We start from the raw sequence: 534,010 nt of genomic DNA, 5'->3' as shown, positions 1-534,010 counted from the left end.
CAACTTCATGAATTGGTATTAGACAGAAAAAACGTTTCCTTTTTCTTTTTGTATTCTCCAGCTTGACATTGACAAACATAAATTAGAAAGATTCCTTCCACGAAGGAATGTTCTTACATTAAATGAATAGGTTTTTTCTCAATATAGCAGCTACCGTGTATTTTACAAAATTTGATCAACATAATCTTTCATTTTGCGATGAGCAAATAATAATTGGACAGTTTGAATAAAGGATTTCTGTTATGAAATATCATATATTGTTCAGAAAGAAATCCAGACTGGCAGAAAATATCATTAATATGATTTATATAGCATCACTCATTTAATTTCAATATATTCAATAATTGAAAGGATCAAATAACAGACGAAACCTAAACACATTTATCTCCTACATCATGTAGGTAATACAATTAACCACATTATAAACGTAAATCACTTATTGACACTACAGCTTAAATATAACCTTACAACAATAACCCATCAATAACCGCGGACGATTTCTTAATCCCCCCTCCCCCCAAACCCCCCCCCCCCCAAAAAAACAAAAAAAAAACATGAATTCACATTTTTTGCCTAACCTGATGATATTGACATCAAAGCTTATTCCCAATTTTTCAGATTACATGATTAAAATACGTTTAAACGACGTTTCTATTGTCTTTCGAATGAATTATTTTTTCCAAATCAATATACAACATCAATGTCGTTTTGTGACGTCAGAGGTATAAAAATGAATCGACTTATCAGAATGCCAGATTAAGTATGAAAATAAAGAAAAACTAAATATAAATATTAGGAAACAATGAATAATGACACAAGACAGGCGTGCGAGGGCAAAATACATTATTTTTAAAGCATGAAGATTTTGACAAAATTGTTAAAAATAATAATCTTAATGAATACATTTGAACATTTGATGAATAATTTGAGGATTTAAATACGCTACGAGACGTTCATTGAGAATAAAATAATAATAATATAATTATATAAGTATATAGTTAATACGGAACACACATTAAACTTCTGATTCCGAGAGGTTAGTGTAACAGGTATTTTTATCTAAAGTTTAAGAGTAGTGTGAAAAATGTTTTGTAAGTTTATACAATGATGTCAGTTGCAAACGCTTAATAAAACCAGAGATAACAGTTCATTTGAATGTTAGGGAAACTATCTGTTTAAATACTAATTCTACTCCGTTTCCTGCGAGAAGATATACGAACGTAGCTATGTTCACCGACTTTTAAAAACGATGTCTGTCCATTGTTTGGTGTTTAGTTTAAAGCACGTCCCTACACAGTTCTTTCAAAAAGGACATGCAAATCATTAACTTTATGTTGGAGTAAAAACTATTTGGTTTTAATTCCTTTATTAGATGAAAATCTACTTGGCAGAGCTATAGACCGAAGCAAATACAAATGCAGTTTGCTTTAATTTTCATTTATATCACTATTTATTATATCATTATTATTATTTGAATATATCATTATTACTAATAGATGATCAAATTAACCTCTCACTAAATAACCCATTATATAATTCTAATAAACATGAAAACAATTGAGATACTTTTAGATTGGTGTTTAATATAAAAATATTCCAATGTTTCTTATTCTTTGTTTACTAATAAAACGTCATACCAACAACACTCATCTAAACTATATCGACGGTATTGGCAAGTCAAAACATTCTTGATATTCACAAAATTTGATTAAAAATTAATTATTAGGAACGGAAATGTTTTGTTTATTTTTCAAGAGTATATATTAATATTTTTTTTTCATTATTACACATTTTCGCAATGTCCACCGTATTCGTGAAAGTATAAATAAAATCCTCTTCATCCAACCACCCACAAAAGTTAAAGGCTGTATGATATAGCATTTTTGCCAATACCCTGTAATGTTTGAGGTTTAAAATACTTTAATTAAGTTTTACACAATACAGGATTAGGTTACTGCTACATATCTGTTCCCCGATATGGACGCGTGGTGTTCCAGGAATGTCTAGGGAAATACGAGGGTCTTAACGACAGGGCGACTCGCTGTTGAAGTAAAACAAAAATCAAGAATTTCTGATGCTTTAAAGTGGCTTTTCTGACATTACAATACAACAGGAATGTTGCAGATGTTAAAAAGGCTAGGCTTTGTAGATAACTGGGGCACGTTGTGTGCTTTTTTTGGCTGATAGTTTACCTATTAGCCCTATAGCAGGTGCCAAATTACATAAAAAGTGGGTATTTGTCACAGATTAGAACGGTTAGCGCCTAGTTGAGTGGAAATTTGAAAGTGATTACGCGGATGGACGTAGTTGACCAGGCGATGAGAATGGTATTCTGAAATGTATAACATGTGGTTAAAACATGGTATCATTCATCTAATAGTTCAAAACGTAACTTTCAATATATATATATATGTTTTTTTTTTCATTTTTCTATAACGAGTTAATGTTTATACACTTTTGAAACTGATTAAACACATCTGGTTGATAAGAAAAACGAATAGAAAATAATAATATACTGTGCTCTAGTTTATTATTTGCATCGATGGAAAATATGAATAATTATTGAATAAATAAAATAAAGACCGAGAGAGGATTGATTGAATGAATGAATGTATGAATGAAGGAATACTTAAGAAATGAAGGAGTGAATGAATGAATAATGAATGAAATAATGGATGAATTAATGAATGTTTGAACATAGGCTAACTTATATTATGATATTGTAATTACTTTTATCATTTTTTATTGATGAGAAATCATACATGTTTTCTAATTCTGATCTAATAAATATACATTAATTCTGGAAAACACGTTCCTCGATTTTTAGATATTAAATAAATGACGATGTCTGTGAAATTGTGCAATAAAATGTCACTGGGGACTAATTATGTTATTTGTTTATGTGTCCTGAACTTTGCAAACATAATGTAAATATATGATATGAAGATAAATCAATCCGCGTTGAATCATTTATCAGATAGACCTACTCCAGTGACGAGTGTTAAGCTGTAAATTATCACTTCAGTTTAAGTGGGGATGACTGATAAATCCTTCAAAGTATTACAATATGAGATATGTCCACAACTGTTTACGTTCATTACATTTGTTTGAATTAAAGAGGTTCCCTCGCCGACAGAGCATAAACGATACTCATCATTGGAATAACAACAAATGTTTAACTGTGTATATACATGTATATCTAATTAACACAAAAATATTCATTAATTTATTTTGCTTTAGGTTCATGCGCAATCCTTATTTAATACCATATAGGACATAGTGCCACGGATTTTTTTTCCGGGATGCAATAAATTATTTTTGATATCTTTGTCTTGAAGTAAGATTAGAAGCTCAAACTATGGTGTAAGATAAGTAACTTTTGTAACTGAAGGACATGCTAATTATCTTCTGCTTTTGATTAATAGAGAAAAAAATTAAAAAAAAACACTATTCGTCAGCAGTATTGTATCTTCACACTATCCTGTTGTTTATCAGATATTTTATGAAAATTCAAGTATTGTACATCCTATTTCTAACCCATCTTTCTGAAATGCATATACAGTCGCTCCACACAACATTCTGACAAATAGGAGGAATATAACATTAATTAACTCTATCACTAACTCCCGATTTTAGTAGCGACACCATTTCTCACGCTGCACTTCATAACATTTCCAACAGGCACTTTTGTCGTGTGTTTTATTACAGACTAAGCATTTGTGTAATAACATGTTTTGAAGTTAGATTTTCTCTAACAAAATTATGTCAATAGTTTAAAATGGTCTTTCTCAGAGAAAGTTCTTTTGATTTGTTAATTTCATTCCATAAGCTCTTTTGGTGTAAAGTGGTGTATCTATATTTTAAGTGACGTCATGCTTGGGAAATATATTGTTGAGCAAATGTAAAATGCCCCGGTGTCAAAATATATTCGGTAAATTTGTTGGATTATTTTTAAATGATGTTCGTTATTTTCAACCAAACCTGATCCTGTACTGTATGAACAATAAATAATGAATCTAAATATCATCATGATGAACTAATGTTTGAATACTAATCAATATGTTTTTAAAATCTTTGAAACAGTATTTTCATATCTCATTTCTAAATATAAATACACGCATGTCATTTATATCTTCATGATAAGAGAAAGATTGCTATAACTAATGTTTGAATACTAATCAATGTGTTTTAAAAATCTTTGAAACATTATTTCCATATCTCATTTACAAATGTGTATTAGAAGCATTTCCCAAAAAGGCTCAAATAGCAAGTGCCGCTTTAATAACATTATTGTTTTAAAGGGGCAACTTAGTAAAAGAGTGCAATGAAATCATATTTACATTGTTCTAAGGAATGTAAAGTACATTGTATCACTGTGATCCGCCCCTATGTGTCTAAAACGTGGTCAGTGCATGCAAATTTAAATTTCAACAAAATTTCATTTCAATTGAATTGAAAATGAATTGAACAACAGGCAATTCCTTTGTAAGTTCTCTCCGTGAAAGCGTGTGTGCAATGCGTAATATGATTTTCGAAAGTAACAAAAGAATACACCTACTGTTTATGATCTTTTGCCTTTCGAAATAACCTAACTAGAGTATGATGTAATAAATAGGATATCAAAGTGGTTTCGTTACATAACGTGTATATATACAAAGCATTATGAAAAGGGTTTAAAGTGGCAAGTTATAAATGTGCTTCTGATATTATAACCAGGAGGTATGCTGGTAAAGGTTTTAGAATTAGTGAAGACACTGATTCTAAAACATGGTTAAGCAAAACCAAATGATGTAATTACTTGACAATTCCCATATATATATGTGTGTGTATTTTGTATGATATATATAGGATCTTGAATAAGTGTTCATTTCATATGCAATTTGTGGCCGTCAAGGCTCGCAAAAATAAAAACTTCTAAGACTCGTTTACTAAAATCTCATTTGAAATGAATACAAATTTAAGATACTGTTTATGACAAAACATATTCATTCGTCTTTTGAAATATATGTACTAGTTATGGCACGTATCTGATTACAACGTGTCATATAGGCATGTGTGACAGCTGTCATCTACTATTAATAGATTTCTAGTAGTACGTCATATCATGTGAAATATGGCAGGGTCAAATGAGGTCTTTTGTAAATGTAAAATCAGAATATAAGCAGAATGATTAAAGATGCTCCATCGCTGACAAACGGTACTCTATCTCTATCAAAAACAGGTGCAGACAATTAAGTATTTTTCTTCAGTTACAAAAGTTACATAGGTCTACTTTACACTATTACGACCATTGAAAAGTTTCAGCTTCTAATTTAACTTCAAGATAAGAATGTAAAATATTATTAATTTTATCCCGAAAAAATCACGTGGTACTCTTTTCTATATGGAATGAAGTACTGATTGCGCATGCACCGAAAGCAAAATAAATTGTTTTATATTATTTTTTGTGTTAGTTAGACATATATATATAAACGATTACACACCAATTATTGTTCAAATGATGCTTTGTCGACGGTGGAGCATCTCTAAATGAAAATAAATTGTTACAAGAATATAAATGCAACTGTTTCTTTTCAAATGTCAGAATAATTAAGTGTACATTTCCATCTCCATAAGATTGAATCAACTCTTCTTTATTGCTTTTTATTTATTTTACTGTATCTCTACCTTTCTTAAAGCGACACAATTTCGATTTAATTCCATAAGATTGAAATGTATGTTTCTTTTTTATTTTGCTGTGCCTCTTATCCTTGTATTTTGTTTGAATTTATATTTGGTGAACATGTCATAATTTTTGAATGTGTAAAAAAGCAATGACGTTACTTGAGTTTGTTTTCTCCTTTTATTTCAACATAGTTATTGACAAAGACTGCTAAGCAGTAACTGAATACGAGTAAAAAATCACAATGAATGAAAATTCATATACAAAGATGTAACATTGAAGCACTTACTATGCAATTTTTAATCAACATTTAATCATACAATACATGTTGAACATGATCAATAAAACAACAGTTATAAATTCAAAGTTGATTTTAATCACTCGAGTTCGAGATTCAAATACCATAATGTAATTTTCTTCCGTTTAATGTTTAATGAAGAATTTCATAACATTTATGTCAATGAATTATAATCAGTTCATTGTTTTGTTCCTTTACACATGCGTAGTAGGTATTTTACATGTTTTTAGCCGGGTATTAATTATCCGGATCCAGGTTTAGGTAACATGGTCATCTGGGTCATGAGAACTTTTGTGACTTGCTGTAACTGGCCGACATCAGCTTGGGTCTTGTTGAGGGAAGTCTGAACTCTGGCCTCGAACTGCTGGACAGCTTGTTGGAGGGCGGCACTGGACATGGTTGCATTACCGGAAAGAGACGGCGCTGAGGTCAAGGTTGTTACATCAGCGGTCAGTTTTATCAGCTCTCCGGATTGGGCGGTTATCTATTATTAAAAAATGAAATTATATGAATTAGGAGAGATAAATTGGAAAAATTGACCTTTTTAATTCTTATACGAATGTGGTAGGTATTAAGATTGATGCCATATTTAATAATAAAAGTGATGATTCCATTATAATATTAACGTTTTGAACATCATGTACAAAATTTTGCAGTTTAATCGTTTAAACATTAGGATTTCTATGTATCATTTTTGAACAACATTACATCATTAAGTTATAATCTGGAAACGTGTGTCAGGGCAACAAAGCATTTTCAAAAGGCGATCGTAAGGAGTACGTACTTTCTGTAGATGTAAATGTTTGAACGATTAATGCATTAACCATTACGACATCAGCATGTTTCACTAAGATTGATCAGGAGTAAACTTACTTCTTTCTCGAGCTTGGTCAGCTGATCGGCCAGCAGTTTTGTCTGGGTGGTCATGGCTGTAACCTTAGTATGGTCTGCTACAAAGTTGACGTTGTTGGTCATGAGCTGGGATCCCAGCTGCTGTAGCTCCTTCTCTACCTTAGTGACATTAATCTGGAGAGCGGTTATCTCCTGTTGTACCACTGCCATCTGGGGTTCAATGCTTTTCTTCAGTGTGTCGAAGCCTGCTTTGATCCCTAATATCTTTGGTTCAGCAGCCAGCACTCGTGACATGGCGTCCTGTGCAGCCATCCTGATGGTGCTGATGTCATTCGTTTGGTTCGCCACTTGTCCCATAAGCTATAATTCAAAATAAAACAAATAATTACAATGACTTTCATGAACGTTCGTGAAACTGAATCGTTGATCGGTTATACATAGTAGGATATGTGTATCTAAAATACCACTACTGATAGAAGTCTTACTCCCGAACATTATTAAGCGTGTTGTATTATTGGGTCATTGTACCGTTTCAACTTGATGCTAAATTATGCTTGATACAAATAATTACTGAGCCAAAAGTTGTTACTGTTGGTTAATTTTCCGTTTAAAACAAATCTTGTTTAGACGTTCGGTTCCGTTCTTTGAAAATGTTTAAGTTCAATAGCAAATATATCGTTTAAAAAATATGTACAGATGATATTCAAATGCTGCAGAAGCATTTATAGTGTAAAATGAACAGACTTCATGTTTTACTTACCTTGTTAGTCTTCGCATTCAGGTCCTGGAACTGGGTGGTCTGTTGTTGGCTTTGCTGTTGAACATCTTTTTCGAGCTGCTGGTACTGCTGTTTTAGTTGGGCAATTTGGATATTTGTTGGACCTCCTGTTACCAAGGTTACTGGTGGTGACGTCGCAGCCGGGCCTGATGGTTTCTGACCGGCGTTTGCCTGTAAAGATTTGATTTGGTTTTCAAGATTGATAATTTGTTGTTCTGATTTTGCAATTAACACTGCTTGTTGGTTGATTTGCTTCTCAATGGCTGCATCCACCTTGGATTGTTCCACTGAACCCCTCTGGAACTGGTAGGTGAGGTTGAAGATTTTATTGTTAATGTCTTGAACTGACTTTGAGAGAAGGTCTTTGGTGTCATGAACAAGTTGGTTAAGATATACAGAATTACCACCGGCTGCAGGGCTGCTACTACCAGAGGGCGCTGTACTCATTGCCTGTTGTAGACGCTGAAACTGGTTGTTAAGGTCATTCACCTTAGATACGTATGTTGCAGTATCAGACTGGACCTGTGCTAATGTGCTCTGAACAACACTATTTTGGGCTACGTATTGGAGTCGTGTTTTGTCCAAATCCTGTTTCACCTGGTCAACTTTCTTGTCTAAATTACTTGATGACATTGAACATGCACCAGTTGTGTCCGGTACTGTGAACTCGTATTTACAAGAGGAACTTGTCGTGGGCAGTAATCCCTGCGGCACATATTGTCCCTGAGTCGCACCAAGGACCACAAAGACAACCGCCAATATTCCGTTCATATTGTGTCGATGAATAAGGTGGCTGTACTATCTTGGAGAGCGGCGAGACAACCAGTTAATGCTTTACTTTTCCGCCGCAACCAGGAATTTATAGTCATCTTTATAGGCGGAGAAGTTTCTTCCTTATCACTGCTGTGTCAATACACAGGTGCAGCAAAGCTCTTCATTGGTTGACAACTTTGCTATAAACTCCCTTGTTTGGACGGCTTCGGTTTCCTCAGATACTGAGGTGAGCAAACATTGTTCCTCGTCAAAATTGATGTTTTCCCCTCTAAATTCAAGCATAAAAACCATTGTTTGTGCCTAATTTACAGGTTTTGAAGATGCGAATTTTACCTTGTTTTCATGTCAGCCACTCCTGGACAATTTTCGAGTGCTATTTATTTCAATTCTGATATTAGCGAACAAGGAACGTAGAGACCTCCATCGTCAGATAATGATAGAATTGGGACACGATGAAATGGTATCGGGAAATTTTGGTCCAAAGCGCGTTTTGCTATATTTGTAGGTGACTGTGGTAAATGATGATCTCAACAGCGATGACGGCGTGAAAAATATTTCAGACATACATATCTTCTACGACTAAACAGGTCAATACTGATTAGTAAACAATATCAGACAACAAGGCAATTAGGAATTCACTTTGTAAACAATATGTAATGAATGACAGGAAGATCGTCGTCATGTAATCATTTGCAGACGATGTCGTGGTCAGAGCTGAAACCACAGGTAGATTTTCTCACGCCAGCTAGTGTTCTCTCTGACTGTGGAAACGAACTATCACACGTTCCTCTCGTCTGAAGACTTTGTACAAAGTCAAACCATCTCAGTATATATATACAATAAATGATATAATCTACAATTCTGATCGTTTTAGTGCTCTTAGCTTTCCTTTAAAATCAATAATATATTTTATTTTATGGAGTCTTTCATCTTTTAATTCTTTCTTATAATTTTGTTGGTACTTTAAAGTTTAAAACCTTCTTAAATTTTTAAAAAATACAATACGTAAAGGGCTATGTATAGTTTGTACCTATTTTTGGTTCCCCAATACGTAAACAAATGCTGGTATTCAGTGATAAAATCGATGTTTGTCAAAATTCCAGTAATCACTGATAAAATTAGTATGATGGTTGCGTATCATTGTAGCTATTGCAACCATCCTTAACATGCATAAATTATGCAAATATGAAAATTGCGTCAATATTGGTCGTTTACCCATCTATAAAATGTATAGCGCATCTTTGAACAAATGTTATATTTTTACTGTGTCGTACGTACCCATATGTTTCAGCAAGGATACTCTCTTTTCTAACAAAATTTTATAAAAAAAATAGAGTAGAAATGACAAAATTTCCACAATCATATCTGCATCTTTGAGTAGTTATTTTGGCAATTGAATCTGCAAAATAAGACTACCATTTTAATTAAATATCATTTTTAAATACAATAACTTAATTTCTTAACATTCAGTTAAACGGAATTATGGATTTGCGGTCAAAAAGGGCCCAAAGCATATGTACCCGGTAGTCCTTCTAATGTTAAAACTGCCTTAACTAGACAATTTACTTCATATCACTACGCTATTCCGCAAAATGGCGAGATACGTCTGCAATATTTGTTGAAACGTCATCTTAGACTATCGATAGATATCCTCTGACGCTATAATCAGTATTTGCTTTTTTGGTGTTTTTGCTTTTGTTACGAAAGAAGTGCATGTAATATGTCTGTCTTTTAGTGATAACAATTTGACAGCATTTTAACTTCAAAGTCACATATTCGAAAATATATTTTAGGCCTCTGATGTATAGGTGGTCACATGATATAGACACGTCACGTGATATAGACACGTCAGGAGATAAAAGTATGTTAAGATTACACTGTAGAAGAATCTTATACAATTTTACGTTTTACAGCTGTTTCGCACTTTTATACAATCGTTTGCAGACTTTTGCATTGATCACTGTATAACAATCATCATATTTTCGAAATTATGTATCATGTTGTTTTGGATTAAAATTTTAACCATTTATTCAGTTGATATGGGATCAAATTCTAATACTAGTCATGATTATTAAATGGAAATCTGCTGCAGTGTTTTTACCTCAATACTTCATACATACACAATGTATATTTGACGATGAAGGTTAAACTACGTGAGCAGAAACGTATAAAGTAAAAAAAAACAAAAAACTTAGATATGATTTTTAGTCGTTATTACGAAAAAAATATCCTAAAGGTCACAAAATGTGGTAAACTTCGTCACATGCAGAATTTCAAGACATTTTGTAGCCATGAAGGTGTAATATCTATACTTTTAACATCACCGAATGAAATAATGGGTCCTATATTATTATTCGGTTGCATAAACTCTTTGCGACCATTGAAATATATGATTTACAATATAACATCTGAAATCATTTAGCATAGTACAGTGTATATAGAATCGTTAACCTGACGTGTTTCATTGTCGCAACTGAGTGTGATAGAATACGCTTACTCTTCCTGAGCTCATGGTTCTGTTAGCAATGTCCTTTTTTATTTTATCATTTATATTTCATTATTCATTGATATGTTTGTTAGTGATCATACATTCCCTGTTCTGTGATGTCAATTATTTGTAAGACGCTTCAATGCATCCTCTATGTGTAAATATTCTTTTAAAGGTAAAATGAAAACAGGAATGATTTATTTTCCCAGTATAAAATGACTTTTTGAAAATGACTCAATCCATGCATATATAAAACATTGATTTGCATTATGATTAGATTAACTGATGTTTAAACATATAATATTAATCTTGTTCATTCATCCTATCTCAGTGAATCTTAAAATTATCCAAATCAGAGGCGGGTTTTTTTTTTAAAAATATATGTTTTCGTATTGTCGTAGTATTTGTCATAATATTATTGAAGTTTTCATTATATCTTAAGGTAATAACTTTTTAGATTCTTTTTATTTGTGTCATAAGTGAAACAGTTAGGATTTGTAGGCGGTTGTCAGTGTAATGTGACCGGGTTGGGTGTGCTGTATGGTTCATTCAGATAACACTTTAAAATTGCTCCGTGCATAGCTGTGTGTCTCCAATGATACACAAATAAGCGCCATTTACGTCAGGTTGTGTGCAGAGGCCATTGACCTGAAATGACCATAACCATTGATCACTAAGCAAAATTAACCAACCAACTGTTACAATGACCAGAAAACAGTCAAGGAGGTTGACGGGCAAAATGGCGGCATGTTTACATATAGCCGACGTCATATTTATTGCGTCATGGGATTGGTCAAAACGAAATCTCAATCAAACTCTGACAATTCCTCGATTGTATCAGATATAATTGTTCTTTTTAGTGCAAGACTCCTAGAATGACACAATTCCTTGATAGACATTGTAAATGGATTACTTTAAAATAATTTTAAATCTCCGCTAAATGCTTGTCACTCTTTCATTTATTGAAACAAGTAACACTTCTGAGAATAAACTCCGTTAACTCGCGTATTTGAAAGATGTTGTCCGGACCAGCAAAATATTTCAAATTAAACACGGTTTCTGTGTGATATGAGTTTGAGTTGACGTGGTTGACTGTATGTGTTGAATGTTTTTAAATTCAAAGTGAAATCCTAACTGGTAATGGTACCAGACAGCACCAGACGTCTGCTTCGTTTCCGTCAATTTGTTAAAACTAAATCATCGTCAGGCACAGGATCCTTAATATATTGTGTTGTGTGACATAACGGAGTTGGCAAAGGTTAATTTTACTATACAATATTTGTATTATCATTTTCAGTGCCTTGTCTCTACTGGTAGATATATTTCAATCAAATGTCCCGTGTAGCAAAAGTAAAATTTACAAAATTCGATTTGCTTATTCATATGCTTCACAGAAAATTTTCTTCATAATAAGCGACGGCAAGAAATGAAGATACATTGCGAATATTGAATTTACAGTATCATTTTTCAGAATGTTAGGATTTAGTACAAAATTTTGAGCTATTGAATATAAGTAAAATCATAAATTAAAACAAACGTTGGCTCAGTGATGTCACACAGCTGTAGATTGTACCATACAGCTGTTTCGTACGTCCGGAATCAGATATTCCTTTTGATGTCAAATAGGATGCTAATGTTGTCGGTACTATCAGATGTCTTATTGCTCGAACACTTGCTGATCTCTGATTTTGAAACCTTTTAAACTCTGACTCTATCGATTTTATTCTCACATGAAAGCTTTGTACTTTATTGGGCGTGTGAAGGAAATGAGTAAGATTTTTCATGGTTTCATTTTTATTTAAAAATGTCTGTTGACAAAAAACTGTCCTGCAGTAACAAAATACATAAAAACGTAATGTGTATAAATTATTGTTATTATCATTAATTTACATATCATCATTAAATTAATGGTTTCATTCAAAGCACTTGTGATGCATTAGTCTTTAATAAAATAATTTGACAGATCTTTAAGACATTTTTGTTTTGATATCAGTCAAAACATACATTGCATATCCATTTGCGTATATTACATGATGAGAAAATTCAATACCTTGAAATTTACTTCATTAAAACATTGAAAATCAAAAAACATTGTAATAAATAATTTAAATAACAGAGCTAACTAATTGTTTGTTCTCTTTGTCTACCGTCCTGATTTCAAATTCTACGCATGCCCAGCCGTAGTTGTAAAATAAGAAAATAACCGGATGGTTTTAACCAGATCCGAGTTGAAGAGTAGTAAACTGCTGTACTAGGACCTTGGTGACCTGTTGTAACTGGGCAATGTCTGCCTGTGTCTGGTTCATGGAAGTCTGAACTCTGGCCTCGAACTGCTGGACAGCCTGCTGGAGGGCGGTACTGGACAGAGGCTTACTCCCTGACAGTGCAGGCGCAGAGGTCAACGTTTTCACATCCTGGGTCAGTTTTATCAGATCTGCGGCCTGCGAGGCTGTCTATAATCAAAATAAAATACGGTTAAAAAGGTTTGATATGATATCGTGATCATTAAGTGCTGAGATCAATTGTTTATTTGGTAATTAATTTATGTCGCATGTACATTTTTATTTTTTATCATAAAACAGGGAAGAAATTAGCTTTTGAAACAAAGTATTTTCTTCAAGTACCAGGTAAATCAAGCAAATCTTCTAAAATTACCTAAAAGTACAATAATTAACGGAAAGCTGATTTATAAATCACACAATTTCTGTGCAACACGAACTACCAAGGAGCAAAACAATAGTGATTGGACTAGAAGATAGAAGAAAAGCAATGCGTATATTCTGCAATATGCCTACCTCGTTTGTGAGTTTGTTCAGCTGATCAGCCAGCAGTTTTGCCTGGGTAGTCATTGCCTGGATCTTAGCGTGGTCTGTTACAAAGTTGACGTTATTGGTCATGAGCTGGGTTCCAAGCTGCTGTAGCTCTGTTTGTACTTTGGAAACGTCAACCTGGAGAGCAGCAACTTCCTGAGCCACAACGATCATCTGGGGTTCAATCTTTTTCTTCAGGGCGTCCAAGTCTGTCTTGACAGTATTGACCTTTGTCTCTGCCGTGACAACACGTGACAAAGCGCCCTTGGTGGCGAGTTTGATAGTGTTGATTTCATTGGTCTGGTTGGTGACTTGTGTCAGAAGCTGTATTAGAAATAAGAATAAACCAGTAAGTAAATGTATGGTGCTAAACAATCGACATTTGAATAACCATCAATAAAGATAAACAATTAAATAGAAAAAAAGGATGTAGACCAATAACATGTGATTACAATCATGAAAGATGATGAAAATCCAATTATGAATATAAACAAATAAAAAGTAAAAAAAAAGCAAATATAATTGTCTAACCTGAAATAATAATCAAATCTGTATTGCCTTGGTATGAAAATTAAGCTTATTTCAAAACATCCTAATAAATTATACAATGGCGCAATTATTTCTAAGATAAAACAAGAGTTCTAAATAATTCATAATTGGAATTTCGCGGAATTATATACAGAAGATATGGTTTGCCTTGAATAGCTTTGGAAGTTATGAAGCTATGATAGCGAATCGCTTCGAGTGTTGTGTTATACCATAACAAATCTGTTCACTTTGATGATTAAAAAACGAATGCAAAACCTGTATGAGACAATGTTTGCTTACCTGATTAGCCTTCGAATTCAGACTCTGGAACTGTGTGGTCTGTAGTTGATTCTGCTGTTGAACATCCTTTTCCAGCTGCTGGTACTGCTGTTTTAGTTGCGAAAATTGCGCGCTTGTTGGACCTCCCACGGAGACAGGTGGTGACGTCACAGCTGGGCCTGAAGGTCTCTGAACAGCATTTGCCTGAAGCGATTTGATTTGGTTTTCAAGATTGATAATTCTTTGTTCTGTTTTAGCGATTTCTACTGCCTGTTGGTTGATTTGTTTCTCAATGGCTGTATCCACCTTGGATTGTTCCACAGAACCCCTCTGGAACTGGTAGGTGAGGTTGAAGATTTTGTTATTTATGTCCTGAACAGCCTTTGTGAGAAGGTCTTTGGTGTCGTGAACAAGTTGGTTCAGGTATACGTTATTTCCGGCGGCCGATGCGCCGCTACCCGATGGTGCCGTGCTGACCGCTTGTCGAAGTCGCTGGAACTGGTTAGCAAGATCATTGACGCGAGAAGTATAGGTAGCCGTATCAGACTGGACCTTGGCTAGAGTGCTCTGGACAACACTATTTTGGGCCACGTATTGTAATCGCGTCTTGTCCAAATCCTGTTTTACTTGGTCCACCTTTTGGTCCAAGTTACTGGATGTGACCGAACACGCACCCGCAGCGTTCGGAACGGTAAACTGGTAATTGCATGACGATGATGGCGGCGATGATGATGAGGAGGAGGATGAAGGGTTGCCTGGCAGTACTCCTTGTGGAATATATTGGCCAGATGTCCCAGCGATCACAAGGAAGGCAAAAAATATAATCCCGTTCATATTTGGTAAGTGTATTATCTGTGGTGCCCTTTCGATTAGAGAGACAATTGTTCACTGTGAAGAGTATCTGTCCTAACGAGGAATTTATAGTGATCCCTATAGGCGGAGATGTTTCATCCTTATCACTACTAAGTCAATATACGGGTGCAGGACGCCTCCTCATTGGTAGACGAGTTTACACTAAACACCGGCGATTGGACTAGTTTGCTTTCCGGAGATAATGCTATCTTCCTCTTTAGACGCTTTCTTCTCTCAACCACAGAAACTGTTGTTGGTACTAACATGGCAGCTTTGAACTATTGTAACCCACTCCAGAACAATTTTCGAGTATCAATAAGCGTACGGTTAATATCAACACAAGACAGTTTTACTCTTCGTCTTCCGAATCGTTAAAAAATAGACAAAGTGGGTCATAAACTGGGGCATGTCGAGTAAACTACGTCACGCTAATATCATGACGATGCAAACAAGTCAATACTAAATGGTAAACAGTCATAGATACATGATAATTAGGGTATATGTATGTCTACTAAACAAACGAATAAGCGACAGGAAGACAGGATAGTACAACGAGGAGTTTGTGGTCAGAACCAGCGACAAAAACAGAACTTCACACGCCGTACAAAGCTCTGGTTTAATCACATGGGGATTAAGGAGATGCTTCTTGAACACAATATAATGAAAAACCAAAACAAACAAAAATGAGAAAAATAAATAAACAAAACAAAAATTAAGATTAAAAAAATAGATACAATAAAAATCAAGATTTGATAATTTTTAATTTCTGATTTCATATAAATATACGATAATGTTTCCTGCTACTGTCATGGAATTGTAGAATGATGGTAGCGTTAAGACAGCAATGGTATCTTATTGGGATGGAGCCATCAAATATGCGTGACGTCACGCCTCGTATTTAACACTTTCTTTGTGACGTTTACTTGATATGTCAATTAAAAAATATGATGTAATTATGACGTATTGTGTTATAAAATCTTAAATATTTATATGCTTTCATCAAACAATCATGTTTGTGGTAACATTTTTCAATATATCATTTTTATTGCTTAAATAGTCGAAAGCTACATTATATAAAAAAATAAAACGGGATACCTTGCACATATCATTGTAAATTTTCGAAGAATAGTGGAATTTTGAGAATTTATGATTTAATAGAATAATAATAATAATAATAAAACATTTCACGATGTCGGAAACATTTAAATCCTATGTGGTTCAGATCAATTTCAATTTTTTTTTAATAAAAATATTGTTAAAATGAAATAAAGCGTCTCAGATGTAGATGATCGTCATATTTGCTATCCATGAATGATGCTCTAGTACATGGATCTTTTCTAAATGATCCATTTATTTTCTCCTAAATGTGATATGTATTTAATTATATCGACGTATCTGCATATATTTTGAAAATACATATGGTTTTCTTTGAAGCTTTCTTACTAATAAAACGGTCTGTGTGATATAATCATAGTGCCATCATTGATCACATGACAAAAATATTGGGAGTTTTACTAGTCACGTGATCGGCACATACATTTCCGGTCGATAAAATTACGTAACCTGCAATACCAGAGAGAAACGAAACGTACTTGTACAATTTAGATTTCGACTACGCTCGCTGGTGTGCAAGATGGGCTCGGTCGTTACTGTAACATGCAGATGTTCCAATGCTTATTTTGCTTTCGATGACAGAAATGTGACTAATAAGGACAATATTAAGTTACCAATTATTTTACGGGACATATACCGTACTTGACACTTTAAGGTCGATGGAAGTAGATATTTCTTTAACGATTTTTTTTATCGATTATAAAATTGTTATACTTAAAGGAGAAAGCGTAACTATTAGAGTGAGTGTACAATAGTTCCGCTTAAAGACATTTCAGTATTCCAAACAGCAATGTACCACTAGCCACACGAAAAAGGTCGCATGCTGGAGAGGGCACACAACATTAGGAGAACTAAAAGTTAATTGAATATATTAAAATAATCAAAATAAAAGAATGTAATAAATCTTAAGTTAAAACATTGAAACTGAAAGTACATTGTTGTTGCAAGGTTGCAAGGCCTCAAATGCATTAAAATCTATTTAGCTTCACTCATTATTTAATGTTATTTAGATACATTAAAGCATTTTGCTTTTGTAGTTCATATTTATGTCAATTAAATGTACCTGTTAAATACATTGTAAATGGACAAAAAGTGTAAATTTTGTTTTAATTTGCTATGTAAAATGATGATGAAGAAATAGTCAGTCTTACAAGACAAATACTTTAACCCTTACCGATCTGAATGTTATTAATTCTTCATTATGGGAAATTATGTCAGTACCGTTTACTGCTGATAATTTGTGTTTATAAATCAAGTAATTATCGGGCACTGATAATCTTGTTTTAATATTTTATAAATGTTAACTATCAATATTTCAATTTTCACTAAGTTTGATTCTACTTAGAAAACTACTTTAAAAGTTCATGTCAAATTTGTTTCAAGAGGAACTCAATTCAACACCCCATACAATCGACCAAAGCAGGATTCATTCCTTAAATAAAAGCGAAGAAACAGTTAAATGAATTTTTTATGAAAAAATGATTATTGTTATTTGAAAACAAGAATTTTAATCACTTTCAATGGCCACTCTGCGTAAAATATAACATAAAACAATGGAGGCTCATGGAACGTAAGGTGTGTCTGGTATTACATACCTTACATACTTACAATACACCTAAGTCATGTGATGTCAGTGTCTGACTGGAGCCCGGATGACGGACAGAAACTATCATGTCGACAGAATATGTGATACAGCCGTTGTTTGTCCCCCGCGTTTGACCAATTAGTCTGATAAGAATTCTGGTGACAGAGATAGATCTACATCCCTCACGCGTTTGTTTATGTGAAGCTTTTAACACTTTCTGATCCGTATTATCCTCCAGACATTCTAGATTGTTCTTATTCCCTTATAAGTCGTGCAAATAGATTGCGTAAAACATCTCCCAGTATACTGAACCATTCATTCTACCAACCGTATTTATACCACATTATATCCTGACTTTTGAATACGCATCTATGGAGTCTTTGGCAGCTATCTTGAAAATCATCTTTATTTCGGCATCACTTGGGGTTTTTTTGTTTTTTTTTTCATAATTCCTATTCTGCAGCCTCATGCTTTAGAAAACATACCTTTCCATCATGACTTGAAACGAAATTATTTCGATCGTTGTATACGAGTAGTCTACAAGCATTGAACGCGATTAAAACAGAAACGAGACCATTATTTCACGTATTTGGATAATGAGTTTACCACAAGTATTTATTTTCAATAATGACTTTCGTGAAAAACAAAAACAAAATAATAAGAACAATAAACTCATATGTAATTTCAAATACTTCAGCCATGTTTTTCTCGATTTAATGAAAGAGTAACAAAATAATAATCATATTCAACCATACATCTCTACAGTCTATAGTCCATTATATCTTCGATAGTTAAGAAGAAAATTGATCCGTTAACTTACAGTGATACGCAATGAAGTACAACAAGCTTTACGTGTTATTGAGCTAACTGAAACGTTCATTATCATTGGTCAGATTAGTGAAATATGCCGTTTTTACATTTCTACGAAATTTTCATGATGAACGTTTCTTTTCAAAACTATATATAAATATACTGATAGTGTCAATAGTATATTCAAAGAGAGCATTATACGTATTAATTTAATATACATCAAATATATCATTTGCAGTTAAATTGAGAAATTATTCAATATGATGTTTTAGCAAATCTGGAGCATAAGAACATTTTAATGTGAAATATTTTACGTTTTAAAATCACTTCAGAAAGTTATGTATATTGTAGATATATCAGTTTGTTTACTGCCATTGTACTGTGTTCATTCACTAATGTCTACGTATATAGTATATCTTTTCTGTTAATGTTGTGTTTGCTTAATGTTACCTATTATTTCTTATCAAAATAGTCGTAGAATAAACAAAACGACTCAAAATAGACCTAAAATCTAAACACATTTATTCAAACATAAATTTGTTTTGGCTAAGCTGATATAGCAGCTGTGATGATTGTCTCTCCAGCAATGACCCGGCCTACAGATACTTGGAGATTTAACATCTATTTTATCCTAGAGTAATAGTTATGTGATTGGAGCTAAAGTAAAAATGTGTTCGCGAAGCCATGTACTGAAGAGAGTGAATTGTAATAGACTAGTAGGACTTACAATTTACAAATGATGTAATATGCCCAAATTGAAGATGTTCCAAAGTTGAAATACCCTCATTGCACTGAATAACAATAATTGTAATCTTTGGCCATAGAAAGATCTGAAGTGATGAATTTGATAGAAACCTCGGTTATCGTGTTGGTATATAGCCATCCTGTGAGGGAAGAAATGAGAGATAATTCTGGATTGTATTTGTTTTAACTTTGTCTGGACTTCACTTCCATAACATACATTAAATTACTAAAAATGATAATCTGATTTTGAATCAGTGTGCATCATGGATAATCTCATTTAAACATGGATAATTGTTTTCGTCCCATCTATTGCTTTTTTGTACTCAATATGTAATCCAATTACTTCCATCACCAAAATGTATGTGTTCTGGCGTGTGAGAGGTGAACGGACGAAGAGGAACTCACGTGGTCAGACAAGTGAGTCCATACATACCCACGTGTCCTTTTGTCGGAGAAGATAACCTCGGCACCTGGGTCAAAGGTCATGTTAAGGCGAGAGGTTATATAATGTTACCGGAATTTGTGCCAAATTTTTAATCTTTGTATGTAGGTTCTTATGGCAACAACATATTTTTAAATTAAAGCTGTAGTAGCGTGTGTTATATAACAGTTATATCAAGAAATACATACTTCATGTAAACGAAAATCGCTTATTAATAGGGATGTATAGGTAACATTTCTGCAATAGGCCTAATCAAGGTATTCAATAATGATATAGAATTGTGTATAGTCTTCAGCATATAAACAATCGATGGAAGAAATAACCATGAAGAAAATCCGCTTAATTAGAAAACTTTTTTGTTAACAACATATTTTAAGTACTGTTGTGAGTATAATGAGAATAGAAAGGTAGGCCTAGCTAGTCTAAGAGAGAAACTCATGTCCCGTTTTATAACCTTTTATGAAAATTTTCGTTTAAGCTCTATCTATATAAGATATAGGGTTTCTTGTATAATATGTTTTACTTGGTATTTTTATCACACGGATATTCAGGGAGTTAAATTGTACTTTGTATCAATTTCTTTTGGGAAATCTTAATACCTTTAAAATAGATTAGGCTGTCTGTATTCACGTAGACGCAATGATTGACGTCATAGTGACGTCATTCAAATAAACATCAACGTTTGAGAATACTTTTTAAAACCCAATGCAATGATGGTTAAAGAAATTACTTTTCTATTATTTTTGAAGTGTTTATCAGATTAACTTGGATTTCTCTTGGTGTTGTCGCCATCCTTCGCAACCTTCGAGATACTTTTGTCGCTAGGGGACCGTAACGGACAAAAGTATAACATCCCCCACAAACATGTGTAAACGCCGGGATACAACCAGGGTAAATGGAGAAGGTACAAACATGGATATTTATATATATGAAGGGGCCTGACTTTTTAATACTAAAATCCAGGTGTTTTTTACCATCTACATTAAAGGTTAGCTACATCCACCTTGGCGATGGATTCATTCATTCAGTCGACACTGACAACGCACCCTGTGGATACCTATGAGGACTGTCGTGTTGTTTTTTATATTTGAGTAAAAACATGCTTTTAAGAAGATCGGTTCTCTCAAACTTCACTTCATGCGGTTCTCTTTGAAGTTCGTTACTATTTCAACAGAAACCTAAACTGCATTCCTTACGTGGAACGTAGTATTGTAATAGCCTTAAAATAAACCAGAAATATTTCAATGTTTCGTATGGAAATGTATCAGCAGGGTTTTCTTGAAAATGAAGTGACAAGTAAATGTAAATACATAACTGAATATTCAATTTTGATTACATCTTTGGTATAAAATTAACCTTAATTATTCATCTTTTGGAATCTTCACACTTACAATCAGGCAAATGACTAGCAATGAAGTTGTCATAACTCAAAAATGGGCATAACAAGATGTACTAATGGACAATCAGCTTGGAATGGAGTTAAAATTGTACAATTGCACATCTAAAACAATCTTTTAATCTAAGAACCAGTAGGTTTTAATGTTATGATTACCGTCTTACTTTAGCTGACATCCTAGGCATTCGTTTTTATAATAACTGTTAATACTAGTCATGTCCTTCCACAGTCAAGGAGCCAAGAGAAGAAGTCCTGTAGCCACTCCATTATCAGTAAGGGAGAGGATGGTTCCTGTAGTCACTCCATTATCAGTAAGGGAGAGGATGGTTCCTGTAGTCACTCCATTATCAGTAAGGGAGAGGATGGTTCCTGTAGTCACTCCATTGTCAGTAAGAGAGAGGATGGTTCCTGTAGTCACTCCATTGTCAGTAAGAGAGAGGATGGTTCCTGTAGTCACTCCATTGTCAGTAAAAGAGAGGATGGTTCCTGTAGTCACTCCATTGTCAGTAAGGGAGAGGATGGTTCCTGTAGTCACTCCATTGTCAGTAAGGAGAGGACGGTTCCTGTAGTCACTCCATTGTCAGTAAAAGAGAGGATGGTTCCTGTAGTCACTCCATTGTCAGTAAGGGAGAGGATGGTTCCTGTAGTCACTCCATTGTCAGTAAGGGAGAGGATGGTTCCTGTAGTCACTCCATTGTCAGTAAGAGAGAGGATGGTTCCTGTAGTCACTCCATTGTCAGTAAGGGAGAGGACGGTTCCTGTAGTCACTCCATTGTAAGTAAAAGAGAGAGGATGGTTCCTGTAGTCACTCCATTGTCAGTAAGGGAGAGGACGGTTCCTGTAGTCACTCCATTGTCAGTAAGGGAGAGGACGGTTCCTGTAGTCACTCCATTGTAAGTAAAAGAGAGGATGGTTCCTGTAGTCACTCCATTATCAGCAAGGGAGAGGATGGTTCCTGTAGTCACTCCATTGTCAGTAAGGGAGAGGATGGTTCCTGTAGTCACTCCATTGTCAGTAAGAGAGAGGATGGTTCCTGTAGTCACTCCATTGTCAGTAAGAGAGAGGATGGTTCCTGTAGTCACTCCATTGTCAGTAAGAGAGAGGATGGTTCCTGTAGTCACTCCATTGTCAGTAAGAGAGAGGATGGTTCCTGTAGTCACTCCATTGTCAGTAAGAGAGAGGATGGTTCCTGTAGTCACTCCATTGTCAGTAAGAGAGAGAGGATGGTTCCTGTAGTCACTCCATTGTCAGTAAGAGAGAGGATGGTTCCTGTAGTCACTCCATTGTCAGTAAGAGAGAGGATGGTTCCTGTAGTCACTCCATTGTCAGTAAGAGAGAGGATGGTTCCTGTAGTCACTCCATTGTCAGTAAGAGAGAGGATGGTTCCTGTAGTCACTCCATTGTCAGTAAGAGAGAGGATGGTTCCTGTAGTCACTCCATTGTCAGTAAGAGTGAGGATGGTTCCTGTAGTCACTCCATTGTCAGTAAGGAGAGGATGGTTCCTGTAGTCACTCCATTGTCAAGGAGAGTTCCTGTAGTCACTCCATTGTCAGTAAGAGAGGATGGTTCCTGTAGTAAGTCACTCCATGTAGTAAGAGAGGATGGTTCCTGTAGTCACTCCATTGTCAGTAAGAGAGAGGATGGTTCCTGTAGTCACTCCATTGTCAGTAAGGGAGAGGATGGTTCCTGTAGTCACTCCATTGTCAGTAAGAGAGAGGATGGTTCCTGTAGTCACTCCATTGTCAGTAAGAGAGAGGATGGTTCCTGTAGTCACTCCATTGTCAGTAAGAGAGAGGATGTTCCTGTAGTCACTCCATTGTCAGTAAGGGAGGATGGTTCCTGTAGTCACTCCATTGTCAGTAAGAGAGAGGATGGTTCCTGTAGTCACTCCATTGTCAGTAAGAGAGAGGATGGTTCCTGTAGTCACTCCATTGTCAGTAAGAGAGAGGATGGTTCCTGTAGTCACTCCATTGTCAGTAAGAGAGAGGAGGATGGTCCTGTAGTCACTCCATTGTCAGTAAGAGAGAGGATGGTTCCTGTAGTCACTCCATTGTCAGTAAGAGAGAGGATGGTTCCTGTAGTCACTCCATTGTCAGTAAGAGAGAGGATGGTTCCTGTAGTCACTCCATTGTCAGTAAGAGTGAGGATGGTTCCTGTAGTCACTCCATTGTCAGTAAGAGAGAGGATGGTTCCTGTAGTCACTCCATTGTCAGTAAGAGAGAGGATGGTTCCTGTAGTCACTCCATTGTCAGTAAGAGAGAGGATGGTTCCTGTAGTCACTCCATTGTCAGTAAGAGAGAGGATGGTTCCTGTAGTCACTCCATTGTCAGTAAGAGAGAGGATGGTTCCTGTAGTCACTCCATTGTCAGTAAGAGAGAGGATGGTTCCTGTAGTCACTCCATTGTCAGTAAGAGAGAGGATGGTTCCTGTAGTCACTCCATTGTCAGTAAGAGAGAGGATGGTTCCTGTAGTCACTCCATTGTCAGTAAGAGAGAGGATGGTTCCTGTAGTCACTCCATTGTCAGTAAGAGAGAGGATGGTTCCTGTAGTCACTCCATTGTCAGTAAGAGAGAGGATGGTAGTCACCCATTGTCAGTAGAGGAGGATGGTTCCTGTAGTCACTCCATTGTCAGTAGAGAGAGGATGGTTCCTGTAGTCACTCCATTGTCAGTAAGAGAGAGGATGGTTCCTGTAGTCACTCCATTGTCAGTAAGAGAGAGGATGGTTGTTCCTGTAGTCACTCCATTGTCAGTAAGAGAGAGGATGTTCCTGTAGTCACTCCATTGTCAGTAAGAGAGAGGATGGTTCCTGTAGTCACTCCATTGTCAGTAAGAGAGAGGATGGTTCCTGTAGTCACTCCATTGTCAGTAAGAGAGAGGATGGTTCCTGTAGTCACTCCATTGTCAGTAAGAGAGAGGATGGTTCCTGTAGTCACTCCATTGTCAGTAAGAGAGAGGATGGTTCCTGTAGTCACTCCATTGTCAGTAAGAGAGAGGATGGTTCCTGTAGTCACTCCATTGTCAGTAAGAGAGAGGATGGTTCCTGTAGTCACTCCATTGTCAGTAAGAGAGAGGATGGTTCCTGTAGTCACTCCATTGTCAGTAAGAGAGAGGGATGGTTCCTGTAGTCACTCCATTGTCAGTAAGAGAGAGGATGGTTCCTGTAGTCACTCCATTGTCAGTAAGAGAGAGGATGGTTCCTGTAGTCACTCCATTGTCAGTAAGAGAGAGGATGTTCCTGTAGTCACTCCATTGTCAGTAAGAGAGAGGATGGTTCCTGTAGTCACTCCATTGTCAGTAAGAGAGAGGATGGTTCCTGTAGTCACTCCATTGTCAGTAAGAGAGAGGATGGTTCCTGTAGTCACTCCATTGTCAGTAAGAGAGAGGATGGTTCCTGTAGTCACTCCATTGTCAGTAAGAGAAAGGATGGTTCCCCGTAGTCACTCCATTGTCAGTAAGAGAGGATGGTTCCTGTAGTCACTCCATTGTCAGTAAGAGAGAGGATGGTTCCTGTAGTCACTCCATTGTCAGTAAGAGAGAGGATGGTTCCTGTAGTCACTCCATTGTCAGTAAGAGAGAGGATGGTTCCTGTAGTCACTCCATTGTCAGTAAGAGAGAGGATGGTTCCTGTAGTCACTCCATTGTCAGTAAGAGAGAGGATGGTTCCTGTAGTCACTCCATTGTCAGTAAGAGAGAGGATGGTTCCTGTAGTCACTCCATTGTCAGTAAGAGAGAGGATGGTTCCTGTAGTCACTCCATTGTCAGTAAGAGAGAGGATGGTTCCCTGTAGTCACTCCATTGTCAGTAAGAGAGAGGATGGTTCCTGTAGTCACTCCATTGTCAGTAAGAGAGAGGATGGTTCCTGTAGTCACTCCATTGTCAGTAAGAGAGAGGATGGTTCCTGTAGTCACTCCATTGTCAGTAAGAGAGAGGATGGTTCCTGTAGTCACTCCATTGTCAGTAAGAGAGAGGATGGTTCCTGTAGTCACTCCATTGTCAGTAAGAGAGAGGATGGTTCCTGTAGTCACTCCATTGTCAGTAAGAGAGAGGATGGTTCCTGTAGTCACTCCATTGTCAGTAAGGGAGAGGATGGTTCCTGTAGTCACTCCATTGTCAGTAAGAGAGAGGATGGTTCCTGTAGTCACTCCATTGTCAGTAAGAGAGAGGATGGTTCCTGTAGTCACTCCATTGTCAGTAAGAGTGAGGATGGTTCCTGTAGTCACTCCATTGTCAGTAAGAGAGAGGATGGTTCCTGTAGTCACTCCATTGTCAGTAAGAGAGAGGATGGTTCCTGTAGTCACTCCATTGTCAGTAAGAGAGAGGATGGTTCCTGTAGTCACTCCATTGTCAGTAAGAGAGAGGATGGTTCCTGTAGTCACTCCATTGTCAGTAAGAGAGAGGATGGTTCCTGTAGTCACTCCATTGTCAGTAAGAGAGAGGATGGTTCCTGTAGTCACTCCATTGTCAGTAAGAGAGAGGATGGTTCCTGTAGTCACTCCATTGTCAGTAAGAGAGAGGATGGTTCCTGTAGTCACTCCATTGTCAGTAAGAGAGAGGATGGTTCCTGTAGTCACTCCATTGTCAGTAAGAGAGAGGATGGTTCCTGTAGTCACTCCATTGTCAGTAAGAGAGGATGGTTCCTGTAGTCACTCCATTGTCAGTAAGAGAGAGGATGGTTCCTGTAGTCACTCCATTGTCAGTATGAGAGAGGATGGTTCCTGTAGTCACTCCATTGTCAGTAAAAGAGAGGATGGTTCCTGTAGTCACTCCATTGTCAGTAAGAGAGAGGATGGTTCCTGTAGTCACTCCATTGTCAGTAAGAGAGAGGATGGTTCCTGTAGTCACTCCATTGTCAGTAAGAGAGAGGATGGTTCCTGTAGTCACTCCATTGTCAGTAAGAGAGAGGATGGTTCCTGTAGTCACTCCATTGTCAGTAAGAGAGAGGATGGTTCCTGTAGTCACTCCATTGTCAGTAAGAGAGAGGATGGTTCCTGTAGTCACTCCATTGTCAGTAAGAGAGAGGATGGTTCCTGTAGTCACTCCATTGTCAGTAAGAGAGAGATGGTTCCTGTAGTCACTCCATTGTCAGTAAAGAGAGAGGATGGTTCCTGTAGTCACTCCATTGTCAGTAAGAGAGAGGATGGTTCCTGTAGTCACTCCATTGTCAGTAAGAGAGAGGATGGTTCCTGTAGTCACTCCATTGTCAGTAAGAGAGAGGATGGTTCCTGTAGTCACTCCATTGTCAGTAAGAGAGAGGATGGTTCCTGTAGTCACTCCATTGTCAGTAAGAGAGAGGATGGTTCCTGTAGTCACTCCATTGTCAGTAAGAGAGAGGATGGTTCCTCTTAGTCACTCCATTGTCAGTAAGAGAGAGGATGGTTCCTGTAGTCACTCCATTGTCAGTAAGAGAGAGGATGGTTCCTGTAGTCACTCCATTGTCAGTAAGAGAGAGGATGGTTCCTGTAGTCACTCCATTGTCAGTAAGAGAGAGGATGGTTCCTGTAGTCACTCCATTGTCAGTAAGAGAGAGGATGGTTCCTGTAGTCACTCCATTGTCAGTAAGAGAGAGGATGGTTCCTGTAGTCACTCCATTGTCAGTAAGAGAGAGGATGGTTCCTGTAGTCACTCCATTGTCAGTAAGAGAGAGGATGGTTCCTGTAGTCACTCCATTGTCAGTAAGAGAGAGGATGGTTCCTGTAGTCACTCCATTGTCAGTAAGAGAGAGGATGGTTCCTGTAGTCACTCCATTGTCAGTAAGAGAGAGGATGGTTCCTGTAGTCACTCCATTGTCAGTATGAGAGAGGATGGTTCCTGTAGTCACTCCATTGTCAGTAAGAGAGAGGATGGTTCCTGTAGTCACTCCATTGTCAGTAAGAGAGAGGATGGTTCCTGTAGTCACTCCATTGTCAGTAAGAGAGAGGATGGTTCCTGTAGTCACTCCATTGTCAGTAAGAGAGAGGATGGTTCCTGTAGTCACTCCATTGTCAGTAAGAGAGAGGATGGTTCCTGTAGTCACTCCATTGTCAGTAAGAGAGAGGATGGTTCCCCGTAGTCACTCCATTGTCAGTAAGAGAGAGGATGGTTCACCTGTAGTCACTCCATTGTCAGTAAGAGAGAGGATGGTTCCTGTAGTCACTCCATTGTCAGTAAGAGAGAGGATGGTTCCTGTAGTCACTCCATTGTCAGTAAGAGAGAGGATGGTTCCTGTAGTCACTCCATTGTCAGTAAGAGAGAGGATGGTTCCTGTAGTCACTCCATTGTCAGTAAGAGAGAGGATGGTTCCTGTAGTCACTCCATTGTCAGTAAGAGAGAGGATGGTTCCTGTAGTCACTCCATTGTCAGTAAGAGAGAGGATGGTTCCTGTAGTCACTCCATTGTCAGTAAGAGAGAGGATGGTTCCTGTAGTCACTCCATTGTCAGTAAGAGAGAGGATGGTTCCTGTAGTCACTCCATTGTCAGTAAGAGAGAGGATGGTTCCTGTAGTCACTCCATTGTCAGTAAGAGAGAGGATGGTTCCTGTAGTCACTCCATTGTCAGTAAGAGAGAGGATGGTTCCTGTAGTCACTCCATTGTCAGTAAGAGAGAGGATGGTTCCTGTAGTCACTCCATTGTCAGTAAGAGAGAGGATGGTTCCTGTAGTCACTCCATTGTCAGTAAGAGAGAGGATGGTTCCTGTAGTCACTCCATTGTCAGTAAGAGAGAGGATGGTTCCTGTAGTCACTCCATTGTCAGTAAGAGAGAGGATGGTTCCTGTAGTCACTCCATTGTCAGTAAGAGAGAGGATGGTTCCTGTAGTCACTCCATTGTCAGTAAGAGAGAGGATGGTTCCTGTAGTCACTCCATTGTCAGTAAGAGAGAGGATGGTTCCTGTAGTCACTCCATTGTCAGTAAGAGAGAGGATGGTTCCTGTAGTCACTCCATTGTCAGTAAGAGAGAGGATGGTTCCTGTAGTCACTCCATTGTCAGTAAGAGAGAGGATGGTTCCTGTAGTCACTCCATTGTCAGTAAGAGAGAGGATGGTTCCTGTAGTCACTCCATTGTCAGTAAGAGAGAGGATGGTTCCTGTAGTCACTCCATTCATTGTCAGTAAGAGAGAGGATGGTTCCTGTAGTCACTCCATTGTCAGTAAGAGAGAGGATGGTTCCTGTAGTCACTCCATTGTCAGTAAGAGAGAGGATGGTTCCTGTAGTCACTCCATTGTCAGTAAGAGAGAGGATGGTTCCTGTAGTCACTCCATTGTCAGTAAGAGAGAGGATGGTTCCTGTAGTCACTCCATTGTCAGTAAGAGAGAGGATGGTTCCTGTAGTCACTCCATTGTCAGTAAGAGAGAGGATGGTTCCTGTAGTCACTCCATTGTCAGTAAGAGAGAGGATGGTTCCTGTAGTCACTCCATTGTCAGTAAGAGAGAGGATGGTTCCTGTAGTCACTCCATTGTCAGTAAGAGAGAGGATGGTTCCTGTAGTCACTCCATTGTCAGTAAGAGAGAGGATGGTTCCTGTAGTCACTCCATTGTCAGTAAGAGAGAGGATGGTTCCTGTAGTCACTCCATTGTCAGTAAGAGAGAGGATGGTTCCTGTAGTCACTCCATTGTCAGTAAGAGAGAGGATGGTTCCTGTAGTCACTCCATTGTCAGTAAGAGAGAGGATGGTTCCTGTAGTCACTCCATTGTCAGTAAGAGAGAGGATGGTTCCTGTAGTCACTCCATTGTCAGTAAGAGAGAGAGGATGGTTCCTGTAGTCACTCCATTGTCAGTAAGAGAGAGGATGGTTCCTGTAGTCACTCCATTGTCAGTAAGAGAGAGGATGGTTCCTGTAGTCACTCCATTGTCAGTATGAGAGAGGATGGTTCCTGTAGTCACTCCATTGTCAGTAAGAGAGAGGATGGTTCCTGTAGTCACTCCATTGTCAGTAAGAGAGAGGATGGTTCCTGTAGTCACTCCATTGTCAGTAAGAGAGAGGATGGTTCCTGTAGTCACTCCATTGTCAGTAAGAGAGAGGATGGTTCCTGTAGTCACTCCATTGTCAGTAAGAGAGAGGATGGTTCCTGTAGTCACTCCATTGTCAGTAAGAGAGAGGATGGTTCCTGTAGTCACTCCATTGTCAGTAAGAGAGAGGATGGTTCCTGTAGTCACTCCATTGTCAGTAAGAGAGAGGATGGTTCCTGTAGTCACTCCATTGTCAGTAAGAGAGAGGATGGTTCCTGTAGTCACTCCATTGTCAGTAAGAGAGAGGATGGTTCCTGTAGTCACTCCATTGTCAGTAAGAGAGAGGATGGTTCCTGTAGTCACTCCATTGTCAGTAAGAGAGAGGATGGTTCCTGTAGTCACTCCATTGTCAGTAAGAGAGAGGATGGTTCCTGTAGTCACTCCATTGTCAGTAAGAGAGAGGATGGTTCCTGTAGTCACTCCATTGTCAGTAAGAGAGAGGATGGTTCCTGTAGTCACTCCATTGTCAGTAAGAGAAGGATGGTTCCTGTAGTCACTCCATTGTCAGTAAGAGAGAGGATGGTTCCTGTAGTCACTCCATTGTCAGTAAGAGAGAGGATGGTTCCTGTAGTCACTCCATTGTCAGTAAGAGAGAGGATGGTTCCTGTAGTCACTCCATTGTCAGTAAGAGAGAGGATGGTTCCTGTAGTCACTCCATTGTCAGTAAGAGAGAGGATGGTTCCTGTAGTCACTCCATTGTCAGTAAGAGAGAGGATGGTTCCTGTAGTCACTCCATTGTCAGTAAGAGAGAGGATGGTTCCTGTAGTCACTCCATTGTCAGTAAGAGAGAGGATGGTTCCTGTAGTCACTCCATTGTCAGTAAGAGAGAGGATGGTTCCTGTAGTCACTCCATTGTCAGTAAGAGAGAGGATGGTTCCTGTAGTCACTCCATTGTCAGTAAGAGAGAGGATGGTTCCTGTAGTCACTCCATTGTCAGTAAGAGAGAGGATGGTTCCTGTAGTCACTCCATTGTCAGTAAGAGAGAGGATGGTTCCTGTAGTCACTCCATTGTCAGTAAGAGAGAGGATGGTTCCTGTAGTCACTCCATTGTCAGTAAGAGAGAGGATGGTTCCTGTAGTCACTCCATTGTCAGTAAGAGAGAGGATGGTTCCTGTAGTCACTCCATTGTCAGTAAGAGAGAGGATGGTTCCTGTAGTCACTCCATTGTCAGTAAGAGAGAGGATGGTTCCTGTAGTCACTCCATTGTCAGTAAGAGAGTGAGAGGATGGTTCCTGTAGTCACTCCATTGTCAGTAAGAGAGAGGATGGTTCCTGTAGTCACTCCATTGTCAGTAAGAGAGAGGATGGTTCCTGTAGTCACTCCATTGTCAGTAAGAGAAGGATGGTTCCTGTAGTCACTCCATTGTCAGTAAGAGAAGGATGGTTCCTGTAGTCACTCCATTGTCAGTAAAAGAGAGGATGGTTCCTGTAGTCACTCCATTGTCAGTAAGAGAGAGGATGGTTCCTGTAGTCACTCCATTGTCAGTAAGAGAGAGGATGGTTCCTGTAGTCACTCCATTGTCAGTAAGAGAGTGGATGGTTCCTGTAGTCACTCCATTGTCAGTAAGAGAGTGGATGGTTCCTGTAGTCACTCCATTGTCAGTAAGAGAGAGGATGGTTCCTGTAGTCACTCCATTGTCAGTAAGAGAGAGGATGGTTCCTGTAGTCACTCCATTGTCAGTAAGAGAGAGGATGGTTCCTGTAGTCACTCCATTGTCAGTAAGAGAAGAGGATGGTTCCTGTAAGTCACTCCATTGTCAGTAAGAGAGAGGATGGTTCCTGTAGTCACTCCATTGTCAGTAAGAGAGAGGATGGTTCCTGTAGTCACTCCATTGTCAGTAAGAGAGAGGATGGTTCCTGTAGTCACTCCATTGTCAGTAAGAGAGAGGATGGTTCCTGTAGTCACTCCATTGTCAGTAAGAGAGAGGATGGTTCCTGTAGTCACTCCATTGTCAGTAAGAGAGAGGATGGTTCCTGTAGTCACTCCATTGTCAGTAAGAGAGGATGGTTCCTGTAGTCACTCCATTGTCAGTAAGAGAGAGAGATGGTTCCTGTAGTCACTCCATTGTCAGTAAGAGAGAGGATGGTTCCTGTAGTCACTCCATTGTCAGTAAGAGAGAGGATGGTTCCTGTAGTCACTCCATTGTCAGTAAGAGAGAGGATGGTTCCTGTAGTCACTCCATTGTCAGTAAGAGAGAGGATGGTTCCTGTAGTCACTCCATTGTCAGTAAGAGAAAGGATGGTTCCTGTAGTCACTCCATTGTCAGTAAGAGAAAGGATGGTTCCTGTAGTCACTCCATTGTCAGTAAGAGAAAGGATGGTTCCTGTAGTCACTCCATTGTCAGTAAGAGAGAGGATGGTTCCTGTAGTCACTCCATTGTCAGTAAGAGAGAGGATGGTTCCTGTAGTCACTCCATTGTCAGTAAGAGAGAGGATGGTTCCTGTAGTCACTCCATTGTCAGTAAGAGAGAGGATGGTTCCTGTAGTCACTCCATTGTCAGTAAGAGAGAGGATGGTTCCTGTAGTCACTCCATTGTCAGTAAGAGAGAGGGATGGTTCCTGTAGTCACTCCATTGTCAGTAAGAGAGAGGATGGTTCCTGTAGTCACTCCATTGTCAGTAAGAGAGAGGATGGTTCCTGTAGTCACTCCATTGTCAGTAAGAGAAAGGATGGTTCCTGTAGTCACTCCATTGTCAGTAAGAGAGAGGATGGTTCCTGTAGTCACTCCATTGTCAGTAAGAGAAAGGATGGTTCCTGTAGTCACTCCATTGTCAGTAAGAGAGAGGATGGTTCCTGTAGTCACTCCATTGTCAGTTTGAGAAAGGATGGTTCCTGTAGTGACTCCATTGTCAGTTTGAGAAAGGATGGTTCCTGTAGTCACTCCATTGTCAGTAAGAGAGAGGATGGTTCCTGTAGTCACTCCATTGTCAGTAAGAGAAAGAATGGTTCCTGTAGTCACTCCAATGTCAGTTTGAGAGAGGATGGTTCCCGTTTAGTGTGCTCAGTAGGATACCACTGTAACAATCGACCATTTCATATTTGCATATTACAGAGTTACCTCCCTCATGGGTAGGTGATCATTGTGACGTCATTATTTTGTGTGCGAAATCCACGTCGTTTCAATGAAAAGTATGACGTTTCTACTATCACAAGCAGATACGACTTAGAAAGGCAACCCGTTATGTCGATCGCATTCTACTGAATCACAGCGTTCACTAGGACACATGCGATATATTGAGATATCTCATGCGATATATTGAGATATCTCATTGAATCACCTAAATTGTTGATAAAAAGTAATAAAGGAAAGTTAAAACAAATGAAATTTCATCTAATGTTATACATCAACTGTGTTTAAACGTCTACGCTAATAGAGAAACCTTTAAAAAAATCTTTTCTTTTTTTATCAAAGTTACATCGTAATCAAACATATAATACAATCAAGCGTCAGGAAAAATGAACTTACTCGATACATTTATTAAATGGATAAAGTAAAGAAATAGTTCAAATGAACTCGTATTATTGTAATGTGTTACTATGTGACTCTATAACCACATAACTCATTTCACCTCATTTCTTCTGTTACCTCGCCTGAAAGATAACACCTGAATAGAATATGACCGTCAGGTATAACATTTCACGATTCACAGTTTTTTTCATTGTCGTCTGCTATTTTACAAACACCCTGTATAAAATGTAACTTGATTATTTAAATCGCGATTCACACCAATGCCCACTCACCATTTTGTTTGAGAAAATTTAACAATTATATTTGTCAGCTATTTAAATCCACATTTCATTGTATCCACTACATAAAGTCAGTGTGCAATTTAAACAGCACCGTTAACCATAAAAGCAGTATAATATTTAAAAGCAGCGAATGGAAAATAATCCACAGTTTAAAACGCTTTTTAATTCTCTAGTTGTGTTCAGTCTCCACAACGGACTGTCCCTTAATGGCGTGTAATTTTGTCTCATAGGACCAACCAACACGAACAAATGCATCAGGTTTATTACTTTTCAAGTAGGGATTTAATATTATAGATTCACGATATTTCTAATATGGCTTTTATCAGTTTTACAATAATATGCATTTTTTGCTGAATTTTAAATTGTCGTCAGCTAACACCTGGGATCTGAGTGCGTTTAATTGCTTTTCATGAAATAAGACTACATAACCCGCATATTAATTGTGTCGGTGGGCCGTGGATTGATATGGATATTTAAATATATTCAAGGATTCTCACGAAACTTGTCGCAATACAAACAGCAGACGACATACCAGTCTTCATAACACTAGGAAAAGATGCAGGAGCAAAAGTGTGTCGGCTCGAGTACGAGACGCCGAAATATTTTGCTGTAAAGAACGGCTTATCGATTTGAGTTTGGACAAAATACAGCGAAAAAAACCCGCCAGAATGAGAAAACATGTTGCTGACTATTATGGTGCTGGAGAGAGGCAGGTATGACTTGAACTTTATTTATTACCATCGTAGCTCCATGTCAGTGACATTTTAATAGCTAGGCCATCGTAAGCGCCCAATAACATGTGCTAAACATATCGACCAGCGTTTTAACTTACACGTCTGTGAACTCGCTATAGTTAGTAGTGTATAACGATATATAAGGTAAAGATCACACCACACTACAACGCAAAACTCCGGACAGAAGGTAACGCTTTGTTATTTGTTAACCCCATCCCCAAAATAAAAAAGAAAAGAAATCACCATTTTAATGAAAAACTTCTTCACTTTGTTAGATACATTAAAATGTTACTAAGAGCAGACGACATATTTGCTTTGGTACTGAAGATAGACAACAAAGATATGTTAAGGACAATAGGAGACACCACTCTGCTGCGCGATAGCATAAGGCATCCTTTTGTATTCATATATATAGTGAGGGAAGACGAAGTAGTATGTTACGTAAGGTAGATGGCCTTTATGAGTGTTATATCGAGGGTGGACAACATACCTATGTTACATACACTAGACGACATGTTCATCAGAGCAGACGACATATTCATCAGAGCAGACGACATATTCATCAGAGCAGACGAAATAGTATAATACTAAAAGTAGACGACGTTGATACTTTGTATTTGGGAGACACTATATGGTCCTTGTTATGATTGGAGTGTAGGCAGGTCTACTTGTTATGTTATTAGGTGTAGACAGTCCTTGTTATGCTATGGAGTGTAGACAGTCTTGTTATGATAATAGAGTGTAGACAGTTCTTGTTTATGTTATAGAGTGTAGACAGTCCTTGTTATGTTATAGAGTGTAGACAGTCCTTGTTATGTTATAGACAGTGTAGACATTCCTTGTTATGTTATGTTAGAGAGTGTAGACAGTCCTTGTTATGTTTATAGGAGTGTAGACAGTCCTTGTTATGTAATAGAGTGTAGACAGTCCTTGTTATATAATAGAGTGTAGACAGTCCTTGTTATGTTATGGAGTGTAGACAGTCCTTGTTATATAATAGAGTGTAGACAGTCCTTGTTATGTTATGGAGTGTAGACAGTCCTTTGTTATGTTATAGAGTGTAGACAGTCCTTGTTATGTTAATAGAGTGTAGACAGTCCTTGTTATGTTATGGGAGTGTAGACAGTCCTTGTTATATAGAGTGTAGACAGTCCTTGTTATGTTATGGAGTGTAGACAGTCCTTGTTATGTTATAGAGTGTAGGACAGTCCTTGTTATGTTATATAGTGTAGACAGTCCTTGTTTATGTTATGGAGTGTAGACAGTCCTTGTTATATTAATAGACAGTCTTGTATATAAAGTAGACAGTCCTTGTTATGTTATAGAGTGTAGACAGTCCTTGTTATGTTATGGAGTGTAGACAGTCCTTGTTATGTTATGGATGTGTAGACAGTCCTTGTTATGTTATAGAGTGTAGACAGTCCTTGTTATGTTATAGAGTGTAGACAGTCCTTGTTATATAATAGAGTGTAGACAGTCCTTGTTATGTTATAGAGTGTAGACAGTCCTTGTTATGTTATAGAGTGTAGACAGTCCTTGTTATGTTATAGAGTGTAGACAGTCCTTGTTATATAATAGAGTGTAGACAGTCCTTGTTATGTTATAGAGTGTAGACAGTCCTTGTTATGTTATGGAGTGTAGACAGTCCTTGTTATATAATAGAGTGTAGACAGTCCTTGTTATGTTATAGACTGTAGACAGTCCTTGTTATGTTATGGAGTGTAGACAGTCCTTGTTATATAATAGAGTGTAGACAGTCCTTGTTATATAATAGAGTGTAGACAGTCCTTGTTATATAATAGACAGTAGACAGTCCTTGTTATGTTATAGAGTGTAGACAGTCCTTGTTATGTTATAGAGTGTAGACAGTCCTTGTTATGTTATAGATTGTAGACAGTCCCTTGTTATGTTATAGGAGTGTAGACAGTCCTTGTTATGTTATGGAGTGTAGACAGTCCCTTGTTATATAATAGAGTGTAGACAGTCTTTGTTATATTATGAGTGTAGACAGTCCTTGTTATGTTATAGAGTGTAGACAGTCCTTGTTATGTTATAGAGTGTAGACAGTCCTTGTTATATAATAGACAGTAGACAGTCCTTGTTATGCTATGGAGTGTAGACAGTCCTTGTTATATAATAGACAGTAGAACAGTCCTTGTTAATGTTATAGAGTGTAGACAGTCCTTGTTATGTTATAGAGTGTAGACAATCCTTGTTATGTTAATTAGAGTGTAGACAGTCCTTGTTATTTGTTATAGAGTGTAGACAGTCCTTGTTATGTTATAGAGTGTAGACAGTCCTTGTTATGTTATAGAGTGTAGACAGTCCTTGTTATGTTAAGAGAGTGTAGACAGTCCTTGTTATATAATAGAGTGTAGACAGTCCTTGTTATGTTTATAGAGTGTAGACAGTCCTTGTTATATAATAGAGTGTAGACAGTCCTTGTTATGTTATGGAGTGTAGACAGTCTTGTTATGTATAGAGTGTAGACAGTCCTTGTTATATAATAGAGTGTAGACAGTCCTTGTTATGTTATAGAGTGTAGACAGTCCTTGTTATGTTATGGAGTGTAGACAGTTATAATAATAGACAGTCCTTGTTATGTATATATAGAGTGTAGACAGTCCTTGTTATATAATAGACAGTAGACAGTCCTTGTTATGTTATGAGTGTAGACAGTCCTTGTTTTGTTATAGAATGTGTAGACAGTCCTTGTTATATAATAGAGTGTAGACAGTCCTTGTTATGTTATAGAGTGTAGACAGTCCTTGTTATGTTATAGGAGTGTAGACAGTCCTTGTTATAGTAATAGAGTGTGACAGTCTTGTTATGTTTATAGAGTGTAGACAGTCCTTGTTATGTTATGGAGAGTAGACAGTCCTTGTATGTTATAGAGTGTAGACAGTCCTTGTTTTGTTATAGAGTGTAGACCAGTCCTTGTTATATAATAGAGTGTAGACAGTCCTTGTTATATAATAGACAGTAGACAGTCCTTTGTTATATTATAGACTGTAGACAGTCCTTGTTATGTTATGGAGTGTAGACAGTCCTTGTTATGTTATAGAGTGTAGACAGTCCTTGTTATATAATTAGAGTGTGTAGACAGTCCTTGTTATGTTATAGAGGTGTAGACAGTCCTTGTTATGTAATAGAGTGTAGACAGTCCTTGTTATGTTATAGAGTGTAGACAGTCCTTGTTATGTTATAGAGTGTAGACAGTTCCTTGTTATATAATAGAGTGTAGACAGTCCTTGTTATGTTATGGAGTGTAGACAGTCCTTGTTATGTTATATAGAGTGTAGACAGTCCCTTGTTATGATATAGAGTGTAGACAGTCCTTGTTATGTTTATAGAGTGTAGACAGTCCTTGTTTATGTTAATGGAGTGTAGACAGTCCTTGTTATGTTATAGAGTGTAGACAGTCCTTGTTATGTTAAATGGAGTGTAGACAGTCCTTGTTATGTTATGGAGTGTAGACAGTCCTTGTTATATTAAAGAGTGTAGACAGTCCTTGTTATGTTATAGAGTGTAGACAGTCCTTGTTATGTTATAGAGTGTAGACAGTCCTTGTTATGTAATAGAGTGTAGACAGTCCTTGTTATGTTATAGAGTGTAGACAGTCCTTGTTATGTTATGGAGTGTAGACAGTCCTTGTTATATAATAGAGTGTAGACAGTCCTTGTTTATATATTAGACAGTATAGACAGTCATTGTTATTTTAAACGACCTAGTAACAGTCCTTGTTATGTTATGGACAGTAGACAGTCCTTGTTATGTTATGGATGTGTAACAGTCCATTGTTTTGTAGAGTGTACACAGTCCTTGGTATGATATTGTGTAGACTGTACTTGTTAATGTTATAGAGTGTAACAGTCCATTGTTTATGTTATAGGAGTGTAGACAGTCCTTGTTATGTAATAGAGTGTATAGACAGTCCTTGTTATATTATAGAGTGTAGACAGTCCTAGTTATGTTATAGAGTGGTAGACAGTCCTGTTGTTAGTGGTAGACAGTCCTTGTTATGTTATGGATGTGTAGACAGTCCTTTTATGTTATGGAGTTGTAGACAGTCCATTGTTATATTAATAGAGTGTAGACAATCCTTGTTATGTTTTATGGATGGTGTAGACAGTCCTTGTTATGATAATAGAGTGTAGTACAGTCCTTAGTTATGTTATGGAGTGTAGACAGTCCTTGTTATATAATAGAGTGTAGCAGTCCTTGCTTTATATAATAGAGTGTAGACAGTCCTTGGTTATAGTAATAGAGTGTAGACAGTCTCTTGTTATATAATAGAGTGTAGACAAAATCCTTGTATATGTTATGATGTGCTCGACAGTCCTTGTTATGTTATGGAGTGTAGACCGTCATTGTTATATAATAGAAGTGTAGACAATCCCTTGTTATGTTTATGGATGTGTAGACAGTCCTTTTTATGTTTATGGATGTGTAGACAGTCCTTGTTATAGTTTATAGAATTATAGACAAAACCTTGTTATTAGAATAAGGATGCTAGTAGACAATCCTTGAGTTATGTTAAAGGAAGTGTAGACAATCCTTTGTTATGTTACTACGGAGTGTAGACAGTCCTTGTTTATAAGTTGATAGAGTGTAGACAGACCCGGGGGGGGGGGGGGGGGGCCTACTTGTTATATAATAGACAGTAGACAGTCTTTGTTATGTTATAGAGTGTAGACAGTCCTTGTTATGTTATAGAGTGTAGACAGTCCTTGTTATATAATTAGAGTGTAGACAGTCCTTGTATATGTTAATGGAGTGTAGACAGTCCTTGTTATGTTTATGTGGAGTAGTATACAGTCCTATGTTATGTTATAGAGGTGTAGACAGTCCTTGTATATAATAGACAGAAATCCTTGTTATGCTTAGCGGAGTGTAGACAGTCCTTGTTATATTAGATAGAGTGTAGACAGTCCGCCCTTGTTAATTATAGAGTGTAGACAGTCCTTGTTATGTTAATGGAGTGTAGACAGTCCTTGTTATATAATAGATTGTAGACAGTCCATTGTTATGTTAATAGACAGTAGACAGTCCTTGTTATGTTATAGAGTGTACAGACAGTCCCTTATGTTATGTTTTTAATAAGTTTGACACCCCCCCTATGTTTAGAGTGTACCTTCCCCATCCTTGTTTGTTTGTATAGTCCCTATGGGTATGTAGACAGTACTTGTTATGTTATAACTATGTTATTAGTTATGTTTAGTACATGTCCCCTACCCCGTCCCTTGTTATGTATGTTCAATACCTCAAAAGTACCCAGTCCTTGTTATGTTAATACCTCTCCCCTGTAGACAGTCTTGTTATGTTTATATACCTCTGTACCCAGTCAGACTTTGTATGTTCTATATCCCTACCCCTACCTATTATACAGTAGACTCCCTGTTATGTTTTGTCAATACCTCACCCCTACCCCGTCCCTTGTTATGTTTATAGATACTGTCACCCCTACCCCCGTCACTTTGTTATGTTTAGATGTAGACAGTACCCATTGTTATTGTTATGTTTGTAGAATACATCCCTAGCCCATGTATATAATAGAGTGTAGCCTCCTTGTTATGTTTATAGAGTGTAGACAGTCCCTTGTTATGTTTCATACCTGTAGACCCCCCTCCTTGTTATGTTTCAATAGACTGTAGTACCCATGTCCCTTGTTATATGTTATAGAGTACCCCCCTGTCCCCTTGTTATATTTTAGGATACCTCTATGTACCCCAGTCCCTTGTTATGTTTCAATGACCTTCCCCCTAGACCTGTGTTGTTATGTTTCATACCTCCCCTACCCCGACCCTCCCAGTTATGTTTCAATAACAGACCCCTACCCCGACCTCCTTGTTATGTTTCATGTGTAGACAGTCCTTGTTATGTTATAAAGTGTAGACAGTCCCCTTGTTATGTTTAGACCTCTACCCCCGCCTCCTTGTTATGTTTATGATACCTCACCCCTACCCAGTCCTTGTTATGTTTAATACTGTCCCCCTAGACAGTCCTTGTTATGTTTCAATATCACCCTAGACACCTGTCATTCCCTTGTTATGTTTATAGATTAATATCCCGCCCCTTGTTTTATGTTAAGTAGACTGTGTTCCTTGTTATCTATACAGTCTTGTTACCCCCCTCCCTTGTTATGTTTAATATTCACCCTTGTGCCTCCATGTTATGTTATGTTTCAATACCTCACCCTACCCCTACCCTCCCTTGTTATGTTTTTCAATACCTCACCCCTACACTGCCCTAACCCTGTTATGTTTCAATACCTATCCCCTACCCCCCCCTCCCTTGTTATGTTTCAATACCCTCCCCTACCCTTAGACCTGTAGTGTTTGTTATGTTTGTACCCTCTCCCCTACCCCGTCCCTTGTTATGTTTTATATCCCCCCTACCCCGTCCTTGTTATGTTTCATACCTCTAGACCCTACCTGTCCCTTGTTATGTTTAAATAGTCATACCCATCCCATTATGTTTCATACCTCCCCTAGTTATAGACAGTCCTTGTTATGTTTCAATACCTCTCCCCTATAATAGCATGTAGACAGTTATGTTTCAATACCTCTGTGTACCCCAGTCCTTGTTATGTTTCAATACCTCAACCCTAGACACCCCATCCTTGTTATGTTTGTTCATACCTTCACCCTACCCCAACAGTCCTCCCTTGTTGTTTATGGAGTGTAGACAGTCCCCCTGTTATGTTATAGAGTGTAGACAGTCCTTGTTATGTTTTATTTATAGAGTCTCCCCTACCCGCCCTTCCTTGTTATGTTTCAATACCTCACCCCTACCTGTCATCCTTGTTATAGTTATACCTCAGTGTACCCACTCCTTGTTATGTTATAGATACCTAGACCCCTACCCCGTCCTTGTTATGTTTGAGTTATACAATACCTCCCCCTATACCCGTTATTGTTATAGAGTCTCCCTAGACAGTCCTTGTTTGTTATGTTATAGAGTGTAGACAGTTTCCCTTGTATATGTTTCAGTATACACCCAGACAGTCCCTTGTTATGTTTACCTCACCCCTACCCCGACAGTCCTTGTTATGTTATCAATACCTCACCCCTACCCCCCCTCCCTTGTTATGTTTCAATACCTAGACAGTCCTTGTTATATTGTAGACTGTCACCCCTACCCTCCCTTGTTATGTTTCAATAGACCCCCTACCCCGTCCTTGTTATGTTTCATACCTCACCCCTACAGACAGTCCTTGTTATATTTATAGACTCACCCCTACCAGACAGTCCCCTTTATGTTTTAGTTCAATACCTCTCCCCTACCCAGTAGACTCCTTGTTATGTATGTTCAATACCTCAGTACCCTATACCTCCCTTGTTATGTTCAATAATAGTACACCCCTACCCCCCTCCTTGTTATGTTATAGACCTACCCACCTTGTTCCTTGTTATGTTTCAATACCTCATAGACCCCGCCTCCCTTGTTATGTTTTCATATACCTGTCCCCTAGACCCATCCTCCCTTGTTATGTTTCAATACCTCACCCCTACCCCCCTTTGTTATGTTTTATAGTGTAGATAATCCTTGTTCCCCTTGTTATGTTATAATACCTGTAGACAGTCCTTGTTATGTTATAGTTATAGTGTACCCCGCCCTCCCTTGTTATGTTTATATACCTCACCCCTACCCGTGTCCTTTGTTATGTTATAGGGTACCCCTACAGTCCTCCTTGTTATGTTATAGAGTGTCAGACCCCTACCCCGCCCCTCCTTGTTATGTTTATATACCATAACAGTCCTTGTTATGTTTCATATTAGTAGACAGTCCTTGTTATGTTTAGAGTGTAGACCCCGTACCTTGTTATTATTTAATACAGTAGTACCCCGCCCCCTTGTTATGTTTCAATACCTCTGTAGACCCCGTCCCTTGTTATGTTATAATATCACCCTGTAGACCCTGTCCTTGTTTGTTATGTTATAGAGTGTATACAGTCCTCTGTTATGTTTATATAACCTACCCGTGTAGACAGTCCTTGTTGTTATTTATAGAGTGTAGACAGTCCCTTGTTATGTTTCAATTACCTACCCTTGTTATGTTGTTATGTTTCTATCATACAATACCTTGTTATATATAAACCCTAGGGTACAGTCCCTTGTTATGTTTCAATACCTCAGTGTCTAGCCCTCCCTGTTATGTTTCATAATACCTCCCCTACCCCGTTATTGTTATTGTTATCATGTTTTTTATGTACCCCTATAACCCCCTACCCAGTCCTTGTTATGTTTTAGAATACCTCACCCCTACCCCCCTAGATGTTTCATGTATACCTCAGTACCCCGTTTGTTATGTTACAATACCTCACCCCTACCCCCCCTCCCTTGTTATGTTATCAATACCTGGTAGACAGTCCTTGTTATGTATAGATGTAGACCCGTCCTTTTGTTATGTTTCTATCAGACCTCACACCCCTACCCCCCCCCTATTGTTATTATTTCAATACCTCACCCCTACCCTGTTTATTTGTTGTTATTTATACCTCTATTTATACTACCTACCCCAGTCCTTGTTATGTTTCAATGTCACCTCTACCCCCCTTGTTTATGTTTCTATATAGGACAGTCCCTTGTTATGTTTCAATATACCTCACCCTATTATACCCCACTCCCTTGTTATGTTTCAATATATCCCCTAGAGTGTAGACAGTCCTTGTTTGTTATGTTTATGTTTCAATACCTCAGATAACTAGTACCCCGACCCTCCCTTGTTATGTTTCATGTAGTACCCCACCCTCCCTTGTAGTGTTTTCAATATAACTCTAGACCCCTACCCCCCCCTCCTTGTTATGTTTCAATAGAGTGTAGACCCCGTCCTTGTATGTTAACCATACCTCCCCTAGACAGTCCCTGTTATGTTTTAATACCTCACCCCTACCCCCCCTCCCTGTTATGTTTCAATACCTCAGTACCCCAGTCCCTTGTTATGTTTATACCCTACCCCTCCCTACTTCAATACCTCCCCCTACCCCGCCCCCTTGTTATGTTTCATAGTCTAGACCTACCCCCCCCTCCTTGTTATGTTTTCAATACCTCACCCCTACCCAGTCCTTGTTATGTTTATACCTTACCCCTACCCCACCTCCCTTGTTATGTTTAATACCTCTCCCCTACCCCTTGTCCCTCCCTTGTTATGTTTCAATACCTCCCCCTACCCCCCCCCTTGTTATGTTTATATACCTTGTTATGTACCCCGTGTATACAGTCCTGTTGTTATAAGTGTTATGTTTTCATACCTCAGTGTAGACAGTCCTTTGTTATGTTTTCAATACCTGTAGACCTATGTGTCCTTGTTATGTTTTAGACACCCTACCCATCAACAGTCCCTTGTTATGTTATAGACCTAGACCCTACCCACCTTGTTATTATGTATTAGTTATGTTTTTATACCTCAGTCCCTATGTGTTTGTTATGTTGTTATCAATACCTCATACCCTAAACAGTACCCATCCCTTGTTATGTTTAATAGAGTGTCCCCTAGTACCAGTCCTTGTTATGTTTCATATGTAGACACCCTACCCCGTCCTTGTTATGTTATGTTGTTATACAGAGTAGACTTGTTATTTGTTAGTAGTGTTATGTGTTATTACATTCCCTACCCCATATCCCTTGTTATGTTTTCATATACCTAGACACCCCTTACCCTTGTTATAGTTATGTTTAATACAGTCCTTGTTACCCCTACCCAAGACAGTCCTTGTTATGTTATGTTTCAATATGTTCACCCTAGTACAGTCCCTCCCTTGTTATGTTTATATACCTCACCCCTATACAGTCCCCTTGTTATGTTATATATAACAGTAGGACAGTCCTTGTTATTGTTATAGTTTCATACCTCACACCCCGCCCATCCCTTGTTATGTTATAATACACCCCTACCCCATTGCCTTGTTATGTTTCATAGATCCCCTAGTCCATGTTTGTTTATATAGTCATGTTTACCTAGTGTAGACACCTGTATATCCCTTGTTATGTTTATATAGACAGTACCCCTGTTTCCCCCTACCCCGTTATGTTGTTACCTATTACTTTATTATACTAGTTAGACAGTCCCTGTTATAGAGTGTAGACAGTATTGTTTATGTTATTTTTCAATACATTCAGTCCTTGTTATGTTGTTTGTTATAGAGTGTAGACGTCCTCCCTTGTTATGTTATTATATTTCACCCTACCCCATCTAGGTTTGTTATGTTATGTGAGAGTTGTATGTTCCTTCATAACTTAACCCTCATTTTGTTATGTTTAATAGTACTGTAGACAGTCCCTTGTTATGTTTTAGATGTCTATAACATACTTGTTATGTTATTATAGAGTGTAGACAGTCCTTGTTATGTTTCATACCAGGTAGACAGTCCTTGTTATATATAGACACAATAGACAGTCCTTGTTGTTGTTTCTTGTATATAGTGTCATACCCACCCTCCCTTGTTATGTTTATATACCTAGACCCATACCCTGTCCTTGTTATGTTATAGATAGTGTAGACTGTTGTTACCCCATCAATGTGTTATGTTATCTATAGTGTCCCCTCCCCTGTGTTTGTTATGTTTCAATAGTGTAGACATCCTTGTTATGTTTATATATATGTAGACCCCTACCCCGCCCTCCTTGTTATGTTTTATATACCTGTACCCCTATCACCCATCCTTGTTATGTTTGTTCAAGAGTGTAGACAGTCCTTGTTATGTTATAGAGTGTAGACCAGTATTGTTATGTTATATAAGTAGTAGACACCTTGTCCTTGTTATGTTTCAATACCTCATCCCTACCCCGTAGTTATGTTGTTTATATAGGACAGTCCCTTGTTATGTTATGTTTCAATACTCACCCCCCGCCCATTGTGTTGTTATATAATATACAGGTACCCACCCTCCCTTGTTATGTTTCATAGAGTGTAGACAGTCCTGTTTGTTATAATAGTTAGACCCCTCCTTGTTTATGTTTTGTATGTCTTAATAGACACCCTCCCTTGTTATGTTATAGAGTGTAGTACACCTTGTTATGTTACCTCCGCCCTCCCTTGTTATGTTATAGACTGTCTTATATACCTAATTGTTGTTATTAAAACCCTCCCTTGTTATGTTATAAATACCTATACCTTGCCCCCTAGATTATGTATATTAGACATCCTTGTTATGTTATAGACTGTAGACTGTCCTTGTTATGTTTCATAGAGTGTATTTTCAATACCAGTCCTTGTTATTATTTATATGTTTCTAATACCTCTTCCCTACACCCTCATGTTCCTTGTTATGTTTCAATACCTGTACCCCGTCCTTGTTATGTTATGTTTAGTACCTTCATTATACCCCATCCCTTTGTTAGTTTCATACCTGTGTAGACAGTCCTTGTTATGTTTCAATACCTCTAGTACCCCCCCTCCCTTGTTATGTTTCAATACCTAGGTAGTCCCCTACCCCGCCCTTGTTATTGTTATGTTATACCTGTCCCTACCAGTCCTTGTTATTGTTATATGTTTCAATACCTCACCCCTATGTTCCCTTGTTATGTTTTCAATACCTCACCCCTAGCCCTCCCTTGTTATGTTTAATAGACCTCACCCCTTACCCCGCCCTGTTTGTTATGTTTCATACCTAGACCCCTACCCCTCCTTGTTTATGTTTCAATACCAGAGTTGTGTTATGTTATCAATAGAGACCCCTTACCGCCCTCCCTTGTTATGTTTCAATACCTCTCCCCTACCCCCCTCCTTGTTATTTTTATGTTTCAATACCTCCTGTCACCTCATATAGACAGTACATCCTTGTTTGTTATGTTGTTTTAATACCATAGACCCTTTTGTTATGTTTCAATACCTCACCCCTAGACCTCCCTTGTTATGTTTCAATACCTCACCCCTACCCAGTCCTTGTTTGTTATGTTTTATACCTGTTCAGAGTTGTCCCTGTTATGTTTCAATACCTGTAGTAGACCCCCCCTTGTTTGTTATGTTTAAATACCTCACCCCTACCCCGTTAATTGTTATGTTTCATATACCTCATCCCCCCCCATATGTTATCCCTTGTCAGTATGTTTATACCTCACCCCTACCCCACCCTGTAGACATCCTTGTTATGTTATAGTGTAGTGTTGTTATGTACCCCGTATGTGTTATTGTGTATATTTCAATAGTCAGTCCCTACCCGCTTGTTATTATGTTTTTATATACCTAGACCCCGTCCCTTTTAGTTTTGTTGTTTCAATAGAGTGTAGACAGTCCTTGTTATACCCTTGTTATGTGTTATCAATACCTTATGGTATCCCCTACCCCACAGTCCCCTTGTTATGTTTTTATGTCTATACCTCTACCCAGTCCCTTGTTATGTTTCAGTAGTCACCTGTGTTACCCGTGTATTGTTTTGTTATACCTACCCTCTGTTATGTTATGTTCTATAGGTAGTGTGTAGACCCCGTCCTCCCTTGTTATGTTATAGTGTAGACCCCCCTCCTTGTTATGTTTCAATATCATAGAGTGTAGACAGTATTGTTATGTTTTGTAGACCTCCCCCTACCCCAGTCCCTTGTTATGTTATAAACAATAGACAGTACCCTACCCCGTATTTATAATATGTTTCTTTTAATACCTATAGATACCCAGTCCCTTGTTATTTTTCAATATAGAGTGTAGACAGTCCTTGTTATGTTTCATGACCTTCATACCTACCCATTAGAGTCCCTCCCTTGTTATGTTTCAGAGTGTTACCTCATCCCTATATAACCCGTAGTGTAGACAGTTCCTTGTTATGTTTAATAGTGTATACCCTATCTTGTTTTGTTATGTAGACAGTCATTGTTTTGTTATGTACACCCTATCAGTTTTTATGTTATAATACCTCACCCCTACCCCGTCCTTTGTTATGTTATATACAGTGTACCCAGTGTTGTTATGTTACCAGTACCGTATGTTATATGTTATGTTTATAGACCCCTCATAGACCCCGTCCCTTGTTATGTTATAGACCTCCCCCTACAGTCCTTGTTATGTATTTCATAGAGTGTAGACAGTCCCCTACCCCGCCCTCCTTGTTATGTTTCAATAGGGTACCTCAGACATGTCCCTTGTTATGTTTCATACTGTAGACAGTCCCCGCCTCCCTTGTTATGTTTAATAGAGTCACCCCTACCCCACCCTCCTTGTTATGTTTCATAACCCATAGATAGACAGTCCTTGTTATGTATTAGACCCCATTCCCTTGTTATGTTATAGAGTACCTCAGACCTACCCTCCCCCCACCCTTGTGTTATGTTTCAATACCTCATAACCTACCCCATCTAGGAGAGTATAGTCCCTTGTTATGTTATGTTATAGAGTGTACCCTCCCTTGTTATGTTTTAATAGAGTGTAGACAGTCCTTGTTATGTTATCTATACTATCCCTACCCCATCCCTTGTGTTATAATACCTATTGGTTATGTTATAGACAGTCCTTGTTATTTGTTATGTTTTATACCTCCTGTCCATACCTCCCCCTATCATTAGACAGTCCTTGTTATGTTTCATATACTCACAGTCCTACCCCATGTTATGTATCCTTGTTATGTTTTATATACCTCAGTGTACCCCCCTTGTTATGTTTCATATACCTGTACCCCGACCTCCCTTGTTATGTTAATAGTGTACCCCGACAGTCCTTGTTATGTTCATAGACTGTCCCCTACCACCCATCCCTTGTTATGTTATGTACCTCAGTGTACCCCTTCCTTGTTATTGTGTTTATAGAGTGTAGAGACATCCCCAATCCTTGTTATGTTTCATTATTGTAGTGTTTTCAGACCTACCCCACCCTCCTTGTTATGTTTCAATAATATGTGTATGTGTACCCCCCTCCCTTGTTATGTTTATATATAGTGTAGACAGTACCCTCCTTGTTATGTTATAGTGTACAGTCCCCTTATGTTTTTATAGAGTGTAGACCTCCCTTGTTATGTTTATAGACCTGTAGGACCCCCCTCCCTTGTTATGTTTCAATAGACTCATCCCCTCATATGTAGTAGTCCCTTGTTATGTTAGACAGTAGTGGTGATTATCCCCTACCCCACTCCCTTGTTATGTTTCAATACCCTGTATATACCCCCCTTTCCTTGTTATGTTTCAATAGAGTCTACATACTACCTCCCTTCCTTGTTATGTTTCATACCTGTACCAGTCCCCTTGTTATGTTACTAACCCCCCCAGTGTAGACAGTCCTTGTTATGTTATCAATAGTCACCCCTACCCCCGCCTCCCCTTGTTATGTGTTCAATACCTCCCCCCTTTTACCCCACCCTACCTTGTTATGTTAATTTCAATACCTCACCCCTACCCCAGTCCTTTATGTTATGTTTTAATACCTGTTTCATAGACCCTACCCCGACAGTATTGTTATGTATATACCTCATCCCCTACCCATGTTAGTCCCTTGTTATGTTTCAATACCTCTCCCCTAGAGTTGTCCTCCTTGTTATGTTATGTTTCAATAGTCAGACCCCATAATCCTTGTTATGTTTCATACCTGTCATGTGTATGTTATGTAGATACGGGTATGTTTCAGACAATTCCTTACCTACCCTACCCCATGTCCCTTTATGTTTCATAGAGTGTAGACACACCTCAATCCTTGTTATGTTATGTTTGGTACCTAGGACAGTGTTCCTTGTATGTTTCATACCTCACCCTACCCCGCCCTCCCTTGTTATGTTTCAATACCTCACCCCTACACCTTGTTGTTATTGTTATGTTTCAAGTACTGTCACCCCTACCCATAGGTAACCTAGACCCTCCTTGTTATGTTTCAATAGTGTAGACTGTCCTAGTCTATTGTTATGTTTTATACTATGAGTAGACCCTCCTTGTTATGTTTATAGTGTAGAACCAGTCCTCCCTTGTTATGTTATGTAGGACCCACTGTCCCTCCCTTGTTATGTTTCATAAGTACCTCACCCCTACCCCCCTCCTTGTTATTTTAGACCTCACCCCATACCCAGTCCCTGTTATGTTTGTTATGTACCTATCCCCTACCTGCCCCCTTGTTATGTTTCTACTAAACCCTTGTTTATGTTTTAATACCTCTAGTCCCTTGTTATGTTATAGACCTACCCCGTGTAGACCTCCTTGTTATGTTTCATACCTCTCATGTAGACAGTCCTTGTTATTGTTATGAGTGTAGACAGTCCTTGTTATATAGAGTGTAGACTCCTTGTTATGTTTCAGTAGACCTCATGTACCCATCAGTCCCCTTATTATGTTATAATGTCAGACACCTCCCTTGTTGTTATGTTTCAGAGTCTAGACCCTACCCCTCCTTGTTATGTTATAGAGTAGACAGTACCCCGCCCTCCTTGTTATTTTATATAGTCAGACCCCCTCCCTTGTTATGTTATACCTGTACCCCAGACCCTTGTTGTTATGTTTATAGAGTGTTACATGTACCCTCCATTGTTATGTTATAATACCTTGTTATGTAGACAGTCCCTTGTTATGTTATAGAGTGTACACAGTCCTTGTTTGTTATGTTTAATACCTACCCACCCCGTGTTTGTTATGTTTCATATTACCTCATACCCCGCCCCTCCTTGTTATGTGTTCAATACCTCACCCCTACCCCGTCCCTCCCTTTATTTATGTTTCATACCTCATACCCCGCCCCCTTGTTATGTTTAAAACCTAGACTATGTTATATGTTTCAATACCTGTCCCCTAGCCCTTGTTATGTTATGTTTGTACAGGGTACCCTACCTGTGACCTCCTTGTTATGTTTCATACCTCCAGACCCATCCTTGTGTATGTTTCAATAGTCTAGACCTACCCCGCCCTATTGTTATGTTTACACTAGACAGTCCTACCCCCCCCAGTTGTTGTTATATAGTTTCATACCTAATACACCTTCCCTGACTACTTGTATGCCCTCCTGTTGTTATGTTATAGTATGTAGACCCTTGTTATACCTATGTACCCTTCCTCCCTTTGTTTTGTTGTTTATAGTACCTGTGTTATATGTTTATGTATAATCTTTAACCCCATCCCTCCCTTGTTATGTTTCATATATACCCAGACCTTGTCCCTTGTTATGTTTCAATACCCCCTACAGTCCTTGTTATGTTTATCAAGAGTACACTCTCCCCTTATGTATAGACAGTGTTATAACCCTCCTGTTATGTTTAATACCTCAGTGTACCCCGCCCTCCCTTGTTATGTTTAGAGTATACCTCACCCCTACCCCCCTTTTAGTGTATGTTTAAACATACCACTCCCTTGTTATAGAGTGTACCCCCGTGTCATCCCTCCCTTGTTATGTTTCATACCTCTCCCCTACCCCACCCTCCTTGTTATGTTTCATATACCTGTAGACCCCATCCCCTCCCTTGTTATGTTATTATACCTCTAGTACCCCCCCCTCCAGTTGTATAGAGTATGTTTCAATACCTTAGACACCCTACCCCGCCCTGTTATGTTATAGACAGTCCCCGCCCTCCCTGTTATGTTTCAATACCTCACCCCTACCCCCCCTATTGTTATGTTTTCATTATGATCAAGTATACCTTGTTATGTATATGTTAGTAATACAGTCCTTGTTATGTTATACCCGCCCTAGACCTACCAATACATGTTATATGCCCTAGTAGACTTGTTATAAATACCATACCTGTGATTAGTGTAGACAGTCCTTGTTATGTTTCAATACTTATAGAGTGTCATTCCTTGTTATGTCATATGTTTCATGTTAGTTGTGTAGATGTATCTCCTACCCTTGCCTTCCCTTGTTATGTTTAGTGTTCCCTACCCCGTTATAAATCCTTGTTATGTTTATGAAACATGTAGACCTACCCCCCGCCCTCCATGTTATTGTTATGTTCATAAATGTTAGATATGTGTAACCCCTGTACCAGTACCCCTTGTTATATGTATATACTCTCACCCTACCCGCCCTCCCTGTTATGTGTTAGAACCTTAGACACGTCCCTTATAGAGTGTTGTTATGACCAATGACCCTTTGTTGTTATAGTTTAAGTTTTTATGTTATAGAGTGTAGACAGTCCTTGTACTGTTATCAATAACATGTAGACACCCCTTGTTATGTTATGTGTAGATGTTTGTTATGTTATAGAGTGTGACAGTCCCATTGTTTTGTTATAGTGTTACTAGACAGTCTTGTTATGTATGGAGTGTAGACAGTGTCTATGTTATATTTCAAGTAACATAGACCCTAGGACCCTCCCTTGTTATGTTATGTGTAGTCCTATAATACTATATAATGTTGATAATATCTATAAATGTGTCCGTCATGTATGTTATTGTTTATGTTTTATGTTTTATATATAGGTAGTACTATCCTTGTTATAGTTTATAAGTGTAGGACACCTTGTTATGTTTATATATGTAGACACTCCCCTACCCCGTTATATTATGGGTACATATTTGTTATGTTATATGATGTGTAGACAGTCCTTGTTATATCTGTCATGTTATAGATTAGACATGTCCTTTATGTTATATACACCCCACAGTCCCCTTGTTATGTTTATATACTGTGTATAGACATACCTCACTTGTTATGTTATAGAGTGTAGACACCTTGTTATGTTTTCAGACTGTCTCACCCATTTTAGATAACTAGACATCCTTGTTGTTATGTTTAGAGTGTAGACAGTCCTTGTTATGTTATAGAGTAGTGGACAGTCCTTGTTATTTTATGTTTCATACCTGTACACCCTGTGTTATGTTGACAGTCCACCAGTCCTTGTTATGTGTTATATACCTATAGTGGTGACAACCCAGGTCCCCTTGTTATGTTATATACCTTCCCCCTATGTTATGTTTGTTAATACTGTAGACCTACCTCCCCTGTTTGTTATGTTATGTTAGACAATAGACCCTACCCCGCCCTTTGTTATGTTACAATACCTTATGTTACCCCCCCTCCCTTGTTATGTTTAATATCACCTCACCCTAGACTGTAGCAAAACTTGTTATTGTTATTATTTCAATACCTCATAGTGTAGACTCCCTCCTTGTTATGTTTCAATATGACCTCTGTAGACAGTCCTTATGTTATGTTTCATATCAGTCCCCTTGTTATGTTATAGAGTGTAGTCCTTGTTATGTTTATAGACCCCTGTACCATGTATATGACCTTCCTTGTTATGTTAATACTCATGGAGTAGACATCCTTGTTATGTTTCAATACCAGTCCTGTTATGTTTCAATTGTTAGACAGTCCTTGTTATGTTATGTAGTGTACACAGTCCTTGTTATGTTTATAGTGTAGACATACCTTGTTATCATAGTAACTTGTACCCCCTATAGACAGTCCTTGTTATGTTATGGAGTGTACCTGTCACAGTCCCCTTGTTATGTGTTATGTTAGACAGTCCTTGTTAGAGTTGTCATGTTGTAGACTACCATAACCTAGTGTGTTATGTTTCTAATACAGTGTAGACCTACCTGGCCTGCCTTGTTATGTTTCATGGAGTGTAGACAGTCCCTTGTTATGTTTCAATACCTCAGACACCTACCCCAACCTCCCTTGTTATGTGTTATAGTGTATACAGTCCTTGTTATTATGTTATCAAGTATTAGACCCTTCCCTTGTTATGTTTCATACCTCTGTACCCCAGTCCCTTGTTATGTTTCAACATACCTCTCCCCTACCTTGTTATCCCTTGTATGTTTCAATTGTTATGTTATACCATCCCACCTCCTTGTTATGTTATAGAACCTGTAACAGTCCTTGTTGTTATAGAGTTAGACAGTCCTTGTTATGTTTCAATGACCTAGACATCTTACCTTGTTATGTTTAGAGTGTATGTTTTAATACCTCACCCTGTAGACAGTCCTTGTTTGTTTGTCATATAGAGTGTAGACAGTCCTTGTTATGTTTCAATATTGAGTGTGTTTAGACAGTCCCTTGTTATGTTATAATACACCTGTAGACACCCCCCTTTGTTATGTTATAGAGTGTAGACAGTCCTTGTCATGTTATACCCCCCCAGTCCTTGTTATGTTATTGAGTTATACTCTCCCCCTAGTTTGTTATGTTTCAATACCTAGACACAGTCCTTGTTATGTTTCAATATAGAGTGTAGACAGTCCTTGTTATGTTTCATACCTCAGTGTAGACAGTCCCCTTGTTATGTTATACCCCCTAGACAAGTCCTTGTTATGTTTCAATACCTGTACCATACCCCCCTTATTGTTATTTTCAGTGTACCTCCCCTACAGTCCTTGTTATGTTTCAATACCTCATGTACCCCCCCTCCCTGTTATGTCCTTGTATACCTTATATAGTGTAGACAGTCCCCCTGTTATGTTATACCTCACCCCTGTAGACAGTCCTTGTTTGTTATGTTATAGAGTGTGTAGACAGTCCTTGTTATGTTTCATTCCACCCCTACCCCAGTCCTTGTTATGTTATGTTAGACAGTCCTTGTTATGTTTCAATACCTGTAGACCCCTACCCCACCCTCCTTGTTATTGTTTGAGTATTCTAGACCCTACCCACCATCCTTGTTATGTTATATAGAGTGTAGACAGTCCCTTGTTATGTTTCAATACCTCAGTGTAGACCCGTCCCTTGTTATGTTTAATACCTCTCTCCCTAGGACAGTCCTTTGTTATGTTTCATAGAGTGTACCCCCCCAGTCCTTGTTATGTTTCTGATGTATACAGTCCAGTCCTTTGTTATGTTATAGAGTGTAGACAGTCCTTGTTATGTTATCCCTGTGTGTATTTTGTTGTTATGTACCTCACCCCTACCCAGTCCTTGTTGTTATGTTTCAATATAGAGTCACCCTAGACCCCACCCTCCTTGTTATGTTATATATACCTCAGTGTAGACAGTCCCCCTTGTTATGTTATTGTTATGTTTCAATACCTAGACAGTCCTTGTATGTTATATACTGTAGACCCAGTCCTTGTTATGTTATAGAGTGTAGACAGTCCTTGTTATGTTATATAGTGTACACCCTACCCCGCCCTCCCTTGTTATGTTATTGAGTGTAGACAGTCCTTGTTATGTTTAGAGTGTAGACAGTCCTTGTTATGTTATAGAGTGTAGACAGTCCTTGTTATGTTATAGAGTGTAGACAGTCCTTGTTATGTTATAGAGTGTAGACAGTCCTTGTTATGTTATAGAGTGTAGACAGTCCTTGTTATGTTATAGAGTGTAGACAGTCCTTGTTATGTTATAAGTTGGAATTTTCAATGAGTGTAGACAGTCCTTGTTATGTTTGGATTGTAGACGTTATGTTATGGAGTGTAACAGTCCTTGTTATGTTACTTGACGAAACGTACTGCGAGTAGCCGATCCGTAATATGTAATTGATGACATATAGACTTGTTATCGGGATAAATATTTTCATGGTTCCGTTAACCTCACGTTACTGAGATTTTGATGTAAGTATTTGGAAATATTTTTTAAGTTCTAGATTACGATGATATGCCTGGAATAAACATGAAAATATATAGGTTATGTAGAATTTGATTAGTTGCCCTCTGATTTCTACCACTCTTTCATTGATCATAATATTTTTAAAGACAGTTAAAATTGCCTGTCAGTTACTTCATTGCTTACGTAATGTCGAAAACATTTCACTACCGCTTATGCAATCATGCAGAATGAAACTTGTACATTATGGCATTTAAATCTCTATTTACATACGCATTACAAATAAAGTTAGTTTAAACATGAATAATTTCGAATTCCCTGCATTTTACATTTTATTTCCATAAAATTGAAAAAAAAAATAAGTAAATAAAATGAATTCCTCGTAGTGAATAATGTGGAATTCATAAAATTTTCATATCTTAAGGTGATATACTTAAAACACATTTTTGGAAAAATGTTGTTGATATAATTTAATTCTATTCTATGCGTTTTACCTCTGTATTGTTGTACAGAATGGTTTTTAATGAAAATGCATAACAAGGTAATTATGTACCAGAATCATGAAGCTAAACTTAAACTTAAGCAATAATAATAACTTACCCTTCAGATAAAGTTTAATCCATTTTAACAGGAGTAAATAGTCTATATGACGAATTCCACGAAATGACATAGCTGTTTCCAGCAGTATTTTGTAGTATGGTTATATATCTTTCCCATTTTTACCCCCCGTTCAATGCTGTTCCTTGAAACTTTGAAACTTTATGTATTCATCAGACAAATGCCCTAGTTGTGCCTTTTGCTATTGCGGACCTTCAATTTTGGAACGCTTTACGTTACCAAGGAACACTTATTCAAAAATACCAAATCACTGTTTCTTTCTGTTTCCGGACTATAATTCCAAAACCATTCAATACAGCTCCATGAAACTTTTTGTACATATCAGACGAGCACCTAAGTTATGACTTTTGCTGACCTTCAATTGTTGGATTTTTCCTGTTATCATGGAAACATATGTAACGATGGTGTACAAAAATAGATTATAGACTGATCGTGTGTTTCAGTGAGATAGTACTATAAAATATGGCTCCACCATTACAAGTAGAGCTCACAACGTTAACATACCGCAGCCTCCCCCCCCCAATACACTCCCAGTCAGCATATCCAACCTAATCAACAACCAACACAAAAATGTTTCCTAGATAAATTATAAAATACTTTTTCTTAAAATGGTATGCGTGGAAGAGGCGAAGATGACAAGATTAATTGAAATATGACAATTCTAATCAATGTTTTTTTATACAGATGTATAATTGACCAACATCAATATTACACTTAGATAATTATAAAATTAAACACGGTGTCATTGTATTCGTGCCATACCTTACTCTTATCTCACATGTTTCTAAAATATTGCCTTGAAGAAGCTGTTGTAGTTTATACACGCATTTATCTAGCTGCAATATTGTAGCTCAAAAGACTTTTAGACAGAAAATGGTGTCGTCTTTAGAGCTACAATTGGTGCCTATTACTGCTAATGGAGCAAATTAATGATTATGCAAACCATTATAAAACATTTGTTTGCATTTTATCGTACTTGTTTGATATCGCTTACCTACTAGGCAATAAAACTGAACCACATAAAATATCAAATTCTCATGGAGGCATTATTTTTTTTACATATTACATATGAAGATCTTTCTGAAGGGAATTTATACGTTAAGTCCACAAATTGTGAATTTGACGTCTTGTGAGCTGTACGGTAGATATTAAGAATGGTAGTTTAATGTTTGTTTTGGACAAAAATAATATGCAAATGCAAACAATCGGAAACCTACAAAAAAGTATGAAAAACCTATGCCCGAGTAATTTTCGGAGGCAGTGCTCCACTACGACACATAGGGACCAATTCGTACCCGGCCTAAAGGTATAGTAAGCCGGGGCTACGTACGTATATTCATTCTAGCATCTATCGTTTAATTATCTCCAGTTAAATGTATAAATTATATTTGACCACCTTTATGTAACACGTCAACTCACCGGGACATGAACTTCTATCACATCTGCGAGAGAAGAAAAAAAATTGTTGTTTTGACTAAAAGCAAACCTGTTTGAGAACAGGCATGCCAGAAATTCGAGTATCGTATCCTGTGTTTTGTTAATATTTTAACAATACTTTTCATTAAACTTGAAGAATATATACATACAGTTTACAAATATGATATCACTATTTTTAATTTCAAAAGGACATGAAAAATTGTTTACAAACTGTGTGATTCCGCACCATTCTCGCAATATCTACATATCAATGTAAGAAAATGAAAGCGGCCGAACAGGAAGTCAGATTGAATTGAAGACAAAGTATGTATTTATAAATCAAATGGTTTAAACGTTTTATTAATATATCTTTTGATAATGAAACTTGTACAATTTATGTATCGTGTATAGTAACAACTGCTTCACAAACGCGGTCCTTACTAAATCGAATTCACATCTGTGTTACAAAGCTCAATATGAGTTTTCCTTCCCATGATATATGTCATAGCAACCCAATCTAATATGGTACGCGGATGATCTTTAAATGCAGGTGCAGATTCCTGTCTGAAAATCAGTCATTTTGTCATCCATTCAAGTGCGGTTTGAATAGAGCCCGAATGTTTGTATATACAGATCCGTATTGTATCCTAGAAAATAGGAAGTTTGGTTTTTACCACTCAGATACGCACCTGCTCGCATTACAAACATGAATAACATCACGTAATAGCAACTGTCAGGTGGGTTTTTTTATTCTAAAAACTCTACTGTTTTTCCTGAATTTCAATGATACATAATACCGAGAGTAATAGTACCCATGTTAGACGCTAGTTAAGTTTATCTTCGTCAGTTTTTCTTGTCCTATAAATCGAAGAATATATAAATTTTTGTATATCCTATAAAATTACCAAGTAAAGAATTGAGAAAATGTATTTCTTACTAGTTAACTAGTTCTATTAGTCATTAAACATTAGCTCTATAAAATAACATTATGAAGATACAGCTTCCTATGCTATACATTCCCATCCAGGTATCTACCGATTATAAAACATTTCCTTTCTAAATCTAGAAAATGTGAATATTTACATTTTCCTTCAAATACGCTTCACATTACCTCTAAGACCAATTTTCCCAGGGTGCATTGCGGTCACCACATGTGTGGACCGCAATTAACTATGAGAAAGATTGCTTTACGAGATGGAAATGTACAAAAGGTATGGTGGTTACCAATATCTAAGAATACTTCAAATATAAAATCAAAGCAATATCTTCCAACAACATCAATGTGTGTTTAAATATATATAAATCAAAAAGGAATAATAACAATGTCTCAAAATCATTAAACATTACAAGACATTGTCGCCATGGTCAATACCAGCAGTGTATTGAAATAATAGTGATTGAGAGAACGACCAACCATATATAATTCTTTGAATATTTCCTAGAAGCATTTTATCATTGAACCTGGCTCCTTAATCACATGTATATGTGTCTACTCTGAAGAAATATCTTAAAGATGTATACCAATCCGTTGATAGTAACGTAGAAATATTTCAATCATTATTTTAGAAAAATGACAAAAAGAGACATATCAGAATTATTCCTTCTTGAAGTGAAATGTTTTTAAAAAAATTCTCCAAAACGACTTCTTAACATTACAATGTACAAAATCGTATCTGCGTCTTTTTCTTAAAATTACAAAGATACTACATTCTACATGTTTCTTTCTAAACCACGTTGTCAACAGAAGGTACATAACACGCAGATAAGATAAACTTATTATCCTGTGTTAACCTGTAATCGGATTTACCATCACGTTTGGTGTGAATAGATCACAGTGAAGGAATACAAAAACTAAGTATGTATCCTAGAAGTGGGGACAGTTAGCGGTCAATAAGGCTATGTAATCATTAACTAGGTTGTGTTTCAGACTGTAACAGAATCAATGGGATAACGACATACCTGTCACAAATCAGTCACCGCGTAGTCTGTTGTCTCAACAAAAAGTCACCGCATAGTCTGTTGTTGTCTGTCTCACCAATCAGTCACCACATAGTCTGTTGTCTGTCTCAACAACAAGTCACCGCATTAGTCTGTTGTCTGTCTCACCAATCAGTCACCACATAGTCTGTTGTCTGTCTCACCAATCAGTCACCGCGTAGTCTGTTGTCTGTCTCACCAATCAGTCACCGCGTAGTTTGTTGTCTGTCTCACAACAAGTCACCGCATAGTCTGTTGTCTGTACTCACCAATCAGTCACCACATAGTCTATTGTCTGTCTCACCAATCAGTCACCGCGTAGTCTGTTGTCTGTCTCACCAATCAGTCACCGCGTAGTCTGTTGTCTCAACAACAAACCACCACATAGTCTGTTGTCTGTCTCACCAATCAGTCACCGCGTCGTCTGTTGTCTGTCTCACCAATCAGTCACCACATAGTCTGTTGTCTGTCTCACCAATCAGTCACCACATAGTCTGTTGTCTGTCTCACCAATCAGTCACCACATAGTCTGTTGTCTGTCTCACCAATCAGTCACCGCGTCGTCTGTTGTCTGTCTCAACAACAAGTCACCACATAGTCTGTTGTCTGTCTCACCAATCAGTAACCGCGTAGTCTGTTGTCTGTCTCACCAATCAGTCACCACATAGTCTGTTGTCTGTCTCACCAATCAGTCACCGCGTAGTCTGTTGTCTGTCTCACCAATCAGTCAACTTGTAGTCTGTTATCTGTCTCACCAATCAGTCACCACATAGTCTGTTGTCTGTCTCACCAATCAGTCACCGCGTAGTCTGTTATCTGTCTCACCAATCAGTCACCACGTAGTCTGTTGTCTGTCTCATCAATCAGTAACCGCGTAGTCTGTTGTCTGTCTCACCAATCAGTCACTGCGTAGTCTGTTGTCTGTCTCACCAATCAGTCACAGCGTAGTCCAACAACAAGTCACCACATAGTCTGTTGTCTGTCTCACCAATCAGTCACCACATAGTCTATTGTCTGTCTCACCAATCAGTCACGTGTCACCGCGTAGTCTGTTATCTGTTCTCACCAATCAGTCACCACATAGTCTGTTGTCTGTCTCACCAATCAGTCACCGCGTAGTCTGTTGTCTGTATTGTTCACTCAATCAGTTACCGCGTAGTCTGTTGTCTGTCTCACCAATCAGTCACCGCATAGTCTGTTATCTGTCTCACCAATCAGTCAGTCACCACATAGTCTGTTGTCTGTATCACCAATCAGTCACCGCGTAGTCTGTTATCTGTCTCACCAATCAGTCACCGCATAGTCTGTTGTCTGTCTCACCAATCAGTCACCACATAGTCTATTGTCTGTCTCACCAATCAGTCACCACCATATACAATCCAGTCTGTTGTCTGTCTCACCAATCAGTCACCAATAGTCTGTTGTCTCAACAATCAGTCACCGCATAGTCTGTTGTCTGTCTCACCAATCAGTCACCACATAGTCTGTTGTCTCAACAACAAGTCACGACATAGTCTGTTGTCTGTCTCACCAATCAGTCACCACATAGTCTGTTGTCTGTCTCACCAATCAGTCACCGCGTAGTCTGTTGTCTGTCTCACCAATCAGTCACCACATAGTCTATTGTCTGTCTCACCAATCAGTCACCACATAGTCTGTTGTCTGTCTCATCAATCAGTCACCGCATAGTCTGTTGTCTGTATCACCCAATCAGTCACCGCATAGTCTGTTGTCTGTCTCACCAACAAGTCACCGCGTAGTCTGTTTGTCTGTCTCACCAATCAGTCACCGCGCAGTCTGTTATCTGTCTCACCAATCAGTCACCGCATAGTCTGTTGTCTGTCTCATCAATCAGTAAAAGTAGTCTGTTGTCGTATGTTTGTCTGTTCTCACCAATCAGTCACCGCGTAGTCTGTTGTCTGTCTCACCAATCAGTCACCGCGCATAGTCTGTTGTCTGTCTCACCAATCAGTCACCGCGTAGTCTGTTGTCTGTCTCTCACCAATCAGTCACCGCATAGTCTGTTGTCTGTCTCACCAATCAGTCACCGCATAGTCTGTCTGTCTGTATTGTCTCACCAATCAGTCACCACATAGTCTGTTGTCTGTCTCACCAATCAGTCACCACATAGTCTGTTGTCTGTCTCACCAATCAGTCACCGCATAGTCTGTTGTCTGTCTGTCTCACCAATCAGTCACCACATAGTCTGTTGTCTGTCTCACCAATCAGTCACCGCATAGTCTGTTGTCTGTCTCACCAATCAGTCACCGCATAGTCTGTTGTCTGTCTCACCAATCAGTCACCACATAGTCTGTTGTCTGTCTCACCAATCAGTCACCGCATAGTCTGTTATCTTGTCTCACCAATCAGTCACCACATAGTCTGTTTATCTGTCTCACCAATCAGTCACCGCATAGTCTGTTGTCTGTCTCACCAATCAGTCACCGCGCAGTCTGTTATCTGTCTCACCAATCAGTCACCGCATAGTCTGTTTCTGTCTCACCAATCAGTCACCGCGCAGTCTGTTGTCTGTCTCACCAATCAGTCACCGCGCAGTCTGTTGTCTCTCACCAATCAGTCACCGTATAGTCTGTTGTCTGTCTCACCAATCAGTCACCGCATAGTCTGTTGTCTGTCTCACCAATCAGTCACCGCGCAGTCTGTTGTCTGTCTCACCAATCAGTCACCGCATAGTCTGTTGTTTGTCTCACCAATCAGTCACCGCGTAGTCTGTTGTCTGTCTCACAATCAGTCACCACATAGTCTGTTGTCTGTCTCACCAATCATCACCGCGTAGTCTGTTGTCTGTCTCACCAATCAGTCACCATATGCGTAGTCTGTTGTTTCTCTCAACAAACAAGTTACCACATAGTCTGGTTGTCTGTCTCACCAATCAGTCACCGCATAGTCTGTTGTCTGTCTCACCAATCAGTCACCACATAGTCTGTTGTCTCAACAACAAGTCACCACATAGTCTGTTGTCTGTCTCACCAATCAGTCACCGCGTCGTCTGTTGTCTCACTAACAAGTCACCACTATTCTGGTTGTACCACCATCTGTAATATCATAGGGAAATGTTCAAATTTAGAAATTTTATAAGATATCATACCAAATTATAATAAATTTGTTATAATTTATAACATGGATACATGTAATATAATATTGAAATGTTCAAATTTAGAAAATTTATTTTATAGACAAGTGTATCGGAGTATATTTCCTTTTCTTCTTTCAGTTTCCCGTATGATCTCCTTAAATCAAGATGGGCCATATCAGGCTATGAACTCCACTCTGGTCAAGCGTATGAATATTTAACGTTTCTGCCGCGTCACTGACAATGTATACAATGTATACTTACGCCTATACATAACGGTAAAAAAATTTAAAAGTGATTTTAAAGTTGTGCGGTCTCAAAATAACAAATATGAAAAATATCACAGAATAGGTTTCATTTGTTCGCTTGTTTCAAACCATTTTTTATTGAACTATCAGTCAGAAGCTGATGCTATGGATGTTCCGTTTATTGATCTTGGTGACGCCAACTCAAGCGCAAGCGGCAAAATTCAAAAGATATACGTGTTTAATTTTGAATTTGAATGATCATGATGAAAATGTAATTAATAAACTGTTACCAGATTGGACATACTGTTTGATATGAATACTATCCCAGCCAGAATGTTTATCTTACTTCCGGATGGGCTTCATATCAATGTCCAATTTGGTAACAATGTGTTGCTTAATTGCTTATTCAAGAATACGCTAGTAGTTATTGTCCGCAGCTTAAGCCTCAGGCCATGTTGACCAGACAGATCATGATTACTTTGTTATTTTTACCAGACAAATGTACAAGGAGACACGTGTTGCCCTGTTGCTATTTGAATAGACTTATCGTTATTAAGTTATATAAGTATTTCTGTGTATCGTGATAGTAATTACTTTGTATATATTACCCTACAATATGATTGATGTTTAATGTGTCTGTATTCCTTATAAAACTGATAAAGGTATACAGAGTCACACCTGGTCACTACTGATCTGATTATCCAGTCACAACTAATCTGGTTGTTCAACTATCCAGTCATAATTATTTGGTTGTTCAACTATCTAGTCATTACTAATCTGGTTGTTCAAAACTATCCAGTCATCACTAATCTGGTTGTTCAACTATCCAGTCATCACTAATCTGGTTGTGCCACAAACATCAAGACACCACTAATCTGGCTGCCCCACTACATCAACTAAATCAGGTTGTCACTAAGTCACTATCTAATCTGGTTGTGCCACCATCCAGTCACTACTAATCTGGTTGTGCCACTATACAGTGTTACATGAACGAATAACAGAAATGAGAAACCAGCAGCTAAATTCAAAACACAATTTAATTATATATACAATATTATACAGAGATGGTTTACAATGTCTAAAGTAATTGGTGGTGGTACAAGAGTAGTACGATGATTTAAAGGGTTACTTATCTGTATGCGAATGTGCTGGTATAATCCTTGATCCTTCCAGGTTTTAAATTAACAATAATCACAAATCCACAAGGAAATTGAATGTCCACCGATGATTTGTAAAGTTCCAGGCAATATGAATAAATCCACACAAAGTGTTGTAATAATCCACAGATAAAGTCACAATAGCTCTCCCAATAGAATCTTATAGGCGCTGTACAATTCTTGATATGTCTTATTACAGGTCTCATTACAGTTCTGATTAGCCTTGGGCAGCTGGAGTATATATAGCTTAACCCTAATTCAAGAATAATGGAGAACCTTCTACTTCTAGAAATATCTAACTAAAAACAGTAAACAAATAAACACACAGAACTTTCTGGAAATAGATCATTCTAGATCTCTACTTATAATCAACATGTTTACAAACATATTTGTTTATACAACCTAGATTAATGATATGACCTTTATAGGATGTATTGATAATAAAGCTATAGGAGTTATCTCCCTTATCTCATAACTACATGTATTTAGTGTCATACATAACACACCCCTCCTTAAAGAAAAGAAAGTTTTCTTGAAAAGGAAACTTTCTTGACATATTAAGTCATATTTAAATCCTTGATAAAGCATCAGCTAGAATATTGTCTTTCCCTTTGATATGTTTGATGTCAAGATTGTACTCTTGCAAAGTCAAACTCCACCTGAGAATTCTTTGATTTTTGTTTTTCATTTTTCCAATGAATGTTAAAGGGTTGTGGTCGGTGAAGACCAACACAGGAACAACTGTAGTGCAGAGATACACATCAAATTGGTTTCAAGGCCAAAATCAATGCTAAACATTCTTTCTCAATGGTGGAAATAATTTCTCTGGTGTTTGTCAAAACTTTTTCGAGAAATAACAAATTGGATGGTCAATTTGTTTCAGAACCTTCTTGCATCAAAACAGCACCAACACCTACATCGCTGGCGTCAACAAACAGTTTAAACTGTTTATTAAAATCTGGAGCAGTCAGAATTGGTGAGTTCGATAGTATGGCTTTCAATTTCTCAAAGGCAGACTTACATTCGTCTGACCAAACAAATTTGACATTTTTCTTTAACAAAGCAGTAAGTGGAGCTGCTATAACAGAGAAATTTTGACAAAATTTTCTGTAGTATCCAGCCATACCAAGAAACCTCATCAGCTCTCTCTTGCCTCCAGGAGCTGGAAAATCTATAATTGATTCTACTTTGGCCTGAACAGGTTTAACCTGCCCCTGTCCTACAACATGGCCTAAAAAATCAACAGTTGCGTAACAAAATTCACATTTCAATAAGTTTACAGTCAATTTCATGGTAGTGAGTCTCTCGAAGAATTCGCGAATCCCGCGTAGATGGTCTTCCCACGTGTCGTGGTAGTTGATGACGTCATCGATGTATCCATCACAGCCTTCCAGGTCTGATATCACGCTGTTAAGAAGACGTTGAAATGTTGCCGGGGCATTCTTCATACCAAACGGCATAACTTTGTACTGGTACAAACCTTGTGAAGTTACAAATGCCGACACTTCTTTAGCTCTTTCTGTTAATGGCACCTGCCAATATCCTTTCAACAGGTCAAACTTGCTTACGTACTTGGCTTTGCCAACTTTGTCAATACATGAGTCAATCCTTGGAATTGCATAAGAGTCTGTTTTACTGACAGAGTTTACTTTTCTGATTAGTCAGTACAGAATCGGTATGTCTTGTCTGGCTTTGGTACCAGAAATCACATGGAGAGCTCCATTCACTTTTGCTTGGTTCAATAATATCATTGTCCAACATGTATTGAATTTTCTTTCTTTAAATGTTCTTCTTTCAAAGGATTGACACGGTAAGGATGTTGCTTGACAGGTGGCGCATTGCCTACATCCACGTCATGATAGATAGCATCTGTTTTGCCTGGTGTATCCGGAAACAAATGTTTATACTCAAGTATTAAATCTTTCAGTTCATTGCGTTTCTTTTCTGTTAGATGACATAGTTTCTTGTCCAAGTTCGCGAGCACATCTGAGTTCCGTAACTTAACACCACAGTCTATAATTCTACATCTTGTACACCACCATCTAAGTCTAATTTACAAATTATCAGCTGTACTTTCACTTTGTGATGGTACAGAGGCCAAAGTAGCAATAGGTTGAGAGGTCTTGCTCTCTTCTCTATCTACATATTTTTAAGCATATTAACATGACATAATTGAGTTTTCTTGCGCCTCCCTGGAGTTTGTACAATGTAGTTAACATCATCGACCTTTTTTCTCAACAACATAAGGTCCAAAATATCTAGCTTGCAAAGGCTGACCCGGTATTGGTAATAGAGCCAAAATTTTGTCTCCTGGATCAAAACTTCTTGCACGGGCATCTTTATCATACCATGTTTTCATTTTGGTTTGAGTAGTAAACGGCAAAATTTTCTTTTGCCAGTTCACATGCCCTTGTCAACCTTTGCTTAAATTGTTAGACACATTACTCTAAGAGATTCACTTAAGAATCTTCGTCCAAAATTTTGTCTTTCAAAATTTTCAAAGGACCACGTACAGTATGTCCAAACACAAGTTCAAAGGGACTGAAGTCAAGAGATTCTTGTACAGATTCTCTAACGCCAAACAACAACATACGTATACCTTCGTCCCAATCTCTTTTGTTTTCAAAACAATAAGATCTCATCATATTCTTCAATGTCTGATGAAAAACGTTCTAAAGCACCTGAGACTCTGGATGATAGGCACTAGAATTTATACTGCTTGATCTGGAGCTGGTACATGACTTGTTGAAAAATACCAGACATGAAATTCGAACCTTGGTCCGATTGGACAGCTTTTGGAAGACCAAACCAATGTAAATGAATTTAACCAAAGCCTTGACTATGTTAGGGGTCTTAATATTTCTGAGTGGAATGGCTTCAGGAAAGCGTGTGGAATGCACACATAATAGTTAAAAGATACTCATTCCCAGACTTAGTTTTGGGTTAGAGGACCTACACAGTCTATAATGACTCTTCTAAATAGTTCCTCAAATGCTGGAATGGGGTGCAAAGGTTGCACAGGGATTTTCTGATTAGGTTTCCCTACCACCTGACAAGTATGGAACAAGACCTACAAAAATCAGCCACAATAATAAAAATCCCGTTTCAACTTGGGTCGAAAGAAGTGATCTAGGATTCTGTTGTAAGTCTTGGTCACACCTAAATGTCCTGCCATAGGTACATCATGAGACAAACTCAGACTATCTTGCCTATACCTCGGTGTTGGACAAACTATTTGATTGACAACCTTCCAGTCTTCCTCGGGAGACACATCAGGGGGACGCCCACTTGCGCATCAACACACCTGACTTACGGAAGTAACAAACTGGGAACTTTCTCAGCCTCTTCCTCACTCAAAGCCTTTGATTACACAATAAAAGATTTCAGGATCTTTCTCCTGTTCTTACTATAAGCTCCTCTCATAGACAATATGATTTACTCATCATGTCAGACAAAGAAGTACCCTTGTTAGGAACAACTCTATCACTATCAAAGTCTACAGGATTGCTCAAAAGATCACACTTGCTCCCGACATGCACTCTATATCAATGAGCAAGAAGTGTCACCCTAACCCTGGACTTGATAATGATCTCAACTACTGCAACATCAGAAACCTTCTTACTCATTGAACGAGTTACAGCACAAGAAGGGAAAATACCAGGTAAATTCCTGTTGAATAGTTTTCAGCATACATCTGTTTTATCAGGATACTGGACACTAAGGGATCTACCTAACTTTCTCTTCAGCCAAGTCATTGCCTAACATGAGCGACAACGCCCTCTATGGGAAGTTCGGTCTAACACCAATGGTGACTAGGTCCCTAGTAAACCAAGTCTGACTTTAATATTAAACACAATGGAGAGGGCACATTAACAAAACCTAACTCTACACCTTGAAGCAAAACACTACTACCAGCTGAGGTCTCCTCAAGACCATCGAGGCCACTACGCCATCTAATTTCAAAAATGAGACAGCCCCAGTATCTCGCAAAATCTTCACTTTTCATGTTGGTAATATCACTTAGTAAAGTGATAACAAAACCTTCAGAAATGCTGGAGAGTACTTCTTTCAAGACAATATCAGACCTCTGAGCTCTTAAATCTCAACAGCATCACTTTAGAATCTTCCACAATATCACGTAAGTTTCCCTGATCTAAGGCTTTGACATATCTAACACAGAAGGGAACTGACTGTTTACGCCTTTGCTCCTTACGCTGGAGAGAATAACATTCAGACATAACGATGCCCTACTTTCTTGCAGTAAATTACAAACAGGGACCAGGAAGGAGACCCCACACCTACCCTTTTATGTTTTAGAAGCAGACTTAGTTTTATCACCTATTTTAGTTTGTCGATGAAGGGCACTAAAGGTTGGGTTCCTAGGCTGAAAAAATTAACTAGTACAAAGCTGGTACACGTTTTCTGGTGAACTGTTTAATGCATACAAATAATGGCCTTTGTTCATGAGAGAGCGTAATCATCAGCCTTGTAGCTGCTTCACTAAGGGTGTTCAACTTTTCTCTACTTCTAAATGAGTGCTTGTTATGTTTGTGTGGACATACGTTTAAACTCCTCTAATCAAAATAATTGCCTCAAAGTTTATGAATACTCCTCATCAATTTCTTTAGAAAAGCACACCACCTATTAAATAATTGTTCATTTTCTTTGGCAAATTCCCGTTACATGAGTTTGTTCGGAAATCCACTCTTTTCGAGTTTCGAAATTTCTGGCTGGTAAGCCTCAGGAATACTAACTCATAAACTTTCTCATTCATAAGCTTTCTTGACTCTCTTGTAATGTGAAATCTCATCTACAGGGATAATTCAAGAATACATGTCTCTAGGCTTATACCCTCCCTTTATCAAGACAATTTGACAAGCACTTGTAAGCACTCTTGAGGCCATTTCATAATACTCAGCTATGATTCTCTCAATAAATGTACAGAAAATACCCATGTCACTTCTTTAGGCTTGAAAAAGGGGCAAAACTAACCTATGTTTCTATGACATACAAAAACCTGTATGTTTCCAGTAAATCTCCCTAAAAGTTGCCATTACTTGAAATGTCTTGTGAAGCTTAGCTTATATTTCTTTCATGCTATGTTCTGTTTTCAGCATACTTAAATTTCTAACTTCTTCACTCTAACATCTGATCACTCTCAATCATCTATTTTAACAGTATACCAGTTATGCTTCTACCAATGCGGGATCAATTTGGAAACGGCCCATTTCTCATTGATTAACCATCTTTGTTCGTCTATTACCATTTGTCTTACCGTTTCACCCACAATGTTCAAGTTCCCGATTTGTCCCATTTGAATTTTGAAGCATGAATGTATTCACTCTCATACTATCTAAGGCACTAGAGTCTTGTTTGGACATTTATCAACTATTAGTATCGGGTATAGATCATTCCTATACTTTAAGCTTTCCTCAAATTAGTTTGATAGTTAAGGGCCTAAATGTTTACGCGGCTATTTTAACAGTAAATCCTTCTTATTAAACTTGTGCAAAAGAGCTTCCAGGGGTGGCGCTTTAACAATACTGTTCACATGATAGTAGTCATGTTTATATAGCTGTTGGTATTCAAATGGATTATACTCACAAAAGTTTTTACACAAATTTTGAAAATTGTCAATTAATTTATCAATTCCTATGATATCGATTTCCCATAAATGAATATTGATACTCCGATGCGCCAGATTTGACATTTAGAGTCAGCCAAGGAGAATAACCAGGATGGCTGAATTCAAAAAAGCTAACTTGCTATAATATTTCACAACATAGTGACAGAATGGTACACAATATCTAAAGTGTTGCTGGGCCATGGAGTTCTCGAGTAAACTCACCCCATTGTATTACATTCGAGCCTATTCGAATTAGGCATGGTATAATCCTCCCTGATACTTGGTTGCAAATTAACTTATAGCCCAAACCACATAGCGAAAACCATTGAATGGCTCACCTTAAGATTTTGTAATGTTCCGAGAATGTCGACTGTCACATTATCATACCGATCACACTGTGGTATCCTCAGTGAAATTACACTTAGCTCATCCCCACATTAGTAAACTTTTATTTGGGCTGTACAAATGCCTGAGATGTTTGTTAGAATGTCAGCATTAACTGTTTGATTAGCCAATGGACATTCTGGTAATATAGCTTGGTACAACATGTTATGTTACACGATTTGGAAAAAACTTTTAATCTTTAGGAAATAGGTAACTAAATCATGTAACACATGTCAAGGACATACTTAAACACTGGAAATAGATCATTTTCAGTTCTATTAAGATCAATTTATTGTTTAGCCTTAATGATATTCTGATCCGACGGGCACATTTAACATCGTCTGTTGATTTGTCATTCGTAAACCAGTTAAAATGTCCCCACATTTTTTTGACCTTTACATCGGAGTGACATTGGTCTACGATGACTCCAGTGTCTACTATAGGAAACATTGATATAAGAAATACGTCATGCACTTTAGCAATAGAAAACTGTTTTCGTGGATAATATCTTAATGATCTCTAATGTTGCGAGGACCATAATCCTACGATATTTGAGTTCTGATATGTACAGGATATTTGGGGGGTACACTATGAGGGTGGGTATGTACTTATTGATGGACCTATCTTACCGGGTAGGAGGAAAACATGTCACAGAAGGGGGGGGAGGGTGTCATAAACGTGTGGCGATTCTTTTCTTTAAGAACGCTCATTACAGGTGCTATTCCGAAGCGCTGAGGGAGTGAGTCAGAGGGGCACTTTCGCACTTCTGTAGATAATGCTTGTAACTCATTCATTAGGATACAGATTTGCACCTAAATCTCGGTATTCAGATTCGCAACACGATTTACGGGAGATACATGTATTACTGCCACAACAAAGTGTTTCAATTTCAGAATAATTACAATGTCAATGAACACACTCTCCTCTAGTATGCTTAATTTGACAGTTACAACACAGTCGACGAACGCTTGTTTACATTCATGATACAGATACGTCCATGTGCTCTTAATTTTAACTATCATAAACGAACAAACAATCGGCCAGATGAAGCATTTGAATAAATGTCTCTAAGTGACCACTTTCAAAAATGTGAATGGAGTGTCAAAATGTATTTGAGCTCTAAACGAGCATCTGCTTATTGACATTCCCATGGAACAAGTTTTTTTATGTGTAAATTGCGATTAGATAATCGTAAATCGCTTAAATTGGTCTATCCTTTTGTATTTATTGTTTTAGGACTTCGGCGCATATTAATGAAAGTTTAAACTCGGGTGACAAGGCTTTTTCCCTATTGAAAACATCCATGTCGTTGAAATTTAGCAAAATACTTAGAGCAATAAGCTTGAGACATGCACGTAATATAAGCGACTTATTGTAGTCCTTGGTGGCCAACCATGACTTGACGAGCATTATTATTTTTGTATAGTCAAAAGCGACCCCAGTAATCGTAAAGGCGTTCTCATGGTTTTTTTGTTTTACCCTGATATGCATAATTTAAAAATGAAGTTGTTATTGGAGCATTGGCGTCGTCATAACTAGCTCCTATCCGGACAATGAGCAAGGATGTGTGCATCCTTACCAATTACACCTGTATCCCAGTGCCAAGAAACGTGACTAAATATACATAACAATACCACATACATAGACTTCCGTTCTGTTTAGTTATTGATTGCTGTCACCTAATGTGGCTTATGGCCTGATGTAATACGGGCAAGATTACGATTTAGGACTGTATCATTTTCCTGTCATAACTTTCATCCGCAGACCCAGTCATAGGCCAGATTGTCACGATTGTTCGATGCTACACTCGTACAGAAGTGCTGCTATGGCATCCGTCAATTATCTGTCTGAATTGTCCACCCAAACCAAAGTGTATAAATGGTTAATTAAATCACGTGGCTTTGTATGCTTAGCGCTACATGATAATATCGGAGAGTTGGACGTCTACTATGCGTTACGCCCGTTGTGTCTGTATAATTTAGCCCAGGGTTAGTGATGTGCTCTCGCTTAGTATCTATTCAGTGGTATGCTTCATGATTATTACAACTATAAAAAAGATCGAATTCCATTTAAACTACAACAGAAGACACTGAATTCACGATTATACTAGATGTAGTGGGGACACGCACCACTTCAACTACGTAGACGTTATACACCTTGTCATACATGGATCCCAATATTCGCAGGCAGCAATTGTGATAGGCCAATTCAACCAAGGTCACAAGTTCCGAACATGCTCTACCATATTGGATGTTGTCAGATTTCCTTAATCAAATGTTACAAAAGAAAATCTTCTGTTCGAAGACACCAAGTAATACACGTACCGGTTAACATTCAATAACAATAAGGTCAAGACCAGTCGTCCCACTCCCTGTTTGCTGAACGCTAAGGCAGGAGCAGAAACTTACCACTGTGTAAAGACTTTTTAATGTATTATGACGATATTATAGTTCAGTCTAACTCTATGCGACTCTTTCTGAAAGGTGAATATATAATAGATAGTTCTATCAGGGGTCAAAAAAACAACCTGATGTTCTATGGAATTTACAAATGTTTGTGATTCAGAGGGTAGGATATAAACTATACTTCATTTTCGCATATGAAGCGTCTCTCATTCCTCGGCATTTTATTACAGTTTTACAATTTTAAATATTCTGCGAGTGCACGTCAATTGTTCATAGTTAAAAATGAAAATTGTGTAATGATTATTAAAAGTGTTACCGAGACAATTTTTATTGAGCAAGTAAACGTCATGAGGTTGTATTATTATGACGAAAGCCATATATGTACAGGACTGCATGGTGATGTGAGTTTATTGCAGGAGATAAATCAGGTATCACACAGGTCTGAGAGAATTTATATTTATAGCATATGCAAACATGGGTTTTGTGTTTCATAGCACGATATGGTATTATCAGTTTCAGAAAAAAAATCATTACGGTGAATGTATAATTTTATCATAATAATAGTGATCGGATGTAAAATGCTAAACGAAATTGAAAGTGATTGTTATGAAATATGATAACATGTGGATAGCTGCTTTTGATGAAATAATCAAATATGTATATCAACGTATTTAATAAATTATTTGTTACCCACACTAAACCTGAACTTTAAGTATTGATATGGACGTTTTGAACTAATTTGTAAAACTTGAATAGCTATGAATTGAAGCCTCGTTCCAGGACCTTCCTTACACTCGGTCCTGAATGGGGGAGGTTCTGATGATGGTCGGAGCACACAATAAATTTCGGACTTAATTCGTTCCAGGACGTATCATGGTAACGTAAATATACGACCAACGCTCCCAACGAATTCTTATTTGTACAGATACTATGACAGATCACAATAAACATGACATAAACTGTATAACACATTTTCCATTAAATGTTATATCGTGCCGTAACTGGGCGATAATTTTGACATGCTATCTTTCCATCATTAATTTATTAAAAAACCATAAGGTTCAAGATTGAATAAAGCTGTAAAAATCATTCAAATGGCTTCAGCATGACTTATAAACGTTAGTTATTACACAGAAAGTTTGTACTGTAAAATTGTTGTTTTTATGCCTTAAAATATGTTTAAATGAAAACATTACCTGCAGAAGTCACTTTACAATTACTTTAAAAAACATTGTAAAAATGTGTAATAAATTGTAGACTACAATTTGCCTTCATGGTCTCACCGTAATTTACTCATGTTCACTTCACTAAGTTGATGTAACTAATAAATATGATACATATTGGTGTCGTACTGCCAAAAAAATCATTTTCAGCTCTTATTTGTAACATGTAAAATTAAAACCTAGCTGCATTGAAAGCCACTGTAATTTTTCAAAAAGTGGGTAATTTTGGTGCTGAATAACATATTAAAAGCTCATCTTGAAATTCGTGAGTATGAAAAAATACGGTACATAAAAGTCGTGACAGTTTAAAAATAAGGGATTGGAACACGTTATATGAGCGGTATACTACATGTTTTTTGTTTTGATTTGAAATCACAAGATACCTATAGGCCTTAAATATGGAATAGAAACGCTAACGCGGCCCCATAGAATAATATTCTTAGAGGAATTGCTCCATACAAGCATGGTTAACATAAAAACGAAATCCAATCCCTATGGATACTTTGATCTTGTTCAATCAGTGTTAAGTTTTGTCTTAGGATGTGTCAGCTTTATCTCGCTGCAGACTTTAATACAAAATATGTTCTTGAATTGCACCAATAACAGATTCTAGCCCACAAATCAAAACATGTTCTATTACAGAGCATTGATTATATAAACTTCCGCGACCTTGACATTTGGATTGGGAATGGCTCGTGGAATTTTCTGTACTTGGTGTGATAAGTCTGATGGTGATTGTATCTCGATTTGGGAGAGTGATGACGTCAGGTTAGTCCAGATATTAAATCTTTAGTTAAACGTATTAATATGTCTTGATCACGCATGATCTAGTGTATATATACAGTTAAACCACCTCGTTTTCCAATCAGTGCTTAAAATACAGATCCTCATTATCACTCCATCGATTTGATCAAAAGATTTGAACAATATTTCCATTAGGAATCAAGTTATGGTGAACTTTCGAATTGCAATCAACTTTGCTGCTCCACCCGGAAACTTGGAAGTGAATTTTACATATATATGTATACTGGGACGAAATGTCGTTTCCAATTGATGTAGCTAGCTGTAAAAAGTAAAAATGCGTTTGTTTCTAGAAATAGGTGTTAATTAAGGTCACACAATAATGTTAGCTGAACAAAATATTTGTTGTTTTATGCGGGTTTTCCATAGGTTTTATAGCCTATCCCAAATCCTTGAGTTATTTCCCTTTACCTCAAACTATGGTGTGTGATTTTCTACGTCGTGCTTTGCTTACGGGTCCGGGTGTTGACAACTTTGTTAACGTGATTTAAATTATGAATCTTCAAAAAACAAAGTGTTTTGTGCCTTTTAAAAAGACAATAAAAGACAATAATGTAAACAGTGCGGTAAAATAATTAAATAATGATGTTGATAATTCCCCAATTGATTTGGTGTGCAATATTGTATTTTGGATTTTTACAGACAAAATGCTTTAAAACGTCACCATTCATTTATACTAAACCTCCATCCTCAATCGCGATTTACGAAATCTCTCTTGTGCATCGGTAGGCTAATATTGTTTCTTTATTTCTAACATTTTAACTATGGGCACTGTCTTCTAACGTTGATAACTAAAGAAAGTGAAGCAGAGTGAACCCTGGAGAGGTCCTATATTCAATGTTAAAAGTTTTTCATTACAGGCATTACTCACCGAACCCATTTCTGATGACCTTGGAGGAGATATTCCCAAAATTGCTGTGGTCAGTGTTGTAATGTTCCTCATCAGCATCACCTTTTGCCTACACAGGTAAGTTTATACTCATCCAACATTTATAGAGTTAAGTTAAGACTTGTCTAACTCGATGCGCGGAAATCATGATTTTAGGGGGTATCAGCATGCTATCACATCCGGAACAATGAGGGAGCATCACTTTGCGTCATTATCACAGCTTATCAGTGGGATATGAAAATACAATAAGTTTTGACTGAAAACTTTAATATTTACAACGAATTTGATAGCTTGTGATTGGCGTTTTGTTCAGCATCCGATTATTTATTATGACCAGGAATTAGGTCTTGATCAATTGAATAGTATATTCTGATCAACATTTGATTTAATCTATCCGAGTGTAATTTAGAACTGTTAAGGAAATTGGTTAATGAGTAAGATATTTCTTTGTCACCTTATTTTAATTCTGTGATTAAAAAGGCTGCGGGTGTTACGTAATTCCTGCATGGAGGACTAGGTTATGTAGGTACCTGGAGTGTTTATGCCTGAAATGTAAGGCCTGAGGTGGATTATCGTATTTGGCATGGAATTTATGGGTTAGTATAAGAAAACTTTTGAGTCCTCTATTCACTCTTGTTTTGAAATATGATACAGACCAACATTCGGATTAACAGCTCATTTTGGATTCTTTGAGATCAATTTGAACTCAAACCTATGCTCAAAATAACGCAGTTTTCTCCATAGTTAATATCTTACATCATTTAAGAAAAGGTTTCAGTTCCTATTGTATATAAATTTATATATCCCCATCGTCATATTACTAGGGAAAGGCTGACGCTTGATGATAATTGGATTATTATGCAGACACAAAATTCTTTTATACGTTTAACTGTATCTGATAATACACCTAATATAGATGAGGAGCAAATGATTTTGAAGGAGAATAGAGTTAAAACATCTAAAAATCATCCATTTTAGAAGAGTAAATTTTGAATTAACACAATTCATAAATATGCTTTTAATTTATTGGTAATAATTGTATTCTCAAAGTAGTTGCCCAGAATATATTCTATCTGTGTATCAGTAAAGGCTCGCCATAGTTCTGGGATAAAGAGTTACCTTTTTATCTGATTAGATACAGATCCATATTTCCGTTCTCGAAATATTTGTTTGTTTTTGTTTGCTTATTTTTGAATAACGTCCTATTAACGACCGTGTCACGTAATGGTCGGCCTACCATTGCAGTTTGTATGAAGTGCGAGAGTGCGTGTTTTGAGGAGTCTGTTGGTATGGTCCGTGTTGTGTCTTCTTGTGTAGTGTGGAACATGTTGCCCCTTTTTATAGTTGCGATATCACTGAAGCTAAGCCTCCGGAAGTACACCAAGCAAAAACACACTCCACCCGGTCCTATTAAAACTGAACAACGGGGGCAACCAGACGTCACACTCCTGAATGCTCAGCGCTAAACAGGAGGCAGAAACTACACACTATTATACGACTTTGGTGTCTGTGTCTCGGCCAGTTGACAGATCCCAGGGCCTTCCTCACAGGGGCGAACGCTGTGTTATTTTAGTAAATATCATGTCGTCTCAGAATTTTGTTTAGTTGATTCACTCAGTTAGTACCTTAACTATTTTGTATGAATTAGCTTTCTCTATACAGGATAATATGCGGTCACTAATTATTAAGCGTTACGGATTTTTACATTTTATTATTTATACCGCTTGAGTCTAAATTTTTCTAGTTTTCCATCTTCCAATTCTCAAGTGCCAAAATTTTCGCAAAGATCATCAAAGTTTTAATATTTCAAATTACATTTCTTTCAGTTTTTATATTGTGTCAAACTTATAACATAGTTCATGGTGACATAATGCGGGAAGTCTTTGTCCTGTCGTGCGTCGTTCCGTTAACATTTCCTTGTGGATAAGCGGGTCATAACTCCACTACATAATGTCGGCCAAAAGTGGCAATCGAACTTGGCCAAGCCCGTAAGGCATTTGACCTTGTTACCAAGCTTGAAGAAAATTGGTTAATATTTATTAGTTATTGCAGGGAAATTACTTTTTTATTATTAAATCAAAGGGCCATAACTCTGCTAAATAAGGTCCATCGCAAGTGGCAATCGAACTTGGCCGAGCCCTTAAGACATTTAAGTTTGTTACCAAGTTTGAAGGAAATTGGTTAATATTTATTACAGTTAATTGTACGGAAGTGGCAGAAAATGATTTTTTTTATTAAATCAAAGGGCCATAACTCTGCTAATTAAGATCTGCCTCAAAAAGCGATCAAACTTGGCTAAGCCCTTAAGGCATTTAACTTTGTTACCAAGTTTAAACAATATTAGTTTTGACATTTGTTAGTATTTACACAGAAACTGCAGAAAAAAGACATTTGTAGTAAATTAAAGGGCCATAACTCTGATAAATAACATCTGCTGAAAGAGTTGATCAAACCTTGCCAGGTACTTTAGAATTGATATATTTATTTGATAATAAAATATCTTAAAAAAAAGAAAAACAATATATATGTCGAAACAGATTTCTGGAAATTATCAACTGCTTAATTATAAGCCATAATTGTAGAAATTTATCTTGTAAATATCTAATTCAAAATAACTTATTGTCCTCATTCATACTGGAATAAATAAATGCAATAATCAAACTGCTGAAGTTTGAGAGGTATGAATGCTCATCAGTCTATATTATTTTAACAATCACCCATTTGGTGTAATATATGTATATTAATGAAATTAATGAATTTTATATATAAACTAAATGTTTAATTATGTTTATTTATGAAATAGTATAAAAAATTAGACACTTAAACATAAGCTATAAGAATATTTAAATCTCTCATACATATTTAGATACATCTGTTTATATAGGTCATCACCATACAATTGTAATATATGAGGGGAGATAACTGAACTTGTTTTATTTCATAAGAAAATAATACATCAGCTGTATGAATTACCACAGCATATATCTCTTTTAGTTGGTTACCGGCAGTTGAATACATATATAATCTAGCTAGGCTCATTTTGTGATATTAAGTAGGCTTCTGAAGAAAAAATAACATGTCAAAATTTTCGACTATATAAGTTTGAGTGATGACAACTGTATAATTTGTATACTTGTGGTGTCACTGAAGCATATATGCATGCTGCCAGACACAAAACAAGCACATCCAACCAGGTCACATTATACTGACAACTTGCAAATTAGTTGTCCCACTCCATTTATGCTGAGTGCTATAAGTAAAGTCATCTATAGGTAGCCTGACATTGGTGTTAAATGTTTTATTGATTTTTAAGTGAGAGGTGTGAAAACATGTACAATGGAAGGTAATAGTGAGCATGTGATCACAGCTGTGATCCCAAGTGATAATTAATGGTGTTTCAAAAATTTCAATTAAAACTTATTGTAAACTGATTTTCATAAAAACATCTACCTATGTTAATATTGCAAAATCAAATGGTTCTTGGTTAAGTTTGGAATCTTAGACTTAATAGTTATACAGAAGGAACTTTGAAAGGCTTCATTCATAGCTATAGTCTCATCACTGAAGCCAGACATAGAAAAAAAAATTCAATTTAACATTAGCTTATCATGCACAGTGGCAACCAGATTTTTCTATTAAATTACAATTAACATTTATATTATTATTTATTGATATTCATATAATTTAGTCATGCTATACAACATTTGTTGGGTAAATATACATCAATTCATAATTAACATCTTCTACAGCCAGATTTGATTTTTGGCTATGAGATTGTAACAGGATAGGAAAATGTAAAGGCCAGAGCAGGACATCCAAAAACTAGCCAGAAACCTTACTGCTTGAGCTACCTGGTCACCGATGATTGACCCAGTTCATTCCTGTTTCACTCAGGTGATTTAAAAAGGTAGCAATTTGAAATAAATGTCAGCAAAAATCTTGAAGTTAAGACGTTTTCCCTCCATTCATCAACTTTCTTCTTCTGGTCATGACAACTTTGCTGAGGTGTATGTGTAATAGTTCAGCGGCTAGGAGCTCAATTGATAAACTGGAATATGTAGAGCAGCTTTGACTTGAGTTTGGAGCCCATGCAGGTTCAAATCCCAGCCTAACAGTCCATGTTTTTGCTCCTGGGCTAATAGTTACTCCAACAATGTTAGAGGTATAGCATGACAAGACACTTTTGATCATTACGTCATGTCTAACCTCTAACAATCGAGGCAGGATTCACATGGCGCAGAAATCAGCTCGATATAAATACAAAATTTCAAGTTGTGTAATTTACACTAACCTTTCACATCCTGAAAGAATTATCCAAAATCATGTTAAATCCAAAATACAAAACGTCACTATTGCACTTTTATACAGAATTTAGACTTTTCTTTACCCCCACCACTATTTGTAAGTCTACCCTGTCACCATTTTTACTCGGTTGCTACAAATTACGGAATGGTAATGGAAAGTTATTATTATTATATCATTATCTACAAAATATCTTGCAGTATTTCGACTAAAATGCATTAATTTATTCAAATGTTTCCAGAATCAATCAGAACTGATAAAAAATACTTGTTTCCGTGCATATAAACAACCTTGGTAACCACTGTTTTTTCATTTCAAAATATTTTATTAATCAATACAAGATATACATGAATTACAGAGAAAGATATTATATATTAATGTATTGCTAAATGGATTGGACAACAGGCAAAGCCTATATAGGTCCTCTCCAGAAATCCTGTTTTACTTAACTAATTAATTATTAATAAATAAATATAGATAGTGTTGTTTCAGTATATAAATATAATAGAAATGAAAAGAAAAAGAGTCTAATATTAGGAACATACCCAAGCGGGCCATAGAAAAGAAAATAACTATTTACAACAGATAGACAAATAAGTAAATATATTTTTAAATGAGTAGATAATAAATAGGCAATCTCTTTTATAGAAAATAAATAAATTAATTTATACATATCACACACTCTCATACTGGCCTGTATATCATAATAATAGTAATATATATATATATATATATTAAAATATATGCAGGTATTGATATATACAGGCCATATATATTATATATGGCCTGTATATATCAATACATGCATATATTTTAATATTATCATAAAACTATTTGTACAATTGAAATCTTTTAGTTTTTTTAATATAATTACTTGTATGAAGTAATATCATTTCATTAATATCATTAGAAAAATCAATAGACCCAGACAACAGAATTTCAATATTAACAAAACCGAAAAGATTAGAAATAGAGATTATGTGATGTCTAAAATCAGAAAAATGAGTACAATAAAAAAAAAACACTGTTAATATTATCTTTCCACTTGATACACCGTACTATAACTTGATAAACCGGAAGTGACGAAAATTTGCACATAATTGCTATGGGTCACCTATAAAATGTGTGTTTATTCCACGAATTTATATTTTGTCATACCAGTTAATATAGCTGGTTATGTTCATGGTACTCCCATAACATGAGAGTCGACTGGTCAGCCTTTTTTTTTAATGGACGTTATTTTACTGACTGTCGACTCTCATTTCCAAAGGGTTATATCTTTGATGCAGCTTCCGACATCAGATGAAGGCGGAAAGAAAAGTGCAATAATATCAATATTTATAGCTCTATCAGTAATAACATTGATGTGTACTTACAGTTTAGGTATTAATTATCCCTTTTATCTAGGAAAACCATAACTTGAGGCCTCATGAAATAGTATTTTAGCGGATTAGACATGATGAATCCTTTCCGTAAAAATTTGACCTATAGTTTTAAATATGGCGGCTGGTTACTACAAAAAAACTGAACGTGAATTCAAGCGGGCAGAATGCAAGTAAAAGTAAAGGCAGATCAAGCGTTTTGGGGACTTTGCAATTCGTTTTTTCTATTTACCGGCCGGAGCGCTATCAACATAAAGTTTTGTCTGGGTCATGAAAGTTTACGTTAGGAGATGTAAATATTTGTTTTAGATGGATTTTACGGCTGATTTTATCAAAATACTTGTTGATTAATGAAAAATAGGTATTTATTTGACATTGATGACTATTTAAATATGATTCAAATATTTTATATTGTCACAATCCAAACTTTGAAAATGTTACCCTCAGCATCAGGTAAATGGCCTATCGGAAGTTAGAGGTTAGACACGACGTAATGTTCAAAAAGTGTCTCGTCGTGCTATACCTCTAACATTGTTGGAGTATGTTCATGGATAACTACTGATTTACGCTATACATGGTTTTTTTTGACATTCTTGTAAGTTTTCACTTCGTAATTAAGCTTCAAACTTACGCCCTAATTCGAGGGAGTAACTTGCCAAGACGCATATAGGGGTCGGGCATTAGATCTCGATATTGCACATCAGAAGTTTCTCAACATCGAGATCTAATATCATTGGATTAGGCTAATAGTGTATGTTTATCAAAATGTTCTCACGATCTTCTACTCCTTACCAAAAAAAGTTCAGCTATTGATTAATTAAAATTTATTTGAAATATTGTCAAAATTAAATCGGCTTAAAGCCGCTGAAATAAACTTATCTATCTTAGTTCTGGGTAGTGAATGCATCAGTATCATTACTTGTTACAGTCGACATTCTGGTAAGTTCTGATCAGCTGTTTCTCTGATCGATGATGTGTCCACTGACCAAGAAGAAATGTCCCAAGAAACATCAGTTATGTCAATGCAATTTATTTGACAAGAGACCAAAATGTAGATAAATGATATATTTACTATGATACTTACTTCTACGTCTCTGAGATCAACCTTTAAGAAGATTTGTTCAGTTTTTTGTCCCCAGTAAACGAATGGACTCAGAGCATCGGCCATGATCAAAGTACGGAGTGAAAGGTCAAGGCCGAAAAAAATCTAAAAAAAAAAACAACAACTAAATATTTATAAATTGTGTAACTGCTTGTTGAAAATGAATAGAAATAAACATGTATCGTTAGTGGAAATAATATAAATGCTTTAATTATATCTTATTCTATTAATGGTTCAATATCGACCATTTGCAGGCTCGCAGCTCACTTCCGGTATTTCGTAGCAGATGATAATTTTGACAACGCTGTGTGTGAGTGAGATTGGTTTCAGCAGCAACGCTAAGTACTAGTGTTACGTATTTGTTGGTGCTGCATCTGTTGTAACACAGACTTTTACGACCATGTCCACGGAAGTAGTTGTGTTTTTAAGAATATCTTGAAATGGAATTTAAAAAGGAACCATTTGAAAACTTCTACGAAGTGGGAGAGGATATCGGAAGGTAAGAACAGAGAATACACAATGCATGGTTACTGTCATAGGCGCCAAGGCATGACATCCTGAAATAAGTACTCCCCGAGTCATTTTCATTTTAGCATAGAATGGATTAATGGAGCATAAAATATAAGACATGTGATATTCTTACATGGTTGATAGAAGTCGGAGCTGAGTCTGAGATTTAAATCAATATCATCGGATTCATCGTGTCCCGGAAGATCAGCTATTATTATATTGATTTCATGGGTTAATGTGTCATTAGGATATGCATATTGACAAGGATAATAAATGAATAACATTAACCATAACAAACAGAGCAGATAACATTTAGATTTTGAAATTATACTGGTACACTACTGATGTGAATGATTTCATTCTTAAAATTTAAGCTACAAACCTAAAAAACACAATCATGCATGTAGGATGCTTTCATTACATATTACTTCTGCATTAACTAAACTACTTGATGAAATTCTCAGTCTGAGTTGATTTTAACAGTGCAACCAGCTGTGTAAGGTCAATGATAATCAGCATTTCAAAAATTGCTTCAGAAAGTCAGAAACACAAACAATTTTTAATCAAATTTTTTATTAAAACAAATATATATATTGATTGAGTTTAGTATTAGAGACTCAGACATGTATCAGTGTCACTATGTTTTACCATTTAAAATGCAATTAAAAACCTAAGCTTCAATTTAAAATGTTCCATTACCAGTTATTTTCATTTCAATCATATCTAGCTATATATAGCTACATTATAATTATATTATTTGATACATACAAATTAAAGTTATAATATAAAACAATGAGAAAATCAGTGAGAGTAGTATTTTCAACAGATGATGACCATACTGTCTCTATAATATTGTAAGATATGACTATATGCCTTAGAGCTGAAACTTTTGCAGTAGTAGTAGAATACTGCAGTGCTGTATATCGATTTGTTCCTGACATACACTGACAGTATTGCAGCATCCTAATAATTGTCAATGTAGTCCGACTCCATTGATTTATGTAGATACCCTAGTTATCTCTAAGAACCAAGACCAATTTCAAAAATGTGTCACAATTTGTATGTTATACAGCAATAATGTTGCGCATATTCAATTATCAACCTATTTAATTGATCATTTCTTAATTCTTATAATTAGCTAACAGTTGTATGATTGACACAAAGCAACATGTTATTATATTTTGAATCATCAGGGATCAATCTAGCTCTGATTTAATACCGTTTATGGGTAAATTTCCCCTCAAGGAATGAATTCCCTTCAGGCCAAAAATTCCCCTGAAAATTGAAAAATTCCCCATTTGAAGCTAAAAAATGACCGTTCTTGTAACACAATTTCCCCTGCGACTTATTTTTCATTAATTTTTTAGACATTTGTTTGCAAATATCTTCATATTTATCATAAAGCTATTGCATATTTTATGATAAACTCAAATTTTTCATTATTGAGCTTAACATCTTGCTTTACTAAATCTAAAAATAAAACTAGTTGTTTAACAGTACTCTTATGTCAAAATGAATAAAATTTTGGACCAAAATAAGAAGATTAAGATTCCTATATATTTCGTCAAACTTTTCCCCTATTTTGAAAAAGGGAAGTTTCCCCAAAAACCTAGATTGATCCCTGATCATAGTTAAAATATTTTTGTTCCTTAATTTGCAAGTTATATACTATTTATGATAATTGATGGTAGAATAAACATTTAAGCAAACAGTAACAATCTTTAGCTATCCAGTAGACTGCATTGCTTACAATAAACCTATACTGTGCAATACTATACTATCCAAGTATTCCATTTATTAAGTTTTACCATGTGCAATGATGTCTATTGTTGTTCCTGCTTGTTTATTGTGCAGGTCATCTATTGGTCATCAAATCAAGTGATATAAATTGTTTTTTTGTCTTCTTAGACTAGACATTTAATCATTGTATGGTTCTAGCCAAGCGAGTACTATACACTGACAAGATACACTAGGCCTGATTAACATAAGGATTGTATAACTCTAGGACTAAATCGGTATGGTGTCGTTAATCTGTGAGACTCCATAGCATGTATATCTTGATGTATTTCCTAGGCATGTTTGATGATTTAACATACAGTAAATTTTTAAAAAATTGTCAAAATGTCTTAAGCTTTTCTCAAAATCACACTTTCAATTTTCAATGGGAAGTGGGTTAGCCCTTTTATGTCACTAATGATACAATCAGTTTAAGGCCTTGGACATTATATACATGTTTAATAGTTACAATTGTACATATTTGAAATGACAGGTCAATTATTTAAGTATAATTGAAGTTCCAAGTGACCAAGCATTATTTTACACATTACTGGCTTGCCAAACATCTGTAGTATAATGTGTAACTTGAGCATGCGTCATGTCAGGAAAGGTGTGTAATGTATGTATGTAAAGACGCTGTGACATGTAAGGTGTATTAAACATGTTGATAGACAAATCAACAACATATCCAGTCTGGATGACTAAGGATTTATGTGTGTGTATGTTTTACATTGATAAAACATTAGCATGCATAGTTATTTATACATTAATTATCCGCATTCTTATTCTTCTGCTGTGCAGTGTGTAAACTTTGATGCAATGGAATCTGAAATAACGCTCAATTGCACTACAATATCATATATTCCTTTATGTCACATCACTATATATATAGAGGCAGCGATGGCTTAGTGGTTAAGGTGTTTCCACATATTACCACAAGCCCTTAGAAAGCTCCACCTCTGGATTACAAGTTTGAACCCTATGTGGGGCTGTTGCCAGGTACTGACCACTTTTTTCTAGGTCAGTCTTTGATAATTATAGGAGATCTGTTGGAATGCATTCAACTAAAATTAGGAGAGTCTGATTTTGAACTTGTAGTCAGTGGGTGCAACATTTTCTTCTCAACTGTGATCAGAATTACAGGATAGAAATTAATGTTTGTATGCATGTGTTGCATTTATAGTGCCAATGCAAAGTCTATAATCATTGATAGGTTGATCTTGCAAAATTTATTATCATTTTTTTGTATTATGTTGAGAGCAATACATGTAACATTGTTGTAATGATGTTCCAAACCCTTTCTGTTTAGATCAAAGTCAGTAAAAAAGAAGTAAACCTGGAAGTTTTATTAACGCTTAAAAGGAAATGAAAATACAAATAATTATGTAATGATTACATGCAGCAAAATTTCAAGCATATTGATTTCCAATTAGCGCCCTGTCTGGTGTTGGCCTGTGTTATATGGTGTTGTTGTACCAGCCTATTACAGTATGGGTAGTGGCTCCAAGCCTTTGTGGGCACAGATCTGTATCAGCAGTGATAGACTTGTCAATCCATATCTGATCTACCTTTTGAAGGTTTTAAAAGTTTATGTCCCCTACCCCTAGTCCCTAGAACACACATATTTACCCGACAAATAATGCCCCACAGCTTTATATTGATCTAAATGTAAATGGTCGTGGAGAATGGTCTCTTAATATAAAATAAAACTTTGCTAAGGATATTTTCGTGGCATGCAGTGTTGCTTAGCTTTTGGTCATAAAATTGATTTTATGTTGAAATCCATTTTGTCAGTTTTCATTTAGTTTCAATATTTAATAGTTAATAGTATGTAACAGACCACTTAAAAACCCATTGGTCACCTAGATACTTTTTGCCATTATCAGTCTAGATCTGTTGATAGCCCTAGAGGTGCAATGCATTATTACTGTATAGTATGTTTGAATGCAAATGACGTATTTATGGTAGATTTCTGCAGTTGATTATAGTCATCAATGAAATTTGTTTGATACTCCAATTGTAATGGATTACATTATGTGCAACTGGTCCCTGATATACTAAAATGTTCATGCCCCTCCCATGGAATAGAGGGCATTAAGTGTTGTATATGTATGTCACATCTTCCTCTCATCCTATCCCATCCTGTTGTAAGTGAAGATGTATCATATTTGATCGTCCCATCCTACTTTGATACGGAAGTAGGGCAGTGATATGTTTTATTAAGTGTGATAGTTATAACTTATAAGCTACTTCATTGTACAAACATGTATAAACTCTTGATTAAAATTGGCCCTGCAGGTTGCTTATAGAACAATAAAAATACTAAAAATAGACAAAAACTACAAGAAAATGAAAAACATTGCATGGGATTATAGCTAGATATTTGAATCATTAAATATCTCCCCTTTTTCTAGGTAAACCATGCACTTGTACTTGGTAGTTGTATGATCTTTATCTAATGTAGTTTCAGTTCAAGTCAGAGTTCAACGCTAAGAACTTTATGAGGGCATGAAGTGCCTAACTATAGTTATAGCTATTTGCACCTCAAGGCATCACAGGATTGGCTACAATGGTTATGGGATTTTGACAACACACTTCTTTAAACACTGTCTGTCTCCGTGTCCTAATTAACAACAACATTCTCTCTCAGTGTAAAGCAAATCTTTATCAAAAATCTGACTCAGAGAGGTCCTACATTGTACACCAGGGTTGTATTATGAAGAAAGCAACACCTGACTGGGGTATTTCACTATCTTGACCATTATTACGGTGGTAAATAGAGCAGTGAAGTTTTTATCTCTAAACTTTTACACAACTCAATCTCTCCTTTGTTTCTTTGACACCTTCAGATCTAGTTTATCGGCCAATAAAATCTCCTGTTTTAACTGTAGCCAGTTTTATCGGGAATTCCTTGGTCTATTTTTCGTGGCTGGTGTTATATATAGAAATCCTAGGTATCAGCTGTCTATGGTCAGTTGTTGTTTTATCAGAAGTGTGTTAATATTGAGGCTATCTAACATGTTTATCATTAAAGTTAAACTGTGATAAATATTTGCATATTATTAAGCTATATCATTTACAGTCAAACCTGTCTATAAAGATCACCAAGAGACAAAGGAGAAAAAAAGGCCTTTGAACACAGGTTAAATTGTGTTGAAATTGACCATTTGGGATCCTGAGAAAGTGCTCTTAGTAAATGGGTGGTTGTTATTAAAGGCAGGTTTGACTATATTGTTCTAGAAACAAAGAGTTATTTTGATATTGTACGTAAGAGGGTTTATGTGTACAAGGCATTGCTTATATTTGACCCTAGAATTAAATGATAAAAAACAAAATTGAAGTGACAAGGCTAAAATATATAAATTCTCAAAGAAGCAATATTGTATTTGATAAAGCTGTAAAATATTCAGTGGATCAGATTGGGGCCATTTCTTGTTTTATACGGTAAGGCTATTTAAGTCATTACTAACCTAGTTATATATTACACTGTTCCCTAATCTAATATTCACATAGACCCGTGTATTGTTCCCTTGGTACCTATGTGATAATGGATGATGACTTACTTATATAATTGGATAGGACCCTTGGGACCCATACAGACAGAGAGGTGGCATATGATCCCTAGATCTGTGTAGGAATATCTAATATGTATATACCAGAGGCAGGAGGAAGTTCAGCTGGTTATCTAAGTAAGAAAAAAGACTAAAGAATAACAATAAACTCGGTAACAGATTGCTTATGAACAATACATAATTTCATCTGAAGTTAGGTAGCTTTTGAAGCTTTATGATTTAGTCAATCATTCTGTTGATACAGTGGTATTATTACTGTCATTGTAACACTACAATGATATCATATAAGCATCATCTTACTTTAAATGATGTTCTTATTGGGAAATATCAACTAAAATATATCAAATGGGCACATGGTATGATAACAAATTTGAGACTGGTAATTTTACCTATAATAGCACATATTATATAAACTGAAGCTGTCTGCTTCAGAATCCAGTCATTAATTTAAAGTAATAAAATATAGGTATTATCTTATATTCTAGTAGATATTGCTTACTTTTATTGCCTTTTATTTTAGGAATTGGGTCCTAGTTTTAATATATATTAAAATAGGTGAGGGGTCTTGTTTGCGGGAGGGGTCTTATTTGAGGTGAAATACGTAAGTTACATTGTATGATCCTATTTGCAATATATAGAGTTATGACTCTTTGTTGATAAATTTTCCAAATGTTAAGTTTATGGGTTATTTGGAATGCATGTAATACTATTGTTTTAATACATGCTATCATAGGTATCTAAAAATGCTTGCGTTTCTTGGAAATATTTGTTTCATTTTGTATTGAGTACAACACCGTACATTTTGTTGCCGTATGTCTGTTGATTAGTGTACAACACTATAGTCCTCTCCAGATGATCTGGTGCCCATTCATACTCTGTATCATTACCTCAGCTTCCTGTAGCTGTTTACTTTTCATTCAGTTAGCATTCCTCATTCTAGAATCCATCAGAGGCTTCACAGGGACACAGCTTCTAGGAGTACATCTGCCAAAACTTCAGAGAGACATGACCATTGGAGACAGATGTTGTACACATTTACATTAGATGTTTATTGTAGAAACTGATAGATTATGTAATAGCAAGTAGGATAGATCATAAAATGTCAAAAAATATATTAATAAACAGGATGTTTTATACCTGTCAAGATATATTTTGCACATTGGTCTAATTTTAGTACAGGATTATTCTTTGTCCACTGAATTATCATTACACTACTTTTACATAAAGCTTCATGAGTGTTAAAACAAGTCAACAAGTTCTTAGATGCTCTTCATCAGTGTCCATCTGTTGAAATTTTAGTACTGTGTAATTATTCTTTGTCCACCAAATAACCATTACGCTTGTTTTACACACTATAATGTATACATTTAGAGTGTGTACTATACGTATTTAGTACAAAAATACGGTAATGCTTCAAGAGTGTTAAAACAAGTCAACAAGTTCTTAGAGGCTCTTCATCTCAGTGTCCATCTGTTAAAATTTAAGTCATGTGCTAACTTTGATCAGCAGAAATATGTATGCTGTCTGTTTACAGGTATATCTACACAGCCGCGGTCTGTCCTGATGTGGTGGTCTTGATCAGAGCTGCTTTCTGTGGCTCATTATAGTTTTTTCAAGTGGACAGAGTAAACATTGTGCGGAAGTAGATCATTATGTGTAGTTTGCGGAAGGGCTGGCATACATGGCCTAGTGTCATTATTGATCACAGAAATACACAGGAAAGGGATGGGGAGGAAAGGTTTACCAAATAAAAGAAAAGGTGAAAAGGTTAGCCCATGGGACTTGCATGCCAGTCTCTGATATACATAATCCACAATCTCTTTTATTGGGGTCTTGTAAGCGAAAATATGGTATTTGGTTTAAAAAATACTGGATCAAAATGAATAAATGTTTGTAGGATCGGTTGAAATAGACACATGCCCTGTGAAGTTTAGGGCCGTCACCAAGACACAAATAAGTGTTTGTTCTATTAAATGTCCTTCACATTTGTTTTTGATATATGAGAAACAAATTTATGGGAATGCAAGCATGGAAAAAAAACCATAAGTGCAGGTTGCTACTTGCGGATATGTTTATTATAAATTTTGCCAAAAGATATATAGTCCAAACACTTTCCATAAATAAATTAAGATTACAAACATTCCAGGGTAAATTGAAGATAGGATGCAATCTATGCAATAGAAATACTAATGTAATCTAGGCTCCAAAAATACATTTTCAGGGTGAAGGGCACCTGTCATTTAGAATGTTGTATTCCTACCTAAATGCTGGTTTTGCATCCTTACTGATAAAATTTATAAAGCTGTTTTTATATTGATGGAATGTTTAATTTCACTGACAGCCTTGAAGAGTCTATCCTTAACACATATCGTACTTGTCAAGTCGCAATCAGTGGTTGAACTTTAGCTTCCTTATCTTAAACATTTTTTTAAGTAGTTGTATGTGTTATCAGGATTCTACAAACCACAACTATTTTTTAGTTCAACAAAAGTTGTTCTAAAATGGAAAACATTCACTAGACTAGTAAGCTAAAATAGTTTTCATAGCAAACAGATAGTTTTCTGTTGTACTACTTTTTTATAAACCTTTTTATAATATGTGTCAATTAAAATAACCTTCACTTATCTTTAAGTAAATTAATAAAAAAAATTGAATTGCTATATATCTAATGTAAAGAAATTGTTCTATGATATGAATTTCTCTGTAATAATGAGAAAGACTTGTTAATTAACAAATTCAATACATGCTCCTACAATAAGGTTAAAATTCAATATATGTTCCTACAATAAGGTTAAAATTGCCACTTTTAACAGTTGTACTTCAAAGCCCTTATACATGAGATCAATAAATTTATTTTACATACCGGTAGACATTTTACAGCCTATCAGAGTTTAAATAGTGAAAGATGTGACTTCAGAAGCAAGTTATCTAAGTTGAAATGAGTCTACAATTTTAAGCTATATGATTTAATATAATTTTCATTGTGAATATGAAGCAAAATGATTTGATTTATTTATCATTTTCCAATGATAAGTTATAGTTCTAAGTTCCTGATTTGTTTTCACTCTGAATTACATTTAGAAAGAGTGTTTGGTAAGACTGAGTGTTTCCTGTATGGGGTGTGGATGGTAATTATCTGACACTTGGCGCTGATACACAAAGGAATGTTTCCACTCCTGATAAACTATTACCATCTGTTTAGATTGGGACTAAATACAGTGATAAGAGCAAAACATGCTGAAATACTACTAAGTGTGTCAGATTTACACACTTGTATCTTGAATTTTTGCATTTCAAATAAGTTGGGAATATTTTTTTAAATTTTAAACACTTTTATGCACATATAACATTTAACCTTTCACTCAGACCTGAATATACCATTCAAGTGATAAAGAAAAAAAAATGGTCTTTATAGCTAAGCGGTCTTTAAATAGAGGTCAAATTGTGTTGAAATTTGTCATTTGGGACTCAAAGAAGGTCTTTATAGAGAGGTGGTCACTACATAAGACAGTTTTACAATGTCTGTAGAATCCAGAGGAAAATGGCATCCAATCTTTGTTTTCTGAAATATAAGCATACATTTTAGATGTAGATGCAGTTAATGTTGCAAGACATAAAAATTACTCTATCTTTTAATCTATATATTATTTTTGCAAGCACAATTTGTAAAATGCATAGTAGAAGAATAAATTTTTAAGTACAAACTACAGATATCAGTGTCTCGTAAGCCTTTATGTTATAGGTTGGGTGTCAATATCAAATTTGAATATTTTGTACAGTTACTTTGTTGTTTATATAAATTGACATGTGACACTTTAATAAGATAAATTGTATTGTACGTACGTATTGTATTGTATTCACCATTTACCATCACGATGTCTATAGTGGAGTAATTGTTGGCATTAGAGGACCGCGGGGCAGCGGTGGCCGACTAGTTCAGATGTCTCGACATGTTACCACAAGTTCTTCACCTCTGGGTCGCGAGTTTGAATCCTTTGTGGTGCAGTTGCCAGATACTGACTGTGGTTCAGATGTCTCGACATGTTACCACAAGCCCTTCACGTCTGGGTCGTGAGTTCGAATTCTATGTGGGGCAGTTGCCAGGTACTTACCACTGGTTGGTGGGTTTGTTTTTATTCGGGTACTCCGGCTTTCCTCCACCAACAAACTGTTAATAGGACATAAAACTAATAAAACCAGTCCCTTTAGAGGAAATTTACTTTTGGGAATGATGATGCAGGGGGTCAATATCGAAGTGAAATGACAGCGAAAGATGTGGGTAGTAACAAAAAAGTATTTACCAAACTAATATTTAACTTTATTGAAACTTTGCCACACGTTTTAGCCCATGTGATTCATTAAAAACACTAAGCATACATTTAGCATGATAGTCCAGGTAGCAAAAGCGCGTTTAAACCATTTAGTCTTGGCCGATGACTTGAAGTTAGGTAGCGTATTTGCATACTAAAGTAATGGTAACATATTACTGAAATAAAATGGTCTTGTTTCCTTGATATAATATTATATTGATATTCTGAGATGAAAATCTGGAGTTTTGTACCACATCAGTATGAAGAGAACTTGTATGTGACTGGTGTTCGGAGCACCTGACTTCTGAACCACTCTGGCCTTTTTTAGCAACAAATCAAACCATTCTCTATTCCAGGTGTACTTTTACTATGTCTGCATTCTGTGTGTGGCCTGTTGTAGAACCAATATTGCTGATGTCAATTTATTAAACTGAAAATTTACATAAAACAGACAGAATCATCACTTAAATTCTGCAAGAACAAAAGAAATAATGGCTACCTGGGCAGGCCTAATGACAGGCCCTTCGCAAGGGGAGATAATAGATGGTAGGAATGAGATAACAGTTGTAAGGAAATCAGCAAATTGATAAAGGTTGTTATGCCATCTGGTGTGGACTAAGGTAGCTTGGGCTGACATGTAGGGTGGCCACACTCCTAGTGGTATATATAGCCCCAGATAGCATCTTATGGTACTGACTTTTTACTCTTATATCTCCCTAAACAATCTCAAATCAAAATAGGCAGCTGTGCTACAGGTCCTTTACCTTTATTGTTTAATAAAATACTCTTATTCATCAGCAGGGATTAGTAAACCTAACGATATATCTATAAAATCTAGCCTTATATACTATCCTCTAATTCAGAACATTACTATGTGGGATTGTTTACTTTAGTATGAAGTTTTACTTGTCTCATTATGTTTATCATGAAAAATAAATATTTTAAATATCCATGAAAAAATAAATGTTTGTTTAAAAAATACACACAAAGAACAGATGTGAACTTATCTAGCAATGTAAAATCGCGGCCCTAAAACATCCACTTGTCCCCCTCCCCTTCAGCCTCCCTGTCACACCAACCCCCCTCTCATAGTGCAGTCAGGCTGTAAGCAGTTCTCTGTTGTCTGAATGTGATGGATGGACAGTGAACTGCTTTGAAAAGGACTTCATTTCAAGAGGATTCAACTGTTTTCCTTAGAATGTTCCTCTGGTGAAACAGAATGAATTATCATTATCAAAGGAAAACCTTTGGGTTTTGAGTTTCAGAAAAATAGTAATTTTGGAGCTGTGCTATCCTGAGATACATTATAAGGTCTAGACAAGAGCATACCCCAAAATCCTGGTATCAACATAGAAGCTTTAATAAATTCCTACTTAATCATTATCAGTGAAGTCCTGGAGCTTGAAACTAAAAGTGCTTTATTTTAATCCAATAAGATACACCAACAATTTTCCCTGCATGGCTATATTATGAGTGCTGCAGAATTTAATTGTATTGAACTTTTTAGCAGACTTTGAAGGCTTAAACATTTGTTTAATTTATATTTTCTATTGATTTTGATGGTATGGGTTTAATGTGGCTGGCTGAAGAAACCATGCAGCTGTACTGCCAGAAACAAAATATAGGAAATTATATCTTGTTTATGTAGACATGCAAATGTATTTTGCATCAACCAAAATGCAGGTTTTACACAAGAATAATCAAGTTATGTAAAATCAATGAATTTCAATAAAGGTTTTATGTAAAACATCTCCACAGAGTTGTCTGAAGCATAGCATGCAGATTGAGTCGGGCAACAAAAACAGTCAACCATATGATAGATGGACAGAGCACATTCTATAAAGCTAAAGTCTGTATATATATTTTGAGATAAATCTTAATCATTGTGCTTGTATACATCCTATTATAACATAGATACCATCATAATTTTATTGTTCTTTTAAAGGAGCTATCAAACTTCAGTAAATTAAGCATGGACACAGTCATTTCTACCAGAATAATGACATTACTTGGTATGTTAAATTCATTGGTGCATGTAGTCAATGGTTTATATACATTTGTTCTTTAATAAAGATTTCTTGGACATTTCTAGATAAACAGCTATAGAGAGTATTTGGGTCAGGTGTCTAGTGTGTTCTCTACTGATGTTATATAAGAGTACTTACATTACAGACAAAGTATTGCATTGTGGTCAAGGTCTTGAAAGGATCAGCACCAAATACCTTACCATAATATCTATTGTGGCAAACAAAAAAACATCACACTACATTTACTTACAGAAAAAGTCAAATACCATTGAGAATGATCACCAGAGGTACAGACCTATACAGTTTAGGGTGAAATCATGCTTGTAAAGTTTGTTTTAGGTTTTATAGGGCTGTGTGCCTCTGGCAGAATCTTGATGTGAGGCGAGAGGATTTTGATGTGTGGCTGGTCTTGTTGATGTTAGTGGTCAATGTTTATGTCATGTGATGGTCAGTTTGACCTATATTTATGTATATTAGTGTAATAGAGCATGATCGTCCTGCTTTGTCTCTTAGCTGACCTAATCTCTTCATGTCTAGTTTATATCCTTCTTTTTTTCAGTCCCATTTTACTGCATAATGAGTATGTATAATACATGGCACATAAGGGTCATTATAGTCAGGGGAATTTTAAGGCTCATGGATCTCATGTGTTAAATGTCTATTATAATCAATTATATACAAATCATCTTCCTATTCAAGATTAACTTTCTTGTTGACATCAGAAGTTATTTTCAAATTACTCAATGTGTTAGTTGATGTTTAATGTTAACACATTGACATAAAGTTATACGGTAAAAGAAAGATGTATATGATAAACAATTTACTTTTGGCGCTAGTGGGTGTGATGTTGCACCTGTAAACTAGCTGCTAACGAGTTTGGACGAGTAACAGGTGTAAACAAGAAAGAATAACAATCACTTCGTGAAGAAAATGGCCCATAACTAGTGTAATGAGGTAAAGTGATGGACACAAACTTGGTTTACTGTCTTAACAAATCAATCATATTGGCACCTCCTCCACAGAGCTTTTCAACTTTGGAAGTATTTCAGAATTCTCTGCCTTGGGCGTTATGTTCCTTCATATTACTTTTTGGCTTATTGTCCAACTACAAATGTAGTCTTGGGAATCCTTGGTTAGATAGAGGAGGTTATTCTTTTCCTCTTGGCCATATAGATTGCTGATTCTGTAGGTCTGGATTAAAGATTAATTCTCTGAAAATGTTTGAGTTCCACTTTCCTTTCATTTTTTAAGTGATTCTTGATATATAATTATTGTATTCAACTTTATAATCACCTTTAAAACATTTATAAGTATATTCATTAATTAAAAACAAAATCAGAATCTCATGATAAAAAGATATTTTGAAGAAATACTGGAAAACCAGCTGTGTATAATGACCATCTGCTTAAAAGATCACTTTCTTGGTATCCCAAATGGTCCATTTCAACACAATTATGACTTGCTATGAAAACCATGTTTTTTTCTAGGTGGTCTTTATAGACAGGTTTGACTGTATATACTGTAAATAGGGTTGGTTGTATAGGATAGGTAAGATGATGAATGTGTATTTTGTATGGAGGTGTTAGGTCAATATACATACCATAAAGTGTTGGTCATTGTAACCCAACAATAATACCAGTAAATTGTTGTTTGGACCTGAGATTTGTCTGACCGAGGGGTGAGCCAGCCTCACCATCTCTGTCAGCCAGACAAGATACACATCCGTAGTGTAAACAATAAAACATTGATATTAGTGGTGATTGGAAGGGAGCTTGTTCTCAGAGGAGTTTTACAGTGTGCTTATCTCACAAAAGTTGTTTTACTGTAAAAAGTAAACTCTTAAGTAGCTTGAGTTCTGTAATTAAATGAAATGAATCTGAGTTCTGAACTTGTCTGGTGTACACTCCACCCTATGATAATACATGTGTAAGTTCATATTGACACAAACAACGTAAAAAGTTCATCATGACTCTGTCGACAGACGAGACATTGCCTATCTGCCATTCAGCTCCCTATCTCAGTATGTCAGACAGGTTTTTTTCTAGCCTGGAATGGTTGTGGAAGAGATTCAGTTTCCAGTCTGCTATCTCCAGACCAGGTTACTATCCCTTACCACAGACATTTCTGTCAGCCATTGTTTAAACAGATAACAAGGTTTTTTATTCTGGTAATTTGAAGATTGTAGGAATGTAGAATAGAATTAGTAGTGTCATCTCATTGCATTTATAGATTGTGGACAGAATAATAACTTTCAATGTAGAAAAATTGTACCCCCTGTGTTTACAAATAATGATTTTACACTAATCTCTTCCCAGCAGATTGGTTTCCATACATGGCTTGCATTATGACTACCAATATCAAGGCAGGATGACAATGAGATTCTGAAAGCAAAAAACAATGATAATAAATCCAGAAAATTTACTTATTTTGAATCAAACAAAGACTTAATAATTATCTATTTGCATTAATGAGTCTTCAATATCATTAACAATTCTGTAATATAGGATAGTTAATGAAGCTTTGTACACCTGACATTCAATCATTATCGACATTTTTTTTGGACATTTATGCTTGTGATCATTTTGAGAGATTGAAAGTGCTGTATTGGCAGAGTGCATGGTTCAGATGTCCTGACATATTACCACAAGCCCTTGCCTTTGGGTTTCAAGTTCGAATCCCATGTGGGGCAGTTGCCAGGTATTTACGACAAACCTGTGTTTTTTCTCTGGATCACTCCAACTTTCCTCCACCAACAAACCTGCTATATCCTGAAACGACCCTGTCTGTTAATAGGACATTAACTCAATCTAATCAAATAATATTGAAAGTACATAAAATTCTCATGCTTGCTACCATATATAAATTTAAAGTATTCAGACGATAAAATATCTGTCTGTGTCAAGTATCTTCAATGGACAGATCTGTGCTGAGACTCCAGACTGGTGGTGATGTCATGTTGACATACTAATCAGAAATACTACAAGCCTTAGTTTTAATGTTCATTAGAATGTGGCCATCTGGCAAACCCTACATCTTCACACACTTACTGATGCTATCAGCCTGACCTTGTTTGGGTGTGTAATGATGGCACGGCATGCAATCCTATATGCCATACAGAAATCGGCTAAGTCATGGCATGATTATGTTGTAACTTACTTAGGTTTTAAAATTAGATCTATAATTGTAGTTTTCTAAAAATATTTACCTTCACTCACTTTGGCGCCAAAATTTATAAAGATGTCAAATTTATTTTGACAGTGGGTTTTGAAATGGTAATTGACTTGATGAAGTCAACTATAGAGTTAGCAATTATGAAATGAAGTAATGTGTGACCTTAATTTGCTTGTTAATCCTGAATGGTTGTAGGAATCCTGATAATTATCTACTGTGGTTCATCCTCCGGAGACACAATTGGCTCTTCTAATTCAAAGACTAGACCAGTCCATTATGAAATTTAAGGGGTGAATATTACTTAAAATCATATATATCAAACTCATGGTTTTCAATAAGAACTAATTTACCTTGTTTAAGTGTTAGAACTTACTTTTACATATTTGCACTATAGACTACATTGATAGTTGATGGATACTATGATAGAAAAATGAATACAAAAATATTTCACAAATTGTTCAAAACTCAAGAAACGTTTGGATACAAAATTGAAAAAAAAGCCACACAGAACACCAGGGTATGTGATACATGGGTTAAGAACTGAAGTCATAATGAGCAATGATTAAAACTTTGCATTGTATGTGTCTCAAAGTTCATTCAGCATTCAACATTTAATTATTAGATATCTACAATCATAAATACATAGTTTCTAGGTCCAGAATGTAAATATCTAACAAATATTTAAATTTTGAGTTATACAGCTACAACAGCTGTTGCTAATCAATATGGAAGTTTTAGATTTAACATATTGATAATTCCTTCAAACATTTGTCATGTTTTGTGTGACGCCTACGGTCTGTTTGCTGGATTGATCAAAATAAATTTTACAAAAAGTTCTGCCCCAGCCATTGATCAGAGGTGACTCTAGAATGTTTTGGCCATAACATCTTTGGTAAACATAGTCCTCTAAAGGCCTTACAAGTCTAATTGATATGTATACAAAAATGTACATAGCTAACCCTAAAGTAATTAGAATTTTTGCTCTCTGTCCAATATGAAATTGAAGCAAGAGACGACTAGCAGCACATCTAGAATTATTACCAGGGTAGTGACAAATACAGAAGGAGTTGACACCACTTACTCAGTTCCAGAACTATGGATTTCTACTTTAGATCCAATATGAAGCAAACATGAAACACTACTCTAGCATTTTCAAGGTCCCAGGGTTCTACCTTCTGAAACAGTTTAATAGTATGCACTAATTAGAGAACAGTATGGAAAAGTGCAATTAGCAAAGGCACAATTAGCAGAATGCTAGTTTAATGCAATAGATTCCAAAATGAGTTTACACAATGTGAATAAAGCTAACTTAGATAGAAATCACTTGGAAACAGAAAGGCAAGAAGAAATGATTTCCTTTACATGTCAGTTAAACAAGGTAAAGTTACTTAGGTTTGATGAGGTGGAGATGAGTGTTGACCTTGTAGTGGTATACCTTCCCAAGGTCAATACTCTTTTGGCCCCCTAGGGGATCATCATTTGTCATATGTGGGTGGATGCTTTAACCGTCACATAGCACTACATATAGATACGGAACAATTATAGAAAACTTAGTTTTACATTAATTTGCTGAACATTTTGGCAATATGTAAAACTAATGTTGGCTGTCAGCCCTCAGGGGAGATTTGGGTGGTCAAGATTTATTAACAAGATTACCAAGGAATGTTTGGTCCACGGTCAAAACATTATAGTCAGTTGGACAGGTGTATTATCTATAATGCGTGTGGTCAATTTAGGACACACATAAAAGGCTTGAGGTCCTAATCGCATAATCTGCTGGTCATTGTGGTCAGTTGTGGTCAGCTCAGTGTGTTTGGTCAGTTTGGCAGTTTGGGTGGTAATACATAATGTGACAACTAAATCTAACCAGTTACTTCAAACTTGTGTGGATCGAGGGCTCTAGCTAAAAGTTTATTCATATCTTTGTAATATTAAAATATTTTTCCAAAACTAATCCCTCTTTTTAAGGTCAATATATTATAGTCAGCAAAGGTCACAAAGTGTGCAGACCTGTTATTGTTGGTGTAATTATAATATCTCAATGTCAGGTCACCAGCTTGAACTCTGTAATAATCCCCATCAATATTATACACACAAGTTTATTTTGTTGAGATGTCTAAAACATATCATGTACAATTATCTCAGAATTGGAATTGGTCAACAATCTTAGTTATAGAGCTGTATTAAATTCTGTTAAAATTCATATCGATGTCATAGCTGATATTATTTCAGTGACTGATTTTCATACTACATATATGGCAATCTCATTTGCCAATTTATAGTTAACTAAGTACAATGTCTATAGTAGAGTATGTCTAAGTGACACTGACATAGCTGTAAGTCAGTAGTACTCAGTGTGAATGAACAGTGATAACACATATAATGATGATTAGTGGTGAGAGATAAATATTTGATTTCTGTCGAGATGGCCCTATTATCTGATACTACAGGACGTTTACCTCTGTATTATCCTGCAGACTCTTGACTGTAGGATATGATGTAGGGACTATACTTCATGTTCATTCATTACACATTCCTTGTAATCTTCTAAAACATCTCCAGCCATAACTCTATATGACTTAATAATCCTTAAACCCTTTTCCATACTATCTAACCAGACTGGAGCATCGTCCTAATTAACTCATGTAGAATTGTTGTAGGAACTTGTATTACGCTATGTCCTGACATTTGGTATTTGTCAGAGACTCATAGGAAATGTCTGTTACCCTATGTCCTAAAGTTTGTGCTATGTCCTAGCATTTGTATTTACTCCAGGAAATGTCCTTGTTGCCTATATATGTCCTAAAACTGGTTTTGTCCCTTGAAAATCCTCCATGTTGCCCAATGTCCTAAAATTGTATGTATTAACCTTCGACCTCACGGATGTTTAACACCAGCAGTATTTGTTACATGTACTTTTAACTGTTGATGTACTAAGTAGGTACGGACAAAGGTGATGAGGAATTGTGTTTATAGCGTTCACTAACATACAGATACTTAATATTTGCTGGAACATGATTCATACATTAAATCAGAGGTCTGTGTCCTCACAGTATCATCAGGGTTCTGTTTGATTGGCTGCAAGGCCAGCAGTGCTGACAAAGACAGAATGTCCATGCTGAATCTTCATCGCATAATTTACCGTAATTGGCCCAATAATGGGCATTTTGAAAATTTAGGAAATCAAGGGGCATTTAAAAATACCAAAATCAGATCTTTCATAGAATTACAAGGTATTGCTAAAGAAATGAAATGGAGAAACTATAACATGTTTGCATTCCTATAACATCAAAGGCATTGAACATGAGACCTCGAAAACGGAAAAGGGAAAGGGCACATTTACACAAAATTATAAGAATGGGGGCAATTCAGTTGAATAGGTATCCATTTTCCTCAGCAAAATATTTAGGTAAAAGGTTTGTTGATTTGGTAATAGTAGTTTAGGTATTTAAGTTTGTACAAGTATCCTGTCTGTATTACTGTCTGACTTGTGTTATGTAAAAACTTCTATACTGACATTGAATATAGTGAAAACCTGTATACTGACATTGTGTTTCAATGAAAACCTAAAACTGACTATCTTTTCGCATTACTTTTACCAATGGACATTAACTTATCCAATTTTCTACCAGAATTTATCATCATCATACTCTTCATTACATCAACGAGTCTCTATGATGTCATCCATTTTGTATTGGCCATTTCATTGCATATTGCTGCAATACTGAATGCTATTGCCAGGTGTAAAATTAACAAGAAACCCTCACCAATCTCTTGAAGAATTCTATAGTGGCCATTTGCATCAGGACAGACCTATGAGAGTTGTAACTGGTGAAGGCTGAACCTGTTGTTGATCAGATGGCATAATTAATGTCAACATTACTCACAGCACAAACATGTATGTTGTATTTACATTAATTTGTATGGCTTAGAGGATGTGTAATGTCCTGCACATAAACAAATGTAACATGCGGTACAAAACGGTTTGCTATAATGGACTTAAGTGAACATAATAGTAATAGCATTATACGTGTACGAAGTCCTTAATGCTTACAATATAAACCACAGTACCTTCTTGGTACCATCAGGATAGTGAACCCTATACAAGAAAAAATTGGCTACTAGCAGTATCAAATCTTGAATTTGTATCTCAAATGAAGGGAGACTTAATCTGTGAGTAATGGTACTGTCCCTGTTTCAGGTTCTTCTAATGTTTACCTGGGCTATAGAAAACAAATTACAACAATGAAGCATCTTTTTGACAAAGTTTGTTATGTACTTGAATTACCTGTTAACCTGATAAGCAAAACACAGCTGTCTCAAATCATTCTGTATTTGACATAGAGTCCATAAATTGATAATTTTTCAGTAATTCTTGCATGGGCATCAACTTTAAAACTTTGACGATGAAGTTCCTAGAACAACTGTTGGTCACCCTCTGAAGTGTGTGCAATATATAACATCATTAGGTCACAGGTCAGAAATTTGAGACAAAAAAAATCCTTTTTAAAAAATTAAAAGGTTTTTGCCAAGGCAATGTCATTAATCCCTCACCTATAAAAGGGAGATCAACAATACTTACGTTTATTTCTACTTCTCTATGATTCAGAAACCTTCGAATGAAACTTACTCGTATAAGGTATGATTCACCATTATGTTACTGTATACCTATAGTGATCTAAAAGTCGTTTATTTAAAACACTATAACCAGACAATTTGGAGCACTCCTAACAGATTGTTTACTACTGAATTTGATATTTCTTATATACCTTGCCTAACTTGCGCTTAATTGTGTGTTTCTGTTGTTGCATTACATTACATTGAATGTTGAGATTAAACTAGTATCAATATTTGTTTATAATTTTTTGTGTTATTGGTAGTATTGAAAGGTTAATTACTTTGAATCACCTGTTGTACTCTAGTATGTTTGAGTATTATTGGCTAGGTCGTACCGTAACCATTCTCAAGAAGAGAATGTCATTTTTGGCTAGGGAAATATTGACACTGTGCAGAACCTTAACCAGGTCTTGGTTTAGAAAGATTTGGGCCTAAACAAATACCTGGTGACAGAATCTTTGTTGATCAAGGAAACAGCTAACACAATAGCTTATGATAAATTGACGGAAATTGATCGGTCTGAAATCTGTGGCTTATATCTGTGGTACCAGTGTCACTTTGTTATTGCCTCGATTTAAACATAAAATCCTGGCAATTAAGATGAACTTGGTTGGCATGTCCAGGCTAGCTGACCTGTGTGATTACCTGGGGGTAGATCTATATAACTATTGGGTTAAAAATTGGTTTTGGATTGTCATTGTGAATTTGTAAAGAATATAAAAGTTAAAAATTTTCCATTTTCTTAATCTTTTATGTATGGTTAAAAAATGCTACTTGTCTCTTGTAAATCCATCTGTAATGACAATGGTCTTGTTCTGGCCAGTTATAGGTTAAAGAGTTTATTTATTAAATTCTTATAAAATCAACTAAAAATTTGATTGTTTTACTTATGAATGTATTGAAATAAGATGATATGTCCTTGGTGTTTTAAAAATGAACTCGAGCAGTACGTAGCATATCAATAGAAACATCAATAGACTTTTAAATATACCGCATCTAGAAGAACAGCGTCAATAAATGAATAATAAATATATCTACAAGGTTTAGTCATAAAGCACATGTAAAGTAGCCAAAAAAAGATCTATTAAGATAAAAATGTCAGCTAATTTGAAAACTAATATCCTTATGGTCATTTAGTAGTATTATATTCAGTAAGACTTCTCCAACAGCTGGTGAGTGATAAGAGGCCTACTATAAGTACACCGGTGATATATTTTACTTAAGTACTATAGATGGCAGAGGTACAAACCCTCATCTGTCTTACTGTACATGCCTGTGTATTAGGAGGGAGCTTCACTGCTTAATGATACAATTATTAACACATAAAGAGATCATACGGCAGAATATATGGGTCACTTCAGCTTCATAAAGTCAAAACATTGAGGTAATTTGAGTACTTCAGAATATCATATATATTTCAATTCAGCTTCATATAGTCAAAACATTGAGGTAATTTGAGTACTTCAGATATCATATATAGGTCACTTCAGCTTCATATACCTATAGTCGCAACACTGAGGAGAATACCATCTAAAAAATTTATTGTAAATGGTTAAACTCTTAAATTAAACCTGGATTAGAAAAAAAATGTGAAATACTCAATTTCAGAAAATGCTTTTTTTTTTAAAGTTTTCACAATCTAGTTGGTAAATGAATTAATTTGGAGTTTGAGAAGTCAAAGAATTGTAGGTAAAGGAATTAGTGAAGTGTAGCTGGTTGATCCTATATAGATAAAAAAAGAAAGTCACACTTTACACACACACGGCTAAGTCATTACAAATTCATTAAATTTTTGTTAGGTAATCTAGTTATAACCTCTCCATGTGTATTTATACTTTATCTGATATCTATATTGTATAACATTGAACATGAAGTTTTCGTTGTGTAGAAATGTTACTTATGGAACCACCAATAAACAAACGAAACAAGCCTAAGACAATAATTGGTCATTGTTATAAAAAAGATGAACCATGAATATTTTTGCCTGCAGAAAAATTTCAAAGCTCAAAACCATGAAAAAAAAATACCCTCAAATATTTCATATATTACACATTACCATATTCGTTAATGCATTCTTTCAAAAACAAATGAATAAGCATACCTTCTCCATCATAAAATTTCTGTTTTATTATTGAAAACTCACTGTGGAACTTAATTAAAAATTTCTAGTATTCATAGCATTGCCAAAACATCTGGCATGTACATGAAACGAAATCAAGATATGAATCTGATTCATGTGTGGTTTGTGGATCTAAAGTAACTGATCTAGGGATTGTCATATGTAAAGTGTTGCTGTAATCACTGTGTGTTTGTACTACATTAAAACATACGGCTGTGTTAAATTAAACTGACGTAACTGAACCGATAAACACCCAGGGTGCTTAAATTTGTTTTAGATAATTAAGGTGGGTGTTAAAATAATGTATATCAAATGTAGACCCTTACATTTTCTGAAAGGAATAAAGAAACTATATGGTACCCCTGAATTCATATTTGCAATCTGCATTTAATAAAAAAATTTTTTTTTAAATCCCATATGGGGCAGTTGCCAGGTACTGACCGCTGGTCGGTTGTTTTTCTCCAGATACCCTGGCTTTCCTCCACCATCTCACCTGGCACGTCCTTAAACAACCCTGGCTGTTAATAGGACGTTAAACTAAAAAAAAACTTAAATTAAGGTAAATGAAAAGTTTCAGACCTCAAAAAGAGGGAGGAACACCTATAGGGATAGGGCGCTTATTTGATCAAATACGAAAAAGTAGTAAACAAGTAATTTTTTTCCAATGATCATTATATGCTGAAACAAAAGACAAGATTGAAAAAAATCATATTTATCAATATTATAAAATATGTAGGATGATGAATAGAGAATGGTGTGTTGGTGTAAAAGACCTGTCATGTTTCTATCTCCTTGTACATGTGCTGAATCTGCATACCCTATTTGACATGCAATGCTTTTTATCATCACATACAAAGCATGTTATCAAGCCACAGGCAATATGATGAAGGCACGCCATCCTATCAAGCGTCCACAGACACATTTTATATTACATGATGCCATTCTTTGAAAATGTTGCAGATAGAAAATGACATTATCCGACAGAATTTCTGAATGTACAGACGGTTCTCATTATACAGGAATATATGGTGAAACATAAAAGCTCCAGACAATTTCATTATAGACTGGGTAACTGTAGCTAGAACGTTTGTGGCTTTAATACCTGTCCTCAGAAGCACGATTATCTGACTAAGTAAAGACTTTACTTCATCCTTTCATATTCTGACTGGCATCCCTTTTAATTTATAGTGGCAGATATTTTTGAGTCAATTCTCCTGATGAGGATCTAAGTTGATTTCCCACATGAAAGAATGGTTGTCAATATGCGAAGTCGTTGCTGGGGCTTATATATTCACTTACAATGAAGAAAGATCTATATCATTGGTGAGGTAAAGCTAGCATCAGGCAGAGCGATGTAGGTTCCTTGTATAACTACAATACCTAACAGATTTGCTGATTTGACAACAAAATGGTCCTGACTTAACTGCCACGTTTAACTAACGCAAAAGGACAAGATGGTGTTTCCTTAGGTACTTCATTTCCTATAGCAAGACTTAAAACTCACTTGCTACAATTGCATGCATCCACGACATAAGTCAAACCACTGGACACTGGTAGAACTTATTTCGTTAAACTTTTTTTTGTAAATATTGTCAACTAAAGAAAAAAGTATACTATAAACCAACCTATTTTTTCATGCAATTTATTTTCATATATTTGGCGGGAGATTAAATTCACGAAAAATAAATCATAGCGAAAAATATTAAACTTTAAGTGCAGTATTATATATCTGTAAATCACAAAATTAGATTGCTGGGAAAATGTCATTGTGCATAAAAACTTGAAATCAAGTCAAAGCTAAATGAAGTTGGTTTACGATATGACTGCCAGTGTTTCCAATGTTTCACAGGAAAAGTAGCAACACTGCATGGTTTAAATTTTACCATCAAAATATAATGCCGTTTAGATGAAGAACCTAAGTATCCTTGTAGTGTGCCACAGATTACCTAAGGCTAATGACCTACATTCTGATCTACACCCTTCCTTAATATATAGGAGTTACTAATGGTGGCCTGTGATCTGAGGGCTAACTGTCACTTCAGTGAAAGCTGTCAGCAAGCAGAAGGTTCTCTCAGAGAAATGATCAAGGTTAGGTGTGGGAACTAATTAATTATCGGTAACTAATTACACCATCCATATGTCATTCTTATTCTATGATATTTCTGTAATCATTTTTACTTGAAGACCGAATGTGATGTGAACTACCTTTGCTTTATACATGTAAAGTGAAAGTAGCGATAGGATATGCTTTAATGTATTATACACAAGTTGTGAATGGGGATATGAGATGTTGAGTCATGCCTCTGAAGTGAGCTGTATCCCCAGTACACCTGGCTGCAGCTGTACTAGATTGCTCAGCCAGCTGGCAGCTTCCCTTTCCTCTATCTGAGGGCGTGGGTCTGTAGTGTTACACTTACCAGGATATATAAACATCAAGGGTTTCTCTCACTACCTATATTTACTTAAGTCACACAGATTATAGTGCTACTGATGTAAATATTGTCATATCTGTCATTAATTATCATCTTAACCAACATGGTATACAGATGAAAATGAAATAACATGATTTTCTTTTCCTTATATTGCATCTGGTGAAAATTGTATAAAAATACTACATTCATAGATATTTGAATCAGCTCAATGTACAGGCCTCATGTGTAATAGTAATTCTATCTTATTGTTTTGTCTTTTGCTGCTAGCTAAAGTTACTATACTCAGGGAAGCAGACCACAAATTCGATGAAAGTTGTCTTGTGAAACTTGCCCATCCTTCTGCACATTATATTGTCTGGGATCCATCTCCTACATTTTAACGGTGCTTTTTATGCTTTTCAGGTACCTTGTGGCATTGAAATGCCATACAACCATCTTGTTTCACATCAATTTTGAAAACTTACATGATAAGGTTTTGATAACTATTTCTGTGCATGGTTTCAAATAAATCTTATATCATTATGATCAGGAGAAATTTCAATTGGTATTACTCTGAATGGATAGTGCCGTATATTGTAAATTGTATTCTAAATATTATTGTAGAGGAATACTGATTAAATGACATTGATATCAGTCGGTCTGACTCGTACACTTAGATACTGGATCAGAGATTTATAATTCAATGTGTATTGGGTGCTCCCAGTTAATATATTTAAGGGATCGTTTGTAGAAATCTTGTATCTGTGTTAGGTGTTCCCTATTATACTGGAAACAATTATACCAAATTAATTACAGTAAATACTGCATGTCATACATGAAATGGCCTGATTATCGTGATATCAATAACACCAGCATTCCTCTAATCTGTAGTGTTATGTAAGGCATTCCCTGTACACCCATGTTTTACTTAGACAATTGATTTTATAACTGATGATCAGTTCGATTTGAGAAGTCGTGCCCTGTTCTATTTTAGTCCAATTCAATCTACATTCTATTGAATTATACTGCAGATTAAAATGTGGGACAGAATGACTGACTTTATAGAAGGACAATTTAGGGGAAATTATTTTTTATTGACACTCGAGTAAATTTGGACTCAATCATCAATGACCTGGTAGATATACATCTGATCTCTAAAAATAAAGAGTTCTTGGCTCAAACCATAATTAGCCAAGACATTTTCTCCTCCGCTGTTACAAAATACATGTACTGGTATTCCTAAAGTAGATGAAAACATCCCACAAGCTTAAATAGTTTAACAGTATTCAGGGGCAAAGGTTTCACCAAAGGAAGGGTGAGTGTATATCCTGGGACCTCCATGTAAAAGTTGATTGCTAGCTGACTATATAGTCAGTAAATAAATCTAGTGGTAGATCCGAGCTGTCTTACATCCAAAAGGTCCAAATTATGAACACTGATCTGACCTCTAAATTTTCTCCTCTTTTGTTACAAAGCATTATTTTGCTAGCAGAGAGTTTTCTAGATAGGGAAAAGACATGTTTGGAAGAATTTTCCATTGGTCTGAGAGTTTGATGGCTGATTGCAATTGGTTAAGGTGATTGACGTTCCTCCATAAACTGAATCAATTCACCAATGTGATTTTACCTCCTTTATAATAAAATGGTTAAGTAGTTGTTAGGTCTGTTGGTGGTTTTCTTCAGGAACACATGACTTTCCTGAACCAATAAGATCTTGTTCCTATAAATTTTGGTTTTAGCTTGACATCCTATTAACAGTCAGGGTCATGTAATAATAAGAAGATGCCAGGTTTGTTGGTGGAGGAAAACTGGAGTACCCAGAGAAAAACCATTGACCTTTGCTAGCGGTCAGTACCAGGCACCTGCCTCACATGGGATGTGAACTAGTGACCCAGAGGTAGAGGGCTTATGGTGATATGTCGGGGCATCTTAACCACTCGGCCACTGCTGCCTCAGTTCCTGTAAATGGACAACAAAGTAAAAAGGATGACAAAAACAACCAAACCAAATTGTATATAATGACTAGAAGGCCAGATTATAAAACAATACAACACCTTACATTTACATCTCAACAACCAGGATCGTGTGTACATTCTTAAAGGTCAAGGTTACCTTACAATTATCTCATTAGATCGCAATCTTAATTACCATGTTATCATATTAAAGTTAACGAAGTCAACAAAAGATGGACCTGATTTATTATATGACAAATTTATTAAAAGTTAATAAATCGTAAAACGTTACAAAGGTTCAAAGCATATTCTTATCACCAAGTTATTCATCAAGACTGCGCTGAATGGGAAAAAATCTGCATGCATGACTTTACACATTAGTTCTGTTGTCAGCTAGCATATGTATGTATAGTAGGTATATATATATATATATAGTTAGCACTTAATGTCAACTGTTGCAAGAAATTTACTCATGCATGCATTACAATTAACAGGCTTTACTTAGTTTAAATGAACCTTGACTTTATGAACACGGTTATGAATATCTTAAACCAGAGTCATCAAGTTTCCTATGTCCTAATTTTAGCTGTAGTCATGATAAAAATGATGGAATAATGCAAATAGAATAACATTGTAATCATTAACAATCTAATTCCATCACCTCAAATATGTATGTACAGCTGTTGGTGTACTTAAAGATACCGTAACAGGAAGAATGAATGTACAAACAACACTCAATATTGTCTGGAGGTGTGAAATAAAGCTGTTGTATAGATAATTATACTGACCAAATATGTTAATCTGCTCTAAGATGTAATGCAAAAAGTGTTCAGTCCTTCATAAGACATTGAATATGTTACTAATCATACAAAAAAACCTTAACTATACTATATTTGTATTTGGCTCTGAGTTTTTCATTTAATAAGATATTTTGATTTGCTTTCATTCCAAAATGTGAAATAATATTCGGTGCAGTTGATTTTGTGTGATACACAATGTAAATGATAATATATGAGTTTGACCTTAAAGGTCGTTGTTGGTGTGTCCATTAAGTTGTACAAATAGAGAGGATGTTACAAACTTCAAAGGCCTAGTAATTGGGGGAAAATTGATAAAAGAAAATGTCATTATTCTTCTGTTTTAGTAAATGAATTAAATTATATCCTATTGGAAGCAACGACAGGAATGTGGTATTAATTTGCCTCATTTAATTACTCATACACAGAATAATACACATATAATTTGCTGGTGGAAATAGCAAATAGAAAATATACCTTAGTGTAATTTGGAACAGAAACGATTAAATTACAGGTTTTTTTCAGTACGAGTAGATTGTGTCTTAAGCTACCAATTATCAAATAAGACCACTAAAAAAACTCACTAAATTAGAACTGACATCCAGTATGATTTCCTGCTGGAAGTAGAACAGATTTATGTGTTGTTTGTCGTTAAGGCTGTGTTATAATTAATAATTACTGTATAACTCTTTATCAGTACCCAACCGATTTACCTCTAATTGGTAGGACTACTGGAGACTGATGGAGCAATTAAGTTTATAGGGCTGAACCCCACAGGGACAAATCAGGGAGGAATATCCTTATAATAACATACCCAGTGGGCCCCCAAACCTGTACACTCCTGGCTGTAATTGATACTATGTAGCTTTATTATCCAGGGATATACTCCATGGACGAAATAGAAGTTGTGGAATTCCTAGGACAGTTGGATGGTCAAAGTTTCCTAGCTTGCATTGTTATGTTTTAAACCATTTATTATTGTTATTCTTAGCCATGGAGGCATTTTGACTCGCACAAAAAAAAAAAAAAAAAAAAAACTTTAGCGGAAAGTACAACACAGAACCACAGTCTTCCAAAACTTACAGACACACTAGGCCATCCATTGAACTATGTGCAGATATAACTGTTAATTAGCCATTCAACTATTTTGAAAAACAAAAGACAAAAACAATATATTATATGGTTTGATGCTGTAAATGGTTTGAGTTATTGTTTTGCATAAAGCGTTTTGTCAGAATGTCACAAATCTTTGTGATATTGATGCAGCGGTAAATCTCCAATGACAAATGACATCTGTGTTTGACTTGTTGTTAATAGATAGTGAAGTAAGTTAGTTGTGATAAACATGTGTTTTTTGTTACCTATTTCTCAGTTGTATTTTTAGAGTTACTCTAAAGTGATAAAACATTTATTACATCATCTGGTACATCTCAACGTCTCCTTGATGAAATCTTAATTTCCAAGGTCATGTCAAGGTTATGTCACCAATATTTCTCAACATGTAGATGGAACGTAGACTAAGGGTCTAGTCTATTTTGATTACAAGTTTCACCATAATATAAGACTTTATTATAATTTGACAAGTGTTCGATATAACATTTCCTTGAAGTATTAAAAGCATAATTTTAATTATCAGGTAGCATTTTTAGGTCAGTTCATTACGGGGGTTTCGAGATCCCAAAACGACGTGAGTAAAGTACTATTTACCGTCGATTAGTCCCACCTTCCGGTGATTATGACGTCGTCATTTGACGTGAGTTTTGTGACATCATAATCACCGGACAGTGGGACTAATCAACGGTAAATTGTACTTTACCCACGTCGTTTTGGGATCTCGAAACCCCCGTATTAGGTCATTGTCATTGCATTGAATTATACTAAAACAAAAGAGAGTCATAAATCAATATAAACAATGTAAACAAAATAAAATTTGAAACCAAACTATTGAACACATTGGATGCTCTCCATGCAGAAATAATTTCTACTACGGTCCTGAAATTTGCAATATTTGAGGAATGGCTTTAGGCACAAATCTCTATATGTTCAAAAGCTTTCATGCTGCATATAAAATTCTTTTGAATTAAATTTATACAGCACTATATATATAGTTCTCTTTTAAATTGAATCGGTTTACTCTTTTGCATGCTTCTAATTTCCTAAATGTTTGATTTCTAAATTACCAAGATAAGAGAAAAAGACTAATGGTAACAAAATAACACATAATTATGAAAATTATTTATTTAAAAAGATTTACTGGCTAGTTGTTGGGTATATGGTCCATGATGAACTTAGTATGTAAAGTCAGGGTTTGTACTCATTTTATACCCAATTAATTCAGACGAGGGGCTGCTAATATTTAACTTTTAGATGGTGTAGATTCCTGTATGAAAAGCCTTGCTGAGGTCAAGTGTATAAGGAACTTTGCACTTAACGTTGAGAATGGTTATATGGGTCACACGTAATTGATCAGGTTACTTAAAAAAATATAAAATGCTGGTAAATACAGTGTAATGCCATATCATAGGAGTTGTTTATTTAAAGCCTAGACTTTTAAATTGATTATAAAAATCTGTTTATTACATGGTTAGAGAAAAAGGTAAAGTTTTGGCATCAGTGAATTCTGATGTTTACTATATAATGCTGGGGTACATTATACTTGGAGGTGAAGAAAGACAGAGGTGAAGAAAGACATATTATGTTTCAGTGAAAAAACTCAGAGGTCACACATTATATTGTAGATCAAAAGCACAAGTAACTATGGGACTTTTATTAGATGTCTATCCTCCAATGTACCATGTACTTATATAGTTTCCCAGTGAATATATAGCAGAATTTAAACATGTAACATTAACACAAGGAATATAACCTTGGTATGGGGTACACTGCTGCTCAGAGTTCACCTACCGTATATGATTTATTTATAACTCAGGTAAAACATTCAAATGTTGGGTTTTACTCAGTATACTGTTTGACTTATAATCGGTCTAATTATGTAGTGAATTTGTATATGTGACATTTGAACAAGTCAATAATATAAAAATAGTGAGAGAAAAAACACACACAGGAAATAAGGATCACTTAACAACAGCAATGACATGAAGATCCTTGAAAATCAACATAGTCCTCTTTATTGTCTCTGATGGATCTTACTCCACACCCACCCCCACCCTTACCCCACCCTAACCCCACTCTACCCTACCCCTACCACCCCGACCACCCCCACCCTAACACCCCTACCACCCCCACCCTAACACCCTACCATCCCACCCCTAACCCCACTCTACCCTACCTCTACCACCCCAACCTACTCCACCCTAACACCCCTACCACCCCACTCACCCCCACCCTAACCCCCTACCCTACCCTACCCCAACCACCCGACCATCCCCACCCTAACCCCACTCTACCCTACCCCTACCACCCCTTCACCCCCACCCTAACCCATTCTACCCTACCCCTACCACCCCACCACCCTGACCACCCCCACCCTAACCCCACTCTACCCTACCTCTACCACCCGACCACCCCACCCTAACACCCCTACCATCCCACCCACCCCAACCCTAACCCCACTCTACCCTACCCCTACCACCCACCCTAACCCCACTCTACCCTACCCCTACCACCCCACCCTAACCCCACTCTACCCTACCCCCACCACCCCGACCACCCCCACCCTAACACCCCTACCATCCCACCCACCCCAACCCTAACCCCACTCTACCCTACCCCTACCATCCCACCCTAACCCCACCCATCCCACCTTATATATAGTGAAATTAGGATGATTTATCTAGAAGGAACCAGTACAATTTTACAACTTTGGCAGTTTTAACTGCTGATGAAGCAACCTGATATGTTGAGAATTTAAAAATTAAATGTACATTGAATCATTGTACATATCAACTATTTCTACATCTTATAAATATGTGTAATATTTCAGACTTTCTAAATTCAGTAAAGGTGTGTGAGGATTTGACCCACAAACTTTATAATCCATGGTTAGGTTTCTAAGATTCCTGTGAACATTACCTGAATTTTATAGCAAAGTTTGGTGTTGTGTTTACCGCGGTTTTCCTCACAACAAACTAGAGATTATATTGAACTTGAGTGTATATACCATGTAAATGTTAAAATTGATAGGGCCTAGTCAAACCTATAAAAAATGTAGGCCATCCCTTATACCCAGTAATGCTCCAATCTCTCGCTGAATAGCTGGGAAAATGTAAAATTCAAGGGATTAACTATTTTATTGTATGGAGAAGGATATTATGGGAGAAATCATTATGTCCATGTACGGCACACATGGATCGAACACGTTTGATTAATGATTACTTCCAATAACAATACAGCCAGCTATTGAAGGTGACAGAATAAAAAGTAGATTTTATTTGATAAATGCATATAGTGAATTGTAAGATTTATTAGATTATATACCATATTTGACCCAATAAGCATCCAAGACGATTGAAAAATTGAAGGAAATAAGGGGACACTTAATAGAACACAGTTTATAAATAAAACTGTTGCACAAAGTTAGCAATTAATTATTTTGTAAAAGAAATCAACAACAAAATCCAAAGTTTTCATATTTTCTGTCTCAATTTAAAGATGCTCCACTGCCGACAGAGCATAATAGATGATATTCATCATTTGAAGCCGACAGAGCATAATAGATGATATTCATCATTTGAAGAATAATTTGTGTTTAATCGTGTATATATATATATGTCTAATTAACACAAAAATAATATAAAATAATTTATTTCGCCTTTGGTGCATGCGCAATTAGTACTTTATTCCATATAGGATATAGTGACACAGAATTTTTTAGGGATTTAATTAATTATTTTTCCATATTTTTAACTTAAAGTGAAATTAGAAGCTCAAACTTTTCAATGTTGGTAATGGTGTAAAGTAAGTAACTTTTTCAACTGAAGAAAAATACAAAATTGTCTGCTCCTGTTTTTGATAGCGGAATAAATACAGTTTGTCAGCAGTGGAGCATCTTTAATTCAAGGTAAATGATATTGAGACCTAAACAAGAGGGAGGGGTGCTTATAGGGATGGCCGGCGTTTATTGGGTTGAATATGGAGTTGGATTAGTTATGTTTAACTAAAATACCAGTTGATATAAACTTGAGGATGACGACTGGTATACATACAAAGAGATGGACATGTTATGACACCAGGACAGACATAACGTTTTGTATACTAAGGTCCAAGTTAGAAGGGCTCTTATACATGGACTTTCCCATGTAGATAAAATTGGGATGAAGTTTTTAGTGGTTTTCAGTCCACTTAAGCTCCATGTTTAGTTTATTGTCTCCAGGAATTCATAAAAGTACCAAGTATATATAATAAACGAACATGAAAAACACATCCTTGCTAAGTGACCCTTCAGGAATTCAACAAGGCATCCCCGTCACAGTACCCCTCAATAGCTCCTGATCAAACTGTGCTCTGTAGCTGAAATAAACTTATAACATTCATTAGTTTGTCATTTATATGAGATGATTTGAAAACTGGAATATATACTGTACTACTATCTAAACAGGTTTGAATGTAATTTAATCATAATTAATAAACATGATTATCATTTAATGACAACAAAGGTAGATATTCTATAGCTGTTCTCAATTTCTCCAAATCCTATAAAACATCCATATGTACAATAATCATACTTATATACGCTCACCATTGGTCACTATAAGGTACAGATGGTTCTCATGGCATGAGCAGTCATTTGAAAAAATGTACCACATGGATAAATATTCATGCTAAAGCTAAAACGACTTTGGCAAGTTTATGTTAGGTGTCAATCAATTTGTTGTAATAGAAAATGCAAATGAGTAAGACTGCAGTCAAACCTTTCGAGCCTCAATCGCCTTTAGACAGCCTTGGGAATGCCTATAAGGTTCTGTTTCTTGTTCTGTTGCAGTGGTCAATTTGCAATTGTCAGAAAAGCTCGACATCGGGAGACAGACGTTGAGTATGCCGCCAAGTTCATCAGGAAGAAGCGGGGCGGTGGGAGGAGGGGAGCGAAAATGGAAGACATCCAACGCGAGGTTAACATTCTGAGCATGATTGACCATCCCAACATCATCCACCTTCTGGAAGTGTATGAAACTCGGACAGAGGTCATTCTTGTCCTCGAGCTGTAAGTACACACTGTCAACCTGTCTTTTTGCTTGCCACCTACCAAGCTGTCAGTTTGTATTAATGAGGAGACTGAACGTTTAGAAGCTATTCTTATCAGTTGTTTAATAAATGATTAGTTAAATTATTGTTTGTTGGGTGGTAGAAAAATTTACAAGGAAACTTCACCCATTTGACCTAGCATGTGGCTACCATTCTCTGAAATAGTAGACATTCCTGCCTTTCTGCACCAGCCATAGTGGTAATCCATTTCCATACCAAGTGGTCTGTCTAGGAGTAATCCTGGTGATCCCACTCACTACTTATAACTGTGATATTCCTACACCTACATACCTCACCCAGCCCTACACACCTGGCATCTATCACATCCAGGGAGGAGCTGGTCAGCATCTTAGACTAACATTGGATATTGACCAGTACTGTAAGTGGGGAGACATCCAATGACATCTTATATTACTATTACTAAAAGGAAATTGCCTTGTGTGGTAAATGTCCTCAAATCTATTAATACTTTATATTAATGTGGTTAATGTCCTTAAATTTTGATGTTGTCTCATAATGATAAAAAAATGTCCTCAAATTGTGATGTTGCTTTATAGTGTAGTAATTTACGTATCCTCCGATTTTGATGTATTGTCATGATCATATGAGGCCAGGGATTGACCACTGGTCAGTGGCCTTCCTCTGGGTACTCTGGCTTTCCTCCAATAAAACTGACACATCCTTAATTAACCTTGGCTGTTATCAGGAGATTAAGCCAATCAATTAACATGTTATTGTCATTCTACTTATTGTACTCGGCTTGCTCAAACTCTGGCCATATATATTGTTACAATATCATTAAAATATTACCATTAGTAATCTTTCATGATAAATGTAGCCATATTTACTATTTAGACAGAATTTGTTCTTCTGTCATACAATATCAATAAAATTTCTTCCCAGGAAAATTTATGTATGTCATGAATGCCATTTTGGCAGTGCAGCTGCTGCTATGGCAGTATAAATGTAAAGAGAGGCTGTGATATATGATGTTTGGGAGAGGATGGAGTATGTCTCTGTCAAGGTGAAGGCAAGGCCGATTATAAATTGTTGTTTTTAGCTTTTTGGTTATTATTTATTACTTTTTATAGCACAAAAGTGTTTGTTGTGATTTGAAAAACACACATCTCTGGCATTAAAAAATCCCAGCTGTATTTGTAGCCCTGATTTGTTCGTGTTTGGTTTGGTTTATATTGAGTAACATCAACAACTATATGGGTTATTTAAGGACATGCCAGTTAGGAAGTGGAATAATATGGGAGTACCCAAAGAAAAACTATCAACCTACAATCAGTTCCTGAAAATTGTTCCATGTGGCAGTTAACTTGAAACCAGGAGGCAACCCAGGGTGAATGGCTACCGGGCGGTAGTGGTAGAAATGGTCAGGACACCTTAACCACACAGGCTCTGGGTCCACTTTTCTTAAGATATAATTACGGTGAAAAGAAACATCTTATTTTGAAATGTGATATCAAATGTACGTATATCAACCTGAAATAGGAGGATGATAGTTTTCATCACTCAGTAAAAGTTATTTTAGATATGGAAGTAGATATATGAAACAAAAGATGGACTAATGATACGGTTGAGCTGTTCCTGGTACAGATAAGCGTCACGCCCGACTAGAAACGGTCTGGCAGGATATGATTGATATTCTATTTCCTTCTGTTATTATAATTAAAACAATATAATTATTTCCCTTTTTCCACGCTCTGTTCCTGATGCCCAGCTGCACTCAGGTTTATCGTAGTATTTACACGACTAGTGATATATCTCGTAGAGATAAGTTGCTATAAGGTTTAACTAATCATTTACATCAGTCATCGAGAATGCTGCAGAGAAAACTTTCCTGACATGCATTTTCAATTTACAGAAGAAATTTAAGACTTTCTAAGATAATCGTGAGATTTACAAGATTTGGGTGTATTAGTTTCAAGATATCCCAGTTTATCTATACAGATAGTGGGTTTATCATTAGGAGTGTGCAAAAACAATTTGAGACTTCAATGAAATAATAGTAGTCGGCATGACCGGGAGGTAGATTTAAAATTGGATGAGTCACTATCGCTCATTTTTCTGATATTAAAGGATATCACTTGCTTCTATAAACTCTGTTCTCCTGATTATAGAGAGAGTGAAGCATACTTAAAACATGGCTGACTCACAGATTGAAAAAAGAAAATGCAGCACTTTATAATCTCAAATTCTACATCAGGCCATTTTGTTTTGATTAAGTATGAAGCAAAAGCTGCAGGAAGCCGCTAATGGAACATGGCAAGGAGTCCATTTTTTATCAAAATTCATAATCCATAATATTTAAAAAATCTTCAAAGATAACAATTGATTCATTCATAAAATATTACACTGAATGGTCATAAACCTATGATGAATTATACATTGATAAATACAGTCTTTGGTCGGTCTCATTAACTGATAAAGGAAACATTTATCTTTTGATATGTTTGGTGGGGTAGTAAATAAATACACGAATAACAAATACATATTCCAGAAATTGTGATCATAATGCAGTTTTTACACAGCATGAACATTTTTTTATGGGGATTTAAAGTTCAAATTCAAATTGATGCATGAGAAAATTATCATTGGATTGTATGCCTGGGGATTTGTATCAGAGAAAGAGTTCATTGGATGTCATAAAACTTAGAAATAAGATAATTCCATGTTTTAACAGTCAAACCATCAATTTATCAGTCAGCAACCAAGTACAATGGCATTCTGATTTAAGTAATAATCCAGATTAGGGGTGTAACAATACATCGGACTATCAATATATTGCGATTGTATGCCTCTCAACTCGATCAAGTGATGGCAATTTCAAAAAGTCGATAACAATCGCCAATAGTACGCCAACTATCGAAAGTTTCAATAGTCAGATTTTTCTGTAACTTGGACTAAAATAATGTACTCACAGAGGTTTCATACAGTAACAGACTAACAGTCACGATAAAATGTCACTTTTCCATGCTTTTCAATCCAAACGCAAACATCGAACATGTTCTCAATCACGATCTTCATTGCGTTTGAGTTGGTACTGATGCTAGCAAGTAAAGGGAAGTAACTATAAACCAAGACTGCACTAGATGTACGTCATGGCGGCCAATTCATTGACCCGATTGTAATCGAATTCAGAGTGCAATACTATATCACAATACTATTGCAATCGTATTCTGCAATAGTTAAACTATCGCAAAAGTGTTTCCCTCGATAGCAATAGTATTGCAATAGTTATGATTCAGCATTAACAATAGACTTCATAACTTTGATTACACTTTATTCAGTGTCAATCTTAAACTCTCATTAACAAATTGTGACACATGAATATTCCTGAGATTTCTTAGAATAATTGACTCGTGCTTTGTACTTGTGCCAGTTTACTGTTTTCGTGTAGAGAAATGAACTGGTCGGTGTTGTCAATTATAACCAACTTGACACTGTATCCGTTGCTCTGTTACTTAATTTGCCCTCATATAATTCTATGTGCCATTTGTATGGTATATATCACCAATTACTAAAAAATATATCATTAAAATAAATGGTTTTTCTTCATTGAACCATTCACTACAACAAAAAGTCATGGACATTGTGCATGTAGCACCCAGGTAGTATGTGATAGTTTATTTTAAGTTTATAAGGGCTATAATGATGTCAACCTTCCCATGACATACTGGTATCCCTAACAGCACTAGGCTCTTCCTCTTTAAAGATGCTCCACTGCTGACAAATGGTGTTTTTTCACTATCAAAAACAGGATCAGACGATTTGATATTTTTCTTCAGTTACCAAAGTTACTTACTTTACACCAATACCACCATTGAAAAGTTTGAAGTTCTAATGATACTTCAAATTAAAAATATAAAAAATAATTATTTGCATCCGAAAAAATTCCATGGCACTATATCCTATATGGAATGAAGTATTGATTGCGCATGCACCAAAGGCAAAAGAAATTATTTTATATTATTGTTTGTGTTAATTAGACATATATATACATGATTTAACACCAATTATTGTTCAAATGATGAATATCATTTATGCTCTGTCGGCGGTGGAGCATCTTTACCAGGACAGAGTTATGTTTCAGTAGACATCTTTAGATCATGATGGACATTATAATTCCTTTTATTCCATATAACAAGAGTCATTAAACTTTATTCATTCAAAAACATCATAGGGTTACAATGATGTCTGAACATGAGTGTCAATATTTGTGTTGATAATTTAAGTCTGAGAAATTTGGGAATGATGTGCGGTCCTTTTTACTTCTGGTCTATATAGAATGTCTACTGTACAATATGGATATGAGAATTCCAGGAAGCAGAGTACCACTTATCTCTCCATAGGAGCCTGACAGGTGCCGACTCACAAATATCTGGCTGTCACTAGTCGTGGTGTTCTGGTAATGAGGACCCATACATACAGACCTACTACATTTGGAGGGAAGTTTTTGTCCAGTGACTGATTACTAACAGGTCTTGTATATGTCATCCAGAGGCATGGAACATTCTTTTTCCAGATGTGGAACTTTGGTTACACCCTGGAATGGTGTCAACATAGAATCATTGCATAAGAATGCTGGTAGACATAGCTGACCGAATAACTATAACTCCTCTACATGTAAATCTTAACTTCTACCACTATTTCTGATCTCTTAACAGCATCAGGTATCATAAATCAGCTTGTTTTTGAATAAATGAAAATATCTGCCGCCAGATTGGACTGGATCTGTCATTAGTGACCTCAATCATAAGAAAATTTGGTTCTGATTAGTCTCTGGTTTTGACCCTCACTGGTCTGATTACGGTATATGTTTACTTCTCTTTAATTACATATCCAATTACTATCAAGTATTGCTGATTTACTCATTCTGATAGTTTCTGTGGAAGATGTAGTCTTGTGTCAAGGTCAAATCTGTAACAAAATCTACACCAAGGTTTATGACTATTAGTACTCCACAGTCATTGATATAGGAATACATAGTTAAGTTTGGAATCCAATGACTAAGACCTGGAACGTGATGTCTGGAAGTGGTTCTAAGATGTTCAAGCATTAAAAGATCCTATTCCATGTGAACACATCCTATCACTACTAACGTAATTGTATTACCAGTATATTTGCTTCTGTGACTTTCCAAAAACTTCCACTAGGGTTTGAAACTTTTCTAGGTATTAAAGGTTATGCACTGTATTGGTCAGAATAAATACTATAGAATTGTTTCTTACTTTCTAATGATATTTCCATGATAGGTTAAAAGATTTTCCACCATGTGTTCTGGTTCCAAGATCGTCTAAAACAGTCACGGTTTAGACTAAGCCAGTTGCAGATGAAGCTACAAAAAGTTACATAACTTTTGATAAGCTAAGAAAAAAACAAGTCTATGATTGTTTCACTATTCTGGGGCCTGGCGTGGAATAATATGATGTTCAATCCCTAAAAAGTACTTGGCAATTACATATCATATGTGTTGTGTTGTCATTAGTATTTTTTCTCTCCTAAGTGCTATATAAAGCCACATGCTTCCTATCATCCACATCTACAAAACAACTATATTTGTATTTGTAATTGAATGGAAACAAACCAATTTACACAGGAAATACAGAAATCTTAAAACTTTTGTCAGATTGGGTTTGGTTTGATGGTCTTATTGAGCTTATTCTGCTTATGTTCTATCAACTGCTAAGGTCTTGTAACAATGACCATTTGGTTTGGTTTATTTATTTTTACGTCCTATTAACAGCCAGGGTCGTAAGTGCCAGGTATGTTGGTAAGCCGGAGTTGAATGTGGAGTTGTGGTAATATGTCGGGACATCTTAACCACTGGCCACCGCGGCCCCCATAACTAATGTGAGTGGGTAGTAACTACCATTGTTATGAATGTTCTCTCTCAGAGGACAGAATCCAAAACCTTCCTCAAAGTGAAGCGAATACTGAACTCAAACGGAGAAGCAACACACATTGTCAGTCTGAGATAGAACTGTCCAAGGACATAGGTGCCCGTTAGGTCAGATACAGTAGTCCCTCCAAGTATGATATGCTGCTATTGAAAAAATATGTTTTTGCTATAAATTCGCTGGATTTAATATGAGCCTAACCTTGAGCAGTGGTAGGTTTACATATGGAATCAGTTACAGACACTCTGGGATGACTGATGACTATGGTCATTAACGATAATTACCAGGTCTGGTTTAGAGCCCATCTAGCCCCTAATAGGTCCTACTTAACACCTTACAAATAAGTGGTCAGTTATAAGTACCTGTACAGGTGCCAGATTTCTCATCAGCAGGTTTGTTGGTGGCTTTAACGTTCACAGATTGTAATTAGGTAGAAGAAGTGAACAGTGGTCAGTGGAAGAGTGGTCAATGCCATTGTCCAGGTGGTATATTAAAGGTTGGAGATCCCTGGTTTAAAATTGATCCATGTCAGTAATATAGGCAATTATTTATTAAATCAAAATTGTAAACATACATACAGTCAATCTTATATAAAATCAGAGGGAAGATAGTCTTTATAGCCAGGTGGTCATTATAAACAGGTCGTAGAACACAGGTTGCACTGTGTTAAAATTGGTCATTTGAGACTCTAGAAAAGTGTTCTTATCAGGCAGGTGGTCTTTATACAGATATAGTCACTAGCTAAAGTAGTTTGACTGTGTTTTAATGCAATTAAATTTTAGTCCTAAATCAATTTTGATCTTGTGTGAAATTTCCACATTAGAAACACTTGTAAAAATTGTAATTACTGCAATCTTTGCACACACGCAGATTGATACTGGAATTTAAATTATCTGTCCGTAACTAAATTAATCTGTTGATATAGGACCTCTGTGGCCAAGTACGAATTCCATGTGGGGCAGTTTCTAGGTACTGACCACTGGTCAGTGGTTTTTTTCTGGGTACTCTGGCTTTCCTCCACCAACAAACCTGGCATGTCCTTACATGACCCTTGCTGTTAATAGGATGTTAAACCGACAAAACCAAAATGACACAGTTAAACAAAAGAAAAACAGACCAAACCATAGAAATAGTGATACACAATATACTATAGAGTGTTGTCAATGTATAATGGGTGACTGACATCATCGACACAGATTGGCAATGGATTAAGTCTCCTGTATATTAATCACAATGAATTAATTCTCCTGTATGTTAGTCAAGATGGATTAATTAATTCTCCTGTATATTAGTCAAGATGGAATGCAGACTGTCTGGAGAAAAATGCTGATGTGCATGTTACACCAAACCAGACAGGAATAGATACCAGACCCACCCATCAGTAGCATGGCCGAGCAAGACCAATCTAACATCTTTACTTATGTCAACAGATTTGTCAGTAAAATGGTTGTGGCAAGGAAGTGTTACTGTGTCAGTAGTGTTGGCCCAATCCTAAATTTCTCTGGCGTCCTGAATCAAAAAAGGATTGATCCGCTTTTTTATGAAAAACAAGCAAAAACCAATACCTATTAAATCTGCTAGCTTAGTGACCTCCTCTGTATAAAGACCAACTGCTTATCCCTTCTTTCCTTCCCAATTCTTTGTTCTTTATTTTATTTTTTCTCCCCCCCCCCCTTCCCTCTCTATCAAAAAACTCAAACAAAGTTATTATACTGATGAATGAAAGAATGGCAGAGTGAAAGATGTGCATGGAAGATAACTATATTAATATTTCATGATTATGCAATTAATGTAAAGTTGATATTATTGTTTGACAAAAAATAAGATAATAATAAAAAAAAAAAAAAAGACCAACTGCTTAATAAGACCGCTCTCTTGGGATTTCAAACCTGCCTTAGGGACCACCTGTGTATAAGAACCACTGCTTGATTAATGACTGCTTTTTCGAGGTTTCAAACCTGCTTTAGGGATCACCTCTGTATAATTATTTTTTCTTTGTTTTCATACCAAATCTGGCTTTCTGATTGGCCAATACCACTATGAAAAAAAATCTGAGAATAGAGCAAAACACCGACGTTATCGTGACGTCGCTCTATAGAGACATTGACGTTGCGTATTGATTCGGAAAAAAGAATCCCTTGAAAAACCACTATAATGTTACAATTACACATACTTCATTTCATCAAATGGAGTATAAAATTAATTATAAGTATTGATGTCACTATTTTTTAATTTTATCGGGTTATGAAGAAAAAAAAAAATGTTTGCAAACTTTTGTGAGAATCCGCTACGCGGATTCACACAGTTTGCAAACAAATTTTTCCCAAATCAATGTTGATAAAGTAAGATTTACTGTCGATTAGTTCCACCTTCCGGTGATTATGATGTTACAAAAATCACGTCAATAATCAAAGAATGGCAGGATTAATCGACCGTATATTGTATTTCACCCACGTTGTTTTAGGATCTCGAAGCCCCGATATTCCTATACTTTACCCAAAAATGTTGACCTAACTTAACCTTCATCGTTTTTCCAATGTTTCCTTGCTTCCTTCCACTCTAAAACTCTGTCAATTTCCTACAGAGCTGACAAGACTAATAACTGTGTGCTGTAAAGGAATTAAATTCATTTTTACAAGAAATCTGCTTCAGATTTAACTGTTTAGGAATGGTTGCCTACAAATTGCAATACACAGTATTGAGCTTTACTGTATCAATGTTAGTGAGAATAATAATTGAACTTGAGTTACTATCAGAAAGTTAAATTTGTTAATTTTCGTGTTGAATGGACAGTTTGTCTTGAAGGACGTAACTTGATACAAAAAGTACACACATTTGACACTGAACGGTTAACGCAATCTCAAAACGTCACGTTTCATTAATTGGTAATGCACATTTAAGTGTGCATGCTAAATGATGTAATTCCATCAGACGGCTTTCCTTCATTATAGAAATCACAGAAACTTGCAACAGCTGTTTGTACATTCTGTACAGGAAATGCCTGCAGCGGTGCAGCAGCATCTGGTGAAACGTAACAAACAAACTACAAATGAGCATTAAATCTCAAAAAAGTCTTGAGATATACAATTGTTTCTGTGGCGATGAGATCAACACAGACTTTTACTCTGTAAGGTAAACCAAATAAAGCGTGTGTGGAAACAATGATACAGTATAAACATGATGAATGATTGTGTTCGCTAATTGCTCCAGAATTGTCTAGCCTCACGATAATTGGCTAAATGCACATTTAACTGCGCATGAACATAGGCAAATAATCTGTGGTTTGCCTGCTTTCTCAGAAGAGATTCCCATCTAGATTCATTTTAAATGGTTATCCATAATTCAGAGCAGGAAATTGCTCAAAAGAGTGAAACGCTTGAAACTCAGAGACTCAGAAAATGAAAATCTGCGTTATTGAATGCCATTTCAATGAACTTAAAAAAGTTTGAATAAAAAACAATTTCAAATTAGAATTGCAAAATTGGATGCAAATACCTCTATAAAACTTTTAGAATAAAAAAACAACTTTATATCTATGAATTTTTATAGTCTTGTTATAGTGTATTACTTTTTTATTATATATGATTTAGCATGAATCTTCTATTGAATTCAAAGAAGTAATGTACATGTACATGTATAGAGGTAAGACAGATTTATGTTGAAAGGGATTTTTACTCTTCATTGTATAAATCCAGAAAAAAAATACTAGCAGTTAAAAATTTAAGTACCTTTTATTTCTTAGCAATTTAACAAAAGACAAAACAAAGCAACTCTATTATCAGACATATGTTATAAGCTTTGCTTTCTAAAATGAAACCAAAATGTTCAGCTTTTATTTAAAAGAAATATATGCTGGGATAGCTTGCTTAACTAGGTTATATTTCATGAAACATCATTAAAGTAGAAATGGCAGCCCAGGTGTTCCCTCCCCGCCCCATACATCACCATTAGGAGTTCACTTTCATCTTCTACATCTGAAGTAATCCTAAGTAGACTAGAACAGTGGCCAGCTTGACCTCAGGTCTGTAGATAGTTCTATTGGGGATGTTTAATAGTGGTTTGTACATAGACCTTCTACGTGGTTTTTTTATTGAAGCACTTAAGTTAAGAATTTAGAATCATATGATGTCATTTTATCCCAACAAGTTATCCTAGTTAATGTACAGTAAAACCCCTATAACTCGAACAGCAGGGGACCATATCAATAATTCGAGGAATACAGGGTATTCGACTCATCCGAGGTTGGTCATGATCGACCGTTGACAGTCAAAATGTCCGGTCACCCTATGACAAACAATACATTGTAATGACATTTTAATTACCGTAATTTCAGCATTTTGGATTTATTATGAAAGTGTTTTTTGATAGCAATATCAAGTTGAAAAAAATATGTATTACATTAAATGAGGGTTTGAAAATACTGACGACAAAGTAAATCTAATGTAAACGATCGTCAAACGTGGTACAAAATACCATATTGGTTAAAACAGACAATGGGTACAATTTCGATGATTTAATTAAAAAAAATCATTTAACACATTTACAAAATAAATACACACTATAAAGTTATTAACCAGCATAGTTACGAACAAACAACGATACCTATGTCTACCTTGTAAAAGCGTTAGGTTACACGTGTTCACGAGGAAAGTTACGAAAATACAATATGCGGGAAAAGATACGGAACGCACTGATAAAAATGAACATGGGTCAATGTGATTTGTACGTAGCAATATCAAATTTTGGTATCGTTTATATCTTTTGAAAAAAAACACAGAAACTAAAAAAAAATATTTAACTTATATAGGAAGTCAGACGTCAGCGATTTCTTCCGACTCTTTTGTCATTTCACAATGCGTACTTTCTATTTTCGTATTTAAGCGAAGATTATTGCGAGAGAGACAACGATTATTTAATGCCTTTTCTGAAATATTCAAATAAAGTTTGCATCAAACAACGACTGGCGATCGTGAAGGTAGGTAATACTGACACCGTTAATCCCTTAATTACCGAAATGCTTGATACGACACCTGTATAAACACAGGTCGTGAGCTATTATCCGTGACGGTCGGTGCAGTCAGGTGTGACACAGGTAAACAATTACCAAGGGCCGAACACCTGTTCGACGAATGCATGGGTACATACTATGCATTTGCTCAAACGGGGATATATTTCTGTTCGAGGAATAAGGGGTATTCGACGAATAGCTGTTCGAGCTATCCGGGGTTTTGTTACATAGATTATATAGGGAGACAGCCGGGACCGTACGACCAGTTCGACGAATAGGGGGTATTCAAGGAATCCGGGTTCGAGTTAGAGGGGTTTTACTGTAGTTACATGTGTCAATGAAATTCAATATTATCATGTGTATTAATATAGTTTTACTGTTTAAAATTACTCCAATCAAAACTTGTCTTTTTGAGTTTTGAACATTAAGAATTATTTTTATGAAACGGAATCCCTGCAAAATCCTGATCTTTTAAAATCAGATAATATACTGAGTATTTGAAGCTGTGAAGCTCGTCTCTTTAAAAAACAAAAAAATTTCTGAAGTTCAGAATGATTATACTTATTTTGTTTTACATTGTGTTAACAGTCTCTTTGAAAAACAAAAAAATCTCTGAAGTTCAGAATGATTATACTTATTTTGTTTTACCTCGTGTTAACAGTCAATGTCATTTAAGGATGCGTCAGGTTAAGGAGTAAGTGAAAGGTGGAGTACACAGAAAAAAACCTGCGGCCAGTACAAGGCATCTGCTTTACATAGGTTCAAGCTCAAAACCCATAGAGGTAGAGCTAGTGGAATGGTCTGAACCCACTTTAAACCATTTAGGCCCTGAAATAGCGCTACATTATCATGTTTGCATGTACATGTACTTCTGTAAAATGAACTCAAAAACAAAGACTTTTGGTTCAGGCAGTATCATTTGGGAGAAAACATATTATTTTTAGGTAATTTAAAATTTGATGCTAAGACAAAAAAGATGATTTAAGACCACACTGTGATAAAGCTGCCCAGAAGAGGTCATGACATTCTCTGATGATGTGGCGTATTTAGCCAGATTTATGTCAGAGCTGGCTTAAAGTAAACAGCTGAAGATATAAATAACACTCGAAACCAATTTATCTTGCTTGCTTCAAACTTGTTTTATGTTGATTTAAAAAATCAATCATTCAAAATCATTTAAGAATCTATTCCTGAGCCAATCCTATTTTATCATCAAGATTGAAGGTAACTTTGATAAACTACAAAACTAATGATGAATGTCAAACTCTCTTTCTGTACAAAATGTATTTTTATGAAAGAAAGCAGTGAGTATCGAAATGCACCTCAATATCAAACAAGTCTCATTATCTATTGCTCTTTGTTACAGCGCCCTGTTTAATTTTTGTAATGACTGATCGACATATTTAAGACCTACTGGGTTGCCGTATTCAATTCAATAAGCGCCCCTTTTCAAAGCCTCTATTTCACTTACCTCGTATGAAATACAGACCAAAAAATATGTTGTAAGCAAAAGTAGTCTAAATTTGGTCATATTAAGGGGTCCTTAATAGATTCCAGGCAATGTAGAGACCAAAAGTATAAAGTAATTACTTTCTGTCCCTTTCAGTTCTCAAAAGGGGTTTCACTCATACATTTACTTTATTAACCCATCTCCCCTTAGTTTAAATCCTAAGGTCTCAAAAGTAGACGTATCCCATAGCTCATTTCAATAAATCTTTTTTTGTTTTTGATTAAGATATGATAGAGACCTAAGCCTATTTGGTTTTTGGGGAATTGTTGTGACTCGTGCACATCCATCTCTGTAATGTGTAGCTGTAATGTTTTTCTGTGCTTTACTCCATTTATAATACCTGGTAATCAAACACTTAATTCTGTTTGTGCTTTGTATTGTTAACCACCATCATTTGTTTTGTCAAAGCTCAAGGACTGATTACATGTGCCACCGAGGTACAAATACCAGGTAAATAAAAAGTTGAAAGATCTGTTCAGGGGCTGTGTCTATGGATACTACTGGTGTCAAAAATATTCTTTGGTTATAGAAATCAACAATGCAATATGAACCAATATCCTTAGGAAGCTAATACGTTGTACTGTTACCACAATTTTTGAACTTGAGTCTTTAGGTGTAGTAAAAATGTTCACCTTAATGGAAATATTGCTACCGATGCTCGTCCCATCCCATCTGCTTAATAGGATGTTAAACTAATCATTTTACAATATTTTGTATGTTACAGGGTGTCTGGAGGAGAACTCTTTGACTATATCTCAGAGAAGGACCACCTTAGTGAAGAGGAGGCTTCAACCTTCATCAAACAAATCCTCGAGGCTGTCCAACACCTCCATTCCAAGAGTATAGCTCACCTAGATCTAAAGGTAAAACTTCACATAGCTCACTCAGATCTAAGGATGAAAAATCATGATACTAATTGCTCACTGAGACCTAAAGGTATTTCACAAAGTTCACTCAAATCTATAAGGTATTTCACAATGCTCACTAAGATCTAAAGATAAAACTTCACAATACTCACTTAGATTTAAAAGGAAAACTTCACAAAACTCACTAAGTTCAAATGGTAAAAAATTATCATAGTTCAAAGAGATCTAAAGGTAAAACTTTACAAAGCTCATTAAGATCTAAAGGTAAAATTTCACAATACTCATTTAAATCTAAATATAAAACTTTGCAAAACTCACTAAAATCAAATGGTTGAATTTATCATAGTTCAATGAGATCTAAATGTAAAATTTATCAGAGCTCACGAAGATCTAAAGGTAATACTTCACAATGCTCACTTAGATCTAAATATAAAACTTCGCAAAACTCACTAAGATCAAAGGGTTGAGTTTATCATGATTCAATGAGATCTAAAGGTAAAATTTATCAAATCTCAATTAGATCTATAGGTAAAACTTCAAATAGCACACTTAGATTTAAAGGTAAAACTTCACATAGCCCACTTAGATCTAAAGGTAAAACTTCACAAAGCTCATAAGAACTTCATATAACGCATTTATTTCTTAAGTCAAAAAGTAAAATTCAAGTTCACCAAGGCCTAGAGGTATACTGAAGCTCATTTAGAATCGGTAAGATTACATAGTTCGTACTGTGATAAATGTACCTCCTACTCCGAAGAAAAAACTTAAATACATAAATTTACACTATATTACTTTTGCCTCATTTCATGTGACTTACACATACTAAGGGGAGACAACTGACGTAGACAATAATTGGTATAAAATAGTTCCCATGTGAACATGCAAAAACGTATCTCATAAACGTGTCATATCAAACACACATGATGTCGGTGGGATGTCCCCATATTTCTGCAGCACTTTTTGTCTTTCCTTACGAACTAACAATCAAATTAGCCTAGCTTCAGCCCAAAACATCACAGATATTGAGATAGATTTTTGTCCTAAACTATTTCTGGTAGCTTAATAATGGTATGTATTCTTCTAATAAAATTTTGCTTTCAAGTTTATTTTCGAATTATAGATTATTCTAGTTTCTGTGAATATAATATAAATAAAATTTCTAATAAATTCACAATACTAATTGCTGTATACTGTCTTTGCAGTTATAATTTTGTTATATTTTTATCCGTGTCCAATCATCATTTGTCCTGAACTTGTGTGTTGACAGCCAGAGAACATTATGCTGCTGAACAAGAATAGTTGTCGGATCAAGTTGATTGACTTTGGTCTGTCTCAAGTGATCACACCCAAATCTGATATCAGAGCCATGATGGGCACTGCTGAGTTTATAGGTAAACTGTTCTACTTATACACGGTTTTATTGTATCAAATTTTATTTATTGAGCTTGGGGAAATCAATGATAAATAAAGGGTGTTGCTCCTCTACGGCTAGAGAACCATTGTTAAATATGTGAAAGAAAAATTCTTTCGCTTATCATGTCACACTATCCTGAACTTGTAAATAAATATTGACTGAAATTGATCTCAATTATATTTCTAGCCAATTTTACACCCCATTAGATTAACGCTGTTTATTCCTCCACAGACCAGGGATGTTCTTTTACAGTGACTGATTGTTTTGGTCTATCTTCATCTAAAGCAATAATTAATCCTTATAGTAGATAAAAGGGTACACATTTTATATAAATATGAAAAGAAAAAAACTCTAAAAGAGTTGACTTGTCATCGAAGAATTAGAAACAAACCATTTATTGTATAAATAATAGGGTAAGCTAATCAATTTATTTAATGATATGTTGCATTTGAATTCTGCCTTTCTAAAACCTTGTTTTGATTATGATTTTTGTAGCACCTGAAGTTGTAAGCTACGATCCCCTTTCACTGGCAACAGACATGTGGAGCATAGGGGTGATAACCTATATACTGTAAGTCACCTGCCCAGTTAATTCATTCATAATTTGTCACACATATGATATCATATATTAAAAGCATAAAAAAATTCGCCAGCATCCCACATTTATACACATTGCACAAACCCAAAGTTAGTTTTTAGATTGAAAATTATTGCACATGTTTTGTAAATTGCTATCATTTTGCGAATCCGAGTTCGCTATATTCAAAAAACCAGCTAAATTAATACATATTGAGCATGTATACCCAAAAACCGGGGTAGCTCAAATTTTAGAACCTGTGAATTAGGTCCAGATTTGGAAACATAAACAGACACAACGAAATGAAAACACTATATATACCACACACAATCTTTTGGGGTTTTTTTTGTTGTGGAGGTGGAGGGGAGAGATGGAAGAGGGGGTGGGGAGATATAAAATGTAACTAGTTGAATCTGTGATAATTTAATGGGAATTATGTTATCATGTATCAATACATGTTATATATTCTACTTTGTATGTCTTTGTGTAGACTGAGTGGTGCGTCTCCATTCCTGGGGGATGAACAACAGGAAACCTATGAAAACATTACCTCTGTTACCTACGCATTTGACGATGAATACTTCAACGGGACCAGTGAACTCGCCAAAGATTTCATAAGGAAAACATTTATTAAAGAGTCAAGGTAGAGACATGGCAAGGGATTACCTCCCTTTGAATGTAGAATATGCCCCAATCATTATTTCCATTTGGTTATAAAATAGTCACTGTTGCCCAACCTTTTGTCAAACTTCTTCATTTCATTGATTCAATTTTATTCTGAAATATAACTTAATACTTAATTTTAACCCTACGATGATCTGATTGCTTGTCAATTTATATTATCTTTTCTTCCACTGTCTTATTAGAAAACTATTGAAACATTTACTTTTAATATATATATATCGTTTCTGTTGTAGAAAAAGAGCGACAGTTACATCCTGTATGCAGCATCCTTGGATACAGGTAAAGAACCAATCAGAGAGCATGTTACAAATGTATACTAGCTTCAGGGTGGTTTAGCTGTACTTCCTTATATGGGCATGCAGTTATTGACTCCCAGGGGTGCAGCCTTTAATTAAAGGGCATGGTGACAGTTAAAGCTATATCAAATATATCATTTGTTATGCAGATCTGTATGAAAAATGTTAGTACTAATTAAAAAATATAATTTCCTTGGTTACCATAGTAACAGCATGATCGACCCAATCAGATAACTGCTATGAATGTGCAGCTTCTTTTCATCTGATGAACAGTTGCAGAAAAACAAATTAGTCTTTATGTTAATTATACATTTTCTATTGTTTTAAATTCTTTAATAGTCTTAGTGGCTTGTGTTGCTCAAAAATTGACTTGGCTTCAGATCATGCAAAGTAGATAAAACATTTTTTGGAATATGCTTGACTTTAAATCTGAAAATGTTTTCATAGCTTTTATGCTGTTGAAATGACGTATCTTCAGCTATCAGAGTTCATTCAGAATTGATAGTATTTCATTCAGAATAATGTTCCTAATACTGCTTGTAAAGGAAAGTTACACTTGTTTTACAGTTTTTAGAATATAGAATTTTTTATTTCCATTGGATTCTTACGAAAAAAAATTTGATTGATTTCTCATGATATATTTAATGTTACTTTGACAAGGCAGATAGTACATAAGACATGACTGAAAATTCTTTGGAAAATGTTCCGGATTTGTTTGAATCAATAAAACAATAAGGAAAAAAAGGAAAACAAATATTGTTAATATTCAAATGTTTTATTAGTAAATCATTTAGTTATAAGAAAAATTCAGCATAGCAGATGTTTGATCTTTTTAAACACTTTTATAAGATCATCTGCTATACAGTAGCTTTGCATAAGTCTTTTCCTCTAGGGGCGGCGGTGGTCGAGTGATTAGGTCTCCTGACATAATACTACAAGCCCTTTACCTCTAAGATGCAAATCTGAATCTCATGTGGGGCAGTTGCCAGGTTGGTTGGTGGTTTTTTTTCTTGTACTCCGGCTATCCTCCACCAACAAACCTGGCACATCCTTACATTACCTTGGCTGTTAATAGGACATTAAACTAATAAAGATGCCTTTTCCTCGGATGCTCAGTCTCCTTAGAGTGATACCATAGTCATATAGACAATATTTATATATATTGCATGCTGTTGAATTAAAGGTTGGAGTCTGTAATATTGTGATAATTTTACATTTTTTGGCCCTAACTATTCATAATGGTGTGCGGTATGGTTAGGGACAGGAATCTCTCTACATGCTGCCTGGTTCTCCCTATACTGGTACCAGGTGATCTGCCATAGTTATTTTCCCTGCATTGTGACTGTTGTATTTCAATAAGACCTGGCTATGACATTTCTATTGATATTTCAAACGAAAGGAGGACATGAAAGATACAAACTGGAAATAACATACTGATATTTTGATTGCAAAGTTGTGAAAAATTAAACAACAAAAAAAAAAAAAAACTAAATGGAGGGATAAAAGAAAAATCAACGGTAATAAATAAATGCCAGTCTTGTTAAAGATGCTCCACCGCCGAAATAGATATTTTTTCACTATCAAAAACAGGAGCAGACATTTTGGTTTTTTTCTTCAGTTACAAAAGTTAGGTACCATTACCAACATTTAAAAGTTTGAGCCTCTGATTTTACTTCAAGTTAAAAATATGAAAAATAATTAATTGCATCCTGAAAAAATTCTGTGTCACTATATCCTATATGGAATGAATTACTGATTGTGCATACACCAAAGGCAAAGTAAATTATGTTATATTATTTTTTGTGTAAATTAGACATATATATACACGATAAAACACCAATTATTGTTAAAATAATAAATGAATATCATTTATGCTCTTTTGGTGGTGGAGCATCTTTAAAATTTCGATTTGCTCTTGTTTCTATCTATATCATTTGAACTATAGTAATTTCTAAAAGATTTGGTATATGTAGGGCTACATGAATATTTCAGAAGATTCAGAGGGAAAATGTAATAAAAAAAATGGGTAAATTTTACTTGAAAAGCCATTATTATTTTTTAGAATATTTCTGTGAAAATATAAGCAATAAATGGCCAAAGTGTTTGTCCTAACCAGGTTTTACTCAGACTAATTTATCCCTACTCCCTTCTGTGTTGCCAGCATGCTCCTAGGTTACTGATACTAAAATCTCTTATCCACAGCCTCTGGAGAAAAAACAGTCTCTGACCAGAAAAACTTCTGTCATCAACATTGAGCAATTCAAGAAACTGATGGCCAGAAAGCGTTGGAAGGTAACACATTGTTACGGTGTATTAGAGCTGAATTCTGTGTGGTAAAAAAACTACAAGACTGAGAGAGACTGGCCCTGGGGTTCCACAGAAAAAACACTTTGTCGGCAAATTCCTGTCTTTTCATTTTTTGATCAAGAGTATATTACATAGAGTAAATTTAACTTTATTGCCACTTGACCACATGGATTAAAGTAGTTATCACTTTAAAATTAACTTGCTATTGAGGGTTTGTATTTATTGAACTGAAAAAAAGTCAAAATATCTGGATGATAATTTTGTTGATTCATAGAAAACAGACCAGTCTTTATTTTGATAAAGTAATGAATATTTGTTAGACCAGTGTGATGTGGAAGCTTTTTATCTGTGAACTTTTTTCAAATCGTGACATTATACTCTGGCCGCTTTTGTGTTGATAAATTAAACTCTTTATGATTTAAGAAATTAAACTTATTTGTTTATTTTATTTCTTTTTTAGCAATCTGTGAGAATAGTCTCCCTTTGTACTCATCTTTCTAGAAGTGTTCGACTAAGGAAATCTCAAAGTCTTGATACAAATCTCACCGACAGTAAAGATGTTATAGACGAACAGGTTGGTCTCATTTTCATTTCTTCTTTTGATCTTTTTTATTCATTTTTTCTTCTATATCTTTTGAATGTTTACTCTTTCTTTTTAACTACAAAATATTTAAGATTTCTCAATTTTCCTATTAGGAAGAATGATTAATCAAATCACTATTAATTTTTGATTAATTGATTTGGTGAACATATAAAGTCGGTAATGGTGATGGGAGTTACTTCCCTTTACTTATATATATACACATATAAACTTTTTGTAATCTTTGATTAAGCACTGCATGACTTTTAACTTTATAATTCTTTTAATTCAATCTGCATGAGTTAACTGTTAATTACCTAAACAATATATGGAATGCATGTCTGACTCAATACCAAAGTCCACGATAAAAATATCTTATCAGTGAGTTGTACTATATGGTGTTTGAGCAAAGAAAGGGTGTAGCTTGATGGAGGTGGAAACTTGGTTATTTCCCTTGTTTTATCAAAAGGATTTATCAGATTACTGTTATATAAAATTCAATATGTGGAAGTATAATGGTGTCTCCACTGACTGGTCATCTCCCCGATCAAAGCTGTATTTCACATGAAATTATTTCAAAAGGAAAATAGTTGGATTATGAATTCTACATTGATAATTATCAGATGAGCCATAGGGTTCACTTGATTGTCTCCATGGTTATATAGAAGAGGAGGGAGCTTTGTTTGTTTAAACAATGTTTAGTGGTTTCTTTTGCTGTTAGGTCCGTAGAAAATATGGTAGTTCTGAAAAATATACTTGATAGGATATTATAAGGACAGTGGCTGGGATATTTGTTAGTGGAGTTCATTATTTACAGACTTAGTTCATGTGACTAGAAGTAATCTATGATAACTAAATGTTGATAACTAAATGTGAGGTTATTATTTAGTCATTGATGTAGTCTAGACAAAGAACATTTCAATAGAGTATTGATGTAGTTTATTTGTGTAGTTATGTGATGTAGTTCATGTGTCTAGTTCTTTTTATGTAGTTCATGTACATGTGTCTACTTCAATGATTTATTCATGTGTCTACTTCCATGATGTAGTTCATGTGTCTAGTTCAAAGATGTAGTTCATATATGAAATTCTTTTATGTAGTTCATGAATATGTGTCTAGTTCAATGATTTTGTTCATGTGTTTAGTTCCTGATGATATATAGGTAGATATCAGATTTATTTTTTTGACGAGGGGACAGAGAATAAATGTATAGTCTGGTACTGATGAGACTAACACATGTCTATAATCCGCCTGTCCGTAGGTGTCGCCGGCGGTACAGCATGCCTCTAAGGACGACATGGACAAACCAGATATAACTGATCTCCAAACTTAACCTGGATCTCGTGTCTAATCTATGTTAACCTGTGTATTGGGCTGTAATCAGCTGATGTCTTGTTGAATCTTATTTATTAATGGTGTCTGTTTAATGTAATGACAAATCTATTTAGTATATTGACGTGTCTATGTTCAACATATTGATGTGTCTATGTTCAACATATTGATGTGTCTATGTTCAACATATTGATGTGTCTATGTTCAACATATTGATGTGTCTATGTTCAACATATTGATGTGTCTATGTTCAACATATTGATGTGTCTATGTTCAACATATTGATGTGTCTATGTTCAACATATTGATGTGTCTATGTTCAACATATTGATGTGTCTATGTTCAACATATTGATGTGTCTATGTTCAACATATTGATGTGTCTATGTTCAACATATTGATGTGTCTATGTTCAACATATTGATGTGTCTATGTTCAACATATTGATGTGTCTATGTTCAACATTTGATGTGTCTATGTTCAACATATTGATGTGTCTATGTTCAACATATTGATGTGTTCAATGTTCACAACATTTGATGTGTCAATGTTCAACATATTGATGTGTCTATGTTCAACATATTTGATGTGTCAATGTTCAACATTTGATGTGTCTATGTTCAACATATTGATGTGTCTATGTTCAACATTTGATGTGTCTATGTTCAACATATTGATGTGTCTATGTTCAACATATTGATGTGTCTATGTTCAACATTTGATGTGTCTATGTTCAACATATTGATGTGTCTATGTTCAACATATTGATGTGTCTATGTTCAACATATTGATGTGTCTATGTTCAACATATTGACGTGTCTATGTTCAACATATTGACGTGTCTATGTTCAACATATTGATGTGTCTATGTTCAACATATTGAGTGTGTCTATGTTCAACATTTGATGTGTCTATGTTCAACATATTGATGTGTCTATGTTCAACATATTGATGTGTCTATGTTCAACATATTGATGTGTCTATGTTCAACATATTGATGTGTCTATGTTCAACATATCAATGTGTCTATGTTCAACATATTGATGTGTCTATGTTCAACATATTGATGTGTCTATGTTCAACATATTGATGTGTCTATGTTCAACATATTGATGTGTCTATGTTCAACATATTGATGTGTCTATGTTCAACATTTGATGTGTCTATGTTCAACATTTGATGTGTCTATGTTCAACATTTGATGTGTCTATGTTCAACATATTGATGTGTCTATGTTCAACATATTGATGTGTCTATGTTCAACATATTGATGTGTCTATGTTCAACATATTGATGTGTCTATGTTCAACATATTGATGTGTCTATGTTCAACATATTGATGTGTCTATGTTCAACATATTGATGTGTCTATGTTCAACATATTGATGTGTCTATGTTCAACATATTGACTTGTGTCTATGTTCAACATTTGATGTGTCTATGTTCAACATTTGATGTGTCAATGTTCAACATATTGATGTGTCTATGTTCAACATATTGATGTGTCTATGTTCAACATATTGATGTGTCTATGTTCAACATTTGATGTGTCTATGTTCAACATATTGACGTGTCTATGTTCAACATATTGATGTGTCTATGTTCAACATATTGATGTGTCTATGTTCAACATTTGATGTGTCTATGTTCAACATATTGATGTGTCTATGTTCAACATATTGATGTGTCTATGTTCAACATTTGATGTGTCAATGTTCAACATTTGATGTGTCTATGTTCAACATATTGATGTGTCTATGTTCAACATATTGATGGTGTCTATGTTCAACATATTGATGTGTCTATGTTCAACATTGATGTTGTCTATGTTCAACATTTGATGTGTCTATGTTCAACATTTGATGTGTCTATGTTCAACATTTGATGTGTCTATGTTCAACATTTGATGTGTCTATGTTCAACATTTGATGTGTCTATGTTCAACATTTGATGTGTCTATGTTCAACATTTGATGTGTCTATGTTCAACATTTGATGTGTCTATGTTCAACATTTGATGTGTCTATGTTCAACATTTGATGTGTCTATGTTCAACATATTGATGTGTCTATGTTCAACATTTGATGTGTCTATGTTCAACATTTGATGTGTCTATGTTCAACATTTGATGTGTCTATGTTCAACATATTGATGTGTCTATGTTCAACATTTGATGTGTCTATGTTCAACATTTGATGTGTCTATGTTCAACATTTGATGTGTCTATGTTCAACATATTGATGTGTCTATGTTCAACATATTGATGTGTCTATGTTCAACATTTGATGTGTCTATGTTCAACATTTGATGTGTCTATGTTCAACATTTGATGTGTCTATGTTCAACATATTGATGTGTCTATGTTCAACATATTGATGTGTCTATGTTCAACATATTGATGTGTCTATGTTCAACATATCAATGTGTCTATGCTTGAAACATTGATGTGTCAATGTTCAACATTTGATGTGTCTATGTTTAACATATTGGTGTGTCTAGGTTTAACATATTGGTGTGTCTTATGTTTAAAACATTGACATTTCTATGTGTAACACACTAACGTAATATGAGGACCAATGGTATTATATGGTGCACACCTAATGTTCAATGCAGCTAACATGAATAGAAAATCACTAACCATTGCATGATAGATATCTACTACACTGTATATATATGACACAAGACCTTTACGGGTCTCCGGGGATCTCACGGTTACGTAACCCCGGTCTTCAATCAGTAACTGATCACAGCTAAATAAGGATGTCTTAAAGGTTTACAACTGATAGAAAGGTCAATGTTTTGTTCCAGTAGTAATGTGGTAATGACTACTTTTAAAGGAACATCAGTCTGCCGAAGCACCTAGTGAAATATCTGTATGTTAAAGCTTTGTTCTCTGCAAATTACAGTCACATGCTTTGCTGGATCAGAAAGCCTGAACATTACAATCAATAGTATTGGATGCTTCTTTACTAAGTCTAAACCATTTTTTTCGTTTGAAATATTCACTTGTGGTACAATGATAAAAATAGGTTTTATATATCAACTCCTTTTCAGAGGCCTTTGCAGAAGTAAATGTGTTGTTTTCCCTATGATTGTAAAACAGGTCCTCTCGATAATTTGGGAGAGGTGCAAGTGGCATATAGTCATCTTTCTGTTTGTACCTTAGCTGTCCTGTTCTGTACTGAATACATAGGGTGACATACTATATATCATGTATATCAATGATGTTTTATATAGCCATGCAACGGTTTAGGAGTGAAGGGAAATTTAATGCGATTTTTACAATTATACATTAAAAGAATCTGGTCTGTGGGATTTCTTTCCTCTAAATAAAATGATAGTTTTTCTCCAGTTGCAAATATAAATCATCAAAATTGATTAACTTCCATTATTCCCCTTTATCAATATCACAGATTATTCTCCTTCATGGTTGATTATCTCCCCTGTTTAAGCTGGATTATTCCCCTTTAAGAATTATACCAGCATCATAGTAGTCAGCAGTGAAACACTTACCTGAATTTATTTACTCCTGATTGTATCTGGCCTCATAATTGTTGTTAAGTAGCCACACTGTCGATCTGTATCCTAAAATGACCCTAGTCAATAGCACAGCAAGTATAACAAACAAGCAAAGATATCTACCATTTATTTATTTTGAACTAGAGAAATTATCAATATATTTGTTCCCTAAATTCTTTTGGGAGATAATTAAATAGCCTATAATTTTTCGTGTATTTAAGTAGTCGTCAGCTGTTACAATGACAATGGGTGTTCACAAAGAGAAAAAAAAGACTAAAGAACATATCAATATGCCTCAAATATTTTTGGGTGATACTTCTTTACCTGGCCTTTTGTTTGTTTGTAGATAGGTAGCTATCAGCTGCTACATTGAGACATATTAGGTGAAAGTGATAGTTCACAGAGCTATTAACCTGAAAAACAATAAACTAAAAATTGTGATTTGTTGGAGTTACACTAACAGTTTGATGCAGAATTCACGATGAATGTATTTTTGAAAAGTACTGATAATTTGCAGAATAGATACTGATAATATGATGAAAATATACTGATAACATGCTGAAAAGATACTGATAACATGCTGAAAAGCTTTGGGACTATGGTGCAGGCTTTTGGGTTGTATAATAGTTTGTGGTTAGTTTGTGCACTTGACATGTTTGATGTCTCTAAAACTTATCCAATAAGGTGTTTGTCGTGTGATATATGTTGATTTTCCCCTCGTAACACAACCTCACACGGAGATAGAGTAGTTCCTGGGACGACGTGGATTGAGAGGGATAACTACTGCCGTACCGGAGATCTATTTATACTTCTGCATGCTGCTACCAGCGAATTGCAGATTTTGTTATAAAAACAGCACATCTGCACGGTTGATTTAAGTGTGTGTATTTGGAAGGTGTCGGTATAGAAGTTTAGCTGAACCATACACAAACATTGAGGAATGCACTCCAATGTGATGTCGGGACTGCTTGTAGAACCCCTCACGTTAAATATCGCTGTATTGTTGTATTTAAGATCTTGACATAATTATTATTTCAATAATTTCAAAAGTAAGAATTGTTTTTATTTATTATATGTTGAAGATATTGAAAATATCATTGTTTTATTTGTGATTTTATAATTTACATTAAATTATTTTTGAAAAATGCCAAGGTTAAAAGAATATTGATCAAGTTTATTTTTAGATCTCAACACTGTGATATTGTTATTATAGGATTGCTATAATTTTATGAGTTTGAGTGAACATAATGTAGATCTATATAATAAATGAAGTACTAGAATACTTAGGGATACAAGTAAATAAGGTCTTTCATGTTCTTTATGAAATCATATTATAAATATCTTAAATGATAAATTTATTGATTATTTTCTGTTTTGCTCAAACATGTTTTAATGAACAAGAATTTTTTTTTTCACTCATGACATCTTAATTGGCAGATCTGTATTGATACGGTATATTGTATGTTTTTAGTCCTGGCATATACCTATTTTGTGAGTATTTTATTATAGAGTGTATTTAATAGGACAATAAAATAAAGGTATATATTTGATGGCATTGTTTTTATGTTATTAAAGCTAAGATCACAGCTGTCTGGCTATTTATAGATATACATCATTATACCTATGACAGATTTGAGTGTATATCAGTATAATTGCTATTTCTGTTGCCAATATTATTTTAGGAGATAAATTAAGACACATAACAGCTATGAGTTAGTCCTGTAGCTTGTAGAGGGAGACAATTCCAGATATTATCAGGGCTTTGCATCTCTTTTGTATAGCAGCAGGGTGAGCTAGCTCTTAATTAAATACCATTTACATCTATCATTGGGTTTGTATGGCCAACTGTCCTTTAGCAATTATTTTCCTTTGGGATTTTAACAATAACTTTTGGTTTTTGTTTTGAAGTTACTTATGGGTCACGGTAATAGCCAAGGTAACCATGATGGCTGCCAGAGTCACACTACATTTCTTTTTGCACTACAGCACCTGTCTTGGTTGACCTTTTTAGGTCAAAAATCTTATTTTAAATAGATTCATAGGACTTTAAATCAACACAATATTTTATACTTTAAATCAACACAATATTTTATACTGTAATAATAATGACTCAAGAACTTGGATCTATATTCCTGTGATAGCCTATTGTAACCATCTATAAAAGTTTCAAGTATGAACCCCACATGATACAGTTGCCAAGTACTAGCTTTAGGTAAGGTGGTTTTATTCAACATACTCCGGTTTTGCAGTCTGCCTCTAGACCCCACCTGCCATATCCTTGAAATTTCCCCAAATTAAAGCTGGAACACTTCATTATAAAATTTCATGGGTGAATGAATTAATTTAACCAAATTGAAAAGAATCAAACCAAAGAACACAAAGTTTATACATATCATTCCTTTCAATTGTAGAAAATTTAATTTATAAAATTATATGGGCGTAGAGAGTCACCCTGAAATGACATTTATCTGTGTATTTATCTGTGTGTAATGTCATTCCAGATCTGCCCATTTATGGACTGCTATAAACCTTATTTATAAATATCTTATCAATAAACCTTCTACATATTAAACCTGTGACTGGAATATTTAGACCTAGATTTCTGATTCAATGATTATCAGAAATAAAATCCTGTTTGTAATATTACCCCACACCTTGTGCTGACAACATCAGGTAAGAAAGATTTTAAAATCATTATTTTTTTGAAGTCTGTGATTTCCAGCTTTATTGAAAGTAAAGGAACCAGTAAGCAAAAGGTCTTGTTCACATAAATTTTGATGTAAACTAGCTGTTAGCTTAAATAATGTTTTGGATAATTTTATGTGTAAACAGAATTATTTATTCACATTAAGTGTGATCTATATCAACATAGAATTATTAATATGAGAAAAAAGGAATATATTTTTTTTAATATTTTAACGCTGTGTATGAGTGGAATAGTTTTATTCATGTTTAGAATGATCAGACTTTGTAGATATGTGAAATTTTTGATACTGAAATACCACTATCAAAATGTGCATATCGCATAATTATATAAGATGAATTATAATAATACTTGGTTATATAGGTTGTTAATGTTTTCAAGAAATATATGAAACTTTTTTTATTTAATATTCTAATAGTTTTTCTGTTTCAATATTTAACGATTTCAATAATTTTATCATCTCTTTGAAAAGTGCAGACTAGAAATTCCCCTTTATCTTCACAGCTAACCGAAGTAAAGGAATGCCAAGTAGTATTGGCCTATATCTTGACTTTCATCTTAGACTTCTCAGCATCATTACTTTCAAAGTTCCACATCTTGAAAAAGAAATAAAAATCCTTGGCTTTTTGATAAAAATCCAATGAAATGGTTTCATGGTTTCCCCTCTCCCTTACCTCAGGAGCCTGTGTGACTGGGGTAGGATCAGCATACAACTTGTTGAAACATCCTTCCAGCTGCCCTGGTCTGCCAGGACTAGATAAATAGGAATCTTTGAATGATAAATATACATTTTTATACTGGTGTATATTAGGGTTTAAAAATTGAATCCATGTGAAAGAAATGAAGATAAAGTGTTACTTTTCTTTGAAATGTGTTTTTCTTAAGTGACAGGCCAAAAGCCATACATGTAACCGTTTTTAAAATGTGACAAAACTTTGCTTTAGGATTAGAATCTGGTCTTAAAAAAAAATCAATCACAGATATATAGTAAAATCAATCACAGATATATAGTATCACCTGTAAATCCAGAACCTGCATAATCTTGAATATGAGGGGAAAGTGTATTAATAAGAATAATTGTATAATGTAAACTTTTCAGTTTGTAACCAGAACAGACAATCTGAACCTATACAAAATAAAACATATAGATTTGGAATATTTACTTGTACTAACAAGTTAAGTAATAGATTTATTATGTAGATATGCAAAACAAAACAAAAAGAAAGAGGGAAAAAAAAACAGAAAAAATGTTTGCATGCAACTGAAATCTATTTTCATCATCATGCATTAATTTTAATTTATTTCTTTTATCAGTCAATCACAACTAATGTAAGCAGACTGTGCATGTTTTCCATACACTTGTATAAAAAGAATCAATTCAGGCATCGTGTCGGAGTCTTTAATGTCCCAAAATAGAACTACAAATTACAAGGCATATAATTTTAAAAAGAGAAAGGCCTAGAATTTCTGCTAATACACACCTGCATTTAAAATAGCCTGGTATCCATGTTACCACTAATGTGAATCGATGTGTATTGTAAGGTAGTGTAAATTATAATGTTTCATCTTTTAGGTCAAAAATGAAGGTAATGGAGAGAACAAACAATTTTTTATACCATCCAAGGATGTCATTACACTAATCTATAATATTTATTCTTTTTTTTCTGCTCTCAGGGTACTTGTTTAATTTTTTATAGAAAAATGATGGATCATTTGTGGCCACCATTACTGTAGAACATTTACTGTAACAGGTTTAGATCCAGACTTAAGTAAAGATTCAACCATAAGTCTGCCTTGTACTGGATTTTCCACTTAATTAAAGCAATTTGATGAAACAATAGATAGAGATTAATTACTTGGTATTATTGAACTGCCACATTGTATGATATCTGGGGCTGGATCAGACAGACTTAACAAAAACCTCTTAATGAGTATAGACATGTATGTATATCTCAAGGCTGTCAATTTAAACAGGTATCTGATCCATTATAACACTGTAAGGAAACTGAAGCTTTCCTAAAGATAAATGAAGACGGATTTTACTGCAAAAAACTTGATGTGGTAAGACACATAGTTTTGTAATTTTTAGTATTTAACTGACACTTTGATCTTTCAACAGAGTAAAGTATTGAGGGTCATTGTTTTCTCGATCAGCAATAATCTGATACCAGTTAAATATTGTAAAGTCATTTTGTTTAGCATTCTGTAACCAATAAGAGCTATCTAAGATACATGATGAAGGTTAATGAGGTGGAAGAAAGCTGGAGTACCAAAAGAAAAACCATCAACCTAAGCCATTCAGTATCTTGTAAACCCTGAAGTTGAAGGCTAGAATATATGTCAGAACACTTGCTTACCATTAGTAGGCTATAGAGGGTTAAATGGGACACGGTAAAGGGAATTGAAGGTATAGCTGTCTGGATTGCTTTATGTTATATGTTAAAATGTAAACCATAAAGATCTTTTTCCCTGTTAACAGTGTATTTTTAATTGCATATATAGTTGTTATTATTTTGACAAACAAAAGAAGCCATGCAAAATTAGTTTTTGGAAATTGATATAAGGAATTGAAAGTGACTGAGATCATTCCCTTAGGTTACAATTTGAGTTGATTGAAACTTCTGTTTGATAACAAGCATAAAAAGAGGTTTCTAAGTTCAAGCCAAGGCGATGATACCTTTATTTTTCATTTTTCTCATACAACACCAATATTATAGATCAGATTCAGTTTTGGAAAAAAACTTTTGGTTCAGTACAAAATTAATACTTTCAATGAAATAGAATTCATTTTACAGCTTTTTAAGAAAAAGATGTTTTAATATATATTCATAATGCTTTTTCCTATGGAACAAAGCTTGCTATGGAACAATGTATATAAAGCACATGTGGGGAGTTTGTTTTCTGGTGAGAGTGGTATGTCCTGAATCACAGGGAAACTTACTGCTATCTTTAGTTTTACAACCCTTAATGACAAGTTAGATTCCACCACTAAACCTAGACAGCTGACTTGGGCTTATTTGAGAACACCATATGTTTTTCATGTCAAAGTTGAACAGATGGAATTGATGAAGCATTCAGTAGATTTGGCCCAATTAAGTAGAAAAGGCATGTTTACACAGTTAGCAGGTCAACAGTGATACCATCATGGGATTCAGTCAAAATATGTGTGCATTCAATTTGTATAATTAACAAATTAATAATACAATATACCCAGAATTCTAGAATGAAGTTCTTCTAACAATTGCAAGGATGTTTAGTCTTCCTATTGATTTAATAGAGAGGTTTATATTCTTTGTTCCTTTGATTCTCGTATGAATTATAAGACCAGATTGTCTCCCTTTAATTTTGAGCTCTTGTAAGCTGTAATTCCGACCAATATAAAAATGAAACATGCTTATCAAATAAAATGCCAAGAGGTAGATTAGAAGGCACGAAATTTCCCAAAGAGTTTGTGGTTAGATACAAACTTAGAGACCAAAAATGATAAAGGCCAATTTTATCTTTATAATTTTAATATACTAGAGACATTATTGGCCTTTCTTAAGACCCTATACATGTATTTTGAATATTTTCATGGTGTGAAAGAGTTATCATAGACAATGGCCACCCATGCGGTAAGAAACCAAGGTCATCTGCAGCCATATGCTGTGACTGGGAAAGAACCCTCATGTATAAGGAGGATTTCACATTTTTCTGTTTTGATTATTTTTGTTTTCGATATGGAAAGCCTAAGTATAAATGTACATGGTAAGGGGTTTACACATGTAAAGATCTTTGTACTTAAGCTGGATAAGGTACCGATAGTGTTGTTCTCTATAGCATGGTGTCCTCTAGTACTGGTTCACCTCTCTAAGTAGATCACCTTGATGTTGTCAGCCAATACTCCAGTCTCTGAACAAGTCATTTATCTAATTATCATTAACAAATCTTTTTCTGTTAATTACATCTCCGGGGGTCATGCTGACACATAAACACAAGGAAAATATGATACAGACAATTTTCTCAGGGTATTTCTTCTGTCTTACACGTGTAGGTAGTTTGATCGTAACTCGGTTCTTGGTGCTGACATGGTGATAGGTTCCTCAGACATTCCTGTAAAAGTCTTCTGGCAGGGTAAAAGGTTTAGTCGGAAAGTAATTGAAAACACTTACACTGTGTCAGGGACAAACTCCTGACTAACGCCCAGGATGGCTGATAGTGTTGATCAGAAAATCTTGTATCACTGAAAAATGCCTGACAATAGAACAGAACGTTAAAACTATTCATGGTAGACTCATTGTCAAATACTTCTATATTGTTGTTTCTCATTCTTATGATATATTATGAAAGGAAATATTTTGTGTCATTCATTGTAAGAACATACTATGGTGTACAAAATATTGTTTAATTTAAGACTACACTGTGATAGAAGGGAAATGAAAACTGCGGAGGACTAAGACTGGGGTAGATTTATGTGATAAAACTCATGGATGATTCTCAGCGAGAGATTCACACTAAGGTGGCGAGACACTAGAACTTGGGGAAGAACATTTTTGTGATAAAAGAAATATAATTATTTTGAATGACGTCAGAGTTTCCATTGATAAGTGAAGTATTTTGTGCATAAATCTAAGAGTGAAACTTTTTTCATCCCCTACATTGGTTATCTTTGAGGATGTGCATGATATCAGATCCTTGTATTAATAACTAACCCCCGCTGTGAGATACCCAGGCGACCAAAAGGGAATGTCTCACCCCTTAGTATAGATCCTAGTGTATGCATCATTTCTAACTTGTTGAAACCAGAGCAGCTTAATTATTATAAACCTGCTAACACCACCTGATACGGCTGTTCAGTACTGGTGGAATCAAAATCTCTAAAAAAAATATCCTAGTAGTTTTTAGGCTGGTTATGCAAATTTGCATCATGAGGCATGTGCAAGTACAAAAGTCAACCCTAACTCCAAAAACTTGACAAAAACCAATTGTAAATTGAAGCTTGTCTATTTGACAGTGTTTGGATAGCCCAGACGTCTGAAAAGGAGGATTTAAGGCAAAATGTTAACAGTTGAAGGATTTTGATGAATGTGGCAGTTATTATAATTTCACAGAGGATCCATGATATTTTATTGCCATAAGGATACACAAAGGCTATATCAATGCCTTGTCACTGGACGGAAAAGTATGAAAGGATGTTCTCGAAAGACTTGATGTTTTTGTTGAATATGAATACATTGCTCCCTTTTATGTTGTGTACAGAAGAGTTATGAATGTGATTATAGGTCAGAACCTTGTCAATGGATGTCGTGGTGTGGAAAAAAAGTATCCAAAAGACATTATATTCAAAGTGCTATTAAACTGTAAACAACTTGTTTTCAGTCAAGTCACATATTATTTACTTAAAATGACGACAAAAGTGCTGTAAAAACTTTTGATGTACATTGTAATCAAAATAGTGCTACATGTCGCGACAGCCATTATACCTCAGGAGTCATCGTCTACCAGTACATTTACAAAGTGCTAAGGATCATTTCCTGTGAAATGTGCAGTATAGAGTTTCAACACAATGCCATGTGACTTTCGAGATATAAACTAAAGCCTTGTGACTTTCGAGAGATATACTAAATCTTTGTTTTGCTGGACAAAACGTTTTCGATACATACGGTTTGCCCATGTGATTTTGCGGGACAAAATTTGTGGGTAGATCGTATGAGATTTTAGTATATTATACCGCGGACAAGCCCTTCTTGGGGTGACAACATCCTACATCACACCCGTGTACATATGTATAGTGTCAGAACCTAAATAAACTGTGTTCAAACCTCATTGATGTACTTTTCTCTTGATTTTCATGAGCTTCCAAGATGCTGAATTAGATGGGACTTTATAGATGTGACATCAAAGACGAAAAATAGTACGGATACTTAAACTATAATATTTAACAGTGTTAGCATCAATACAAGATCGATAATTGTGTACGAGTTACAAGTGTTCATTGTCGACAGGTGCTACGTACAGTATCACATGCACGGAGGATCATGATATAGAGACTTCACCTGGCCGAGCTCAGATGCGACTTTTATTTTACCTGGAGATGTTTAGTCCTGGTGGCAAATAAGGACAATATGTTCATTAAGTAATTGGTGCAAGAGTTATATATCAACTGGATACTAAAAGTTAAATATTAAAACAATTGTAAGCTTACATGGGATGGTAATTTGCATGTATGATTTATGGAGAACATTTTTACCTGTGCACTACATTTTTCATCAAGTTTGGATCTTTAGGCAAACCTATTGTTGAGAAGAATTTAAAAGACATGCAGGTTATGTTGAAATATCATTGCAGCATTTTCTGGTAAAGGAAAGTACTTTTGATAGCAATCTTAAGTCACATGGTGCCTAAGGGTGTGTAAACACATACTTTTTTGAAATGATGAAAAGATACCTCTTTGGAGTTTTTCGAGACTGTTAAGATATTATCAGGATATTGGACATGTAATGTTATGAGCGATGTAAGCCCATGTTGGAATAGGACAATGACACTGATTGACCACAGTGGGAATACCAACACCATACTCCTGGCAGACTAACGTTATACAGGTGATGTAATTAGTCTAACACACCTTTGTTATACTAAGGTGTAATTACCAGGTATTCAGTGGCTGTCTAGGTACTTAGAGCTGTATGACGGCCCAGAGTCCAGAATCATTGACCACTCCTAAGACCTATTGACCAGCAGTGATAAAGAACTTTTATGTACACAAACATCTCACCTGGTAACATCAGTGTACTCATTGTAAACAACAACAAAGACACCTACATATAAACAGGCTATTATTAGGGAAATCTATGATTTGAACTGTAGGAAGTTTTATCTTTGATCTCTGTAACAATGGCTGTTACACAGGCCATCTGCTGCACACATTGTCTGATTAATGGGCTACTATAGTGGACACTCAGGTTACACTACTGGACAGTGGTCAGTACTGGATGTGGACAGTGGCGGTCAGATGACTCTTCAATGTTAATCTTTAGATATTGAAATGTTGGATTAGGTCACTCGACTGTACCTTACTTATTGAATCTCTGATCAGTTAATACTACTGGACAGTTACTGGTCAAATGGCAATCCAACTTCAATCTTTGACCTTAATTTACTAATCAGAGATTTCAATCGATTGTTGGAATTAACGAGCAGTGTGGCTTCAGGGATTAAGTCTGTCTCTGGATTAACCTTGAGCAAAAGATCAAATGATATATGTATTATCTGTGGATTAAACTCGACTTACAGAGTTCACAACAGTTCTGTAGAAAATGTCTTGATAGAGGAGTTTTATCTATTTTGTGGCTCAACAGAAAAACATCTGCTCAAAACGCAGTTTAAGATTTGATATCTTGTATAGATTAAAGTGATATATCTGTCTGATTAGGCAGATGTAAAGACCGTATTGTGCCCCACTTTTAAACCTCACAGCTCACTTTTACTCTAACAGGTAAATATCAACAAGGCCTCTTTGTGGATTGGAACATCTCATATCTCAATTTAATTGATCAAGTAACCAGGTTTCATGTTAACTTTGATCTTATCGCAATACAAGTGTTCCTTATTCAGCCTTTAATAATTCCGTTTGTGATGTAAAACCCCGGCATTTCTATAAACAAATTGAATGTTCGAAGTGTTGGAAGAGAGTTAATTCCATCGACTGACCATTTCTCTATATACTTAGACTGATAAGACTGGAATCAGGAGAAGGTTGACCCTCCAGGACGTCTTGACAACAGTAATGTAGGTGAGATATTTAAACTGTTGAAGGTGGTACTGGACGTATACCTGACCTTTATTAACGACGATACCTGATACTTTACCTATAAAACGCTTATTGAGGACAGTAATTTCACTAGGTTGTGTAAACTTTGGCACAATTTTATAAATGGTAATTTAATGCCTCATGAATTTTTTCTTCATTAGAAATATTCAAGAGCAAAGTAGGTATAAATTTGTGCATCAATGAAAAGAGTTCTTTGAAGAATTACACTTGTATTTATGAATCTCTAACTTTTCAATGCTTCAAAAGTTAAGTATAAACCATTCATTTTGTTAGAAATTTTACCAGAATTATAGCACTACAGTTTGATAATCTATTTAGAATCGGTCAGCTTTTCTTTGTTTAGGATTTTAAGTGTGCTTATCTGTCCAATCTGTACAGAGTAGCTTGTTATCTGGCCCACAGGATATCGTTGTTGACTTTCCAAGCCGCCAAATGACAGTGAACCGATCACAGTACAGCAAAAAAGCACTATAAAACAGGAAGGAAGGATTACAATAGAATCTATCAGTATTGACATTGTGGAGGAAAACCTGTAAAACTGACACATTTAAATACATACAGGCACATATTGGAGACAATTACTATTTAGTTCTAGTTATCTGAGTCACAACTGCTATTGTCAGCTCTTACTGGAACAACAATTACTAGGACAACAATTGGCAGTTCCTAGAACAACTGTTGTTGTCATCCAAAAGCGGACAACTAGCAGTTGTTTAAACAACGGTTACCATTCCATGGAGGATCACTATCTACTGCCACATTTTTAAAAACTGTCATTGTCAGAAGTTGACCACAGGAGGACAGCATCTGTTTTTGAGTCCCAGAAGGACACCAATTTGTGAGGGATGTGTTAAATCTGACCACTTCTACTGTAGGATTAACAAGTAGAAAAGTTTGTCAGTTATCCATTGGATTGAGTGACAATTGAAGACCTCATCGGATCACCCTTAAATGATAAGATATGTGTACACGAATGTGATACATGTGGAGCACCATCATTGTGCTTAGGGATATTTTCATGGGAAGGTCTGTAACCTGTTAATTAGGAGGAGACATATCCTGTGTGATAGACAAGGAATCGTGTAAGATTGTCCACTGACAAGACATCGTGTAAGATTGTCCACTATTATACAGTACTGGATCAGTGTCCACCTCTCTGTGTTTACAATCTGGACAAACAAAACTTAACGATACTCCCAACAACTTAGTGTTCAGGACTAAAGCATTAAATGTTTGTTTTCAAGATGTAAGAGGTCTCGCGCTTCACAAATGTTGACATTAGACTTAGAACAAATCCACAGACTAAAAACACACCTACGACATTCGACAGACAAAAATCCACTAAGGTTAGCTCCTGCTTCAATAACCACTTTGTGATCCTGCTGTAAAGTTTAGCACTTTGATGACTTTCATCTGTTACCTCGGACTGGAGTCGGTGGTATTAATTAGAAAGAAGTCTCTTTGGTGTGTGGAGCATATTACATCTGAAAAATGAGATATTTTGTGTAGGAGAAGATTGCAGTCGAGGATACAGGAGGTAGTGTTATTGTCAGTTTGATCTCCGTCCTACCTTGTACTATGGATTATTATCATCAATAACAATTAGGCCACTATGCTTGAGTGGCATGTTATAAATACAATTGTAGTAATCTTATAGAAACTGTGAGACAAACTACTAACTCTCCAATGGATAGCGTTATATACAAAGGAACTGTAATGTACAGACATCATGTGGTATAGTTGTGGCACCCGACTGGGACCTCAAATACAAGCTAATGTTGTCAGTGATTCATCATTTCTATTCAATGGAGATCGTGATAATGTGATTGAATCAATCTTAGGTGAATAATTAGATAAAAAGTGTAAAATTAATTTTCTGTGCATGTATTTTCTGCATTGGAAAAGATTACAGAAAATACCACAGTAATTCTTGTGTTGGATTAATACCTAGCTATGCTAATGTATTGTTGACATGTCCGACTGCATCAGGGATTTATAAATAAAAAATATCAACAACACACTGTGCTCTACGGCTGGGAGTTTCAACAGCTGTCAGGCAGGTAAAAAGCTCATCAGTAATACCATACAGAAATCAATTGTTTGTGGAAGTTCTACCAGATGGATAATTTATTGCATGTTAGCCATTTCGCTCTGATCCTAACTCTTGGTGAATGATCCTAAGTTGGCTGCTTGTGGTATTTTTACGAGCAGAAAAAAAATGCTTTTATATTGCACCTGAATGTATTTGTATGGAGGCTGACATCGTGGGCCAGATCTGCCAGTACATGAGTAACTACAGTGTTGGACTGCAGGATTACATACGGTGTATACTCATTCAAACTTCTCCCCAAGGAGATTAGTTCTATGGGAAGTATTTGGCAAAATCCTTGTGATAAATAAGACAGATGATTGGGATGTAATGTGATCAGTAACTTACCTGTGAATACAACGTTGTATAAGCTGGGATAGGATGTATTGGAGCATGTGACGCTGACTAAGTAGACATCTCTTATAATGATACATTAATTCAAGTGTAGCACTTCAATTCTATATTACACGAAAGATTTCACTGTACAAGTTGTATCTCTCACATACAGAGAACAATTTCTGCTGGAGATGAAAATTTTAAATTCTTTAGAAATGGCATCTGACACTAATGAGGACGAGGGTAATCCGTGTAAAAACGATGACATACCAGGGGAGGATAGCTTGAAAAAACAACACCATGGTAAAGACAACGCTGACAGAAATATAGGTTACTTACAAGATGATAATCACCCCTGTGATGATACAGAATATGGTGGTGGACTTTTAAAACGCTTCTCTGGGAAAGCAAATCTGGATTCAAACTACCTGAATGACAGTTGCTGTGATTCCATAGACGATAATAGTGAGTGTGATTCCACATGTAGCGTGGAAGATCAGATAGATATTAATGGTTACCATGGTAACAGGGATCACTGTAACCATAGCGATGGAAGCTTGCATAATCATGGTGATGGCTGTCATAAAGATAGTGAAGAGAATTCCTGTAGTAAACATAGGGATGGTGACATAGAAAATGATTGTCATTCAGTAAAAGAAAATCATGTTTTATGTAGGGACCAGTTGGAAACAGATGACGGTTTCTCTGGTAACCAAATACAGACAAGTTATGGTAACCAAACTGAAATGGATTCAGATATCCATGGTAACCAACATGAAATGGAAACCAGTCTCCACAGTGACCAGCTAGATAGAGAAGATGAAATATATCCCAGTGATGGTAACTCTGTCGACGGTTTCCTTGGTGACCAAAGATCTGAGGAGGGTTGCTATGGCGACAATGACTCATGTCTATCAACAGAAGATGTCACCATATCTAATGTGTTTGAGGTAATATTAAATTGCTACAATATGTAACATATGTCATTTTATTCTGTAGGTTTAATTTCAATTTCATTGGTCAATACAATATACATGTATATCATGTTACAGTATTACGCATTACTGAGAATGTTTATAATGAATGCTTTATGTGTCTCAGACTTCTGTTTGCATCAAACAAATGCTGAAAAAAACTCTACACATATATATTCAGAACAGGTTTTTGACATAAACAATATTGTTAGAACAAACGCTTAGGAAACAGTTTCATGTTTATGTCCAAAGCATGATCGAAAGGGAGGAGGGACACATTAGGTTACTTATATCTCCTTGTCATTCCAACTTGTAGGGTTCTGTCCTAATTTGATATTGAAGCAAGGTTCTTGAGATATCTCGCATCTATATGTTTTAAAAATTTAAAAAATTGAAATAATCATTAATGACCATTTTTCCTTGTAAATGACAGTTGCATTTAAGATGTTGACACATATTACCACACTAAATATCAATAGAATATGTAATCAGGCATAAAAGGGACAAATTAGGTGGACAATCCAGCTGTAGTACATGTGATGAAAGTTAATATACTGGTGTTAGTTTATATAAAGATATACCAACGTTATACACTTGCATGCAAAGGTTACCTGGCACATTAATTTGTCCATGTATTTAACTAGGACAATTTTGTCATTCATAAAGCATAATTTTAGTTACAATTACATGAATTCCCACAAATACCTCGTCATTATGGCATTTTTTTGGATCAAGGAAGGCAATTTATTATGTCCCTGGGGGATATTTAAGCCAAAAAAACCTGCCACTATTGGATATAGTCGTGTCCCATCCCCGTCTTGCCCTAACAGATATTTCTAGTTAAAAAGTTTAATCCTGTTTTGGTGAAAAGAACTTGTGAGTAACTTTAGATGAGCTAGCTTTACATCTAGTTTGATTGTTTGATTGATTTTTCCTGTGATTAAGTACGTTTGGGGCATCTGTTTAGTCCAGTAACTGATAATGATTGAGAACCATATAAGGAGATAGAATTGATGATTACCTACTTGATATGTGTTAAACTGATAGGTGATACACTGCTATTGAGGATGTGTATTACTTAAATGAGATCTATAGGATATGTAGCCTTCAATCTCTGGGTTTCTATTTAGGATACTATATGGGGTAATTGCCACATCATGTTTTAGGTTAGTGATTTTTCTCCAGGTACTTTCTTGCAATTCCTAAACTTGCTAAATTCTTCAGGAATCAACCCTGGCTGTTAATAGGATGTCAAACAAAACCAAATACTGGGTAGTCAAAACAAGTTTGTGTGAGGCATGTTAAGTGTTGAGGGTAAGAATCCTGAGTAGTCATTAGTAGTTGTATTAGTGACTTGTGACCAGTGCTCCCATTTTGTCCAGTATGTTTGACCAGATGTTTGACCAATTATATACTGACCCCAAGGTCACTTGACAGTCCAGTGCTTTATCTCAAGATTGAGTTTCAATTAAAGGATTTAAAGTATAAAGGATATTACATTCATTGTCATTTATAATTATGGCAGCAAGTTCTAGTTTGATATATGCCACGAACTTCATGTAACATATGGAATTCATATGATACACTTCTCATACATCTATTCGTAAAAGATAATATTCATGATAATATATTTTACAAGTCAAATAGTAGCCTAAAATAATGCTATAGTTTGAGGTATAATGAAAAATGTTTCATTCCATGGCAAGAAACATGACTTTTTCCTGGTATTTGGATCCCAGACACAATAACAATAATACTTTGTCTTTGGATTATAAATCTGTCGGACAAAAGTAAAAACTAAGGCCTATGTTTGTTTATTATCCATGGGATGATAGAGTACATTATGGAGAAGCCATTAGAATTACCAACCTTTGTAGAAGGGCGTTCGCTCAGTTCCGCCATGTAACACTCTCTTACAATGTTTGTTATAGAAACAGTCCAATTGATAGGAATGCATAGAATCTCTACTGTTGGTATAACTCAACAGATGGAATGGATATAAAAAAGCTTTCAAATTGCTCCCAATCTTTCCTCAGCCACATACATTTTGATTATCATTTCCTGGTACGATAAAGATTCATGTGATGTTTTGTTAACCGTACAACAATGATGAAAAGTTCATTCAAATACATTTATACTGATGTTAGATCAGACAAAAGTACCATAAGCAAATGGGAAAAATATGAACCCTGAGAAATTCCACTTGGAATACTCCAAGGGTTACTATCATTCTCGATATATCCACCCATGGACTATTGTCATGGCAAAATTTTCAGGAGAAAAAAACTGACCAATCACAGGACTACCAGGGATATCCTTTAAAGATTAAAGAGAGTTGCACCAAACTTTAGAGTTATACAATGTATTTTTATTTGATTCTTTTGATGTACATCAAATGACCAAACTATCTGTGTCATCTGTTATAATTGTCACACACAGAGCCTTCAATTATGCTATGACATTACATCTAGGGATGGCTATAATGACAGTGATAGTAACCCCTGGAATATTAAAGATACTCCTTGATAGAGCAGATTACAGATATGTCTCTGGCCACCAACCTATTCTGTTCTCCCAAAAATTTGTTACAAGGTCATTTCCTCTAAATTACTGACTTTTCGTTTGGTTAACTGATAATATTGATGATTTTAATAATCTGACAACAATCATCACCGAACTAAATGGTTTGGTGCTGTAGTACCCTGTACCATACAACTCTATTTGTAGCGGGATAGTACTGGGTTGATCATTGGTGATCAGGTAGCTCAGTCGGTAGAGCACTCGGCTAATGTTCGGAGGGCCCCAGGGTTAAATCCCAGTCTGGCCGCTGCATTTTTTCCTCTCCTGTTAAAGAATGGCGCCCAACTAAATAACCAACTGCGGTGGTGTTTGTATATCTTCGAGTGCCAAAGACTTCGAGAATGGAGGGAGGAGTGTAGCGGGATTGGACTGGGTCGATCATCACCAGTGACCAGGTACCTCGGTTGGTAGAGCACTCTGCTAATGATCGGAGGGTCCTGGGTTTGAATCCTGTTCTGGCCGCTACATTTAGCTCCTGTTACATATTTGTTCTGTGACTGGGCTAAAGCTCGCTCAATAGTAAGATGTACATGTGTGGTACTAATTGTTAGGCTGGGAGCCAGACACTGTAATTAATATGTCACTCAAAGTCTAAGGAAAGTACTACAAAAGCCACACAAACAGTAGCATTGTAAACTGGCTACTATAGAATATCTAGATCAAGAAATAAATAGTCTTAAATTGTGTTTCTGCAACAGCTAGTATACAGATAAGTTTCAAACAAGGGAGATAATCTGTGATTACCAAGTTTCTGGAATCAACTTATTCATACCATACATTTTGTAGTATTGTGGTACCCCATGTTTACATTTCCACTGATTCTTGTTGATATATAACAGTTAAAGACATTTATAAAATAAAATGTTAGAACAGCAAAACTGATTGCCTGCAGTGAGCAATCATAAGATCAATTGTTCAACTGTCTGGCTAAACAAAGGTTCTGAGTTCAATTCCTGATCTGGCAGTGCATTTTTCTGCTTCTGTTACAGACATAATGTTGGGTTGTGTAGGAGGAAGTGAAATCAAAATCTTTGGAGGATTTTGAAGTTCTTAACATTCTGATGTTTGTTTTTTCCTGTAGAGATGATAAAGAGAAACAAAGAAACATTGTGTACACTAGTGAGATGGTTTTACCTGCCTATACTTTGACTGGGGCAGCATAATTAATCCACACAGCCTCCATACAAATACTTTACTGAGCTTTTCTATAGCTACCAAGGGGAATTTCGGTCATGGTTTATATAAACTTTTTTAGGAAGTGCTGTAGCCTCTCCAATATCCTACAGAAATAAACTTTCTGATTTATAATATAATACATGTACAGCTGTATAGACTAATAGATGTTAGTCTTATTTTTATTTACTTTTTTAGATAATACATCAAAATTGTTCTGGAATAATGAGGTCTGTATGAAGTAGTAATTCTAGGACCAAATTATATAGTTTGTAAGATACATATAAAAGTTCATCAATCTACACATCTGTGTAGGGATTTTTCAAAAATAATTCATATAGAGCATCAAATTCTGTGGATCATTCACCTGAAAGATACATTAGAAACACCCTATACCATATAAAACCAATGTTGGTGGGGAGAAGGATTGGGGGTATATGTTAAATATTAGATAACTATGACCATCATTATCCTATTGATGAGGTATATACCCAGTCATTATCACTGGTGGTTGAGTAAGCCTCCAGAACCACAGACACTGTAAGTTTAAGTAGACCACCTCACTCACAGTGTGCTGTAGTACATGTGTACTTAGATCATTGATGAATGTACTGATGGTTATTTATCACTGTGAAGCTGACAAGGCTATTTAGGAGTCAATCTGTCATTGTCTATTTAGGCAGTTCACTCTAGTGCTGGTTAGTTTACAACAGATGATACAGTGACAGATCTTTTTTTGACATTTATTTTCAATTAAAGATGCTACACTGCTGACAAATAGTTTTTTCTCTATCAAAAACAGAAGCAGACAAATAAGTTTTTTCTTCAATTACAAAAACAAAGAAAAAAATCCATACCACTATGTCTTTTATGGAATGAAGTATTTATTGTGTATACGCAAAAAACAAAATGATTGATTTTATATTATGTTTTTGTGTTAATAAGACATATATACAGGATTAACCACCAGTTATTGTTCAAACAATGTCAGTGAAGCAACATTAACCTAGAAGTGAGATAACTGTGTAAATTAAAATGTGCAGCATTAAAAAGTCAATGTTTACGTTACATCTCCATTAGAAATTGTACAGTCACTCTCTCATTTATTGTCACTTTTATTTTGCCATTATCATCAACAACTGTAATTGCAGACATTGCCATTCATACATATGGTATTTAGTATAACTTGGATCATGGTGTATATTTTTTGTCGTTTTACTAATGATTCTTAAAATGTATCTGAAATCCTATCATCCATTATCTATTGCAAAAGTTACTGACATTTACCGTAACTGATCATCATCATAGGCATTGTCTAACATTCCCTGCAAATGTAACAATTCTTATTACCACTATTTCTCAGAAACTACTGAACAGATCCTTCTCAAATTTCACCTGTAGGTTTTCCTAGATCCCACTTTCCATTCCCAGACAGATCATTCTTTGGTGGGAGCTAAGATTCCTCTCTCCATTGCCAGACAGATCATTCTTTGGTGGGAGCTAAGATTCCTCTCTCCATTGACAGACAGATCATTCTTTAGTGGGACCTAAGATTGACAGACAGATCATTCTTTAGTGGGAGCTAAGATTCCTCTCTCCATTGACAGACAGATCATTCTTTTGTGGGAGCTAAGATTCCTCTCTCCATTGACAGACAGATCATTCTTTTGTGGGAGCTAAGATTCCTCTCTCCATTGACAGACAGATCATTCTTTGGTGGAAGATAAGATTCCTCTCTCCATTGACAGACAGATCATTCTTTGGTGGGAGCTAAGATTCCTCTCCCCATTGACAGACAGATCATTCTTTGTGGGAGTTAAGATTCCTCTCTCCATTGACAGACAGATCATTCTTTGGTGGGAGAAGATTCCTCTCTCCATTGACAGACAGATCATTCTTGTGGATAGATCCTCATGACATGGTGGAATAAGATTCCTCTCCCATTGACAGACAGATCATTCTTTAGTGGGAGCTAAGATTCCTCTCTCCATTGACAGACAGATCATTCTTTGTGGGAGCTAAGATCCTCTCATGCAGAGATCATTCTTGTGGAGTAAGATTCCTCTCCCATTGACAGACAGATCATTCTTGTGGATAGACTCATTGCAGAATCATTCTTGTGGGAGCTAAGATTCCTCTCTCCATTGACAGACAGATCATTCTTTTGTGGGAGCTAAGATTCCTCTCTCAATTGACAGACAGATCATTCTTTTGTGGGAGCTAAGATTCCTCTCTCCATTGACAGACAGATCATTCTTTTGTGGTAGCTAAGATTCCTCTCTCCATTGACAGACAGATCATTCTTTGGTGGGAGCTAAGATTCCTCTCCCCATTGACAGACAGATCATTCTTTTGTGGGAGCTAAGATTCCTCTCTCCATTGACAGACAGATCATTCTTTGGTGGGAGATAAGATTCCTCTCTCCATTGACAGACAGATCATTCTTTAGTGGGAGCTAAGATTCCTCTTTCCATTGACAGACAGATCATTCTTTGGTGGGAGATAAGATTCCTCTCGCCATTGCCAGACAGATCATTCTTTAGTGGGAGCTAAGATTCCTCTCTCCATTGACAGACAGATCATTCTTTGGTGGGAGCTAAGATTCCTCTCCCCATTGACAGACAGATCATTCTTTGGTGGGAGATAAGATTCCTCTCTCCATTGACAGACAGATCATTCTTTAGTGGGAGCTAAGATTCCTCTCTCCATTGACAGACAGATCATTCTTTGGTGGGAGATAAGATTCCTCTCCCCATTGACAGACAGATCATTCTTTAGTGGGAACTAAGATTCCTCTCCCATTGACAGACAGATCATTCTTTGGTGGGAGCTAAGATTCCTCTCTCCATTGACAGACAGATCATTCTTTGTGGGAGATAAGATTCCTCTCTCCATTGACAGACAGATCATTCTTAGTGGGAGCTAAGATTCCTCTCCCATTGACAGACAGATCATTCTTTGGTGGGAGATAAGATTCCTCTCGCCATTGACAGACAGATCATTCTTTAGTGGGAGATAAGATTCCTCTCCCCATTGACAGACAGATCATTCTTTAGTGGGAGCTAAGATTCCTCTCTCCATTGACAGACAGATCATTAGTGGTGGGAGCTAAGATTCCTCTTTCCATTGACAGACAGATCATTCTTTGGTGGGAGATAAGATTCCTCTCCCATTGACAGACAGATCATTCATTCTGTGGGAGCTAAGATTCCTCTCCCCATTGCCAGACAGATCATTCTTTAGTGGGAGCTAAGATTCCTCTCCCCATTGACAGACAGATCATTCTTTGGTGGGAGCTAAGATTCCTCTCCCCATTGACAGACAGATCATTCTTTAGTGGGAGCTAAGATTCCTCTCCCCATTGACAGACAGATCATTCTTTGGTGGGAGCTAAGATTCCTCTCTCCATTGACAGACAGGTCATTCTTTAGTGGGAGCTAAGATTTCACTTTCCATTGACAGACAGGTCATTCTTTAGTGGGAGCTAAGATTCCTCTTTTCATTGACAGACAAATCATTCTTTGGTGGGAGCTAAGATTCCTCTCCCCATTGAGACAGATCATTCTTTGGTGGGAGCTAAGATTCCTCTGGAACCTCTTATTTACTATAGCTGATCACCAACTAAAAACTTATACTTATCAATGTTGCTGGTATTTCATCTTAAACTTTGTTCCCATCATTTATTGTAAAAGTTGTTGGATTTACATGAAGTGGTCATTACAGGAACTGGTCATTGCAAATTTTTCCTTCATTTGTGTGTTGTTGGTATTTGCTGTTATAGATCATCTCATATTTTGTTTATCAATTGTTGTAAAATTTGTAATGGTTGTTGGTATTTATTGTAACCAATCATCTCAGATTTTGCCACTATCATTTGTCGTAATAGCAGTTGGTATTCACCGTAACTGATTGTGTCTCTGACTATGATGTAGCTAATATTACTGCACTTTTCTACCCCTTTGTGTCTGTATGCCTTCATTACAATCAATATGGACAGTTATTATAGAACATTTTGTGGCAAATTGCTAAATTCCCCATTTCACATTTATCAACATTTCATAGAATTAGATGTGTAACAGTTTGTGTGTTAGACCCAGTCAGACATACACAACACGTTGTAACTGTTTGTGTGTTAGACCCAGTCAGACATACACAACACGTTGAAACTGTGCAAGTGTGAAGCTATATAGAACTGAGGTGTTTTGTGTGCTCGTTTGTCCTCGCGGCAAGAACCCACCTTTGTCTGTGACACACACTAGGAAGACACCGTAGTGTATAAATGCTGATCAGTGATATTACTTGATTTGTTCTACTAGCTTAGCTAGGTTAGAGCAACCTTTATCGTCGGACAATTTACCATTGATTTTGTATTTTTCATCGTTTGAAATGAGTTCTCCTGAGAGTATAGTAAAGTCATGCGTACACTCTATAGCGCTATTGACACTGATGCTTGGAATGGAGATAGAAAAAATCTCTGTGTGATTTTGGTGTGTTTGTGGCTGGTTGCAGCGTCTGTACTTTACTACGGACACAGCAGCATTGTCAGGCAGGGTCGGCAAGTATGTCATGTACATATTGCGCGGTAGATGAAGCATTGTCCATCAAACTGAAGGTTGCAGATTATTTTACTACCAACGCTGAGCTTTGATAGAAGTTAGAATTTTTCATTGAGATCTTCGCCGCTTCATTTCCCAAAGGTATAAGCTTAGAGCTCATTCGTGTCTGTACGCCAGGCGGCTAGCGTCCATTTTCATATGTTTCTAAGAGTTGTATGTTTCTGGATCAGATAGCGTATAATCAGAATGTCTGTTTGCTTTTGTCGTGCACCGTGCCCTATATGGATATTTTGTATTTAATAGGAGAAGGCCGAGAACTTTGTGATGGCAGCTTTGTTTTGTGCATCAGAGGAAGGCAATGTAGAAGGCCTGAAGGAACTTGTCGGCATGGCACAAAATATTGATCTCACCACGGCAAATCGGGTAAGTGTCACTTGAGTTTAAGACTAATGTCATCTAGCTCCAGCGATATCTGTCTCTAGTTTTCCACTAGTGACTAGTGACTAGTGACTTACTTACATCTTCAGGAACGTAAATTTTTTTATAATAATAAAAACAATATTTAGCATTGCAACTAAGGGACCAGATGTGCAGCAAGGACTGCTTATATCAGTCAGTCGGTCACACCTGCATTTTTTTCATGGTCATAAAACCTCATGGAGACTTTTAAAGTAATATATTGAAAAAATAAATTTTAGCTCAATTTTGAGAAAGTTATCGCAATGATGCATCAGGATATTCTCAATAAACACAAATACAAAAAAGATTAGATATGATTCTTTGAAACAATGCTCATTTTGTCTTGAAGTTTCTGGTGATTTTTTTTTTGATTTTTTTTTTGTAATATTTCCAAGTTCTGCACTTAAATAAATAGAAAATGTCAAAGCCATCTGTGTATAGGATAAACTACAACAGGGCTACTTGTCTTGTTTTCAGATTTAGAGAATGAATACTATATATGCAATAGTCATTCTGATGAGTTTAGTAATGTTCACAAGTCAAGTGTCACTTATTTACAACTAAAAAATTTGTAAAAATCATATTCAAACTCAAAATGAAAATTTGACAGCTGAATTTTGATGTATTTTAATATCAAATTACATAAAGTGCATAAATTTGTATTGGGGTCAGAGGTCACACTGCTGTCCAATAAGATACATGGAATGGGGTCAGAGGTCACACTGCTGTCCAATAAGATACATGGAATGCCTGTCACTACCATCTACTGTACAATAACTCTTATCCTTTACCTCCCTCAACTTTCTCATTCTTCTTTCTTTTTTCTTTTCTAACCCCCCCCCCCCTTTATAAAAAAACAATGCAATTTCCAGTGTATGAGTGAGATGCCAGAATGGAAGGAAACTGGAGACAAGTAACTTTCATGTATATGTGGCAAATGCAGGTTTTTTTTAAACATTGTTTGAAAAATAAAAAATAAATATATAAAAAAAAAAAAAAAAACTACCTGAGGTTGTTTTTTGTGATGCCACTACACCAGATGATTATGGCCAACAACCCCTCAGTACCAGATAATATGCTTTGTCGTCGTTAATTAGATAAAGGATTTGTGTGGGTATGATTATATATAACCAATGTACATATATAATACAATTAAGTCTACATGAATCATTTAAGGGTGTATGTGTGATGTTTGTGCTGTATATGTTACGTGACACACCTCCTGTCTATCGGTACAGAACAGTACAAGGCATACAGTCTTCACATTCCATGATGTTTGGTTTAGATCCAAAGGAAATCTTGTTTCAGAATTCCTATTCCTGTCAATTTTTTTAAGATGTCAAAAATATTTGTCAAATCAGTGGACTCAATAGCAGTTAAGTAGGACAGGATTGGTAAATTTAGTACAAATAATGAGACGATCAACAATACAGTCTTCTGTGGATATCATACTGAAGGTATTTGTATATCATGAAAATTAGAAAAATATTCAAGTGCAATTTTCACTGTGAAAACCAACTTCAGAAATGGTATTTCTAAATTTCTCTTTCATAAATCTTCTTAAAGTCGTTCAAATGTTATTAAAGCAAATGAATTTACAAACTTTTGTTTGAGATCAACTCCAAACCTGTTCTTTCAGGAGTTGTTAAACCTTGAATGTTTTCAGTTGGCAAATTGGAGTCTTGAGCAAATTCACAATTTCTAATAGGACAGTTTCAGGATACCAAACCAATATGAGTGAAGTATGATTTACCATCGATAAGTCCCATTTTCAGGTAATTGTAGCATCACAAAAATTTACATCAGAATCACTGAAAGGTGGGACCAATTAACGGTAAATTAACTTTATACACATCATTTTGGTATCTCAAAAACAACATATTGTATGAGAGTTTTCAGTTGATGATGATATTTTTGCCAGCATGGAGAGACAGCTGTACACATGGCTGCTAGTGGTGGACACACAGAAGTGTTAAAGTTTCTACAGGCCAAAGGAGTGGACGTCAGTATACAGGACAAGGTGAGTAGGTGATCCAAAGTTTTCTATAATACTCAGAATCTCTTTGTGTGTTTCTTAAAATAATTTATGGATGTGAAATTATTGTAAAGCACAAGTGTGATATGAATGTAAAGCTGCAAAGTTGTCTGTGAAGACCACCCAATAGACAGAGAAGGTCTTTATAGCCAAGTGATCCACAGGTCAAATGATAAACTAGCATTTGGTTCAACTACCATGATGACTGTTATTTTACGGATCATTATTTGCAGAACAGCTTGCTTCTTGGATGTGCTTGTAGATGTTTGACATTTCAACTTTGAAACAATCATATTTTAGAATATTTATTTTTACAGAATGGTGACAGTGCGGTTTATTGGGCAGCTCGACAGGGTCACCTGGACGTTTTACGGCATCTGAAAGATGAGAATGTTCCACTGGACTCTCAGAATAAGGTATGCTTCAATATATGGCCCAACCTATATATATGTACTGGGAAAGACTACAAAGTTTGTTTGAATGAATGACCTTAACCTTTGTTCAAGGCAAAATGGGTCAATTAATCTTGATATTTCAAGTTTTTCTTCTGACCTTTAACACTGCAAAATTTGTAAGAATTTGGAGCATGGGTGGATTTTGCAACCCCCAACATTGACCATAACATCTTGTCACTAAGATTTGTTGAAATGAAAATGAAATACCCATATGTCAGTCCTATGCCATGGTATCCTGTCCCCCTGTGAATAAAGAAACTAGGGCTGAATGTCTAAAAGCCATTGATAGTTTAAAAAAGAGAGTTAATTATCTTACCACTTGCCGAATACATATATTGAAGTTAAAATTTTGTTGAGAGTTGTTTTATAACCATTATATCCACTTTTACACAAGATGTATAGCTTTGTTCTCGTTTTGCCTGAGGAGTATATATTTATTTTCTATTTCTGTAGTCTGGTGAGTCTGCTCTCCATGTCGCCGCTAGGTACGGACATGCTGCCGTCGTAGACTTCCTGTGTTCTGCAGGAACAAACGTCAACCTACAGGACAATGTAAGCATCTGACCTTTGAACCAACAACATTGATCCTTTAGTTCTTTCAACTTTGACCTCACTTATTTTAACATGTCCTATTAATTGGACAAATGTGTGGTTTTTGACCTAAACTTAATTTTAATTGCAACTAATATTTTGCTTGTTTTGTTTTTGAAAGAGTTTTGATAAGTTTGTCTAGGTGATCAGACGCTTCTAACATTAGGACAGGCATATTTTTTTGTTAAGTTGTTTTCAAAGGTTGGAATTAACCAGTTATTACTGAAAAGTCATAAAAAAGTTTTTAAAAAAACTATATAAATGCTCTTCTCAAAATGGAAAGCTTTATGAATAAAATATTTCTGCTAATTAAAATGGGCATACATTAAATATTTTATCCTGTATAGTTTGAGAAATTTAAGTACATCTATACAAAAAAATTTCACACTACATAATTTTAATGAAACAATGAAAGCGACTTGTTTCAATACATTAGCCAATTGATTGATCGTGTTTGTGATTTCTAACTCTGTAGTGGCTTTCTTTCCTTTGTGCCTACAGCTCGGTGAGACAGCATTACATAGTGCCTCATGGCACGGCTTCCTCAGGATCGTAACTTCCCTGTGTTCTGCTGGGGCTAAGATAGACGCTGAAAATAAGGTACTTTCTCTATACTACTATAATCCATTGGAAGACCAATATCTATATGGAAAAATACAGTCAAACCTTGTTAACAGTCGACAGGATTATGGAAGTTATATCCGATATATTCAAGTTAAGTTTTACTGTTTACCAAATTTTTTTCCTCATGCGATTGAGGATATATGTGTGTCCAGTTAATCTAATATCCCAGATTTGTATTTCATTTTACTCCAGATTGTAGAATCATAATCAGTAGGTTAATTCTACCCTGTATTGTCCACCACAAATTCCTCAAATATTGTGAATACAAGCCTATAGTGTACTAGATGTTTGACTGTAGATATAAACACTTATATTAAAGGCTTATGTAAAACACAAGTCAATACAAAGTAGAATTACAAACTTTACATCTATAGATGTAGGCCTTCATATTTACATCAATAGATCTAGGCCTTCATATTTATGTCAGCATATTTACATCAATAGATCTAGGCCTTCATATTTATGTCAGCATATTTACATCAATAGATCTAGGCCTTCACATTCATGTCAGCATATTTACATCAATAGATCTAGGCCTTCATATTTATGTCAGCATATTACATGATATTGTTCAAAAATGTCCAAATATTTCTTGTATGGTGGAAATATTTTCTTATTCAGTTTTGAAAAATTATTGTGAACAAAATCTGATGCATTATTGTCAAAAGTGGTTTTGAATAACAGTGTACCCTTGAAACCATAGACACTTTATGTTCCCACATTGTCACCGGGGCTAATCGTACAAACCGGGCTACGCTATTTACGCTCGTGGAAACGCTTCTTTTAAATAGAAAAATGTTGTCTAGGGGTGCTTACGTGATAAATATTTGCTCAGTGTTCAACTCACGGCCAATAATCCAAATATACAAGTTGTCCATGGAACAGGAGAGTGTTTCACCAATGTGTAGAAGGAAAGTCGAGGTTTTATTGTATTATACTTTGTCCTGTATTTCGTGCACAGTATAGACGGGTATGACATAGCATGGTTGAAAAGTGTGATTTTTGTTCTTTATACAAACAGACATATATCTAAACGAGAAACAGAGATAAAACTGGATTTCGTTCTTAAAATTATAACAGATTTCAATGATTAGGTGACCTTTTCTTGTTGAATGTTAGTGTTATAACTATATTTTCCAATTATGCATGCGAAAATGCTAACTGGTATATACTTAACATACAAGGCAGTAGATATGTCATAGTTCCTTGATAATTTCTCATTTTAGTAGAATCTGAGCAAAGATTTATAGTTTTGAATTGAAATATAGTGTATAGAGAATAAATTCAATTCACGTTTCCACATTGTTATTCACCCTATTCTGATTATATAGCCAACTGAAAATAGTTCCACACTTAAACTGTCAACAGCAAAGTTAAAGTTTTGGGGAACATTCTGGTTTATGCTCTGTGAATCAATCACATTCTAAGCATGAATTATTTAACATGACAGATAACTTGAAACCCTCAAACAAGACCCACTAGACGAATCGGTTACGTTCCAACGGAACATCGTATTCAATTTGATGTCAGGCTCGTACTGTCGTCATGAAAATGACTTTCGACTGAAGAAATAATACTTTTAGAACTAATATCCACTATCTTGTATATATTTTTTTCAATTTTCCATACGCGGACAGCTGTACAAGTCTGCAGTGTTTTCGCATGTGTTGTTTAGAAAATATTGTTAATTTGTTATAACAGTAACATTCAACAAGAAAAGTCACTTTATCATTGAAATCTGTGATAATTTTATGAGCTGAATCCAGTTTTATCTCTGTCCCTCGTTTAATTAAATCTATACATTTCTTTGTTTAATTGACAAAAATCAAAATTTCCAAACATGATATGTCATACCTGCTATACTGTGAACGAAATACAGGACGAAGTATAATACATTAAAACATCAATTTTGCCTCTACGCATTGGTGAAACACTCTACTGTTCCGTGGACAACTTGTATATTTGGATTTTTGGCCGTGAGTTGAACACCAAGCAAATATTTATCACGTTCGCACCCTACACCACATTTTTCAATGTAAAAGAAGCGTTTCCACGAGTGTAAATAGCGTAGCCCGGTTTGTACAATTAGCGCCGGTGATTGTGCAGTTGACGTCACAAAATCAATTCATACCAGCATGGGCAGATAACTCTGTAAAGACGTACTCACAAGAGCAACACTGGTAAAGAGGCACAGTTGAGTTAACTCCCTTTTGTAAAGGTTTAAAGTTATCAGTCAGTGTTTCAGATATGTCGTGTGTCACCCTGGCACACTTTGATAATTACGTTTAATTGACATTCAGGACTAGGTTGGTTATATGTGATTAGAAATGTCAATACAGATTAAGTGTAATGCTGAATTTGTTTAACAGGAAGGAGAAACTGCCCTCCATAACGCCTCTGCTCGAGGGTACCTGGACGTGGTCAAGACTCTCCTGGAATATGGGGCACCGGTCAACCAGATGGACAAGGTCAGTTACTGCTAAAGATTTCATTTGAATCAACTTTGGGGATTTATATTCCGATGAAAGAAGAATTTCAGGATGTTAAGAAAGTTCATAGGTTTCTGTGACAATGCTATTGTTTGACTATAACATCATGGTTTGGCCAATCAATTTAGATCAAAATTAAGATTAGTGTATCTTGCTACTTCAGCTGATTGGTTTTTGATTGAATGCTTGGGGAAATGCATGTTTTACTTTGTGTGTCCATTTACTATGTTTATATTATTCTGTGAAATATTAAACGTTAGTGATCTTTATATTTAATGTTTTCTGATCATTTACGAAATTTTATCTGTACATGGAATCTATATGGTGAAACTACAGAAAGCAACGAAAATTGTGGACCTCCATTTTTCAATCCAAATAGAACAATAGAGATGACTGTTGAGGAATAACAAAAGTTATGTTTAGAAGATCAATCTCAAAGCCAGTCTTGCCTAAGATCAAAAATTGTTTCTTCGTGATTACTGAAGTCCATTTGGGCCAATCAAAATTAATCTTTTCATACAGCCCTTTCTCCTATAAGTGCTTGCATGGGATTATTTTCTCTTGTCCAAAGAACACAAGGTCCTATTATTAAGTGGTCAAAAGAAAAAAAAATCTGATAGAATCCATGTTGCACCAATATCTTTATATCTAATTTCTCAATTAATTATGAGATTTGTAACTTTTTGTATAAACATTGTATACAAATCCTTACTTTATGAAATATTTTTTTTTTTTTTTTTTTTTTTTTTTTTGAAGAAAAAATCTCTTTGGTTTATGAAATATCTATATTATGTATTATATTTAAGTTTTCTGTTTGCTTTGTCTGCTTTCTATCATTTTTTTCAGTTTTCTTTGCTTTTTTTCATTTTTTCCAGAGAGGAGGCACAGCTCTGTATTTGGCTTCTAACCGTCGCCATAGCAACATAGCGATGGTTCTTCTGCACGCTGGCTGTGAGATGGATATTGTAGATAAGGTACTACTACAATGTCAGATTAAATGTCTTAATTTTGATATTTTACAATATAGGATCACATTTCTGTATTGTCTACATCACCATCATCTGATATTACAATATAGGATCACATTTCTGTATTGTCTACAACACCATCATCTGATACTACAATATAGGATCACATTTCTGTATTGTCTACAACACCATCATCTGATACTACAATATAGGATCACATTTCTGTATTGTCTACAACACCATCATCTGATATTACAATATAGGATCACATTTCTGTATTGTCTACAACACCATCATCTGATACTACAATATAGGATCACATTTCTGTATTGTCTACAACACCATATCTGATACTACAATATAGGATCACATTTCTGTATTGTCTACAACACCATCATCTGATACTACAATATAGGATCACATTTCTGTATTGTCTACAACACCATCATCTGATATTACAATATAGGATCACATTTCTGTATTGTCTACAACACCATCATCTGATACTACAATATAGGATCACATTTCTGTATTGTCTACAACCATCGCATATAGTCACATTTCGTATTGCTATTATCAATATAGGATCACATTTCTGTATTGTCTACAACACCATCATTGATATACAATATAGGATCACATTTCTGTATTGTCTACAACACCATCATCTGATACTACAATATAGGATCACATTTCTGTATTGTCTACAACACCATCATCTGATATACAATACAATTTATGTCTACCACATTATTTATATAGTCACATGATACTACAATATAGGATCACATTTCTGTATTGTCTACAACACCATCATCTGATACTACAATATAGGATCACATTTCTGTATTGTCTACAACACCATCATCTGATACTACAATATAGGATCACATTTCTGTATTGTCTACAACACCATCATCTGATACTACAATATAGGATCACATTTCTGTATTGTCTACAACACCATCATCTGATACTACAATATAGGATCACATTTCTGTATTGTCTACAACACCATCATCTGATACTACAATATAGGATCACATTTCTGTATTGTCTACAACACCATCATCTGATACTACAATATAGGATCACATTTCTGTATTGTCTACAACACCATCATCTGATACTACAATATAGGATCACATTTCTGTATTGTCTACAACACCATCATCTGATACTACAATATAGGATCACATTTCTGTATTGTCTACAACACCATCATCTGATACTACAATATAGGATCACATTTCTGTATTGTCTACAACACCATCATCTGATACTACAATATAGGAATCACATTTCTGTATTGTCTACAACACCATCATCTGATACTACAATATAGGATCACATTTCTGTATTGTCTACAACACCATCTGATACTACAATATAGGATCACATTTCTGTATTGTCTACAACACCATCATCTGATACTACAATATAGGATCACATTTCTGTATTGTCTACAACACCATCATCTGATACTACAATATAGGATCACATTTCTGTATTGTCTACAACACCATCATCTGATACTACAATATAGGATCACATTTCTGTATTGTCTACAACACCATCATCTGATACTACAATATAGGATCACATTTCTGTATTGTCTACAACACCATCATCTGATACTACAATATAGGATCACATTTTCTGTATTGTCTACAACACCATCATCTGATACTACAATATAGGATCACATTTCTGTATTGTCTACAACACCATCATCTGATACTACAATATAGGATCACATTTCTGTATTGTCTACAACACCATCATCTGATACTACAATATAGGATCACATTTCTGTATTGTCTACAACACCATCATCTGATACTACAATATAGGATCACATTTCTGTATTGTCTACAACACCATCATCTGATACTACAATATAGGATCACATTTCTGTATTGTCTACAACACCATCATCTGATACTACAATATAGGATCACATTTCTGTATTGTCTACAACACCATCATCTGATATCAATATAGGATCACATTTCTGTATTGTCTACAACACCATCATCTGATACTACAATATAGGATCACATTTCTGTATTGTCTACAACACCATCTGATACTAAAATATAGGATCACATTTCTGTATTGTCTACAACACCATCATCTGATACTACAATATAGGATCACATTTCTGTATTGTCTACAACACCATCATCTGATACTACAATATAGGATCACATTTCTGTATTGTCTACAACACCATCATCTGATACTACAATATAGGATCACATTTCTGTATTGTCTACAACACCATCATCTGATACTACAATATAGGATCACATTTCTGTATTGTCTACAACACCATCATCTAGATACTTACAATATAGGATCACATTTCTGTATTGTCTACAACACCATCATCTGATACTACAATATAGGATCACATTTCTGTATTGTCTACAACACCATCATCTGATACTACAATATAGGATCACATTTCTGTATTGTCTACAACACCATCATCTGATACTACTACAATATAGGATCACATTTCTGTATTGTCTACAACACCATCATCTGATACTACAATATAGGATCACATTTCTGTATTGTCTACAACACCATCATCTGATACTACAATATAGGATCACATTTCTGTATTGTCTACAACACCATCATCTGATACTACAATATAGGATCACATTTCTGTATTGTCTACAACACCATCATCTGATACTACAATATAGGATCACATTTCTGTATTGTCTACACACATCATCTGATACTACAATATAGGATCACATTTCTGTATTGTCTACAACACCATCATCTGATACTACAATATAGGATCACATTTCTGTATTGTCTACAACACCATCATTGATACTAACAATATAGGATCACATTTCTGTATTGTCTACAACACCATCATCTGATATACACAATATAGGATCACATTTCTGTATTGTCTACAACACCATCATCTGATACTACAATATAGGATCACATTTCTGTATTGTCTACAACACCATCATCTGATACTACAATATAGGATCACATTTCTGTATTGTCTACAACACCATCATCTGATATTACAATATAGGATCACATTTCTGTATTGTCTACAACACCATCATCTGATACTACAATATAGGATCACATTTCTGTATTGTCTACAACACCATCATCTGATACTACAATATAGGATCACATTTCTGTATTGTCTACAACACCATCATCTGATACTACAATATAGGATCACATTTCTGTATTGTCTACAACACCATCATCTGATACTACAATATAGGATCACATTTCTGTATTGTCTACAACACCATCATCTGATACTACAATATAGGATCACATTTCTGTATTGTCTAGAACACCATCATCTGATACTACAATATAGGATCACATATCTGTATTGTCTAGAACACCATCATCTGATACTACAATATAGGATCACATTTCTGTATTGTCTACAACACCATCATCTGATACTACAATATAGGATCACATTTCTGTATTGTCTACAACACCATCATCTGATACTACAATATATGGATCACATTTCTGTATTGTCTACAACACCATCATCTGATACTACAATATAGGATCACATTTCTGTATTGTCTACAACACCATCATCTGATACTACAATATAGGATCACATTTCTGTATTGTCTACGACACCATCATCTGATACTACAATATAGGATCACATTTCTGTATTGTCTACAACACCATCATCTGATACTACAATATAGGATCACTTTTCTGTATTGTCTACAACACCATCATCTGATACTACAATATAGGATCACATTTCTGTATTGTCTACAAACACCATCATCTGATACTACAATATAGGATCACATTTCTGTATTGTCTACACACACCATCATCTGATACTACAATATAGGATCACATTTCTGTATTGTCTACAACACCATCATCTGATATTACAATATAGGATCACATTTCTGTATTGTCTACAACACCATCATCTGATACTACAATATAGGATCACATTTCTGTATTGTCTACAACACCATCATCTGATACTACAATATAGGATCACATTTCTGTATTGTCTACAACACCATCATCTGATACTACAATATAAGATCACATTTCTGTATTGTCTACAACACCATCATCTGATATTACAATATAGGATCACATTTCTGTATTGTCTACATCACCATCATCTGATATTACAATATAGGATCACATTTCTGTATTGTCTACAACACCATCATCTGATACTACAATATAGGATCACATTTCTGTATTGTCTACACCACCATCATCTCATTTTACAATATAGGATCACATTTCTGTATTGTCTACACCACCATCATCTGATTTTACAATATAGGATCACATTTCTGTATTGTCTACGACACCATCATCTGAAATTTTAATCATATTGTCCTCAGTTTGTACTATTTTAATTCTGTACTTGCATATTACATAGTTATCTGCCCTTGTGGGTAAGTATTGATTGGGATGTCAAGTGTTTGCAAGCGTAACATCATAATTTCCAGAGAAAACGACTTGAATTGTGCCCACAAAATAATGAAGTCACAATGGATACTTACCTACAAGGGAGCTAACTTTGTAATATGCAAAGAGAGAATATTTTATTCTGTCAAAGTGCATCATTCTTTCTTTTTTATGATCTGTATTTTTATGCTCATATTTTACTGTAAACTTGAATTTGATATTTCATCTTCAATGATTGCACAAGCTAATTTATTTTAAGAATGGTCGGTGACAGAAATATTTCTCATTTTGATGTTATTTCTTTGTATGATTTTTATATTATACTTGTATCATGTTTATAAGGACATCATGTTACAGTATTCTAGAAACTATTTGCTATTTATCATTAAGAAGCTATAGAGAAATATGTGGTTCTGTGTTGTGTTATATAGGAGAGTGGAGACTGTGCCCTTCACTGTGCAGCCCGCGAGGGACTGACCGCTGTTGTCCAGACCATGTGTGCCTTTGGTTGTCAGGTGGACATCATCAGTCAGGTAATACATCTACCGTATTTTCCGGACAATAAACCGCACCTGTGTATAAGCCGCATAGGCCTTTTTTAGGTTTTTTTCAGGTTTTGTACACATATCAGCCGCAGCGTTATATAAGACGCACCCAAAAACTACCGTACATGAAAATCATCAACAATGATCTTACGTATATATACGTTTATATCATCGTCTACGTATCGATAGATTGATCTCTCCTGAAGTAAGGTTTCTGTAGATTATGATAGAGAGTTGTCTCCCTTACTACATGCCAGTTATCTTTGCTTATTGACCCTGATGGATATTAGATTTGAATGATCAGTGTTTAGTTATCTCCATTTCTGATAAAGAGTTGTCTCCCCTTATGATAATATATGATTGAATAAAAGTTATTAAAGCTGGACTAATGGATATATACTGACTTTGTTAAAGCGGTCATAACTGTACTGCTTACTTATTATCCCCTTCTTTCTTAATATTAATACACATTTTTCATATACAGAGATTTTGATATTGTTAAACTTATTTAAGTAATATTTTCGGATTGTTTTTCCTAGGATGGTTTTACACCATTACACCTGTCCTGTAAACATGGCCACACAGAGATTGTGCGATGTCTACTGCTGGCAGGGGCTCGACCAGAGATCACTAATAAAGTAAGTAACTACTAACTACAATATGTGTCTAAATGTGCCGTTTTGGTCATTTTTGTCAAAGAATCATTATTGAAATTCTTCACTTATAACTCTAATATTTATTGTCGAAATTTGTCTAACAAGTTTTACTCCTGTTAATTAGTTACTTGGCCAAGGTGTGAAAAAGAAAATCATTGAAGTAGAACAATATTTATAAGACTATATAAGTCTGTGAGTTAATATTTCACTTAGAAGTAGAACAATATTTATAATTCTATATAAGTCTGTGAGTTAATGCTTCACTTAGAAGTAGAACAATATTTATAATTCTGTATAAGTCCGTGAGTTAATGCTTCACTTAGAAGTAGAACAATATTTATAATTCTGTAAAAGTCCGTGAGTTAATGCTTCACTTAGAAGTAGAACAATATTTATAATTCTGTAAAAGTCCGTGAGTTAATGCTTCACTTAGAAGTAGAACAATATTTATAATTCTGTATAAGTCTGTGAGTTAATGCTTCACTTAGAAGTAGAACAATATTTATAATTCTGTATAAGTCCGTGAGTTAATGCTTCACTTAGAAGTAGAACAATATTTATAATTCTGTAAAAGTCCGTGAGTTAATGCTTCACTTAGAAGTAGAACAATATTTATAATTCTGTATAAGTCTGTGAGTTAATGCTTCACTTAGAAGTAGAACAATATTCATAATTCTGTATAAGTCTGTGACTTAATATTTCACTTAGAAGTAAACAATATTTATAATTCTGTATAAGTCCGTGATTAATGCTTCACTTAGAAGTAGAACAATATTTTAATTTGTATCGTGATTATGTTCACTTAGAAGTAGAACAATATTTATAATTCTGTATAAGTCCGTGAGTTAATGCTTCACTTAGAAGTGAACATTATTCTGTAAGTCGTGGTTAATGCTTCACTTGAAGTAGAACAATATTTATAATTCTGTATAAGTCCGTGAGTTAATGCTTCACTTAGAAGTAGAACAATATTTATAATTCTGTAAAAGTCCGTGAGTTAATGCTTCACTTAGAAGTAGAACAATATTTATAATTCTGTAAAAGTCCGTGAGTTAATGCTTCACTTAGAAGTAGAACAATATTTATAATTCTGTATAAGTCTGTGAGTTAATATTTCACTTAGAAGTAGAACAATATTATAATCGATAATCTGTATAAGTCTGTGACATTAATATTTCACATTAGAAGTAGAACAATATTTATGATTCTGTATAAGTCAGTGACTTAATGCTTCACTTAGAAGTAGAACAATATCTATAATTCTGTATAAGTCAGTGACTTAATGCTTCACTTAGAAGTAAAACAATATTTATAATTCTGTATAAGTCAGTGACTTAATGCTTCACTTAGAAGTAGAACAATATTTATAATTCTATATAAGTCTGTGAGTTAATATTTCACTTAGAAGTAGAACAATATTTATAATTCTGTATAAGTCTGTGAGTTAATATTTCACTTAGAAGTAGAACAATATTTATAATTCTGTATAAGTCAGTGAGTTAATATTTCACTTAGATTTTACACTATGAGAGATCTATAACTTTGTGTTATTTTACAGGACGGTGTAACTTCAGAAATCATGGCACTGGCTCAAGGCTTTACTGATATAGCTGAACTTGTGAACAAAGTGAAACGGGTACGTCATCATCGCATAGATACTTTGTACCAGACTTTATACAAGCCATATAAATTACTGCTTATTACACAGATAAAATAATTTTACATTTCATGTAATACATGAGTTCTAAAATTTACCATAAGTAATTTATATCATCTTATTTCAATCACATTGCTATAATTATCATTTAACATATATTGAACTTAGATTTACATCTTAGATAACCCATGTTTTAGGAAAGTATATTGTTTATAATGTATAGTAAGGAAACAGGCTTATAGTGTTAATCAAAGAGTGCTACTTAGAATTCTGTCACAGGTTTTGATCTCTAAATCCTTTTTACTGTAATATACAAAACTCACAAGTATAAGATATGACATTTTCACCATTAGGACCGAGCTGGTAACTTCGTGACCCAGCTAATCCCATCCTCCCAGCCTCTGTCCAGGATCAAACTGAAGGTCCTGGGGTCGACAGGGGTGGGGAAATCTACACTGGTGGAGACTTTAAAATGTGGTCTGTTCAGTGGACTGTTTCGCCGGTCACGCCTCACCAGTCAGGCTTCTACAGACTCCCATAAAGGTATGCTTCATATGTAATTGCCTCTTGGAATACTACTGTTATGTGAATATACATTCATCAAAAAAAAAAAAAAAAAATTTTAAATATCAGGTATATGCATTTCAAAATCAAATCAAATATATTTTTGAGAAAAATGAAATAATAGTTTTTTGCTACAAAAATATTTATGAATTAGAAAGAAAAACAAGTGTGAAAGGCCTTTATAATAGTATTAGATACTGTTTTGAACAGTAGATATTATTCCTTTTGTACAGGACGGCCACGACTACCCCGGCAGTACAGTTTACCAACACCTCTGTGCTATAGTGTTAGCAATCCAATCTACACAAAGGGCATCAACGTACAGCAGGTCTCAATATCAGGTCAGTTAACAGATTCATATCAGGTCAGTTAACAGTGTCAATATCAGGTCATTTAATAGTGTCAATATCAGGTCAGTTAATGATGTCAATATCAGGCCAGTTAAAAGTGTCAACATTCAGTTAATGATGTCAATATCAGGTCATTTAACAGTGTCAATATAAGGTTATTTAATAGTGTCAATACCATGTCATTTAATAGTGTCGATATCAGGTCAGTTAACAGTGTCAACATCAGGTCAGTTTATGATGTCAGTATCAGGTCATTTAACATTGTCAATATCAGGTCAGTTAATGGTCTCAATATCAGTTCAGTTAATAGTGTCCTATCAGGTCAGTTATAAGTGTCAATATCAGCTCAGATAACAGTGTCAATATCAGATTAGTTAACAGTGTCAATATTAGGTCAGTTAACTCTGTCAATATTAGGTTATGATAATTTTCTACACTGTTAAATGTTTCAGATACAGAAAAAAAATTAAGAGATATTCAGTACGTTTTGACTGAGTTAAAGGTCATAAATGTACTGTTTTAAGCTTACATAATAGGTAATTGTCAAGGTAATGTTAGTGGTTCCTCACTATTTAACTTTTAATGAGAAAACACACAGATTTCTCTAGTTATTACTGTTAAGAATATATTCAATAATTTTTACAAATACCATATTTTTCCTAATTATAAGCCGATACCTTTTCCCCAGGAAATCCGGAGTTCGGCTTATAATCCAGCACAACTTATAATATGTGGACAAAAACTAAGATGAGACAATGTTTTATTTTACAGGTATAGGAGACGTTAGCCTGTGGGACTTCTCCGGTTATGAGCCTTACTATATGTTGTACGACCACTTCCTCGGGGACTCCAACTGTTTACACATTATTGTGTTCAGTCTAACAGATACATATGATGAGCAGATCGCCCAGGTCCAGTTCTGGCTCGGATTCCTCAAGTCTCGAGTACCGCCACATGTTCCTATTGGTAACTATTCCTAACTCTGTCTAGTTCACCTGATAATAGCAATATTTGGAATATCTCATAGAATGGAATATTTCTGAAAACAATTCTTAACTTTCAAAATCTAACATACTATTTGGCATAGCATACATGTATATACATTTACTAGCTACATATACCAAAACAGTAGATACAATTAAGAAAGCTGTTTACCAGCTGACTCTATGAAATATTTTTTTATTGATTATTTTGAAAGACCGGCACTTACGTATGACTCGGAAGTTAAGGGGTACAATCCCTTTTAAAATGATACTACTTTATCAGAAATATTACTTACAAGTTGTCTTCATTGATTTATTACTTTTCCTTGATAAGGACACTGTGGTCGTCTGCCCAACATTCCCAAAGTCCTCCTTGTGGCGACACATGCCGACAAGGTCGGCTGCCATAAGAACGCTCGTGGAGAGTACGTTTGTCCCACGGCTAGCCGTGTTCTGGCCAAGGCACAACTCAAGTTTGCATCCGATATCAACTTTGTGGAGCGGGTCTTCATCATGGATGCCAATGTCGCTATGTCTAATGATATCAAAGCCTTGAAACAACAAATCGGTGATATACGTTCTCAGATTATTGGGGTAAGTCCTTTTCAGTAAAAAAATATTGTAAATTTAACGTGAATTTTACCAAAGGAAATTATCTGTTGCAAAGGACATTTCTGTATATGAAATTGTCTAAATTAGTTTTGTGACTGGCTGTAAAACCTGGCTAATTACATTGCAACATCCTGTAACATATCCTAATCAAACATTTAAGAAAACGATGATAATATACTTTACTATTACTATATTTTTTATACATAGTTCAACTTCTTTCACTCACTCACCCCTCAAAACATATTTAGACTTTTCTAAATCAAAGACCAGACCAGTCCATTATGAAATTTCAGGGATGAATCAGTTTAATAATTTTAACAGCTGTAAATCAAATATTTTAAATTAAGGTATAATTTTGATACAGCAAAGTTTTACAATGGTGAGTGTACACCATTACATAGTATCAATAATGTAAATTGTTTCTATAGTGACCTTTTACATCTTCCTAGGAACTCCCACGTAGTAACGGATTCCTGGATGCTATGGTAGCACAGCTGCCGTCCTGGAGACGGTCCTCGTCCTCGTTCCCGGTGCTATCCTGGACACAGTTTGTAGAGTATGTGAGAGCCAAGATCAATCCTCTGGCTGGAGATGACCACATGAAGATTCTGGTGGAGGAACTACAACTCATAGGAGAGGTACTAACTAGACTATACACAAGGAATTATTGATATCATTAAGGAAAGCTTTGGTGGGAGAGATAATGATATGACTGTAGCAAAAATAATGATCCATTCAAAGGTTAATGATTGATTCAAAATGGCTGCTAAATATTTTAGATTCATTCTTGAATCAGTATTGATACAGATTATTATATATTGTGATTACATGTATAAACAGATGTATACATAATGTTTAGAAGCTACAAACTTAAAACTGTAATCTTCTTTCTGTTACAACAAAAAAAGAATTATTTTATTATTTATTATTTTTGGCCCCGAAAGTACCTGTGCAAATTACTGTTTATATCAGTTAAATACTGCAGCATCATGATAACATTTATTTTTGTTTTGTGTTTCAGATAGTTTATTTGGAATGTGATAGCTCACAGGACCTTGTCATACTTCACCCTAAATGGCTTTGTGAAGACATCATCGGTAACCTGATCAGTCAGGAGAAAATAATTCAGTCACGCATCACTGGCTGCTTCACGGTGGACGACTTCCAGCTGATGTACCCAGAGACAGATGCGCTTGATTTACTTCAGGTGCTTGAGGCCTTAGAAGTGTGTACACAATGTGACAATGAAGGAGAAATAGAATATGAATTCCCATGTTTAAATTTCATTGAGACCCTGAATGGCCTATGGCAGAAAGATTCCAAAAGGTTTGGCAGTGCTGTGTACGGTGGAGTTCGTATACAGACCGACCCTGACCTGGGCGGACAACTCAAACATATATTCGCACGGATACAGGTGTGTCTACGTCACAATGTGCTGCAGGAGTCGGAGGACCCTGAGGCTGAGCTGTATCAGTGGCATCACGGGTCTAAATACTGCTGTGGGGAGATGGAGGGACTCCTCGGTATGGACAGGCATGAACAGCACTTAGACATTAAAGTACGAGGCCCAGCGGAAAGTCGGACTCAGTTGTTTTATTTCCTTGAGGACTTCATGCATGTGGTAGAACAGACTGCATTAAATGTTTGTCCTGCCCTCTGTTTGGAGAGACATTTATCAAGCTGTCAAAATCTGAAGGACCATTCCAAAACCGTGCACGCCTTCTCTCCACTACATATAATGCGTGCCCAGAGAAATAAAAGTAACTGTGTCCAGTTACCCGACAGTCGAACTGAAGACCTCGCCGACCTTATGTTCCTGGGGTCGTTAGAGGTCGTACAAAACGTGACACTAGGTATAGATCTCCCCATATCACATCTGACAGTTCACACTCGGCGTATTCTCAGTAGTATGTTAGACCCACCCGAGCCTATGGGCCGAGACTGGTGTCTACTGGCCGTGACTCTAGGACTACAAAACTTACTGCCTGGCCTGGACAATACTAGTACGCCGGTCACTGAGAGTAAGACTGACCGAGTGCTACTAGAGTGGTCAAAAGTAGCGCCCCAGTGTACAATAGGACAGCTAGTAGGTAAGCTGCTGGAGTTTAACCGTGAGGACGTGGTGGAAATGGTGCTGAGAACGAGTCCATTGTTTAAAGTAATGATGTACGAAGACCACAGTACTGATGACAGCACCATACCACCACCAACTACGGCATCCACCAACACACTCTCCAACCTGTCTAGGTGACACAGACAGGCCCCTGGAACCTCTTACCAACCTAACTAGGAATTAGGGCTTTCCTAGTAAAATATCTCTCTCCCCAGGGCTTCAGGTTTGATGAGCGTGTACCACAATTCAAATTTACTCCATAATAAATCAGAATGAAGAACTAATCTAATTATAGATAGATTGATTGTGGAGTACTTGGGTCAGGGTTGATATTTAATAGGAGTCTTTTATAATAGAGAGGTCTAAAAAATCAACCAAAATATTATTTTTTCTGTGATACTATACACTTAATGTGTTTAATGATATTTACCAGTCTCCCTTTATTATTCCTGTTTCTCCTACAGACTTTTTACATAATCACGTACAGGATTGTACCCAATAGAGGTGTGAGTCGCTGGGAAACATTACAACTTCCCACTACATGATGTAAGATGTGATATGAAGTAAGATTTCTCTGTAAAATCTTAATTATGTGAAAATGTGCTGTGATTGAGAGAAAAAGAAGATTACTGATATGTATGAACTGATATCTACTTTAATATGTGGATTTTTTTTTAATTCCCAAATTAACTTATAACTTATTAGATCTATTGATTTGTAGCATTTTACTGTAAATTATTCAGGTTTTAATGTATTAGCTCTATATTATTGATTTCTATCAGTCTCATATATAACTAGATCAATTTCAAAGATTGTTTTTACTTATTTTCATCTTATAAAATGAACAATGCAAATCAGTGGAGAAGGTAAACATAATTCTTTCATTAAAATAACAAACAAACAAAGTAGATGTTTTTTTTAAATATGTATTGAACAATCACATTATATTAGGAGGGGAGGTAACTCTTTTTTAATGCTCGGTAATTCATCATCTGAGTGACGTTGGCTCCAGATATAACATTATATAAGAATCCATACATATACAACCTATACAAGTAATATTAGGAATATTAGGTCAAATGTCTGAAAGTTTTTTTTTGTTTGTTTTCATTCCTACCAAAAAGAAATCATTAGAAATATAAAACAATTTTAGATATAAGTAGATAGCTATTCTATTGTATACATACATGTGTAATTTATTATGCTGTCATCTGCTGCCTATAACATAGTGTGTGTAAACTGTTACAAGTGAAGACTTTGTTATTATTACTTGTATATTTTGGTTCATTTTTGTTACCAATGGTGCCATTTCATGTTTTATTTCACGAGCAATGTATAATTATGTCTGTTGTCGGTATTGTCCTCTGAAGTGAGATGTTAAGTAAACATATTGTCCGTATTTTTTTGGTAATGGTTCAAATGTCTTGTTTGACCATAGTAAAGTATATGTCACCATGTGCAATTCAAGATTGTAAAGCAGGTGATTTTTTCGCGGGTTTTATATTTTTGCGGTTTCACAGGATATTCATATGGCCACAAAAAACTGATATGAGAATAATTGATAAATGAATGAATAATTTATACATTTACAACCAAATCGGGAAAATTATGACTTGCGAAAAATGCTGGCTATACCTTATTTAGAGGAAAGAATATAAGTTGGGCAATTAATGCGACAGATAGAGTAATAAAATCAATATTGCTCTAAAGATTGGAAGCAGAGTAACGTTATTAATTAGTGTGTAATGATTTTTTCTTATAGCATATTTAATCATAAAATTTGTTCTCTGCGCAATAGGTGAGTAGGGAGTTGTCATTGATTGGAACAAAGTTGAATAGGGGGTAATAGATTGGTTTTTAGATATATATATGTAAGACCAAGGGATTCTGTTGGAACTCTTATTATAGATCAAATTGTTAAAACATTAAATGATAGCTAGCTTTTCTATAAATCCTGTTCATGATTCATTGTTAAAAAATACAAATTATGTATGGTTTTATATTGTCCAACAGGACAAATTGAAGGAAGAAGGAAGGAATAAGTTAACAATTCAAAATATGCATAAAAAATATTTATCAAGGTAGAATCTTTGATTAACAATCAATATTTGTGTTATCAGCATGTTTACAAATACCACCAACTGTGGCATTGACTCATCACATGTAGGAGGTATGATAACAAGGTGTTCTTAGAAGTCCTATCTAGATCTGATAGAAGTATGGACAGTGATTCATTGTCAGGACTTATAACTTAGGAAATCTGTACAAATTTTTACATATTATTTTTTTTAATATATATGATAAGCTTCCAAACCTCATTTCAATCTCTATATGCACTTTTGTTTTAAATGTGTTTGTATTTTTTAATACTGTGTAAAATAAGATTATGCCTTGACTGTAAATATAGTGGTATTAAGGTATGTAATAGTTTCTACTGTGCTGTCTACATAGTGCTTTTATTGAGGTGTTTGTTAAAATCTGTTTGTAACATTATGGGTTATTCATAAAAGTAGTTTATTATACGGTATGAAATATCTTGTGAAGTACTAATGGTCTTTAGGTCACTGAGATACCACATTTAAAACATTAAGGCTCCCTTTAGAAAATATCACATAAACCAGTGAAAAAAAACTAGTGATTACAGCTACAGCTCATAGAACAAATCTATCATGAAGAATATGTGTTATCCTAAGTGGATTTTGAAATATTGTTAATGGGTGTTATGATTGATTGAGTGTTTGAAGGCCTCTAAACAGTGTTTACAGCTGTGATCATTTGAGGACATGTTTTAGCAGTGAAAAGAAAATCAGATTTCCTAAATAAAATTCACTTACTGATACTTATAACATCCAGTAAATGAAAACAGTCCTAAAAAAGTCCTTAAGCAAGCCCACTAATCAGAGGTGAAGGGCTAGTGATGGAATATTGGGCACCTGAACCACTTGGCCAACTCAACCCAGAGGTGGAGGGCTAGTGATGGAATATTTGGCACCTGAACCACTTGGCCAACTCAACCCAGAGGTGGAGGGATAGTGATGGAATATTGGGCACCTGAACCACTTGGCCAACTCAACCCAGAGGTGGAGGGCTAGTGATGGAATATTGGGCACCTGAACCACCCGGCCAACTCAACCCAGAGGTGGAGGGCTAGTTATGGAATATTGGGCACCTGAACCACTTGGCCGACTCAACCCAGAGGTGGAGGGCTAGTGATGGAATATTGGGCACCTGAACCACTTGGCCAACTCAACCCAGAGGTGAAGGGCTAGTGATGGAATATTGGGCACCTGAACCACTTGGCCAACTCAACCCAGAGGTGGAGGGCTAGTGATGGAATATTGGGCACCTGAACCACTTGGCCAACTCAACCCAGAGGTGAAGGGCTAGTGATGGAATATTGGGCACCTGAACCACTTGGCCAACTCAACCCAGAGGTGAAGGGCTAGTGATGGAATATTGGGCACCTGAACCACTTGGCCAACTCAACCCAGAGGTGAAGGGCTAGTGATGGAATATTGGGCACCTGAACCACTTGGCCAACTCAACCCAGAGGTGGAGGGCTAGTGATGGAATATTGGGCACCTGAACCACTTGGCCAACTCAACCCAGAGGTGAAGGGCTAGTGATGGAATATAGGGCACCTGAACCACTTGGCCAACTCAACCCAGAGGTGGAGGGCTAGTGATGGAATATTGGGCACCTGAACCACTTGGCCAACTCAACCCAGAGGTGGAGGGTGAGTGATTGTCTATTAGGCCAAGACATATTTACTACCCGGTTCTTGGCCATGACAGCCCAGCAGTAAAGGCTCGTAGTGGTATGTCAGGCACCTTAACCACTTGGCCAGTCCAGAATCATTAAACAAAATAGTATAGTTTGTTTTTAATATTCTTCTCATTTTATCTCTCGTCAATATTAAACATGAAGTAGTCTTTTTATGCATTTCTACAGCGGTCATTTCTGATAAAACCAAATGTTAAAATTTGATGCATTTTAGAATTGTTTTATTTACTCTAAAGTGGCATTATTGTATCATACTGTTGACACCATCACTGTGAGGTAAACAAAAGTTCTCAGTTTAATATTAGTTTTTAGATAACTTATTGTCTTCCTTATGTCTTGCCAATGCAAGCAATGCTCATTGTAATTCTGAATTCTTTGTTTTTTTAAGGCAAAGATTGTGTCAGTCATATTATCTTATTGAATAAGTTTCAAAACTTATATGTTTTTATTCTTTTTCTTTCCAAAGATTTCATAATTTAACAAGAAAGCATAAGGAGGACAAATAACCTGTTCTCTAAACCTATAAACCTGTTTCTAGTGACAGTACCATAGATTACATCAGAACCATGGACAGACCTTTACTATTTTACTCTATCAGCAAAACCCTTTTAAACAAAATGTGATTGGTCTGTAGTATATGTATTTAAAGTTGAGTGTTATAAATATGATTAAGTTAAACTGAAGTATCTATGTTATATATAACTGTGCCTATTTCCACATCTTTGATACTCCAGGAGTTTTGGTGAATTAGGATTGCAACCCCCTGTGAAATGGGATCATATACCCTATGAAATAGTATTGTAACCCCTGTGAAATAGGATGGTGACCTTGGTGAAATAGCTTTATAGCCCCTGTGAATTTGGAATGTAACCCCTGTGAAATAGGATGGTGACCTTTGTGAAATAGCTTTATAACCACTGTGAATTTGGAATGTAACCCCTGTGAAATAGGATATATGACCCTGTGACATAAAATTGTAACCCCTGTGGAATAGGAGGGGGACCTTTGTATATCAACCCTGTGAAATAAAATTGTAACCCCTGTAAAACAGGCCTATACCCCTGGAGTATTTGGATCTCTCCCTGATTTCTATTAGTTTGATAATATTGTGATACATGGTGCTTTATATATTTATATCCAACTCTTTATCCATGTCGCATTGCTACAGTTTGATATTAAACCCTGTATTACCTTGAGTACATAGCCTCGCCAAGACTGAGTTGGTCGGCGCGATATGTTGTGGCTCATTTCTCTGTTGATATTCCTACGCTGTCATTGTTTTCATATTACATGTCATTTGTACTGTTATATAGTTCTTTTTTAAGTTAGATTATATACATTATTTTAAATATGCTCTTTGCACTAATTGAAATAATTTGCCAAAATGAATAAAACATTGACAAAATTGATTAGATCTTTTTTCAATTTTTAGCCCACCATCATCAGATGGTGGGCTATTCAAATTGCATTTTGTCCGTGGTTCGTAGTCCCTCCTTCTGTCTGTTAACAATCCTTGTTATTGCTTTTTCTCAGAAAGTACTGAAGGGATCTGTCTCCAATTTCATATGTAGGTTTTCCTAGGACCATTGTTGTGCATATTGCGTTTTGGAACCAATCAGTCAACAAGATGGCCGCCGTGTTGAATTTTGAAAGTGAAAAATTGTTACCACTAGAAAGTACTGAAGGGATCATTATCAAATTACATATGTAGGTTCCCCTAGGGCCCTAGTTGTGCATACTGACTTTTAGGACTGATTAGTCAACAAGATGGCCAACCAGTCGCTGTCTTGAATTTTGATAGTTGAAGTTTGTTACCACTATTTCTCAGAAAGAACTGCAAGAATCAGTCTACTCTCAAATTCCATATGTTTGTTCCCTTGGGCCCTAGTTGTGCATAGTGCATTTTGGGACCGATCATTCAACAAGATGGTCAACAGGCTGCTTTCTTGGATTTTGATAGTTGAAATTTGAAAAGTAGAGAAAAGATCCATCTGACAATTGTCAGACATAGATCAATCTTTGCTGGGCGCCAAGATCTCTCTGGGATCTCTTGTTTTATAAAACCATCTATAGGAAAAGTCACTCCACAAAGAACTTCTACTCCACAAAGGATAGTTACTCCAAAGAGAACTGTCAATCTGTAGAGAACATATCTATACTCCACAGAGAAAATATTTCTCAACAAAGAATTGCTACTAAAACAGATCTGCCACTCCACAGAGAATAGCGACTAGTTCATATAGAATAGCAGCTGATTAACAGAGGATAGCAGCTAATTCAGTAAGAAAATCTACTCACGAAGATTATATACTCTGTAGCAAATAGCACTTTTACATGGAATAGCTTCTTCACATAGAAAATCTACTACACAGAGAATAACTACTCTTCAGAGAAAAGCTATTCAAAACAGAACCGATACTCCAGAGAAATTAGATTCTTCAGAGAAAATAGTTACTCCACATAGAATAGCTACATTACATGGGATAGCTTCTCTTCAAAGAATAGCTACTCTTGCAGAGAAAAGCAAAGGACAAGATATGGTAATGGCTCTTTTTGGCCCTTAAATCTACCAAATTTAAAATTATGTATTTAGAAATTAAGTTGCTGCGTTTGAAATAATGAATATGCTCCTAATAAAAGCTTAATGATATTTTTGTTGAAAGAAAGCAGTTTTTGCTATATAACCATGGTAACTTTGCATAAATTATTCAAATTTCAAAATTTTCTCAATTTTCGCATTTTTTTTATAGTTTTTCTTTTAAAAGCAATAGAGCACAACCTAGGACAAACTTTATCTTTATTAGGGAATTAGCAGACATGACGAAAACATCATTTTGAGAAATATAAAGTTTGTTCTAGAATTCGCTCTCTATGTTAACTAGATGAAAAACTGCATAAAAAGGCAAATTTTGATGAAATTTTCACATTTTGCATAATTAATGTATAATAAAAATGGTTGCCATGGCAACTAGAACTGCTAGATTACTTAATAGCACTATCAAATATGTCAGGTATGTAGTTAATATTTGAAATGCAAGATTCCCATCTTAAAATAACAGACTGAAAATAGCGGATTTGGGGGCCACAAAAGACCCTAGAACGAATATACGTATCCGGCCTACTATACCTTTCGGCCGGGTACGAATTGGTCCCTATGTGTCGTAGTGGAACACTGCCTCCGAAAATCACTCCGGCATAGTTTTCTATACTTTTTTTGTAGGTTTCCAATTATTTTGTGAGTATACAAGCATTTACATATTATTTTTGTCAAAAAACACGCATAACTACCATTCTTAATATCTACCGTACCGCTCACAAGACGTCAAATTTACAATTTGTGGACTTGCCGTATAAATTCTCTTCAGAAAGACCTTCATATGTATTATGATAAAAAAATGCCTCGATGAGAATTCGATATTTTATGTGGTTCAGTTTTATTGCCTAGTAGGTAAGCGATATCAAACAAGTACGATAAAAATGCAAACAAACGTTTTATAATGGTTTGCATAATCATTACTTTGCTCCGTTAGCAGTAATAGGCACCAATTGTAGCTCTAAATACGACACCATTTTCTGTCAAAAAGTCTTTTGAGCTACAATATTGCAGCTAAAAAGACCCTTACTATACCTATTCCTTTACAATGAATAGCTTCTCCACAGAAACTAGCCATTCAAAATAGAATCAATGCTCCACAAAAATTGTATTCTCCAGAGAAAAGCTACTACATGGAGAATTTCAACTCCATAAAGAATGGCTACTCCACAGAGTTGCTTCAAAGATACTTGCTTCTCCACAGGGAATATCTACTCTACAGACAACGCTTCTCTAACGAGAAATGATGATGTGCATTGAAAAACTGTACTTCACAGGAAATAGCTACTCCGTTCGGAATGCCTGTTGGGCCATTTTCGTTAATTCGAAACCGTTGTTTAAAATCATAATTTCAAGTATAAATCCTGACGGACCTGCAGTTTTCTTTATATAGGCCTGCGACGGCTTTGTCAAGGCTCTTCTGAAAGCAACATAAAATCACCAGGTCCGTCTTTAATTAGTAAACGAACAACTAGGTCCAACCAGTCAAACCGTATAATCGAAAACGGCCTTGGTTTCCAATTTGTGTCTAGCGTTGCCCAATCCTTTTTAGTAGCAATATCCTGTGTACAGATATATAGGATTGCCCCAGTGAACTAGGAAGTCTTTTATATAGTCATACCGGTAAACAGGCGTACTTGATGATATACAAAATCTTTTCACTAGTACTACTACATACAAATTTACCTGTTGCATGTTGATTTTTGAGAGCTATATTTTAAACTAATAAATATACGAAATGAGAAAGTTTTGACATCGGTATCACACCAGATTTTTCATCAGGTATTTTCAATGTTTATTATGATAATCTTATGTTAAAGACATTCAAGATATATTCATCACTAATGACATATTTAAGACTGCTTCAACAGGCCTTCATCATTTGTTTGTCTGTACTGTTTCAGGAAAATCAAATCCTGGACATTTTATAGAAAAAAAAACCATAATACAATGTTTCGAAATGCTAATCATAAGTTGTATGCACTTCTTGACATGAAATCACTTAAATTGGTGCAGTTTTTTAGAAGGCATTACAAGAATGTAGACCGAAAAAAATACATTTTTGGAAAGCATGAGCATGATAAAAGAATTTTAAAATGGTGCTCGATTGATTTCTGATACCTGTAACGTTTTCGCTGCGAATCCTTATCGCCGGCAATGAATAATCTAAAATAAGCTTTACAGTTATTTAAAATGGATGAACATGATAACCTCGTTTGGCAATTAATGTCGCCTGGGATTATATTCAAACTAACGGCGCGAAAAACTTAGTGTATGGTGTCAATCAAAAGAACATGTAGTAATTAGACTTTATTTGGTTTAGAGATAGAAAGAATTTTGCTGTTAATCTTACTGAGTGGTAACTGTGAATTAAATTCAATTAAACGTTGAAAGTTATGTAATTTACTACGACAGCAAAGCCCGCGAGATAAATGTGCGGTGACTTTGTTTGTCCATAGGAATATCGGGCTTCTGAAACACGTAATGATGGCATCGAGGACAATAAGCTGGGATTCCAACTGCCGTTATTGTTTGTGTTTAGGTATGTCTCTCAGAAAACGTATAATTTATGTAAATAATTGCACTCGCACAAGATTGGGGTAATAATACTAATTATGAAAGATACGACGGAGCAGTAATTAGATCGACGCACAAAATGACATGTAAGAGATTATAAACTATTTTCATTTTATTATTTTAGACGAGTCTAAATGGAATTCAATTTCTGTCCAATAAATCAGACACTATAGTGCATACATACAAAAATATGCAACTCAAATATTAGTACAAATCAGTAGAAGGGCTTGCTCCGAACGTCGGACGGATCATGCCAGGAATGTACCGTATAAATATCGGTTAGTATCAATAAAACAAAACCAGGATCAACGGTGAGAATACTTTACCTGTCGTCTGTTTAAGCATGGATACAGGTATAAGTATACAACATAAGTAGTTAGTAGAATAATTTACGAGTATCGCAGGTCACTGTCTAGTAAAGTTCTGGTCGCCTCTTCCGTGTTACAGCCGGACCTTAGCATGCTACCCGCTGATTGGTTGGTAGTAGGTTATATTAGCATATTATGTAGCGTCTTTTAGCTGTCCGGATGGTGATGAGTATAGAATAATTATCAGAAGGATATCAGAATTTTGACGACATTGAAGGATAATTTTAAATTCATTAGTCAAACCAATTCAATATTTCAAAGTGTCTCAATTCTTGAGAAAAAAAAATCACATAATTGTTTCTATTAGAATACATTGTAAATTAAATTTAAAGGGCCACTACCTTTCCGAAACAGCTTTTAATTTTTAAAATAGGAATGTAAAACGAGATCAATAATTTTGTAGAGTCGCAGAAGTTATTAACTATACGTTTACTAGCACACTTATCATCACCTTCAGAACTGTTTAATTAGAATAAATAAAATGTTAATTTTCATAACGCGGGTCGTTTTATGTTTCCCGCCGTCGTCCTAAATGCCGCGCGGTAGTTGACTATCACTGCGCCAGACGGCAAAACAGCGAAATGAATCTCCACTGTTATCGTACATTAGACAGGAAATCTGGCATATGTTTGGTGTTGTAACCTCATCTTAAGCCGTCGATAAATATTTTCTTTTGTTATTAATGTTTTTAAAAAAACCTTTAAATTTTGCTCCGGAAAGGTAGTGGGCCTTAAAGGGTTACGATTAGCAAAAAAAAAAACAAAAAAAAAAACAGGGTTACATTGTTTTAATTAATAAGCTGGTTTTATATTATTATCCAACAAAGACATTTTCCAATCTTGTCTGTGACAAGAATTTCATTAAAGGTCCACTACCTTTCTGAAACGGCTTTTGATTTATAAAATTGGAATGTAAAATGAGATTGGTATTTTGTAGAGTCGCAAACGTTATTAACTTCATTACCACTCTTGTCAACAACTTACGCACATTTTGATAAAAATAAATTAAATGTAAATTTCTATAGCGCCTGTAGGCTTCTATTTCCTGCCGCAGTCCCGCGCACTAGTTACAGCGAAATGTTAACATAGATTACAAAGGGAATCTTGCATTTGTTTCGGTGTTGTAACAACATCTTAAGTTATCGGTATAAATATTCTAAAATAACTATAGTTTTTAAGAAATTTCTATTTTCTTTTTTTTTCCGGAAAGGTAATGGGCCTTAAAATAAATGTATTAACTGTCATCTCATAGCGTACAAATGACGTCGTTGTCCGTAACGTTCATTTTATTGGTTGATAAGATGGAGAAATAATGTCTTTTTCTTAGAAAAAAGGAGATAGGCATTGAGACAGAGTGACTTCATCCACTTGACCCCGGGGCAGGAGGGTGGGGGGTTATAGTATAATGACGATGATTTGCATCATATCTTCTTATATTTTATTCAAAGACGGAGTAAAATTATTTGTGGATTGTTTGTGGTTATATTTTGTAATGTTCATAAGGTTTGTTTTATGAACGGTGGTAGTTTGTACCTGTATATTACAGGTGTGTTCTTATGATATCTTCTAGGGATCCTACTTTCAGTTTTATTATTGGCGTCATTACAAAAACTATACACGACTTCCCTGTCATTCAGTTATGTAACAAAAGTAAGGGCTATAAAGCTACATCGTAAAAGGGAACTGTCTGGTCCTGCTTTTATGACGTCATATCAAAAACCATTTGGTCTGGACAGTTTAGTTTTATTTTTGTTGTAAAACACGTTAACATCATTGGTCATGTTTTTGAGGTGAAAGTGAGTCGGAGATCTCCAGAAAAAACACCACCCTACGTACGGTCAGTACCATCCTACGTAAACCTCGAACTTGTGATTCAGAAGATGGATAAACATGTAGGTGTAAAATGTCGGACATCTGTACCACTAGGCCATGAAACTTAAACAGAAATATCAATTGAAGAAACAAAATATGGTTAAGTGGTATCAGAAGCATATAATATTTTAATCATTTACCGAAACATTTTATCAGAGATTCTGCATATCCGGTAGTTTATCTTATGCAATTGATGCGCATCTGTCGAACAAAAAACATATTCTGAAATATCGACATTACTTTAAATATTGTGATAATTGAAATGTTGGAGGGGTTGGGTAATTGCACATGGACCCTATCTTGCTCCCACAGCACTAATAACATCTCCTTATACTAAGGAGAGGATGCATCATACATGTATATGTAAAGGAAACGCTAGATAAATATCGTTCAGGTGCATGCAATTAAATGTTACTTTCGAACAAAAGTGGTGTTTAATTGTTTTTCATGTTTGTTCCCAGCCACCGTAAATAAAATCATACAAGTTTTGAAAGGAATTTTGAATAGCTGTAAGATTGATTGCATGAACTGATAAACATTGATGGAAATGTTTCGTGGTATGAATAATTTCGTGGATTTTCTCTAAAATTTCTAATCCTAAGAAAACCTATATAAAACATACGTATGTAAACTGATGGTGTGAAGAAATATCCTACATAAGTAGTTAATCAGATATATGTCACATAACCACTTAACAAATGTAAACAAAGGAGTGCACGTGTTCTCAAGCACGTGGCAATCTATACTACTGTATATGATCACTGCGATGATATATTGATATGATTTGAAAGTGAAACTGACTAGCCAATGTCAACACATGAGATCCTGTTATATGATTGGTACGTTCTTGGTTTGACCACACCATCCCAGTCACGGCGCACGAAATCCGGGACAGGATCCGTGTTTCTTGGAGTTCACGACGTTACCATGACAACATGGTTATCCCTTAATCAGATCGGACAGGTATATATAAAGGAGATCTATCATCTCTCATCAATAAAGACGATTATTCATCAGTCGCTCGCATCTCTGTCACGGTGAAATACATTTCTCTATTTGTTTTGTTATCCTATAGGACAATAGTGTACCTGTAGGCTAACCAGCCGTCAAAAGTCACAGAAATGGTGAGTATTACCTTATTAATATATTTAGACTATTAGCCTAGATATGTAACAATATTCCGAGTGTATTAAAACCTATTGCAATTTATTTATCTATTTATTCTTATTTATTTATTTATTTATTTACTTATTTATTTATTTACAATGCAAATAAATTTATACATTTTTTTAAAAATTGTAAATAAATTTAAATATTTATTAATTTACAATGCAAATATTTATTTATTTATTTGCAGTGTTTTTATTGACTATCTTTTTATCTATTCATTATTTCTCTATATTTCTGTTTATATTATATATTATTAATGTCAAATGAAATTATATATTTCATCAACTTCTGCTAACACATGCTTCTATAACAAAAAGGATAATCATTTGTTAATACATACTTAGTTTTACAAGAAACAATGTTTATGATTTTGATTTTTGTATTTTCTGCGGTTTAGACAATTTAAGACATACAAAAACACAGAGAATGATTATTATAATAAATGTATGATTAGTGAAAATTTCATTTATCATTTTCCTGTATAGCCTTCCGTAAAATGGACAAGTACATTGTATGTGAAACTTCTGTAGTCATTTGTGGGACTGAATGATAATATTTGGAACATTTTACAGACATTTTTAGGTCTGAATGACATTTGTGTGTAATAAAGGCATTGTTTTATACATTACAGAATAAGAACACGTGCAGTGTGGGACTGGGTAAGATGAGGAAGCTTAGCATGGCTTACCTTCAGGACGTCCTCCTCAACTTGTACAATGTCAAGGTCAAGATGGAAAGTGACAAAAAAAAATTCCAATCTGACGAAGAGCTCCCAACAACACGTGCTACAGACATGCAAGGAGCAAAGAGCCACATCTGTAAACGATTGAAACTCATTTTCCCAACACAAATGAAAACACTTGAAGTTTTCGAGGAAATATGTGAAGATATCATTGAAAGCAAATGTGTAGAGCATTTGATGAAAAAGCTTGAGAAGATTGGAGATGAAGCCATGAGCACTGTGAAAAGCTGGGGAGTGGAGAGAGAGTTATATGTGGGAGTCATTCCCATGGCATCAGATGGCAAGGTGAAGGCTATGTTTGATGCCACAGTTGACGTGGGCAAAGATCGTCTCTACTTACACTGGGATAACAGTCTGTCCGATAACCTCATCATGGCTGTCACGCAGCTGGCACAGACCCTGAGGAACGAAAGGAGACAACCAACCCCAACGGAGTACCTTGGGTTCCAGATGGCTTACCATGGCCTGTCCAGTGGCGCCCTTGTCCATCAGGGCAATGCACGCTGTCTAGGGACTCCGGGGTTCCGACCGTACACGCAGACCTACATGTCCTTGACTGACCCAGGAGACGGTCACGTGCTGGGCACCACCAAGTGCAATGACTGGATGAAAGGCGCCATAGTACATGTGGAACACTTAGAAAGACCCAATCATTTGCCCCGAGAAAAAATCGAATCGTATCGTATTCCGTCAATCTTGGACTTTTCGAAAGTTAGGCTTCATGTTGGAAGTCAAGCACCTACAACATACTTCGTTGGCAGACGCGTCAAAGATTCTGGAAACTTCAGCGAAGACTTCCTCAAGCTTGTCAATATTACTGCGGCTTCCGCCACAGCGGCCTTCTATCAAGGCGCGGCAGAATGCAAGGTATCGATGGAGGGTTTGAGCACGTCACAAGCCGTACAATATATGCAGGCTCTTCGGGGACAGATCCAGAGAAACAAGAAACAGTTCTTGTCAGCTGCATGGAACCTCAACCAAGTGGTTACGGACGACTTTGAGCTAGGAGAGCCAAAGGTACTCAAAGACAGAATGAGCATTGCATTACGGGCCATAGATGTAACCTATTATGGAGGTTTCAACAAGATCACGTGGGATGGAGCTAGCGACACCTATCCATCCAAATGTATCATGTACCAGTTCACAGTTCCTGAAGCTCTCACCGTTGTGCACGAGGCACACATTAGGGGACTTGTTACGTACTTTTCCGCAGGATTCAAATTCAACGAAATCAAACTGGCTGTGATGGCAGGCGTCGACGGCATTGGAATTGGTGGCGCGCAGGTCCTCCGGTTCATGGACAGCCAGACTGGTATGCACGGGCCTTATATGGAGGAAAACATCCCAAGAATACTGAAAAGTCGGGACGATGCTGCCAAATCTGTACAGGGAAGAGCTGTTCATATCCTTGCCAGACTCGACACTATGTACTTTGAAGGGTCAATCTCTGCCGACCAGGACAGGTTACGGCGGGAGCTGTTCACAGAACTACTCAACGAAAACCACACCCGAACAGAGTACCTGTTACAACTCCTTAGACCGGTCAGTAAGATGGCCGACGAAGGCAATAGCCCACTGCTAGGAGTAGCTAAAAGACTTATTGATGCAGACTCCCCCATGCTTAAGGATCACTTCGAGTCCAACGACGAGTGGAATAGCTTCATAAAAGATCTGAAAAGTATGTATTTATCCAAGGACGAGGACTCGCTGATGGAAGAATATGAAAGTGATCCGTGGCTCTGTGCCAGGAAGCGATATCGGGAAACACAAAATGGCGGCAAACGACGTTTCACCAGACAGTCTTCCCATGATATTCACTGTAAGTGCTTTTACTGACTTGATAGGGCTAGAAATTCTCTGTAGGTACTTCTACTGATTCTATAGCAGAAATACTAAAACTTTCGTGTATGAAGAAGGGGCAAATTCCATATCATGCTTGATCAAGATATATCACTGTAATGCTTTTACTGACTTCATAGATCTAGAATTATCAGCTCGTGTTTCTACTGAACATACTTAAAGAAGATGTGATATCACCTTAAGTGTTTCTATCGACTCGATAAAAACAGAAATAGTATAACGGTCGTGCTTGATAAGTTCGTGATATGACCCTATGTGTTTTTACTTAGTCTATAAAACAAGCATACTAAAATTGTTTGCTTGATTAAGAGATAATACCACTGTAAGTGTTAATGACTATATAGCAGAAATACCAAGACTTTTGTTCTTGAAGAAGAGGGAGGTGATATGACCATATGTTTCCTGCTTGATGAAAATACACATGTAATATCACTGCAAGTGCTTCTATATAGCAAAAATACTAAAACTTTCGTGCTTGATGAAAAAGTGATATCACTGTTAGTGGTTCTGCTGAATCTCCAGGAAAGAAAATTAAGGTTGTGTTTTACGATTGGACAAATCTACAAGGCAGATACATGAACGTGTGTTTTACGATTGGACAAATCTACAGGACAGATACGTGAACTGGAAGTGTTTTCCTGTGCCTTATCTATCAACACTATGAACTGCGTGTGTGGCTTTGTATTAATTGATATGGTGGTATCAAATAAGAATCTATAAATCCTAATTTTAATACTAAAGTATATATTCTTGTAATTGTTGATTTTTAAGTTTCTCTCTTTTGTTTTTTTCTATCGTTATGTTTCAAGTTATGTGAGAAGATGACGAAGCAGTTACATATCCGTAACCATGTCTTTCATAAGTTATGTTAAAATTTAATGTGGTGTATGTCAAAAATTAATGGGGTGTGTGTTAAAATTTAATGTGGTGTATGTCAAAAATTAATGGGGTGTGTGTTAAAATCTAATGAGGTTTATATTAAAATTTAATGGGGATGTGTGTTAAAATTTAGTGGTGTGTGTGTTAAAATTTAGTGGTGTGTGTTAAAATTTAGTGGTGTGTGTGGTAAAATTTAGTGGTGTGTGTGTTAAAATTTAGTGGTGTGTGTGTTAAAATTTAGTGAAATTATATTTATCCCTGTGTACCATTGTCTTCCTATTGTTGTGTTACACACAAAACAGTGTATGTCATTAACAATATATCCAAATGACAATGTACATTTGTATATCTCAATCTGTTACTTAATTCGTCTGTTATCCAGCTAATTATCTCGTGATGTTGTTGTATATATCACGTAAGCCGTGTATATATCATTATTTTTGCCGCGAACCGTTGAATATTCATTTTAGTTAGTTCTTTAGTTTTGTTCTTTTATCGTTTATATCACTTAATTGAAGTGACGTCATGTTTTAAATACATGTTTTTAATAAACTTCTATTTGATAAACTATTGTTGGTGTTATGGTATTGTCAGATCTACATCAACCCAGCTAATAAACAAGATCAGTCAGACGGGTCCATGTATTGTCAGATCTACATCAACCCAGCTAATAAACAAGATCAGTCAGACGGGTCCATGTATTGTCAGATCTACATCAACCCAGCTAATAAACAAGATCAGTCAGACGGGTCCATGTATTTTTTTTTTTTTTACAGTAGTTTTTATGCATCTATGTGTCCAAAAAAACCGTTGGCACTTTCAAATTCAGCCATTATATATCAATATCGTTTTTGATATTTTCAAAACTATAATATTCTTTCGTCTTAAATACTTCGTTTTCTCTCCTTTTCTATTCTTCTTCTTTTTCTTTTTCTTCTTATCTTCTTCTTCTTCTTCTTCTTCTTCTTCTTCTTTTCGTCTTTTACTTGATTCTATAACATAACAATAAACCAAAGTACAGAGTAGTATCTTAGGATATTGGAAAAGATAACAATCAAGTTATAACGCAATGAAATGCATTGGCCTCCAAAAGTTCTGTTACATGTACAGTTTTGCAAATATAAATTAAGTACAGAAATATGTAAACCTTTTAAATACGGGCATCAGTATATATTGTTTATCTTCTCTAACTCATTAATTGTTGGGTTTTTTCGAGAGTTTTCTCAGAAATAAATTGTTAGCGAATTTTTACACATGTTACAGCACTTTTGGAGGGCAATTTGGCTGAACTCTGAAAGAAATCAAACATAGGTCTGTGAAGTGGACAGGGATATTTTGGCCTGTCAACCCGAGGCTTGCCGAGGGTTGACGGCCATAATCTTTCACGAGGGTTGAGATATCCCTGTCCACTTTACATACCTAGGTTTGATTTTATTACTCTATTAATCTTAATTAAGGCTTTGTCGAGTGTTTGACAGCTTAAGAATCTTATCCCGAGGGTTGAGATCTCCTGTCTCACCCCAAAGAAGGTGAATGATTTTTTTTTCTCTTACCCCGTGCATCACTTTGTGTCTCTAATAAACGTGTCACTTATGCAAACGAGGATGACGTGACCTCAATGAGTCGCCGTCTTTGTGACGTCATTTCATTGTTGTCGTGACGTTATAGTACTATTACCGCGACGTCATAATACTGTTGTCGTGACGTCATACCATTGTTGGGCATGTGCGAAGATCTCGTGTAGCTTGTCTTTACCCTAGGGTGAGATTAATATAATATTTCACCCCCATTGGGGAGAGACAGGAAAATCTCAACTCGAGGGGTAAGATTACGTCATGATACTATTGTCGTGACGTCATTCATCTGCTGAGCATGTGCAGAGATCTCGTGTAGCTTGTTTTTACCCTAGAGTAAGATTAATAGAATCGTAATTTTTCACGATAGTCGAGATATCCCTGTCCACCTGACAGACCCTTGTAAGACTATATCAATCCATCCGCTTTCAATTTACACGTAATTACGCATATAATCGGTATCATGTTTTCATCATTATTTCTAAACTAAAAGGCCTATTAATGAACGCATGTATACTGGTATCCCACATCAGCAGATTCCCAAACGTACAGAATCGGGGAATTGTACATATATACAAAATCGAGAAATGACCAAGGGTCATTTGCAATATTTTATGTTTTGACTATAATGATATTGATCTTTAGGATAATTGTAGTTTATTTAATACATCTATTTTTGGCGTTCCATTCCATTTCTATATTATTATAAAATATTTATAAATACATCAAGGATTATACAAGGAGTGGCGATATATGTTGCGTTGTCCTCCGGGTCATAAGTTCAAAACTCAGGTGGGGCCACTGACAGGTACTGAACAAACGTGTTATCCTCGGATAATACGACTTTCTCCCTCTCCCAAAACCACATATCTATATTCTTAAATGACCTTTTCTGTTTGTGCGGGATTGTTATGCTGTCTCTTATGAAGGCTATTCTTCTAACTATAAATCCGTAACTGCAGGTGTACCTCAAGGTTCTATCCTGGGCACATTTCTTTTTTAGGTCTTAATATAACTAATGAAATTCATACAAATGTTAAACTTTTTGCAGATACATCATTTTATGTAATTTTAGAAGATGATGTTGATGTCCCATGCCAGAATCTCAATAATGATTTAGAGGCTATTAATGAATGGGCTAACTCCTGGAAAATTGAATTTAATCCTGATAAAACTGTCTCGTTAACAATTACAAGAAAAATGAGATCCCCTACCATCCATTTTTAATTATCAAATTATAAATGAACTAAATTGTCACAAGCATCTGGGTCTCTTATTCAAATCTATTGATTCATGGAATAATCATATTCACGAATCAAGTGAATAAAAATTATATTTAAATCTGTTCAAATTGAAGCAATGGAATTACTTACAGGATTGCGAAGTGGAACATCACATCAAAACCTTTATTCTGAAACAGGTTTGGAGCTTTTATCTAATAGAGGATTTAAGGATTAACTTGAATAGATTTTTTATGTTATGGAGATATAACACAAAAATCTGAGTGTACTCTAAATAAACCGCGAAGCGGTTTATGATGAGAGTACACTCAGATTTTTGTGTTATATCTCCATAACATAAAAAATCTATTCAAATTAATCCTTATAATTCAATTTACTAAAGATAATCTCTTCAACATTTAAAATTCATTTTGGGACTCTTTGGCTATGAAATTATTACGCCGTCATCTCAGCCAATCAGAAGCGACGTTAAAAACGGCGACGCCATTTTTTCCTTTATGGGCTGATAAAGTAAATTGTTAAGCCAATGAAAATGCTCGTAACAAGCAAAATTGAATTATATAAAAATAAACTTATTTTAATGTACAAAATATTCAATCATATGACACCCATATATTTATACGACATAGTCGCACCATTCATTAATGTTGATGTTCCACTTCATATTCTGAGGCACCAATAGTTTTTTAATATTCCTTGAATTAAAAAAAAAAAAAAAAAACCCACCGGAAATAGCTATTTTCCTGATGTCATTGTCATGCGAATTTGGAACTCACTTGATACTGATATAACTTTAGCGCAATCATTAGGTTTATTTAACAGAAAATTGAATAATGCTTATCCTGTTCCTCTACTTATTACTCCTGCATTCTTAAATTGTAACCCTAGAAAATTTAATATTTTACTTTAAATTTTCAATTATGGACTACTGCTAGTGATCTTAACCATGATTACTTTATACTGATCATGTGGTTATCATATTGAAGACTCTACCCATTTCTTTTTCTTCTGTCTTAATTAAATAAACTTTAGAAATTCAATTAATGATATTCACATCAAAGTGGGTTTTTTTAAAGTAAAGATTTACTTACTTCTGGAGATATTGATTTACCTGTATATGTAAAGGAATTTATTTTATCAAAAGTCACTCAATATATTTCGACAGCTAAATGTTTTTGATGATACCTTCAATCTCACTATGTTAAGTTTCATGTTAATCAATTTATCAAAATACATTTTAATCCATCTAATGTTATCTACAATAATTCATATATAGATATATACATATATGCAAATTAAGTCAACATCACAATTCCAATTATGATATAATGCTTATGTCTAAGTCACTAGACTACTGAAATGGAAGGAAAATGAATGAGTGTGTATGAGAGCAGTTGAATAAACTAAAATAATTTCTTTAATTAATAGAATTATATACACCACTACGGAGAATATTTACATATGTTTAGTCTGTTATCTATTCCATATGTATTTTCATGTTATAAAATTTGTTGAAATGAAAAATGTCTTGTCGTTGTATTTATTTATGTGAACAAATATAAAAGAAATTATTACAGAAAATGAAAAAAATATGTATAAACAAGCAAACATGTCAATGACTTCAGGTGTTTGCATGGTTTGCAAAATACCGGTAATTGAATTGATCCTACCGCAATGAAAACAATAATTAAAAAACTTTAGTGTCAGAAGTGGGATTCGAACCCACGCCTGGAGAACCAGACTGCGACCTGAACGCAGCGCCTTAGACCGCTCGGCCATCCTGACTTACGTTAATGGGGCAGAAATGGTGTTTATAGACACAGAAGAAATATCTAGTGACTTTGCAAAATTCCATCAACTATTATTTTCTTTCCTTGTGGTTTCATTACGATTAGATTTGAGTTTTACAATTCAAAACCATAATTAATTATCTAAAGCTACCATTTAGCGACAAATACTGTTACAACAAGTAAGAACATGTCAGTTGTGTAATTTCCAAGAGTTACCTCCCATTAACTGATGTCTTCAAATTCTTTGGGAAAACGGACACATTAAAGGATGCAATATCTAATATTGTTTGCTTGTAACTTAAAGTTACATCTTATAAAATCATATGATATATCAATAAAACGATATTTGCAATTTGATGTATTTTGTTGCTATTTTATTTATGGCGATTACCTCAGTGTTATTTGAGAGCAGGTGACTGTATACATCGCCGGAAGTTGGCTAAACCACGATTAGATGTGAAATATAGTTCTATATTGGAATCGCTTTAATTTTTACTGTATTTCAAAAGAGTTTCCTATCAACGAATAGATTTATCTTCCATTTATTTTCATTCAAAAAGCATCTTAGTCAAATCGTATTTGTGTTCTTATCATTGTTTTAGAAAGTTCTGACGTCAATTTCCATCCGCGTACTAATCGCCATATTGGATATTGCTATAAATACCAAAGTAATTTCCATGCCCAAAATAGCACAACTTGCGGATTTTTGCAGTGGAGGATCCTACTGGTTAGTAAAAATAGTAACCGCTTGGTTATTTTTATAAACTCTTAGCAATGATCTACCGAAATTTATGTTTTAAGTGGTAAATATTTCAATTATCTTGTGTGTGTCGACAAAATGGTGGTTTGTTTGTTGATAAATTCCGGTTGCTTTGCGATAAACAAGGCGATCAAACATCTCCGACTCCATGTTTCGATTCCTATGAAACAGCAAGTAGAATTGACACTCGGTCTGAGAAAATGTCACAATCACTTGAGTTATTTTTGTTGTTTGTTTGTATCTGCAGAAACCCAGTGAATCGAGTTGAAGAGTTGACGTGTATAATTCTCTACTCAAGAGGTAAGATCCCGTGTGTGTCTGAGATTCATCGACTGACCTACAAACCAAGCTTGGCCGACATTTTCTCGGTCCTAGTGTTTGCGTTGAGCATTTCATCAGCAGTAATGTTAGAGCTCCGAAGGAAGTTGCCATTCTATTTTTATCAATATTTCCCTAGATTTATTTATTGTGACATGATTTGATATTTATATTTTAGATGGGATCTGCCTTGGTGCAGTAGAGAGCTAATAGTTTAAAACATCGAATTTAAGTTAATTTCTAAAATGTAAGAACTGTCAAGATTCTGATATATTTATTTTTAAAGAAAATATTTCAAACAATAAACATAATTATTGTCAGGATGAGGAATAAGGAATTAGTGAAATAGTTACCATAGTGTATAAAATCAAAAGAGAGGAAAAGTCAATATAAAATTTTTGTTGTTTATTTTTACTTCCTGGTTTTTAGCCCAGACTCAAAATAGATTTTAGCTTGAATATGTCTTTAAATTCTAGCTACTAGGCCTGAAGTTTGTTCATTGATAACTCTTTAGTTTGAGACCATTATATCGAAACTGTTTGCTAAAAAAGATATCTTATATGGGGGAAATTAGGCTTACACTGATGCAAATTTAGTTGCTGATGGTGCTCTAAGAAAACAAAAGATGAAGTTCTCCGAGCTAGATGAGGACTTTTCTATTAAAGATGCTCCACCGCTGACAATTGGTATTTTTTCACTATTAAAAACAGGAGCAGACGATTTCATATTTTTCTTCAATTACAAAGTTACTTACTTTACACCATTACCACCAATGGAAAGTTTGAGCTTCTAATTTTACTTCAAGTTGAAAATATGAAAAATAATTAATTGCATCCTGAAAAAAATCTGTGGCACTATATTCCATATGGAATGAAGTACTGATTGCGCATGCACCAAAGGCAAAATAAATTATCTTATATTATTTTTAGTGTTAATTAGACACATATATATATATACAAAATTAAACACCAATTATTGTTTTAATGATGAATGCCATTTTTGCTCTGTCGGTGGTGGAGCATCTTTAAAATGTTGTTACATAAACTAATAAAAACTGGAGGCTGAGTGGTTATTAAAGATGTCCGGATTATAATGTTCCACAAACCCCCATCCCTGGTTTGCGAGTTGGAATCCCAGAATGACAGTTACCAGGTATACGTACTGACCACTGGATGATGGTTTATCTCCAGGTACTCTGGTTAACCTGGCATGGTTTTAAATGAACTTGAACTGTTATATAGGGTGTGATGTATGCTAAATTAGTAAAACCTAACTTAAATGATTGTTGTCCTAGTCCCAAGTGGATCACTGCAAATGTACTCAAAAAAAAAAAAAAAAAAAAAAAAAAGATTATAAAATTCAACTTGTAAATAAATTCATAAAGGAAGGCTGAGCAAAAATTTGAATTTCAATCTAAACTGACCTTTCATGGAATCATAGTTAAATTTATACTAATACTTTTAAAACCTTGCTTACCATCTACCTAATGGTTAATATAAGGACCTCCCCCATTTTCGAGGCCAACAATTTCACCTACCACAGACAATGAAAACTGTAGGTTTCTTTTTTCCTATTTGATTTCTTTTGCAAATTGATTAATGCCAATAATGGCTGACAATATATGTGCAATTAATTTGAGAAATGTTTGTCCAAATTTGGCCTTAATCCTATTGTCATCATGCATCGTCCGTCGTCGTACGCCGTCCGCAGTGCGCCATCCGTAAACTTTTCATTCAGTGGACTTCTTCTCAATAACTGGAAGGCCCAGAGTACTCATATTTGGCCTGTAGGTTGCTGGGAAGGAGGGCTACCAAGTTTGTTCAAATGAATGACCTTGACCTTCATTCAAGGTCACAGGGGTCATAAAGGCTAAAATCTTAAAACATTTTCTTCTCAAGAATCAGAAGTCCCCGGGTACTGATATTTGGCCTGTAGGATGCTGAAATGAAGGGCTACCAAGTTTGTTCAAATGAATGACCTTGACCTCCATTCAAAGTCACGGGGGTCAAATAGGCTAAAATCCTTTAAACAACTTCTTATGAATAACTAAGAGGCCAAGAGACCTGTTATTAGGCCTGTGGCATGCTGGGATGAAGGGCTACCAAGTTTGTTCAAATAAATGACCTTGACCTTCATTCAAGGTCACGGGGGTCAAATAGGCTAAAATCTTTAAACAACTTCTTATCAAGAACCAGAGTACTGATATTGGGCCGGTGACAAGCTGGGATGAAGGGCTGCCAAGTTTGTTCAAATGAAGGACCTTAACCTTAGCTTCATTCAAGGTCACAGGGGTCAAAAAGGCTAAAATCTTTAAATGACTTCTTCTCAAGAACCAGAAGGCCAAGGGTACTGATATTGGGCATGTAGCATGTTTGGATGAAGGGCTATCAAGTTTATTCAAATGAATGACCTTGATCTTCATTCAAGGTCTCAGGGTTCAAATAGGCTAAAATCTTTAAATGACTTCTTCTCAAGAACCAGAAGGCCCAGGGTACTGATATTGGGCATGTAGCATGCTGGGATTAAGGGCTACCAAGTTTGTTCAAATGAAGGACCTTGACCTACATTTAAGGTCACAAAATCTTTAAAGGACTATGTTGTATTGTACAAATAGTCAGACGACCGTAAAGGCCCATGGGCCTTTTGTTCAATTCTAAGCACCCTGGGCGCTAATATTGGTTCGAATATCAGTATGTTCAATTGGCCAATATAGGGATTCTTTGGACAGAAAATTAAAGGGAATACTGGTAATTTAGCAGTTATTAAATGTGAGTTGAATTAATGTACAGGGTTTTTTCTTTAAGGATATATTCAAACAAGTCTAATTATGTCACACTGTGATAATATTTTTCCAGTAATCTTTGAGATGTCAGTTGGTTAATTCTCCTAAATTATCAAGTCATATCAGTGATTTATGGAACTCCTGGAATCATGATTAAAAGTTTTCTAGACTTGCCTAAAAAATCCTACATAAGTTGTTATTATACATCATGTTTATCTCATTTACAGGTAGTTAGTTCTCCGGGACATCCAGTAGACTTTCAGAGTAGGACTACCAAAAATCAAATTTGACTCTTTGGAAATTGCTTTGAAGCATGTGTACATAATTTGTAAATTACAAAAACTCAAGGGTCAACTGGATGTCCTACTCTCTGACAATAGCATTATGTAGAACAATTAGTAGTGTAACTAACAGTGTTTGTTATTAGAAACTTTTAAAGTTAGTGGTATTCAACCTGGTCTTTCCATTATGTATTTCAAAAGATTGCTGAAATGCTGACATGTACCTGCCATATCAAACTGATATATCCACTGAAATTTTGATGCAGATAGCAATATATGTCTATAGCTATATATAGGTGGAGCTCGAAGTTGACCTAGTGATGAGAGTTGCTGGGGTCATACAGAGGTCAATAGTATGGTTGGCAACACTTGCTGTATGTAGACAGCTCCTCCTCACTAGTTCATGTCTATAGATAAGGTTGGTCCAGGGACTATTAGGGCTATGTGATGAAATTTTTCTATTTCCTTATTATCAATCACTAAATATCTGTACTACAGGGGTCAGAAACAGGGCCACTCTTGATCTCGGACTCTTTGAATAAGGGGTCAGAAGCAGGGCCACTCTCAATCTCAGGCTCTTTGAATAAAGGGTCAGAAGCAGGGCCACTCTCAGGATCTTTTTACAATACATCGTTGATTTTAAAATGTAATTTTAAATATTTTGGTGTATTTTGATGACAATTCTTGTACATCATACATAGTTATTTATTTATTATCTCTTAGAGTCCCAAATATAAGGCTACACAGAAAATAAATAAAAAGAATTGCATAGAATATCTGGAAAAAAAGTTGAGGGAATTTATAGAGTACTTTGCTTAGATATAAAGATCGCAATCATCTGATTATCACCAATATATATCGCTGTACATGTCATTCTCACTCAGGCTACAGGGTATATACTCTGTTGCTTATAGATGTGGGCAACATGGTACAGGTATTTGATAACATCTTCAGTATTGTCAGGCGAAAGTTAAGGAGGTAGGAGAAATATGGTTTTAAGGGCATATATAAATTTCATTACCAGTAAGTATAAATATATGGTATGTAATTCTAAAGTAAATATTGTGCCAATAATAAATAAAAAATATGTTGGTTTTGCTGCTGTAGAATGGTCTTTAATCCTTATAATTTAAGTTCCATTGATTCAGCCACCAACTGTCATTATCAATTTATGAATACATTATAAGATCCACTTATTTAAACTATTGGCAAATGAGTCTGACTATCAGTTCCAAGGATGTGAACTATCAGTCATAAGATCAACTGACCCCTAATTTCTGTCTATTTGTACCACAGCCTCCCAAAAAATAGGAGTAAGACTTATCAACGTTAATCAACAAATCAATCCATTATCAATGTTAGTCAACACACGGTTACTAATACATTTATAAATGTCAGCCATGTCAAGGCTACTGAACAAACTACAATTCCTGACAGTCTTGCTTTACTTTGAAAATACAATAAGATGGTGATTAGTGAGGTTTGAATCCTCAGATTACTAATGTGCTTGTCATCAGTGCAGGTATTGTTATCTATTACCAATGTGGTTTGGTGACATGTCTCATGAATACCGTAGGGAGGTGAACGGGTGTATTGTGTTCTACCATAATCACATTCATTACATGCACACTAACGAAGGCTGGTGCCTAAGTAGTATTCAAGGGAAATAACGTGGCGGATGTAAAAAATGATTTTATGTCACGGTTCAACGGAAATAAAGTGGTGGATGTAAAAAGTGATTTTATGTCACGGTTCAACGGTTGGTATATACTTAATTGGTAATGTAGAGCAGACAAAGGTATTCAAAACTAAGTAGCAGCATTTTCTAAGTATGACATTTGTCTTATCACATATATATACTATAGCCAGCTGCAAATCTGATATAAAATGGTTGAATTATGAGATTTTAAATGGAATGGGAAACTCCAGTTACTACACCATTGTCAGGGAGTCAGGGTTGCTATATACGGTAGATCATACAAATTTTATTATTGCAACTGACCAAAATTACCATAAAAGATTAAGAAATTTGGAAAATTTGAAGTTCGTTTAATTATTGGGATATTTGTGGTAGATATATATACTGGAGGCAATGTAACTGTTAACGTTGTTATTATATTTTTATCAATGTATACTATATAAATCAGCTATTATAGAAAATAAAACAGCTTATATTTAGTAATTTATGATTTAAATTACATGTTGAATATCTAAGAAAAAAGAAGTTATCATTTAAACAGAGCATGGGTGTTTTTCTTGGCAAATTCAGTACATTTAAGCAAGCAAATCTTGTCTATCTAGAGGAAAGGAAGATGACATGTGTTAGCATGGTTCACTGTTTCCATATATCACCTGACTTTTTAGGAACCAATAACTTTGTCCTTGGTCTGTGTGTTTTCAGGGGAATACTACTATGGATTAATTTTATCTATATAGGCTTATACTGCTGCATTACATTCATCTATTATATCGTAATATCTTATGTCATTATACTTGTGAGTGTGAGTAAACATACAGAACCGAACATTGTAGGTGTGTGACCACAGAAATCACTTATACTTAATGTGGCCAGTATAATAGTTACCAAAGCTTACAATAGATAAACTAGAGCATTTATATCTCAGTTAAAAAAAAAATACTTGTGTTTATGTTGTTCTCATGTTGTTTAGGAACCTTTTGTTGGGGCTCAGATTACATCTCACTTCCAGGTTTAGTTACCCAGTTAACTCCTGATAACATATTTATCTGTGACACAGCAAATACCTAGGATATTAAGGTAAATCTATAAATGGAAACAATGGAAAATCCCACAATACAAAAATATGACATCAGCAGCACAGTATTGTTTATATGTGGTGCAGGTCATAACATGCCTCACTGACTAGCCCACACAACAGTGTGCGTCCTGGTTTAAATCTCTCTACCTATGACAGTGTCTGACTTATACAGGTATATAACATACAGGTGTATATATTATAACTTGGCTTCATTTCAAAACCGGAGTCGTTAGCAGATGATTGCGCAATATTCACAACACATGCTCTGCTTTGACACTACTTGGCTTTGTGATAACAATAGTAGAGCTGTGCTGAGTCATATTTCAGTGGCGGGTAAATTGTCTGTGTACACTGAACGGTATGTAGTCGTTACAAGGTAGTACCATTGACCTAAATAATATCTGTCAATCAATTAAAAATAATATGATCAAGAAATAACAAAATATAGTTTTATCTTAAGATACTCTAATTAAGTCTATCAATAGAATATACATATGAAAAGGTTATATTCTATTTTTCAATAAATATATGTCATGAAAATTTCAAAATAAACTATTTAACATTATTTAGGCTAAATTGTTCATTACATAATTTGTATTATGGCAAAGAATTATTTCAGAAAATCTGCGTTAGGGTTGATGGTTCTTCCATATTTGTCTCTTGAAATAAATCTTGATTGATAATAAATACATCAACCCGGTAGTTTAGCTATCATTTTGGGGTTGGCTGGTGTGTAGATATATAGGTATGTGATAAATATCAGAATGTGTGGTCACCCATATAAGGTGTATGATAAAAATATAACGAGATAGTCATGTCCACGTCACCTTTTAAATTTCAGTCGTATTTGTGTACCTGTTTACTATTTCTAGGCTTTAAAGTCAGAATGACAGTAATTTATTTATCTCTAGTGCATTAAAGATGAGTTAGAAATAACTTCTCAAGGCAATAGAGACGATAAATTTGAATAAATTGTCATGGCAATGGAGACGATCCATTTATGGGTTGTAAATGGGAATTTCCCCTGCGTCTATTTACGCAGTTATTCTAGTTTCGTTTTGTATTTATAAAGAGATAAGAGTAACAGGTAAGTCTGACTAAGGCGTTGTATTTATATATAATCCATGGAAATGTAAATATATATAAACAGAAATGTTGGTGTTTTAGTGGCTAATTTGAATATTAATACATTTATACATGTTTATGAAGCAATAGTAACTTTGTATCACTACATTTTATATTTGATTTCTATACCTACAGACAAATGCATATATACTATTTTTCAAACATGGCAACTGAATTGGGTTTTTTATGATACCTGTTCAAAAAAAAAAAAAAAAAATAAATGTCTGAATAAAAAGAAATAATTTATCAATCCTTGTTGGTTATATAGATTGGTAGTGTTATGTGAGATATTCTGGTAAAATACAGGTACTGGCCATGCTATGTCTGAAAAAAATGTCTTCCACAACTATTTGTTTATCGGTCACGTATATGGTAGCTTTTTCTTAGAAATTTAATCATATGACTAACGAAATTTGTTGTTGATGTTAATTCTTGGAATCAATGATAGATGTTTACATTTATTACATATAACATTAATCAAATCTAGTTATACATATTCATGACCAAACCCTTCCATTAAAAACTAAAAATTGGATTAGACCCATTGTTAGTTGTTAGTCATCTTTAATTTGACCATCCATGATATTGGTTATTATTTGCAAAACATCCATTCTATTTTCTACTGGTGAAAATTTAGTTAAAGTATTGACTGAAACTTTCACATCAAATTGTTTTGTAATCAGGTGATATGAAGCAGATTTACAATTAAGTCCCCTTTAAATTCTCCTAGATATTTTACTTCTTATAGAGAATTGGTTGGTAGCTATAAATATAGATACTGCTAATGAAAACAATGATTTTAATGAGTGGTTCAGTGAAATTGTGTATGGAGAGAGATGTTTAAAAGAGAAAATATAATGGATATTTAAACTGTTAAGGAATTGGTAGCTTTAATTAGGACACACAATCTATTCACAATCATTTAATATACAACTATCTTCTTTTTTGGGCTTAAAATTTAATATCTAGGCCACTTATAAAAGACAAATTCAGTTTCCAAAAAAGTCCACATTCTATATATTTCAGGAAACTGATCCTACCTTACCAGTGGTAACCAATCAACATAACAGAGAAAGATGGGAAGAAAGAAGATTTCTATCCAAAGAATTAACGATGAGAGGAACAGACAGGTACAATATATGTGTAGATGAAATGATTCATATATACAAGTACCACATGATACCTGATAGCGTTTGTGCCAGACTAGTATGTAACTTATATCTTCCTGCTGAAATGACGTTAGCGCAGGATATGGTGTTATAGCATCGTTTCATCACCAATAGAAACATAAGAATCTGACACAAACGTTAAGCGTCATTCCATCACCAATAGAAACATAAGAATCTGACACAAACGTTATTATCAGGTATCACTTGGTAAGTAAATTTGTCCCTTTACAGATTACCCTTTAATTTTCCTTTTCTATATTACCATAATTTTATATAGTTTCTAGTCATATGGGTATCGTCTCTTCGAATGAATATTCAGACTGCATCACTTTGTCCTTACTAGTTACACTATTGAATAAACTATATATATCTCTGACCATTTCTTTTAGATTGACCTTTGATGAGCCTTTTACCCATATCCAATCTTAATCATAAGTAAACTGAAACCGCTTAAAATGCTTTATATGCTTAATTTGTATAAATTCGTAACAGACATAAATATTGATTTTGTGTAAACTTTGATACCGACAATCAGTCTCTTTAGTAACAGACATAAATATTGATTTTGTGTAAACTTTGATACCGACAATCAGTCTCTTTAGTAACAGACATAAATATTGATTTTGTGTAAACTTTGATACCGACAATCACTCAATCAGTCTCCTTAGTAACATAGACATAAATATTGATTTTGTGTAAACTTTGATACCGACAATCAGTCTCTTTAGTAACAGACATAAATATTGATTTTGTGTAAACTTTGATACCGACAATCAGTCTCTTTAGTAACAGACATAAATATTGATTTTGTGTAAACTTTGATACCGACAATCAGTCTCCTTAGTAACATACCTATATGAACTCTGGAGATCAGGTCATAGAATTTTTTTTTTTTTTTTTAACTTCTCCGAATTTATTCCGTAACCATTGACCTGATTTCCCTTCATGTAATTTCTGTGTTACTATTCAGGTGACCTTCACAAAGAGGAAGTTTGGCCTGATGAAGAAGGCGTATGAACTGAGTGTTCTTTGTGACTGTGAGATTGCACTCATCATCTTCACATCCAACAACAAACTCTACCAGTATGCCAGCTCTGACATGGATAAGGTCCTCCTCAAATACACAGAGTACAACGACACGGTCGTCAGTCAGACCAACAAGGACATTGTAGAGGTAGGTCTGGGACAGTTCACTATTGGTCTTAATGTGCCATGATAACATGGTGCATCTGGTAGCTTAGTACCATTACATGGTGCCATTATCACATTGAACAATTACTTATGTGGTGCTGTTAGTCACATGGTTCAATAAATAAGTCAGATGGTGTCGTCATATGGTAGAATGATGGTATGGTGCCATTGTCACAAGGTGTCATTTGTCACCGAGTTCTCTGATAATGTAATTATATAATCTTCAATGTTGCATGATGTCATTTTGGGGAATCTTGTCACAGGACCTCTTTAACTACATGACATTGTTAGTAAAATGAAGTCATCTGTCACATTATAAAATAGTTAAGCATTGATGTCATTATTTTTTAATTTTATCGGGGTATGAAAAAAAAATTGTTTGCAAACTGTGTGAATCCGCGTAGCGGATTCTCACAAAAGTTTGCAAACAATTTTTTTTCATAACCAGATAAAATTGAAAAATAGTGACATCAATACTTATAATTAATTTTATACTCTATTTCATTTTATACTCTATTTCATAAAATGAAGTATGTTTAAATGTAACATTATAGTGGTTTTTCAAGGGATTCTTTTTTCCGAATCAATACGCAACATCAATGTCTCTATTGTGATGTCACATTAACATCGGGGACATAAGGCACATTTAATTAATGTTTTGTCATGATTTGCTGCATGCAAACTCAGAATGGAATATTTTTATTGACAATTATATCAAATCCTAATGCATTGCTCCTAATAAATTTAATATTTGATATATATATATATATATATATATATGTATATATGCTAATGTCTCAGCAGATGCTAAACAAGAAAGACGCAAAGGGAGAAGGAGACGATGGTGATGATGATGAGTACAACCTGACGCCTCGTACAGAAGAATCCTACAAACGCATAGATCAGGAGTATGCCCGTGTCATGCAACAGGGTACCCCCGCCCATGTAAGTGTACCATATTTTCCTGAGTATATGTTGTGACTTTTTCCCCGGAAAATCGGGAATGTGACCTATACACCAGATGAAAATAATTACATATCAGATGCATTTTCAATCGTAAAATTGTTTAAAATTAATGGAAAACCGGCCAACTGAAGCGAGGTTGTTTACATTCACAACACATTCCTGGACTGATTTCGCTATCAATTTTCTACGGGATTGTTATAGAGAAAATAATAATAAAAAAAAAGTAAAAAATGATCAAATATCAAATAATAACCGGTGTATTTCCTGAAATCATGTCGCTATGATTTCAATGATATAATCAGCAATCAAGTTTATAAGTGTAAATTACATGTAATATAGAACATAATACCATGTATAAACATCACACAGTCAAATTAAACATCATTTAATCGATCTCTGCAGCGGCAAACACCCGGATCATATCCGGAAGTTTGCAAAAATAAGGCTTCGCTGAATTGCATAATGGGATGGCTAGTTGACATAGAACACTCTAAACAAAGTCAATTTTACGTTAACGATGCGAGCCTTGATATACAGTAATCATTTACATAACAATATATTTGATATGCGAAATATATCAAAATAGAGATAGAATACACGCATATGCACACTGAAGAAAGTATTTTAACCCATATACTGAAATATGAACAAGAGAAAGCGTGAAATAGTACGGCGGCCATGTTTGTTTACCCACAAGTAGGCTTACGTAATGTCAGAGTAAAATGCATTTTACTAAAAATATTTACATTGTTGTGAGTGTTATTTATAATCTATTTAAAGTATAAGTTTACAGACAAGTTTTAGTTATTCATAATCGATCGATAAGCATTATCATACTTCATTAGAAATCAATCGTATACACAGATGGTTACGTGGGTGCATGGGCCTAACTTTTAGGTGCAACTTATTTACCATTGTGACTTATATGTGTACGAAAACTGAAAAAATCGTAAAAAAGGCCCTTGCGACTTATACACAGGTGCAACCTATTGTCCGGAAAATACGTTCAGCTATTTTAGGTAATCTTAGTCATGTGATTTTGTATTATTACAGATCAAATTTATCAAGAGATCAGATCAAGCATAGGTTCCTATTACTATAGGTTGATGTTGTCAACAACATTTTGGAGTTGGTGACATCAGAATGTTTCGTTTTCAATAAATAGAATTTTCATTAGGCTAGTCAAAAAGTCTTTTCTTGAAAATTCAGAATTTCTTCCTCAAAATTTAGTTGTTTATTGGTGTAAATGTTTGCGGGTTGCAGTTTTAATGAATGGGTACTTATTACTTGTGTGTATTATATTACCTAGGAATTGTGTAATATTACTTATATAATCGATAATTATGATTTGCTTACCTGTATAATTGATGATTATGACCTGATGATTATGTTGTGTCTTGCAGCAGATGTCCCAGGTACCTCAGATGCCCGTGTCTGTACCTGTGCGGCCAAGTGGAGGTGTATCCAATGTGTTCACACCACAGAGCATACCAGTACCTAACCAGCAACCAACCACAGGAACCGTCGTCCTCTTACAACCACCAGCGGCCCACAACGTCTCCCCAAGTCCTCCAGGTAGGATTTTCACAGAATCAAGTTAAAAAGATCGTATTTGTTTGAAAAAAAATAGGGTTAAACCAGAATTGTCTGTGTTTGAGATTTGGGATACAATGAGTTTTGTTCAAAATGTTGATGTCTGAGGTCCATGTTAACACCATGTCTCTCCCTTAGTAAAAATACATTGTGTTGCTAAGTAAATAATTGGATGGTACGGTTTGTGATGAAATTTTGCATATTGATTTATGGTTAATTTGAATTTACAAAAGAATCGCTGTAAAGAATTTTCAGCTTCAGATGAAATAGAACAATTTAAATGTGAAAATATTTCAATCATCGTGCAAAATTAAGTTGCTACAAAAAAGGTTAGTTTAGAATAGTGTATTTCTTAATTCTGTTTACCTATGTCTTAAAATGTATGTTGTTGCTATATGATAGAGTAAATAATTGATATCTGTTGATGTGAACAGCCAATAAGATGAGTGGAACAACAGCTACTGTAAGTCGAGTGTCCCCCACCACCAGTACTACCGTCACACAGCCAAGTAACAAGGACGAAGGCAAGGGACGACCAGCTCTTCGTGTACTGATACCTACAAAACCTGGCGAAGTAAGCTCAGAAAACTAGAGCCAAAGTGGTCATAGAGTTTAAACAACAGTATAAGATGAATTATATCATAAGTCAAACACCTCCTGGAGCAATTCCTTCAGAAAAGAAACAATGATCTTGTATTAGAACATTACTTGGCATAACAACCAGGTGAGCGATACAGGTCCTCTGAGTCTCTTGTTTTTGTCTGTCAGCAGCCAGTGAATCCAAACTTTCTGATATGGCATATGCCTGAAATACCACTGGCATTGTTACTATAAACTGAGCCCGAATTTTGATGACTTGAGCTAATGTTTCACTTGTACCTGTTCAGGTATCTACAAAGAATCCACTGACAACACTCGATACACCTGTGGTTAGTAATGCTACACCCGGAGGAAACCAAGCCCAGTCCATACCGTCCTTTTGTCTACCTTCCGGATTGTTACCCAGTAAGTAGTCTAGCCAAAGGTAAATACAGTGGTCCCTCCATCAAAAGACCACCCTTGAGGAATGAAGTGTTCTGATAAAAGAAGTGGTCTCTCTTAGGAGGTAAATTTAATATAACTATCTTAATTCACAAGACACTGGTCTTATGAGGAAGGATGGTCTCTTGCCAGAGTAGTCTTATATATAGGGACCACTGTGTTTGCATATTACAGAGTTTTCTGCCCTTGCGGGTAGGTACTGATTGTGACGTCATGTGTTTGCAAATAACGTCATACTCTTCAGAGAAAACAATGTGATTTGCGTTCATAATATAATGGTATCACAATGGATACCCACCGCCAAAGGAGCTTACTGTAACATGTAAAGACATAATAATTGAAACAAGGTGTACTGTATAGTGTACTTATTCACGAGTGAATAAATTTTGCTATGTTTACGGTCAAGTGAAGGACTAGATATGGTAATGGCTCTTTTTGGCCCCTAAATCAACCAAATTTCAAGTATTTAGAAATTAAGTTTCTGCGTTTGAAATATTGAATACGCCCCTGATAAAAACTTAATGATATTTTTGTTGACAGAAAGTTTGTTTTTGCTATATAACCATGGTAACTTTGCAGAAGTTATGCAAATTTGAAAATTTGGTCAATTTTGGCATATTTTTTGATAGTTTTTCTTTTAAAAGCAATAGAGCACAACCTAGAACAAACTTTATATTTTAAGGGAATAAGCAGACACGAAGAATACATCATTTGGAGATATATAAAGTTTGTTCTGGAATGTGCTCTATGTTAACTAAATGAAAAATGAAAAACTGCATAAAAAAAGGCCAATTTTGATGAAATTTTCACATTTTGCATAATTTATGTATAATATAAATGGTTGCCATGGTAACTAGAACTGCTATATTACCTAATAGCACTATCAAATATGTCAGGTATGTAGTTAATATTTGAAATGCAAGATTAGCATCGTAAAATAACAGACTTTGAAAAATAACGGATTTGGGGGCAACAAAAGACCCTTACCATACCTAGTCCTTTCCTTGAAATTAATACCTGTGAAGAAAATGGAATGTCAATTTATAACTTATTAATGTTTGAAATTGGTATATTGTAAAATTGAGGATACGTATCAAGGATCCTCCCGCAGGAAACTGTGAGATTTTCTTACCGCAAAATTTTACAAATACAGTTATATACTTAAGTTGCAATTACAAAAATATTACACCAAGAATATCCTTTATCTCATAAAACTCCACAGAGAAAAAAAATAAGGCTAGACTTGAAAACTTGGAAATAAAGATAGCTTGGTAGCTAGACGTAGACTTTGCAGAGTGATACATATACTACAATAGAATTAAATGCTTTTGTTTAAAAATGTTTTCCGTTCCCTTTTTCAATGGATTTTTTCTGGTAAGGCCAAACAAAATTAATTTCTTGTTTCTCAGGCACATTTTTCCAAAAAAGGATGAGGGAGGGAGGCTATTTTTTTTTTTTTTACTATCTAAAAATGTGATGAGGGAGGGATTTTTTTTTTCTCAGTCACATAATAATATACATGAATCATGTGATTTGAAATTGTGTCAATTGTTAAATGCATAAAATGAATAAAGAAATCTTAATTTTAAACTATTGTCTTTATTTTCTGGTATTAAACTTACAATTTAAATTGAAAAACAATTGAAATACAACTTTATGTTCAATGTTAACCAGATGTACATAAGCAAGTGATCAGGACTCCCTATGTTTTAAGATTTGGTCTTTTTGCTCCCCTTTCGTTCCTCCCACACATTTCTCTTTCTTTTAAGAGCTTGTTTGTCTCTGGTGTCACAGATTTTACATATTGGATATTGGCTCTCCTTTATTACAAGGTCTGTGTCAGAGCCACAATGGAAGCACACAGGGGGAAAGCACTTCGAGCTGAAATAGGGGACTTCAATAGGAGTATCACATGTGATGTTACTTCTGACATATACTTTCGTTAACAATACATTGATTCTCTGTGCTTTTGAAGCATCTTCTGGTTGCAAACTTGAACTTGGAAAGCATTCTGTTTTTTCTCACCTGTTTTATTCCGACATTCATTTTCATGATCAGTTTTGACATTGTTTTCAGATGTAGATGCCGATGACCGTTGCACCTCGTGCAACGTTATTCTGACATAATGTCCAAACAGTTTCGTTGCTTCATTTACCTTTGAAGACATCATAACTTTGTCAAAAACGTCAGTTTTCCGTTTGCCGATAGCGGCCGGCACATGATGATCCGCGAATTTTGGCGGAAATGACCAGTCGTCGGGACCAAGCGATCCATCGCACAGACCTTTGTAGAGTTCGCCAAACGAACAAGTATCACTATAATTCGAAATGATTGTCCAGGGTAAAAGAACACTCCCAGAAAAAGATATTTGAAGCGAAATCATTATTGCTGCCGTGTACCATGTGCAATCACAAGCTTCTAAAGGATAAACAAACGTTTCAATGATCTGATTTGGGAGATTCTAAAACACGGATCGGTCAAGTTCCGGATAATGCGGGAACAAACGTCGGATTTTTTTCCGGAATTTATTTTTTCGGCGCGGACGTTTTTATTTTTTTGATTTCAATAAAAAGTGAGTGGTGCGGGGGGTTCATATTGGATGCGGGCGGGCCTGAGAAACAAGAAATTAATTTTGTTTGGCCTAATTGTGTACCTTGTCATGAATGTGTTGTCAGGAAAGTGAAAAATAAAAATATTGCGTAAAATTTTATAAAACAAAAATGTTTGTGTGTGTTTTGATCGTATATACCATTTGCTTGTGTGTAGGTGACTTACAGATAGACAGTGCTGATTTGGCTAAATTACTTGGAGGTATGGGTGCATCGGCGGGACCACTGACAGCAGCTGTACAGGCATCAGGCTTATCCTTAACCCCTAGGTAAGCTGATATCATAAGTCACATTATCTTTATCCTTCAAATTGAAGTGTTATTATTGATAATCTACAAAAATGATGGTGTTGATATACTTAATCAAGAAAATGTACTATGATAAAGATTAATGAAAGAAAGGTGAAAATACTAGTTTGTACAATCTATTTGTGAAAAGTGGTCTGATGCAGTCTATTCCGTATTTACCTATTACAGTGTTATCTGCCCTTTTGAGTAGGTATTCATTGTGACGTCATCTGTTGGAGAGTGTAACTTCAAACTTTTCAGAGAAAACGATGTGAATTTTGCTCTGACACAAAATAATGACGTCACAATGGGATACCTACCGCAAAGAAGGTAACTCTTTAATATACAAAGACGGAATTGTATTACCAATCGGGTTAATGGTTATTTGTATTTATAAGAAGTTGGTGAATGCTTGAATTTCTTAGAACAAGACTCAACAGCCAGTTTAATTATATTTCCTGTTTCATAATAAAGTGTGACATATGTGCTGTAAAACGACATCCCTGTCATTTCCTTTTTGTTTTGTTTTGTAGTAGTTTAGCACCTTCTGGAGTGTCTGGTATACACAATCTGTTGATTCCGGCGTCACAGGCTCAGGCCCTCAGGATCAGCCTCGCAGGACACAATGTTAAATCCGAACCACAGACTTCGCCAAATGAGGAACAAGACAGAACCAAGCCGCCATCATCACATAGTTCTGATGAACCGCCAGAAAAAATGCCCAGGATGTCAAATGACCGATGACCCCCTCCATTTTAGATATGTTTATTTCTGTAGATATTCATACATCATTATTCAGTGTAAATACTTCATTGTTATGTAGTGACAAACACGCAAATCCATTTGTAAAAGATGGCCGCTCATCATGTTCAGCATTCATTTACCTCTCTTGTTCAGGTGCCATTATTATAAAGCAAGTGTAATTTGATTGGAAGAACATTTGATTAATTTCTGTTTCGAAAGAGCAACATGGAATTATTTGTATTAGAATTGTATACATTGAGTTGAATTGTAGATCTTTCTTTAAAAGTATTATTGAATAGTTTTTGTCATTTTAGGTCTGCAAAACTACAATCAAAAGGGTAATACTCATTAAGTAAATTCTGTTAGTAAAAGTGTATTTATTAGTTTGAAAATGATGATCGATCATGGATACTGTAAAATAGATACTTGTAAATAGTGATGTATATTAGCTTTGTACAGAATTTTTGGCTGTACAGATATTGCATATCAGCCCCGTCATAACTATCATAGACAGGCATAGTGCTACTGATCAGACCAGCATCCCTGCAACACAACCGGCTCATATCCCTAACTCACTGCTGGCCATGTAGGTAAAAAATCAGAGGAAGTTTGAGAGTATTTGAAACATGTTAGAAATGCCTTTATCTCCATGTGAAATTGGATTGGGACCGGACGAGACAAATTAGACATTTGTGAAACTATGGTCCAGTCACTCCCATTTCATACTTTATAGATAACAGTGATACTGTAAACAGACTTATTTTAGCAGTAGTTTTATTTTAGCACTGTTTTTGAAACATTAAATCATGTTCAGAGCGAAATTTTGTAATTGGGTATGTCTGATCTTGAACTGCAGAATCGCGCTGTAACATTTATAAACAGTGCTAATAAATCATTATCTATAGTTTTTCACGTTTGTGCTAAAATCGTTTGTGCTAAAATTTAACTGCACTTTAATAAGTCCATTTACAATTATAAGAATACCAGTTCAATTAATGAGGTTATTGAGGGAAATGCTCTTGTAGAAGTCCTGTAGATGTGCCTCAATTTTAAGTAGTTCTACATAAGTAGTTACACATTGCAACTATTGTTGTCCTGACATAATATTTTTTGAAAAAATGCAATATTATGTATTATAATGTGGCTTGTGTTTCATCATATTGAAGTAATCTGAGAACTGTAAAAGTTGTTTTATTTGAAATAGGTCACATTTGTGTACCTTTATATGTGTAGAAATAGTGAAATTGACCTTTTACGGGGATAATTTCATAGTAAGTTCTGTCCTATAGGCCTGGAAAGAAATAACCTTGATAAACTTACAGACTGTTTGTCCTTCAATACCAAATGTGCCATTTTGAATTGATTATGTATCAAACCGAATGGAATATAGCATGTACTAACCAGTATGGTATAGAAATCATGGTCTCTGAGATTTTTCATTCTTTGATCAAATCATGCCATTTCCTGTTGAATTGACCTTTATCATATCAAACTTACATTTAATATCTTTGTTGATCAGGGGATAGATGAGGTGTGTTTACAAATAACATGTTAAAATTATCCTTAATCAAAAATAAGAGAAGAAAAAATCTTTAATTTATGGACATGTATCTTCTGCTGGAAGTCCAAATTTTGTTGTGGTTCGCCTTTTTAATTTTGGAACTATGAAAATAAATATGATATTAATAATGCAAAGTACATATACCAATCATATTGATATTTTTCTGGATTTGCATTAATATTGTTGAGTTTTGGATTTACAATTTAAAAATATATTGGTATTATTAATCCTATAATATTAGGTGTATGGTATACACGGAACTTCTGATGGGCAATGTCACAACGTAATGATTCATAGGTGTTGTTCTGTACCTCTAACTTTGTTGGAGCAGATATGTACTTAAGTCTTTCATAATTTCAGAAAGATACTGGCCAGTTCAGTTGTAAAATTAATTAGACAATTTTGATAAACAGCACAAAATAGACACCATAATTATCTTTCTTTTAATTCTTACTATCTGGTTGTGTTTTGCCTATGCAAGCAATTTTTATCAGCACAATTTTCGTTTTTGACTTTGTTGATATGAATTCTTAAACAACTAAAATTACAAGTCTTATATTTATTTGACAGACAAGTTGCTAAACACCATTCTTAACTTTGTATGAGAGGTTGTAATATCTAATCCATTTCTCTTATTGTTCTGATCACAATGTCCCATTGTTTTTACACTGCAATTTATTGCTTTCAACTGTTACAATATATGTTTGTATGGACAATCGTCAAGGTCACACTGACCTCATCAAGGTCACACTGACCTTTCATCATGTTAATGTATATAAACAGAATCATGTTTTTATTTTTAGATATTAATAGCAAGGTTAACATTAATGAAAAGTCTAACTTTGTTCAATTTTTCATACCTGGGTAACAAACACATTACTATTCATTTGCATATAAATTACCACTTCGTATAGATAAACCTGGTTTAAAATTTTCATTTAAAGATGCTCCACCGCCGACAAAGCATAATTGATATTCATCACTTGAACAATAATTGGTGTTTAATCGTGTATATATATGTCTAATTAACAGAAAAAATAATCTAAAATAATTTATTTTGCCTTTGGTGTATGCGCAATCAGTACTTCATTCCATATAGGATATAGTGCCACTGAATTTTTTCGGGATGCAATTAATTATTTTTGGTAATTTTAACTTGAAGTAAAATTAGAAGCTCAAACTTTTCAGTGGTGGTAATGGTGTAAAGTAAGTAACTTTTGTAACTGAAGAAAAATACTTAATCGTCTGCTCCTGTTTTTGATAGTGAAAAAATACCATTTGTCAGCGGTGGAGCATCTTTAAGATTAATATCATGTTTTCTGCCCATTCTTATCAATATATTAAGTTAAAAATTCCACGCCTTCTGTTTAGCTTGGATATTAAGCTTTTGGTAGTCGATCCTGTGTCTGATTGTATGGAGTGCCTTGGTAGTTCATTCTTAGTGTTGTATCTTAGAAAGACCCTTGTGACTTATACGCTGGCATGTGACATTTGTATGAAATGGTATCACTTAGGGTTACAGTGGATCACTTTGATTTTGTGAGATATTTTTCCGGATCATGACAAAGTACCAGTAGGTATTATTTCACAAAAGTAAATGTAAAAATGAGAGTGCCGATGGTCTGTAGTCTTCATTTGTTATCATAATTACAAAAGGTTGAGATTTTTGTGGGATCTCCCGTTGAATTTTGGTTACCAAGCGAAATTTAACTATATTAAATCTGTACTAATTTTAGTGTTTTAAACAAGATTGTGTCATTGTTATATTCTGGTAGAAAAAACTAGTGTTGTTTTACCAAATAACGTTATATCATTCTAATTAATCAGCCATCAATCTAATTACCATCGAGAAGAAAATTAAATCATATCTTTGACATGACTGTTTTAACATCATGATTTCACAGAGGAAGTGCAACACTGTTATTTAAAAAAAAAAAGGCAATAGATTTTAAAAGTTGTTTAATTTTATTTATCTTGTTATTTGCGGGTTATTTTAAAATGTTGATGCCAATTTTGGACTGGTAATTTATGATATTTAAATTTATATTGAAATTGTTTGCATGAAATCTGGGTTATCATTGATCTTGGACAAAATTAAGATATTACTGTAGTTTTTTTCCATGTGGATTTATAATCTCATTTTTTGAGTCATACTCATTTATCAGATCTTTAGATTGGGGCCACACAAGGGGAACTTCATGAGTTGTTTAGTGTATGTACATAGTGTACATTTATTTGTGAAATAACTCCCTGTGATGGGCCTCACATTAACAAACATGTTAGATTTGAATTATATGTTAATGATCATCTTTTAAAATTACCTGAATCATGACCGGGGCTACACAAGGGGAACTTCATGAGTTGTTTATGTATTTGTACATTAGTGTACATTGTTTGTATTCCCTTGAAATAACTTCCTGTGATGGGCCTCAACATTATCAAACATGTTAGATTTGAGCTGCATGATCATGGTTGGGGCCACACAAGGGAAATGTCATAAGTTGTTTATGTACATCAGTGTACATTGTTTGTGTACCCTGTGATGGGCCTCAACATAGATCCTGTAACCACTGTCATATATATATATGTGTGTGATGATATCAGTGAGTTGGCGTCCCCACCTCTCTAACTGGTGTCTAGTTAGCCATGTTTTCTATATATACCTTGATAACAGTACCATGCACTGTTAGAATCTTTTGTACTCGCACGCCGAGTAATGTATTATACTATTATATTGGTATTTTCTTCATGACACTGTTTTCCAGAAAATAAATGAGGTAAATCCATTGTAAGTTTGAGTCAATGTTGTTTATGGTAGATAATCATTTTGTATTGATTTTTATGTTCCTGTCATGAAATGTAGGGAGCATTTAGTGTTATTCATCTGGCATTTCTCTGAATTATTTAACTACCGGTAGTTCACTTTTCTTTTTGGATCAAGCTTCCGAGATAGATACCATACCATTTGATTGGCAGAAAACATTTGGAAGAATTCTGGACATATGAAAGTTGCAAGAGACAAACAATGACACTACACTTTTGATGGATGCGTACAAATGCAGTTAGCTTGGTACAGGTTTATAACGCACAATACACTGTTGTCCGAGGCTAAATTACATGGCTACCAAGGCAATACAACACTGGTGTGAAAACGTAGTGTTCAGCAATACAGTTATGTCGCATCATCAAAATGGCTGTCTTTACTTTAAGTATTGTGCAACTTCATGTTGCCATTTTCAAACATGGAGAATAAATTTCCAGCCACATTTCTTCGTTAACAGTGAAGAATTTTCAAAATAACCGTGTAGCAGGTTTTAGTTGTAAGAAGTATACATGCATGAATGACATTATCACCTTATAGCCCATGCAAGGGTGAATTTCCCTTTATTTTTGCGGGGTTGATCTTTGATCATGGCATTACTCTCGCCACGTTATATTGAATCATTGATGCTGGAATGAACTTGTCTGCATATAAAATGGAAGGTCGCTGATTTAGGATTGCCAAGAATATATAGCAGAAGCAAAGGACTATATATATATATATGGTTTGGGTACTTTTTGCCGCCAAAATCCATCAAATTTTCAAACTTGAATATCAAATATCGAGTACATATTTGATAGAATAGGTATGATAGTTATGTATCATTACAGCTGTAGTTGCTATGGTAACCATCCAAAATATGCAAAAACTATTATTGCAAAGGGCACTTACTCCACCAGTTGCAATCGAATCAAGGCGATTTTTGAACTCGTTCAAGATCTTTCCAGTGTTAGTCTAAATACAAAGTTTCATTAAGCTTGGTGCATGTTTACTCAAGTTATTGTGTTCACAAGGTCCAATCAAAATTATTATTGCAAAAGGCAATAACTCTATAAATGAGTCAAATCTAGAAATTTTCGACTTCTTCCGAGATCTTTCCAATGTAAGTCTACATATAATGTTTCATTAAAATCGGTTCATATATAACCAAGGAAATATTAGCAGACAATACACGATATCGATGCACAACGACAGATAAATGACGATCACAACAGGTCACCATTACCTAACAAAAACTATCAAAAGTTAGACAAAAAAGGGCAAAATTTTCAAATACAGTTAATTTATGCATATTTTGGATGGTTACCATGGGAACTTTGAGCTGTGAAATTAGAAAACTTTTATTACAATTAAATCATAGATGTACTAAATATTTCAAATGCAATTATTTTATGCTTTGATACTTAGCTTAACAAGAGATCCCAGAGGGATCTTGGCGCCCACCAAAGAATGATCTATGTCTGACAATGGAAAGAGGGATCTTTTCTCTGCTTTTCAAACTTTTGCAAACATACTACATATAAAATTTGAGACAGATCGCTTCAGTACTTTCTGAGAAATAGCAGTAACAAACTTCAACTATCAAAATCCAAGATGGCTCCTTGGCGGCCATCTTGTAAATCGATCGGTCCCAAATCGAAATATGCACAACTAGGGCCATAGAGGAACCTATATATGAAATTTGAGACAGATTCATTCAATACTTTCTGAGAAATAGCGATAACAAACTTTAACTATCAAATTCCAAGATGGCAGCCTGGCGGCCATTTTGTTGACCAATCGATCCAAAAACGCATTATGCACAACAAGAGCCCTAGGGAAACCTACATATGAAATTTGAGAAAGATCCCTTCAGTACTTTGTGAGAAATAGCGATAACAAACTTTAACTATCAAAATCCAAGATGGCAGCCTGGCGGCCATCTTGTTGACCGATCGGTCCAAAAAAGCATTATGCACAACAAGAGCCCTAGGGAAACCTACATATGAAATATGAGAAAGATCCCTTCAGTACTTTGTGAGAAATAGCGATATTAATCTTTAACTATCAAAATCCAAGATGGCTGCCTGGTGGCCATTTTGTTGACCGATCGATCCAAAAACGCATTAAGCACAACTAGGGCCCTAGGGGAACCTACATATGAAATTTGAGAAAGATCCCTTCAGTACTTTCTGAGAAATAGCGATAACAAACTTTAAGTATTAAAATCCAAGATGGCTGCCTGGCGGCCATCTTGTTAACCGATTGGTCCCAAAATGCAATATGCACAACTAGGGCCCTAGGGGAACCTACATATGAAATTTGAGAAAGATCCCTTTAGTACTTTCTGAGAAATAGCGATAACAAACTTTAAGTATTAAAATCCAAGATGGCTGCCTGGCGGCCATCTTGTTAACCGATTGGTCCCAAAATGCAATATGCACAACTAGGGCCCTAGGGGAACCTACATATGAAATTTGAGAAAGATCCCTTCAGTACTTTCTGAGAAATAGCGATAACAAACTTTAAGTATCAAAATCCAAGATGGCTGCCTGGCGGCCATCTTGTTGACCGATTGGTCCCAAAATGCAATATGCACAACTATGGCCCTAGGGGAACCTACATATGAAATTTGAGAAAGATCCCTTCAGTACTTTCTGAGAAATAGCGATAACAAACTTTAAGTATCAAAATCCAAGATGGCTGCCTGGCGGCCATCTTGTTAACCGATTGGTCCCAAAATGCAATATGCACAACTAGGGCCCTAGGGGAACCTACATATGAAATTTGAGAAAGATCCCTTCAGTGCTTTCTGAGAAATAGCGATAACAAGAATTGTTAACGGACGGACGGACGGAAGGACGGACGGAAGGACGGACGGACCACGGACAAAAAGCGATTTGAATAGCCCACCATCTGATGATGGTGGGCTAAAAAAATTGATGGGTTTGGGGCCAAAATGGGCCTAAACCATACATACCTAGTCCTTTGCCAAAATGTTGATCAAAATATTTCATAAGTATTGTGTATTTACTGGTATTTTTCTTCATGATAAACAAACTCAGTCGATATGAATCTGCAGACATCTCATATAAACATAAAACAGGCATGTAACATAGTTATCACATGCATAACAACATGAACCAAGAAATCTATAAGTTTTGTATATTTTGTGTTTATTTTTAGGCATTGCATGTCATCTTTCAAAATGTATGTAAAAACTCTTTTCATTTCAAAAATGTAGCAACCTAGCGATATATTACTATATTAACCACATACAGCTGTACTGGTCTATACAGGTACCACATACAGCTGTACTGGTCTATACAGGTACCACATACAGCTGTACTGGTCTATAAAGATACCACATACAGCTGCACTGGTCTATACAGGTACCACATACAGCTGTACTGGTCTATACAGGTACCACATACAGCTGTACTGGTCTATACAGGTACCACATACAGCTGTACTGGTCTATACAGGTACCACATACAGCTGTACTGGTCTATACAGGTACCACATACAGCTGTACTGGTCTATACAGGTACCACATACAGCTGTACTGGTCTATACAGGTAGGTAGTCAGGGGATTAATGTCACACAAAGGTACTAATCACAAAGCATTTGTCATCGGGTTAGGGTGAGGTTAGCTCAATTCATTAATTCATTGAAGGATATTTAAGAACATTAATTTCAAATGAATTTAGTGTTGAAATGATACAATACTATGAAACTAGTCCAATTATTTTCTCTGTTAAATACAGAAACCTTATTTACTGGAACTAAATATAAAACTATTCCTTTTATACAGGTACATGTAGTTAAATATATAATACCAACTTCATAATCAATTATTATAAATATTTAAATAGCTAACAAAAAAAGGACTTCACAATTTGATAAAATAAGTTCACATCTTGACTTAGGAGAAGTAAGACTATTAATGCAGCGAAAAAAAGAAAAATACAGAATAACAGAAAAGCATAAATTAAAGAACTAAGACTACATAGTGAAGATACTACATATGAATCAAGGAATTTAGATAATACACAAGTAACATTTTCCATTATTTTGTATCATGTATTAGGAAATCATGATAGAGAATTTTAATAATTCTGATATACAATCATCTACAGACACATACATGTACTTCCATTCCCTATCTACAGTATACATACATACCACTAAAATAAATCTCTGCTAAGCTGCAGTCACGCTAATCTTTCATAAAAATGTGAATCAAATTTCACATACTTAACAGATTTAGACATGGAACAACTTTAGATAATAGAAATATCACAGGATAAGATCATGGAACGTCCTGGGCGAAGTTTTTTCCCCACAATAGAGAATGGCTATATGGATGATAGATCAGACAGAATCACTTGGACACACAGAACCTCATCAGGGAGCAAGAATTGTTGTGTTAACATTACAGACCAATGACAGTTTTGACACACTGTAAAATCTGACCAAGTAAAATAGATCAGTGATATTTCCTCAGACATTGTCACCAACTCTATTAACTTGACACACTCTCCATTCCAACACTGTGTTGGTCAGAAAATTCCTGTCTCACTAAATACACTGTTGAATTATCGTTTCACCCTCAGACATCAACAGATGATTTGTCCTTTACTGTCGGTGTTATAAAGCATTTGTCTTCTTCTGTACCATGGATTCTCTGATTTGTCTATCTAGCTCAGCAATGATGCGATCCTGAGTGGTGTAAACTCCAGTTCGTAATAAGGTGTCGCGTTCCTCAATCAGGCGTGTGATGTGTTCGTCCAGGCCATGGCTATCCTCACCTTTAGTGCCGGAGTATTCCCGTGGACTCAGCGAATGGTTTAGTGACTTGGATTTTTCTTCCTCTAGCTGCCTTAATCTGTATAAATATAGACATTGTAAATGTATCACAAAGGAAATTTGCATGAAACTTCTTTTTGGCATGAAATTATGTATTTATAAAATCTAGTGTATTTTAAGTGCGACTAAAACCGTAAAAAATTAATTGCTTTAAAATTTTCAGCAGGACTTAACAACAACTTTGTTACATATAGGATCTGACAAATCACAAATTAACCAATAAATACTAACTCCAAAATTTTTGAAGGCTATCAAATATTTTAAAACAGCTGTCAGTAACATTTTCTTCCATGTAGTCATTTCACCCCAAAGAGCACAGCACAGCATAGCTACATATTTATGCATGCTGGGATGAAATGGAATGAATATAGGTCACCAGAAAGTGGCCCCTATTGTGATCCTCCGTGAAACAGAGTGAGAATAAGGATCTACACATTACCGACATGTTATAAAATAGAAAGGTGATATACTACAAATGAAGATTACCTGTTGAGTTCATTTTTGAGGTCTTCTAATTCTTTTTTCTCTGACTTGACGACTTCTTTCTCCTCTGCAGCCAGATACCTTAATCTCATGTGTTCCAGTTCATGTTGCTGACGTTTCAGCTCTGTTTTGGCTGCTACTTGTTCCTTTTGTTTGAGTCGGGCCAGCTCCTTAAGGGCACGACCCCACTGCTGTTTATAGTGTACCTTTGACTTAGCTATGGCATCCAACTTACGCTCAAGTTCAACCTGGAAACAATTCAATTAAAACAATAGATTATGTTTTGTAATATAAATTCATGGCACATTGATGATAAAGGGACATTATAGTTACATGGACTACTTAGTAACATGACATATTTGTAATGTAAAGACTTTCCTTGCTTTCATGGTTGCTATAAAAACATGGACACAAAAACCATGAACCACATTATATCTATGATATTGTAATACTTTCCAATCTGCTAATGACAATTTTTTCTGTCCACGAAATGATTTGAAAGTTTCAAACTACCAAAACATGTATCCATGAGCATTTCATATCAAGCAGATGTCTCAGAAGAACTTACTCCTAAACAAGAGGCCCAGAGGGCCTGTATTGCTCACCTGGTTTGTAATGCCAAGTTATGTTCTGAATACAGGTTCATTGTAAAAATTCATGCAGAACTTTATGACTTTATGGGCCTGCACCTCCTTCTGCTGGAGAGGTCAGAGCCAAAATTAATACAAGCTCTGTTTCCCTTCCCCCAAGGATATTTCTGACCAAATTTGGTGACATTCCATGCAGAACTCGACTAATAGCGATTTAAAGGATTAACCTCTATTTTATTTTCCCTTTAAGGCTCTGACCCCCTGGGGGCAGGAAGTGCAGGGCTCCATAGGGGAAATAGAGGTAAATCCTTTAAATTGCTACTTGTCATAGAGTTCTGCATGGATTATAACCAAATTTGGCTACATACATCCTTGGGTGAAGGAGACCAAAGCTTGGTCAGTGATTTATAAATTTGCCTTTGTAGACTATGATGAGTATTTGCTTCCATCAAACCTGTGAACTTAGAGGTATTTTTTGAAATTTTAAACATTTTGACCCTGTTTGGTCCCCCAGGGGGTCATCAAGGACGGAAATGGATGTTAAAATGCTATATCTTAGGCTAATAATTGTAATCAAGTTTGAATAATTTCCTATGAAAATTGGGCAAATAATGTTCACAAATATGTTTTTCCTATATAAACTAAAGTAAACATGTCTGTAAAATCTGTAATTATTTGATTCTACTATTTCCAGAATTTTAGAAGATTTTTGAAGTTTTAGCCTATTTGACCCTTTTTTAGCCCCACCCCTCTATCTCCAGGGGGTCGGCTAGGACCAATGTGGATATGATATTAAAATGCTTTCTCAGACTAATATTCTAACCAATTTTGACTCATTTCCTATGAAAATTGAGCAAAAAATGCTCATTAAATTGTTTTTCCTATATAAACTATAGTAAACTTGACCCCCATCTCAAGGGGAAACATGAGACCCCAGGGTCATATAATTTACAATTTTTATAAAACAAACTTTAAGACCTTTTCATTTATAAAGTAGTATTGATTCTACCATTTCCAGAATTTTAGACGAATATTTTTGAAGTTTTAGCCTATTTGACTCTTTTTTGGCTCCGCCCCTCTGCCCCCAGGGGGTCGGCCTGGACCAATATGGATATGATGTTAAAATGCTATCTCAGGCTTGACCCTCTCCAGGGGGAAACGTGAGACCCCAGTGTCATATAATTCAAAATTTTTGTAAAGGATCTTAAGACCTTTCTATCTATGAAGAGTATTTGATTATACCACATCTGTGAGTAGAGAAGAAGATTTTTGAAATTTTACTCAATTTTACCCCTTTTGGCCCCTCCCACAGCCCCCTGGGGGTGGGGACCATATAATTCACAATTTTGATTGACCTTATGTTGACCTGATGTCTTAGAAGGTTTGTGCAAAATTTCATTGAAATTGCTTCAGCAGTTTTGGAGAAGAAGTCGCAAATGTAAATTGTTAACGGACATACAACGCATGATGACTGACAAAAGGCGATTAGAATAGGTCACTTGAGACTTCGTCTCAGGTGACCTAAAAATTTGACCTTGAGATTAAGGTCAAAGATACTTTACATATATATTCAATGGCTTAAAATCAACTGATGTTTCAAAACGCTATTTACCTTTATTTATTTGAAGAGACTTTAGAATGGAAGAATAATGAAGAAAAGTTATTAACATTTATCAAAGACGAAATTTAAAGCATCAAACTTCTGTATGATTATCATTTCTTTACATACCTTTTCCAGTGTGAGCAGATTGATCTCTGACTGAAGTCTGACCTCTGGTTTGGTATTCTGTTGTTCTTTATACACAGCAAACTCTTTTTCTTGGTTCTGATTCTTCTTCTCCAAATCTGCTATCTATAAACACAGAAATCGTGCTTGGTTTGATTTAACTTATTTAAACATCCTATTACTAACAGCCTGGGACATTAAGGGATGTGACAGGTTTAGAAGGTGGAGGAAAACAGGAATACCCAGAGGAAAAACCACTGACCAGCAGTCAGTACCAGACCCCACATGGGATTTAAACTAGCAATCCAGGCTTATGGTAATATGTTGAGACATCGCAACAACTCTACTCCCACTCATGAAATTATGTTAAACCAAGCATAAAATGTATAACCCATTACTAAAATAAGTCTTATCATATGCTATTTGCATCAAACTTGTAATATCAATACTTGATTTATAGATACACACTGTAAAGATATATTTCCCTTTTGTCTGTAATACTTACCCTACTGAAACCTCAATTTCAACAAATGAACTTATAGATGTATAGAATATAGATATAGTTTCAACAAAGTCTTGAGTTTTTTGGTAATTTTTTGATAGATATATAATTTATAGATATACTTTAACTGCAGGTCTTCTGATTAAGCAAGTCTGACAATTTTCGTTGATGACAATAATTTGTAGGTCAGACTGATCTACTAAAACTAGAATAATCATCAAATAGATTTAAAATCTGTTAGTACCTCTCTCTTGTATCTCTCGATCAGACTTTCAATTTCTTTGCACTTTAACCTGAAACATTAAAATAATTCATGCATTTAGTATTCCAAACAATAATACAGAAGATTTCTTAGAACATGTCTTATTAATGAATTTAGTTTTTTCTAGGAAATGAATATGATAAATTTCTTCAGTTGTACATGGAGTAAAGTTCCTAGGCTTATTGGTTATAGTTATGGAACAGAGAATAATCTTTCCCTGATTTCATGGCTAAAATCTTTCGAATGTTAAAATCTTGAAATCTGGTACTGAGCTGATTAGATAGTGATTTCAGTGTTTATGGGTGACATCCCTCCAAGGTATTATTCAGATTAATAGATTAATCCATTTAAAGCTTCAGCTTGAGAATTGGACATAAAGAAATATAAACGTAACAAGGTTTTGTCATTTTTTCTAGCTTGAGAATTGGACATAAAGAAATTCAACAAATATAAATCCACGAACCTCTCCAGCTCCACCTGGTGGTCACAATCTTCCTTCATCCTGCGCGAGGCTTCTCGTACATCCTGCAGCTTCCTGTCATGTTCTCGCTGTAGATCAGTTTTCATTCTGGCCACCTAAGGAAAATAATAGGTAAAATTGTAAATTCTAAATAAGTCATTCCAATAGTGAAGTGACTTAACAAAATTAATGGTTTGATTAGTGTAACGTCCTATTAACAGCCAGGGTTATGTAAGGATGTGCCAGGTTTGTTGGAGAAAATCTGGAGAACCCGGAGAAAAACCACCGACCAGTGCTATATCACTTACTGACAACGGGCGAACCAGTCGTCCCACTCCCTGTATGCTGAACGCTAAGCAGGAGCAGAAACTACCACTTTTATAGACTTTGGTGTGTCTCGACCAGGGGACAGAACTCAGAGCCTTCCTCACAGGGGCGAACGCTCAACTCAAGGCCAAAAGTGTGGCGGTGCTAAGGGAAGCATTAGGAAAGATAAAGTCAGTTAGGAAGAAGAGAAAAGATAAGATCCTAAATTTAGTCGCCTTTTACGATCATGCAATAGGGGCAGCAGGTACAATTCTACCGTCCTACCTGTAGGTGGAGACATCATAACCACTTGGCCACCATGGCCCCAATGAGACACATTGAGACTAAACACTTATTACTAATGTTAGTGTCCTGTATCCATTTCAGATCAATAATCAATTTGGCTAGACTTTACCTCTTGTTCATTGGCAGCCAGCTGTTTTTCCCGTTTTTCAAGGTCGGACAAGGTTTTCCTCAACTGGTCTTCTAGCTGTGCATATTCAACCATCTAAAATAGACAAACACACAAGGAATCATTTAATCACTGTACTTAAGGATGCATTCTTCTGAGGTTTCAGTCCCGTTGAAGTCTTGTTTCGACAAAGACCAAAGAAGTTATGAGATTTTCAAATACAATTTATCAATATCTGTAGCAAGTTGCCAGTTGCAAATTTTGTCAAAAAATTACATTTCTATTCTCATTAGATTTTTTATACAGGGATTTTAAGAAATGGTCAAGTTCACCCTTAATTTGGCGGGCATTTTGAAATTGTGTCTTTATTCGCTTCGACTTAAATCATCACTGCGCTAACATTTTTAGCTCTATTGAGCTAATTTTTGCTGTAAATCTTTACTAGGTTCGTGGTAATTAAACCAGCACACGGACATATGTTTTTCTAAAAAAATTTTCAAATATATAATACATACAAAAAAGACTATTGTGATATAACTTACATGATGATATATTCAGTCATATATTTAACTATTAATTAATAAACACATTTAATAATAAATTATTTATACATCTTCCCATATAATTTACTATCTTTACTCAAATTTAAATGCTCCCTGATTCATTAATATAATTCAAAGGGTAGGAACGTGAGGATGTGTGTGAGAGAGTGTAAGGATGTGTATATAAATTAATTTGTAATTTGATGTTTCATTTGTATTTATAACATGTTGTACATTACTGGAAGAGGGAAAGGGTTGATATAGGCACTGTCTGTTACCCAATCCCATTGTGGATAATTTATATATACAATAAAATATTTTGAATTGAATTGATATGTTTTTTCTTCCATTTTCTTTTATGCTATTAACTCCTATTTCCAACAAGAGGCCCAGAGGGCCTGTATCGCTTACCTGGTTTATAATGCCAAGTAATATTCTGAATACAGGTTCATTGTTTCTTTTCTGAAGGAATTTTAATATTAACCTCTAAATCCCCTATTGGGCCCCACCTGTCCTGCCCCCGGGGGGCCAGAGCCAAAATTTATACAAGTTCTGTTCCCCTTTCACAAAGAATGTTTGTGGCCAAATTTGGTTACATTCCATGCAGAACTATATGACTAGTAGCGATTTAAAGAATTTACCTCTATTTCCCTATTGGGCCCCACCTCTCCTGCCCCCGGGGGATCAGAGCCAAAATTTATACAAATTCTGTTCCCCTTCCCCCAAGAATATTTGTGGCCAAACTTGGTTACAATTCATGCAGAAATCTATGACTAGTAGTGATTTAAAGGATTTAACACTATTTCCCCTATTTGGGCCCCACCCCTCCTACCCCTGGGGGGCCAGAGCCAAAATTTATACAAGTTATGTTCACCTTCCCCCAAGGATGTTTGTGGCCAAATTTGGTTACAATCCATGTAGAACTCTAGGACAAGTAGCGATTTAAAGAATTTACCTCTATTTCCCCTATTGGGCCCCGCCCCTCCTGCCCATGGGGGACCAGAGCCAAAATTTATACAAGTTCTGTTCCCCTTCCCCCAAGGATGTTTGTGGCCAAATTTGGTTACATTCCATTCAAAACTCTATGACAAGAAGCGATTTAAAGGATTTAACACTATTTCCCCTATTGGGCCCCACCCCTCCTGCCCCCGGGGGGCCAGAGCCAAAATTTATACAAGTTCTGTTCCCCTTCCCTCAAGGATGTTTGTGGCCAAATTTGGTTACAATCCATGCAGAACTCTAGGACAAGTAGCGATTTAAAGAATTTACCTCTATTTCCCCTATTGGGCCCCGCCCCTCCTGCCCCCGGGGGGCCAGAGCCAAAATTTATACAAGTTCTGTTCCCCCTCCCCCAAGGATGTTTGTGGCCAAATTTGGTTACAATCCATGCAGAACTCTATGACAAGTAGCGATTTAAAGGAAATGTTGACGGACAGACGGACGACGGACGCCGCGCCATGACATAAGCTCACCGGCCCTTCGGGCCAGGTGAGCTAACAAGTTCTGTTCCCTTTCCCCCAAGGATATTTGTGGCCAAATTTGGTTACAATGCATGTAGAACAAGTAGCAATTTATAGGATTTACCTCTATTTCCCCTATTGGGCCCCGCCCCTCCTGCCCCCGGGGGGCAAGAGCCAAAATTTATACAAATTCTGTTCCCCTTCCCACAAGGATGTTTGTGGCCAAATTTGGTTACAATCCATGCAGAACTCTATGACAAGAAGCGATTTAAAGGAAATGTTGACGGACAGACGGACGACGGACGCCGCGCCATGACATAAGCTCACCGGCCCTTCGGGCCAGGTGAGCTAACAAGTTCTGTTCCCTTTCCCCCAAGGATGTTTGTGGCCAAATTTGGTTACAATGCATGCAGAACTCTAGGACAAGTAGCGATTTATAGGATTTACCTCTATTTCCCCTATTGGGCCCCGCCCCTCCTGCCCCCGAAGGGCCAGAGCCAAAATTTATACAAATTCTGTTCCCCTTCCCACAAGGATGTTTGTGGCCAAATTTGGTTACAATCCATGTAGAACTCTATGACAAGTAGCGATTTAAAGGATTTACCTCTATTTCCCCTATTGGGCCCCGCCCCTACTGCCCCCGGGGGATTAGAGCCAAAATTTATACAAGTTCTGTTCCCCTTCCCCCAAGGATGTTTGTGGCCAAATTTGGTTACAATCCATGAAGAATTCTATATATGACAAGTAGCGATTTAAAGGATTTACCTCTATTTCCCCTATTGGGCCCCGCCCCTACTGCCCCCGGGGGATTAGAGCCAAAATTTATACAAGTTCTGTCCCCCTTCCCCACAGGATGTTTGTGGCCAAATTTGGTTACATTCCATTCAGAACTCTAGGACAAGTAGTGATTTATAGGGTTTACCTCTATTTCCCCTATTGGGCACCGCCCCTACTGCCCCTGGGGGACCAGAGCCAAATATTATACAAGTTCTGTTCCCCTTCCCCCAAAGATGTTTGTGGCCAAATTTGGTTACATTCCATTCAGAACTCTATGACTAGTAGCGATTTAAAGGAAATGTTGACGGACAGACGGACAGACGGACGACGGACCATGACATAAGCTCATAGGCTCTTCGGGCCAGGTGAGCTAAAAATCTATATGAGAAAAAAAGTTTAATACAAGAACATTTTGACTTTCCAGAGGTGTACATCCTTAATTAAGCAAAGTATAATTTTTTGTTTGTTTTACTTTTCATCCAAGTACACATCAGGATTAGGTACCTATATACCCATACCTGGCATCTGTTTTACAAAGCTTGAACTCACAACCTAAAAGTTCCAGTAGTAAAATGTCAAATGCCTGTTAAATGAGGTGAATTGTATTATATATCACTTTCAGTGAAATAATTTACCTTTTTCTTCATCAGAATTTCTCTTTCTTTGTCCCTTTTCTTCCATTCTTCTGCAAGGGCTTTCATGTACACCGTTTCCTTCTGCTTTAACTGAAGAATACAAATACTTTTGACTTGATTTGCTTTTATCAATGGAAAAGTCACTACATTGTATAACATTAATAGAAAATGAAATATCATTATGCAGTAAAATTCCTTATCTTCCGAAACTCCAAAAATAATTATGTGAATTTGTAACAAGGAATTTGCTCTGTTTTATTATAAACATTTTACTGTGGTAGTATTTTAAACTTGTTCATCTGATGACAACACCTCAAAGATGGCTATTTACCTGATTTTCAAACATTTTCTCTTGTCCTTCCTTCCACATTTCTAACTCCAGGGCAGCCTTATATTCAGCTGTCTCCCTAGTGGCCTCCATCTGAGGTTGACTCACAGCCTTCGACGAGGACTGCTGGGCGTGTGCTCTAGCGGCACCAACAATGTTCTGTCCTAAGGACTCGGTCACACTCGGTGCCTACAATAACAGTATCAAATAATATTCAATGTATAATCATGAGGTATTAATAATTTTGATAATCACATAATTATCTCCCCTGATGGAATATCATTATGGTTGATAAATATTGCTTTTCATCCTAACTTTCAGTGTAAAAGGCTTTTTCATATCTCTTTCATGACTATTATTGGATAAATAAAACATCTCCAGGTTCATGAAGAAGAGAAAATCTTTAATGAACAAGAGAATTTTTTTTGTAGTAAAACTTTCAAATGATTTTTCTGTGTAGAATCTTTCTTTGTTAGCAGATTACAAAGACAGCATTATATTCATGTAAGTTTTCTGTGACTAGGCAAAATGACTTAAGTGTAGGATTTTAGCCATTCATCTTGAGTGCCAGTTAAGTTAATACAGATACTTCTTATCAGTACATGTGTTTCTATTAAAACATCTAAGCTAAATTATCGAGGATTTAATAATTTTCCAGATTGGGATCAAAATTATGGAAAATGAAAGTTTTCTTAAATATTCCTGTAATTTCCTAATCAAAGATTATACTGTAATAAAGTTGTAACAACCTTTGAAATTTTATTACCTTTTTACACTCAAGAATTCTAGCTTGCCAACAATTAGCTGTAAGGTGTATGTGATATGTAAAATGATGTGAGGTGAGTACTTACCCCGGAGGATTCCTGTTGGACTACAATCTGCTGTGTGGTGTGTGTGATATGTAAAATGATGTGAGGTGAGTACTTACCCCGGAGGATTCCTGTTGGACTACAATCTGCTGTATGGTGTGTGTCTGTATGGTGTGTGTGATATGTAAAATGATGTGAGGTGAGTACTTACCCCGGAGGATTCCTGTTGGACTACAATCTGCTGTGTGGTGTGTGTGATATGTAAAATGATGTGAGGTGAGTACTTACCCCGGAGGATTCCTGTTGGACTACAATCTGCTGTGTGGTGTGTGTGTGATATGTAAAATGATGTGAGGTGAGTACTTACCCTGGAAGATTCCTGTTGGACTACAATCTGCTGTGTGGTGTGTGTGTGATATGTAAAATGATGTGAGGTGAGTACTTACCCCGGAGGATTCCTGTTGTACTACAATCTGCTGTGTGGTGTGTGTGATATGTAAAATGATGTGAGGTGAGTACTTACCCCGGAGGATTCCTGTTGGACTACAATCTGCTGTGTGGTGTGTGTGATATGTAAAATGATGTGAGGTGAGTACTTACCCCGGAGGATTCCTGTTGGACTACAATCTGCTGTGTGGTGTGTGTGATATGTAAAATGATGTGAGGTGAGTACTTACCCCGGAGGATTCCTGTTGGACTACAATCTGCTGTGTGGTGTGTGTGTGATATGTAAAATGATGTGAGGTGAGTACTTACCCCGGAGGATTCCTGTTGGACTACAATCTGCTGTGTGGTGTGTGTGTGTGATATGTAAAATGATGTGAGGTGAGTACTTACCCCGGAGGATTCCTGTTGGACTACAATCTGCTGTGTGGTGTGTGTGTGATATGTAAAATGATGTGAGGTGAGTACTTACCCCGGAGATTCCTGTTGGACTACAATCTGCTGTGTGGTGTGTGTGTGATATGTAAAATGATGTGAGGTGAGTACTTACCCCGGAGGATTCCTGTTGGACTACAATCTGCTGTGTGGTGTGTGTGATATGTAAAATGATGTGAGGTGAGTACTTACCCCGGAGGATTCCTGTTGGACTACAATCTGCTGTGTGGTGTGTGTGATATGTAAAATGATGTGAGGTGAGTACTTACCCCGGAGGATTCCTGTTGGACTACAATCTGCTGTGATGGTGTGTGTGATATGTAAAATGATGTGAGGTGAGTACTTACCCCGGAGGATTCCTGTTGGACTACAATCTGCTGTGTGGTGTGTGTGTGATATGTAAAATGATGTGAGGTGAGTACTTACCCCGGAGGATTCCTGTTGGACTACAATCTGCTGTGTGGTGTGTGTGTGATATGTAAAATGATGTGAGGTGAGTACTTACCCCGGAGGATTCCTGTTGGACTAAATCTGCTGTGTGGTGTGTGTGATATGTAAAATGATGTGAGGTGAGTACTTACCCGGAGGATTCCTGTTGGACTACAATCTGCTGTGTGGTGTGTGTGTGATATGTAAAATGATGTGAGGTGAGTACTTACCCCGGAGGATTCCTGTTGGACTACAATCTGCTGTGTGGTGTGTGTGATATGTAAAATGATGTGAGGTGAGTACTTACCCCGGAGGATTCCTGTTGGACTACAATCTGCTGTGTGGTGTGTGTGTGATATGTAAAATGATGTGAGGTGAGTACTTACCCCGGAGGATTCCTGTTGGACTACAATCTGCTGTGTGGTGTGTGTGTGATATGTAAAATGATGTGAGGTGAGTACTTACCCCGGAGGATTCCTGTTGGACTACAATCTGCTGTGTGGTGTGTGTGATATGTAAAATGATGTGAGGTGAGTACTTACCCCGGAGGATTCCTGTGTTGGACTACAATCTGCTGTGTGGTGTGTGTGTGTGATATGTAAAATGATGTGAGGTGAGTACTTACCCCGGAGGATTCCTGTTGGACTACAATCTGCTGTGTGGTGTGTGTGTGATATGTAAAATGATGTGAGGTGAGTACTTACCCCGGAGGATTCCTGTTGGACTACAATCTGCTGTGTGGTGTGTGTGTGTGATATGTAAAATGATGTGAGGTGAGTACTTACCCCGGAGGATTCCTGTTGGACTACAATCTGCTGTGTGGTGTGTGTGATATGTAAAATGATGTGAGGTGAGTACTTACCCCGGAGGATTCCTGTTGGACTACAATCTGCTGTGTGGTGTGTGTGTGATATGTAAAATGATGTGAGGTGAGTACTTACCCCGGAGGATTCCTGTTGGACTACAATCTGCTGTGTGGTGTGTGTGTGATATGTAAAATGATGTGAGGTGAGTACTTACCCCGGAGGATTCCTGTTGGACTACAATCTGCTGTGTGGTGTGTGTGTGTGTGATATGTAAAATGATGTGAGGTGAGTACTTACCCCGGAGGATTCCTGTTGGACTACAATCTGCTGTGTGGTGTGTGTGATATGTAAAATGATGTGAGGTGAGTACTTACCCCGGAGGATTCCTGTTGGACTACAATCTGCTGTGTGGTGTGTGTGTGATATGTAAAATGATGTGAGGTGAGTACTTACCCCGGAGGATTCCTGTTGGACTACAATCTGCTGTGTGGTGTGTGTGTGATATGTAAAATGATGTGAGGTGAGTACTTACCCCGGGATTCCTGTTTACCCAATGCTGAGTAAATGATGTGATTGAGTACTTACCTGTTGGACTACAATCTGCTTGTGTGGTGTGTGTGTGATATGTAAAATGATGTGAGGTGAGTACTTACCCCGGAGGATTCCTGTTGGACTACAATCTGCTGTGTGGTGTGTGTGATATGTAAAATGATGTGAGGTGAGTACTTACCCCGGAGGATTCCTGTTGGACTACAATCTGCTGTGTGGTGTGTGTGATATGTAAAATGATGTGAGGTGAGTACTTACCCCGGAGGATTCCTGTTGGACTACAATCTGCTGTGTGGTGTGTGTGTGATATGTAAAATGATGTGAGGTGAGTACTTACCCCGGAGGATTCCTGTTGGACTACAATCTGCTGTGTGGTGTGTGTGTGATATGTAAAATGATGTGAGGTGAGTACTTACCCCGGAGGATTCCTGTTGGACTACAATCTGCTGTGTGTGGTGTGTGTGTGATATGTAAAATGATGTGAGGTGAGTACTTACCCCGGAGGATTCCTGTTGGACTACAATCTGCTGTGTGGTGTGTGTGTGATATGTAAAATGATGTGAGGTGAGTACTTACCCCGGAGGATTCCTGTTGGACTACAATCTGCTGTGTGGTGTGTGTGTGATATGTAAAATGATGTGAGGTGAGTACTTACCCCGGAGGATTCCTGTTGGACTACAATCTGCTGTGTGGTGTGTGTGTGATATGTAAAATGATGTGAGGTGAGTACTTACCCCGGAGGATTCCTGTTGGACTACAATCTGCTGTGTGGTGTGTGTGTGATATGTAAAATGATGTGAGGTGAGTACTTACCCCGGAGGATTCCTGTTGGACTACAATCTGCTGTGTGGTGTGTGTGTGATATGTAAAATGATGTGAGGTGAGTACTTACCCCGGAGGATTCCTGTTGGACTACAATCTGCTGTGTGGTGTGTGTGGATATGTAAAATGATGTGAGGTGAGTACTTACCCGGAGGATTCCTGTTGGACTACAATCTGCTGTGTGGTGTGTGTGTGATATGTAAAATGATGTGAGGTGAGTACTTACCCCGGAGGATTCCTGTTGGACTACAATCTGCTGTGTGGTGTGTGTGATATGTAAAATGATGTGAGGTGAGTACTTACCCCGGAGGATTCCTGTTGGACTACAATCTGCTGTGTGGTGTGTGTGTGATATGTAAAATGATGTGAGGTGAGTACTTACCCCGGAGGATTCCTGTTGGACTACAATCTGCTGTGTGGTGTGTGTGATATGTAAAATGATGTGAGGTGAGTACTTACCCCGGAGGATTCCTGTTGGACTACAATCTGCTGTGTGGGTGTGTGTGATATGTAAAATGATGTGAGGTGAGTACTTACCCCGGAGGATTCCTGTTGGACTACAATCTGCTGTATGGTGTGTGTGATATGTAAAATGATGTGAGGTGAGTACTTACCCCGGAGGATTCCTGTTGGACTACAATCTGCTGTGTGGTGTGTGTGTGATATGTAAAACAAGAGGTGAGGTGAGTACTTACCCCGGAGGATTCCTGTTGGACTACAATCTGCTGTGTGGTGTGTGTGATATGTAAAATGATGTGAGGTGAGTACTTACCCCGGAGGATTCCTGTTGGACTACAATCTGCTGTGTGGTGTGTGTGATATGTAAAATGATGTGAGGTGAGTACTTACCCCGGAGGATTCCTGTTGGACTACAATCTGCTGTGTGGTGTGTGTGATATGTAAAATGATGTGAGGTGAGTACTTACCCCGGAGGATTCCTGTTGGACTACAATCTGCTGTGTGGTGTGTGTGATGTAAATGTGGATATTCTGTAAAATGTGTGGTGTGTGATATGTAAAATGAGTGAGGTAGTACTTACCCCGGAGGATTCCTGTTGGACTACAATCTGCTGTGTGGTGTGTGTGATATGTAAAATGATGTGAGGTGAGTACTTACCCCGGAGGATTCCTGTTGGACTACAATCTGCTGTGTGGTGTGTGTGTGATATGTAAAATGATGTGAGGTGAGTACTTACCCCGGAGGATTCCTGTTGGACTACAATCTGCTGTGTGGTGTGTGTGATATGTAAAATGATGTGAGGTGAGTACTTACCCCGGAGGATTCCTGTTGGACTACAATCTGCTGTGTGGTGTGTGTGTGATATGTAAAATGATGTGAGGTGAGTACTTACCCCGGAGGATTCCTGTTGGACTACAATCTGCTGTGTGGTGTGTGTGTGTATATGTAAAATGATGTGAGGTGAGTACTTACCCCGGAGGATTCCTGTTGGACTACAATCTGCTGTGTGGTGTGTGTGATATGTAAAATGATGTGAGGTGAGTACTTACCCCGGAGGATTCCTGTTGGACTACAATCTGCTGTGTGGTGTGTGTGATATGTAAAATGATGTGAGGTGAGTACTTACCCCGGAGGATTCCTGTTGGACTACAATCTGCTGTGTGGTGTGTGTGTGATATGTAAAATGATGTGAGGTGAGTACTTACCCCGGAGGATTCCTGTTGGACTACAATCTGCTGTTGGTGTGGTGATAGTAAAATGATGTGAGGTGAGTACTTACCCGGAGGATTCCTGTTGACTACAATCTGCTGAGGTGTGTGTGATATGTAAAATGATGTGAGGTGACTTACCCCGGAGGATTCCTGTTGTACTACAATCTGCTGTGTGGTGTGTGTGTGATATGTAAAATGATGTGAGGTGAGTACTTACCCCGGAGGATTCCTGTTGGACTACAATCTGCTGTGTATGGTGTGTGTGATATGTAAAATGATGTGAGGTGAGTACTTACCCCGGAGGATTCCTGTTGGACTACAATCTGCTGTATGTGGTGTGTGTGATATGTAAAATGATGTGAGGTGAGTACTTACCCCGAGGATTCCTGTTGGACTACAATCTGCTGTGTGGTGTGTGTGTGATATGTAAAATGATGTGAGGTGAGTACTTACCCCGGAGGATTCCTGTTGGACTACAATCTGCTGTGTGGTGTGTGTGTGATATGTAAAATGATGTGAGGTGAGTACTTACCCCGGAGGATTCCTGTTGGACTACAATCTGCTGTGTGTGTGTGTGTGATATGTAAAATGATGTGAGGTGAGTACTTACCCCGGAGGATTCCTGTTGGACTACAATCTGCTGTATGGTGTGTGTGTGATATGTAAAATGATGTGAGGTGAGTACTTACCCGGAGGATTCCTGTTGTACTACAATCTGCTGTATGGTGTGTGTGTGATATGTAAAATGATGTGAGGTGAGTACTTACCCCGGAGGATTCCTGTTGGACTACAATCTGCTGTGTGGTGTGTGTGTGATATGTAAAATGATGTGAGGTGAGTACTTACCCCGGAGGATTCCTGTTGTACTACAATCTGCTGTATGGTGTGTGTGATATGTAAAATGATGTGAGGTGAGTACTTACCCCGGAGGATTCCTGTTGGACTACAATCTGCTGTGTGGTGTGTGTGATATGTAAAATGATGTGAGGTGAGTACTTACCCGGAGGATTCCTGTTGGACTACAATCTGCTGGTGGTGTGTGTGTGATATGTAAAATGATGTGAGGTGAGTACTTACCCCGGAGGATTCCTGTTGTACTACAATCTGCTGTTGGTGTGTGTGTGATATGTAAAATGATGTGAGGTGAGTACTTACCCCGGAGGATTCCTGTTGGACTACAATCTGCTGTGTGGGTGTGTGTGATATGTAAAATGATGTGAGGTGAGTACTTACCCCGGAGGATTCCTGTTGGACTACAATCTGCTGTATGGTGTGTGTGATATGTAAAATGATGTGAGGTGAGTACTTACCCCGGAGGATTCCTGTTGTACTACAATCTGCTGTATGGTGTGTGTGTGATATGTAAAATGATGTGAGGTGAGTACTTACCCCGGAGGATTCCTGTTGGACTACAATCTGCTGTGTGGTGTGTGTGTGATATGTAAAATGATGTGAGGTGAGTACTTACCCCGGAGGATTCCTGTTGGACTACAATCTGCTGTGTGGTGTGTGTGTGATATGTAAAATGATGTGAGGTGAGTACTTACCCCGGAGGATTCCTGTTGTACTACAATCTGCTGTATGGTGTGTGTGATATGTAAAATGATGTGAGGTGAGTACTTACCCCGGAGGATTCCTGTTGGACTACAATCTGCTGTGTGGTGTGTGTGTGTGATATGTAAAATGATGTGAGGTGAGTACTTACCCCGGAGGATTCCTGTTGGACTACAATCTGCTGTGTGGTGTGTGTGTGATATGTAAAATGATGTGAGGTGAGTACTTACCCCGGAGGATTCCTGTTGGACTACAATCTGCTGTATGGTGTGTGTGATATGTAAAATGATGTGAGGTGAGTACTTACCCCGGAGGATTCCTGTTGTACTACAATCTGCTGTATGGTGTGTGTGATATGTAAAATGATGTGAGGTGAGTACTTACCCCGGAGGATTCCTGTTGTACTACAATCTGCTGTATGGTGTGTGTGTGATATGTAAAATGATGTGAGGTGAGTACTTACCCCGGAGGATTCCTGTTGGACTACAATCTGCTGTGTGGTGTGTGTGTGATATGTAAAATGATGTGAGGTGAGTACTTACCCGGAGGATTCCTGTTGGACTACAATCTGCTGTGTGTGGTGTGTGTGATATGTAAAATGATGTGAGGTGAGTACTTACCCCGGAGGATTCCTGTTGGACTACAATCTGCTGTGTGGTGTGTGTGTGATATGTAAAATGATGTGAGGTGAGTACTTACCCCGGAGGATTCCTGTTGGACTACAATCTGCTGTGTGGTGTGTGTGATATGTAAAATGATGTGAGGTGAGTACTTACCCCGGAGGATTCCTGTTGGACTACAATCTGCTGTGTGGTGTGTGTGTGATATGTAAAATGATGTGAGGTGAGTACTTACCCCGGAGGATTCCTGTTGGACTACAATCTGCTGTGTGGTGTGTGTGTGATATGTAAAATGATGTGAGGTGAGTACTTACCCCGGAGGATTCCTGTTGGACTACAATCTGCTGTGTGGTGTGTGTGTGATATGTAAAATGATGTGAGGTGAGTACTTACCCGGAGGATTCCTGTTGGACTACAATCTGCTGTATGGTGTGTGTGTGATATGTAAAATGATGTGAGGTGAGTACTTACCCCGGAGGATTCCTGTTGGACTACAATCTGCTGTGTGGTGTGTGTGATATGTAAAATGATGTGAGGTGAGTACTTACCCCGGAGGATTCCTGTTGGACTACAATCTGCTGTGTGGTGTGTGTGTGATATGTAAAATGATGTGAGGTGAGTACTTACCCCGGAGGATTCCTGTTGTACTACAATCTGCTGTATGGTGTGTGTGTGATATGTAAAATGATGTGAGGTGAGTACTTACCCCGGAGGATTCCTGTTGGACTACAATCTGCTGTGTGGTGTGTGTGTGATATGTAAAATGATGTGAGGTGAGTACTTACCCCGGAGGATTCCTGTTGGACTACAATCTGCTGTGTGGTGTGTGTGTGTGATATGTAAAATGATGTGAGGTGAGTACTTACCCCGGAGGATTCCTGTTGGACTACAATCTGCTGTATGGTGTGTGTGATATGTAAAATGATGTGAGGTGAGTACTTACCCCGGAGGATTCCTGTTGGACTACAATCTGCTGTGTGGTGTGTGTGATATGTAAAATGATGTGAGGTGAGTACTTACCCCGGAGGATTCCTGTTGGACTACAATCTGCTGTATGGTGTGTGTGATATGTAAAATGATGTGAGGTGAGTACTTACCCCGGAGGATTCCTGTTGGACTACAATCTGCTGTGTGGTGTGTGTGATATGTAAAATGATGTGAGGTGAGTACTTACCCGAGGATTCCTGTTGGACTACAATCTGCTGTGTGGTGTGTGTGTGATATGTAAAATGATGTGAGGTGAGTACTTACCCCGGAGGATTCCTGTTGGACTACAATCTGCTGTATGGTGTGTGTGATATGTAAAATGATGTGAGGTGAGTACTTACCCCGGAGGATTCCTGTTGGACTACAATCTGCTGTATGGTGTGTGTGTGATATGTAAAATGATGTGAGGTGAGTACTTACCCCGGAGGATTCCTGTTGGACTACAATCTGCTGTGTGGTGTGTGTGTGATATGTAAAATGATGTGAGGTGAGTACTTACCCCGGAGGATTCCTGTTGGACTACAATCTGCTGTGTGGTGTGTGTGTGATATGTAAAATGATGTGAGGTGAGTACTTACCCCGGAGGATTCCTGTTGGACTACAATCTGCTGTGTGGTGTGTGTGTGATATGTAAAATGATGTGAGGTGAGTACTTACCCCGGAGGATTCCTGTTGGACTACAATCTGCTGTGTGGTGTGTGTGATATGTAAAATGATGTGAGGTGAGTACTTACCCCGGAGGATTCCTGTTGGACTACAATCTGCTGTGTGGTGTGTGTGTGATATGTAAAATGATGTGAGGTGAGTACTTACCCCGGAGGATTCCTGTTGGACTACAATCTGCTGTGTGGTGTGTGTGTGATATGTAAAATGATGTGAGGTGAGTACTTACCCCGGAGGATTCCTGTTGGACTACAATCTGCTGTGTGGTGTGTGTGTGATATGTAAAATGATGTGAGGTGAGTACTTACCCCGGAGGATTCCTGTTGGACTACAATCTGCTGTGTGGTGTGTGTGTGATATGTAAAATGATGTGAGGTGAGTACTTACCCCGGAGGATTCCTGTTGGACTACAATCTGCTGTGTGGTGTGTGTGATATGTAAAATGATGTGAGGTGAGTACTTACCCCGGAGGATTCCTGTTGGACTACAATCTGCTGTGTGGTGTGTGTGTGATATGTAAAATGATGTGAGGTGAGTACTTACCCCGGAGGATTCCTGTTGGACTACAATCTGCTGTGTGGTGTGTGTGTGATATGTAAAATGATGTGAGGTGAGTACTTACCCCCGGAGGATTCCTGTTGGACTACAATCTGCTGTGTGGTGTGTGTGATATGTAAAATGATGTGAGGTGAGTACTTACCCCGGAGGATTCCTGTTGGACTACAATCTGCTGTGTGGTGTGTGTGATATGTAAAATGATGTGAGGTGAGTACTTACCCCGGAGGATTCCTGTTGGACTACAATCTGCTGTGTGGTGTGTGTGTGATATGTAAAATGATGTGAGGTGAGTACTTACCCCGGAGGATTCCTGTTGGACTACAATCTGCTGTATGGTGTGTGTGATATGTAAAATGATGTGAGGTGAGTACTTACCCCGGAGGATTCCTGTTGTACTACAATCTGCTGTGTGGTGTGTGTGATATGTAAAATGATGTGAGGTGAGTACTTACCCCGGAGGATTCCTGTTGGACTACAATCTGCTGTGTGGTGTGTGTGTGATATGTAAAATGATGTGAGGTGAGTACTTACCCGGAGGATTCCTGTTGTACTACAATCTGCTGTGTGGTGTGTGTGATATGTAAAATGATGTGAGGTGAGTACTTACCCCGGAGGATTCCTGTTGTACTACAATCTGCTGTGTGGTGTGTGTGATATGTAAAATGATGTGAGGTGAGTACTTACCCCGGAGGATTCCTGTTGTACTACAATCTGCTGTGTGGTGTGTGTGATATGTAAAATGATGTGAGGTGAGTACTTACCCCGAGGATTCCTGTTGTGACTACAATCTGCTGTGTGGTGTGTGTGTGATATGTAAAATGATGTGAGGTGAGTACTTACCCCGGAGGATTCCTGTTGGACTACAATCTGCTGTGTGGTGTGTGTGATATGTAAAATGATGTGAGGTGAGTACTTACCCCGGAGGATTCCTGTTGAGTGATACTTACCCGACCTGTTGACAACAATCTGCTGTGTGGTGTGTGTGTGATATGTAAAATGATGTGAGGTGAGTACTTACCCCGGAGGATTCCTGTTGGACTACAATCTGCTGTTGGTGTGTGTGATATGTAAAATGATGTGAGGTGAGTACTTACCCCGGAGGATTCCTGTTGGACTACAATCTGCTGTGTGGTGTGTGTGATATGTAAAATGATGTGAGGTGAGTACTTACCCCGGAGGATTCCTGTTGGACTACATCTGCTGTATGTGTGACTACAATCTGCTGTGTGGTGATGGTACCCCAGTCCTCCAAACTTAGGACAGCACTAACTTCTCCAACCTTACGCTGGTCACTGAAAGAATTGCAATGAGAATAGTTCACTTACCTATGAAGATTATTCCCATTTTACAGATAGAAACTTTTACTGATTTCAGTCTCTGAAACACTACTTCAGAAAATAGATAAAACTTATTTCTATAAATTATCTTCAATATTATGTACAGTTGAACCTAGCTGTCATGGGTTTACTTTAAAGTGTGAAGTCAAAAGGAAATAATACTTCAAGTAACAGTCAAACCTGTCTATACAGGACACCAGCAGGTCATAGCAAAAATGTCCTTTATAGACAGGTGCCCTTTACACAGAGGTTAATTATATAGTAAATTGCACCAAATGGAGTTAACAAATCCTTTATAGACAGGTGTCCTTTATAGCAGGTTTGACTGAGACAAGCTGAATATAAATGAGGTTCAACTTTTTTTTGTTTCAACTGAAGTCACTGTCGTAATAAAAAGTATATTCACAAAATGTTGTTTTAAGTTTACTAATTTAAAATTTTCAATTACATGTAACTTGAAATGTTTACATTACCTCTCATTAGCCTGAACTGTGACGCGGTCACTACAGGCTTGTCTCCAGCCAATACTGCCCGTCTTACTCTGTTAACACAAACCATCACTAAACTTAATGGAACACAAGCTGTGATAGATAAATTGTTATTGTCAAAAACAGTTTAATGTGCTAGGAAGGAAAAGCATTAATTCTTTCTGTTAAAAAAATTTGGTCTAAGAAATATCATCAAATCAACCACTCACATGTTAATCTGAAGTGTTTTGCAAGAAATGATTTATAATTTTAAACCTATAAATACTGCATAGTCAGTTTAATAATAATTTACATGAGTCAAATTATTTCATGATTTCAACTAAAAAGAAGAAAATTAGCTTTTTTTTTTTAGATTTGTCTTCACAGGAATAGTCGGGCAAGAAAACTAGTCTAAATGCATTTAGTTGGCCTTCCAAGAGTCCTAACATATCAAAACGACAATCAAGTTTTGCTTTAATTGTCGAGTTTTGACAATGAAATAATAGAAAAGCCCTATGTAAAATTCACTTAACTCTTTCAAAGCAAGGCAGTGTGAAAATGTAAGCACGGACATAGCAAGCTAGGAGAACACTTTGGGATTCCTATTGTATAAATTAATTTCTTCGCATGCAGAGCTATTTTGATGGGATATTTCATTTTTCTATTTAATAATAAATCATACTAAATATATTCACACCATTTTACCCACTTTAGCTTCCCTTTGCCCAACTTTTCACTTGAAGTGTATATATGATATAAGTTATCTTATATTTCAAATGTCATTTTTTGTGATCAAACCAAATCGCCCACAAAATTGCAAAAGTAACCAACTACACAATATTTATTTATATCAACATTTTTGTATATGTATTTTTATGAATATGATTACTAATATCCAAAAAAATCAGTGGATGTTTAATTATATATTTGAAGTTGTGAGCCTTACCGCTATCCTCATTTTGTCTGCGGTGATGATGTTTCCCAGAGGCAGTCGTGCTGTGCCCAGCAACACATCCTTGGACAGTTGTTTGTCTCTGTGCCATACCTCCACTATCAGGGGCACCCTATGGGGGAAGAGAAATACATGTAGGAAGTCAGGCAATTTACAGTCTTACATAGTCTTATGCATCAATCATAGGTACAAGAAGGAAGAAACAATCGTCAGTTAAATTTGAGACGTTACTTACTATTTTTATTTCTCAAGGTTTATTTTAAACAGCTGGTCCTAATTTACTTTATTTTAAGTGTGACAAGGCTCAGTTCATGTTACATCATAAACACTTTTTTTCTTCACTATAGATTGAAAAACTGTATAATGCAGTGTATCATTTTTAAGTTATATCAGTATCGCAGGTCTTTTGTTAAAATTCTTTCACAAATATTAATTAATCAAGAATCAGACACATCTATTAGCAAAGCCAGCAAAAAGAAAGAATTCCAGTTTGCCCAAACAAGGTCACCTTGAGAAGTGATTTTATCAAAGCTACAGGTATAAAATAATCCACAATTTTTTAGGCTCATCATACACTATACATTGGATTTCTTTTGTTGGCTGGAGTCTCTTTCCATTGATACAATTTTCCTTACCTGAGGAAAGTCTCCTGCAGTTGTGCTAGGGTACACGCAAAGTCAAAGGCACAAAACGACTGAGGCAGCAGGACCTCCATCCCTTTGCGTATCTCAACAGGTGGGTGGGTTAGGATGGGGGCTGCACTCCCGAAGAATGGGTAGGTGTATCTACAGCAGAAACAGTACAATACTTATGAAATGTGAAGAGAATAATACAAATAGCACGCAACAGTCTCTGAAGATTATATGTTTCCGCATGTCCTTTATCAGATTTATATTAGTTGCACTAAATTGGTACAGCACCATCTAATGAAACAAGATGGAAGCATCCATATAAATGCACTTACTAGTAAGAATCTATAAATAGAACACAAAGTTTTTCTCTGTTCCTTAAAAAGAGGGTTTTAATCATACATTTACTTGAAAGAACAAATTGCTTGATGAAAATGAAACATCACAGTGGTAAAAATGTTCAGATGCATCAAAAATTTATTCATAGTAACTTAAGAAATCACTCCAGTTTGATGAATATAATTAAATACTGGGGTTTAAAAAAACATAGACTTGCTGACACAGGCTTACTTACCTTATAAAGACATATAGTGTGTTTGTACTGGCCATGTCCTTGATGCTGCGAAGGTCGATGGAGAATGTGAAATGATGGGCCTGAGGAGGGATAGCCACATGCTGTGAAGTTGTATCAATGCTGCCACCTAGTGGGGATAGGTTATTTAAATAACAGTTCCATACATCAATGTTTTATCATTCTAATGATTACTCCAATAACTTAAAGAATATAACTGATGAATGCTTCATTTCATTTCAAGGACTTTCATAAAATAGAAATTGTATATGTGTTCAATGTTATAAGGAAGTTAAAAAATAATCAAATTGACATTCTATTCAACACAAAAGTATAAATAACTCAAAATACATCAATCAATTATTTTTAGAACCAACTTGTTATTGCTATATTACATTACAGATATCTATATAATTACAGAAGTATTCAACATTCTAGCATTTGTTTTAAAATAAGAACTTCAATACTTTCCTCACATCCAAATATAGTAATGCCTCTTTAAAAATCTTTGGAGAGTTAAACATGACAGAAAGTATCTACAGACCCTGTAGTACTGATGTAGTTACCTTGATCAGAGGGCCTCACAGGACTAGCTGTAGGTGGAGAAAGGCTTCGTCTGGCTGGCTTATCTCCCTTTTGATCAGACTTTTTTGCTGCTCCTAAAACAAATGTAAAGATAGTTAAGATACAGTTAATTCACAGTCAGTAAGTAAGATACAGTTAATTCACAGTCAGTATAAGATTAAATGTTAATATTTCTATTGAAAAGACGAAATAAAAACTGCAACACAATCAAGCATGATCAATATATATTCTCACTAAAATGTCTACTGTTTTAACTATATTTCTTAGAAACACTATAAGTAATAGCATGTTCTACTGAAAACTGTTATTATAATATAAGACTAAAAAAATCAAATATTAGACACTTTAATGACCTTTGGAATGCTATGCTCTTACTTTCTCTCAGTCTATCGTCTTCTATACTACTCAGATTTTCCTGAGTATTTTCCTCCTCAAAATCGTCTGGATAGTCATCGGCCGCTCTATGCTTTGGTGCATCCTCTTTATTTGCCTTGTCCATGCCTTTTGTTTTAGACTTGGTTTTCGTCCCTTTCCCTGGTGACTTTTTCGGTTTAGGGGACTGTTTAGGACGAGGTGGTGACACGTCCCTCTCAACTTCATGTTCCTTCCTTGGCGGTGATTCTTTCACCGGGGATTTCATTGCCTAAGAAGTCAGAAAATAAATTCCAAAAACTGTATTTTTTTTATTTAACATTTCAAATTATAATCTGTCTGTAAATTTATAATATTTTCAGAAATCTGTATTACACTTTAAATTTGTGGGTACCATTCATCTACATAATCTTTGACCTCTCAAGAAAGGTACAATTAGAAAACGATATGAATTTTAGCTTCTATAAACTAACTTTGAGAATTAATTTAGCACTACCATCTCTAACTACTTTTTTCGCAACAATATAATTTCTTCATTTAGGCTAATGTGTTTCTTATGTACCTATGTTTTAACATTCATGGCAATTAATTTTGCAATTTTTTAGCATCTGTGAAATATTTCAAATTTAATAGCACAGAAAAATAAAAGTGATTTCCATTAAATAATTTTACATATTCTTTAAATCAAAATTTTGAGATTTTAAACCCTCATAAATGACCAGTTGCATTAATTTATTAAAGGTATGAAATATGAGTATCACAAAATATCAAATAATGTTGAGTGTCATACCATGTCTTCTTTCCTGAGTATGACTGACACCCCTACAGCTGGAGACATGTCATTTGGGGCAGCAGGTATCTGCTGTTTGGTCTTATTAGGTGGGATCAGCTGGAAACAAAAACAATTTGTTATTTTATTTAAGGATCAAGTGGAGTAGGGTTAAGTATCAATATTTGGAATAGACACCTCAGCTCCAAACTGACTATGACCAAGAGAACAGTGAAGAGTAATTTGTCGAAAAATATAGTTAAGTAACCTTTGGTTGAAATCTATAGTATTTATTATCAAGTCAAAATTAACAGTAAATAAACATAAGGTCTACATCAGATCATTAGACATTTGTTACCCTTCCTGTGTGGACATGATATACATGCACAAGGGATTCTTTTTTTTCCCCATACATATTCATAATTACCTGAAAGGACCCCTCCACAGCCACTGGTTTCATATAGATTTCTGTACTGTTCTTCTGAAGAAGTGAATTTAATGGCACCTCACAACTTCCCAGTGACTGTTCTCCACAGCACAGGTGAACCTACAATGAAACATTCACATCAGGCTATTGGTAAATACCTTATGAAGAGTGGTTTGTATTTTGGTACAATGACTTTGCACTAAAGAAAATTACTCTTTATATACCCTTAGAAACATCATTGTTTCTATAGTCAGAATGGTAAAGTTATACATATAAATTCACACATTACCAGATATTGAAATTTACACATTTCAGGACTAATTTACCAATTTGTAAAACAAAACTTATCTGGATTTTAGACCAAATCTGTTTCATTCTTTTATAACCAACATGTATGGTTTGTTTTCTCTCCAAAACTTGATTTCTCCCCCTAATTTCTCTTTTATGACTTACAATAGCAACTGCAAATGAAATATATGGCATCAAAAGTAAAACAGTTAAGATTATTGAAATTTATTTCTTTTATCACTCACACAGTGTAAAGCACTCGGCTACTTACTTGGATACCTGGCTGATGAGTGAAAAACTGTCGTAAAGCTTCCACACTCGTCCTGACTCGAACAGACGCCCTCTCAGCGGGAAAGTTTGGATTGATGAGATCGTGGAATACTTCGTTTGTGACATCATTTCCAAGAAGCGAGAAGTAGAAAAAGTAGCCGCTGGCATCAGGAGGCAGTGGCTGTGTACTAGGAATCAGCTGAAAGGCCAATTCAAAGCTCAAGTTAATCAGGCAACTTCATACAGTTCACCACTGAGGGAGATGTCAAAATTCAACATTTATAGAAAAAAATATTCATAGAGAGAGTTTGATATCAAATCAATTTTTATTTATATTTATTGTATAGCTGTTTATTTTTTAGGGTAAAAAAATTCACCAATACACCCTTCAAACAAAGTGAAAAAAAAATTAACAAATCAAAATTTTGTGCTTGAGCTACAAGAGTACAGAACGGTTAAATAATTTACATATGATGGATGAGAATTTTTGTAACAGATATATATTAAGGTCTAGCAAACTGGTGGAAATATCATCTTTATGTAATACTGTAGCACTTTTGCATGCACCTAAAATGTGAGCAGTAGTCTTCTCCTCTCTAAGATCCCATTTGTGTATCAGAATACAGATTTAATTTTCCACTGATAATATTGTTCTTATTTTCAAAGCATACAGTATTTAAATAGAGAGTCACCAAATTAATCATTTGTTTCCTAGGTACTTCAGGAACAGTCAAATCATTGACCCTGGTAATTGGTAGCAGGAAAACCTAAGGGTTTGATTTGAGATTTGACTGTTCCATCATGATCAGTACCAGTGAAACAAAAATCATCTCTGTGAACATAATTGACTAACCAATAATACTGTATAGCAACATCAGGAAGTAGGAACAGTGAACGATATAACAATAGTTCCCACACAATCACATATCCAAATAATATAATAGTATACCAAAGAAATTTCCATTGAACTGTATTCAATATACCTGTGGCAAGTTAGCAGCATATGCAATAGTAACAGAGAGGACAAATTGGTCCTTGCATTTAGATGCTGGTCCTATCTGGTAATAGCCTTCTTCCTCATTTAGTATTGGGCGTAGAAATCGGGCTTCGTCTGGACCAGACGCTGAATCGTCCATCACTGTAACAAAGTCATTGTGTATCCCAGATTTCAAGATAATGATACTCTTAAATAATATTTTTTTTTTTATAAAATTTCAAGAGCAAGGAAAGCATGATTACATTTTTTCAATGATTTTCATACTACACATGTACAAATATAGATACTTTGCAAAGATACTGTAGTTTACATACTGTATATGTTACTTAACTACCCTAAAATTTAGTATTTTAATTTTACATTATTAACATATCATAAATCATAATATTGAATATGTTATGATATTTCATCAAACAGTAAATCACAGCATTCTAAAGGAAATAATTCAAAATATTACTGCTGAATAAGCAATGAACTTTACATTTGTCCCTTGTTAAAACAAAGAAAGTCTTTCCCTTACTTCTTGCTGGAGCTTCCTTTGCTCTGAAACTTGGTTGTTCTCCACTTTTGTCCTCATCCAAGTATATTGACAGCTTAATTTCTGATTTATTTTTACTGTACTTTGAATGTAATAGAGGATACCATTTCACAGTCTGAAAATAAAAAAAGAAATGCAAACTATAATTCTTCTCCCTTTTTAATAGGAACATTCACCAGTGGTTTTGAGTTTTAACCACTGATCATAACCCTAATATATTAGCTGTATATAAGTACTGGTATATTATTCCAATTAAGCTCACTGCAGAGCAATATGGTTAACAAAAATTCCAAGATATATACGGTTCCATATAAATAATAACTGTTATATTGAAGTATTTCCCAATTTTTATTAGCACAATCCTGGTAAGGGTATACGTAACCCGGTTTCTGGGAAATTCTTGATCAAATCTGGAAATTTTGTAAGGATTTCATGTTGTACATTTCAAGCCCAACAGAAAAAAATCCTGCTTTTATACTAACTGTTATTAATTGTCACATAAATTAACATGAGGGTCACATTTCATACTCTACCTGTTTTGTTGTCACTGATCTTAGGTCTAACACTACATAACCAATCGCTTCTTTCATAGTACTGGAACTATCACATGCATAGCACTGGATCTTGATGGACGTCCTTTGTAGTCTATGCTGCTGTAGTCCTTTCTTGTCCAACTCCCAGGCCAGTTCCTGAGTGAAATCAGGATTTTCCACATGATTTACGGGATCTGTTGACAATAGTTCACCATCAAATCGTGCTTCTGCAATAATCTGATGTCTTGGTCGCTTGGGAAATCTTCGGCCTGCAACAAATTAAACAAGAATATTATTTCTTTGAACACAGCTATATATTTATATTAGCAATGTGAACAGGGGTACACAAAACTAGTGCTAATGGTATCAATTGACACAATAGCTACCATATATTGTCAGTAAAATGTGTGGATAATATATCATATACTACAAAATTCTATCACAAATAAATGCAATATCGATTGGAAAGGTCAAATGGCTGTGATCGATGTTTTTTTTTAATTATTCGGGTATGTTGGAATAATAAGTGGAATATGATATGCATCATGCTTTATTCATTGTTCATTTTATATATTCTTCTCTTTTTTTTTTTTTGGGGGGGGGGGGGGTTAGCTGCAGCATGCAATATGGTATTTTCTATTAACTTACATTATTACAAATATCATATAACGTAAAAATCATTATAAGAGTAAATTTTATTTATTAATTTTCATTTGCTTATTGCATTTCCAATCTTAATTTGACAAATGCACTACTGGCGCTGGTGTGATAGACGAGATCGGACCTGTCATTACTGTTATGATTTTTGATGATGCAAAACACTCTAAAATGAATCATTTACCTTCAAGGACCGAAATAACGACTAAGAAGCGACCCTTTTCAACCATGGCTGATCATGTGTGACGACGTCAATCCGGGAACAGTCTCATCAGAAACTTTTGTTTACATCTTTCCGATTTTGTTTGAAAACAGCCGCCATATTCATGAACTCGCATGTGTACTAATGTTGATACGGAAGTGACGTAAAATCTGGCGTGATAGAATATATTAATCTTCCGCTCGAAAACACTTGAAATGTATAATTTCTGTGTTATCCTTAGGAAGTATGAATTCTTGGGGTGTTAGTATGGTATTTAAGTTTTATTTTAATGACAAAAACGTTAGAAATTATACTGTTTATCGATAAATACTACACTACGCCTGGTAACGGGAATTCTCGACTTGCGCACATTGCCGGTGACTTGTCACCAACTTCCGAAATGATATTTCACATGAAATATAGGTCTAGTAATATTTCCAATTTATTGAAATGTTATCACTTGAATTGAATATTTATAGAAATAATTATTAAAAGTGAACAATACTTTATATAATAACTAAATTTTCTTTAAAAATACTTTGATCAGAACGTCGCGGAGGAATTTATCTGTCAAACAGCTGAAGGATGTGTAGTTCCTCTGGAGAAGATATTCGAGACACGGAAAGTAACAAATGATTGTGTTGATTTGTATGGGTTAACGACAATGTGAATCGTAAATTATAGAACTAATAACATCTAAAGTTACGAATGTTTGTATAAGTATGGAGAATTTTTGTCCAAGTGGCATGGAACCACGGGAAAGGGTTTCGGAAATATGGCATGATTAGCAATGAACACTTCATTTTGAGCACAATTTCGGTGCTCTGTTCATAAATCCCCTTTCCCTACAAGTTTACTTTAACAAATAGTCATTATTTTAACACGTATTGGAGGTTAAGGGACTGCCAATTAAACGTTGGCATGCAGAAACGAGATTTCGACAGGACCGAGGAACAACAAGGTCGACGAAAAAGTGCTCGCAGCATGCATGGTGCAAGTCGACAAGGCAGTAGTAACCAAGGGGTTTTGATGGTGGGCCCTAATTTCAGGGTTGGAAAGAAGATAGGATGTGGTAATTTTGGAGAATTGCGTTTAGGTAAGAATGATATGTTGTTGATAAAATTGTTGATCGGACCGTCACATAATGTGACTTATTATTTTGCCTAGTGTGTTTATATTTTCTTTGTGTGATCATGACCATGGGTGTGGCTTCAAAGCATCTGTGAATTTAATACTGCATGCAAAGACTGAGCATGGGGGTAGCAAAATCCATTGTGTCTTTGATATAGTGATAATGAGTGTGTATATGTCTATGAAATGTCATTTCATTTTGAGAGAGCACAAGACCTTGAACTTTAAAACTGGGTTGAAGGTATATGCCATGTGTGTTCATTTTGACCACATATCCCCATTCCTAATGCGGAGACATAGGTGGATATTATGCCGTGTGTTCAGTTTGCCCATTACCAATTCTGAGACTCCAATTGGAGGGGTATGTTATTGTAACAATATCAGTTTGTTTTTATATAACATCCTGCATCTTTTATGGAAACACAAAAGAAGAAATAACAACCTACTGTTAGTACCTGATACCTGCCTCTCATAGGTTTTCAACTTGTGACCCAAAGGTGGAGGATATATATAACTCCTAGTAACAATAATAATGCCAGAAGTACAGCTCTGAAGATATTATCAAAATATCAAACCATAACACCCATGCATAGGATTATTTAGGTCATCCTAAATCCAAGATATATATATCGGATACGGAACTTGCTTTTGATTTCAATTTCAATTTCCCTCTTTAATTTAATTTGAAGTTGCATGATATCATGCATGGATGATAAAGCGTAGAGATGCATCAAAAGATATATCACAAAAAGCAAAGCCATAGTGTACAGTGATTACTTATTGTTTGAATAGTAGGAAATAATATTTGTTGAGAGAAAATTTTATATCCCAGTGTCAAGGACGTAAATGAGAATATCCTTTGATTCAATTGAAGTGGTACTGGCATAGTTCCTAAAAGTCTGTTACAGGCTGTGAATTATGCATATATTTAGCATTAAATGTGTTTTTGATATATTCTGAATGGAGAGTTAATAATTAGCATTCAGTAATTATAAATAGTGTAAACAGTTGTGTTCCGGAAATCCAAGATCACAGTCCATATTTTATAATGACCTTGTTTATAAATGGAATAATAATTTAACCCATCCATTGCTATTGGTTAACAATTAACCAACAAACATTGATTTTGCTTGGCTAACTTTAAAAATGCAAGTCATGGACTTACTATTGTCAGAAGCAAGAACAAAATACTTTGTGCCAAGATTTGGTGCACATGATATCGTATAATTCATGTCATTTATATATATATATGGCTGACAGGAACTAGATTGCATTTAGGGAACTTCTTAACAATGTGACTTGTTTCTGTCCATGGCCTTAGGGGGTTTGTATCCTGTTTGTTAATAACTTAGCTGTCTTCATATAATAAAAAGAGATACCTAATTTGTCTTCTTATTGCTGTAAACGTTAATAAAATTGGCTTTTCTGGGATTCAGTCGACTTATTTCTTCAGATATCGTCACACAGATATACATTCATAGTTTGCTCTGGTATGATATAAATACTAATTGCATGTTATTGATATGTTCATATATAAGATCATTCAAGTGCTTTTGATGATCTGTAAGACAAGAGCCATACGGAAGAAGATAGTTGTATGTAGGGAAACTTATATACATCAGTCTAAACTGTTTGCCAGCTGGCTATATCAATCTGTTAAACTGTTGATTGACAGAGAAAATATCATAATATAACCTGCCATGAAGTATATCAAGACTGATAGCTATATATATAGGGGATGTGTCTCTATGTGTAGACATGTTTCTGGTTATAAACTTTCCATTCCCTTGTCATTTGTGTTTTAATGACAAAAACATGTTTGATTTAATTTATTCCATTTAAGCCATTCATATATATCCTTTATTGACTTCAGTTTTCAAACTGTATGCTATATATTGAGGTACCAGCTGCAGTTTACCTTCTACTTTCAACCTCATTTAATTCATGCACCACCATGATCTTGAATTGAGCTGGATTTTGTACCCTGATAATGACATCTGTCACAGACATAGTTACAGGTTGATGTAGGGTAATCAACACATGCCTATTCTGAGAGGGTATGCATACTGACTTTGGCAGACATTGTTGTTACTAATGAACTGGAGCAAACCAGATTGTAATAATGGTATTATAACTTGGTTTTGGAACTCAGTTTTGCCAGGATGTTATATAAGCCATGGAAGGAATACTCCCATGTGCATTTATTAAAGTGAATAGTCGGGCAAAGAAAACCAGTCTAAATGCGTTCATTGACCTTCCAAAAGTTCTCACATATTAATACGACGGTCAAGTTCTGCTTACGTTTCCCAATTCTGACCATTGAAATAAAGAAAAGTTGAAAGCATGGAAAGCGAGGCTGCGTGGAAATGTAACCACGGACATAGTCAGCCGGGAGGACGTTTAAGGATTCCTATATTTAAAATTATTTTCTACGTACGCAGACAGATTTTGACGAGAAAGTTTATTTTTCTATTCCATAAGAAATTATACTGGATACATTCACAACATTTTTACCGACTTTAGCCATCCTTGCCCGACTGTTCACTTTAACTTGCAAATTTGTTGTTTTCACTCATTATAATTTTTCTTGTGTAATATGTCTATCCAATCCTTCTATTGATCTTTTAAGATTATGTACCATGGCTATCGTAAACATCGAAGAGACACATATAGATATTTATTGATATCCTTAGTTATCTCATGCTATTGATTTTGCAAATATGAATTATAAGTCTAAAGCAGAAGGCCAGAAGCACAGAGGGTTGATCCATATATGTATAATTAGATTAGTAGAGAGGTGTGTGCTGTAATTGAGGATTGATGATGATGGTGATGATCTAGTGAAGATCAGTGCTGATGATGAAGGTAGTGGTGAATCTAGTGATGATATATATTATTGGGATTCATGTCATGATTATGATGGTGGATGATGATGACGATTATATTGATTTTGATAAAGGTGATGGTGAATCTATGGATGACATTTTTGGGGATGATGATCAGATTATAATGATGATGACGTTGATGGTGGTTGCAATGACTGATGTTATTAAATGCATGATATGGCTGAATTTTTTAGTTCGAAAGAAAATCTACAGCTTCAGTAATTCCACACGGTACATCATTACTTATTACTGTTTACAAAGAACGATAAGGCACAATAATGGGTGACATGTATTGTTTGGGAGTTTCTCTGATGTGATGTTCAATCAATAAAAGTTCTGACCTACGTAGATATATAACTTGGTCCCCTTTACTCTTGTCACACACTGTCAAGTACAACAGGAAATATGACATTTGAACTAGGTTTGGCTGTAGCATTATTTCAGCATTAATAATTACCGCAGTGTATTTATATACTGATCAATTTGTCTCAAGTTATTAGTTTGGTTTTTATTGATCTAAAGTCTAAAAAAAACCAATCACATTAGCTTACCGTATGCATTGTTAAACATGCTTGTCATCTGAAAATTACACCCTCATAAAAGTATAAATTATGGTATATGAATTGATTACTGAAAGAAGATTCCACAAATGTTTATTCTGTTAGTCGCCAAGATACTTCCAATTTGTTTTCTCTAAATGAAATGAATTTAATGTGTGTATATATTTTCATTTGTCTATTATCAGAGCAGGGGTCAAATATTCAATTTTCATTTTAATATTACAGTTAATGCTTGGAATGACTGATCCATAATTATAAATTGATTACATTTCATAGAAATAAAAGGTTGAATAACTCTACCGTTTGTCATGAGGACAGTTGTTGTTTGGAATGTGTCATTTTGTGATGGGGATAAAAGGTGAAGGTCATTCGGACAAAATACCAGCATCATGCTGAAACTAAATTAAAGCTCAACACTTAAATATTAAATACTTCTGTCCTTACTTCATTTGGATTCATTGCATACCGAAGATATATGCCACATTATGTTGTTTACAGGATTTGAGGTTAAGGTTCATTCATAGCTATGTAACTGGAGGTTAAAGGTTATTAGAAATATGATTCCTCTATATTGATATCCATTTGTGATGTAAATATGGTATTGAAAGAAAACAAGTTTCTAACCTTGTATGATAAGAGAAGTATTTGGAAGCTTGTGAAAATCTGTGACATGTTGATGCGATGTAATTTCGTACTTTGTCTGAGTAGGGTGTATAAAAGGTGCATTCATGATCAGCTGACGTCAAAAAAGACTCATTGTTGGTTTTGAAATTTTGACAAGTCCTATCATTGTTATTGAAAGGTATACAAAAAGCAATTTACTAGACTGTTGAATTAAATCTAATGTACCATACAGTATAGAATTTACCTTGTCCTACTTCCTAGAGCAGGATTTGAATACTACACAACGTGCAATTTCCTGAAACGCACAGGTGGTTAAATGACTTAATACTAGTAAACGATAAATCGAGGCATGTATATTGGTGCATATATAAAAGATATTAAAGCTGTTTACCAATAAGTTAATAAATCATAATGGAATTCATATAAAAATAAACCCTGAAAGTAAAAGTCATAAATATCCATGTTTGTAAACAAATTTACAGTACATGTGTAATTACATAGACATACACTGTATTTGACCTAATACGCGCCCAGGGCGTTTAAAAAAATTACGAAAAAGTGCTTAATAAGACAACATTGTTGCAAAGCAAAATGCAAACCTATACAGTTTTTATAGTTTTAGTCTTTATTTATGTCTGGGCATTTGAAATTGAGACTTTAAAAAGGGAAGTGACATGGGCGCTTATTGGGTCGAATATGGTAAAGACATTATGTTTGTGTTAAATAATAACACGAAAGAACTAATGACAACAACAAATGTCAACTGATAAATTTACTATTAGTGAAAATAGAACTTCTGTTGTTAGCTAACACAACTTAATAAAGTATGTCATTTTTAAATGTATAAATATAAATGGAACAATGTTGTTGTTTATTTATTCACTACATGTCCTTTCTTTAATTTCAGGCAAGAACCTCTACAATAATGAGCATGTTGCTATTAAGTTGGTAAGTAGAAATCTATACACTCTTTGATATTATTTAAAAAAAAATGTATATATCTCTAGGTTTATGCTGTATATCAAGTTTAGATTAACAAAAATTGCTAGTACAGTGTAATATAATATAAATTAATTGTAAGTTTGGAGACATTTTCACTCTGAAAAAAATGCCAAATCACAATTGTACATTTACATCATTGTACATAAATTCTTTATCATCATGAGTTTTCTTCATTTTTGTACACCAAAATATGACTGTTGTTCTATGTACTGCTAGCGTTGATCTCATTCTGTGGGATTTATCCGGTGACGTAGTTACTATGTGGCTATAAATATCCTCATGTGTTGTTAATCCTTTTATGGCAATGGCCGATTTCTTCTCATTGTAACAAATAGTACAGGAAAATGATGACTGCTAGTGATGACAACTAACAATTGGGAGAGAGTAACGATGGCAAAAAAGATGTGTATGACTATATATAATAGATACAAATATGTACATAGTTAGAAAAAAACACTGTATACACAAATATTTATAAACATTGTTTAACAAACCTGGCTTAAATATGTCGGTACATCATTGAGTCATATGTATACATGTATACATGTCTACAATTCAAGGACAAATCTCATTTATACTTGCCGTAAATTATTTTTCATGACAATATACGGTTCTTCTTTAACTGGAATTGTCTGGATTTTAATTGATTTATAAGTCATTGCAATGGTGTACCATTATTATGATCATTTATTAATTCCATAGTGAAAAATTAACTGTTTCAGAATTTATAACGTAAGCAGATTGTGAAAAAATGCATTGTAATTCTCTCAAACGTAAAGTTGTCAGATTTAGGTACTTAGAAAGTTATAGGTTAGTTAGTGGTATTATAGAAATTGTGGCGAGATCTGTACAAAATTGACAGAACATTGATTTGCAACAGGTATATAGGGCCTTCCTACATGGAACAGTGGTAGAGGTTTAGGGTAGCTAGTATGCTGTTATTGATTATAATCCTGTTAAGACCGTGGCGATAGAAGCATATTGGCCATAATCTTTCTTGAGCTTTAAGCCAAGAAAGAAAATCAAGGCATTAGAATTTTGTTTAATATGAAGAAACATAATTCTAAAAACAAATTTGCAAAGTTAGTTTTAACTACTGGTTTTAACATGGTCTATTGTTTTGCTATTTATAACTTAACAAAACCTTGGTATTATAAGCTGATGTTTTAGTCGAAGATGAAATCAATATTAGGTTGAAAAATCTACATGTTTGTAAACCAGTTCTTGTGGCTATTGATTGCCTGACATATGTCTAACATGAATGGTTGATAACCTCTCCGACCTTGTGGCTGTAAACAAAGATTTGTAGGTGGTAGATTGTGGTTTTGTACCTCTCATTGCCCAATATAGATTATCAGTTTACTTTCTACAGATAATTAACAACTACCTTCAATACTCAAGAAGTCTCAATAAATATGTTTTTTTGCACAGTACGTAATATATTCAGAATGTTGACATGGCTTAAAACACAAAGTCTGACAACTAGATTAAATAGAATATTTGCTATATTACATCAGCTAAATGTCATTCAAGCCAACACTCATTGGTAAGTATTGTGTTTTGGACGTCCAAAACTGATGTTTAATAACTTTGGTTGGGTTCATCATACATATCTGCAGGGGTTTCATTATCTTTCAGGAGAATTGTTTAACATGTCTCAGTTTGGATGGCTTTATGCTTTATATAAGTATGACACACAACTTCCGGAAATCTGATTGTACATGTATATATGAAACACAAAACTTGATTAGTCCTTGGCCAACATATCATATTGTAGGTTGAAATTAAGTATTTTATCCTGACTAAGTAGCTATATAGACTTAGATGTATCATTATATATAATTACAACACCAGTTATGTTGTCCAATAGTTTTAAAGGGTTCCAATATTTTTAAGGGAGATAACTCCACAGCTAAGGTTGTAAGGGGCACAAGTAAGGACATTCTTTTGTTGCTAGATGATGGATAAATTTTGTGTAATAATTGTGTTGTAATGTAAATAATTGTTAAAAACTGAAAAGTTAGTGTATATATAGATATAGATATATTCAGGCCTTGTCCTTGGTTCCAGATTTAGATAAAACTGATATAAAGGATATGTAAATTATACATGTATCATATAACTCATTCCTTTAGTTGGATATATAGCAAGCTAAATTCTGGAATGAGGAAGAAGAGTAATTGGTTGATATGATAATGTCTGGTTTGCCTGCCTGCTATGAATCATATTGAGGAGTGGGTATTTGAATGTTGTGTGAAAGGGTAAGTGAGAAACAAGTGGCAAAAATCTTATACATTCATTTTATCTAATTAGAAGTTCTGTTATAATTGCCATTTACTGTTTACACAATTAATTTAATTTTGGTTATCAAGCTAATGACTCATTTTCTATGTCTGTTTTAAATGAATCAGTGTTTTAAACAAGTGTTTAGAAGGTAACTGTTTTTCCCAGATACTTCTACAGCCTCAACTAGCAAGTCCCAGAACGGGACCTAGCTCAAATCATTCTGCTGATGGCCTATCTGGCTATGACTCCTCTGGGAGCTATATTGGACCTTGTTTCATGGCACAGTGCAGAGCGGAGATCTGACAGTAGCACATGTCACCTCCGCCCCCCTTTTTGGCCTGCACATGGGATACCACTGATAATAGGGAGAAGGGTATTAGTTGCATAAATGTCAATCATGCTGTGAAGATAGATTGAAGTAATGTACAGCAGTGCAACCACCGGTAGCTTGGATAGAGCTTGGTTAGGGATGTGCTTCCTAGAGTAAAATACTACCAGTTTGTTTTGGGCGAAATCCTCTGTAGAAATTATAAGCAAACAGATGTGCATGCAAGTTGTGCAGGCACCAATCTATGTAGATTATTGATGTTGTATGTAGGTAAAATGAATATTTTATTATTTGCTGACATTTCCACCAAGCTTTAAGGCCTTTGTTGATAAGGTTTAGTATGATTAAGTATAGCGGATATCGACTTTTCCAGCTTTGATTTAAATAAGTTGAAATCTTAATCTTGATAATGCTGTTCTGTTACATTGCTTTTAGTCTACATTTATGTACACAAAATATTAAAGCATACAATGCTGTTGTTGGTTTGGTATTGATAATTGGATTATAATTGTTAAAATTAATTATCAATGGAAGAAAATGAAATGCAAGAAAAATTGTACAGTGTATAGTATTAAACTAAAACATATATTTTCAATAATATGTAAAATTTACTGTTTATATGATGTGGTCTCAGAATTAACAATTAATTGTTTCCCTGATACAGGATAATTAAAATGACATGTAATGAGTATGACATCATCATTTCGTTGGAGTTGGAACACTGTCTACTGTTGTTGCTCTAAATTACACATGTACCTGTATAATAGTCAAGTGTGTGTTGGCGCGTATGACACACAAGTCGTCATTACATGACCCATTGTGGCGGTACAGCATCTGAATTTGTCCTCATACTCACGCACTCATTCAACTGTCACTTGAGCGAGTGTTCACCAACATCTCAAGCTTCAGCACTACAGGGTCTCCTATCAGTTGGTATTGTGTAAAGGCCTGTTGAACGTGGCAGGGAAAGGCTTACTGGAAACTGTTTCAGCACAAACCTGTGTATTGTGATAACTATAATCTACCTACATATCTAATCTGTATCAAGTGTTTTCTTCATTGTGTTGTAGTGGACCATAAACACCCCTGCCTAGTGTCACATAGTAAATATTCAAGATAAGTAATGTCAGTTTTAATCATACCACAATACATTATGATCTAAATCATGGAGAATTTGTATTTACCCCATCATACATATCTTATCACCAGTTCAATTTATGATGCTTTAAAATCCTTTATTTAGACCTGGGTATACATTTAACCTATCATAAAGATGTAGGAAATGAAACTTAAAATATTCTAGCTGAAAATAAAGTCTTAAAAAAATCATATGTTTGAACTAATATGCATCTGATACCAGTTGAATATAAATTATATCATGTGCAATTTCATAGGAAGTTGTCCTTTTGAACATTTATATGTATGAGTAAAAAAAATCAAAATAATTTCTGTCAAGATATGTAATTTCAGGGTTATGTCCCTTTGTTACAAAACAATTAAATTGCTACTCTTCTTAAAGATGCTCCACCGCTGACAAATGGTATTTTTTCACTATCAAAGATAGGAACAGACGATTTAGTATTTTTCTTCAGTTACAAAAGTTCCTTACTTCACACCATTACCACCATTGAAAAGTTTGAACTTCTTATTTTACTTCAAGTTAAAAATATGAAAAATAATTAATTGCATCCCGAAAAATTCTGTGGCACTATATCCTATATGGAATGAAGTAATGATTGCGCATGCAGCAAAGGCGAACTAAATTATTTTATGTCATTTTTTGTGCTAATTAGGCATATATATACACGATTAAACGCCAATTATTGTTCAAATGATGAATATCATTTACGCTCTGTCGGCGGTGGAGCATCTTTAACTTGTCGAGGAATTTTAATCAAGTTGTCCTCCTGGACGACAGTTTTGTTTTTTGTCAGTTTGAAAAGCTAGTCTTTCTTTTAAAATAGAAGTTATTGTATATGTACACTATATACAGTCAAACCTCGATGATTCGAACTTCGATGAATCAAATTTCTCGCTATATCGAACTTTTTGTCTGGTCCCGAATTTCTTCACTATATAACATTACTAACTAACCCATGTATGAATCGAAGTTTTATGAATCGAAGTTCTCGATGTATCGAACTTTTTTCATGGACCATTTGTTATAGAATCATAGGTAACTGACACTCGATGATTCGAATAAAAATTTACCTGTACAGATCAGGTGTTCGCCGATACCCCGCGGCATGCTGTCACACCTAGCTGTCTCGCGATGGCCCTTCGCCGGACAATAGGGATTATGACAGCTTGTGTTGGTAGCTTGATATAATCAAGATAATTAATATCACTAATCAGGCCGATACCGGTGCTTTGTTTTTACAAGCTGCGTTATTAAATCATTAGTACGGCAAAGATACAGTAGGTCGTTTTTGATGTTCGATGCCGCCATTTGTAGCAGTTTGTAGAATTTACGGAACGGTAAATAGCGAGCCACATTATTAGTAACTCATACTCAAAACTGTTACATTGCACAACTTTGGCATAAATACTGGAGCAAATCGATCATTCTAAATCGAAGTATTTTGTAGGTGTTGTAGCGCTTTCGGTTCCTCCTTTTTAGTTTCGTTTTTTACAACGTGTTTTCGTTTTTATATTCATTCCGTAATATTAACCATCACTTAAATAGTCACCAAACGAACACTTGTACATGGGTTAGGCCTAGTACACGTAAATCTTGTTTATAATATACGTATTATTGCTAACGATAGCAATACATGTGATTAATTGCATACTTCGTTTTTATTTTGTTTTGCTTGTGGTACAATGATTATAAAGTTGACGGGACGGAAACGACATGTACACTACTACCACAGTTGGTCATGGTAAAAAAAAACATCGGTCTAATTTCAACCACGAATAATTCGAAGTCTCGATGTTTCGAAGTTTTTTCTGACGGTCCCTTACACTTCGATACATCGAGGTTTGACTGTATACTATAGTTTACTATAATATCAATCTAAATTTGTTTTGCGTCCATTTTTTGTCCCAACCTTATAATTATCTGTCTCTGCTAACTGTTGACCACTGTGTTGTGTTTATTAGTTCATCTTTGTTAACTGTTAGCCTTACAGTTGTGGTGAGATAGCTGCAGTCACTGCTAACTGTTGACCACTCTGGTGTGTGTTTTGGTTCATCTTTGCTAACTGAAAGCCTTACAGTGGAGAGACAGTTGCAGTTTCTGCTAACTGTTGACCACTCTGGCATGTGCTAACTGTTGAGAACACGGCCTGGGGAGTCATTTATGTGCGACCAAGTCCTTTGGTTGTGATATCTCCACTAAAGCATTGGTTTCAGTGTAAAGCTGGGTCAATAGGAACGATAGATACAGAAAGAAAAAGCCTTGTCAAGAATTATGGTAGTGAGTTATGATACTCCATTGAAAAACAAATCGACCCCAGGCAGCTTCTTCAGTAGATGAGAGACTGTTCTTGCTGTACAGCTAATTCTATAAGTGTCAAACAAAAAGCACCATGAGACTGGATTCTCTTCTCTGAATTTTTTAATGGTTGTTTCTTTAGGTATACATAAATAGCAATATACATATAGCTAGGTTGTAACAAATGGAATCACTACAGAGTTACATTAAAATGTTTAAAGTCTATCCTTTTCTTGTCTGTGAAACACGATTTAATTCATTAATGCATTACTTTTGTGGCATTCAGTCTACATTTTCACATGTGCTTGTAGGTATATAATACTTGTCCTGTACTTGTGTTGACAGTCTACATTGCCGCTGTCATTATATACACATATCCAGTAAACAGGCTTGTCACAATTTAATCATCTTAAATATCGATGTAATCTCTTGATGTACTATCATCGTGTTTGTATTGATGTGGTTTTGAAAACTCAGAAATCTGTCTTCAAATAAGCAGATCAATAATTGTTTGTTGTGTGGTTATATCTTGGTGTATATAGAGGATGATATGGTGTACAGCTTAAGCTCTTTGTTGCTGACATCAATACTGCTGGTTCATTAGCTATGGTTATAAGTATATAGGTAAGATTAGGCTCGGGGATTATGTAGGATTATATACATATGGCTGTCTGTTAGAGGCTGTGTAGTTTCATTTCTGAGATTAGGATATGAAAATATGACATATGACATACTTCAACATCTTGCTATAAAATACACAAGATTTCAGCTGGTGTTTTTAAGATGATGTAAAAATAAACCATTATTTTTCAGGTGATTTGGCATTTTTACAAGAATGAGAATGTGATTCCATGTTGCAATATGTTGTGTTTTCTCTCCAAACCTACCAAGAATTACATGTGTCGGTTGGTGCTTCCAATTATTACCCGTCTAATGTGATTTTTCAACTGCCACTGGCAAGCATATCACTTGGGAGCATAACATATTGTAAAACACGTAGGAAAGAACTGTTTCTAATTCACCTTATTGAAGTCTATTTCTTTCTTTGTTTCTGCAGGAACCTATGAAATCTCGGGCACCACAGCTCCATTTAGAATATAGGTTTTATAAACAGTTAGGCCAAGCAGGTATGTATAAATTGTTTAGATCTTTGACCGAATAGAGAACCAAACTTATGGACAGCTAATCCCTTCAACCTGAGGTCTCTATTTCACACAGTTCCACATTTTAGGGGCTGCAGTAACTGGATGGTTTAAAATATACTGCCATATGCATGTTACCAGCAGTCCCCTATTTCTGATTCAAGTCCAAATCCCTCATAGAGCAGTTAACAATTACTGACCTTTTGGTCATTGGTGTTTCTGTGTGTACTGGGTGTTTCTGTGTGTACTGGGTGTTTCTGTTTGTACTGGGTGTTTCTGTGTGTACTGGGTGTTTCTGTGTGTACTGGGTGTTTCTGTGTGTACTCGGTGTTTCTCTGTGTACTGGATGTTTCTCTGTGTACTGGGTGTTTCTGTGTGTACTGGGTGTTTCTGTGTGTACTGGGTGTTTCTGTGTGTACTCGGTGATTCTTTGTGTACTGGGTGTTTCTGTGTGTACTGGGTGTTTCTGTGTGTACTGGGTGTTTCTGTGTGTACTGGGTGTTTCTGTGTGTACTGGGTGTTTCTGTGTGTACTGGGTGTTTCTCTGTGTACTGGGTGTTTCTCTGTGTACTGGGTGTTTCTCTGTGTACTGGGTGTTTCTCTGTGTACTGGGTGTTTCTGTGTGTACTGGGTGTTTCTCTGTGTACTGGGTGTTTCTCTGTGTACTGGGTGTTTCTGTGTGTACTGGGTGTTTCTTTGTAGGGTGTTTCTGTGTGTACTGGGTGTTTCTGTGCTTGTGTAGGGTGTTTCTGTGTGTACTGGGTACTGGGTGTTTCTGTGTGTCGTTTGTGTACGGTTTTCTGTGGTATGGTGTTTCTCTATGTACTGGGTGTTTCTTTGTACTGGGTGTTTCTGTGTGTACTGGGTGTTTCTGTGTGTACTGGGTGTTTCTGTGTGTACTGGGTGTTCTCTGTGTGTGTGTTTCTGGGTGTTTCTCTACTGGGTGTTTCTGTGTGTACTGGGTGTTTCTGTGTGTACTGGGTGTTTCTCTGTGTACTGGGTGTTTCTCTATGTACTGGGTGTTTCTCTATGTACTGTGACTTTCTACCACCTCCAAAATCTAAAACATACTAAAATGACCTTGGCTGTTGATAGAATGTAAAACAAAATATTGTAAAATGAAGATAATAAGAACCAAGATCTAGAATTATTTACCAGTAATAGTTTCCATGTTGAAGTCTGTTTCTATATTTAGATAGGAAGTACATATAGGTGTCAATACCTTTATCTCATTTGATGTATAATCCTGCAACCATGTATGTTTCCAGGTCTTTATCTTGAAGCTTTGTGTATGTCCCTTTAATCTCTTAATTTATGATGATGTAAAAATCTCTTTATCCAGTCCATTTCTTTAACCTATCTTAATAGCATTCCTTTAAGTCATAATATGATAATTTTTTTTGTCAATCATGATGCCATCTCTCTTACAGCAATAATAAATTATTTCTATATGAATTCTTTTAAAGGATTGCAGTGAATTGAGAATAAGTTAATTTATTTTCATATGACAGTTATCGTAAACCAAAAATTTTTGTTTGAATGATATTTTCGCAAATTTGCAGAACATTGCTCTGATTGGAAAAATTGGTCCTGCAAAGTATTGAGAAATAATTCAATTTTAAATACCATAAACAGATGGCGAAAATACTCAATCACTAAAATTTAATTCTCTTGTTTGTAGTTAAAACCAATTTCCGCAATGTATTGAATTTCAAAATATTGAGTAAATCCGTGAATTAAAACTACTGTGAATATTAGTAACTAAGCAATAAGCGTCTATACCATAACATAGGATTAGAATTGTACAAATTACAAATGTAATCATGTAGCCAAACAGTAATTAGTTGAATAACGTGTTAGAGTTTTACATCATGTACAAAGCTTTGGTCAAATGAGGAGAGTTTTACATCATGTACACAGCTTTGGTCAAATGAGGAGAGTTTTACATCATGTACACAGCTTTGGTCAAATGAGGAGAGTTTTACATCATGTACACAGCTTTGGTCAAATGAGGAGAGTTTTTACATCATGTACACAGCTTTGGTCAAATGAGGAGAGTTTTACATCATGTACACAGCTTTGGTCAAATGAGGAGAGTTTTACATCATGTACACAGCTTTGGTCAAATGAGGAGAGTTTTACATCATGTACACAGCTTTGGTCAAATGAGGAGAGTTTTACATCATGTACACAGCTTTGGTCAAATGAGGAGAGTTTTACATCATGTACACAGCTTTGGTCAAATGAGGAGAGTTTTACATCATGTACACAGCTTTGGTCAAATGAGGAGAGTTTTACATCATGTACACAGCTTTGGTCAAATGAGGAGAGTTTTACATCATGTACACAGCTTTGGTCAAATGAGGAGAGTTTTACATCATGTACACAGCTTTGGTCAAATGAGGAGAGTTTTACATCATGTACACAGCTTTGGTCAAATGAGGAGAGTTTTACATCATGTACACAGCTTTGGTCAAATGAGGATAGTTTGTTTTGGTGATGGTGTGGGGGGGGGGAAGTGTTATGGTAGAAAAAACACTGAATTATGACCAGTACCACTCAAGTGCTAGCTGGGCTAATGCTATATAGTGTCTGTTATCTAATTACTACTGCCCTCTCCCCAACAATAGATAATGTGTATTAAACATTCCTATTAGTTGTAATCAATGGAATTTTGATTAACATTATGTGTTGATGACCATTCCTTCAAAGTTTACAAGTCCCAAGACATGTGGCTAATGAATTTTTTTGATGAGTAAATGTCTTGGTAGACATTCTGATTAATGGTTGTATGGACGCTAGGATTCTTTATCTCTTTAATTCTTCCACGATTGTCTCCGTTGAGACGTCCAGCAAGATTGTGACTGGTGAGTCATTGAAAGCTTGTGCACACATATTATGTAACATTTATTGGTGTTTTAGATTACTTTAGTTATTGTGTATATATAGGATGTTCATTCTACCAGTGCTTTTGAACTCACCATATGTCATAGTCTATATATTTTGCTATAAATTCAGACCTTATTTTATTAAGGTCACTGACACTGTTGAGGTATATATCATTATATTGAAGTTAGGTGATGCCAATTATTTAGTGTATGGTTGCTTAGGACTAACCAAATATGAAAAAAATGTTTGTCAATTCACTTGATCTAACAAGATTTTATTAACAATTATTTTCAGTTAGAGATTAAAAGTTGTAATCTGTACTTTGTTATTAAAGAAAAAAAGACCTTTTCCTTTATAGAAAAAAACCGCAGTGGTTTAAATGTCTGTAGCCTGTGTCTTTTATGAAAGAAATAAAAAATTGACTGGCTTTTCCTTGATAAATCCAAGGAGTTTAAATCTTTGTAGTCTGTAACAATGTCATTAATTTGGAATTTCAGAGGGTGTGCCAAATGTTTACTACTTCGGACCATGTGGAAAGTACAATGCTCTGGTGCTGGAATTACTGGGACCAAGTCTAGAAGATCTGTTTGACCTTTGTGATAGGAAATTTTCTCTCAAAACTGTACTTATGATAGCAGTTCAACTTGTAAGTACTCAACTACTTGTGAAAATGTTTTATTCTTTGGTTTCACAATAAAAAAAAAGCAGAAAAAAACAATAATGAATTGATAATACAATGCTTCATTCACACTTAGAATAGTTTCAGATAGAACATGAATTATTAAAACTGTTGTTTTATAATTATTATTTCAGAAAACAGACATGTAATATACAATATACTTCCTGTAGTTTGATTTGAAGTCTGTAGACCTTCCTTAACTGTTGGATGTTGGTCATCTCTGTGTGGGTGTGAACAATAAGTAATGCAAGAAATAGGAATAATTTTGTGTGTTAAAAGATTATGCATTGATCTGTGTAGTTTAAAACTGAAAACCAAAGACACCTTTTCTTAGATTGTACAACTGTAAAGTTTGATTATGTAAATTATTAAATGTCCGACCAATAGTTGTAAGGCCATAGAATTCAAGGTCGATGTTGTAATCTGATTCTAAGTGTCATTTCAACGTTGTTTACCTCTTTTGTACACTTTGGATATGGATATCGTCCTAGACTGTTGGCTATAAATAGTATCGGAATATTATTGTATCTCTGTATATTGTGGCTCCATTTGATAAAAATCAGTTTCGCTTTGTAAAAAGGACCTAGAGAATAATGAAAGACCATTTTATGATTACTCATAGTGCAAAAACCCAGTTAAGTCTCCTAGTAACACTAACTACATGTATACTGAATGGAAAGCAATTTTATTGACTTAACCAAAAGAGTGTTCATCCTTTCAAACTTATATATACTCCCTTATACAACTGTATGTTGTTATATTTAGTTAAACACACGTTTTGAAAGGTCACTGTTTATAAAAGCAGAAAATTTGTTTTGTATAAATCAAATTGCATGCTGGCAGCAAAGCACCCAATTTATTGGTAATCTTGTGGATGAAATATGGCAATGTGTCATAAATACCACATGAGCTATACCCACCACATCGTAAAATGTTTACTACAGTTTGTATTTAGGTGTTAGATAATCATGATCATCAGAAGTCGTTCATTGTTTATTTCACTATGAATTCCAACTGGTGACGTGTGATATACAATATACTTCCTGTAGTTTCATTTGAAGTCTATATACCTTCCTTAACTGTTGGATGTTGGTAATCTTCGTGTTGGTGTGAACCATAAGCTGTGTTGGCATTATTCTATAACATAGGAAATATGTTTGTAAGACCATTCTGTGTACATATATACAGTTACCGTATTTGACCCAATAAGTACCTAGGGCAATTTAAAAAAAAAAAAAAATTGAAAATGAAAAGGCACTTTAGGACCGAATTTGGACCATTACACAAAGTAATTCATTGATCAATTTACAAAAGAAATCAAATAAGGAAGCCTACACAGTTTTCATATTTCCAGTCTGTTAAGTGAACTTTAGGTCTCAAAAAGGGGGAGAGCGCTTATAGGGATGGGGCACTTATTGCTTCAAATATGGTACAGATTTATATTCTGTGGAATAGGAGTGTTGAAAACAAATAAATCAATCATCTGTCGTCAAATGCTTCATTGTTATTTTAGTTATAGCTGGTTGGTATTGGTAAATTTTAGTTCAATATTTCATCGTTTTATGCCTTGTTTCAGATTACAAGAATGGAATATGTTCACTCCAAACACCTGATCTACAGAGACATTAAACCAGAAAACTTTCTTATAGGAAGGCAATCAACAAAAAAACAGCATATCATAAACATTATAGACTTTGGTTTAGCAAAGGAATATATTGATCCCGAGACTCACAAGCACATCCCCTACAGGGAACACAAGAGCCTAACAGGGACAGCCCGCTACATGAGCATAAATACACATTTAGGAAAAGGTGAGAAAAAGGCCTAGATCTCTGTGGATTTCAGGCAATACAGGGTTCAAACTATAAAACAGGAATTCTTATTGTGGCTGTGTCGTTGTCAACGAAACTTTCAAATCAAAATACAAGGGAATTTTAGAAGAATTGGTCTTATATTGATATACATGATATCGTAAACATGCCTATTTTAGTAGTAATCTTATTGAAATGTAAAAGAAATGCTATGCTAAAATATTATACGCTAATTCAATTTCCTGTATATTGTGATATAGCCGCCATTAGGCGTTGTTCAAATTCTTCATTGTGCTAGACTGTTCAAGTTAGATAAATTTTGATTGTACGAAAATAAGAAGTTAGAAAAATATCATCAGAGAAAGTATTATAGATAATACTTATTTGGCATAACAGAGAAGGGTGAAAGTGAAATAAGATACTTACTGAAGATATTGATGTTAATTAGTATGATGTATTTTCTATATAATAAGAAGTTAGAAAAATATCTCAGAGAAGGCTCTATTAAGCTGTATTTTAAATCTTATATTTTTTTTCTCCACAGAACAAAGTAGACGGGACGACCTGGAAGCTCTTGGACACATGTTCATGTATTTTCTCCGAGGAAGTTTGCCCTGGCAGGGCTTAAAAGCCGACACTCTCAAAGAAAGATATCAAAAGATTGGTGATACAAAGAGGGCCACACCTATTGAAGTTTTATGTGAAAATTTTCCAGGTAATAATGCACCTTGGAAGAATATCATGATTAGATGTTTCGTCATTGTGCGTTTCAAAAAATCATGGAGTTCATTGTTTGTGTAAGACTGTGTTTTTGGATGTCATTGGAGCAGAAGATTTCCTTGGAATTTCAAAATGAAGTGTCATGCTAGGGTTTTTCTTAGTGTCTCAAAAGTAATAGATTTACTGGATGTAATTGATTTACAAATACAAATATGTGCTCTATCACTGAAGAAGAAATCATTTGTCAAGCAAACAATCAGTATTAACTAACAAGTATTTTGGCTTATCACTATTTCCAAATTGAAATATGGTTTGCAATTTTCAGCAAACACTGGGAAGGTTTGTATCATTATTAACAAAACGAATTTTGATGTACAATATCAGGAATACAAATTAAAAATGATTGCTTACTGAATTATTTCAGATGAGTTATCAACATATCTAAGGTATGTGAGGAGACTGGATTTCTTTGAGACTCCAGACTACGATTACCTTAGGAAATTATTCACAGACCTCATGGCACGTATGAGCTATGACTGTGATTGGGACTTCGACTGGACAGGTCGACAGGTAGGGCATTCCACCGTCCCAGGGATCTGGTTGTTAGTCTTAGCATAACACCAATTAGTAACAGTCCCATTAGTAGTTTAGGATATATATTTAAAAATTTTACTTATTTTTGGGCAGGATGTGTTAAGAATCTAAAGATTTACAGTGTAGCTGAATATGGATCCTAGGATTTCATATGTTGAGTATGTTAAATTATCCTTGGACCACAATTATAGATAGCGGATCTACACGTCCAAGGTGTTAATTCAATTTCTTGAGTTCAGAGGTAAAGGTCTTAGGATCAAATGAGGATCTCAAGATCACAGGCTAAGTTAAAAGGATTAGAAGATCTCAGAATTAAGTGAAGATCACAGTCGGTTTACAAGCACGTTAAAAATCACAGACTATAAATGAGGAATTTTAGGTTACATGTATCAAATGTGTTTTCTGAAATGAGTGGTGTTAAATAAGCTAAGACGAAAACAACCAGGTCCTATTTTTATCATGTCATGTTTGCAACCATCTCCACAACACATGTCTTTAACAAGCTCCCCTCTCTGCTTCTTGCTATGTGCTTCTGCTTGTTGAAAAACAAAACAAAAATTATCTTGATTGATACAATTAATGTGTGTGTGATATTGTTGACTTGGATGGCTAACTATCTGATGTGGTGATAGTTTGTACTATCTATTTACACTTTATTTGGATAGAAATTTGTATGAAATATGGTAAATTAAAACATTTTTGTATTAAGCAATTTTATATACCTCAAATATTTTAAGCTATTGTGGATATTTCAATCAACAGGAAAGAGAAAATAATTCCAGCATGTATCATACTACACAGTTATCTCTGAGATGCTAGGCCTAATTAAAGCATCTTACATTTAACCACCATCATTTGACTTTTAGCTGTAGTTTAAATTTCTTTCTGTCAAAAACCTGTAATGTTTATGATGGTTTTGTTTGGAAGCCAAAAGATAAGTTATCATATGAGTTTCATAAATTAGAGGGGTCATGTTGGGGGAATGTCCTCCCAAATAATGTGATGTAATAATCAGAAGTTTTCCTATACTAACGATATGGTCTCCTCACCCAGTAATTATTATACTCCAGAGACTTGTTCACTAATTCATTTCTGCCCTTCCATCAGCCCTCAATCAGTGCTCAAGACAATCCACCAAAGAATGAAGATCACAAAGGACATGAGAGACATCACGCACAAGCAAATAAGGTGAGTTATCTCCCCCTTCGTGTAGTAAGCTGTGTTATAAATGGGAACATTGTGTTTTATATATTATATTATACTCCATAAAATGCTTAGCTTCTATAGGCTGATGTATAGGGTACTGTACTAATCATTAATTACACATTTAAATGACACCATAGATATATATAAAATAGTATGTAAATGTCTAGTGTATGTCCAATAAAATGTAGGCAGGTTTAGTGTTACGACAGCTACAGACTAGGCTTCGGTTGGTGAAGACCCATTCCTGCTTGATTATATTGTGTGTAATAAACATGGTGTGTGACTGGTAAAATGATGTTGTCTTGTCAATCGGTTTGTTTTAACCAAACTGTTTCTTCTAAAAGTTTCAAACCATTTTATCTCTTATTGTGTATGTCTGTGTGAAAAATGAACTTTTCTATGATCAATGTGAAATATGTCTGGCTCTTCTAACTGGTTTTTGTGTGGCTGCTTCTAAAACAGCTCTGATTTATGTTAAGAAACATTGATTTATCGGTATTAAAAATAAACGTAGAAGTGCTTTATTTGGTACTTTAACACTCATATAATTTACAACTAACAGATCATTTCTGTCTGTAAATTTATTAGGCTTCTGATAATTGTTTTCTGTCATTTCCTGGTGAAGGATTTCACTTAAATTTTCAGCAGATCAGGGTTTTTATGTTAAACGCTTTTTGCATATCATCATTAATGGCATCATCGCTATCATGAATCAAGTTTTCACAACAAATCCTGTTGTATCACAGAAAAAAAAATGTTATTATTTGTCTTTAGTTACACTTTTTAATCTTTAACGTTTGTAACTTCTGCTTTAAATGATATCTAACCATATATATACTTTTATAGATATTCCTACTAAAATAATATTGCTATTAATAGAATCCTGTTATTCCCTTGATATGAATAGGCTGAGGAGGGGGGGGGTATAATGTCACATCTATAGTGGCTTTGATATAAATAGCATATCTAAAACCAGGAAACTTTCTTAAAGTATGATATATTGCTGTATGGCTAGCTGTCATGGCCCATGATTGGCCGTAATAATGTTTGTTCTATTCAATGGATTATAATGAAACTTCATGGGAGGTTTAAAATGACAGTACCAATTATCACAAAAATATGATCAAGATCGCCACCAAATATGATGGTTGTCATAAAAAAAATATGGTATAAATGTATACATATTGGCATTTCAAAAATGTAAAAAAAAAAAAAAAAAAAAAAAATTAAAAAAAAAAGGAAGGGGGTGCATACAATAGCTATTTACTAGTTTCGGGTTCAACTAGTCTCATACAATGTTAGGGTTATGTCTAAAAGACGTTTCTTGATTCAAACTTAGACATGGATTACTCTTTGTTACACTTTTGTTTGTGCTTGCCTGCATGTGCTCTTTTATATTGTTGCCTTGCCATATGTTATTTCCCTACAGTTGATCTTGCCAAACTTAAGTAGTTTGTATTCATATTCCAATGAAAATTCTATAACAAGTTACATAGAGTGTTTTAGATTTCTTTTTTTTGTTTTTGTATTCAATGGTATTGTCTGGATTTCTTTTCTGTACTTTTTATCATAAATCCAAGAAGTCAATAGATACAAAAGAACATGATAAAAATGTCATGAACTGCATGTAATTAGTGATTACCTCCCATTAATGCATCTTTGCATGAAAATCAACTAACTAATGATGTAGAAGATCCTTCTATCAGTGGACGTGGTCATCTCTATAACAATTTTGTCTGATACAATCATAGGTACTATCCTGTACATATATCCTGACCTCTGTCAAAATATTATAGACAATTTAGATATAAATTATGTTACTATGGTAACAGACCGTTGTCTAGGAGATGACCATGTTGTATAAATCCCAGTAGGATCAAGGCTTGCTGTAGTTCCTTCCTGTACAAAGTCCTTAATGTTTGGGTCTTGTTTAGGTAAATTTAAGGAATAGAAATAAACAAGAATTTGACATGTTTTAAGGAAACGTGTAACGATAGTGGTATTTTCCACCTTCATAAATTTACCTCATTACCGCTATAAATTGTTACCAAAAACGTTTGATTGTTATTCATATTCAATTGAAATAAATTTCAGTATAAGATTTTGTTCCTGTAACTGAACTAGACTTGCTGTCCTTACTTCAGAGTTTTAAATTATAATGAAATTTTGTAAAATAGTTGATAAGTTATATAATAAAGTTAATAATTGGATTGTTAGGGGAATAAAATAACCATAGAAATTATTATGAACTTTTAAGATACATCTCCACAGCTTAAATTTTTTAAACATGACTTATGTGGTCTTGAACAGATGCATAATTTGACAAAGTTTAAGACCGTCTATATTTAAACCAGGTGGAATGTTTACCAGCACAATGATGGAGCTATCCTATCACAGTTTCCTGTGACTTATACATTAATATTTAATTTGTGGTATATGATGAAAATCTAAGTGAGATATTTATAGAGTTTAAAAGGTAGTAGTGATATAAATTATGTATAGGCGTATCTCTGGTGCTGCAGTGTCTGTATATAGAAACGTAAGTTTATTGTAGGATTAATGACAAGTATCGCCCGACTGATCACTGGTAAGACATCGAATATACACAGGACTATATCCAGGCAACAAATCTATAATCTACCAATATTTTAAATTCTGTTATCAAAATTTCTATGTTATATTTCATAAAAATGTGATAATAAGAAAGAATGAAGGGAAACAATGAGTGTGTTAATCAGGGAATCTCTGGACAAGGCTTGCTTGCATCATTTTAAGAAAAGAACCCCATTTTGAAGATTTATGAATATTTCAAATTTCCCTTAAAGTTTATAATCAATCTTGAATAAAAAAAAAAAAGGATCTTGTAAAAAACAATCATGCTAATTAAGTAATTACTTGATAGACGGTAAAAATTTGTGCAATAGAAGACTGACATAGTTATACATACAGTAAAGAATCCTATTCAGCAATGCTTTGTATTGAATAAGCTCACCAAGCATAGAACTGAAAGTGTCTAGTAAAATAGTTCTGTTCATTTAGTGGTCGGTTGGTTGTTTTGGACACAAGATGTTCACTGTAGATAAAAATGTACATGTGTATCTGATGATGTTACTGATGTCACAATTGCTTGAATCCTCTATTTACATCAGTTTTCAAATATGCAACTGCATTTTGCTGCCCTGTGCAAGGCCTGTGGCACACATACTATTCCTTGGTAATGCAATGTTTGTCCCTCGCCCCATGTCTCTACTCATCATCATGCATGATCATTATGTATTGTTTATATGTATCATTCATGTACATGCACCATAAAGCTGTTGTTCATCTTGATATAATGTCCCTTCTCATTCTCTTTATTACCAGGGGTCTTCCCTGCTGCAAAATTTGTTCATGCTTTCTTTATAGGAGTAAATTCTTTCATCATAATATGCATCATGTCAAAATTAGGCAGCATTGGAATGACTAACCCACTAGTTTGATTTACGACGTGAATTGTGATATAATTATTCAATGACTACATCTCATCTGACATTATACTGAGAAAGGCACTAGACGGTCGTAAGGGAAGCATTCATTGATTAGTTATCATTACTACTACCAAGTCTTTTCCTTCTCTTATTTGGTACATAGTTGCCGGCTTGCAATAGGATAAAATCATAATTTGAGTATTGAATATATCATTTTGCCATCTTAATGAGCTTTTAAAGATGCTCCACCGCTGACAAAAAGTAATTTTCTCATCAAAAACAAGAACAGACGAATTAGCATTTTTCTTCAATTACTAAAGTTATTTACTTTACACCATTACCACCATTGAAAAGTTTAAGCTTTTCATTTTATTTCAAGATAAAAATATCAAAAATAATTAATTGCATCACAAAAAATTCTTTGCTACTATATCCTATATGGAATGAAGTACTGATTGCGTATGCATCAAAAGCAATATAAGTTATCTTAAATTAATTTTTGTGTTAATTAGACATATATATACACGATTAAACACCAATTATTGTTAAAATGATGAGTATTGTTTTTGCTCTGTCGGCGATGGAGCATCTTTAAAGAAAAATAGACATGGTTGAATCAACTTTCTTTTCACTTTTAACATTTATATGTAATCCTTTCCTTTACTCATTTTAAAGTTTTCACATAATTCTACTTCATCCATTTGGGTGTGTGTGTCTTTCAATGCATGTTCATCATTAAACAAAATTCTAACAATGAATTATTACATGTTAATAGAAAGATTCTTCATCTGTTGTCTGGATTGGGAGTGCATGGGAATAGCCTAGGATCATAAACCCTGTCCTATAGTCATGTTTACCTTGTGTCGGGTGACTGGTTAGACATATCCCTGTCCTGGACTATTCTGCGGAGTTACAGGAGAAAACTTTGTTACAATTACCTACCTTTCTGTGTTGGTGCTCTGTCCAGTAATTCTGACGGAGTCAGTAGGCCTACCAATATCACATGGATTATACACAGTTACTATGAACTCTGTATCATTGAAGTTCAAATCACCTCATAGATGGGATGACAATTTGTCAATTATTATTATGTCAGAAGTGGGTGGAGAATGTCCAATGATAAGGTGAAGAAATTAGGGATGAACATTTCAAATATGAAATGCTTGGATGATAATTACAAAAAAGAATAGGGGCAAGCATAGGTATTTGATGATATGTAGAAGTGGTTGAGGATTAGAATGTTGATTTCAAAATAAGGAATAAGGATGGGAGTAAAAATAGAAAAGGAATAACACAATAAGGATGGAAGTCAAAACAGAAAAGGAATAAGGATGTGAGTCAAAATAGAAAGGGAATAAGGATGGGAGTCAAAATAGTAAAGGAATAAGGATAGGAGTCAAAATAGAAAGGGAATAACACAATAAGGATAGGAGTCAAAATAGAAAAGGAATAACACAATAAGGATGGGAGTCAAAATAGAAAGGGAATAAGGATGGGAGTCAAAATAGTAAAGGAATAAGGATGGGAGTCAAAATAGAAAGGGAATAACACAATAAGGATGGGAGTCAAAATAGAAAGGGAATAATGTTGGGAGTCAAAATAGAAAGGGAATAAGGATGGGAGTCAAAATAGTAAAGGAATAAGGATGGGAGTCAAAATAGAAAAGGAATAAGGATGGGAGTCAAAATTTGAAAGGGATAAGTTTGGGAATCAAAATAGAAAAGGAATAACACAATAAGGATGGGAGTCAAAATAGAAAGGGAATAAGGATGGGAGTCAAAATAGAAAAGGAATAAGGATGGGAGTCAAAATAGTAAAGGAATAAGGATGGGAGACAAAATAGAAAAGGAATAAGGGTGGGAGTCAAAATAAAAAAGGAATAAGGATCGGAGTCAAAACAGAAAAGGAATAAGGATGGGAGTCAAAATAAAAAAGGAATAAAGATGGGAGTCAAAATAGAAAGGGAATAAGGATGGGAGTCAAAATAGAAAGGGAATAAGGATGGGAGTCAAAATAGAAAAGGAATAAGGATGGGAGTCAAAATAAAAAAGGAACAAAAGATGGGAGTCAATATAGAAAGGGAATAAGGATGGGAGTCAAAATAAAAAAGGAATAAGGATGGGAGACAAAATAGAAAAAGAATAAGGATGGGAGTCAATGTCATTAAAAAGGATGGGTAATTAAAATCGACAGTTTTTTGGTGATAGGTTTGCATAGGAAGAGAAACAATATTGGGAATTTTGATGTCAAATTTCTAACTGGAAATTTTTTAGTGTCAAATTAGAAATTGGATGGGAGATGGGGATATTGATGTCAGAGTTTGATGGAGATAGGGAATGTTGATGTCATATAGTAGTAGTTTCACGATACAAATGTTGATATATTAGGAAAGGGTAGTGGGATGGAATTTTGATATTAATTTAGAAAAATCACTAGAGGGAAATGTGATGTCATCGCAAGTAGTGGTGAAGGATACAGAAAATAGTTCCTTGGATTATGGTTGTTTGCAATCTTTCTTATTCCTCCTTTATTTTCTCTGATTTCTACTTCCATTCTGATGTTTAGGAAGCATTGGTTTGTGGTGTCTTAATACCAGTAATTGTTTTATACGTGATGACTGATGTGTAACATTTTTATTTCCGGTGAACAGAAAAATGTGCAGTCTGGCTTACAATACAAAGCATTGGTGAGTGTTTTTTGGATTGATTGTGTAACTCGGCTAATAATTTGGATTTCTCTAACCTTAACACCCCTGCTAGAGACATATGCCACTCTCTTGCACTGGTTTGCCCCTGCATTTAATGACCTAGTTTGAATGTTAAGTGTATGATGCAAATCTTCCCATGATAATGGAGATAAAATCGAACCAATTTTGAGAGCCTATTATCCATTTCTTTAAGGTTGAGTCATTTAAGCATTGAACGCCTTTAAGTTGGCATTCATAGCCAATATGAATGCAAACTGGACAGAGGCAAATTCCATGAAGCGCGCTAGCGCTTCATGTTGAATTTGCCTCTGTCCAGTTTGCATTCATATTGGCTATGAATGCCAACTGAAAGACGTTCAATGCTTATATTTACATTTGGTTACAATTTTATGATAAAATCCCAAGGAATTTTGCATATATAATGAATTAATCATTCGTTATCGTCATGGATGGAACAGCCATTTGAACAGCCATCTTCCGTGATCGCTGGCACGACAATTGTGACGTCACAATGATAATGACGTCATAATAAGCGCTTGAAGTTCATTGTCTATATGACTGCCAACTGCGCTTGGTAAGGTTACATAGTGGGACTGCAGTGTAAATGTAAATATATAGTGGTAAAGCTACAATAACAAACCTGAATCCAGAACTCCCAGATAATAGTACCATACATCTTCTCTCGTCTTTACCCCGCAGAGGAGGTCATTCAGTGTCCACACAGAAAGCATGGGTGTTAAGGTTTTTCCCCACTAAAAACAAAACGGTCAGATTTGGGTTTTGTTGGTAAAAGAACTCTATGACCAACCTGTGTTTTGTTATACCGTGTCATATGTCGAGAAATAACACGCTATGGTTCTCTCTATCACTAATTTACCTTTTTCAGCCAAGTTCAAATCAAAGGGGGCATGCATGGGGTGAGGCCCCCAGGCACGCTGGTAACTATCTGGGGTCCAACCTTGCCGCAGATAGACACGGGGGATCTGTTCAGGTAGGCCACAGCCCGTCCTGCTCTCGGCCCCGCCCGCCTGGCTGGCTGTCTGTCTTTTAAAGCTTTGACTGACAGCCGACAGCTACCTGCTGTTACAACCTGTACTATCACTCACCTTCCTGGATGAAACTTAGTTGTTTTTGTGACACTTTGTCTTAACGTTCGTATAAAATATGTACGTTTTCAGTAAACTTATGATTTCCTTTTATTTCTGGCTTTTCTATTTCTAATAATTAAGTCCATTGTTTACAACCAAGTTTTAGTAATTTCATACATTTGTGAATGCGTTTTGTTTCTTGTAAGTATATTTTAACACACGGCCATGTTCCACATTTCCCATGCTGTTTGACATGCTTGGAAGGCGGGGAGAGTGATTCACTCATATAATGCATGGCTCTACATAGGATACCTGCAGTCATTCTCTCCGCTTCTATTGGCACTGCACCTAGTTCTTCTTCCTCTTTAAATCGGATTCATTTTCCTCTACATTTTCTTTATTTTCATTGTCATTTAATTTTTAATTTATTGTTTGTACATGTATATTTGTTTATTTGAATTTTGAGTGACAACATTAAATAAAAGTTGTTAATATGTGATTATATGTAAAATGATAGTAATGACATGGGTATACAAGATAAAGGAAATTTGTAATTGTAATGATTGTCGTAGTAATGACATGGGTATACAAGATAAAGGAAATTTGTAATTGTAATGATTGTCGTTAAATATGTAGATGGAATGACAAATTAATTATTCAAATGACAAGAAGTGTGAATATTTTCATTCTCTTTAATTAGTTAAATGGCTAGCAATTTATTGAATAATTACGTGATACATTTGTAGATAATATCTATGTCATATACTGTCAGTACTTGTTTTTTAGGTCACCTGAGACGAAGTCTCAAGTAACCTATTCTAATCGCCTTTTGTCCGTCGTCGTGCGTCGTCCGTTGTATGTCCGTAAACAATTTACATTTTCGACTTCTTCTCAAAAACAGCAGAAGCAAATTCAATGAAATTTTGCACAAACCTCCTAAGGCATAAGGCCAATCAAAATTGTGAATTATATGGTCCCAACCCCCTGGGGGCTGTGGGAGGGGCCAAAAGTGGTAAAATTGACTATAATTTCAAAAATCTTATTCTACACTCACAGATTTGATGGAATCAAATACTCTTCACAAATAGAAAGGTCTAAAGGTCCTTTACAAAAATTGTGAATTATATAACCCTGGGGTCTCAGGTTTCCCCTTGGGGAGGGGGTTAAGTTTACTATAGTTTATATAGGGAAAACACATTTTTAAGCATTATTTGGTCATTTGTAAAAGGAAATGAGTCAAATGTTGTCACAATTATCCCTATGAAATGGCCATTGAATCTTATTAACAAAAAATGAGTCAAATGTTGTCAGAATTATAGGGGTGTGGCCAAAAGGGGTCAAATTGAGTAAAATTTCAAAAATCTCCTTCTGAAATTCTGGAACTGGTAGAATCAAATACTCTTCATAGATGGAAAGGTCTTAAGGTCCTTTACAAAAATTGTGAATTATATGAGCCTGGGGTCTCATGTTTCCCCCTGGGGAGGGGGTCAAGTTTACTATAGTTTATATAGGAAAAACACATTTATGAATGTTATCTGCTTATTTTTCATAGGAAATTAGTCAAACTGGGTTAGAATTATTAGCCTGAGATAGCATTTTATCGTCATATCCATATTGGTCCAGGCTGACCCCCAGGGGCCTCAGGGGTGGGGCCAAAAAGGGTCAAATAGGCTAAAACTTCAAAAATCTTCTTCTGAATTCACAGATTTGATGGAACCAAATACTCTCCATAGATTGGAAGGTCTTCAAGCCCTTTACAAAAATTGTGAATTTCATCTCCCTGGGATCTCAGATTTTCCCCTGGGGAGGAGGTCAAATTTACTATAGTCTATATTGGAAAAACACATTAATGAACATTATTTGCTTAGCTTTAATAGGAAATGAGTCAAACTGGGTTAGAATTATTAGCCTCAAATAGCATTTTAACACCATATCCATATTGGTCCTGGCTGACCCCCAGGGACCAGAGAGGCGGGGCAAAAATGGTCAAAATGGCTAAAATTTCAAAAAGCTTCTTCTAAATTCACAGGTTTGATGGAACCAAATAATCTCCATAGATTAAAAAGTTAAATTTATAATATCACTGACACTGACTGACTTCTAGTTTTGTTTTGTTGTTAACGTTAGCAAAGCAAATTGGAATTTTAAGCATAAGGTTTGGTAACATAATACACTAACTATCAAAATGAAAAACATAAAAATTCCAATACGAAAGTTCAACTTTAAAGTTTATTTTAATTCGTAAATAATTTCTATAGATTTGAACCAACTTTGCAATGCAGCACTCAGGTGACCGTCAAGGCCTCTTGGGCCTCTTGTTGTAGATAGAAAACTCCTTATTAAGAATTTGTGAAGGATGAGGGAGTCTTTCTCTATTCAAGCTTGTCAAGTGTGAGGTTATGTCAGCATCTGTTGTGACCTTGACCATATTGACCAATTTCTTTAATATCTTGATCAATATGAATCATTATTTAGAATCACATCACTTAAAAAAAATTGTATACAAATATTATTACCGATATTTGTACCAGTATTAAGAAATTGTGTCTGTTACTTTAGTGATTCATGTATAATATATATGCCATTTAAATCTACCTTATTATGAGTAAAAATAACAACAGGTTTTCTCCCCTCACACAGAAAAAAAAATCAACCTTTGATAGACTCATTCTCTCAAACCCGAACACTGGCAGGCTTGAATAAAAGAAAATTGCTTTTGCTAGATCATGTACTTTGGCTTTTTAAACATCGTCGTGTATTAATGGTTATTTCTGGTTTAAGATATCAGTAAAATTGTCAGTATGCTATCAGCAACAAGGAAGAAAGAATATTCATGCACTTGCTTTATCCTGTTGTATTGCTGATATTGTTTAGAAAGATGCAGTATGTGAAAAATATCAAAGGAATATATGTAAGAAAGCAAAATGATATAATGATTCCTTGTTGGGTAGGAAAACTGTGCATTAGGCTTTTACCCAAATTTATTTTCTTACTCAAAAGCACATCCTACAGGAAGAGCTTTCAATGACTGTCCAAAGAACCCCTAAAATTCATTTTATCACTGCTCAGTACTGGTGCACAGCTTCGTAGTATGCTTAGTGTAGAGAAGAAAATCCTTCAGAGTTTGTCAGCATCTTAACTGCAGTAGTCTAGATATTCAGTAGTGCTTTTTCTTTCTGTAGTTAGTTTTATTTTTAAATAAAATTTTGATATTAAAGCACTTTGAAGATTTTATCCACTGTTTTGGTTCAGTAGAAGAGTTCTAGGAAGCACTGAAAATGTATGAAGTATTTAAAATTATTTTAAAGTCATTTTCATAAGCATATATCTTACTTTATATACTCTCGTAGAGAATGTTTGAAGATTATTTTACAAGTTATCATGTTGTTTTAACTACAATCTGGTGTAAATCACATCAATGTTTGGCACTTTCAAAAAAAAAAAAAATATAAATAACCTGCGCAGGTTTTAAAAAAACCCACCAAAAGTATTCCTTGTGGCATATATGTTTTCAGATGAAAGTCCAAATCATTGATGGGATTTATTCTGACTGTACAACTCTTATCTCCAGAAAACAACAGACTATTGGCTGCTATGATGGATTATGCTGCCTTCTCAATGATTGAGCTATGCTTTTTATACGATATCATTTTAACATGGACTTTCATATTATTTCAGGTGGTCAGTTCCACAAATGGAGAGTTGGCGCCAGACGATCCAACAGCTGTACAGTCCAACACTCCTATCAACAATCCCTCAGCTCACCGGGACGAGGAGAAGAGTGAGACAAAGTATGTATACAGGTGGTTACAACACTCTGGTCATTTTAAATCTTTGACAGCATGGTCAAAGTATCTTATAATCTAGTGAATGTCACTCATAGCTAAATATAAGCCATGGTCAATAGTTACAAAAAACTCTTGGGAAATCCGCAAGTAGATATACCACAAGCAAAGTTTTACAGAATGTTCAAGTTTTTTACTCTAATATACACCACCAATATATATGAGATAAAAAAGCCATGTGCAATATTTTTACAGAACCTTGAAAGTTGCTTACACCAAACCATAATAGTTTCTGTATTGCAGAAATTGTTTGCACTGTATTGCTGCTATGATTGTCACATTACAGTACCTAATGGTTCTGTCTCCTAGTTACAGGTCACTCTGTAGGAACACTTGTGACAGGGACATTGTGTATATCCTGCAGACAAAATCTCTTAAGTGCTATTTCCTTCCTTTGGTACAGATGTAGTTCATTCAGATTTCCAGATTTAATTTGAGTCTGACTTTAAGTTTGATGATCCACTTAACATACTGGAGATATAATAGCTGTAGGAGGAGGAAATGATAGTATGTGATTGAAAGGCTAAAAACTTGTGCAAAGGCAACTTCTTATAAGTTATAGCAGTTGGAGGCATTGGTAGGTCATGTTATGTGCTAACTTTTATGAAATAACGAAGTTGAAAGTTTCACTTTGATCTATTATAGAATATATTGCTGCAAGGTTTAGAATGGTTTTCTAGTTAACAGCATTTGTTAGTGTATATTCATGTTGGTGTGTATATTGGTCTACAAGAGGCCAGCGTTGGTCAATATGTTGTATTGATCCGATGTATATAGCCAAACTATCCATCATCATCCCTATATCCTTTTAATCAATAGATCAGATTTTAAAATCATTCCCTGTGATGTTTTTTAAATGAAATTCTTTTTAACTGTCAGTTTACATTGCCATCATATGAAAGACTTTTCAAGTAAATTTTAAGAAAAATGCTACAATTTATTAAATTGAGTTTCGACAAAATTTCATTTTTGAGTTTGGCCTATATTGTTCCATATTGAGCACTGAAAAGCTTTTTGCCATAAGTACATTTCTGATATGATTTAAAACTTGATACATCTAAATCTTCTAAATACAGAAGACACTAGACCATCTAACAGTTGTCCAGACTTGTCTATGATGTAATACTGTATAGGGCTTATATACCAGGGTCAGGATACTGTGCCATATCACCAGATGTACCTCAGCTACATATCTCATCCTCAGATAAATCGTCTGTATACAATTCATTGATTTGCATAGAAGTTTATCAATATGTTCAGCCTGTTCAGTGGTAGAAGACGATGATGTTACACACAAACATGGTTATAGAAGAGTTTTGATATTTGGTATTTATGATTAATGGGATTATCATCGGAAGATGTCTGGTTTCTTGGAGTTTCGTGTAGGAGTATTGTATCCTGTGTTAAAAGAGTTCAATAAATCTGGGGTCACCAGTAATCTCAGTCTATGTCATCAGGTGTATGAACACATTTAGCAGTGAAATTATATCATATTTGTAACACCCTTTAACATTATGTGTTAATATGTGTAGTTTACACTGTACCAAAGGAGTGGAATTTACTTAACATTTACACATCTTAGCACTGTATAGTGTCAAAATATGTGTAGTTTACACTGTCCCAAAGGAGTGGAATTTACTGAACATTTATATATACCCATCTTAGCATTGTTAGTGTCAAAGTATGGGTAATTAAATGGTTCTGTACACAAATGTATGCTGTGAAAAAATTTATATTTGTTATCAGGGATTTATTTCTGAATGTTTTAACCATTATATATATTAAACATGCACCAATTTCTCCATTGGTTTGCAAATCTCTGTGGATTATATAATAAATGTGGAAGGTTAACTATAAACCATATATACACAAACATTAATTTGTACATTGTCTGACAAACGTCTGATGAATCAGATTTGTAATATTTGGTTTGGTACCCTTGGTTTCTCAGCTACATCTATTAAATTTTGTTTGTTTCTTTCTCTTATTCATTTGATAAATTCTGCTAGCACAGCTTCCCCCTTTGTTGCTTGCAGATGCTGTTTCTTCAAAAGACGCAAGAAAAAGAAGACGCGTCGCTCCTAGACTTGACACTACCAAACACAAGAAACTTTTATCATGCATACATACAGCCCTAGGGAAGTCACATACTGTTTTCATGTTGCGCCTTCCTTGACTCTCATGTATGAAACCCAACAACTTTCTTTTCGCTTTTGGAAACTTTTCGCTATGCTGAAACTCAACGTAGAAGCATGACTAACTAGAATTCAAACCCTGTGTGAGGGTTTTGAATTGTTTACCACAGCTGGTTAGAGTTGGACAGAGATTAGCCTTACAGTTTCTCCTACAGTATTCGGAGGAAAATATTGGCTGCAATCTCCTGCTTTTCTGTCGCAGATGTTGCTGTTTCACCCGTTCGAAAAAACGTCGGAAAGAAAAAAGGCGGAAATGACATCCAGCCCAGGACCATGGCCTTGATACCGTGCCATTGAATTTCCCTCAGGAAGATGATACTGCAACGTTTGACCTCGGTCCATCTGTCACACCGCGAGTACAAATGACATACCTAAATCAGTCTTTCTTTAATTTTGATAATCAGTTTTAAAGGCAGTTTTAATTTTTTCCTCAACCTAATAGAAAATGTTTTGTTCAGACGATTCCAATACATATGATTGTCGGATTAGGTTATCAAATTAATCAGTTAGAAAATTTGTGAAGAAATTTCAAATGAGCATGACAGATATTTGTAGTCATCCATTATGAAATTTTTAAACTTTTTCAATTTTAGTGACTTTCAAAATAAGGTAAATGACTTTATGTCTATGGTGCATATGTTGTCTTTTTGGAATGTGTTATTTGGAGGGTTAATGAAAGGTGAGAAGAGCATATTTAGGAACAGCTGTTATACTGCAGGCAGTAGTACTGGTAATATCCTGGAAATCCTCTCTAAAGCCAACAGTTTGTCCACACTCCTTTCACTTTGTTGTAAAAATAAAGTTAGTATTACACGATTCCCACTCAATGACCATTAATTATAATCTCATCAGCACTGTTCATAACTATGCCACTCCAGAATATTTTTTCTAATTTCTACAATTATTAATACTTGACCTGATGTATAGGAAACAAGTGATATTACTGTTTTCTACTGCTTTAGCATTTTATAACAGGACTGACATTATCTATGGTTTGATTCCATTACTGGAGTAGGAAAGAGGGAATGGATAGCTGTCTTTGGAGGTTTGTCAGAAGTTACTTTTGTTTATGGAATAGGTTTACATGTTAATTGTTATTTTATCAAACCATTTTAACACGTTTATGATTTAGCCAAAATAACAGAGTAATGACTGATGTCACAGTACCTCCTAGATCACAGTTGGGCTTTTTTCTTAGATGTTTATCTGTTCATAGTGAAGTTCTGTTTTAAACAGACCTCACAGTATATGTGGGTGTAAAAAGTGTGTGTTGTGTGATAGTATGTGTGAAACATCCAGATAAAAATCTAAGAAATAGGTGACAATAAATGTGGTGTATTAATAAAGAATTGGTGAAGTGCTATTTAATACAGAAATGGCCTGTAAGACATGGTTCTGGGTGATGGTTTCTTAGGCATGGTCATAGATATACATACAAAACATGTACTGAAAAAATGTAGATAATGATTCTAAAATCTGGCATTCCATAATCCATCATTTGTACAAAATCTATTATCATTATGATGCCTTGACAACTACATTACTAATGATCTTGAATGTTTTGGTGCCATTTTCACCAGATGAATGTTAGTCAAGTATCAGTTATTCCCCTTTCTATACTAAGATGACGTTCCTGTGAAAGATTGGTAGATATACCAAGTGAATATTTAGACCTTAGATTAACAAAAGCCAATCTAACTAACATGAGCGATAATGAGAATTAGCCTGTCCTACATTTGGATTAAAGTGAACTGAAAATAATTTACCTAACATAAGGGTTTAACTTAACCAATGTAAGTCTAAATACATTATTCATATAACAAAACATTTACCTATCATCCAAGATTGTTCAGCTATTGACCATACACATACAAATTTTCATCCTTTCAAAGCTATTCAACCTGTTCTGAATATATGCCATTCACCCATATTATACACATCTTCATTTGATCCACATTGAACTGTTGTATTTATATAATCCATCACTAGCATTGATTCAATTTGTCAAGTTTTCATATTGTCCTTGAACCAGAATATCATATTTGATAAGACATGTTGTGGCCTGATCAAGTTTTATAGATGATGTTTTACAAACTGGTGGAAGTGGCACCAACAGTTCTTTCTAACCTAGTATATCATCCCTGGTCCAACAGCTACAGTACTATCTAACCCAGTATATCATCCCTCGTCCAACAGCTCTGTGACTGACTACACACTGCAGCAGATCTGTGACACGATCATTAGTTACAGTATTTAGCGCTACAATTCCATATATATGTTTACCAGCAAATGCAGCCTATTACTGCAATTTGTTGTTGGTTATAGTCACAAGTGACAATTCCTTGTATATTGTACATAATATATATATATCTATACGTGTGTTAATGTAGGTGTACATCAAGTCGAGGAAATTTTTATAATGTGTGAAAAGAAGAGAGAAAATATTCCATAAAAAGTTAATAATTTCCACAATGGAGGGGAGCTGTATCATGAGGCAACGTCTCATTGAAAACATCAGAATTGATAATGGGACTAGGATTGTGTATACTTGCCATGTGTTTTTCGGATGACAGTCTCATTGTCTTTCTGTGGTATGTGTATGTTGTTCAGACTGAGCTAGTCCACGAGATGGGTTAGGTAGATAACCTAATGTCCATAGAAGACTTTTTTATCATGACTACAGACAGTTGGGAAATGTTGGATGAAATACCGAACCTGTCTCGATCAGATGATGGAATGGAGAAACTTTACGTGCAGTTTTTGATGCAAACAACGATGGTGGTTACTGCTCTGTGCCAATTAAGAGCCGCCAATGTTAATAGGTTTGATCCATCTAGGCTAAATCTTATGGATCATTATAGTGACAGATTCTTTACAATGTTTAATAATGAAAATCCATTTCAACTACTGTTGACCCTTTACACTTGTTTGTCAATAAACAAAATCTAAAGTGATGATATAGTAGTTAACTGGATACTGAACACCTACCTTAGTTAATGTCTTGAAACGGTGCGAATGGTAGCGTGGTCGTCAAATGGCAGTTGTGAGGAAACGTCCTTATGTGTTTACATTGTTTTTGTTTCATGTAAATATATTTTCTTCTATTCAAATTTTCATCTTTCCATCAATTTTGTGCAAATTCTTATAGCTAGCTGTACATGAAAGTGTTTTTTTTTTCACCTTTGCGTTAGGAAATGATGTACAACTATAATTTACCTGATGTAAGTCAGCAATGTGAAAAGTGGCCTCACAGGTGAAATCTGACTAACACATATCTGTAACAGAAACATGACTGATTTTAAATGTAGTTATTTTTATTGATGAATAATGATGATTAGAAATGATCCTGTACATTTTAGATTTTAATTGGATGGTTCATCACTTCCAGCTAATGTCGAGGTTTGTTTTAAGAAAAAACTTGCATCATAATACAGTTTTAAGTTTAATAATTATTCAAATGTCTTTCAATAATGATGAGGTGAACAGAAATATAGGGAAGTTTCGGGGGCATCAGGAACAGTGGATTAAGATATCATTGGTGAAATATGTAGCATTGTTCTATATATATATATCACATCATGCAGGATTGATCTCAAACCATTTCCTAGTTCTGTGCTATTCTGAACTGTGTCAGGTGTGTACACATTTGATAAAGGTAACCCTGTGGCAAGGTTTTGGAACATAGCTTAACAAACTATTCACGGAAATCCAATGTATATTTCTTCAGGTATTTAAAAATACAATATAATATGTCTTGTGTTAAATACATTTTGCTTGAAGTCCATTGTAGCTTTGCTTGTTGCCTTTTTTCCGTGAAAAACTAAGCGACAGCCATCTGATTTTACTGGATTTACATGGTAACATAAGCAAATGGGTTTTATGGATATAATTATAGCTATCGAGTTAAAACATGCTATATTAAAAGTTATGATTCACTTAGAAAAATAATAAGCACGCCCTAAACAGATTATCTTGAGATTCTGCTGGCTTGAGTTTCTATTGCCATCAGGCATAATCTGTCATCTTCTAAACACTGTTTATATGAACACAAGATGTTAGCTGAATCTGATGACAGATCTTTAAACATTGTATTTCGTTATAATACTTGTTATTTATTGTTTGTAGACAAGTGATAATTCACAAACAAATAACATAAAAAAAAAGAAAATAATCCAAAGAAAAGTCTGTGAATATTTTTCAGCTATGGGAACAAGGTTTGCATGTATGCTGCTATAATTGGTTCATGTTATTGTGATTTGAGTGTGACCGCATGCGATTAAGTGTGGATGTGAGATAAGCCAATTGTTGTTAATTATCTTGATGGAACTTTTAAGATTGTCAAATCAGTCACTTGTAAGATTTGTTATTTAATTCATTTTCATGTACAGTCATATTTTTTGCCTCAATTATTTGTGCTAAGGGAAAAACGATGAGAAAATCTTGTAGGTCATTCTGTTCCTTATTGAGAGAACTGCTGTGGTCTTCTTGAGGAATAAAATATCTTTTAATATCTATTTCCGTCTTGTTACCTTTATATTTTGTTTCAGACCGTTTCCTGTTTCAATTTCGAAAATCAGTCAGCAAATGTTTACAGATTTGCTGTGTTAGCCAATGACATATGAAGTACTGTGCCGGTTATTTTCAAGATTTTCAGGATTTGATCGTATTTCATGGATCAAATATTCACGATCATAGCAAAGTTTCAAGAAATCGGGAAGATATCCCTGCAAGAATAACTGGCTATAAGGTATCACTGGTATGTTAGTGTCATTTAGCATATCATCTAGCAAATATGCCAACGGAAATTATTGGATTTAAATAATTAATATATACAAACACAACGTGGCTATTTTTAGACTCGAGTACTGTCGCCAAATCCACAGGTAAATCGCGGGGCGCTCTGGCTACATCAGCTATACCAAACACAATCGTAAATGTTACAAATACCGTAAAATCTTGTGTTACTTACACACCAGTGTACTTTGCACATGTATTTTTTCTTATGGCTTTAAATACTGAAAAAAATCTACTATCGGTATATTTTTGCGCATTCAAATTTTGGGGAAAACGATGTCCGGGGAACCACAAATTCAGTGTTATAAAGGTGGTAATTTCATTGCAAAACATTCACAATAAATGCTTGACAACTTGCACAAAAAGTGTTGTATTTAGAAGAAATAACATAATATAATTGCACTGTGCTTGTTTTCTTTTATTGGCCACCGTAACTGAAACAGTGAAATATATCTTGCAGAACATGTCAAAAACATTGGCAGTCCGCCGTATTCGATCCGTACACATGTCAATGTCTGGAGATATTACACATGAATAGTTATCAGAACTATTTGAAAATATTATAATTTAGTTACTTTAATATTGCCACAATAAGTTTTAAGTGTGTTTGAGATCATTAACAAACTTTAAAGAGCATTCCGATAGCATTTACGTTGGCTTGCAATAATCACATCGTGAGTGAACTCACTATCTGTACGGCACCAGATCCAAGCTGATGGCTAATTATATATAACAGTACGGTTAAAATGCCACTAACCTTCTAGCTTGTCAGTTTTGCTGTAATAATATTACAAACCACTTATTGAAAATCCTAAATATAGGACAGTTTAGGACTCGTCTTATAAATCCCACGTGTGTGTTTTGACTTTTTGCACACGGCCTGCAGCCGGGACATGTTATGGCGGTTCCCTACGTAATGAGCATAGCTAGATCTATAAGGAGTTTCATATGCAGTTTTACTAGAAATATGAAGATTTGTTAAAATATCTAAAATAAAGAAATACTAGTCAAGTGAATTTTTATGCAATTTGAAGAATATTTGTTTTGTTTTTAAGTAGATACAGACGCATTGTTGATGATATATAGATCGGTTAAGCTAACTAGCCATTCAGTTTCGTTAAGCGATGAGAGGCCCGAGCGTAGCATCCAGTACCAGTTTACCTGTGGATTTGGCGACAGTACTCGAGTCTAAAAATAGCCACGTTGTGTCGGTAGAGTGTTAGCGTTTATCGCTACACGGTACAGAATTTCTCGCTGTGTTACAAGTCAATCGATTGACGGTAAGGAACTTCATAATATTTATCATTCGCAGTTGGGGTGGACCGGGTATAAGTAATTAATATATACAAAAATAAAAAATATAACTTTGCCACTAATGGGCCAAGATTTCTATTGATGTAGTCCTCTATTCACTTGTGACTAAAAGGAAATGTCGAAGGATGGATGGATGAACGACTGGTCATGTCATAAGCTCACAGGCCTTTTAGGCGAGGTAAACTAAAACCATTAGTAATGAAATGTTTAGTTTTCATGGATAAATCACATTTGTCTGGTAGTTTCAATTTGCTTGGGTTAGGTTTTACTACAGTAATTTCCATGTAAGGAATAACAAATAGCAATAATGATAAAAATATTTAAACAATTTAATAAGTCAAACAAAAAACCAAAAAATTATAACTTTGAAATGATTTCCACCAAACCATTAATATTATGAAATGTTATGCTTTCATCGATGAATTATATTTGTCTGGTAGTTTCAACTTGCTGCCATATGTTGCTTGTACAATGCATTGTAAATGCTGGACAATTCTTTGTAATGACATCTCCCATAGTTCATTCTTCAGGCAAATTATATTTCTGAAAATAGACACAAAAAATATCATATGCACATAAAAAAATAAACCGTTCTGTCTGAACAAAAAATAAATATTATAAATTACTGCTAATTGGAATGTGGTATCATTATAGAAATCCCTCAAATAACCCAACAGTTGTATCATTGTGGTTAAGCTAATCTGTTTGTTTTAAGCTCATTCCTAAGATGCAAATATATTTTTGCGCAAAAAAAAAAAAAAAAAAAACACGAAAAAATAGTTCATGCACATAAACTAAAAAGCAAACTGTTCTGTCTGAAAAGAATAAAGAAACAGTTGTACCATTATATTTGACTTCCCTCGAAACCCTTACATTCCATTTAACATTATAGAGGCCCAAAGAGACTAAACAGTTATCTGACTACCTTGGCAACAGTCATGTAGGAAATTAATTGGATACATGTATTGTGTCATGGTGGCCATCTTCAATTTGGGATCAACCCGAGATGTAACAACACTTGTCAGGATCATTTCAGGCAAGTTTCAGCCAAATCACACTTGTAGAACTTGAGAAGAAGTTCAAAATGTGTTTTCAAGATGGCAGCTGTGGTGGCCATCTTGGATTTTTGATTGACCCGAAAAATAGCACCACTTTTTTGGGACCATATCTTGATCATTTCAGACAAGTTTCAGCCAATTTGCACTCAGTCTGGTAGAAATTAAGAAGTTCAAAATGTGGTTTTGGCCAAATCACACCGGTAGAACTGTTCAAAATGTGTTTTTTAGATGGTGGCTTTTTAGATTTCAGATTGACCTGCAAAATAACAACACTTTGGTTGGGATCTTGTGAAATGTTTAAGGACAGCGGACGACAACGGACGAAACATGACTATAGGTCATAATGACTATTTGCGTCAGAATGAGATGACCCAACAACAACAGTTGTACTACTGTGTTTGACTTCCCACAAAACCTTTCCATTTCATTTAAAAAATGTATTACCAAAGTCTAATCAGCAGTATTGATTTACCTGTTTAGAAACTTAATGACCAGATCTACTTGTTCCAGGTTTCTGTCCAGAACCAGATCTTGTAGGTAGGTGAGCATTACATCTTCATCTTCCTGTTCAGGTGCTTAACACAAAGGCAGATTTGATCAATGTACACAACTTTTCAACAAATTGATGAAAAATATGCAGAAAGCTCAAAGAAATTGGGATAGAAAAAAATAGATGTGAGGACGGAAGGGTTATGAATTTGTATATTATCACAAGGCAAGAGAAGTTGAAACTAAGACAAATCTTCATATCAAACTTCCACATGATATGCAAAACTGAATACAAGGATGTTAAACCCTTACCTAGATTAGTTTGAAGTTCCAGTAATATTATGTCTCCTAGTGCAAGAGAGATAATCGTAAAAGAATTTCTGGAAAATAATCAATGTACAGCAAAAGCCAGGTCGTAGTAAGCTAAAGGTGGGGTTGCAAAATCCGCCCACGTGCCAATTTTTTTCAAATTTTGCAGTGTTAAAGGTCTAGGTACATAACTACTTTTTATGTGCTGTTTATTTATTTTGTATGTTTTAAAAAGGCATAAAGGGTCTGAAATGATGTTTTCTAAAATTACTTTGGGTATGTTGCAAGGGGACCCCTTGTGTCCATCTTTTGAACATAATTTTTAGGTCACCTGAGACGAAGTCTCAAGTGACCTATTCTAATCGCCTTTTGTCCGTCGTCGTGCGTCGTCCGTCGTATGTCCGTAAACAATTTACATTTTCGACTTCTTCTCCAAAACTGCTGAAGCAATTTCAATGAAATTTTGTACAAACCTTCTAAGGCATAAGGCCAACCAAAATTGTGAATTATATGGTCCCCTGCCCCCAGGGGGCTGTGGGAGGGGCCAAAAGGGGTAAAATTGAGTAAAATTTCAAAAATCTTCTTCTTTACTCACAGATGTGGTAGAATCAAATACTCTTCATAGATAGAAAGGTCTTAAAGGTGATAAAAACAGATTTTAAATATGCTATTTTTGTGTTGATATTTGTTTATTGTGGTGCACTTTATGATTTCCAACAAAAAATACAGGTTGTATTTGACGTAATTTCCATAAAATGTGCTTGAAACGAAGTCCACAACGACCCTTGTCTAGAACGATCGCATCGCTTATCGCCCCTGATATCACCAGGTGGCCGTAGATTCGTGACGTCATCTGAGACCAACAGCTGTGACAAGAGCCGGGAAACTTCAATTGGGGCAGTGTTGCGGTATTGGCGATTATAGATATGCCATATAATTATAATCTATAACATACAATGATATAATAAAAACCACAAACTCATTCCTTATCGTCATATTCTGGGAAACAAACTTGTATAAATTTTGTTCTGCTCCCCCAGGGACAAGGAGGGGCGGGGCCCAATAGGGGAAAAAACAGGTAAATCCTTTTAATCGCTACTTCAGTCCAAAAGAGTTCTGCACCATGGATTGTAACCAAAATTAGCCACAAACCATCCTTGGGGGAAGGGGAACAGAACTTGTATAAATTTTGGCTCTGGTCCCCCGGGGGCAGGAGGGGCGGGGCCCAATAGGGGTAATAGAGGTAAATCCTTTAAATCGCTACTAGTCATAGAGTTCTGAATGGAATGTAACCAAATTTGGCCACAAACATCCTTGGGGGAGGGGGAACAGACCTTGTATAAATTTTGGCTCTGACCCCCCGGGGGCAGGAGGGGCGGGGCCCAATAGGGGAAATAGAGGTAAATCCTTTAAATCTCTACTTGTCCTAGAGCTCTACATGAATTGTAACCAAATTTGGCCACAAACATCCTTGGGGGAAGGGGAACAGAACTTGTATAAATTTTGGCTCTGATCCCCAAGGGGCAGGAGGGGCGGGGCCCAATAGGGGAAATAGAGGTAAATCCTTTAAATCGCTACTTGTCATAGAGTTCTGAATGGAATGTAACCAAATTTGGCCATCAACATCCTTTGGGGAAGGGGAAGAGAATTTGTATAAATTTTGGCTCTAGTCCCCCGGCGGCAGGAGGGGCGGGGCCCAATAGGGGTAATAGAGGTAAATCCTTTAAATCGCTACTAGTCATAGAGTTCTGAATGGAATGTAACCAAATTTGGCCACAAGCATCCTTTGGGGAAGGGGAACAGAACTTGTTTAAATTTTGGCTCTGGTCCCCCGGGGGCAGGAGGGGCGGGGCCCAATAGGGGAAATAGAGGTAAATCCTTTAAATCGCTACTAGTCATAGAGTTCTACATGAATTGTAACCAAATTTGGCCACAAACATCCTTGGGGGAAGGGGAACAGAACTTGTATAAATTTTGACTCTGGCCCCCCGAGGACAGGACGGGTGGGGCCCATTAGGGGAAATAGAGGTAAATCCTATAAATCACTTCTTGTCCTAGAGTTTTGCTTGGATTGTGACCAAATTTGGCCATAAACATCCTTGGGGGAAGGGGAACAGAACTTGTATAAATTTTGGCTCTGACCTCCTGGGGGCGGGAGGGGTGGGGCCCAATAGGGGATTTAGAGGTTAAATATTAAGATTCCTTCAGAAAAGAAACAATGAACCTGTATTCAGAACATTACTTGGCATTACAAACCAGGTGAGCGATACAGGCCCTCTGGGCCTCTTGTTTATTTTGTATGTTTTAAAAAGGCATAAAGGGTCTGAAATGATGTTTTCTAAAATTACTTTGGGTATGTTGCAAGGGGACCCCTTGTGTCCATCTTTTGAACATAATTTTTAGGTCACCTGAGACGAAGTCTCAAGTGACCTATTCTAATCGCCTTTTGTCCGTCGTCGTGCGTCGTCCGTCGTATGTCCGTAAACAATTTACATTTTCGACTTCTTCTCCAAAACTGCTGAAGCAATTTCAATGAAATTTTGTACAAACCTTCTAAGGCATAAGGCCAACCAAAATTGTGAATTATATGGTCCCCTGCCCCCAGGGGGCTGTGGGAGGGGCCAAAAGGGGTAAAATTGAGTAAAATTTCAAAAATCTTCTTCTTTACTCACAGATGTGGTAGAATCAAATACTCTTCATAGATAGAAAGGTCTTAAGGTCCTTTATAAAAATTGTGAATTGTATGACCCTATTAACAAATTTTCTATGACTGACCCCCAGGGGCCTTAGGGGCGGGGTCAAAAGGGGTCAAATAGGCTAAAATTTCAAAAATCTTCTTCTGAAATTCTGGAAATGGTAGAATCAAATACTTTTCATAAATAGAAAGGTCTTAAGGTCCTTTACAAAAATTGTGAATTATATGACCCTGGGGTCTCACGTTTCCCCCTGGGGAGGGGGTCAAGTTTACTATAGTTTATATAGGGAAAACACATTTATGAGCATTTTTTGATCAATTATCATTGGAATCGAGTCAAACTTGGTTAGAATTATTAGCCTGAGATAGCATTTTAATATGATATCCATATTGGTCCAGGCCGACCCCCTGGGGGCAGAGGGGCGGGGCCAAAAAAGGTCAAATAGGCTAAAACTTCAAAAATATTCTTTTAAAATTCTGGAAATGGTATAATCAAATACACTTTATAGATGAAAAGGTCTTAAAGTTTGTTTATAAAAATTGTAAATTATATGACCATGGGGTCTCCTGTTTCCCCTTGGGGAGGGGTCAAGTTTACTATAGTTTATATAGGCAAAACACATTAATGAGCATTTTTTGCTCAATTTTCATAGGAAATGAGTCAAACTTGGTTAGAAATATTAGCCTGAGATAGCATTTTAATATCATATCCACATTGGTCCAGGCCGACCCCCTGGGGCAGAGGGGCGGGGCTAAAAAAGGGTCAAATAGGCTAAAACTTCAAAAATCTTCTAAAATTCTGGATATAGTAGAATCAAATAATTAGAGATGGAAAGGTCTTAAGGTGTTTTATAAAAATTGTGTATAACTGTGTGATAATGAATTATATGACCTTTGGGTCTCACTTTACCCCCTGGGAAGAAGTAAATGTATACTGTGGTGAATAATGCGATTTGATTGCTGGAGTATGTATACTGTGTGTGAATAATGCGATTTGATTGCTGGAGTATAGTATACTGTGTGAATAATGCGATTTGATTTGATTGCTGCAGTATGTGACTTTACTGTGGAGTATGAACTTAATGCGATTTGATTGCTGGAGTATGTATACTGTGTGAATAATGCGATTTGATTGGCTGGAGTGGAGTATGTTAACTGTGTGGTGGAATAATGAGATTTGATTGCTGGAGAGTATGTACACAGTGTGAATAATGCGATTTGATTGTCTGGAGTATGTATTACTGTGTGAATAATGCGATTTGATTGCTGGAGTATGTTTACTGTGTGAATAATGCTGATTTGATTGCTGGAGTATGTATTACTGTGTGAATAATGCGATTTGGATTGCTGATATATTACTGTATTACTGTATACTGTGAATAATGCGATTTGATTGCTGGAGTATGTATACTGTGTTGTGTGAATAATGCTGATTTGATTGCTGGAGTATGTTTACTGTGTGTGAATAATGCGATTTGATTGCTGGAGTATGTATTACTGTGTGAATAATGCGATTTGATTACTGGAGTATATATACTGTGTGAATAATGCGATTTGATTACTGGAGTAATGTTTACTGTGTGAATAATGCGATTTGATTGCTGGAGTAAGTATACTGTGTGAGTATGCGATTTGATAATGCTGGAGTAGTATGAATAATGCGATTTGATTGCTGGAGTATGCGATTACTGTGTGATATAATGCGATTTGATTAACTGGAGTATATTATACTGTGTGAATAATGCGATTTGATTTGGAGTATATACTGTGAACTAATGCGATATGCTGGAGTATGACTGTGTGAATAATGCGATTTGATTGCTGGAGTATGTATTATGTGTGAATAATGCGATTTGATTGCTGGAGTATGTATACTGTGTGAATAATGCGCATTTTGATTACTGGAGTATGTATACTGTGTGAATAATGCGATTTGATTGCTGGAGTATGTATTACTGTGTGAATAATGCGATTTGATTGCTGGAGTATGTATACTGTGTGGAATAATGCGATTTTGATTGCTGCGAGTATGTATACTGTGTGAATAATGCGATTTGATTGCTGGAGTATGGAGTATACTGTGTGAATAATGCGATTTGATTGCTGGAGTATGTATACTGTGTGAATAATGCGATTTGATTGCTGGAGTATGTATACTGTGTGAATAATGCGATTTGATTACTGGAACCAGTATTGTGATTGCTGCAATATACTGTGTGAATAATGCGATTTGATTGCTGGAGTAATGTTAATACTGTGTGAATAATGCGATTTGATTGCTGGAGTATGTATACTGTGTGAATAATGCGATTTGATTGCTGGAGTATGTATACTGTGTGTGAATAATGCGATTTGATTACTGGAGTATGTATACTGTGTGAATAATGCGATTTGATTACTGAATAATGAGATTTGATTGCTGTGGAGTATGCTTACTGTGTGAATAATGTCCATTTGATTGCTGGAGTATGTTTACTGTTGTGAATAATGCCATTTGATTACTGGAGTATGTATACTGTGTGAATAATGCGATTTGATTGCTGGAGTATATATACTGTGTGAATAATGCGATTTGATTGCTGGAGTATGTATACTGTGTGAATAATGTTGATTTGATTGCTGGAGTATGTATACTGTGTGAATAATGCGATTTGATTGCTGGAGTATGTATACTGTGTGTGAATAATGCGATTTGATTTTACTGGAGTATGTATATACTGTGTGAATAATGCGATTTGATTGCTGGAGTATGTATACTGTGTGAATAATGCGATTTGATTGCTGGAGTATATATACTGTGTGAATAATGCGATTTGATTACTGGAGTATGTATACTGTGTGAATAATGCGATTTGATTACTGGAGTATGTTTACTGTGTGAATAATGCGATTTGATTGCTGGAGTATGTATACTGTGTGAATAATGCGATTTGATTGCTGGAGTATGTATACTGTGTGTGAATAATGCGATTTGATTGCTGGAGTATGTATACTGTGTGAATAATGCGATTTGATTGCTGGAGTATGTATACTGTGTGAATAATGGATTTGATTGCTGGAGTATGTATACTGTGTGAATAATGCGATTTGATTGTGGAGTATGTATTACTGTGTGAATAATGCGATTTGATTGCTGGAGTATAATGTTTACTGTGTGAATAATGAGATTTGATTGCTGGAGTATGTATTACTGTGTGAATAATGCCATTTGATTGCTGGAGTATGTATACTGTGTGAATAATGCGATTTGATTGCTGGAGTATATATACTGTGTGAATAATGCGATTTGATTACTGTATACTGTGTGAATAGTATATGTGGTGAAATAATGCGATTTGATTACTGGAGTATGTTTACTGTGTGAATAATGCGATTTGATTACTGGAGTATGTTATACTGTGTGAATAATGCGATTTGATTGCTGGAGTATGTATACTGTGTGAATAATGCGATTTGATTGCTGGAGTATGTATACTGTGTGAATAATGCGATTTGATTGCTGGAGTATGTATTGACTGTGTGAATAATGCGATTTGATTGCTGGAGTATGTTATACTGTGTGAATAATGCGATTTGATTACTGGAGTATGTATACTGTGTGATAATGCGATTTGATTGCTGGAGTATGTATACTGTGTGAATAATGCGATTTGATTGCTGGAGTATGTATACTGTGTGAATAATGCGATTTGATTACTGGAGTATGTATACTGTGTGAATAATGCGATTTGATTGCTGGAGTATGTATATACTGTGTGAATAATGCGATTTGATTACTGGAGTATGTATACTGTGTGAATAATGCGATTTGATTACTGGAGTATGTATTACTGTGTGTGAATAATGCGATTTGATTGCTGGAGTATGTTTACTGTGGTGAATAATGCGATTTGATTGCTGGAGTATGTTCACTGTGTGAATAATGCGATTTGATTGCTGGAGAATGTATACTGTGTGAATAATGCGATTTGATTGCTGGAGTATGGTATATGTACTGTGTGATACTGATGTGAATAATGCGATTTGATTGCTGGAGTATGTATACTGTGTGAATAATGCGATTTGATTGCTGGAGTATGCTTACTGTGTGAATAATGCGATTTGATTGCTGGAGTATGTTTACTGTGTGAATAATGCGATTTGATTGCTGGAGTATGTAACTTGGTGAATAATGCATTTTGATGGAGTATGTATACTGTGTGAATAATGCGATTTGATTGCTGGAGTATGTATACTGTGTGAATAATGCGATTTGATTACTGGAGTATGTTTACTGTGTGAATAATGCGTGATTTGATTGCTGGAGTATGTTTACTGTGTGAATAATGCGATTTGATTGCTGGAGTATGTTTACTGTGTGAATAATGCGATTTGATTGCTGGAGTATGTTTACTGTGTGAATAATGCGATTTGATTGCTGGAGTATGTATACTGTGTGAATAATGCGATTTGATTGCTGGAGTATGTTTACTGTGTGAATAATGCGATTTGATTGCTGGAGTATGTTTACTGTGTGAATAATGCGATTTGATTGCTGGAGTATGTATACTGTGTGAATAATGCGATTTGATTGCTGGAGTATGTATACTGTGTGAATAATGCGATTTGATTGCTGGAGTATGTATACTGTGTGAATAATGCGATTTGATTGCTGGAGTATGTTTTATACTGTGTGAATAATGCGATTTGATTGCTGGAGTATGTTTACTGTGTGAATAATGCGATTTGATTGCTGGAGTATGTTTACTGTGTGAATAATGCGATTTGATTGCTGGAGTATGTATACTGTGTGAATAATGAGATTTGATTGCTGGAGTATGCTTACTGTGTGAATAATGCGATTTGATTGCTGGAGTATGTATACTGTGTGAATAATGCGATTTGATTGCTGGAGTATGTTTACTGTGTGAATAATGCGATTTGATTACTGGAGTATGTATACTGTGTGAATAATGCGATTTGATTGCTGGAGTATGTATACTGTGTGAATAATGCGATTTGATTACTGGAGTATATATACTGTGTGAATAATGCGATTTGATTACTGGAGTATGTTTACTGTGTGAATAATGCGATTTGATTGCTGGAGTATGTATACTGTGTGAATAATGCGATTTGATTGCTGGAGTATATATACTGTGTGAATAATGCGATTTGATTACTGGAGTATGTTATACTGTGTGAATAATGCGATTTGATTACTGGAGTATGTATACTGTGTGAATAATGCGATTTGATTGCTGGAGTATGTATACTGTGTGAATAATGCGATTTGATTACTGGAGTATGTTTACTGTGTGAATAATGCGATTTGATTACTGGAGTATGTATACTGTGTGAATAATGCGATTTGATTGCTGGAGTATGTATTACTGTGTGAATAATGCGATTTGATTGCTGGAGTATGTATACTGTGTGAATAATGCGATTTGATTATGCTGGAGTATGTATACTGTGTGAATAATGCGATTTGATTACTGGAGTATGTATACTGTGTGAATAATGCGATTTGATTGCTGGAGTATGTTTACTGTGTGAATAATGCGATTTGATTGCTGGAGTATGTTTACTGTGTGAATAATGCGATTTGATTGCTGGAGTATGTATACTGTGTGAATAATGCGATTTGATTGCTGGAGTATGTATACTGTGTGAATAATGCGATTTGATTGCTGGAGTATGCTTACTGTGTGAATAATGCGATTTGATTGCTGGAGTATGTTTACTGTGTGAATAATGCGATTTGATTGCTGGAGTATGTATACTGTGTGAATAATGCGATTTGATTGCTGGAGTATGTATACTGTGTGAATAATGCGATTTGATTGCTGGAGTATGTATACTGTGTGAATAATGCGATTTGATTACTGGAGTATGTATACTGTGTGAATAATGCGATTTGATTACTGGAGTATGTTTGATTACTGTGTGAATAATGCGATTTGATTGCTGGAGTATGTATACTGTGTGAATAATGCGATTTGATTGCTGGAGTATGTATACTGTGTGAATAATGCGATTTGATTGCTGGAGTATGTTTACTGTGTGAATAATGCGATTTGATTGCTGGAGTATGTATACTGTGTGAATAATGCGATTTGATTGCTGGAGTATGTATACTGTGTGAATAATGCGATTTGATTACTGGAGTATGTATACTGTGTGAATAATGCGATTTGATTGCTGGAGTATGTATACTGTGTGAATAATGCGATTTGATTGCTGGAGTATGTTTACTGTGTGAATAATGCGATTTGATTGCTGGAGTATGTATACTGTGTGAATAATGCGATTTGATTGCTGGAGTATGTATACTGTGTGAATAATGCGATTTGATTGCTGGAGTATGTTTACTGTGTGAATAATGCGATTTGATTGCTGGAGTATGTTTACTGTGTGAATAATGCGATTTGATTGCTGGAGTATGTATATACTGTGTGAATAATGCGATTTGATTGCTGGAGTATGTATACTGTGTGAATAATGCGATTTGATTGCTGGAGTATGTATACTGTGTGAATAATGCGATTTGATTGCTGGAGTATGTATACTGTGTGAATAATGCGATTTGATTGCTGGAGTATGTTATACTGTGTGAATAATGCGATTTGATTGCTGGAGTATGTTTACTGTGTGAGAATAATGTGATTTGATTGCTGGAGTATGTTTACTGTGTGAATAATGCGATTTGATTGCTGGAGTATGTTTACTGTGTGAATAATGAGATTTGATTGCTGGAGTATGCTTACTGTGTGAATAATGCGATTTGATTACTGGAGTATGTATACTGTGTGAATAATGCGATTTGATTGCTGGAGTATGTATACTGTGTGAATAATGCGATTTGATTGCTGGAGTATGTATACTGTGTGAATAATGCGATTTGATTACTGGAGTATGTATATACTGTGTGAATAATGCGATTTGATTGCTGGAGTATGTATACTGTGTGAATAATGAGATTTGATTGCTGGAGTATGTTTACTGTGTGAATAATGCGATTTGATTGCTGGAGTATGTATACTGTGTGAATAATGCGATTTGATTGATTGTACTGTGTGATTTTGATTGTATGTTTACTGTGTGAATAATGCCATTTGATTGCTGGAGTATGTATACTGTGTGAATAATGCGATTTGATTGCTGGAGTATGTATACTGTGTGAATAATGCGATTTGATTGCTGGAGTATGTATACTGTGTGAATAATGCGATTTGATTGCTGGAGTATGTATACTGTGTGAATAATGCGATTTGATTGCTGGAGTATGTATACTGTGTGAATAATAATGCGATTTGATTGATTTGATTGCTGGAGTATGTATACTGTGTGAATAATGCGATTTGATTGCTGGAGTATGTATACTGTGTGAATAATGCGATTTGATTGATTCTGGAGTATGTATACTGTGTGAATAATGCGATTTGATTGCTGGAGTATGTTTACTGTGTGAATAATGCCATTTGATTGCTGGAGTATGTATACTGTGTGAATAATGCGATTTGATTGCTGGAGTATGTATACTGTGTGAATAATGCGATTTGATTACTGGAGTATATATACTGTGTGAATAATGCGATTTGATTGCTGGAGTATGTATACTGTGTGAATAATGCGATTTGATTGCTGGAGTATGTATACTGTGTGAATAATGCGATTTGATTGCTGGAGTATGTTTACTGTGTGAATAATGCGATTTGATTGCTGGAGTATGTATACTGTGTGAATAATGCGATTTGATTGCTGGAGTATGTATACTGTGTGAATAATGCGATTTGATTGCTGGAGTATGTATACTGTGTGAATAATGCGATTTGATTGCTGGAGTATGTATACTGTGTGAATAATGCGATTTGATTGCTGGAGTATGTATACTGTGTGAATAATGCGATTTGATTGCTGGAGTATGTATTACTGTGTGAATAATGCCATTTGATTGCTGGAGTATGTTTACTGTGTGAATAATGCCATTTGATTACTGGAGTATGTTTACTGTGTGAATAATGCGATTTGATTACTGGAGTATGTATACTGTGTGAATAATGCGATTTGATTGCTGGAGTATGTATACTGTGTGAATAATGCCATTTGATTGCTGGAGTATGTATACTGTGTGAATAATGCGATTTGATTACTGGAGTATGTATACTGTGTGAATAATGCGATTTGATTACTGGAGTATGTATACTGTGTGAATAATGCGATTTGATTGCTGGAGTATGTATACTGTGTGAATAATGCGATTTGATTGCTGGAGTATGTATACTGTGTGAATAATGCGATTTGATTGCTGGAGTATGTTTACTGTGTGAATAATGCGATTTGATTGCTGGAGTATGTATACTGTGTGAATAATGCGATTTGATTACTGGAGTATATATACTGTGTGAATAATGCGATTTGATTGCTGGAGTATGTATACTGTGTGAATAATGCGATTTGATTGCTGGAGTATGTATACTGTGTGAATAATGCGATTTGATTGCTGGAGTATGTATACTGTGTGAATAATGCGATTTGATTGCTGGAGTATGTATACTGTGTGAATAATGAGATTTGATTGCTGGAGTATGCTTACTGTGTGAATAATGCCATTTGATTGCTGGAGTATGTTTACTGTGTGAATAATGCCATTTGATTACTGGAGTATGTATACTGTGTGAATAATGCGATTTGATTGCTGGAGTATATATACTGTGTGAATAATGCGATTTGATTACTGGAGTATGTATACTGTGTGAATAATGCGATTTGATTACTGGAGTATATATACTGTGTGAATAATGCCATTTGATTGCTGGAGTATGTTTACTGTGTGAATAATGCGATTTGATTGCTGGAGTATGTATTACTGTGTGAATAATTCGATTTGATTGCTGGAGTATGTTTATAGCATGAATAATATAGATCATTATGGTCAACATGCTCGCAAAGAGAAAACAAAGCTGTATAAAACACCATATGTCTTACCATGAGGTACTGTGAATGATGCGATTTGATTGCTGGAGTATGTTTATAATGTAATTAGTACAGATAAACATGGACTTCATGCTTTTGAAGAGAAGGCGAAGGTATCTAATACAAGCTTTGTCCTATCATTAGATGTTGTGAATGATGCGAATTGATTGCTGATATTCTATAGCATGATAAGGAAAGAAAATATAAAAATGGTAAAATAAAAATAATTTGTTTTATAGAATTCATAATTTTGTAAATACAACTTCAACAGTCAAATTGAATAAATGACTTCAATGGTCAAAGTCTAAGATATCTGCCTGTTGACCATTTTGTTTTTCAACCAAACCGAAAATGTAAGGTCTGAGGAGAACCTACATGTAAATTTTGAGAAAGGTCTCTTCGGTATTAGACATAACAAACTTCATTGATGTTATAATCTAAAATGGTTGTAAAGTGAAAACATGACTACCTTGTTTTGCTACAGTAAAGTTGAGGATGCTTTGAGCCCCTTTAGTTGATCTTTGACTTCCAAGGGTGCCAGGCTCTAGTCTCTGAAGTTGAATACCAATGCCTCTCAGATCACTGGCTTTGACCTTCATGGCGTGTAAGATTCCAATGCACTCTCTTGAAATGATGTTTGGGTCGTCTGTTGCCATGGGTAATGTGACTGATTTTGACAGGTTGTTACAAATACCATGACCTACAAATAACATTGGAATTAGGTTGTAACAAGACGTCATTGGCCTAGTTATTCTGTCTAACAAGTGTTTGTCCTGGAAATAAAGCACACATTCTTATGCCATTTCACACAAACTGAAGTAAATATTAAAAGCCAATCCATTAATATATATATATCAAAGTGTACAAATTATTACATGTAAATAATTCAGACTAAAGATATATATGACTAACCCGAAAATTATCAAATTGTGAACTGATTGACAGCTTACCAAGCAACAATACCCACACTTAAATATATCAAGGTTTACAATATTGTGAATTCGGGAGGAAAACGTTTCTTTCTTAAAATGAATGGCATGTGAGAAATATAAAACAGATTAAGTGTTTGGATAAATTTCTATTTATACATTGTTTCTACCACAAGTTATGAACTCAATTACCCACGGGTTTAAATGAATCTATAACCACTTATACATTTATCCAAGGATTTAAACATTTCTACAACCATCTATATTTACCCTTCAATTTGGACAATTCTAAATCCACCTATATTTCCCCAAGTTTGGACGTATATTTACCCATGAATTTTGACGTTTCTACAGGGGCATCCTCCCGTCTGACCATGACCTTGAGGGTGATTGTCTTTCCTTTCCTGTCAATGTTCTTCAGACGGGTGTGAACCTCCTCTGACAAATCAGACAGAAACTTGTCGGCCTCACCTGCCTGAGTTCAAAAATGAACACATCTTTTGGACATTACTGTAAACCAACTTTCCTCGGTAGCTACTAACTATTACATGTTACAACTCCAATGACTTATCAAAAAGGTTCAAAATTTTTTACAAAACAAATGACCTTTCAATACAAGTGAGGTAGACATTTATTGGCGAAGATTAACTTCTGTGAGTTGGTTTTAAAGACTATTATCACGATTTTGGCTCATAATGAGAACAAATAGATTTTAACGAAATATAAATTTTATGATCTGGTTACAGGATTACATGTGATTTATCTATCATGATTTGATGTATGTAATATTAGTGACCACACCAATGTCTCGTGAAATAAACGCAACATATCTAGCCAATTACATGCTACAGTAAAACCTGCCTTAGCAAACACATCTGTATAATGACCACCTACTTAATAAGACCACTTTTCTAGGATCCCAAATAATGATTTTAAACACAATTCAACCTTTGTATAAAGACCATCTACTTTATAAGACCACTTTTCTATGATCCCAAATAACTAATTTCAACACAATTCAACCTTTGTATAAAGAACATTTACTTTATAAGACCACTTTTCTAGGATCCCAAATAATGATTTTAAACACAATTCAACCTTTGTATAAAGAACATCTACTTAATAAGACCACTTTTCTAAGGTCTCAGGTCTCAACACAATTCAACCTTTGTATAAAGAACATCTACTTAATAAGACCACTTTTCTATGGTCTCAAATAACAACACAATTCAACCTTTGTATAAAGAACATCTACTTAATAAGACCACTTTTCTAGGATCCCAAATAACTAATTTCAACACAATTCAACCTTTGTATAAAGAACATCTACTTTATAAGACCACTTTTCTAGGATCCCAAATAACTAATTTCAACACAATTCAACCTTTGTATAAAGAACATCTACTTTATAAGACCACTTTTCTATGGTCTCAACACAATTCAACCTTTGTATAAAGAACATCTACTTAATAAGACCACTTTTCTAGGATCCCAAATAACAAATTTCAACACAATTCAACCTTTGTTTAAAGAACATCTACTTTATAAGACCACTTTTCTAGGATCCCAAATACCGGTAACTAATTTCAACACAATTCAACCTTTGTATAAAGAACATCTACTTAATAAGACCACTTTTCTATATAAATTTTATGATCTGGTTACAGGATTACATGTGATTTATCTATCATGATTTGATGTATGTAATATTAGTGACCACACCAATGTCTCGTGAAATAAACGCAACATTTCTAGCCAATTACATGCTACAGTAAAACCTGCCTTAGCAAACACATCTGTATAATGACCACCTACTTAATAAGACCACTTTTCTAGGATCCCAAATAATGATTTTAAAACACAATTCAACCTTTGTATAAAGAACATCTACTTTATAAGACCACTTTTTCTAGGATCCCAAATAATGATTTTAAACACAATTTCAACCTTTGTATAAAGAACATCTACTTAATAAGACCACTTTTCTAGGATCTCAAATAACTAATTTCAACACAATTCAACCTTTGTATAAAGAACATCTACTTAATAAGACCACTTTTCTATATAAATTTTATGATCTGGTTACATCAATTCAACCTGTGGTAATAAAGAACATCACTTATATAAAGACCACGTTTCCGATTCTAGGTTCAACCTACAACCTTTGTATAAAGAACATCTACTTTCATAAGACCACATTTTCTATAGGTCGTCACACACAATTTCAACAAAAATCAACTTTGTATAAAGATGACCATCTATACTTAATAAGACCACTTTTCTAGGATCCCAAATAATGATTTTAAACACAATTCAACCTTTGTATAAAGACCATCTACTTTATAAGACCACTTTTCTAGGATCCCAAATAACTAATTTCAACACAATTCAACCTTTGTATAAAGAACATCTACTTTATAAGACCACTTTTCTAGGATCCCAAATAACTAATTTCAACACAATTCAACCTTTGTATAAAGAACATCTACTTTATAAGACCACTTTTCTAGGATCCCAAATAACTAATTTCAACACAATTCAACCTTTGTATAAAGACCATCTACTTTATAAGACCACTTTTCTAGGATCCCAAATAACTAATTTCAACACAATTCAACCTTTGTATAAAGAACATCTACTTTATAAGACCACTTTTCTATGGTCTCAACACAATTCAACCTTTGTATAAAGAACATCTACTTAATAAGACCACTTTTCTAGGATCCCAAATAACAAATTTCAACACAATTCAACCTTTGTATAAAGAACATCTACTTTATAAGACCACTTTTCTATGGTCTCAACACAATTCAACCTTTGTATAAAGAACATCTACTTAATAAGACCACTTTTCTAGGATCCCAAATAACAAATTTCAACACAATTCAACCTTTGTATAAAGAACATCTACTTTATAAGACCACTTTTCTAGGATCCCAAATAACTAATTTCAACACAATTCAACCTTTGTATAAAGAACATCTACTTAATAAGACCACTTTTCTAAGGTCTCAACACAATTCAACCTTTGTATAAAGACCACCACACCATAGAGACAGACCAGTTTTCTCCTGTCCCATGTCACAAGTGGTCTTTATAGACAGGTTTGACTGTACATGATATAACAATGAAGTAGCAGAGACTACCTTTAAAACAGCTAGCTAATCCAACATAATGCAACTTACGTGTTTGAAGCGGATACCATAGTTAATTTCTGCAGAAACAGATTTTCTTTCTTGTTCAATTTTGATTGGTCGATCATCTTCACCACGGCAGTATCTGTACAATGATTGGCCAGTTTTGGGTCCAAATTCCTTCTGTAGGACTCCTAGTGGCACTTTCTGTAGATCTCCACATTTCTCTATATTCATAGTTTTCAATTTTTTAGCCATAGACCAACCAACACCTATTAAAAATAAAACAATGTTTATTCTTACCTTATGTGATTTGATTGCTGCTATTGACTGTATAGACTAAATGATGGTATACTTGATTTTCCTAAAATGAGACATGCCTTATACTGGTCCCTCGAGAAATGATGAAGCTGTTTCAAGGAATCTAAACCCAGCTTTACTGAAGCTTTGTCTTACTGAGGATATTGTGGTCTTTCTCATCATTGGGTGAATTTTCATAAAGCTGCTAGAGTGCAAACAAAATTGAGCATTCTGTACATACATAGAGATGCTGAGAAAAATTGCATGGTTCCCTGGTTCCAAAGGAAGGCTACTTACCTGGGATATTCTGAATGGTCTGGTCACTAATGAATTCCAGCACCTCATCCGGTTGGAGAAAATATTGACCGTTAGGTTTAGCTTTTCTGGTAGCCATTTTGGCCAACAGGATGTTGGATCCTACAAATGAAGTAGAGATGAGTCTCCTGAGCACAACCTATCAATCTCTCTTGTCAGTAATAACCTTACTTATGGCTATGTTGTTTTATTTTGGCTTGTCAGAATTTTATTTTTGCATCATTTTTGTGACCCATATATACAGAAGTATGTGCATACCAGACATTTTATGTATGCCAATTCGGAATTTCATTTAAAACATTATCCATATAAAAGGATGCCAGATGATTCTGATATATTATTGCTAAGAACAAACAGATCTACAGGCATCAAACAGACCAGTTGAACATCTAAAGATTTAGAAATATTACCCATTCCAGCTGAAGCTGGACAGCCAGTTTGCTCAAAGAGTTCCTGTCGGAGAAGAGAGGCAAAGTCCAGTGGTTTGGCACCCGTAGTTGACAGAAGGTCAGTACAGTCGACCAGCATCTCATCACAGCTGACCGCCTCAATGTCATGTGTATACCTGACGACAAGACAAATGTAAACACACATTTGGTTTAACATCCTATTAACTTTTCCCTTGAGTTCCCAAATGGACTGTTCAAGCTTTTGAACTAGAAGAGTCTAAATGTATCATCAAGGGTGAGTGGGTTAATAGCCAGTGTCATTTAAGGGTAGACCAGGTTTTAGAAGTATAGGAAATCCATTAACCAGCATTCACTACCAGGTAAATACCCCACATATAGGATTCTACTCTGAAGTGGAGGGCTTGTGGTAATATTTCGGACACCATGGTGATATAATTATGTACTGTTTGATGTTATAAATAAGCCTTTAGGTTACATATGACAGCTAACATGTAGGTCTAATCAACGTTTAAAATTCTGTTTATGATCGTTGTACAAAAACACCAAAGTTTTTACTCTGGCCTTGTAGATGACAAGAAATGTGAACAATTTACCTGACAACAGCGTAACGAAGCTATAAACAATAAAATGGGCACAGTTCCTATAGTGACTTACCTTGCTACAGTATCATACAGAATTTTAGATACTTCCTGATAGCCATCAAAGTCGTATGGAATGGTCTGTAGCTCTGGACATAGCAGTCTGGCCTTCCCCATAAACATTCCATTACGGACTCCAGACTATAAAATTCACCATCCATAAGTTAAATAACTTTCCAAAGCAGGGAGAATGAGTCTTCTTCTATCAATCAAAATGTTTACTTTATATTGCATATATACACACAAATGTATGAGGTATACAAATCTGCTCTTACAACATTTCGCCTGAAACATCTAGAAATGTTTGTAGGGGTATATAAGATACGGGTATCCCTGCCTCCATTTGAAATCTAGACAAAAGCAGAGTGACAGGATGTAGCTGACATGAGTGACACTATTTGTACTAGCCACCCAATCTTTTGGCATATAAATTAAGTAAGAAAAATAATACTTGCCTGTCGAGCTTCATAACTACAGGACGCTATCTCTGCCATCGAGTGAAATGATTCTGACATCTGCTGCCCCGATTCAATGATATTCATCTCCTCGACAGTGTCATCTCCTTCATCGTCTTTATCTAACATGGAATGGTGTGAGGCAAGCTTCTTTCCCTTTTTCCCACCCTGGTTACGCTTGAGTTCCCATTGCTGACGTTCAAAGGTGGGGTTAGAGCCAGGAATCGGGCCCTTTAGACCTTTTCCTCTTGAATGAGTAACTGCCACAGGCTTCCCTAATGTAAATGTAGCAGCATTTAGCTAATACTGAATTCAGTTGATCATTTTAAAGCAAAAAAGAAGGTAGCATTTTCAGGCTTTTGTGTTAAAAATAGCATCTCTACATGCACAGAATTAGCAAAAACACTCACATTCTGACAAATGTTCCACTAGTTTTAGAAAACTGACAAGAAAAATTATCAGTAAAAGCAAAAATTACATTACCATTACATCTATTTAAAAGCTTTAACCGCAATTTTTTTTTCTTCTAAATATATATATGCAGATGGATTTAACATGTATCTGTATTTTAGTTTATAGTAAATAATCATGTAAACAAACAATTATCTTTTTATGGCAATTCATAAATAAATAGATATACATGTATGTATTTATCATAAACTAATTATGACCAATGAAATTGATATGGCTGTGGCATTGAAATCAATTTTGTTAAGCTTGTTCAATCATTCTTTAAATGACCTGCTGAAAGGCTTGTTCGAATAATCTAGAACATATGTACCTACCTCGTAAATCTGGCCGTCTCCTTAATCCAACTGACACAAAGAAACAGTCCATATCTATATGCATAACAATGCGGGATGGTTTCCCACTCTTTGTTCCGGAATGATATCCATTACCCAGCATGCCTTCCATATCCTGCTGTCGTCTGCTGACCATCTCTATTAACTTCACCCTCCCAGGGAAATCTGATCTTTGACCTTGAAGTGTCTTAACATAGGCTCGCCATTCTGACTTCCATGTGGACAAATGGTGAAGACGCGAATTGGAATAAAACTCATTTAAGAATGCTGGCTCTCCTGCCATTGCCATCCCTTGTGTCTGTTTCATTGAACCATGGCCATTCACAGCTGCATCAGGGGAGATAACTTTGTTGCTGGACTTAGCTACATTGTTACAGGGAACTACTTCCTTTTGTATGCAAACTTCCTTATTTGGAACTTTCACTTCTTTGGAGTTCTCCAATACATTGGATTCATCAAAATATAATTCTGTATCTTCTACTTCCTCTGAATCATTATCTAGCCTGTTACAAGAGTGAATATTGACTGTCATGTTATCATCCAGATGTGAGACATTTGTTGCGTCCCTCGTAATGGTACTGGTGTTGTTTGTGCTTGTTGTATTTTCAATAGCCATGGTACTATGGTGGGTTACTGAGTGGGTGGAAAAGGCTTCCAGTCCTTGCTGTCTGCCTCCTTGAGCAGTGTATAGTAAGTACTTCGAGTACGACAACAGTCTACCAGCATTGACACTAAAATTGTAAAATATATAACATATATAAACTCACACATTAATCCAACAACAAACTGCCATACCTGTCTATTAAACCCATTAAACTGTCTGTTAAGTCCTGTAAACAATCTATCAAGTCCACTCACCTGTCTATTCAGACCACTCACCTGTCTATTCAGACCACTCACCTATCTATTCAGCTCACTCACCTGTCTATTCAGACCATTCAGTCTATTCAGACCTCATTCATCAGTCATCTATCTATCACTCACTGTCTATTCAGACCACTCACATATCTATTCAGACCTCACTTGTTTCACTATTTCAAGACCACTAACCTGTCTATTCAGCTCACTCACCTGTCTATTCAGTATATTTACACTGTCTATTCAGTCCACTCATCTATCTATTCAGCTCACTCACCAGCATATTTAGACCTCTCATCATCATTCACATTCACTCACCTGTCTATTCAGTCCACTCATCTATCTATTCAGCTCACTAACTTGTCTATTCAGCTCACTCATCTGTCTATTTTAGCTCACTCATCTGTTTATTCAGCTCAATAACCTGTCTATTCATCAGCTCACTCACTGTCTATTCAGCTCACTCACCTGCCCATTCAGACTACTCACCTGTCTATTCAGTCCACTCACCTATCTATTCAGCTCACTCACCTGTCTTTTCAGACCACTTACCTGTCTATTAAGTCCACTCACCTGTCTATTAAGTCCACTCACCTGTCTATTCAGCTCACTCACCTGTCTATTCAGTCCACTCACCTGTCTATTCAGCTCTCTCACCTGTCTATTCAGTCCGCTCATTTATCATTTCAGCTCATTCACCTGTCTATTCTGCCCACTCACCTGTCTATTCAGACCACTCACCTGTCTGTAATCCACTCTGGTCTCACAACTTTGCCATTCTTCATCAGGTCTTTGATCTTGCTGTTGGTGAGGTTAGTAGCGATGATATGAGTCACTTTTGTCTTGTACAGGAAATGTTCATACCGTCCTCCGCGGGACACCACCAGACGTTTCAGTTCATCAGAAGATGGCTCTGTAAAGTAACAAACCACTAGAAGAGCTAGACACAAAGAAATAAACTGATGTGTAAGCTCATTGAGCTTACTTTATACATCATATAGATATTTACTTCACTAAGACTGGCAAAGGTTTGAACACAAGACAATAAACTGTCTTCTTTCTGCTTCATTTAAGCTGATATTTCAGTAAATGGAATGCTTAAAAACTATCAAAAAAGAGAGTAAACAACACTTGTAACTGTCTAAAATGAAATTAAGAGAAATGCCTTTCAACTTCTTAACATCAATACTTTGAGTTAGCAATAAGACATGATTGTAAAACATGTATTTCACAAGAAGCACATAGGGATAAGTATATGGCACCAACTGTATAAGACTGAGAACCTTACTTACTAGTATACCCATTAACATGAATGGCTACTCCCTTGAATATGTTACTGGCGCTGTCTGCTGGTTCTGCATCCATTTGATACTGTTCCTCCAGCTTCCGCATCTTGGCCGCCATGTACCCACCCTGCCGACCATATAAAGGTTGATAGTTTAGCATTTTTTCTTTAATAGTCTAAATTTACCATTATCAAGGTTCAGATTGAGTCTTATTTTTCCAAACTATGCACAGTTCTTAGGCCTAAAAAATAATTTGTCTGTTTAGGGTTACCCAACCGACCCTAATTTTTTACCCTGACCCTAATTCCCCCCCCCCCCCCCTCCCACTTTTCTATGAAAAAAAAAAGAGTCTGAATTTTGATCTCAGACTCCTGTTCCGACCATTATTTTACAGTGAAAGACACTAAGAAAAAAAAATTTATCCCTACCTACCGACCCTATTTTTTTGCAAATGTAACCCTAAACAGGCATATTATTTTTTTGGCATTATACATAGTGACTATTAGCTAAAGACAGAGTTTATTGGAACTACTACAATAAAATATGGTTATAATGTACCTCTGGGGACCAATACAGCAGTTTTGAGATCCCAAAAGGGTGTGGGTATAGACATACCGATATTTAAACAAACCTTAATTTATATCAACTGACCTGTGCTTCAAAGCCATTTTCTGTGAAGGCATATTTCTTTGCTCGTCTGGACATGTCAGAATATTAGTACAACACATCCATTTCTATAACTGCAAAACAATCATGTGGAAATTATTTTTAGAAACTTCAATATTGTTTTAAAACTCTTGTGACTTGTTTCAATTAAATTTATAGAATAATTCAATTGATCTGAATCACTAGGTTCATAAACATTTGTATTTTATAGTACAATGACAAGTTTCACTGTACTATAAAATACAAATGTTTATGAACTTAGTGAAATAGCTTATTTGTCTGTGTGGCCAGGTTTCCAGATAATACCACTTCTTCCAATTTAAGGAAAGGTTTAAGCACATTTGTCCCTGAGAGAGAGTGTTTAAATTATATTTAATTAAGATCAAAATAAGTCATACAAATTAAATTACTCATGAATAGACTAGGATCATGATTAGACAAACGTGTGTATACTGTACATGACTGTTTAAGTCAGAGTGGAATTATGGCATTCTAGCGAGTTCCTTAGCCTTGTATATCTGAAACAATGTACAAGTAGATTAAAATATAATTCCAATATTTTTAACAGTTTTTTCTAGATTGGTTTACTTTCATTGGTTTGATATATTTTTCCGCTACAGCATGTACAGTACATTGCAACTAAAGCATACCATATACATGTATGTAGGCCTACCTGTACTTTATCAGTATAAAGTGAAAGTAGAATTACTTAATTTTGTATTGCTATGTATTACATAAATCATTTGTTATATCATGCGATAAGTATAATTTTATACAATGAGAGAAAACATATTTTGCTAATCATACCTAATTTGTCATAAATGGCAACTAATCTTAGGTCATATTTGAAGACAAGTAAAAACATTTGATTTGCGCGCTAACAATATCATGATATTCCCGTGGTAACATCTAAGTAAACTTATCATTATATATGTGATAAACACACATCGTAATGTACAAGACGTTAGCACATATACATCAGAACTTCATCTTAAAGCTGTAATAAATCAATCTTAGCAACCATAATACGATTTGGATAAGATTATGCTTACCCTTGCCGATTTTAAACTCCTTTTACTGACTTGTATAGAATCCAGAGGTGTTCCGAAAATTACCGCGCTCGGAAAGCGGAAGTTATTTCGATCTTGAGCTGTCATTTCTGTTTTTAGTAAACGAGTTGTCTAAAGAGAGGTCTTCCGACTGTTCGGGGCAAGCTACACATATACACTTTAGCTGACACTGCTAATCATACACGGCTAAGTAAGTTGCTGCGACAACGTTATGCTGTCATGTAACAGAGAAATTACTGTTCCGTTTTTATATTAGACATGTTGTTACTCAATATTCAATTCATATTATCATAGACCAAATGTTAACCATCCTACCGTACATCTCATTTGCTCATTCCTGGAAATAGTGTTTGTAGTTTACTTTAAGCTTAATTATAAACATATGTGATGAATGAAGGATAGGAACTGTTGCATAATTTGGTAATAAGTAATTTTGGAAACCAGTACAAAACCTGATATCCAGTAGTTTAATGTCTACAATAATTATTGTTTATACAAATGTACCTTATTTTATCAGATGGCCAAAAAGACCACCAGATATCGATTGTTATCCTCATTCCACTACAGTTAAAAATAAGTGAGTGTTTTCGTTTGGTGAAGTCTATCATTAGAAATTACTAAAGAAAAATAATTATTACCATAATTAATATTTGAACCGTTACAGTACTGTCTCTTATCACACTGTCAATATTTTGTATTGCACTCTATCCTTAGAGCTTAGACACTTCAACAAAGAAGAAGAAGTGAAAAAAAGGATTAATCAATCAATCTCTATTTTCATAGATATTTGTCAAGTGAACTTACTGTTTTTGTAATCTAATTGCTTGTGCATGTTCCCAGGATAAATATATTTTCATTTGAATTTTGTTACAATCAGATTGTATATTTAATAGCTTCAATTAATATTGAAACAGCAATATTGATGGTTCTGTGTGTGAAAACTGATGAGCAGGTAATTTTTTCCTTTGACAATTGCATCAAAAGAATCGCATAATGGTACACCTTGGTTATTGCATGCTATGGCTTCAAGGTTAGGCATTACTTTCTTTCTCTGTAATCTTCAAAGGAAGTCTCTGCAGGGCTGTGATTGGTAATCTTATTCTGTTGAGCCGCCTGAGATAGTTAAGGGGTAAATGACAGTGATAGTAATCCCTGTCATATTGAGAATGTCATTTGATCTGCACACATGCAATCTTGGTGTATGGTTCTCCCAACATTTTGATGGTCTCGATATGTATACATGTGTAGTACCTTTTGTGTATACTTTGGGGAAATCACACAAAGACTGGCAATGAAGTTTGAAAAGTGTATTATTTTGTCCTTTATGGTTTGAATTCTTCTTTTTAGTTTTAATTCATTGTCAGAGACAAAATTTATAGTCAAAGACAACTGACACTCTATGTGTCTTGGGTTAAATCTCCAGTACATGTTGCATTATTTAACTGTAAATAAACTACATATGTAGTTGATGAGAAGAATTTACATTGATATACAAAGTGTGTAATTGTGTTATGTATGTATATGATCCAGGTTTTAAAAAGGAGTGTAAGTTAGTCCTACCTAGTATCTGTTACCATGGAGACATCAGGTATGGATATGTCAGGAGGGTTGCCATGGGAACTCCTCACTGATAGCATCCTGCTGGTCATCATGTCCTTCCTCGACGCTAAAAGTCTCATGTCTGCTGCCAAAACATGCAAGGTAATTAACATGGCTTAAAACTTCTGCAGGTTTATATTTGTAAGTTCACTTTTCTCGTCACTGGATAATTAGCATGAAGCACATTGGGACGAAGGACTGCCTATTATAATAACCTTAACTATTTATCCTTTATACAAAAGAAATATGGTATGTTAGGCTGATAGCAGGCCGAGATGAACACCTAGTTTGATAAAATTGATCTTTACCTCTATTCAAGTTTTCATTGGTGAAATTATATGTTATTTATTTATTTTAATTAATTTATTTAGATTTCAATAAGCTTCAATATTAAAAATGGAAAAAAGTACACATTGTATGAGGTACAATTTAATAATAACCAAAGACATCCAGAGATCTAGTACTTGGCTGGTACCATCCCATAATTTAATGTTATCCATTTGGTCTGTAATTGTCTTCACTCAGTCCTTTCTGACTTTTTCGTATTTTTTTAAAAGTTAATTTATAGGTACATGTACCCTCTAAAACTTTCTATAGTTGAATGAAAAGTACATAATTATTCCCTGCAATTTCCTTAAAGAGGCTTCACCGCCAACTGAGCATAAATGATCCCCATCATGTGAACAATAATTGATGTTAATTTTGTATATATATATATAAGTAAAAAAGAACCATGTCCATGTGATGGTTTCCATATACATAAAAAGAAAACACAACTACAAAACAGTTTTTTCCGCCCTAGCGCTTTCTCGGCTCAAACCCCTGAAGACCGGCATGAGCCGAGAAAGCGCTAGGGCGGAAAAAACGGTTTTAAAGTTGTGTTTTCTTTTTATGTATATATATATATATATATATATCTAATTAACACAAAAAAATAATATAGAATAATTTGATTTGCTTTCGGTGCATATGCAATCAGTACTTCTTTCCATATTGATCATAATGCCACAGAATTTTTTTGGGATGCAATTAATTATTTTTTGTAATTTTTTATCTTGAAATAAAATTAGAAACTCAAACTTTTCATTGGTGGTAATGGTGTAAAGTAAGTAACTTTTGTAACTGAAGAAAAATACTAATTCATCTGCTCTTGGTTTTTTATTGAGAAAAAATACTATTTGTCAGCTGTGGAGCATCTTTAACCTTTCTGATTCTAGCACTGGTACTGTGTGGCCCATGACAACTGTCTGTGGAAGGACCTGGTCAGGAACAAGGTTTTGTCCAAAGTACCAAAACAGAATAGAAAGGATATAAATGGGGAACGAGTGAGCGTCTGGAAGGACGAGTATGTAAGGATGGAAGACGAAGCACCGTTTGTCCTTAGTGAAAATTTGGAGAGACATACAGATGAGATATATCACATCAGTTTCTCACCGAGCGGGAGTTTCTTCTCCACCACTGGGCGGGACGCATCTGTCAGGGTAAGGATAGGTTGGTGAATAAGAGTAAAGTGGTGCTAGAGTTTTGACCTATAAAGATAAACAGGGCCCTGTTTTGACAAACATTTCTTAACTTACTGGGTAAGAAAAATTTCTTAGCTTAAGAATTCCTTATTTACAGAAAGTTAAGGAATGTCTCTTAACTTTAAATTTGTCTCATTACTCCATCAATGCTTATATATTGAAAATTTCAAGTTAAAAAGTTTCTTAAAGTAAACGAATTTTAGTGAACAAACTGGCACCATATTTCTGAACTTAAGGAAATTCCTTGAACTTAATATTTATTACCTACAGAAGTTAAGAAATGTTTCTTAATAAAAGATTTATTCCTTAACTTTAGCAATGCTTTCCTATGGAGAATTTTCAGTTTTGGCTGTGTTTCCTCTAGAAAATTTTAAGTTAATGAGTAAAGGGATATTAGTGAAACAGGAGTCTGATTGCACCACGTATTCAAGAATACAATTAAATCTAATACTCAGACTAATCAAAGTAATACCGTAGCCCTGACAAGTTAACAAGGTTTGACTGAAATTTAACTTTGTCAGTTTTTGATCTGTAAATCTGTGTTGTATGTCTGTAGATATGGAAGTATGGTTACCCTTGTACCTTACATGCTGAGAGAACTGATCTAGAGTCACACATGATATACACTAGATTCTCTGAATTCAACCAATCAGAGACATTTCTGCTTGTGGCTGGAATAGCAACCTACATAGTCGGTGGTGACAGCTGTATCTTCATACTCTCATTAAAAAATGGTATGTACCATGTCAAGAAAAATCAGCAAAGGAAGCAGACTATATTTTTATTTCTTATCGGTAATCAATTTAATTTTTGTATATGAAAATGTTGGTAAAGGTGATTTTATTATTTGAGTTATGAGTTTATCAATTTTCTGTGTTAAAAATGGGTGGTCGGATTGCAAAGTGGTGAAGCCATTATAGTCATTCATCTGGCCAGTCTGGGTTTGATTCCCAGATCAGCAGATTAACCACATGACAATTATTTTTGTGATTTCTCCAAGTTCTCCAGCTCTCCCTCATTAAGATCCTTCTAGCAACACCATCCAGGCCATCAAAATTGATAAGCCTATTATATTTGAGTTATATACCGGTAACTTGTTTTAAGTAAATTAAGTATACAATTTTTATGGTACAAGTAGAGTAAGCATTACTGTTCTATATCAGACTCTCAACTTTGATGTTCTGCAGATTTAAACATTCTGTATGAAGTGACAGGGTCTAACTCAAACTTCCGTGGCTGCTGGCTGGACGATTCAACATTTCTCAATGGATCATTTATTATGAGACCAACAGGTGACCGACGCTTTTACATAAGAAAACATAAAGTGAGTATTCTTCATCACTTTGTTTGAGTTTTATTAGTTTAACATCCCATTAACAGCCAGGGTCATTTAAGGACATGCCAGGTTTGTTGATGGAGGAAAGCCAGAGTACTCGGATAAAACCACCGACCAGCAGTCAGTCCCCCTGGCAACTGCCCCAAATGAGTTTTAAACTCATTTGCATGAGGTGAAGGGCTTGTGGTAATATGTTGGGACACCTTCACTTCTTGACCACCATATCACACATCACACAATCAATTAATTAGCAAAGGGGGAAATTCCAATTAGTCAGTTTTCAACTAACATCATATAACTACATACGCCCAGGGCTGTTTCTCACTGCATTGGGAATGGGGCGTGTGGCATTGAATTTTGGAAAAAGTGTGACAAAACCAAGATTTGGGAAAAAATAAAATATGAAATAAAGCAAAACAAATATGATTTTATATTTCCAGTGTAGTTTTTATACTTTTCTGAAGTCAATTCACAAATATTCAAAGCCTTAACCAACTAAGTTCATGCAATTTTTTTTGACAGTTTTCAAAAAACTTTCATTATGGGAAATTTAAGGCTTGAATTGGGAAATCTTGAAAGGTTTTGCGATGGGGAATGGGGCCGATATTCGGCCCCAAATCATGTTGAAAAAAAGCCCTGACGCCATATTGTACATATACCTAGGTAGGCAAAGTGCAAACATTGCATTGCTGGTGGGAACTTTAAGTGTTGCGCAAGCAGCACCCAGTAGCTGACAGATCCCATAGCGGTTTAATGGTGCTCCCACCTCCAGGATTGTATAGTCTGATTCAGATATCAAAGTAAAAAAAAAATTCTGAAATATCAGAAATCTTGCTTACTAGGTGATATTGCCAATGAGCTGCTTCATTTTTGTAATTCTCTGATTTACCAGGTAAAAGAGGAACATTTTGTACTTATTAGAATTTCTTTTCAGGTCAAGGACCACAAAAAATCGGAACTACCACGTAATTTGATGGACTTTAGGGGACAAGACATCATGATACTGGAACCTTACTGTAGAATCAACGATTTTGCCAGAGTTGTCTACCTTCCTACAAGCTGCCTTCAACAACCCGCCACTCCGTCTCTAGAGGAGCCTTTAACTCCGCAGTTTGAATACATTGATGCTGAAAAATCGGAGGATGGACGTGAAGCGACCAGTACAAACTGTGGAGAGGATGAGCCCAGCTCTAGTCAGTGCTCTACAACTGGTAGCTCTTATATACAGGAAAATTTGTCACCTGTTTTGATCATTGCAAACAATACTGAAGAATATCGGTATCCATCAACTGGATCTTTAAGGTTTTACAGAGTTCCTGATCAAGCGACAACAGAGCAAGATTGCAAAGAAACAGAGAAAAGTCCGGAGAGATGTCAAAACTTCACCAGTGCAGATGCAGATGGACCAGGAGGTTTAGTGGGGATGCGACTATCCTCTGATAATCGGTAATTGTCTGGCTGATATTTTAAAAGATTTGTTTCCATAAAGATAATCTGAATTAATCATCTGTTAATGGTTTGGTTATTACCTCTGGTGCTGTTCAGGTGTAGTACTTAGTAAACGAAGCCATGAACAGAAGACTTGTATTTTATGATTAGGTCAACTAACCCAAATAGCCAGAATAACCTAGTATAATGTGGATCTCTTCATGGATGAAACATGCACCATAAGTCGTGGTGAATAATTCAGCCAAAAATTGAAAATGTGAGACAGGAATTTCTTCGTGAGTTTCATTTAATTTTTCGAAGTAGTTAAGATTTATATTTCATCCAGTTCAATTAAACTGATGAGCTGAAAATTTGAAGGGGTACATTATTTTTAGAAGGAAAATTTAAATTCAATCTTAACCTTGACATAACATTTTTAGGTCATCTGACCCAAAGGGTCGGGATGACCTATTGTCATCATGCACTGTCCTTCGTGGGCCGTGCGCCGTCTATAAACTTTTCATTCAAACAACTTCTTCTCAATAACTGAAAGGCCCAAGGTACTGATATTTGGCCTGTAGCATGCTGGGATGAAGGGCTACCAAGTTTGTTCAAATGAATGACCTTGACCTTCATTCAAGGTCACAGGGGTCAAAAAGGCTAATATCTTTTAACAACTTCTTCTTAAGAAACAGAAGGCCTAGGGTACTGATATTGGGCCTGTAGCATGCTGGGATGAAGGGCTACAAAGTTTGTTCAAATGAATGACCTTGACCTTCATTCAAGATCACAGGGGTCAAAATGGCTAAATTCCTTTTAACAACTTCTTGTTTATAACTACGACGCCTAGAGACCTGATATCGGGCCTGTGGCATGCTGGGATGAAGGGCGATCAAGTTTGTTCAAATGAATGACCTTGATCTTCATTCGAGGTCACAAGGGTCAAATAGGCCAAAATCTTTAAACGAATTCTTGTGAATAACTTAAAGGCCTAGAGACATGATATTAAACCTATGACATGCTGGAATAAATGGCTACCAAATTTGTTAAAATGGATAACCTTGACCTGCATTCAAGGTCACAGGTGTCAAAAAGGCTAAAATCCTTTAAACAACTTCTTGTGAATTACTTAGAGGCCTATAGACATGATATGAGACCTGTGACATGCTGGAATGAATGGCTACCAAATTGTTCAAATGGATGACCTTGACCTTCATTAGAGGACACAGTTGTCAAATAGGCTAAAATCATTAAACGATTTCTTCTAAAGAAACTTAAGGCCCAGGGACTGATATTGGGCCTGTAGCATGCTGGGATGAAGGGCTATCAAGTGTGTTCAAGTGAATGACCTTGATATTCTTTCAAGGTCAGAGGGGTCAAAAAAGCTAAAATCCTTTTAACAACTTCTTGTTTATAACTCGAGGGCCTAGAAACCTGATATTGTGCCTGTGGCATGTTAGGATGAAGGGCTACCAAGTTTGTTCAAATGAATGACCTTGACCTTCATTCAAGGTCACAGGGGACAAAATTGGTAAAATCCTTTTAACAATTTCTTGTCAATAACTAAGAGGCCTAGAGACCTGATATTAGGCATGTGGCATGCTGGGATGAAGGGCTATTAAATTTGTTCAAATGAATGACATGATCTTCATTCAAGGTCACATGGGTCAAATAGGCTAAAATCTTTAAACAACTTCTTGTGAAGAACTGGAGGCCTGGAGACCTGATATTGGGCTTGTGTCATGCTGGGATAAAGGGTTACCAAGTCTGTTCAATGACATGATCTTCATTCAAGGTCACATGGGTCAAATAGGCTAAAATCTTTAAACAACTTCTTGTGAAGAACTGGAGGCCTGGAGACCTGATATTGGGCTTGTGTCATGCTGGGATAAAGTGTTACCAAGTCTGTTCAAATGAAGGACCTTAACCTTCATTAAAGGTCACAGAGGTCAAATAGGCTAAAATATTTTAAACCACTTCCTGTCAAGAACCAAAAGGCTTAGGGTACTCTTATTGAGCCTTTGGGAGCAGAATGCTGGGATGAAGGGCTACCAAGTTTGTTCAAATGAAGGACCTTGACCTTTATTCAAAGTCTCAGGGGCCAAATTGGCTAAAATATTTTAAACCACTTCCGGTCAAGAACCAAAAGGCTTAGGGTACTCTTATTGAGCCTGCGGGAGTGCATGCTGGGATGAAGGGCTACCAAGTTTGTTCAAATGAAGGACCTTGACCTTCATTCAAAGTCACAGGGGTCAAATTGGCTTAAATCTTTAAACGACTTCTTCTTAAGAACCAAAAGGCCCAAAAGGACCTTCATTCTAGGTCACAGTGGTCAAATAGGCTAACATCTTCAAACAAATTCTTAAGGATAACTAAGAGGCCTTGAGAACTGATATTGGGCCTGTAGCATACCGGTACTAGGATAAAGAGCTACCTATTTTGTTGACGTGAATGACGTACCTTATGTACTTTTTTATGCCATATAATATTAGTCAGATGACCGTTAAGGCCCATGGGCCTCTTGTTAAAAGTTTCTCTTTAGCATGAAATAATTTTTAGGTGCAACATAAATGATGGACATTTTGCATTGTAGATACCTGGCCTTTAACTATCGGAGCTGTGCCAAAGAAGAGGGAGAGTACCAGCATGGATTCTACATCAAAGACATTGACCTCAAAGTGTATGACCTCTACAACATGTGTTTTACCGGTACTGTATACACTGGTCACTCTGCTATGTCACAGGACCATCTGAGTTATATATTCCCTGCTGTCTCTGACCACTACCTAGCCAGGTAAAATATCACCTTTAAGAATCTTTTCAACGTTTAACTTTATGTAATTTGCATTATCTTTATTTTTGCAAGAAGGATGGGTAAACTGAATTCAGTTTGTCTGTCTGTCCATCTGAAGAATCAATTACATTTGACCAACTAATCCTCCTAAACGACAGGAAGGATTTAAAAAAAACTTTTTGGCAACAATCCTTATACAGTGTAGATCTATATTGGAACACAATACCTCAATCTTCTACTGAGTTATGTCCCTTTGATAAAACACAGTGGTAAGGATACAAGTTCTCCTCGACAACAGTTCAAGTTTATTAATGAGTAGAGTAGGTTTCTTTTTATATATGCCATGAAATTGTGAGGAAGGTAACATAAAAAACCTAATTATGAAACTTCTATTTAAATCTACTACCTAATATTTTTTCCAAGGAATATTTTTAGAATGCACCATTGGTATACAAGGCATCATAGATATTTCGTCTGTTTCAGTGGAAGTGAGGTAGAGAAAGGATTTTTGTGGGATAGACGCTTTGGCAACATTCTTGCCGAACTAGACCATGCAGCACATCCAGGAAATGGAGGTGTTAATGCTACAGTGTTTCATCCTCATTCTGAGGAAGTTCTTATCTCCCTTGGCGACGACAGGAAAATCAAAGTTTGGCGGTCAAAGAGATTACTCAGGGAGCTTGAACGAAGTAATACAGCTAGAGGTGTATGCAACCCGTACAAACAATCTGATCTATACAGGTATAGGGACAGTTCACTTGAGATGGACGAAGCAGACGGACACCTTGATGACGACCTTGTTACTTGTTGTGTAATGAAAAAGAAGTCAGATAGGAAATGCTCAAAATACACATGAACACAATTTTTGTTCTTTAATAAAAAGAACACTTATCATTTTTAGCTCACCTGGCCCGCAGGGCTGGTGAGCTTATGTCATGGCGCGGCGTCCGTCGTCCGTCGTCCGTCGTCCGTGTCGTCCGTCTGTCCGTCAACATTTCCTTTAAATCGCTACTAGTCATAGAGTTCTGCATGGATTTTAACCAAATTTGGCCAGAAAACATCCTTGGGGGGAGGGGAACAGAAACTTGTATAAAAATTTTGGCTCTGACCCCCCGGGGACAAGAGGGGCGGGGCCCAATAGGGGAAATTGAGGTAAATCCTATAAATCGCTACTTGTCCTAGAGTTCTGCATGGATTGAAACCAAATTTGGCCAGAAACATCCTTCGGGGAAGGGGAATAGAACTTGTATAAATTTTGGCTCTGACCCCCCAGGGACAGGAGGGGCGGGGCCCAATAGGGGAAATTGAGGTAAATCCTATAAATCGCTACTTGTCCTAGTGTTCTGCATGGATTGTAACCAAATTTGGCCAGAAACATCCTTGGGGGAAGGGGAACAGAACTTGTATAAATTTTGGCTCTGACCCCCCGGGGACAGGAGGGGCGGGGCCCAATAAGGGAAATTGAGGTAAATCCTATAAATCACTACTTGTCATAGAGTTCTGAATGGAATGTAACCAAATTTGGCCACAAACATCCGTAGGGGAAGGGGAACAGAACTTGTATAAATTTTGGCTCTGATCCCCCGGGGGCAGGAGGGGCGGGGCCCAATAGGTGAAATTGAGGTAAATCCTTTAAATCGCTACTAGTCATAGAGTTCTTTATGGAATGTAACCAAATTTGGCCACAAACATCCTTTTTGGAAGGGGAACAGATCTTGTATAAATTTTGGCTCTGGCCCCCCGGGGCAGGACGGGTGGGGCCCAATAGGGGAACTAGAGGTAAATCCTATAAATCGCTACTTGTCCTGGAGTTTTGCTGGGATTGTGACCAAATTTGGCCATAAAACACCCTTGGGAGAAGGGGAACAGAACTTGTATAAATTTTGGCTCTGACCCCCTGGGCGCAGGAGGGGTGGGGCCCAATAGGGGATTTAGAGGTTAATATTAAAATTCCTTAAGAAAAGAAACAATGAACCTGTATTCAGAACATTACTATGGCATTACAAACCAGGTGAGCGATACAGGCCCTCTGGGCCTCTTGTTCTCTCGTTATTAGCTCACCTGGCCCGAAGGGCCGGTGAGCTTATGTCATGGCGCGGCGTCCGTCGTCTGTCCGTCCGTCCGTCCGTCGTCCGTCCGTCCGTCGTCCGTTCCGTCAACATTTCCTTTAAATCGCTACTAGTCATAGAGTTCTGGATGGATTTGTAACCAAATTTGGCCAGAAACATCCTTGGGGGAAGGGGAACAGAACATTGTATAAATTTTGGCTCTGACCCCCAGGGGGCAGGAGGGGCGGGCCCAATAGGGGGTAATAGAGGTAAATCCTATAAATCGCTACTTGTCCTAGAGTTCTGCATGGAGTGTTAACCAAATTTGGCCAGAAACATCCTTGGGGGAAGGGGGACAGAACTTGTATAAATTTTGGCTCTGAACCCCCTGGGGGCAGGAGGAGCGGGGCCCAATAGGGGTAATAGAGGTAAATCCTATAAATCGCTACTTGTCCTAGAGTTCTGCATGGATTGTAACCAAATTTGGCCAGAAACATCCTTGGGGGAAGGGGAACAGACCTTGTATAAATTTTGGCTCTGACCCCTCGGGGGCAGGAGGGATGGGGCCCAATAGGGGTAATAGAGGTAAATCCTATAAATCGCTACTTGTCCTAGAGTTCTGCATGGATTGTAACCAAATTTGGCCAGAAACATCCTTGGGGGAAGGGGAACAGAACTTGTATAAATTTTGGCTCTGACCCCTCGGGGGCAGGAGGGGCGGGGCCCAATAGGGGTAATAGAGGTAAATCCTATAAATCGCTACTTGTCCTAGAGTTCTGCATGGATTGTAACCAAATTTGGCCAGAAACATCCTTGGGGGAAGGGGAACAGAACTTGTATAAATTTTGGCTCTGACCCCTCGGGGGGCAGGAGGGGCGGGGCCCAATAGGGGTAATAGAGGTAAATCCTATAAATCGCTACTTGTCCTAGAGTTCTGCATAGATTGTAACCAAATTTGGCCAGAAATATCCTTGGGGGAAGAGGAACAGAACTTGTATAGATTTTGGCTCTGACCCCCTGGGGGCAGGAGGGGGCGGGGCCCAATAGGGGTAATAGAGGTAAATCGTATAAATTGCTACTTGTCCTAGAGTTCTGCATGGATTGTAACCAAATTTGGCCAGAAACATCCTTGGGGGAAGGGGAACAGAACTTGTATAAATTTTGGCATTGACTACCCGGCGGGCAGGAAGGGGGGGGCCCAATAGGGGAAATAGAAAGGTAAATCCTAAAAAATTTCTACTTGTCTTAGAGTTCTGCATGGATTGTAACCAAATTTGGCCAGAAACATCGTTGGGTTAACAGAATTCGTATAAATTTTGGCTTTGATCCCCCATGGAGGTAGAAAAGAGTGGGGCCCAATAGGGGAATTAGAGGTAAATATCCAAATTTCTTCAGAAAAGAAACAATGAACTTATATTCAGAACATTACTTGGCATTACAACCAGGTTGAGCGATACAGGCCCTCTGGGCTCTTGTTAGCTCACCTGGCCCGAAGGGCGGTGAGCTTATGTCATGGCGCGGCGTCCGTCGTCCGTCCCGTCGTCCGTCCGTCGTCCGTTCTGTCCGTCAACATTTCCTTTAAATCGCTACTAGTCATAGAGTTCTGCATGGATTTTAACCAAATTTGGCCAGAAACATCCTTGGGGGGAGGGGAACAGAACTTGTATAAATTTTGGCTCTGACCCCCCGGGGACAAGAGGGGCGGGGCCCAATAGGGGAAATTGAGGTAAATCCTATAAATCGCTACTTGTCCTAGAGTTCTGCATGGATTGAAACCAAATTTGGCCAGAAACATCCTTGGGGGAAGGGGAATAGAACTTGTATAAATTTTGGCTCTGACCCCCAGGGACAGGAGGGGCGGGGCCCAATAGGGGAAATTGAGGTAAAATCCTATAAATCGCTACTTGTCCTAGTGTTCTGCATGGATTGTAACCAAATTTGGCCAGAAACATCCTTGGGGGAAGGGGAACAGAACTTGTATAAATTTTGGCTCTGACCCCCCAAGACAGGAGGGGCGGGGCCCAATAAGGGAAATTGAGGTAAATCCTATAAATCACTACTTGTCCTAGTGTTCTGCAAGGATTGTAACCAAATTTGGCCAGAAACATCCTTGGGGGAAGGGGAACAGAACTTGTATAAATTTTGGCTCTGACCCCCCCGGGGACAGGAGGGTGGTGGGCCCAATAGTGGAAATTTAGGTAAATCCTATAAATCGCTACTTGTTCTAGAGTTCTGCATGGATTGGAACAAATAGTTTGACCACAGATCAAACTATCCTTAGGGGAAGGGTTAATAACCCCACCAGAACTTGTATAAATTGATGGCTCTGACCCCCTGGGGACAGGAGGGGTGGGGCCCAATAGGGGGAATAGAGGTTAAATAATATAAATCGCTTCTTGTCCTAGAGTTCTGCATGGAGATTGTACTATAATTTGGCAGAAAACATCTTGGAGGGAATTAGGGGAACAGAACTAGAGATTATATAATATTTTGCTCTGGACACCCCAGGGGGGCTGGTGGCGGCAGCGCGGCCGCAAATAGGTGGACAATCAGGGCAGATACAATCTATAGACTCAGCTATTGTCCCGCCACCCCCATCGAGTTCTGCATGGATTGGATAACCAAATGTTGAGATCAACACCTTGGAGAAGGGAACAGAACTTGTATAAATTTTGGCTCTGAGCTGGGCGCATGAGGGGTAGGGCCCATTCGGGATTTAGAGTTAAAAAATAAATGTCCTTAGAAAAGAAAACAATGAACTTATTCAGATCAAACTGGCATTACGACATCACAGGTGAGCGATACAGGGCCCTCTGGGCTACTTGTTCTCCTCGTTATTAGCTCCCCATGGCCCGAAGGGGCCGGTGAAGCTTTATGTCATGGCGCAGGCGAGTCCACACGTCGTCTCGTCTGTCAGTCGTCCGTCCAGACCGTCCGTTACGTCCGTCGTCCAGTCGCGTTCAACATTTACCATTAAGAATAGCTAACTTTGTCAACTAGAGTTCCCCGGTTGGATTGTAAACCAAAATTTGCGCCAGACTTCGAACCATCCTTGGAGGATGGGAGGGAACAGAACATTGTTATAATTTTTGGCTCTGACCCCCCAGGGGGCAGGAGGGGCGGGCCCAATAGGGGTAATAGAGGTAAATCCTATAAATCGCTACTTGTCCTAGAGTTCTGCATGGAGTGTAACCAAATTTGGCCAAAACATCCTTGGGGGAAGGGGACAGAACCTTGTATAAATTTTGGCTTGAACCCCCTGGGGGCAGGAGGAGCGGGGCAATAGGGGTAATAGAGTAAATCCTATAAATCGCTACTTGTCCTAGAGTTCTGCATGGATTGTAACCAAATTTTGACCCAGAAAACATCTTGGGGGAAGGGGAACAGACCTTGTTAAAATTTTGGTTCTGACCCCGGTCGGGGGCAGGATGAGGGGCCCAATAGGGTAATAGATTAGAGGTAAATCCTATAAATCGCTACTTGTCCTAGAGTTCTGCATGGATTTGTAACCAAATTTGGCCAGAAACATATCCTTGGGGGAAGGGGAACAGACCTTGTATAAATTTTGGCTCTGACCCCTCGGGGGCAGGAGGGGGGGCGGGCCTGGCCCAATAGGGGTAATAGAGGTAAATCCTATAAATCGCTACTTGTCCTAGAGTTCTGCATGGATTGTAACCAAATTTGGCCAGAAACATCCTTGGGGGAAGGGGAAACAGAACTTGTATAAAATTTTGGCTCTGACCCCATCGGGGGCAGGAGGGGCGGGGCCCAATAGGGGTAATAGAGGGTAAAATCCTATAAAATCGCTACTTGGTCCCTAGAGTTCTGCATGGATTGTAACCAAATTTGGCCAGAAAACATCCTTGGGGGAAGGGGAAATCAGAACTTGTATAAATTTTGGCTCTGACCCCTCGGGGGCAGGAGGGGCGGGGCCCAATAGGGGTAATAGAGGTAAATCCTATAAATCGCTACTTGTCCTAGAGTTCTGCATAGATTGTAACCAAATTTGGCCAGAAAATATCCTTGGGGGAAGAGGAACAGAACTTGTATAGATTTTGGCTCTGACCCCCCTGGGGGCAGGAGGGGCGGGGCCCAATAGGGGTAATAGAGGTAAATCGTATATAAATTGCTACTTGTCCTAGAGTTCTGCATGGATTGTAACCAAATTTGGCCAGAAACATCCTTGGGGGGAAGGGGAACAGAAAACTTGTATAAATTTTGGCATGACTTACCCGGGGGCAGGCGAGGTGGAAGTTAGCTCACCTGGCCCGAAAAGATGAAGGAAACATCGTTGGGGTTAACAGAATTCGTATAAATTTTGGCTTTGAATCCCCCATGGAGGAGAAAAGAGTGGGAGCTAGGGTGGTGAGCTTATGTCATGGCGCGGCGTCCGTCGTCCGTCGTCCGTCGTCCGTCCGTCGTCCGTCTGTCCGTCAACATTTCCTTTAAATCGCTACTAGTCATAGAGTTCTGCATGGATTTTAACCAAATTTGGCCAGAAACATCCTTGGGGGGAGGGGAACAGAACTTGTATAAATTTTGGCTCTGACCCCCCGGGGACAAGAGGGGCGGGGCCCAATAGGGGAAATTGAGGTAAATCCTATAAATCGCTACTTGTCCTAGAGTTCTGCATGGATTGAAACCAAATTTGGCCAGAAACATCCTTCGGGGAAGGGGAATAGAACTTGTATAAATTTTGGCTCTGACCCCCCAGGGACAGGAGGGGCGGGGCCCAATAGGGGAAATTGAGGTAAATCCTATAAATCGCTACTTGTCCTAGTGTTCTGCATGGATTGTAACCAAATTTGGCCAGAAACATCCTTGGGGGAAGGGGAACAGAACTTGTATAAATTTTGGCTCTGACCCCCCGGGGACAGGAGGGGCGGGGCCCAATAAGGGAAATTGAGGTAAATCCTATAAATCACTACTTGTCCTAGTGTTCTGCAAGGATTGTAACCAAATTTGGCCAGAAACATCCTTGGGGGAAGGGGAACAGAACTTGTATAAATTTTGGCTCTGACCCCCCCCGGGGACAGGAGGGGTGGGGCCCAATAGTGGAAATAGAGGTAAATCCTATAAATCGCTACTTGTCCTAGAGTTCTGCATGGATTGTAACCAAATTTGGCCAGAAACATCCTTGGGGGAAGGGGAACAGAACTTGTATAAATTTTTGCTCTGACCCCCTGGGGACAGGAGGGGTGGGGCCCAATAGGGGAAATAGAGGTAAATCCTATAAATCGCTACTTGTCCTAGAATTCTGCATGGATTGTAACCAAATTTAGCCAGAAACATTCTTAGGGGAATAGGAACAGAACTTATATAAATTTTGGCTCTGACCCCCCGGGGGCAGGAGGGGCGGGCCCAATAGGGGAAATAGAGGTAAATCCTATAAATCGCTACTTGTCCTAGAGTTCTGCATGGATTGAAACCAAATTTGGCCAGAAACATCCTTGGGGGAAGGGGAATAGAACTTGTATAAATTTTGGATCTGACCCCCTGGGGGCAGGAGGGGCGGGGCCCAATAGGGAAATTTAGGTAAATCCTATAAATCGCTACTAGTCTTAGAGTTCTGCTTGGATTTTAACCAAATTTGGCCCAGAAACATCCTTGGGGTTAACAGAATTCCTATAATTTTTGGCTTTCACCCCCTTGAGCAGAAAGAGTGGGGCCCAATAGGGGAATTAGAGGTAAATATTCAAATTCCTTCAGAAAAGAAACAATGAACCTTGCTAGGCATTACAAACCAGGTGAGCGATACAGGCCCTCTGGGCCTCTTGTTTACCAGAATAGCCTAGTGGGAGATCATGTAAATCTGGGTTTGTTTTTGTGCAGCAACTATTTAATATATATTTTTTTTAATATTTGCTAGTCAAACTGGTTGATCATTTATCAGACGTAAAGTTAGTGATGTCATTGTCATGCAGTTAGGCTAGACTTCTCTACGTACCAAATTTCTTATATCTCATGATCAGTGATAATAAATATAATTACAGTTCTGTCAATTTCGCTGTATCCCTTTATACACAATTTAATTGTTTTTGTCTATTTCTTATACAGATTACCGAATACTACGGAATAATATTTCAACAGAGTGTGAACGTTATCAGAATATTATACAATATACCAACAAATCATTAATGTCAACTTATCATTTAGGTAATTATGTTGTCAGTGGAGACCAGTAAGCATCAACCTTTTGTTAATTCTAAAATGATATCTACATGTACTGTAGATATAAACATATGGAGACTTTCATGGAAGCTGGGAAAAAACATAGCGCCATGTTTGGACACAAGAATTTCACTGATCAGAAGTAAGAAAATAGTAAAAAGCAATTTCTGATGTCAATTTTATCATTTTTCTCCAATTGTATCTTGGTTGATGTTTTCTAGTTATTAATGATTACCTTTATGATTTGAATTTAGCTTCATTAATTTATTTAATAGTTCTGTTTTGTTTGTTGTGTGTTGTTTTTTTAATGTTGAATTTATTAAGATATGACATGCCTGTGATACTAGAGAGTTTAGACAAAAGTATTTCCTGTTTAAGAAATAACCATTATTATAATATAGTTTATTATAAAGATATAGTTCAATAAATATTCAATGCATTGTTTTTTTGTTGTTTGGTTGATTTTAGTGAAATTCTATGCTCTAATAGATTATTTTTTCTGTTGTTAGGCCCAATACCTTTCTGAAACAAAAAATACAAGTTTGTTAAAATGAAGAAAAAAAAATAAAAAAATTGTATATCCATGACCTTGGATAAGGTTACGACATCAAACAAAAAGATTTTCAGTGTAATCTATGTCGCGTTATAAAACAATGAAGATATATTTCTCTGTTTTTCCATTTAGCCAAGTGAGAGTCAACATTTATTTGGTAATTTCATTTTGTTTATCATATCTATATATTTATCACAGTTACTTAATTTGTCTAAAGACAGTGCACATAGGGGAGATAACCATTATATTAAGAAATGACCATTAATTAATGTGATGATCGTTAGCAACATCTATGAATAACCAACAACTAACCTTATAGTAAATATACTGGGGAGAATGTATTCCGACGTCAACATCTTTTAAGTCTGAGCATTTTTTTTCATGATTCATCTTTCACATAGAAATGCTTGTCTTACTAATTACCATGTTTCTTTGTGAAAATATTATTTATTATTAATCATCAGGGTACTGAAGGGTTCATTTCAATTCATATCACTGCAACATGTTACTAATAGATGTTAATCACATGACACAGCTAATATATTTAATTTTTGTGATGATTTAAGAGGAAATAGAAATAGACTTTGTTTTTATGCTGAAACAGATTGTTTTAAAACTTTTGTGGTTTGTAGAATCATATATCATCACATGAAATGAAAATAAAGTTTGCTCATAATGATACAATATATCATATATGCCTGTAATTCATTTTAATGAAAGATTAACATTTTTAGGTCATCTGACCGGTAGTTTCAGTATGACCTATAGTCATCATTTTTGTCCTTCGTCATCTGCCGCCCGCCGTCCGCCGTGCGTTAACTTTTCACATTTTGAACTTCTTCTCCAGTTCTACCAGTGCGATTTGGCTGAAACTTGCCTGGACTGATCCTGACATGGTCCTGACAAAGTGTTGTTATTTTTCGGGTCGATCCGAAATCCAAGGTGGCCGCCACAGCTGCTATCTTGAAAACACATTTTGACCTTCTTCTCAAGTTTTTCCAGTGCGATTTGGCTGAAACTTGCCTGAAATGATCCTGACATGGTCCCGACAAAATTTTGTTATTTTTCGGGTCGAACCAAATTATAAGATGGCCACCACAGTCCCAATCTTCAAAAACACATTTTGAACTTCTTCTTAAGTTCTATCGGTGTGATTTGGCTTAAACTTGCCTGAACTGATCCTGACATGGTTCTGACAAAGTGCTGTTATTTTTTGGGTCGATCTGAAATGCAAGATGGCCCCACAGCCCCCATCTTGAAAACACATTTCGAACTTCTTCTCAAGTTCTACCGATGAGATTGGGCTGAAACTTGCATGAAATGATCCCGACATGGCCCTGACAAAATGTTGTTACATCTCAGGTTGATCCCAAATCGAAGATTGCTACCTTAACACTATGTCTAATTGCTTTCCTACACGATTATTGCCAAGGTAGTCAGATGACTGTTACAGCCTTTGGGCCTCTTGTTCATTAAGTCAGGATTTTCAAAAAAAAAAAAATATATATATATTAAAAAAAAATGCAGATTGTTGGCTATAATCTGAGCTTAAGACAGGACAAGGATGTATCCTGCTACATCAACTTAAAAACATAATGACAGTTGTGTTATTGGTTTGGCACTTGTTTTGTAGATTTACCAGGTAGTTAAAGAAACAATTAAAAAGACGTGCAGAAAAAATTACAATGTTGAAAGGGACAAAAATATGTGTAACTATGTCTGGATTTCATTTTTTTTTTACATATAAATAAGTTGTATAGACTCCTGTGATCTGTTTTGATAATGTTTTATATCTGTTTAAGTATGACTATAGATACTTAATTAGGTGATGTTGCTTATTCAATAAAAATACTGAGTAAATCTAAATGTTCTTGTCTTATAACTTAGTCTTACAGAGGGATAAAACCAGCTCAGCTAAAAGCAGCTCAGTTAAAATTGCATTCTTCTATTTGTATTGGTTTTAGGATGCCAAAGTGAACTTTTAGTGAGAAAATGAGAACACAAAATGTATAAATTTTAATTTTTCCCAAACAGGAAAGACCATCTTGACATAAATAGTTGCCTTTGATACACTCACATTGGCATGTCAAGTGACTTGAAAATTCCTGTGGCATTAAATTCTCAAAACTCATTAATCATACCCATAAAATCACTAATTACTGCACAAACTGGAACTGTTGCCAGTTTAGATGACTAATACGTATACCCCCACTGCACAAATTTAGTAATAACTCCAATTGTAGTTGTGTCTACAGACAGACAGAGGGATAGACGGACGACCCGAATAGATTCGGATATACTTCCCTAAACTTCGTTGTTGGTGGTATAAAAACAGCAAGAACTGACATGTAATCCATTCTCTACACCAATAATTATGGGTCTATAATAAATACTGATAGATATTATAACACATGTGATCAACTTTCTTGTTTTTGTATCCCCCAATCTCCCATGCATGCAGTTGTTCAGAAAATTTGGTTGCCATGATGGAGTTCATTATACAATTATGGTAGTTACCATGAAAACATAATGGAGGAATATTTGGTTGCCATGGTCTCATATAAGAGCTAGGAAAGGTGGATGGTGTGTGTTATAAATTAGCTTTGGCTTTCAGTTCTTGTAAATTTTAACAAGTTCAAACAGAGAAATGTCCTTTAAAACATGGGATGTCAATATCATCGTAATTAGATGGCAGTGTGATCAGGGCTGAGAAATTTACCAGTTGGAGTTGTTGATATTGTTTCTGAAAAATATCTTATCATTACAAGATCTTTTTAGTAATATCTTATCTAAATGAAATGCTTGATAAAACATTGTATTATTCAGAAACAGCAATTGATAAATAGAGTGCTTATCAAAATGTATCTATTTATTTTTTTCAAATATGGCACATGCACTGTATATAATATACATGTAGATACATCTGTACATGTAAATACTTGGTAAGTTTCATGTATCTCAGCAATTGTAACGCTATCAGTTTCTTTATCAAAGTCTAGTGTATAATAAACATTCTTGATAAATTTATCACAAGTTGCTCTGAATTCTGAATAGTTTGGCACAATTAAGACATGATTTTGTTTCATGTAATATAGCTACCAGAAGGTGCGTCTCTAGCAAATTGATCGAAACTCGAGTAGATAACTTTAGACCAATAAACAAGAATGCTTTGCTGCAGTGTGTCACTCCATCAATGAGTTTCCAATGATCCAGAGACACTATAAGAAGAACTTGGATAGTCCTTAGCTGGTGGGAATTCTGACGCAGTTTTCCCACTAAAAATAGGTTCTAGCATACTTTATTGTCCTGAGTAAATTGACATATGAACTTGAGTAGATGAAGTAAATACATAGGTCTGAATTATGTTAGATTATCAACAACATTTCTAATGTTCTCCGCCATGTTCAGCATTTCGATGACGATAGGTGATGTCTGAAGATCTGAGATGACATTGTTTCCAGCCTCACAGCTCTGTGTTACCTCCTGTGGAAATAAGTCAAAATATTGTCACTTATCGTCCACAATTGTAACAAAAAGTAAATCTCAACTATTCTTATTTTTAAAATTTCAGAGTTAAATTATAACAACCTATAGTCAACTGACAACTTCCCCATATGAGTTTCAAACTCGTAACCCTGAAGTGGGAGGAGCCACAGTAACCGAATGGTTAAGATGTCCCGACATACTACCATAAGCCCTCCACCTCTTGGTCGCGAGTTTGAATGCCATGTTGGGCAGTTGCCAGGTACTGACCGCTGATCAGTGGTTTTTCCTCGGGTATTCCTGTTTTTTCCTCCAACATCAAACTTGGCATGTCCTTACATGACCCTGGCTGTTATTGGACGTAAAACTAAACACACACCCTGAAGTGGAAGCTTTGGGCTAGTGGTTATATTCTTGAATTAATACCTTATCTACTTGGCCACTTTGACTTCTGCTTAAATGAGGACATACATGGTTGAATAGTGCTGAGACATCAAACATCAACAAATAGAGAAAGTACCTGATCAAGTGGGAGTCGGCCTAAGATTGGGATGTTGAACTCAGCAGCTAGATTTTCTAATCCTTTGGATGGAAAAAGTTCACTGATTTCCTGTAAATAATAATATTTATTAAAACATTCTGCTGAACAAATCAAACAACCTCAAAGCAAACAGTGAACATGCAACTAAACACAATGACAGGATATCCTATTCAACAATTAACGTAGTATGTAATACATTTTCAGTTGATGACTCTAATCTAAATCACTGCAATACATAGGTACAATAAATCACCAAATCATGTAATATGCAAATCATAGCCTCCCATCAGTTTAAAATTGAGTCTAAACAATCTTTATGTTTTATGTAGGTCACAAATTATAGGTAAAAGTGACCTACATAAGTTATACAACACACTTAATCTTTTATACACAGATAAGGCATAACTGGAGTATGACTTCCTTGTGTAATGATTGAGAGAGAGCCTGCACACATAATGAGTAGAATTTCTAACAGTTTGTTGGACAATTAGACACAAAGCTATATATGGTACCAAGCCCCAAAACTAAGGCTCATAGTACTACTTACGCCACAACAAGGACATATATAACTCTCCATGTTCCCTACAAGGCCCAGCACTCGGACACCCATCTTCTTACAGAAATTGATTTCTTTACGAATGGTTGCTAAGGCAACCTGTTGAAGTGTGGTAACAATTATGGCCCCATCTGGTTTGACATTTTTTAGAACCTTGATTACTGTTAGATGTTCGTCACTGGTCCCAGGAGGTGTATCTACAAATAAGAATAGCATTTTCTGTTTTCATTCACTCCAAATATGATCAATGTTTTCAGCAGTATATTTCTGTGTGAACGATGAAAACCAACATGCGCTGATTTCTAAAAATAATTTACTGGTGGAGCAATATCTATTTTATAATGGTATACCACCTTTTGTTATATAATATAAATCTTTCATTATAGTACTATCAATTTTGTGACACTCAAATAAAATTCCAATAATTTCAATTACTTAAATGCACAGTGTTAAAAAAAACGACTAAAATTTCATAAAACTTAAAAGATGCTCCACCGCCGACAGACCATAAATGATAATCATCACTTGAACAGCAATTGGTGTTTAATCGTGTATATATACATATGTCTAATTAACACAAAAAATAATATAAAATAATTTATTTTGTTTTTGGTACATGCGCAGTCGTAACTTCATTCTATGTAGAACATTGTCCCACAGAATTTTTTCGGAATGCAATTAACTATTTCTAATATTTTTATCTCGAAGAAAATTAGAAGCTCAAACTTTCCAATGGTGGTAATGGTGTAAAGTAAGTAACTTTTGAAACTGAAGAAAAAAAACCAAATCGTCTGATCCTGTTTTTAATCGTGAAACAATGGTGGAGCATCTTTAAAGACAATTCAGGAGCATCTTTAAAGACAATTCAGCAGTGAGATTATTTCTTACGACTGAGTGAGTCACATTACATTTACGACTGAGTGAGTCACATGACACTTACGACCGAGTGAGTCACATGACACTTACGACTGAGTGAGTCACATGACACTTACGACTGAGTGAGTCACATGACACTTACGACTGAGTGAGTCACATGACACTTACGACTGAGTGAGTCACATGACACTTACGACTGAGTGAGTCACATGACACTTACGACTGAGTGAGTCACATGACACTTACGACTGAGTGAGTCACATGACACTTACGACTGAGTGAGTCACATGACACTTACCACAGATAAGGAAGTCCAGTCGGCCCCAGTATGTGTCCTTTACAAATGAGTGAATCATGGGACACTTACCACAGATAAGGAAGTCCAGTCGGCCCCAGTATGTGTCCTTTATAAACCTCTTTATCAAACCTAGAAAGCAGAAGGCAAAATATGTTGATTGAAATAATAGTCATATTAAAATAAGATATAGCCATAAAATCCAAGCCATATTAGGACATTGATAACTAGTATTGGTTACTGTTAATACATAAGGGCATAACTCAATCTGATTAAAATCAGCTGTTTGATACTCCGCTTACTACGTGCTCCGCTACAAACGTTTGTAGCGGAGCACGTAGTAAGCGGAGTATCAAACAGCTGATTTTAATCAGATTGGGCATAACTGGTCTATAGTTCTGACAGTAGCCATACCTGATGAAACACCTAGCCCATAACTTAATGATAAACACTTTGACATATCTAGATTTTTACAAAATGTAAATGGTTAGTAAATGACACATTAATTAAAAGTGCATGATCAACAATTGACCAAGTTCCAACAAAATTGATCCAAAAGTTTACGAGTTATTAGTAATTTTACAAAATCAGTGAATTGTGACCTGGTTACCATGACAATCAAATTATGACAAAAGAAAACCTGCAGGCACAATGTTTTAAACTGGGTTCCCAAGATTACTGCTTGATATTGACGCAGTAGTTTAGGAGGAGATGTCCTGACAATTTTTTTTCTACAGACCGAGACAGACAGAGTTTACCCAATAATACATTTCTGGTTTCTAATCATTAACAAACTACTGGTAAATACATGAAGATAAGTCTGGTGTGTAACTACAACTACACCTTACAGTGTACTAGTAAGACCACCTTCACTAGCCAAATACAATACTGAGAGTTACATTAAAACCTACCTGAATTCAAACTATATCACACTTTAAAACCTACCTGGTTTGTGGCTATCTAGCTTTACGTCTGGCATGCAGTACACACACCTGATTTCCGTGGTCCCCTGAACACGACAGAGTTGGTGTCGGATGCCAACAGTGACCCAACAGACATCACCTTAACGTTATAATGAGGAGACCTGAAACGGATTATTGTATAAACTAGAAATGAAGAGTTGTTATTTGATGGTTACAGTTTATTTCAACACTTTAGCACATGTATCTATTATAAATTACTTCTGTGTAGGTATAACCATGTTTTAAAGACAACTGTATTTGGATTATTGCTGATGCAAAACGTAAAAAAACTTTCACTAAAATATATTTTAGTTGTTTTAAAATATAAGTTGTATCTCTGGAACTGCACAGAGAAAGCACTCTTCCAATTTGTTTTTCATATCTTCACTTAATAATTATTGTCTCTGGGATAAGTCTTATTCCAAGTTTTAAACTAGGGGGAGATTGTCTATTGTATAGTTTTGTTGATAAATTTTATCAACAACTTAAGGTCACTCTCTCAGACGCTCACTACAATATATTTTAGTTGTTGGCTGTAGAGTATGTGGTTAGTTGTTTTAAAATATAAGTTGCATCCCTAGAAAAAGCATTCGCAAAATTTGTTTTTCATATCTCTCACTTGACTAGCCACCAGTCTCTAGAATATCAAAAACATCACTAAAATTTGACTTGATAATTTTTGTGTCTGCAACATGTCCTTTTCTAAGTTTCAAACTAGGGGGAGATAATCTAGTATTAGAATTCTGCTGAGAAAATCTCATCAATAACTCTATGCAGGGTCTAGTGGCCTGTCTAAGTTTAAAACTAGGGGGAGATAATCGAGTATAAGAATTTTGTTTTAAAAATCCTATCAATAACTTAGGGTCTGATTGACGACCAGACTACTTTCAAAACTAGGGTCAGATAATCTAGTATCAGAATTCTGTTGAAAAAATCTTATCAATAACTTATTATTGGGGTCTGATGGACAGTCTAGGGGGAGATAATCTAGTAGTAGAATTCTGCTGAGAAAATCTCATCAATAACTTAGAGTTTGGTGGCTAGTCTAATCCTTCACCAATAACAGCTTTTATTCCAAATAATTTCAAATGTTTTCTCTAACAGTTTTTATTCCAAATACTAACACTAGAGGTTTCCATCCATATTGGGAATTGACGATGGGTTTTCCTTCCACATCTAGTAATTTAGGAATACTAGGACCACAAATGTCAAGGTCAACTACTCCCACTTTCTGTGACCTTGAAGCCAGGGCTCCTGCCAGCAGAGATGCTACAGTAGATTTTCCTACACCTGGGCAGAAATAGACATAATTATTCAATTTAACAATTATTCTGATTTATGAAAATTAATGCAAGGAAGGCTTTATTTCAATAATGTAAATTGTACCTTGTATTGATTTAGACCATACATTTCTCATCCTGTGATTGTATGTTTAAATAACTATTTAAAAATCTTTGAATGCATTAAGGGATTTGGATAAATAATCAAAATTCATTTATTAAAAGACTTTTAGCCATGACAGAAATATAATGCTCCAATGACAATATCTTCAACTAGATGAAAGGGGTAATTATATTATACTGTTAATGTCATGTAAGTTTATGCGTTAACACATCGTAGGATGATTAGTACCTCACTACATAAGTCTATTTCAGGGAATAGCATAACAAGATCAAAGTTGGAAAGTGTATACATTGTTCAAAGATAGTTTTCAAAATTTGATAAACTATTTCTACATGGTCCAACGATAAATAGATTGAGTCTATCATGAAATTATCAATGTGACACGATAATTCACTGGTTGAGTACCAACTCTAGCTTTTGATTGTAACTGTAAGTGATGCACGTGTAGAGCTTAGCTCCGCTCGAGCGATCACACGGTGACAATGTCGACTGTATTTTTAATAGTAATGTGTAAGGCATTCTCCATGAATTTAAGTGTCTACGAAATTGTAAAATGTTACAATCCACGAAAATTGAGCCCAACGAAAATAAATGATTTCACAGTATCAAAAAATGTCCATGTAGATGTCTATGCAAGAATTACCTCCCTTTCCTGAGAGAACTAGAATCTTATGCTTGATGGCTCCCATACGAAGATCGACAGCCTCCTGGTCGGGGTCCACTCCACCTGTTTAAATAACAACATAAAACATCAGTAAGTTCTTTCTGATACATGTATTTTGAATTGGTGGGAGAATGGAATTGATTTATTCTGGTAATACTATTATAATAGTACTTATCAATTAATTATAGAAGTTTATTTTCCCAACCTCCATATCATCACATGTACAGTATGTATTGTAATAGCTTGCTGGATAATAGAGAACAAGAATTGACAATAATCTGGCTGCCATAAAAATATATCATGTCTCCATACCAATTCAGATTAACACGAGTCATGTGTGTGTTGTTAACTTGTTATCAGATAGAAAATATATTATCATGAATTAATCCTTCAAGAATGAGAGGATGTAGACATAAATCTTAGTTCGTCTCCCATTTGAAAAGATGACTCAATTTTACACTTGTATATGCATATCTTTTAGGTCCTACAAACCCTGTGATTGACAGTAGGCCTGTCCTGGACATCCTTCACACACACTGGCCTTCCCAGCTTCAGCCTAAAACATGAATATTTATGGTGTATATCAAAATTTAATTTCATTAGTAAAGCATTATCCTCTCAAATCCATTAAGTCAAACATTACAAGACTAAATGCCAATCTTAGCTTAGTAATTAAGTTATACTATACAATACACTTTTCTCTCCTTATAAATTCTTGCTAGTTTGAAGACACAATGTATTTTAATTATTTGGTTACAATACAAGCTAATTAACTCTGAATATTCTGCAGAGTAAACGTTTTCATTTCACAGAATCACGCACTTGGCCATGGGTAACTACTGTAAAAATCGATACTATACCTGTACTCCAACAATGTTAGAGGCATAGCACGACGAGACACTTTTGATCATTACATCGTGCCCATCAGAAGTTTCTTAACATCGACGTCTAATATATTATTGGATTAACTAGGTACCAGGTCCTGACTATAGGCCTTGTGTAGCTATAGCCCTAGTCATTTATTTGTAATTAAAACAATCAATATTCCTATATACTTACTGTGTCCGATGGACACTCAGATATATCTCTTTCTGGTGTACCAGGTCGGTCCATTTCAGCTCAAACTTTCATGTAATGTCTTGCGTCTCGGCATTAGGCCTAACAAGCGTTAACGTTATCTCAACATTAGTAAACAAACCCAAACCGGAAGCACGTGTAAGATAAAGAGGTCACTTCCGGTAAAACTGGACCCTGGTGGTATGATACACCGTGATGGAATTGTGCTGTTATCGACGAATCTATGGTGTGACTGTCCTCTAAAACACATCTAACAGGGGAAACAGATGTCATGGACACATTTCCCAAGGTTGTTTTGTTGTTTAGTGGGAAAAGGAAATCGGGAAAAGACTTCGTTACAGAGCGTCTGATACAGAGGTACCCTGTACATACAGTACAGTACATTCATGCATATGCATACATTTAAGACTTTTTATACATGCAGGACATATTATGCATCTAATACATATGTATTTACAACAATAATAAGATCTACTTAGCATAGATTTAAAATAATCTGTACAATACGTCATAATTAATTAATGAAATTCTCCACTGCAGTTACATGTACATTTATATAATGCACCTAATGTTTCACTCAATTACACAGATAAAATGGTAATTTCAATTCAACTGTTTACAGAAGATAAAAAAGTAATTTCAATTCAACTATTTACAGACTCGGAACTGATGACTGTGTGATTTTAAGGCTGTCAGGGCCCCTGAAGAAGCAGTATGCACTCGTAAGTAGATCAAAATACTTGAAATTATTTATATTACATGAAACAAAAGAAAAAGAGTTATTGAGGGAACATTCATTGAACTATTTAGTTGGTCAGATGGTCAGATCCCTTCACTTTGCAAAGTTAATCATTTACATTACTGGTATTATATAAGATTATTTTCAAATGTTAAAAAATGTTTATATAGACTAAGGACCAGTGAATGAAACTCTCTTGTTTCCTCTTCATAATTTCAGGAAAATAATTTGGATTTTGAGCGTTTATTAGACTCCACAAACTACAAAGAACAGTTTCGTTCAGACATGATTTGCTGGGGCGAAGAGAAAAGGAGGCAGGACCCAGGATTTTTTTGCCGAGTAGCAACATCAGGCGAAGATTCCAAAAAACCTGTGTGGATCATCAGTGATGCAAGGAGGAAAACTGATGCGGAGTATTTTAAAACAAACTTTCCAAACATAACAAAGACAATACGTGTGACAGCTTCAGAAAGTGTTAGAGAGAGTAGAGGCTTTGTATTTACCCAAGGTATAACTTTTTACTACAAAAGATGCAAACAACAGAATTTTTGTTGAAAATGTATGAAATATTGACTTTCAGCTGTGGATTTCTATTTAAAGGTTTATTTTAAAATGGTGGGATATTATAGATGTAAATTTGCAAGAAAACGTCGAGGTATGAAAGAAAAATACCCTTGGGATCACAAAATGTTGCAAAACCCTCGGCAAGCCTCAGGTTTTACTACATTTTGTGAGCCTCGGGTAGAATATCCCTATCCTTCATATCCATATATGAAAGAGTCTTATAGAACTGCATACCATTGGCTAGCAATGTTTAAATAAGTACAATCAATGTATTTGCAGTAATAATTTAACATATTGTATGCTTCTGTTGATTCCAACTAAGATTATTAGTTAGATTACCAAACTACATATAAATGCATGTCAGAAATTCTATTTTTATTTTTGTGGTTTTTTTCTCTTTGTAGGGATCGATGATGCTGAATCCGAGTGTGACCTTGATGACATTGACTTTGATTTTGTAATAATAAACAATGGAGATGAAGCGTGCTTGATGACATTGACTTTGATTTTGTAATAATAAACAATGGAGATGAAGCAGTTTTAGGGAAACATTTACAAGATATTGAAAATAGTGTTGATAATATTTGGCAAAGATGATGCTAAATGGAAGTCTAGGATAATGTTTTAATTGCATGAAACAATAATTGTAAAAGCATAATACAATTTGTTTTAATATATAATAAAAGTTACTGTTTGTAAGATAGAATTTAATGTGTTTTTTGCATTCATTGTTAGATTCCCAAATGGGCCCAACCAAAAGCACAATCTAATTAAAATTAGATCTTCTATGTCGCTCGAGCAGACGGTCTATGGAGACATAGAAGATCTAGAATTTCAATTAGATTGACAAAAAAAATGAGCTAAAATCTTGAGCAAATTGTCAATAACTAAGATAATTTAATTATGACGCTGTATTTGGCATAGCGGTAGTATGCTAGCAGGTTTAGAAATACAATGCCTATAGCTAGCAGCAGCATTCTTGCAACAGATACTTTGTTTAAATCATCAAATGAATGAATTTTATTGAAAGTCATTGAGGTTGTATTGGCTGAAATATTCAACTGCTAGTTACTGTATAGATCTTATGTAAACTAATTGTTATCATCTGTTCAAGTTAATGACCTTGACCTTCATCCCAGGTCACTTTAGTCAAGAGTGCTACGTTTCATTTTTTCTCAATAATCAAATTTTGATCCAAATTGTGCCTTAGTTAAAACTTAACTGAGTACGAAGTTTGTTTAAATGAATGACCTTGACCTACCTTCATTCAAAGCTCCAGAGATGAAGCATGACTGTAACAATTCTGGGTCAGCTGGATCACTAGCAACCAGTTAGTTCAACTGGTAGAGCTCTCTGGCTAGTATTTGGAGAGTCCCAGGTGCAAATGCTGGTCTGCATGGCTGTGCATTTTTCCACTCCTACTACCAAACCTTGTTCCAAGCATTGGTGACACGCTGCGACGCTTAACAGGGGATACCTGAACTTGGGTTAAGTGTTGAGTGTTTGGGAAAAATAACTTAAAAGAAAGGAAGAATTAACAGTTCTGGACCGAGTCAAATGGCAGAGCACTCAGGCTAGTGTTCTGAGGGTTCTGGGGTTTTGCATTTTCCTTGCTCCTACTTCATAAATGCTTCCTTTAGGAGACCATAAAGGCAGCCTGGAACCTGTAATAGGACCCATAGCATGCACCAATAGTATGGACCCATAGCATGCACCAATAGTATGTCCATCATTCAGAAATGACCATTGGTAGCTGGCATGGAAAGTTAATTATCTCAGTGTACAGTAAACGGTTATACCATGTTCAACCCAATAAAAGCACAGGGCCTTAAAATATAGAAAAAAAATCAGGGGGCGTTTAATAGAACCAAATTAGTACTAGACTCTCATAAAATCAAAGTAAACCATAAATCAATTTACAAAACGAAATCAAATAAAGAAACTTAAGTTCTTCATATTTTCAGTCTACATTTAATTCGAGGCTCTTCAAAACGGGAGAGGGGTGTTTAAAGAAAAGGATGGGGGAGCTTATTGGGTCGAATACAGTATTAAATATTGATTCAAACTCGAATAAAATACAAAGTTTAGAATTGAATTCAAACTTTATTACATTAACAAACTAGGATTGTGTATAAAATCAACAGAACAGGATAATGCATTGAAAGAGATAAAATAATGGAGTTCTAGTGCATTAATATAAACTATTTACAAGGTCATTGTGTCAAAATGTATTAAATATTCAAAAAATGATAACATGATCAATACATATTTGTAGATTTAACATCTTAGATAGTTAATACCTACTTTATAATACACTAGTAGGTTAAATAACAACCAATCTGTGACAAATTATCTCCCCTACAACAAGTACAGGTATTAATAGTAGTCCTGCATATGTTTGAGGACTTATTTCACTTAATTTCATGGGATGGATATAGCAAGTGTTGCACAACGTAATGCTTCAAATGTGTTTTGTGATAACCTTTAAGTATGTTAGAGTCTAAATTTAGATAGATAGATATATATATCTACATGTATATATACTTGCCAATACTTTGTACACCTATCAACTTTTCTCTAAAATACATCTACAGATCTAGTACCATTTCACTGTTGAACTATGTTCACGACCTACCGTACATTTAAAATGACAAAGATGAAGGTTTAAAACTAAAGTGTCAGAAAGGAGGACAATAAATCCCCATTCTGAGTTTAATAAATGCATATTTCTTTGATCATATTTTGTTTCATTGCAAATGCCCATTCTTTTTTCCCCCTTGAGATTCTTACAGAGTGTTACTACAACTGGAACAATACAAAATTAAGGTCAATAAAAATTTATAAATCCTGATCAAAGATCAGTAATATTTAGATAATCTCCGTCTACAATCAATAGCATTGCAACATTATATTTATAAAAAACCATTGCTGCTATGTAAATGGAATTTCCTGTTTTATACTTCATCATATATACCATTAAGTAATTAAGATTTGTTGGAGAGCTATGATAAGCCTTTCTGGGGAGATTACAATTACTTACACAAAGACAATATACATACCGTGTTCTATTTGGAAATATTAAATACATACCAAAAGTTTAATGTTAAAAATGTAAAAAAAGAAATATAAAATATGTGAAAATTTATTAATATGATAAAAACAAAGATAAATATGATATTAACATAATTACACAGCACAAGACAAACTTGTAAATTGAAATGAAACAATATTTGGATATGATTAGAAGCATGTGTATTTTAATAAATGTTCAATACGAGCAAAAGTGGGGTACCATCACTTCTCCCATACTTCACAGGGATATTGTGTGGTTGCTAGGGAAAAGATAACTCTATCTTACACGGGGGGTGTAAGGGGGCTCACACGTGCACGGGGGGGGACAATAACCTGACATCATCAATACATGCGGCTTAACTGTGGCGCGCATTGTAGATGACGTCATCAATTTTGATGCTTAACGATGTTCCTGCGATAATGGCGCAATGAAAAAGCTGGAAAGCAAGTGGAATTTCATCATTCTTTTACTAAGTATGGGAGAAAAAGAATCAAACATGGGTCTGTGAAGTGGACAGGGATATCTCTGCCTCGGATTGACAGGCCAAAAATCTTTCACTTGGGTTGAGATATCCCTGTCCACTTCACAGACCCATGTAAAATTCTATTATTCTTTACTTCAGACCAAGAACACTAATTAAATTATAAACCATACATGGGTCCTGTTATTAGAAATATAGAAAATGTGTAAATAGAGATCGTTTGATCTACCTTGCATTATTCCTGGATTTTAAAGTACATTATTGTGAGTTAACATATCAATTCAAAGTGCTGCAGTATTTATTTAATGCTTGTAAATATCTGCACTTGTGATAGGATATGGTACTAAGTATGCTGTATTTGCACATACCAAGATGGAATATGACCTGTATTATACATCTTGACTTATTACATGTAGTATTATAGAAACAGCCCCATCGGTACTCACAGATTTTGTTATTATTACAATTAGGCCAATTGTGTTGTTAAAACAGACCTAAAACATTGAATTTTTGGCTGCACTTTTCCTTGTCAAAAAAAAAGAGAAATGTTTGCTTTCAGATAAGGTGATATTTATGGGACAGTACTAACAGGTTGTAGAATAGGCTAGGGTAAATATTGATTACAAAGGGAATTCTTATTGGCCAGTATTCTGTAACTACAGATTTCACAATATACGTAACAGCGTTTATATTTAAAGGAACTAAATATATAATATTAACTACATGTATATAAATATATAGAAAAAATTTCGATCTAGAATAAATTTCTATCTAACATCAAAGAAACTGCCTAATTACGGTACTATTTTGGGAATGTATTGGATACTCAAGCCATTAGTATCCTGGGTAAAGGATATTTGTGAAACTTTCTTATTACAAACATATTAAACTTGGTACACTGATCATTTTATATGAAGTTTAAAGCCTCCAATTTTATGGACATCCTTTCCAAAGTAAAGACCTGGGTAATCAAGACACCTACATCATGAGCTATTGTATAGCGTGATGGTCAATAATATATCGTAACATGATGCCATGACATTGTGAGACTACACAACAATGATGTCATGACGATTCAACTGCATCATACCAACCTTGTTCTGCATATATGCAACATCAAATACATTAAATAGTAAAAGTAAGTACTGTACATATAAAGAGTGAACAGAGTAGGTTTACATTGTAGTATTGGGATCTATCAAGAGTTACTTCCCTTTGTTTCATTCTGTCAGTACTGACGCAGTGAAATATCAAGGGAAGTAACTCTGATATATCAAAATCACATTATAGTTACCTTCTACCTACTAGGAAATATGGTAAATTGTTAAAACATTTAGCAAGACTCATGCTCAACATCTTTCAGATCTTATGACCCTCAGGACAGGATTCCCTCATTTTACTCTCTGAGATATGCATTTTAATATTCTTTATATCACAGGCACTTGACAGTTTTCCCATTCTAATCTAGCTATCAGAGTTACCTGTCAATACCGACAGAGTGGAACAAAAGGAAGAAACTCTGGTAGATCACAATGCAGTTTTCCACACGGAATCACACATATCAAGGGAATTATCAGGTCCCTGTGCAATAGCTTAAACTGCTCACACATATCAATGGAATAATCAATTCCCTGTGTAATAGCTAAAACTGTTCACACATATCAAGAGAATAATCAGGTCCTTGTGTAATAGCTAAAACAGACAACCATATACCATATATGATAAGAACAGATAATGATGTTTGGTAAACATTCCGTAACAAGGAATATAATTATATAAACTGTAACCCCAAATATTAGCTTTATATAGATATGTACATTTTCTTATTTTACATATACTTTTAAAGTTAAAACAAACAATTTCTGTAGAAGACATCAATTTTTCATGAATAAAGTTTAACAATAATTATACAACATATCATAATGAAGTTTGTAATTAACATGCATTAAATGTTCTAAATGGATCATGATCATCAACCACTACAAACTTGTATTTTACAACAAAACCACAAAAAAAAAACCAATTATCTAGTATATGCATATTTCAATCAATCAACTGGAGAATAAATGGATAAAAAATCTTTAAAAAACTGTAATTGCTGGATCAAAAAGACAATAAAACATGTACTTGGTAGGTTTTGATACCCATGTGGTGATCACTATACCCGGTATTTGCCTATAAAATTGTGACATTGTATTTTGTCCTGATAATTTTGCAGAGTTATCACCCTTTTGAATTGGTATCGATTGTGATTTATGAAAACACTGTTGTTTTCTCTGAAAAATATAATGTTACATTCACAAATACTTGAAATAACAATCAATATCTACCCACAAGGACAGATAACTCTGTAATATGACAATACAAAATTCTATCTGTGGAAGATTTAGCTCAGTTTTATTCAATTCCTGCCACAGTACCTCAGCAGAGATATTGCCTTTCATGTATAAGTAAAATTATAGACCATGTATTTCCTTGAGGATACATATATATATAGATTATTACATGATATCATTAGAGGTTGGGCAGTCATTTGATATTGTCAGCATCTGTGAAATCTTACTTTGCATACAAATGATGGGATTTATTGATATTGGCCATTTGTCAATGTCTCCCCAAATTATCTCAAACCTGAGTGAATAGGACCCTATTGCAATGTACCATAATAAAATTGGTTTGAAGCATCAAGCTTATTATTAAAAGTCTTAATTATTGTAGCAGAGATGTGTCTCGCCTCAAAGATGGTTAAATTATGAAAGATAAATACAGTGCACTATGGAATTGATGCTTAACACAAAATTTGTATAGATAAATAAATTTAAAATTTCGCGCAATATTCTAAATTTAGGATACAGTAAATTACATAACATCATACTACTTGTTGATTGGTTCAACTGAGGTTTGTTCACTTGGTGGGATCCCTTATGTGGATTCGTTGTCTTCTTGCAATACAAAATAGGGGATTTGAAATTGGTTGACCGGGAAATCTGTAAGCCACTCTCCTCCAGGGTATTCTGTCCCATGCACGGGGTCCAGCCAAGACCCTTTTGGGAGATAAATGTCTCTTTTCCTGACTCCAGAACACAAGACTGGTGCCACCAAAATCTTGTCCCCTAAAAGGAATTCATCGCCAATGTGTAGAGTGTCCTGATCCTGGGGATCTATCCACCATAGTGGACGTAAGAACGGTGTCACTTCAGACACTTTTGTTCGTAGCTCTTCCAAGACTGGCATAACAAAGTCGTGTCTAATTTGCGAAAGATTTTGAGCATGCAAAATGACTTCTTCCCCAGAGAATTGTATATTTGATGGAATTTTGATGGCTGGAAAGAAGACAGATAACTGGAGCCACCTTACAAAGGAATCAATTGTGTCATTGTCTAGATTAATATTGCCTTTCGCTGATGACATAACATACGGATAACCATACAGACCCAAGGTCAAGGCCTCAGACAGAGATTCGTGGATACAGCTGGCATTGTTCTCATTCGTCACAAAGTCAGCTGATACTTCGAGGAATGCATGCTTGTCTTGTGATCTGAACATTCCCTTTGTGACAAGTTTTTCACTAACAATGTCTAAGAGATCTATCCACTTTCCATACACTTCACGGTCCAATAAGTCGGATCCATTGGAATGTCTCACCAAGAATGTCTGAGGTAATGGCAGAAATTTGAAATTCCTTATCCCATACGTTGTAGAAATGTTTGTGATTGTATCAGTAAACCAGGCTGAGAAGTCATCACTGTTAATGTCCCAGATGGCTACCTGAGTATTGCCGTGAGTGAGTAATTTGGCACCCAGAGATAATGCATCAATCATAAAGTAATTGTTCTGAATTCCGATACTGAAAGAAGGCGAGTTCAAAGAGCAGAGGGGACTGAGATTCAACACAAAATCACAGTTGGTGGAAAGCATGGAAATGGCTGAACTAACATCAGGAAACATTGCTTTATTAAATTTGAGATCACCTAACTCCTCTTCCCAATGAGAATCAAGTTCCAAAACATTGCATTCAAAATTGGCTGATTGCAGAAAGTCTTTAAATGTGACTAGCTGGTCACCGTAAGATTGTTGTGAGTCAACCATTTCAGCAGACCATAAGAAGTTGTCCGTGTACTTGACCTGCTCTGACAGATTCCGCTGGGCCTGTAAATGGAATTTCTTGCTCATGGCTAAATGAGTGGCCTTGATGTCATAACCCTGACACGTAAAATAATTAAGATTTTTTCTTCCCTCCATACCAGTGAAAGCCGGAGAGATGCACATCATGTGATTGGCACTTTCATTCCAGCTCAGCTGATAAGGTCCGTCCCCAGGAAGGTAAATTGCAGCACCTTCTGATGACAGGAAGTAATAATCTATAATGTTCATACCATTCTTCTCATTATGACCAAACCGACTGAGAGCGGTTTTCCTCTCAGCAGCGATTGGCCACGGTCCTGGCAGCATGTTGTACCAGTGACCAACATCCATTTCGAAGCAGTCCCTGGGATAGACATTAACTGGGTTCACCCAACTCACATTGTAACATACAATGTCATCAACTGTAATTGGTGTCATATCCACCATGTTTCCATCATCCCATGATAGGCATCGCCCCTTTTTATTTTTATCGCGGTCAGGACATCTCTCTGTGTTCCGCCCTGCAAATATATCCCCACCTAAATGCCCTGTGAGTGTCACCTCTTCTAAACGTTTGCCAACAATTGTCAAAAACTCTCCGTCGATTTCAAATTGTAGATCAGAATAGTCTTTACCACTTGCGTCGTGAAGACTCCATATGACTATGACTCCAACGGCCATGAATATAAACATACTTGTGACTATGACTTTGAGGATTCGTCGCTTTATGTTGGACTTCTTTCCTTCGTTTGGAGGCTCCTGCAACACAATACAAAATATAGATTTTTAAATAAATTTTTAATATATTTTTTCTTAAATTCTATTAAGAGCTAAGGATCGATGAATTCAAAATGCATTTATTTTCATTAGAAAAAGTTGAGTATAATATAAGTTGCCCACTATGGTGCTATACATGAATTACTGAAATTAACTTTTAAAGTTACATTTCGTGACATTTATCCTGTAACTGACATTACAGTCAATATTGATAATATTTGTTAGACTAAATAATTGTTGAGATTTTCTCTGGAATAAAGTAAACAGGATAATTATAAGATTTAAATCACATAAATTAAGCAAGATATTAAATTGTAGGGACAAGCCAAATATTAATAATGAAAGAAATAGATGTATGATTATTACAACTCTCATAGACCATAAATTGATCAGAAGTAGAAAAGATAAATTCTATATACTATACATTTAATTCAATTGATGACAACATTTTTTTTAAATTGTTTTAATAATCAAAATACCTTAACTCTAAAAGTTTTGAAAGATAGTTTGTGTTTTCAGGCATGCCATTGATGTTAAAATGATTTCACAGAATTGATACAAAACAACATTGATAATGGAGTGCAAAGTGAAAACTATGACAGAAAAAAAAAACCAGAAAGCAATTATGGTACAAAGTCTTCATAAAATCAGTCCACACCATGTCATGTTTTACTCAAGGCAATATATGGTAACTAACAATATCAATTTTACCCTCTAACATCTGTAGGACATATCATTATTTTTTTACCAAAAAGGCTACTCAAAATCACTTTGTGCCAAAGGACTAGATATGGTAATGGCTTTTATGGCCCCTAAATCTACCAAATTTCAAATTAAGTATTTAGAAATTAAGTTGCTGCTTTTGAAATATTGAATACACCCCTGATAAAAGCTTTTTTTGACAAATAGTATGTTTTTGCTATATAACCATGGTAACTTTGCATAAATTATGCAGATTTGAAAATTTGGTCAATTTTGGTATATTTTTTTATAGTTTTTCTTTTAAAAGCAATAGAGCACAACCTAGAACAAACTTAAGATTTTAAGGGAATAAGCAGACACGAAGAATACATTATTCTGAGAAATATAAAGTTTGTTCTAGAATTAGTTCTATGTTAACTAGATGCAAAACTGCATAAAAAGGCCAATTTTGATGAAATTTTCACATTTTTCATAATTTATGTATAATTTAAATGGTTGCCATAGCAACTATAACGGCTATATGACCTACTAATACTATCAAATATGTCAGGTATGTAGTTAATATTTAAAATGCAAGATTCACATCTTGAAATAACAGACTTGAGAAAAAAGAGGATTTGGAAGACCCTTACCATACCTAGTCCTTTGTTGGATTTGTAAGAAAAACAACCACCAAGTTCATGAATTCAATAGTCTCAAATTTAAAGATCTAGATCCCAGATACTGATAAAGACACAAAGTAATTTATATCATGTTTATTTGACATTTACATCGGAACACAAACGCAGGGCAATTAATATTCTAGGAGCAAAAGGTACCGTACATGTATCAGTAGCAGATGTAGTTGTCGATCTATTGACAATTGATTGACCTTAAGCTATAGTGGTCATGACTGTCATGACTGAACTATGAACTGAGGCTCAACAGAACAGACCATTCTGTTTCTCAGAAGCTAGGGTATCAGCATATAACTGCTTACTGCTGAGCACTTATGTAATACAAAAACCACTGTAATCCCAATTGTATGGATTCTGTTCCATGCAATATAAGCCTTGCAGACAAGCAAAATTAATAGAAAGAATCCAATAATCAGCAGAAAAAGAAGACAAAACGTCTTCCTCCATTCTCAATAGAGACATAATCAAAGAAGAGCTTTTTCTCCAGACAATTACACACGTTTTCCTGGGCGAGACAATAGGCCGAGCACATCCATTGTTTAAGATTTTACCCCTAACTGACAACTTATTGATTGTTTAACATCTTCTCTGAGCTGTCTTATCTATCCGGAGTTGATCGACCCTATCGTTGTATGTCGAGGCTATTTTTGGTATTTTTAAGACATTGATTGATTCTTACATCAACAATATGTACTATGCAGTAACATCATGGTTTCATGTTTTCAGTGCAACAAAACATCCAATCTTTACAAGTACTACCACTCTGTAAACATACAGTTTTCATTAAAACTTATGTTAAATCTTTTCTTTTCACAAAATATTTTTCATGATTACTAAAAGTTTTTACTATTTCAAGATATTGAGGCAAGAAAAAATGGAAATATTTGCCCATCCCTTAAGTTGTCATCCTATAGCTACCATAGACATAAATAAACTTCATGTAAATGCAATTTTATCGATGATAACATATAATAAATGTATTAGAAACTTAGCAATTTAAATTCAATTTACCATTTTTGCTGGCTGGAAAATTGAAGTTCACTTCGCAAAATATCTTCTTCCAAGATGAACTTGCTGGTATCTTATTATATGAACGAAGTTTTCAAAAATTAACAACTAATGATAGAATTTAAAACTCCTTATTTCTAAGAAAGTGAGTCTCCCATCCAACCGATGAATCCCAACCAGCTGATGTAGATCTCCAGTCCACAACACCTTATTACTAATTTGTTCATCTGTTACTCACTGGTCCTCCCACTTCCCTAATGACGCTGAACACAATAAATAATCTCTACAATAGCTCATCATCACCGACTTTATGACCACTTGATTGGCACGGTCTATCACATCAAGTAGTAAAACTTCCCTACTTGGTTTCTGTCAATGTCCAGATTTACAACATCCAATACATTACTTCATCAGTCACAGAGAATTATCTGTGGCAGTATGATTTGACTATATATTTACTACATGTATACTGGTACAAACTGGTCGTGTAATGTTGCTAACCTTGAGGCCTAATTCTTCACAGGTAACCGGATACTTACATAGATAGGTGTAATGTATATATATATCTAGTGACGTTATAAGGATGCAATGTACAATATAACCTAAAACATAGCAGATATTTATTATACAACTGTAGGTAGAACTGTCATCTATGTAATCTACACGTAAATATATCTAATATCTAACACAGTCAGATAATTTTTGCCTTAGTTAAAAGGTTACCTAACAACTGTTCATAATTATAAATGTAATTAAACAAATATAGCATTATCCATTGATTGTGGAGAACAAACCAAATATATATAAATATATGACAATTTTAACATACCCCCATATAAATATGTGGCTGATGTACGTTTTATACTAAAAACAGAAATAGAAAGCTAATTACTAGAGTCATACAATATACATGTTCTTCCCCTATCAATGATAGTTATCAAATTCCTCTCTGTGAAAATAATTGAACTAATTAAAATGAAATTACAGTGTGCCATTAATTTGAATCAATAAAACAATGGAATGCTAAGAAAACCTATAACTACCAAGGTATTTAAATTATATTTATGCCAAAAATATACCACCACCAAATATATACCACAAAGATATCACCCAATATATATCGTATATATCACCACCAAATATATACCACAATGATATCACCCAATATATATCATATATCACCACCAAATTATATATACCACAATGATATCACCCAATATATATCATATACCACCACCAAATATATACCACAATGATATCACCGAATTTATATTATATATCACCACCAAATATATACCACAATGATATCACCCAATATATATCATATACCACCACCAAATATATACCACAGTGATATCACCAAATTTATATTATATATCACCACCAAATATCACAACAACGAACATGTCTCACCACCACCATTTAAACACAAATTAGTACTTGTATCTTTCCATAATTATCTGTTATGTATTTCCACACTAGAGAAGACATCTTAACACTTTTCAACACTTTTCACCACCAGAATGTTTTCCTGTCCTGCTGATAGTCGGACCACCACATAAAGCCTATTGTTCTGTAAAGCACCATTTGTCTGTCCACCATAGAACGGGAGTACTAAATGATTTACTTATATACCAATTCATTAATCAACACCATCTGTCCACGAGCCTGTTCCGTATTCCAGGAAACATCACCAAAAATCTATAAAATCACACATTCCATACTATCCTGGTCCAATCTCTCCCTGGCTGTCTCTCAGTACTATATGTCCAACACTGGTACAATGTGAACTATAGCCTTTACTCATCAAATATAAAACAGCTAATCACTGTGGTCCTTCAAGTACAATGGTCATCAATGTCATGGCAAATCTTAGCCGAGATGTCCAAGCCATCGTCGGGATATCCTAGAATCGGTATCCATCAACATGTATTGTACATAACATATATAGTGCTTCTCCACACATATGTATTGTAGTATTCATCTACAAGGAGGAATGGTTGACCTCATCTTAGGATCAAAGCTAGGTTGGACTGGAGCTTGTCTGTGGAACAGCACCACTGGTACAACACATACTGATGAAAACTACTGCTTGACAAGAACTTAACAGTAAACACAACAGAAGGAAACTCCACAGGTCTCCTGTTGTTGTGTGGCTGCTAATGGACCATGTACAAGTGTTCCTTTAATGCTTGGGATGTCACTTAAATTTGTTCCTGCCAGTACAATAATGCCAATTGAAGGAAGTGTCAGCAGCAGCAACTGTACATATATGTCAGTGTAACTATTCACTACATAATTATGGTAAATGTCCGCAATTCCAGGCCTTCAAACATTCGGGTGAATAGGGAAGTAAATGTTCACAGATATAGACTGATATAATTGTGGTGAATGGTGTAGTAATTACATTTAATGTAAAAGGTGATGGCAATTGATGAAGAAAGTTTAGATCAGCAGCAGCGGCTGTACAATGTACATTTAATTATAATGTCATTGTTATTATAACTATTACATACATGTAACTGCATAATTATGGTAAATGGTGAAGTAAGTGTCCAGAAATTAAGATCTTCAAAAATTTTGATAAATGGTTAGGGCATCCAGTAAGATCAAAATATCCCTGGCTCTAAAATCCTGGAGGTCAAATCAAAATGCTGTGTCACCAACACTAATGGTAATTTTGGCAGTATGAAGACAGTAAAATCTACTTCATTCTAATTATACACCTATACCGATAATATGTCTTTAAATAAGTGTCTGAAAATTCAGATCTACATACATATCATGAATGGAATATCCACCAATTTAGAAATGTACAAAATCCTGATGAGTAGTGTACTGTATGTAGTTATAAATATCCGAAAAAAATATCTATATATTTAGTTATTAAGGCGAAATGGAGAAATAATTGCCTACAAATCTAGAACAAAAAGCTATTAGGATCTAGTTTTGCTTAATTTTGATTATCAGATACAGTATACTGAACACTTTCCCAGTTCAGTATCTCTCTCTTTTGAAACTAGTAATTAAGTTGATTTTCATTAATCATTTAAAAGATTATAGCCAAATTGCCCCTTCTTTATCACACCCCTTTAGGGTTCATTTAAAGGCTATGCAGTCCAAACAATTATAGTGTTTCTCTATAAATTCCAATATGAGCAAATACTTACTTTTAAAGAATACCGGTGCATGATGATCATGATAACGAATAAGCAAATATCCTATATAGCTATAATAACCAATGTTTATGCAAGGTACCCACATGAATGTGTGACCCCTTAAGGGAACATCGAGTGACTCAGCACTTATGTATCAATTACCATTTGTACAATTTTGAATCCTCATTCCACAGGGATTCTACATTATGTGGTTTCTGAGATTTTTTTTAAGACAACTATAATAAGTATCAAATGACATACCATCATAAATATATAATTGTGAAATAAATATATATCACATTACTAACACACACAAATATATATGTATGCACTCTTATTTCAATTAAGAATCATCAGTGATTAGCTGTTACAAGCGGTTTTCAATAATGGACTTTCCACCACTGTTCTAGTGTGATCGAAACATCAATTGTCATTGAAAAGATACACATGCCTAATTAATATCATCAGGCTGGCACAAACCAAGCCATAATCAATTCATTGGGCTGATGAAATCTCTGTAATAATTAGTTTTCAAACATTTAACATAAAGCTACTACTTTCTTAATCTTTACAAAATTTGAGTTTTACTTGACTGTTTTGATGATTTTTGCCACCACATTAATGTTAAAATGAGCAATATTTTAGTAAAATGGATCAAACTTTATTCAAATTAGACATTATTAATTAGGTGCACTACTACTATATGTAACAGAGCACTGATAGTGATGAAATCAGTCTGGAGTAGAAACATATACATTTCCCTGGGTAGGTCTGCTTCCATTGTCAGAGGTCATACATTATTCATAGTTCATGTAAACAGCTATGTAATGTGTGTTCCGTTGTATTGTTTTCACTTGTAAACAATGTCAAAAATTCAAATGAAATGTAGAAATCAATTTGTGTGCTTTTTTCATGTGCATATATGCATAAGCTTTTGTTTATCATTCAGCATATCCACCACATATTATGGAAAGCTTTCAGAAAGGGAAACAAAAACATATGTATCGTATTTGGTTACATTATGCGGACAGTGAAAATGCAAAACCTGCATGTTTATCGAATCATTGTCAACAATGCTAATGAGCATGAGCAAAGAATATTTACCGGGGGTATGTGTAATTTGTGAAATTGCTAATTATCAAAACTTAATTACATATACCAAGTAAACAGAGTTGTGTCATTATAAGATTTAAATTTGTGTGTTACTCTATCTTGTAGAAAATATTTGACAACAACCTCCTAAAAACATCTAATATAATTCACATGACTCAATCAAAACTGGTCATGCATGATGATTAGATATCAGTTAATATTTCATAATAGCATGAAATAATTGGAATTCACATGTGCTAGAGTTGCAGTGATGATTTGAGGGAAAACAAACCTTTATTGTGTTAAAAAATATCCTGTAAATACACAAGTTCACAATTTTTAATTTTCTAATAAAAATAGTACCAGTTAATAAATGAAAATAGTTTGTAGCTGGCAGGATTGAACTGGGTTAATCATCAGTGACCAGGTAGCTCAATCAGTAGAGCATCTACCTAGTGTTCAAGGTCCCGGGTTCAAATTCCAGAGTGTCTGCTACAATTTTCTCTCTTGTTAGAAAAATTGGTGCTCAACTAAATACCCAGAGTGTGATATCAGGGTCTCATATGTCTTTGAGGGCGAACACTTTGAATCTGAGGAGTGTGGCAGGATTGGACTGGGTCAAACATCTGTGCCCAAGTATGTAGCTTAATGGATCGGTAGAGCATCAAGCTATAGCTAGTGTTCATAGGTCCCTGGTTCAAATCCCTGTCTGACTGCTACATCTTCTCCTCGCCTGCTAGAGTAGTATGTTTTGGGAGACTACAGTATGGTATATTTGTATTAAGACTTGCTGTGATAGTGGAAACCCTTACCCATTTCATAGAACTATCCCCCTTGAGCTCATCACTGAATTAGCATACTGGTAATCACACCAAAAACTTCCCATTAAAATACTATAATAAGTGCAGCAAACAATAATTTAAGGAAAGTGGATGTGTTGCCTGCACAGCAGTTTAAAACATCACAAACAATAGTTATTCACAGTTGAAAATATTGTTAATAATTGGGTGAAGTTATCAAGTCCCGTAACTCTTGCAAATATTGACTGATTTTGACCAGTATATTGAACCCATCCTAGATCTCAATGATATAAAGCAATATACCGTTTGAAATTGGAAACCAGTTAATAAATATTTAAGTTATCGCATGGAAACCATGGATTTATCAGAACTCTTACAAACGGTAGCAAATTTTGACAAGTATCAAACTAAACTGAGATCTCATTGACATACAGCAATATACCGTTTGAAATCGAATGATAAATACCATTGTTATCAAGCGGAAAGCCATGGATTTATCAGATTTGATGATTTTATTAAAGTCCCGTAACTATTGCAAATATTGACAGATTTTGACCGGTATCGAACCTTATATGCCAGATGACATTAATATAAAGAAACATACCAAATAATACCATGGATATATCTGTTTTGACAATTTTAAGGTCACGCAACTCTTGCAAATATCGACGGTTCTTGACTGGTATCGATTCCATCTGAGGTGTCATTGATATAAAGCAATATACCAGATTTGGTTGAAATCGAACAAAAAATAAAATAAGTTATCACACAGAAACCTTTTCCCGGATGCCTCCATGCACTGGGGGGGGGGGGGGGGGTTGCATGCGACACAACAAGTAGTCATGCTGTAAATGTTAAGCAGAAGAAGAAGCTATACCACTTTTATAGACTATGATGTGCATTGGCCAGGGGGACAAAACCCTAACGCTTTCCTCACAGGGGCAAACACTCAAATCAAGGCCAAAAGTGAGGTGGTCATGGTGTCAAGGGTAATGTTAAGAGGAAGAATGTACCGGTAATTAAGGCAAAAGAAAAAAATTCAAGTGCAACATTCAGTCGCTTTCTAAGAGCATGCAATAGAGGAAGCAGGCACAATATTAAATGTAATGCCCTACTGACACACGAGACAAGCACCATGATTTGCATTGATTTCTATCTAAGTCTTTGAAAGACAAAGTTGCAGCAATAAATTTCAAAGACGCAACATGTAATTGATACTGTACCTCTGCGGCTAACTTCATCTGTTCAAACTCTGTGAGTTTGATGGGAGGCTGATGATTGAGGTTCACGTTATCCCCGTGGACATTGCTGTGAGTACTGGATGTGGCCAAGCTAGAAGGCTGAGAGGACCGCGGTTGACCACTGGAGGGCTGAGCTGACCGAGACTGACCGGTGTTGTTGCTATACTTCTGGCCATTCTGAGCTTCTTCCTGGCCACCAGATAACAACTTGTCCCACTCTTTTTCACTGGAAAATACAAAGTTAACTACAAATTATACATAATCACAACAAAGGGTAATGGATACCAGCACAATTCTTTTATGTCTTTTTAAACAAGAGGCCCAGAGGGCCTGTATCACTCACCTGATTTGTGCTGGCAAGAAATGTTCTGAATACAGATTCATTATTTTTTTGAAAGGAATTTAAATATCGACTAGTAGCGATTTAAAGGATTTGCCTCAATTTCCCCTATTGGGCCTCGCCCCTCCTGCCCCCAGGGGCTCAGAGCCAAAATTTATCCAAACTCTGTTCCCCTTCCCCCAAATATGTTTCTGGCCAAATTTGCTTACAATCCATGCTGAACTCTGTAACTAGTAGTGATTTAAAGGATTTGCCCCAATTTCCCCTAGTGGGCCCCGCCCCTATTTAGCTCCTTCCCCCAGGAGGTCAGAGCCAAAATTTAAATAAACTCTGTTTTCCTTCCCCTACGGATGTTTCTGGCCAAATTTGGTTACAATACATGCAGAACTCTATGACTATTAGCGCTTTAAAGAAAATATTTACAGAGGGACAGCGGACGCCGCGCCACGACATATTAATCTTGTCTAAATCTTGTCTCTGAATTAATATTTGTAATCCTGTACTATAAATCAAGGTGTAACTGGTATATAAAATTTGAATTCCAGCTTAAACAATGTAAACTAAAAATACAAAATGTGCATTTTTTAGCCAATGTTTAATGTATTAACATGCACCTACATTAATTGATTGGTGTTTACACTAAAAGACGATCACTAAGGAAGTAGGTGTAGTACAAATACACATACATATACCAGGAGTTACTGGTGGAGGAAAACCAGAATACCCGGAGAAAAACCATTGACCTAGTATAGGTCAGTACCAAAAATGCTCCACAGGAGGTTCAAAACTTGTGACTATAAGAAGTAAAGGGCATACTGTATTCAACCCAATAAGTACCCAGGGCATTTAAAAAAAGGAAACAAGAGATCCCAGAGGGATCTTGGCGCCTACCAAAGAATGATCTTTGTCTGACAAATGAAAGAGGGATCTTTTCTCTGCTTTTCAAACTTTTACTACATATAACTACATATGAAATTTGAGAAAGATCCTTTAAGTACTTTCTGAGATTTATAACAGTAACAAACTTCAATTACAAAAAATCCAAAAAGGCTACCTGTCAACCAACTTATTCACTGATCGGTACCAAAACGCAATATGCGTAACCAGGGACCTAGGGGAACATGCACATGAAATTTGACATGTATCCCTTCAGCAGTATACTTTCTGAGAAAAAGCTGTAACAAACTTAAATTGTCAAAATCCAAGATGATGTCCTGTTGGCCATCTTATTCACCAATCGGTACCAAAATGGAATGTGCATAACCAGGGACCTGGGGTACCATGCACATGAAATTTGAGACAGCTCCCTTCAGTACGTTTTGAGAAATAGCAGTAACAAACTTCAATTGTCAAAATCCAAGATGGCAGTCTGTCGTCCATTTTGTTGATTGATCGGTCCCAAAATGCAAAATGCACAACTAGGGTCCTAGGGGAACCTACATGTGGAATTTGAGAAGAATCCCTCCAGCACTTTCTGAGAAATAGCTGTAACAAACTTTAACTATCAAAATCCAAGATTGCTGCCTGGAGGCCATTTTGTTGACCTATTAGTCCCAAAATGCAAAATGCACAACTAGGGCCATAGGGGAACCTACATGAGAAATTTGAGAAAGATCCCATTAGCACTTTCTGAGAAATAGCAGTAACAAGAATTGTTAACGGATGATGGTGGGCTACAAAATATGAAAAGGTGCTAAATAAGACAAAATATTTTAAACCTTTACAGTTTTGGTCTTTATTTATGCCCAGACAATTCTTATTAGGGCCTCAAAAGGGGGAGGGTCGCTTGTTGAGTCGAATACGACATAATAGAAACTCTCATATCTTGACCAATCTACTAGTACTACATTTGTACTGCAGACTAAAGTACAATTCAAACAATTAAGGTATATCAATGAATACTGTAGCATAATTAAAATTATCTAGTGTGATCCATTGTTGTATTGAATATGTAATTACCTTTAACTAAATACCTTTCATGTCTTTTATTTGAGTTCGGTTTTATCAAACATTACAGTCAATATCAAAATGTTCTAGCTATATAATATACAGTGATTCTATAAAAATGTATTACTAAAAATTAGTATTACATGTAGTCACAAGAATATGCATATGGGTATACAACATCTTGGACATCATTTAATAAGAATAGTATTAAAATAGTACAGCAATTTGGTATTTAAAGTAGTTGTATTCACTTCTATCTACTGCACCTACGTTTGTGCTAGGTGCTCCTTAAATGGAGTCTTCAGCTAGAATTTATGGTATCTGTATAATTTTAAAGGACTTGATAAAATAAAAGTTGGGTTTTTCCTTTCAATTTCTGTGCTAAAAAAGATAAAGGAGTGCAGGTGTACATATAAACCAGACTGCAATTTATAAATATGTATGAGGTATTTAGAAGACAAGGATAGAATAGTAATTGCAGCATTTGCATGTAAGTGCATTAATATAAGCTTTACAGGATTATCACAATCAAACATATATGCTATATACATGTAGGTGGCATGTGTTGTAAAAAATCTTATCCTTGAATTGCTATAGCTACTACATAGAACAAACTACATGAGGCCCTCAATGAGTCAAGGAGTGTACCTCATTTCTCTCAATTTAGCAAATAAAAAACTCAATAATGCTTGAAATTCAAAGAAAGTATTGACCAGTATTAGGTATATCTATTTGTATTTATATTATTGTATGTGTACATATTATGTCACTGTATTAATATGACATGAACAGATTTTCATTGGGTGTTTCCGACGAGAAATATTTTGATGTAATTGTATATAATTAATGAAGTCATGATCATGAAACAATTGTTTAACACCATTCAAGGACGGTGGGACAAAATGGCTGCTTCTGTTGGATTTTTGCAGTATGTTTTATGATGTGGAATTCTTTCGATCAAAGTATTTTAAATCTCTGTTTATTTCATAGAAGATGTTATTCATATCATCTGTTTGTTAATATACCATATGCATGCAAAATTTATTAGTATAAAAGTAAACAATATAACTGTACCCTGACCAGTATAAAAGTTAACAATATAAATGTACCAGTATCCCAGTCAGACTCTTAATCACAGTGTTAGCAGTGATTATATATGGGTGATGGTATTTATTATTTCAATAATATTGAATATATGAACAAGATGCCCAGAAGGTCTGTATATTGCTCACTTTGTTTGTAATCACAGGTTATGTTCTGATTACAGATTGATTGTTTCTTTTCAAAAGGAATTTAAATATCTATTTCCCATATATATTGGGCCCCAACCCTCCTACCACCAAGGCGTTAGAGTCAAAATTTATACATATTCTGTTCCCCTTCCCCACGGATGTTTCTGGCCAAATTTTGTTACAATCCATGCAGAACTATATGCATAACTAGTAGCGATTTAAAGGATTTATCTCTATTTCCTCTATCAACGCGCCATGACATAAAATAAGCTCACTGGCCCTTCAGGCCATGCCAGGTGACCTAAAAATTCTAAGCCAAACATAACAGAAATCAGCATCTACAGACTACAAGTTGAATGACCTCACTAACATTTTAAATCTACAACTATGCTGCATTGATTATTTTGCTATCAATGCATAATATATATATATATATTATTGAAACTCAGAATTTAGGGAAAGTTCTCATTTTTTCTACATAATAATATAGCTACAAAGTTGAACATTTTGAGAATAGTAATGAAATATTCAGAATAAATATATGTTCAACTCCCTACATCATACATGTATACGCGTTAGCCCTCACCACCCCTCACCCTGCTGCTGATGTATTTATTAAAATAAAATATTGGCTCTCTATCTTTATGGTGAAGATGGCAGTTGCATGTTAATGTTTTAAACATTGTAGGTTTGAATTAATCTACTTTGGTTACCCATAATCTTAGGCTTAATTGTGAATTTCTGGATATTATAATTTGATCTTGTTAATTATTTTAAGTACAAAACCATTCTTATTTAAAACCAAGAAATATTTCTGTGTAATATAATACTTATGTTTTTAGCAAAGTATAACTTACTCAAGCATTTAATTTACAAGTAATGTAGTGTGAAACGTCTGGAACCAACATCATAAGTTGGTTAATTAGGTTAATAATGATATATGAAATTACAAAAACCATATATCAGGATGATTTTTATCACGGGTTTGATATCACTTACCTAATTCCTTTTACTGGTGCAGATCTAGGTACAGTAAACATTGCATGTTGAAATACCAAGAGTACATTGAATTAAATGGAATCTGGCAATACTTCAGTGAACATAAATTTTAAGAAATAATCAACATATAAAACTTCCATATCAGTAAAAGGCGTGAAACAACACTTACTTGCCATAACTCTCCTGAATATATGCCATTGTACAGCTGTTGTATACAGACGTATTACTAGGACATGCTGGTAACTGAAATTTTCATCCTATCCAAGTCTAGGTAATATTACAATAACGGCATACTCATAACGTCACCGTGTGAGACTATATTCACTTGTTTTCTTTCATCAAAGAATATAAACAATATATTAAACATCTTGACAAGGTAAACACGCTTTTTTGTTTCAAACCATTCTACTGGTTATAGCGTCGCCATATATCAAAACAAATTCCCTCGGGAAAGCAATTAGAGTTATTCCCCTTGATCTGTCAAATTATTTACGCCGATTCAAATTATTTTGCAACTTTGATACATACAGCCGCGTAAAACACATCCAATCTTTAACCACTATAAACGTAAGTAACAAGCAAAAAGCTAACTATGTACATGTGTGATTTATGATATTTTCATCAACATCGATCGATAGAGTTAAAATCGACTATGAACATAATCAAGTAATGTAAACACTGGGAACGGCTACAGTAGATGCATTGGAGCTGCCTGAACTTTCATCTACATCCTCATCCTAACCTTTTCTATAACAATGACATCATATACAGTATAGGCAAGTTTGTCGCAATCTGAAAATAATGGTACATCTAATAATGACACCAGAACTTTAAAAGACCGTCGTACCTTCCGCTGGTTTGCCCAGTTTCAGCATTTGTTTCCATATTCGCTGAGCGCCATCTGTATCAAATACGAGATCAAAGTCAATGAGACGCTTATGTATAGCGCCAGCAGCAGCAGCAGCAGCTCGCTAGCGCGGGCCGCGACGGACAATAACCTAAATTGTCAATTGATTAAGCTTATACATTTTCTTAAAAAGGGGGGGGGGGGTGTTAAAGTAATGACATTGAAAGAACAAAAAATAATAATAATGATAATATGTCTTAAGTAAAATCCGAAACAGGAGCAAAAAGAGGAATATGTTTCTAAAAACGAGGATTTATCCTTGCTAAAATATTAATGTTATATAGTTTTCTAAGGCTCCTTTTAGGCCTATCTTTTCGAAATAAATAAAGGTGACTGAAATTATGTTCTATACCAAATTACTATTAGATCTATAAAGAAATCCTAGTGTTATCAAATAAAACTTGGCATATTTTTTCTTTAGTAGCATAACTGTTTGACAAATATATTTTCGAGAAGAAAAAAATGAAAACTATTGTTTGAACATGTGCATCACTATTGATATTGTAACGCACTGTCACGCTATGTGTCCTTTTACGTGCATGTCTATATTATTTACAGTGGCCTCCTATGTCATACTTGTGTGTCTGGGTAAGGATTTGTAAGTTTACGTCCTTGTTCTGAGAGTGAAATAAAATCTGAAAATCTGACTGTGACAAGTTTATGACCGTTAATTGAACATTGACCGTTAATTAATCACAACAATAGGACGACGGAGACAGCAGACCAACTGCTTCACCTGGGGGCAGTTGATGAAAACACAGTTGAATGAAAATCAAGGGGGAATTAGCGTTAATTTGTGGTCGTTGGGAGTATGAAATACAATATAATGCAATTGACGATAATACAATAAAACTATTTTCATACTTATAGAAAAATGGGACTGAAAGCATATGCTTGTAAAATCGGGATGGTATGACAAGCCAATTTAACATTTATTGACGGAGCAAGGTCTATCCCGTATTTAATCGAATTATATAAGATATCTTATATAATTATATAAGATATTATAAACTATATAAGATATCTGATATAACATATAAGATATCTGATATAACATATAAGATATATGATATAACATATAAGATATATCTTAAAGTATATAAGATATCTCATAAAGTATATAAGATATCTGATATACTATATAAGATATTTTATATATGATATACGATACATCATATAGAAATTAAATAAAATCTCATATAGTATATACGATTTATTTTAATTTTCTATATAAGTTATCCTAATTAATATATATCAGATATCTTATATAATTGAAATCTCGTTGCTATATAAAATATCTTATATAGAATGAGATTTCGTAGCATTTAAAACCAGAAACTAATTTCTCCCTCGAGCATCATTCGGAGCACTTCGGAACACATCTGAAAGGGAGAATCAACCGCTGTTTGGTTGCATTCAACGATGTATCGAAAACAAAGTTACAAAAAGGTCTTAAATATGTAATAACATATATTGATAGATAATTATACAGAGGGAAGTTATAACTAGTATATATATCATCAGAGGAGGTGTAGACATTACAGATGTAGTACACATAGCGAGAGGTCATTATGAGTAATGGGGTTCAATACATGTCCGAAGCTAATTAAAAGTACACATATATTGTTAATTTGATACCGTTACCTACGTAAAGAGCCTAGACTATACTGGACATGGGCCCAAATAAGGTAAAAGGGTTCTGGAGTCTTCTCAGAATCGTAGGAAGTTTGGGGATAAATAGAGGTGCGGGGGTTAGGAGAGAGAGACCGGACAGAGACGAGAGAGAGACCGGACAGAGACCAGAGAGAGACAGGACCGAGAGAACATCAGGGAGAGTCCGGAGAATGAAACGAATATAGCAAGAGAGATTGGATATACTAGTGACAGTGAGAGAAAGAATATGAACACTATACGATCATGAACCAGGAATAAATTGTCAACTTTACAAAAAGACCCAGAGTTATGTTTTATAACATGGGGTCTTTTCTGGTGCCTTTGAAGACCAGGATGACGAACTTGGACATGGAGCGCAAGAAATGGGCATAAAAGGTGAGTGACAAGAATGTAACATGGCCGAAAATGTAGGGCTTCTATTTGGCAACTTAGGACAACAACTTACCGGGTTAACGTCAGCAATCAATGTCCAAGGGGTTGTTGGTTCTATACCTCCTTATGATGGGGATACAAAAAAATGTAGAGAATGGCTCAGTGCTATAGATAAGGTAGCCACATTGACACAAATAGGGCCCGATAGGACTAAATTAATTGCGTACCAAACAAGCAGGGGGGCAGTAAGTGAGTATATAAAAAGATATTAGCTGAAGCACCCGGTGGTACGTGGGCGGAATTAAAACAAGAATTAAGGGGACGTTTCTCAGATGTAAGCGACCCTCAGCATGCTTTTGTCGTGTTAAGAAAAACACGTCAAAAAGAACATGAAAGTGTTCAAGTGTATGCTGAGAGACTCCTTACTCTGGCAGAAGATGCATACGTAGGGATGCAACAAGGGAATCCTGCCATTGAAAGACAGATGATAGGTTTCTTTACAGATGGGTTAGTAAATGACCAATTAAGATTAAAGGTCATGAGGGACAACCCACAAACCTTTCAGGGCGCAGTAACCTGCGCAATGACAGAACAAAATCTGCGGAAAAGATTCGCACTAAGAATGCCGCAGCGTTCTGGTCCTCCAGTCCCTACGCATGGGCCTGAACCTATGGAAATAGGTCAGAATAGGATACGAAATAGGGAATTGGTATGCTGGGAGTGCAACCAAACAGGTCACCCTCAGAGGCTGTGCCCGAAATTAAGGAATAGGAACCCTAGAAAAAGGTTAAACTAAGACGCTCTCCTTACAATGAAACCGGTAGGCAGGGCAATAAAACAATGATTTATGAAATACCCTTAGCAGGCTCACCAAGTTCAGTATTGTTAACTTTTGGTAAACAGAAATTTAGATCACTTGTAGATTCAGGAGCTCAAGTATCACTTATGCATAAACGAGTATTTGACTTATTGCAGCCAAAAATGAAACTTTTAAAAAGTAGTATTAAGTTACAGGCAGTAAATGGGAATACTATGGACACATTAGGTCGTGCTATATTGACATTTAAGCTAGGTGACGTGACTGTGAAACAATGCTTCCATATTGTAAATGAAATGAATAGGAATTTGCTTTTAGGTCGTGACTTTCTGACAGAACACGGCGTGAGACTTTATTTTGACCTCAAGAAATTGAGAATAGGGAGTACCTATGTTCCATTAGAGGAGGATATACATATTAGTTCATTATTACGTTTACAACAAGGTATAAAAGTAAAGCCTCAAACGTCTGTTTTATGTGTAACTAAAGTTAAGTCCCATATGAGAAATAATGTAGGGATAGTTCAAACCAAACCTGTGGTTTCAGGTTTTATAGGGTCAGAACCAGGCCTAATGGTAAGTCACTCAATAGCAAAGATATCAAAACATGGTAATCTACCGTTACTATTAGTTAACAGTACTAATAAAACATACCATCTTAAGAAGGGTTGTATTATCGCAAAAATTGAATCAGTAAATGAAAAAGAAATAAATCAAACATCATGTCGCTTAGGAGATAAAAATGGAGAGACAAAAGATGAAACGAATACTGAAAATCCGTCAATGCATGATAAACTAATACAGGAACTTGTAAAGAAAAATGAAGATTTGTTTGTAGAACATGATAAAGATTTAACTCATACTGACACGGTAAAAATGAGAATTGATATTGGTAATAGTCCGCCAATAAAAATGAAACCGTATAGAACTCCGTTAAACAAACGTGAAATAGTCGATAAGGCCATTGATGAAATGTTGGATGCTAAGATCATCAAAAGATCACAATCACCATTTTCTTTTCCTGTAGTAATAGTTGATAAGAAAGATGGAACAAAAAGGTTTTGTGTTGATTTCAGGCAATTAAACAAAATCACTAAACCATTTTCATTTGCGTTACCTGTAGTTGATGATATTTTAGCCAGGTTAGACCAAGCAAAATATTTTACGTGTTTAGACCTTAAAAGTGGGTATTGGCAAGTATTGGTAGATGAAAAAGATAGACCTAAAACAGCCTTTGTTTGTCATAGAGGACTCTTCGAATTTCTTGTAATGCCTTTTGGGTTAACTTCAGCTCCAGCAGTTTTTAGTGAATTAATGTCAATAGTACTAGAAGGGTTAGATCACATGGCTATAGCTTATTTAGATGATATTTTAATATTTTCAAAAACCATTGAAGACCACATTAAAGATGTTCAAACAGTTTTTGATAGATTGAGACAACATAATTTGAAATTAAAAAGGAAGAAATGTAATTTTGTTAAAGAGGAAACAAAGTATTTGGGTTTTGTAATTAATAGGAATGGAATTAAACCAGAAATGGTCAAGGTAAAGGCCATTAGATCCATGGGTGAACCCACTAATGTAAGAGAAGTTAGAGGATTTATCGGTTGTGTCAGTTATTATAGACGATTTGTACCAAATTTCTCAGAAATTGCTGAACCTATCATAGCATTAACAAGAAAAAGGGCAAAATTTAAATGGACTCCGTCATGTCAAAAAGCATTTGAGTATCTCAAAGAAAGTTTAACTGCCATACCACAACTTGCGTATCCAGACGTAAATAAACCATACGTATTATATACTGACGCTAGTGATAAGTGTATAGGAGCATGTTTAACACAAAGATCGGACAATACGGAAGATTCTATTCCAAATGTTAAAAATGAGCGTCCAATATACTTTTTGTCGCATAAACTAAGTGAAACACAATGTCGCTGGTCAACTATTGAAAAAGAAGCGTATGCAATTCACTATGCATTACAAAAACTAGATCATTACTTACATCAGGCAGATTTTGTAATCAAAACCGACCATAAACCTTTAAAATATCTACTAGAAGCTCCAATGCAAAATCGTAAAATTCAATTATGGGCATTAAATATTTCAGGCTATCGTTGTAAAATTGAATATATACCAGGAACTGAAAATACTTGTGCAGACTTATTGTCAAGAACACCAGATAAAGTTCACCCTAATACAGGAGACCAAACAGGTGATGAAGATGTCCTTCCAGATATTTCGGGTAAAACTTATGAAATTGCTGTTTTCAATTCCAATAAATTTGACTTACAACCAAGAAGGGATAGTGAAAGTGATCAGGAACATAGTGAAAAGGAATTACCAAACTTACCTAATATGGATATGAAGGTAGAACAATCATTAGATGTTGAACTTTCCAAGATGATTGACCAAATTAATAACAATAAAGCCAGTACTAGGGATCAAACTAGGTTTATGTTAATAGATGATGTCCTTTATTATCTGCAAAATGCTGACGAAGACGTTAAGCCACGTCTGTATGTTCCGTTACAACTAAGAAGTGAGGTTATAAAACAATATCATGATGGTAATGGACACATGGGTATTGATAAAAACTTATGCTGCTATTCGTCAGAAATACTTTTGGCCAAAATTATATAAAGAACTATATGATTACGTCTCAACCTGTGTTACATGTCAACAACAGAGTTTACAAAAACGTAGAGCACCTATTCAAGAAACAGATATACCAAATTACGCGTTTGAGAAAATCAGTATGGATATTTCTGGCAAGCTATAGACAAATAAATATCTCACACAAATGATTGTTGATTCTGGTACAGCTGGTTGGCCTGAAAAGGCTATACCATTACCCGATAAAAGTGCACCAAAATTATAGTAACATGTGTTCTACTAGATGACATAAATTCCAAGGTTTTTGTACCTACTCCAATCAATTGTATAACTGATTTATGGTACTGAATTTTTGCAATATTCACGGCTTATACAATAAGAAGTCAATGGCGTCAAAATTTTAGATGATTCACTAATAATACTCATCTTAATAGGCATCTAATGTCTTATTTTAAATTAAACATCCCAGGGCAAATGTGTCATTACATTTATTTATCTTTGCGTCCAATTAATATGCCATAGTTCGATTAAGTTTCTGAGAGAGGGTGTGTTAATGAATCCATTACATAGATGGGAAATTGAGGGAACCTTTCCTTAAGCAACTATACCGAATGTCTAGTCCATTTAGGGTATCCAAAAAGATTAACGGGAAATTAGACCATATTCCAATGAACGCACCCGTAATCACAGTCAATTAAGGGGTAGAGTAGTCAGATGATTTGGCAAAAGCACCAATTGTAGGGCCACATCGCTGGCCATACATTGGTAAAGTTGTGGCTACACCCACGTATTAATAACGAACAATTTTCTCAATTTGATATGTTTGGCTTTTTGCATGGTTATATCGTGCAAAATTTCAAAAAATTACAAAAATTGTACAAAATCTCGAGCCCAGTTGCCCACTTGTCCGACCCTTGTCTTCCGTCGCCAGTGTCCAAACCATACACAATCCACTTACGCCTTCCACCTACATCTTATCCGGAGGGGGATTGAATTGACGATGCTTAAACAGTTCACCTTCCATGCTTCAACGACCTTCAGCACCACGCAGTGTTTGGGACTGCTGCCAGGAGTGCACACTCTACGCTTTGCGGCACCACCGCCGACTTCTCCTCAACAACATTTGGACATGTTACGATTTAGAGTACCCACCAGAGATCCTCCGACCTTCCAACCTGTCCGATTCCAACGATCCCTGGAATTGCTCCAACGTTTGAATGCACCAACACGGACGCCCAGTAATCGGGTCCCTACAGATAGTGGGGCTAGCATTAATGATAATGCTACGTCCGCAGAAAATGTGTCAGGATCCCCCATGAGCGGGTTATTAAACCCAATATCGGATCCAACTCGATCCACAATGTAAACAATGATGTTCTTAGTAATTGTGGACAATTTGTGTATTTAACTTTACATATTACGTTGTAACCATAACGTACAATACAGTGCGGATTCGCGTGGCAACAATTATTATACAAGAATGATCACTACCTTCAAGCAGTGATTAACATTTATTAGTTGACATAACTTTATGACAATATTGATGAAAATGTCTTCGTGTGATCCTTATATTTATGGACGTGTGGACCTTATATTATTGACGCTATGGTGTGAATTTCTTCAATGGATTATTGACTATATACAATAGAAGTCGTTCTGCTTCATTGTGAAACCTGGATTATAAATTACAAGAACTATGTGAACTATGTGTATATCATGCGTGGACCTTATTAAATTAATTAACTAACATACGTGGATTACTACCGCCTGTGGATTATAACACTTGAAGACATGGGATTATGAAGTTATGAACTGTGCTAACCAAATATTATTTTATAGATTTGGAGTTATGAACTGTGCTAACCAAATATTATTTTATAGACGTGGAGTTATGAACTGTGCAAACCAATGCAATTAATAAGCGTTATGCGCCTTGTTATAATTCTAGGCGTTATGCGTATTTGTTTGATTTTTAAGTGATATGCTTTATAATTCGTATGAAGTGGTAAGAGAGGTGAGAGGGTGTTGTTCCGGAACTCTTTGTTTAACGAACCAAAAAGCTGGGTGTTAATTGAATATTAGTAATTGGAGTAATGATTAAACTTTTTGTAAGTAATTGTCTGGGAACATTTGTCGATTTAACATAACTACAAATATTCCTTAAGTATGGGAGGTGTGTTACAAAAAGGTCTTAAATATGTAATAACATATATTGATAGATAATTATACAGAGGGAAGTTATAACTAGTATATATATCATCAGAGGAGGTGTAGACATTACATATGTAGTACACATAGCGAGAGGTCATTATGAGTAATGGGGTTCAATACATGTCCGAAGCTAATTAAAAGTACACATATATTGTTAATTTGATACCGTTACCTACGTAAAGAGCCTAGACTATACTGGACATGGGCCCAAATAAGGTAAAAGGGTTCTGGAGTCTTCTCAGAATCGTAGGAAGTTTGGGGATAAATAGAGGTGCGGGGGTTAGGAGAGAGAGACCGGACAGAGAGGAGAGAGAGACCGGACAGAGACCAGAGAGAGACAGGACCGAGAGAACATCAGGGAGAGTCCGGAAAATGAAACGAATATAGCAAGAGAGATTGGATATACTAGTGACAGTGAGAGAAAGAATATGAACACTATACGATCATGAACCAGGAATAAATTGTCAACTTTACAAAAAGACCCAGAGTTATGTTTTATAACACAAAGAAGCAATTCCCTCTAGTTGTCAATTCGAACATGGCGACAATAAATATATTTGCTATAATGGTGACCTATATATACATACATACTTCTGTCTCTTATATATTATATAAAATATCTTACATATTATATAAGATATCTTATATAGATAACTTAAATGATATAAGATATCTTTGATAGGATTAATTAAAAAATATATATGAGATATCTCATATATAATATAAGATATCTTATATATATGCAGTAAAATTAAGGATCGACATTGCTCTGTGAATAAATGTCATGTTGGCTTGCCATAGGATGATCATAATTGTGAGGTGATCGTGTTGTGATATTTCATTACATAAGCAATAATATTTTTATAGAGAACTGTCTAAAATATACACTAACACTATGCGGTTTATGAAATACAGCCAAGACTATATTTGCATGTACTCCATAATGACCTTCGATAGGCACGGAACTAAATAATGTGTATTTATCGATTACAGTACAGCGGTGCCCGGAAGGAACACCGCAACTCTATGGAGATGCAGCCCGTACGGTCCTCCGTGGAGTGAGAGATAGATACTTGCGATCACTTATCAAACAGCAAGCGAAGTTTTCGATTTGGCATTTAAAGTTGTCAAAGGACCACTTATGAATATGATATATAGCGCAATGTTGAAATCACATTTTGGCTGCAGACATCAGAACATAAAGAAAGTAATGGGAACACAAGGTCAACACAAATTGATGTTAGAGAATGGTCGTTTCATGTCTATACACTTTGTACTGGTCCCAACGTCTGGCTATATAGCTAACCTTTTTGGCCATTTTAAGTAGTCAAGACATCCTCAATATTACATGGGTTACTATCACTGTCGTGTGGATATCATGACAGTGATAGCCACCCCAGTATGGTGACTAATTTGGGCCATGTCGCACTGTCGTATTGTCGACCCTAGGCCTGCCTAGTCCGCTAAACCTATCTATATTATTAGGTTTTGTTTTTTTGTCTTTAGGCAGATAAAAATTAAAAATAGCCTAATAATATAGGCAGGTTTAGCGGACTAAGGCCTGCCATGAGACGGTGCGACAATGCCCCAAGCGGAGAGCGAGAGTGCGATGATACGCCATGTGACACAATCTGATTAATTATCACTACGTTTGATAAGAGGATCTGACAAAATCCCATTAGGGGTCACGTCAAGATGACCTTTGGAAATGGCTAATCGAATTGGCACTGCCAGAATCTTGACTGGGGACGAAATAGTTTGAAAAAGCTGTCCGAATTATTTTATTATTTTCGTGTATGTACTCATCTCGCACAAAGTGCACAACAAAGCTAAATGTATATGCATATTGGGACGAAATGGCGTTATCAATTGACTTAGCAACGTGTAGAAAATGTGTTTGATAAGATTGCATGTGAAACAAACACAATGTCGCTCTCCGCACGCTTAGCGCAATGTTTTACTGTACCCAAACGGCGACATGGCCGAAATCAACCATCAGACGACATATTACGTTAGCCAATCAGTTTACAAAATTTTCATCCATTCTGTTGGGTCAGTATTTATGAAATAACGCTATGAAAAAGCAAAAGAATAGCCAGTATCATGACGCTTAACAGACTAGAGAGAAGATACTTGCATGGCAATGCTATGTAAAAGGACTCATTGTAGTATGCCTTTGTAAAGTCGAATCCGAAAAAATGTAAAGTCGAATCCGGACAAATAAATGCTCCCATAATGACATAACTTTGGGGACTTCTTTTTTCCGAAAGGTATTTCTTTTTCGAATATTCTGCCAAAATTTACAAGCTACACTACAATTTACGAGTCAACAGTATCTAGTACGATATTCTACCCTTCGCAAGCGATGTTGAGGTTAGCCACGATGCGTATACACACTTTTGTTTTTAATTTTATCATCTTGGTTATGGTCAAGTATGCCTAAGACGAGATATATAGGCAAAGGCATATATCACAGTTTAAACAAGGACTAGCACATTTTGATTTAAACATATTTTATTGCAAAATGTGCATTGGGATTGGGCACAAGTCATACAACTTATATAAAGCCCGTTCCCAAAAATAATAAAACATTCAAATTACATAGACAAGATGACTTTTACAAGAAAAGATATACATAATATATAAAGTTGTATTTGAGACAGAGAAAGAGGGGGAGAGTGAGGGAAGAGCGAGAAAGAGAGAGGTGGGGGAGGGAGAGAGCTATTTTATAACCAGTATGCTCCTCAAGGTGTTAGTTTCAACTCGTAATATACTATTATTCTAAAATCTAAAATCTACCCCTCCGGTAAAGACGACAGAAGTTCTAAACCAATTTTCTTAACTTTCGACTTCTCAATGTTCATATCATCCTGTCTTCTGTCTCCTTAGCACATCGAATGGGAATAAAAGCAATGCCTAGATATAGTTTCGGCTTGTACATTGTAATACATAATAAATTTAAAAAAAAAAACTATATTTTCATCGAATATGAATACTTTCTGTCATGCTTTCAACAAAGAAAGCATTTTGATGACAAATGAAACATTTCCGTTCTGCCATCATGGATCCAAGTAGTACCGGCTTCAGGAGACGAACCATTGGTACAAATTTTATTCTGCTGGTAAAGCGCCTTCCATTTCTTATTACGCAGAATCATATCAGTACAACTGGTACGAACCTAAATGATTTAGGATCCGGGAGGTATGGAATATGTATTCAGTGAATGACAAATGTATGACGTTTGACAGTACCATGACGTCAGACAATACATTGCGTGATAACGTCGGACAATGACATGACGATAAGTAATGGCATGACGTCGGATAATGGTATGACGTCGGAAAATAGAGTGACGTCGGAAAATGGGATGGAGCTTGTATGTCTTGTTAGGGTATAACGTGACATCAAAGCGGCTGGTGGACATCTGAGTATAATACCTTTTGACAAACAAAAAACGGAACTGGAGGGTTACATGATAAGATAATATGGACAACGCAATAACAGGTGATATATTCTATAGAGAAATATGAGAAATTTTGACATTATATCTTATACTTGTTAATTAAAGGCCCATTACCTTTCCGGAGCAAAATATAAAGGTTTCTTAAAAAACATTAATAACATCAGAAAATGCATACCGATGACCTAAAATAAGGTTACGACACCAAACATATGCAAGATTTACTGCGTAATATATGAAAACGGGAGAGAGTCAATTCGCTGTTTTGCCGTCTGGCGCAGTGATAGTCAACTACCGCGCGGTATTTAGGATGACGGCGGGAATCATAATACGACCCGCGTTTTGAAAATAAATATTTCATTTATTATAATCAAATTGTTTAGAAGGTGATGATTAATGTAGTATTAACGGTAAGTTAATAATTTTTAAGACTCTACAAAATTATCGATCTTGTTTTACATTCCCATTTTAAAAATTAAAAGCCGTTTCGGTAAGGTAGTGGGCCTTTAAACCGGAGATCTCACGTTTTGATTCTACTCTTCGTGTAAAAAATGGCAAAAATTAAAGTAATAATACTCATTTCGGTTTTAAAAGTATTTTGGAATGTTTATAATAAGTTTATCTCATCTTCGGTTCAATAAAAACAAGTATGCTTCATTATAGATTCGCCGGAACAGTTGTACCCACAGGAGAATCGTTAAATATAGTAAACAGCAGTGACTATTAAATATGGATAAATAAAATCGAAAATCAGTTGTTTTCTAACTATTGATTTTAACCACAGGGACTTGGCACAGCTTTCCAACAAACGATCTATTGACCGTTGGTTGGAAATTCGTGCCAAGTCACTGACTTGAACTACAAAAATGACACGTCAAATAATAAAGTATGTAATCTATCGGAAACTAGAATTTGAGAGATGTGATTATATTATAATTATGAGTGGGACTAGTACTGGTACCATTTTTACGGACTAATGCCACAATCGTTCGTCATGTGATATAATTTATAAGCGAAATGGTTATAAGATTAATATGGACCAAGCTATGTGGAGGTAACGTTACAGCAAGGACAAACACATGCTTCAGGCCATTCATCAAACGTTTATCGTATTCATCCACACGACATAATTTCATAGGAAGGAAATTACTTATACATGTATATAGCTCTGTCGCCGTATAAACCAACTGGTAGGTCCTTGACCTCTAACCTCAAACTGATGGAGGCCGTTATTTTTATGAAAACTAACGCATCTCGCATTCACTAGTTTAAAACAATTAATTTGACCTCTTGTCAGTCCAAAAGCGTTTAGTTCTATAGACAGTTTCTCTCTCTATGTAATATTGTGTCAGTATTACATATATATATTGAGAGAAAAAAGTCTATAGAGCCAACTGCTTGTGGTCAATCGGTTACAGAGACCAAAATAGCCAAGTTACATTATTATATAATACGCGTCGTCTCTAAGTGATCTTCCACAGTTTGAAATCGCCCGGAGGAGATTTAGAAGTAAAAAAAATGGCTCTTATTTGATATACAGTGTATGACCTTAAAGAGCACGTACAAGTGATCTGTTTTTATGGCGGTATTCAATACTCTGGAAGTAATGCTCCGGGCAAATCTCCGAACGGACAAGAGTCGTCTATTCCAGTGGGAAAGATATGACAATAATCAAAGTACTGAAAGTACTGCTGCGGTAAAACTTCTGGATGATAGGAGTTGATTCGAGTGTTAAAGATTGATAAGTCAATGGTTATATTATCAGTATAACTGCAAATTGGAAAACGATCCAAAGAAAACAGGACTTAAACTAAGGCTGAAAAACTAATACAAATAATTGTTTATTATTTGGTCGTAATAATTTATCACATTGATTTATTTTCTCACATTTTGTACAGGTCCAGTTATTCTAAATACACATAATGCATTTCAGTGCAGAACCTTCAATCAAAGAGGAAGTATTTATGTTGTCAAGTTTATATAAAGAAAAGTTTCAGCATTATGGTGACTTGTAATGTCAAATTAAATTGATTTTTTTTGTTAAAAACTAAACAGGCATTCTTCAGATATCAAGAAAAAACTTACTGGTTATATTATATAAAATCTCATATACTGTTTAAGCAATACCGTACACGTATTTGACCTTTAATGACTAATATGAATGACATCAAGGATTTCCTTTTTAACAAAAATGTATCTAGCAAGTTTAAGAACACCATACTATCTATAACTACAAAAATTAATGGTTGTCAGACCGTGTAACATATAAAACTAACGTATATTGTCATAAAGGATGACTTTCATGCTTCATAACTTCACTAATACTACTTTGGCAACATATCAGGGGGAAAGAGGGGAAAGAGAGGGAAAGAGAGAAAAAAATCTATCAGCTGTTTACCGGTATATGCTTTATCAAGTTTCAAGTACATGAATGTATATATATTAACTATAAAACTAAATAACCTGAGTTAATTAACTAAACGACATGTAAATGGCACGAAGGATATTTTTTGTCAAAACATGTTAATATTTTTTCTCTATATCTATCAAGTTTGTAGTACATTACAACATATATTCTAACAAACGGTAACGGCACGAGTTACCTAAATGACAGATATTGTCATCAGTGTCCTTTTCTAACTACAATTTGTAAATATCTTCTTATTAAATATTATGGAAAGTTGTTCAGCAAAATTTGGAGCAAGGATAGGTCCAAAATTCGGATCGCAAATTCACTCAGAAATTTTACTTTGACATGATAATTTACTTTGAAATTTGACTATTGGTTCCAAAACTGTTTTCATAAGGCTTGAACATGATAATTTACTTTGAAATATGAATATTGGTAGAAAAACTGTTCTTATAAGGCTTGGTTCAAGAAAAACATAATTGTAGTATTTGATTTAATGAAGGATAGTGACACGCTTACTTTTTACTGTTTTGATGAATTGATACAAATCTATCAGATTAGTACTAAATTTGTGGAATATCACGGTTTTATTATCTGCTATCAGAGAATACCTGAATTAGGCTGACTCTGAAATATGTCAAATTTGTTTCCTACTTACATTAAATATTTCATATTGATCTGTACAATGTAATGAAAAAATAACATATTCCTACCGGGAGGAGAAGATGGGAAGACTTAATTAGTTCAGTCGAATCATTTGAAATGGGTTGATATTTCTAAAATTTCCTTTACAGTAACGAAAATTATAAGCTTCAGTGGTTTCAATATATATTATAGCAGATTCACTCAGCAATTTTACTTTGACATGATAATCTACTCCGAAAAAAACATTGTGTTACAAATTATATAAGTACATTTGCCTAGTACAGAATAGTACGTACATGTATTACAATTTCAGTTATATTTTAAACACCTCCGAATTTTTTCATTTAATTTGCATAAACAACCAAACGATAAGATTTCGTTATAAAATGACACTTAATCCTCTAAACAATAGAACAGCCAACTCTAGATCACTGCTTATTGTTTTGATGTGGTCATGATCAATGTATCACACCTTCACGCTTGGCTGCACACTGCTACAGATACGAAGAGATGTATATATGGGGTGGTTATCTATCCTTTAATCTTTGAAATATTTTTCTCGAATACCCAGCTCCCTACCGCTCCGAACCGCTGTAAATGAAAATGTGTATGAGCAAGGGACGTCAGAAACATTATATAACATGTGTTGAGAATATGTATAACAGTATTTACATTAAAACCTATCTATTAAAACCACCCAGTGGTCTGAGTAAAAGTGGTCTTAATAGCGAGGTGGTCTTAATTCTGAGGTGGACCAGGTTTCTTCTATGATCATGACGATCAAGAACAGAAACTCTGTATCCTAGCTGACGGTACATAATATATGTACTGTATTTTTGTTTCAAAATTGAAATTTTATGAAAAATGCAATATACATGTATATATAAATGTATATTATATATATATATTTTTTTTAATTTTTTGTTCAATTTTTTGCATTTAACACATTTACAAATACATGGGACATCAACATAAACTTGACATGACATATACATTACATTTATATAAAAAAAAACATAAGAAACATAACATAGCATGCTGAGTATGTACATGTACGTGTGGGGGAAAAACCAGTTTGATATATTTTGGTTAAGATAAATTTGCAAATTACTATATTTGATCAATCAGTTTTGTCGGCCATTAGAATTTTAATCATATCATATTTTAATGCATGCGTATCTAATCAAAACCAATAATTTACAAATATTTTTTTAAAGTTTGATAAATTAGGGACATATAATGACTATACCATTTATTTCTAGAGCATAGACATATTTTTTTCATTAAATAAAGTTAATGGTGTGTGCTTATTTAAATCTTAAACTGAATTTCACTGAAGTAATTGTTGACAATCTAAATGAAAATACTTTTTCTAGACATTACTTTCTATTATGTTTTAATTATAATTCAAATACATATCGTTAGTTTAATCAGAGATTTAGATAGTTATTAAATTATCTATGTCTCTGGTTTAATTATCACATAGTATCACCTGAGGTAAATGAGAATCTATGTGTTTTAAAATTGGTATTGATCTGTGTAAATTATTATTAATATTTACGTAAATCGATTTTAATTATCCCGCCATGTGCAATGATTGGTCAAATAATAACTTACGATCACAATCGGTAAAGTGTTTGAAAGACTACTGTGCAATAGTCAAGCGTACTTTTAACTAATGCAAAACACCGATTGTTTACCGCAACAAAATAGATGACACATCTATTGAAATGAGATGATTGACGTACGGTACTTCATAAATATCTGAAATAAGATCAATATATCTCATACATTAAAGAATTTTAATTCCATTGGCGTTACACGTATGAGAAAGAACTGCCTAAATCGTTCGATCTCGCCACCAGGGCTATCGAAAGAACGTTGCATTACTTGTGGTTTCGATCACGTCAACTGCCAGTCACAAGTATGCAAATGATGGTTGTTAAATAAGTTGTAAAGCTTAAACTAATAAAGAAATTGAAATTGATGGCGATTAACACTCTCCTAGTACAGGTAGATAATCTGATAATTAGGTCGACGGAAACAAAAGACTGACTGATGTACCTGCGGGTAGTTGTTCACGGGTTGCTGCGTGCGGGAAGGTGAGGCACAGCGAGGTGTGAAGTCACATGTGCCTGTGGTCATAATCAAAGGGTCAATTAGTGTTAATTTAGTGGTCGTTGGGACTATGAAAATTGGTCGTAAAACGGAATAGCGGTGTGATTGTATTTCTGAAGAGAAAAAAAATCGGAACTGAAAATAAGTGGCCGTAATAGTGGGATGTTCGTAACTTAGTGTATATGCTATACATGTCTATGTTTGGAATTAACTTTTGGAAAATAAAAATAAAATAAAACAAAAATAAATATAAAGACAAAATAAAAGAATATTTTCAAGCATGGTGAATTAACAACAAAAATAAATATAAAATAAAAAAAATAAAAATAATCTGCCGACGGTAAGGATTGAACCCGGGCCGTCCGCGTAGAAAGCTCAGGACTTACCACGACACCACTTGTTCCTATTGTTTTTCTTGTGAATATCATTAAATTAATAATGAAAGGCAGTTCACTATATTTTCTTATTTTCTTCGCAATCCACTTAAAATGATATTGATGCTACTGAATAAGTTTACAGAATGATTCTAAACTAGTTTATATTGTATCTGGGTGCAAATTACAACTACATATACCACAAATGTGTGGTTATTCAGTTTATTCTTCACTACACCAGCCGGGGGGGTAAAAAGCTAGTTCCGGAATTGCGATCCCAATACTGGTAAAACCAAGTTTTACCGTAAAAACCGTGCAGTCTACTCCTTAACTATTGTACTCGATGTACATTAAACTTCAGTCGAATTAGTCCTCTCTTCTACAAAATTTGAAATCCATATTTTGTGCAATAATTTACCCCTAAGCAAATTTACGCAACAAGAACGGTCTCCTTCTACAGGCAAGCTTTTGTTTTATTTCCAATGTCGATAATTGAATTCACATCATAAAGCCATGTACTGTCCTGTTTGGGAATATGTTCATGGCATTGGACACTGTACAGATGACCATAAACTTGATATCTTGTGACGGGCTCCCGACAGAAGGCTAATATTTCCTGTTGTCATATTTCAGTGGTCAATGCCTATGGTATCGTATCGCTTTACACACATCTTAACTAGCCAGGCAACCCTGCTCGACGTATAACTCGGCAAATTACTCAATGATCGCGATCATTGAACTTTGTATAGACCTCCCATATGTTTAGTATACAAGTAAGACCGACAAACAGGGTCATCGTTGTTATATTTACTTCCCTCATTAATTAAAGACGTTTGGTATGATCACAGGGATCTGGGAATTAGTTACAGTTTATATCAATATGGACCCACCAGAGTATCCTCAGACCATTTTTAGATATACATGTAGCACTTTGACTTTGTAGAATATGATTTTACCGATGTTTGCTCTACACCCCAAAAACGTCTAAAATGGTATGTGGGCACTCTAGATAGTGGGTCCAAATTGATATAAATTGTAACGGCTTCTCAGATCCCTGTGGAATTTATAGGAAATACAAAGCAACACTGACATGGATGTCGTTCTGAAGCTAACGATAATGATGAGACCTACAATGTACATTTATTGTTAACATTTTGTACATTATATATCTATAATTTTTCGGTAAAGTAGCTCATTAAATTACGTGTCAAATGTGACCAGTGAAATTTCATATGAAGGCAAACTCCTGTCTTCTGGATGAAAGCTCGTCACAATAACACATGTTTCTTATGAAACACATGCATGTACGTGTAAAGATGTAACACATCAAAAGTCTGGGGACTTTGTTATGTATTAGATAATGGGGCATCTGGTTTGGGTACATATCTTATGTAGTTCGTCTATTTATAGCTGTCTGTCTAAACAGAGATAAAAGGTTCTTGTTTTTTTTCTCTCTGTTTTGTTTAGAATGCTGTTTTTTGTTGTTTGATTCTAAAATAGTAAATTCTTTACGTAAACAATTACTTATTGTTGTAGTATGCCCAAAAGTGGGTGTAGGGAACGTTTGATGAAATAACACGGATACTCACGCACTTGAGTTGGCCCAGCCTTTGTCAGAAGTTAACAATCACTCGCTGTTTTTACGTAAACAAATGAACATAGCAATTTCTCTTACAATACCACTAATAGATATATAATTGTATAATACGTACCAGAATCGCACAGACTTAGGGTTCGCACTCGATCTCATATCACACAAATGATGGCGGGAAAGTGCAGCTCATAGCGTCCACTGCCTTTCGTTTGTAGGTCGATGAAATATCGTGTTTTCTATGAAGATATTTGTGTTTCCGTGTTTTTAACAGGCAGGTTAAATACGCAGGTTACGGTTTATAACCCTGATAGCCACAATAATATCTCCAGACACGCGATGAGTAAAGCACGTGTGTTTGTACGTCAGTGTGAACAGGGCGTCGTCCTAAGGACTTTAACATTAGCACGATCATATATATATATACATATAGTGTATATAACTCTTAATCGAATTCACTCCAGATGGTGTGTCGGTTTGACATCGTATTGGGGTTACGTGTGAGTCGATGTTTTTGTTGTGACTTTAAACTTGTCTCAGCACATGAGCTTTAAAGGGGCCACACGAATAATTGAACGCGGTACGGTTCCACAACTTTGAATTCGATCTCATTACATGTATAGAGGGGTTCATCAGAACATTCTTGCATGGGCGCTAATTAAGGACCATCGTAATATTACATAAGGAAGTTATGGGGCTCGTGAAATATTATAAGGCTGATTAGGGGCCGTTTGTTATACTACACATTAATGAACTTGGGGTCCAATGTCAATATATATGTATCTGGGTGCTAATTACTGAGATGATGTACGGGAAGTTGTCACAAAGGAACAGTTAATGTCCAAGTTTAAAGAACATTACTGCGACAAAAGATGAAAATTCGTATTTCACATTTAAGTGTTATAAAATGTTTTAACTCGTTTAAATGAACTCAAACGTAAAAGTAGGATTTTATTTAATTATTGAAACGAATCAAGACGTGACATGTTCGGGCGACATTATACATTGTAAATACAAATGTGTTAAATGGTGTTTTGTTTGATGATTGTAGAGTTTGTGGGACGATGTATGTGACTTAATTTAGTCCGCTAAACCTGCCTATATCATTAGGCTTTTTGTTTTTGTTTGCCTAATATATATAAGGCAAATTAAAAAAAAAAAAAAAGCTATTAATATAGGCAGGTTTAGCTGACTAGACTTAATTATACTTCAATTCAGTTTTATTGCTTCCTTACATCCATATAAAAGGGATCGATAGCAAAACATACATGCACATAACACACAGTAGATCAAAACAACAACTTAAACATTTATCAAGCCAGCTTTCCTCAGTTCAAATGACTTTTTAACAAAGAGGCCTAAATCCTGCAGAAGTTTTAGATCATTAGAAGACAAGAGTCGTATCAAATTTTCAAATCTGTTAAATGGTGGTTAATTACATCTTTATGACTATTAAAGAAAATTGTTCTCACCGTACAGTTAACGGAACACTTAAAAATGAAGTGGGTTTCATCCTCAATTTCTTTACAAAATTTGCATAACCGCAGAGTTTATCAATGACCTTTTACGATATAGCACTCATCGGATATGGATATTCTTGAGGGTTTTTTTTGTTTTTTGTTTTTGTTTTTTGTCATTATCTAAAACTTCATGATCGAGTGTCGAGTGTGACGCCATTGATTATTATGGTATGTGCCTTTCATGGAAAATGACCATATCTGTAACTCGTCGTCTCATAGTTTAAAATTGGTTAAAGCCTACATTAAGACAAAAGTTCACACGATCTCGAACCAAGACTCATTTTAACGATGGACTTTTTATTCAGAATTCACCTTACACTTCACTTCACATACATAATTTAGTCAGGTAACGCCGTGTCTTGACTATCACCTTCCAGTACGTTTTTTTTCCAGTTTAGCTTTCTTGTTGTTTTTCTTCACTCGTTTTCTGTTATTTTTAATACTAGTTGCTAGGAATTACGAATTATTGTGTGTATTTCATGGAGATCGTTATCAAGCAAAAAGTATACATGCTATCATATAGCGTACAAAGAAATGAGATCTTAATTTATCTATACAATATGATGTTTATGTCCTAGATGTGTAAATGATATTTTATTCGCTGTCACATCCGAATGTCTAAACATCCAACCCCTGTCCTAATTGTAAGACATTAAAAAGTGTTTTAGCTTTTCTTCTACGTTGTATTTGTCCTTATAAAATATTCAATTCTTCCGTGTCCTGATTTCACGGCAAGGAGGACATTTCTGTTGATCAGTATCATAAAATGTATAAATCTGATACAACATCACAGTATTAATGATACCACTGTCATAACTTGTTATGTGACTTAGGACTAATTTCCTTTTTTGTGCCATGTAAAGGTTTGACATGTTTAGCCTGTATATCAATGACTAATAAATCATATATACATATATGTATACTGAACGGAATCTTATAGATATCCCAGCAATTCAGCTATATATTTTGTTATAGTGTACTGTATATGTGCACTAAATTGTACGAAAGCATTGAGATTATTGAATATAAATTGTTGGAAAATAAGTCCAAATTAAAGTTGCATATACTGATCATCGCACAGTGTATACATTTGTATTAGTTATCCAACCAAACGATATAGTTTACTTAACAATCATTAGTTATTATTATAACCAGTAATGACGATAATAGGTTTATGGTAATAGGCCTACATTATTTTTAATGTAACGTTAGGCCTATTTAATTATGATTCCGTTCAAAAAAGGATTTCTGATGGAACTTATATTTTGATTTTTTTAAATCGATAATTATTTTCAAGTAATCACTAGCAGAAAAAAATAACCCAATTTATTAACCAGACTTGTTAGCTTTCTACTATACATTTTGCACAAAATAAAAAAGACCAAATAATTCCGTATACTATTTTGTTGTGTATACATAACTGAACCTCCATTGCAAAATGGGACAGGAGTTGTCGTTCTTACATGTGTATTTGCAGCGCCACCGTGTAGACGTCAGACGCCATATTGGAATGACTGGTGATGATTTCACCTATAAATTTCCCGAACTTTACCGTTATTGTGATCCAGGAAGCTAAGACGATGATGTAGATACGTTCACTGCCTTCCTCAGAAGGCTATGGAGTACAGAAGTGTGGTTTATAACGCCGCCAGGGATGGCAAGCTCAACAGACTCAAGATATTTCTTGACCACAAGTCGAAAGACGAAGTGGCTAAACTTGTCCATGCTAAAACAAACGGGGCTACCCCTTTGATTATGGCCTGTAGGAACGGTCATTTGGACGTGGTGAAGTATCTGATCAATACGTGTAAGGTTGACAATGAACAGGTGGGGTCTGTCACGTTTGATGGGGAGACGATTGAGGGGGCACCCCCTCTTTGGTGTGCTGCAGCTGCGGGTCACCTCACCATCGTGGAACATTTGGTGGAGAAAAACGCAGGTGTCAATAAAACAACTTTTACAAACTCGACCCCTCTCAGAGCTGCTTGTTTCGACGGTCATTTCGAGATAGTAAAATTCTTAGTTGAGCACAAGGCCAACATTGAGATCGCAAACCGACACGGTCATACATGTTTGATGATTTCCTGTTATAAAGGACATAAAGAGATTGCTCAGTATTTACTGGGATTGGGTGCTGATGTGAACAGAAAGAGCGTGAAAGGTAAATTGTCTAACAAAGTGTCGTTCTGTAGAACAGAAATGGTTAGACCTGATAGAAATGGAAAAATGGATGTTCTACGATCTGTTTGGACTTGCGTGTAATCCAATAATATTAGACGTCGATATTAAGAAACTTCTGATTGGCAATACCTACATTTAATATCAGACCTCTATATGGGTCTTCGCAAGTGCTGCCCTCGAAGCTTGACACTTAATAACAGCCTGAAAACTTACCAGAATCCATAGCGCGAATCATTATTTATCCATGACCACATTCAGATATATTAAGTGGTATGACAAACTAAATCCACAGAATAATCACGCATTTTATAGGTGACCCATAGCAACCTTGTCCAGTGCTGTATGATTTAGGTTAAATCCTATTCAAATTTTTGTCACTTTCGGTTTAGTTACCAAGTTACAGGATTGTACATGAAGTGGAAAGATAATATTAACAACATTTTGTATAAAACCAAGGTTTTTTTATGTGCATATGGAAACAAGTATTTTTTATCACTTCTGGTGAATTCTGTAAATATTTAAATAAACTAACACATTTTAGTTGAAATATAGTATTTCTGCAAGATATTTTGTAGATAATGATATTTTTACTTATCGTCACCATTCCATAATTTGTAACTACTAAGTAAAAATGGCGACCAGGTAAATTTACAAATAGCAGTGGGGTAAAGAAATGTCTGAAGTCAGAATTAAAGTGCAATAGTGACGTTTTGTATTTTGGATTTGGATGTGTCAGAAAGGTGTGAATCCTGCCTCGATTGTAAGAGGTTAGACACGATATAATGATCAATATTGTCTTGTCATGCTATACCTCTAACATTGTTGGATTAGACTTGCATGGTGAAAGGATATGTTGATTTCGAGATACATATACCAAGCCGACATAGGTGATCAGATGTATGATTTTTACCGACGATTAAGTTAGTTCCACTTTTCAGTGATTTTGACATCATATTTTGACATGATTTTTGTGTCATCACACAGTCACTGGAAATAATCAAAAGTAAATCATACTTTAGCCATAGTTATTTTGGTATCTCAATATCAACATAAATGCATGTTCATCATAAGGATTACCTCTGTTTAGACTTTACTAAATTCTAATTAGGCTATAACTACAGTCAAATCTATGATGTGATTTTTCATGGGAACAAACAGTATGGTAACGTTGACAGCTGGTTTGATAAAATAAGTTGATTGAACTAATAAATAAAGGAGACATCTTTTTTGGATGAAATGAAATCCCCCATTTAATAATTGACTTAAGATTAAAAACTAATAGCTGATTAATTGTGGTTCTTATTCCATAAATGGAGTCCTTCTTTGATAAAATGGGGTATACATGCTACTGTAATAAAAGTGGCTTTTTAGAAAAAGTGAGGTTCTTTTCATTTTCTATGCTAACAAAACCCTCTAATAGTAATATGAACCTTCATGATTCTCAAACCAAGGTTATCTCCCCTTCAACCATATAAACAACCCTAGGTTATGCCACCAGGACTAACAGTTATGTCCTAGACTTAATCTTGGTTATAATGGAACAAGGATGTTAATTAAGCTACATCAATTAATTGATCAAAAGCCACCAGCGTTCCTAGTAAAACATCCATTGTCTTACATGGTCATCTCATATGATACAATTGTAACAGAAATTGGTATTTATAACTTAATTCTGAAAAACTTGGAAGATTGCATGGTTCTGCCTGAAATTGATTTCAATCTATAAGTCGGTTTTAAAAAAAGTTATTCAAAGTTTTATTTTGTTTTGGAAATGATGTGAAAGAATAAATGAAGTTTATGGAATGACATGATTCTTAAAGTCTGCACCAAAGTGTGATTTTAATATTTGATATCTGTTTGTGGAAGCTTAAGTGATCAATAATTAAATGGCCTTAACTATATTTACAATTTACTTCAGTCAGATTGATTACAATTTTAAAAGTTCATGTGATTCTTGATATTTTTCAAAGTTCAATAATTTCCAGGAAAGAAATTCCAAATTAGGATATGAATCAGGTATTTGCCTTCAATCATTTTCTCGTTCTATATTTATCTCATTCTGTTGTTTAAAAAACCCAATATATATACATTGTACATGAACTGAACGGCTATAGTAGTAGTTTATAGCCATAGCCTGTACTTAGTAACCTGGTGCAGATACGTGAACATACATTATGAGTCATGTTGTTACAGATTATTACAGCTTCCAGGTTATAAAAGTATCTGAACTAGAAGTTGTGATCTGATTGTTCTGTAGATGTATTGGTAACATGGCTGTATGCCAATTGTACCGTATCCTCCTCGTGACCTTTCAGTAGAGTACTGGGAAGTGCCAATGTAAAGATATATATATCATACAGAGTATACAGAGTAATAACCCTCCCTCACCATGAGGATATCAGATCATCAACAACTTTGTAGGATGGTCAAATTCACAAAGAAATAGGATTAAGTCCTCAATATGGGAAAAAAATATCAAATAATATTAGAGTTACTTCCCTTTATCTGATGTGCCGTCCATAGATGGTACATCTATGCATATTGAAACATATCCTCAATATATATATAACCTGTACAATATATTCAATATATTCCATAGGATATTTCAACAGTACTAGGCGTAACCCCTGGAATATTGAGTATGATTGAAACTAATTTAAAAGAAATAAACTTGATATTATGATTTATTTCATATAGCATGTTCTTGCCAGATAAAGTCCATGTTGTCAAGTCTCACTTTAACACAAATTCTTTAGAACACCTTAGATTGATTTAATATTTCAGACTTGTGTTTAAAGAAACTAATATAACACAATTAATGGTTTGTAATTTGTTTGATTTCTTTATATTATACCTTTATAATAATATAATGTATTGAAATGATTTGGTTTTATATTTGTAGGTAATACAGCTTTGCATGACTGTGCTGAGTCTGGAAGCCTGGACATCATGAAGTTACTTCTAAAGTACAATGCTACCATGGAAAAAGATGCCTATGGGATGACACCTCTGCTTGCAGCTAGTGTGGCAGGATTTTCAAAGATTGTAGAATTCTTGATAACCAGGCCTATTTGTGATAGACAAGAAAAAATAAATGCGTTAGAACTGTTGGGAGCTACATATGTTGATAAGAAGAGAGACATGTTGGGTGCCATTGAGTTCTGGAGACAGGCTATGGAGGTTCGGTTTTCGGATACAAGTGCTCCATTGCCAAAGCCTAGATTGAAATCAGATATAGCGGCATATGAAAATGCAAAAGAGGTTACATCTTTAGATCAATTAGATGATTTGATCTCCGACCCAGATGACATGAGAATGCAAGCTTTATTGGTTCGTGAACGGATATTAGGTCCTGCCCATCCTGACACATCCTACTATATTAGGTACAGGGGGGCCCTGTACGCAGACATGGGGAATTTTGACCGGTGCATTATGTTGTGGATGTATGCTCTTGACATGCAGCAGAATGTCTTGGAACCTCTCAGTCCGATGACACAGAGTAGCTTCTTGTCATTTGCAGAACTTTTCTCGTTCATGACGACAGAGTGGAGAAACCGACCTGCTCATCCTGTGAGTTTTGTAGACATAATGGCTGTTCTACAGCGTGCTGTTAACGAACTGGAAAAAGGCCGTGACCAGCTCAATAAGGTTGCGGTCAGCGAGAGAGATACAAGCCATTTTAACAGATTGCTGGTCATCATCATGCATCTGCTGTGTCTTATGTGTAGGTTGAAAAAGGAGATGGATCGTGAGGACGAGCACAAATTCAAGGAACTTGTGTACAGACTGGTACGTATGGAACCCAGAGGTTCCAAAGGATACACACCCCTTCACCTGGCCTGCTCAAGGGAGACAACCAATGTTGGACGTTACCCCGTGTGTTCTTTCCCCAGCTCTGATGTTTCACAGTTACTGATTGAAGTTGGTGCCAATGTGGATGCTGTGGATGTGGAAAAAAACTCACCATTGCACGTTGCGGCAAGTAATCGTCCGTGTAAATCCGAAGTGATTCGCACCTTGTTGAGAAAAGGAGCACATCTGGATGCCTGTAATCTGGATAGAAAGACACCTATGCAGTTGATACGTGGTATGTCTATAAATGACATAGTGTCTCCTTTGAATTTCTTGACTTTGCAATGTCTAGCTGCTCGGAAGATTGTGAAATGTAGCATACCTTACAAAGGACATATTCCTCTGAAGTTGGAGTCTTTCATCGAGATGCATTGATGATGTGGAGTGTTGTTCAAGTTTCGTTATGAAGTTATATGTATACATATAGATATATATATTATTTATGCATGTTTTATGAATGTTGATGCATATATGGTTCATAGCCTATTTGGGGTGATGTTTCACAAAAAAGGCATTGGATTACATTGTCTCCACTCTCCAGTGTATCTGGAACACTTTCATGGAAAAGTTGTTATGACAAGTGATTCAATTGAGGCAATTAACTTAAGCTTTCAACCTTTGATAAGGACTATTTAGAACTGCTGTAAATTAAAATGGATTGGTATGATAAGATCTTACTTAAGGTAGACCGTCCCTTCTGGTTTCCTCTCAAGGATTTTGTTCATTTTTTGATATTTTGATTTTAGGTATACCCTGATCACAAAAGCCACATAAAAATCATATGTCACCAAGTTAATTTTTCTTCCATGGTTGCTTTAATATATGTACTAATGACTTAATATTCCGGATTTTAAGGATTTTTGAATAAATAATATTTACTCCCTGCAGCTGTAAAATCCCTTAACATATAAATAATATGCCTGTAACATGTTCATACCTTCAGTAGGTGATATAGAATTCATAACCATATCCAATAAGCTAGGTTTAATTTTCCACAATAAAACAAAATATCATTATTTTGAAATTAAATTGGAACCCAATTTTAGTGAAAAATTGCATCAAAATAGTCATGTTTTCTGTTTTTCTGAAAAAAAAATGATATAAAGAAAAAAAAGATTTTTAAGAATTTCCATGAAGATAGGGCTATTTGCAAAAAAAAAAAAAAAAAACAATAAAAAGTATACCTCACCACATTATTTTTCAAAATATGACCTATTTGCTTCCTAATACCCCTTATATTTTGGCCTGAAAATGTTAAAGATAGGCGAATCTGTAGCACTTTTCAACGTTTCATGTTATTCATTTACCCTATATTTATTATATCATTGGAGCATACAAGGTAACACAATAATTACAATTTACATATCTTAATGATTTCATTTATTCATTATCTAAAATATAACAAACCAGTTTGCAAGCTACATGTACATATATATGTAGGCCTATATATCCTCAAACTTTAAAAAAAAAGTCTAATTCAGCAGGAAATACATGTATATATATCTGCTTTTTCTGAGACAAATATTATGCTCTGTGTAATACTGTATTAAAATGGATTGTTTTCCATTATAGCATTTTTCAAATTATAAGTAAAGATTTAAGCAAAAAATAAAATGAAAATATTTTCCAGCAATTTTATTACCGTATTTAATTTGTCGGTTTCCAGTTAGTATACCGGTATCTTACGAAGAGTACCGATTGAAGCTCAATACTCGAATGTTTCCATTCAAAACACCACTACCTTCCTTCGGCATCCATATACTGTGTAAATTTATTTCTATTCTGCCAAAGATAGATATACAATTATAATGATAATGGTCATTCATTTGTTAGTCTACTACTGATGTGAAGTTTTTCATTTTGGGTCCCGGTATATCAGTGTGTATTCCATCTGAGTTTTTAGCGACCATTATAATCCTTGGATTTTACTTCTTGCAAAAATATTCATTAATATACTATATTTACCAATTGTCACACCTTTAGATTGATACACTTCAAGCAAACACTCGAAAAAGTTCTAGACGAAATACTTGCCCGAACGCCGATTTCAGAAGGGAGTTGTAATAGATTAATATCGATTGGTACGGAGAAGTAAAATATGTTTGCCGGGATCCGAATAGCGACATTACAAACGTATGAGGTCACAGAAGGGACGGTTTATCTTAAATCATTGTCACAATTGCTGAAAAGTTCATAGATTTTGATGTCTTAAGACAAGTTTTGACTGTTTTTGTAAGTCTTTTTTAATGTGACTTGCAAGACTGGACATTTGGGTATAATATAAAGTGTATGTGGGCCAAAATGCACAGCTAATCAAGCTAATGTCCTTTTTGTGAAACGATCCTTGTATTGTGAATGTTAATTTTGATTTGCTTGTTGGAATATAACTTAAAAATGTTATTTCAAGAGTGCACAATAAAACCATATTACTAACAGGAAAAAAACCTACCGTAGTTCAGAATTTACATCATGTTCAGTTTAATTAAATTGTCATTTGATTGCAATTGGGCTGATTGATGCACCATGTGATTCCCCATAACATTGGTTTGGTACTAGTATCTTCAGTGGTGATGAAACATAACTTTTTGTAATCTTTCTGCTGAAACGATGTTAGCATAGGATATCTTTTTAGTGTCATGCCATCACCAATAGAAACTACAGTCCCACACAAACCTTAATTATCAGGTATCATGTGGTTTGCAAGTTAATCCTAACATTGTTATGTTGTATTAAAGATTTACTAATCAAGTGTACAAGAAGATCACACATTTTTTTGTGATCTTCGATTAATTTAATGAAACTTTGCATGACTGTTTTTCCACATCTACATAATATTGTTCTGTTAATGCAATAATTGCTTGGCTTATCATGATCAATTGTAACCTTTAGCTAGGCAGATTCTTAAAATTTCAAGTTCAATATCCTCATTTTGGCCCTTGTTTTGATGCACTTGGTCAGTGAAGTTTGATCTTATAACATTTGTGTATATATGTATAGACTAACTATGCATGAATATGGGCAACGATAAACAATATCTATGTCACATCCAAAGTACACATGTTCTGTAAACGTCGTCGTGATGACGATCATTTATGATCACCTAATTACAGCATGTAGCTGAGTGACCATCACCTTGTTTAACATTGAATTAATGTTAAATGGAAAGTAGTAATGATACCACCAGACTCCTATTTTTAACATGATTGATATTTATTCATTTTCTAAAGAAGCATCCCATGGACCTAATTAGACAGTCTTTGAAAAGACCAAATATTTTCAATTATCAATATAAAAACTACATTATCATTTTAATTTGTTCATATTAAATGTGAATCCTAAATAGGAAATGTCAAAAATATATTTGTGTTACTACATTATGTAGATGTGCAATAATGGTGTTTTTAATATTAATCAAAGATCATAAAGAAACCTGTTGGTTAAAGTAAAATTTGATATTATTTCAGCGAATGGTATGATCAGGTGGAAAATAAGGTATGAATGAAACCAGTACTAAAAGATGATTACTTGAAATACACAGAAAACCTCACATTTTGTCAGAAATTAAATAGAACTTAAGGTAGATATTTAATTATGAAAAGTCTAAGATGAAATTTAAAATTGGAAAATCAATACATTGTCATATTCAAACTGATCATGAATAATTACCAGTAGGACCCATAGCTGAATTTTTTCTCAGATCTTTGGAACTATAATGTGCAGTTGGCCACTTTTTGGAAATTGAGTTATACCCCCTTTCATATCTATTGCATTAATTGATTTATTTTCATAAAACATCCAAAACAGGATAATTATAACCCCTTAATTTTAGCTAATGCCTTACATTCCCCTGTATTTAGATATTTATTATGTTGTCCAGATTATTTGATATCCAATCCTGCATTTAAAACTTCATGTTGGATTACATCCTGGTTGCCATTTTTCTTCTTCAAAAGTTCTGTAACAATTCCTGCATGCAATGCCATACATATAGAAGTACATACTTGTAAGCTTGGTACTGGAGTGAAACTCAGATATAAAATGCTGGTAACACTCCCTGCAGCGAGTCTGGTTTTACTAATGGGTAGGATTCGCTATAGGTTTGTGGTTGATTTTGTTGCATTGATTCCTTTAAGTTTGAATATTTACATTAACTGTGATATGAGATTTCCTTAAGGTATACCAGAAAGCATGCTTTAAATAAAGTATGCTTTGTATGAAATGTACACATGTATTATCATTGAATAAAGAAGTATTGATTCAGTGAATATGGACCTTTGTGTATTATTAGCCATCCGTTGCAGAAGGAAAAACTGTAACTCCTTGACACAAAGACTTTAAATAGTAATTATAATCTATTACTGTTTTAATGTCTTAAAGAGCTATGAAATATATACATGTACAATGAAGTTGTGTCCATCATCCATCCTTCATCCATCAACATTTCATTATCAGACATACAGTTCTGAATGGATTTCAACCAAACTTGACCAGAAACATGTGGAGGAAAGTGAAAAAAGTTTGCATTTATGTTGACTGAACGTTCCTTGGACGTATGGAGTCTAGTATGAGAAAATTGAGGTTATTATTTTTACTTGTAAAATAAGTTGATCATTTTACACCATACTTGATTAGAAATATCCCATAAGGAAGGGAGTAGAGTTTGTACAATGTTGACTCCAACCATCCATGATGTAGGTAGGGTCTTATAGGGGTCTTACAAGTTTTAAGTGAATTTTGACAAACTTTGTCAATAATTTTGTGTAAATGGATACTCTTTTTATGAAATATCTATTAACTAATGAATTGTGACTAATTTGTATAAAAAATCTTGAATGGTAGCATATTTTGTAATGAAAGGTGGTCTTGCCGATATTGGCGTGAACATTATTATACAAGTAAGGAGAAATTTAAGCTTTTTTAAAATTCTTCTGTTGAAATCGGTGTTATATATTAATAGTATATTGTGTTTGTCTTAATAGAAGCAATATTTAGATGGGTGATTTGGAACTTTGAACCTCGTGTTTCTGCATAGAACATATTTACCAGATAGAAGAAGAAAGTGGGACGCCAAACAGGCTTTGAAGGAAGCAGAGGCAAGACTTCGGCATGGAGATATCGTAGGGTCCGTGGCATCAGGGCGTCTTGGCATGGGGACCATCACAAGGCCAAGGTGGGGAAGTGCAAACCAACGGACACGTAGGGACATGGCTCAGGCATAGATTAGATCGATGGATGACGAGGCTAGGCGGGTGAAGGCATTGAGCATGAGACAGCAGGGTAGCTGGGCTCACTGGGAGGGAGTGAGGCAGCGGAAAGTATCCTGGAATGATATTTGGAAGATGGAAGGTCACACATTTAGCTACCTGCTGAGGTCAGCCTACGATTTAATGCCAAGCCCAATTAACCTATTCACCTGGGGAATCAAGGACAACGCCGAGTGTGTACTTTGCAGGAAACCAGCTAACCTGGCACATGTCCTCACATCATGCCAGGTGGCACTTTCAAATGAAAGATACGCATGGCGGTACGACAAGGTCCTCAAGTTTGTCACATTTGTGAAGTCTGGAACTCGGGCTACAAGAAGCGTAGAGGCTGGTGGGATACTCATAACAGCAAGAGACTGGGAAATGAGGGCAGGCATCCAGCGGAGGATGGGTTTCCCAGCAGAGGTGGCTTCATTACCACTCCTCCCCGATGTTGTGTTATGGTCCCGCAGCTCTAAGCAGGTAGTCTTGGTGGAACTAATAGTACCATGGGAAGACAGGATGAAAGAGGCCAACGAACGGAAGCAGCAGAAATACCAGCAGCTGGTGGAAGAATGCCAACATCGAGGATGGAAGACATGGTGCTTACCTACAGAGGTCGGATGCAGGGGTTTCCCCGGCCAATCATTATGGAGAGCCCTACGCCTATTAGGGGTAACCGGAGCAGACCGGAGGAACCTGTAGCAGCAGTTAGCAGGCAGGCAGAAGTTGATTCAAGTTGGATCTGGAGGAAGAGAGAGGAGAAGTGGATTGGACAACAGCAACAGTGCTAGCCACAAGGTGACTAATGACAGATATCGCTGCCCATGGCAGTGCCAAGCAGAAATAATACAACTACCCGCAATAACATCGAGCGGATGCGATAGCCGACTAGTCCCTGGTTGGGCCTGATCAACCCAGGCGGCGCACCTCTGGAGGACGTCGTGGAAAGCGCCGAAACGTCTAAGGAAGGAGGATCCACATGATGAGGAGACCGGCCAGCATTGGAGTCATCTTATGTATTTAAGGTATGTACCAGCTGAAAGGATCATGTAGTTCAGGTGGTTATCTTTCTTGAATTTAATACCCCGTATTCTAATTCGGACCACTTGTTCATGGCTGTGGTGGTGGGAAGCATCATTACATCATGGAAAAGCCATCCTAAAGGCGGATATAATTATTTCCTGGAAGTTTCCAAAATGTCGAGATGTTATTTTTTTTCAAAAATCAACAGGGTCGTTAGATAGCCATATTAGAATTTGACATTTTAAGTTTCCTCTGTTCCATCGTTCAATGTACTTATATTCAATATTTGGATCATTCGGTGAAAAAGTGACCAATCGGTGACCATACTGGTCTGGTTTAGTTACCACAATATCTCGGAAATTATTTTTATGAGACAGGGGTTGTCCTTGGTTTTTGGTGTTCTTGATCAATTTTGAGACTAATTCGGGAAAGTATACACATATACAGCTGGGGAATACAATATTTGTACTAAAAAAAAGAAAAAAATCGAGAAAATGGACGGTAAACGGCAATAATTTTTAAAGTGTGTCTATGCTTCTAAGTCTGCTGGCTATTTATGTAATGGAATATTTAAAAGAAAGACGGAAAGGGAAAACATATGTCACAGTTGAAATATAGATCAATTACTGCTTTGCTATAAAATTATTCGGCTGGGAATTCCTTTCACCAATAGCTGAATAGAATCGCCGAAGCAATATTTCACTTTTCAACAATAAAATCACCTTGGGAATGTCATGATAGTGAATTTAAAGGAGACGAGCTATGCACATATAATACATAGTACAGCTGAATTCTCTAAGCAAGGAAAAAGATGCAATTGATGATACCTGAATACAGCTGTTGGTAACACTGCTCAAACGACGTCGTCATCAGCCATGTCCATTTATCTTCGATATCCTCTCTTGATGGTGGGTCAGTTGGGGTGATCAGTCGTCCTTACTCTCCGACGGTTGGCTTCCAGCTGCTCGCTTCTGTATCCACAGCCAGCGGGATGCTCTCTGCCCCCTTCCACAAATTTTTAAAGTCAGTCTTCCTCGATTTCCCCGTGATGCTGAGGGCACCTAAAATCCTCCAATATGACAGGCTGGGGAATCCTCGGCAGCCTACATCCACTGGGAAGTTCCATGCTTGCCAGTCTTTTCTTCCGCATTCGTCTGCCAAGTCAGCATACTATGTCTTTTTCCGCTCGTGCGCCGATTCACATCTTGTCTCCCAGGACACAGTCAGTTCAACACTTACCAGTTTCCTCTTGCTAGAAGATACCAGCACTATGTCTTATTGCTGTCTCCACCACCACTGGGAAAGCCAACCTTTTCCCACCTAGGTCAACGCGCATCTCCCAGTCTTCTGCACATCCTAGGATGCCTAGCTATATATATGCTGGTCTTGTTAGCTGATTTCGATGATGTTTTCCCCTCCTTTTGAAACTGGATAAATGTTGGCCCTTTCTGTATTCCCTTTGCCTTTTTCCTCTCTCTTTCCAAGGTATCTGCAAGCTGTCTGAACACCTGGATATGCCTCCTTGTGTACCGCCCTATAGACAGTGACACTTCACATGAAAAGAGGATGTGCTCTAGGTTTCCAGCCCCCATTTGTGAAGGTTGGTTGGTGTTGGAAGTACATCATATACTGCTCTCAAGATGAACTGGAGCTACCATGGAGTGTATTTCTAGATCTCTGCCCTGGACAATTTCCTCTCTTCTGTTTCCGACCGAGTCCATGTCACTTGACTTTCCATTTCTATTGCTTTCATTCCTCTTGCCCCTTCTTCTTGTTCCCTAATCTCTCTCTATCTGTATACTTGCTGTCTTCTCTCTCTTACATTGGCTTCTTTCCATCTTGTTGTCTGACCTCTGCCCAACCATTATCTTCCTATGCAGACTGCCCCAGGTATGTCCTTGTGGCGCAGTCCGCTCTCTGCCTCAGATACAGCCACGATTGCTGACCTTCTCCTTCCTGTTCTCCTGCTTGTCTTTCTTTCTCATCCATGAAGTCTTTGAGTGTCATGACAAATATTGCTTTCCCGGTCTTTAAATCCTACAGTATTGATGTCGATGGGAACTGTAGTTTTGATGTCCTGTTGACGAGAAGCTTTGGAGAACGCCAAACCATCTCCGGAGATGTTTACTTATTCCCCTCTCTTTGAATTGAATCGGTAAAGCAATATTTGACTTCTCAACGCTTAAATCACCTTGAAAGTGTGATGATTGTGAGTAAAAGGAGACGATGCATATACATATAATACATAGTCACATAGTACAGCTGGATTCTCTAGGCAAGGAAAAGATAAAATTAGTATCAGTAGCTTACACAAAAAGTTCATGTAAACTGCACGTCTATATACTTTTGGATGACTATAATTCCTGTTAGATTTTCTGCATTAAAAGACGAATTTGGCTTCCTTGCTTGATAACCGGTATTATATTTGACCTAGAAACGTAATGTGCGGTGAAGGACAAGATACTGTCGACCATTCGGTTGCTGGATTTGTTGAGCAAGGCATGACTGAATCTCTTCAACGAAACCAAAATCCTTCATCCTCAGCGATAAGAATCTTCTTTTTGGATACTCCGTAAATCGAATAAATCAATGAAATTTCTAAGAAAAAACCTCGCTTAGACATCCCCTCCTAGTAATAACCCACTGTTATAAGCTGTTTTATTTTATTCATCTGCGAAGAAATATAATGCGGAGTAACATAATCATCCCATAACTATGCATGTTTCACAATGGAAGAAACCATGTGATAAATTCCATAGCATCTGATTATCGTTTATGTTTCCACAACCCAGGCAGAACATACAAAAGACACCCAAAGTATTAAGAAAAAACGATTACTGCACTCAACCTTTCATCATTCAATGATCATGCCTCGTCAATGATAAACATTGAAGTCAGCTAAAACCAGAACGTAAAATGTATTTTAACAAAAACCGAAAACTTCATAAAATTTGACATTGTATCTATCTTTGACAAATTGCCTTCCCTCATCATTTGCGACATTGTTATAAACTTCAGTTTTTGACAAGACTCTTATCATCACATCTCGGAAACCAGTGCTCTAATCGTATGCGGTTACTTTTGGGTTCAAGCGATGCTATCATTAGTACATCCTCGATGCTATCCCTGGACTATTTCATAGCAAAACTGACAATGTACATTTATTCGATTCTTTTGATGAATCTCATCTGTTGGGAGTGAATATTACGTCATGGAGATCAAACACCGGGTTATCGACGATATCATCAATGACGTTTCGAAATATTCGTTAATTGCAGAATAGACTTTTATAATATGTTGACGTGGTTTCTTTTCACGAATTTTTGGTGGGGTATTATTGATAGACAGTTCCTGTTTACGTGGTTCAAATTTTCTGACGGATACACATATTTGATTTTGCCATATCATGATTAGTTATGTATCTCTGTATTACAAACAGGATATAAATATTGGTATAAAAATTTGTGAATCATTAATCAGGAATATAAATCATAAGGATAACATAAAACCATTAAAGATGCATCTTCTACATTTTGTTTGGTTTAAGTCATCCCGTTGTTATCATAGCAGCGAGTTATGATATTTAAAGTACCAGATAAAGATTATTATAAGGGGAAAAACCACAATTCAGAGCCCCCCCCCCCCCCCTCCACCCCCTCCACACCCCCAACACACACACAATAAAATAAAATAAATAAATAAAAATAAAAAAAAATGATAAAGCAAAAGCCTGAACCATTTTGACAGAAACACTCTATATAGAGTACAAAGTAATTAATATAAGACGAGTCCACTAAGATAACAATTTAAGACGATAACCTGTAGACGTCTCCAAATTGTCAGTTTAATATTCTGAAATAATTAACATTGAATAGCAAACGTTCTTGAGCACAAACGTGATCTTTTTAAAAGGTAGGAAATGGATATATTTTTTTAGAATAATAATCACTCCTATGAAGTGACAATTAACAAACAGAAAGTTTATATTAACATATAACATGGATGTAATCAAAATTGTGACTTACACTTAAAAATAACTTGATATGTAGTTTGGACCTTAAAATATGTTTTTTTCTGAAGCAATAATCATCGGAAATGTCTATGAATTGGGAAGGTGACCTAGTCCGCGTAGTCTTGACATTAGGATTAATGTACTCATGGATGTGTGCGACATACTTCTAGGCGATGTCCGATGTTTAGGAAAATTCATTCTCCGGAAAATTTAATCAATACCTAAATCTTTATACCCGGACTTGACGCATAATCTAGACCTCCTCCATTACAAATTGTCCTCAGCCAAATTCCGTCATTTTTCGATCACCAGTCTAATCAACTGACCTCCTTATCGATAGGGAGTTGGGGCTTTCCTTATATGAATGATGCTGATTGGATTTTCAAAGTCTCCGTGTATTTTATATACAATGGACATTTTTCTCCCCAGCGAAGGTATTCAGACAGATTTAGTAATGTTCCATTTAACCCATCTAGGATAGTAAGCGGGGCTATTGTGAACATGTCAAAGAGCGCGTCCCTCCCGCTTATCGGACAGAGGCAATACCAATTAGGATTTTATCAAAGTTTTCATTCCGTCGATTATCAGTAAGCCGCCCCCGGTCAAACAATGGTCTAACGTCAACACCTGTACCTAGCAATACACTGATGATATTTATAGAGTTATATATCAAAAATGTGGCATAAACGTTGCAACGAGCACACGACACCGTTTATTGGCTGATGTTAGTATATGGGACCATAAATATGTAACATTATGGAAGTGATATCATTTTTATTCCGCAGTAACATTCTTCTTTTTACTCAATTGTGTAAACAGGATATTTTTAAACACCTTTTTGTTAAGGACGGATTTATGGGACAGAAAAAAAAATCATAGGTAGGATGATTTATTTTAGTTAAAAAATATATAAGGATAATTTATTTTGATTAAAGAATATTATATAGTAGATTTTAACATAGAAAGGAACTGTAACGCTCACCTTGAAATGACTTCGTGACCAGGAACACAAGCGACAATTAGGAGGATTTTATCGTCATCTTAACAGGAAATAACTGACGCCTTGATACTACAATACATTGAAGGAAATGGAGCGTCCATCTCCTTTGGGCTTGCCCCGAAGGATTATGGTAACATTTATGTTGGGATTCTTTTTCCTCCCCACCATAAGTGGTAAGTATACATAAAACAGCTGATATACACACAATTTTGGTATCTGATTTTGTAAAGATATAATATTTCCCCAGAACTTTGATATGAACATTGTTGAATCTTTTTACAAACACATAGAATTCTACCATGAGAAAATTTAAAACAAAGTTTCATCATCTTCCTCGTTTAAGGATTTGTGACAAAAAAAAACCTTTTGTAAAATTTCATGATTGATTCAATGATATTACATGTAATAATCGCCCGAGGTAATCTTGAAGGACCCAACTAAGTTGCGGTATTGGGGGTTATGAAATAGTTAAGCAATTTGCAGTATAATTAATTAAATATAATTAATTTTTGTTAATAAGACAGGAATTATTTAGAGAAAGAAACGTATGCTTTGAGAATTTGCTCAGACGAGGTTTTGTTGAAGGCTCGTTTCAACATTAACCAAAGACTTTTTGTGATGTTAAAAAGAAAATTGTAAAATTTCAGAAAAAGCTAGCAATTAGATTTGTTTTTTTCTTTCTATAAAGCGTTGAATCAAAAATTGTAAAAAAAACCCCAGATATTTTCATCTACACAAAATTAAGGGGGTTGGGGAAATATATACCGTTATTCTGGCTGTCATATTACTATTTTCTAAAGAAAATATTGATTTTATTTATTATACAAATTTTTTATACTTCCCACAACTAACTAGCAAAATATTGCATTAATTTGTCATGTGTAAGGTCAAAATAGTGAATAATCGGTAAAATTATAATTTGCGTTAAATAACTATCTAGCGTAAACTCAAGCACACCACCATATCATTCTTATTGTATTTTAAACCTTGGTATAAACTACTATTTCCAAAATTCTTAATTAGAAAAACTTTTTGACTTCTTAACAGAGAGGATCCTTAGTAATATACACTTCGAGATGACGCATCCATTTCTCTGTGTTGACATATCAGTATGCTATTCTATTTACAGGCGCATGTCTTAGTTTGACGAGTACAAATGTCAAAGAGTACAGGACGGCCAAATACGCCGAGGTAACGTGGGGAGTATCCAACATGGGGCCTGGGTGTTCTGTACTGAACTGGATGGTGCACTATGATTCAGTCGATCCGATTCGAATTTTCAAGAATCGAAACAATACCGGAAGTAATGTGAATCAGACATATATACCAGTCGTTCCGAACTTCAAATACAACGTGTTTGTTGAAGCTTTTACTAACCAAGGAGTGGTGAGGTCACCATTGTTTGTCTATCAAGCCCCTAAGGCACGTAAGTACTTATAGTATAGTTTATCTTACACTACAGTGTTTTTTAGACTACAAAACGACCAAGTGTAGTATGCGCACGTTAGCGTCCACAAGATAGGTTTCAACCCAGTTACAGTTCAAATGCTTGATATTTTCATGCATATCTTGACCTATTAAATTGAATTTTGTGATTGCGTCAAGGTGCGAAATACTTTTCGAAAGTCATATTTGACGTGTTTTTTCGATGGTAAATTGACAGACCTATTCCAACTGTATTGTTATGCCCTTTGATTAGTCATGTAAACATTCTGTATTTTCATAGGCATTGGCATATGATTATATTGCTATTGAAAATAATCTAATCGGATTGGTCAATAATGAGTGAAAATGTACAAACTGATGTTTTCACTCAATATTGACCACATTTTTACCGTAAAACCTCATATTTCACTGTGAAAATGTAATAAGTAAGGAAATTAAGCATGTTGCAAATGTTGTTTATTTAAATACTCAGTGACAAATAACATTGTGATTTTTTATTTCAACAATACCGTGGGTAGTAATACTTCACTATGACTCCCAGTTGCAAATGTTGTTTATTTAAATAGTCAGTGACAAATGAACATTGTGATTTTTGATTTCAACAATACCGTGGGTAGTAATATTTCACCATGACTCTCAGTTGCAAATGTTGTTTATCTAAATACTTAGTGACAAATGAACATTGTGATTTTTGATTTCAACAATACCGTGGGTAGTAATATTTCACTATGACTTTCAACTGTCTCCGCTAGTAAAGGGTATTTAGTACGATACTCTCCTTTCAGGGAGATTTTGCACAAATAAGAAAAATACAGAATAAATCTATCGCGAAATAATTACAGTGTAAATCTTTTCCTCCTGTCATGAATGAAAGTCTTTCTCATTTCACGGACGCAACAACTTCTTTTATACTATATCTCTAAGACCGCGATCATTTAAATTAAGTGAAAGTTGAATTCAAAAGATGGCCTTGGGATCTTTTTTATTCCTCTGCCATATAGATTTCCATCTGAAATATATTCATGTCATTTATTGTGCTTGTCTGCAGAGGACCGCATCAGTCACAGCATGATTGGTTACCCCTAAGAACACACCTGCTTTTGTTAGGTCTCGGTCAAGTCCCTCTTATATTGAGCAAACATGTTGAGTATGCCTTTAAAAGTTTACAAAAAGCACATCTCGCAAGCCAGAATCCCAAATTGTTTGAAGAAAATTCATACATTACATAGCAACATGTGAAATTCCCATGTAGTTCTGTCACTACCAACAAAGTTAACGGCGATTTCCGAGACGTAACCCGTTACGTTATCCTAAACAAGTTGAATAGTCACCTGTGAGATGTTCTTATCAATGGGACATCGTCCAGTTGTATTGTGCATAAAGGAGTCCTCGGTTTAATCAAATCCAACCACCAAATAGAAAGAGGTGCAATAGTGGATACACTAAGCTATCAATTTTTAGGAATGTACATGATAACATAAGAATTATTCTATAAAATCATGAAATGGCTAGCGGTTATAATTATTACTACTCTAGTAGATTACTTACTGACGAAGACAAATACGCACACAAGATCCAAAAATAGCGATACGACAGACATCCATGTCATTATGTTTTCTACGTGGTACCACGACATCTGGAAAGACATCCCATGCCGGTTCGAAAATAAAAATTCAAGCAGAACGAATAAAATATACCTGGCATATCGTATCTTGTGGCCGTATCAACAATAACCGTCGAAAATCTTTAGAGCTTTTGCAGCTATGATCCATGGTAGTTGTATTTCAACACTTTAAAAACCAGACATTGTAGATTTCATAGAAACATTTACAAAATGCTTTGCACTGATAAAGATGGGACTTAATACGAAATATATGTTTTTTTAGGAAAAGCCAATGAGAAATATTGTATCGATTTTTCTGTAAAGTATATTGTAGCATTATAGAAATGCATTTGAAACGTGTAGTGTTGTATACAGTGTTGATGCGTATTTGTACCTCATGGGTTGGCACATAATGGAACCTAAAGCCATAATGATGTGGACGATCACTTCGACGTTGTTTTAAATATATCGGTGAAACTATGTAGTAAAATTGTCTTTAGCGTAAAAAAACACATCAGTGAAACAATGTACTAAAGATGGTCTTTAGCGTTAAAGGCCCATTACCTTTCCAAAACGGCTTTTAATTTTTAAAATGAGATTGTAAAACGAGATCGATAATTTTGTAGAGTCGCAAAAGTTATTAACTCATCTTTAATACTACACTCATCATCATCTCTCAGAAAATTTTAATTGAAATAAATGAAATGTTAATTTTCATAACGCGGGTCGTCTTATGTTTCCCGCCGTCGTCCTAAATACCGCGTAGTAGTTGACTCTCACTGCGCACAGACGGCAAAACACAGTTATCATTATTACCCAGGAAATCTTGCATATGTTTGGTGTTGTTAACTCATCTTAGGCCACGGATAGGCATTTTCTTTTGTTATTAATGTTTTTTGCTTCGGAAAGGTAGTGGGCCTTTAAATAAAATTAAAAATAATAATGATTAAATGAGGAAATTTTCTTTACAGTTCATTACAAATATCATATTACTTTTCAAGAACTATTTAATTATCAAGTTTGAATTTCGATATGTGCTCAAGAATAGATTTAACATCTACCACGCATGGGTACAGATTGTCCATGACAATGTAGTACATATCATGATTTTACAGCGTTTTCGACATGACAAACTATCAAATACTTACATAAGTAGTAATACTCTAATTATTTTGTTGTTCCAGGTCCGGATGTTGCCCCGGGGAAATTACGGATGTTATCAAAAACACACGACAGTGTCACCTTGTCATGGGACAAAGTCTCGGTTTTCAACGAGGGCGGGGACGTACTAGGCTATCAGTAAGTGATATAACTGATTTGAACGGTAAAATAGGAAAAGCGAACAAGAAAATATTTATATGACTTAATTTCTTCTTTTCAGATTATCTCTTTCTGTATTCATCCTTGCTCCAGACATAACTACCATTGTCGTTATATTCATCTCTGAACTATCATTTAGTGAAGTTGAAGGCGGTGGTGGATTAATAAATCCTACCTATCACCAATACCTCAGTTATACTATGTCCAAGGCTGAATATTACGGCAGTGAATGTAACCCTTGGAGCATCGAGGATGATCTGTATTATAAAGGGTCATAAACTCTTTTGCGTTTTGTTTTCCTCTTCTTCTGCGGCGATGATGTTATCAGTGTGATTGTCTTTGTTCCTCAAACATTACCTCAGATAATTATATATGCATGTATAAATATATCCATAAACTGTTTTATAAGCAACCTTGGAAGTACTATTCAAAAGATTACACTACACTGTGACATCCTTCCAAGTTATATATGTTTTAAAGTAGAAACAGATAGTTATTGTTGTTAAAAAAACCTATATTGTATATCATTGGGTATCTCAAGATCTCTAATACATGTTATTATCTTATACAGACTAGCGTACAGAGCGGTAGGCACAGCGCAGAACGTGGTGTATGTAAATGTATCAGGGGAGAACACTCTAACCAAAGTAATCCGAGGTCTACAGCCGTCTACAACCTACCAGATAATAGTTCAATGTATCAATGATATTGGCATGGGTCCTTCTAGCCGACCGTGGCTCACCATCACAACAAACCCACTCCGTTAGTATATCTTATGAACAGTTTTTTCAATTATGAAAAAAAAAAATTCAGAACAATTTTTATTTTACCTGTATGCATTTAATATTGAAGAAATGATTGACATACTTATCGAGTATTATAGTTGAAATCAACAAGCATTGAGCAAAAAAGAAATAAAATATCAATGAACTATATAGAAATACTGGTCGTTTGTTTATATTTATATGAATTTCATTGTAGCCACTACTACTCCCACTACCACTACCACTCCCACTACCACTCCGACGACACCTACAACTACTACCACCACTACGACCACTTTCACTACTCCTACGAAAACTACAGTAATTACAACGCTACCTAACACTTCAGCAAGGACAATAACTCCAACCACAAATAAAGTAGCCTCAATTGGCGTTTCTCCTACAAATGTTGTTTCGAGCACGAAAACGTGGTCTTCAGCCAATACAGTAAAACAATCATCACCTCGAAGTCAAGTCACAAGGACACCAGATACCTCCAGTAGAAAACCAGTAACATTGTCTGCTACTGTGACGTCACATGTAACGAAAAGGCCTTATTCACCTCACAAACCATCAGCAACTACAACGGAACCAGCAAGGACACGTCAAGGTAGATCTCACGCTAGTTCGCTGGCAAATTGAATTGTCTGCCATGTTAGGTTTCCTGTAGATACTGAAATTTACGCAGAGGAATTTTTCGCTGATGTTCCTCTTGAAAATATATCAATAACAAAAATAACATCGACGCGATATGTTTAGTCATGTCAATTCCAAAATTAAGCACTCACGATATAAATTATCTACGTTTTCAATACAGTTCCCGATAATGTCTGATAAACCTGTCGAAAGGTTACATCGTCGATATAACTTTATACCGCTATAGCGTTCGATAACAGATAAAGCTTTCAATCTCTTTGATTGTCCACTCTTTATACCTTATCTGCATGGCAATGCCGACAGACATGGGTTCCTGTGACTTCTACTACCCGAAGGTGTACGTATGGACGGTGTCCATTCTAAATAGTCTCAAAGGATATTGTGAAAATATTTTGTTGTCAGCAGTGATTTTGTATGTCACATTTTTCTTATTCGTTGAAAAAATTAAGAATTAATACTGTTGATTATGAAAACTGAAATGGTAGAAACAAGTTCCATTCTTCCATGTCTTCTCTCGACAGTGGGCAATATTATTGTGATTTATATGAGTTTTTTTGTTTTCTGAATTTTTGTTTTACTATCTTACACTTTTAATTCCATATAGCCTCGGATGATGGCAATTTTCTCGGCCTTGACCTTTGGATGTTGATTGCTATCGCTGTTGGGATCTTACTACTGTTGGTACTCCTGTCATTGTTGCTTTGTTGTTGCTGTCGATGTTGTTGTTTCGAGGAGGCAGCTGTCGGAGCAAAGACCAGAGCCGAGGAAAGAGTTTTTGACAAAAGGGTGCGTACATAGAACAATGTTAATATCCATGACACGACTTTGTGATTTTATCCGTTATGAGTGTACAGTTTATGTATTGGTACCTAAATATGTGTTGATGAAAGTATATAGAAGTCTGAATATTCATAGATTGGAAATACATTTTACATCATACACGTACAACGTCTAACTACTGTAAACGTTCTTCTTTCGGTGCATTTAAATTTCAGCGCAAAATTGATTTTGAACAAATTGATGAAATTTCGTATTCAATTCAATTATTGTTTAACCAAAGACTCGCCTAGCGTAATGGTGAAAAATGAGCTAAACTATAAATACAAAATATGTACGTTAATAGTATCAAAGACTAGTAATAAAATCATTATTCTTTTCCAAGACAATGTAAACGTATAAAACATAACATATCAGAGAATGGTAAGGTACAGTCAATATTTATCCGTTACAGTAGTTCAACACTTCTGTATTTCAGAAAATGGATGGCGTATTCACGGAAAGAGACACAAGAAGAGAGGATGTTAGTAGGAAACAGAGAACGAAGAGCGTGGTATCCATGGAATCATTGGACGGATACAGAGTTAGTGAAGGCAAACCTCGGGCCATGCGTCTCGTCAGTGTCGACAGCCATCACTCCTTGGACGCTGTGCCGATACTGATACCGTCCTCTGCAGGACGATATTCATCACGGCACACCACACCGATGGGCAAAGCCGCCGGGACCCAATATGAACGAATCCATACCACCCCAATGGCTAGGAATGCTGGCACACAATACGAAGACACAGTGGAACGTGTCATCTACCCTACTCCTAAGTCAAAGACCTTCGGTACACAGTATGAAAGTATTGAGGAGGAAATGCCAACTAAAGAAATCGGAACCATAACAGATAGACGCGGTTCAATAACATCTGACGTGTCACAACCCCCGTCAAAAATGTCGTCTGCTAGAACTCCTCGGAGTCTTAGAGCCGTCGCTCCAATGCAGATAAACCCAGAAGTGTTGGCCCCGGTAGTTTTGAAGACAGTGGATGCATCTACTTCCGCAATGAGTAGTCCGGAGCGCAGGTATAAATCGGCAAATGTACAAACTGATTTGAGCGTATTAAAACCGCCTACACCTCTTCCACAAAACTTTTCTGCTTCAACAAAATCTACTAGCCACCAGTCATCATTTTTACTTAAGGACGCAGAAGCTGAACTCCATTTATTCCCACAGCGTTCTGTACCAGGGACAGACACCAATAGTCTTAGCGTTCCTCCAACGGCTGTAAGGGACCACAGAGTTCCATTTGATGATATCGCCAGTTGCCCAACAGCTGTGCCTCTCAGACCGCAAGACATTCCGCGTACACGTGATCACTCTTACTTACGCTATCCCTCTAAAGCCGCCAGTCATCCTCTCACCCTTTGGGATATCCCCCTGAAGAGTTATCCAGACAGTATAACACATCCCAGTATGGAGAGCTCGGGCGATGTCTCTCCTTCCATAAATCGTATCGAATACAATATGATATACGACAATCGCGTAAGCAATACGGACAATACCTACATTCATAACTTTCTAGAGGACGCTAAGAAAATGGCGCGAAAACCTAAAGTCTCGCGACCTCCGAGACTTGCTCCCATACCTGGTAATGTTGAATCGCCTATAGGCATGTATGATCCTTTCCCAGAGAAAAGCGATGCGTATGATCTTATAAAACCTGGAATGGACAAACAGACGACATTTAACAATATACCGGCTGTGAAAGGCCCAGAAGTTAGGGCTATTCTATATGAACCTCATCGTAACAAGGATTCCACAGATTGTTAGACGTAGAACTACACAAAATTTTAGTGTTTTAGGAACATTATAACCAAATGTTGTCAATAGAATGTGTATATTTTACAAATTATATTTATGTTTAGTGAGATAAATAACGTGTAATAGGATTAATATTTATGATAATCTGATAGTCCATGTTCATTCTATTTATGATAATCTGATAGTCCATGTTCATTCTTTTGTGATTAAAGATATTTATACATTATTTATATTCAATTATTTATTTAAATGTATGATATGTGACATATGTATACATTATCAATATTCAATTATTTATTTCAATGTATTATATAAAAACATATGTATACATTATTTAATATTCAGGTTTTTTCATACATCAATTGTTTATTTTCTTTTGTTATATAAATACGGTTCATCACTATCCACTTGTTGTTTTATTTTTTGGCAAAGTTAAACCTACTTATAACTTAGTCCGGTACGTCTCCAAGACATAGAATCTTCGATAAACTTTAGAGAAATCATCAGTATTCCTAAAATATTTCACTTTCAGTTTCAACACATATTTAGAAACATATCTGTTCTGCATTAGTCCGGTTTTCGAAATAAAAACAAAATTCAATCGTCATCAGTGAAATATAGTTTTCCCAAAGCTTTTAGAGGTACATATATGTATAAACAAAAATCAGTTTTCATACGCATCAGTGGTATCTAAAATGTAGTTTCTTGAACATTAATGTAATGAATGCATTTAAGAATTTTTTTTAACAATACAGGTGTTATTGCACAATAAACAAAGACATTCTGCATAGGTATTAAGGTTAAAAATCTTTTGCTGAACTTTTAATACACATGCTGTATAAACGCCAGTCTTATAATAGAATTATCTGGGATTAAGGATAGCGGTTAATGTAAGATTATTTGGAGTTAACATATTGACCGATAACAGTCCGTATAGGTGTTATGTGAGGATCATATTGAACAGGAGGGGTTGATAAAGTGTACAATGGGGGAAACATCTCAGGGAAAGTAACATAAATCACAGGTAGGTGTGTCATCTTAGTCATTATGAAGTTACACAAGGTTCCATTTGACATAAACATAATGTTTATGTAATATAAACATAATGTATCATGTAATATAACTACTTTTGATATTCACATGAAGTTGATATCAACGACGATATTAATAGCAATTTATTCAATTAAAACGTTGGAATAGATATACGGTATTGTATTATGAAGGTTTTTTTTACAATATGTTATATAATAATAATGAATATTTTAATATCACACATTTTCAAACAAACACATACATACTACTGAAGTGTTAAACAAATGCCCAGCAAAATGTTTGGCTTATCTGACACAATGTCTAGCAAACGCATTATTAAACAGGTTTAAAATAACGCCGTTTTCTCATACATAAAGATATTGTTCTTAAAACATAAGTGGGTACATTTTCTCATGGTTTACAGTGTTCAAAGTATTTTGTACAAAGAAATATTCGAGGTTCTATTACATATTTTGTCCGTTCGAAATTTTTATCGAGAAAAAAATCCAATTTACGCTTGATGTTTTGCTATTGCTTATTTCTTATCAAACCACACAAGACTATATCGGATGTAGGTTATATCTTATAGAACTATGCATTTGATTAACAATAACTGAAAGTAACTCTAACTCCAACACAACTAATCTCCAGTTTAATGAGTGCGCATTCATATCTATAGTTTTAGTCAGATTGACTATTAGAATAACTGAAACAAAAAAAACAGGTACATTATGATAACACAATTATCATTTTTATAATTACGTTTGTTCATTTTTTAAGAGTATTTCAACACTAAAACTTATGAATACGTCTACGTATATGTACAGTGTGAAGTAAAAAGGGATTATCTCGATAAAGCTCTGACCCCGTTAAGACCTTATTATATACCTGACTATATCAGTACATTTAATGTAAGTAGGTTCAGAGGTTTGGCATAGTGGATATTCTAAAAAAAATAATACATTTTTAACACTACATAATTAAACAGAATTATTTAGCTTTTGATTTTAGAAACAACTAACCTAACAAAGATCACACAAAATATTGACAACAGTGATGAAGAGTATCACTTTTATTTATCACTGTACATAGACCACTCTGACGACAGTTTTTCCTTTTGTCTTGATGTTCTATGATTATCTAGGTCTATTTTTATGAAAGTGGGAAAACGTAAGAGTATCAGGATAAAAAAAATACTTCAAAATATTTCGTTTTTAGAAATATATATATATCATAGGTCTATAAGATTTTGAAATATGTTTATAAACATATACTCACCATAATGTTTTAATCTTGTTTCCAAACAAAGGTTTGCTGTGTGTATGATAAATGGTAAAAATCCATTTATACTTGTACACAATGTTGAGTGATAACTTTTACTGACCCTACACATTTTACGTCGTTTCAGCTGAACCATGTTTGGAACCATTCCTCTTTATTTCGTCATCGCTATCATCGCCGGTATAATTGTGGCAGGGATTGCAGTCGGTTTCTGCTCGTGTTGGCTCTGTAAGCAGTGCTACCTATGTTACGAGAAGAAACACGAGGCTCGAGAGCGAAGGCAACGACGTCAACGTAGAAGGCGACGAAACCGTAATCATTACTATAATGACGACGATGACGATGTGTTTGATGATGACATTTACCATTCCGAACAGGTAATTTTGTGATTTAAATATTTTATGTTTAAAAGATGCTGATATTAGTTTATAATAAGCAAAAGTGATTCATTAAAGGCAACAAATCAAGTTGTCTTAAATATTTCTGGAACAGCATTAGAAATTGTATTTGCTTTTTGTTCTCGTTCAGTCGACCACATGCTCAATTACAGTCTTATAATTATCTCATTATTCTTGGTAGTATGGATACCATATTAGGCCATGTAAATTAAAAATATATTATCTCATTGATCGAGAGTATTTAATGTTGTTTTCAAAGCATGCCTTTCGTATTTTTTAGGATACCAGGGGCTATGCTCGACGACAGAGACCTAGGCGTCAAACATATGATGCACCGAGACGCAATTCCACTGGCGCTATCATTGCGTCACCTTCACCCGACAACGATGAATATCACGTTGAAGATGAACGCGGACCTAGCAGAGGTAGTAGAGGCAAATCTCGGGAGACTGTGAGCGATGACGAGAAGCATGTACAAGGAAGGTCGACACGTGCTAGACAACATACTCCCAAACACCCTGATGGTGAAGAGAAGGAGAAGAAAGGATGCGCACTATGCTGCTACTATTGCTGTTGTTGTGATTCGTTGGACGATGAATATTACTACGACTCCGATGATGAAGAAAGTGAGTATGATGACAGACCGAACAGAAGTAATGATGGCCCAGACAAACGAGCGACATCAGCGAGAAGCATCCATGTCGCTGCGGCTGCAGTAGCGTCTAACTCTGACCCAAACACAGCTAACGAAAACCGTTCAGAAACAGCCAACAAAAATTCAAAAAAACATGCTCAAAGTCAGAAAAAAACTACAGACCGAGATAAAAACGATAAATTAGAGAAAAAAGAGGAACGGGCAAATAAGAAAGAAAAACACGCAAACAAGAAAAATGAAAAATTGAGAGAAGAAAAAGCAAAGAAAAAGGAAAAAGAAAAGACAAACAATAACGGATCTGTTTGCTGTGCTGGTTGTGTTATTCCGTCTGATGACTCCGAGTACGAAGACTCGGAAAATGAAGATTCGGAAGTCAACGAGCAAGAAGAGGGAGATGATATTAGAAGGTCTCCGAATAAAATGGACAAGACAACTGGTGTTGTCGCAGCATCTGTGGGTAGACAGAAGAGAGAGAAATCCTCACGAGGTCGGTTGAAAAGTAAGAAAACGAACAAAAATAAGACAGATAAAAAGCAAAAAGTAAATAATGACAGTAAAACATCAAAGAAGAATTACACTAGTAATCAGAAAGTGGTATGTTGTTGTCTTGGTTATGAAAGCGACGATGAGTATTACGAGGATTCTGACGAGGAGTGTAGTGACGAAGAAAGCTATGACTCCGATAGTCTCGAAACTCATAGAAAGAATGGGGCACTGGCAATCCCTGGGGCAAAGGCTAAGGGCAAAGCGGAAAAGACGACTAAAACTAACTCCAAATCAACAAAGGCATCTCATGGGCAAAAAACTAATACCCAAAAGAAACCAAAACCTAACAAAGCGTGCAAAAGTTGCTTCCTGTTTAGGATTAAATGTGTTGGCTGTAAAAATTGCTGTAAAAAGAAGCAACACGACGAAGAATACAGTGATGATTCTAGCGACTATTATATCGACGATAGTGATAGTGATGATTACGATCATCACGAATCTAGGAATGGAGATAACGGTAAGGCATTGGCGTCAAAACCTAATGAAAAGAAAGCGGCAATGCCACCCGTACTAGTTGTGGCTGCTGCAAATGGTAAATCAGAACAGCACAGCAAGATTCAAAGTGATAGACAGATACACAATGCACCTGTTTCTAATCCTCGCAATGATAGACAGATAAACAACATTCCCGGAAAAAATAACGGACAACAAATTAATAACAATAGAAAATATGAAAACGCAAACACTGGAAATAGTAAAGAATCCACATCGCAAGCGAGTAAAAAACAAGTCGAGAAAAGCCAACTTACGAAAAAAGAAGCTGTTATTTCATATATGGATGCAAAATACGGCTCACCAGAGGTTGCTGAAGACGTTAAAGGAAACTCCGCCAGTGACAAACCGAATTCAACAAAAACGGCCTCAACAGAAATAAGATCAACAGATGATATTGATTCGATAAGCATCTCCTCAACAGGCAACGGGGAGTTTGATCAAGATAACGGTCGCCCAAGTAATAACCCTTCTAACTACAAAAGAGCAAAAACTCCTGAGCCTGTTCTTTTAACAACGAAGACTGTTGAAAAACGAAATGCAGCTATTTCTGCGTTATTTGCATCTAGTAATACCACAACACAAAGCAACAATGCGTCAAGTAATGGACCGTCAAATAAAACAGTTACACAAAGTTCTCAGAGTTCAAATGGCGCGTATTCCAATGATTCTATAGTCGATATCGATGTCCCTGCTTCACCGGAGAAAACCAGGGAAGAAAGAAAAGCAGAAAGAAAAGCAAAAAAGAATGAAAAGAACCATGCCGTAATGGCATTATTATCGGGAAGCATGTACTCAAAGAAAAACAATTCTAATGCAGACAACACGAATGACACAGCTAGTCAGCCAATAACCCAACAAAATAGTAATAGGCAAGATCATAACTATCAACCCAGTGGTTCTGCGCCGACTAATCAAACTCAGAGAATCAATGGAATACCAGCAATAGCTGCTGCAACAGCTGTTGATCAGAGCAGAGGAGCGAACGTTGGCCAAAACAATGGGACGGGGAGTACAAATAATGGTGCCAATACCAATGCAAAACTGTCCAACCAATCAACATCGACGTCTTATGCAAATCAGGCAAACAGTGACGAGGGAGTACCCAACCAATCAACATTAACTTCTTCTACAAATCAGGCAAACAGCGACGGCAACACTTCAAACCAACCAAAAACGGCGTCTGATGGGAAACCGCTCCCAAAAGTTGGTTTAAAGCTGAGAGGTCGTAAAGACTGGAAGGCAGCTGTGACACTAGCTGTAGCTAAAGAACAGCCCATGCCTAACCTAAAGACAGATTGGGATATCATGGGAGGAGGCCCTAAGAAGGAAAGTGATAAAAACAATCCGACATCTAAATTAGCTGCAACCGTTTCCGCACTAATGGCAAAGGCACACTTCGCCAAATCGAAACAAGCCCGTAAGAACGAGCCTGCCTGGGACTTACTGGAAGGTAAACCAAAACACTTACAGACAGAGGAAGCTTCTCCGAAACCTCCAATGCGTAAGAGTAGAAGCTTAAACACGCTTTTCGAAAATGAAAATGACTTGTTCTCAGTAGAATTACCCACTAAGCGGCAAAAAAAGCGCCCAGATGATTTTGACTGGGACGACGCGTCTTCATTTGATAGAGGATCCAACTATTCCGCGCGTACTAGCCAGCCCAGTATATTAATGGATGACAGCCATCCAGTCACACAATCTGTGTTCCAAATAGGTCCGTCACGGCGTACTTCGATCACAAACATTCGATATTGATATTTGATTTTAAAACATCACAGTATTTTTTTTTCATTTAAATGACAAGGATTTTCACCTTTCAAGCTCGCTTTTTTTCACTTCAATGTGGATTTGAACTTTGATTCATTTCAATGGGGTATGAACCACTCGTGAAGTATTGATTTCAAACCAAGATCTCGGTATACAGCCTATGAGGGCTGCACTTCATTTCATAACTAAGTTGGCAATACTGTTGACACGACATAAAATTACCAAGCAAAAAACGCCAAGATGATATTGTCGCCGTCCGAAGCTGAGGAAAATAAAGTCATTATGGAAATGATAGAAGTGCATGGTATTCGACAACGGCGTCATCAATGCAATTTGATGTTTAAGAATGCTCTTGACATTGAATCGTTACCACATATCCTATGGTTGCATTCTACAGAATGATCTGCTCTTTTTATAATGTATTGTGTGACGTCATTTTCTTCTATCGTTCTACAGGGTCTGTGGTGTTAGTTGGATGAGATAGTGGTGTTACATAGACGTGCATGCCAACTAACTGTCATATATGAGTTTATTAATGCTACATGTTACAAAATCAGTGATCAGGTAAACTTTGCGCTAGGTAGTATACCTGGTGTATAAGTACACAATATGGTAGCGATAGCAAGCGCCTGTTGATTATATCGCCTATCAAATGGGTAAGGTATTTTCTTTATTGAAATCCCTGCATACCGATATTTCGATCCATCAACTGTAGATAACACACATTGGTTATTTTAAACATGCTTTCTGCAAATATTACCTGTTGGTGTTTGGTTTCCTAATTGTAAGACATTTAAAGCACCTGCAAAGATTACTGCTATACCCGTATATATTTGACCAATACACCGAACAGGTGTAGGCCTATATTCCTGGTACATTTTTAGCAAGACGTTATGCGTTGAGATATTTAGTATGGTACTTGATACAATGACATTCATACCTCTATTGTATAAATGACTTTAACTATATGTAAGCTATATATCGGCTACATGTCCACAACAGGAAGTAAATAGATTAGAAAACAAATAATCTAAAATATATCTACTGTATAACACGAAACAATCAATCGGACCTGGTTATTCACTGATTATATAACCAGGATAGAACGGACAAGACAAATCACGATTTGTAGACATTTTTACCTGTGCTTAACTCCAAATTCATGCCATCAAGCTAATGATTGATGGGCATTTGGATACTATTGCAAAGTAGTGTTTTGTGGGTATTTATCTCTCTTGACACCCTAGGAATATCAAAATGGCGGCTGTAATGGCGAGACGGGAGGTGGGTGTGCGTGACGTAGGGTCTGCCGTGCACGTGCCGAATGACGTCAAAGCGAAATTGATGTTTTATTTGAATTGTATTTGCACCCTCATCAACATGGATGACCGCGATGAGGACATGAACAGGCTGACTGACTACCAGAGGTTTTACCTTCTAACGGAGTCAGAAATAGACCAACTCACTGTTATGTGCCTGCTTCTGTCACCCGACATTCTAACGGATAAGTGCATATTTCACAACGAGGAAATGTGCGGCGACTCCTTGAACAAGTTTTTCGAGTTAGCGTCAGTCGACCATCAATTGCTCGTGACAAACAACATCCTGATTGGTGGATCGCAAACACGTGTCAAACGCATCATGTGTTTCAAAATGGAGTGGATCGTGGATAATTACATGGTGCCGATACTGGTACTAAAACGAAGGCTCGACCTCAAAATGCAGTTAGCTGAAGAACTCCAGACCCTGAGAATGATGCAGGAGAGACGTAGAATGCAAGATGATGATGATGATGACAAGTGTTGTTGTGTGATTCTATGAGTGGTCTTGGCATTTGATAGGCGTGAACATGAAAGCAGCATAAACACATATTATTATCCCATCCCCGGCAAATTACTCGGGATTTGATTGGTCGGGTAGGATATCGATGATCTTGTGTTGGATAGCTACCCATATGAGTGTTGGTAGTTGGTATCCGCGATTAGATTCTGACGATGACATCATGGTTGATTAGGTTTTTACGAACCCAATATGTTTCAGTATCACCCGTGTAAATAATAATAAATTTTCCATATACTTGACAGACATTTTTCGGGGATGCTCCTTCATCCATATTATCATTGATTCTAATAGTAATCCTTTTAATATTGCCATCTCATTACCAAATGTTTAAACATATGAACACTAAATCATACGGCAATTTTGTACTCATTATATTACTGTTTTTGCTACAATGTTTTGTTTTTAATAAAAATATAAACACCAAAGTTGTTATGTATTTTTTTCAATAACCATTGCGCACGTCCCTTAAAAATCCAAGATGGCGGCCTGTCGGTCATCTCGTTCACAAAATAGTCCCAAAATGCAACATGTACAACTAGGGTCCTAGGAGAACATGCACATAACATTTAGTAGATCTCTTCAGTATTTTCTGAGAAATAGCGGTAATAAACTTCAACGATCAAAATTCAAGATGGCGGCCCGTCAGCCATCATGTTCACCAATCGGTCCCAAAATGCAATAATCACAACTATGGCTCTAGGGGAACCTGCACATGAAATTTGAGACAGATCAGTACTTTCTGAAAAATGGTGGTAACAAACTTCAACTTGCGAAATTCAATATGATGGCTGTCGGCCATCTTGTTCAACAATCTGTCCAAAATGCAATATGCACAACAAGGGCCTCAACTTCGTTAGCCAAGGGTATTAAGTCCGATTCTCTTCCTACTTCCCTTGGCATATCTCACTTTAGAACATGTGTTTTTGCTTTCAGATTCTGTTTGGATGCGGCTAGGTTCAGGCGACCAATGAAAACGCAGCTTTGATATGTCAACAAAACTGAACTGAAGCGATAGTATAGTGACCTACATTTGTATAATGAGGCATCAGGCATGTCATGCCTGTCAACATCAACTCCTAGTGAAGTTTTATTACTATCTATTTAATCAATTAAATGTTTTATACCAGCTAAATGAACGTCTTGGAGACGTTGCTCTCCAAACAGATTGGAAAGTACGTGCGTGGTGTATGTTTCACAAATCAAACAATTAAAAGATATACTGCGATCTCGTTACAAAATTGGACATTGCAGAACTTCTGCATGAAACACAAAAACTGGTGTCCGAACTTACTAATAAACAAATGACTCACACACATGTTCATCTTTGGTATTTTGAATCTGTTGCAAACAACACACGTGTTTCATAGGGCGCTGCCATTTTTTCATCCATACAACAATGATACGAGCTTTTTGATTGGTTGCTTATTACGTAATGAAAGGGGCATAACTGCGGTGATCCAGCAGGTGGCGCAGTGCGGGATCACCTGTTCTGAAGTGAGATATACCAAGAGTAGTAGAAAGAGAATCGGACTAATACCCTTGGCTAGCGAAGTTGCTAGGGCCTTAGAAAAACCTGCACATGAAATTTGAGACATATCCCTTAAGTACGTGTTAAGAAATAGCGGTAACAAACTTCAATGATCAAAATTCAACTTTGCGGCCTGTCGGCCATGCAACTTGCACACTTAGGGCCATAGGGGAACCTTCATGTGAAATCTGAGACCGATCCCTTCAGTACTTTCAGAGAAATAGCGATAACAAGAATTGTTTTAACGGATGGACGACGGGATACGGACGAAATGCGATTTGAATAGCCAACCATCTGATGATGATGGGCTAAAATCACTATCTTCTAAATCACATTTGATCTACTTATCACAACGGATATTCAAACCAGGCATGGTTAAATGTTAGATATGCATATGTTAGGTCGCATATGGCATTTCTATAGTCTCTGAAAAGTGAAACGAAGTTTTTAATCATTTTATCTGAGCGAATGACACGAGTTGACATTTTTTCCATAAAGCAAACTGATGAATATTTTGGAATAATAAGAAATAAGTTATACATTTCATTGCGCACGTACATGTACGTGGTATAACTATGCACTTAACCATATACAGTCTAGATTGCGATTGATGACGTAGCTCTGGACACCCGAACGAAGATTTCTGACAAATGGTCTGTGCACGCGACGTTGTCGTTGTCATGACGAAGTAAAGGCAAGATATGATAATTCATTCTAATATTAAGCTATAATTGTTCGCTTTCAAACACTCTTCCCTCCAAAAGCTTTAGAGTTATTCTTCATGTATCTGACGAAGTATCAGAGCTAGATCCGCCAAATTTGGAATACTGCATCTTGAATATCTGAGCTAATTTATTTAATTAACACAACGAATGTGTTTCAGAATTATTTAGGTAAAAATGTCACGTTCTTGACGTTTTTATAAAAACAAACCGATGTTAAGTTTTGTATTGGTCAGCATCTGATAATGTATAAAGACAATTAGGTGAATGGTGAATAATTGCATGCATTTGTGTGAGATTCTGTATATTTAAACAAGAAAGGCTGCACCTAAAAAATGTTAAAAGTCTACAAACATTAGTAGTTGAGCATTGCTGATTTCAAACAAAAACCTTTACTTATGCTTCCAATTGTAAGTTGCTTTTTAATTTGGTACCAGTCAGAAGTGATTGCTGATCCACGATGATAATGTATATATATGATTACATTTGACTTGCATGCACAGTCCTGTTTACCTTCCTTAGCCAGGTGAAAAATTAGGAACAAACAGCAATCAACGTCCCAATTTTTATCTTCAATGATTCTCGGTACAATTTTTAAGTACAATTATTCATGCTTCGTATCACTAGGCGCGTAGCTACCATAGACACTCGTACTCCCGTGCATCCACATCATTTTCATGTTAAAACTAAATCAGATAAAACTGTTTAAATATCATATACGTTAGCGTTTTGTAGTAAATCCAACTGTAGTGTATTGGAATAACAACATGTACTAATCAATTATATGCAACTGTTTTTGCATCATTTGGTATTGCAACATTCGAGAGCCGTGGATTTTTCCCGCGTTATTACATGTATGATAACCATATGTTACAATTGTAAATTAAAATCGTCAAAAAATAGAATTGTAATGATCCACCTTTATATACAGATAACATTTTAAATACATAACATCGTTCTCTGAATACCAGGGAATCACTAGAGAATCTAATTTAATTGAAAAGTATGGACGTAGACTGACAGCCTCTATATCATAAGACTTATTACACAGATAACATGTTTGTGTTCTGAGTGTAGGAGTGGTAAAATACACTGTATATTTGAGTTCTGTAAATAGCTATCTGGCAATACATCATATATAAGTACAAGAAAATATTATCATATGTCATCATTGTAACAAGCCTAACTTTCATAGACCTGCTTAATCCATTGTCGCCGCTATCAGTGGCGATAATTACAGGGGTTAGAAGTAGTAATCACTAGTATCACAAGAGTATAAAGGGGTATAGAAAGAAACTAGAGTTACCGGGATTGCCTTCACAGAGAAATAATGTAAAACGAATAAAATCCCAAATCTACTTTCTAAGAGACCATATGAATCCAAAGTAATTTATGAATGTTTTAAACTTACTTAAAGATGTTCTGTTAAACAGTTAAACATATAATTTTGCACAGAAATGCGAAGACATATGTAATAAAAATATTAATATTCAGAAAGATCTATTCTAGTTGCTATATATAATAAAGTTCAATTCTGGTGGCATGCTACTTTCTTCTTTCAAACACAGGTGCATAATGTACCAAAGTGTAATCAAAGCTCCCCTAAACCCTGATTGGCCTTCCGGTATGTTTATCCTGATACAAATGTAGAATGTTACAGTGTACTAATACTACACTTACATCTATGTTTGTCTGTTTCCTTTGATGGTGGGTGGATCGGAGGACCATAAAATCGTATGACTTTGTGATTTTGCATAGGATACGCCTACCAGGAGTTTGTGGTAAATTATATGAGTGAATAGTCTGCAATCAGCTTGTAGTATGATGCTGAATGTTCAATGAGCCCAATAGAGGGTGTCTGATGGAGGAAAGTTAAAAGGGACAGAGAAGGAATGGCAAATGAGAGAAATAAAGTTGTACGATGTTTAATACTGGTATATAGACTATCTTGAAAATATCACCTATGACAAGTTGCTTTGGAGGGGATTCAACAATTGTTTCATCCCTGAATACACCCCTGATCACCACAGTCATAAGTATTTTCATAAACAATTGAAATAAATTGTATTAGGTAATGTAACGAGTTATTCATCTTTGGTCCAAGGTTTCCAGTTTAGATTACATTCTATCTCCTTCCCACCAAACTTGAGTCTCTGATCACTTTTGTCACAGAACCTGGAACGCTCCTACAAAGCCTGCTTCATTTCATGGAGTTAGTGATTGTGTTCAGTTGTATCAACAACTCAATTGGAACGACTTCAGTCTTTTGTCAGCTTTTCTCTCCTAGTATTGACAGCTGATATATTGTAATACGTCCAAAAAAGTCAGTACTACTGTTGAACACAATTCTGAAACTGGACAACTTCAGGGATTCTGGAAGCTTGAAGCTGTGATGAGGTTAAGGAAATTTGACTAATGTTGAAGTTTGCATAATACCTTTACATTAATTGAACAAAATTTTCCTGTCTTCTATATAAAAAAGGTAGAAACATAATACCATAATGGATTAAGATAGAATACTACTCAAGTATCAAGGAAGTCCAAGTAGGACATCATTGATGTCTGACGGCCATATAAAGAAAGACAACTCTTATTGGGAAATTATTAATAGTATGTACATAAAGGCCCTGGGAAATATGCAAAGGTGTAAATGTTTTAAGGATATTTGTAAAGAGTTGACATCCTCTGGGTAGAAATCCATAACTTTTTTTATTTGTTCATCATTGTGTGACTCTAAACAACAGTCTTTTCCAGCAAATCCTCCTTGGAATTTGATCTGTATCTCTGACACATCACATTCTGTCTCTAAATTCACATGGATCCACTGTGGTGATCCCTGTTAAAAACAAAAATATCAATTGTCAATACCATGTGCAACAATATAGATACCTAATATGTTCTTCAAATTAATGGTTTTTCCTCGTTAATATTAAATACCATGCACAACAATATAATATGTTCTTTAGATTAATGATTCCCCCCATTTAGATTAAAACTATGTATAACTAAATTCCTTTTTTTGTTTGTTTGATTTATGTTTTGATTATATTTAAAAGTAATTAATCAGGACATATTGAATTTCAGAATAATGAGTTCTACATTAAAACATGTTTATAATGAATATGCTTACAACAAATTCATGATTATAACATAGTGATTTACATTCCTTGTCAAGGTTCCTGTTATATATATAAAATGAGCTAGCTATAGTATAACAAATTATGTTTATAGCAAAGTAATTTTGCTGGTCTTCAAAAGCTAGTTATAACATTGTTTTACTGTATTTGTTTTTAATCATCAATATAAATAACGAATTAGTTGGTTGCACTTTTCAAGATTGTTGATGTTAAATGAGTGTGTACATAACTTTATATCTAGATCTGCCTGCATTGTTTACACGGATCACAAAGAATCATATATATCATTACATCCTTTACATATTTTATAAAAGTTTTAACTACATACCTGGTCTGAGTTCCAACATGTGTCCTCCTCTCCATCAAATAAATATTTCTTGCCAAACTGCTTGGTGTCTCTGTTCAGCACAGAGCTCACACTAAAATAGGATTAGACAATAACGGTAATAAGGTGTACACTGTATGCCTGTAAATATGCTGGTATGCCTGTGAATTCAGGAGTGTACATGTATGATTATATAATATATATATATATATAAACGAAATACTTATTGTCAATGTATAGAATACAACCAAAGAATGATTAGATATATGTTAAATGTATTAAAGTGTACTGCAAACTAGATATCTGATATAACCATATACATGAATTTCAATAGTAAAAACTACTAACACCTTGTATTCGATTTAAATGTACAATGTAGAATGCAGACTGATATATTATGTTATGCATACATGTGTATCGGGATTGGATTGGGTTAAATATCAGTGACTAGAAAGTTTATTCCAAAATCTGCTAGTGTTCGGAGGTCCTAGGATTGTAGGCTAGTGGAATTTGACTGAGTTGAACATCAGTGACCAGGCACAATTAGAGAATTTGGCTAGTGTTGGGAGGTTTTGGGTTCGAATCTCCATGTTCGGCTGTTATATTTTCTCAACTCCTGTTACGCATGTGTTCATTTACGTGTGTACACGATCAAATACAGTGTGATGTATGATATACAAAACATACATCTGTGTCATCAGCATACAGTACTAGGGTACATCAGCTGTACATGTATATTATACTGTAGAGGCGTAAATCGATCTAAATCAGCTGTACTAACAGTGGTATTGAGTATTAAGATAGAAAACATATATCTTTAAACAGAAGTTCGTAGAAAATGATACAAATACGCAACGATTAATGGTCTTACCGCACACGTGTGCTCTCATCCACGAGTGTTGTCATTCTGTCAACACACTCTACCCATGCATTACAAACACCTCACTGCACAGATGCATGGTGATCGGCGTTACAAGGGAGCTTAAGTGTTTTCTAACGAAAAGAATCGGACTACAAATACTTGCTGGCGCATTGTGCGTATATAACGTGTGTGCTATATATTCAGTCGATATATTTCTCTCTCAAGAAGCAAAGCTAATGTCACAGATGTAATGAGCAATTTGCGTCTAATGAAATTTATGCCGAAATCGTTTTGTATAAAAGGACTAATATTTAGCCCAACAGATGCAGGATCCGGATCTGTGTGTGGTGTTTCATTTTACAGAAACGTTTCATCAACAAACAGGTGTGATATGCCTCCAAAGAAGCAAAAGAATGCAAAAAAGGTAAATTAAAAGGTGTATTAGTTTTCGCAATGCGCTATATTTTTTTCAATTTGTATTCCAATCAGACTATACTGCACATGTATTTTTTCAAACATTTTATGTTTGAGATTGATTTAGGTAATTTCACAGTCCATTTTTTTGTTGATTTCCAAAATGTATACGTAAACTTGAATCAAAAATATGAAAAATAAAATAATTTTCCTGTAGAACACCATGTGATAAAGGTGTTTTTTTGTAAGAACGTGATCGACAAAAACAAAATCTTAGTATTGGTGGATAAATCGGCAAAGAACTATAGCTTTATACCGACGCTATATTTATTATGCCGCTTGTGGCTTTCCGATTATTTTTACGACGTGTACTTCTTTGAAAAAAGGGTATTTAATAGGGGTAGAAGAGTAAGAAGGCACTAACTTTGGCATTTATTCAGATATCAACTCATAACATTAGACACATGCAACGTCACTTTTGAATTAGTTACACTATACCTCGGGCGATAAGTTAAGATTAAAAGTGTATACAGCTCATTATGGAAATAAATTTATTTCCTTCAATCTCTATAAAGTGTTTCAACTTTTGAGCTACATATATACACTGTATTTTGTTGCTACGTTTTTCTTTGAAAATCCCTATTGTGTTATATTCACAGATATGTGACATGCAATATAAATTTTCTATAATAACTTGAATAGATTTTTTATGTTATGGAGATATAACACAAATATATGAGCGTACTCTTAATAAACCGCGAAGCAGTTTACGATGAGAGAATACTAAGATTTCGGTGTCATATCTTCATTACATTACAAAAATCTACTCAAATTAATCCTTAAATGTTATTTTTTCCTTTATGGACTGATAAAGTAAAATCTTTAGCCAATGAAAATGCTCGTAACTACTAACAAGCCAAGTGGATTAATTGAATTATACTGCATTAAATGAAACTTTATTTCTAGGGATCAGCATCTGTAGAGGACACTAGAAAATTAGGAGGAAATAACTTAGGGCCTGTTTTTACTAACCCTAACTCTACTGTCACCATTCAAGTATTGGCGAAACCGGGAGCCAAAGTTAACGCGATCACAGGCAAGTGTAAGAGTTATCTCGCTTTGTAAGTTATTGGAAAAAAAATTGTGACAGTTTTTGAAGGCCTCTTAAAGGCCCACTACCTTTCCGAAACGGCTTTTAATTTTTAAAATGGGAATGTAAAACAAGATCGATAATTTTGTAGAGTCCTAAAAATTATTAACTTACCGTTAATACTACATTTATCATCATCTTCTGAACGATTTGATTAGAATAAATAACGGCAAAACAGCGAATTGACTCTCCACTGTTTTCATATATTACGTAGGAAATCTGGCATATGTTTGGTGTCGTAACCTTATTTCAGGTCATCGGTATGCATTTTCTGATGTTATCAATGTTTTTTAAGAAACCTTTATGTTTTGCTCCGGAAAGGTAATGGGCCTTTAATGCCAACTAATGACATGAGGATAAAAATATGATATTGTGACTATTGTCATCATGTGTTTGTAACTTCAGAGATGAAAACGAAAAGTAACGACAGAACGAACGATGGACGCTGTTACACATGTGCTTTAAAGTTACACTTATGCTATGTTATCTGCACTATAGCTTAGTTGCATTAATCAATTGTACAAAGACTTATGAATAAAAACACACAATTAAAATGACATTCCTAGATGATTTCCTGCTTAGTGACCGCCTTATACTTATCAGTACATCCCATTTCAGTTTGCGTTAGTATGAATGCCCAGTAGTGGTAAGTCTGAAGGCCATACAGGTTGATTTAGTTGCTTGGGATTGATTTAAATTTTATTAACAGTCATAGTCCTTTAAGATCAGAAATATGGTGTATTTGGTGTGATGCGTGTGTGAAGTGGAGGTGTAGTTTGAGAGACAGCAGTATGTTGTGTTGTGTTTCTTTGTGATAGTGGAACAGTTCTTTTTATATTAGGGAAACATACTTCACCTGCCAAAGTTATACTGACAAAGGGCGAACCAGTCGTCCCACTCGCTTTATGCTGATCGCTAAGTAGGATGATTTTTGTAGACTATAGTGCGTCTAATTCCTCACAGGAGCGCCCAACTCCAGACCAAAAGTGTCTAATTCCTCACAGGAGCGCCCAACTCCAGGCCAAAAGTGGCTAATTCCTCACAGGAGCGTCCAACTCCAGGCCAAAAGTGGCTAATTCCTCACAGGAGCGTCCAACTCCAGGCCAAAAGTGGCTAATTCCTCACAGGAGCGCCCAACTCCAGGCCAAAAGTGGCTCATTCCTCACAGGAGCGCCCAACTCCAGGCCAAAAGTGACACTGTCATAGCAGACGTTAGTTATAGTCAAGAGTAAATACATGCAATACTACGAAATGTGTTTAAAATAATATTTTGCAATAAGGTATTACATCACATCCATTAAATGACCCTGGCCGTTTGATAGGACGTAAATATAATAAACAAAACAAAATCAATATTAGTTTCGAGAACCTTTTAATCCAAGAAAGTCTATTCTCGCGCACAATTCAATCGTAGTGTTACCAATGTTTAACCTAACAAACTTAACAGTTTCTCAGTTTGACTACCTTGGCGTCAAAATATGCCATTGTCATATTGACCATGTTAGTGCCCAAAACATTCGAATGGTGATGTTGGAATGATGAGATAGGTATTACGCAAGTTACCAAAAATCATTTTCATTGTATGATAATAAAGTTCACAAATAACATTGAAAAATATGGAAACATCTTAAGGTTTGATATTGTTTGTTAGGTTTGATAGTGGATTAAAGGATGGTCACCCACGTGTGTCCGATGTGTTGCAGTGTGTGATTGTCTGTATGTTTTTGGATGCTGTTGTATATTAGTGTTGTGTGTCTTTGTAATAAAGAAACTCTTGCCCTAATTACAGTACTCTATCACGTTTGGAAGAATCGAATGAATTAGCAAGAACGAGGAAATATGAAATCGTTATTTAGTCGTTTTTATGGAGGCGTGTGTAATACACGCCTGCCATTATGGAATCACTTTGGTTTTCAATGGTCACCGGAACACTATACCTTGGTAATCCTATCGACAGTTTCTGGAACTACGGGAGATAACTTTACACTGTGTATTGTAGCGTACGTTGTGTATTGTACAGCAGTCTATACTAACTGTCAGAGGTTCTTCGTTTATCACATATGTTTCAGTCACATTCATGTTTCAGTCACATTCATGTTTCGGTCACATTATAATTTCCCACTTAATTAATTCAGACTTATTTTCAATGTTACAATAAGGCATTAATTATTCTCACCGAAAGTGTGTCGCAATATCGATACTTATATACTAGTGAGTACGCTGCATCTGTTAGCCTTACTAACCTACGGCAGACTAACTTACAAACCGCGAATCTAACTGTAATTGCATATAAACTTGTTTGTTAGTAAAAATAATCCAACTGACAATAAATGCCTTTTCAATTACGGGTATTTAATCAAATATTGCTAGGCCTTTCCACTAATATTTTACAAAAATGAACTAGAATTCCCCAAAACTGACGAACATGTCAGCAAGAACAGTCCGTACAAAGGGAGACAACTGTTATAAACTCTGCCGACGCACGGAGATTTCAGAAAAGATGGCGATGACGTCACACAAAGGTACATCCGGGCGCTCAAAGGTACAACTCCTATATCTGTACACATAAACATTGAGGGAACACAGCCGCTTGCGATGTTTGTTTACATTTTATTGTAATAAATAGTACGACAATCCGAGAACTATTGCGTTATTTACATTTCGAAAAGTGTAAATAAAAATATTTTACAATAATTTACAATTTTAAACATATGGTATTCATATATTTTACTCTGTTTATACTCCATTTTCGACCGCCACGAGAAAACACGGTCGCCATTACGTATAAACATTGTCAGATATATTGCAAATATCAACTTGAAATTACAAATTAAATTCAAAGTCCCCCAAAATATAATTATAAGCAATAACTGTTTTCGAAGGGTTTCTTGATAAAACACCTTACGATGTGTGATTAGTACAAAATTAAACATTTGCTTTTGTAGATATCCCCCAAGCCCACGGCAGCCATTACAGTACAACCGAGAACCCGAATTTCGCCCGTTTTCAGTGTCATAAAATTACGTATTCTGGTTAATATTTTTGTCATAAATTTTGGGATTTAGTTTATAACATACAAATGAGTCAGTTTGTAGGTTCATTATATCATATTTTTAAACAAAACTTTGAGTATTTAGGATTCTCGAAGCCGTGCGCAATGTATCCTGGTCGGCATTTACGTACAGTACTACGATCTATAATTTATATCAATTTAAATGAAGTCTACCTAATATGTATTCAAATTATATAAAATTAATACCATTTCAATTGGAGACTTAACACAGCAGTCCATGGCATAAAAGCGGCTGAAAATGAAATATCAAAAATGAAATATGCAGCATGAAAACTGAACGATTTCACCATATATTATTTTTCGAGATCGGCAGCCATACGTGTACGTGTAACACAGTAGTTAATACAAGGGCATTCCATTAAAACAACATGTACATATTAAATAACGAAATATATATATATCTTAAACACGTACCTTTTGAGATAAAAGTGTTGGTAATTATTCATATGATTTATTTCCCCAACAATGCTTTGGCCTGCGGTGATCTACCAGCGATGAAGCCATACCCGAGCAGCCGTGGTCTGGTCAGGTGGTTCACGTTTTGTTTATATCATATCGTGTTGTGAACAGCATTTTCATTTTTAACAGAAACATGATACATTGAAATAAATCATTTATTCATAAACACTTTTTCATAACCTCAATTTATACGTATGAACAAAATCGGGTACGTGTGATGGCCCGGCAGCGCTTCGATAGGTGGCTTCGACACTAAATCTACACTTGTTATATTTAGCAATAAACAAATGAAAATATAAAAATGTTAACATCCGTAACCAGTGAAACAATAAGAAACCATTTCAAAATCAGAATTTGCAAGTATGAAAGTGTAAACTTTTGTCAAAGTATCGATTATGAAGCAGGGATGTACGTATCTGTTATTGTTTTTATCAGTCGCCATACTGTGTTTGTACCTTTGAGGACCCGGATGTAAACTTTCTGTGACGTCACGCCATCTTTTCTGAAATCTCCTATAGTGTATAACACAGAATAAATTAACCGAGAAAATCACACATGTGTTCACTGCTTCCTGTCATGTTACCGGGGACGCCATCATGGCTTCTGCTGTTGATATCACGGCATATATTTGTAATTGTAAGTGCGATGTCACGATATTTAAATATCACAGGCCTAAAAGGATACAATATGACAATGATTTAGACGATGTTTTATTCAATTTGACCAAACGAAAATCTGACGTTCATGAAGAACGGCGTGGTCCCGTACTATCCCATTACCTGACGCCGTGTTGGTCCTTGAATGGCTGGCGAGTTTACAGCCGTGAGTGTTGATAATTTTGTTAAAAACTTATCAAAACTTCAATAAACCTTTAATATACTTCATTTAAAGTTGATAAGATTATTTTCGTGCATTTTTCAACGACAAATAATGTACTAACATCCTACAATAAACACACTACTCGGAACGATAGAAAGTGAAAGAAGCGGTTAACGGGCGGTGAACCGGCACGGACAAAGCAGAAATAACAGTGTTTTACAGAACAAATATATTGATGGAGCCACGATACAGACGTTAATTAGTTTGTTTACGATATTTCAGGTAATTTGTGCATATATTATTTTTTAAGTTATAAAAAAATAGGCAATATTTTGAGTATTTCCGACCGAGAAAATCGCCCATTTTCTGACATGTAAAACGTTTTTACTAATTTTTGAAGTCCTCATGTCGAATAATATTTGGAAATGATAGCATCACTGTGTAGTTTGATTCATTCTGAAGCAACATTTTTCACAAAACATTTCTCAAAAATAAACATAAAAGTAAATAAATCCAACTTTAAAAAAAGTATTATCAATCCAGACTGAAAACTTCACAAAGTGCCATTGAGATGGTGCATACACTTGACAGATGTTGCAACAATGTTCGATTTGAACATTGTATACTTTCCTCATGGAAGCATGATGATGAAGTCTACTAGTTTGCATGTGTTAAAGGGTTATCTGCTGATGTGTTCACTGGAGAATTGATGTAGATACATGGTATGCTTGAATGTCATATGCTTAGTTACAAGCTTATCCGACTTGAGTCACTTGACCTGTAAATATGTGAAGACAATCACTTGTTTAACTGCAGTTGTGTTCACTTGATAGTTGATGTAGATACCTGGTATTACTTGAATATTATATGATAAGTTAAAAATTTTATCTGTCTAAAAGAGTCACTTGATCTGTTAAAACTGTGAAGACAATATCTTGTTTATTTGCAGATGTTGTATATCCTATACAAAGGGATATTCCGTTAAGATATTAATATTCCAATCCAGTTTTAACTTCTGTAAATTAAAATCAGGGGTATCAATGTTTATACCTAATATCCTGAGTTGGGTTTGATGTTTTAATGGAATATCCCCTGAGAGAAAATTGTTGGACATTGATTTCAACTTAACCTTACACTGTTAACATTGACAGATTGGATTTGGCAATATTTGATTGTTGGGTTCATTAATGGCATGGACGGCCTCCAATGTATGATGTGTGTAACATGCACAGACTGTGCTGTATTTGTTAGGTCTTCTTGTATAGTGGAACTCTTACCCTTTCATTGTGCTACATGTATAATGATATCACTGGAACATGCCGCTGAAGACACCAAACACACCTGGTCACATTAAACTGACAATGAGTCAGCCAGTCGTTCTACTGCCAGTATATGCTGAGCTCAGCAGGACCATAACTACCACTTTCATACACTTTGCCCAGATGGTAGAAAGCTCAAACCATGATTGAAATTTAAAACATTTAAAAACCAACACAAACTTTCAAAAGGAATATACATTAGTCTTGCATCATTTTTATTCTATATATCATTATTCATTGTTCATATTTATTTCTCATACAATATTTTCAAGTTCTTTGGAGCATTTATTTTTAACAACCTTATAAGATTAAACATTTCTATTATTTAACCAATTTGCAAATATTTTATCCACATTATCCTATAATAAACAACAGCCATTCTGCGAAAGCACGGAATTTTCAATCTGTTATTTCAATCAATATATGATTGAAAATAACATGAACATGTACTATTACCTCTATTATGATCTATCTTTAATATTTCAATATATCATTACCCTGTCTAGAATCTGAGCTACGCCTCCTTCAGTACTTTCAGTACTTTGATTTTTTTACATCCATGCAATGAGGACAGTAGAACGAATATACGTACCCGGCCTACTATACCTTTCGGCCGGGTACGAATTGATCCCTATGTGTCGTAGTGGAGCACTGCCTCCGAAAATCATTCGGGCATCGTTTTCTTTACTTTTTTGTCGGTTTCCAATTATATTATAATTAAAAAATTACATATGATTTTTGTCCAAAACAAACATAACTACCATTCTTAATATCTACCGTACCGCTCACAAGACGTCAAATTCACAATTTGTGGACTTGCCGTATAAATTTCCTTCAGAAAGACCTTCATATGTACTATGTAAAAAAATTATGTTTCGATGTGAATTTAATATTTTATGTGGTTCAGTTTTATTGCCTAGAAGGTAAGCGATATCAAACAAGTACGATAAAAATGCAAACAAACGTTTTATAATGGTTTGTATAATCATTATTTGCTCCATTAGCAGTAATAGGCACCAATTGTAGCTCTAAAGACGACACCATTTTCAATCAAAAAATCTTTGAGCTACAATATAGCAGCTATGAGGACAGCAGATACAATTCTTACGCCCTACCGGCATCTTAGGTATTACCCTCTGTCACTTCTGTGGTACAGTTGAACAGAACCAACCTGATAAAAATGTTTATGCATCATGGCTAACAAGATATTACAAGCTACACAACATATAAGATTACAAGGCAATAACAATACCCTTTCTTAGTCATGATGCATACACACTTGTTCAACTACTGTTCGACTGTGCAAGAAGGCATGGAAATATCACTAGATTTAACGATAACAAACTACCTTTAAATTAACTAACATGTAACCCTGTTTTAGCATTTGTCATGAACTAGTCAATCGTCGCTTTTATAAAGATTCATATATGCAAGTGGTTTGATATGTAAGGTAAATTGAAAAGAATTTAGTAAAGAAAGTGCAAAAATGTATCAAAATGATGTGAAATATTTAGCCATCTTATCACACTTTATATTTATTTTCGCACTTATGACCACATTGTGTCTTGTGACAAAAGAGGTTTGGATGATATCGTTTTTAGATTCCACCATGATATGAAATCTCTGCTTCATGATATTTATATAATTGTCACAGCTGTCATTGTCACCATTTTTAGATTCCACCATGATATGAGATCTCTGCTTCATGATATTTATATAATTGTCACAGCTGTCATTGTCACACCATTTCCTTCGACATTACGATTATCCACACCCAATTCATTAGCATCGATAATACTGTGATTTATATATAAATGACCGTCATATGTCTCCGTTGACCCAGAAATCCTTGGATTAGGTTGACCTGCCGGTCGCTTGACGTTCGGAAACCTCATTCTTATGACATATAAATCAAGGTGTGTAGTCATCCGAAGTGAAGTCTTGGCCGCGGTGAAGGTCATGACGAGGAACCACCAGCCTTATTCTCTGTTCCTGTGTAGTAAATAACTACATCCACTCGGCTCATTGTTAGGGTGACCTCCAGATCTCACATCGATCTCCTGCTGACTGACAGAGACCTTGATTCTTGTGAGGACCTGACAGTTCATTGATGACCTGATTAGTGTGAGCAGAAGATACCAATTTGTTTTACCAACATCAATGTTGTATGTCGGATTTCGTTATTACCTAAGTACTCACGTTTGCTTTTCGTCCCACTTTAACTTTCATATACCTGTCTCCACGGTCTCGTAATACTGACTTGCATATCAGAACTACTGACATCTGCCTATCCCATTCGCGTAATACTGAAACTGAAATATTTCACCTGTTGCCTGAATTCAAATGTCCTTTGAAATACACACCAAAAAAAAAAAAAAAAATAAATAAATAAATAAATTAAAAAAAAATAAGCATAACATAAGAAAACAAAGCTTTGTGTGAAAATGAAAATGATGGAGCGTGGACTCATTTGAATCAAAGGGATAAGTCTGCGGAAGCGTTGATTAGACAACGGACTTTATAGACATGGGATATGTTTGAATTAACATTCGAAGACGTTGAAACCAAGTTTGTTCTCTAAGGATAACGATGGCCAGCCTATAAGCATATAGGTATAGCTACACCATCGTTAATATTAACTTTACTATATATGACTTGTGTTACCGAGGATGTCAAATGCCGGGTGTAGTCGAGTTTATTTCTCTTCCTGGTCTCGGGGTTGCTAACCTCACGGACAAAAGACTTCCTGGATTGGATTGTTTTCATTGACAGTAAGATCAACTGTTTTGCTTTTCGAGATGTCTAAATATTCCATCTATTAGACGAAATGGTACAGGTTTTGCTCCGTTGGGAATTTTGTATTCAGCAGTTGATATTGCAAGTCACTAAAAATGATCTGTAAGAATTAAAGCGAAGTACTGTCCGTAGGAAAACATTAGCTTTTAATTGTTTGAAGGATAATGTAGAATTATATAACTATTGTGGTCGGGCTGTTGGGAATGTGTTATCATCAAGCAATAAATGAATACTGCAGTCAAACCAGTCTATAAAGGATACCAAAGAGATATATAACACTTTTCACTGTAAAATGCAAACCTAGTCAGGGTTGAAATAATATGGATGCTAATCTTATTCCCACCTTCTCCCCAGCAAATAACTAATACGTATGGTAATTACTCTAGTGATTGCCTGATATTCTGAGAGCGAAGAAACTTCCGTATTGTAAATGTAATCTGTATAAAGCTAGATTACTACAAAACATTTCATTTCATGAAAAATTTAATTTAAACTCTAGATACTTATACCATGGGTATGTAAAAAAGGGCTAAATGTAACAACAATGTGGGGGAAATTCACGATTTTGAAATGTTGCAATACCAACTATTGTTTAAAAAAACTTTCATGTAATATAGCTATTTCAATACAGTTGGATTGACAACATGAACAATGACATGCAATATGCAGTTTGGCATATCTATAATGAAGTCAGTGAATGTACCCATGGCAGATATTTTGGCTATCGCCGTATAATTTTCGAGTGGGCCATTAAATATGTTCTTCAGTCCTCCCTTTGATTTGATATTCCGAATTCGTAATGACACTATTTGCGATTCAGATATAAATAAGCTTTGTCCTCATAGATATATTAAACGTTATAAGTGTATACGTTAAAGTGTCTAGTTTAATGTCTCAACTCAAAAGTGAATTTCTATTGTACTACACCAATAAAAATTGTTTTGTTAAGATAATGAGAAATTCTTATCATTTACTGATGTTTTAAATCAGGAAAGCTTCTTCTGTATCAGATAGACACTGGCTACGGCGTAATGCCTATAAATCAAAGCTTACTAAAATTGTTTTTTTTTCTTTAAATCGAGTGTGTTGAGTATTTGAAAGTTTGTACATACTTATAAGTATCGTAGTATTAGTAGTTAAATGACTTTCATAATTTAATCCAACGATTTGTATGATTTGTCATAGATCTATTCTATAGCTAGACATACGGATTTATCTTAGGATTTACATTGATAATCCCCCTCAATAATCTATACAATCGTGAGTAATTTTATGATGGTATGATTGGTAATGACTTACATGTTAATGGTGGAACACAGTTAGAACCATTTGTTCGGAACTAAGACTAACTTCATTTTCCGGACCCAAAATCATAGCTTCCACTCTGCAAGAAAAAAAAAAAAAAAAATCCAAAGAATAATTAATCATGTAACAGATGTTGTTAATTGTTAGTAGTGTTGATGCTAAGATGATGCTGATATCACTATCGTATGGCCGGTTATTTTCGCGCGGTGACATTTTCGCGATTTTGCGGGACATTGCTATGATTGCGAAAATTTGATCCGCGAAATATTGATAGATGGTTAAATGATACATACCCTAAAATGCCACTCAATCGCGAAAAAATAAAAAATAAACCACTAACATTCAATTTTCTTGTTTATATATATCAAATAGCGAAAACTTTGACCGACGAAAATAACCGGATATAAAATGTTTATGTTAACATATTGTGTATAGATACCGTACACCCGGTTACTTCAGCTTTGATTATTTCGCGATTTCTCGGAGTCGGTGCATATCTATGAGTGCAAAAATCTGATCCGCGAAATATTGAAAAAGGTGGACTCAAAATTATATACCATGGAAGTCAAAGAAACGAAATGTTTAATTGCATCCCGCGGCACTATGTCTTGTATGGATTGAAGTATGGGTTGCGCATGCACCGAAAGCAAAATAAAGTATTTTGTATTATTATTTTTTTTTGTGTTAATTAGACATATGTATAACCGATTAAACACACATTATTGTTCAAATGATGAGTATCATTTATGATCTGTCGGCGGTTGAGCATCATTAACAATGTGTTGACGTTTAAGATATAATGTTAGTGCTGGAATATGTTATTTATGTCACAGACAAAACCAGGATGCCACAGTCGGATGACCATAGCTTTTAAGAATGCTGAATGTAGACACACATAATAACACATTAATTCACACAAAGAAGAGTATACATTGTCTAAAGGGATACCAAATGTAAAAATACATGCAATATATATTTGTGATATTGATTAAAATAATGCCTACGCACATTTTGCAATTTGAAGAGTTTTCTAAATAATTTTCCTCGCCAACAAATGTAGTTTAGAAAGATATGAATATAATTAATCATATAAAATGTATTGATTTTGCATCTGTAAGAATTCAATATTATGCAGATATTTTTTTATTCTTTGCTATTATGAATAAAATGAGTAATGCACGAAACATGAATCGCCCAGGCTTAGCCTATTTACCGTTAAACAAATTAGCGTCTGTGATTTATGGTAAAGTGATGAGAGCGTTAACTCGGGTCGAGGCAATGTTTACAGCAGTTCCCCGTCACCAGGGACAAACGGGAGAAGAAAGACACCTTCCATACGTCAGATATCCGGTAAGATTAATCTTATTAAATGAGTTATTTCGACACACACACTTCGTTATGAGATATTGCTCAATGATCCAAATTGTAATATACAGCTTCTTTGAGAACGAGGCGAACGATATTGGTGATAATTTATTGCCCCAAGTTTATCTTTTGAGAAATTTAGGTATCTTGTTCCGCCACAAAGGAATTGTGTTTAAACAGTTCCGGATTTAGTGGTTTGATTTGACGGGCCTTCCGTTACAATGGAAACATTTTGCTACAGAAGCTTTTAAGATTTTGCGGTCGACAATATAACGACTTCAGTCAACGATAGCTGACGATAGTATCGGCTGGTATTTTCCGTCAGTTATGAACTGGTGTGTTGTTGCAGGGGTATTTTTCAATAAGGTAACGCTATAATGGGGCTAGTCGAAAGTGCTTGCAGGTAGGGTGTTGGAATTGCTGCCCCTATTTCAGGATAGTAAAATGTGACCATATTTAGGATCTTTTCTTTTCCTCCTAACTTGTTCCTTGACACCACGTTTGGCCTTCAGTTGAGTGCTCGCCCCTTTGAGGAAGGCTCTTAGTTCTGTCCCCTGGCCTAGACACACTATATTCTATAAAAAGGCAGCTTATCCTCCTGCTTCGTGCTCAGTCTAAATGGAACATGGCTGTGTTTGTTTGGTTGATTATTTCAACGTCCTATTAACAGCCAGGGTTATGTAAGATCGTCCTCCCATGTATGCGGTGTGTATCGTGTATGAAGTGCGTGTTTTAGGAGACTGCGGTGTATTCCTGTTGTGTCCTCTTAGTAAAACTCTTGCCCTCTTTAAAGTGCTGTATCACTGAAGCATGCCGCCGAAGACCCCAAGCAACACACCCCACATGGTCACATTATACCGACAACGGGCAAACCAGTCGCCCGACTTTTTTTATGCTGAGCGCAAAGCAGGAGCAAAAACTGCCACTTTTAAAGACTTTGGTGTGCCGGGGGACAGAACACAAAGCCTTCCTCACAGGAGCGAGCGCTCAACCTAAAAAGAAAAGATAAAATCCTGAATTAAGTTGCCTTTTACAATCATGCAATAGGGACAGCAGGTAAATTTCTAACGCTTTGTGGTTTTATATATTGTCAATATAATCTGATCGGATGGGGTATGCTTCAGTGAGGTAGCACTATAATATAACTTCCCTTTTACAATTCGAATATAGCTTAGCTTGAAAAGACATACATGCATGCACACTCCGCAAAAAAATGGAGGTCGTCCTTTTGATGTTTGGACGTTAAACCTAACAAACAGAGCAGACCATACCAAGCCAAACAAAAATAGAATGCCGTTCATTGTGTAAATATCATCTAGTGTAATTGTTTAACTTGTAGGGTTTTGTTATAGTAGATGCATCTTACGGCATCTCTACTCGGAAAATATATAGCTAAATGTTCATTCAATATTGTGTACATGTATTTGGTAAATATATGATTAGATGTAGCTATTCCTAGCGATGTTTTTTCAGAAACTTAGGTTCATTACCGTAGCTATCAATGTATAGTCATGTACGTACGATGTCCATCCTCACTTCGTTTTTCTAGGATAAGATATAAGGATCATTTATATTATATTCATCAGAATTAGTAATGTTGTCTAAAGTAAATATGACATACCTTTTATATAATAGAAGTTTCCATATAATAGTAATTTATTGTTGTACATTATTAGTCAGCGTCTGCTAGTTTGTAGATCGCCATCTTTGTTTTAACTTTCGGAACTCTCTGACTTTATTGTCTAAAGTAAGCGTAAGCATATCGCATGTAAAATCTAGAGAATTGTATATCCGGGTACTTTTATTTGTATCGCGCCTTTTGATTGGTCGATCAATAGTATAAATAGTTGGCACCCGCGAATATTCAAGGAGAGCGATTTTACTCCTCTCACGAGACGGTTGATCTCCACACTCCTCATACCAGCTTACGGATATACTTTTCCACAAGTATTATGAATTCAGCTGAAGAGGTAAAGAACTAATGATATAAAATACTTGGGCGTTTTTGTAAAAGAACATCACCCATAATTTATACTATATTATATAGTATATATATATATATCTATCTATCTATCTCCCGTCTCCAATATTCGCCAATATCCGCCATACTTAGTATTTTTTTATAATAGAGTAATAATGAACATTTATAAATGATAAACCTAGTTATTGGTGCTCTCGTGTAGTTTAATAAGTTTTTAACACAATTTCTTTGATATTATCAGTATTAGGCTAAATTGTCAATAATCGCCAATAATCGCCGATAATCGCCAACATTCGCCAATATCTCCAATAGCTTCCGGCTGGAATATGTTGTTGTGGCGAAGGTGATTTTTGGAGAGAATTTATATACGAAAATGTTGTAAGATATTGATGTGAATGTTGAAGTTTATGAATGTGTTGTACCATTAAATATCATAAATTGTAATTTATTTATGAGTTTGAGTTATTATTGTCTACCAAAGAAAGTAACCAATAAGTGCCAAAAGCCGAGACCAGACGAACTCAATAGACGTTAGCGACTGAATAATAGACAGCGACGTTACAATGGTGGCAGCGGTGGGATAGGTAAATAAATACTTATCCTTTATATACTTGAATTAACTTCAAGTGAAAAGAAAATATATATCTTTATTTATATCTGGTATTGGTGGCGTATTTGGTTTTTGGTACAACAATACATTCATAAACATAAAACATGGACGATTCAAACATCGTCAGTTTTAGAGTGTTAAGTACAACATCAGAATGTGATGAAAACGAAAATGGCTTAGTTGAGCTACATGAGAGAGACCAAGTAACTTTTACAGAAAATAATAGTTCTGGAGACGGGAACGAAATTCGCAATGCTATTGAAAATCACATGAGTATGTTCAATTCTGAAATACAGAAAAGTCTAAGTTCTGTCCAAGAACAAATGCAAAAATACTTTGTAGAGTTTGATAGTAAACTTGATAATTTGCAAAGTCAAATTTCCAATACGCAAGTTAAAGGTGTAAATTCTGAAACTGAACCGGAGACAGTGACTTCTTTTATACGGTCAAATAACATGTTAGGTCAGAGACATTCCAGTAGCACTCCTCACCGCTCCGATATTGATATCACTGAGAGTGGTCAAAGACCCTTGCCAGTGGCTTCCTCTAGTCGGAACGATGATGAGTTTTGTACAAATAACCCCTTCCCGTCAAATGGATTTCCTCAAAGATCTAACTCTAGAAACAATAGTGGTAGAATGAAACCCCATACATATGACGGATTGGATGATTTAGATGAATATCTAACTCAGTTTAACATTGTGTCTGAATTAAATCAGTGAAGTTACGAAACAAAATCGTTATACTTAGCTGGTAGTCTAGTTGGAGGTGCTAGGGCTCTTTTAAATGAAATGGATTATAGACAAAGGCGAGATTACAGAAGTCTTGTCGAAGCACTAAGGCAACAGATATGGTTCAGAGAATAGGGCCGAGATTTTTCGTTCTAATCTCCAAAGTAAAACTAGGGAGAAAAATGAGACGATACCGAGTTAGCTCAGTCTGTAAAATACGCTTACGAGGAAAGCATATCCAAATGCTTCCTCTGATATGATAGAACTCCTGGCTTTGGATTTCTTCATAGACGCGTTAACTGACACAGACATCTAAGATTGCGACTTAGGGAAGTTGGTCCAAAAACAATCAGCGATGCTGAGAGAATAGCTGTTAGACTTGAAGCTCACAGGGTTGCCGACAAAACAAGAGGTAAATACTCTGTAAGAGCTTTGGATGTCAATCCTAAGTCATGTAATCTAGATGAAAAACTAGATAAGCTCAATGAACAACTGTCTTCTTTATCAAAGGAGGTTAAAAACATAAAGAAACAGAAAGGTTCGCAAGGGCATAGGGATAAACATCAGACTCTGCGAAGAATGGTCATACCAGTACAAACAAATCAAAACTGGAATCCGGTAGACAAAGTGCAAACAATGGTAATAGAAACAATGTTAGGTACAACAACCAAACATACAAATAATCAGGGAAACTTCCAACGGTCGGGTTTGAGGACCGAAACTTACCACCAGAATCACCAAGGTCCGAGATCAAATTAAAGTGCAAGTGTTTTCAGATAACAGACGGTGGTTTATTTGTTTTAGCACAAATAGCCGATACCCCAGTATCTATGTTAGTTGACACAGGTTCAAGTGTTACAATATTGAAAAAGAGTATTTTGGAGTCGTGGCCTCTTTCACAGAGACAAAATTAACACCCAGTTAACATGACCCTCGTAACAGCGACTGGGATTCATCAGCTTTTTATGGTAAAATGAACATTGATATTGAAATGGGTGGAAAGTTGTTTAACCAAGATGTTTTATTGGCGGACATCAGCAGTGATGCCATTCTTGGTATTGATTTCTTAAATACCCATCAATGTGACATTATCATGAGCAAGAAGTGGTTTCAATGTGACTGGGGAATAAGGATTACATTGTAACGTTAATGATGAGCCATACCCACATCAATCCAGTTGTAGCATAGCTGAGACGGCGTATGATATCCATTCCTCCTGCAACAGAAATGTAAAAGTGCAAGGGAATAGCTCTAGACCTTCCATCCAAAGATAACTATTGGGATTGTGTGTATCCACATCAACCTTTTACAAACAAAAGAGTGGTCTTTTAGTGGCAAAGTCCTTAAGTCTATCTAAATCGAGGGAAAATAACCGATCAGAGTGGAGAAACCTCAGTTAATGTTCCCCTTTTCCAAGTAAAACCACAATACAGTTAATTTTTTTATATTTATATATATATGGGCAGCCTACTTACGAAAGCAGTTAATCATTCCAATGGTAGAAAATGGTTAAACAGTGTCCCATCGCGATCCGGGCAATGTTCAATACAAGCCTCACTATCCCCGATCACATGACAACGCCCATGTTTGAAAAGACAGCAGCAAATCTGTCTTCAAAAACCAAAAGCTCAAGTTGAAGGAAGTGTTATCTTAAACATACAGCACTATTTCCAAATTCCAGGATGATCTTGGCTGTACTCACCTAGTGGGAATATACAAACGATACAGGGCAAGCTAAAACCAATAAGACAACAGCCTTATCGCATTCCACTTGCAAAGCGCCTTTGTGCAGAATCTGAAATCAAAGACATGGCAAAGAACGGAAATTATAGAACCTTCAAATAGTCCGTGGAGTAGTCCCATTTTCATGGTGAACAAGCCCGATGGCTCATAGAGGTTCTGTTGCGATTTTCGCTAGCTCAATGATTGTACCATTAAAGACAGTCAAACCTTTGCCGAGGATTGATGACACTTTAGATGCGTTATCAGGATCAGCTTGGTTTAGTTCGCTTGATCTTAAGTCAGGGTTTTGGCAAGTAGGAGTAGCAGAAAAAGATCGTCCAAAAACTGCCTTTTCTATTCAAGGCAGCGGGCTTTGGCAATTTAAAGTCATGCCTTTTGGACTTTGCAATGCTCCTGCTACATTTGAGAGATTGATGGAAAGGGTTCTTCATGGGTTAACGTGGAACATTTGTCTAGTTTACTTAGATGACATCATTGTCTTTTCCAAGACATTTGACGAACACATGGATCGTCTAGATCAAGTTTTAACTAGAATAAAAGAGGCAAAATTTGAAGTTGTCTCAAAAGAAATGTTCATTCCTCAAACAAACCGTCTCTCATTTTTAGGTCATACCATAAGTGGAGAAGGTGTTTCCACTGAACCTAAAAAGATTGACGATGTCAACAACTGGCCTACCCCAAGAAATGTTAAAGAAGTAAGAGGTTTCCTGGGACTGTGCTCTTAACTATAGAAAATTTGTGCATGGTTTTTCAAACATAGCAAAGACTCTACATAAATTGACAGAAAAGGTGTGAAAATCTTTGTTTGGACAAAAGAATGCGACGAAGCTTTCAGGCAGCTCAAACAATCTTTGACTAATGCACCAATCCTGTCATATCCTACCTCAAATGATATGTTTATACTTGATACAGACGCAAGTAATGTTGGGATGGGGGCAGTTCTTTTCACAAGTTCAAAATGGTCAAGAGAAAGTAATTTACTTACTACAGTAAGGTGTTTCTCAAAAGCGGAACGAAGATATTGCGTGACCAGACGTGAATTGTTGGCAGTGATCAGTTCTATTAAGAACTTTCATCACTACTTGTATGGGACGTCACTTTCTAGTTCGAAGTGATCATGGAGCCTTAAGATGGCTCACGAACTTCAAGAAGCCTGAAGCACAAATGGCAAGATGGCTTGAAATTCTAGCTACATATGACTATGAAATACAGCACCGAGCTGGCAGAGTCCACTCAAATGCTGATGCAATGTCACGTAGACCATGTGTCAATGACGAATGCACTTACTGCTCAAGAGCAGAATTACGTTACTCTGATAGTAAGGCAGATATAGACCAGTGTTTTCCAAAACGAACAATTGATTCATTGGCCACTGGACAAACGGACTCTCAAGAGGATGAAATTCTTGACGATGCAAGCCATAAACCGGCTTCAGTTAAAGATTCCATTCATAGAAGTGACTACACTTTTGTTACCCAAGTGGATGATGGAAACCAGTTACGCGAAGTCATTGCTTGCGGGAATGAATCAACTGAGAGTGATTCCGTTGACATGAATCAGGAGAGTCTTGAAGACAGTATAAAGAAAGAGAGTAAACGTGTCTTTTCAGTCAACGTCTCTAAATGAAACAAGTGGTATAGGCCTACGGACGAATGCAACTGTCCGCACTTGTAGAGACCTACGTAGCAATAGCAAGAAAGTAACCAAGTGTGAGGAGACGGTAGAAATGGATAGAGCTTATCTCACCAAAATTCAAATTGAAGATCATACTATAGGACTTCTGAGAATTTGGAAGCAGGAGAAGACGATCCCTGTTTGGTCAGAGATCGCTCATCAGTCAGTAGAACTCAAATATTATTGGAATCGTTTGGATTCTTTAATATTGGTAGATGACATATTGTATAGGAAATGGGAAAGTGACAATGGAAAGGAAACTCAACTTCATGTGGTAGCACCTAAATCATTGATTCCAACAATTATGCAAGAGTTGCATGACAGTCCTTCTGGAGGACACCTTGGAATCAAGAAAACACTTCACAAAGTGCGACAACGTTTCTTCTGGTTCTGTTTACGAAGAGATGTAGAAAAGTGGTGTAAGGAATGTGATATTTGTGGATCTCGGAAAGGGCCGAGGAAATATCCAAAAGCTGCTATGTTACAGTACAATGTCGGAGCACCTCTTGAGAGGATTGCTCTTGATATCATGGGTCCATTACCTCGTAGTAATAATGGAAAACAAATATATCTTAGTGATATCAGATTATTTTACGAAATGGCTAACAGCCATACCCGTAAGAAATCAAGAAGCACATACTATAGCAAACAAGGTTGTGGAAAAGTTCATATCGGTGTTTGGTGTCCCATTACAGATCCATTCGGATCAAGGTACAAACTTTGAGTCTTTACTATTTAAGGAAATGTGTCAGATACTTGGTTCAGAAAAGACGCGTACGACTCCCATGCATCCTCAATCTGATGGTTTAGTGGAACGGGCAAATCGAACATTACAAAACATGATTGCATCATTTGTTTCAAGTAGCCAAAAAGATTGGGACAAGCATTTACCTGTTCTTACTATGGCTTACAATTCTGCAATTCACCAGAGTACTGGATATTCACCAAGTGCATTAATGTTTGGCAGAGAGATAAACATGCCAATAGATCTGATACTTGGAAATCCAGACTCGAATCAATTTCATGCAACTGATTTTGGTTACGACTTGCAACAGAAGTTGTCGACAGTTCATGATTTTGCTCGTAAGAACATAGCTAAAGCAAGTGACATACAGAAGAGAAAATACGATCATAAAGCATATCAAAGTTCATACTCCAAAGGTGATTTGGTATGGCTATATGCACCTCAGTGTAAACCACAGAGAAGTCCTAAGTTGTCTCTTCCATGGGTGGGTCCATTCACTGTAACAAAGAAACTAAATGAGGTGATTTATAGAATTCAGTTAAACACCAAGTCAAAACCAAAAGTGGTACATCATGATAGATTGAAACCGTATCAGGGAAGTCGCACTGTCTCTCGGAACAGATCAGCCTCTGAAACAGAAAATAAGAAATAGAAATTAAACAGTTGATAAACATGTGCATGAATCTTGCCAGGTCACGATAAATAACAAATGTTATTATTTCTTGCAGTACACCTGTGCAATTTGCATGAACATCAAGTTTGAAAAGATGTGCCGAGCTGTCCGCCACGTACAGGAGAAGCATTCGAACTTTTCCTATCAGTGTTTAAAGTGCCTGTCGTTATTCAGCCGAAGAAATTACAAACATGGTTGCAAGGACGTATCCAGATTGGATCTTGAAATGATTAGCCCAAGCGGAGAGCGCGGTGAAGCGGCTTTACGTCTCTTTCGTTTGTGGAAGGCCAAAGACCAAGCCAAACTAATCTTGAGCACCGGAGGAGCGCCGACCAAATGCGACTCTGAGTTATCACTTGATGAGTTTCGGGTCCCGGAGACTTTATTACCTTTACCTGCTACGCCACAGAAGTCTACAAAAACACCATCGGATGACCTAAGCGATATATCAGAAGTGGAATTGGAGGACTGTCCTGAAAACACAACATCTAAAGAGAAATCTCCGTCCAAGAAGAAGAAAGTCAACAGAAGGAGGAAAGTGTAACAAATCGAAGTCTGTGTGCTCCAGTAGTTCATCTTCCTCATCATCCTCATCTTCCTCATCTTCCTCCAGCTCCAGTGAGGATGAGCCTTAGCCTGAGCCTGAAACTGAGGTTACAAGGGCCACAAAGAGAAAAGTCTCATTTCGGGATGAGGATGTAGTGGAATCCGTCCCCTGTAAGTCTTTGAGTGATCCTTCTGAAAAGGAAAGAGTATCGGAAGTGCAGCTCCTACTGAAGACACTGCAAGAGGGAAGAGTGATACTTAATGTTGGCGGACGACTCTTTGAGACCAGCAAAATGACCCTGAGAGCGGACACTAACTCCATATTTGCAGAGTTGTTCGCAGAAGGTAGCATCTTTGAACCCTACAGCAAGGACACATATTTTATAGATAGGGATCCATCCCACTTCCGATTCATCCTCAACTATCTTCGTAACGGTGTTGTGTTTGCGACCTGAGGACACTGCCATCAGATTCTAGATATCTTTATGAACTGTACTACGAGGCCCCGGTATTACAAGTTAGAGGGACTACAAACGGCCATCACTATGAAACTGAGCCAACCCAACCTAATTGGACCAGGATTCCAAAAGGAAGCCCAGTTTTTGTCTTAAAGCGAGTTGAACCTTAGGATAGACGTGAAAAAAGTGGAAGTGCGCGAGTTGAGACATTCCAGAATAATTTAACGCGGGAGTAAACGCAAGATGAAGATGACATTTCATTACAAAACTATACATGTATTTTCATATTTGAAAATATAATAATTCTTTTTGGAGACCAAAATTTTAATGAGAGGGGGGCAATGTAATGCCGTTCATTGTGTAAATATCATCTAGTGTAATTGTTTAACTTGTAGGGTTTTGTTATAGTAGATGCATCTTACGGCATCTCTACTCGGAAAATATATAGCTAAATGTTCATTCAATATTGTGTACATGTATTTGGTAAATATATGATTAGATGTAGCTATTCCTAGCGATGTTTTTTCAGAAACTTAGGTTCATTACCGTAGCTATCAATGTATAGTTGTGTACGTACGATGTCCATCCTCACTTCGTTTTTCTAGGATAAGATATAAGGATCATTTATATTATATTCATCAGAATTAGTAATGTTGTCTAAAGTAAATATGACATACCTTTTATAAATAGAAGTTTCCATATAATAGTAATTTATTGTTGTACATTATTAGTCAGCGTCTGCTAGTTTGTAGATCGCCATCTTTGTTTTAACTTTCGGAACTCTCTGACTTTATTGTCTAAAGTAAGCGTAAGCATATCGCATGTAAAATCTAGAGAATTGTATATCCGGGTACTTTTATTTGTATCGCGCCTTTTGATTGGTCGATCAATAGTATAAATAGTTGGCACCCGCGAATATTCAAGGAGAGCGATTTTACTCCTCTCACGAGACGGTTGATCTCCACACTCCTCATACCAGCTTACGGATATACTTTTCCACAAGTATTATGAATTCAGCTGAAGAGGTAAAGAACTAATGATATAAATACTTGGGCGTTTTTGTAAAAGAACATCACCCATAATTTATACTATATTATATAGTATATATATATATATCTATCTATCTATCTCCCGTCTCCAATATTCGCCAATATCCGCCATACTTAGTATTTTTTTTATAATAGAGTAATAATGAACATTTATAAATGATAAACCTAGTTATTGGTGCTCTCGTGTAGTTTTAAATAAGTTTTAACACAATTTCTTTGATATTATCAGTATTAGGCTAAATTGTCAATAATCGCCAATAATCGCCGATAATCGCCAACATTCGCCAATATCTCCAATAGCTTCCGGCTGGAATATGTTGTTGTGGCGAAGGTGATTTTTGGAGAGAATTTATATACGAAAATGTTGTAAGATATTGATGTGAATGTTAAAGTTTATGAATGTGTTGTACCATTAAATATCATAAATTGTAATTTATTTATGAGTTTGAGTTATTATTGTCTACCAAAGAAAGTAACCAATAAGTGCCAAAAGCCGAGACCAGACGAACTCAATAGACGTTAGCGACTGAATAATAGACAGCGACGTTACAATGGTGGCAGCGGTGGGATAGGTAAATAAATACTTATCCTTTATATACTTGAATTAACTTCAAGTGAAAAGAAAATATATATCTTTATTTATATCTGGTATTGGTGGCGTATTTGGTTTTTTGGTACAACAATACATTCATAAACATAAAACATGGACGATTCAAACATCGTCAGTTTTAGAGTGTTAAGTACAACATCAGAATGTGATGAAAACGAAAACGGCTTAGTTGAGCTACATGAGAGAGACCAAGTAACTTTTACAGAAAATAATAGTTCTGGAGACGGGAACGAAATTCGCAATGCTATTGAAAATCACATGAGTATGTTCAATTCTGAAATACAGAAAAGTCTAAGTTCTGTCCAAGAACAAATGCAAAAATACTTTGTAGAGTTTGATAGTAAACTTGATAATTTGCAAAGTCAAATTTCCAATACGCAAGTTAAAGGTGTAAATTCTGAAACTGAACCGGAGACAGTGACTTCTTTTATACGGTCAAATAACATGTTAGGTCAGAGACATTCCAGTAGCACTCCTCACCGCTCCGATATTGATATCACTGAGAGTGGTCAAAGACCCTTGCCAGTGGCTTCCTCTAGTCGGAACGATGATGAGTTTTGTACAAATAACCCCTTCCCGTCGAATGGATTTCCTCAAAGATCTAACTCTAGAAACAATAGTGGTAGAATGAAACCCCATACATATGACGGATTGGATGATTTAGATGAATATCTAACTCAGTTTAACATTGTGTCTGAAATAAATCAGTGGAGTTACGAAACAAAATCGTTATACTTAGCTGGTAGTCTAGTTGGAGGTGCTAGGGCTCTTTTGAATGAAATGGATTATAGACAAAGGCGAGATTACAGAAGTCTTGTCGAAGCACTAAGCAACAGATATGGTTCAGAGAATAGGGCCGAGATTTTTCGTTCTAATCTCCAAAGTAAAACTAGGGAGAAAAATGAGACGATACCCGAGTTAGCTCAGTCTGTAAAAACGCTTACGAGGAAAGCATATCCAAATGCTTCCTCTGATATGATAGAACTCCTGGCTTTGGATTTCTTCATAGACGCGTTAACTGACACAGACATAAGATTGCGACTTAGGGAAGTTGGTCCAAAAACAATCGGCGATGCTGAGAGAATAGCTGTTAGACTTGAAGCTCACAGGGTTGCCGACAAAACAAGAGGTAAACACTCTGTAAGAGCTTTTGGATGTCAATCCTAAGTCATGTAATCTAGATGAAAAAACTAGATAAGCTCAATGAACAACTGTCTTCTTTATCAAAGGAGGTTAAAAAAATAAAGAAACAGAAAGGTTCGCAAGGGCATAGGGATAAAAATACAGACTCTGCGAAGAATGGTCATACCAGTACAAACAAATCAAACTGGAATCCCGGTAGACAAAGTGCAAACAATGGAAATAGAAACAATGTTAGGTACAACAACCAACATACAAATAATCAGGGAAACTTCCAACGGTCGGGTTTGAGGACCGAAACTCACCAGAATCACCAAGGTCCGAGATCAAATTAAGTGCAAGTGTTTCAGATACAGACGGTGGTTTATTTGTTTTAGCACAAATAGCCGATACCCCAGTATCTATGTTAGTTGACACAGGTTCAAGTGTTACAATATTGAAAAAGAGTATTTTGGAGTCGTGGCCTCTTTCACAGAGACCAAAAATAACACCAGTTAACATGACCCTAGTAACAGCGACTGGGGATTCATCAGCTTTTTATGGTAAAATGAACATTGATATTGAAATGGGTGGAAAGTTGTTTAACCAAGATGTTTTATTGGCGGACATCAGCAGTGATGCCATTCTTGGTATTGATTTCTTAAATACCCATCAATGTGACATTATCATGAGCAAGAAGTGTATCAATGTGAATGGGAAAAGGATACATTGTTTTGTTAAAGATGAGACAGTCTCTTCATCCTGTTGTAGAATAGCTGTAACGGAGAATGTTATAATTCCTCCTGAAACAGAAGTTATAGTGCCAGGGAAAGCTATAGACTTAATCCAAGATACTATTGGATTGTGTGAACCACATCAACCTTTTATAGAAAAGAGTGGTCTTTTAGTGGCTAAGTCCTTAGTCGATCTAAATCGAGGGAAAATACCAATCAGAGTGGCTAACCTCAGTAAAGTTCCCTTTACAATGTATAAAAATACAGTTGCTGCTACTTACGAAGCAGTTAAAATTCCAATGGTAGAAAATGTTAACAGTGTCAAATCGAGTAAGGGATGTTCCAATCAAAAAGATATCCCCGATCACCTGAAAGACATGTTTGAAAAGACAGCAGCAAATCTGTCTTCAAAACAAAAGCTCAAGTTGAAGGAAGTGTTTCTGAAACATACAGCACTATTTCCAAGTTCCCAGGATGATCTTGGCTGTACTCACCTAGTGGAACATACAATCGATACAGGGCAAGCGAAACCAATAAGACAACAGCCTTATCGCATTCCACTTGCAAAGCGTCTTTGTGCAGAATCTGAAATCAAAGACATGGCAAAGAACGGAATTATAGAACCTTCAAATAGTCCGTGGAGTAGTCCCATTATCATGGTGAACAAGCCTGATGGCTCAGTGAGGTTCTGTTGCGATTTTCGCAACTCAATGATTGTACCATTAAAGACAGTCAACCTTTGCCGAGGATTGATGACACTTTAGATGCGTTATCAGGATCAGCTTGGTTTAGTACGCTTGATCTTAAGTCAGGGTTTTGGCAAGTAGGAGTAGCAGAAAAAGATCGTCCAAAAACTGCCTTTTCTATTCAAGGCAGCGGGCTTTGGCAATTTAAAGTCATGCCTTTTGGACTTTGCAATGCTCCTGCTACATTTGAGAGATTGATGGAAAGGGTTCTTCATGGGTTAACGTGGAACATTTGTCTAGTTTACTTAGATGACATCATTGTCTTTTCCAAGACATTTGACGAACACATGGATCGTCTAGATCAAGTTTTAACTAGAATAAAAGAGGCAAATTTGAAGTTGTCTCAAAAGAAATGTTCATTCCTCAAACAAACCGTCTCATTTTTAGGTCATACCATAAGTGGAGAAGGTGTTTCCACTGAACCTAAAAAGATTGACGATGTCAACAACTGGCCTACCCCAAGAAATGTTAAAGAAGTAAGAGGTTTCCTGGGACTGTGCTCTTACTATAGAAAATTTGTGCATGGTTTTTCAAACATAGCAAAGCCTCTGCATAAATTGACAGAAAAGGGTGAAATCTTTGTTTGGACAAAAGAATGCGACGAAGCTTTCAGGCAGCTCAAACAATCTTTGACTAGTGCACCAATCCTGTCATATCCTACCTCAAATGATATGTTTATACTTGATACAGACGCAAGTAATGTTGGGATGGGGGCAGTACTTTCACAAGTTCAAAATGGTCAAGAGAAAGTAATTTCTTACTACAGTAAGTGTTTCTCAAAAGCGGAACGAAGATATTGCGTGACCAGACGTGAATTGTTGGCAGTGATCAGTTCTATTAAGAACTTTCATCACTACTTGTATGGACGTCACTTTCTAGTTCGAAGTGATCATGGAGCCTTAAGATGGCTCACGAACTTCAAGAAGCCTGAAGCACAAATGGCAAGATGGCTTGAAATTCTAGCTACATATGACTATGAAATACAGCACCGAGCTGGCAGAGTCCACTCAAATGCTGATGCAATGTCACGTAGACCATGTGTCAATGACGAATGCACTTACTGCTCAAGAGCAGAATTACGTTACTCTGATAGTAAGGCAGATATAGACCAGTGTTTTCCAAAACGAACAATTGATTCATTGGCCACTGGACAAACGGACTCTCAAGAGGATGAAATTCTTGACGATGCAAGCCATAAACCGGCTTCAGTTAAAGATTCCATTCATAGAAGTGACTACACTTTTGTTACCCAAGTGGATGATGGAAACCAGTTACGCGAAGTCATTGCTTGTGGGAATGAATCAACTGAGAGTGATTCCGTTGATATGAATCAGGAGAGTCTTGAAGACAGTATAAAGAAAGAGAGTAAACGTGTCTTTTCAGTCAACGTCTCTAATGAAACAAGTGGTATAGGCCTACGGACGAATGCAACTGTCCGCACTTGTAGAGACCTACGTAGCAATAGCAAGAAAGTAACCAAGTGTGAGGAGACAGTAGAAATGGATAGAGCTTATCTCACCAAAATTCAAATTGAAGATCCTACTATAGGACTTCTGAGAATTTGGAAGCAGGAGAAGACGATCCCTGTTTGGTCAGAGATCGCTCATCAGTCAGTAGAACTCAAATATTATTGGAATCGTTTGGATTCTTTAATATTGGTAGATGACATATTGTATAGGAAATGGGAAAGTGACAATGGAAAGGAAACTCAACTTCATGTGGTAGCACCTAAATCATTGATTCCAATAATTATGCAAGAGTTGCATGACAGTCCTTCGGGAGGACACCTTGGAATCAAGAAAACACTTCACAAAGTGCGACAACGTTTCTTCTGGTTCTGTTTACGAAGAGATGTAGAAAAGTGGTGTAAGGAATGTGATATTTGTGGATCTCGGAAAGGGCCGAGGAAATATCCAAAAGCTGCTATGTTACAGTACAATGTCGGAGCACCTCTTGAGAGGATTGCTCTTGATATCATGGGTCCATTACCTCGTAGTAATAATGGAAACAAATATATCTTAGTGATATCAGATTATTTTACAAAATGGCTAACAGCCATACCCGTAAGAAATCAAGAAGCACATACTATAGCAAACAAGGTTGTGGAAAAGTTCATATCGGTGTTTGGTGTCCCATTACAGATCCATTCGGATCAAGGTACAAACTTTGAGTCTTTACTATTTAAGGAAATGTGTCAGATACTTGGTTCAGAAAAGACGCGTACGACTCCCATGCATCCTCAATCTGATGGTTTAGTGGAACGGGCAAATCGAACATTACAAAACATGATTGCATCATTTGTTTCAAGTAGCCAAAAAGATTGGGACAAGCATTTACCTGTTCTTACTATGGCTTACAATTCTGCAATTCACCAGAGTACTGGATATTCACCAAGTGCATTAATGTTTGGCAGAGAGATAAACATGCCAATAGATCTGATACTTGGAAATCCAGACTCGAATCAATTTCATGCAACTGATTTTGGTTACGACTTGCAACAGAAGTTGTCGACAGTTCATGATTTTGCTCGTAAGAACATAGCTAAAGCAAGTGACATACAGAAGAGAAAATACGATCATAAAGCATATCAAAGTTCATACTCCAAAGGTGATTTGGTATGGCTATATGCACCTCAGTGTAAACCACAGAGAAGTCCTAAGTTGTCTCTTCCATGGGTGGGTCCATTCACTGTAACAAAGAAACTAAATGAGGTGATTTATAGAATTCAGTTAAACACCAAGTCAAAACCAAAAGTGGTACATCATGATAGATTGAAACCGTATCAGGGAAGTCGCACTGTCTCTCGGAACAGATCAGCCTCTGAAACAGAAAATAAGAAATAGAAATTAAACAGTTGATAAACATGTGCATGAATCTTGCCAGGTCACGATAAATAACAAATGTTATTATTTCTTGCAGTACACCTGTGCAATTTGCATGAACATCAAGTTTGAAAAGATGTGCCGAGCTGTCCGCCACGTACAGGAGAAGCATTCGAACTTTTCCTATCAGTGTTTAAAGTGCCTGTCGTTATTCAGCCGAAGAAATTACAAACATGGTTGCAAGGACGTATCCAGATTGGATCTTGAAATGATTAGCCCAAGCGGAGAGCGCGGTGAAGCGGCTTTACGTCTCTTTCGTTTGTGGAAGGCCAAAGACCAAGCCAAACTAATCTTGAGCACCGGAGGAGCGCCGACCAAATGCGACTCTGAGTTATCACTTGATGAGTTTCGGGTCCCGGAGACTTTATTACCTTTACCTGCTACGCCACAGAAGTCTACAAAAACACCATCGGATGACCTAAGCGATATATCAGAAGTGGAATTGGAGGACTGTCCTGAAAACACAACATCTAAAGAGAAATCTCCGTCCAAGAAGAAGAAAGTCAACAGAAGGAGGAAAGTGTACAAATCGAAGTCTGTGTGCTCCAGTAGTTCATCTTCCTCATCATCCTCATCTTCCTCATCTTCCTCCAGCTCCAGTGAGGATGAGCCTCAGCCTGAGCCTGAAACTGAGGTTACAAGGGCCACAAAGAGAAAAGTCTCATTTCGGGATGAGGATGTAGTGGAATCCGTCCCCTGTAAGTCTTTGAGTGATCCTTCTGAAAAGGAAAGAGTATCGGAAGTGCAGCTCCTACTGAAGACACTGCAAGAGGGAAGAGTGATACTTAATGTTGGCGGACGACTCTTTGAGACCAGCAAAATGACCCTGAGAGCGGACACTAACTCCATATTTGCAGAGTTGTTCGCAGAAGGTAGCATCTTTGAACCCTACAGCAAGGACACATATTTTATAGATAGGGATCCATCCCACTTCCGATTCATCCTCAACTATCTTCGTAACGGTGTTGTTTGCGACCTGAGGACACTGCCATCAGATTCTAGATATCTTTATGAACTGTACTACGAGGCCCGGTATTACAAGTTAGAGGGACTACAAACGGCCATCACTATGAAACTGAGCCAACCCAACCTAATTGGACCAGGATTCCAAAAGGAAGCCCAGTTTTTGTCTTAGGGGAAGTGCGCGAGTTGAGACATTCCAGAATATTTTTTTTACGCGAGTGAACATTAGAAGTGCGCGAGTTGAGACATTCCAAAATAATTTTTACGCGAGTGAACCTTAGGATAGACGTGAAAAATCGAAGTGCGCGAGTTGAGACATTCCAGAATAATTTAACGCGGGAGTAAACGCAAGATGAAGATGACATTTCATTACAAAACTATATATGTATTTCATATTTTGAAAATATAATAATTCTTTTGGAGACCAAAATTTTATGAAGAGGGGGGCAATGTAATGCCGTTCATTGTGTAAATATCATCTAGTGTAATTGTTTAACTTGTAGGGTTTTGTTATAGTAGATGCATCTTACGGCATCTCTACTCGGAAAATATATAGCTAAATGTTCATTCAATATTGTGTACATGTATTTGGTAAATATATGATTAGATGTAGCTATTCCTAGCGATGTTTTTTCAGAAACTTAGGTTCATTACCGTAGCTATCAATGTATAGTTGTGTACGTACGATGTCCATCCTCACTTCGTTTTTCTAGGATAAGATATAAGGATCATTTATATTATATTCATCAGAATTAGTAATGTTGTCTAAAGTAAATATGACATACCTTTTATAAATAGAAGTTTCCATATAATAGTAATTTATTGTTGTACATTATTAGTCAGCGTCTGCTAGTTTGTAGATCGCCATCTTTGTTTTAACTTTCGGAACTCTCTGACTTTATTGTCTAAAGTAAGCGTAAGCATATCGCATGTAAAATCTAGAGAATTGTATATCCGGGTACTTTTATTTGTATCGCGCCTTTTGATTGGTCGATCAATAGTATAAATAGTAGACTGGTTCCCGCCTCAGTTACCTCCCTTGCGTACGCTTCACTGAGGACCGGTAGCGGGTAGCCATCTTGAGTGGGAATTCCAACTCCAGAGTAGTGCGCATCATTTCTGAGCATGATATGTCATCATGGAGACGGCTACTTTCGTTAAGAGAAAATAACGTCATTAACGTCGTTCCTATGAACACTCTAAACTCTGTTAGCACGAAATGATTTCAAAACTTAAGATCTTATTTAATTTTGTTTATATATCGTTCAAATAAATTATTTATTCTTTACGTTAAGATCCGTCGCTTCGTGCGTAAAGGGGTTTCCCACGTCTAAAAAAAAGTGGTACCAGCGAACCGGATATGTAGATTGACCAATCAAAAAAATCATCATGGTTACCCGCTACCGGTCCCTAGTGAGCGGAGCGCAGCCTGGCGGAGAGTAGAGAACTAAGGGAAGGGAACCAGTCTATATAAATAGTTGGCACCCGCGAATATTCAAGGAGAGCGATTTTACTCCTCTCACGAGACGGTGATCTCCACACTCCTCATACCAGCTTACGGATATACTTTTCCACAAGTATTATGAATTCAGCTGAAGAGGTAAAGAACTAATGATATAAATACTTGGGCGTTTTTGTAAAAGAACATCACCCATAATTTATACTATAATTATATAGTATATATATATATATCTATCTATCTATCTCCCGTCTCCAATATTCGCCAATATCCGCCATACTTAGTATTTTTTTTATAATAGAGTAATAATGAACATTTATAAATGATAAACCTAGTTATTGGTGCTCTCGTGTAGTTTAATAAGTTTTTAACACAATTTCTTTGATATTATCAGTATTAGGCTAAATTGTCAATAATCGCCAATAATCGCCGATAATCGCCAACATTCGCAATATCTCCAATAGCTTCCGGCTGGAATATGTTGTTGTGGCGAAGGTGATTTTTGGAGAGAATTTATATACGAAAATGTTGTAAGATATTGATGTGAATGTTAAAGTTTTATGAATGTGTTGTACCATTAAATATCATAAATTGTAATTTATTTATGAGTTTGAGTTATTATTGTCTACCAAAGAAAGTAACCAATAAGTGCCAAAAGCCGAGACCAGACGAACTCAATAGACGTTAGCGACTGAATAATAGACAGCGACGTTACAGTATAGACAAAGTGAATTGTTTTCAATATATATCTGGATCCTAAATAATGTATCTCTGACAGTAAAACAAAAGACCAACACCAAGCTACATAAAATATACATGTTTATTGTTCCTGTATCATGTAGAACTAATCAAGTACTGGCATTGCACATCTTACAGATCCAATTAAAACAAGGGAGTCCTCTAAAACAGTCGTACACCATATCAAATGTACTTTCTTCATGAATTTCAAAATTAAAATTTCATTCCTAATGTAAATGAAAATAAAACAAATACCTTGAGTCCAATCCACTGTGTATGTTTTCACAAGTAATACTGAGGATGAATCCGTGAAGATGATAGTTGGGAGATTTTTGAAATCTTTCCTTATTTTCAATCATATATTGGTAAATTTTTAACCATATACATTGTATTTGCAATAATTATTTTTAGAAATCTTTCAAGAATACATGTTTTAATTAAGTATGGTTGATAAACAGTAATGCAAGTTTTCAAATTTCAAATTCTTAAGGACTTTTCAAAACCAAATTCTTGTACATACATTTTGAACGTCTTACGGACCAAACAATAGATTTGTAGGAAATGATACGATTGATTTTGAAGTGATGTTAGACACTACACTGTTTATAGGCTTTGCATATACATGTTATTGACATTAAATATCTTCACATTATAGAAGTTAAAGTGTAGGCAAGAAATTGTGAGAGGAATCATCAAAACTAACACATACAGTCTCTGTTAGTTTAGTGGCGAGATATCATTAGATATATCTCTATATACCATACCCCCCTAGTACATCTAGAGACCAAAGATAAAAGGCTTACCTTGGGTAACAGGTACCACAAGGATGTAATGACAAGGCACAACGACCATACAGTAATAGGGTACAACACCATCTCTACTTTTCTTTACTATCCCCGCGACTCCCAGCTTATCTAGCTTACTTATACCAACAATGTTATATAGAAATTGTCTATTCTCTAATGAAGAATCGTACAAAATGTTTTGAAAACTGACTTATTAAAAAAATTGAAATGTTCTATTGAAGATTCCCTTGAGAATGTATTTTTTCAAAGTGATTCTGAAGAAACAGAATTTCGGTTATAAGAGAATACAGTACTTGACAGATTAAGATATCAAAATTATATTTTCGTTTTGGAATAAAGAATAGGAATATTGTTTTGTATTATCAATGTAAAAGGATAGACAGAAAATGTACAGAGAGCTGATTTATTACACAAATCTCAGCTAGGAATCAAAGTCAATATTTTCTTTATACTGAAAATAATTTTGTAACGAAATCAGAAGAGTTTTCTATGACTGTTTAGCCTGTACTAATGGGGTACCAGTACTGTATTACATGTGTATTCAACTTGTAGTGAAAAAAATATACTACTTATCCAGTCAATAATATTTTACATCTCTTAACATCATACAGATGTACATCAAACAATTACATTATCATTCATATACATGTACATCAAACAATTACATTATCATTATGTACTTGCTTCCACAACCAAAGTCATCACAATTCTGTTTTTTCCCCCTTTATTGTTTACATTAACAGGCAATCCAGTAATGTTAACAATGAAATCACATTATTTTCAAAAATATTAAGGCATTTAATCCATTATTTCAGTATAGGATATTGTGATTTTGATTGAGTCTTTCCTGTTAATTGGCTTTAAATATATTATAGATGTCAGTTTAGTATTATTGTCAGTACAATGCAAGAAAAAGCAATTGAATCTCATAAATTCCAGTGGACAACATTATCTCAACATCTTTAGTTTTTTCATAAAATCAAAATATTTATACCTTCAGTTTAATAAATTTCATCATAATGTTCACTGCATGATAATACAAAAGATGATCAATTCAAGTTTGGCTCAAAAAACATCAAAATGGAGTAGCTGTATACAAAACCCCCCCAAGAGACAGTTAAATGATCTGTCTCCCTGCTGGTGTGCTAAGATGAGGTGGTTTCCTCGGGACAACCTTAAACTACTTGATGGAAATCAGAGTGAGATTTCTCATGGTACCGTCACAACAGGCTTCACTAAATATCAGTACATTGATTAGTGTCTAGTCGTACATTTGTGCAGATACATAATTTGAACATTTAAACTCACATCAGAAAACAAGTTTCAAATTCATATTCGATTCCATTGGAAGACAAGATTTATACATTTTACATTTTTTTTTTCCATCTTACATTTTTACGAGTGCTTGGCTAAAACCTCAAGTTCAATGTCAATAGTTATATTACATATATTCAAACACAACTATAATAATTGTATTTTTAAAGATCGATGAATGAAAAACTAAGAGAATGATGCGAAATTTCGATACTTAATGATGCAGTTAATATTACCTGTGATTTATGACACAACAATGAGTCCTACAGAGGTTAGAGATGGATTAACTCCTCGAAGTAGTATTCATATCGACATAAAGAACAGACGTAACAAAAAGCAGATTCTGGAGATGATCGACATTAGCTAGACATTGAGAATGATAAAGTACATTCCTGTCTTATCAGAAGATTACTTCACTAATAAATTGAGAAATAATCCTCATTAATATTATCTGACCAGCAGATAATCCTACTGTGTATCTTCTGTATATCAGAGTTATCTGCTCTTGAAAGGAGGTATTCAATGTTTAGTTATGAAACATGTGAGAGAAATGACATCTCACAAAAATCAATGATGTTACAATATTTACATTTTCACTGCAGTCTCACTATGTAACCTAAGCGCTTATTATAACGTTATCATTGTGAAGTCACAATTGCAAGCGATCACGGAAAAAGGCTGTTCAAATGTCTGTTCCATCCTTGACTATAATGAATGATTTTTTGCATTATAGATGCAAAATCCCTTGGGATTTCATCATTAAGCTGCAACCAAATGTAAATATAAGCATTGAATGTCTTTCAGTTGGCACTCATAGCAAATATGAATGCCAACTGAACAGAGGCAAATTCTACATTTGAATTTGTCTCTATCCACTTGGCATTCATACTGGCTATGAATGCCAGCTGAAAGGTGTTCAATGCTTAAATGAATGCCTGCTATCAAGAACAGATAACTCTAGATAGCATAGCAAAAATATCAACAGCAGTAACATATTTAACAAATAATGTGTCTATACTACAAGATTTGCCCATCATCATAATGCCTTAATCTATAAATGATAAGCAACAATATCTAAATGAATACAGGGGAACATTTAAAATAATCAATATCGGGATATTGTTTTCTCAAGTTTCTGTTTAGGAATCAAGTCAATGCGTTTTTATACATAATTTTCTTCACAGCAACCAAAGCTGAATATTCATAAACAATAAATATAGATCAATATTATATCCATTTAAGACACATATTTTTTATCTGTGTGATTGAAAATCTGGACATTCTCTGTAATATAGAAACAAACAAAATCCATTGTATTTCCAGAGTAAATATCATTAAAGGCATATGCTCACAATATATTGATATTTCTTACAAAAAGGTTGTTATATTTGCACGGACATGATTCTGACACATGAAAACAGAATAACTTTTCAATAGCTATGAAAATGTATGATTTGATATTAAATTCCCATAGTCATCATTTTGGTGAATTAGATATAATTTGTTCGTGTTGAATAAGTCTTGGCATTAAATGCCAAATTACTTTATAATATCAGTGATATAACAGGATAAACATCACGTTTGTTATTTCATTGACAACCTATTGTCATGTTCATATATCTGTAAGGAGTTTGTAGGTTTATGATCTAGAGGAAATTTCAAGTACCCAAAGACAACTATCAATTTATAAGCATAACATGACATGTGTAGGTAGCACACTCGTGTCCAATATTTGAAGAACCAGTGGTAAAATGTCAGACACTTTGACCCCCAGCCAGTGGTAAAATGTCAGACACTTTGACCCCCAGCCAGTGGTAAAATGTCAGACACTTTGACCCCTAGCCAGTGGTAAAATGTCAGACACTTTGACCCTTAGTTATATCATTACCCAGAGATAGGCAAACCAATGGAAAGAAGTTGGCCACCTAAACCAATCAACAAATCCGACCCAGAGTTGGAGCATAGTGGCAGATTGTCCACCACCTTAGTCACGGGTCACTGGTTGTTACGGAAGAAATATGTATTCTTATTGATAGCAAAGTTTGGGTATAATCTGACATCATATGAACATGAAACAAGTCAAGACCCTATCAAACAATTATGAACAAAATGAAAACTAAATGCATGAAATGTAAAATGTATAAAATATAACGTTATATAAAACAGCACTAACAATATGGCCATTGTCAGAGATAAAATGAAGTATGAACAAATAAAACGTCTCCAGTTTTACCGTAGCGCATGATTTCAATTTACATTATTTATACAGTAGTTTGCCTTTTATACACAACTGTGAACATATATACAGAATTTATCTGTACAAATTCTCAAAATAAACAACCAAATTTAGAACCTCTGAATGGCGGACACACTTCAATACAGTCTATGTGGTGTAAATGAGCATTTCAAAAATCGGTGTGTGTCAAGAGATTGATATCCTGACGCTGTGACAACCAGGTATGGTGTACAAAGTTCTACAATCCTGTAGGTCTTATACAAGTTAAGAACAGCTAAGAATCTACTATCTCTAAAAATAATGGTCACTCATAACCTCTGAAGTCACTTTCTGTTATCACACATGAAACCACATAAGCCGTTTTCTCTTGGTGTTCGTTCTGTCTGTTGACATTGTTGAATTGAGTCTGGCTTCTTCATCCTGTCCCACAGAATCTGTAGATAAGCTGACCCCTGACCCCACCCCCACTGCATACATTATCACTGTTGGGGGCTAGGTCCCCATCCCCTGAGAAGCTTTTGGTAAGCTGAAACTTTGGCATATCGGTGATGATGATCACAAATGTTTGAACATTTTCACTTAAGGGAGTATGTCACATATTTAGCGTGTCGCATAGCAGTCACTATAACGTTGGCGTGTCAAATTAAATGTTTGTGGAGTGGGTGTGTCACACAGTTGAAGTTGGCACATCATCCAGGTCACTCTGTAACATGTTCTGTAAAAAGAACAGTAAACTTTATATTTTTATGTTGCTTAAACATTAAACTGTTTTGATATGACATTTTATATAGATGTAAGAGCTTTGCAGACAATCTCTATATTACTGGCTAAATTAAATAAACCACTTAAAAGAACTGAATTGTCTTGATATAATATCTATGGTTTATATTTATGTCAAGAGCTTTGCAAACATTCACCATATTACCGTCTAAATTAAATACCATGTAAAAGAAGTAAACTTTCTTGTTATGGCATCTATGGTTTATCCGAATCGCAGAACTTTACAGAAAATCATGTTGAACATTAAATCAAACAAAAACAAAACTGTAAGTACTTAAGTTTTAATTCTTACCGTTAATGAATTAATCTCTTTTGAGAAAGCACCAATTTCTTTTGCTGCCTTTTCTGCTTTCTGAAAACAGAGGTAAAACGAATTATGTTTACATTTCTTTACACCATTTTTCACTCACTACCAGTACTGTTTAGAAAATTACATGCAAATTTTTTTGTAAGTTATCTTTTTTTTTTTCACTCACTACCAATACTGTTTGGATTCTTCGAAAGTCATTTGATAAGATATTGTTTTCAAAATGATCGTAATATAAACAAGAGATCCCAGAGGGATCTTGGCACCCACCAAAGAATGATCTATATCTGACAATGGAAAGATGGATCTTTTCTCTACTTTTTAAACTTTTTCAAACATACTACACATAAAATTTGAGACAGATCGCTTCAGTACCTTTTGAGAAATAGCAGTAACAAACTTCAACTATCAAAATCCAAAATGGCTCCTTGACATCCATCTTGTCAATCAATCGGCCCAAAATCGCAATTCGCACAACTAGGGCCCTAGGGGAACCTACATGTGAAATTTGAGAATGATCCATCCAATACTTTCTGAGAAATAGTGATATCAAACTTTTAACTATCAAAATTTAAGATGGCTCCTTGATTAAATCGGTCCAAAATCATACTATGCACAACTAGGGCCCTAGGGGAACCTACCTGTGAAATTTGAGAAAGATCCATTCAGTACTATCTGAGAAATAGCGATAACAAACTTTGAATATCAAAATCCAAGGTGGCGGCCTGGCGGCCATCTTGTTCACCGATTGGTCCAAAAATGCAATATGCAATATGCAATATGCACAACTAGGGCCCTAGAGGAACCTACATATCAAATTTGAGAAAGATCCCTTCAGCGCTTTCTGAGAAATAAAGATAACAAACCTTAACTATCAAAATCTGGCGGCCATCTTGTTTTTCCGATCAGCCTAAAAATCTATATGGCACAACTAGGGCCAATGGAATATTCCATATGAAGTTTGAACAAAATTCCTTCAATAGTTTTCAAGAAATAGCGATAACAAACTTCAACTGCCCAAATCCAAGATGGCTTTTAGGCAGCCATCTTGTTTTTCCGATCAGCCTGAAAATCTGTATGGCACAACTAGGGACCAAGGGTACCCTTCATGTGAAGTTTGAACAAAATGCCTTCAGTAGTTCACAAGAAAGATCAATGGGCCATGCTGAAAATCAACCCAGCAAGCTTAACTTACATCTCTAAATATTTGTGTTTAATGCTGTTTTTATAATAACTTTGATGGAAATTGTGACTTTTTATATATTAAATGAAATTGTAGACATGAAAATTTACAATTTTTAACAAATGTCTATATTAGATGTTTGAACATCTAAGGCATATATGGTTTTAAAGAGTTTTTTCGCTAAGAATGCTGCAAGCTGACAATGCTAGTAAAACAATGAAGGGGATCTCCATGTGACCTGTCCAGGTGAGGTCATTCACTGACAGGTATCCCATAGTTGTACAGGTGTGTACAATACACACTCTAGTACACATGAGTTCATAGATACATGAGGTGCTTTGTTAGTTATGTAAAACTTGAAATAACACCAAACTGAATAGAGTATGTACCTATATGCAGCTTCAGGTAAGTATATACCTGACAGGTAACTCTGATGACTTTGATCTTCTCAGGTAGATCATAAGTACATTAGGTATGGAGTTTCACCTGTGCACTTAGTTTGAACTTGTGACAGGTAGACAGTTTCTGGTACAATAGCCATATATAGATTCATCTAAGTGTAAGCCCCAATATCATCACAAGTTCAATGATCAATAAAAAAAATATGAAGTAAAATATAATTAATAACAGGTAAATAAAATCCAGGTAACATATGTAAGAAATTGAAAGAAAAAAGAACACTGGGATAATATATCAAAAGTAAAAGTTCACACAATGAATATGACCTAGCTTCCATGGAATATAAAATCATTGTACATGCACATGTATATATTTTTTCATGAATATTTTCATATGGCATTCCATTGCATTCTAGTTAAAAACCTACAATAAAACATGTTGTACCTAATTATGCAGGAAAAAGGTATGGGTAAATTCAGATAAGATTTATACATCACTATAACATCTACAATACCACCATTGGTTATCAGGAATGTTTATGGGCTCACTGAGAACGATTTGTTATTTTATATAGTACGTGTTCCAACAAATCCACCACACAGTTGCCAAATACTGACTGCAGGTTGGTATTTTTTCTCAAGGAACTATGACTTTCTTTCATCTGACCTGGCCCTGCTAGCTGATAATAGGATGTTAAACAAAACTAGCTATAAACTTCAAATTATACACTAATTAAACCCAAACATTGAATATACCCAGATACGGATTATGACCTCATGGTTTAGTTTGTGTGGCCAGGGTCATGGTCGTGTCTGCAGGGGTCGAGATGTATGTGACATATGTTCCCAGGCTAATTATATATGATACAAATTTAAATACAAGGGTTAAAATTTATACACTATACGATGTTGAAGTCAGTTAAAAGATGTTTTCTCAAATTCACTCAAAGTGACTAAAAACGTAACTTTCGGGCTCAATATAAAATTTTAGTTTCAGTATCCAAATATCTTGTATAACTACCTGTATGCTTACATATATAACTGTCTAAATGTACACATCACTTTTCTAAATGTACTGATAATCTGTACAGTATTTATAGTAATAAACCTCCAGGGGAGATAATCACCTTAAGGAAAGCCAGGGGAGATAATCACCTTAAGGAAAGCCAGTACACACATCAAAATCTAGTTTTAACCTAAATTTGACCTTATAAATTACACAACTCCACATCATAGAAGGAAATGATCGAAATATATATATAACATGCTTATACTGCTTTAATGTTGCACCCAGAAACAAGTATATACCGTGGGGTATATAAGCTATATAAGCTATATAAGGTTGATGGCTATTTACTTTGAGAAAGGGACTGTCTGTACTGTTGTGTATAAAATATTTAGCAATATAGTCATCAGGATCTTAGTGTAATCAGGTGGTGTAGTGGTTATAAACCAATCATCTTCACTTTATAGTCAACCGGTCTCAATCTTTAATGAAGGCGGTCAATAAGCCGAATAATACTTAGAATTTGAATCCAATGATGTGGGATTTCTCTGAGCTTTCTAGTTTCCTTGCGCTCTATATTAGACCCCTTCTAACGCATCTAAATCCTGTCAGCATGTCTAAGTTGTTGGTGTAAGTTTTATAATTTGTCTCATAATCAATTTTTTGAAGTTTTTATGTATTTTCTTTTATTTATGGTAATTACATAAGTATTTGATCAAATAAGTGCCCAAAACTTTATCAATAAACAATATAAAGGTAATTAGAAATTTAGACACCTTTTATAACGAAGCAAAAACCATATATATGATTTAATGATTTTGGATATCCATTTAGGAGGGTGCATTAATTAATTATAGGTACATGATGAACTACAGGTGTGTTTTTTTGGAGAGAATGCGGTAGGATTATAAAACCTATACAATGTAATCTAGTGTATCCGTATACCTTCACATTAAAGCCCTCTACAACAGCCACAGGTGTACTAACATCTGTCCCCTAACTTACAGTAACATCTGTCCCCTAACTTACAGGTATACACACACGTCTACTGTAAACAGTCCTTAACTCAAGGTCTCAAGGTCTCTGCAAGGTGTACCATATAAACATTCAGTCTAACTCTTTCATAACCTGTATTCAAATTAAAAAGAACTACCCCCTCACTCCTTCCTCCTATGTCTTTTTTTAGAATTTATTATCCTTTTTGTAGGATTATAGGTAAGGCCATCTAGCAAAGGTTTCAAAAAGTAATGATCGATCCATGATTTTTTTTTAAAGTCAAAAATTGAAATTTTGTCATCACCAAAAAACCATATCCTGTACGTAGCACCTGTTCCTTACCAATTGTCCTCATGATACATTACTTTGTAAGATCTGATCATGTCCAAAAAATATTGATTCTCCAAGTTTTCAAATTTCACAGATTTTTCCTCAGAATTCTTTGGCAAAGCTGCAGTTATCCACTAGGACCTATCACCTATTAAGTTTAATGTTTATCTTTAACATCCCAGCTACAAAACTGTGTGGTAAACATAACTAAATTCAGATCATATTGATACAAAAACATCAGCTTTCTAATTCTATTTAGAGAATTCTGTAATAGTGTGTACCAAGATGTATCATCTTCTACGTATAAAAACGTTGCGTTGTAGATAACTTCTACAATTGAATTAAATCTGAATAAATTAGTAAAAAACATGGATGCTTTTTAAATCTTGCCTCAAGCTATAAATCAAAATCTGTTTCAACTGAACTGTTAGATATTAATCATGGCATGTATCACATTGATGATTAACATCGAACAACAAATTAAACTGATTTTTTTTTTTTAATTCAGCTGCATGAATTTCTTTTTCATATCAATTTAGAAATTACGTGAATTTCTTTAATTCAGATTAAGAGTTTTGCAGGTGACAGTGATTTTCCTGATTAATTCAGCTGTATGAAATTATATTTCTACACTGGTGTACGACACACATTGGAATGTGACAGTGTATAAAGAGGGGATACTTATAATTTAAGGTCACAATCGTATACAAAATTGTACACAGATAATGCATTTAAATTAAGGATGTAAAAGCTTTGATATATATTTAATTCGCCCCTGTGAGGAAGGCTCTGTGTTCTGTCCCCTGGCCGAGACATACCAAGGTCTATAAAAGTGGTAGTTCAACCAGAAGTTATCAAGTTTGATTATTTAAGCATTATTCTAAATATCTTTTGGAGTTATGAATCATAGACCAAAAAAATCAGAAGGACATTCTTAATAGATGTGAAGCAACAACAGCAAGGAACATCTAATGCACGAATATAAATAGCTATGTGAACTTTAGGAGACTACTGCTTACATTATCTACATTGAAATTTGTGTCTCATTGTGACAGCAGAAACACCGGTCTATCTCACAGAAACACACTTCACCGAGAGCGACACCTACAATATGTCTCCATCGTCTGACACTTTAAAATATATTTCAACAACTGGAATATCTGATTCAACCATGGTTATTTTATCATTATCAATTCAATATTTGTCAGAAACTAAAATTATAAATTTTATTACAGAAGAGAGACACAAGGTCATCGTGAAACATATTCTAAATACCAGGAATTTGTTAATTACCCTGGTGACCAGGTCAAGAGCTGAGACAATGACAACTGGATCAATCTATACCTCAATAAAGCACCAAAGTCTATATCTGTACTGATTACCACGGTCAATTCTATATCAGCCTAGAACATGATCAGAAAAACGCTTGGCAAAGTCAATATTTACACCTGAACAAATAATAGAGGACACACGTGTACAAAACCCGTAAATAACAATAATGATAATCAAAATATCTTGTTAACAACTGGCCAGGTAACCGTAATTGACATGTGTACCAAGACGACCTTGACTTTATACCACGTACACCAGCAATCTGGTATCGATATCAAAATTTCAATATGGAATCAAAACATTTAGTTTGACTATAAATGACTGACAATAGGGTTAGAAATATTGATTGTCATTGCAGATTTTAACCAGATGTCGTTATATTATCTATGTATGCCTTAAAAAGGTATATCTCGTTAACAGGTAAGCTTGAAGGTACAGACAAAACAAAACTAATTGATTATAGGACTTCTATCATGGGTAAATTTCTGGTTACATAATGGGTATATATCAGTCACTGAATCCATATATACGAAAGTGGATCAATTAATTAGGCAAATGCCTTTGTTTATATATGATCTGTGTCCTAAATATTGATTCGGATAAACAACAATGGCGATCGTTGGTTGTTATGTAGCATATATCGTCATGTAGAGAATATCTGATGCCAACAGTTGAGACACCATCTAAACTAAACCCCTATCCTGTCTCAGTTACCAGCATCATCTTTCTAAAAGTCACCATCAATTGTGTTTTATTGAATTTTCTTTTCTTTTCTTTTTTTATAGAATTTATCATGTACATATCATGTTAGGAAATTTAATACAAGTAACTGAATTTCAAAGTTAAATTTGATAATAAAAGACTTTCTAAAAATCTGTACTTGAAATATATTCTAGCTGTTTTAAGATGTTTAATGTTTTCATTTCTGCTTGATATATTCTTGTAATATACTCTTTTTCATTTTATTTAATGCCCATGCATTAATTATGCAAGGTAGAGGGACTGAACTTGCATGGTCAACCATCAGCGACCAGGTAGGTCAATAGAGAATATATAATCGGGCTTGTGTTCGGAGATCCTGGGTTCTAATCATGAGTCTGACCTCTCTAGTATGTGTTACAATTTTTTTATCATGTGACTGTTAATGTTTTTTAAATGCTTTAAAGAGTGAATTGACCAACTACTATATATCACAATGAACCTGTAATTCCAATGGGGAATTTAACTTATAAGCCAACATCTATGGTCAGATATATTTGTTTAAGCCAGTATAGGTTATTTTGTTCAAATCTGCTATGCAGAACGTGAGCAGGCCTATTTTAGGAGGGGGTAGTCAATTGGAGAAGTATGAGATCTGGGTGTGTATCTTTGAAAGGCCTTTGTCAAAAGTTCTTTGTTTAGAAATAGCAAACCATATCTTTATTATGGTACAATAGTTCTTGACCCAGTTCTACTTTGAATAAACATTTTACGCTTGATAAAATATGAATTTGAAAAAAAAAACATTTTAAAAGCAATGGAAATTAAATAAAATATTTGACAAACCAATGCAGTATGTTTTGTAGTACTAGTAGCCAAGTTATTGTTATGAAACTAGAATCTTAATCAGGCTACTGACTCTAAATTTCTTCAGGAAGACAAATTAAAGAAAATAAATTAAGTCTTCAAGTTTTATAATGATTGGTAAGTTATCGTTTATTGAGATGATAGTGGTACATAAATGTGAAAGTATAATATAAATAAAGAAACTGCTTGCGTTAGGTAACCCTTGGGATGGGTCCAAAGTTAGACGCAGTAGACAGACTTCTACACTACTCCAAGTAGGTCACATTCTACAGGTGTTCACAGGTGAAATACAGGTACACAAAATATTTACAATCAGTCTCAAGTGCCTCAGTGCAAAGGGCATCCTTACAAACAACATTTTCATTGAATAAATGGTTGTGAAAAAAATGACAACAAATGTTATTCATGATATAATAAGTTGGTTATCATGTGACAAGCCCAGTCCGCCATTTTATCCGGCACCAGACAGGTGTATACACTGCAGTGACAGGTGTATGTAACTCCAAAATCTCTAAATATCTCCTTAATTCTCCTGAGTAGTCGACTTAAGTAAAATACCGTTACATACTAATTACCCCCTAATTGGATAAGTTACGTCACTTAGCGCCCGATTGTACAGGTGTAAATAGCCCCCCTACAAATTATATCGCACACCTGTACAGAGACTGTCGTGATGACGGAATATTCGGATTCTTCTCAAACTTTATTTACACTAATCGGACTTAAAGGATTATAACAGGCCCGTTCGGTATGGCTATGACAAGTTGAGAAAAGCTAAATCGGCGCAAAATTGACGAGTAAATATCTGTAAAGTTTGTTCAAAGTCACTCAACCAAAAGCAAAATCGAAAATTAGTTAGAGAGGGGTCATTCCCGGGGCGCCGAAGGGAGTTCCCACACAACTCACAAACGGTGACCTTCTCGCCTTTTCCTTGTGTGCCTGCAATAACAATTTTATTTCAACACGAACGAATGAAATAACTGTGCTGCATATAATTCGGGACATATATCACGACGAAATGTCAACACGAGTTGTCAAACCGTCCCTGAACGTCCCCTGTTAAGTAAACCTTACCTTGAGCCGAGTACGGTGACAATGCTAGCAGACCGCATACCACTAAGAAATACAAGGATTTAGTGCCGATCGGCCTGCCTCTCCTGACCACCCTCCGCATCTTCGGCGGATTTAGTCCTCCGAACGTTTATAATAAATCACCACAACTTAGTACATACAGAAACACTACCGTAACAACACATTTGAGTAAAATCCACTGTGAGAAGCCATGTGCACATCCGACGTGTTCCGCGGTTTACATAGAAATACGGGAAATCTCTCGTTCAGTCAATGAAAACAGGAGAAATATCGTGACGTCACACCGCGCGGCTAAATTTAGCGCATAGCAGAGGATCCCCTGCTCTATCAAGGTAGCTTCCCTTGAAACGCGTTTAATGGAACTAAAATGATTTAATGTTATGTAAAAGTTGTATTCATATCAGACAAAGCAAGGGATCAAGGGCGATTTAAGATAGAATGATAAAGAATTTCACAAGACACTAAGAAAAATAATGACTCAATCTATCAAAGCGCGAATTACTTTCACACCAGGAGAAGAACATTATTTTCCAGGTGTATCCTAGGATTCTTATGTGTCCAGCTGTTTACATGTTCTTAACGGCTTTATACAGTCGTTGTTACGTGTAAATTCCCCATGTGTATACTTTCATACATGTATAATACACGCTTATAAAATGTTAAGTCTGATTCCGAAAGCGGTCAGATGTTGCGAGGTATTATATCTACATATATGCATCTGCTAATCAAAACGGAATGATGGTAGATTTGGATAAAAAAAAATACTGGCGGCTTCTGATTGAAAATCTTTTCATTTAATTCATGGTATTCATTTTATTTTTTGTTAATTTGAAATAATTCAGGTCCAACCCCCTCCGTCCATGCAATTTCTCCCTCCTAGTATACTTACGTGTACTTAAGTGTATTCTTTTAAACATGATACTTTTGTATCAACAAAAAGTTTAAACATTATATCATGGTTTGATGTGATTAGTTTTCCCAATTGATGTTATTTAATATGATTTTTGAAAGTATCAAAATGAGCAATTTTCACCTGGTTTTTCGAAAATCAGGCATTCAAAACCGGAAGTGCATTTTGTTTTATTAACATATAAGTTAAAATATTATTTTTTCTTTCCAAAATCGTACTCAAACCATCTGAAAATTACTTAACTTTTATAACATATCAAAGTTATTCTGCTGTATTTAACTATTTAAGAGTTTATCTAAAAACCCCTAGGGACATAGAGAGGTACATCTGCCTATCGTAAAATTGGCGAAGTTGCCAATCTCTATGTATATATGTTTCTGCGTGTACGGTGTTCGCTTTTTTATCGTTTACTAGTAATCCAAGGACGTTGACTCAAAATGAAAAAAAAGTGTATTTTGTCTAATTGATTTCCCAAACGACAACCTTCGATGCATCATTCAAATAAATATATAGATGCAAGTCGATTATATATTATATCTATGGTCGACAACCATATTTGTCTTCAAATACTGTCAAACTTATTTTCAAACTACACTTACTGTACTAAAGGCACTGGTGGTGTTACGTAGCGTGTTACCAAGGAGATCCAATGTATCTATGGCTATCGGTATTGCGTACTTTCTAATAATTTACTATCATTTTCCGGTTTGGGTTTTCTGTTAATGTATGCAAATATTGTACACGACTAAAATCGAATTGGGGCCCAAAACTTCTACATTCCTGTTTAATCCTATCATTCCGACATGGTGTTCTTTTTTTACCTTCTGCAGTTAAACCGACCCCCTGGTTAAGCACACATTGCGAATCAAAGCATAAGTGCACAGTAACACACTGATGCTATACGAATGTTGCTTGGATACAAAACATATGCATATATTAAACACAGATGCTATACGAATGTTGCTTGGATAATCCTTAACACTACATGGCGTTTTATCCCATGAACGAACTCCGCACTGTTAGTACAAGCGAGCGAGACAGATTTACATTGGCCGTATGAAGGCGAGTTTGGACTGGCGAAACCTGCTTGTTGGCAAAAGATATACAGTCCCTAGTCAAAATACCATTTGGATGGCATGTGGAACGAGTTTGCTAATTAGCACAATAAAACTATCTTGTACTCCGTGGTTAATTAAAACAAACGGATATCATTATAACTTTAAACAAAATCTGTTTCCTTTATTTCCATGAAGCATGACGGACCTTCTAGTATCTGTTAATTTTATACGTGCTCTAGCGAGAGATATGCTTTTTGTATGTTCATTTTTTTAGCAAAGAATGTATTTCTATATCATTCTTTTGCAATTACAAGTAACTTACACGTTTCATCCTCATCTTTCAATACTTTCCTGATATTCAAGGGGTTGCTATCACTGTAGTCGGCACGTACCACAGGCTTTTTGGCTCACGGACACCCCTACATGTGCATATATATATATATAATACTGTCACAGTCCATATATGGGTCTGCTGTTAGGGCGCGCGAATTGTACCTGATGCCCAAATTGCATGATCGTAAAAGCTGTCAGAATTATTTTCGTGTATTAGTCATCTCGCCCAAAAAGCACAACGAAGTTAAATGCATATGCATACTGGGACGAAATAGCGTTTTGAATTGTGATAGTAAGGTGAAGAAAATGTATTTAACCTGAAGTACATGTGGTACAAAGGACATCCGAACGTGACCCCTTATGGTATGTTGTCAGATCCTCTATTGAATGGAGTGGTTATAAAGACATGTATTTTGCTTTTTTTCTCCCTACATTACTTTCTTCTTCCCAACATCTCCCTTGACACCACATCACTTTTGGTCTTCGGTTGAGCGCTCGCCTCTGTGAAGAAGGCTCCGGGTTATACCCCATAAACGAGACACACCATTGATTAGAAAAGTGGTAGCTTCTGCTCCTGCTTAGAGTTCAGCATTAATGGAGTGGGACGACTGGTTTGCCTTTGTTAGTATAGTGGCCGGGTGGGGTGTGTTGCTTGGTGTCTTCGGCGGCATGCTTCAGTGATATAACATACAATGTATGGTGGCATATTTCTGCCATCGAGTTGCCGACTTACGACTTAATGATGTCAATATAATTAAGTCATTAAGTAGACATCGTATCGAAACTGTCGACATAAACAGAAGAATATGTCGACTTACCACATGTACATGTCAACATAATGATTCCAAGATAATTATGTAGAAAATCGGTAATTCGGCGATTAATCGTGTTTATGCTCGGACGTGACACCGACTTGTCAGTAAAAGATGTCGACATCTGGTCTTAAAAGTGGAAATCAAAGGCCACTCTTTTATAAAGCGCTGTGTATATGCAGCAAGGCACCATACGACAGAGATCGACGTTTATTTTGTTAATGCAGGTTTTAATTTATTTGATTTCAAAATTTAAAAAAGTGATCCTGTACATCCCGGCTATGCTGCTGTAGCCTGCGTTACCGTAGCTGTTTGTCCAAGCTGAGGAAGTTAGAGTGCTTTATAAATATATACCGTGGGTTGAAAATTCGTTTAAAAGTTGTGTGTGTATTTTGTGGATTGGCATTAGTACCAAGTCCATGTATTACATACCGTACTATACTATATTAAGAGAATGAATGAAAAATGAAAAACAATGAATTTTTCATGTTTTATGTTCTTTTGAATCACGAAAAATACCAGTTACGTAATTTAAAAGCTATAAAGGCCACAGTACAGGTACACATACACATTGAAAATATAATTATTGTACATTTTTAGTGTACAGATGTATTATGAAACTTGCATATTAAGTATACACCAATAAAGCGACAGTGGATACTGCGACGCGGTTTTAAACTCCAAACTCGGTATACATCTGCATCTTTTTTTTTAAAGTAAAAACACGCGTTCTTTGTAGTCAAACGTAGTAAAACAAGTCACGTGCTTATACCTCATTCTTGCCATAATTGTATTATGGGTAACTTGTGATCACGTGATTGTGTGTTTACTTCCAAATATGGTGATAGTTTGCTTACCATTTCTTCGGAAAAATTGATTTATTTGCAAATATTAAAGCTCCAAAATGTTATTAATATTGCATGCATATCATTTTGACTTGCACATATGTACTGTTTTACTATAAAAAAATGAACTGAAATAATTTATAAAACTGCGATTTTCACGTTTTGTAAATAAATGATATAACGCGAATTGACTAATTCAATAGGTCTAACCGTCTGTAGGATCAGAAAAGATAGGCTACTCCCGGCTAAATTCGTAGAATTCTAAATTTATATTGATATGTATATTTTTGGGTTTCAGAACAGATACATAAAACACAGAGAAAATAAGATCTTCGTCAAAAAGCCAAATTATATATACTAAATACCTGGTTAGAGAAATCACTATATTTGGAAGTAAACACACACTCATGTGATCACTAGTTACCCATAATACAATTCCATATTTATTTCGGCCAATGGCATGAATGAGGTATAAGCACGTGACTTGTTTTACTACGTTTGACTACAAAGTTTTTAAACATATTTTATTTGCATATATACAAATGGGATCAGAACCCACAAGTTTGAATAACTTATAGTCCGTCTTCTCCCGTAATACATAAATGATGAAATATATAATGACCGCAAAATATATTAAGAAAATGATGATGAAGAATATCAAGGTTTAAATTTATGATAAGAATTACAAAACATATATCGTTTTATGAAGTACCCGTACCCGCATGTCCGTATAAAAGTATGTATTGGTATGAAATATCACCATAAGAATTACATTTACATTATAAAACTGATTTGACATTTCTTTAAATTTAAGGCTATATCTGATAAGAGTATGGTGACTACAGTAGACCGGCATAACTACACTGTAACTAAACGCAACTAGCACCGCACCACGTAATGTCTATTCCTTCTTCTGTAAAGCACACACCACTGTTCCTGTCTCTGAAATTCGAGCGGTTGAGGCTCCCGTATATTCGGATGCGATCGACTGTGTCACCATAAATATCGTTAATATTAAGAATGAACGGATATTTGGATACAAATTGATATTAATTAAAACGTTTAGTATGGCTAATAAAGTCTTGGACTAATAAAAATAAAGAACAGTTTTCATTATAAGAAAGTGCTTCCGAACCAAACAGCAGTAGATCTACAGATAATTCAGTTAAATTTAAATCGTTCGCTAGTTTATGTTTGAAGGCATTTCTAGAAATATCAAATAATGGTTTATTTAGACAATTTAACAAATATATGTTCTACATCTTCTATTGCATATGAGCTTATACACTGTGGTGACGGAATCAAATTAGTACGTTTGAGATCAGCATTTAAGGAACTACATCGATACCTGAGTCTTGTATGTAACATATTTAACTTTCTACAGCCAGAAGAATAAAACTTAGGAGCACATTCCCCCTGAAAATAAATTTTACGTTTAAATGTTTGAAATAGTGTTACTAGATCTGGTGTCAGTATCAATAGATTATTCCAATGCTTTATTGTATCAGGTATAAATGATCTTTCAAATAAACTAAGTCTTATTCTTGGGATTGTATAATTTTCTTGGTTTCTCAAATTTATAATTGCATAACAGTGTGAACTGGATTAGGCATAATGTCATGTAAATAGGAGGGGGTAAGATTATTATGAATTTTGTAAGGTAATGTAAGTTTCCGGAATTTTCTACGATTGCTTAATGTTTCCCATCCAGTCTCATAATATAAAAACTCTGTCGACTAGTAAATATTGGAAGACCAGTTACAATTCTGGCAACCTCTAACTGTAATTTTTCTAATTTGTCAGAATTTGTAACATTACATTCGTCCCATAGTTCACATGCGTATTCCATAAGAGGTCTAATAAAAACAATATATAATTTCGATAACGTATCTCTATTTAAAGTAAATTTCAGTTTCCGTAATACTGATATATGTCTTGAAGCTGATTTGATTATATTATTTACATGATCTGTCCATTTGCAATTTTCATTTAAAGTTACCCCGAGATGTTTGTGATTAGCTGAAAATTTGTAATGGTGTATTATTAAACATTAAACTGATGTTAAAAGGATTATTAGAACAGTGAAAAAGCACTACATCTGTTTTCGAAGGATTAAAAGTCACTTTCCATTTGTTAGACCACTCTTCAATTAAAGCTAAATCGTAGTTCATTACCTGTTCTATTTCTATGTTATTATCTGAAGAAAAAGATAGAGATGTATCATCAGCAAACATTCTTGTAAGAGATAGTAAATTGTCAGTTATATCGTTTATAAATATTAAAAATAACAGAGGACCAAGGACAGAGCCCTGTGGAACTCCCGCTTTTTAAATAGCCAATAGAAGAAGTAGAATTTCCTAAAATAACTTGCTGTTTTCTATCAAGTAAATAATTTTTGACCCAAGAGAAGAATATTACCTTTTATACCATATGCATATAATTTTATTAAAAGACCTCTGTGCCAAACTCTATCGAAAGCTTTCGATATATCAAAAAAATGTCATACAGGTTTGCTGTTTATTTTCTAATGATGAGCATATATTATGGTATATTTCTATTAACTGATAAACAGTCGAGTGTCCTTTAACAAAACCAGATTGATACTTATATAATAAATTGTTATCTATTAGATAATTATGGAGGTATTTGTGTACAATTCTTTCGAACAGTTTACCTACAGAACTTAACAATGAGATAGGTCGGTAATTAGAAGGAAGAAATGACTCATTTTTCTTAAATAGTGGAAGAACAGTAGCTAATTTCCACGCAGAAGGAAACTTACATTCACGTAGCGATCGCTTAAAACAAAATGAGAAGAGGTTCGCAGACAGTTTCAGCAGTGTTTTTCAACATGTTATGACTTATGGTATCAATTCCTGTTGCCTTATTTAATTTCAAACATTTAAGGATATCAAGAATATCAGTTTTGGTAATTGTAATGGACGATAAAGACGAGTTGCATCGTGAAGGAAAACTAGGGCTATCTAGGTCATCATCAATATTAGCTATAGAACAAAAAATAGTTATTTAAGACATTTGCTTTACTTTTATCATCGTGTACTAAAGAGTTGCTGACAGGGTCATACAATGCAGGGATAGTTCCAGAATTAGCCGATTTGCCAATCAGTCGGCGCATAAGTCGCCAGTAAGATTTTGAGTCAGACGCATCTAATAGATCAATCAAACCATTAACATTAGCGTAAAAGGATAGTTTGGCATGTTTTTTCATGTTATTTACTTTGTTTCTTTGAGCTTTAAAATTTTCCAGGGAAGAGTTACTTTTGTTTTTACGAAATACAGCATGTAATCTATTTCTTTTTCTAATTTCAAGTCGGAGTTCGGATGTAAACCAAGGCTTGTCGTTTTTTTCTAATAGTTACCTGTTTAATTGGGATACTAGATTTGGCAAACTCTAAAAACTTTGAGGTAAATAATTCACATGACTCGTCTAAAGTAGAAGCAGCAGTTAAAACAACATTCCAAGGATAATCTCTAATAAGATTATTAAATAAAATAAAATTTGCATCTTTATAAATCCATACATTTCGAGTTAAAGCACAAGATATTTTTTGTGTAATTCTATTACGGCGACAGTGGCGGAGTGATCACTAATTTCGTCGTCAACAGGTAAAACAGAGGATTCAATTACTTTAATATTATCACTTACGAGAACAAGGTCTATCAATGTACTGGTGTTTACAGTTATACGTGTAGGTTCAGTAATTACATTATCAAGATTAAAAAGCATGGTAATATCATGGAGTTTACTATTCGTTACAGTGAGGAAATCAACATTAGTATCACCTTGTATAACTACATTAGTGCTGATAGAAAATGCACTATCAATAGAGTTTTGAAAATCATTCCAGAATCTAACACTTGATATACCTGGAGGGCGGTAAATTGTACATAATAATATAGTCGACTTATCAGTTACTAGTTCTAACCATATAACTTCACCTTGATTAAATTCTAAATCTCGCCTTCTATTGAAGTGTATTTCATTAGATACATAAACCATAACTCCGCCACCGTGGCTGTTTCTGTCTAGTCTGTTTCATGAAACCCATCTGTCTAGTTTCATAGTTTGCGTCCAGATGAGTTTCAATAGAAATCCTTGATATTCATCGCTAAACATTCTACATGAAATTCAAAATATCACTAGACCTATGTAGCTTACCATAGACACTCGTTTGTGCGTCCAGTTAAAACTGAGTTTAATACACAAAATGAAACATAATCTTTTTAAACTTGTATTGCAAGTTATAAGTGACATTGTATTGAAACTTGTTGTATGTCATCAGTCATATAGAACATGAATGAAAACCCGCTAAACCAAAATTTCACTAAAGAGATGGGTACATGGCCTATAATTCATTTTTGACCTCATTATAGATATATATGCCAAAAATGCTATTGCATATCATACGTTAGCGTTTTGTAGTAAATCCAACTGTAGTGTATTGAAATAACAACATGTACTAATCAATTATATGCAACTGTTTTTGCATCATTTGGTATTGCAACATTCGAGAGCCGTGGATTTTTCCCGCGTAATTACATGTATGATAACCGTATGTTACAATTGTAAATTAAAATCGTCAAAAAAAAATAGAATTGTAATGATCCACCTTTATATACAGATTAACATTTTAAATACATAACATCGTTCTCTGAATACCAGGGAATCGCTAGAGAATCTAATTTAATTGAAAAGTATGGACGTAGGCTGACAGCCTCTATATCATAAGACTTATTACACAGATAACATGTTTGTGTTCTGAGTGTAGGAGTGGTAAAATACACTGTATATTTGAGTTCTGTAAATAGCTATCTGGCAATACATCATATATAAGTACAAGAAAATATTATCATATGTCATCATTGTAACAAGCCTAACTTTCATAGACCTGCTTAATCCATTGTCGCCGCTATCAGTGGCGATAATTACAGGGGTTAGAAGTAGTAATCACTAGTATCACAAGAGTATAAAGGGGTATAGAAAGGAACTAGAGTTACCAGGATTGCCTTCACAGAGAAATAATGTAAAATGAATAAAATCCCAAATCTACTTTCTAAGAGACCATATGAATCCAAAGTAATTTATGAATGTTTTAAACTTACTTAAAGATGTTCTGTTAAACAGTTAAACATATAATTTTGCACAGAAATGCGAAGACATATGTAATAAAAAATATTAATATTCAGAAAGATCTATTCTAGTTGCTATATATAATAAAGTTCAATTCTGGTGGCATGCTACTTTCTTCTTTCAAACACAGGTGCATAATGTACCAAAGTGTAATCAAAGCACCCCTAAACCCTGATTGGCCTTCCTGTATGTTTATCCTGATGCAAATGTAGAATGTTAAAGTGTACTAATACTACACTTACATCTATGTTTGTCTGTTTCCTTTGTTGGTGGGGTGGATCGGAGGACCATAAAATCGTATGACTTTGTGATTTTGCATAGGATACGCCTACCAGGAGTTGTTGTGGTAAATTATATGAGTGAATAGTCTGCAATCAGCTTGTAGTATGATGCTGAATGTTCAATGAGCCCAATAGAGGGTGTCTGATGGAGGAAAGTTAAAAGGGACAGAGAAGGAATGGCAAATGAGAGAAATAAGTTGTACGATGTTTAATACTGGTATATAGACTATCTTGAAAATATCACCTATGACAAGTTGCTTTGGAGGGGATTCAACAATTGTTTCATCCCTGAATACACCCCTGATCACCACAGTCATAAGTATTTTCATAAACAATTGAAATAAATTGTATTAGGTAATGTAACGAGTTATTCATCTTTGGTCCAAGGTTTCCAGTTTAGATTACATTCTATCTCCTTCCCACCAAACTTGAGTCTCTGATCACTTTTGTCACAGAACCTGGAACGCTCCTACAAAGCCTGCTTCATTTCATGGAGTTAGTGATTGTGTTCAGTTGTATCAACAACTCAATTGGAACGACTTCAGTCTTTTGTCAGCTTTTCTCTCCTAGTATTGACAGCTGATATATTGTAATACGTCCAAAAAAGTCAGTACTACTGTTGAACACAATTCTGAAACTGGACAACTTCAGGGATTCTGGAAGCTTGAAGCTGTGATGAGGTTAAGGAAATTTGACTAATGTTGAAGTTTGCATAATACCTTTACATTAATTGAACAAAATTTCCTGTCTTCTATATAAAAAAAGTAGAAACATAATACCATAATGGATTAAGATAGAATACTACTCAAGTATCAAGGAAGTCCAAGTAGGACATCATTGATGTCTGACGGCCATATAAAGAAAGACAACTCTTATTGGGAAATTATTAATAGGATGTACATAAAGGCCCTGGGATATATGCAAAGGTGTAAATGTAAATGTTTTAAGGATATTTGTAACGAGTTGACATCCTCTGGGTAGAAATCCATAACTTTTTTTATTTGTTCATCATTGTGTGACTCTAAACAACAGTCTTTTCCAGCAAATCCTCCTTGGAATTTGATCTGTATCTCTGACACATCACATTCTGTCTCTAAATTCACATGGATCCACTGTGGTGATCCCTGTTAAAAACAAAAATATCAATTGTCAATACCATGTGCAACAATATAGATACCTAATATGTTCTTCAAATTAATGGTTTTTCCTCGTTAATATTAAATACCATGCACAACAATATAATATGTTCTTTAGATTAATGATTCCCCCCATTTAGATTAAAACTATGTATAACTAAATTCCTTTTTTTGTTTGTTTGATTTATGTTTTGATTATATTTAAAAGTAATTAATCAGGACATATTGAATTTCAGAATAATGAGTTCTACATTAAAACATGTTTATAATGAATATGCTTACAACAAATTCATGATTATAACATAGTGATTTACATTCCTTGTCAAGGTTCCTGTTATATATATAAAATGAGCTAGCTATAGTATAAACAAATTATGTTTATAGCAAAGTAATTTTGCTGGTCTTCAAAAAACTAGTTATAACATTGTTTTACTGTATTTGTTTTTAATCATCAATATAAATAACGAATTAGTTGGTTGCACTTTTCAAGATTGTTGATGTTAAATGAGTGTGTACATAACTTTATATCTAGATCTGCCTGCATTGTTTACACGGATCACAAAGAATCATATATATCATTACATCCTTTACATATTTTATAAAAGTTTTAACTACATACCTGGTCTGAGTTCCAACATGTGTCCTCCTCTCCATCAAATAAATATTTCTTGCCAAACTGCTTGGTGTCTCTGTTCAGCACAGAGCTCACACTAAAATAGGATTAGACAATAACGGTAATAAGGTGTACACTGTATGCCTGTAAATATGCTGGTATGCCTGTGAATTCAGGAGTGTACAACTGTACATGTATGATTATATAAAAAAATATATATATAGAAATGAAATACCTATTGCCATTGTATAGAATACAACCAAAGAATGATTAGATATATGTTATACAATTTTTTTTACAAATGTATTAAAGTGTACTGCAAACTAGATATCTGATATAACCATATACATGTATTTCAATGGTAAAAACTGCTAACACTTTGTATTCAATTTAAATGTACAATGTAGAATGCAGACTGATATGTTATGTTATGCATACATGTGCATGTGTATCGGGATTGGATTGGGTTGAACATCAGTGACCAGAAAGCTTATTCCAAAATCTGCTAGTGTTCGGAGGTCCTAGGATTGTAGGCTAGTGGAATTCGACTAAGTTGAACATCAGTGACCAGGCACAATTAGAGAATTTGGCTAGTGTTGGGAGGTTTTGGGTTCGAATCTCCATGTTCGGCTGTTATATTTTCCTCAACTTACGCATGTTACGCATCTGTTCATTTACGTGTGTACACGATCAAATACAGTGTGATGTATGATATACAAAACATACATCTGTGTCATCAGCATACAGTACTAGTGTACATCAGCTGTACATGTATATTATACTGTAGAGGCGTAAATCGATCTAAATCAGCTGTACTAACAGTGGTATTGAGTATTAAGATAGAAAACATATATTTTTAAACAGAGGTTCGTAGAAAATGATACAAATACGCAATGATTAATGGCCTTACCGCACACGTGTGCTCCCATCCACGAGTGTTGTCATTCTGTCAACACACACTCTACCCATGCATTACAAACACCTCACTGCACAGATGCATGGTGATCGGCGTTACAAGGGAGCTTAAGTGTTTTCTAACGAAAAGAATCGGACTACAAATACTTGCTGGCGCTTTTTGAGTATATAACATGTGTGTGCTATATATTCGGTCGATATATTTCTCTCTCAAGAAGCAAAGTTAATGTCACAGATGTAATGAGCAATTTGCGTCTGATGAAATTTATGCCGAGATCGTTTTGTATGAAAGGACTAATATTTAGCCCAACAGATGCAGGATCCGGATCTGTGTATGGCGTTTCATTTTACAGAAACGTTTCATCAACAAACAGGTGTGATATGCCTCCAAAGAAGCAAAAGAATGCAAAAAAGGTAAATTAAAAGGTGTATTAGTTTTCGTAATGCGCTATATTTTTTTCAATTTGTATTCCAATCAGACTGCACTGCACATGTATTTTTTCAAACATTTTATGTTTGAGATTGATTTGGGTAACTTCACAGTCCATATTTTTGTTGATTTCCAAAATGTATGTAAACTGGAATCCAAAAAATGAAAAAATAAAATAATTTTCCTGTAGAACACCATGTGATAAAGTTTTTTGTTTGTTTGTAATAACGTGATCGACAAAAATGATATCTTAGTTTTGGTGGATAAATCGGCAAAGAACTAAAGCTTTATACCTACGCTATATTTATTATGCAGATTGTGGCTTTCCGATTATTTTTACTACGTGTAATTCTTTGAAAAAAGTATTTAATAGGGGTAGAACAGTAAGAAGGCACTAACTTTGGCATTTATTCAGATATCAACTCATAACATTAGACACATGCAACGTCACTTTTGAATCAGTTACACTATACATAGGGCGATAAGTTTAAGATCAAAAGTTAAACAGCTCATTGTGGAAATAAATTTATTTCCTTCACTCTCTATAAAGTGTTTCAACTTTTGAGCTACATATATACACTGTATTTTGTTGCTACGTTTTTCTTTGAAAATCCCTATTGTGTTATATTCACAGATATGTGACATGCAATATAAATTTTCTATAATAACTTGAATAGATTTTTTATGTTATGGAGATATAACACAAATATATGAGCATACTAAGTCTTAATAAACCGCGAAGCAGTTTATGATGAGAGAATACTAAGATTTCGGTGTCATATCTTCATTACATTACAAAAATCTATTCAAATTAATCCTTAAATGTTATTTTTTCGTTTATGGACTGATAAAGTAAAATCTTTAGCCAATGAAAATGCTCGTAACTACTAACAAGCCAAGTTGATTAATTGAATTATACTGCATTAAATGAAACTTTATTTCTAGGGATCAGCATCTGTAGAGGACACTAGAAAATAAGGAGGAAATGACTTAGGGCCTGTTTTTACTAACCCTAACTCTACTGTCACCATTCAAGTATTGGCGAAACCGGGAGCCAAAGTTAACGCGATCACAGGCAAGTGTAAGAGTTATCTCGCTTTGTAAGTTATTGGAAAAAAAATTGTGACCAGTTTTTGAAGGCCTCTTAAAGGCCCAATACCTTTCCGAAACGGCTTTTAATTTTTAAAATGGGAATGTAAAACAAGATCGATAATTTTGTAGAGTCGCAAAAATTATTAACTTACCGTTAATACTACATTTATCATCACCTTCTGAACGATTTGATTAGAATAAATAACGGCAAAACAGCGAATTGACTCTCCACTGTTTTCATATATTACGTAGGAAATCTGGCATATGTTTGGTGTCGTAACCTTATTTCAGGTCATCGGTATGCATTTTCTGATGTTATCAATGTTTTTTAAGAAACCTTTATATTTTGCTCCGGAAAGGTAATGGGCCTTTAATGCCAACTAATGACATGAGGATAAAAATATGATATTGTGACTATTGTCATTATGTGTTTGTAACTTCAGAGATGAAAACGAAAAGTAACGGCAGAAGAAACGATGGACGCTGTTACACATGTGCTTTAAAGTTACACTTATGCTATGTTATCTGCACTATTGCTTAGTTGCATTAATCAATTGTACAAAGACTTGTGAATAAAAACTCACAATTAAAATGACATTCCTAGAGGATTTCCTGCTTAGTGACCGCCTTATACTTATCAGTACATCCCATTTGAGTTTGCGTTAGTATGAATGCCCAGTAGTGGTAAGTCTGAAGGCCATACAGGTTGATTTAGTTGGTTGGGATTGATTTAAATTTTATTAACACTCATAGTCCTTTAAGATCAGAAATATGGTGTATTTGGTGTGATGCGTGTGTGAAGTGGAGGTGTAGTTTGAGAGACAGCAGTATGTTGTGTTGTGTCTCTTTGTGATAGTGGAACAGTTCTTTTTATATTAGGGAAACATTCTGCCAGAGACACACAACAAACATACTTCACCTGCCAAAGTTATACTGACAAAGGGCGAACCAGTCGTCCCACTCGCTTTATGCTGATCGCTAAGTAGGATGATTTTTGTAGACTATAGTGCGTCTAATTCCTCACAGGAGCGCCCAACTCCAGGCCAAAAGTGTCTAATTCCTCACAGGAGCGCCCATCTCCAGGCCAAAAGTGGCTAATTCCTCACAGGAGCGTCCAACTCCAGGCCAAAAGTGGCTAATTCCTCACAGGAGCGCCCAACTCCAGGCCAAAAGTGGCTAATTCCTCACAGGAGCGCCCAACTCCAGGCCAAAAGTGGCTAATTCCTCACAGGAGCGCCCAACTCCAGGCCAAAAGTGACACTGTCATAGCAGACGTTAGTTATAGTGAAGTAAGCTAGGGAATAGAGGAAAGATAAGACTCAAAATTAAGTCGCCTTTTAGGATAGGTTGAAGACACGTGCGGTCCGAAGGCCCGTTACGCCGAAAATAAATAATCAAGAGTAAATACATGCAATACTACGAATGTGTTTAAAATAATATTTTGCAATAAGGTATTACATCACATCCATTAAATGACCCTGGCCGTTTGATAGGACGTAAATATAATAAACAAAACAAAATCAATATTAGTTTCGAGAACCTTTTAATCCAAGAAAGTCTATTCTCGCGCACAATTCAATCGTAGTGTTACAAATGTTTAACCTAACAAACTTAACAGTTTCTTAGTTTGACTACCTTGGCGTCAAAATATGCCATTGTCATATTGACCATGTTGGTGCCCAAAACATTCGAATGGTGATGTTGGAATGATGAGATAGGTATTACGCAAGTTACCAAAAATCATTTTCATTGTATGATAATAAAGTTCACAAATAACATTGAAAAATATGGAAACATCTTAAGGTTTGATATTGTTTGTTAGGTTTGATAGTGGATTAAAGGATGGTCACCCACGTGTGTCCGATGTGTTGCAGTGTGTGATTGTCTGTATGTTTTTGGATGCTGTTGTATATTAGTGTTGTGTGTCTTTGTAATAAAGAAACTCTTGCCCTAATTACAGTACTCTATCACGTTTGGAAGAATCGAATGAATTAGCAAGAACGAGGAAATATGAAATCGTTATTTAGTCGTTTTTTTTACATCCATGCAATGAGGACAGTAGAACGAATATACGTACCCGGCCTACTATACCTTTCGGCCGGGTACGAATTGATCCCTATGTGTCGTAGTGGAGCACTGCCTCCGAAAATCATTCGGGCATCGTTTTCTTTACTTTTTTGTAGGTTTCCAATTATTTTATAATTAAAAATTTACATATGATTTTTGTCCAAAACAAACATAACTACCATTCTTAATATCTACCGTACCGCTCACAAGACGTCAAATTCACAATTTGTGGACTTGCCGTATAAATTTCCTTCAGAAAGACCTTCATATGTACTATGTAAAAAAATTATGTTTCGATGTGAATTTAATATTTTATGTGGTTCAGTTTTATTGCCTAGAAGGTAAGCGATATCAAACAAGTACGATAAAAATGCAAACAAAAGTTTTATAATGGTTTGTATAATCATTATTTGCTCCATTACCAGTAATAGGCACCAATTGTAGCTCTAAAGACGACACCATTTTCAATCAAAAAATCTTTGAGCTACAATATAGCAGCTATGAGGACAGCAGATACAATTCTTACGCCCTACCGGCATCTTAGGTATTACCCTCTGTCACTTCTGTGGTACAGTTGAACAGAACCAACCTGATAAAAATGTTTATGCATCATGGCTAACAAGATATTACAAGCTACACAACATATAAGATTACAAGGCAATAACAATACCCTTTCTTAGTCATGATGCATACACACTTGTTCAACTACTGTTCGACTGTGCAAGAAGGCATGGAAAATATCACTAGATTTAACGATAACAAACTACCTTTAAATTAACTAACATGTAACCCTGTTTTAGCATTTGTCATGAACTAGTCAATCGTCGCTTTTATAAAGATTCATATATGCAAGTGGTTTGATATGTAAGGTAAATTGAAAAGAATTTAGTAAAGAAAGTGCAAAAATGTATCAAAATGATGTGAAATATTTAGCCATCTTATCACACTTTATATTTATTTTCGCACTTATGACCACATTGTGTCTTGTGACAAAAGAGGTTTGGATGATATCGTTTTTAGATTCCACCATGATATGAGATCTCTGCTTCATGATGTTCAAGCTGTCATTGTCACCATTTTTTATATTCCACCATGATATGAGATCTCTGCTTCATGATATTTATATAATTGTCACAGCTGTCATTGTCACCATTTCCTTCGACATTACGATTATCCACACCCAATTCATTAGCATCGATAATACTGTGATTTATATATAAATGACCGTCATATGTCTCCGTTGACCCAGAAATCCTTGGATTAGGTTGACCTGCCGGTCGCTTGACGTTCGGAAACCTCATTCTTATGACATATACATCAAGGTGTGTAGTCATCCGAAGTGAAGTCTTGGCCGCGGTGAAGGTCATGACGAGGAACCACCAGCCTTATTCTGTGTTCCTGTGTAGTAAATAACTACATCCACTCGGCTCATTGTTAGGGTGACCTCCAGATCTCACATCGATCTCCTGCTGACTGACAGAGACCTTGATTCTTGTGAGGACCTGACAGTTCATTGATGACCTGATTAGTGTGAGCAGAAGATACCAATTTGTTTTACCAACATCAATGTGGTATGTCGGATTTCGTTATTACCTAAGTACTCACGTTTTCTTTTCGTCCCACTTTAATTTTCATATACCTGTCTCCACGGTCTCGTAATACTGACTTGCATATTAGAACTACTGACATCTGCCTATCCCATTCGCGTAATACTGAAACTCAAATATTTCACCTGTTGCCTGAATTCAAATGTCCTTTGAAATACACAAAAAAAAAAAAAAAAAATAAAAAATAAAAAAAAATAAGCATAACATAAGAAAACAAAGCTTAATGTGAAAATGAAAATGATGGAGCGTGGACTCATTTGAATCAAAGGGATAAGTCTGAGGAAGCGTTGATTAGACAACGGACTTTATAGACATGGGATATGTTTGAATTAACATTCGAAGACGTTGAAACCAAGTTTGTTCTCTAAGGATAACGATGACCAGCCTATAAGCATATAGGTATAGCTACACCATCGTTAATATTAACTTTACTATATATATGACTTGTGTTACCGAGGATGTCAAATGCCGGGTGTAGTCGAGTTTATTTCTCTTCCTGGTCTCGGGGTTGCTAACCTCACGGACAAAAGACTTCCTGGATTGGATTGTTTTCATTGACAGTAAGATCAACTGTTTTGCTTTTCGAGATGTTTAAATATTCCATCTATTTGACGAAATGGTACAGGTTTTGCTCCGTTGGGAATTTTGTATTCAGCAGTTGATATTGCAAGTCACTAAAAATGATCTGTAAGAATTAAAGCGAAGTATTGTCCGTAGGAAAACATTAGCTTTTAATTGTTTGAAGGATAATGTAGAATTATATAACTATTGTGGTCGGGCTGTTGGGAATGTGTTATCATCAAGCAATAACGTAAAATGAATACTGCAGTCAAACCAGTCTATAAAGGATACCAAAGAGATATATAACACTTTTCACTGTAAAATGGAAACCTAGTCAGGGTTGAAATAATATGGATGCTAATCTTATTTCCACCTTCTCCACAGCAAATTACTAATACGTATGGTAATTTCTCTAGTGATTGCCTGATATTCTGAGAGCGAAGAAACTTCCGTATTGTAAATGTAATCTGTATAAAGCTAGATTACTACAAAACATTTCATTTCATGACAAATTTAATTTAAACTCTAGATACTTATACCATGGGTATGTAAAAAAAGGGCTAAATGTAAGAACAATGTGGGGGAAATTCACGATTTTGAAATGTTGCAATACCAACTATTGTTTAAAAAAACTTTCATGTAATATAGCTATTTCAATACAGTTGGATTGACAACATGAACAATGACATGCAATATGCAGTTTGGCATATCTATAATGAAGTCAGTGAATGTACCCATAGCAGATATTTTGGCTATCGCCGTATAATTTTCGAGTGGGCCATTAAATGTGTTCTTCAGTCCTCCCTTTGATTTGATATTCCGAATTCGTAATGACACTATTTGCGATTCAGATATAAATAAGCTTTGTCCTCATAGATATATTAAACGTTATAAGTGTATACGTTAAAGTGTCTAGTTTAATGTGTCAACTCAAAAGTGAATTTCTATTGTACTACAACAATAAAAATTGTTTTGTTAAGATAATGAGAAATTCTTATCATTTACTGATGTTTTAAATCAGGAAAGCGTCTTCTGTATCAGATAGACACTGGCTACGGCGTAATGCCAATAAATCAAAGCTTACTAAAATTGTTTTTTTTTTCTTTAAATCGAGTGTGTTGAGTATTTGAAAGTTTGTACATACTTATAAGTATCGTAGTATTAGTAGTTAAATGACTTTCATAATTTAATCCAACGATTTGTATGATTTGTCATAGATCAATTCTGTAGCTAGACATACGGTTTTATCATAGGATTTACATTGATAATCCCCCTCAATAATCTATACAATCGTGAGTAATTTTATAATGGTATGATTGGTAATGACTTACATGTTAATGGTGGAACACAGTTAGAACCATTTGTTCGGAACTAAGACTAACTTCATTTTTCGGACTCAAAATCATAGCTTCCACTCTGCAAGCGCAAAAAAATAAAAATAAATAAAATAAACCCAAAGAATAATTAATCGTGTAACAGATGTTGTTTGTTTATAGTGTTGATGCTAAGATGATACTGATATCACTATCGTATGGCCGGTTATTTTCGCGCGGTGACATTTTCGCGATTTTGCGGGACATTGCTATGATTGCGAAAATTTGATCCGCGAAATATTGATAGATGGTTAAATTATATATACCCTGAACGCCACCCAATCGCGAAAAATAAAAACCACTAAGATCCAGTTTTCATGTTTTTAGATCAAATAGCGAAAACTTTGACCGACGAAAATAACCGGATATAAAATGTTTATGTTAACATATTGTGTATAGATACCGTACACCCGGTTACTTCAGCTTTGATTATTTCGCGATTTCTCGGAGGCGGTGCATATCTATGAGTGCCAAAATCTGATCCGCGAAATATTGAAAAAGATGGACTCAAAATTATATACCATGGAAGTCAAAGAAACGAAAATGTCAGACTGCTAAAATTTAATTTTCTTGTTTTTACTTCAAATGGCGAAAATGTTGACCCATGAAATAACCGGCTTCACGATATGACATAATCATTAAAGATGCCCCACCGATGACGAATGTTATTTTTTCACTATCAGAAACAGGAAGTTACTTACTTTACACCATTATCACCTTTGAAAAGTTCCATCTTCTAATTTCAAGATAAAAAGATATTAAAAATAATTAATTGCATCCTGTGGCACTATGTCCTGTATGGATTGAAGTATGGATTGCGCATGCACCGAAAGCAAAATAGAGTACTTCGTATTATTATTTTTTTGTGTTAATTAGACATACATTTTCTTGTATGTATACACGATTAAACACACATTATTGTTCAAATGATGAGTATCATTTATGATCTGTCGGCGGTTGAGCATCATAATGTGTTGATGTTAAGATATAATGTTAGTGCTGGAATATGCTATTTATGTCACAGACAAAACCAGGATGCCACAGTCGGATGACCATAGCTTTTAAGAATGCTGAATGTAGAAACACATAATAACACATTAATTCACACAAAGAAGAGTATACATTGTCTAAATGGATACCAAATGTAAAAATACATGCAATATATATTTGTGATATTGATTAAAATAATGCCTACACACATTTTGCAATTTGAAGAGTTTTCTAAATAATTTTCCTCGCCAACAAATGTAGTTTAGAAAGATATGAATATAATTAATCATATAAAATGTATTGATTTTGCATCTGTAAGAATTCAATATTAAGCAGATATTTTTTTATTCTTTGCTATTATGAATAAAATGAGTAATGCACGAAACATGAATCGCCCAGGCTTAGCCTATTTACCGTTAAGCAAATTAGCGTCTGTGATTTACGGTAAAGTGATGAGAGCGTTAACTCGGGTCGAGGCAATGTTTACAGCAGTTCCCCGTCACCAGGGACAAACGGGAGAAGAAAGACACCTTCCATACGTCAGATATCCGGTAAGATTAATCTTATTAAATGAGTTATTTCGACACACACACTTCGTTATGAAATATTGCTCAATGATCCAAATTGTAATATACAGCTTCTTTGAGAATGAGGCGAACGATATTGGTGATAATTTATTGCCCCAAGTTTATCTTTTGAGAAATTTAGGTATCTTGTTCCGCCACAAAGGAATTGTGTTTAAACAGTTCCGGATTTAGTGGTTTGATTTGACGGGCCTTCCGTTACAATGGGAACATTTTGCTACAGAAGCTTTTAAGATTTTGCGGTCGACAATATAACGACTTCAGTCAACGATAGCTGACGATAGTATCGGCTGGTATTTTCCGTCTGTTATGAACTGGTGTGTTGTTGCAGGGGTATTTTTCAATAAGGTAACGCTATAATGGGGCTAGTCGAAAGTGTTTGCAGGTAGGGTGTTGGAATTGCTGCCCCTATTTCAGGATAGTAAAATGTGACCATATTTAGGACCTTTTCTTTTCCTCCTAACTTGTCCCTTTACACCACGTTTGGCCTTCAGTTGAGTGCTCGCCCCTTTGAGGATGGCTCTTAGTTCTGTCCCCTGGCCTAGACACACTATATTCTATAAAAAGGCAGCTTATCCTCCTGCTTCGTGCTCAGTCGAAATGGAACATGGCTGTGTTTGTTTGTTTGTTTATTTCAACGTCCTATTAACAGCCAGGGTTATGTAAGATCGACCTCCCATGTATGCGGTGTGTAGCGTGTATAAAGTGCGTGTTTTAGGAGACTGCGGTGTATTTGTGTTTTGTCCTCTTGAATAGTGGAACTCTTGCCCTCTTTTAAGTGCTGTATCACTGAAGCATGCCGCCGAAGACCCCAAGCAACACACTCCACCTGGTCACATTATACCGACAACAGGCAAACCAGTCGTCCCACTTTCTTTATGCTGAGCGCAAAGAAGGAGCAGAAACTGCCACTTTTAAAGACTTTGATGTGCTAGGGGACAGAACCCAGAGCCTTCCTCACAGGAGCGAGCGCTCAACCAAAAAAGAAAAGATAAAATCCTTAATTCTCCTAGATGCTTTACACAGTGTAATGTGATCTTTCTGTTTGGTGTCGTTAATACATGTAGTATGTTTCATTAAAATAGCAATATAAAATAACTACTATTTCAAGAAGATAACACGACTAAAGCATAGTCTTCCAAGACACACATACCAGTACCATGTGCATTACATTGTATACGGAGGATATTATCCTTAAGTGACATAGACTGCTAATATGACATTAAGCCAACTAAAACAAATACGGGGTAGTTTACATTGATCGAAGAAGTTTTGTTTCCAATTATTCTTCAATGCCAAATATATGTCCAAGAGACATTATACCAAAAGTACTGGACTTATTATGAGTGTTGTAGTTTTCTTGGCCGGATTACAGAAATGGAAAATAGATGTATGATCATCTTTGAATTACAAAATTTGAATAATATTATGCATACTGTTTAATATACATGTATTTGAAATATTGGTCTATTATAGGGTTCCCGGTCACGACAGAAGACGGTCTTGGTCAGTGGACTGGACAGACAAACTGTTCTGGAGAAACTCAGTTCCCAGATGGACACAGGATGACGTATAGACACATTACATATATCTGTGATTGGCACTTGGGAAAAAGGAGACGTCATTCACCAGCGATGAGGCGAGACCAACTATTAGAACATTTGTCATCTGATGGTGCTACATACAAACTGATACAATTATTTTTCTATAAAAACGACTCCAAACCGACATATTTTGACGAAATTCAAGTGTAGCGCAAAATCGATATGAAATAGGTTAGATAAGTGATGAATGCTTACAGTTGTTGCTTTAATTGCTGCAATTGGCGAAAAAAATGACTGACAGTAAAACTACTATAAAATGAGCGCTGAAATATTCCCGATTACAGTACATTGTACTTATGTATTTATTACGGCAGAGCTTGAATAAGTATCAAAGACTTAATTGTGATAGAACTTTTAAAGGGACAATTCGGTCTAAGAGTACAATAAACCTTGCAGATATTTCGGAGACAAACCAGTTCTATTGGAAGTTAGACTAGTTAGTTTTACTGTGATATGCCAGAAAAGCCCACTGTAGTCAAATGTACATGTGAAATGTTCAATCGCCATTACACATAGCCTTGTATGCCGAACCTTGACTCTTGCATGTGTAATAAAGATTTTTTTTGTCCAGAATTACTGAAAACGCTCTTACAGTTGTGTTAACATTATTAGATGCATGTTCTTGTGTAAAAATAATTTCATCAACTCCTCAGTGGTTATATATTGCATTTGTTTTACCTCCGTGACTTTGACTCGGTAAGGATACAGCGTACATGTTGTACCTGATTAATCGTATTGATCAACGATTTTGGAATTTCAATGGTATTAATCAAAATACTTGACAATGATTTGGAATTTGTCGCTATTTCTTGTGATATGTTTCATAAGAAATGTAGAACAATACATCTAGAACTTCTATGTCATATTTTGCTCTGTGGTTATGTATAAGTATCAAAGACTTAATTGTGATAGTACTTTAAGGTCTTTAAGCATAGTTTTATTGTCATCTTTATTTTAAAAAATCCGATAATATGGCGCAGACCTATAATGTATGAAAGCAAACAACATACACTATAGGGAAAAAGTCTAAACTCTAAACAGTCCCTCTTGATGCCAACATATTGTGATAACTGAAATGATTATACATTTTTGTCAAATTCATGTCGTTATAATTTTTTCGTATCAGAAGTGTACAAGTATCATTAAAACAAACGAAGATTATGATATCAGCATTTGAGGTTTTGAAATAATATCAGTTGAAATATGGCAGAATGACATTTGGCTAAGAGCTACAATAAGGACATGACAACAATTCTAAAACCATTGTCAAGTCTACAGCATCGGGACACCACTACATTACCATTAGTCTTAGTTATTAAAATGGTGATAATTGTCTTTGTACTTTTAATAGATGTCCTCTGATAATTACTTCCTATACAAATGTATAAATTTGTACTTTTAAGACGAGATGTTCTCTGATATTACTTGATATAAATATGCATTGACTCCAAAGTGACAAAACACAAAACCGACGCAACGAAAAGATATCGATATTCAAAATTGATTTGACATAGAAAAATATGAACAAGGATACCAAAAATAGGACAAAGACTCTGTTATAAGCCCACTTAAAATAAGACCTTGCGCCCTGACAGAGAAAGCGTCCTCAGTTTCTTAAACGAAATACAAAAACAGGTCAGAGAAGAATAAGTATACAGCGATACCACGAATGATATCCAAAGCGATACTATAAAAGTCCAAATTACGCAGGGGGGAATTACTGCTAATCACGCGAACATTTCCCCATCACATTATAATATGTGAATGTATGAACTGTGTAGCTATAAGTCTGAAGGTACATCTATCGCTAAAGTAAAACATGCATCGATTTTATGCTTGAAAATCGTGAATTTAAGCACTCGAGAAAATATCCTCTTTTACAGTACACTAATGGGACGTCACGTCTTAAGGGAACGAATGACGTTTGAGTGAGATCATGTGGATTTTGTAAAAACGTGAGAGTACGTAATTGTAATGGTTTAAAGCTTATTTTCACCATCCACCAAGTCTCTGTAAACATTATTCTATTCCTGTGGGGAATTGTAAAATGTCTGGATTTTCTAAATTCTAGCGTACATCCCACTAATGCCATATTAGCGATCTTGTGTTCGCTATTGACAGCTTTATGAGAGCTTATCCCATTTGCACCAAACTTCGTGTAGTATCTGAAAAAATTGTGGATTTTTTCTTGGATTTTACTGCCATGCATCGACCATGTCTGACAGGAATGGAAATTAGGTGAAAGTAAGATTTGAATGTGAAATGTAAAAACATGTACAGTCATAAATATCTTCCCGACTGTCCGTCATGTGTTACGAGCCAGTGACGGATGTAATGGCGGTACGTTTGAGGAGCAGTCTGGTGTTAGGTGGACCGCCATGTCAGGAACTGGCTTTAGTACCGTCTGGGGGTCCCACAACACAGTTCCAACCTAAATCATTTATGCAGGCAAACTTGCGTTGTTGACAACTCCTCAGTCGGAAACGTCCCCAGGAAACCCTTACCCCTCACGTCCTAATCGATTTGCGCGGGGGCCCATTAGGGGGGAACAAAGTGGTATTTACAATCTTACATCGCATGATTTATGAGAGCATAAGCCTATTTATGAAGTGTGTAATCTGGAACTTTGAGAAATTGCTTGAATATTTTTCTCTTTTCACTATACAAAGGTATTTTATCCTTATATGAAAGAAGAATAGATTTCTGAATGTCATACTGCGCTTCGAAACACTTTCTCTTTAAGGTTCCTTTTAGGTATAGGGAAAGATCACAAAAGAGACTTTAATGAAAATCCAGCAAATGAATGATGACGCAGGTAAGTACATTCTCCGTGTGTCGGTCGTGAAACGAAAGTAGACATATTCATTATATAATTTGCCACTATCCCGGTTATATCTGCAACAAATAATGGCATCAGAACTTCTCTTAATTTAACACACTCTGAACAATATCAAACGCTTCCGCAAAATATGCTCATATATGATATATTAAAACATAAGGGATTGATATTTGCTACAAATAAGGCCTTGCTGCGATATTTATTCTTCGTTTTTTTGTTTACTCATTAAAATAGCGCCATTGATGTTTCGTGCCGTGTTTTATCTGTGTTATTGGGGTTCTGTTATGTTAAGCAGGACAATGATCGAATAATATATATTATGTCATACACAGGCCAACGATGTCTCTTTCAAAAATGTAACAAATAATGCCATACCTCATATTAAATTTCATTTTGAAACATTGACTTCGGTGTGTTGATGTCTTTCTTACGTCAAACGGAACTCCATCGCCTCGTTTTCGGAAGCTACACGTGCCACAATCTACTTCTATTGCGCGTGACATGTCGATGTCTATTGGAATATGTTACTGATATATCAATATTACATCCAAAGCGGTCGATTTATTGCTATCAGTCGTGCCTCTTGCTGATATTTCTGATTTTTTGTTTTCTAAAGTTTTTGTAATAACTCTCAACAAACGAGGTGTTATATGACAGAAGTTGTACGCTGATCCGGAAGTTAGAATGGGCAAGCCGAGCCGATTATTAGAATTCACAACCTGTATGACAGTATAACTGACTGATTGACAACAAAGTCCCCAGCTGCAGCAGCATATATTTCTGAAAATTATTGGATCAAAATCCTAATGTTTTATTGATAATAAATTTATTATTCACGTTTTAAACCACGCAGCAAAGAATCGATAATACAGCAAATATACACTATTATCTTTCACGCCGATATTCGAGCTGGTCCCTCCTACTCCAATTTGTCATGATTGTGTCCTGTTAGCCTGCCAGACGGAACAGAGTGCGAGAGAATGTTTGTAGGTGCGCCTGATGCTGACCCGGTGTCAGCGGTCTGTATGTCAGATTGGCGAGAGAACATTTCACAACAGTCTAGGTTATTGGATTTTACAGTGGTTTACATTTTTTGTGCGTAGACAAAGTCTTAAAATGCATTGCTTTAGATATCATACTTTGTAAGGTAGGCTGTACTCTGTGCTTGGTCATTTTGGACAATATCACACTTACATAAGCGGTTTGATTTATTATGGTGGCTTATTTCTCCCATAGTGTTACTTTAGGTCGCGTTACACTAACTCGACTTTGCCATGATAATTGTGTCGACCAGTCGACTTTTAAAGCGAATTATTGAGATAAATATGTCGGAAAGTCGAGTTATATTTTGTAAAGTCTACTAATTCTAAAGTGATGATGACGACAAGTCATATTTTAACTCAATCTGTCGACGTAAATATTACGATTAGTCATGTTATACACAGGTAGTATTTCCTCACCTGAATTTCATGTCAAGATTCAATTGAAATTCACCAGAAATTCTGGTCAATTTCAGATCAAATTTTATATAAAATTCTGGTGAATTTCAGGTCAAGACTAATTCAGGCCAAAAAAATCTTGAAATAATTTTTCTTGACCTGAAATTCACTAGAATCTCTTAAAATTTAACATGAAATTCACCAGAATTTTGACAGAAATATGCCACCACAATTACTGAATTCAACTCCTACCCTACATCAAAGTTCGCAAATATAAATGTAACTTTAACTTCTATTTCTCTTTCTCGGAAAGACATTGGTTAAGATAATAATAATAAAAGATCATAAAAGAAAGAAAGATGAATTCAAAGAAAATGCTCAAAATTAAGTCGTATGCAAGACTATAGAATCAAGGCTAAATACACAGGTCTGTGTCTATAGCACGGCAATATAATAATTAAACTTATAGTTTCCGTTTTTATAGAAAAATCCAAACACAGATGAAAAGTTTATTATCAAGTTATGCCATAATATACAAAAGGGAACGTTCTTACCGCACGATGTCTTTCTGAAGTAAGAGAAAACTTCTCTTGGAGACTATTCTATATGATTGCATCTCAACTCTTCCCGACACCTTAGTGTGGTTGATTTTTGCTCTTGTGATTGAGGGTTTGGGTTAGCCCTTTACCAAGTCATAACACAATGAAGAAAAAGATGGTTCCTGTCCCAGATATACATAATGATGGTGGTGGTATGTACGTTGTATATGTAATAAAATAAATCTCGTGTTTAATGATGCTGTTTCCTAAATCACACAATATTAATTGGAGACAGCATTTTAAATATCTGCTTTTGATAATAAGTTAAACAAATAAATAGAACGAAACCAATCGATTTACACTATGATTACTTAAAATTTTGAAATTTACGTATGCTGGCCTTTGCTGGGTATTTGGCAATTCGCTTGTTGATTTTAATATGTGCGTGCCTCGAGTTATAAACCGCCAGTGTTATTCTGTGTGGCAGCTTTGCTTAATGATTATTAAGCGCGGATTTATAACATTAATGTCAAAATTTAACTTTTTAATATTATGTTGAGAGAGGAACGATTTTCGGTTATTGATGATTTATCGTATTATGATGTCGTCTCCAATTTTATTTATTGGAAGATAACCGATTTTAATTAAAACTTCAAAGAGACATTCGGCCGATTTATTGTTTCTAAATATGGACAAACGACCCAGAAGGCTCCCAATTTACAAACGTAACCCCTCCGAATCACGGATATCTGTGATAGCAAATTACCGAGAGACGTCCTTAATTCTTTTGAACAGTCGGGATCATGACACGGAATGTATGGTTCGGCGCTGAAATACTCTGATATAAACGTTGATATCACACTTTTGCTATGGAATAATTTTTATATGTGGTAGGCATTTAAAAATAAATTAATAAAATAATGTGATTTATAAAGAACGCTCTGTACAAATCTGCTCCCACTCTAAAGTCTTCATATTAAGAAAATAGCTAGGCTGAGCTTACGCATACACTTGTAAGACCTTCACGTACTGAATATGGTGTCTAATTTGCATTACACATAAAGCATAATTGAACGGAAAACAAATAGAAATACTATCCTCTGAAGACAAAGCGCTACTGCACTCACCAAATGTAGAAAATTACAGGTTTGGATGAAACAAATGCCGCAGAAATTCTGATCTTTAAATACGAAACTGTCTCTTAAAATTTAGATCATCGATCAAAGACAAAAATAGCGGCATGTGGGAGTTACTACGGAACAGCGCGTGCTTCCGCCAAGAGGAGATGTGTCACTTTTTGTATTATATATTACGTCATCATGGCGAGGCTGACCTGACAGATTCGTAAAACATATGTGACCTAGTTAATTTATGTCTAAAAATTGAAAGTAGTCTTATGACAACTGCTTTTAATTTGCGAAAACACTTTCGAAAATTGGGACGCCAGTATGATGTGTAATCACTTCCGGTTAAATGTCGCCTTAGCAACCAACTGTATACAATTACTATAATAAGTGCATGTGGTCTAAAAGATATCTAGTAATTTGTTTCCAAAAAGAAAAAAAATATGTTAAAGTGATGAAATTATTTTTGCAGTTATCTTACATGACATTGTTTTTACTATGATTAGTTTCGTGAGCGGTACCTTCAGAACATTTTCGTCTTACAAAATAAAGGCGTAATAACGGGACAGTCGATATAGCTGTGAGGGGAGATTGAATTAGAGTTCGTCTCTATTACAATAAGTTGACAGTAATCGAGATAGCAAATGGAATGTCGTCTTTATGGTAAGGATTCTCCAAAAATAGAGTACACACATTGCCTTATAAAGTGTCCTTTTGGTTGGAGATGGTAATTATGTGTCGCTGCAATATCCCGATAACCTTGAGGATTCGGGGACAATCATTATACTGCCTGTGTTGTGGCGATGGCGGACCTAGAGACAAGGAGAGTCTTACGTATTGTATTGTATGTGTCTGGCTCACCATGTCGGTTATTTTGGCCCTAACATTCGAAAGAAGAAAATCATCACATATCATTAATTGATATTTAATGTGATTTTTGACCTTTTAAATATAAAGTATAGCAGAAACGTATTACTGGCGTAGTTTAATTCCATTTATTTAAGAACTGCTGATCTATTGTATTTCTTATTCTTAACTGAAATGTCTTATTTGTCTGGTCGATTTTCTGAAATAAAAATAAAAATTCTTTATCCTCTTTATCCTACATGTATTAATCGTCATCGTTTGTTCATCTTTATTTATGTAAGCACTATTAATTGAACAAGAAATCTTATAACACATCATCAAAACAATTCATTGAATCGAAACCTTTGATTAGTATATCAAATAGCGTGATCTATATAAACAAAATATGCCACATCTCCCTCTGAAAAAAATCATAGTCGACCTCTTCTGAAACATGGCGCGTATTGCCGCCAAATTTTCATTATCATATATCAAAAAGTCTGAGGCGACATAATGACGTGATAAAGCACCTTCAAAATTGGCGGAATTCGGTCACTTTTACATTGCCATCCGATGGCAAATTACGTTCAGTATTGGAATAAAACAACTATACAATTAGATGTGACAAATTTACCTGGTTAAAAGGTCGCTATTACAACGTTCGGATTCACGTTTTATCCTAAACCCATGATGCTCAATAATCGCTCCATTCATTGGAAGCAAAAAAATCCATCTACCCACAAACTACTTTATCCTTTCGAAGAGTTAATGAAATCCCAAGAAGGTTTTATAAAAAAAGTTTGCTCTTTATCAAATCAGAATTAGGATTTACTTAGGATAAATGCATGTTATCAGTCAGGATATAAATGAAGGTTTGACTGTCTTTAATCCTGTTATGCGTGAACTTTAACACACAGTACTCGAATTAGAAATGTATCGTCTGTTGTCAAATCTACGGACTCGAAAATTAAACTGTAGTGGCCTGTTATGTTTTTGTAGTTGAAGTTTTTTATATTGTATTTACTTAATATTGTTTCACCCCGTTAAGAAATAAGTTGTGATTTAACACGCTTACAAGGTGAACTTGAATCCCACCTCTGGATGTGCTACGAGTTAGCAAACAAATAGGGGGAATTATTTCAAACCATGTTATAATTGACCTTTAATTTCTGATAATTCAATGTCCCTGTGGTAGCATTTATTTGTTCGAGTCTTGGTGACGACCTTTAAGAGCGCCCCTTTATCACATCCCGTTGTTGGTAAGCGTTGATGTAATATGATGTTGCTCTTACAGCATCTCCTCGGTGTACCATAAACTCGCTAACATAAATTTAAACGTAAAATAAGTGTTTTAATGTCGGGAACAAGGCCTACACTTCTTTTATCACGTCACTAGAAGTATTTCTATGAAACCATAGTTTCATTTGAGTGTTTCATTAATTTACGTGTTATTCTATTAACAACCTTTATTTTTTATCACATCATTGCATTGGATTTATTTACATTGAAGCTTCCTATAATTACGTGACAGTTTGAACCGACGAAATTGCAGATTTTAAGTACGGTCTATGTATGGTACAAGACGAATTTTATATTGGAACAAAGTTTAATAAAAGTTTTCAAGAAGGTGATTGAAAATCATGGTCTGTATAGAAATATCGAGTTGCAGCAGTGTACCTCTAGTCAAGTTGAGGAAATGGAGTAGTCTATAAAGTACAGTAGAAAATGTCACAAATATGGACAAACATGAACAGATATGTCCAATGTTGCTACCATTAGTCATCTCACCAATATCTTTCACCAATGCCACCTCTTTTCACGTGTATGGTGACGATATTGGTATTTTGAGATTATGTAATGTTTGTGCGAGTCAATTGGCGATACCACAGAATTAAAAACCAGTTTAAAATGTTACTTCAACAAATGATAGTGTTGAAAGAAGAAGCAAGCAAACTACCCAACTCCGCCCAACTCCAATATAAAACTTGGTGCTAATAAGTGAACATATTTATAGACACAGAGGAACAAAGAACTGAAAGCACACCGATGTAGAATAAACATTATTGTGAATCAGATGCAGAATGCTTCCGGGGTTCATCAATATTAATGACGTCACAAAAATGACTATAACTACGGCTATAAAAGTTTTATTTTAACTTGTTGTTAAAAGGACATTCCGAGAGTTACACATACCCTTTAAACATTGTTTTACATCCTTCCATTTATCTTCTCAAAATAAACATATCAGGATGCAGCCACGTACTGCGTTTTAACGTATCGAACGCACGCCGTAACAGGCTGTTGAAAGCGTTCGTGTCTCCCAATGTGAAGCTTGGACATAAAATACCCGGGTGTCAGTTTCCATCTAAAACCTCTTGCCATTACGAACACTTTCCTCTCACCATCGTCTGCTTGAAATAGCCAATGGAGCTAGCGCATAACATACTTTCTGCACCATTTTCTGATGGAAATGGACAAATTTAGAAATGAAGTTGAATGAAGACGTGGAAACAAAGCCTGACGTGTTTTATTGAATCAGCAAGGCGGTGATTTATTGTAGATATCGCTGGTCTCACACTATCGGGTGTCCCCGCCTCGCTCTGGCCGGGCCATGAAATGGCTGGATCGATCACAATCTCTAATGTTTTCTATAAACCATTTTTTTTGTTTCGTATATCTACGAGGAGTTTTATCATATCAATAACAATCTTGGACAAACAACCTTCCATAAAACACGATTACATGCTGTAATTCCACATTTGTCGGCAATTCGCGAGACCGATGATTTCTCGAGGTCATCACTGGTGTTATCGGGGAATGGAAGTTGGATGTCTACAAATCGTAGTGTCTTACAAGGGTTTCTTATGAAATATGCCTATATCTGATCAGTCCACTCCAAACTATTTTAAAAGACCTTAGCCAACGACTTTATGACTAACCGCTTTTGATCAGTGTATCGTGTACTATTATTCAGGCTATCAATGACTTTAATTGGACGTTAAGTACAATCTATCAACCAATCACCAACCAACTAATCAACCAATCAACTACCCAACCAACCTTATACGAGAAGTACGACAAAGCGCACGTATTACACAAGATAATGTCTACGAGACAGAACACCAGAGGAAACTAAAATCCAATACTGAACATTACACAGTTTTAAAAACCCTAAAACTGTTGGCTTTTTACGGCTTTCCTTCCATACGTTGGTTAATTGTGTTTGATAGATCTAGTCTCCTATTATAATCTGACATCTGACGTACAACACCACTGACGTTTCCTTCATGTTTTAAGTCCGAAACATAAAAAAAACTGTACCTTAAACACGCGAGCGACGATTTTTATTTTGAAGGCTTATTCGCACGAAATAAAAGAGTTTTTTTTCTCTTTTTTGCAATCGAATCGCGAAATATGCCATTGTTTCATATATCTAATTTGATAGATATTTGTTAAAGAGAAAAATTGCTGTCAAGTCCCTTTATGATGACGTAATGTATAGCTGGATCGGAATTAAGACAGACGATACTATCATTGTGTCTGACCGCAGCTATTAAAATATTTTCTTAGTTTTTCAACAGTAAAATTATTATTTCTTCTTCATCTATTGGCCAGAGTATAAAGAAATCATAGAGCTATTGCGATAATGTGATGACTTTGCTGAAAGATACAAGTGAAAGGAAACTATTAAGTCTTCTCGCTGGCATCCTTTAATTTGGTCAATATCAGTCATTACATCATCTCCTCTTCGACTATTATAATATGACGGACGCATAGGTTTGCTGGCTATTTGGCCACTTAAGGCTATGGTGAAATATATCTGGATACGCGTGTGTTCTGACCAGGCCAATTTATCATCATTGGGTAACACGTTGTCAATATATACCCATTTAAATGGTTTTTATGATTTTATTTTGTATTATCAAATGGAGCATCTAAATAGTCAATGCCTGGATCCATTAGCCGATAGGAAACACATTTCGGGAATGGCACTTGAATTGTGTGTGAAACTGTCAAAACCTAGCAGGGAAAATCTGAATTATTACTCTTAGTTCAAGGGGAACTTTCCTGAAAAGGTTTCTTAAAAAAGTATATTGATAGCATTTAGAAAGGAAATTAAGAAGATGTTGTAAATACAATGAGCAAAAGAAGGATGCATTTTGTGGACTTTTTACATCAAAATTCATAATTTGTAAATTAATTTCTTTGAAAGTAGCTATTGATAATTTGCCGTACTTAACGCAAACACGTCCAACTCTGAAGCTATGTTGATGAGTCTCTCTAAGCCCGCCCGCTTGCTTCCGACTTTATCAAACTTTATGAATCATATAGCCTTAATGGGCACTTGGCTCGTATTCAATATGGCCCTGATGAATGTGGTGTCAGCACGTTTCTGTAAGCAGCCAATTATAACAATGAGAGAGTAGTCGCTCCTCTCCCATTATGGTCCGGATCTGTTTCCGTAAATGGTCTCCTCCCGGATACCGCGGGAAATGAGAGACGGGAGATTCGGTGTCAAGATAGAGTGGCAAGGCGCGCCCTCCCTTCTTCTGGCACCAAGTAGGACAGATTGTTTGGGGTGGTGTGAGAATAGTGACGCTTCCCAACAGATCATATAGTCTTCATCATACCGAAGACTGACGCCATTTTCCTGGATTTGTTTTTAATTGAAAAAGAATATCTATGAATAACGAATTCATACGGATAAACTCTCACTATCCAGTCACCACTAATCCGATTGTTTCACTATCCAGTCACCACTAATCTGGTTGTTCCACAATCCATTCACCACTAATATGGTTATTCCACTATCCATTCACCACTTATCTGGTTGTTCAACAATCCAGTCACCATGAATCTGGTTGTCCCACTATCCAGTCACCACTTACCTGATTGTTCAACAATCCAGTCACCACTAATCTGGTTGTTCCACATTCCAGTCACTACTTATCTAGTTTTTCAACAATCCAGTCACCACGAATCTGGTTGTCCTACTATCCAGTCACCACTAATCTGGTTGTCCTACTATCCACTCACCACTAATCTGGTTATTTCACTATCTAGCCACCATTAATCTGGTTGTCCCACTATCCAGTCACCACTAATCTGGTTGTCCCACTATCCAGTCACCACTAATCTGGTTGTCCCACTATCCAGTCACCACTAATCTGGTTGTCCCACTATCCAGTCACCACTAATCTGGTTGTCCCACTATCCAGTCACCACTTACCTGATTGTTCAACAATCCAGTCATCACTAATCTGGTTGTCCCTCTATCCAGTCACTACTAATCTGGTTGTCCCACTATCCAGTCACCACTAATCTGGTTGTCCCACTATCCAGTCACCACTAATCTGGTTGTTCCACAATCCAGTCACCACAAATCTTGTTATTCCACTACCAAGTCACCACTTATCTGGTTGTTCAACAATCCAGTCACCATGAATCTGGTTATTCCACTATCCATTCACCATTAATCTGGTTATTCCTACTACCCAGTCACCACTTATCTGGTTGTTTAACAATTCAGTCACCACTATTCTGGTTGTCCCACTATCCAGTCATAACTAATCTGGTTGTCCCACTATCCAGTCACCACTTACCTGATTGTTCAACAATCCAGTCACCACTAATCTGGTTGTTCCACATTCCAGTCACTACTTATCTAGTTTTTCAACAATCCAGTCACCACGAATCTGGTTGTCCTACTATCCAGTCACCACTAATCTGGTTGTCCTACTATCCACTCACCACTAATCTGGTTATTTCACTATCTAGCCACCATTAATCTGGTTGTCCCACTATCCAGTCACCACTAAGCTGGTTGTCCCACTATCCAGTCACCACTAATCTGGTTGTCCCACTATCCAGTCACCACTAATCTGGTTGTCCCACTATCCAGTCACCACTAATCTGGTTGTCCCACTATCCAGTCACCACTAATCTGGTTGTCCCACTATCCAGTCACCACTAATCTGGTTCTTTCACTATCCAGTCACCACTAATCTGGTTGTCCCACTATCTAGTCACCACTAATCTGGTTGTCCCACTATCCAGTCACCACTAATCTGGTTGTCCCACTATCCAGTCACTACTTATCTAGTTGTTCAACAATCCAGTCACCACTAATCTGGTTGTCCCACTATCCAGTCACCACTAATCTGGTTGTCCCACTATCCAGTCACCACTAATCTGGTTGTTTCACTATCTAGTCACCACTAATCTGGTTGTCCCACTATCCAGTCACCACTAATCTGGTTGTTTCACTATCCAGTCACCACTAATCTGGTTGTCCCACTATCTAGTCACCACTAATCTGGTTGTCCCACTATCCATTCACCACTGATCTGGTTGTCCCACTATCCAGTCACTACTTATCTAGTTGTTCAACAATCCAGTCACCACTAATCTGGTTTTTCCACTCCCCGGTCACCACTTACCTGATTGTCCCACCACCCAGCCACTACGAATTTGGTTGTATCACTATCCGGTTACTATCAAGTTTGTTATACTGTCCAGTTACTAATATGAAAACTAATGATAAGCATATGACTTTAATAAATCACCATCAATCATGAAGTTAATGTAACAATTCACTACTGATTATGTTGTACAACTATCTATATTATGCTGTACAACTATATATATTATGCTGTACAACTATATATATTATGTTGTACAACTATATATATCATGCTGCACAACTATATATATTATGCTGTACAACTATATATATTATGCTGTACAACTATATATATTATGCTGTACAACTATATATATTATGCTGTACAACTATATATATTATGCTGTACAACTATATATATTATGCTGTACAACTATATATATTATGCTGTACAACTATATATATTATGCTGTACAACTATATATATTATGCTGTACAACTATATATATTTATGCTGTACAATTATATATATATATTGTACATATATATTATGCTGTACAATATATATATTATGCTGTACAACTATATATACAATATATATATAATTTGCTGTACAACTATATGTGTACACATATATATGCTGTACAACTATATATATTATGCTGTACAACTATATATATTATGCTGTACAACTATATATATTTATGCTGTACAATATATTATTATATATGCTGTACAACTATATATATTATGCTGTACAACTATATATATTATGCTGTACAACTATATATATTATGCTGTACAACTATATATATTATGCTGTACAACTATATATATTATGCTGTACAACTATATATATTATGCTGTACAACTATATATATTATGCTGTACAACTATATATATTATGCTGTACAACTATATATATGTTAATTAATTGATCATCCTTGATAGCGAATTAAATCTATTTGTTAATATTTTGAAATTAACCAAGACGCGAAATAAAATATCCATAGAAATGAGTTTTAATTGCACTTTGGATTTATTTTTGCATATTATTTCGGATTATTAATATGCTAGCTTTATACCGTTTTTATCTCATTATGAAAGTATAGGCGAAAAGTGGTCTTCATTATCATTATTAACAGTCTGTTTTCCCACTAGCCAGTCACCCACTGATCAGGCTGTCCTTCGATCCACCTACTACTGTATTACCTGACAGAAGTGTTCCTGTCTATGTTCTTTCTAAGTTTAGAGCATTGAACTTATTTCATGGATAGATATATCTATGGTTAGTCTTTGTAACAATGAGTACTGTAATGTGTAAAATAAATGAGCAACCAGGAAAAACAAAGAAAAAATATATACATCTAAAACCCTTTGTACTAAACCATGAATCCACGTCATGAATCGACATTCACAATCTCGATAATCCACTCCTTAAACTGTATTGCCTGTTATAATATCTAACTAACGTGCAAAAATGAGACGAAATGGTTAACTAGGGGAGTAAGTGTGACTGGCAGCGAGAGATGGTTAGACTGGTAGATACAAATCCGGCTCTTGGCATTAAATCATGATAATTCGAAGTCAACAACAGTGTTAATAATTCAATATATTTTGAATTACGACCACCGCCGGCTTATCATTACAACTTGTTTGTATAATGTGACGTGATTACTGATCATAATTGTATGATGATTCCGGTTGTATCATTGCAATAAAAGGTGTGTTAGTGTCCACGCCGTTATTGAATAAATCTATAAATTTCTAATGAGGAGAAATGTAACAATATGATTATATCATCACTGTAAGAAAACGTGACTGAGTAACATGTTTAGGATTGAATGTCCTCGTCTGTCCGTGACCTTTTCTTCACTGAGAGGAGATATGTAATTTAGTCTATGGTATCGATGTTAAATCATCAAAATTTATAGCATTTGGTTTAAATTGAAATTAATGGCATGCCGTTGTCTAGTTTGTAAAGCAAAAGGTATGAGGGACAAAACGAATATCTCTAAGATTGAAGAAAATAAAGGAAGATGGACTACACTGTCTGAAATACATTGGACTTATAGTTTGGACTTTTATTGCCAATTAAAAACAATACTTTTATATGTAAAAATAAAATCAATCATTGTAAAATCAATTATTTCATTTTCTGATTAAATTAAAACCTGTTTTTTTATTGTGTGACCTTACCGTGCTTTCGTTACCACTGGTGCAGTAATCTCATCGCTAACACGTATTAAGTTCCCGAACAAGCCATTACGTCTAAAGGTTTTTTCTTGATCTCATTAAGCTCCGCCTAATTTAACACCAAAGGAGCATTGATTGAACCCTAGTCCCTTGCAATACCTAGGATGAAACCCGATAGACTTTAATTACTATTTCAGATGTAATAAAAACTTTAAAAGGCATATCTGTTCCTTTAACTTTCGTCAAGTTAAATTACCAGGGCTGTAAACTCCTGCTCAAGTTTTAATTATCGTATCCCATTTTCCCAGTCTGGATTACAAGAATAATGGAAATTGTATCAGTGCTAACGACAGATCAGGCTCATTTTATTACGTGCCATACTGAAGTTCCATCACAGGACCGTGATTCACGTGCAAATGGCACTGGTAAACAGTGGTAGCCTTGGACTGGACGCAATGCTTGTGCACATTATAAATAGTTTTTTTTTGTTCAACACATATCTAAATATCATTACATTTCATATCCTACATTACGCTTTCTCGAGTAAGCAACATTGCTCATCTATCAAAATACGGAAGTCAACATTCATACGTTGAATGTCAAATGAGCGCGATACACGATATTAAAAATTCATCACTGGGATTTTTAATGATGAACCAGCTAGCCATATATTGAACATTCAGAATTGACATGTGGATACATTCAAAGTTGGTTTGATCAGTGAAAGCGTGAGCGATTTTATTTGAAGACGTTTCTGCCACTTTTGTTTTCATTTTACTGCATACGACTATACTTTCGCGTATCCAATATTCCGCGTCAACGTTAACAGCAATATATTCGTGAATACATGAATTTACGATAAGGTGATGTTAAGTATGACTTACATCTTACAATTACAATGTACGTTTGATACAAATATTTGCGAATTATTTGAAATCGTGTAAATGTCCTCTAGTAGAAAAATTACACGAAAATAAATTGATTTGCAGTACATAAATGCAGACCGACCTGCAAAATTAGTCAAATTATCAACACATGCATGTTTACAAACGTTTGACCAAAGTCAGATATCAAATGAAGCTCGAGCTTAGTCTTTATCAACAATGTTACAAAATGTTGATCTTTTCTGAAAAGGATTTTTATTCGAAATGTTTACGGTCATTACGGCTACTAGTAAATTGTGTGTTGATAATCTTTTGTACTTAAAAAACAATGTTACGGATGTTTTATCTCAATTATGAAGGTACCTTGCAGCCGGTATTAAAGTCATTGCTGTGTTTAAACATTTGCCACAATATCACATTATCATATAATCACACCGGAATTTCCGGTAGTTGTAATATTTTCCTTGTTGCGGTATAAAATCCAAAGACGTTGATTAGTTGTTCAAATACGAATGTATTAAATCACTTTTCTATGAGTCGGAAGGCGATTTCCGAAGTGTCCGAAAATCGACCCGTAGAGACCGAGCTCTAGATCCTACCTGATGACAAAATATGAGACATGGAATATATTAAATGTACAATTGATACAATGGGTGACACCTGGCATGTATATGACTCTGTTATGGCTGGTCGGTACTCGGACAGGTGAGATAATTAGCTTATCTATTGTCTGAGTCGTAAGTGTCATATTACAAGAAAGACCAGTTTTGATAATTAACTTCAAAGGGTAGATGAGCTATAAAAACACAATGAATAAATTACAATTAACCATATGTTATATATAGAGTAATTAACTGAAACAGACGTGAATAGATACATGTACAAAATGTAGCTTTAAAATATCATGTCACAAGAAAAAAAAAGTTACGAAAGTTTGTGGAAATCAAATTAAATAATACTGAATTAAAATTTTAACCAATGTTCAAAAAATACATAATGTAGCACTTATATCATAAAATTCTTCGTGATAATATATTGACAATGGCCAACTGGCATAATGATAAGAAGATAAACTCTTCCTTTTTACTGAAAAATGACCTTACGGTGCTGCTTATGACACAATCATTTAAACAACATCTCATTTCGTGACGGTTTTGTGACGGATCTACCTTTTTTATCTTATGAAACTGCAAGGTAGCATTTCAAAAGTATTTAATACAAATCGAAACATATTTTTCATTAAAAATGGTTTGTCTCTTATTTTAGGTTACACTATAATATTTCATTTTATGACGTCATCAAAGAATTGTTATATTAAACAAGATTGTTTCATGACGTCAGCAGTTTGCTTCAGCATGCTACTTTGTTTACATGTCATTGTGTGACATCAATAAAAAATACCCAATCACTGAAGATCCATTTGATATTCGCCAACAACGGTAAAACCAAAACTTCCAATATATGTTTGTTTTTGTCTGACTTATGTAGAAGGTACGCTACACCACTGTTTTTGTAGATGGAGTGCCATGAAGTGAAGAAATAAACAATGGAGACGAACGAGGGGTGTTATTATCGGACATGGGTCCTGAACCGGATGTAGACGACAGTGTGATGGAACGTTCTTTGACATGTGTTTTTGCTTTTCCTTCAAGTTGTATGGACATGCGATAGACAAAGCAGTCTGCATTTTAATTTGCTGTCCAGGAAGTTTGGTATCTGGTTACAAAGACAAGCAAAACATTTCTTTTATCGGTAAACATGGATTTGGAATACAAAGAAGCTGTTAATTGTAGTGATTTGAAAGATTACAATGATGCCATGCATTTCAATTGGACTACACTAAGTGATCATCTTTTTATTTTTGATTAAGTAGAGAAGGCTGTTTTATTCTTATATTCTTATGCAGAGTAAAAGAAACTTACCGAAATGACCATTATGCTGGATTTTGTAACTTTGTTATATCTCTGTAGTCTAAGAGTAACAGATAACGGTGATATAGAACGCGATTTTGCATTCATATTCTACTTTAATAACTACGTTTTGTGTAACACGAGGAATCTACTCTGAACATTGCCATACAGCATGTCTAAAGGTACTGACATGAATGTATTTGTCGTTTGCGTCAGTGTCTAACTGCTCTATCATGGAGGAGATTCCGACATGGCCGGAGTGCGTTCCTGACTGTCCGGGATTTACTACACCGCCGTCACTAATGCCAGACTGACAAAATAAACGGTCAAAAATGAAACAGCTAATTACAAGACTAAGAAATATTTATCACGCCAAAGGGCTTAAGGAACATACATGGTCATGTCATGGCTTTACAAGTCGTCGATGGGATAGCATCTGTACACTGGACAGCTGAAGACGTTAGGGGATTATCACGTGACATCACGTCATGTTGAAGCGACACGAGATCAACAGTGAAGACAGCGAAACATGCTAATTGGTCCAAGTCTAGTCTGTAAGGGAGACGCACCGATAGCTAAGGATGATTTTTTTTTCAATTGTTTATATTGGTCAATTGGATCAAATACACCCTAAAGAATAAACGTTAGCTACATTGTAGAAGTGTATTTGCGTTCCACGATCCTTGATTCGTCAAAGCAAATGCGACAGACTAGTGTTGCATTGATCATCTTAACTGGTGTTATACATCATATGACTCTTCTATTATTGTTTCTAGGGCACAAAATAGAACAACCTTGACCATTACAGTGGTTAGTGTATAACCTTTCAGATTGATTAAATACACGTATTCACAATTTTATCTCGACATCCATACACCGTCACAGTTTTGTTCCTCGAGAAGCTCAGTAACGGACCGGTCTGTTTAACTGTTAGTGTGTCAGAGGGCAAGATGATTTGGGTAAACTATTTTAAGATTTATATACGGCGGGCCTCTTGGAAAAATTAATATATATAAAAAAAATGTCAAAACTACAGAAGAAACAAACAAAGGTTATGACATCTGGTTAAATTATAACTTATGAACAATCAAAACAGCAGACCAATCGAAACGTTACCCCCGTGTGTTTGTATCCCTTGTCAGTATCGATAGGTTGACATGAGCCGTGATGATACCGGCTATATGTCATCTACTGGTTTCACATCAAAGACCAGTCCCTTTCGCGGTCTTTGATCTCTGATGACTTTGAACTCGATACAGGATCAGCTCTAGTCGAGAGAGAAATAAGTTCCTTTGAATGTATCATTAGTTTTAGAAGTAAAATTTAATTCTTCTGTAGATAGATTAAATCGTCAGGCGAACAACACTGACGAAATAAAGCAGTCACAATATATCTTTTATAGTGGGCTAGGATTGCGCGCCTGTTGAAGCGATCATAACTTCCTTTATAGCCTATTCGTAGTTTCAAGTATCGTATGTATCCAGTTTTATGCCTATTGTTATTAGTGAAAGCTGCTATCTAGTTGGTACGTTGATTGATTGACTAACGGCTGATCAACAGCTACGATCAGTTAAGGACATCCTCTCCGGTATGCAATGTATGACAATGAAATGATCGTGTTTTGCCTCCTTGTCGGGTACAAAACACTACATATTGTATGGTGCTATCTCACTGAATTGCCAAAGTCTATAACAGTGGTAGTTTCTGCTCCTGTTTAGCGCTCAGCATAAAGGGAGTGGGACGACTGGTTCGCCCGTTGTCAGTATAATGTGACCGGGTGCGGTGTGTTTCTTGGTGTCTGCGACGGCGTGATTTAGTGATATAGCACTATAAAAAGGGCAACAGTTCCACTATACAAGAAGACAACAGTTCCAAAACAGGCACCTCGCACTTCACACGCGCTGGATACTGCATGCGTGGGAGGTCGTCCTTACATGACACTGGCTGTTAATAGGACGTTAAAATAATCAAACAAACAATCACTGAATCATTCTAATAAAGTTAATGTACAGCTAAACCTGCCGAATTACATTATACTAACAACGGGCAAACAAGTCATCCCACTCTTTTTTAGCTGAATGCTTAATAGGAATTGAAAGCATGGTCCTTATAGGAATGTTGACAGGAAGTTAAGCCATATCAAATCCCAACCAACATATGCCATGCTTAAATCGTCCGATAATTCAAACGGTTTTCTTAGTTGGTGTAGTGAAGCAAAGGGATGTACAGTGTAATTCTTAGGAGACCAGAATGTATATTTAGCTTATATAGCCGCTCATTGTACTTTGTATGGAAACAATAAATTGTGTCGATCATGTTTTCATCGTTCACAAAAAGCCAACAAATGTTTCATGAACTGCAAAGAACTGTAAAATGTTTTCCTATTGCATACAACTGAATGTGTAAAACAAAATTTATCGGATATTTGCAAGTTCATCCAAAAACGAACCAGAAATAGTCGATTAGACTCTGAATGGATAGAGAAAATAATCTAAATTCACGTCACTTTATAGAAACCATATTTTACAAACTCTCAAGAGTAAAATGAATTTGCATCAGTTTTAATAAGAAAATCCAGAAATGACGTCGGCACTGTGTAATAAATTGTTTTTTTAATAGCAAGAAGTTTTGATTTACCAAGGGAATATTTGAAGAGACAAAAAGAGGGAAATGTTTGCTGCAATCGAGTGTAATTGAAGCTTAATACATTGTAATATTAGATAAAATTGGTTAAATGAAGAATTTTAAGTGATTGATAAAATACAGAAACGAAATTGACAGATAATTGTTTTTTAAGGTTAGATTGCATAGGTATATCAGTAAGAAAACTGGGGTTGAAGCTGTGATATAAACAAGTGGTGACAAAAACAGACACACAAAAGTTTAAGTATACCAATGACATGGATGAGAAGAATCATTGTCCAAAATCAGTAACGACGCCCTCGATAGCTGCCACCAAAGCCAAGGTCCCAGTCATCGATTCTCCAGGCTAGACACTTTGTACCGCAATGGACATTGTTACCTCCAGCACCAGTAACACAACATACTAATAGTCGAACTCTCTTTTAGAGCAAATACCAAACAAATTAACACCTGATTTGTAGATTCAAATCACAAAAACAAAATAATCGTTGTGATTGGTTGCTTGGTTGTTTGATTAGACATAACGTCTTATAACAGGAACGGTCTAAGTGTACGTGTTGCGATGCGTGTGCATGTCTGTATGTTTGGATGGAGGTAATGGTGATACATTTTTGGTCATTTTCAAACATGTCTTTATTTCACTATAAATGATAATTGAACGATTTGATATTAAACAACAACTGCATATTTTTGAAAACAAATGAGATGTATATTTAGAAATCACAACAATAACGATTCGTATTTATGATAATGACTGTATGATCTAGACGCATGAATACAATTATAATTAGGATTTTTCTGACTGATGGTATGGTTAAATGAGAAACTAAGGAATTCAAGAGTTGAAAAGTGACGAAGATATTGAGGTTGTGTTACGGTCGTTGCCATGATATTGTTTTGAATGACCTTGTTTCCATTTGTGATATGAAGCCAAGACTGTTAAGTATTTTTTCAATGTTTGAGAAAACCAATGTAATCAGCCGTGTTTCCAATGTGTTTAAATTGTATTTTTGTTAGATCATCATGTTTTATTTGAAGTACTACATTTCTAATTCAAAATAATAGATAGATAGATCATATTTTCCCTAAAGTATATATATACAAATGATGTTGATTTTATGCATTGCGTCCGTTAGATGATAAGAATTTTTTTATATTAGTGTCTTTGTCTTAGATTTCGGACATATGCATCTGCCACGAACTCCATCCCGAATGTTTATTTATTGTTACAATTCAATTACAATGCTGTATCTCATTGGATTACCGCATCTAACTTATCAGTCAACATATATGTTTTCAAATGTACTTACAGCGAAAGTAAGATGAGCACACAATTGCATTAGAAAAACCAAAATATATCAAGGAACTTATTGTGTACAAAACAATAGCCAAACGAGATTCAGACCTTTAACAATTGTTCACTAAAACGACATCGTAATCAGTATTAGGCCCACAAGGGATTACCAAGTACAGAGCCTAACGGTAACAACTTCGGGCGTATGCCTTTCTATCTGTAGGATCCACATGGCCAGAACCTGGGCACGCCAGCGCAATTACGACGAACACATGTACTCGAGTCCTTGTGGGCCTCGGCAATCAGTGTTTGTAACAACTAGTGGAGTTCAGCCCCTCCCACGGGACAAAGGACAGCCTTTCCCCTTATCATTAGTTCCTATGGAACATCAGCGATCGGCATAATTGCATTTAATGGATAGTCAACAAGGCTCTTTCCAAATAAACAATTTGCCGGGCTGTTTTGTTCAAAATGGTATCGGTGTTATATCAGACTCAGAAGCCAAATTATCTGGAATCTCTAACACGATAAAAGTTTTTTCTGACAAACTCACGCCATACACTTTAAGACGTGAATATGTAAACACGATTTGACTGTCATTGGCTACGTTCTCTCGTAAGTGTTAGTTACCAGAATATTTCTTCATCATCCATGTCTACGTATGAAATATAGTGGTGTATAGTGTTACATGTATTCTGTATTTGTATATTACAGAGTTATCTACCCTTGCGGGTATGTATCGATTGTGACGTCACGTGCTTGCCAGTGTAACGTCATACATTTCGGAGAAAACGACGTGAATTGCGCTCACAAAATAATGACGTAACAATCGATACCTACCCGCAAGGGAGCTAACTCTGCAATATGCACAGACGGAATAAGAAGTGGACGATGAGATTAACATTTGTGTAAATAGTAGTATTCCTGTTTATGTTGGTATTGACGGGGATAATGATGATGACGTTGATACGTCACGATGACGATTTGATGACGAAGCTATTTTGATATAGCTTGAATTACACTATGGATAAGATCTAAATCTATGTGCATTCTATAAAGAAAAACACTATGCATGCTTTTACGTGTAGTGCCTATTTTATGTAGTTATTGTTTGCAATTTATAGTCAAAACTAGTCTGAAATAGATAATTAAAGTTGCATGTCATGTTGGCATAGGAACCGTTGACATCCCTAATCCTCTAGAATTGGCTTTGATAACCCAATGTTCAATAGTAATTGGGTGTTATTATCAAGTTAGCCATTTACAATCGATACGTGTATATATGGCAGACTCACCTTGATCGTTATGTGTGAGGTAAGGGATGACCCATGGCTAGGATTACACAGTGGGAAGCGATTGTTTTCTTAACATGAAAGATGCAGAAAGAAAAACGCATCTGACTCAACCGCTCTCTGTGCCAATTACTTGAATACACGACAAAATAAACGACATAAGCCTTCGAATTGAAACCGTACATAACTCTGCACCACTGCATCCCTCGTCTTATGATCTGTGTATCTTGTTTACGAAGTCTTAGTATACGTGTGAAAGACTGGTTTAAAGGATAGAAATATTTTTGTTGTTGATCCAATAAACTTGTTTTCTCGGCATCTTAATTTCGCATTCACGAAGAAATACGTTTTCCCGTCGGTAATTTCCTTTTGTAATTTTAAAGTTATAGAAATCAAAAGTTTTAACGAACACGTGCTTGAAATATCTACGCAGTGATTGCGATTTGTTATAGGTCGTGATCAGGTCAGATTTAATCATACGGTTTGTAGAACGGATCATATGTAATTTTATAGAATACATAAATAAAGACTCGTGACTTGAATAAATAACATTGAAATACAGTCGTAATGAAAGCTGCATTAATGAAGGGGACCCGATCTGCTTTGAGGTTTATTAGTGATGCCCCGTTTTCATTTGAAAATTTTATACTCTTGGTTTTTAGACACCTATAAACCTGACACGTCCTTGAATGACCCTGGCTGGTAGTCTGACGTTTAACCAATCAATTAAGCATTTGAACTTGTATCTTAACTTTATCTGACCCATATTGGTGTGGTGAGTGCTGTCAATGGAACAGGGATAGTTTCCCGGATCATATGATTCTAATCTTATACATTTCCGGAAGACTCTTGAATTCATTTTGTATTGCGTCTAGTGAAATCGACCTCAGCTTTATGAGTTTAGATTTTAATAGTGTCTGTGTCTGCATTTTATGTGAAAAAGCCCAATGTTAATTGGTCTTGTTTAATATATACATGTATGTAAATTATATCTGGATACTTCAGTGATAGAGTCTTATCAAATGAAATGATTGATGTCATTCTTTTGGAATTTATAAAATAACTTGCTTCACAACTTGCTTCATGTGCAAGAAATGGCTGACGGCATCATATAAAAACCTGGTTATGGTGACCTGTACATGAAGGCTAATTCAGTTAATTGGCTCCATACATTTTGTATATCCAAACATGTTTACATGAGGAATTCGTGTGTTATGTTCTATAAAAAACTGTATTACCAAGGTATTGGTTACAAATTGTTCCCATATGTTGGCGGAATTGTTTGGAAGTTAAAAAAAAACAAAAACTTATCTGTCTTAGCGAATTAGTAGATGTAATGTTGGGTTTTTATTTCGTGTGCTATAGAAGTTGGGTCTAACAGATCGGCCAAATGTTTGTAGCATTCATTAATCGAATTCTTCAGCTCGTTTTTATTTTATCTCATCTAGATTCTCAGATTGCAAATAATGAATTTGTTGTCAGTCATTTTTGGTTCTCAGAAAGATTTTTTTTGCATTAAGGACTGGATTTATTTACTATAGTCTAAGATTAGGATGTTGAAAACAAACTGACAAATCGAAACTATTTTACAATTCTTCAAAAGACATTGAGTAAAAACAAAATGGTTTTGAAGTTATTACTCATTTATGTAAAAAAACAATAAAATTATACGACCTATTTCTATAATTTACTACGGTATATCTGTTGTGTAACGAATATATTGAATTTTTACAGTGAAATGTATGGTTTTATTTTCATTTATTAATTTAACGTCATATTTACTGACACGATCATGTAAGGACATGTCAGGTTTGTTGATGAAGGAAAGCCGGAGTACCCGGAGAAAAACCATCGACCAGCGTTCAGTACCTGGCAACTGCCTCACATGGGATTCGAACTCGCATCCTAGAGGTCGAGGCTTGTCGGAACATCTTTTTTTTCATCTTGACCACTCGGCCACGGCGGACCCTGTATGGTTTTATATATGAAAATATATGAAAATATGAGTTTTAACATTTTCACTCAGTATTGACAAATTAGGACAAGGCATTTACATTGAAAAATATCTTTTTGGCGAGAATGTATATTTTGAAATATTTCAAATCTTTCCGACTAATGATTTTTCACTTGTTGGAACATAAATGTATTGCATTTAATGTTATTTTTCTTCGAAATTTGCAAACCATGTATGGAACTAAATTAATGAGTAATAGTTAACGGAGGAGTAAAAATTAAAACAAGTACATGTACTAGTATTAGTACGCCTATTCTAAACCTAGGACAGACGATTTCTAATCAATAACAGTGATATTTCATCTTGTGATGAGGAAGCTTTTATATTTTCCGTGCTATTTCGCACTCGTGAAACATGTCGCAGTTTCTAACCCACTCGACATTTTTTTATTGCTATTCATCAAGAAACAATGAATATCTTGCATATAATTCAATCGGATCTATTTGTAATCTAATAAAAAATTCTAATATTACAGTGCGCTTTCCATAATAGAAGATATTATTTTGATATCATTTTTATTTGATATTTATAACTTGAATTTCAGATATATTTATTCATGTTACATTACCATGTTTTTGATGCTTAAACATATGACAGGAATATTTCATTATCCTGTAGTGTTAAACTGTGGAAGATATCAAGCAGGTCCCATTTCCCTGAAGATTTCTTCGTTTAAATTTCCTTTGTGAAAGCATTGCAGAAAGCCATGACAAAACATGTTTCCGTTGAGATCTTCCCGAAGTTTTTTAATGCAATCTTATGGAAACATTAAAATAAGGCAATGTAATGAATCCAGGAAAGCCGGCTTGATAGTAGATACACACTATCATATTAACAAGGCATTCATTCATCACATTACATTTAACAGACGTCAATTAAAAAGACTGCAGAAATTCAACAACAAAAAGTTTAATGTTAGTTAATTATGATAAAAAAATGCTTCAAACTGAAAATTTAAGAATCCATCACAAACGTTTATACATATTTCCCCCAGTTGATAGCAAAGAGATATACACGCTATATATGTTAGAATTTGTCATAACAATTTACCCTGAAACGACTTATCATCATCTCTTTACACTTGCAGTATTTGGACGGCGAATGTCAAACAAACACCGCATGTTTACTGCCGATATCGACTGTTCAGCCTCGTTTTGACGTGACATTGAGATAAGAGTGACCAGTGAGACGTCAGTAGTGGTCATTACATTTGCGACGCGTCATTAGTGGCCGGTTTCCCAAGCTGCTGGATTCCACGACTTGACCTCTACCCGAAAATTATTAATAAGTTCCGAACTGACCGTTGAGTGACCAGAAATTCATTAAAAGTGACATTTTCACCCTACCCTAAGAGAGCATGTGAGAGTCATGAGTCATACCAAGATCGAGATTTAATTGTCACACATTGAAAACGAAGTGAGAACTTTATGGTAAAGTGTTTATTGATACTAGCACACGTATATGTGTTTGTACTCAGAAAAAAAAAATATTGGTTGTCATATCGCTCACCATGTTGAATAAGGTAAATAAAAAAAATAGCATTTACATTTCCACTAGTACTGTATGTACATGTAGCTCAATGTATGCTAATTCATGTTAAAATATGATAACAAATATATTGCTTAATATAGTTACCTAATATATACAAGTAGCAAAATGATGGTGATTAAGATATACCGATAACGTCAGATAATACAGAAACACAGAAATAACATACATTGGACTCAATAGATTAAATACGGCATTGTGCAATAGCAATGTAAATATTTTTAAATGTACGACAATAATATATTTCATACAAGAACGAAAACACAATAATAAGAAATATAGGTTGGACATAATTCTTCCGTTCTTATGACTCAGGACACGCTGTAACTGCACGGAATGGACAATAGTAATACTGTTTCCATACATTTTATGGCAAGGGCCTAACAGATAATAAAAAAATATTTACATTCAGAGCTTTCAGCATAACAAAGTCACTATGTTACGGTATAAATGTTTTTATTTGCGGGGAATTAATTTAATTCTACTACTCTCGTGGTGATTTTCCTCCACAAATACCAAACCGTCAATAAATTGAAAAGCTTGAAAAGCAAGATCACTTGTATGGATTAAGTTGACAATCCGCAAACATTAATCCCCACAAATAAGCATAATAGAGAATACTGCGCAATTTTCTACGCAAAAATAAACTATAAAGTAGACGGCAGTGTCGATTTCTTATCATCCGCCTTACTGTTGGCAGTCGAAAATTTTGTTAATCAATTTTTTTGACTTGGAATCTGATTAGGAAATAAATTTTGAGGTAGTAAATAATTTTGATGATATTTCCATAAATGAGAGAAATGGTTAGGGGTGGAAGAAAAAAACCTAGCATGCATGCAAAATGTTATCGTACGTATCGTGACTTGTGTTCACATGTCCGCCGAATAGCTGGAGAATACCAAAAACACTAGGTTAATATTTCGCCATATTTATGCTGACAGATGTTTTTTTCTGTGCCAATTCAAATCAATTAGTTATTAATCAAACATAATCGACCTAGGCACAGAAAAAAGAAACAAAGCAAATCCCGAACGCCAATTTAACGGAATATCCTGTTTATATAAAAAGGAGATATTTCTATTAGATTTATATTAAACCAGTTCCCTTTGAAATCAATGCTGTTGATCAGCTGTTCTTTCCTATTGGTATTGATTTCGTTCTCCCTATCAAGTTTATATCGCCACAAGAGGCACAATCTTCTAAAGATTCCCTCTGAAAGAGACCTTGAACATTTAGTTGATGATGAAGATTACATTGGGGAGTTCTGATTGCATGGACGAGATGACCCCGGTTGATTGATGGGATACCTGTGTTTTTACCTGGAGAGTCACATGGCGCTCTCATCAAAGCATATCTCCTTCTCCTCTGGTCTTAAGTGCCGATGCAGGCAGGTGCAAATCCGAGGGGATTGATATTGGAACGTGGAAGGATACCTGGAAAATTATTTCTATTTATACAATGCAAGAATTGATTCCATTCACGGATCAGACAATATTGTAGAAAGACTCAACTTTCATCTATGGGGAAATATATAGCTTCAAAGGCGAAAAAAACCTTATTCGAATAGTTATATTTACATAGCTGTTGCTAATACACAGAAACGTAGGGGAAAAGGTCAATAGTAACAAAAGTATTGTGTTTGATAAACCGGAAAGACACATGTAATTGAACATATTTTTTAAATTTAATGAAGATTGGGATAGATAATCATCAGTTTGTTTACTCTCTTTAATCTCCTCTCATTTAATATGCAGCTGCTAAACTGTTTGAACATAAAATAGTCCCTTGTTTTATTTATTTAATGTTTGGATATCAATTATTTATTCCTCACGTTTACGAACTAATGATGATAAGCTCATATAAAAGTATTTATCGTCAAAATTATATCCTTATTTCAATTTGTCTTATTTTATCGGATATTTGATTGTCCTTGACATTCAGCTACAAACTCAGTTGTAATTTGTAACATTTTGTTAGTGAGGACAATGAACTTGTTTACTGTAATTAGCCACAGAATTGCAATCGGTCATACAATATTTAAAATACTCAATTACTAAGAATGGCTCTGCAGTTTGTTACTTGCTTGATATTTTGAAATTATGAAAATCTAAATCTACAGAAATTTGTCTATCAGTCGTATTATCAATAAAACAATTCGGTCATTAAGTCACCCGGTCTCTCTATGGATCAAGACTTTCGCAGTATTTACAAGTATATTTTTACATGGCAATGGTCTATAATTAGTCCAATTAAGCTTGATTGGTTGAGAATTCTCAACAGATAATTAGTGATGATGAAATATTAAGAACTGCTTTGTTGGGCGTGTGAATTGTAATATCACATCAGTTAAATATTTATCCGAAGGTAATAAGATGGACAGTTAATTACAGTGGTGTTAATTACTAATTAAGTTTAGAGTAAACAGTTACAGACAATGGACATCGATATGTTTCTGACACGGACAAATACAATGAATTTGGTTCATCCACTAAGATACATAAATTTTTCCATGTTACAGCGTTTTCACTGGCTAAAAATGCCACTTTATAATTCCTTAGTGGAAAAAATGCCGACGACGTTTGTAAGCTGACTTCTGATTGGTTATGCAATTATAGAAAAATAGTTCCTTAACAGACTGGAAATTTCCAAGTTGTGTATTGCAGAATGAGCAATACAATTTCGAATGAATTTTTGACTACAACACAAAATTTAGGAGAACACTATGAAAATGTGCCTGGCGTTCTATCTAGCTATAATAGTACTTTGGTATTTGTTACTATGACGAAAATGTGTACTTAATCATTGTCCTTCACCTTTGTCATCTTGTGTTGTTTTTATCATTAGTTAATAACAAGTTAAATATAGATGGAGAACGTCTAAAGGGGAGTTAGATCACCAGAATTAAACAAACGGCTTGTCTTCCATGACCTTGGCCTTCATTTGAGTTCTGACTCCTGTGGAGGACAGCTCTAGCTTTTGTCCTCTGGCCGAGACACACCATAGTCTTATAAGTGGTTCATGTTGTAGTTTCTGCTCTCGCTTAGTATTCAGCACTAAGTAAGAGGGATGACTGGGTCTCCCAGGGCAAAAGTTCATACTGCAGTCTACCAAAATATGCACCCACTTTACACAAGCAACACACTGCACACAGACCAGACTGTCTTCAAATGACCCTGGCTGTTTATTATGACATTAACATACTTTAGCAACAAACCAACTAACCAAATATTTTCTAGCAGTTGATGACAGATCTTTTGCGTGATTTCTTAATGAGAAATTCATGCAAAACATTTTGAGACCATCAGTGTTGTTCTCAGGTTGTGGTCTTTATATGAACATTAATTAATTGTGTGGTTTAATGGTGATGCAATGACCTCTCTGACGAGACCTCGCCTGTCACGGTAGCATTAACACTCTCTATCAATTGGCCATGATACTAAAAGAGATCCGCCATTACTCCGCGTCTCTCGTGACACTTAGCGCGCCAATAAAACGGGGCGACAAATTAGAGTTGAATCTGTCTTCTGACTCTAATGGCTACTCTGCAATAAAATAACAACAGAACAAGCAGTCAAATCTCGAAGGAGAACTAAGTAAGCTCATAAGAAACTCAAACCGTTTACTTTTGCTAACATTTAAGACTGATTGTAGTATTACAATTTTAGTTTTTGATAATAATAAAAAAACCGGTTACGTCCGAGTTCCTTCTAGTCGACTATTGACAAGGTAGTAGATAAAGGGTTGCAGTCGATAAGACGTCATTTCCGGTGTCTCGCAGTTAATAAACAATGTATATTATTGGTAAATAATAACTTTGATAAAATAGCCATCAGTTAAAATTAGAGATGTTATGTTCAAAAATCGATTAAAAGCAGTCGCCCTATAAATAAACGTAATTCCTTTTAATAGTGGCGTGCATGCCCAGTTGTAATAGCCGTGTTTATGAATTTGAGAGGTTCTACAGAACAAACTGTTAGTCCCTTGTTTTACGACATAAAAGCAGCGTGTCTCAACATAAAACTGTTTTCTCTAACACCTAATAGGCAATTAAAACATTTATTGTTCCTCGTTTAATTAGGGCAAATAACAGAGAGATCGGGAACAGTAACGCCCCCTCGTAGTGATCTACATTAGGTTATATACGGTAGACCATATTATGTTAGAAACGTATTGTTCGCAGATTTAAAAAAAATCTAAAGTTTACATAATAAACGAACCATCGGAGAACTCACAAGAGGAAATATGTTTTTTTAGTTGGCCGTTTGTTGGTTGGTTGATGAGTTTGCTTTCTTGCTAGGGTCACCATGTGTGTCATTGCAATAGTATATCACTTTTTCATTTTATAGTGTTATTTCACTGAAGCATACTTTCAAAGACACCAAACCAATATCCTAACCCAACCATTAGTCTCAGCTTCTTAATACCGAGCACCAAACACGCACAGAAACCACCCCTTTTTGTCGTGAGTTTTACCAATAATGATGCGAAACAAAAGGGATAAAAAATAAAAGATGACATTAAGTTCACTATTTATTTCCCAAAAAAATCCCCAGCAAAATGTTATTGTTTTTGAATGTTTGCCGTGCCATAAGTCTGACATAAACCTTATGCACAATGCTTGTTCTGTATTTGTCTGAAACGATATATAAGGTCATATAACTTTTTATAGCAATGACCTTTCTGCACCAGTTGCGAGCTAAAGAGATTCAAATACATTTAATCTGTTTTAATTTTTAATTAGGTGTTATATCAATGTAATGAAAAGTATTAAATAAGAAACATAAGACACTATAAATGTATTCATTTTTGCAACAATTTTAGTGCTTTTCACGGCGGGTAGTTCGTTTCAAATATGATTGATCTCATCGCAATTTTCTGTTATAATACAGCTACTGTATTGTGGATATGTTAATTTATCATGACGCCAGCGTATACTAAATAATTTTGCGCAAAATGTCACTGCGCCAAAATAAGTACCTTGATAGTGTGTAATAGGTCCCATATTGCTCTGTACCATTCCATTGTCCTATCCTTCAAGGATTAGTCAATAGAGTTAAAGGCCAAAAGTCGTGATAGTAAGGGGCCATGAAACTTGAAGTGAATCGAACAAAATACCAATACTTTGGATTAGAAAGGACAGCACACAACTAAATGCGGACGATGACACGCACTCTGCTTTCGAATACATATGTTTGTGGTGAGAAAACCTCCTGATTATGACCCCCACTACACTCAGTGCTACCTTGCTGCCCTTTACTGTGACCTTTAAGCTGACATTTGCAAATTCTCGGCTAAGTGAATCATGTGGTACCAATGATACATTTTTATAATAATTATTCTTCATAGCTTTTACTAGGCTGTATCAGGCTTCGAACGGGTTTTTCTCCTTCTGAAAATACTAATGAATTATTTATTTTATTGTGACTATATATTTTCTGAAATAGAATATTGGTACTGATATTGTATATCAATGAAACTTGTTCAGGGTTTTAATCTTAGTTCGTTGTATCCCTCTCCATAGATATACGCTGTCCCGTTTCTTGATGGTCAATGGCGACTGCATTTGGAGTCTTAGCTGTTTTGCCTGAATTATTATTTTTATTTTTTTTTTTTTGTGAACGTCTACCTTGACACTTACCCCACGTATGGCCTTGAATGGAACGTTCGCCCTCTTAGGGATGTATAGCCCAAGGGATAGTTATAAGGCGAAGTGAAACTGTTTTTTTCCAGATTTGTATTTGGCGTAAAGGTTATCGTAAATTGTAGTCTCTATCTGATGCTGTCAAGCTGGCTCAGGTAGATTGTCATATAGAGTTTCAGATATCTTCAGTCTGCCGGTTCTAATTTCTTCCCAGTCTAGGCTTGTCTAAGTCTTGTTTAAGTGGACATCGTCCGTGATTGCACGCGCTGCAATATCTTAATTCTATTACGAAATATTTATATTTTTATATCATATCTTTGACATAGTTACTCTTACTCTAGTCTTTTGTTTTAAAACTTAATCATAGAGTTATATCTGACTAAAGAATATTTGTCCTTCATGTTGATATGTGATACGTACCAGTTAAATGGCAGATATTGTTATATCGATTAAAATTGTCTCAACACACTCTTCTCTATGCCATGTATTTAGACACATATTGCGATTTTAATATAAATATGATAAAAAACATTAAAAGCAATTCGGATTACCTTCGTTTCACTACGTCACAACCGAAGGAGTGAAATGAAGGGAGGTAATTATGATAAATCAGAATAGATGAAGCAAACGTCGATGTGAGTTTGCCATGAATTTGTTCTCCAATCAGTGGTGGATGTGATAGCACTAGTGTAGCCTTACTATCCAATGCCTCCTATAATTACGACATTTATAATTCACAAACACCAGGAGTTAAATCACACCACAATCTGGCTCATTGTTGTTCCACTAAAATATCAGCCGAGCATTCAGTTAACAAAGTCAATCAATTAGTAAAATTTACAATATTAGGTGTCAATTCACCAAAAATTCATGACTTGAAGGAACAATCTGAAAATTAGATAGTTAGATTAGTTTTCAAAATTGGAATATTCTCTGCGACAAAAATAGTCCCTGTACTTTCAACTTTGTCTAAGGCTGACGCACGTATCAGAGGTTTAGAAAGCTCTTACAAAAAGCTGTTATCGAGACAATCTCTTGGCTATTAAGAAAAAAACAACGACCCGAAATAAGTACTTTAAGTTTATTTATGCCCCTCCATATATATAAAGAACAACTCAACAACTAAAAGAAAAAGTAATATAGACACATTCTACTAATTCGTTAGTTATTATATGGTGACATGCATAAACTTTAAATACTGATGCATAGTATTCATGTACTTGTAAATATTACGATGATAAGTTTAACATAAATACTTTAAATATAAACATTTGTAACATTCTAACCCATTGTTTTTGACGAC

At 35.6% G+C, this 534,010-nt stretch overlaps 20 protein-coding genes, 1 long non-coding RNA gene, 1 other non-coding gene and 1 pseudogene across 52 annotated transcripts; 13 read left to right on the top strand and 10 right to left on the bottom strand.

The window, feature by feature from the left end:
* Nucleotides 1-6,069: 6,069 nt before the first annotated feature.
* LOC138333231 (uncharacterized protein MCAP_0864-like) lies at nucleotides 6,070-8,429 on the bottom strand. Its single transcript, XM_069281476.1, has 3 exons — nucleotides 7,573-8,429; nucleotides 6,834-7,172; nucleotides 6,070-6,444 (listed from the first exon to the last, which is right to left on the bottom strand). The coding sequence occupies exons 1-3, from the start codon at nucleotides 8,359-8,361 to the stop codon at nucleotides 6,202-6,204; spliced, it is 1,371 nt and encodes a 456-aa protein (XP_069137577.1). The 5' UTR covers nucleotides 8,362-8,429; the 3' UTR covers nucleotides 6,070-6,201.
* Nucleotides 8,430-12,708: 4,279 nt separating this feature from the next.
* Nucleotides 12,709-15,367, bottom strand: LOC138333230 (fibrinogen- and Ig-binding protein-like). Its single transcript, XM_069281475.1, has 3 exons — nucleotides 14,491-15,367; nucleotides 13,648-13,986; nucleotides 12,709-13,305 (listed from the first exon to the last, which is right to left on the bottom strand). Exons 1-3 carry the CDS (start codon nucleotides 15,301-15,303, stop codon nucleotides 13,066-13,068), a joined length of 1,392 nt encoding a protein of 463 aa, XP_069137576.1. The 5' UTR covers nucleotides 15,304-15,367; the 3' UTR covers nucleotides 12,709-13,065.
* A 65,773-nt stretch (nucleotides 15,368-81,140) lies between these two features.
* On the top strand, nucleotides 81,141-185,339 carry LOC138333229 (death-associated protein kinase 1-like). 6 transcript variants are annotated; one of them, XM_069281468.1, is made up of 25 exons: nucleotides 81,141-81,379; nucleotides 114,083-114,301; nucleotides 127,494-127,632; nucleotides 128,903-129,026; nucleotides 129,545-129,620; nucleotides 130,117-130,269; nucleotides 130,544-130,589; nucleotides 132,809-132,898; nucleotides 133,374-133,487; nucleotides 160,868-160,987; nucleotides 162,945-163,043; nucleotides 163,376-163,474; nucleotides 163,967-164,065; nucleotides 164,606-164,704; nucleotides 167,098-167,196; nucleotides 168,093-168,191; nucleotides 173,099-173,200; nucleotides 173,752-173,850; nucleotides 175,427-175,504; nucleotides 175,879-176,068; nucleotides 176,323-176,430; nucleotides 177,211-177,405; nucleotides 177,757-178,016; nucleotides 178,484-178,672; nucleotides 179,056-185,339. In XM_069281468.1, the coding sequence occupies exons 1-25, from the start codon at nucleotides 81,321-81,323 to the stop codon at nucleotides 180,283-180,285; spliced, it is 4,185 nt and encodes a 1,394-aa protein (XP_069137569.1). In that variant the 5' UTR covers nucleotides 81,141-81,320; the 3' UTR covers nucleotides 180,286-185,339. The 6 variants fall into 6 exon arrangements, with proteins under 6 accessions (XP_069137569.1, XP_069137570.1, XP_069137572.1 ...); XM_069281469.1 differs by lacking the exon at nucleotides 132,809-132,898; XM_069281471.1 differs by lacking the exon at nucleotides 164,606-164,704.
* A 6,976-nt stretch (nucleotides 185,340-192,315) lies between these two features.
* Nucleotides 192,316-196,557, top strand: LOC138333228 (uncharacterized). Its single transcript, XM_069281467.1, has 2 exons — nucleotides 192,316-192,463; nucleotides 193,141-196,557. Exons 1-2 carry the CDS (start codon nucleotides 192,461-192,463, stop codon nucleotides 195,085-195,087), a joined length of 1,950 nt encoding a protein of 649 aa, XP_069137568.1. The 5' UTR covers nucleotides 192,316-192,460; the 3' UTR covers nucleotides 195,088-196,557.
* Nucleotides 196,558-200,506: 3,949 nt separating this feature from the next.
* Nucleotides 200,507-200,590, bottom strand: Trnal-cag (transfer RNA leucine (anticodon CAG)). Its single transcript has one exon. It is a non-coding gene; the product is annotated as a tRNA-Leu (tRNA).
* A 628-nt stretch (nucleotides 200,591-201,218) lies between these two features.
* LOC138333226 (myocyte-specific enhancer factor 2C-like) lies at nucleotides 201,219-222,591 on the top strand. Of its 9 annotated transcripts, none has more exons than XM_069281464.1 (10): nucleotides 201,219-201,322; nucleotides 201,603-201,655; nucleotides 209,665-209,768; nucleotides 210,778-210,981; nucleotides 211,800-211,943; nucleotides 213,371-213,539; nucleotides 213,992-214,131; nucleotides 214,445-214,562; nucleotides 217,365-217,476; nucleotides 218,028-222,591. In XM_069281464.1, exons 3-10 carry the CDS (start codon nucleotides 209,715-209,717, stop codon nucleotides 218,236-218,238), a joined length of 1,152 nt encoding a protein of 383 aa, XP_069137565.1. In that variant the 5' UTR covers nucleotides 201,219-201,322; nucleotides 201,603-201,655; nucleotides 209,665-209,714; the 3' UTR covers nucleotides 218,239-222,591. The 9 variants fall into 9 exon arrangements, with proteins under 9 accessions (XP_069137565.1, XP_069137566.1, XP_069137557.1 ...); XM_069281465.1 differs by having other exon boundaries at nucleotides 201,220-201,322; nucleotides 211,803-211,943; XM_069281456.1 differs by having other exon boundaries at nucleotides 201,220-201,322; nucleotides 213,368-213,539.
* Nucleotides 222,592-225,754: 3,163 nt separating this feature from the next.
* LOC138333227 (centrosomal protein of 120 kDa-like) lies at nucleotides 225,755-256,219 on the bottom strand. Its single transcript, XM_069281466.1, has 22 exons — nucleotides 255,875-256,219; nucleotides 255,034-255,302; nucleotides 254,483-254,615; nucleotides 253,949-254,103; nucleotides 252,967-253,164; nucleotides 252,408-252,527; nucleotides 252,002-252,100; nucleotides 251,215-251,482; nucleotides 250,821-250,913; nucleotides 250,258-250,384; nucleotides 249,690-249,839; nucleotides 249,049-249,166; nucleotides 248,109-248,176; nucleotides 247,470-247,590; nucleotides 235,956-236,141; nucleotides 235,625-235,714; nucleotides 232,214-232,306; nucleotides 231,496-231,608; nucleotides 231,015-231,063; nucleotides 230,272-230,394; nucleotides 227,956-228,200; nucleotides 225,755-227,488 (listed from the first exon to the last, which is right to left on the bottom strand). Exons 1-22 carry the CDS (start codon nucleotides 255,918-255,920, stop codon nucleotides 227,251-227,253), a joined length of 3,102 nt encoding a protein of 1,033 aa, XP_069137567.1. The 5' UTR covers nucleotides 255,921-256,219; the 3' UTR covers nucleotides 225,755-227,250.
* A 234-nt stretch (nucleotides 256,220-256,453) lies between these two features.
* Nucleotides 256,454-295,001, top strand: LOC138333224 (casein kinase I-like). Of its 11 annotated transcripts, none has more exons than XM_069281444.1 (12): nucleotides 256,454-256,988; nucleotides 262,000-262,040; nucleotides 269,202-269,271; nucleotides 272,673-272,821; nucleotides 274,431-274,665; nucleotides 275,210-275,380; nucleotides 275,810-275,955; nucleotides 277,087-277,167; nucleotides 283,303-283,338; nucleotides 284,246-284,350; nucleotides 288,126-288,238; nucleotides 290,690-295,001. In XM_069281444.1, exons 1-12 carry the CDS (start codon nucleotides 256,814-256,816, stop codon nucleotides 290,742-290,744), a joined length of 1,377 nt encoding a protein of 458 aa, XP_069137545.1. In that variant the 5' UTR covers nucleotides 256,454-256,813; the 3' UTR covers nucleotides 290,745-295,001. The 11 variants fall into 11 exon arrangements, with proteins under 11 accessions (XP_069137545.1, XP_069137546.1, XP_069137548.1 ...); XM_069281445.1 differs by having other exon boundaries at nucleotides 290,329-295,001; XM_069281447.1 differs by lacking the exon at nucleotides 277,087-277,167.
* A 1,909-nt stretch (nucleotides 295,002-296,910) lies between these two features.
* LOC138332559 (DNA repair protein REV1-like) lies at nucleotides 296,911-321,006 on the bottom strand. The gene is made up of 14 exons (XM_069280564.1): nucleotides 320,951-321,006; nucleotides 319,884-319,972; nucleotides 319,239-319,359; nucleotides 318,688-318,859; nucleotides 317,071-317,819; nucleotides 316,286-316,560; nucleotides 315,847-315,971; nucleotides 315,193-315,347; nucleotides 314,765-314,884; nucleotides 314,219-314,439; nucleotides 311,364-311,508; nucleotides 310,574-310,804; nucleotides 298,126-298,228; nucleotides 296,911-297,138 (listed from the first exon to the last, which is right to left on the bottom strand). The coding sequence occupies exons 2-14, from the start codon at nucleotides 319,935-319,937 to the stop codon at nucleotides 297,000-297,002; spliced, it is 2,610 nt and encodes an 869-aa protein (XP_069136665.1). The 5' UTR covers nucleotides 319,938-319,972; nucleotides 320,951-321,006; the 3' UTR covers nucleotides 296,911-296,999.
* A 25-nt stretch (nucleotides 321,007-321,031) lies between these two features.
* Nucleotides 321,032-330,672, top strand: LOC138333223 (F-box/WD repeat-containing protein 5-like). Of its 2 annotated transcripts, XM_069281442.1 has the most exons (9): nucleotides 321,032-321,158; nucleotides 321,486-321,545; nucleotides 322,499-322,669; nucleotides 323,785-324,048; nucleotides 324,647-324,824; nucleotides 325,278-325,414; nucleotides 326,361-326,872; nucleotides 329,448-329,648; nucleotides 330,132-330,672. In XM_069281442.1, exons 3-9 carry the CDS (start codon nucleotides 322,544-322,546, stop codon nucleotides 330,502-330,504), a joined length of 1,791 nt encoding a protein of 596 aa, XP_069137543.1. In that variant the 5' UTR covers nucleotides 321,032-321,158; nucleotides 321,486-321,545; nucleotides 322,499-322,543; the 3' UTR covers nucleotides 330,505-330,672. The 2 variants fall into 2 exon arrangements, with proteins under 2 accessions (XP_069137543.1, XP_069137544.1); XM_069281443.1 differs by lacking the exon at nucleotides 321,486-321,545.
* Nucleotides 330,673-341,252: 10,580 nt separating this feature from the next.
* Nucleotides 341,253-348,405, bottom strand: LOC138333222 (uncharacterized). The gene is made up of 9 exons (XM_069281441.1): nucleotides 348,261-348,405; nucleotides 347,694-347,757; nucleotides 347,181-347,264; nucleotides 346,258-346,423; nucleotides 345,164-345,255; nucleotides 344,244-344,303; nucleotides 342,992-343,197; nucleotides 342,424-342,513; nucleotides 341,253-341,903 (listed from the first exon to the last, which is right to left on the bottom strand). The coding sequence occupies exons 1-9, from the start codon at nucleotides 348,312-348,314 to the stop codon at nucleotides 341,781-341,783; spliced, it is 939 nt and encodes a 312-aa protein (XP_069137542.1). The 5' UTR covers nucleotides 348,315-348,405; the 3' UTR covers nucleotides 341,253-341,780.
* Nucleotides 348,406-348,438: 33 nt separating this feature from the next.
* LOC138332747 (phosphomevalonate kinase-like) lies at nucleotides 348,439-350,287 on the top strand. Of its 2 annotated transcripts, none has more exons than XM_069280719.1 (5): nucleotides 348,439-348,635; nucleotides 348,937-349,000; nucleotides 349,237-349,525; nucleotides 349,986-350,023; nucleotides 350,077-350,287. In XM_069280719.1, the coding sequence occupies exons 1-5, from the start codon at nucleotides 348,550-348,552 to the stop codon at nucleotides 350,176-350,178; spliced, it is 579 nt and encodes a 192-aa protein (XP_069136820.1). In that variant the 5' UTR covers nucleotides 348,439-348,549; the 3' UTR covers nucleotides 350,179-350,287. The 2 variants fall into 2 exon arrangements, with proteins under 2 accessions (XP_069136820.1, XP_069136819.1); XM_069280718.1 differs by having other exon boundaries at nucleotides 349,986-350,064; nucleotides 350,118-350,287.
* Nucleotides 350,288-352,978: 2,691 nt separating this feature from the next.
* LOC138333221 (myogenesis-regulating glycosidase-like) lies at nucleotides 352,979-390,873 on the bottom strand. 6 transcript variants are annotated; one of them, XM_069281434.1, is made up of 4 exons: nucleotides 372,081-372,127; nucleotides 371,234-371,257; nucleotides 366,698-366,941; nucleotides 352,979-358,019 (listed from the first exon to the last, which is right to left on the bottom strand). In XM_069281434.1, exons 1-4 carry the CDS (start codon nucleotides 372,116-372,118, stop codon nucleotides 356,058-356,060), a joined length of 2,268 nt encoding a protein of 755 aa, XP_069137535.1. In that variant the 5' UTR covers nucleotides 372,119-372,127; the 3' UTR covers nucleotides 352,979-356,057. The 6 variants fall into 6 exon arrangements, with proteins under 6 accessions (XP_069137535.1, XP_069137536.1, XP_069137539.1 ...); XM_069281435.1 differs by lacking the exon at nucleotides 372,081-372,127 and adding an exon at nucleotides 371,403-371,695; XM_069281438.1 differs by lacking the exons at nucleotides 371,234-371,257; nucleotides 372,081-372,127 and adding an exon at nucleotides 390,546-390,873.
* Nucleotides 390,874-393,407: 2,534 nt separating this feature from the next.
* LOC138333220 (protein fem-1 homolog C-like) lies at nucleotides 393,408-402,242 on the top strand. The gene is made up of 2 exons (XM_069281433.1): nucleotides 393,408-394,105; nucleotides 397,028-402,242. The coding sequence occupies exons 1-2, from the start codon at nucleotides 393,562-393,564 to the stop codon at nucleotides 398,350-398,352; spliced, it is 1,869 nt and encodes a 622-aa protein (XP_069137534.1). The 5' UTR covers nucleotides 393,408-393,561; the 3' UTR covers nucleotides 398,353-402,242.
* A 963-nt stretch (nucleotides 402,243-403,205) lies between these two features.
* Nucleotides 403,206-403,925, top strand: LOC138332558 (uncharacterized). Its single transcript, XM_069280563.1, has one exon. It carries the CDS (start codon nucleotides 403,206-403,208, stop codon nucleotides 403,923-403,925), a length of 720 nt encoding a protein of 239 aa, XP_069136664.1.
* A 4,542-nt stretch (nucleotides 403,926-408,467) lies between these two features.
* Nucleotides 408,468-417,781, top strand: LOC138333219 (mucin-4-like). The gene is made up of 7 exons (XM_069281432.1): nucleotides 408,468-409,431; nucleotides 410,388-410,684; nucleotides 413,492-413,606; nucleotides 414,199-414,389; nucleotides 414,609-415,001; nucleotides 415,653-415,834; nucleotides 416,304-417,781. Exons 1-7 carry the CDS (start codon nucleotides 409,347-409,349, stop codon nucleotides 417,642-417,644), a joined length of 2,604 nt encoding a protein of 867 aa, XP_069137533.1. The 5' UTR covers nucleotides 408,468-409,346; the 3' UTR covers nucleotides 417,645-417,781.
* A 2,301-nt stretch (nucleotides 417,782-420,082) lies between these two features.
* On the top strand, nucleotides 420,083-424,569 carry LOC138332557 (uncharacterized protein DDB_G0283697-like). Its single transcript, XM_069280562.1, is given in 4 exon segments — nucleotides 420,083-420,325; nucleotides 420,627-422,379; nucleotides 422,431-423,729; nucleotides 423,732-424,569. Coding segments are annotated over 4 exon segments (3,402 nt in total). The 3' UTR covers nucleotides 423,839-424,569.
* A 68-nt stretch (nucleotides 424,570-424,637) lies between these two features.
* LOC138333217 (uncharacterized) lies at nucleotides 424,638-426,818 on the top strand. Its single transcript, XM_069281431.1, has one exon. The coding sequence runs from the start codon at nucleotides 425,067-425,069 to the stop codon at nucleotides 425,628-425,630; it is 564 nt and encodes a 187-aa protein (XP_069137532.1). The 5' UTR covers nucleotides 424,638-425,066; the 3' UTR covers nucleotides 425,631-426,818.
* Nucleotides 426,819-428,452: 1,634 nt separating this feature from the next.
* On the bottom strand, nucleotides 428,453-432,367 carry LOC138333216 (nuclear receptor 2C2-associated protein-like). The gene is made up of 4 exons (XM_069281430.1): nucleotides 432,235-432,367; nucleotides 431,367-431,457; nucleotides 430,567-430,737; nucleotides 428,453-430,290 (listed from the first exon to the last, which is right to left on the bottom strand). Exons 1-4 carry the CDS (start codon nucleotides 432,267-432,269, stop codon nucleotides 430,171-430,173), a joined length of 417 nt encoding a protein of 138 aa, XP_069137531.1. The 5' UTR covers nucleotides 432,270-432,367; the 3' UTR covers nucleotides 428,453-430,170.
* A 22,984-nt stretch (nucleotides 432,368-455,351) lies between these two features.
* On the top strand, nucleotides 455,352-463,194 carry LOC138333215 (uncharacterized). Its single transcript, XM_069281429.1, has 2 exons — nucleotides 455,352-455,707; nucleotides 461,264-463,194. The coding sequence occupies exon 2, from the start codon at nucleotides 461,282-461,284 to the stop codon at nucleotides 462,359-462,361; it is 1,080 nt and encodes a 359-aa protein (XP_069137530.1). The 5' UTR covers nucleotides 455,352-455,707; nucleotides 461,264-461,281; the 3' UTR covers nucleotides 462,362-463,194.
* Nucleotides 463,195-464,450: 1,256 nt separating this feature from the next.
* On the bottom strand, nucleotides 464,451-470,537 carry LOC138333214 (uncharacterized). Its single transcript, XR_011209966.1, has 2 exons — nucleotides 469,815-470,537; nucleotides 464,451-469,457 (listed from the first exon to the last, which is right to left on the bottom strand). It is a non-coding gene; the product is annotated as an uncharacterized lncRNA (long non-coding RNA).
* A 15,789-nt stretch (nucleotides 470,538-486,326) lies between these two features.
* Nucleotides 486,327-489,827, bottom strand: LOC138333213 (nuclear receptor 2C2-associated protein-like). Its single transcript, XM_069281428.1, has 4 exons — nucleotides 489,783-489,827; nucleotides 488,879-488,969; nucleotides 488,077-488,247; nucleotides 486,327-487,795 (listed from the first exon to the last, which is right to left on the bottom strand). The coding sequence occupies exons 1-4, from the start codon at nucleotides 489,815-489,817 to the stop codon at nucleotides 487,676-487,678; spliced, it is 417 nt and encodes a 138-aa protein (XP_069137529.1). The 5' UTR covers nucleotides 489,818-489,827; the 3' UTR covers nucleotides 486,327-487,675.
* Nucleotides 489,828-489,895: 68 nt separating this feature from the next.
* LOC138332556 (uncharacterized) lies at nucleotides 489,896-500,938 on the top strand (annotated as a pseudogene).
* Nucleotides 500,939-534,010: the final 33,072 nt, after the last annotated feature.

Source organism: Argopecten irradians, chromosome 10, assembly GCF_041381155.1.
Source record: "Argopecten irradians isolate NY chromosome 10, Ai_NY, whole genome shotgun sequence".
Lineage (NCBI taxonomy): Eukaryota > Metazoa > Mollusca > Bivalvia > Pectinida > Pectinidae > Argopecten > Argopecten irradians.
Note: the sequence above shows the minus strand (reverse complement) of the source record. Positions and strands in the feature narration are given on the sequence as shown.

Bases quoted from the DNA above. Each gene is read 5' to 3' on its own strand.
- LOC138333216 (XM_069281430.1), bottom strand. From the start codon at position 432,269: ATGACAACACTCGTGGATGAGAGCACACGTGTGCG. The intron at 431,458-432,234 runs GTAAGACCATTA...ATCCTATTTTAG, and splicing joins GATGAGAGCACACGTGTGCG to TGTGAGCTCTGTGCTGAACA. The intron at 430,291-430,566 runs ATATCCTTAAAA...TAACCTCATCAC, and splicing joins AGGATGTCAACTCTTTACAA to AGCTTCAAGCTTCCAGAATC.
- LOC138332747 (XM_069280719.1), top strand. From the start codon at position 348,550: ATGGACACATTTCCCAAGGTTGTTTTGTTGTTTAGTGGGAAAAGGAAA. The intron at 348,636-348,936 runs GTACCCTGTACA...AACTATTTACAG, and splicing joins ACAGAGCGTCTGATACAGAG to ACTCGGAACTGATGACTGTG. The intron at 349,526-349,985 runs GTATAACTTTTT...TTCTCTTTGTAG, and splicing joins AGGCTTTGTATTTACCCAAG to GGATCGATGATGCTGAATCC.
- LOC138332559 (XM_069280564.1), bottom strand. From the start codon at position 319,937: ATGTCCAGACGAGCAAAGAAATATGCCTTCACAGAAAATGGCTTTGAA. The intron at 317,820-318,687 runs GTGAGTGGTCTG...TTACAATTTTAG, and splicing joins CCAGAGTGGATTACAGACAG to TGTCAATGCTGGTAGACTGT. The intron at 310,805-311,363 runs GTAAATATACGT...TGTTATTTGTAG, and splicing joins AGAAACGTCAAAATTCATGG to GTCATGGTATTTGTAACAAC.
- LOC138333229 (XM_069281468.1), top strand. From the start codon at position 81,321: ATGGAATTTAAAAAGGAACCATTTGAAAACTTCTACGAAGTGGGAGAG. The intron at 129,027-129,544 runs GTAAACTGTTCT...TGATTTTTGTAG, and splicing joins GGGCACTGCTGAGTTTATAG to CACCTGAAGTTGTAAGCTAC. The intron at 168,192-173,098 runs GTACTACTACAA...TGTGTTATATAG, and splicing joins AGATGGATATTGTAGATAAG to GAGAGTGGAGACTGTGCCCT.
- LOC138333221 (XM_069281434.1), bottom strand. From the start codon at position 372,118: ATGGAAACAAATGCTGAAACTGGGCAAACCAGCGGAAG. The intron at 371,258-372,080 runs GTACGACGGTCT...TACTGTACCTAG, and splicing joins ACTGGGCAAACCAGCGGAAG to ATCTGCACCAGTAAAAGGAA. The intron at 366,942-371,233 runs GTAAGTGATATC...TGTATTTTCCAG, and splicing joins GCACCAGTAAAAGGAATTAG to TGAAAAAGAGTGGGACAAGT.
- LOC138333213 (XM_069281428.1), bottom strand. From the start codon at position 489,817: ATGACAACACTCGTGGATGGGAGCACACGTGTGCG. The intron at 488,970-489,782 runs GTAAGGCCATTA...ATCCTATTTTAG, and splicing joins GATGGGAGCACACGTGTGCG to TGTGAGCTCTGTGCTGAACA. The intron at 488,248-488,878 runs GTATGTAGTTAA...TGTTTTTAACAG, and splicing joins CATGTTGGAACTCAGACCAG to GGATCACCACAGTGGATCCA.
- LOC138333226 (XM_069281456.1), top strand. From the start codon at position 209,715: ATGGGAAGAAAGAAGATTTCTATCCAAAGAATTAACGATGAGAGGAAC. The intron at 210,982-211,799 runs GTAGGTCTGGGA...CTAATGTCTCAG, and splicing joins CCAACAAGGACATTGTAGAG to CAGATGCTAAACAAGAAAGA. The intron at 214,132-214,444 runs GTAAGCTCAGAA...GTACCTGTTCAG, and splicing joins TACCTACAAAACCTGGCGAA to GTATCTACAAAGAATCCACT.
- LOC138333220 (XM_069281433.1), top strand. From the start codon at position 393,562: ATGGAGTACAGAAGTGTGGTTTATAACGCCGCCAGGGATGGCAAGCTC. The intron at 394,106-397,027 runs GTAAATTGTCTA...TTATATTTGTAG, and splicing joins GAACAGAAAGAGCGTGAAAG to GTAATACAGCTTTGCATGAC.
- LOC138333230 (XM_069281475.1), bottom strand. From the start codon at position 15,303: ATGAACGGGATTATATTTTTTGCCTTCCTTGTGATCGCTGGGACATCT. The intron at 13,987-14,490 runs GTAAGCAAACAT...TTTCTAATACAG, and splicing joins TGAATTCGAAGGCTAATCAG to CTTCTGACACAAGTCACCAA. The intron at 13,306-13,647 runs GTAGGCATATTG...TTTTGATTATAG, and splicing joins TGAACAAACTCACAAACGAG to ACAGCCTCGCAGGCCGCAGA.
- LOC138333217 (XM_069281431.1), top strand. From the start codon at position 425,067: ATGGCGGCTGTAATGGCGAGACGGGAGGTGGGTGTGCGTGACGTAGGG.
- LOC138333227 (XM_069281466.1), bottom strand. From the start codon at position 255,920: ATGGTTGAAAAGGGTCGCTTCTTAGTCGTTATTTCGGTCCTTGAAG. The intron at 252,101-252,407 runs GTAATTATGAAT...TTTTGTTTCCAG, and splicing joins CTGTGGAGGGGTCCTTTCAG to CTGATCCCACCTAATAAGAC. The intron at 247,591-248,108 runs GTAATGTAAACA...CAATTCTTTCAG, and splicing joins ACAGTTCAGGCTAATGAGAG to TGACCAGCGTAAGGTTGGAG.
- LOC138333222 (XM_069281441.1), bottom strand. From the start codon at position 348,314: ATGGACCGACCTGGTACACCAGAAAGAGATATATCTGAGTGTCCATCG. The intron at 347,758-348,260 runs GTAAGTATATAG...TTCATGTTTTAG, and splicing joins CTGAGTGTCCATCGGACACA to GCTGAAGCTGGGAAGGCCAG. The intron at 342,514-342,991 runs GTAAGTAGTACT...TATTATTTACAG, and splicing joins ATATATGTCCTTGTTGTGGC to GAAATCAGTGAACTTTTTCC.
- LOC138333223 (XM_069281443.1), top strand. From the start codon at position 322,544: ATGGAGACATCAGGTATGGATATGTCAGGAGGGTTGCCATGGGAACTC. The intron at 325,415-326,360 runs GTGAGTATTCTT...ATTTCTTTTCAG, and splicing joins TTTACATAAGAAAACATAAA to GTCAAGGACCACAAAAAATC. The intron at 326,873-329,447 runs GTAATTGTCTGG...TTTGCATTGTAG, and splicing joins CGACTATCCTCTGATAATCG to ATACCTGGCCTTTAACTATC.
- LOC138333224 (XM_069281444.1), top strand. From the start codon at position 256,814: ATGCAGAAACGAGATTTCGACAGGACCGAGGAACAACAAGGTCGACGA. The intron at 275,381-275,809 runs GTAATAATGCAC...GAATTATTTCAG, and splicing joins TTTATGTGAAAATTTTCCAG to ATGAGTTATCAACATATCTA. The intron at 288,239-290,689 runs GTATGTATACAG...TTTCTGTCGCAG, and splicing joins GAGGAGAAGAGTGAGACAAA to ATGTTGCTGTTTCACCCGTT.
- LOC138333215 (XM_069281429.1), top strand. From the start codon at position 461,282: ATGAACATCAAGTTTGAAAAGATGTGCCGAGCTGTCCGCCACGTACAG.
- LOC138332558 (XM_069280563.1), top strand. From the start codon at position 403,206: ATGGATGACGAGGCTAGGCGGGTGAAGGCATTGAGCATGAGACAGCAG.
- LOC138333231 (XM_069281476.1), bottom strand. From the start codon at position 8,361: ATGAACGGAATATTGGCGGTTGTCTTTGTGGTCCTTGGTGCGACTCAG. The intron at 7,173-7,572 runs GTAAGTAAAACA...TTTGAATTATAG, and splicing joins TGAATGCGAAGACTAACAAG to CTTATGGGACAAGTGGCGAA. The intron at 6,445-6,833 runs GTAAGTTTACTC...TTTTAATAATAG, and splicing joins TGACCAAGCTCGAGAAAGAA to ATAACCGCCCAATCCGGAGA.
- LOC138333219 (XM_069281432.1), top strand. From the start codon at position 409,347: ATGGAGCGTCCATCTCCTTTGGGCTTGCCCCGAAGGATTATGGTAACA. The intron at 409,432-410,387 runs GTAAGTATACAT...TTCTATTTACAG, and splicing joins TTTCCTCCCCACCATAAGTG to GCGCATGTCTTAGTTTGACG. The intron at 415,835-416,303 runs GTGCGTACATAG...TCTGTATTTCAG, and splicing joins AAAGAGTTTTTGACAAAAGG to AAAATGGATGGCGTATTCAC.